Source organism: Lissotriton vulgaris, chromosome 1_1, assembly GCF_964263255.1.
Source record: "Lissotriton vulgaris chromosome 1_1, aLisVul1.2, whole genome shotgun sequence".
Lineage (NCBI taxonomy): Eukaryota > Metazoa > Chordata > Amphibia > Caudata > Salamandridae > Lissotriton > Lissotriton vulgaris.
The window spans coordinates 1,827,708,515-1,828,285,230 of record NC_141685.1 but is presented as its reverse complement, the minus strand read 5'-3'; the positions used below and the strand labels follow the sequence as shown (position 1 = coordinate 1,828,285,230).

At 44.9% G+C, this 576,716-nt stretch overlaps 2 protein-coding genes and 1 pseudogene across 3 annotated transcripts in view; all 3 read right to left on the bottom strand.

The window, feature by feature from the left end:
* The window catches only part of EEA1 (early endosome antigen 1), a 641,400-nt gene extending 628,081 nt beyond the window's left edge, over nt 1-13,319 (bottom strand). Inside the window, exon 1 of the mRNA XM_086919279.1 lies at nt 13,082-13,319. Coding sequence (XP_086775405.1) covers nt 13,082-13,105 — 24 coding nt within the window. The 5' untranslated portion in view covers nt 13,106-13,319. The remainder of the gene's footprint in view (nt 1-13,081) is intronic.
* Nucleotides 13,320-134,321: 121,002 nt separating this feature from the next.
* C1_1H12orf75 (chromosome 1_1 C12orf75 homolog) lies at nt 134,322-453,986 on the bottom strand. 2 transcript variants are annotated; one of them, XM_086938150.1, is made up of 7 exons: nt 453,857-453,986; nt 376,759-376,783; nt 267,622-267,657; nt 226,254-226,346; nt 212,517-212,592; nt 140,555-140,607; nt 134,322-135,905 (listed from the first exon to the last, which is right to left on the bottom strand). In XM_086938150.1, exons 1-6 carry the CDS (start codon nt 453,897-453,899, stop codon nt 140,593-140,595), a joined length of 288 nt encoding a protein of 95 aa, XP_086794276.1. In that variant the 5' UTR covers nt 453,900-453,986; the 3' UTR covers nt 134,322-135,905; nt 140,555-140,592. The 2 variants fall into 2 exon arrangements, with proteins under 2 accessions (XP_086794276.1, XP_086794285.1); XM_086938159.1 differs by having other exon boundaries at nt 140,555-140,604.
* LOC147751289 (transmembrane protein 238 pseudogene) lies at nt 318,190-318,635 on the bottom strand (annotated as a pseudogene).
* Nucleotides 453,987-576,716: the final 122,730 nt, after the last annotated feature.

The following is a 576,716-nucleotide window of genomic DNA, read 5'->3' as shown; positions in this document are numbered from 1 at the left end:
TGTTTTCAGGTGCTCCTGCGCTGGAGGGCTGGAGAATAATTTCTTAATAGAAAAGGGCCTCACTGTTTCAGGTGCTCCTGCTCTGGAGGGCTGGGGAATAATTTTTTAAGAGAAAGGGGCCTCGCTGCTTTCAGATGCTCCTGCGCTGGAGGGCTGGGGAATAATTTTTTAAGAGAAAGGGGCCTCACTGCTTTCAGATGCTCCTGCGCAGGAGGGCTGGGAATCATTTGGTAATAGAAAGAGGCCTGGTTGTTTTTCAGGTGCTCAGCTTGTAGGACATTGTCACCTTGGCCCTGTGTCCTTCCCAAGAACAATATCCTTCCACTTACATTTCTTGTGTGTTTCATGAAAGTGCACGCCACAAATGTGGGCCACACCTCCCGAATGTGGTCCACACCCAGCAAATGTGGGCCACTTTTTTCGTCAGTGCCGGGGCCAAATTGTGATCCCAATCCGACCCTGTCAGAATTCCATGCGACATTTGATCTGGCGCAGGCGCTGTATTTGTGTGCTGCAAGAAGTAAGACTGACTAATCTCTCTCAGTGAGGGCGACATTGATATTTTGGGGCTGATTGAATACTTTGAGTTATCATGCCCATTTTGACTGTTTTCACTATTGCCAGTTTAACCGCTCCTTCATTTTTAAAAAAAAGATCTGCCACGAGCACATACAGAGCGTGCAGCCTTACCTCTGCTCAGCCGTCTTTATTGCCTCTATGAAGTTCTTTTCCTGCCAGCTGCAATGTTTAGCAGCACAGTGATCCCGGGAGCCATCCGGCACGGCGTCACAGTGCGTACCGCCATTTTCAGTTTGCCTCAACATCTTTGCCATCCAGTCTGCCTTTGCCAACAACCTTTTTCCACCTGTTACATCGTTCTTCTTTCGACGTGTGCCTTGATAACTAAGACATTATTTTACCTTCAGCTAAAGCCCTGCATGTTTCTACCTTCGTACAGTGAGGTGGCAGTATCTATTTTGTTTGGTTCCTGTGATTGTAGAGTTGTTTTTTAGGCTCACTACTGCCTGTTCCCAACTTGACATACTGCTCACAGTAAGTATCTTTCTCGTCATGCCGCCTATGCATTCCCTGCAGTGACTTTTCAACTCCTCAGAGAAAACCGAGATCAGCGCACTATGTTCCTATTAATTTTGGTGGGACTAGTTGTGTTTGTTCGGTAACTGCTCTTAATGTTTTACTGACTTTAATATCAGCCATGACAATGTCAGTTCAACTGCCGTCCTTCTTTTGAGCTTTTATTCATTCAACCTGCTGCGCTACAAGGCTTCAACCTACTGCGCTACAAAGCTTCAACCTGCTGCACTACAAGGATTATTCATTTTATTTAATTTTCTGATGTCATGAGCAGTTTATATTTACATGCTTTTGTTTCCTTTTAGGGAACCTTTCTTTCAGTGATTTGTATTTCTGCATACCCCATGTGCTATTGTGCTTCTTTGATTTGCATTTTGTTTTATGCCGTGTGGTCTTTCTCCACACATTTTACACGGTGTGGTCTTTCTCCACACATTTTACATGGTGTGGTCTTGCTCCACACATTTCATACTGTGTGGGTACCGCTCACACTTTCACCCAACCTGCTTTGGGAAAGTTCTGTAGTGTAGCTCAACTTTCCATTTCCACCCTTTCCTCCTTTGTGAGCTTAACACCCGTTTATTTACTGTGATTCATACCACTACTGTATACTGCTTGTGTGAAGGACAGCCATCATTTCCTTTTTCTGTCTTCGGCTGTCTTCCACTCTTTCACGGTTATATGTACTTATTTCGTCATTTCACTTTTTCAATTTCTTTCTAACACCCTGTACTTTCTTGTTTGCCTGGCCAGCATACATGATCTTAGTACTCGATATCCTCTTTTGTTGTACGGGTTTGTATTTATTTTTGTGTTTCTGTGGAAAGGAAGATGGTGTAATAGTCTCTTGTACATGTCTTTTCTCTCACTTCCTATCCACTTTATTTCCTCTGCTTGCTCCTTCCATATTTCATTTCCACACCTTCTTTCAGTGTACCATTCACTATATTTCATTCTTTTATTTTATTGTCTCTTTTTGATGCCTTTGCGTTGTAAAGGGGGGAGATATGTGGTATCCTGCTGCTCAGCCAGAATGACTGCCTGATGGAATGTGTGCTTGCATTAATCAGTTGGATGAAGGGCTGAGCTGCAGGGAAGCTGCTCCTGGTGGGGTTCCTACTAAAACTGACTTTACCTCTCTGCATTTAACTTTACCCCCTCCATAAATTTACGTGGTAAACTACCATGCTTGGAGCGTCCTTTCTTCAATACTACAATATAATAAAGAAGTCCAAATTGAATCATCAGAACCCGACTCTTACCCAGCAGTTGAATGTCAATTATTGGTACCGTAGAATTCTCTGTTAATGCTTCTACTGTACACACCAAACAATATGGCAATATGGTGAAAAGAAGGAAAGATTAATGACTATCTCAGATTAAAAAAATACATTGAAAAGACTGTGTAGAATGGCCAAAACTATGAACGTAAATAAAACAGAAGGTGCTTATTTATACCCCTTGCTACATGGGGTAAAACAAGTAGGGGAAATAGCAGTTCTTCTGATCTAGCTATTAACTTCCCGATTTACGATTAATCATAGACTCAGGAAGCATGCCATGCCGTGTGTTTATGTGTGAGTAATAAAGAGGTAGGCCCTTAGAACTCAAGGACCTGGGTCCATATGACAGAACAAATAAGCGTTGGTCCGAGTTGCAGTGTGACTCATGTACAATATGTAGTCTGTATCATATCGAACTGACTCTCACAGCATAACCATTTATCATGAATAAACTCACATTTATAAAAAGAAATCAAGAAGAGAAAGATTTCTATGCATTTATTTCTGCACAGTCAGTGTTCACGCAATAGTGTTATTTGCGTGCATTAATCAGCTTAGTTGTATCAAATATTTCAACACAAACAGAAGTGCTTGAATGCAATTGGTAAATCATTACATTTCAGAGTGCTCTCAATGGGAAGGGAAGGGAAAGTGTGAAGGTTGTGAGGGACCGGGTAAAGGTGGTGTGACTTTTTAGAGACATCACGTTAAAATCAAAAAACGCCTTTACAATCAACATGTACAAGGTTCCAAAGTTGCATCACACATAGGTCAAATCAATATATTTTTGTGTCCTATGGTGTGCTGGGATGGCGTAGTCTACGTTTCGACCCCCGAAGTACGCTAGAAGGGTAATTGTTGCCTCATGTTGGGGTCTTCATCAGGACAGTGAGAAGGGAGAGCATCAAAGAACGGTTGGCATCTGTACCGTCTTGTGGTGGGCCAGGGCTGGCTCCTTAATATTTTGGAGACTGATCCTTACTGGAGTGTAGGCATCATATCAGGGGTTAGTCCTGATGTTTTCAATCAATCGGCACGTCAGGCGTAGGGTCACTGATTGAATTGAAAACATCAGGACTAACCCCTGATATGATGCCTACACTCCAGTAAGGATCAGTCTCCAAAATATTAAGGAGCCAGCCCTGGCCCACCACAAGACGGTACAGATGCCAACCGTTCTTTGATGCTCTCCCTTCTCACTGTCCTGATGAAGACCCCAACATGAGGCAACAATTACCCTTCTAGCGTACTTCGGGGGTCGAAACGTAGACTACGCCATCCCAGCACACCATAGGACACAAAGAAATATATTGATTTGACCTATGTGTGATGCAACTTTGGAACCTTGTACATGTTGATTGTAAAGGCGTTTTTTGATTTTAACGTGATGTCTCTAAAAAGTCACACCACCTTTACCCGGTCCCTCACAACCTTCACACTTTCCCTTCCCTTCCCATTGAGAGCACTCTGAAATGTAATGATTTAACAATTGCATTCAAGCACTTCTGTTTGTGTTGAAATATTTGATACAACTAAGCTGATTAATGCACGCAAATAACACTATTGCGTGAACACTGACTGTGCAGAAATAAATGCATAGAAATCTTTCTCTTCTTGATTTCTTTTTATAAATGTGAGTTTATTCATGATAAATGGTTATGCGGTGAGTGTCAGTTCGATATGATACAGACTATATATTATGCCGTGTATTTAAACTCCTATGGACTGATTTTGCACATTTACATCTCTGCATTTAGCCCTATTATTTTGCTGGTGGTAATTTGCCCTAGTTTTTGCTTGCGGTCGTTAGTGAGAACACGCAGTCCTCTCCCCCTCCCCCCCCCCCCCCCCCCCCCCCCCCCACCGCCCCCTGCTGCTCACATGACGCCAATTTCACACCGGTAGTGGGGCGGCTATGGCAGAGCAACGTGTGAGGACGCAAAGCAACCTGTGACGACACACATCAAGTAGCTGTGCAGCGGGATGGAAGAGATGCCCTTTAAAACACGCAATTTGCTCTGGCTTTCCCCTTCTTCATTATCAGTGCAGGCAGCAGGACAGAAAACAAAGCCATAAAATTGCGATGAGGAGGCAAAGAAGAGCACGTGCAAGAAGCAGATGTGCCACCAGCGCCAGTCAGATTGAGGAGCCAGCAAGGAACCTTCTGCAACTTCGACATAGGTGAGCGCCGTGTGTGCAGCCTAGGCCCCAAACAAACACCACTGAAGGGAAAGGGATGTGGTGTGAGGGCCCAAGCTGCCGATGTTGTGTAATGTAACTGACGCTCATGTGAAACTCTCCAATAACTTCGGTTGTCACGTTTATATAAAACTGCCAAAAAAGTACTGCATCACACAGCACTCACCCTGACCCTCTATTTAATTTTTTACGTTTCTTTACTGAACTATATTTTTAACATGCAGTTGAATGCCAGACCTTTATACAAGAGCTCAGCCAAGGCAGTTAACAGACTGACTAGTTCTTTGAAACAACAGCACTTGGAGGTGATAAACATGTTATAGAAGCTTTTCACCAGTTTGAGTTACTGGGTTTTGAAACTCATCCTACACATACACAGCGTATGTAATACAAGCAGCCTTCTGGCCTCAGTTTGTATTAGCATCTCACATCTCCCTAGAACCACGTGGGTGGCTGAACTGTACTGAGTTATTCAGTGAGAGTACAGAGAGTAAACTGGCAAAGGCACCAAAGGAAGAAAGTGATCTCCCTCTAGACCTTAAATTATTCTACACATGAATTAAACCAAATACATAATGTGAGCACCCAAACCAACGTATTTACCCACTCAACAAATACTCCAACAATTATAAAGATATATTCTTTTATTTCATTTCGTTTATCAAAAATATTTTCATTATTGTACTTGTTTTTGTATATATTTTTTTCCATTTTACATCAACGTCAATTATAAATTCATCAATAATAACAAAGGAAAAGGACAATAAATACAAATAGACCAAATAAACCCCGGTAGAGATACAAACCAAATTCACAACACGCCATTCAAACCATACTCACACAAACCCATACAAACCTTCACATTAATGACTTATCTGGGGAACTCAACTACAGAGTAACAATGTAACTGGAATGACCAAAAACACCAACTGAAGAAAGCAGGATGTTCTCAAGGCAAAGGTCGACGGGTTTCGGTGGCTACAAGATGATAAAATGGCACCTTCTTCAGGACCGGCCAGATATAGAGCCCTCACAAGAGCCACACCACCCGGGGAAAAAGGTACCACTGTAAAAACAGTTTCACTATCCTCTTTTACGATACAGACTGTTGTTTCTAAAATATACTGACTGATGATCAGCCTCTTCTCAAACAGTCTCAGAACACAGCTCTCAAATCCTCAAGCGACTAAACACTGTGTATTGTCGCATCTCACAGAGCTTGTAGTCAGACGATCCAAAAGCTCTAATCTTTTTAAATTAATACGTTCACACTGATAAATCACTATTCAAAGTCCTAATGCGCAAAATACCAGTAGTTCTCAAACCTTAGCAGAGTGATGTCCCTTGTGGGTCATAAATTTGTATCTTCAGAGATACTCCATATAGGTAATTTGTCTTATTTGTGAAAGATGACCGCCTTAACTTTAGAAAAACCAAAAGGGGATGATGGACGGAGCGTTGACAATACAAACACTCACCCCCAGTCAACTGATCTGGGTTTAATCCATCCCAATTCTTTAGCTCACTCCGCCACCCCAGTTCAGACATGGCCATATGCAAATCAGTCTGACCCTGTGCCTCATGGGAACAGTCCAGCCCGAACTGCCAAGCCATGTCTTCCCTGGACTGGAATCAAGCTTCCCAGGACCGGTTTCTGGCATTGGAGCCGTCTTCAGCCAGGCTTGCTTGAATCCAGTGGCAAAGTGAGCAAGGGACTCCCGTCTGAGCATACCCTGCCAACTTAGGGCAAACAAAGAAAAACCAAAGGTGATGATGGACGGAGCGATGACAATACAAACACTCACCCCCAGTCAACTGATCTGGGTTTAATCCATCATCGTTCTTTAGCTCACTCCGCCACCCCAGTTCAGACATGGCCATATGCAAATCGGGCTGGACTGTTCCCATGAGGCACAGGGTCAGACTGATTTGCATATGGCCATGTCTGAACTGGGGTGGCTGAGTGAGCTAAAGAATGGTGATGGATTAAACCTAGATCATTTGACTGGGGGTGAGTGTTTGATTTGCTCAAACACTCCGTCCATCATCCCCTTTTGTTTCGCTTTATTCGCCCTAAGTTGGCAGGGTATGCTCAGACGTGAGTCCCTTGCTCACTTGGGCACTGGATTCACGATAGCCTGGCTGATGAGGATTATGAATCCGAAACCGGTCCCAGGATACTTGTTTCCGGTCCAGGGAAGACATGGCTTGTCAGTTCAGGCTGGACTGTTCCGATGAGGCACAAGGTCAGACTGATTTGCATATAGCCATGTCTAAACTGGGGTGGCTGAGTGAGCTAAAGAATGGTGATGGATTAAACCCTGATCATTTGACTGGGGGTGAGTGTTTGATTTGCTCAAACGCTCCGTCCATCATCCCCTTTTGTTTCGCTTCGCCTTAACTTTAGGCCATAGATTTTTTTATCATATCATCCACAGAGCCTCCTATTACTGTATTCCAAAGTTTTGAGCTTCAATCTATCTGCTTACATCATGAACGGAGACCTGTATAACCGATGACACGCCAAGTCTTCAAAACAGCCCGAGCGTTGGGTGCAGAGGTACATGGGCTAAATATGCAGTACACTGAGGGTGCATAGGTGAATTTACCAGAGGGTAGAGATGCATTGCAGTGAGGGCACAGAAGCAGAGACGTCATGTGGTAGAGATGCAGTGTACGGAGTGTGCAGAAATACCAGGCAGTAGCGATCCAATGTCCTGAGGATGAGGAGGCAGCGATGTTACAGGGCAGAGATGTAGTGGACTGAGAATGCCGAGAAGAGATGTACTGCAGCGAGGACTCAGAGGAGAAATGTCAGAGGGTACCAAAGACCTCAGTTTGTAAGCGGCTCATTTGTGAATTGGAGTAATTAATGACAACTCCCTAGAACCACATGGGTGGTGTTGCTGCACTGTGCTGAGTTATTCAGTGAGGGTAAGGAGGGTAGCCTGGCAGAGGCACAAGAGCAGGGACGGATTGGCACTGCGGGCAGTCGGGCATTGGCCGAAGGGCCGGCGTATCAGTACCCTCTGTGGGCCGTTTTCATCTTCTTCCCCAGTCCACAGAGGACACTGGACTGGGATAGTAAAGCAGCCTCGTTGGGGAGCCACGATCATCAGTGGCCTCCCCCTGACACCCTGCCAAACTATCGCCCCCGATGTGGGGTGGGGATCAGGTGATTGGGAGAATCTGCCTCGCTGGGGGCCAGGCCATTAAACCATTCTCACTTCACACCCCCTGGGGCCCTTGCAGCTCAGAAACGGTGTTCGGTGTCATATTTTACACCTTGCCCACAGGCTACAGCCCTTCTCATTCGGGGGCATGGTGGGCGGGAAAGGGTGGCTTTATTTTCGGGCCTCGCTGTGGGGGCTGGAGATGTTCTGTTACTCAGGTAAAGGAGGGCTGGGGAGGGGTTGAGTAATAAGTAAACTACGGGACCTCAGTATTGTTCTATTGCTCAGGCTGTAGGCCACTTTTAACTTGGTCCCAGTGTCCTTCACAAAAACAGTATTCTTCCACTTTCTTGCCTTGCTTGTGCATAAACATATGAGGCCTGAAGGTCACAGTTGCTGAGATGGGGGATCGGTTTCGAGTCCCAACGCCTGCTCTCAACATCCTGTGATTCTGGGCAAATAACTTTATCTCCAAGGCCCTTGAATAAAAAATCTGACCTTGGGGACTACAATTGGTGCTGAGTTCACACTATATAAACAAAAAGAACAACTATAAAAAAAAATAAGCATTGACAATGCCAATAGGTATCGCATTTCCAAGAGTTAGTCCTAATGGAGATGTAAATGATAATGTTTTTTACCTAAGTGTTATGGAGTGGAGGTAAGTAGTGTGTAGTGGAATTATGTGGTATGGATTGGAATTGTAAATTGTGGAACTGTGTGGCGTAGAATTATGTGGCATGGTGTGCAGTGGAATTATGTGGATAGTAATTATGCGTTTTTGAGTGTACCTGAATTATGTAGAGTGGGATTGTGTGTCATGGAGTGTAATTATATGGAATGATATTTTGTGTTGTGTAGTGGTATGTTGTGCAGTTTAATTATGTGGTGTGTTGAATTTGTGGCATGATGCAGTATAGTGTGGATTGGATGTATGTTGGTGTGTTCTGTAAATGTGTTGTTGAGATGAATTATGCTGTGTGTTGCTGAATTGTGTGGAATGATAATGTGTTTGGAACTGTGTGGCGTTGAGTGAAATTATACTGATTAGAACTGTGGTATGATGTGGAGTGTATTTATGTGTATTGTTGCTATGTGGCATCACATGTACTTAAAAGCCACGTTGCCTTCAGATATCAGCAAAGCAAAACATGCCCAGGACCCCATTCCATGGCTGAGCGCGGATCCACAGCGCTCAGACCAATCACAATACTGCATTGTAGCGTTGTGATTGGCTTTGGGGACGGAGCATGGCTGCCTCCTGTTCCGGCCCCGGAGAGGAGAGACTAAGACGACGTGCAGGAGAGCGGCGAGAATGTACGTTTTTAAAACTTTTTTTTGTTTTACATCACATGACAGCTCCCAATGCGTGCCGGCCGCTACTGTTAGTTAACATATTGTACATTGTATTTATAAAGCGCTTACTACCCCTGACGACGAGTTGAAGTGCTTTGTTATGAGTAGCAAGCTACTCCGGAACCCAAGAATAGAGGTTGATAGTACATTAGTAATCATTTATTCTTTGTGCATTAGTTGCACATCTTTGCTGTTGTATTGTACAGCGCTGATGTCTGCACAACCAGACCTATACCAGCAACATCAAAGATGTGCACATCAAGACCAGAGACACTGCTGTACCGTCCTACAAAATCTGCATGTACAAAGGGTGCTTCTGGGAGCTACAATACACTCTAATATTGTTGGGGTGCAGAGGCTCCATCCAGGTGCATCACATGAGAGCACAGTTCTGGGCTGCAGTGCTGTCTGTATGGATAGCATGAAAGGATATGTACAAGGAAAGCAGTAGTGTTTTGTATCGGTGCCATATCCTCCGCATGGGAAGGATAACAATTTTAGCGGGGTTCAGGCAGAAGAGGTGAACTAGTGGAATAAAAAGTAAAGTAATAATCTGCAAATAAAAAGAAACTAAATCCCTTGTAGTGCAAAGCACTTTTTATAAGGTTGAGCAGAGGTTGGCAATTGTGGTCCCCAGAACGTGCTTCAGATTTGGTGCGGGAGACTTCACCAGCTGCTTCACCGGATCGGGTGACCGGCGGCAACACACTCAAAGCTGGCTGACAGCCATAAACCTACGAATAGAGTCTCACAATAATTAGTAGCTGCATATTCTGAATACTCATCTGCATCGCAGAATATAGAATCCGCTTCATGAGGGAACTTTAATTAAATTGAATTCTGGTCTCTGTTACCCTTGAGACCATCTACTAATATTTACCTTCAGGATGGAAGTACAACCGACAATAAGGACCGTAATCATAGGCATTTAGCCATGAAAAAGTTGCTGTGTACTTCATGGTTATAGTAAAGGGGTGTAACCCGAAGAAGTCACTGGGACCCGGGTAGCTATAGGTACAAGAGAGAGAGGTCCCAGGATAGATGCAAGGTAGTTGAGATGAAAATGTTCTTCTAAATTTTCATCTCAACTACATTGCATCTATCCTGGGACCTCTCTCTCTTGTACCTGTGTACTTCATGGTAGCAACGAAACACATGTTGGCTAGGCTACGACTCTGTACCAAGGATTGCACAACAAGGAAAATAAATACTGGAACCACACAGAGCAGTGGATGAACAGTGTTTCTTTCCTACACTCATTACTGTACTAACTTAAATCTATGTACCACTAGCGTGTGCAGGGGACCTTGGTGTTCTTTGTCTGTGGGGAGAGGGGTGGTTCTTCCTACCCTTTTGCACAGAACTTACGCCTAAGTTCACCTTATAATATTTGCGTACTGCCTTAGAGCACCATCACCCGACTAGAACAACCCCCGGGCGTGCAATGTCTTTACCTCTCTGTTCACCTCTTTTCCTCAAGCCCCAGTTGGTACTCCCTAGCAGAACAGGGGGTCACTGTCTAACTAGAATAATGCACACAAAGAAAGGGGAGGCAAGACAAGGCGGCAAAACGTACTTACATTTAGGGAAAAGTGCAAAATATGTGATGGAGCTAGATTTAAGTTCTTTTGGATGTTACGCGAAATGTTTTTATGGCTGATATGCAAAATGTATTTCTTTACTGTTTATCATTAGAGGTTCTATTCTCCAAAGTAGAGGTTCAGAGCTGCTCTTCCGCTTACTTTTGTTATTACATTTTCTATTCCCAGAGGTTCCAATCTTACCCTTTCCCCTTTGTACTAGATTCCTGATTTATGTGATGATCAGAGTCAAGGACATTGCTGGTTGGGAAAGAGTATCTAACTACATTGTGCAGGGCGTTAAGACTGCAAGTAAATATTCAGTTTTTAGAACTGCAGTGCTCAATAGTCTTTACCAATGTTACTGGCTCTATAAGTTTAAGAATGCCTAATTGACCAAACGTTTCTCTACAAATGAGACCTCTGAGGGTAAGCAAATAGTGTTTCATGAAAGTGCACGCCCCGGGATAGTGGGCCACTTTTTTTGGCAGTGCCCGGGCCAAATTGTGATCCCAATCCGACCCTGCACAAGAGGATAGAGATGCAGTGCACTGAGGGTACATAGGATAATTTATCAGAGTGTAGAGATGCAGTGCTCGGAGGTTGCAGAAGCAGTGATGTCAGAGAGTAGAGATGTAGTGCACTGAGGGTACATAGGATAATTTATCAGAGTGTAGAGATGCAGTGCTCGGAGGTTGCAGAAGCAGAGATGTCATCGAGTAGAGATGTAGTGCACTGAGGATGCAGAGACATTCAAATGAGATTCGTGTGCCATTTGTGCACAGGCAAACTTCAAATATGTAACATTTGAAAGAGAATGTTAAAAGTATACTTAATACATGCAAAGGTACCCACAATACATTACAGATTGAAGCAATTAGTCATGATTCTCACCCCAAAAAAATCTTGAACCCTTTAAAAAGTTGGCATTAGCCCCGACGATAATCCAGTCTCTAGCCCCACCATCATGCCGCCCTCCTTTCCTCCCCCCCCCCCAGGCCACAGCTCAATTTGATGAGTACCTACACGTTTCCCCCTATTCAAAGCACTGCTTGCAGCCATGTGGCTTTTACCAGTAGTCACATACCTACCTCCCATACTGCTGATATATTTTGAATTATGCAGACCAAGCAAATGTTTTCTTTACGTGTCAACAGAAATTCCATGCTGTAGTGATCCCATTTCCGACTATAGCATCCCTAGATTTAATAGACATTATTTTGCAGCCACAGAAACGAAAGGAAAACACCTCTTTCCATGTTGAAAGAATTACAAGCAGTTTGTCATAGAAAGCTTGTCCACACTCGACCCCCACGTCTTTAAACGTACAGAACTTGTTACAAAGAAAACGATTTATGGGCCTTTTCATGAATGATTATCCAGCTTAACAACACAAAAGGTTGTATTAGGATTCTCCAGCACCCCTAAGTCTAGTGCTCTAGGTCCAAGAAAGCTGCGTTTCTTTTACGTATGCTCGAGGATGATTCAGGTTGGAGGCAGCCTCTCAATTGAAATCAACTAGAAAATGTAATTACTGATTGTCAACATATCTTAGACGAGTATGTGAAATACCAATGGACCCCGGTTTGATAGCTCTTATGGTTTTGTGGTGGAGGCGGAGCGGAAGGTGGGTTGTGAGATCAGGGGAAAAGAATGCAAACCTCTCCCCCTCCCCTTGCAGCTTCATATATTTTGAAGCGACAATAGAATGTGCTTAGATACCTCCTACGCCTATTTATACTTCGTATCTGTTCCTCTTTAGCAACTCCTTTCCAATCCCATCCAATCAATAACAGACACGCCCCTGGAAGTAGGAAGTGGAGAGGCGTCTAGAAAACTGTGTAGATATCCCATACCCGTACTCAGCCAAAGAGCAATAGGCGGTGCAAAAGAACGGGCGAAGCCGCTGTCACTAGCAGAAAGGGACAGCGCTCGGCAAGTACTGCACCTAAACATTTAACCACTTTGCTACACCTTCATGCATATCTAAAGGCATCCTACGATAACTGACAAGTGGATTCATGTCACACGCCACACCTTCTACGAGTTAGGGCTCATGGGCAATCATCATTTAGCCCCTTGCGATTTTAAACCAAGTATAACAACATTAAAAGCAAGACTACAAGTCCCATAATGCAACGTATTGCTGCTAAAAAAAAACATCAGTCTAGTCTGAACGTGTTGCATACAGCATGGACTCTCTTGTCAGTTATAGATGGGTGCCCTTTGCTGGTGGAGAAGCAACGTGTTGCATATACATGTAAAGTCCTGGCCGGTATTGGGGCATATGAAAGCGTGTGAAGCAGCTTCAACACATGTTATGGCTTCAGCTCAGAGATGCATGACAGCGGAGGGTTTGGAGGTGAAGGGGGCTCAGACAGGTGAGCTCACTCACCAACTGCAGTATCCTCCGGAACATGACTGCAGAATGCTCGCTACAACGCGGAAGCACCAGTTATCGGTGGGCTTCAGCCTCGGCTCCTCCGACCAGCGGCACGCGCACACACCCTACTTAGGTGCAGCTAAGCGGCCATTCAAGTGACAGGGAGTCGCAGCCGTGCAGACGAACACAGAACTCGTCAGAGTCACGTGCTCACATTCTTTCAAGGCGGGACTTTCACCGGATGTTACTCGTAAGTGTTCAGGAAACGGAAACAAAAATGAGCAACAAAATCTAGAGGAGGCCATCGAGGGAGGCGTAACCAGAAAGGTGTTCTTACTAAGCTGCAATCTTGACACTGGTTTAAATTTGAAAGGGAAAAAAACATTCCATTGTTTGCGCCGTGATGAACGCTCTGCCTGATCCTACCATGGCCGCGACAGGAACTCGCCCATAAGATCATGCGCGATGATTAGTTTGTTTAATCTAAGAATATCAACAATTTTGATTTCTTTTTTTCTTGTACGAGCGATCAATGGGTGTGTGCCTAACGTGCATTCACAGATGGAGGTACGGAAAAAAATTAGCGTCTTTCTGATCCATGTAGTAGAATAAAGGTAAATAAAAGCTGGGGCCACTACTTGCATCATATCGTTCAAGCTTCCGGAGTCTGTTTGAGGAAGAAATTAAAAAAAAAAATTTCTTGGAAACTTGAAGATTGTGATGGAGCATGAAACCAGCGACCTCATGGAAGTGCACACATAAAGCAAGGAGATACGCGAGTACACAAACCGAAGGATACACAGGGCTCAAGTCCTAAGCAGGATTTAAGTGAGATACAAAAAGTGCGGGTGGTCTCCGAAATAGGCTCAGGCTATGTAGTTAAGGACGTGTCCTAAACATGTAAACTACATTTCTGTGACCCCCCCCCCCCCCCCCCCCATAGTTAGCCATCTGAACGGTATTGTTGTGCCTTTCTGAGCTTTCTTTTATTACAGTCAGATATGTAACACAGCTGACCTACACCTAAAAACAGCCAGGACTAATTGATTGGTCAATGTTTTAAAACAATTTAAGATCAAAGTGCACCAACAATGATTTTGTTGTAAATAATATTGAAAATGTTCCAGTTCAGAAATTGTGAGACTTGTAAATATTACTAAGGTCTGTGACTGAGATATTGGTTTTCGAGGTTTCAGTCACTCTCTGTCTTTCCTTCATACCACTTTTCTCTGCAGTCTCTTAGTGTTATAATTTTAAATCCCTTTCCTCCCTACAATCTTTCTGAAACCCTGCATCTGCATACTTCACTCCTCATCTCTTTCCTCTTCAAGCCCTTTTATCACGTTCACCTAAATGTAATTCCTCACATCTGTACTTCTCCGGCCCCCCAAAACACAACACACTCACTCTTCAGTACGCACTGCTTTTTCTTTTACTTTTGCCTTGTCGATATTTTGACAACTGTGTACCTCATTCACACAATTTTGCACAGAATCACATTTGTAACTGGAATAACTCGCCATTGCTCCGTGCAGTTTGCAGAGGCCAAGTATTGGATGACCATGTATTTTGAACACCCTTTTGAGCCACTAGGAGAAACTCCCACCGCCTTCAGGCTGAACTCCAGAGCTCCTAATTGTGGCCTCTTATAAGCACCTGAGGGTAACTAATTTCAAAATATGCACTAAACAAGAGTTACGCAAAATAAAATAGAGAAACACTTCATCCTGGCAATAGCTATCGTACAAAATGCAAGATTAAGTAAAACATTAAATATAAACACGAACTAAATCACAGATAAAGATAACCCTAATATTTCTTATATTCATTATTCACATTTTTTTGGCAGTAAAGTTAAGGACGTGAACATATGGACCGATAAGGACCTGCTTCAGGTCTGAGTCCCAGAGTGTCTCAGTCTTAAGAAAAATAACAGATTTGGGGAACCAATTAGCATTTGTAAATGTCAATTACATCACAGGAGGTGATATCACAATAAGAAATATTATACCCATATAATGTTCACACCCCTGTGATGTGGAACGGAGCTATTTTTCGAAAACAACACATTAATATATAAAAAAATGTGAAAAAGTTTTGTTTTGTTTTACTTTTCGTGAATAAAATAACGTTTTTCACATCTCAGTGTGTAATTGAGCTCAGAAGTGGGCGAAAGGAGCACAAACGTGTGGAAGTTAGGATTACATTTCAAACTGTCTAGAGAGTATACAAAATTATCGTGATGAGTTTTTTTAATCAGTCAAACTTGTAAGTTTCCTTTCTGCTGGTTTCCTTTGTTCGGCTTCAACGCACAGACATTGCATATTTGCAGTTCTTTAGGCTCTACAAAGGTTGATGTGAAGTTCTATGTTACTTTTCACATAAGACATCCTTCTGCGCCTCTCCCACTAATATATGGGATGCTACAGGCAGGAATGAGGGTTACAAACACACTGAGTCCAGGTTGCGCACACAGAGTTTATAAATGCAAACAGCTTCAGTGCTGGGGCATACAATGACACCTCTAATGTAAAGGGAACAGAACCCCTTTTGTAAAAAAAAAAATAGGGGGGACTCAATACACCAGCGTCCTCCATCAACTTGTACCCTATGGATACACAACAAAACCCAAACCCTGATAAAGAAGTGTGTGTGCAGAAACCACCAGCTGGCAGGGCGGTTACTAGGATCTTCCCATAACACTCAAAACCAAACGTGGTAGACATCACAGAATTAGTATTGAAAACTTAATGAAAGAAATAAAGGTAACAGTAGTAATTGTTCTGGCTGCACTCATTATTTTGAAACTAAGAACCCTTTCCAATACTTTACACTTGAAGAGAAAATAAAATTGGAGACCTGAGCCAAGGTCAACATATTATTGGTGTCCTAGCCACAATTTATGTTGGGAGCTTGGTCTTGGTTGCCACTAACTTGTGCTCATGCTCCTTGGTAAGGACCCCTAAACTGAGCATGCGCCAGAGGCTTCAGCACCACAGATAAGCCAAATACGTATTAATGTATAGCGACAATCAACGAACTCTAGAATTTCAAGCTGTCTTCCATTAGACCAGGAAGGTTGTAAAAAATAGAGTGACTATTTAGCATAAGCCTTGATGTCACTTGTTCATAGGAGGGCTTGTCAGATATCCTGTTTGCTGTTTATTACCACAGCATAGCAAACATAACATGAGAAAAACACGTACATTTATACATCAGAACAATTCTCCATGTGGTCACAATGTCTCTGCAACATGATTCTATCGTTTTGCGCAAATTTAACCCTGTGCATCTTGGTTTATAACAAGTTCAGACTGACCTCAGTGGAGCTTGGGTCTATAGCTTGCTTAATCTCCACAACGGCCCCAGCAGCGCTTGGATGCCTGGCTTCACCTTGGGGGTGCCCAGGAGTGGACATCTCACAGGAAAAGCCAGGAAGGGTTCCACAGCGGTATAAATACAGTGCTACGAGACCTCCGGGTAGAAGGCGCTATATAAATACAAACACATTTACATTTACATACAGGGATCAAGTTCAGCCCACTGTAAGTTGTACCTTTTTGTCCTTGCTGCTGTGATGCGAGGTGCTGCGTTGGTCTGCGCTCTGCTGCATCTGTTCCAGTGATACGTCCGATCAAGTGCCGCTATGCGAGGTCCTGTGTCGCGCTGAATTGGTTCCATAGAAGCTATCAATCAGGAGCGATGAGGTGCTGTGATGTGAGGTCCAGTGTTGGACTAAGTCGCATCACGTTGCCTCAGATGTTTGAGGTGCTGCAGTGTGAGGTCCTGCGTTAGACTCAATTATGTAGTGCAGGTTCCTGTGAAAACTTCAGTTGCACTAGGAGTAGTAAACTCTGACTCCAGCCAAAGGTCGAGGACCTGGAGGAAAGCTTTTGATGGGTCATCTCTCACTCCAAAAAAGTATGTAGAGGGCGTCGGGTTGGGTTTGGTCAGCTGGGAAGCAGAAGAGGCCTCTGGAAGCTTGTGTTTTGTAGCTCACAACAGTCGTCAGTCAACTAGCCCTTGGTGTCCCTGTGGATAGCCTGGGTTCAGGGCAAGCAGGTCCGGACTTCCTTCTTCAGACAGCAGGGCTGTCCTTCTGAATCTCCCACAGCTCCAGGAGTGTTCAAATGAGTGGTTCCATTTTTAGGTCTCGCCTACGCAGCGCACATGCGCTGCATAGGAGATAGACCTAATGCCATCGGCACAGCTTTCCCGTGAAAAACATGCTTGCGTTGCATTGCTTGCAATGCAACGCGTGCACATCTCGGCGATTTCCTGGTTGGAGCGCGCGGCGCCATGCGGTCGCGGGCTCCCGCAAGGGAATCGCGCAGGCCCCCTCCCCCAGCTGCCACTTTTACGGCCGCGCGACCAATGCTTGTTTATGTACACAGGCATCCTGCTGCCCCCTCCGTCTATATTGGTGCTATGTAGCTGCCTATGTTTTTACATTTTGACTATAACAATATTTTGCAGGCCCATTACACACCTCCTTACTCCAGCACATTGGTTGGCACGGCCACCCAAGACAGGATAAAAGCACCTCTCTAGTCGCTCAAGCACGTCAACAAAAACTTTGACGTATAGAGAGAGTCGCAACAAATACAACACTGGCAATCACGCACTCCCTCATAGTGTAATATTCTACACGATCCTACCCTCATGACTCCACCACTTTTATTGCCATGGCTCCATGCTTCTGAGTAACTATTTGTTAATTTTAGGCTGTCTTGACAGCATGTGGGCCACTGTGTGCTTCTAACACACTGTTGACCTGTTTTTTGCACTGGTTCATGTTTCTCTATTTACATTTTTAACCAACCGTTGTCGTTTTGTGATTACGGCTTGTTTTCGGATAATTTTTTCAGGTTCGTAGTAGTATAGGGGAATTTTGATAGACACTTGTGCTTGTTCTCTAAAGCAGGTTCTGCGCATGTTCACTGCGGTCTTCTAGGCTTTGCTTTCTCTTTAGTTTACTTTTGTGTCTTCACGTGTGACTTTTAGCAGTAAACTTTAAAGCTTGGGCCGAATACATCAGCACTGACGGAACTACTCAGTAACGCTCTCCACGACAGCAACGGCACATATGAACCTCGCTTTCTCCTGGCCTCCTTCGTGGAAGGGATGTCCACATTGTCTCTCGCGTAATACTTAAGGAAAGAAGTTCCCCCCTCCATATTCTTCTCAAGGAACCTTGATCCTTCTTGTAAATCAGGAGCGCGGGGACATAGAAACGTGCGAAGAAATGCCTGAGGGATTGGATGAGCCGAGATGCCCTCTTCAGAGCTCTGGAATCAGTGCTTTGTGATACCTCCGCCCCCACAGTCCCACAGATTAGGTGCCTCTGGACATTTTATCTGCATCTTTCTCAACAGGATGCGGACCTTGGAGCTCCAGCGGACATGGGGTGCAGGACATGGAGCTCGCGGATAGTGAAGGTAGTGGAAGTCCCTCAGGATGCGGCTGGTGCTGGCAGTCTGCCTGGCCGGTGCCAGTCTGTGCCTCGCTGTGTGTGACGATGCCAAGGTGCGTGATAGCCTGGTGAGATCTAGTCGGGTGGAAAAGAGATTTCGAGCTATCACATGCCAGGGCGAGTAGCTCACACTGCACACATTTTTATTGCTTTTTGGGACTTGTAGTTTTGCATGTGAAACTATATTAGTCAACTGGACTTTAAAAAATGGAAGCAAGGCAAGAAGAGGTGAAGAGTACTGTCACAATGATGTACGTTTTCTAATTCTTAATCGATCATTTTTGCAAATCTTTGGTGATATGAAGGCTTCTCAGTCCTTAGACTCGTCTAAAGACGTTTACCAATGTAATTTATTTCTTGTCCTGTAATATGAGGCCTCATTTCTGGTGTGTTTTTTTATGTTATGTTGTTATTTTTAAAGTCAAATCTTTTTTTATTTCACCCCCGAAACAGGGAGTAAGCAAGAAATTGACTGTTACACAGCGTTAAGCCTACAACCCGCTCAGGGCCGGCCGCGTCAGGACATGATGCAATAAATAACATTGAAAGTTCTCGTACTCAACAACATTGTACACAGCGTTTCGCCTACAACCCAACCGGGCCGGCCGCGTCATATGTTACCCAATGTACGCCGGGCAGTCACTGCCTGAGATAGCTCGGTCCCTAGGACCAAATGTAACCAGTAAACCAGAAAGGTTAGAACAATTAGACCAATGGGGTCCGAACTTCAACAGAGTGTCAAAAGGAATGACAGCAGATTAGAGTAGACAGTAGGAATAAGTAAGGAGATAAGACTAGAAAAGAAAGAGGGCGCAGAGTGCATCGAAGAGGGTGATGGGGGAGCGCAGCGCGCCGGTCAGCTGGCCATCTTTTAGCACCTACATTGTTCTAGGCCTCACGCACTGGGGCTTCTATGGTAGCAGCCTGCCCGGTTCAGGGGGGACCACAGCGTCTTCTACTAGCCGTAGCGCCCAGAGCTTGGGAGGCATGTGTCGCCCATGTTCTACTGCACATAAATATTTCACCAGGGGTTGCCTCGTGTCGCGAGCCTGTAATCTAGCTGTGAAAAGTTCCATTGTTATGACATGCCAGAGTCGCACAAACCACGCAGCAATGGGCGTAGCTTCCATCTTTTTCCAATATAAAGCAATGAGCTGCTTAGCTGCCTCGAGCATTTGAAGCGCCAATGTCCAGCCGCTCCGGGTTAGAGCCTTCAGGCCAGTAGGGTTGACACCCAGTAGTAGCGTGCTAGTGGCTTCAGGCAGAGGAATCCCCAGTACCCCTCTGATGTGGCTTAAGACCTCCTCCCAGAAGAGGGTCAGCGAAGAGCAGGTCCACCATATGTGTAGAAAATCTCACGTCGCAGACCGACACCTCCAGCACTCAGGGGAAGAGGCCGGAACATTTTGTGTAGACGCTGTGGCGTGTAGTACCACTGAGTCATTATTTTATATGCATTCTCCTTTTGTGGTATGCTATGATATATTTTGGGTATGTCTCGCCACAGACTGTGCTGAGGTGATGTCTGTGTCTGAGATGGAGTGCCAACGCTGCTGGTACGGATGGGAGGGCGGCGTGTGAAGGTGCTGTAGGATCTGATAGATTTTTGAGATCAGGCCCTTCGATTCAGTAAAGGAGCGAGCTAGCCGCTCGAACGGAGTGAAAGTGCACGTTGCTGCCTGATATGTGTCATCTGCCAACACCCAATGCCTCAGTTGAGCATATTGCATCCCAGCCTCGGGCGGTACTCGGAATTCCTCCCTGCAGTGGGCGAAGGTCCTGAGCGAGCCCCCATCAAATAAATCCGTAAGAGGAGGAAAGGAGGGGGAGGATATATTGACCTACCTCCAGATGCAAGTCCATTTGTATCTGTTTTGACGGGGGTCCCGGAATTGACCAACCAAGTTAACTAGAATTTTTGTTCATTAAAAAAACAAGGTTCTACACTGGTTAAATGTGCAAAGGCCCCTACTGCACCACATAAAAAGTAAAATATTAATGGTTCGCAGGGTTCCGTGGATAGGTCCAACAAGAAAGACCATACCAGGTGATTGCGTGGTGGTCACATTTGAAGATCCTCGTACCGTGCACCACCTGTGCTCCTGGAACTCAGACGCGTTTGGCGGTAGTAACGCGATCCAAACTAGACCGCTGTCCTATTTTTATCCTCCTAAAGTGCATTTTAAGGGTGATGAAGGGTGGACCATGGTGAACCATAATGCTTCAGGGAGATTGCATGGTGGAAATCTGGGAAACCCAGGTCAATGGATGGGATTACCAACTTACAATTCATTCAGCTGCTTAGAAGCAGTAGACTGACTGAATATTCCAGTAGAATGTCCATCTTCAGCCAATGCTAGATTAAACAAGAAGAATTCTCTCAATATGGTAAAACCAAGAGAAAGTAATATAGAAACAAATCTAGTGCTATATAAATACAAACACATTTACATTTACATACAGGGATCAAGTTCAGCCCACTGTAAGTTGTACCTTTTTGTCCTTGCTGCTGTGATGCGAGGTGCTGCGTTGGTCTGCGCTCTGCTGCATCTGTTCCAGTGATACGTCCGATCAAGTGCCGCTATGCGAGGTCCTGTGTCGCGCTGAATTGGTTCCATAGAAGCTATCAATCAGGAGCGATGAGGTGCTGTGATGTGAGGTCCAGTGTTGGACTAAGTCGCATCACGTTGCCTCAGATGTTTGAGGTGCTGCAGTGTGAGGTCCTGCGTTAGACTCAATTATGTAGTGCAGGTTCCTGTGAAAACTTCAGTTGCACTAGGAGTAGTAAACTCTGACTCCAGCCAAAGGTCGAGGACCTGGAGGAAAGCTTTTGATGGGTCATCTCTCACTCCAAAAAAGTATGTAGAGGGCGTCGGGTTGGGTTTGGTCAGCTGGGAAGCAGAAGAGGCCTCTGGAAGCTTGTGTTTTGTAGCTCACAACAGTCGTCAGTCAACTAGCCCTTGGTGTCCCTGTGGATAGCCTGGGTTCAGGGCAAGCAGGTCCGGACTTCCTTCTTCAGACAGCAGGGCTGTCCTTCTGAATCTCCCACAGCTCCAGGAGTGTTCAAATGAGTGGTTCCATTTTTAGGTCTCGCCTACGCAGCGCACATGCGCTGCATAGGAGATAGACCTAATGCCATCGGCACAGCTTTCCCGTGAAAAACATGCTTGCGTTGCATTGCTTGCAATGCAACGCGTGCACATCTCGGCGATTTCCTGGTGGGAGCGCGCGGCGCCATGCGGTCGCGGGCTCCCGCAAGGGAATCGCGCAGGCCCCCTCCCCCAGCTGCCACTTTTACGGCCGCGCGACCAATGCTTGTTTATGTACACAGGCATCCTGCTGCCCCCTCCGTCTATATTGGTGCTATGTAGCTGCCTATGTTTTTACATTTTGACTATAACAATATTTTGCAGGCCCATTACACACCTCCTTACTCCAGCACATTGGTTGGCACGGCCACCCAAGACAGGATAAAAGCACCTCTCTAGTCGCTCAAGCACGTCAACAAAAACTTTGACGTATAGAGAGAGTCGCAACAAATACAACACTGGCAATCACGCACTCCCTCATAGTGTAATATTCTACACGATCCTACCCTCATGACTCCACCACTTTTATTGCCATGGCTCCATGCTTCTGAGTAACTATTTGTTAATTTTAGGCTGTCTTGACAGCATGTGGGCCACTGTGTGCTTCTAACACACTGTTGACCTGTTTTTTGCACTGGTTCATGTTTCTCTATTTACATTTTTAACCAACCGTTGTCGTTTTGTGATTACGGCTTGTTTTCGGATAATTTTTTCAGGTTCGTAGTAGTATAGGGGAATTTTGATAGACACTTGTGCTTGTTCTCTAAAGCAGGTTCTGCGCATGTTCACTGCGGTCTTCGAGGCTTTGCTTTCTCTTTAGTTTACTTTTGTGTCTTCACGTGTGACTTTTAGCAGTAAACTTTAAAGCTTGGGCCGAATACATCAGCACTGACGGAACTACTCAGTAACGCTCTCCACGACAGCAACGGCACATATGAACCTCGCTTTCTCCTGGCCTCCTTCGTGGAAGGGATGTCCACATTGTCTCTCGCGTAATACTTAAGGAAAGAAGTTCCCCCCTCCATATTCTTCTCAAGGAACCTTGATCCTTCTTGTAAATCAGGAGCGCGGGGACATAGAAACGTGCGAAGAAATGCCTGAGGGATTGGATGAGCCGAGATGCCCTCTTCAGAGCTCTGGAATCAGTGCTTTGTGATACCTCCGCCCCCACAGTCCCACAGATTAGGTGCCTCTGGACATTTTATCTGCATCTTTCTCAACAGGATGCGGACCTTGGAGCTCCAGCGGACATGGGGTGCAGGACATGGAGCTCGCGGATAGTGAAGGTAGTGGAAGTCCCTCAGGATGCGGCTGGTGCTGGCAGTCTGCCTGGCCGGTGCCAGTCTGTGCCTCGCTGTGTGTGACGATGCCAAGGTGCGTGATAGCCTGGTGAGATCTAGTCGGGTGGAAAAGAGATTTCGAGCTATCACATGCCAGGGCGAGTAGCTCACACTGCACACATTTTTATTGCTTTTTGGGACTTGTAGTTTTGCATGTGAAACTATATTAGTCAACTGGACTTTAAAAAATGGAAGCAAGGCAAGAAGAGGTGAAGAGTACTGTCACAATGATGTACGTTTTCTAATTCTTAATCGATCATTTTTGCAAATCTTTGGTGATATGAAGGCTTCTCAGTCCTTAGACTCGTCTAAAGACGTTTACCAATGTAATTTATTTCTTGTCCTGTAATATGAGGCCTCATTTCTGGTGTGTTTTTTTATGTTATGTTGTTATTTTTAAAGTCAAATCTTTTTTTATTTCACCCCCGAACCAGGGAGTAAGCAAGAAATTGACTGTTACACAGCGTTAAGCCTACAACCCGATCAGGGCCGGCCGCGTCAGGACATGATGCAATAAATAACATTGAAAGTTCTCGTACTCAACAACATTGTACACAGCGTTTCGCCTACAACCCAACCGGGCCGGCCGCGTCATATGTTACCCAATGTACGCCGGGCAGTCACTGCCTGAGATAGCTCGGTCCCTAGGACCAAATGTAACCAGTAAACCAGAAAGGTTAGAACAATTAGACCAATGGGGTCCGAACTTCAACAGAGTGTCAAAAGGAATGACAGCAGATTAGAGTAGACAGTAGGAATAAGTAAGGAGATAAGACTAGAAAAGAAAGAGGGCGCAGAGTGCATCGAAGAGGGTGATGGGGGAGCGCAGCGCGCCGGTCAGCTGGCCATCTTTTAGCACCTACATTGTTCTAGGCCTCACGCACTGGGGCTTCTATGGTAGCAGCCTGCCCGGTTCAGGGGGGACCACAGCGTCTTCTACTAGCCGTAGCGCCCTGAGCTTGGGAGGCATGTGTCGCCCATGTTCTACTGCACATAAATATTTCACCAGGGGTTGCCTCGTGTCGCGAGCCTGTAATCTAGCTGTGAAAAGTTCCATTGTTATGACATGCCAGAGTCGCACAAACCACGCAGCAATGGGCGTCGCTTCCATCTTTTTCCAATATAAAGCAATGAGCTGCTTAGCTGCCTCGAGCATTTGAAGCGCCAATGTCCAGCCGCTCCGGGTTAGAGCCTTCAGGCCAGTAGGGTTGACACCCAGTAGTAGCGTGCTAGTGGCTTCAGGCAGAGGAATCCCCAGTACCCCTCTGATGTGGCTTAAGACCTCCTCCCAGAAGAGGGTCAGCGAAGAGCAGGTCCACCATATGTGTAGAAAATCTCACGTCGCAGACCGACACCTCCAGCACTCAGGGGAAGAGGCCGGAACATTTTGTGTAGACGCTGTGGCGTGTAGTACCACTGAGTCATTATTTTATATGCATTCTCCTTTTGTGGTATGCTATGATATATTTTGGGTATGTCTCGCCACAGACTGTGCTGAGGTGATGTCTGTGTCTGAGATGGAGTGCCAACGCTGCTGGTACGGATGGGAGGGCGGCGTGTGAAGGTGCTGTAGGATCTGATAGATTTTTGAGATCAGGCCCTTCGATTCAGTAAAGGAGCGAGCTAGCCGCTCGAACGGAGTGAAAGTGCACGTTGCTGCCTGATATGTGTCATCTGCCAACACCCAATGCCTCAGTTGAGCATATTGCATCCCAGCCTCGGGCGGTACTCGGAATTCCTCCCTGCAGTGGGCGAAGGTCCTGAGCGAGCCCCCATCAAATAAATCCGTAAGAGGAGGAAAGGAGGGGGAGGATATATTGACCTACCTCCAGATGCAAGTCCATTTGTATCTGTTTTGACGGGGGTCCCGGAATTGACCAACCAAGTTAACTAGAATTTTTGTTCATTAAAAAAACAAGGTTCTACACTGGTTAAATGTGCAAAGGCCCCTACTGCACCACATAAAAAGTAAAATATTAATGGTTCGCAGGGTTCCGTGGATAGGTCCAACAAGAAAGACCATACCAGGTGATTGCGTGGTGGTCACATTTGAAGATCCTCGTACCGTGCACCACCTGTGCTCCTGGAACTCAGACGCGTTTGGCGGTAGTAACGCGATCCAAACTAGACCGCTGTCCTATTTTTATCCTCCTAAAGTGCATTTTAAGGGTGATGAAGGGTGGACCATGGTGAACCATAATGCTTCAGGGAGATTGCATGGTGGAAATCTGGGAAACCCAGGTCAATGGATGGGATTACCAACTTACAATTCATTCAGCTGCTTAGAAGCAGTAGACTGACTGAATATTCCAGTAGAATGTCCATCTTCAGCCAATGCTAGATTAAACAAGAAGAATTCTCTCAATATGGTAAAACCAAGAGAAAGTAATATAGAAACAAATCTAGTGGTTTCCAAGTGCGGGGGTTACAAATGGAACAACCCTCCATATAGTAATATGAAACATCCAATTGCAGCCAATTCATCAACAGCCAATATGGTAGTGGTGGGTGACAGTGACCAGGGGGTGAGCCAACAAGGCTCTAACATACAAGGAGACATAAACACAAATAATAGTATAATCACGGCTGACAATAGTCGGACGCGTGAAAATATGGTATTATTAGTAGAAGAAATGCCAATAGGAATGCCAATAAATGAGGAAATAGCACTTGTGGCGCCTCCGACATATTAATTACAAAGGGTGAGTCACTAAAATTAGTTTCTTGGAACATAGCCGGAGTGTCTAAAAATTTGAGGGACCCAGAATGGACAAAATTCATTGATGCCAATGATTTTTGTCTGTTACAAAAATCCTGGGCGGTGGCAACACCACATAGGGTAGGGTTTAAGTCCTTTGGAATAGGTGCCATTCCATCTAAAAGTGGAAGCTCCTCAGGTGGCTTAATAATTTGGGTGAAAGTAAGCTTGAGGATACAGATAGAGGTAGTAGACACAAAATCACCCGACATACTAGCGCTAAAAATCACCACATGTGAAGGGAAAAAATTATTTCTAATAAATGTCTATAATAGACCGGCAACTACATCTAAAGAATCTCCCACCTTAGCCAAATTAGACTCTTTCTTAGGCAGAATAGCTGGAAAAGAGGAATATGTTATTATCGCTGGTGACCTAAATTGGAATTACGAACCAGTCCTAGGGCTCAGCGACATTTTTGAAGAAGAGGACCAAGCCAATAAAATTCCAGCACTGGAGAGTATTAAACCTGTCAAATGCTCAGTTTTGGCAGTTCAAATAATGAAATTGTGTGCGGAGCATTGTCTCAGGGCCTGTAATGGACGGTTCTCGTCAGACAGTTTGAAAAAACCAACTTTTAGTAGAAATAACTATAAAAGCAATTTAGATTTTGTAATTGTTTCTATCCCCATCTGGTCGAGCATCTTAGACTTTGAGGTAAAGGATAGGCTAGAAAGCGATCACTTTCCTTTGAGCCTATTGATAGAAGCTTCATTGTTCCAGGGAGCTGCGCACTCGTTATCAATTGATGTAAATAGTGGAGCTAATCATGAGATCCACATTAGTAACAACAGACGAGTACTCAAATGGCCATTTATATTGGACCATGGTGAGATTCTCGCTGAAATTTATGCACTTTTCTCAGAGACCTTTGGATCATTCACAGGTTCCCCGTTAGATGAAGAAAATCCTGTTTGTTTTATGTCACTTCACAAAAAATTTTTTACAGACCTAAAAATGTTAGTCACTAAAATGCCCAAGAAAAACCAACAAAAAACACAGAATCTGTCCCATAGCAAACCATGGTATGATAGAATCTGCAGGGAATCAAAAGGGGCGCTTTTACTTGCTATCAAATCTAAGTCAGTAGCAGATATAAAAATAGCAAGGAATAATTACAAATTAGTACAAAAGGCTTCAAAAAAAGCCTGGGAAGAAGAAAAATGGGCAGACATGTTGATAGCTGTCAAATCAAATGATATTGTAGGCTTTTGGAAGTTAGTAGCCAATGGTAACCGTGTAGGGAGAGTGGTAAAGGACGTCTATTTGGACGAGGTAACATGGGTCAACCATTTTACTAAACTTTATAAAAAGTATGACAATGCCCAAAGACTATTTGACGATGATGCCCCATGCCTTGAACACCCCACTGATTGCCTGGGCTTCACACTAGGTGAAACCGAGTCGGCAATTAATTCAGTAAAGACTGGTAAAGCCCCAGGCCTAGATAAGATTCCTGGGGACTTGTATAAGCATGATCTAAAAGTATGGGCACCATACATAAACTACCTGTGTAACAAGTTATCCCTTAGTTTAGATTTCCCTGAAAGTTGGAGGGGAGCAGAAATTGTTTTAATTTTTAAAAAAGGGAATCGGATGGACCCTTCTAATTACCGGCCAATCAGCCTGATGGACATTCTCCAGAAAATCTACTCACGACACATCTTAACTCGTGTCAGTAACTGGATGGAGGAGAATGCAATTTTAACCAAATTCCAAGCTGGTTTCCGATGTAAAGTAAGCACAATCGATCAGGTATTCAAATTTTGCTGCTTATACTGGAAATATGTACATATCAAAAAGGGACATTTATACGTTGCTTTCGTCGATTTGAGAGCAGCGTTTGATTTAGTGCCACGCAACCTTTTATGGAGAACACTGAGTGCAGCAGGGCTGCCAAATAGCCTATTGGTTCAGATAAAAGAGCTACACGAAGGGAATTTTGCGAAAGTCCGATGGGGCCCAAATGGGGAACTGACTCAAAAAATACCCATCGAGCGCGGCGTTCGCCAAGGCTGCGTATTGGCCCCCACACTTTTCTCCCTTTTTGTGAATGACATCCCTGCACATCTAGAGGGATGTATAAATGATTCACCGAAATTGAATGGAGAAAAGGTAACATCATTACTATTTACAGATGACACCATTTTGATTTCCCAAACCAAGAAAGGTCTCCAGGCACTACTTAATTCTTTTAGTGAATATTGTAGTAGGAAAGGACTGGAAATTAATGGGAAAAAAACAAAATGCATGGTCGAACGCCTTTTCCGCGTCTAACGAGAGAAGGCAGGCTGGGATCCTCCAGTGGTGAGCCTTCCCCACAAGGTGTGCAACCCTGCGCACGTTGTCTGCCCCCTGTCGGTTGCGGATGAAACCCACCTGGTCTGGGTCTATCAAGCCCGGCATATGGAAATCCAATTGCTTCACCAGCAACTTGGTGTATATTTTGAAGTCAGTGTTTAGTAAAGCAATCGGGCGGTACGACGCGCACATTGTAGGGTCTTTCCCAGGCTTCAGGATTAAGGCGATTTCCGCCATTCCGATATCAAGGGTCAGTCCCTTCTCATCCGTAAAGGAGTTATAGAGCCGGAGAAGGTGGGGTCTGAGCTGTGCCTGAAACATGCGATAGAAGGATAGAGGGAGCCCATCAGGCCCCAGAGTTTTCCCCAGGGGGAGCTCTGATGCTACCTCCTCCTGTGTGATTGGTTCCTCCATTAGCCTCGCATAATGGGGATGTAGCGTCGTCCCCCCATACTGCCCTAACACTTCCTCCACCAGCTCCGGAGGCGGTTTCTCCTCCTTATACAGAGCCGCATAATAGTCCCTGAAAGCCTGACATTTATCCTTCTTCGCCATTACTCAATTCCCATTCGGCAATTGAACGTTGGCTATATGCACTTTAGCGGCACAGGCTCTCAGCCTCCCCGCCAGTAGCCTCCCCACCTTGTCCCCTCCCTCGAAGTACCTCTGCTTTAATGTCAAGAGGGATTTCTCCGCTCTATTTGTGCGCAACATCCGGAGCTGCCCTCCAAGATTAGCCAGCTGCCGTCTCGACCGCAGGGTAGGACAGCCCTGATCCTGCAGCTCTGCCTTCTTTATGTCTCCCGTCAGCTTGTCCTCCATCGCTCGTGCCTCTCGTGTCCGCGCGATCGAAAGGGAAGTAATGTTCTCCCGTATCGTGGCCTTGAAGACGTCCCAGACCACTGGAAAGGGCGCCTCAGGCAGGTCATTACACTCGAAATAGGAGACAATGGCCCTCCTGATGTCTTCCACGTCCGCCGCATCCCGAAGGATACTCGGCGGCAGACACCACCTCCGTTCCCGGGCAGGGCAATCGGCCGGGTCCTGCAGGAGTAACTCAACATGGGCGTGGTCGGAGAGCGAGATATCGGACATAGTGACCCAGAGGGCATTGCGAGAGAGATCATGAGAGATAAATAAATAATCGATGCGAGAATAAGATCGGTGTGCATTGAGTAGAACGAGTACTCCCTCCTGTCTGGGGAGAAGTAACGCCACGCATCAAACAGCCCTAAATCCGTTATCTGCTGGCGCAGCGCCGAGGACATTGCTCCTGCACCACTGAAGGAGTCCTCACTCCAGTCCATCTCAGGGCTCCAGACCAGGTTAAGGTCCCCCCCCTAGGATGAGCGAGAGGCCTCCCTGCGGTACCTGCTCCTTTAAAAGGTCTCGAAGGTAGCGGTCTTGCGCCTGGTTAGGGGCATAAATATTACACAGAGTGAAGCGGCGGCGCCCAACCTCCACACCCACTCTAAGGAAACGCCCATCACCACCTCTAAAGGGCCTGTCGCCTCCCCGCCTGATGCCAGCCCTACACAGTATCGCCACTCCTGCTGTCTTTGTGTCCGCTGAAGCCCAGAACTGAAGAGGGTACCTAGGGTGTGCCATGCGCGCGGTGTCTGCTTGCAAGAGATGCGTCTCTTGTAGGAATATGATGTCTGGGTTCTGTCGAAGGAGATAGTGCCACGCCTGCTTACGCTTATTGGGTGAGTTAAGGCCCTTCACGTTGAGCGTTAGGACCTTCAAAGGGCCAGGCACACTCCACACTTACAGTAGGCATGCACTTGCACAGTCCAACACCAATCCATTGCCCAGTGCCCCCTCTACACACTCCCCTGAGAAGGAAAAGGAAAGGGAAAGTAGAATAGCAGGAAACAAGAGAAGGAGGAAAGGAGTAGAGAGAGAAAGAGCGGCCAATAGGGCCACCCATCTTTGCACAACAAAAGCGGCCAACAGGGCTATAGTACACTGTCCCCGTTACAGGGCATTCTGCACCCGCAGGTTTGGACGCACTCTGGAATGTCACTCCCTTAAGGGCAGACCGAAGAGGGTTTGTGGTGGTCTTAAAGATCTAACAACTGAGGGGCTCCCGCTATCCCCCAACCCACAATCCGGGATCCAGGGTAGTTTGTGAGGAACCGCAATGCGTCTCTTCCTACAGGTTCATGTGTGCTTAGGTGTGAAGCCTCCCCTCCAGGAGGTAATAAGCAGACGCCCCACATTTCATGGTGTTGGGGATCGCCCGCCGGACTCTTCTTTATCCCCTTCAAGGGATCGGATATGAGCTATGATGTCCCTATTTGGTCTGAGAGGGTGAACGCTCAGTCTTGGGAGACATACGATGCTGCCGATGCACTGTAGTCCAGGATGGTCCAGCCGGTATCCTTTCCTGCCTATGGGGCTGAGATGGGCTCGCCGGCGGTGTTGTTGTTAGGCGGATGTGTTGCGCCGCTTCCACATAGGACCGTATGATTCTGAGCTTGGATTCCCACTGAAATATGAGCGCAAATGGATGGTAGGCGATGCCCATACTGTTCAGTTTTTCGGTTACTGGCCGAAACCCTCGTCTCCTCTTCAGGGTGTTGGGCGCCAGATCTTGAAAAATCTGAATCTTGTGCCCCTTGTAACGCAGGTCCGGTTTGTCTCGCGCTATTTTCCAGATATCCTCTTTTTCGGTGAAGAAATGGACCCTAGTCAGAATGTCCGGTAGTAGCCCCTGCCTACCCGCGGGTCCGGATACACGATGGGCCCGATCCAAAGCCGGCGGAGAGGCGTTCTCATCCCCCAGACCTCGTGCAGGACCTGTGCCACATATCCCATGATGTCCTCCCCTTCTTCTCCAAGAGGAACCCCCCGGATACGGAGATTATTGCGGCGGCTTCTGTTCCTTAAGTCCTCCGCTTTACTTGGAGCTCGATATTCTGCTCCTCAAGGGCCGCCAGACGCTGCCATAGGTTTTCCTGGTCCTCCGTGCGCGTGTCCATCGTCCTTTCCAGCCCGTCTACTCGGTCCCCAAGGTCCGTGACCTCCTTCCGCAGTTCCTTCACACATGTGTGCACCTCGGTCCTCAGAGATCCTATTTCCATTTTCAGTTCCGAAATGAAAGTGGTCATAAATGCCTGAGTGACCGGCGGGGAGTCTCCAGCGGTCTGGGATGAACTTTCACTGGCAGCAGGCGCCCCCGCCTTTTTCCACATTGCCACAACAGTATTGTCCCTGGGGGCTGCAGTCGGGTCGGCTTTGTTCCCTTTGTTGGAGCGCTTCATTGCTAGCTTCACTCACTCCCAGCCAAGAGTTACGAGTAATCTCCACAACACCCCGGGGAGTGGGCCAGGGCATGGGCCGCCAGTCAAAGAACCAAGCGAAGGCCTGCACTCGCTCCCTAGCTCCTCCACTCTATAGCACCCAAACAGATCCTCCCCTCCACCCGCGGGGCGCAAGGTTACGTGCTGGGATCACCAGTCCCGCTTTCAGGAGCCCGGGCTATCAACACTGTGAGGGCAGGGGCTGGGGTACAGCACAGAACACCCGGATGCCTTCCACAACCCGGGGCGATGAAGGCAAGGGTCACAACAGGGCAACAGGATCCCCCTGCTTTAATCCACTGAAAGTAAATGCCTTCCCTGGCGCACAAGAACACTCCCCTCGCCTGTCGCCGTCTAACCCAGGGGTATTCAAGGGCAAGTGTGAGCTTAGACCGGCCACTACACAGCTAAAGAAGGCCTCCGCGGCTTCACCAGCAATGTCCCCTTCAAAGGCACCCAGTCGACAGTTAGCACACCCCTACTTTCAAACTGCAGTCCACGCCGCTATTTCCCCAAGCCGGCGCGCCAAGCTCCACTGTTGGCGCGCAAATCTCAAATGGTGGGAGAAGCGAAGTTGTCCGACTAAGTATTCCAGGGCCCTACAGCAAGCCCCCACACCGCACCAAGCACCCTACTGTCCAGCTAGCCACCCAAAGCGCAGGGTGTCCACATAAAGGGTGAAAGGCTGTCCACACCCTCCCCACCCTCCCCACCCAAAGGTCTGTTGCTCACAGAGCTGGGCCTCTCAAGGCAATCCCCACATCCAAAAAATGGCGGGCTGCGCTTTCCACTGCCGCCCTGCTCCCTGGACCAGTTCCGCTCACCTTGGTGTCTGGTGCTGTTCCAAGTCAGTTCTCCGCTTCAGTGTCTCACCGGAGAGCCGGGCCTCGCCCACAGCCATTGCCTGCAGCCTAAAATCTCAGGCCCAGTCCTGTCGAGGGCCGCTTCATTGGTTGCACCGCTGAGTCTCTTCACTGCGACCCATAGGCGGCCTTCGATATCCCAGGTGCGGACCAGTCGTTCACCACCCAGAGAAAGCTCCTTCAGGCCGCACCATCAGCCCCTCTGAGGCCCGCCGCATTCCAGGCTTCAAGGTATCCCGGTGGCGGGGGGGCGACTGCCCGCCACCACGCACTTTCAGGGCCACACCTCCGGGCCACTGTCCATAGGGCGCCCCCAGAGACGCGTGCTCCTCGCCCGTTAGCCCTCAAAATGGCGGGTCGCGACTGTTTCTGGATCCCAGGCCCCCATGACCGGGTTGCCTTCTCCGAAGTTCTGGGTCGCTTCCCTGGATTTTAACCCCCTCCTCTCCACGTTGCCGGAGTGAGGGAGATTCTGCATGCACTACAAGCGCAGGGCACTGCAAGGATTCCTCCGCAGGTCTCGCCACAGTCAGCTCACTGCCACACAATCCGGGGCCGTTTTCTTGCCTCGCCGTGCCTCAGAGAGGGTCGCTGCTCCCATTATAGGAGGGCCCAGGCGCTCAGCCCTCCCTTGCAGGTCTCACTCCTCGGAGGCATATAAAATGGTGGGCCATCTTCTCAGGCCCGCGACCGGGCTCTGCAATCCCCGCTCACTGGCGACTTTTCGAGGGGTCCAGGGTGCATTCACGGGCACCCGACAGCCAGATCTTCGTAATGCGCCCCGGGACCCGCACTCGTCACTCTCTCCTGCTCCGCCAGGGGCCCCCAAGACGGCAGGTCGCTGCACCAGGCCTGTCACCCTGCTCCGCCGATCTTCGTGGACCAGCTGCCTCCCGAGGGGATTTCAACTCGTCCGCTGCCTCCTGTCACTCCGACACCCTCGGTGATTCCCGGGGGGCGATTTCAAGGCCCCCCAGCTCCGCTTAAATTGCTATTGATGGCGGGTGACAGCAGGAGCCCCACCAGAGCACGTCTGCTCACATCGCCTGGTAAGCCACGCCCTCTTATATTGTTATTTTAATAAGTGCACAACGATTTTTATAAGTACCCTTCAACTAGTTTCCTGGAGCTATCTTCATCATCTGCAACCACCAACATAAATGTCTTGGAAACCCATTCAAACAGTGTGGTCTTCAGTGATTTCCCCAAAGAGATATAATCCTGCTTTTCTTATTGATTGCGAAAGTACAATCCTGCTTTTCTTATTGATTGCGAAAGTACATTCCTGTGTTTTTCAGCCATATAGCTTTAGGCTCGACCACCACAGCTCACATGCATAAACCTAGGGGGGCTGATGTATCTGCCTGAAGCTTACAGCAGAGAGCAGAGTGAGACATGTAAAGGAAACTTTGGATATAAAGAGATCTTTGTGCATGCACCGCCTGAAACACCAGAAATAAGTACTAAAACAGAAACCTTTTGTCTGTAGGAAGCCAATGGAGCTCTTGTCTGTAGTTTGAAATATGCATGTCTCTCTTTAGGTCAAATATCAACCAGAAAGTCTGATTCTGCATCAGCTGACTTTTTTAGGTCGAGGCTGGACAGCGCATGTGCTGCTACGAGGCATACAGTATTGGAGTATGACTTAGAAGCCCCGCCCACTCTCCGTCCTCATTTGTCATTGGCTTGTGTCATTGAGCTTCATAAGGCTGGCTTGCGAGTCGTTATTAGGCTTGTTAGTCCCTCCTTGGTACCGCCTTGTCTGCATTTGTAACCTTCCATGGCGACAGGCCCTCTTACTTCTGTTGCAACACAGTATGTCTTATTTAGTCTGTAAGCACTCTTTTCTTTAATGGGTTTCTCCTACTTCCTCGCCATGCGCGCATTCACTTTCAAACATCCCCAGACAATGGTGGCCCTTTTCTTTGAAGTGAAATAGGTCTCGAATTTACAAGAGTTTGAGCTATTGCCTTTGTAAATGACAAGCTTAAACTCTTCTAAATGCGAGACCTATTGCATTGCAAATGCTTGTTATATATTGCCTTTGTGTGGGTATTTCCCTGACCTATCCTCAAAACTGGGTCTGGTCAGTTCTTTCCCTGGCTCCAAATTTGTCTAGGGTGGCAAAAGGCAGGTAAGGCCTGGTGTCAGGTTCCTTTGTATGTACTGCAGGCAAGGACCTTTGAAAGGTATTTAGGGCGAGGCCAAGCTCCTCCCAACCTATCCTCTCAGGAAGTATCTCTCCCCTCTAATCTATATTTCCTTTGTCTCACTGTCTGGAAGCAATACACAACCCCCCAACAGCAAAGTAATTCACAGTCAGATGGCCTAGGACACTGGCAGATTGGCACAGTAGGTTGGGGCAAGTAAATGCTAAAATTGTACTTTAAAATTGAACATTACCATTAAAGATGTTTTTAAACTACAATTCATCTGAGTGTAAACAGCATAGTTCAATCTGCTCCCAATCTGGAGTTAGCATTTCTTAAATGTAATAAGGTAACTCTTTGTTAGCCTACAAAAGAAAAAGGCATTACAGCTGTTAAAGACGACTCTGGGAGTTATTCAGTCAAGATATGTAAAACCTAAATACACATATCCTACTTTTTAAATATGCACCCTGCCCTATAGGCTTTTAGGACCCATCTTAAGAATGACACTGTAAGTATTAAAAAGAAATGTTTAGGGTGGCAAAAAGGTTTATTTTGGCATATCGAAATGGCAGTTGTAAAACTGCACTACAGACTGCAGTGACAGGCCTGAGAAATGTTTGGTTGTAGTGCTACTTTAGTGGGTGGCACAGTGGGTGCTGCTGCCCACGAGTAGCATTTCATTCACAGTCGCTGGGTACATGTAGTTATCACTAGGGACTAATAAGTAAATTAAGCATAGAGGACAAGCTAGGTAGGCATCCTAAGAGGACTGTTATAAGTTAGTTTCCAGAAGGTAGCAAGGAGGAAATTGAAGTATACTGGTGACATGGATTGGAAAGCAAGGTGTATTCAGAAGAGATGGAAGATGCTACCTGTGGATAAAATAGAGACACAAGAGTAGTAGGAGAGGAGTTGAAAAACATGAAAAGCCAAACTGGGGCATGAAGTAACACAAATGAGAAAAACACTTTTCCAAAGAACATTTCCACTAGGTGTCAGGTTTAACATTATAGTGCTTAGGGCGATCTAAAGAACATTACAGTGTAGAATATATAAAATGTGTGTGTGTGTAACACAGTTTGTTCATATTAATCTTATCTGCACTACAGCCAGGGGAAATATCAGGATTGGACAAGTGGGTTTATCTCCTACGTACACTGAACTTTCTCACATGGTAAAAAAAAGGTAGAATGTCTTTACTGATGCATCCCCTACCACAGTGGCCTTCAAATTTCTTAATGGTGTGCCTCTCTGTAAAAAAAAATAGAAATGTAAATCCTCAGCACCCCCCGATTTGTTTTACAATTATTCTGCTGCATTGGAAATGTTTGAATATGTCCAATCATATTTAAACGTTGCAGTTAAGCTCTCCTCTTTTTAGGTCGAGCTTTCGAGACCTATTGAATCTTCTTCTCGGGTAAAGTCCACCCACTGCTATTCATTTGTTCATTTCAGTGTCCTTTAAAATTCCTCTGTTGTTATTGGCCAGTCATTCCTATTTAAGTCTTACTGAGTCGGCGCATGCGTTGCACTGCAAGACATTTACTAGGTGAGTTTTCAAAGTGCTACTGGCTGGCCTAGCGCTTTCGTTCTTGCAGGCGTGCAGCCGCCATCTGTCTTTCATGGGTCATTAGCACCACTCAGCCGCACGTCTTGTGGCTCCTGCTATGTCTTCTTTTTTGCCATTGCATGCATAGACTATCTCTCAGGGCCATGGCATGTCGCGTATGTTATATTGTCCCGTTTATGCTCCCATTGGTCTCAAAATGCGGGCTAGCATAATAACTTTGTTAGCCTGTAGACGCAACCTGGCACGTAGCTGAGTGGTTTTGAATCCCCTTTTGACCCCCCCCCCCGTATGCCTCGCTCTGCGACTTGCTCGAGCGTGGTCTTGCCTGCATAGTTAATGCCAGCAGTTCTAAACAAAGCAAGATCAGCATCAAATTATTATTGTTTTTGCTCGACTCTAACACTGTTTTTTTTTTTTATATATATATTTCTACGGCCCCTGGGCTGCAGAGTGCCGGGAGTGAGCACACGTTGCATTACATGCAGACACCCAGCCTGGAAATGCCGGAGAAATCAGGCCCACAGCTTTACAAGCGACCGCCGTAGTCATGAAGCTAAATCCTCTCCTCAACAACTTTTTTGTTGTTGCCACCAGGCTAACCAAGCCTCGGACCTCGTGTCCTTGTTTAGCACACTGGTGGATAAACATCCCTGCAATGACTTGACCTAGGGACAACGACTGCGCTGTTCTGCCACTCCTACTTTTTCCATCCAAACGCCCGGGGTAACTATGAAGTCAGGGATCGACTTTAGCATTCCACTACTCTCCGCATGGTGTAAACAATGCCCTGCTTGTACAGATGTTCCACACTACAACTTTTCATAGGGCTGGGCATACTTACATTGCTGCCCCTTCACTTGAAGCCACACATTTATATGCTCTAATCATGCGCTCAACACTTGCGCAGATGGCCTTGCCTTGAATTTGGACCTCGAACCAGTGCGGGCTGACCCAAGGGCATCCCAGCACCCCAGGCCAGCCCCCGCCACGCAGGGCTATATCGAACCCTGTCCGACCAGGGGAAACCAAGCGGCCCGCTCTGAGCACGGACCTCAATACTTCTCAGGGCACGAAACAAACGCAGTTCACCTGAGCCACAACTACCCTCCAAGAGGACATGTCCCTTTCACTTTTCTTTTTTTAAATTACAGGTCACACGGACCTGTTTCACAGCTCGAATTTGGGTTAATGGCTTTATCCCGTAAAGGCTGTTGAGCCGCCACACAACCTCGTTCTCCTTGAAGATTGTACACATGCTTCAGATGCACATACGTGCCACTGCACCAGGTCTGGAGCACTCACTCCCGGTCTCTCACACAATACCAACATTTAACTCAAGCACGCGTTACCACAGCTAACAGCCTTCTCCCATCCATGGACAAGTGAATACGCTTTTACTCATCTGACCCTCTTGAAGGTGCTTTGGTGCCTCGACATGAGGGAGGAAGGTGTTATAGAATTACTAGTGTACAATAGGGTATAGTGAATACATATATCAACAAAAAAAAAACTAGGTAAGGACCTATCAGCATTTTTGGCTGCTAACTTTCTTTGGGGAGTTTTATCTAGCACAAACTCGACCCGGCGGACACATTCATTTTTGTTAGGGAGATTATGTGATTTTCCCAGAATCACAGGATGTTGAGCATCCCTGCCGAGACTCAAACACAGTTCCCCTGCTCTAAGGTAGACCGCACTGGTCATTAGGCCACATCCTCTCATCTTTAATACGGTTTTGTGTTTTAGCTGCACACTTAGTATTGTTTTGAGTTTGCGCGCTCATTTTGCTTGAATATTTTCATGATATTTCATGACTGCACACAAAGTAAACAAGCATTGGCACAGCCATTAGGTCTCGTCTTTGGGACCTTATATGTATTTAGTTATGCAGCACAATGTGAAAAAATGTGCCACCACGTAGGGTGACTGACTCCAGAATCTGGGGATCACAGATCGATCAGCTGCAGGAGATTAGGCCAGCACCATGTGACTGTGGGCAATAGCTTAATTTATCTTACAGATGGGCCCCTGCGCCTCTTCCGTGTGATTTTGCGCTTTACAAAGGGAAATTATTATTATTATTAAAGTTACTAAGTTTCCATGTTTCAATTACTAACATATACCTAGAAAAATATTACAGAGTTCAAAATTCAATTGTTACCATCTCAATACATTGATGCTAACAAAAGAATGTAGACCCTTGAAAACATATAAGGAGACAGCGACCATGTTAATGTACAGCCGAACATGCAAGACAAATACTTACTATGTAAGTGATTTTTATCATATGTAACATATGTCTGTAGTAAAGAAATATGTCAGTAAATGTAAATGACCATTCTGAAACATTGAAAGTATTTTGAGCTGTTCTGTACTGTTGTTTCAGTGCTTGTGGACATCATGTTTACAAATTATAGCTGAAATGGAAGAGTACAGAAGTTCAAAAAATAGTCATTAGTATTTGTGGGCCCACAAATGTTAGTGTGAAGTACAGCATTTTATTTTTAAATGTTACTGTTGGAATTGCAAAAATTTAATCAATTGTGCATTTTGATACATTCTCAACACTTTGTTACTGTAATGTTTGTATTTGTGATGTATGATGTTAAATGTATTTAATATTTATTATGCTAATAAATTAATGTAATTGGTACATGTGAAATTTTTATTTAAAAAAATGAAATAAAGAATAATAACAAATAAAGAATGTGACTCCATTGTCAAGTCCTTTCGTGCACAATATGCATGGAGATGGTCAATTCAATTGTTGTGAAACACACAAACACAAGAGTAGACTGGAAATAAAGAATATTGCAAAAAGGTGAAAATAAACTACTTTAATGATTTTGGGATTATTATGGCATGCAGAGCTAGCATATAAAGTTGCTTCACACCCTTCATTGTTTTTAAGGAGAAGGGTTGATGAGGTCTTTCAAAAACAATTTGCACAATAAATGCACGAGAAATGCAAGAAAAGCCAGGAAAAAGTGTGCATGAACAATGCCCATTGGACCCATTATCAGGGTGGGTACACACAAGGTGGTGTCTAATGATGAATATGAAGTGGTGGATCCAACATGCACTGAGAGGGCAACGACAGAAGAATTATGCAGGTTTGCACTGTGAGGAGAAAACACTGACGAGTAACAGGTTAAGTCAACAGATTTGATGGAGTAGTTTCTTAGCAGTCAATAAAGTTCTGTACTAATGGTATCACTGTTACTAAGAGTATCTCTGTTATAGTCATGCACCCACCCTCCAACCCACCAGGATGAAGGAAAACTGCAATGAAGATTACAAGTATAACAGAGATAACCCTAGTACAGAACTGTCGTTACAGAGGACAATGTAGTACATAAGGCTTTGAAAAAGAGGTAGAAATAAAATGCTGGAAGGTCCGTGGGTGGTGAAGGCTCAGCCTATTAATCTGTGTACTACGTTGTAATACACAGTAAACCCCGCCCCTCTTCTCCATTGGCTGGCCTCCTAAACGGCGGCCAGCCATTGGAGAAGAGGTCTCAGTGTCATCATTCTCTCGCTCTAAGCCCCGTCCTTTTCGGATTGGGGGGGCATGTTTTTTTCGTTGCTTTCTCTCCTATTTCAATTGGCTGGTATGTAAACAACAAGTTAAAACAAGCCCGTTGCTTACATTCCAGCCAATGGAGAGGAGGGGAGAATGAAAAACACGCCCCTAATCGCAAAAGGACGGGGCTTACAGACAAAAGGCACGGCGAGCGCTTGTTTAGATTTGTGTCCTAAATGTATCACAAACAATTCACACCTCAGTATCCTTGTAATGCTTACGCCCCGGCATACAATGTTGGTCGCAATATAATGGTGATACAGCTCATTACTCACACAACACCCCACCACATACTAGTTAATCATTCAAAGGGCGCAGCTATCTCTCCCATATTAGCGTTGCTCACATCATGTCCATGCAGCTGGGGGGTGCTGATCCTCACAGGCTGCGCCCTCTTATTGGCACCGGGGACGGTAGAAGTATCGCCGGTGGGGGCGGTCAGGTTCAGACTGCTTCCCTTGGGAGGGGGCAGACCTAACCTGGATTCTGTAGGGAGTGCATTCGTCGGGGGCGCAGTCCGATGAGCGTCAGAAAGGTCTGCCTCTGCGGCATCCACCAAAGGGAAGTGAGGGGGCACGATGTTACGGGGAGGAGGCAGACTCAAGAACAGTCCACCACCCCGCTGCTTCTCTGACCCGGGCGGTTCAGGTTCCGAGTTACTATCCTGCCTCCCAGAACTGGAGCATCATTATCCCTTACATTACCAAGATGGGATATAACATTATTAACATTAGGCAAAACAGGGTTGGCGCCAAAACGCAACCCTGCCTTAACCCCCTGAGGACTGGGAACCTTTTTGACAATGCTCCACCCCTCCCACACCTGACCTGAGCAAAGTTACCATCCTGGAGCCAGATTATGACCTGTAGAAGGTGTATAGGGACCCCATCTTACTTAAAACCTCCCAGACTTTCTTGCAGGGGACCAAGTCAAATGCTGACCTCAGGTCCATGAACACCATCTACAGCCTCCCCACCTCGATCCTCACAGTTTTCCAATAGAGGAGTACGAGGCAGAAGATCTGGTCCATGGTGGACGTGTTTTTCCTGAAGCCAGCCTGGGGTGGACTAAGAATGTCATTGTCCTCCATCCAGTCCAAGAGATGGTCCAGTATAAGGCGGGAAAAAAGTTTTTGAGGCACATCTATAAGGCTGCTCGGCCTGTAGTTGGCTGGGAGAAGAGGACAGCCCTTATTGAAGATGGGTACTATCTCCGCCCCCAGCCAATTCAGGGGATCTCCATGCCACTCGCAATAGAATTGAAAAAAATAAGGAAATACGGGGCCCAGATCTCAGGATGGGACCTAAAGAGGTCACCAGGCAATCTATCAAGCCCCGGTGCTTTACCCAGTGCCAGTCTCTATATTGTGCTGACCAACTCCCCAAGGCTAAATTCCAATCCGTCGCCAGATTGGGATAGGGCGGCAGCAGCCACATCATTGGAACCTTCGAAGATATCTTCGTAGAGCTTACCAAAGTGGTAATCCCACACAGAGGCTGCAATGTTGGGTTCCACCGCAGTTTTTGGTTCGCCGGTAGAAATGTTAACCAAACACCAGAATCTCCTACAATCCCTCGTCTCTAGGGCGAGAGAGAGATCCTGCCATCTGTCCCAGCTCCACTCTGACCTTGCCCGCGCCATTATGTCCTTATATTCCCGCCTAAGCTCAGCGACCTTGCCCCTGTCTGTTCCAGCTTTTATTGCTGTTATTAACTCAGACTTGGCCTTTTTACAGTCTGAGTTATACCAGGTAGAGGTTCGAGTCCTTTGCTTGCGCTGCACTACTTCGGGGAAAAGAACATCAGCCAGAACGCCCACTAACTCTTCGTGGATTAAATCTAATTTATTATTAAAGTTTTGAAGTCTGGGTTGCTTAATTAAATTATCCAAATCCTCTAACTTGGGGAGTGCTAGCTCATACAATTTCCTAATGCTTTCTTGCGAATTTACCAGTTTCTCCCATTTTAACCTACGCCGGATGGAGGTGAGAACCAGGTTACTTAGGTCCTCCCTGGTCTCAGCGGGCTGCAGTCCAACTGCAGCTACAGGATACACCATGTCTAATTAAAAAGTGCATTGTACTCACTGTCCGTTCGTGCAACTACTTTAAAATCTTTAACCTTGGACCAAAGGCTAATATCTACGTAAATGTGGTACAGCCGCGATTCCTGATCCTTCCTGTTAAAAGTACATTGTGAATGGGTGTCTGAGATTGTTCGCCCATTGCAAGCCCTTAGAGCAAAATTAAGTGTCAAAGACATAATTTGACCTGCAAGAGGAGACCAAGATTTGGGATGTGGAGATTGACACACCGGAACACCCCAAAAGTCATCTTCTGCTGTGAGTGCGCCTTTCATCAACGCTTCCATTGTTTCGAAGTGACTATTGAAGTCTCCACCCATCAGAATCTTACAGTCTTTGGGTAGTTGTCCCAGAAAGGACAAGAGATCATCAAGTGTAGGTGACTCCGTGGTGGGACCAACTGAACGAGAGTACACATTTATGATTGCTAACTTAGGGGCATTGGGCCATTCGAGCAAGACACACTGTATGTCCTGGGAGGACGTAACTACATTCTCCACAGTGCATCCAATGTGGCTGGTTCCTGATTATGTGAGGCAGAAGATCTTGAAATCCGATCAGGCTGATCTGTGGGTATCCGAGCGTGGGCATGAGTACTACCAGGTAAAATGTTATCTTGTGGTCACGCACTGTAGAGGGTTGGATTATCTAAACGGGGCATTTCAAGTTCCCAAATGGTGCTGACAGCACTACTTTCCACAGTCCCTTGCCCTTCAGTCCCTTGCCCTTCAACATTCACCTGAGCTATTCACAATGGACCTTGAAATGCACATGCACGAGCTATGTGGAATTTCAAGGTCCATTTTTGAAACACTAGTAAAAGTGCTTTTCACTGCCATCGCTTGCAAGAACTAAAAAGGTGACAAAGATATCGTACCTGATGAGAAAACACTGGGGTAACACTCTTTTGTCCAAAACTGAAAAGATAGTGCAGAAATGATATGTTAGAATGATTGAGGAGCTGCAAAGGGGGTATTCAAACACCATCACCCTAGTCAACACTCACTGTCAACAAAGATTAGGCCTGTATAAGTTCCCTTTTGACTTGGGGAGTACACACAACAACAGGGAGCAGAAATACTACCTGCTACCCATCAACGCCAGAAAAACCCTAGTCAACGCACACTGGCAAACTAGAACAGGCCTGTATAAGCTCACTTTAGAGTTAGGGGGTAAAGGATACAAGAGTGAGCAGAAATACTACGCCAGGGAAACCTTAGACAACACACACTGGCAAAGTAGATTAGGCCTGTATAAGCTCCGTTTTGAGTTAGGGGGTACACAAAACCACGGGTATCAGAAATACTACCTGCTCCCCATCAACGCCAGCCGAACCATAGACAACGCACAACAAACAACTTGAACAGGCATGTATAAACTCCCTTTTGAATTAGGGGGTACAGAAAAACACTGGGAGCATAAATATTACCTGCTCCCCATCCAAGCCAGCCAAACCGTACACACTGCACACTGGCAAAGTAGATTAGGCCTATCATCACTGGATTATATGTATGAATAGGCCATTATCAATAAGGGAAAGTAGAGAAAAACCCTTCCCCTGAGGAATATTCTGATTTGGGAGGGAGTGAACGGAATACCTAACGAGAAGTATTGGCTCAAGCCTATCCCACCGGTCAAGGAGCATTTCAAGTATCCCGCCCGTGGGCGAAAACAATTCCTGGCGGGAACACTTAGTAAGCGTGAGAAACCAAGGGACAGTAAATAACACAGAAAAGCTGCAAGGTCCCTTCTATAACAGGAGGAAATACATATGAACACATATAACAGAGATCCGTCAGGCCTTTATTGTAAAAGGGGTGTGTAAAACGGGTATAAAAACAAAGTCTAATAAGGCCACCCGCGTTGCGGATAGACCGCAGTATTTTGACCTTAATTTGGTTTTGATTTTGACTTAAGACTGACTCCTCCTACAAAGACACCTCCAAATCTAATTCACACCCTCGCTATCATCTGAAGGAAGGCCTCCCATTATTGAAAAGTCTATTGTCAAGGACTATGGAAGTTCATTCCGAGTGTGTTCTGGTAGTTTGAATGTTGACCATTGTTTCCAGTATTATACTTGAACCTGTTATGGTACCCTTTTGAAACTTCCACATGTCACTTTTCTTTCTAACACACTGTTTGCTACCTCTCACATTTTGTTTGCTTTAGATACTTGCACAAGTGCCACCATTGCCTACGTAACGTTTGTTCTTGTGCTGGAGTGTCTGCCATTTATTGCAGTATTACACCTCTACTTTTACTTTTTATGCTTTTGTAACCTGCACACATATCACTTTTTTCTCCTGTAATGTACCGATTGCTACCTCATGTATTTTGGTTGCTCACTATTGTCACTTTGGATCATGTAACTTAACGTTTACTTTTGTAATTTGTTAATTTGCAATTGTTTCCTCTTGTATCATTACTGGTCCTAAAGTGAAGCGCTCTGACACCTTCGCACTATATAAAATCGCATAAAAAAATAAATACATAAATGAAAAAAAAAGAAAAGCTAAAGTTGCAAGTGTGCCGAAACCCGGGATTGAACCCGGGTCCTCCAGCTCTGCAGTCCAACGCTCTCCCAACTGAGCTATTGAAGCTTGCTTGAATGAAGGGGACGCGCGCCTGCCCTTTTGTCTGCCTCCGCCATGAAGCCTCGTGCACCGAGCCATCCACAGACTCTGCAGCCTACATAAATGAAAAAAAAATAAAAGCCAAAGTTGCAAGTGTGCCGAAACCCGGGATTGAACCCGGGTCCTCCAGCTCTGCAGTCCAACACTCTCCCAACTGAGCTATTGAAGCTTGCTTGAATGAAGGTGACGCGCGCCTGCCCTTTTGTCTGCCTCCGCCATGAAGCCTCGTGCACCGAGCCATCCACAGACTCTGCAGCCTACATAAATGAGAAAAAAATAAAAGCCAAAGTTGCAAGTGTACCGAAACCTGGGATTGAACCCGGGTCCTCCAGCTCTGCAGTCCAACGCTCTCCCAACTGAGCTATTGAAGCTTGATTGAATGAAGGCAACGCGCGCCTGCCCTTTTGTCTGCCTCCGCCATGAAGCCTCGTGCACCGAGCCATCCACAGACTCTGCAGCAGGAGAAGGCGCACCACCAGTAGCCGCTTCCCCGGAGCACTCCACCATGCAAGCAGGCCATCGGGGGAAGGCAAACCTGTCCGGAGGGGCCGCACTGATAATTAATTGAAGCTTCTGCGGAGTACACCGCTTGCAGCGGAGCCGCTCCGCCCGAAATAACCGGAAAAAAAATACCATGCCCGCAGGCCATCAGGGGAGTCAAACCGCACTGTTAAGGTAGGCAAAGCTCCGCGGAGTACACCGCTCTCATGCGGCTCAGCGGGGGCCACTCCGCCCTAAATAACCATAACAATCAATAGCGCCCGCGAGCGCTGTCTCAAGAAATTTCTTCTAGTACACTAAAGCACCAGAACAGCTCCGCCCCCGTGACGTAGGGGGTACAAAGCGCCATATTTATTTATATTTATATGCTTATAGCGCGCCTGAATCAGCCCCAAAGGGGTATCTCCGCGCGTTGCTTCTGCATAAGTCGAATTATGTTTTTGAGGGGAATGGCGGTGTATGAGCAAGGTGGATTAATCTTGGGTAAATAGGAATGTTTTTAATCTTTTCCTAAAAGATAGTAGATTAGAGGTGTGTCTCAGTTGAGGTGGGAGGGAGTTCCATAGCAGGGGACCTTTGAGAGAGGGTGCTCGGCCACCTTGTCTTGCTCTGGTGACTTTAGGTACATGCAACAACATGGTGTTGCTGGAGCGTAAAGTGCGTCCAGGAGAGTAGGGGACAAAAATGTCTTTTAGGTATTTGGGACCGGACCCATAAATGCATTTGTGCATTATGCAGCAAAGTTTGAAATTGACCCGTTGTTGCACTGGAAGCCAGTGAAGGTGGAAAAGAAGAGGGCGTGACGGGGTACGAGGGGGGGCATTCAAGATGAGTCTAGCAGCGGTGTTCTGCACCACCTGCAGTCTGCATAGTTGCTCTTGATTGGCGGAAATGAGTAGACCATTACAATAGTCTACCCGCCCGAGTACTAGTGCCTGTACCAGCGTTTTCCTGTGGATGTCTGGCAGGAAGGGGAAAATGCGCCGTAGGAGACCAATTATTCGGAAACATGTTCCCGTTACTTGACTGACATGATCTTTTAGAATCAGTGTTTGGTCCAGGCGTACTCCCAGATTTTTGATGGTATGTTTGGGGGCAGGAACAGGTCCAAGCTCAAGTGGCCACCAATCCGGAGACCAGAGCAGGGTGGCCCCTCCAAACAACATGACTTCTGTTTTAGTCACGTTGCATTGGAGGAAGTTCTGGGCCATCCAACCACCCACAGCTCTCATGCCATTTTGAAAGGATTGCATGACTGCAGGTGTGATAGTTTGGAAGGGAAATAACAGCTGAGTGTCGTCAGCGTAAGAGATTGGGGAGAACCCGTAGGATCTTATAATCTCCGCTAAGGGGGCCACATATACGTTGAATAACGTAGGGCTCAGGCATGAGCCTTGTGGCACACCCTTAGTGAGCTGCCTACAGATAGATTTGTGGGAGCCTAATTTGACACCCTGTTGTCTATCTGCAAGAAAGCTTTCAAGCCACGCAAGGGCGGTCCCTTTTACTCCCACTCCTTTCAGGCGGTCGAGAAGAATCTTATGCGACACCGTGTCGAAGGCAGCGGACAAATCCAATAGCACCAGAATCACTGAGCTCCCCTTGTCAAGCGACATTCTGATGTTATCTGTCACTGACAAGAGGGCTGATTCGGTGCTATGGTTGGTCCTAAAACCAGATTGTGAGTGGTCTAGGCCGCCCGCTGAATCGATGTAACTGGACAGGTGTGAGTTGACATGTTTCTCGGCCAGCTTACTGAGGTACGGTAGGAGGGAGATGGGCCGGAGGTTGGAAAGCTCCGTCCAGGGGAGAGCCGCGTTCTTGCGGATGGGGTTCGCCACCGCTCTTTTCCATTCCGTTGGAACATGTCCCTTCTTCAGAGATTGGTTAATTACATCTTGAATGTATGGACCTAACAAGGTGCTGAGGGAGGTTAGGGTTTTAACAGGGATGAGGTCGTCCAGAGACCCGGATTTTACATGGGTCATTAGTGTGAATATCTCTTCATTGTTGATAGGAGGGAATGTGGTCAGCGTGAGATTAGAGTTGTTGGTGGAGGGGAGAACAGTCAGAGTATCATTGCCTATTTGGGATGCTAAGATTTTGTCGTAAATGGACTCTATTTTATTTTCGAAGTATAAAGAAACTTCTTCGCATAGACTTTGTGAGAAGTCATCTGGACTTACGCAAGCTGTAGGCTTGACAAATGTTTCAAGGATCCTATAGAGTTCCTTAGCGGAATTGCCGGCTTCCGTGAGCTGTTGGGCAATGTTGTTTTTGCGGGCAGCTTTGATATGTTTGTAGTAGTTTGTTTGGGCTGCCCGGTGTGCCTTTTTGTTATCCTCTGAGTGTGATTTTCTCCATCTCTTCTCTATCCTCCTACATTCTTGCTTCTCTTTTCTGAGAGCCTCGGTATACCATTTTTCCTGCTTGGCTACAGGGAATTGTTTAAAAGTTTTCAAAGGAGCAATTTTGTCAATTGCTACCGTGAGAGATTGCTGGAACATAGTTAGACTATGTTCCACTTCCTCAGTGTCTTTAATATTAGGTTTTTCCCATACCTTTTGTAATGCCTCCAGAGTAAGCTTGTGCCACTGTCTGCGCATAGTAGGGGGTGAGGATTTTTTATAGGGGCCTTTATTGACTTTAAAAATGGTGAACTGTATTAAAAAATGATCGGACCAATCTAATTGGGTAGGTTTGTGACAGGATATATTGTCGAAGTTGGTGTATATCAGGTCAATACAGTGTCCGCCTTCATGTGTGGGACCCTGGTTCATTTGTGTGAGGCCAATGGTTGTCAGGTCAACAGACAAACTTTTGGCCCCCGTGGATTCCGGTAGGTCTGTGTGTATATTAAAATCTCCAAGGAGAAGAAAGTCCTCGTTAGCTCGTATATGAGGACCTAAAATCTCTAAAAGAGATATAGAGAATGTAGGGCATGTAACTGGAGGTCTGTATATAAGTGCTCCCTTACAGGTTGTTCTGTTAGGAAAAGTGATTCTATAGACCATTATTTCCAAGTCTTTACAACATTGTTTATCTAAGATATCCAGTTTGAGGTAGTCTTTGTAAATAATAGCGATACCACCGCCTGTTTTATCAGGGCGGTCTGAATGGTGGAGTTTATATCCCATTGGCACTCCAAGGGAAATGGCGGATATCGTGTGGGGCTTTAGCCAGGTTTCGGTGATAAAACAGATGTCTGGAGTCAGGGAGTGTATCAAATCCCAGATCTCTATTTGATGTTTGGGCATAGATCGCACATTAATAAGAATACAATGCAGATCATCAGGAGTCATACTAGGTTTGTGTGAGTGAGTGAGTATCATGGAGGAATAATGGCATTTTCGACATGAGTAGGGTCCGTCAAAACAGGGCCTCTTATCATCCGTGTAGCAAGGGGAAGTGGGCTGTCTTAATTGTAATAAGGAAGAAGCCTCATACCTGATGCGTGTTGCGGCGCATATAGGCGGCATGGTGCCAGAACCGCCGCCACGTCGACGCGTCCTGTCGCGGACGGGCGCAGACGGGCAGCTCTTTGGCTGGTCTTCGGCTGTGATGAGGCTGCGCGCAATCGCTGCGCGCTTCCTGTGAGGCGATGGCTAAATAGCCCCCTGTTGCGAGCTAGAGCGCTGACCGCTCCCGGAAGTGCCTGGCCCTCACCTGTCCGCCCTCCGCACAATGGTAAAGAATTACCGAGTCGGACCGAGGCGGGCAGGCACAGTGATCGAGACCAGCACTCCGGTGATATTTAGGATGTTATTTTTAAAAAAAGTATTAAACAATTAAGAGTTGCACTCTCTCGCTAAAAACGTGCACAAGTAGTTTAAAATGAAAGGAGTCTAAAAAGCGCTATCATATGAAAACGCTCTGCTCAGCCAGTCACTCAATGAAATTCTCTTCGTGCAGCAAGCAAGCGGTGTGAAGACACTGCCACCGCCTTCTACCGCAGCTGCGCTGTCAAGAGGCTCCGCCTAAATAGCCCCCTGTTGCGAGCTAGAGCGCTGACCGCTCCCGGAAGTGCCTGGCCCTCACCTGTCCGCCCTCCGCACAACGGTAAAGAATTACCGAGTCGGACCGAGGCGGGCAGGCACAGTGATCGAGACCAGCACTCCGGTGATATTTAGGATGTTATTTTTTTAAAAAGTATTAAACAATTAAGAGTTGCACTGTCTCGCTAAAAACATGCACAAGTAGTTTAAAATGAAAGGAGTCTAAAAAGCGCTATCGTATGAAAACGCTCTGCTCAGCCAGTCACTCAATGAAATTCTCTTCGTGCAGCAAGCAAGCCGGGGAGCGACGCCGAATAGCTTGGTTCTGAGAATCGCTGCACCCCCGTGACGTAGGGGGTGCAGCCACTCACGGGGATACAATGATTCTCAGAACACCGGCGCCGCAGCCACTTATGCCGCATTGTGTTTCCAGGCAACAAGTGGCAGCTGGGACTGGAGTGATTTAATACATTGTACCAGCTAGCGCTCTCAGCCACTCTACAGGCTGAGCGCAGAGATGATCGTTTTAACTATTTAGGAGCTCACGACAAGAAAGCAGGACGTCTCTCAGAGCACCAGAGAGCCCGTGCGCATGCGCCGCTGGTGACGCGCTCTTGGAGGTGAAAATGGGTGACAATGCATTTCAGTGCAGTGATGCGGATCACCGCACTGAAATGTGTGAGCGTCACGGCTGATGCGTGATACTTGACAGGACTATACAAAGCATTTGAATTTCGGAAAATATAAATCAAATGCGAATGCCAGTGGCAGCATGACAACGGAAAGCAATATGTCACATTTAAAAGACATTCAATATTCTGAAGCTCTCAGGTAGCTTGTTGTAAATATATTTAGCCAATTAGGACTTTCAAGTCAATGTATGATTCTGTCATTAAATAACAAAGTTATCCTATGGAATTCAAAAGCTAAGCAACACAATGCAAATTTTGATATTACAGAAATTGTTTTTAAAGATCTGATAACTCACGTAAACTCTGCACCCAAGGCGGTCTAGAATTTATACAATTGAATTAATTGAATGAATGCTCCAATATGTGTGTCATTTCTAATGTTTATATACATTTCCCTAGTCATTACTGCTTGATTTTGCTTGCGAGAAAAGTGTCACTCAGTGGTTGAAATGTCACTCATAATTACACTGAAATTATAAAAGTGTAACACATAGCAATCTGAAACCGTGGCAGCTATGGAACAGTCATTTCAGCTGCAGTGGGAGGCAAGGAGCCTCCCCTGCTTTGAAATCGAACACGAAGGAACAGGACTGTCTCTTCGTTTGCTTTCGTTTTTAGCAAAGGAGGCTTCCTGCTTCCCACTGCAGCTGAAGCATTCAGCTCCACCAATTAACCCCCTCCTGGGACGGTGAACTCTTATCACTTAGCAGACAAAAGCATGGCACAGCGCGCCCATCCAAACCTCTGTCACTGGAGTTTGCTGATGAAAAGAAATTCCCATTTGAAATGGGTAAAGATTGCGATGCGGGGAACAGTGGAGGACAACTAAAGCAGATGTTAGGGTCGAGTGCGCGTCCCCCCTGTGATGGTGTCGCGCCCCCCTGGGGTGGCCCGCCCCACAGTTGGAAGAACTCTGCTCTAGGCAGTGCTGCAGCTGTGTCTCTGTTCCCAGTGGTAATTCCTCCTTCTCAGTCCTCCAGACAGTGCTGCTTCTCTGGTCCAGGGCTGGCTTTAGGGCAGTGAAACTGGTGCGGCCGCACCGGGTGCTGACCTGTGGAGGGGGGCGCTGATCTTAGGAGGGGCTCTGTATTTAGTAATAAGGTATGATTGGAGAGATGACGGGCACTTTTGCTTGGTGGTAGTAAGAGAATCAGTGGAGGCGGTCATAGGGTGTGTGGGCACTAAAAAGGATTGTCGCACTGGACGCCACCAGCATTAAAGCCAGCCCTGCTCTGGTCCCAGTGGTAATTCCTCAATCTAAGTGATGTAGACAGTGCTGCTAGCTGCTTCACTGGTCATCAGTAATTCCTCATTCTAAGTCCTCTAGACAGTGCTGAATCTGCTTCTCTAGTCCTGTCGATAATTCCCACATTTTAAGTTCTGTAGACAGTGCTGCAGCTGTGTCTCTGTTCACAGTGGTAATTTCTTATTCTAAGTCTTCTAGACAGAGCTGCAGCTGCTTCTCTGGTCCTATCGGTAACTCCCTATTCTAAGACCTCCAATCAGTACATCCCCGGCAGTGTTGAAGGAGCCCTGAGCGCAGTGCACATGTTAACCTGGTTTGAGTCTCTGCACCAGTCCACCAACCTGTGAATATTCCTGCTACTGCAACTTTTAGTTGATTGTTTCTATAAATAAATAGTGCCTACATGCTGCTGAATTGCACTTTAAGTGCGCTTTGCAGAGGAATGCATTTTATGCTAAGTAGCATGTAACTAAATATACATAGAAATGCACAGTACCCACCAGAACGGACATAGATGAAGTCAGTAAATAAACCTCTGTTTTAAATATTGTACTGATGTAAGCTGTTTTGTTACTCTGTAGAAGTGGTCAAGTAAAGTGCTTATCTGTGCAAGGAGGCCATCGGAGCACGCATATATGCATGCGCCTTCTACAAAATTACTTTCATTGATCAGGTTACGGAGCAGCAGTGTTAAATGCTTGTAAACCAGAAAACATTTTCAATAACATCACTAATAGCTCAAACTTTACAAGAGAGCAGGAAGTAAGTTCTGGTTAACCAACATCATAAAACAACCATTTAACAGCAGGAAAAAGGAACAAACGGTTCATATAAGCAAGAATGTTACTATATAAGTAGTTACGTAACATTCATAGTAAATCAGCAGCAAGTAACCTAGAGAGCGGAGAGAACAAACATTTTGTAACAGGAAAGACAGGTCAAGTCAACATGGGAGAAGGAACGACTTTAACGAAGGTGTCTCTCAAATAGGAGAATTTTGAGTTCCCATTTGAATGTGAGCAGACAAGGGTGTGTGAACGGCTCATGGGAGGGACTTCCAATGCCTTGTTGCTCTACCAGAATGCCTGTCTCACACAGCATTCTAGCCGGAAAGTCAGAGGTTCAATTAGGAGATACTCAGCATTTCTTGATCATCCTTGAGCTCAAGAGACTTTCTTTATCAAGCAGGTGCAAGGAAGTCTTTATGAGCAATGCATGCAGTCTTAAATTGGACTCTTGCATCAACGGGGAGCCATCGCCGGATGCAAAGTAAAAAAGAGGTTCGGTCAAACTTCCGTGGCCTGTCAGAAAGGAAGCAGGTGCATGAAACTCCGCTTTTAGAGTAGCTAGATCTGCTTAGATAGGACATCCTCCACAATAGCCGAATTGCAGTTCAGGGTAGAAAAGGGTTCCAGCAACTCCTAGGTAGGGAGGTTGGAGTTTTTGAAACATTAGTAGAAATTGAGTTTTAGTTGCATTTAGTTTAAGTGGTGGTTGGTCATACATTTTTTAACTTTGTCAAGGGTGGTACGGGGAACATATGTTCAGGAAGATCTGGGAATCATTTGTCTATTATTGATAAAGAATGAACGATTTTCTGAAACTCTCAGCAAAAGGCTCAATATCTAAATTAAACAGGATTGGGGAGAGGATAAATCCTTGTGGGACCCTATGATTTTGGTTGGTTTTGTTTCCGATTTTCACCATTTGTGAACGATTCAGCCAAAAGTAGTCATAACAATTTATGAGTGTCCCATCAATGCCCATCCATTTCTTTAGGATGCAGATCAGAGCGTGATGGTTAACTATGTCACAGACAGGCGAAATGTCCAAGACAAAATAAAAATAGACATAAGTTACCATAGTCTAGGAGGTGGAGAAAGTCATCCACAATTTGTAGAAGGGGCGTTTCTGTGATACAACCCTGTCTGAAGCCAGATTGGAAGACATCAAATAGTTTATTTGGCTCGATGTGGAGTGATAGCTGTGATGCTATGCAGCCTTCATCACACCTTCCTTGAGAAGAGGTGGAATTGGGTGAAAGTTGTTGAGGTCATCGGCGTCATTGGTCGACTTTTTCAGGATGACGAAGACCTTTCCAATGCTCAGTCTGTTGGATGAAAAATCTTTTTTCAGTGAGGGGTTACTAAGAAAGTCAAGATTGATAGCAGCTTCTCTGCCCTTTTCTTGCTCAGTGAGCCAGTTAAAGCATTAAGAGAGGGGATGGAAGGTTTCACTTTTGTTATAGGTTCAAGTAACTCTGACTGAGATATTGTGTCAAAGTGCGACCAGGACCACTACGCTTTGTGAGTCAATGTTGAGTCTTTTGGGATAGTGGATTTTGTCAGAAGCAATGGCCCAATAGACTTTACTTTCCCAACAAAGGAGATTGCAAATTGTTCACATTTAAATGCTGGTGTGGAGACTGTGCTGGTGAAAGAGTGGGAGTATGATTGTTTGATATAGAAAAAAATAGCTTTGGGTGTGATTTTTAGTGGCATCAAGCATTGATTTAATGTGCCTAGATTTAGGTTTGAAAATGGTCGATTTGTAGTTTTTCCTGGAAGCCTTGAGGACAACAAGATTCATGGGTGAGGGTGCTTGTCTCTAGATTTTCTAAAGATTCTTCAGATGTTTCTTTCTGTAAATTGATCCAGCAAGAACCAGGGGAGGGAAGATTTAGGTCATTTTCTGTTGAATTTCAGTGAAGTGTATTCAAGAACTAAGTTACCCATACATTTGTTGTATTCTTCTGTTGTAGAATTGATGTTTTGCCTTGAACAGGGTGAGAAGGATACCCCAGGCATTGTTAGCCATGCTGTTGATGCCAATGTTTTCAGTATCTCCGAATCATGATTTTTCTCTCTTGAATTGGTCCAAAGTGTTCGCGTGGGCAGGGGATAACATGAATTTGCAGTTGGTCAGATCAATCTACAGGGATTGGCGCTTTAGCGATAAGTGCACCCCAGAGATTAAAAATAGAGCCTTTGAAATGTTTTAAATTCTGACAGTTTAGTAGGAGGTTGATATCCTGTAGAAAAGGAGACCAAGTGTTATTTTCAGCCTAGTGCAGACTAAAGAAGATGGACTACATGTATACCAGGTTCGATGATATACATTCAATGCATGCCTTGATGAACGTGTTGCTTTCACGAGGGTGGTGTACGACATTTATTCTGAGATTGGAAGTCTTGCAGGCATTGATTTCAAAAGCTATGCAATGGAAGGAGGGGAAATTATCAGCTGGAAGTAATTTGCAGCTATCTATAAGAGAAAAAGTGGGTGTAGCTGGGACCCAAAAGAGGTAGGAAGTATTTGAGAGGACAGTGGGTAGAGCATGGAGTGGAAAAGAGATTTATTGGAGCAAAGCTGATAGGTACATCAGGGTGAGGCGGGTAGGGAAAAGGACTGAGAAGGGTGGAATTGGGCCGGGATTGGATCAGAAGAGTTTTATACAGGAAAAAGGTAGAAACAAGAGTTGTGGAATGGTTGTTCAAGGGAGTGTTAGAGGGAGAGTGAGGAAGTATAGTTGTTTGGGGGAGATAGTAAAGCAATGATGCAGTTGAGTTAGAGCTGTTGCATTGGCTGGGTAAGTATAAAGGTAGTTAGAAGAAGGATAATATTGAAGCAGTGGAAAGCTAAAGTGGTAAAGTCAATGTTGAGTGAATTTGGAGCAGGGAGGAGTAATCCATGGGGAAGGAAGAAGGCCAGTAGGAGTCGTATCAGGGCCGAGATGGTTAGGATCAGGGAGATCAAAGGGTGGCACTAAAAGGGAAAGGGGTTTAGGGTTGAGAGATTGAAAAGGGAGACCAATCTAGTGAAACTAGACTTACTTCCGTAGAAGGTGAAAGCTTCAGTTTAGTTGAGGCAATATTTAGGGTTCTGTGGTGATGCTGTGCCATCAGTTTGTGTTCTGAGCTAAAAGTAGATAATCAGTGTTGAGGGATCCCTTATAAGCACAGTGATACTGTCACTAGGGGTTCTGCTGGTTAGCCTTTGGTTGACAGGACATCAGAATGAAGGCACTGTGACTCTCTACCACATTAGTACCTGGCAGCCCAAATCTAGGCTAGCTCACAGTACCACACCCGAACAACTACCCTTCCCGGAGTAGCAGGTGATTTTGGCAAGCCTAGAACATGAACTCTAGTCCCCAAGGGAGCCGTGGAAACAAACCATCACTCTCGTATCCCACTCATGCATGCCGTTACTAAACTAAAAAAGACACAATGAAGGTTTTTAATACATTTATTGAAACTATTGTGGTCTATTATGAAGCAGATGTGCTGTAATTTGTAGACAAATAGAACTAAGCAAAGTAATTAACATTACTAGCAGACTGTATACAATGAACAACTTAGCCATGGCAAATTATCTATTGGTCTAGGCCTATTCTTACTGTGCAAGTAAAGGGATATTAGTAATCTCTGCGATTAGTAATGGAAACAATACCTAATGTGCATTTGTTCTAAGAGAGGTGTCTCTGCCGAAATTCTCCCCACTGCCCACAAAGGAACAAAACACAGTTTATATGATAAAACTACTGTGTTGGAAAGCTTCAGCTGGGCTACCATATTATGTCTAAAATGTAAAGAGCTGTTGCTGACCGAGCAGAAAACAGTAAAATATGGTGTTATTTATTCTAAAAGTCCTTGCATGAAATGTGCAGATGGAATCCCAAGAAGAAACACTAAATAACAGAACATGTGCAGCGTATTTCTAAAATAATGTCACAAAAACAGGTTTTATGTGCAGCTGTGCAAACAGAATCAGCATAAAACATTTAATATGCTAAACTAAGGGAGAACCGAAGAGGGTCCAGAAGGGACATCGCTACACCCCCTCCTTGGTTGAAAAAGTAATTTAGTGACTAATAATATAATAAACGTTATAAGCCATGCAAATTCAATGCAATGGTAAGGACATAATAGTAAAATATAGAAGTATAATGACAAAATATAACTGTAAATTTGAAAAAGGTGCCATGTTGGGTTGACGTAGGGGTACCTAAGACTTATTCCACAAGATCAATGTTTAGTGAATCCAGAAAAGATTTAATCTCCTCAGATGATGATTCCTGAGGAGCCCTATTCAAAAGCTCCAAAGAGTAGACATGATCCATTAGCCAATGCTGAGAAAGTAGTCTGTAGACCTGCTTCCGTGTTATTAGAGACACAAGTTTCGACATCCTGATGTAGAAGCACCCATCTCCCCAGTAGGGAACAGCTAATACCATTCGTCTTGAAACAGCTGCAAGTTTATAGGTCAACTCCAAAGGTGGGTAGCTATCAAACTCATCAACAGGTTCATGTCTGTAGGAACAGGCAGTTGCAATGCAAGGAAGACGTCACGTGCCATTATAAGAGACACCATAGACAATGAAACATGGACTGTACGCAGGTAAACCAGGCATGTTGGAATGACAATGACCAGTCAGTGTTCATTTCTTGGAGTAGAGTGACTCCAAAGAGTCGTATCATGATCTCACGGTACAACTGGACCGATGGTAGTTCCATTACCAGTGGGTTCCGAAACTGAACAGCCATAAAGGCCGGTGTTACTCTGAAGATTTTCTGAAGATTGTCAAACCCTCTATCACTTCCTCAGAGAACATCGAAACTGCTCAAAAGAAATTCGAAAGGGCAACCAAGGCAGCCATAGATGACATAGCCCCTCTGAAACTGTTCAAACCCCGGCCAGCACACAAACAAAAAGTGTGGTTCTCAGAACATCTAAGAACGCTAAAACAAGCTGCCAGAAAACTGGAAAAGAGGTGGAGATCATCCCACCAGGCGAATGATAAGAACCACTACTGGGACTCTCTGTCCATTTATTATAAAGCGATCCGTACAGCACGCAAAACGCACATCACGTCCCAAATTACAGCTGCAGGAAATTCCCCTAGGGGTTTGTACCAAATCCTACAGTCATTCGTCAAACCAGTAGCGTGTGAAAGCTCTGAGTCGGCATCGCAACAGTTATGCGATGAAATCTCCCAGTTCTTCACCAAGAAAATAGACACTATTTATGAGAAAATAATTAACTCTAACATGGCAACTAGTATAGACTCTTCACTCCCTCAGACTAATGATGAACTGAATCAGATCACACACACTCTGGACTCCTTCCCCCATCACTTCAGAGGAGGTATCATCGCTATCCACACAGATTAAGAGTGGAAGCCCGGATGACACGATTCCAGCCAGAATAATGCCCACTCTTACTGAAGAATTATGTCCTGTTATTCAGAGGCTCGTGAATCTCTCACTAAGCTCAGGTGACGTCCCCAGGGAATGGAAACGGGCCCTGGTAAGACCAATCAGGAAAAACACTGCCATACCTTGGACCAAACTAGCCAATCTTAGGCCCATTTCCCTGCTGCCATTCTTAGGGAAATTGACAGAAAAACATGTTAACCATCATCTGTCTAACTACATTGAACTTGCTGGTGGCCGGGCTATTCTCAATCAGGGTTCAGGCCAAAGCACAGCACGGAGTCCACCCTTTTGTCAGTCACGGACGACCTGCATATGTATCAGGACAAAGGCTACGCCGTGATCCTGGTACTACTAGATTTGTCGGCCGCGTTCGACACCGTGTCACATACCATCTTAACTGACATGTTGACTAACATTGGACTAAAGAGCAAAGCCCTCACCTGACTAAGGAGCTTCCTATCCAATCGCACCCAGAGTGTCATCATGGGTGCATATCGCTCAGAGGAGGTAGAGATTTCGAAAGGGGTGCCACAGGGCTCCTATTTGAGCTCAACTCTTTTCAACATCTAAGTGGCACCCCTGGTAAGAGTGATGCGCACGTATGGTTTCATCCATGTTTCATATGCGGATGAAACACAGCTCCTCTTCCCTTTCAAAACTCTCTCCACTGATGTAAAAATCTCCTTCTCAGCAGGCATGAAGGCTGTAGCACAATGGATGTCCTCCAACTGCCTCCAGTGCAATGTCAGCAAAACAGAAGTCATGTTGTTCGGGGAGGCCAAAATGCTGTGGACTCCTGATTGGTGGCCACAAGACCTGGGAGCAGTTCCCGAACCTAAACAGATCGTTAAAAATCTAGGGATACGTCTAGATCAAGAACTATCGCTGAAACAGCACAGCAACTATGTCGTAGGCTCTTGCTTCCACATTATCAGCCTGTTGCGCAAAGTTTTCCCCTGCTCCTCGACTCCTTCAGGAGAACTCTGATACAGGCTCTTGTGCTAAGTCGGATCGACTATTGTAACGGCCTATTACTTTCTGCAAATAAGGGTGTGCTGGCTAAGCTCCAAGTAATCCAGAACACGGCGGCCCGCTTAGTCCTGAATGTTCCCCCAAGAACGGCATCTAAACATCTTCTGGAACAACTGCATTGGCTCTCAATCCGGCAGAGAACGAAGTTTAAAATATGCTGTTTAATACATAAAAGTCTAAACGGACAAGGGCCCACCTACCTGGAAAATACATTTACTCCATATGTTCTGACCCGATTTCTCAGATATAGCGACCACTTTCTCCTAGTGGTACCCCCGTGCCAGAAAGACCAGGCACGGTGGCAAAGCTCTATCTGTAACGGGACCTTCATTGTGGAACAAACTCCCTTTGTCTCAGACAATGATCAGAGCATCTAAAATTTAGAAAGCAGCTCAAAACCCTGCTGTTCAGAAATCAGATCTAGATCCTGCTGATGTAATTGTTGCTCTGTCTTTGTTTTCTGGCTCCTAAGCGCAGAGATACTCCAATGGGAGTCGATTCAAGCGCTCTACAAACCCGCAAATAAAGGTACTGACTAAGCCAGTTTCAATTGTTTTAAAGAATCACACGTTACCAGCTGTATTGGAAGCATTAAAGATGCCATGCACAAGCTCACCATAATACTGCAGGAGATTTGTGCTTAAAAGAGACTGTATTTCACTGGATGTCCTTGCCACCTGAAGTTCAAAGGTTTGTCAGGCAGATGCTGATGCCGCATCTTTTTGAAGCAATAAAGCTTTGAGTCAGTTTAGCTTGTTAAAGTCTGCCTCAAAGTTGGAATCAAAGACTACAATGTACTATCAGAAACCACATGTGTAGGTGAGAAAGGCATGTTATTGCAGCATTTCACTATCTGGGAAATAGAGAGCATAGACAGGATCCCGGACTTCATACCACAACAGTCTTGATTGCTTAACAATAAATAATTTCCATTAGAAAGGACAGCAATGAGGGCAAGCATTGAAGGTACTGGAATTCCTTTTAGAAAACTGGCCAAATATGCTACTGAAGTGTTACAAGCCTTGTGAATTGTAATGTGTTTACAAATAAGTGAGTGGCCAATGGATGATTCACACTCCTTTCCAGTAAGGAATACCTCTCTGTCGGCCTGTTCACTTTGATAGTTGAAAGGGTGTGTCCACAATTTGTGAATAAAGCTTCCTCCCAGGGCTTCATATCCACAGACCGGGAAATGTTTCATTCAAGATCTGAATTGGAATGTGGAAATCAGCAAAGATATAATGCTGTGAATTAACCATTCAGCGGAGGGTGTTTTAGCTACAAGAAAGGGCAACTGTTCTAACTTCTCGATATGTAACATTGTGTAAGTGGCATCTTTTTTGGCCATGAGTCAATGTTTACATGTCAGATTGAAAGGCAAAAATAAATGTGTCAAATTAAGGTAAAGCCAGGGGACATGGCCATTTTTGAGGACCCGAGGTGTCCAATTAAAATGCATAATAGTTCTAAGCTGACCTTGCCCAGGGTATAATAAAGATGTGCCATTTTGCATAATATTAATAACAGACGACACAATGCTATTCAACTGTAATTGTGAGAACACATCATATTAATGCTTTTATCAACAACAGCAAGTACCTTAGCCAAGTTACCTTGATCATTTTGACGTAAACGTGCAGATGCTTCCGTTTGTGACATTTTCCACATTTCCTAGTAAGTTGCAGAAAGAAATCTTTTAGAGCGCAGGGACTTAGGACCCAACAAGAAATCAGATAGGTCCATGATTTCGGATAGGAGGGAAAGATGTTGATTTACTGCAGACAAATGTGAATTTGTCCACCTATTGCTGGTGTAATGTCCCTACCATATAGATGGGGACTATGCCTAAGTGTTACATATTGGAATAATGAGGGTTAGGTCTGCTTGCTTTAAGCCCCGGTGTGAAATTCCTAAAACGAGCATAACAACCATTTGGGTCCACTGGCCACAATGACCACCCGTTTGGATCTGAAAGTGAGGAGTTAAATGTACTATTTTGCACCATATTACTGAGCTGTTTTTCAGTATAATTTGTTACATTTTGCCAATTGTCAAACCGGCAATGGATGGAATGTTGAGAAAATTCATGTCTTTGATTTTAGGAAATACTAGACAAGTAGTCTGTTGAACTGTATAATTTAGAAAAATTATTTGTGTTGGAATTAAACATGCTCTAAATAAAGTGTATGTTCTCTGAACTTGCCAATGTTTGGTACCCCAAAGTGATTTTATGTCAATTGTTTCCTTGCAATGCTCATATCCTTTTAAGGATAACTGTTTGACAAACAAATCTGTATATATTAGCCTGGTTTGTGTCGGCATGTATTTCTTTGCTGGTGCAGGGACAAGTTTTTAAAAAAGTATTTTGGTTTAACTATATCATGTCCAGAAAAATATATGAATTCATCCCTGTATGTTTTTGCGCTCCCATGTGTGGGAGTTTGAGAGTGTTCCCGTTGTGTGTAATTAAATATTTGAACACTAGCTGATGTAAATAATGATGTCCGTAATGATGATATCAGAATATTTCACCATATTTAGCAGAATTTGGATACAGGTCCTCACCTTCAAAAGCAGTGTAATATTCCAATTGTTAAAATGTAACCCAGGTACAATAACATCACCCATAGAGACCTTAAATATGGAAGGAATCTGCAGTATTTCTGTAGGGCCGAAGATATCGTAGAGTACCGTATAAACAATTCAATCAGTTACTGGGACATCTGAATTGTTCACAAGGGATGGTTCTCTTTTCAGTCTATGTAAAGATGAGTGAGGTTATACCTCATCGACTAGTTCTGTAGCAGAGAATTCTGGAAGGTATTTGCCATTGATTAGCAAGAAGAAAACAGTCACAAATCCAGTCTAAAGAAATAGAAAAATCAAGCAAAGTGTTATCCAAACATATATCCAAGGAGGGACCAGATAAGTGTGTTTTAGCCATGAAAAGAAAACACAGGCATTGGAGACAGAGCATAGATGGAACTGTCAAAGGAGTCGGATGAGAGATCATTTTTTCCCATAAAAGAACCAGAAGCAGTTTGTTGATAAACAGTAGCCACAGGTGAAATAAGAACTGGTAGATGCCACTAACGGTGGATGAGTATAAGCAACATCATCTGCAGGAGACGCAGTAGTAATACAGTATTCATATCCGTCATATGGCTGGCATTTTTATCGGTGTTTGGAAGCATCTGAAGTTCATTCTCCCCGCCCCCCCCCCCTCCCCCTCCCCCGCTAGGGAGAAACAGCTTTGAAGTTCCTAACAAGCTATAGAGGAATTTCCTGTATGGTAGCGAGAAGTTTAAGGATCTACTAAGGACTCCTCACTGCCTACTGTTTAGAATCGGCCACATGATGCAACTTGATGTGATAAATGGAGACAAAACAATTGTTTGTAGAACCTGCAAGTGGTGGCAATATCACAAGTCTTGTAACGTGAATGCCAAGGACTGGCTCCTGTGCTCGGTTTGATGGGTCAAATTCCTTCTTTACCTTAATCTTTTCTTTAACAAGATCCCCAAGTTGAGGAATCCAGCCAGAAAGTGCTGGCTGCTTCTTGATTCTGTGAGAGGCACACATCTTGAACTGCTCGCTGGATTGGCTGTTGCAAAAGTTGAGTAAATCCTTGCAAAACAGCACAACAATTATTTACATCAAATGGCGTGGTCGCTGTCATGATGGCTTTAGTGTCAAGGCCTGGAACATACATTTTGATGCCAAAGAGGACCTCGTATGGGGCCAGCCGGCCAGCCGGCCAGCCAGAGAGCATTTAGGGAGATTATTGAGTGACCTTTGCACCCTATATAGGTGATGTTAGAAATGGGGTTACCAATTCTACAGGGGGTAGCATGAAGCAGAGCGGGCAGGCCAAACCTCAGAGGACATGTGTGAAGCATCCACGCAGTACCCACGATGACACACAAAAGAGACACGACACTGGGTTGGAAGTAAAAGAATAACTCCTGTATTATCTCCAACCTGCAAAGGTAAAACACAGTAATACACAGTAGGGCGCCAACTGGCACCAGGGCAATGAATGCAAGGGGGATTATTTACATGGGAAATGGGGAAAGAATTAAAGGTTAAATCCGTGAGTCCATAGCTGAAATAAGAATGTAATCATTGGCATGAAACATTGGCAGAATACGTGAGGGAAAGAAACACTAGGCACGAAACCCAAGGTCAATATTGCAGGGCAAACTCAGCATTAACCCTTGGCATCACCTAGAAGTAAGCTGAAAGCATAAACTAAAGCATTAGACATAAAAGACACATTAGGTATGAAGGCATAGCATAACTTGCATCCGCTTAACATCGAACCTTAGAGGTAAATCTGAAACCTGTCAGGCCTAAAAACATCGGCATGGGGCGATCCCTCCTCGGGGGCAGAGGCACAACCTGACTCTCCAAATATACTTGTCCTCCGTAGGGTACAGTCCCCTAGCTAGGGGGTAACCTTTGCTGAGGAGCAGCCACCTGGCACTCAGTTTGGGCTCTAGCCCAGTCCAGAGGTCCCTAACCATACATGGGCCCAACAACAATCTTTCCTTGGTGGGGAACCGGTATCGGGGCCTCCTCCGGGCTTCCTGGGGGTCCGCTTCCTCTCACCGGGTCAGTATTGCGGGGGGGGGCGAAGTTCTCACTTTCTCGCCAGCCCAGTCAGTCTCCCCCGCAGCAGCCCCACTCACCGGCTGCTCCGGGGCTCTTCTCCTGCCTCCTTGGTCTTCCATGGGCCTCTGTCTGCTGGGGAGGGATCCGGCCCTCCGGTAGGCCTCACGCAGCCTTCGGGGGCTTCCGCTGGCAGGTGGGGGCTCTCGGGCTCCTCCTGAGACCCCGTATGGGTTCCCTTCCTGGTCCCGGGCCTGGGACCAATCCGGTCGCGGCCCCTGAAGGGTGTGGAGCCGGCCGCCAATCACAGCGCGCCCGGCTAGGCGCGTGGCCGCGAGGACCAACAGCAATGCAGGAAAGGCGGGGCGCGGCCAGTGACGGGCTCCCCCGTCATGTAATGCGGGCGCTTTCGGCTTCGGGGCCTAGCGCGGCCCACTGCAAGATCGCGGCGGCCTCCTCAACCTGGGCGCCGGGCAGCTGCGGTGATTTGGGTAACACTGCGAAGACACAGCAGCGAGTTGAGGCGGCAACAGTCTTTCAGGCCCCACACAACCAGAGGACCCGGGGCAGCAGCGGTAAATTACCCAGCTAGCGCTCTCTTCCCCACAGCGCTTTACAGGTACCGGGCTGTGGTGATGATTGCGGGCACAGCACGGGGTAGGTTCCCGCCTTAAATTAGATTCACACAGCGGTGCCAAAATGTGGGTTAGGCACCCGCGGCGCTATTCAGCTCCATAGTTCCTTCTTGGGCCACAAAGCACCTTTGCAGACACAGCGCTACACCAGGAATCAGTGTTCAGGGATGCAACTCTTCTCCTAGGGCCAAAGCACTCTGGGGACACAAGCAGTATAGCGCTTAGCAGGCAGCACTCATTCAGGGCTATAGTTCAGTTCCTTAACAGGACAGCAGTGTCCAGTGGCACCCAGCGCAAGGGGGATGGACAGTCCCAACAGCAAGCCCAGGGGTCCCAGTGTAACTCTTCTCACCTCCTGGGGGAGGCTGTCCAGTCCACGATGCTCCTTCCCTTCTAGGTGCTTCTTTGCGCAGGTCCAGCAGCTTCAGGGACCTAGGGGGGGCCCTCCTTCCTCAGGGGCCCTGGGGGACAGCGCAGTAAGCACTACTGGGCCAGGTCAGCAGTTAGTGGGGGCCTCATCAAAGCAGGGTGGTAGGCTTTCACCATCCCCACTGCAGCGTGGCCCTCCTCCTACACAGCAGCCTGAACTCCTGAAGTGGGGCTCCACAAGCCCTGGGGACAGTAGGGGGGGTTCCAGATGGGTGGAGGGTCCAGCTCACAGGCCCAAGTGGCGGTATCCACTGGCAGCAGGTCCCCTCATGTTCCTGTCCCAGCTCTGTCTCTCACTCTCCCTCCACATGGTGGCACATCCCCCTTACTTATACCCTCCTCCCAGAGAGTGCCAGAGCCTTCTAGAATTCTGTGGCAAACTGGTCTAAACTGGCTCAGGGGGAGGAGAAGAGCACCCTGGGTGCTAGGCTTCCCTCCAAAAGCTAGGGGTGGCTGGGTACCTAACAACTAACTGCTAACCTCCTGCAGTCAGGTGGCACAAAACACAGCCTTGGCATCCATTTCAAATGCAAAACACAAATGCAGCATTTCACCAGGGTACATGTTTACAATGGGGGAAAATAAGGGTACACACCATTGCACTACATTTAACATTAACATGGCGTCTCACACCACAAATTGCCTATTCAGTGACCTTTACCATGGGGGAAGACATCTCAAATAAGGGCCAAGTCCAACAGGTGATGAATCCAACTACACCCTGTACCTAATACTCTTGCTGTTAAGGATTGCTTAAAGTCACGGTTCATCCTCTCCACCACCGAATTTCCCTCTGGAAGGTATGTAGAGGAGTAATGCACATCTACAACCAGGGAAGTCATAGTGTCCCTATATGCTTTTGAGGTGAAAGCAAGGACCTGGTCTGAGTGGAATGTAGTGCATGCATGTGTTCTGATAAAGACTTGCAAATCGTATATAACAGTGCGAGCATCAGCCACAAGTTGTGGCTACACCAAGAATGAACTGCAAGCAGGATAAATATAGGCACACCATCAGAATTTAGAGGACCGCAATGGTCTGCATAAATGCAGCCAAAAGGTTTGTTTAAAATCAACCGTTGTGCTTGTGGTGAGCATGCCACAGTAAAACCTTTAATTGTTTGACAAATGTCACAACAATGGACATACTTCTTGGTCTGTTTATATAAGGCATGCCACCGATAACGTTGCTGTAGCAACAAAATTGTGTATGCCACACCGGTATGATGTGCAGCTGTCACTAATATTAGTCTAGGGTCTTGGGTGGAAATCAAATGATCACCAACCTCTGGAATTGTAACAAAGGGAACCTTTTACTCCCTTAAATTGTATGTACATGTTGCTGGAAAGCCTTTAGGCAATGTGGAGCAGTCACATGTAGCAGAAATGGCAGCTAATATATCCTTACCTACCCTCTTATGAGAATGAGTAAACGCAGCAACTATTGCAGTCATAACTGTAGATTTGGCTGCTTCATCATCCAGGTAATTCCCTATAACATGTGGTCCCACACACTGATGACTCAGGGTATGAATGACATGAGTCTGTGGAAACCTATCTTTTAAGTCTGCCACTTTCACCCAAAGCGTTTTATGCTTTAAAGTGTTGCCTTTAGAATCTTTTAATCCATTTTGGGGCCAATAATGCAAAGTGTCATTAAAAGACTTAACACAATAATATGAATCACACTGTGTGGGGAATTCAGGAACCGTATCTTCCAGTGCAAGAAGTAAAGCTTTCAGTTCTGCCAACTGTGCAGTGCAGTACCCAAAAGACTATGTGAACGTTTTTTGGAGTTGGAAATTGACATCCAACAGCAGAAGAAGAACAGTGGCCCACACTGCCGAATATTGGTGCTTAGTACCTATAGCAGGCTGGGCTGAACCATCAGTATAAATAATGTATTTATACTGCTCAAGAGGCAAAAGATTGCTGGGCAGGGGATAAACATGCTCATATTGAAGAAATGCTTGCATCTGTAGCTAATATTTTGGTTTCACATACTCTTCTTGTCTGCATTAAGAATTCCCTCCTCTCTCTTATTGCTTGTCCGATGAGTCCTGAGAAGGACGAGTATCCGATAGCTGATACCTATCAGGTGCTTTCAATTGTGTACGATCACGTAAGTAGTAGCATCTGTCAGAGGGCTCTGGTGGCGGAGAACCTCCTCTAGACCTAGCCTTTTCTTTAGATTTGGGTTTGTCCTATCATATTTTTACATCATCTTGGTTCTGCATGGCAGTGCTCTTGTTAGAGATAGGTTTGCCAAATTGTGGTTTACTGGGCCTGGTTCCTAAATTATTGCGAAGTGTGGAAGTATATACTTCAGCAATAATTATAGGTAGCTCATGCTCCTGGTTGGCTATAAGCCAGAGAAGCTACTTTGCCTTTAATGTTAGACAGAATCATTGAGGACACCACAGAAAAGTTTCTCATTAATTTCAGCCCCAAATCCAGGGCAGCAGCTGCCCCGTGTTCATTCAGTATTTGCTTTAACACCTCGGGTAAGACTGACATGGACAAGTGCCATGTGTGATGGCATTGACAGCAGCAAAGACTGTGCCCCAAGCGTTACAGTTACCCATTTGGGGAACCATCCCAAGGGTAAGCACAGTCAATATTCTATTCTTGTCCTGTGATCCCGTAAGGGGAAAAACAGCTTCAATTTGATCTGTTTTTTGGGCTCTGCAAAAAGGAAATTCTTCATGGTTAGCTGGGATATTACCCATAATTGAATAAATAATTACAGGACTTATTGTAGGTACTGCAGGCAACTTTGGTTGCTCTGCTAGGCCTGCCCTCAATGGAACAACCATCAAGGTGCTTGAAACATGCGAAGTTATGCGTCTTATAGTCTAACGAGACCAGTGTATAATTGCTGTAGCTAATTTGAATTGAGACCCTGTAGGTTAGGGAATGTTGTATAAACATCTAATGCTGGCCAGGTGGACCCTTCATTATTAACCTCTTCCATGCTCATGACGGAACGGTTCTGTCATGAGCTTCGGTTGGCCTGTGCTCATGACGAAACCGTTCCGTCATGAGTCCATAGGTTCTTTAGAACCTTCAGCACCGCAGCGTAATTCGCGCAGCGCTGAAGGGGTTAAGGAGACCCATGCCTACAGGAGCAAGTATGTGTATAAAGGCACATCGGAATCAGTTTTGATGTTCCTAATGTGAAAGTAGAATTTCTAAGAGATATGTGAAGTTGCGGTGCTGCAGCGTTAATGGAATCAAGACTTGTCCCGGTGTTCGCACCCACAGCCGTAAAATTTACCCACAAATGAAAGACTTCTAAATGGAAGGCATCGTGGGCTCAACCACAAAGATTATGTCACCGCCTACACTGCCAAGACCATGGAAATTTAAATGTGCATGAACTGCTTGTCTGTAATTGTCATACAGACTGTGAGGGCTCCATGAAAAAATAAACAGTACAGAAAAAAGTGCAAACACTACTATACATAATCCTTTTAACGGTTCAAGCTAGAACAACCAACAGCAAAAATGAGGTGCTTCTTAAAGTACTGGGGAGGATAAATCCACAACACCATGGATGTCTACGGAGGAGGTGTAAGGATACTACCGACACACACAAGTACTTCTCATGGGCCTGTAAAATGAACACCTGGCTGGCCCCGGATGCCAATCGTGTAAAGCCTAGTCAGGAGCATCTGATGTGACACCATATTGATGGTGGCCGACTGATCTAAGAGAATCAGGAACGCCTTCTCGCCTGCCTCCTGACTCAGCCGAATTGAATTCATCTGCGAAATCCGCAAGTCTACTCTGCACCACTCTACACCTGACGCCCACGGCCCGAGTTCAAGTGGCCCAAACAGCACGGGGTAGTCTCACTGGCGATCCTGACTTGGGATCTGGTGATCCCTGACTTACCTCAAGTTTCCAACCGACACCTGCAGCCCCTTTCTGGAGGATCCCCCCGTCAGGAGCCAGTAAGCAAAACCGAATGGCAAAAGACACCCCTGCACCCGACATTCCAGAGCCTTAGGTGGCCCAACCGACAGTGTCCTGATATTCCAACTTACCTCTCCAACCAGTGGTTGCCCCCAGAAGTTCTTTGTCCCGAGCTTGCAGTGTTTGTTGCAACCAGAGAATCTCCATTGAAAACCGGGCACCCAATGCTAAAACAGCACCCTGTACCCAGCAGCCCCTGCATCGCTGTGGGTGCACCTTGTGTGCTAAATCGGAACCCCCTTTGCCCTGAGCTGCTCAGGTCTTACATGAAGAAGTACACCTTAAATTTGGTGTTACAGGAAGGACATAATCAGTAACCCGAAGGAGAGAATTCCACTGGCATACTGCCTGATGTAACAAGAATTGGTAAAGCCAATAGGTCGTGCCTTTGGGACCTAATGGCTTTGCCAATGGGTTTAGCCATGCTGCATAGGATCGCTGATCCAATGCAGCATAAATAATAAACAGGGGGAAAAAAGAGCCTGCACATCATTGTGTAGGTAAGCTCACACATCAAACCTGTGAATGCCTGCAAGTTGACATGCATTTTTTTCTTGTTTTTCATCATTGCATCAATACAAAAAAAAAGAAATGCTAGATCAGGTGGTAAGGAAGATCATCGGTTCAGGGACGCTACACAGAGAGCGGAATCACATGGTGCAGCAAAAGCAACACAAGGGGAAAGGGGGAAAGAATACAGAGGGGGAGGGAAGCAAATAAACACACCTACATGGGGGTGGAAGAGAACAAACTAGAGTGCAATGTGGGGCTGAAGCGTATGGGGGAGAGGCTCAAAGGTCGAAGCTATATAAAAGTGATATGTAAATGTAAATGTATTTGAGCTTATATAGCGCACAGCTACCCACAAAGGGTTTCCCGGCGCTTGCTTAGGGAACCCGTCCTGGTATTCCCCTGTGAGATAACCCCGGCAGGGTATCCACAAGGTGAAAGCCAGGCATCCCGCCGCGAGGGGCCGTTGTGGAGATTAAGCAAGCTATTGCCCAGAGTCGCAGAGTGTGAACCCGTGATTCGAGAAGGCACCGGAGCGAGAATTATCGAGTCCGTGGAATTTTTGAGCCCAAGACCCGCAGAGGCGGGGAATTGAACCCTGGTCCAGGGCCTATCTCAGCTTCCGGGTCTGCCGCCTCTAACCCCTGAGCCACACTTCTCCATGATAATGCACATAAGAGCAGCTTGAAGGACGAGGTGGTGGAAATGTATAATGTTATGAAAAGAAATGTGCAAAGAGAAGTGGGCAAACTCACTAAATGGTAAAAATGTCAGCCGCATACGGTACAGGTAAGATCGGGGGTGGAAGTCGACATATACAACGATAAAGGGGAATAACATTTCCAAAAAAGAAAAACACTTACTTTGCGCTTACTGCATCGGCGATGCAGCGAACGCAAGGTAAGTGGTTTAAAAAAATATATATATTATTCTGTCATTGTATGTCGACTCCCCCTCACTCCTGCCTCTTGCCCCACCACTCTTTCCTGCACTGGCCGTGGCTGAAAAAGCCATGCACTCATGGAATGCTCATGAAAAGTAAAGTGCTGGGAAAAGTTGGAAAATTCCAAGAACAGGGGAAACACATGCACTCTCAAGGACTGCTTTCAGAAAAAGTAAAAAAGTTCCCAAAAGCAAGACATTTGTGGAAGGATAACAGGAGCTAATCAACGACCACTTGAATTACCATTAGGGTACTGTTTTACGTCAGGTACGGAGGGTGCTCCCTAGTCCTGAAGAAGACCCGCAAGCAGAGGCTATCAGTTGTCCCAAAGGCATTAAGTCGGGTCGAAACGTCAACACCCCTATTAAGACTCCCTGGACCACTAAAAAATCTAGTGTTAAACGTGTTAAAAAATGAATGAGATTCTGATACACTAGATTCTGAACTTTGAGAGTGGACAGGCTATACTGTTTATAAGTATTGAATCAGTATACTCACTTGTATAAATTGTCACCAATTCTTTCTTTTCTTTCTCTCAATCACCTGCGCCGCCTTTCGAGCACTAACTCTATGCACGTTTTCATGAACACCCTGTTATGCGTACCTTTAGAAACATTGTGAATATTGTAGAAACCTGATAAAATTGAATTTTGAAACCTTTGAATCTTAAGACGTTATAAGCATGGTTTGGTAAAAATAATAAAAGATATTATATTTTTCTATAAACAGGATACAGTTATTGGGCTCTGTGACTGTATGAATAAGTCTAGATCCTTTTCAAAGAGCAAAATTTATTTGGGCTCCAAGTTAGTAAACTAAAAACTTTTGTGATATAATCACTGCATTGAATTAGGTCAAGGACCACCAGATAATTAACAGCTGTATGCCCCAATAACTCGCTTCCACAACAGCCTATCGCCACGCTCTTAGCCTGGTAGATTTTTAACAGTGCAGCAATTGTCTGTTTGCCCATTTTCCTCGCAAAGTTAAAAATAGCCGCGTTAGCCCGGGTTATCTCCCCCTTTTTCCTCTGTACGGCGGGTCCCCATTTCAGCTGGTTATCCAACAGGACACCCAGGTATGAAAAGGTTTTTGTTGTAGGAATCTTCTCCCCATTTACATAAAATGAAAATGTCTTGTTATATCCTTTGCCTACATTCATTACAAAGGATTTTGAGTTATTAAAGACAAGATCCCGGGATTTCATAAAACGTAAAAAGGTGTCAAGCAGCGATTGGAGCCCTTTTGCAGTCCTAGCCAACAAAACGGCGTAGTCCGCATAAAGTAGGACAGGTAACCCTTTGCGCCCAACTTAAGGATAATCGGCGCCTGTATTTAAAAGATTGTTCTCCAAATTGTTAATGTATAAATTAAAAAGAAACGGGGCCAGGATACAGCCCTGTCTTACACCCCGGTGTACTCCAAATTCCTTGGTTACCTTCAAGTCCTGGGAATATCGTACGTTAGCCCGGGTGTCCTGGTGTAAATCCGCCAAAAAGTTAACAAGGTTCGGTTCCACCCCCATGTTTCCCATAGCCTCCCATAACTTGGCCCGGTTGACACAGTCAAAGGCTGAGGAGAGGTCCATAAAGGCAATATGAATTGTGCCCTGACGTGCCAAGGTATATTTTCCCAAGACCATGTACAGGTTGAGGCACTGTGAGATGGTGGAGTGACCTGGTCTAAAGCCATACTGGATCGGGGAAATTATGTTGTTTTCTTCAGCCCAGGCTGTTAACCTGTTCAAGATTACACCTCCCACTACTTTGACCACCGAGTCAATAAGGATATTGGCCTGTAGCAGGTTGTGCTATTACGGTCCCCTTTTTTAAAAAACTGGGACTATCGTGGATACCCCCCAGGACTTTGGGCATCAGTGATCAGCAACTGCGTTGAGTACAGCAGAAAGAACAGGCACCCACAATGATACACTTGATTTAAAAAGGTCCGAGGCAGGCCATCAGGCCCGGGTGCTTTATTACTAGATAGGCCCATAATACCCTTCTCCACCTCACAAATAGAAAATCGCAAAGGGTTGCCCCCTGGATCACCTTTTTTATGTTCTGGCTGTGGCATATCGCTGTTAAAAATAAAAATAAAATGGGAAACCCACTATTCTTCTAATATATGGGTGCCTACAGAGGAATCGCCTGGGGATTCAAACAAGGGTTTGTTTATAATTCCCCAACATTTTGCACTGTTTCCAAGTGTTAGGGGATCTAACAGATTTTCCCATGTGGAAGCTTTCACTTCTGCTTTACGTATAGCCAAAGCCTTTTTTATAGCTAAGGCGAGCTGCCCTGATACTTAGCGAATCCCTCGGTCTGGCCTTTAAAGCCGTCTTTAAGTCACGACTTGCCTTAGAGCAAGAGTGATCAAACCACTTAGGGTCACTGCAAACTCGACCTCTGGAGGGTACGGTTAACATTGCCCCAACTTTTGAGACAATACCATCAAAGGCTAAGAGAATTTCCTGGACTGAGGGTGCTGGAGAAACGCAGGTTGATAACTCGATGTTGCACATGTTTTTAATCTTTTCATACAATTGGGCCGAGTTCACCATTACCCACTTTAAGCGTCTTTTGCCATCCATGCATTTTAGAACCCCACCGTCTAGCCTTTTTTCTTGCACATTTAGGATCTTGCCTCCTAAATGAATGCAGACTGGATTATGGTCACTAAGTGAATTCTCACAGATTTTAAAGCCTAATATATGGATGCTGAGGGCACTAGAGCGAAGTATGTGATCAATATAGACCCCCCCCGCGCTGCCTTTGTATGTGGGGACTTCATGAAGAATATGATCATCCACCTGGGACATGGCAGTAATTAGATTGAATTCATCCGTGAGATCGTTCAGCGAATTGCCCCGGTGGGTATGATCAAAATGGAAGCCTTCTAGTCTATTGCAGCCCATTGAACCGGTTACGGTATTTGCTGGGTTCCCACAGGGATGTACATTAAAATCCCCTGCAATGACGATCTGAAGTGGAAGTCTCTCTATGTTATCCCTAAGAAAACTGCCTAGTTCAGCGATCTTACAATCCCCCTTTTGGTTAACAGCATTATAAAAATTGATCAAAGTTAATGATTCTTTCCCGTTTTTAACCATCAGTATTTGAATATCATTATCACAGAAGGGAAATCTTTTAACAGCACTTGTTAGTGCTAAGTCAATGTACACAGCCAGACCCCCTTTAGCTCTGCCGCTTCTGGACGGCTCGGCTGGCACAAAAAAACTTTTATACCCTTCTATGAATACATTGTTTCCTACCAGCCATGTTTCTTGTAGGCAGATTACTGAAAAGGATTTTATAAAAGTCACCCAAATCGGATCGTTGATTTTACCAGCTAAACCATGTTCCATGAGATTACATTGTGCCTCATTGCCATTGAATCTGCTGGGGCCGGGACTTCATCCCCTGTGGCTTTTCCAAGAGAATCAGCAAAGCTTGGCTCAGTATTATCCCCTACAACTGTTTTTGAATAAAAGTTAATGTTCCATTCACTTATTGGCTTTTGCGTTTGTTCACAAGTCTGTGCGGGCAAGGCATTAGCTGACCCTTCATATGTCAGCAGATCGTTGGCTGACATCAGGGGTCCTGAAAACTCCTCGGTTTCATTTATTTCCACAGAGATGTCATTCAGCAGTTGTTTTGAAGCGACCCGTGGAGCTAAATCATGGTCCAGAGGTTCCTGCGCCCTATCCCTATTTACAACAATGTGTTGTGGATCTGGGAAGATATTTGTTGCTGATGTTAACATCTTTTCATGAAGTCAATCCACTCCCTCGAGGCCTTCCTGCTGATGGAAGGCATCAAATCGATTAAAAGTGGGTACCCTATACTGGGTGTCATAGTAATCATAGTGTCCATGTCCAAAAGTATGGTTAGGGCGCGTAATGCCATGGGCCATTGAAAAGTTGTTGTGATGAGTATAGTTTCTAGATCTATGTGGGTGCTGTTGGTGTGTGTTCCTTTAGGCCATGAGGGGCGGGGGATAAAAGTAGCTGAGATCTACTGTTTGGATCCTGCTTTCTAAATCACCTTCCCTCCAGCCACTAATGTAGTTTGCCACCCGCCAGTCTTTGAAATTGATTACGATGCAGTCACCTTCATAATTCTTTTTCCTCTGTCCCACCCAGTTCAATCTTCTGACATGTAGGATTTGTCCACTTAGAGAGGGGGGGAATGGGCCTGTGTCTAGGTAGCCAGTGACTAACCTTATTTTTTAATTCTAGATGACCTTCAAATTTCCCTACACCTAAAGTGGGTACTCCTATCATGACCACGGTAAAGGGGTGGGATTCCGGAGGTAAGTCAATACATGAGAACTTGCTGACTAGCACCGATCTTTTGGGTTGGTCCTGCTGACTATTACTACTGTTGTCGTTATTTAGACCCTCGGCTGCCCACTCACTCTCGCCCCCCCCTTCCATAGTTTCTGGCCCAGCCTTGCTAGGCAGGACACTTTGAGGAACCGTCTCGTCTGTACTCCCTCCTATTATCACAAGGGAGACCTTGGAAGGCTCCTTGTGCCCCTTGTCTAATGGTTTCGGTAGCTGTGATTGTTTGGCCAATTTACATGGACCTGATGTAGCTACAGGAGTATTCTTATTATTAGAGGGCACAACGGCTTGGCTTTGGTTTTATGATGGATCTGAGTTTGGGGAGTTTTGACATGCTTCATCAAGATCTCGTTGTTTCGCAGATGAACTTCTTCCATCTTTTCTAATTTCTCACCTATCGTTTTTACTCTTTGTAATAGAGGGAGCATAAGAGACTTCATTAGATGTTCTATTTTTAACAAGAGAGTCTCCACATAAGTGTTGTTATCACTTGCCCTGTTGATCAGGTTAGTATCAATATCAATAGTCTCGGGGCCTGTACTGCTCTCAGAAACTGTCAACTGACTTTGGTGTACTGATATGGAAGGTTTTACTACGATGTTAGAGTCTCTCTGTGCTGAGCTCACAATTACCCCCAGACCATGCCTAAATTTAGGCTTAACATATTTCAGTTTTGCCCTAGGTTTAATTGCCACCCTCACCCTTCTTCTAGATGCCAAAATACCTGAGTTCCCCTTCCCTCGGGTACAGTTATTAGGGAAGGTTGCTTTGTCCAATGGATCACAAGCAGCGTTAGGAGTACAGACATCCATCACTTCTGCTACTGCTAAGGCTTTAGTGCGTATGGAGAATTCTGCTTTTGTCTGCATGTTGGGGGTCAAGGACAACCTGCTTTCCCGGGTAACGAAATCAGATGGGGGGGGTTTGGCATGATGGAGATAGCTGCTTATTCTCTATATCTGGGAAGCCTGCAAAATATTCCATAAGAATAGAATCTTGAGAATATGCCGTGTGGGTAGATGAATTTGCATGCATGTACGTGTCCTGGGATGGCTGAGTGGAAAAGGCACATACTTGGGGGTAATGAGAGGCGCCTCTCCGTGCTCTCTATCGCATTGACAACAACTCCTATAGTCTTTTGGAGCATTCTGTCAATCGCGGTAAAACTTGGAAGGGGTGTGGTAACTTGAGGCTTTTTCCTTGAAGTAGAACGGGTCGACATTGGTGTACTTTTGCTCTTACTCATGATGATGGTAATATATCTTGATACTGCTATAGGTGGACCTATAGCCATTGTCTGACCTAGGGTGGTGTGTAGTGCAAAAAAACGATGGATTTAGGCCCAGATCTTTGTACTGGGGTGAATGTAAGACATTGTTCTGCATTCTGTCCATCAACTGTGTTTTTTGCAATTTTCACCCCGAGTGGGCTGGGTATGCTCAGACGTGAGTCCCAGGCTCTCCACATCACTGGAGTCAAGCTATCCAGGCTGAAGTAGGCTGATAGCCAGAAACCGGTCCTTGGATGCTTGATTCCGGTCTAGGAAAGACATGGCTTGGTAGTTCGGGCTTGACTGTTCCCATGAGGCACAGGATCAAGCCTGATTTGCATATAGCCATTGTCTGACCTAGGGTGGTGTGGAGTGCAAAAAAAGATGGACTTAGGCCCAGACCTTTGTACTGGGGTGAATGTAAGACATTGTTCTGCATTCTGTCCATCAACTGTGTTCTTTGCAATTTTCACCCCGAGTGGGCTGGGTATGCTCAGACGTGAGTCCCAGGCTCTCCACATCACTGGAGTCAAGCTATCCAGGCTGAAGTAGGCTGATAGCCAGAAACCGGTCCTTGGATGCTTGATTCCGGTCTAGGAAAGACATGGCTTGGTAGTTCGGGCTTGACTGTTCCCATGAGGCACAGGATCAAGCCTGATTTGCATATAGCCATTGTCTGACCTAGGGTGGTGTGGAGTGCAAAAAAACGATGGACTTAGGCCCAGACCTTTGTACTGGGGTGAATGTAAGACATTGTTCTGCATTCTGTCCATCAACTGTGTTTTTTGCAATTTTCACCCCGAGTGGGCTGGGTATGCTCAGAAATGAGTCCCAGACTCTCCACATCACTGGAGTCAAGCTATCCAGGCTGAAGAAGGCTGATAGCCAGACACCGGTCCTTGGATGCTTGATTTCGGTCAAGGAAAGACATCGCTTGGTAGTTCGGGCTGGACTGTTCCCATGAGGCACAGGGTCAAGCCTGATTTGCATATATCGATTTACAAAAGGGGGTGGTGATGAACAGAGTGTCTGAATTGAGCAGACCACTCTTACCCAGTCCAAAGATCAGGGCTTGATCCATCACCGTTATTTATCTCACTGCCCCATCCCAGCTCAGAACCTGGCTATATGCAAATCAGTCTGTCCCTGGCCCAGAGCTTTCTGTTTAATTCAGAGACTCTGTCCCTCACCATCCCTTTTTGTAAATACTGATTTGCATATAGCCATTGTCTGACCTAGGGTGGTGTGGAGTGCAGAAAAACGATGGATTTAGTCCCAGATCTTTGTACTGGGGTGAATGTAAGACATTGTTCTGCATTCTGTCCACCAACTGTGTTTTTTGCAATTTTCACCCCGAGTGGGCTGGGTATGCTCAGACGTGAGTCCCAGGCTCTCCACATCACTGGAGTCAAGCTATCCAGGCTGAAGTAGGCTGATAGCCAGAAACTGGTCCTTGGATGCTTGATTCTGGTCTAGGAAAGACATGGCTTGGTAGTTCGGGCTGGACTGTTCCCATGAGGCACAGGGTCAAGCCTGATTTGCATATAGCCATTGTCTGACCTAGGGTGGTGTGGAGTGCAAACAAACAATGGATTTAGGCCCAGATCTTTGTACTGGGGTGACTGTAAGAAATTGTTCTGCATTCTGTCCAACTGTGTTTTTTGCAATTTTCACCCCGAGTGGGCTGGTTATGCTCAGACGTGAGTCCCAGGCTCTCCACATCACTGGAGTCAAGCTATCCAGGCTGAAGAAGGCTGATAGCCAGAAACCGGTCCTTGGATGCTTGATTTCGGTCTAGGAAAGACATGGCTTGGTAGTTCGGGCTGGACTGTTCCCATGAGGCACAGGGTCAAGCCTCATTTGCATATAGCCACTGTCTGACCTAGGGTGGTGTGGAGTGTAAAAAAACGATGGATATAGGCCCAGATCTTTGTACTGGGGTGAATGTAAGACATTGTTCTGCATTCTGTCCATCAACTGTTTTTTTGCAATTTTCACCCTGAGTGGGCTGGGTATGCTCAGACGTGAGTCCCAGGCTCTCCACATCACTGGAGTCAAGCTATCCAGGCTGAAGAAGGCTGATAGCCAGAAACCGGTCCTTGGATGCTTGATTCCTGTCTAGGAAAGACATGGCTTGGTAGTTCGGGCTGGACTGTTCCCATGAGGCACAGGGTCAAGCCTGATTTGCATATAGCCATTGTCTGACCTAGGGTGGTGTGGAGTGCAAAAAAAAGATGGATTTAGGCCCAGATCTTTGTACTGGGGTGAATGTAAGACATCGTTCTGCATTCTGTCCATCAACTGTGTTTTTTGCAAGAATTAATAAAGTACGATTGGTTTGAATCAATTAGCAAAGCATATACCAGGTAACATGGATATATATACAAATGAAATATACAAGGAGTCACCTTTGCCAATGTTCCAGGGGGCACAATAGGACCAAGGGGGGTGGCCCAGCCCAGTCTCCTCAGGCCTCTGAGGGCCTAAGAGGGCCCGCCCTTTGCCCGGGCTTAGCCCGGCTTAGCCCGTGCGCTCCCGGAACGCGGGGAGTGACGTGAAATTTAAAGCGCCTCCTGGCGCGTATTCTTCAGCAGCAGGGCTGCAAGGGAGCTTGGTAGGTGTAGTTTCTGGTTCCCCTCGGCCCCCCCACTCCCCCCCCCAACTGCGGCCGTGCACTGGATGGAAGGCTGCGGCGGCAGGGAGAGACCAGGTGCGGCAACGATGACCTCAGCGGGTGCAAGTTAGGGCCAGCGGGTGCAGACCAAGACCAGCAGGAGATTCCCCAGTCCACGCAGCAAACAGGAGCCCAAGGGTAAGTGCTGGCACCAAAAGCGATAAGGTTTGTTTCCCATTGAGTAATCCGATTAATAGGCAGGTTCTTTCAAATTGGAATATTTTTAGGGCATTAGAGACTGTTGTTGAAGTTCCACTGTTTTCCTTTAAAAGAGGAAGGAATATTAGGGATCATTTAGTGAAGTCTGAACAACCTTGTGATTCTCTCCCAGAAAAAGAATCTCTCCATCCTGGGGCTTGAGCCCTATAATGGCGTATTTCAAACGTAGGTCTTGTAGTGTGTGTAACTATACATTTGATACCAAGTTATTTTATCACCTCAATACACAGTTTACCCTGACTTGTCATACGAACTACAACTCCCAAAATTGTATTTATTCTATTTGGTGTCCTTGGAGTAAAATATACATTAGGATGAGGACTCACATTCGCTGCAGGATTCTGCAGCACAGGAGTCGCATATGGTGCGGGAGGATCACCACTGCACCTTTGGTCGAACATTTTCAGCAAATGGGGCATTATGAACAACAGCTAAGGTGGCAAGTAATTGAGCAAGTTCGAAGGGCAAAAAAAAGTTATTAACATTTCCCAGAGCTTGATGCTGTTAGCAGAGCTCAAAAGGTCAACCCATCTGCACTCTACCACAGGTCTTCACATAAATGATGAAACATTATAAACGGTCTCTACTTATCAACTCTAAATAGTGTGTTCTTAATCTATTTGTACTTGCTGTAATGACTATCTGAACATGAACTTTGTGGATATTTATATTTTGCTTAAATATTTTTTAACTTTTCTCTTATCACCCTTGTTTCTTTAGTGGCTGATTATTAAACTCTGCTACCATATGCCTTTATATTACTGCTGATATTGTACAAGCTGTTTTCACTTATCAACTTTTAATATATTATTCTCGATGTGATTTGATTTGCTGTTAAGACCTGCTGTTTTTTATGTCTTTGGATTCTTGGTGCGTAGTTGAACTTGGTAGATTTTTCTAAATACCTGCATTATTATTCTTTCTATAGATTATCTGTCATGGATGGTTGGTTGATTATGTTAATACTACTGCTAGAGGATTGGCTCTATTGGGCATAATCTGTGAATTTACATGTACACCGCCCCCTCCCCCTTTGTATTGAATATTGTGGTTCGAATCTGATAACCTTGGAGTGTTTCTTCTCATCTATACCCTTTTTATCTTTAGTCATGTTACTCTGCACTCCGTAGTGCAGTTAATTAACTGCGTTGGCTTGATGGGCCACAGTTTGTGACTCTGCTAATGCATATACCCCATCTCTGGATTCAAGGTTATGAATGGAATTGGTTGCCAATTCCTCCGGTGGGAGTTTTGTTTTTTAGTTTATTATGAGTCACAAGATTCAGCTTAGTTACGTCCTGATCTTGAGATAACTCCACCAGATCTACTTTCCATCAGTTGAGCGCTTTTCTTTAGTGATGGTAGTCCTGTAAGTTAATCAAGTACTTAATATTGATGCCTAAATTGAAATTGCCTTTTTAGCAGTTCTCTTACTTGCGTCCATTTGTGGGCAATCGTCAGAAGCATTTCTCATTTTACTTAGTATCGCTCGTCTTATTCTAGGGACTACATTTCCCTTCAATTACAGAACTTCCAGTTTATTTGTGAGTGTCCAGTGAAAGATATCTGGTTTTATGCACACTGACTCAAACTGCACAAGCCGCTGTATTAAGGTTTCCCAACCCGTTGCTCCTCTATCTCAGGCACATTGAGTGTATTGAACCTTTCTTGGGGTCCCAGCTACCATGCATGCGTTTGCTTCCATGGATTGCATCTGCATGTGTCTCAACCAGAAGTAAGTACTTCGACATGGCTCCTTTTTTGTTGTTTCATTGGCGCATTACCATGCCTCTGGTGGTTCTAACTGACAATGCTTTTTGTTGGCTGTAATTAGACAGCGGCCTGTTTTTTGGATGGATTCTCTCAATTGCATGGCTCGTCATCACACTGTCAAGTAGTAGTACATTTCAGGACTAACTTGTACTGTGGAACCTGGAGACTTGTGACTTGCATGGGTTGTGACACCTAATTTTCAATTTATATTGCTGTAGGACCATTCTTTGACGTGCTATTTTTTACTTGTATTCCTTTTCTTCTTATTCATCATGGAACTCCTTAGGTAAGCCTACACTTGATGATGGTGACTTTTTAGATGTCCCTTATACACACGCTTTTCTGGTGTAGCTTTCAAATTTCATTAACCTTCTCTTTTTGTCTAGGGTGCTCCCTACTTAATATCCTTGTGACACATTGTGCTGATGGTGGCCCTGGTCAAGTTGACCTTTGGGCTCAAACGTTGACTTACTTTAATATAATATGGGCTATCTGAATCAATCTAAGCTGAAAGCACAATTTCAATGAATATATGATATTCTCTTTTTGATTTTTTTGTTCCAGTCGGTCACTGCAGCCTGTTATTCTAAATCTGTTTGTTTCTATTGCACCTGTATTACTTGATTGATTGTAGTATTGTTTGCCTCTTTTTGTTTTGAATTATTAAAGAAATATTTTGTATTAATCTTCTATTGTGTGCATGAAGTCATTGTATAAGGAAATATTATTCTTTGTATTTTCTTTCAACATTTTTGGGTCTGTCTATTTTTCATATCTCCCGAGTGAATCATTGTCTTTTGATACAGCAAATTCCTAAAAAAGTATTACCAACACATTTGACTGCAGCGGAAACAAGGCACCATTTGTTTTCTGATTAAATAGGAACACATAAACCTGGCAAGTTTGTAAAGGCTTAATATTTCCTAAATTCAGGGGAGTACGGGTCATGCAAGACAGTGTGTGCAATAGAGTAAACCTCCAGGGAAACCTATGAAAATCTCATAGAACAGGAGTGATGTGATCTTTTTGAGAGTATCTTGAGAATAGCCTTCACAATGAATTAGGGAGGTGCTGCAGCCCCTTCATCAAGATAGATACATTTTATTGTTTCTATTTATTAAAAGCCGTCACAATATAACAAACAAGGTAGAATAGTGAGACATTGTAAAACCACAAATAAAAAAGTATGACTACAATCAAGTGCCATAAAACTGAGTAGAGTTATGGAGCGTTATAAAAATGACAAGTAAAAAGTCTGAGCAGTGAATCAAAAAGAGATCGATATCTGTAAAATGATCGTGCTTCGATTAGAAATAAATTAAAACCAATTCTAAAAGACAAAAGAAGATTCCAAAGCTCTCCCACAATAAAAAAAAGCCTGATTCTTAAGAATTTGATGGAGCAATGGCCAAAAAATGTTGAGTTTCTGTAAGAAATTTGCTGGCTGTTAATTGTGGGTACCGACTGCTCAGGAAAGCAAGAACAGCAGTGTTGCAATCCCTTATGGTGACATTGCGAAACAGTGTTTAAGACAGAAGTCTCTCAGAATTTTTTTTAACTGGGCAGGCACATACGGTGTGTTCTAGGGTTTCCTTTAGAAGTTACATAGCCAACATTGTTGATCAAAGGACTCAGTCTTCCAAATTTATAGACCTTTAAAGTGATGAGCCCATATCTCAATATCATTAACCCTCTCTTGATCACTATTTTCACGTGGGAGGCTAGATATGTGGCTCTCCCTGGTTCTTGATTGATGGGCTCACATAAAATAGCATGGGCCTTGATTGGATCCTTGACGATATTAACAGTAATTTTGCTGAAAGCTTTGCAGACAAGCTAGGAAGTGGAATAATCCTGGTCACCAAGTCTTTCATTGCATCCCTCAGGTAACGTTCCTATGGTAGCGATTTATGAAGGATACCTCGAAGAATCATTTCCTCTAGTGACCCTGACTCTGCTGTGCTAATATTCCGTAGTATCCCAGGAATTTTGCTCTTGATGCTAATTCCTATTTGCAGAGCCCGAATTCCAGGCTAACCTGTGAGGACGGAGCCTCGTTAGGAAGTTTATAAATTTGTCTGTAACACCCCAATTGGGCTTTGTTCAGCCAAACAGAATCGTCATTAAAAATGAAGGTTCCATAGGCAAGAATGAGTATAAATTTGGCGTTAAATACATTACATAAGCCCGTGAGATCTGGCCCATTCGATGACGAAGCTAACCTCTTGAAATTCATTATCATTGAAAAGGCGGGCACTTTAAGGTGCTCTAAGTGTGTAGCATGTGAGCCACTGGAATTAAAGTAGATGCCCAAATATATTAAGCTGGTTACTTGCTAGAGCACTACGTTGTTTAAACTGAAATTAGATTTAGCTGGCCATTTATTTCTCAGTCCACAGGCCATTATTTTTATTTTTTGCTATAGTTGTTTTCAAACTTCTTTTCTACACAGTAGCCTGTATGGGTCGTCAATGAATGCTGCAGTCCCACTGTTGTATGGTCGCAAAGTAACGTGTCATCCGCATATTGAAGACAATGTAGCCAGCAAACTGTGGGGGAACTGCATTTGCTGCCTATAAACCTTTGTTAATGCTGGAAACCTAGAGATTAAACAGCAGTGGCACCAGAATACAGCCTTGTCTCGTTCAGTGGAGGTCTCGATTTTATGGGTAGTGACTATTGGGTTTTACTTTTCCTTTTAGCCATGTGTCAGTGTATAGTCTTATGATAGCACTTGAGAGGCCTTCAGGTATGCCCCACATTGACAACATTTTCCATTGTATCCCTCTGTCCATCCTATCCAAGGCAGTTTAAAAATCAATAGAGGCCACATATAAAGGTGGAGAGTTAGTAGAGTCGCAGTTTTAATGAATGCAGAGAATCATCAGATTATTTTCCGTTCCATGTCCGTTCCTAAAGCCAGTTTGGATGATTGGAATAAGGCCTAGTGCATTATTTAAAAATGTTGCTAAAGATTTGCCGTCCACATCCAGTAGGGTAATAAGTCAGAAGTTGGCAGGGTTATCACATGGGCTGTTTTTAGGTCGACCCTAGCGCAGCACGCTTGCGCTACTCTAGGAGAAGGCCTCTCGGACTCACTTATGACTTTCTGCAAACTTGTGCGTGTAGTGTTCGATTTTCCACACATGGTATTGGCTTTTGCATGTGGCTTTCAAAAATGAAAGCACACAATTGGCCAAAGGCCGGTGCATGTCCCATCTTTTCTGAAAATGTTTACTCCCACAGTTTAGCTGCCATGAGCAAGCAGCGGTGCTCAGCATACTATCTGTTGTGGATCATGTTTCATTTCAAGACCTTGCAGGTTTTCTTACAAGGGCCGTCCCCTCCACCCCGGCCAAGGGACATACCCCACCACCACAAGAGTGTGCGCTTCTTTTTCCACCACTCTCATTTCATCTATGTCAGCACTCTCTTCCTGCACCGTTATCTTTGTATTAGTATGTTATTGCCAAGACTTTTGCTGTACTCTGTAGTTGGCCTCTTGAGTGCCTTTTTTCCAGTACCATCTTAAGAAGGGACCGCACCTTTTAACATTAGCGTTTTTTCATCACTGTGGTGCAGGCTCCCTTTCACACCTCTGTGCAGCAGTGGTGCGGCTACCTTTGACATCTCTGCATAGTGCACAGCTGTGGTGTGCGTTTCCTTTCCCCACATTGCTTTTGGTGCTCGCTTGATCCACGGGCACAACGCAGGCCCTTGCTGATGGCTTAATTTGAGCCGGTGTCTGCCGGTGCGCACATGGGCACTTAATTATTAGCACATGCTTTTTGTGAGTGTTTGCTGGCACCGGCTGCTAAATAATACCTCTGCTTAGCTGTGGTGCGTGTTACCTTTCACATCTCTGCACAGTGTACAGCTGAGGTGAGTGCTTCCTTTCCCCCCATTGAATAGTACACAGCTTAAAAATTGATCCCACCTTTTAACATTCACGTTTTTTCAGCACTGTGGCACACGCTTCCTTTCACACCTCTGCGCAGCTGTGGTGAGTGCTACCTTTGACATCTCTGTACAGTGCACAGCTGTTTTACGTGCTTCCTTCCCTCATTGCACAGTACACAGCGTAAAAATTGACCGCAACTTTTAACATTCACGTTTTTTCAACACCGTGGTGTACGCTTCTTTTCACACCTCTGCGCAGCTGTGGTGGGTGCTTCCTTTCACCCCACTGGACAGCTGTGGTGCATGTTTCCTTCACCCCACTGCAATTGCCCCCTCCATCACACCCACCTGGTTCTCTCGTTTTCTGTTTAATAAACAAATTTCACACTGAGATGCCCAGGTTTCCGATGTTAGCATTTGTGTTCTCACGGTACCTCGCAGCTTTTCTTACAAGGCGCGTCTCCTCCATCCCCGGCCGAGGGACATACTCCTCCGCCACAAGCTGCAGTGATAGTAGGATATTATCAATTGTTAGTATTCCTAGCAACTTTGGCATTGAGATTATTGTCCTTTATTACACTATTTGTTAGTTTTTAGATCATCAGCAGCAACAATTGTGCCCCTGTGCTGCCCAGACAGGAAGCCCACTAGTACCGCCACTGTAACAAAAGGCAGACCCACCACCCCTCTCACACTTCCAACAGACGGCTCTACAGTAAGCAGTCTGTGTATTGTTTCTTATCACTGCATTTTATCTCCCTTCACTGGCTCCTCTACTGCCCCCTTCACGCTTCCCCTCTCTCCCTCCCACTGTCTTCTCCCCCAGATTGGTGCAACAGACGTAAGTGTTTAGACTCTGTTAATCTGCAGGAATGTTAATACCCTTAACAGGCCCACGCTGAAACAGTTATTTTATTTTTCCACTACACTGATTATATTGATATGCTAAAACCATCCAAACATCCAACAAGGTGCCTACTATACAAAATAAAGGACATGTACCATTAAAAGATTTTTGTTTTTGAGAATATTGTAAAAGAGTTTTCCATGAGAGGCCTGCACACAAGGACAGTTTATAAGCACCAGGTCAGCTACACAACATCACCACAACATCACTCAGCACCACCTCAGCATCACTCAATACCACCTATGTATCATTCAGCATCACATAAGCATCACCTCGGAACCAAAGCACCACAACTTCAGCATCACCTCATTATCATTCCGGATCACCTGAGCACCACCTCCGCCACTACTCGCAACCACCTCAGCATCACTCCACACCACTTTAGTTTGGCATAAAAATTTGACATCTCTTAATTCTCCACAAATAACTCTCCACTACTCCTATCTAATTAACTCGTTTACCGCAGCGATAATTTCGCCACAGTGCAGGGCGTTCTATTATGTGGGTGGGGCCGCATCAGCCAATGGGCGTGTGGAGCACTACCGAGGTAGTGCTCGCGACGGCCGTTGGTCGACGTACGCACTTAACTGGGTTAAAATACTATTTCACAACATCCACCCTCCCGCTGTTTATATCCCACACCTAACAATAAAAACTATGACAAAAATGAATTACAACAAGCAAGGAAAAATGTAAAGCATTGCATAAACAAGAACACATTTTTTGTATTAATTTAGTTTTTTAGTACAATTCATCAGTTGTATATAATGTTTTTTCAGTTAGATATAAGGTGACAGAAATAGTTATGACACTTTTTCATTATAACTTATAAATCTTCAACATGCTGCACAACATTCACAATGCTCTACACCACATATTAAAAACGTTAACAAAGCCAATAGTTCTGTCTAAACACTTATAACGCCCCAAAGGCGAAACCCATTTGCTATGCCAATGCTTGTTGTGGATTGGGGACAGTATGGCGCCCCTCCAACTGTCCGGGACTGTGTTTTCCATTAGGCAATTTTTTAAAGAGTGGCTCGAGAAGGTCAGCCCAAGCTGCTGCAGCGTCTTTGAAGATCCTTGTAGGGATGTAATTTGCTCCAGGGGCCAATCTATAGTAAATGTGCCACCTGACCACAGTGAATTATTTAGAGTTGGACCTGTTTCCTCCAGAAACTCTTGAAAGAAATTCTCAAGGTTGCCTACTAATTTATCAAAGTTGTATAGATTATAGCTTTAATGATTCCACTGCTCGGCTGGTGCAGCTGGAAACTTCTCCATGTTATTTTGGTTGGATTTTCTCTTAGTAAGTGACAGAAAGTGATATATTGATTTTGTTTTCGTGGCCTTGTACAGTCCCACCCACGCTTGCACCTCTTTGGCCATGGCCATTTCTCAGGATTTTTGTCGGTACATCTTCTGGGCCTTCCTGACCTCCATTAGCACTTTCTCCAGGGCAAACCTCCTATGGACCAGCCTCCGGAGTTTGTTTAGATCACATTTCAAACGCCTCAGTACAGGATTGTTGGTTTCATTTGCGTAGCATGCTCTACCTATTTTTGGGGGATTGTGTACCAAGTTTGCTAGTAATCTAGTCATTAGAGTTTGCCACGTCAAGGAAGAAATGAATTTTGTTGATGTTATACTTTGCAGTTCGTTTCTCAATTCTGCCAAATCACCCGAGGTCAGATTCACAGACCATTTTATTCTTTGAATCCCACCAGTACCAGCTTCCGTAACTAGTAATTGTAATTGTGGTAATTTCAAAGTCTCTCTATGGATGGAGCATAGGAGAAAAGCGTGGTCACTAATTGGGGAGTGGCAGCCTTGAAAGTATGCTGGGAGACCTAAATAAAGGTTGTTAGCCAATCTAGTCTGGAAAACACTAACAAGATAACAGCTTGGTTCCAAGAGATATTATAGACCAGGAAATACATTCACTAGGTGCATGAAGGAATCCAGATTTGTTTTCTTTTAAACAGAACAAACAACCTGTATGTGACAGTAGCCTGTTATATTATGTTGGGGATGTCTAGAGCATGCCAACACTATGAGGTTCCTTGTCTCCGATAGCTGGCAGACAAGATAATTCGGGTAGAACAAGCAAACATCCAAGTCTTGAGATATTTACGGAACAAAATCTGATCAGCCTTAAGAAGCATTGAGAACATTCAAGAGAGTGGGCACCAGATTAGGAGAGATCCTTACTGAATGCCAGAAATTGAACCATTGCAGTGAGAAATACAAAAATCTACACACAATGACATGAGACTTTTGTAAACGACTTTTAGGGTATTTATATCAGATATTTTATTATAGGATATTATGACATAACTGTTGACACATGCAAGGGGGATGTCAATAAGAATTTGCAGATTAGATTAATTGTTTTGACAGATCCAGTTCACTAGAGCTCACATTTTTTTATAGAGGCCAACATAATGAAAAGTAGTGATCTGAACTCTGAGGTGATTTGGGCATCATCAGTGTTGTTCATGAATTAAAGCTATAAAGATAAGGAGTACCTAAAAGCATAGATATATATTGAATGAAAAGTGATCCACAAGGACCAGAGTAATGCATGGTTTTCAAGTTGACCATTACATATGTAAATGATTTATACTTCTGTTATTTGTAAACTTATCATATTCAAAATCCAATACTAGGCTCTCCTATTTTAAGCACATTACTGAAGTCAGTGGGCCTTTCTCTCCACTTTCCTTTTGTCTAACGAGAAAATCCTTTAATGCCAATCTTCTCCAATTAAAACATTGTGGCCGGGGTTACAACGTTGATAGTGGATGATGGATCCAATATATCCAAGACCGGCATGAGATTTTTGTTATTCCCTCCGAACCCTTTCATCTTTTCCATTATTCCCCCACTGGACATCTCTACCTGCCTATCCCTCTTTGTTACTGCTATTCCCTTTTGCCCACTGTAAGACCTGGCATCCTTGGTGTGGGTTTCCCATGTACTTTTGCCTTTGCCTCCTGTGTTTTTACTGTGTGTTGGACTTAGTTTTTGCTGGTCTAGATGCTTTGGGCACTTTGCAACTGCTGTTCAGTGCCAAAGTGCAAGTGCTCCCTTTGTAAATTGTGTCATGGATTACGGTTTCCATAATTGGCTTATTAGGTCCCTAGTACAGTGCACTGTGTGGGCCCAGGGCCTGTAAACCCAATGCTGCTAGTGAGCTTGCAGCACTGATTGTGCCACCCACACAAGCAGCCTTGCAAAAGAGTCTCACACCTACCATTGCAGTGTCAGTGTGCAGTCTAGTACTGCCATGTCGACCGGGCAAGTGCACCCACTTGCCAGGTCCTAACCTTCCCTTTTCTTACATGCGAGTCCCCCCTAAGGTATGCCCAAGGTACCACTGTGGGAAGGGTGCAGTGTATTTGAAATGTAGGACATGTCCTGATGTGTGTGACATGTCCTGATAGTGAAATACTGCCCAGTTTGTTTTTCACTATTGAAAGGCCATCTCTCCCATAGGATAGAATGGGGAGTTTACTTATAACATTTTATATGTAAAACTGCCCATGGGAACAAGATGGGAAAATGGAGTTTAGGATGACTGAACACAGAAACCGAAGCTACACCTTTTAGTAAGGATGGTTTTTACATTCTGTGTTTGAAAATATCACTTTTAGAAAGTAGGTATTTTCTTGCTTAGCCATCCAGTGTGCCTTTGCTAGGTTGTTTATTTACTGTCTGGCTTTTGAGTGACAGGGGCTGGGGGGTGTGCATTTTGTTCAGATGGCCACTGAGGAGGGGGAGGGGGGGAGGTGTGTCTTTCCTTTCCAGGTTGCGACAGGGCTTGGCTGAATAAACCTGGACTGGATTTAGAGTAGGGGGAGGAGATTTCCTTTACACCAGAGTGGTCCTGGTCTGCCTTGGACAATGCTGTCGCCACCTCCTGCCGGGAAGCTGCACCAGAAAGGACAGAACTGGTTTTTGCTGAGCACAGCGACTCTCGGTCTCCAGAAAACAAAAGATTTTGTGCTATATCAAAAGTGGGGATTAGACCCCTGAACTTTAGATCACTTTTGGACTTCTAGAGCAACCTCTGCCAATGAGAAGAGATGCAAGCAGTTGGAGGAGGAGTACTGCCTGTTTCCTGTGTGCTGTCTGGGTTTGGCCTGTAGTAGCTGTTTCTGCCAAGGAGAGGAACTGTGTGTATCCTGCTTGAGAAACTATGTCCAAGTGCTTGAGGTAGAGCTTGCCCCCTGTTCACGAAGTCTCAGGAATAGCACCGTCTTTGGAACAGCTGGTTTCAGTCACCGCAGAAGAAACGAGTAGTGGACTGTAACCGAATCCGGCCCTGTGTCCGTGTCCTGAAGGCACTGCTACACTTTGCACCGCCACACTTTGCACCGCATCCTTGGGTCACCAACACGCCAAACCATTGCTTGCACTGTGTCCTGTGGGTGCTGCACTCCGCACCGCCTCACTTAACTCTGACTGGACATCACCAACACCATTGCTGCCCAAACCGAACATGACCAGCTCCGTTGCCTGTACCGTGACCTGCCAGCACCACATCGAGCACTGCCTCACACCGCATCGTAAGCCTTGTCCTCAGTGACATCGTTGGACTACCATCACCGAGTCACTGCCTGAACCGCGCTGTGAGGGCACAGTGCGCTGCACAGCTTCCACTTCACATCGCAACCACGACGGTTGCCCCGACCGGCCAGCAGGTATCAGCCGCAACAAGAAAGGTACGGTCTACGAGTCTGTCGCGGCTTTTGCTGGCCCCTACCGACGCAGTCAGCTGGAACTGTTAGACTCTGTCATTTTCAGCATTGTGGTAGACCTGGACGGAGCTACCGGCTCGGAAGAATTGTGTTTTTCAGCTATTCTTGCAAATTGGAACTTATTTTGCAAAGTAACTATTTTTACAATATTGTATGTTGAATGATTGGTCTGGTTAGTTAAGATAAAGCTTTGAAAACGCTACAAATGGATCCACACCAGTTTAGAAAAATTAGCACTGTGTTTCTATGTGCATGCACAGATTCTCTACACACTGTAGATTCTAAAATCCTCATTACCCGGGAATGTACAATCTTGCCCTACCTATGCTACCTTCCTTCTCAGACATACATTTTGAGTTATGTGGGAAGGCTGGTGGTACTGCCAGTTCTCTAAAAGACCCCTGCCCTCTGCAAATATCCGAGGCACCTTCCTCTGCCACCTTACTAGCCATAATCATCATCAACAGATCCTTTGTATCTGGCAAGTTTGCTGGGGTCTTAGAACTCTTAAGTTAATTCAGTCCTTACAAAACAAGGCATCAACCTGAAAGGCCATCTAGCTTCCCACCAATTTCCAATAGTCTGTTCATGGAAAATTCATTGAAAGGCCCACTTTTCCCACATCTCCTCTTACCACAAGGAAAACAACCTTTTTGTGGACCATCAAATAGGATTCCACGTATGCATATGCAAGGAATCTTCACTGCTCACCATCTTAGATGCTCTGAAGACCACATTAACAACACTGCAGTGGCCATGCCCTGTACTGAATTTCCTATTACCTTTCAACATTGGTATACTTCCAACTTTTTGCTATTCACCTTTCAATGCTTATTCTGATATCCAGCGAGATTCCACCATTTCTCTTCTCCTCCTCAATGCATGCCTTAGTCCTCTAGTGGTCTTAACAAAAAAATATTCAGCCGTATTTGGTACACATAGATGACACCCAGATCATTCTGAATCTCAAACGTCCCTCCGATCATCACTACTGTTAACCTAGGCGATTGCTTCCAAACAGTGGTCCTCTTGCTGCTACTCTACCAGGTAATGCTCACCTCATTGAAAACAGAGGCATTCGCCAGGAACACATACCCACCAACCATCTTGACTGAAACTGGAGAACATTGGAATTCGGAACTGAAAGCTGTCCCTTGCAAGACAATTACATTTAGTGAGCAAAATTACATTCTTGGTTATGCAAACGTTCCACTGCATTTTTCACAACTATGATTCTTCCACATGGTTCAAGCCACGATTGATTTGGTCCTCATATCTAGACTGCACCTAGAAACTGTACCTTGTGTGCTTCTCTATGTACTGTAAATACTCCAGAGATTCAGGAATGAAGCTGCCAGACTATTCCTAAATCTATTCCAAGTATGACTGCATCTTTTCAGCCCTGCAATCTTTCCTTTGACTGTCTATGGTTAGATGCAGGTCATTTGGGCTTTTTGCTTTTACTATAGTAGGTGATCCACAGTGTCAGGCCTACCTTTCTCCTATTATAACTACAGACATTCTCTCGTAGAAGGATGCTCCAATCCTGCCCAATTCTTCTCTTGACCATGCCACCGTTCAGGATAAGTGTGTTGGAGGTACTTTCTTTGTACAGACAACTGACTTCTGAGAAGGCCAGTTTATGACCATTATGAACTCCGGATGGTTGTTTCCAAACATATGAAGCAACAATCCCTCTGTCAAATTAGAGGATAATGGTACAAAACCATAAACCCATTTTACACTTCTGACTCACAATCTATGAGTACATCCAGGCACAACATCACCATGTGACAATTGAATCGTTCCGCTCTAAACATAATGCTGGTCATGCAGGCCACTGTCCAAACCCACACTCTACCAACCAAAAATTACAATCACTGTAGCCACTTACCCAGTCAATTGGAGTATGGCAAGTTATGTCCAAGTGCAAATCTAACTTACTGTTTCTCTCAGTGTTTAAGTGACACCACAAATCTGGCTAAGCATGACTGATGCAGCTCTCTGAAATTCAAGTACGACAAAACTGCTTTCTACATAGGTCAAATTATAAACTCTGGGGCATATTTACTAGAGTTGCGTCACCCTTGCGCCACGCAATGGGGCAGAAGAGCAATGCCACTCTTGAGTTGGATTTATACCACGCATGGCCACCTGCCCCGGGGAGGCATTCCAAGGGTGAAGCTTTGATGTTTCCTTCGCATCCACCCTTGAATTTCGGTGCATTCCCAGATTTACCATTACTGTTAGAACTGGGAATGCGTCAAATTGCAATGCCTCCCCAGGTTCAGGCGTAACAAGGAATATATCTTTCTTTCTCCTCTTTACTTCCTATCTCTATGCCTCAGGGGATTTTCTATTATGCAGGAAGGTGTCCCTTCCTACACAAAAACAATCCTGCTGACAAAGCAGGCACTCTTGCACCACGGTGCAAGGGTGCCTGCATTGGTGCTATGCAGTACATAGTCCGCCGGTACAGGAAAACCTCAGGAATGCGCCGTATAATGTTAGATACGTTGCATTCCTGCCCTTTCCCTGTCACACAGTGCACCAAGGTGACTTGCTGCGCTGTGTGATCTTTTAATATGCCCCTCAGACTCTACTAATCTGCTACAATACAATACATTCAAGTACACATAAAATAGCAAACTCAATCTCTCATCCATATCAGAAGTCTGCCTTAAGGGAACACATGGGGGAAGAAGGTTGAACGCCGATCCATAACACTTTAAGTTAATAGCAAATGGTCAGGCATGGCCAGGCCTTTGTAGGTAGTTCAGCTTAGCTGCCTATGCTGTTGTGCCATATTCTGGTTAGAGGTGCTAAAGTTTGACTCTTGAAGTTACTGACAGAATCTTCACGTCAGAAGGAGTCTCCTTTTTAAGTTGTATGAAAACGAAGACTAATTGCTCCCAAGTTAATTGTCAGCTATTTGTTAAACAATATCCCTCAAACAATTTGAGTTAATAAAAAACTTAAATATACTTCGATACACACATATTGATTCCAATCAGAATTACCAATGTATTTTCATCTATGGGCAGTTGGTTTTGATGGATTAAGCAAGAAACTAGAACAGACGTTCTAATCAGTGTTTACTCATCTCAAGATTTTCAGCTTCAAGAGCATATGTGCTAAATATAAGATTATAAGGTTTCCTTTATTATTCGGGCAGATCCAAAAATAATGTCGTCAATGCTGGTTTATTTCAAACAAATACAGCTGGGTTAAGAGCTGTTAATATGGTTTGAAGATGAAATAACACTATACTGTAGCACCAGGACACCCTTGGATATAAGTGCGCTTTATACGCTGGTAATAATAATAATACTTGCCATAATATGCTCCTATTCCTAATTACTTTGTACACAATGTAGGTTATTTTAAATACTCAATCGTATTTCCCTGTGCTGAATCTTCCAGTCCCTTTCCAGTATGTGGCCACCATTATGGTATGGGTTCAAATTGGTGTTTGTAAATGATGATAACCTACTTGAGACAGGGAAAGGCTATGAGCTTCCGCTCAAAGCAACAACCAACCGAAGTTCCTACACGTCAAGACGTTTGAAGATGCATTAAGTTCTAAGAATCAATCTCAAAGAAAGAAGATAGCTGTCCAGCTCAGAAAGAATAGAGGCACAATCCCGTAGGACCACTGAGTACCCAGTACATCTATTTTGTGCTTTTCTCTTGCTCGATGTTGGATGGTTTATTTAGTAATCTAGAGTTGATCTTCCTTCGAAATTATTTTGCTACCAAAACATGCATGCAATAAATTGTCTTCCCATCTTAACTAAAACCGTACAGTTTCCCAAATTACTATTCTTCAGGTCTTCTAATTTCAATAGACCAAAATTACTGTTTCGTATACAAACGATTGTTTACTTTGTAACTCCTTTATGACATCTGATCAATCGGAGAGTATTTTCAGACACAGTTTCAGGTCACTGAAAAGTGTATTTCTGTCTCAAAACATTATGTATGCCAAATACGTATTAATTGATAGAATATTAGTTATGTATATAATAGAATGTATATTAGAAATATAATAAATATTCCTTAAAAAAAAACTCTTCACTCGAGTTACCAGAATATAAATAAAAAGAGCAAACTATTAAATAGAGAATCACAAAAAATATATATGACTAAATCCCAGCAAATCCCATATATAGGACTTGATCCCAGGAAATCCCATTCTGCACAATGTTCTTTTCTAAAGTTTTTTACCATTCGAGGGTAAGAGCAAAAGTCTTCATAGGCTGTAGATGTGGTAGGGGTTTCAATTTAGGGTCAGTGCGTCTCCTTGAATGTAGCAGTCTTTGCGGTGCAGATTTACCAACCCCATGCGCCGCCGGTGCATCACGTTGCGTGACGCACCGGTGGCGCAGCCTGCTAAGGGATATTTACAAATGCAAAAACCACAGGTGATGGACAGAATGCAGAACAATGTCATACATTCACCCCAGTACAGAGATCCGGGCCTAAATCCATCGTTTTTTTGCACTCCACACCACCCCAGTTCAGACATGGCCATATGCAAATCAGTCTGACCCTGTGCCTCATGGGAACAGTCCAGCCCGAACTGCCAAGCCATGCCTTCCCTCGACCGGAAATAAGCTTCCGAGGACCGGTTTCTAGCATTCCAGCCGTCTTCAGCCCGGCTTGCTTGAATCCAGTGGTGTGGAGTGCATGGGACTCACGTCTGAGCATACCCATCCCACTCGGGGTGACAAATGCAAAAACCACAGGTGATGGACAGAATGCAGAACAATGTCATACATTCACCCCAGTACAGAGATCTGGGCCTAAATTCGTCGTTTTTTGCACTCCACACCACCCCAGTTCAGACATGGCCATATGCAAATCAGTCTGACCCTGTGCCGATGCTTCACTTCCTATGAAAACTCAGGAGCACTGGTAAAGTACAGTGTACTATGGCTTGCCTTCCTTATAGCCTTTGTGTAAGAACTTTTGTATGTATCTTTATTGATGCTTTTCTTCATTCGCTGCTTCTGCCCGTTTCGATTCCCCTTCTGCTTTGCATTAGAAAGCCGTCCCCCCACCATTCGGAATTCACAGAAGGCATTTATGAGTCCTAAAGTTAGGAGTCCTAACTTCTGTGAATACCGAAATGAGTAAGTGCCTTCTGTGAATACCAAAATGGTAATAAGTTTAGGATTTTGTCTTTAGTTAGTTCTGTGAATTGGGCCCAATGTTTGCATATGTGGTCCTAGATCATATTATTGTACAAGGACTCTTCTCTCTTAATTAACAGCTGTCTGCAAAAGAGCAATTGGGGAGGGGTCGTAACTCAATGAGAAGAACATAAGTTACTTACCTGTAAACTGTGGTTCTCCAGTATTGGTGTCTTTCATAGATTCACATGCTTGAATATTCCCCGTCGTCGAAGTGGGAGTCCCACGGTACATAAAATAGCAGTAATATATGCATGTATATATGAGAAATATTATAAATAAAATATACATACATATAATGCAATAAAATTGTAAACTTAAAAAAGTACCATAGAACAGAATAGGCCCATTGAAAAGCCCAAGGGAGAATTCACTTTAGTAACTTATAGGAGTCATTATGTGTTGGTCCACATTCCAGCCAATCAGGCTGTAGCCTCCTCTAGAACCTTCTCCTCAGAAGCCCAAGTCCTCAGATTTTCGCAGCACAAGTAAGTATAAATGCTTGAGGAGAAGAGAGCCTCTGAGGGGAGGATGGGAGGGTCGCATGTGAATCTATGAAAGACACCAATACTGGAGAACCACAGTTTACAGGTAAGTAACTTATGTTCTTCTCCAGTATTAGGGGTGTCTTTCATAGATTCACATGCTTGAATAAGAATAGAAAGCAGTAAAACATACATTAGTCATAAAGGAAGATACAAATTAAGTTTAGGCATACCTTATCACTTAATAAGCAATAAAAAACCAAAACATGACAATACCTTAATGACTGGAGGCGGGTAGCAACAGAGGCTCACCTTTAATGGAAAAGATTCCGCAGCACCGCTTGACCCACTGCCGTATCCGCGGCATCTGTTGATTGCAGGCAGTAATGCTTCGTGAAAGTATGGCTGCTGGACCAAGTAGCAGCTCTGCAGATTTGTCTTAGAGGTACCCCCGCAAAGAGGGCAGCAGAAGTCGACACAGCTCTCGTGGAATGAGCTCGAGCAGGAGCAGGAAGGGGCTTGCCAGCCCGCTGATGACAATAGGATATGGCAGACGATATCCATCTGGTGATAGTCTGTTTAGTAACGGGTTGTCCTTTGCATACTGGGCCATATGCAACAAACAATTGATCAGGCTTTCTGAAGGCAGCTGTGCGTTGGATGTAAAATTTAAGACAGCGCTTCACATCCAGAGTGTGTAAGGAGCGCTCCGCTGCAGATTGAGGTGCAGGGAAGAAAGTCTTAAGAACAATAGGTTCATTGAGATGAAAGTCACTGGGAACCTTAGGAATGAAGCTGGGATTTGTTCTCAAGGTGACAGCCTCGTTGGAAAATTGCAAAAACGGAGGCTGTATAGTAAAGGCTTGGATGTCGCTGACGCGTCTAGAAGAGGTCAGAGCAAGTAACAGAGCCACTTTCCACATGAGGAACTTCAGATTGGGAGAATGGATGGGCTCGAATGGAGGCAAAAGCAGCTGAGACAGAACTAGGTTGAGTCGCCATGAAGGTGGAGGCCGACGGATTGGAGGAAACATCCTAAAAAGGCCTTTGAAGAACTGTCTTATGATCCTGGAAGAGTACAAAGATGTTATGCCATCATGACGGAAACGAGAGATAGCAGCCAGAAAAACCTTAAGGGTAGAGTGAGATAGTCCTGATTTTGCTAACGACAAAAAGAATGGCAAAATTTGTTCTGGCTGAGCACACATGGGATCTAGCGATCTAGTGGAACACCAAGCGCAGAAACGCTTCCATTTCAGCTGGTAAGTTTTAACAGTAGATTGTGCTCGAGCATTAGATAGCACTGCCCTACAATCCTTGTCGATATTCATGTGTGCAAATTCATAGTACTCAGGTGCCAAGCATGAAGTTGAAGGTATGCTGGATCCGGATGGCATATCTGACCTTGATGCATTGTGAGAAGATGCGGCAGAGGATGCAACCGTATCGGCTGTGTCAGAGAGAATAGGAGGAGATCTGAGAACCAAGGGCGTCTCAGCCATTTGGGCGCGATCAGGATCATCCGACATGGGTGGAATCTCATTCTGTGTAACAGACGTGGAATGAGCGGCAGAGGAGGGAATGCATAACTGAAGGTGTTCGACCAATTTATTGAAAAGGCATTTCCACTCGACTCCTTGTGTGGATGCCGGCTCGCAAACGTTAGACATTTCCTGTTGAGAAACGTTGCAAAGAGATCCAACTGCGGACGGCCCCACTGTCTGAAGATGTAATCCAAGGTTGGTTGGTGTAGTTCCCATTCGTGGTTGTCCGAAAGGGCTCTGCTGAGCGCGTCCGCCAGCACATTGGCCACACCTGGTACATGAATAGCTTGGAGATGTATTTGACGTTGTAGAGCCCAGTCCCAAATTTCTTGTGCCAGCTGTGATAGCACGAGAGATCTTGTGCCGCCCTGTTTGTTGATGTAGTGCATGCTGGTGGTATTGTCTGTCTTCACCAACAATGTTTGTCCCTGCACTACTCTTTGAAAGGACTTCAAGGCCAAGAAAATCGCCAGTAGTTCTAAGCGATTTATGTGCCAAGTGCGCTGAGACGCTGTCCACTTGCCCCTCACTGACATTCCGTCGAGATGAGCACCCCAACCCTCTAGGGAGGCGTCTGTCGTCAGTGTCAGTGTTGGTTGTTCGTCCTTGAATGAACGACCTGTTGCTATATTTGGAGGATGGGCCCACCACTCCAAAGCTCTTTGCATGCGAGACGTGAGATGGATCTTGTCCTCGAATGACCCTGATACCTGCTTCCACTGGCTGTCGAGTTCTTCCTGAAGGACTCTCATGTGCAGTCTGCAGTTGGGAATCAGTTGAATGCACGAGGAAGCCATGCCGAGGAATGACTTGTACATTCGAACAGAAACGTACTTTCTTGACTGCAGGAATTGTACCTTCTGCAACATTCTGCTCTGTCTTTCCTGTGAAACGAACACTTGCCCTAGCCGAGAATTGAGCGAGGCTCCTAGAAAATCTCGCTGTTGAGAAGGGTGAAAGTGTGACTTCAGGCAATTGATGGAGAAACCTAAAGTTTCGAACAGGGATATGCAGACCTGTGTGTGTTCCTGTGTCAGTTGGAAAGTCCTGGCTTTTATGAGGCAATCGTCCAGATATGGATAAAACTGGATGTTCTGTAAACGCAGGTAAGCTGCCACCGGGGCTAGGATTTTGGTAAACACCCTCGGTGCCGATCGAAGGCCGAATGGAAGGACCTTGAATTGGTAATGAAATTGGCCGACTGTAAAACGAAGGTATTTCCTGTGCCTGGTGTGAATTGGCACATGGAAATATGCATCTTGAAGGTCTATTGTCGAAAAGAACTCTCCTGGAATGAGGAAATTCAAGATTTGAAGCAGGGTTAGCATCTGAAAAGTCTTGGACGCGATGAACTTGTTTAGAGCCCTCAGATCCAAGATGGGGCGCCACTCTCCTGATTTTTTCTTCACTAGAAAGAAACGGGAGTAGAATCCCTTGCCGCGTTGATCTTGCGGTACCAATTCTATGGCTCCTTTCCTGATCAGAAGCTGCACCTGGGCCAACAGTTCCCTGAAGTGGGGAGAAGGTGGGCCCGAAGGCGGGCGAGCGGGGGGAAATTTCGTAAATTCCAGGGTGTGTCCTTTTGAAACTACATCCAAGACCCATCGGTCGTTGGTGATGTTCGACCAATTGGAGAAGAATTTCGAGATTCGACCTCCAAGATGCACAATCCTCTCACTGTTTTTTGCTGGTGTTCGCACCACCTCTGTAGTTGGACTTCCGCTGGTAAGGCCTGGAGGTGGATGAACGATTTTGGGACTGATAGGATCCTCTTTGCCTGTTGTCGTAGGTGTATCCTCTATATTGGCCCGTGCCTCGAAAAGTAGAGGTTCCTCCTCCTCTACCACGAGCCCCACGAAATGGCCTCTTTCTGTATTGCAGAGTCGTTAAGGACTTCGCAGTGTCCGTGTCCTTTTTGATGAGTTCCAAGGCATCATCAACGTGCTTACCAAACAGAGACTCGCCATCGTAGGGCAAATCGAGCACTCTGGATGGAACTTCCGGTCGGAAGGTTGTTGACTTCAGCCAGCCTTGGCGACGCAAAACTGCAGCACCCGCCAATTGACGGAATCCAGTAGAGGCTATATCGACGGCACAGTCGATAATTTCCGCCGAAATCTTTTCTCCCTCGAGAATGATGGACTGTGCTTCTTCCCGGATGGAGTCAGGCATTTGTGGAAGTAGACCAGCGATCTCGGACCACATTTGACGGTCGTATCGACCCAGAATGGCTAAGGCGTTGGAAGCTCTTACCGTTGTCGCAGCCATTGTGGTAATTTTTTTACCAATGGAGTCCAATTTACGGCCATCCTGATCCGGGGGGGAAGTTAAAGGAACGGCAGGATTTCGAGGCCTTTTTTGTGCCGCCTGAGTGATCACTGAGTCTGCTTTAGGCTGTGAAACTAAACAGGCCGGGGAAGTAGGCGGTGCTTTATATTTTTTGTCCAGCCTAGGTAGAACGGCTGGAATGGAGTTAGGACGTTCCATCAACTTCAGACCCTCTTCCCATATGTGGTCAATAATAGGAATGGTATGAGTTTGGCGTTGAGGCAAGTCCTTAAAGTCATACAGAAAACATTCTGCTTGCTGCGTTTCTAACGTTAGGTGAAACCTTTTTGCTGCACGGACCATAAGGCTGTGGAAACTTGCGATATCCACTGGTGGCGAAGTTCTCGGTGATGTTGGTGGAGTAGAGGGTGTCTGTGCCCTATAATTGTCCCAATCATGCATTTCCTCATCATCAGTGTCATTATCTCCAGTGTTTTGTGGAGTTTGACCCTCATTATCCGTATCAGGAGCAGCACCTAAAGGAGACGTAGGTGCAACAGTCGCTTGAACTCGAGGCCTAGGCGTTGGAGACTGTGGTGGAAGCAATGGAGACTGAGGGCGTGGAGCTGGAGCCTGGGACCGCTGCACTTGGGGTGCTGGGGAAGGCGGTAACGATGGTGGAAATCTACGATTGTAGTCATCCAGCATATGTTGTAGGTTTTTTACCATAGACATAGGAATTTGTGTAAAGCGTTCGTAATTAGGTTGTTGTGTGCTATCCAATGGAAAAAGGACGTTCCCATCTTCGACGGTATGATCCGCATACTCATCCTCATCGCTATAGTCCTGACACTTAATGTGTAACTCCGATGGACTGGTTGCTGGTTGGTAAAGTTGATCAACCTCTGAATCATTTCCAGATTCCTCTGCTCCAGATTGAAATAATTTCTCCGGAGGTTGTGATCCACTCCTAATAGGACTTAACTGTATTAGCGGTACAGACTTGAGGGACGAAGTAGAAACCACTTTGAAGGTGGTCGCAGATTGTAGGGGTTGCTGTGTCGTCGACGAGCCCGTCGACGAGAGTGGCATAGCTTTAACACCCTCTAGTTGTTTTTTCGTTGGCGCCGCTGCATCCGGCGCAGGAAATTTAATTTTGGTAGATGACGATTTTTTGGCCGTCGACGAGGCCGTCGACGAGGCCGTCGACGAAGCCGTCGACGAGGCCGTCGACGGAATCGCTGTCTTCACCGTCGACGAGGGGGTCGTCGGCGGAGCAGTCGTCGACGGAGGGATCATCTGCGTCGATGGTATCGTCGACAGGGCTGTCGTCGACGAGGATCCGGTCGTCGACGATGAAGTCTTGGTCTTCGTCGACGGGTGAGCCGTCGACGATGGGTGTGTCGACGGTGGTTTCTTCGTCGACGGTTTGATTGACGAGATCATAATAATGGATGAGATGGGTCTCACCTCCTGGCTGCTCGTCGACGAGATGATCATCGTCGTGGCAGAACTAGTCGACATGGAAGAAGTAGTCGTCGACGTGGAAAAGGCCAAAACCGACTTCGTAGACGCCGAAGACGTCGACGGACGCGTCGACGAGCCCGTCGACGAGCCAATGCCCGTTTTAGAAACGGAGGGCATGGTCTTGGGACGAGACGCCAGAGAACCAGGTCCCGTAGGCGCGCCCTGAAGCAAGTCTTGTGAGGAGACATCCTTGGAAGATCCCAGTTTTTTACTCTTCTTAAGAAAAGGAGAGGGGATTTCAATCTCAGACCCACGCTTCTGAGAGGTTTTAGAGAAACCAGATGACATACTCTCAGCATCGGACACGATGTTGTCAGATGACTTCAACTTCTGTAGCCACAGAAGGAGACGAGCCTCTCTGTCCCTCAAGGTCTTAGGAGGAAATTTGCGACAGAGTTTGCAGGTGGAGACAACATGGTCCGGATATAAACAGTAAATACACTTACTGTGTGGATCCTCATGAAAAAGGCGAAGTTTCCCACAGGATGGACAAGCCTTGAACAGAGTTTTCTTTGAAGAAGACATTTTGAAGAAAAAATATGAAGAAATATGAAGAAACTTGAAGAAACTGAGCAGAGCTCAGGGAGACTCCCTTCACACGACGTGCGGTAGAAAATCTGAGGACTTGGGCTTCTGAGGAGAAGGTTCTAGAGGAGGCTACAGCCTGATTGGCTGGAATGTGGACCAACACATAATGACTCCTATAAGTTACTAAAGTGAATTCTCCCTTGGGCTTTTCAATGGGCCTATTCTGTTCTATGGTACTTTTTTAAGTTTACAATTTTATTGCATTATATGTATGTATATTTTATTTATAATATTTCTCATATATACATGCATATATTACTGCTATTTTATGTACCGTGGGACTCCCACTTCGACGACGGGGAATATTCAAGCATGTGAATCTATGAAAGACACCCCTAATACTGGAGAATTTGCGCTACAAATGGCATGCAAATCTGGTGCATAGCCTTAAGTTGGAATTTAATTGCCGCTCTCCCAATAATTAGATCGGGTGCCCTGTTCCTAGCATTTGGTTGTAAGCACCAATTTGGATTTCTGGTTAGTATGGTAATTTTTTAGACTGTTTTCCAAATAAGAATACTGTAAGTAGAGTTCAGGCTCAACATGGCTGCCTCCATGATGGTTTTGTAATTGAAATCTGGTATTGATTGTTTTCTGTTTGCAGAGGAAGCGTGACAGCGTCTGGGCAACAGCGGCGGTTTCTTCACTTGGATAGGTGAGTCTTCTTTACCTCCTGTCTACCTCTTAATCAATGCCTTGCTCTCCCCATTACCTCTTTGACCAAGTAACCTTAATGTTAAACTTATGAACCCCTGTAACCATATCTCATTGGGCACACTATATGAAATAAAAGGATTGGAACATTTTAAAGGCAGCCCAGTCCTATTAAAAACCTAAAATAGTGGTGTTAACATGATTCTGATGTATGTTTATTTCTTTTTCCTCCAGACTCTATGTGCTGGGATGAAGGCTGGCCATCACTGGACAACAGCACTATTAGAAGGAAGCTGGCTATAAAGATTTGCAATACTGGAATCTAAAAATAAACATTGAAGTTGCTGCCTTTCATTAAGCCTTTTTGTTCTTTTTGTAGTATTCTGGCATTTCTTCCCCTCTTGAACAGTGTCCTGGACTTTCTCTATGTTCTCTTGTTCAGTATCCTGGCTCCTGTGGGGCCAAAGGTGTGTTTTATATCAATAAAATTACATGTTAACACAACCCCCATTGATGCTTTTTCATTTAACCTACTTTTTTCAGTCTTTTGCCACTGGTCACCACATTAAACAGCTTCATATAATGCTCTGTAGCTCAAAGTAAGGCAAGTCCCAGTGAGTCAGGAGTATGGGAGTAGCTGCACAAGTTGTTAATCTGAATGCAAAGTATAACATTGTTGAAGCCACTACTTTTGTATGCATGTGGTATTGCTACAGCACAAAGCGAGCCAAAAGGAATCTAAGATTTATTTTGTACAGTGGCCCCATCTCACAGTAGAGTTTAAAAAATAATCTTTCCTGAGTAGGAGAATATTGATGTTATAATTGGGCACGGATTTATGGAAGTATTGTTTTTGGTTTGCTTAAGTTTTATAATGCGGACTGGACACACAATCTTTCCAGCATTTATAAACCAGAGCAAATTGGTATTTGTAACAACACTCATCCACATGGGAAAAGTTTTCAGGTTTTTCTAGGAATAGTATTTTTTGTACTGCAAGGGGGCCCTTCCAGTAAAGAACCTAAGCTAGACTCTCGCAGACACCTTTGCACCATAGTGCAAATGCGTGTGCATGGTGCTCGACAGCCTAATGGTGCAGTGGTGCAAGGGAGAGGGTTAGACATGGCACTTTCCTGCTCTCTCCCTGTGATGCAACGCAGCAAATTTGGGTGTTATGCTGCGTTAAGTGACACTTTTGAAAATATAGGCCTTACTTTAGAACTCATGGCATTGCAAATAATTCATGGTATTGTATAAAGAAGGCATATTGCACCCAAGAGCCCTGTTTTTGACAGGAAGGTACATTGAGGAGGCGATCCTCTAAATATTTCCAACCAGCAAATCCATATTCCTAAAGTAATAGTGGGGCCCTGCAAGGGAATACTGGCAATCGGCTAATGTGCTTGTAACATGGAATTTTTAAAGTGTAATCCTAAATAATCTATGCTAATTTTTGAGTTATCATTAAATCATCCTGGAGTAACCCACACTCATCCTGAAATTATCATTGGATCATTCCAGAGTAATCCACTTCCATCCTAAAGCGGTAATAGGATCATGCAGGAATAATCCACAATCATCCTTAAATTGTCTGGAGCCCATCCTGGAGTAATTCACACTCATCCTAAAGTTGTCAGTTAGTATTCGTGGAGTTGTAAAAGGTAATCACTCCCTGCCAGTGGAAGTCATCAGAACACCATCCTAGAATAGTTTTTGTGATTACAGTAAGAGTCATCAGAACACCATCCTAGAATAGTTTTGGTGATTACAGTAAGAGTCATCAGAACACCATCCTAGAATAGTTTTGGTGATTACAGTAAGAGTCATCCCATTTAAATTTTCGCCCCTGTAGGCAGACTTCAGGATGGTTTGGGATGACGTCCCCAGATAATTGCAGGAGACGTCATCCAATGACTTCAGAATCACTCCAGGATGATCTTCTTTTTTGACCAGGGAATGGGTCAGCCACTTCTTTCCAAAACGGGGTAATGTTTTATGTTCCTGTGGCGTGGGATCATCTGTGATTTACCCACTTGGGGGCACCTAAAGACTGATTGCAATGTTTTGCACATGTTGCAATCTAGAAGTTTGCTATTAGAAAACGAGAATGCCCAGGCGTGTTTACAAATGCATTATTAAGGAAAGGTAGCATAAATAACTTGCAAATACAGGTTTTCTAGATAGGCTTGGTCTTAATTTTACTGGTCTCTGAAGCCAGAGCTTGTGGGTCCGTGTCCCATCTGGGTTGGATCATGGTCATTTTAGGATATAGAAGAGCCTTGGTTGTAATTTTACAGAAGAATATAAAAGGGCCTTGGCTTTAATTTTACAGGAGAATATAGCAGGGGTCGCTTTCTTATAGACATATGCAAGTTATTGATTCATTCATTTCGAATACTGAAGGGGTGATGAGCAGGGATTTTGTATTTGACAACGATAGTTTTGCGGACTACAAATAAGCAACACTGGTGGCGGAGGCTCTTTTAACCCCTTCACTGCTGGCCCGTTTCCGCCCCTGTGCTGTAAACAAATGAACAGGGGCGGGCCATGACGAACCCCAGCCGTCATCAGCACACGAGCACTGTAGTGCATGACGGCTGGGGTTCGTCATCAGCATGCAAGGGGTTAAACCCTGGTGCCATTATGGACGCTTTAGAGGCCTCAAATGAAAAAGACAACCCGGATAACATAAAAAGCGTCCGTTAGCTGTGCAATTAGAATTTTCATTAAATGTGCGCAGGAAATATTCTATTGAAAACCCCCAGTACCCACGGTGATTAAGTGATAAAGACATCGGACCACCTACAGTATGTTCTGATTCGCAACCACAAACTCACGTGGTGTCACTGAGCAGCGACCGCCATTAAAATAGCAACGACACAATCACATGCCACTGAGACAGCCGGTTTTATTTTCAGGAGGAAAGCCGTGCCTGCACACATGGCCTGTTAGGTGGGGAACGGAGCTCACAGGACGGTATGCGTAGTGGTGTGAAACCTTCACGGGAACGAGGGAATTTTCACTTCTGTATTTGCTGAATCAAATTAAGCGCACCAATTGTTCCGCCTCTGGTGCTTAATAGTGGCTTTTTGTCCGGTAGACTTTGACCATATTCAGAGGAAAGCGTCACTTATGTGGGGAGATTAACAGCAGCCAATGAATGTTTTTGCACCTTCTGTAGCACCAAATGTTAAATGTTATTTCAATTTTTCGGCTACTGTCCTTATCTAACAGACGAACGCTGATTTTCTTCCGGTCTATGTTTGCTGGAGGTCGGAAGCGGGGTGATGCAGTGATTGCTGGATCCCCTTAAGCAATCGGATGATCGCAGCATGGGTCCTTTTGATGGCTGCACCGACGTGGAGCACAGAACAGATGGTCCGGTGGTAACTCACAGGGGCTCTGAAAGGATATGGTACAAGTGGCCTACGAAGCGGCGGGTGGAATTGAGGCCCCTGTGCCAAGTCCTGGCGTCGACTCAACACGAAGTGGTTAGTATGCAACAGGCAGGCTGGCAGTGGTATTGCCTCAATTCTATGAATTTGGGGGTCAATGATTCTGGGATCGAATCATTCCTTGACCTACATATGCTAAAAATCACACAGACGAAAACAGGAGGGCATGTGGTAATGGAAAGGTTTGGCAGTTAAATCATGATAACTGCAGGATGACTTGGGGGCGGGTAGAACTGTCCCTGGAGGGTATTGCAGGCTTCGAAGAGGAAGCAAACACCATGGGCAGAACACAAGAGCTGTTGGCCTCCAAGGGCAGTGTTCTACTTCTCAGGGGCTTGTCAGGGTAAATGTAATCTGCCCGCACTCCCCCCCATCCATTTTAGCCTGGGTTGGCAGGATACCCGGTTGCGCATGCGACCGGATGGTGAACAGTGCAATAACGCAAAGGCAGAAATTATCAGGTGCCTCTCGCACATGCGTATGTTTTAGGGTCGGTACATCGCTCTTGGTCAGCTCGGACGTACGGGGAGCTGGAGTAGCGCTGTCCTCACCGTCGGGAAAGCGAAGTAGGGGATTCCATCTGCTGCATTGAATGACTCAGCAGCAATCAGTAGCTTGGTTAGCATATTGGCAATACAAACCGTGGAATTTAGGAGTTAGGCCTGTCACCTAGAAAATTTACATCTGTGGTTGTCGTATAGCCCCAAACTCAACACCACAGCTGCAAGTGGTAAGTGTATAGTGGGGGGTTGAACCGAATCCCAGGGTGCATGGGTATAGGCCCACTGGGGCTGGAGTCCAGTTGGATGGCCTGTATCATCCTCCGCAATTATCTGGACAGTCTGGCTCACTCTGTCCTACGGGGTGCAGCTCATCGGCAGGGAGCTAAAGGAATGAAATACACAAATGCATTTGGTGATTCGAAGCTTCGGCCACTGGGATCTTGACATTCAAGGGAGGGATAGGATCCAGGCCTCCGGGTCTACAATTTGGCGTGGGAGAAATTAGCGTAGGGAGGCCGCCGTGAAAATAGGGCGATTGCCTGGGCACCACATACCGCATAGATTTACATTTACACCAATTAACCTGGGTCGGCACAACGGGGCCACCATTATACTTGCAAGAAAAGCGCACAGGGTGCCTAAAGTGTATAGTCGCCCCCCCACCCCCTGCTTTCGCTAGCAAAGGGTAATGACTAGATGGCGGGGGCCAACTGGGAAGTTGGTGGGCCAGCGTAGAGTATAGCACGAAGAGCAGTCATTCTGTGGTTCTGGGCAAATCCTATGAAAGTTACATGTACTAATCCCACTTGTTCCTAAGGGTGAACGTTTCAGTCAGTTACGCGACCACGGTCCATGCGAAGCCCATGGAATCTGTCAGGCTGGGTTCACGCTATGTAACATGGCAAACTAAGGGGGTCGGGTAGTGGACGGGTCCCAGCATATCCTTCTTTGAGAGCCGGCACGTTCACCATCATGAACATAAGGCTTGATATAATGTTCTGTTTTCGGGAGGGCGGCAGCATCAGAGGACGTAGATGCAGGTAGGACCAGTGGCACTACATGCTTGAAGATGCCCCAAAGCTCTAACAATACTTGGTTGCTTCCGTTCTTGGAGCAAAATTCATGCGGAGTTAAACATGGAATCAGTGAGGAGGATCTTTGGGGTGGGAAGGTAACGTTCTTCCACATATTTATAGTCCGGACTGGCAAAGTGCAAGGGTGCCCAATGTTAGATCTCGGGGTCTCTAGTTGGCAGAGGTAGGCACCAAAGTCCTAATATGGACCCTTGCTTCTAGTCCGGGTAAGGGGGATACACTCTTTAGGTAACCCCTGCTCACCCCCTTGGTAGCTTGGCACGAGCAGACAGGCTTATCAAAGTAAATATGTAAAGTATTTGTACCAACACCCACAGTAACACAGGCAGACTGTGTCAAGGTTGTTAAGTACGGTGGGACAGTTATAGAAACAGCAGCAAGGTTATCAATGAGGCAAAGGAAGCGTGGGAAGCTGTCATAGGTGGGATACTCGCACAATCTAGTATTGCGTCTGGCGGGAGGTAAAAACACAGCTGGGCTCCCAGAATCACAGACAGATAAGGATTGCAGGTTCAAGAACCTCAGCTGCAAACCTTTGCTGCAGTATTATGGCAACGTATCCGGCACAGTAAGTGGGGTTTCCGTTCACAATGGGAGGTAAAGGCCTCCAGTAGATGGCACATAAGCAGTAACTTTATGGGTGATTAAGGTTCTACATCCCTGGAAGAGGAAGTGCAGGCTGTGTGTACAAATCTTGGGGAGCGTCTTGACCTGTGGTGATATACCTGGTCTTCACCAGCGGATTGTTTCTTTTCGGTTATATCCCAAGTAAACTGGTCCTGCCACTTATCCTTTAGCTCTCTCTAAATGGGCAAACAATGTAAAAACGACACAGTGCTCTGATTAAATTAGCAGGTGCATGGGAAGGTGTATTTCGCAAGAGATATATGGCACCACTGGGTGCGGCACCACAAGAAGAAATACCACCATTACATGGCGGTGGGTTGCCTCCTTTTAGTGGATAGGGTCCGGGACAGTATGTCACAGGCTATCGAGGGGCATATGGTCCAGGCAGCAACAAGTAAATGGAATAACCTGATTATGTGCACGGCAAGCAGGACAGGCACTGACCATCTTCCTTCTTTGTGCTTCATGAGGTAGATGGAAGGCAATTGGAACTTATGCTTAGCAGGAAGGGATTTATCAGGCCTTCAGGCACTTGGAGACATGATGGTTAAGGGATGACTGGTTTCAGAGACACGGAGGGCACGAAGGGAGGTTGGTTGCACTGAGGTGGATGTGGGGCAATACCTATAGTTATCAACAGCACAGAAGCTATACCTGAGGCCATAGCCCGTTCACCCTGTAATAGCCAGGCCCCATCCGCATGGCGGAGGTGGCACACAGTTTTCTGTGAGTGGCCCTACCTGCATAGCATATTGCAAGGCACTCCTCGCAGGGTCCCTTTAATTTCTTATAATGTTGACCTCTATGGGTGGGGCTATAATCAAATGGCTGTGGACCTCGTATTGAGCGTGAGGTATGGCAACAATACTCAGGCGCTACCCAGAGGGGGGAAGAATCACAGGGGTTGTACCTCTCACTCTGTCAGGCATAAGCTGATCCGGATAACTAATATGGAGCTATAGTGGCCGGATGGGGACATCTGTCCAATGAAGGGCTCAAGTTATATTTATCAACAACCATTCCAGGGCCCATTGAAGCAGGGTTGGGTGGTCTAGCGGTAGGAGGGGGAGGGCGAGTGCACCAGTGAGCTCCTTGCCCTGTGGCGATGTCCCGGGCAAGAAAATGGAGTGGACTACTTTTTGCATTGACTGTCTGACCCTGGAACAGGGCGAGCATTCAATGGGGGCTCTGGGCTGGTGGGAGGGGGGACTGACCTGCTGGTGATCCTGGACTCTCCTGCCCTAACTGGGATGCCGGGGTGTGTATTAAGACGTTGGGGGGTATCCGGTGTTCCGGAACCCTGGGGCGGGCAAGGCGTTTAGCGGTCCCCTGGTGGTATGTGCTTCCGGGATGGAGGACTGGAAAGTTACTGCTGATAAAATAGTGAAAGTTGGGGCCTGCTGGCACAGCAAGCACAGAGGGATTGGTTCATAACTGGAGTGCGTGTCTTGATATCCTGATGACTAAGGCCATGTCTGGAATGAAAAGACTATCTGTTGCTAGATGTAGCCTTCCTCTTCGGGGCTACTATATCTGTGGTTGGTTTACCTATGCCTGAATAAAATGATCCAGTGTGTTGACAATGAATAAATTAAAGAATAATACTTTAAGGTGTAATAAAAGACTACGCCATCATGACCAACTATCAGCCTGATGTCTCTTTGTGGTGATAGATGCTGGGGGGGGTAAGGGGTTATCTCACTGGGGCGATTCGCATAATGTATGCACACTATACAACATGGCTAAGATACAGGGCGCATGTTTGGGTTGTATTAGTGTGGGGACCCATTGAGTTTTTGATGCAGCGCATTTTTTACATCATACACAGCTGATGCAGTTTTATAGTATTTTGCTGTCGAATTTTCCTGTGTTAAGTGCCTCTTCGCTAGAGCTTTTGGTACGCTTACAGCACATATTGGGTGTGATTTTACCTGGTCTTTGCATTAAGCGTAACCCATAAATGGGATAGATCATCGGGATATCCAGTGACTCTGGGATAAAGTGCGGCTTGTGTCTACAGAGTGGGTAACACAGGGGACTTTTATTTCCCCGTTTGTTGGGATCAGTAAACTATGCCTCTAGCACCATTTAAGTGTTTGAAGTTGACTGTTTTTGTTTTGTTTTACCTGACCACTGATTATACGTACTATTGCGCTCTTAAAAGAAGGTGGCCACTTAACCACTTCGTTTTCCAGTTAAGAGATGTCTCAAGGCTTAAATCAACGTCCTCTATTGCAGCGTATCCATTTTTGCCGATGTTTACTCGCTTCTCTTTCTTGACAAAATGCTACGAAGTGACAGTATGCAGTCTCTCGTGTCTGTGCCTCTCTTCACCCTTTTTCTAATTCTTTTCTGCATGTTATTTGTTTCTTTCTACTACTTAAACCCAGTATGTTGCGATCCAATTGGGGGCCCTTTGTACCCACTATTTTCTCAGTACATTGGTATGCATCCATTTCTACCACTTAATACAGTATGTTGTGATCCATTTCGATAGTGGGGGTGGTTCCCTCTCTTCCCCATCATAATATACGTCTAGTAGCATCACATCAACTGTGACTAGGTTTTGTTTTTATTTATGGTGCTATTTGGTGGTATTGATGACGGGCCTACACACCTGAGCCCTATCATGAAACTGTTCCATATTTGATTGTAGCAGTTCTGGTTTTTACACATGAAACCATGGGAGATAAAGCAAGTTACCTGTGTTTCGAGTTACTTCTATTCTACCTACCCCAAATTGGATTTTTGACCTATTTTACATTTAAGGTATGCTCTTCTCTTCTCATTTATAAGTCATCACACTTGGGTTGCACGGTGGTCTCACTTATATTACTTACCAGAGAAGACAATATGTTCTCCCTTAGCACCTTTGGTTTAAATGTTTTTTTAATTTTTTTATTGTATGTTCGTATCACACATATCCGTGGATACTTTCGCCTGCGTTTTTTCTTCTCTTTTTAGGTCTCGCCTACGCAGCGGGCATGCACTTCATAGGAGACCTTTAGCCGTCATGCAGCTCTTTTTCAAAGCACATACTCGTGCTTGTGGTGGCATACGCCTTGCGGGAGTGCACAGGGGCACGCCACTAGCACAAGTATTTATGCTGAACAATATCCTTGGTGCAACAACATCAACTGTTGCATGGCTAAACATTTATAAGGTCCCAAAGGCGAGACCTATTGGCTAAGCCAATCCTTGTTTAATAATGTTGTAGTGATGGCTCTTTTCGAAAAGACGTGCCATGTACCATGTACAGGGAGGTTAATAATATGGACCCTATTGGACTTTAGGTAGCCATTTACGGTCTCTTTTGGCGATCCACTATATGTCATCTTTAAGCCTCTTGTCAGTTCCCTTTAATGGTAGTTGTAGTAAATATGTAAATATAAGTGTAGCATCACATAGATGCTTTTAGCTATGTTAGTCTGTTGTTGCATTTAGTTTTGTTCCGTGTGTGCCAGCTTTTTTTGTCATGTTATTGCACGTTGTGTTGTAAATAATGTAGTATGGTCTTAATGCATTATGTGACTATTTTCTTGTATGTATTTGTGTTTCATTATGTGTATATATTCATATTTTTTTATTGTCACCTTCACCCCTGATAAAGTTCAATGCCAATTGAATGAAAGGCGTTGCTTTGGAGTTAGTGCATTGAAACTATTTGAATAAAGGAGAAACAAAATAAGGAACTCTTGTCCGTATATTATGTACTTTAGGAAAGAAGCTCAGTGGTGACCCATTATAATATAATCCACAATTTTATTCTGTTATCCTTGGTTTAAAATAAATAAATTAAACTGTGTCCTGTAAAGTGTTTCTAGAGGGATCAATGCTGGTTGGTAACATATAATATATATGGTTTTCCAGGAATAGTAATTTGTTACTTATTTTAGGTGCGTCTAAAAGAGAATATTTTTGGACTGTTTCATGAATCATTTTATGTGTAAGGTTTTAAACTATATAGGGATTTACAGCTGCGATAATAAAAAGGTACTCCCAATGTTGTTAGCCCAGCCTACATTATAGGCAATCCACGGAGTCCAAGAAGCAGGGGTTAATTAGTGTGTGAGCATCTCAGCTACGCTGTGCAATTTATTATTTGGACACGTAAAAGCTACAAGGAGGTCAGAAAATGCTCACCACAAGGAGTCTAATAATAGAAATTAAAGTAGCTGAGAGATTACTTGAAAGCATGCTCAGGTCTCTCCTTCAGGTTTTGATTTTTTTATGTGCCAATCTGGCTGGTTGAACACATTCTTCTAACCGGTTTCTCACACAGGCAAGGAGTTGAGTGACAGAAATTATAGCATTAAAACAGGACATATTGCTAGTGATTGATTGATAAGCTTTTATTCGATATGCAAGCTATCTTGTAAGCGTACACAGAATACAGCCAATTACAAATCTACAAAAAACATCATTTTTAAAAAAAGCAATATTAAATGCACATTTAAAAAGATAAAAGGACATGTGATGCCAAAGATAAATTAGCTAAAAGTGAATTAAACCGCTGACAGTCTCTTGCATCGAATCAATCAAAACTGTTTTAAAAATTTGGCTATACCACATACAATAGGGGGGGAAGTATCCGTCATTAGGATGCGCAGGGCTACCAGATAACTACGTGTGCCCACATTGCGGCAAAGGGGTTTAAGCCAAAAGCTCCTGGGCTTTGCATAGTCCGGACATTCGAATAGGATATGCGTAATGGTCTCTATCCTAGTGGGACAACATGCACAATAAGGGGACGTGTGAGCACCTGATTTCCACTTTGATACCAGAGCCCCAAGTGGAAGGGAGCCCACTCTAAATTTAAAATACAGTGCTCGGTCAACTGGAAGAGTAATTGGGTCCAGATAAGGCTCGAAAACTACTGCATCTTTTACTATTAAAAAGGCAGCTGTGGACTTGCAATGATCCGGGTTTATAACTAGCTGTTCCGCAACCCAATTCCAGTATAGTCTCTTCAACACCTCTTTTGGTGGAGCCGATCTTGATAACCAACAGTCCCCCAGTCCGATTTCCTCCAGAAGTTTTTTAGTATCTCTCAGCCATCTAATTTTTGCCCAACCGCCCAGGCTCATTATCTCCGCTAACCCATCAGCATACGATTTTAACTCTTCACCCCTCCAGATACGTGTCCATAGAAGGAGTGGGCGAAGCCGGGCTTGGTCTTTAATGTTCTTACAGCCTGTGTCCAACAGCACAGGTACTGATGGGGTGCTCGGAGGGATGGCGATTATGGATTTTAGGAGCTTACTCTCTACTGTTGCCAAGGCGTCCAGACAGCAATGCCCCCACAGTTCGGCCCCATACAAGGCTGATGTTACTACCTTAGCCGTGTAGATGTCAATTACTGGGGTAAGCGACCTCCTCGGTGATGACCGGAATTCCCTCAGGAGGGCTCCTCCTACTCTCTTGTGGTTGAGGACCATCTTAGCAATGTGAGGTGACCAGTTCATGCTATCCGTAATCCGAATTCCAAGATAGTCAAATTCGGATACTTTCTCCAGGGCAACAGAATTAAGAATAGGTGGGCGGCCCAGTTTCCTTGGAGGATTTAGGACTAAGAACTTAGTTTTGTCCACGTTGATTACTAGTCCCTTTGCAACACAGAAATTCTGGAAACGGGTTAACAGTTTCTGGAGGCCTTGCGGAGTCTTAGAGATCAAGAGCGTGTCGTCCGCATAAAGCAGGGTGGGGATCCGCACTCCTCCGAGACAGGGGGCGTCGGCTGGTTCTTGCTGGAGATATTCCACCACCCCATTCACATATAATGAGAAAAGGGTGGGCGCCAGAACGCATCCCTGCCTCACACCCCTAGACACTGGTATTTTCTCTGTTAGCTCTCCATTTCTTCCCCAGCGGACCTGAGCAAAGATATGGGCGTGGAGGCTAATGAGGAGGGACAAGATGTAAGGAGGCAATCCTAGCCCATAAAGCACCCTCCATAACTCCTCCCGGGGTACTAGGTCAAAGGCAGTCCTCAGGTCTATAAAGGCCAGATATAGACTGCCCTTGCTAAGCTCCACCACCTTCCACCCCAGAAGTGCCAACCTAAACACCTGCTCTATCGTCCCCATTCCTGCCCGAAAACCTGCCTGGAAGTCTGATAATATTTTATTTTCCTCCACCCAATGGAGAATCCTACCAAGTATAGCTTTTCCTGCTATCTTTTGGGTGGAGTCTATCAGGCTTATTGGGCGGTAGTTCCCCGGGGTTTCTCTGCATCCTTTTTTATAGATCGGGACCACCACCGCCCCCTTCCAGGAATCGGGCACTGGCCCTCCCATCATAATGTCATTAAGGAGAGCTGCAATAACCCTTCCCCACTCCACTGGGTGTGCCCGCATGAGATCCCCCGGTAGGCCATCTGGACCTGCTGCCTTGCGGGGGGCTACCCACCCAATTACCTTTTCGATCTCTAAAGGTGTAAAGAGATTATAGGTATGGGGTTCGGATACTAGTGGGGAGGTCACCCTACCATTTAGTTCCCCATCTGCCGGGAGGTATAAAGCCCCAAAGTGTTTTACCCAGCTTTGTGGGGGGGTATTACAGGGTCTCGTGGTTTCCTCGGGCCTGTTCCGGGAGCCTACAAGGTTCCAGAAGGCCCTTCCCCTCTTTACTTTTGCTAGCATGGAGTAGGTCCTCCCAAAATTTCTCTTCCCACTCCATCCTGGCAGTTTTAAGGGATCTATTGTAGGCCTTCCTGGCTTCCAGTATACCGCTATGGGATTTATGCTTCACTGCCTCAACAAGCCTTGTTTTATGTAACCTACATGTTTGAGTATACCAACCATCACCTAGCTTTTTACGTCGGTTATTTCCTGGCTTGCTAGAAGGGATGGTAAAGACATTTGTCAAAGCCTCTACTAGAGAGACAAAGAGCCCACTCACCCTACCCACCCCTTCCGAGAGAGACCCCAGAGTTGTCACTGCTTGGTTTAAGAGGGTTGAGATTTCTCCCACCCTTTCCTCAGAGAGGACCAATTTAGCCCATTTTAGGCGTCTTCCACAGAGAGAGACTACAGACTCATCGGGGGGAGCTAATACGGGGTTAATAGGACCCTTTTTTGCAAGGCACCACCACTGGGCCATGGTTAAGGAAAGTGGGTTGTGGTCACTTTCAATCATCGGGACCACAACCATGTCCCTCACATGGTTCCAGAGACATACATCTAGTAAGATATAGTCTATTCTAGAGGTGTGCCCTGGTCTATTATAGTGTGCCCCCCCCCCCCCCCCCTGTCCGAAATTGTCCTTCCATTCACTGCCCTTAGGTTTAGTTCAAGGCTCAGGGAGTATAGCTGTAACGCCACTTCTGACCATCTCCTAATGGGTGGAATCTCTAATACAGGGATCCCTATCCTAGTGTCCTCCTCGTCCTGGTCAAGAGCAACGTCCGAGCCCAAGGGCTCGAACGTGCAATTCATGTCACCCGCGACAAGGGTACATGACTTGTGTGGAGTTTTATTCAAAAGGGTCTCTAGGAGAGATAATACATAGGACTTCCTCCCGCCCTTAGTCCCTCTGGCGTAGACGTTATAGACATTTAATACTATTCTTCCCCTTTGGTCTCTTAAAATAATATTTTGGATATCCGGACAACCTGTCTGTGGCTCCTCTATTCTGCAGTCTAAGGAGGCTGCTACCCATATGAGCAGGCCGCCCGAGGGGCGTCCTCTCCCTGTTTCCGAGGTTAGCACAGGTACAGAGTAGGAGGAGAACCCCACCCTGTGTACCGACTCCAAGCTCCAGGTCTCTTGGAAGATGCATAAGGAGTGCTCATCAACCAAAGCATTCCAATCTGGGAGGGCCAACTTTCTTGCGATCCCTGCGACATTCCAGCTGAAAACCTTAAAAACTAGGTCCGTCACAGCTGATGTGTCACTGGTCGCGAGAACACTACTGTCTGTTGGCCTCACAGAAGGAACTTGCAAATAACCATCTAGGGGAATGGGCAGAGAGGCTACCAACCCACTAGCGCTTACAGTTGAGGGTGAGGTACTTCGGGATGGTGATGCTACCATTGGGTCTATTCTGTTCACAATTGCTTTAACTGCAACTGCATCTGTAAATTCCCTTAAATCGCGCTCCTCCAGTCAGCAGCTCCGTGGCACCCACGGAGGGTTCAGCCCGTTGCCCCCAAGGCCCCCAGCCCAGCGTGTATCCCAGTTTTGGCAAAAACTAGGGGTACTAGGACCCTCCCATGGCGACATAACAATTTGCCTTGGGTAGAAATAGGATAGGTCCACTACTTTAACCCCTGCTGAATCCATGTTTTTTATAGGACTACAGATGGAGCTCACTACTCTGGGGTCTTGAAAGTTTATTATTATACAGTCCCCCTCCTGAGTTTTTTTCCCCTGCCCTACCCACCCTACTCTGCGAACACTTAGAATAAGCCCGTCCACACCAGTTGGAATTGGCTTGTTTGACTTTAGCCAGTGGATGCACTTATTCTTAAGAGATTGGTGGTTCTCCAACTGGCCTTCCTTCAGAGGGGGAACATTTACCAAAACAGCAACAAATGGTTGGCAGTCTGGCGGGAGGTTTACAGGGGGAATCCGGCGTGTGAAATTTCAAGGGGCCACTGTGGTAACAGCTGGGGCTATAGATTGGGGAGCAGTTTTGGTGACCTTCCCTGTCGCTGTTCCCTAAACTTTATCTTGTAAGCCAGGTGTTTGGCTAGCTTTTGCTTTACCTTTGCTTGCCTGGGGCTGCACTTGTGGAAGTGGCTTAGGTGTAGTTTTGGCAGCCTCTATGGGTGTTGGCATTCCCTTGGGGTGGGGCCCTACTTTAGGTGGGGAAGGAATTCTAGATGCTAGAGCTTGCACTCTACTAGTTTCAACCTTATTAGACCTTTTTGGGGGATTGGAATCTACCTGTGGTGGTAAGGAAGCTGCTGGGGGCGCACTCCGCTTTGGTACCATGTCCTGGTTATCACTCACTCTTTATCTGTTTAAATGTAGTTTTAAGTGAGTAGAACCCGTCGAGGGTTGATTGCTCTAGTTTATCTATTCTAGCCCCCAGGCCCTTAACCTGAGTCAGTAAGGGCATCAAGAGACTATTTACCCTCTCCAAAATGGTATCAATAGACACGGGATCGATAAACTTGGGGACATTATCAGTACTATTACTAGTGGGTGGGCAGTTATTTAAACCCATATGAGAGACCACAGCATCCCCCTCTTCCTCGGCCTTATCCTCTGGGAGCAGGCCCTTTGCGTCTTTCCCGCCTTGGCCAAGGGGCTTTCTTGTTCTTTTGTAGAGTGCGGCCTGTCTCACCAGCCTGTCCTTTTTAAGGTTACCTGCCTTTTTGCTTTTAGCCCTTTTATTCTGCCTACTTGCGTCAATTACAGTTACAGAAGGCACCCCATCTGAATTTACTGTAGTGGGGGTGGGCGGTATTGACAGTAGTGGCTGAGTTATGGCTTTGTTTAGGGGCATGAGAGGTGCAGGTGGAGGTGGTGTACTTGGGCCACCCTCTTCCTCAATGCCACTAGGAAGAAGCGCGGCCAGATGTTCCAACCTGTCAATGTTTTGTCCTATTTCTAGCAGCTGGGGGGGGTCTATAGAGCAGCCCGGGACATCAACAGGGGGGGCAGATTGGACCCGCTCACAAGCCAGTGTCAGGGCCTGTGCAACGGCCCCCAAAGATGAGCGTCTGGAAGGGAGGTAGACCTCGGATAGGCGGCGTCCGGACATAGCAATCTCCTTTTCTATTACTGCCTCCACCCTGGTGATAAAGCGGTCCATAGTTCCAATCACTGGGCTCCCGCCAACAGCTCCCCTTTCGCCCTCGCTCCTGAGCAATTTGCCAGAACGGGTTGACATGGTTATGGGTAGACCCTAGCGAGTCACACACGGCCCACCTGTGCTCGGCGCTGACGGAAAGGGACGTGGCCCAGCCCAGCCTCTGACAGCCCCTGACTGCCACAGACTGCCCGCCCTTTGCTCGGGCTTTGCTCGGCGTCCCGCTCGCGTCCCGCTGAGCGTCGAGCTGGATGTGAAGTAGGCACGTTGCAGGCGGGGGGGCGTGTGTTGGTGGGCGCGTCCGCGCGCACCTGGGGAAGCAGGGACTCCTGGACTTCCGAGTCCCTGCTACAGCGCCGTCTTGATGTTCTCCTCAAGCGCCTCCCAGTGACCAGCGCTTTTCAGGCAGCTCTCCCAAGTTTTGCAGCCACGAAGCGGCACCCGCGGAGCGGGTGCGGCGAGAGGCAGCGGCAGCACAGCAGTCGGTCCCAAGGTCGGCGGGACAAGCAGCAACCTCCAAAGCTCCCAGGTGAGTCCCAACGAGGAAGGGAAACACGCGCCTTTTCACACTGGCCAGGCGGGGGGCGTGTCTGTTGGTGGGTGCGTCCGCGCGCACCTGGGGAAGCAGGGACTCCTGGACTTCCGAGTCCCTGCTACAGCGCCGTCTTGATGTTCTCCTCAAGCGCCTCCCAGTGACCAGCGCTTTTCAGGCAGCTCTCCCAAGTTTTGCAGCCACGAAGCGGCACCCGCGGAGCGGGTACGGCGAGAGGCAGCGGCAGCACAGCAGTCGGTCCCAAGGTCGGCGGGACAAGCAGCAACCTCCAAAGCTCCCAGGTGAGTCTAGTGTGCAGTACAGGTAAAGACTGTCTTCAGGCCAATCTTGCAGTTGAGGATTTCTTCAGGTTGACGGATGGGCGGCCTAAGTGCGTCTTTGAGCTAAACTTAATCCCTACTCTCTCGCTCAGGCTTCCATTTAACAGTCCATAATCTTGCCAGGCAACACACAGGGAAAAACAGAGGAACTGTTGGCAAAAATAAGCAGAGGGATACAATCATAACAGAAAAGCTGGACGAATGGAGGGTATGTGTACAGTAGAAACAAAGCTGTATAGCAACTGAGCACTGTACACGATGGGACGGGGTGGGTAGTGAGCTATAACTCTGCATTTTAGGTCACGTAAGCTTCATTAGTCCCCACATTAACTCCCATGGAACAATTACGTAACTTATTTTACCAGTAGGCCACATGCCATCCTTTTATGGTTAAAATACACAATTTATGTCATCGTGGAGGATATGAAGTGTCCCAACATGGGGCACTCCATATAAAATCAGACAAATATACCTATATGAGAAAAGTATGCAACTGGTCCCGCCATCATCTTGATTAAGGTTTTATTACTGATAAAAGCTAAACTGTCACAGGATAAAGGCACTTTGGTTAAGGTTCATGTTCCTATTCCTTTCTCTAGAGTCCCCTTATGACCGTTTCAGAGAAATCTGATAACATTTCGGAACCAGACAAGTACCATTACATTTTGTCCATGAAATGTTCAGTCTTCCTCAAGCCACGATGGCGACGTGAATTACACCAAGCACCTGTCATTCAGTTTTATCAACATCCTTTTTAGCCATAGGCTCAAACCCCGTCAGTGCTCAGAGTTGGGAAACCCCTACACACACTTAAGAGAGGACGTTACATATTACTATTAAAAGACTGAAGTTGGAAATCTTCCCCCTTGAAAGTTGGAGGTTGACAGAATGCAAGAAGCTCTGTGGTTGTCCTTGGTTTCTGGATGCACTTGGTGTTTCCAATGAGAGCTTTTCATGGACTAGAATGAATGTTTCGGAAAACCTTTCAAGAATATAATTTCTACAGCGTTTGATTTTCAAAACACAAATATCTGCTCCACACAGAGTCTGCTCTTACTGTTCCACTATCTTAGAAATAATTGTTCTATTGCATGCACACACACAAACAAAATACTGTTTCTGAAGCGTTTGCAGAGGACGCGAGGGGCAGTTCCAGAAAGCAAAGTAGCCATCATGACAACTGGTGTAGACCCCCACACACTTAGAATGCACCTTCCTTGATGGAGCAATGAGGCATAAATGTGAAATCAGGAACCGTAGTGAGGGGAAGAAAATGAACCACTGGCACGGCCTACACAATTCATATGCTTATGTGCACAAATTTATACTTCTGATGATCAATGGCCGTTTAGTCTGGATTTCCATCCCCTATGAATCATTTGGGATAGATTCTACGGCTGTCCATATGCATAAATCTGCCATAGATGCTACTGTTCCTTTAACACAATCACTTGGGGGAAAGGCATATTCACCTGTACACATGATGTGTAGCTTTTTCATTTGCGCATAGTTTCTGATGAAGTCACTTTTTGTGGAACTACTATGAAAACACTCACAGGTCGCTCTGGCCCTGGAGTGTATAGGACATCACCCTCCAAATCATATAGCTAAAATATCTACCTTGTGATCCAGAGCAGATGATTAAGTGCTTACTGATTGGGATCTGGCAATATGGTGAATAAGTGAACGGACAGGCATAGATGAATGTGTAGTAATGACGAAAGACGACTCCCAAGAAAATAAGTACATTAAGTTTTATTGTAGTAAGAAAATCCCACAAACAGCGTGAGGTGTGCGTGCAAGCACTGCGCTAGCGGGAGGCCACTGTCACCGAGCGGGTGACCAACAATCCGCCAGCACTGGGGTCGTGCTCCAAGGGGCGCACGATGAAACAGCACACAGAGTCCACGCGCCAAGGGCGCGCATGGATAGATCACTACATACATCTCCTTCCCTAAAGGGATAGATCAGGGAGAAGGGAGAAGGGAACGGGCCGGTGGGTGGGGGGCAGGGTGGGTGGGGGGGGAATAAAGGAACATTCTGAAACACAGGAGTCAAAGAACTCCATCAATACAATTACCTGTACCTTATCGGAACTCTGATGTCTCTGCAACTCCTCCTAGGGATGACAAGAGGGTCATTTACAACATCCTACCCATTGTGGTGATGAACAGAAGAATGCTCAGGGCCCATATCAGACCCATAGCCAAAACTCTTACCCCACACAATATCTACTTTTACAATTTTGTTAACGTTCCATCAATTTCGCTTATTGACCCGTACAGCAATCCCACATATTTTATCAATGCAAACCGGTTCACTGAACTTGGAGTCACCTTTCCTGACAAACCCTTGTTTCTTTATTCTTACCATATCAGCCACCGCAAATTTCCAGTTGGAGAAATGCTTTCTAGAGTCAAAGTATTTCTTCTGTTTGGCTTGAGTTACCCTGCTTTTGTTCCTAACTATATTGTCTAGTTCCAGTGCGGGAATTCTACGCCTGAACCACTTGGACATCCACTCAGGTCTGAAATCAGAGCAAGCTTTTCTGCCTCTAAGTAGTTCAAAGGGAGATACCCCAGTAGACGAGTGAGGGGTCGTTCTGTAAAACCACAACATGGATCTGACAGCCATGGGTATGGCTTTGTGGTGAACTATGGCCCACAGTATATACTCGCCGATGACTTTGTTGAGTCTCTCTACCGGCCCGTTAATTTGGGGATGATAGAGAGAGTTCTTGATGTGGGAGATAGATGATTCTTTAAAGAATTGTTCAGCTTCATCTGATACGAACTGCACCCCATTGTCAGAGATGACAGTCTTGGGAAAACCCTCCCATATGAAAACCTCTTTCATGAAGGCAAGGATTTCCTTTGAGTCAGCTTTCTCTACAAATGTTTACTTCTGGCCATTTTGAGTAATAGTCCACTAATTCTATGGCGAACCTGGCCCTTTGAGGTAAAGTGTGAAACGGAACTAAAACATCAATACCAAGCTTCTCCCATGTGTTCTCTGGCAAAGGAATGGGTGTAAGTGGGGGATTGGAAATGCAAAGCGTTTTGTTGCTACCAGCACAAATGGTGCACTCTTGGACCAAGGCATCAATGTTGCGGTCCATCTGAGGGCACCAGAAGTATTCACGCACTCTACGTTTAGTGAACGCAGCTCCCAAGGGACCCTCATGGGCATTTGTGAGGAGTGTTTTCCTAAGACTGAATGGGGGCACAATCTTGTCCAACCTGAAAATGAGACTATCTTCAACAGTTAGTTCTTCACAGATTTTAGCATACGGTTGCACATCAACATCTAACCATTTCTCTTTGGGCCACCCTTCAGTAATGTATTTAACATTTTTTAGCACTTTATCACAATGCATGGCATCATACCAATCACTTTCCTTGACAGAGCAAACATGTTGAAATTCAACATTAGCAACTATACAGTCTTCTAGTTCGTCCTCACAATTGGCTTTAACACCTACTTCTTCCCTGTCCTGGTTGGGTGGCAACCGTGATAGTGTGTCAGCACGTACATTTTTCCCACCAGGGATGTGTACAATTTGAAAACTGAATTGCAGCAGTTTATAAGCAAGATGAGCTATACGTGAAGTTGTATTGCGAGGGATAGTATCACCTAGGATGGCCACTAAGGGTTTATGGTCTATTTGTAAAGTGAAACTCCTGCCCCAAAGGTTACATTTGAACTTTTCAATCGCACATCAACATGCAAATAGTTATTTTTCTATGACTGAATAGGGACACTCCGTGCTTCTCAGTACCCTAGATGCAAATCAGATGGTGTGTTCTTGAGTCTCTGCTAGTTGGGTAAGGACGGTACCAAGCCCAAAAGAGCTAGTGTTGACAGTCAGTGTGCAATGCAAAGCGTGATCAAAAGGTTTCAGCGATTCGACTGTGGTGAGTTTGGTTTTAAGCCACTCAAAAGCCTGTTTACACTTGTTGTCCCAAACAAAAACAGTATGATTTTTCAACAGGTTGGAAATTGGGCGTATCATAGTCGCGTAGTCGGTAATGAACGTAGAATAGAACTCTGTAAGGTCCAGTAGTGACTTCAACCCAGCCTTGTCTTTGGGAGGCGAGGTGTTTAGTACAGCCTGAACCAGACTGGGCTTCGGTGTGACCCCAGCACTGGTGATGGTGAGACCCAAGTATCCAACAGACTCTTTGGAGAACTCACATTTCTTACGCTTGAGGCCCACACCGCTCTCTTGGAACACAGCCAGGGCTCGACTTAAAGTTTCATCGTGGGTTTCTTGGTCAATACCATGAATGAGGACATCATCTTGAAATATGGCGACATTCTTTATTCCTTTGAGTAGATTGACCATTCAACGCTGGAAAACTAAAGCCGCCGAGGCTAGACCAAAAGGCATGCGGCAAAATTGGTACATGCCTGAGGGTGAGTTGAACGCGGTGAGGTGGCGGGATTCTTTATCATGTTTAACCTGGTGGTAGGTGGAAACGAGATCAAGTTTTGAAAAGATCTTGGCACACGACACTCTGGTTAACATTTCTGATATGTTGGGAAGAGGATGAGAATCAATCCAAATTTCTCTATTGAGGCTGTGCAAGTCAATACAGTTCACTGTTCTTTTGGCGAGCTATGACTAAAGGAGAACACCAATCGGAAGATTCTACAGGCTCAATCACATCTCTTTCTTGAGATCTTCTCTGATGCTGAACAGGACGTTTCTGAGTTTGTGTTTAGTTGGAATGGCACCCTCTCTAACTTTTACCCTGTGTTTAAAACCTTTTTTTCTTCCCAGTTCACTAGAAAAGACTTTTTGGAATTTGTTCAAAAGATCTTCTACTTGGGTAGAGTCACGGATGGCAAGTACCTGTTCTTCGGCACCTGGACATAACATCATGTCGAACAGCCCTTGGTGAAACCACTCTAGAATGTTCAGTCCTTGTACAGCCACATACTTTTCCCTCAATACATCTGCCCTTGAATTCCATGAGGTCTACAAAATACCCAAATAGGTCAATCAAACGTCCCTCGTAGGACACAAGGGCACGGTCAGGAGGAAATAATTTTCTTCCCCCGCAATTGGCAGTAAAAAGAGAATCAGAGATCATGGTGATGCGTGCACCTGAATCCACGAGGAGACGAAGCATCTTGTCACCAACCAATATGTTAGCATAGGGGTCCAGACAGTCTGAAGGATCCCCTCTTCGTATTTCACTGTCAGAGACAACAAGAACTATGTCTATCACCTCACTCAAAAGCTCCTCATTTTTGCTGTCACTATTATCCTTTACATGCCCAATTCTTACATTTTCCCTTTTTTTGCTCTGACATACTTTATCAATATGGTCAACTTTGCCATAGGACCTGCATACTACATTTTTAGCAGGACAAGGTTGACAGAATTCCCGCACCTAAAACATATGTCTGTCCTCCTGAAAAAATGGTTACGTGTGTACTCCCTCTTTTTTTGTAACTGGGGTTTCGTACAGGAGTAACAGCATCAACTGATTTTTGTTTTCAAGTTCATTTACCGAAACCTGTAAAGATGTTTCTATGCTTTTAGCAATGCGGATGGATTCCTCAAGTGTGGGATTAGCAAAAGATAGAAGTTTTTGTCTGATGGATTTGTCCAAACACTGGCTTATGAACTGATCACAAACCAATTGCTCACTAATATTTTCAAACTGACAATCAGAAATCATTTTTCTAAGTGATGTGATGTATGTGTCAACATCTTCATCGATCTTTTGCACCCTCTTGAAATATTTGTGTTTTTAAAAAAAACGACACTGGGCTGTACATCGTATCAAGCGGCTAATTTTCTGATGGTAATTTAATATTCATCCACCTCTTCATTGTCTTCTCCTACAACGTCTGGTAAGTGCTTGAGAGTGGCCCTGCCCCCAAAACATAGAGAGTGTAATAACCAGAACTTTTTCCTTTCGGGTCCAAACCTGTGTGCCCCTATTGCTCCCAGGTAGGTCTCAAAAGCATCAAACCAGTGCCGCCATTTAATTGGTGGATCACCAGGTACTTCTAGGAATGGTGGTGGTGGATGTACGGCTTGCATGGTAAAGATGGAAGGTATAACCTTACAATGTTGACAAGAATGCACACCAAAATGTGCTATAAATAGATTCACAGCCAAATACACTTATACAAAGGATTCACTTCCAAAATATGTCTTAATATGCCCAAGGAGCATTTAAGTGAAAGAACAACGATAAGCACAATTTATAAAATGTCAATGTTGAATTTACACAAAGGCACTTTTTCTATGATGCACGCTATTTCTAATGTAGTGGTTAAATAAAGGTGCGCGTGTCACCGTAAAGAGACAAAGAGTTGTAAGAGAATAATCAGTTGTAATAAGGGTGTGCGAGTCACAGCGTAGTTGTGCTCCCACAATGTAGTCATAAACGTGTCAAGAAGAAATGGTGCGCAAATCACCGTAAGGAAACACACATGATATTGATTTTTTGTGGTACAAATATAAAAATAGACACAGTACCTATTATTTCGACAGAGGGAAAATACCATTCGCATCCAAGAAATGTAAATAAGAATTTACAGGCACCACTAATTCTATTACAGGACCGGAGGCTTCGGATTATGCTTCTCTTTCTTTACTGTAAAAACCAGAGCAGCCAATAAATATACAGTTTCATATGAAAAAACTACAAAGACCATGATGTTCGGCCTTAGCCACACCTCCTTAGCCCTCATAAGAGCCCTGGTAACAGTCCCAGCTTCCTCTTTCTTTGCTGCTCACACAGCAAGAGATAAGTGCTATGCTCCTTATTTCCATATATTGGTTTGACTGTACTATTGGTATGACTCTAGCGCTTGGATTATCACAGCTTAGCCAGCTGTATTGATTGCGTGCTGTTGTATTTGTCTATTTATGCAATTTGTTCATTTTTTCTAGTTCGTGGGTGCTCCCGCGCTTAAGGGCTACTCTGTTTAGGCGCCGCTAGACGCGGCATTGTGGGGAGCGCTCATTTTCGGAGCTCCGCTCTTTTCAGGTTTCTTCCCTGACATCACGCCTCAGCGCGTTAAGTACCAGGCCGCGCTGCCCTCCTCCTCTTACCTCTGACGGACGTTCAGCCGAACACTGGTGGCGCAGGGCTCTCCCTTATCGCCCGATTGCGCTTTGGAGCTGCAAACCACCCGGCCAGCGTGTGTAGCGTGATGTGCGCCCGTTGGGCTACATTCTAGTAGGATTTTAGCGCACGTTGGGCTACACACATTGATTTGCCGTTTTTCCACCAAATTTCACTGCGTTTCTTGCGTGCTGGTGGAGAGGGACACCTAACTGGTTGAAATTAACAGTTTTGCCTTCTGGGAGTGAGCACACGCTCCTTATACATATTTTCTTGGCTCCTACGCCCTTCTGGGCTGCAAGAATTTGACTACAGCACTGCTGAGGGGTCTGGTACTGCTTCATTATATTATAGACTGTGTGCAATTGGGTTGACCCCCCAATTACTCCTCTAGTGCCTACCTCTTGTGAACTTTTAACTACTATTTACCCCACTGGTGTGTTGATTATGGAGGAGTGGGTGTATTTTGATGAGGAGGCGGAGGAAGAAACTTATGAGGAGCAGCTTGCTGCTGCTGTGGAGGACAAGATTGTGGAGGCTCTGGACAATTCAGTCCAATCCTCAGTCAACAAGGCAATAGAAAGCGCAGTGCCTGCAACTGTGCAACAATCATTGGCAGCTGCACTTAAACCAATTACTAAGCAGCTGGAGAATTTTGCAAAATGCCATGGGTTTACAAAAGATAAGACTATGAAGAATACTCCACCAGCTACTGAGTCCGGCGTCAATGGCCACACTCTAGTGCGCTAGGTTCCCTTCCACCTGCATCTTGTCAAGATCATGCCTACACTGGCAACGGTAAGGCTAAGAATAAACAAAAGGTCTATGTAGACACGGACACTACTACTACGTCAGGCACCGATACTACTGATACGGACGAGGAGCCTCCTCCAAAGAAGGCAAAGAAATCCGCCTCTTCTGCTTCACCTCCTCCTCCTCCTCCTCCTCCTCCTCCTCCCTTTACCTTCAATCCCAGTGAGATTGTACACCCTAGATCTTCCGATTGGGTTCCGGCCCTGCAGTGGCGGAATATCTTGGGATGGAATGGAGTCAGCTTTTAGCACGCCTCTAAAAACATATATAGAACAGGAAAACCCCCATAGTCCTGGAATGGAAGCATTGTTATTCCAATACACAAAAAAGGCTCCAGGCTGCTCCCAAGCAATTACCGCCAGATCGCTCTTCTGGACGCAACCGGGAAGATTTTTGCCGCTGCTGTTTTAGACCATCTAAAAGAGTGGGCCTTCTCTACCGGCTCCATTCCACTTAACCAACCTGGGTTTAGATCCAAACATTCGGTAACAGATAACATCGCAGTACTCCAAACACTACTAGAAAAATACGTGATCAGAAAGTCGCAGGTAGTGTATGCAGTCTTCGTAGATTTTACGACTGCATTTGATAGGATTGACCGAGACAAACTTTGGAAAAAACTGCAGCAAATGGGAATCCCTCAAAATCTTCATCACCTAATAATCTCACTGCACTCTGGGACATGGTGCCAAGTTCAAATGGGGAGAGAGAAGGGCCTTGCAAGCCCAATACCAACTTTAAATGGTCTGCGTCAAGGATGCCTATTAGCTCCCTTGCTGTTTTCCTTATATCTGAGCGACCCACCGGAAAACCTTAATCAGGTAAAAAAAATTCCACCTAAGATTGCAAATTTTAAAATCCACTGTTTGATGTACGCAGACTACGTAGTGATTCTAGACCTGACCCCATTTGGGCGCCAAAGAAATCTGCTGGCACTCACTAAATATACTGGAGAAAATCATTTAATTCCAAATGTCACCAAAACAAAAATAGTACCATTCACAGGAAAGAAGAATCATGTCAAATATAACTGGACACTAGGGGGAAAACCATTGGAAATCGTAAAAGAATATATATATCTCAGGAGAATGTTTACCCAGTCCCTGCACAACCTGCCTCACTTGCAAAAAATGGGTTGAAAACCAGATGTCCACCTAGGAGCCCTCCAAAGATTATATACCTCTACCGGCCAAAGACACTTCTCTTCTTTGCTACAGGTTTATAGCTCTAAAATTCCAGCCGTTCTATCATATGCAATAGAACATATTCCAATCAACGAATGGAAACAAATTGATATCAAAGAAGGGAAAATCCTGCGGAAACTAACCAGGATGCCGCAAGCTGTGCCGGTTCAAGCTCTCCGGCTCGAACTATCATTAGTGAGCTCTTTTTCCAGAGGGATCACAAATATAATTAGATGGGCATATAACCTGGTCCATGCTGATCAAGGAACTTTTTCGAGCTCTGTTAAAAACTGAAACACTTGACCCAGACTCTCCGAAGTATGTGTTTTTTAAAAACTTATGCAGAGCTTTCAAATTATCATCTGTCACTTTGGATATGCTAAAATCTTGGTCACCAGCCCAATTGAAACTATGCCTGAAGCATCTTACCCCCAGGTTAAGCATGACCCTCGACAAGCAATATTGCTCTGCCCTCTCAATGTACAAACAGTACGTGGATACAATCGTCTTCAAAAAAACACAATATTTTTTTTTAAATCTAAATCATGGAGTCCGGCGAAGTATTATTCTACTACGATTTGGAATACTACCCCTGAAATCATACACAATCAAATGGTTGCCAAAAGGAGAAGGGTCTAACCTCTGTGACTTATGCAAAGGTGGGGTGCAAGATCTGGAACATGTTCTCTTTGCCTGTCCAAATCCGATTATTGTGGCTGCCAGGAACAGATACATAACACCAATCAAAATCAAATGTCATAAATTCTGTTCAGAATTTGATTATCGTCTGCAATGCTCCACCCAATGAATGTGTGTATCAAAGTGTATAACTTTTATAAATCATTTTTAAAATTGTATTAGATAGATAATTTTAAAACCAAAATTGTAATTTTATTGCTAAAAATGTGTTGTTCTTGCAAGAGAACTGAATCAAATAAACTAAAACTTGAGTATCTTCAGGAAAATATTAGGAAGGGATTTGATAAGGAGGTCCGTAATCGACTTAGATCGGACTGCCCCCGTCCCGCCCATAAGGTCGCGGAGACTCCAGAGATCGACGTTAGGATCTTTTGCGAACTTCTTCAAAAAGGTGAGTAGGCTAAGAAAGGGATCGACCGCGCCTGGCGCGGTTGTCTGGATAAGATGCTTGATGTGGTAGGTCCATTAGCTAAGATCCTAGAGATGGCCTTGCAGGCCAAGGAAGCCAACGTGTCGGTAGATCCAGATATCCTTGCGGGTTGGACCCAGAGTGCTATTTGTTTGCTAGGCAACGCTGATTGTGCATTGTCCACGGAGCGACGCAAGTCCCTGCTCATGAGAATGGACTCTAATTTGACATAGCTAGCGGCAGCGGAACCTGGACCTTTAACAGGGGGCAACCTGTTTGGTGAGTGTTTCGTGAAGATGTCTCCAAGTATGTTGGCACCTTCACTTCGCTGGATAAGGCACAATCCGGGATTAAGGGGTGTTTCAACAACACCTTTTTACCAGGGCCGGACGAGGTAGGGGACGTTCGCCTGGCCACTTCGCCAATCAAGGTCCCCCCCTAGAGGTGATTTCGGACGTGGTCGAGGAGACTGGGACTCGACAAGAGGTGGTAACTTATCCCACACGACGCCGGTTCTCCAAAGGCAGGTTCCAAGAAGGTGGCAACAGGGCAGGTTTCCACGCCCAGAACTCAGCAGGTGAGCGCACTAGATTGTTTTCTTATTCCATTGGGGGTCGCACACAACATTTCATTCACAATTGGAGTCTCCTGACCCAGGACGCGTGGGTCCTGCAAACTGTTCAGGGGTTTCATCTAGAGTTTTACGAAACACCCAGTCAGGTAACTACACCGAGGCCTCTCCATTTTTCCCCAACAAGAGAGTTTTTATGGACAACGAGATAGAAGAATTGCTTCACAAACACGCCATAGCGGTGTGCGATTACAGTCCACACTGGTTTTGCAGCAATATCTTCCTAGTTTAGAAAAAGGGTGGAGGTCACAGACTAGTTTTGAATTTGAGGGAATTCAATTACTTCCTGGTCTATAACCATTTCAAGATGGAGGGAATCCATCTGTTGGCAGATCTGCTGCAGCTGGGAGATTGGATGGTCTGCTTGGATCTCAAGGATGCTTATCTATCATCCCCATTTATCCCCCACATCGCCGATTCCTCCAGTTTCAGTGGAACGGACGATGGTTCGAATTCTCGGCCCTTCCTTTCGGGCTTTCCTCGGCTCCTTGGTGCTTCACCAAGGTGATGAAGCCGGTGGTCGCGCATCTCCGAGAGCAGGGAGTTTGCTTGATAATCTATCTGGACGACATCCTGATCATGGCTCACAGTCCAGATCTGGTGCTGCAACATCTGCAGATGACCATTTCATTGCTTCAGAATCTGGGTTTTGTGATCAATCAGACCAAGTCGGCACTGAGCCCATCTTAATCGACAGATTTTCTGGGCTTTGTGATCGATTCACAAGCGGCGCAGTTGAGCCTCCCGAAGTCCAAATTAAGGGATCTGAAGAAGGAGATTGTGTCCCTTCTCAGCAAACAGATGATCTCGCTCAGGACGGTCGCCAGGGTAGTAGGTTTGTTGGCGTCGTCCTTTCAAGCAATATTTCCTGGGCCCCTTCACTACAGGGCGCTGCAGAGACTTAAAATACAACACCTTCAGAGAGGTCCGGCTTACTCGGACATGGTTCCTCTGTCGCAGGAAGTGAGCAACGAGATGCGTTGGTGGTTAAGCCACGTGGAAGCGTGGAACGGCACAGCCATCTTCGGATCGCAGCTAGAGGTGGTCATAGAATCAGACGCCAGCCGTTGGGGAGCGCGCTGTGTCGATGTTTCCACAGAAGGAAGGTGGTCTCCTCAGGAGCTGGAGTTGCACATAATTTGTCTAGAACTCCTCGCAGGGTCGTTCGCAATGAAGACCCTCTCCCCACAGCAGACCTCGTGTTGCATTCTCCTTCTGATGGAAAACGTCTCTGCGGTGAGGTACATAAACAAGCTAGGAGGGACGAGATCTTCAACGCTAGTGGAGATAGCCAAGGACTTTTGGCATTATTGTCTCAACCGTCCGATCACTGTTATAGCAGAGTACATCCCGGGACAGTCCAATGTGATAGCGGACTGGAACTCGAGACATCTCAGAGATTACAGCGATTGGCAACTTCTTCCCAGAATGCTCCAATGGCTTCAGGACTTGTGGGGTCCGTGCCAGATAGATTTGTTCGCATCCATACTGAACCGCCAGCTTCCCAGATTTTTCAGCTGGAGGCCGGATCCAGCGGCGGCAGCAACGTATGCTTTTCTACATGATTGGTCGGGTCGGTGAATTAAGCACCCCCCCCCCTTTCTTCTCATTTCACGTGTGGCCTCTCACATTCTCAAGCAGAAGGCAGAGGTAGTCCTGGTGACGCCCCTGTGGAGGTCGCAGCCTTGGTTCCCAGTTCTGTTAGGGATGTGCTGCGACCTCCCCAGGATGTTTCCCTGGTCGGAGTCCCTTCTCCTAGGACCTCTACGGGAACAACATCTATTGATTGTCTCAACGCCTCTCGCTGATGGCATGGAGGCTTTCAGGCAACAATGGAATTTGCCTGGAGTTTCGAGAACGGCTAATGAATTCATCAAACAGGCCTGGGCCCCGTCCACGAGGAAATGATACTTCTCAGCCTGGAAGGCTGGTTGAGTTGGTGCGTGGAACGGGATTTGGATCCCCTGGGGGCAGGACTTTCACATGTCGTAAATTTTTTGTCGGAAAAGGCGGCTGGCGGATTGGCCTATAGATCAGTGAATAATTTCCATTCGGCCATTTCCGCGGGGCACTCCCACATTGACGGCAAACCGGTGGGCGTGCACCCTTTGGTGTGCAAACTTCTTAAAGGCATTAGAGTCGCAAATCCTCCCAAGCCCAAGTATTCTGGGCTTTGGGATGCGTCTTTAGTCATCAAATTGTTTGATAACTGGCCCTCTAATGACGTGCTTTCCAGGAAGCAATTGTCTGTTAAGTTAGCTATGCTGCTATGCTTGTCAGCTTGCAGAAGGTCATCGGATGTTCGTGCTTTGGAGGTTACAGGTAGAGGTTGAATATAATGCTTTTCCTAGTAATGCCAAATTAGGTGTTGTCCAATGCTTGAAAGCTTACGAGGATTGTACTCGTTCTTTGAGACCGACTTGTGTCACCCAGCTTTTGATTGCTGTGCAAAAGCCGTTTAAACCTGTGTCCTCTGCTACTATTGCAAGATGGCTTAAGTTTATCATTAAGGAGGCTGGAGTTGATGTTCAAATGTTTGGGGCGCACTCGGTGCGTGGTGCTATGGCATCGAAATCATATTTGTTGGGAGCTAACATTCAGGATAATATGCACTGTGCCGACTGGTCGTCTGAGTCGACATTCAAGCAGTTTTATTATAAGTCGGTGGGAGATATTGCATCTGTTGTTTTTGATAAAGCGTTAAACTAGCATAATCCGAAGCCTCCGGTCCTGTAATAGAATCAAAAATTAGCTAGCATTCGCGCCAAGAATTTTCAATTCTATTAAGGACACGGAGGCGAGGATTATCCCACCCGGCTAGGTTCAATGTTTGATCATGCTTACCCACCCGTTGTTATATGCCTTATGCTGGTATTTTACAGGAGTTACGGGTTGTTATATTTGTTTTTTCTAGGCACTGACAAGAAAAATTATTAAAGATTCTTCCGTTGAAGACTGAAGTTGGAATTGAGTTCCCTGTTATTTCCATGTTGGAGAATATTATAGAACTTTTGGTTCATTGGACTTTATTGGCTGCTGTGATTTTTACAGTAAAGAAAGAGAAGCAAAATCCTCGCCTCCCTGTCCTTAATAGAATTGAAAATTCTTGGTGCGAATGCTAGCTAATTTTTGATTCCTGTTAAGAACTTGACAGCTGGACGTATTCCCAGTTGCTAACTATGTGTGGTCATGCAGCGGTTAGTTTCTTTCCTCTCTATGCCCTTCTGACTGATGTTTCTACCAGCAGCCCGCCGTAAACAGAAAGGGAGGCAGGGGGCGTGAGAAGGAGAGACTCACGTGATGTGCCAAAGAAGGATTATGCTCAGATTCCTGTTTCAGTCATGCAGGGCTGATCTGTCACATGTCAAGATGTACCCTTTGATTATGCAGAGTCATTTTTCAGCTCTGTGACAGATTTCCTTTGGTGTCACAGATGTCATTTCCTTCATCAGCCCACATGCCCTCACCTCCGAGAACTACATTTTACTGTGAGACCTCAACTTCCACCTGGAAAAGAATAATGACAGCAACACCACCACCCTTCTGGACAACCTGGCCAAACTCGGACTCAAACAACTTGTTGACACCCCCACCCACTTAGCCGGACACACGCTCGACCCTATCTTCACATCCAGCAAAAACATCTCCTTTGATCACACCACAGCTCTCCATTGGACGGACCACAGCTGCATTCACTTCAGCTACAAAAAGATCACGACCCACATCTCACCACAACCTATTCCTCGAAGAAACTGGAACAAAATCACCACCGACCAGCTCTTTACATCGCTTAACCAAAACCCCCCCACCTTATCATCGGACCCAAACCAAGCTGCCACCAAATTCACACAATGGATCACCCACAGCGCAGACGAATTAGCACCCTTGAAAAACCACCTGATCAAACAAGGTAACAAAAAGGCCCCCTGGTTCAATGATGACCTTAAGAAATCCAAGAAATGATGTCGTACCCTCGAGAAAACCTGGAGAAAAAACCCAACCACTGACAACCTGACCACCTTCAAAGATGCAACCCGCAAACACCACCAATTGATCCGATCCACCAAGAAATCAGCATTCAAGGATCGTCTCGACAAAAACGCCCAAAACAGCAAGGAACTATTCAACATCGTCAAAGAATTCCCCTACCCCACCGCCGGCACCAACGACATCACTCCCTCCCAAGACCTCTGCGACTCTCTATCCTCTTTCTTCCACAACAAAATCGCCGGCATACATAACTTTGAAAACCTGTCCGAAGAACAACTCACTCCACCCACCTCAGAACCAAAACAGCACTCTCACAACCTTTGCGTCTGGAACCAATCACCACTGAAGACACCATCCGTCTGATGAACTCCATCCACTCAGGTTCACCAACTGATCCATGCCCCCACCACATCTTCAACAAAGCAAACTCCATCATCGCACCCCATCTCCGCGACGTCATCAACTGCTCCCACAATTCCGCTACCTTCCCAGATAGCTGGAAACATGCCAAACTCAGCGCCCTTCTGAAGAAACCCACAGCGGACCCCTCTGAGCTTAAGAACTACCCCCCCATCTCTCTCCTCCCCTTCCCGGCCAAAGTCATCGAGAAAGCCGTCAATAGCCAGCTCGCCGCCTAACTTGAATCCAACAATTCACTCAAACCCTCACAGTCCGGCTTTCGAGGCAAACAGCACGAGATCGCACTCATCGCTGCTACGGATGACATCCGAACGCTACTGGACAACGGAGAATCAGTTGCCCTCATCCTACTTGCCCTCTCCGCCGCCTTCGACACAGTCTGTCATAACACCCTCATACAACGCCTTAGCAACGTCGGAATACAAGGAAAAGCGTTGGACTGGATCATCTCGTTCCTCGCCGGAAGAACTCAGAGAGTCCGCCTCCCCCCATTCAAATCAGAGGCCACCGAAGTCATCTGCGGTGTACCACAAGGATCATCACTCAGTCCCACCCTCTTCAACGTGTACATGAGTCCCCTCGCTACCATCGCGCGACAACATGACCACAACATCATCTCCTACGCTGACGACACCCAACTAATCCTCTCCCTCACCAAAGACCCCAACACCGCCAAAACCAATCTACACAAAGGAATGAAAGAAGTAGCCAAATGGATGAAGAACAGCCGTTTAAAACTAAATTCTGACAAAACGGAAGTCCTCATCTTAGGATCGTCCCCCTCTGCATGGGACGACTCATGGTGGCCACCGGCCCTAGGCACAGCACCCATACCAACGGACCACACACGTAACCTGGGCTTCATCCTAGACTCCTCCCTCTCGATGACCAGACAAGTCAACGCCGTCTCATCATCATGCTTCAACATCCTACGCATGCTCAAAAAAATCTTCAGCTGGATCCCCACCGAAACAAGAAAAACAGTCACCCACGCACTAGTCACTAGCCGACTAGATTATGGAAACACCCTTTACGCCAGAACCACAGCCAAACTACAGGAAAAACTCCAACGCATCCAAAACGCCTCAGCCAGACTTATACTGGACATCCCCCATCAAGCCCACATTTCCAATCACCTAAAAGACCTCCACTGGCTTCCCGTCAACAAGAGATTAACGTTCCGTCTCCTCACCCACGCACACAAGGCCCTCTACGACTTAGGACCAGAATGCCTCAACAAACGACTGTCCTTCTACACACCCACCCGCCAACTACGCTCATCTAATCAAGCCCTCGCCGCAATTCCACGCATCAATAGATCCACCATGGGAGGAAGATCTTGCTCCTACTTAGCGGCCAAAACCTGGAATTCCCTTCCCACTCACCTCCGCCTTACACAGAACCACCTCTCCTTTAGAAAGCAGCTAAAAACCTGGCTATTCGATAAGTAATGCACCCACCCTCCCCCAAGCGCCTTGAGACCCTCTGGGTGAGTAGTGCGCTATACAAATTACTGAACTTGAACTATGTCTGGAAAGCTGTGAATAACCCTCTCTGAAATCTCATCGGTTCCTGTGTGGGATCTTCTTCATCCTACCCTTGTTGCCACGTGAAATGTAGTAATGATGAAAGACGACTCCAAAGAAAGTAAGTTAATTAAGTTTTATTGTAGTAAGAAAATCCCACAGACAGCGCGAGGTGTGCATGCAAGCACTGCTCCAGCGGGAGGCAACTATCACCCGTAACTGTCACCGAGCTGGTGACCAACAAACCGCCAGCACTGGGCTTGCGCTCCAAGGGGCGCACGAGGAAATGGCACACAGAGTTCATGCATCAAGGGCGCACATGGATAGATAATTACAGAAAGGCCCTGCAATCGAAGTGAAATACTTTTCATCCATGAATAATGTTCCAAATTCCGTGCCCTATGGCACAGTTCCTCTGGAGACTCGAATGCTATGTCTGAGTAAGCGTCGGACTGGCACCTGAAGACTTGGACTAAGCATGCACGGGGAGCGAGCGCATAAGACACTGATGCAGAACGGTACGATGTGTACAGCACTATGACCCTCGCCAATAAACAAATAAAAACAATCCCCCCTCCTTTCCGCCCCCAGTTGCCATACATGGGAGTTCAACAATGTGTTGTAAAATAACCTATTATGATATAGGTTGTACTTTGGCAGACATACAATACAGCATAGCTATGTCCAAATGCACGTGCGCGCTGATCAACAACAATTAGTCAGAAAAGTGTTGTTCAAAACGATGCTCTATCCTATAGACCTTAAGTTCATTACATGAGAGGTGAGAAATGTGTTATATGTTGCATTTATGCTCTGTAGCAAATTGTTATCAATAAGATAAAAGGATTTTTGTTTTGATATGTCTGATCGCTCGGACTGTCTATTGATGTAAAACACAAAAGTGGAAGAGGGGTCATATACCCATGTAGTCATGTAACTCCTGAGTGGTTGTGTACTATATAAAATGTGAAAAACAAACACATTTAAACAAAAAAAAAAGAGAAAAAAACATGAATAATGTTCCAGAGTAGTAAACGCTCTGCTAATATAGGCAATGATATCCTCTTGCATTTTCATCATTACTTTGCTAAACCTCTGTTTGGCTTCAGGAACTCACATTAGACTTGTTGAGCATAGGTGCACAATCTTTTGACATTACAAGATGGCCCCTAATGCAGTCTTGTGCTAGTGGACACCCTTGGCGTAATCAGATCCTCACTATAGTTCTTAACTCGCTGTGGGGAAGAGAAACTTCAGCTCAAATATTTGCTAACTTAGAGGTGTTTGTATCAAATTAATCCCTCATTTATCGTAAAGGTGATTAGGCACACATTGGTGAGCTCAGTTACATTTAGAGGCGCCCAGAAGTTAGCTCAAGATTGGAAACAACAAACACTAGTGTAAGCTGCAATGCCATTGTTTATCGTGGTATGTACTTCCTCATCACAGCAAATATGGTGAATCCATCAAGGGTGCTATGCATGTTCAGATTTGCATTACGTATTGGCTGATTGTGAAATATCACAGTGCACAACAGATGGTTCTATGTTGTTAATCCATAGCTGGGCCAGTCTCAGTATATTGCTCCATGTCTGACCATTGTTCAGTCCATTTCTTTCTGAATGATCTGTGAAGTCGTTCAAGGCCTTGGATGTGCTGATGGACTCTTCTCAGGAAGGCTCTGACGTACCCTGGTGTGGTTGCCCTGTGGAAAAGAGAAGGAAGCCATCACCACATCACTCTGGACCTATAGTTCTACTGGCTATCTTACCCTCTTCCCTGCTTGAAATAGTGCTCTAGAAAAGTGAAGTCTTGATAGCTCCATGTCTTGATTGTCTTGCATGCATATGGATTGGCTCCTAATGAAAAGGGCATATAGGTTTCATTTTCCTGTGCTGAGGAGTTACCCTGACTTCATCATTTTATATGGTGATATCTGCTTCTTTCTTCTTCACTCTTATCATAGTAGCTGCCTGGTGTGCAGTGCGCAGAGCAAACACAATTCTGGCTATGCTAACATCAATTGCACATCCAATATCAACACTATTGTTTGGGGTTGTTATATCCTTTTAATGTGGGGTAAGAGGGGCTGCCATGGTGCTATGCACACCCTACCACCTAGGGTGTACGTTTACCAGGGACAATGTCCTCGGCGGAAATTATGCAATGTGATAAATACCAGGAACACACAAAGTCCATTAATAAAAGAAAAAACTCCAAATATAAAGTCCATTCAATTCTCAGCCCTTTTATCATGAAGTGATTTTTATTTCATGTGTAGTTCTCACAAGCAGACTCACTAATGACAAAAGTCTCCTTTTTCTCCACAAACATCCACTAACTTATATCCACCATTCAAATTGACCACTAAGTGAGAGAAAAAGAATTCACTCAACGTTATTTAAAAATGACCACTAAACACGGATACCTGCATTTGTGTAAAAAAAAGCCAGATTTATTACATATTTTTCACTTAAAGAAGTTTTGTAATACAATATATGTAGGACAAAATCATAAAGTTTTGTTTCCTCATATATCAAATTCTCTAGGGTAGGTTTACCTCAATGACATCTGTTTTCAAGTTAATGCACTAACATCTCTTCATTCAATAGCACAATATTAAAATACAACAATAGTTTAAAAAATCAGTAATAAAAAAAGGACTCTATTATCCAATGTCACATCATATACCAAATTCTTAGTAAAAGAAAAAGTTGTCGAAATTACTATTCTATCCACCTTCTTCAGGACAGTGATATTAATAACATGAAACAATCTCTACATTCTCTTATTTTCCTGAAATTGAGAAGTGAAAAGAAGAGAGACTGCCGCATGTATTTAAGAGATCACGCGGAAGGATATCGATTTTGATAAATTTGACTGAAAGAACCAATCCAAAACGAAAGGGTCTCTACTGACACATCAAAAAAGTCAAGAATCAAAAACGGATTTGCTACAAAGTATTAATAATTGATGTGGATTGAATCATCATAGAGATGACCTACTTACATTCTGTGGAAGGAGAAATAAACCCTTGATGCTCTTATCAGAGAAAGAGTAACGAAAGACAGAAAGACTATACTCAAATAAGGATAATACTCAACAAAAGTTGAGAAAACCATGGAAAATCCATTTAAATGTATAGATTGTTTCGTGTTTTTAATATCACGGTTTGTACTGCAGGTGGATAAAATAGTCAATACCAACGAAACGCTGTGTCAACAATTTCTCTTTTTCTTTTACTAAGAATTTGGTATATAATGTGAAATTGTATAATCAAGTCCTTTTTTAATTATTGATTTTTTTAAACTAGTGTTGTATTTTAACATAGTGCTATTGAATGATGAGATATTAGTGCATTAAATTGAAAACAGATGTCATTGAGGAAAATATACCCTAGAGAATTTTATATATGAAGAAACAAAACTTAATGATTTTGTACTACATATATTATATTACAAAAATTCTTTAAGTGAAAAATATGTGATACAGGTATCGGTGTTTAGTGGTAATTTTTACATAACGTTGAGTGAATTCTTTTTCTCTCACTTAGTAGTCTGTTTGAATGGTGGATATATGTTAGTGAATGTTTGTGGAGAAAAGGGAAACTTTTTCCATTAGTGATTATATTTTGTAACTCTGTCCCTTTTCTCATAGAATAGGGTTCCTCTCCCCATTGTGTGGTTTTCACAAGCAGAGACAGATATCCGTTCTATACAAGCAGAAGCAACAGACACGTGTTTTGTCCAAGAGACTTTTTCAAGGCTGAGCATCTCGCAGTCAGGACAAAGTCCAAAAAGTATCACATAAAATACATCTAAGATCTTGTCCAAAACTTATTCGCAACATCTAGCACGTAAACAGGTCTCAGCTTCTATTATAGACACTGAGGGAGAGGTGTTCTGAAATGTGCCTGAGCAGCCAGCGCCGCTCTCAGAGCATTTATGTGTGACCTCTCCGTTGCTCACAATAAGCCTTGATAAGCCTGAAAAGTATATTGCACTCGTACGTGTTGGCTAGCCTGAAAGTTATAGAATGGACACTGCCTGTCTCTGCTTGTGAAAACTCCACATGAAATACAAATCACTTCATGATAAAAGGACAGAGAATTGGATGGACTTTATATTGGAATTATTTGTTCTATTAATGGACTTCCTGTGTGCGCTCTGGTACTTATCACGGTGCAGTGTGCAGAGCCCTTGCATCAAGGGAAGGAACCCTGCAGAAAAACTACAATGCCTTTCCCTAATCTGTGGATACAATTTTGTGAAAGGAGGTCTGCTTACCTGCCTGCCTGTAAATGGTGCTGCTTTCCCTAGAGGAGAATATGTAGTCCCTGAAGGTTTATTCCACACCAGATCTAGAAAGGCAAGCCACAGAATAACCTCGGATCTCAGGCAGTAGGAGACAGATAGCAAGGGAAGTTCTGGAGCCCAACCACAATCAGCAGTACCACCTGTCCTGCGTGAGATGTCCTAGAGGATCCACTTCATCACGCTTGTAATTATCATGGAAAAAGTGAAACGGTGAGTCCAAGGACAGACAGTGCTGCTGGCTTTATAAAATATACAGAAGGTCTGGTTTAAAGTCTGTTGATTCTCTGACCCTCATTCAGCAGTCCTCACTCTATGCTTGATTGAGACCTGTTTCCCTTCATACCCCTTGCCCAGTCCTTCATTGCTCTTGTTCCTTCAATGCAATGTCTGAAAACACAACTTCATATATGTGAGAGTTGATCTCCAGTAAAGTTGTTTGTTTAGGCTACTCTTTTGCCCTGTCATTAACCAATAGGTGTATATATATAGAGGATGGTTTGTAAGTAGACTATTTAAGAGTAGGACGTTTAGTCATCTTAGCATCTAGTTAAAATAACTTCTTTTGAGATTTCCTGTTATTGCTACTTTCTTAACACTCTAAAATAACCAGGCATTAACACTGGCAAACTATGCAAGAACAAATAAGTAAAATGTTACTGTCAATGCGTGAGTCCTACGCCCCTCCTAACAGCTGCTAGTGCGTCAGTAAAGCGCTGGAGATCACACAGCCTCCCCTCAAACACCAGGGCTTTATGATAGACCGGGTGCACTGTCCCAGTTTGCGCCACCGCACAGCTTTAAATAAGCGCCCCGTACCAAATCGGATAATGCCAAGAGCCTAGTGCATTTAGTGTCTTATATAGCGGCTGACTGAAGCAGCAAATTCGTTTTTCTCTGTGCAGGCGGCACCCCCTTACACCTTAAAGGGGTGACAGATTCCCCATGCAGGGGGTGCAGTGAGTGATTGCACTCACTGCATGAGGATGTCTCGGTGGCAATGGGACCTCTTGTACTCCTTCAGTGGGCTGCCCTCCGGAGGCGCACTGACAGCGCGCCACCTTTTTGTGGTGCACTGTCAGAGTGCCGCCTAAGCATCTGTTTTTTTTCTGCACCCTCGTCCGAATTATGGCACAAGGGCAAAGTAAATACCTCATTTGCATGGGGCCACATCCCCATCCATATGAGGAAACGTCCTCTCAATGGCGCTGGTGCAACATGTGTGCTAGTGCTCGCTGGTGCAACATGTGTGCTAGTGCTATTAGTATTACAGAGGGGACTACACAAGTATCTGCAGCCCCTTCTATAATACTATAGTGGCTCAGGGGCACAAAATCAAGTGCACAAGCCCTTTGTGTGTCCGGAGCTCTTGGCATAATACTGCCCCAGGTGCACTGAAATCATGTGGCAAATAAGGCAGTAGCCACGCAGATAGAAGTGCACAGTGAGCGTAGTGCCTGCCCATCATCCTCACACGGAGCACCAGGACTGAAGAGCATCCGGTGCAGTCCACCTCAAGAATGGCATGCCTTTATAGGTTTGCAGATTGTTTGTCAGACTTTGCAGCTGTTCAGTTTGCTTAACAACCTCTGCAGTCTCCTCTTACAAGACGCTGAAGAAAAACACAGGGGTTTGCTACGTTTTATTGTATTCACCCTTATCTGACCCATCGAGTTTGCACCGTCTTTTTCCATTAGCGCACATAAACAAGGAAAACTTAACTACACGAAAGGCAAAACAAATGACTTTGCTAAGGCAAGTTGGATGTAGAGTTTAAAATGTAATAGGTATTGAGTTACACCATGTCTATTTCATGTTTCCTACTCTGAATTCAGTGCATCCCCCAATCAGTTTAGCATTATTTCAGACAGACTGTTTGTGTGGCTCTATAGTTTAATTTTAAAAATAAAATTGTATACAATTGAAATGACAGCAATAATACATTACAAATGTAAAAGATGTACAGTTGGGGGAAGCATTTGATGGGCTGGCAGTAGTACGCATGAACACGAATAATCTGAAGATGTAATAATACTTTTACCTATTTTATATCGTGCCTTCTGTCTTATCGCAAAGCATTCACTTTCCACTCTTCTTAAAACAGAAGAAAACAAAGCAGAATATTAACACACGTTTAGAAACTCTACCAGACAACACATATTGACATTAATTTATTTTACATCATTCTCATAATTTCAGTCCATTTTATCAGGAGGCAAATGTTTATTTCATTAAGCAAACAGAAACTGCACATTTGCTTGATAAAGAAGTAGTGTTTTTTTTACTATTTTCGCCCAAATTTGAATGTCACAAATATTAAGACAACAACAAGGAAGTGACGAATGTATTAATAACTAGATGTTTACTTTTCAAAATTATCAATAAACAGGGTCTACTTACCGAATAATACTGGCTCTCCAAGTGGATTTAGAACTTAGATGCTAGTCCTTTATCAACTCTTAGTCAAAATGTATAATTGGAGATGGCACCGTTCATTTAAACATCTCCTTTATTTGTTCACCTATGTAGTGCCTATGGTGGAACCAGAGGGCAGGGGTATATTCGACCGTTCATTGCTACTGTGTAAGGGAAATGGCCACTACAAAGCAGCCGTTTCCACGAAAGGCTTAACCACGCATGCATTACAACGCATGCGTGGTTACCACGAAAGCCTTTACCACGCATTCCTTTACTAAGAGATACGTAGTAAAGGCATGTGTGGTAAAGGGACAAATTAAAAAAGGAGGGGTTGGGGAGACTCCCCCCTTCCCCCCTCGCCAAAAAAAGGTAGGGGAAAAAAGGGGGCTTGGGGGAGGTCTCCCCCCAAAAATAAAAACTCACCTGAAGTCACATCGACAAGTACAGGCAATTGGCGTCATTTAATGTCGTGTGGCGATTTTCCGCTGTTCTGGGCGCCACAGGAGGCATGCAGGCATCGGGATACTCACTTCCGGCCGGAAGTGGTGTCCCGGTCTAGTCCTCCACCACAACGCCTTCACCAAGCACTTCCGGGGGAACACGCTTAAAATGCGTGAAACCCGCCGGATCGGTGCTTCTGATACCTCACTTCGCACAGAGCCCAGCAATCGCACTGCAGCCCAGCAGACGTCGGAAATCAGGTTTTCTACTTCTCTGCCGGAGGAGCTGCTACTTCGAGTCACGGTAACGCTTCCTATGCCTCACGCGTTACGTGACTGCTTGCCATGTTTTGACTTCAGGAAACAGCCGCGCAGGAGCGCTGCTGATTGTACCTATAGGAAGTAGCTGCGAAGGCTCGCTGCTACATTCCTGCCTAATTCTTTTGGTTGGCAGTGACGCAGGAGCGCTACTGCCTGTTATTTGGTAGAAGGCGCAGGAGCGCTTTTACATTCAGTACTTTGGTTCCTTATTCGTTTTGGTCGTAGCGCAGGAGCGCTGCTGTCTGGTTCATGTAGATAGCGCAGGAGCGTTTTGACATTTGTACTTTGGCCCTTCATTAGTTTTGGCAGTGGCGCAGGAGCGCTACTGCTTGTTACCTACACGTATACAACGTGGGATCACTGTGCATTGGGCCGCGCTATAGCGCTTACCCTGGAGTTTTTGTTCATCACACCCTTTCCGCGCAGAAGCGCATTCCTTTGTTTCTTTTTGGTTCTTTGGTGGTTCTGGCGCAGGAGCGCCTCTTTCCTTGCCAAGGAAGCAAGGCTCTTGGACGATACTTCACTGACCTCTTCATTGAGTCAACCCGAACAACAAATTGTGGTGAGTGCCAGAAACAGGGGCTCCTGTCTGCATGTGTTTTGTGGGGTGTTTATGGCGCAAGCGTAGTACCTAGTCCTAATCGGTTCTTTCTTGTTCCCTCAGCTGTGCCAAGACCCTACCCACGTCCCTACCACCAAAATCCACTTCCCGTGTTCCTTTGGCCCCATCCCTGGATCCATCTCATCCTTGTCGGGTGTTACTTCCCCGCGGGGTTTTGTTGGGACCAGGGGCGGTGGTTTGTGTCGTCTCTGTAGAATTACTTCACAAGCCCAGGTGAGTCTTGTGGGGTACCGGACATTTAAAAGGAAACAGAAAGAAACTTCCGGTTCCTCTTTACGACATAGAACGTCACCACGGAAGATGGAAAGGAGACGACGTGAAGAGGTAAGGGGAATTTTAGTATTATAAAAAATATATATATAAAAGGGTTAAGGGCAAAGGGTAAATATAAGAAGGATTGGGGATGGGGAGTCACGTAAGGGGTATAACCTTTACCAAGAGCATTTGCTTACCAAGCATATATTTACAACAAAAATCGTTGCAAAGGTATGCGTGGTAAAGGTTATGCGTTGCAAAAGCATTCCGTTGTAACGCATGCGTGGAAAAGGCATGCGTGGAAAAGGCATGCGTTGCAACATACAACCCTGTGTAAGCTGGTTCATCAAGTATGAAAAATCCGCTGTTTGTCTCAATATGGTTCAAACGCCATATTACAAAATAAGTATAGTTAAAAACCAGTAGACTGTTTCAATCAAAGAAAGGATCTAAGTACCCATAAAACATAGGAAAAGTTAAAAATATATATAATGAAAGTTTACACATAGAAATTCAAAAGATTAATATCAGATGACGTTGGTACGTAATGTGATAGCACATGCAATAAAAAAGTCGCGTGATGTAGCCTCCACCATTTAGGCATCAAAAAAGTCTACAATAGCTCCAAGGCTAGTTTCAGATTTCACAAGCCTGTAGCTCTTAATATAGAGTAAACAGACATTTTCGCCTGGAAGCTGTGGACCAAAAATCTCGTCTTCAATAAGGTTACCCGTGCTTGGACAGTAGTATGTTTGGGGATATGAATTACCTCACTTCGAGATAAAAACTTCAGTGGGCAGATACCCATCCTGAATTTGAAGAATAATGTTTTGTACAATGCTAGGGTAACGTCACCTAAAAATGGTTCACATTTCTGTCTGCAGCTATGTGACTGAAAAGCCAAAGTCAAGTTGCCATGTTCGAGTTTGAGGAAAGGTTTCTCCTCTAGTCAGAGATTATATGCGGTTCTAACTTCAGAGGCACCGTCGGGTGTCATCATTTAGAGAATTTCCAGAGATGAGAAAATTAAGTCACAGTTTGGTCGGTGAAATTATAGAAATAATTGCACCGCAGAAAAGATCTTTCCAGGATTTATGCGGCTGTCCGGTCAGGAGCCGAAGGAGCTCAAATCCTGTCGGCCATGCTGCTTGGCCATGCCTGCACCACCATCTTAAAGATGGCCGACCGACCGACCAAAAATAGATAGGAGCAGGTGCAACAATGTCCTCAGTTCTTCTAGCAACCAAGCCCATATTGGAACAAGGTTTGTATCCCAGGACACACTTGGTAAATCTGACAAAAATACACCTAAATATTTCAGTCCCATCATCGTAACTTGTATTGCCGATGCCCAAGGCCCCACCTCCATTGGTTCCTTCAGAACCCACAGAGTAGATTTGCAGGGATTCATATATAAACCAGACGGGTTACTGAATACTTGCATGATATGAAGCAATCTTGGCCCCGTTTTATTGAATTCCTCTTCTTCTATTAAGAAGAGGACATCGTCGGCATATAATGTAATGCGGTCTGAGAGCTCCTGCGCGCATTCAAAGCTATCTACCTGTGCGCCTATCCGCACCCAAGCCGCCAGGTGTTCCATTGCCAGGGCAAAGAGATATAGTGATAAGGGACTGCCTTGATGAGTACCCCGTCCAATGGAGAATGTATATGATGTGGACCCTGCAATCCTTACCGATGCCATAAGGTCTGTATATAACAGTTTCAGGTAAGATAAAAAATGTGGACCCATATTAAGATGACTCAGCAGGGCGAATAGATATAGCCAACTAAGGGACTCAAAGGCCCTAGCCATGTCTGCCAATAAGAGCTTAGCTGGAGCACCCAAACCCCGGATTGTATCTATGGCTATGTGTGCTTGACGAATATTATGGTGTGGCTCGCTGGGGCATGAAGCCTGCCTGATCGGGATGGATCATTGTAGTGATCTGTGTTTGGAGGCGGTCAGATAATGCTTTGGCCAAGATCTTTGCCTCTATGTTCAGTAAAGAAATGGGGCGGTACAAGGCATGTTGATCTGGGGTAGGCCCAGCCTATTAAACACAACCACCTTGGCATGTCTCCAATCGCGTGGGAGGCTACTGCGATCCCATGCTTCATCCACCACCCTAAGGAAGTGATGCCCCAATATCGAGAAATTTCGTAAAAAAACTCACAAGGATATCCGGTATGGTCCGGGGCCTTTCCGGAGTTCAAGTCACCCAGGGCCGTACTCAGTTCCTCTTCAGTGAGCGGAAGATCTAGCTCTGCAAGGGTTGCATCAGAGAGGGCCTGTGGTGGTTGTTCATCTAGGAATCGATGAACCGTGTCTTCTGGCAGGAATTCCGTGAAATAGTTTGCAAAACTCTCCCCTATTAAAGAGGGGTCTCAAATGATCTTTCATTAGAGCCCGTTATACTTAGGAGAGCATGTGGACGCATGGCCCCCACAATCAATGGAGTAGCTTGCTAGATTTGTTACCCCATTGGTAGATCCTACTTTGGGATGCTAGTCACGCCAGATGAGCCTCATCCATTAGTAGATCGGCATGAGTCTGTCTCACCATGAGTAGCTGGCGGCGCACCTGACCTCCCCCTTCCTCCTGGCTATCCCGCTCCAGTTCCATGATACGGGCTTCCGATTTCAAGAGCGATGCCTTCTTAATTCGACGTGCCACTGGGCAGTAGGAAAGGTCTACTCCTCGTATAGTTGGTTTAATCGCTTCCCAAAGAGGTTTGGCTGCCTTATTCGAGCCTATATTAAGGTCGAGGTATTGTTCAATCGCCTGCCCAATATATTCTCTATATTTATCGTCCTACAGATTCCAAGGGGAGAAGCGCCATCTAAAGGGCTACTTTGCAGGGCCCAGCCATACCATGAGAGCGACTGGAGAGTGGTCTGATAAACCTCTCATGAGTATTTCAGCAGATCCCGCTCTACCCGCCACACCTGTTGGCAGAAATATGTAGTAAAGTCGGGAAAATGATTTGTGTACCGCTGAAAAATATGTGTATCCCTGTTCTTCCCTATGTAACCGTCACCAAGGGTCCTGACACTAGGGAGTGTAGTTTGGTGGTGTGGCAAGCAACAGGCTTTCCCCAGGTCACAATCTATCCTTTACCATGTCCATTACGTCATTCCAGTCACCACCTATAACTGTCAATCGATCGGTCATATCTGCCCACGGAGTTGTGAGGCGTTCAACCAGTTCCCAAGACAGCGGAGATAGCATAAACACTTCCCAACACAGCCTGCTCCTCGTAAATGGTACCCCTAATGAAAACGTACCATCCTTTGGTATCTACCCACGTCTTGGAATGTTTATATGGAACCCTCCAATTGATAGGATTCGCAACCTCATGGGATCCCCTTGTAATCCCTGAATGGAACGCTTGAATATACCCATATCTAAGGAAACCTAGAGCCTTCGTCCCCATGAGGTGTGTCTCCTGCAACATCAGGACATCTGCCCGAGAGCGCTTTTCCTGTTTAAGTATGGCCCTCCTTTTCACTTTGTCTAGTGCACATCTGACGTTCCAACTCACCACCCGGAGATCCTATGCAGGGGTTTGCAACCTACCAAGCGGGACTGCCATCTGCAAGTCCTATAACTTTGGTGTGTGGGTCACCTATGAACCAGTGCACCAGCAGTGACTTCACAGGACAATAACAGTGTAGACCTGCAGCTTGAATACCACAGACCGTGGTACGGAACATTTGGTGAAACTCTGGCCACTGGGAGATTAGATAGCCAATGTATGCATGGTGGTTTTGTATAGCTGTGACATAGTGCAATCCCGGAACTGAAACAATCCAACTGCCTCCCACCCTATACCTCAAAGCCGCTGAAGTATCAGTTGAACTGGGGTGGCAGAGTGGGCTAAAGAACGGTGATGGATTAAACCCAGATCTTTTGACTGGGTGTGTGTGTTTGATTGGTTCAGATGCTCCGTACATTACCACCCCCTTTTGTACCGCTTTTGGCCGCCATAAGTGTGGCAGGGTATGCTCAGACGTGAGTCCCTTGCTCACTTTGCCACTGAAATCAAGCAAGCCGGGCTGAAGACAGCTGGAATGCCAGAAACCGGTCCTCGGAAGCTTGTTTCCGGTCTAGGGATGGCATGGCTTGGCAGTTCGGGCTGGACTGTTCCCATGAGGCACAGGGTCAGACTGATTTGCATAATGCCATGTCTGAACTGGGGTGGCAGAGTAGGCTAAAGAACGGTGATGGATTAAACCCAGATCTTTTGACTGGGTGTGAGTGTTTGATTGGTTCAGATGTTCCGTCCATTACCACCCCCTTTTGTACCGAAGTATCAGTTGGGCAGGGCAGCCTGCGGACTCCAACTGGAGCACCTGGTCATCCCCGCCAATGGATCCCCAAACACCAGCCCATTGTCAACAGGTGTTCCCTTTTTCGGCTAAAGTACTGGCCTCCCCTATGTGCTTCCCCGGAAGGAGCAAATAGCACTCAAGGCCAACCCCTACCAGGATGGACTTAGCAGTGTCTATGAGGTTGCGGTCCCTTGTCGAGGCATCAATGCGGCTTTGCTAGGATCTTTGCGGGATTGAGAGCGATGTCTGGATCTCGATCTCCTGTTCACAGTGGCTTTGGATCTGGGCGGTTTCTGAACCACATCGCTGGAGGATGAATCAGAGTCTCTCCTGGGTGGCAAGTGAGGCCGGACCCTCACTGTCTCATCTGTCCAATGAAAGATCTCTTCAGGTGATCCGAAGAAGAATGTTTTTGACTGATAAATCAACCATAATTTGGCTGGGTAAAGCAAGGCATAGGAGAGCTTCAGCTCGCGCAAACGATCCTTGGCGGCCAGGAACGACTGTCTTTATTGTCGAATCCAGCTGTTTGTAATCCGGGAATAGGAGTATTCGTGCGTTGTCGTATGTCAAGGGCTCCTTAAATCTGGCCTGCTTCAGGATCATGTCTCTGTCATGATAGTTTAAAAACGTAGCTAGGACAGGCCTGGGTTGGACCCCTGGATGGGGCTTCTGCATTAAGGCTTAATTTAATTGCGAAAGCCAGGAAAACGATTTAAAAAATATTTAAAAAGATGGAAGAAAGGGACAGCAAGTAAAAAAGGTGCAGTAAGTGACTCAGACGCTGGGACTGGAAACATTATGGAGCTTCCTTTAAAAGAAGTTCATACAGAGAATCTGATGCATGTGCCATGGACACAAGCTGACTTGTATACATTTACAACGAAGTTTCCGAAATAGAGCGAAAAAGCAGAAAAATGGTACATGGGACAAATATTTCCTAGGTGTTGTATACTTATTTAGGTTAACTGTTTGAGACAGTTTGTGGATAGAGTGTAAGGCTGCGGGTCCATTGGCAACACATGAACCAGCTAGAGTGGCTGCTAATAATGCTCCCTCTGATAAGATAGCCAGCAAATACAGACCGGTAATTGAGTATTTGAAAAATTGCATCCCTGAAAAGGAAATAAATAGGGTAAATATCTTGAGATTTTTCTTGGAGCTGAAAGAGTCAGTGCATGTCTTTTTGGAGTCAATGATCCAGAGAAAGATGGTGTCAGTGGTTTCATATCTGCTTTAGTGGTGGGGTTGAGGCCAGAGCTTAGCAATCACATTCAACAGAGTGAATTGTGTTGGCAGACAAGGAATATAGATAAAATCCTGAAGTTGGCAAAATACAGTAGTGAATAATATAAAGCAGAAAAAGATCAGATAAGCTGATGATTGTTCAAAGCAATTTGAGAGAGGACTCTAAAATCAAATGGGTTTAAATTTTAATTTTGTTCTGCCTGGAATTAATTGGATAAATCAAATGCAAGGTGAGCCAATGGGAAAAGGAACAATTCAGATGCAAGGTAGTGGAAGAGGAATGATGAACAATGAAGACGTGAACGTCAAAATGATGAAAAGAAACCATACTCCTCACCTCTGTGAGAGGATCGGGCACTAGAGGAGGAAATGTCCTCTGAATACAAATATAATGCAAGTGAAAATTGTTCTACAAATGCAGAAAAATGTGATGGTCCTGAATAGGTAATTCTGAGCAGAGTGTACAGAACCAGAAATCATTCTGAACGTCAATGCCTTCAGCCCCAGTGATGCAGCAAAACATGAGAAACAAAATGCCTTTTAGTGCAATATATCAGCAGAATACATTGATTCTGACTGATGATTCAGCAGGAGCAGTTTAGAATGAAGTTGCTGAGAGGGGAAGAGGATTGCATGCTTGGAGCAGTCCCAGAGGTGACCCAAAGTGGCCCATATGTTGACAGAAGCAAATTTTCATCCTGTTTCTTTTTTTATTGATATGGGGGATACCTGTTTCACAGTTCAATCTGTGGTAGTCCAACCAAACCCTCCCCCCTCCCCCCAGGAAGAGGAGTACAAGTCGTATAGATCCGTAATAAACACATTGTCAATCAGGTTACGGCATATTTCCCACTTAAAATTGGTCTAATGGAGAATAAACACCAGTTTATTTTGTGTTATTCAAGTCCTGATATTGAAACAGTGAGCAGCACATCTCACTTTTATTTACTGTTTGAACAAGGAACAGTTTTTGTAGATTCTTTTATCTTGTGATACTGTCTTTTTTTATTAGGCTTTAGAACTTAAAAACTGGTTTTGCACTCTGCACTTTACCAAAGTCCTTGGTCCGTAGCGCAGCTAGTGCTGATTGTGCGGAGGGTCATAGCTCCTCCCACCCACCCCCTCCCCCGGCTGTACTCACTTCCAGTAGGGTAACAGGCTAGTGTGTGAATCCCGGCACTATAACTGCAGCATGTTGGGCCGGACGTGTGCAGCCGGTGCGCCAAAGGTACGCCCACCTGCGCCTGCCGCACCCCATGCCCATTTTAAATCCAGTCTGGCCCTGAAATACTCAACAAAAGAACTAAAAGAGCTGGAAATACCATTACTCGATCCATGCTACCATATGCTGACGGCAGAGGTAGATACTCTATGCTGCACTCACTGTCCTTTTGTATCTACTTTACCTAAGACAGTGCTCAAGCAAGAGCACAATTTAAAATGTACACTTCTTAATTGTAGGTCACTCAGTAAACCTAAAACTAAAATTTATGATTACATTGTGGACAATCACCCTAATGCTATATTCCTTACAGAAACATGGCTGAATGAGGACTCTGCCCCTGAAGTACTTCATATTCTCCCTAATGATTACGGCCTCTTTAGACAAGACCGCCCCATCAATCACAGAGGAAGAATAGCCATCATTTTCCATTGGTCATTAAAATGCACTATCGATAAAACTAATGTAGAAAATGCTGAAGCCGCTTATTTTACCATAAACGTGGCAAATGATCTTACATTGAGCATTCTTTTGACATAACCAAACCCCCCCTCCACCCGGGGGCCGGCTACTAATTTCACCTCTAGTCTTGTAGAAACAGTGACAGTGATGCAATCTGCATTACGCTACAACAATTTAACGGTGTTGGGGGATTTAAATCTACGTTTTGAGGATCGCATGGAGAATGATGCTCAAGTCTTGTGTAAAGATTTAGCTACCTTACAACTAGAACTCAAATCCACGGGCCGGACACATCGGTCGGGTCATGTACTAGACCCCATTTTCTCACATTATCGAGAGCTAGTGGTTGAGCCCCGACCCCTATTCCCTGGTCTGACCATCATCTTGTAGTCTTCTATATCCCACTAGCCAAACACCTCCGCACGCTGAGAATAGACCCTACCTCCTTTCGTTGAAAATGGACCAGATTCAATAATGAGTTTTACTTTCGCCGTACAGCAAAATCTACTGCAATTGGGAAATGAGATTAATGTGGCCAACTCAGCAGTAGATAAATGGATCACGGAATCACTGGATATAGTTGACACATGGACCACAAACACCCTGCAGAGATGGTCCAAATCAGCTCAATGGTATAATAAAGTGCTCAGAATAGTAAAAAAACAAAATGCTGCCAATGCCTAGATCGCCAATGAAGGAAAGATTTCTCTAAAGATAATAAGGATGCCAATAAGTTAGCACAAAAAAAGTACCACTCTCTTATGAAAAAACATGTACCACCTATTATAAAGATAAAATAGAAAAGGTGGAAAACTTCGCTAGGGAACTATTCACCATTCTTAAAGACATAGCTTCACTAGAGAGAACGTCCACCAGCTCTCTTGGGCAGTGTAATCGGATTGTCGACTTCTTTTTATCTAAAGTATCCAAGATATAAAACTCCTTCTCTTGGGAGGCCCGGAATGGTCCTATGGGGCAGTCCGAAAGACTTACTGAGCCCAGCATTAACCATCTCCTGGAGTTCCTCACCCCTTCACTGACAGACCTGAGGGGTGTGGCACTAAGTATTAAATACGGCTCTCCAACATACCCAGCGATGCCAAGCAGAGTAAAGGAAGGGCTAGACCCCATTCTATCCTATGTACAGCAACGGCTGAAAATATCCTTTCAATGTGGTGTGGTCCTGAGGAAACGGAAACAAGCTACTGTTCTCCCTCTGAAGAAAAAACCCTCAGCTGACCCAGATCTGATGGATAACCTCCACCCCATCTCATTGCTTCCTTCCTTCAATAAAATAGCAGAAAAGGTGGTGAACAAGCAATTAGTTGCTCACATTAATCAACATAATTTATTTCACCCTATGCAATCAGGCTTTAGAGGCACATACTCTATGCAATCAGCACTTCTTTTTGCCACGGAGTCACCGCGTATGCGGGTAGATGCCGGCCAGATGGCAGCCTTGGTCCTGCTGGACCCAAGTGCAGCCTTTGACACGGTATCCCACAAACTGCTCCTACAGTGACTAGGGTCAGGTGGACTGGATGGAGCAGCTCTAAATTGGATGAGCTCCTTCTTACAGGACCGTAGCCTTCAGGTGACCTAGCAACAACATGTGTCTAAAATATTGCCACTTCCACAAGGAGTCCCACAGGGCTCAATCCTTAGCCCGACCCTTTTTAATCTATACATTGGCCCCCTGGCAGATATTGTGGAAAAACACAATGTCACCATTGCGTCATATTTGAATGACACACAGCTTGTTGTCACTCTAGCCCAGGATTCAGATGAGCCAGCAACCCAGTTTTCCTTCTGCTTAAAAGACCTAGCTTCATGGACATCAAAATATTGCCTGAAACTGAACGGCAGTAAAACAGATGTTATGGTCATAGGGAAATCCCTTTCTATTTGGTGTTCGGCCTGGTGGCCCCAGAGGCTTGGGCCATGCCTATTCCCAAGAAAGAAGTAAAATACCTAGGAGTCTGGCTCAATCCTTTGAGACGCACACTAGGAAGGTTGCAGGAAAAGGTTTTGGAATCCTTAAAATGTTAAGGAAAACTTCGGACATCCTCCCCGTCTCACCCAGGAAAACCGTAGTCCAGACTTTCGTAACATCACAACTGGACTATGTAAATGTCCTTCATTTGAGAGCAACAAAAAAAAGTCTCCAGCAGCTACAACCCATTCAGATTGCGGCAGCTCGCCTAGTTCTTAATCTACCCGAGAGCTTCTTCGACGAAAGCCCTCGATACTCTTGACTGACTGTCTATTTATAATAGAATTCAAAGCATTGTGCTTCTGTCACCGGAGTTTACAGGGAAAAGGACCCAACTACCTGTATGATCTCTTGACCCCCTATAATCTGACTTGTCATCTGTGATCAACAGGAGCCCAATTCCTAAAATCCAAAAGGCAAGGATGGGTGCGTGCTCATTTGGCTATCTGGCAGCCAAAAATTGTAACATACTTCAGCTTCCATTGCGTGTGGAATTATCTGATGGTGCTTTCTGGAGTGGCTTGAAAACATGGCTTTACCAGATGTGAGCTCCGCCTACATTTGCCCAGCCCAGCATGTAGCTGTTTTCTTCTAGCGTGGGGACACCCCAGTCGGTGTAACCAGGCACTTTATAAATTATTCACTATTATTATTATTATGAGAACTTGTTTGGAAGGATTTGCTTCGCAAAAAGAATTGTTTGATTTACTGCACACCAGATGGTGGTGTGATCGAAACACAAGATGAATGAATGAATGAATGATTGGGAAATTTGAAATGCGCGAACTTAGCCCAAGGGCATCAAGGCGCAGGGACACAGACATACAGTCTCAGAGTACCGAATACAGGACCACTAATAAGCTTGAGAGAAGAGCCAAGTTTTCAAAAGTCTACGGAAGGCCACCAGAGAAGGCTGACTAGAAAGTTCAGGAGGGAGGGAGTTCCATAATTTGAGAGCCAAGGTGGAAAAGGCTCTTCCTCCCCACCTAGCCCTCATGAATTTGGGAACCGAAAGCAGATTTCTGGAGGCAGAACTCCGAGTTCTCCTGGGGATATAGGCTGCGACAAGAGACTGGACGCCTTCGGAGCCTGAGCCAAATACAGCTCTGTGGGTCATACAGAGAAGTTAGAAGGAAATCCTAGAGTGTATTGGGAGCCAATGGAGATCCTTCATGGCCTGGGTAGCCAAAGCGAGCCTGGGAAGGTTCTGGACCATCCTGGCAGCGGCATTCTGCACCATCTGGAGGCGATGGACAGAGCTCTTGTTTATGCCGCTGTAAAGGGCATTGCAATAATCAAGCCTGGAGGAGACCAGGGCAACTGTTGCCTGTTTCCGAGCTGCAGGGGACAGATATGGGGCGATCTTTTTCAGTTTTCCTAATGATGGTGCAACAGGTGGACACCGTTCTATTGACCTGGGGATCTAATGATAGGGCTGAGTCAATCAGTACTCCCAGATTCCTGGCGGAGTGGGTAGGGTGAGGGCAGTCCCCCAAAGAGGGCGGCCACCAGTCCTCAGACCAAATATCCTGATTTCCTCCGAAAATCAGGACCTCAGTCTTTTTCCCGTTTAACTTTAAGAAATTCCGTACCATCCACTGTGATACTGCCTCCATGCATGCTCTGAATTTGAGGGCTGAGTCGTTAATCGACTGAGTGATGGAGACCATGATCTGGGTATCGTCGGCGTATGACAGTACCTCAAATCCGAACGATCTCACCACTTTAGCAAGTGGAGTAACATAGATGTTGAATAAGAGCAGGCTTAATGAAGAGCCCTGCGGTACCCCACATTACACCGACTGGGAGGAGGAGAGAAATTTGCCCATATTAACTCTCTGCTCTCTTTGGCGCAGGAAAGAGGCAAGTAACCCAAGGGCGATGCCATCCACCCCAATCCCCTCGAGCTTGGAGACCAGAATTGACGCGGACAGGGTGTCAAAGGCTGCCGTAAGATCCAGCAACACCAGCAGAGTAGTGTGTCCCCTATCAACCTCAGAACGGATTTTGTTGATCACAACTGTAAGGGCAGACTCTGTACTGTGTGCGGCCCGAAACCCGTGTTGGGAAGTGTCCAACAAGTTAGATCTCTCCAGGAAAGTGGACAAATGACGATCGAGATGGGTCTCAAGTATCTTGGCCGGGGCTGGAAGAAGTGAAATAGGATGGTAGTTCTTTAGAACTCCCGGGTCTAAAGAAGCCTTTTTGAGCAGTGGTTTAACAACTGCTGTTTTCCAGGATGGGGGAAAAATCCCCTCCGTGATGGCCAGGTTCATAACCTCTAGTAGAGGGGGGAGAGCCACCTCTCTACAGGCCTTCAAAATTTTCAAGATGAGGATTTAATGTTTAAAATGAACTCACTAGACACTAGAGTTCAGTTATTCCCAGCCTTAACAAAAGAAGACCTACCTCTGGAGTTAAGAAATACTGCCAGAGATGTAGAATGGGGTTTAACTGAAAAAGAGATCAGATTGATTAGAAGAGAAAAGTCAGTTAAAATAAAAGTGAATCCAAACAAAGTAGTCTCAATGACTAGACAATGAAGAAGCACTATAGAAGCAGAAGAGGGAAGAAACCTGTGATCGAAAAAAACCTTAGAGCAGGGAATCCTCTGGGAGGTACTTGATCATCGTAACTCTCTGATGTGAGAAAGCCATGTATTGAATTCCCAACTGAGAGTCTCTCAGCGGACGCCCACCGTCAAGCCCACGCCGTTGGATTTCTGTATTGAGCATGCAGGGCCTATCACAGCCCGTTGGGAATTCAATACATGGCTGTCTGACACAAGAGACCTTGAAAGAACCTTTGGTACATATTCTCGGACATACCTGTTAGGTAGATCTCTGGTATCCTAACCTATGAGATAGGTGGACATCGTTCATAAATCAGGAAAATCTCGGTTGCAATCGGACGTTGTCGGGCAAATCATTTTGGAGTAATGAATACTTATAGTAACAGAAACCAATAATTTTCGAAAGCCTTGAGGAAGTCACTTGATGAGACGAAACACGTGTCGGCTGTTGCTCATTTGGATCAAGAATACAAAACTACAAATACCCTTTATGAACAGTCTCTTCAATGCAATGCTTGTTTAGGGACAAAGGCTCATTGTGGTCTTGTTTGAAAACTGATGTCATATATAATGCTTTTCTAAATTAAAAGGAACATTTTTTGTATGAATCCAAATTTGTTTGTCGCCAGTGATATATTGACACTATTTAATGGGGTTTGTTCGTAATGGTCACATATAAGTACAAATAGGGTTTCACTTTTGAGTGCCAGTAATCTATCTTGAATACCATATTGAAAAACCTGCAAAGAAAGTCTCAAAATAAGTTGTTTCTGAAATTCTATAAATGAGGCCACCAACCACTCAGGGAGGTTTGAATGTTTCTTTAAATTGCTGCCTACTGTCATCAATAGATTCCCACCTTTTCCTTGATTTCAAAACCCTTTGCAAGGTTGCAACATACAAGATCCAGTACCATTTGACAAAGGATGTTCTGATGCATTTGAAAAGTTTAGGGTCTGAGTTATGCACCAGCACTTGGAATGCCTGACAATAATTTAATAGGTTTCTTCTTCTGTCACGAGCGAAGTAGATGTGCAATTTCAATCCTCACCCAGAAGCATGGTGTGTTGATGCGACCTGTGACTTATCTGCCAGCTGTATTGAATCCAGTAGTTGTAAGTCCTCCAAGTTGTTTGAAATTGGTTGCAGGTGTTTGATTTACACTTGAACATAATGAAGAATAGAGATGGGTCGATATTAACTGTGTATGTCCCAAACTTCAATGGAGATTCTTTTGACCAGAACGAGAACTTAGCATTTCTGAGACCTTGCAAGCATCTTCTCTGCCCGATGTAACTTCAGTGCAAGTGACTTAATTGGTTGCATTGATAAGAGTGTGCTGCTTGTCAGAAAATGTGAATGTAGATATTTGTACAGATAGCCATTATAGGTTCGGCGTTATACATGCCTTTGGTAATCTGTGGCCACAGAAGGGCTTTAGGACATTTCTGGAGTTCCTATAAAGAAAAGTGGCTACATATTGACTTGTTAAAAGCAATACAAGAGCTGAATAAAATTGCTGAGGTTGTGTGTTGCCCATAAGGATCACACTTGTTAATAAATATGCTGATCAGATGGCAAAATACTGTGTTCATTGCAGGATGAAACCGTGGTGCAAGAAAATGATGAATCAAGAATAAGTACTATTCAAAATGCTGGAAATCTGAACCGTTTCTTTATGAATTCCATTCAAACTTCGTTGAGTAAGCTGAGAGATCTCCAGGAAAAAAGCAGCCAAAGATGAGAAAAAGAAATGGGAAAAACTGGGTTACAAAAAAAGTTACCACAATTCATATGCCAATATTGAAAGTAAATATGTCCTTTTTGACTGAATGTGTAAATATTTATATAGTAGATTGCACACAGGAAGAGATAGTCTAGTGCGCATATTAAAATAACACTATTGATTATTGTTTATTGTTTTTAGTTAATAAATACCATCACAATACAAATACAGGTTAAATAAATTTTAAAAGGATGTTACTCCATCTTCATTAAAACATTAATATATGTTAGTATATCATTTAATATGAGTTATAAAATACAGTTTTATCAAATATATTCAGGGCATAATTACTGATACTAACACTAGGAAAACACAGGATTCAGAATTGTTGCCGAGCACATCTCTAGCAGGTGTATGATATGTCAGTTGAATAATCAAGCAAGGGAAACACAGGATGTGATTGGCAAATCAGAAGGCCTATTCACAAGACTCCATGGAGACTTTGAGCTACGTACGACAATGGATTTAAATACATCTTGAGCCATATCCCACCTGGAGATCAGATAGTCTTACAGCTGCTAAATTCAGGTAATAGATTCCTAGGTTTGGTCTTCCCAATTCTATTGAGACAGATGGTGATACTCACTTTTATGTATGAGGTTTTTGCAAATCTGCACAGCATTTTATATCAAGCAGAGATTCCATTTTAGTTATAGTCCACAATCTTCTGGGATCGTTAAAAGGGCCAACAGTACTCTCAACAATAAACTGGTGTAGGTTTGTGCTCCAACTAGTTTGAAATGGCCTGATGGACATCCTCTTGTTTTGATGAGCATGAGAAGTACTCCTGATGGAAAAACTGGGTAGTGGCCCCATGAAATTTATCACGGAAAAAACAGTGAGACTTGTATACATTCCTTCAGATGCGCTAGTTTCAATAATGGATGAGATTGTGCTAGATTACTAGAAAGGTCTTGCTGCTAAGGGGAAGTCTGTCTCTCATCAGGTGAATGTAGAAACAAAAGAAACCAAGGACTTTCCATGCCACATTCTTTGCCCAAGAGACTTGATCATGGTCTGAAAGTAAGTCAGGAAGGACTGCCTTCAGGAAAGGTGGCATGGAACCTATTAAAGGCATTCTAGCCACGAACACAGAGGTAAAGGGCGCTGAAGTGCTTCAGTGGACCCATGTTGCTCACACAGTGAGCACAGCAGAAGAAGTGGAACAATCAAATGATTAATCAGGTATAAGTACACGTAGTCATGAGCAAAGTTGAGCACAATGTGAAGCTCAGGTTTGTCATGTGGTTCATGAGAGGGTGAAAATATTGAAAATGGTGAAGTAAATTAAAGAAATGAAGTTGATACATTTCAGGTGAGTTAAAGCTCTGATGAAGGACTTCAAAACTCTGAAGTCTAATTTTAAAACAGTGATCAGAGTAAAGAGCTGTTACAGTGCAAAAGACCAAAGTAGCAAGTAGTAGTAGTCTCTGATCCATTCAATAAAAACTTGCAGTTGAAATAAATTAGTTACAAAACCCCTCAGAAGAAGAAAGAAGTTCACAGTAACCAAAACAGAAAAAGTGTTCAAGGTTCAAGCTCAAGTTGTAACTCGAGTCAAAGTTCCAAAAAAAGCACAATCGGCTGTTAGGCAAAAGTTAACGCAAAAGACTTAACACAATAACAGAATTTGATCAAAACCTGAAATGAATTATTTAAACATCACAAAGAAAAGAAGATACATTTTTGAATTTTTGTTTTGATAATTGTTTTAAAGTCATACGAAGAAAAGAAGAAAAATGTTTTTGCCATTGATAGATTCCGTCTCATCTGGAAGATTAAGTGGCACCAATGCTGTAAAATACAATTGTAAAGGTAATGATATTTAAAATACTGACATTTTTAGTTGGTTTGCTGGTAGTGGGCTTACTCTCTCTGATGGCATATGTTTGTATGAGTGTTGAATTAACTACTGTAAATGTAAATAGTGGATTTCATGGTAACATATATACTAGAATGCTACCTGAGTATTTAAATATAGTATAGCTTTATAGGCGGCTGGTGACATTTAAAAGTGATGGGGCATAAAAATGTTTGGGCTGAGTGACCAGTGGCGAACGAGCCAGACCATCATAAGGGAGGTTCGGCGAGGTTCTCCCCCTGGGGGAGCGGGGTGTGCAGCTCCGGGTCAGTCGAAGAGCCAGGTCTTGAGGTCCTTCCTGAAGGTATGCAGGGTCATTAAGCATCTGATGGTCACTGGGAGCTTGTTCCAGGTCTTGGCTGCGATGTAGGAGAAGGCTCTCCCACCTGATCTGTTTCTGCGGATGCGGGGGATCTCTGCCGGGGCATGGTCGGCAGAGCGGAGGTACCTCTTGGGTACGTAGCAGAAGACTCTTGTTGAGGGATTTGAGTCCGATGTTGAGGGATTTGTAGGCGTGGGTGAGGAGTTTGAAAATAACCCTCTTGTCGATGGGGAGCCAGTAGAGATCACGTAGGTGTTGGGTCATGTGTTCATGACGTGGAGTCCCGAGGACGAGTCTGGCTGCGGAGTTCTGGGTAGTTTGAAGTTTGTGTAGGAGGTATCTGTTGATTCCAGGATAGAGGGCATTGCCGTAGTCCAGTCTGCTTGTTATGAGTGTGCGGGTGATTGTCTTTCTGCATTCGGGGGGAATCCATTTGAAGGTCTTGTGGAGGATGCGCAGGCAGTTGAAACTGGTGGAGGCGACGGCGTTGATCTGGTGGGTCATGGAGAGCAGGAGTCTAGGATGATGCTGAGGTTTCATGCGTGGTCTGTGGGGGTGGGTGGTCTTCCAAGGGCAGGGGGCCACCAGCTGTTGTCCAAGGCAGAGGTGGAGGGTCTGAGGAGGAGGACCTCTGTTTTCTTGGAGTTGAGCTTCAAGCAGCTGTCCTTCATCCAGGCTGCAACGTCTTTCATTCCTTCCTGGAAGCAGAGCCTGATGTTCTCGGTATTCTTTGTGAGCGAGTAGATGAGCTAGGGGTCATTGCGTAGGATACTATGCTGAGCCCATGCTGTTCGACAATGGTGGCAAGGGGGGCTATGTAGATGTTGAAGAGCATGGGACTGAGCGATGATCCTTGAGGTACTCCGCAGTTGATCTCTGTGGGTTCAGAGGGGAAGGGGAGTCGGACCCTCTGGGTTCTGCCGGAGAGGAAAGATCGGATCCAGTTCAGGGCGGCTCCTTAAATTCCTGCGTCATAAAGTCAGGCTGCGAGCGTGCGGTGTGAGACGGTGTGAAAGGCTGCAGAGAGGTCTAGAAGGATTTATTTATTTAAAGAGTTTTATATAGCGCTGGGTGGAGCCGTGGGTGTCAGAGCGCTTTACATTAGGTTACACAATGTTTCAAGAACGATAATTACACGTTTCATCAAGTTGAAGCATAACATTTAAAGAGAAAGGAGGGTGCACCAAATAACATTGAGAAGGGGAAGGGAGAATAAGAGGGAAAAGACAGTAGGAGAGATGAAGGGAAGTCTCCCCAATGACCGACTGGGTAGGTGACAACCGCTGAGGGAATCCACAGTCTGTCTCCCCTATAGCTTTCAAGTAGCTCCATCGGGCATCCGTCAGATAGCTAGGTCTCAGTAGATAAGGGAAAGTTCCCAGAAGAACGTCAGATGTGTGACAGGATGGGAACGATAAGCAAGGACGGGAGAGGGCAAAGGTCGAGAGAAAGAAAGAAGAGGTTATTAGAGCAGATAGGAGTATGGGGGTAGGGCTAAGAGGGAGGAGGAAGATCAGGTCAGGAGAGACAAAGGAGGATCTGTCCAAAGACCGGCTGGGTAAGTGATGGGCGAGGAGGGAAACCACAACCCATCTCCACTATAGCTATCTAAGTAGCTCCAAAGTAGTCAAAGTGGCTAGGTCTCAACTGTCAATGCAGAGGACACAGAATAAAAGTCCTGGATTAGGATTAGGGCTGCAGTGTGTCCCTGGTCGAGTAGCATGCAGATGTCATCAGTGACTGCGAGCAGGGCGGTCTCGGTGCTGTCAAATCCACACTGGGAGGCATCTAGGATGAAGTTCTCTTCGATGAAGGGGGTCAGCTGGGAGTTTACGAATCCCTCTGACTTTGGCCCGAAGGGGAAGAGAGAGATGGGCTGGTAGTTTTTCAGGTCTGTTTGCTGAAGTTGCCGTAGAGTGCCTTGATCGTCAGGTGGAAGAAGGAGCTAAGCTTATACTGAGTTCCTGGGAAGGTGTGATGTCCGTGGCTTCGCTGGGGGCTTTGGTGAGATGCTGTATGACATTGAACAGTTCTTTGGCGTTGGTTGCGTTGGTGAGGAGTTTGTCCTGATGAAAGTCCGTTTGGTGTCTCTTATGGGATTTTGGTACTCCTTCAGGGCACTCCTGTGTTTTTTCAGTGCTTCTGCGGTTTTCTGGTTTTGCCAGGTTTTCTCTAAGTGTCTGCAGGAGCGTCGGCTTCTAGTAATTCTGTGGTGAACCAGGGGGCCTTCAATTTTTCGCCTCAGGAAATAAAAGTCATTGTGATTTGTTGGAATGGAAAAGGGATTCCTTTGGATCCATAGTTTTATGGTGATTAAAGCCCACTTTCGACATATGTGTATGCTTTATAATTTAGTAGAATTGAATGCCCAATTGTCTTTAAATGTAGGGGTTATTGCTATGGGAATGGGGTATATGTTAATAACAATTTTATTATGTTACAGCAGCATCCTTTAGTATAATACAGTGTGCCTCAAATACACCACCAGCTATATACTACACTCTTACCACTTTCATGCAACTCTTCTTTTATGTGCACTACTACCCTTGTATTTGTCACACTTTCTGTGACTTCAGTCAGGCACGCAACATTGATGACAGCACCCCCATTCCGAAAATTGTTTCAACACCACTGCAGCCTTCCAATGCATGCACTACCCCATTCTGAAACTGGACCCAAGGGTGCTAATGGTAAGTGGCACTTTCAGAAACCTCAACTCAGGCCCAGAATAAAAGCTGCTCATCCGCTCTGCATTTAAATGGGTGGGTTTGAGGGTGCATTTTGCCCGCACATTTATTCTCGTCCTCCCCACGTTGTTGGAGCCAGCTACAGTGTACAGCAATGCCCTGGAGTGACTACTACGTGTTACGTCAATATTAAAAAAAAGGCTTTAGATATTGCAGACACTTTGAGGAAAATCGGAAGCATCACAGATATTAATTCATTCACACTGTCCCGAAGCCTTGCTTCCTGTAACATGCTAAGTTCATAAAATTACATGCCAGTGGCAGTGCAAGACAATGAACCAACCTGGACCAAACATTGTTAAAAGAAAATATTCACCTACACACCCTGAATCTTTTTTTTTTAAGGAAGACCAGTTCAGTTTCTTCGAAGACAATAGCACTTCATAATATTAATTGGGACAATAAAATTCAAATGGGCCTATTGTGATATGATGCCAGCGTATGCCAATCTGCCCTCAGCCTTGGCCTCCTAGAAGAGACTGCATTTAGTGGTGCCAGACTGCATTCAGTGGCGCCGCTGCGTGCATTGCTCTTAAGTGTGAAGTCTTTGTCAATGGGGAATTCAATTCGAATTCCCCAAAGACCAGTCCAGCCTGCTATCCCAGGAAACGCCGGCTGCACCAATGGCAGCAAGTGCAGCAAGGGCCTGGAGTGAGGTGCCGCGCTGCTGCGCTGAAAAATGTAAGTATGTGACGGAAGTTATTTTACAACCCCTGTTGGCGCTAAATACAGTCTTTGTCTTCGTAATGAATATAAAGACATGCAGCATAATTCAATGAATGTGCTTAAAATCAAAATCATTATGCAAGGTATAGTGATAACTGAGGTGGTAAACATATGGTGATAAGAGACACGCTAGAAGGATGTGGCCTTATTTGGCGACTCCCATAGATTGCAGTGCAGAGCTTTGGGGACACAGCATAATATAATGAATCGATCATGCATTTATACTCATGCCAGGTAATCGATAACTAGATAACGTATACAGAGTACACATACGTATTTTTTCACCAATTAACTTAAACGTTTTTTTTTATACCATTATTTTTATTAGCATTTGATCTTAAGGACAATTATGCAAGTACATATACAGTAGGTATCCTGAGCATTTGCCTGGGTAAAGATAGCAAATTTGTGGTATGTCATCATTTTCTGGGCAATTACAGAAGTGTTGCAATTACGGTGCCTCAGATTGATATATCACTTATAATACATATTACAGATCACATATGGACATGAATAATCACGCCCATAAACAACTATGAACATGTTTTGGTCACTATCAAAGTAGACATTACTGTATCTCAAATGTATTGCATTGACAACTCAACTAATTTAACAAACAGATTAATACAAAAACGTTGGCAGCCATTGGCGGTGACTGTACCATACAATAGGTCTTCGCCATTTAGATGGACTGTACATATGGTGGCATCTGTCCCCCCAATCTCCTTCCAGATAGGTGTGAACTCCATTAGTTTCTGAGTAGGGGGGTGATGTATGGGCCTCTATTAAATATCCATTAACAGGCTACGTAGATTTGATATATCACATTTGATTAGGCATGGAGTCAAAGGGTACACCAACGTTGTCCCACCATGAACCCACAACACGGGAATGTAGCCGGAATATGGGGCCCTACTCCTGGCATCCCTACCCCCTACTCTGACCGTTGATCCGATCATCCATTAGCAACAGCCATCATCAACCAATGGAGGAGTCTCTGGCACTTGCTGGGAAGGGGTCCCCATCAGGTGCAGGTATACTATGGCTCCATTCAGCTGACAAGTCGACTGCAGCCTCTCTAGCATATTACCCATATTTACAAGCCTCGTTCTGCATTATAGTCTGTGCGAACAGAGTGCAGACTGTTCCTCAGCTACCCCCATTCACGCTTCTGCTTTACATTTAGCCAAACGAAGGGCCGCAGGCGGTGTCCAGTGTATAGTGATATGTCGCCTCGCCAGCACCAACCCCAGATTTAATTAAACTTTAAGTAACTATACCTTAGTTAACTCGCTCTCACAGGTTTCAACTGTGTGCCTCAAAATACTAGCCAACACCTGTGGACTATCGCCTCATCCCACACAAAAAGCCAAGGAGAGAGAGAGAGAAAGACCCCTCCTTCCACCCCTGTACTGTCTCACGTCATGTCCACACATATTGCACAGTCAAGAGGCACCTGGTAACACTGCTGAATCTCAGTGTCTAAGCCAATCCTGATGCTGCTCCTGCTGTTGCAGCTGCACCTGTATTGGCTGGGGCAGAAAACTTCACCGCTCATTATTGAGATAGGGGCTGCGGCTTGGACTCAACCCGCAGCCAACTAATGTGCCCTGTTGTCGAGACTGTGTGTGGTTTACACAATCAATAGAGGAGTTCATTAGGGAATATAATGAGGGAAGCTAAAATTCTGAGAGATTGGAAAGAGGGAAAGGCTGTAGAGCAAGAGGTAAAAGAGGAGGACGAATTTAGATTGTCAAAAGATACATCCTAGGTTAAGGATGGAGCAGGAACAAAGAGGTGAGTTATTTATGGTGCAAATGTATTCCTATGAAGTATTTGTTAATCTAGGCCTGACCGTTGTGTAAACTTTGCGCCAAACACATTAGGAAGTGGAGTTCACAACTTTAGTTGAGCAGATCTTCTACACGTCGAAGCAGACAGCAGAGTCTAAGTTTAAGAGAGAAAGAGAAATGATGTCACAGAGAGTGAGAGAAAGAGAAAACAACATTTAAAACTGTGTCACAGAGTCTGGGGTTGAGATTCTTTGCATCAGTTTACCTATGTTAAAAGTGACTCAAAAGTGGCGCAATAAGGTTGATGATCTGTTTGTCAGACTGTTGTAACCTATCTGTTGTCACTGCTCGGAGGTAATTATACATTTTACAGAGAAGCTGCTGTACACTACGCACTCTGGGCCATAATATCAAGCTTGGACGACAAAAATTATCGCCACTTTATCATCAGGAAAGTGGCGATAATGGGTTTGATAATATTCTCTATGGAATTCCAATTGAAGCTCATGTCAGAGGTCCTTCACATCTAACATGAGCTTTGATTGGAATTCCATAGAGTATATTATCAAATCCATTATCGCCACTTTCCTGATGATAAAGTGGCGATAATTCTGTTGCCAAGGTTTGATAATATGGCCCTCTCTCCTTTCATAAATAAAAGTTACACTACAGTTTTACGAGTGCAGTGTACCTGGTACATTTAACTTGTTATAGTGCTGCGTTCAAGTGGTGTCTATATGGAAGTGCCTACTGCGTTACTGACGCCCGTTATGCCGACTTATTTCTAATGCATTCCTATGAAGGCTTTGGGGATCTAGGCTGCTGTGCTTACCTTGAATAAAGAGTTCGGCCACCGGAGTTCACCACTCCACTTGAACTCTGCTTCTATACGTCAAAGTATATTCAATAAGTGGCAGAGAATTCCATTGCTGTTGCTCGATAGGCCGTAGTTGCTTCTTATATGGGAACCGCGGGGACTGACCAAACCAAGCCCAGGGCCGTCATTGGTAGCCTTTTCGCGGTCTATAAGAATGATGGCCCTGGGGGAGATCACATTGGCTAATGTATTGGTTTATAGGCTATATGATAGCAAGCATGCTTGGTGGTGGCATGTGGGTAGTGTGGGCGGGCGTGCACCGCGCATGTGCAAGTATGAGTGTGTGCACTAACAATGAACAACAGAGAGAGATGGGGGCGGTGTTATAATGTATGCAGAGGCAGGCCGAGAATCGATTCTGCAATGAGTCAGCACTTCTAATCATTCGCTTAGCACGCCCGGAGCTCTGATTTGTCATTGAGAGTGTGATCGCACCATAGTTTGTAATGCTCATCATACTCAGCTTGTACCCGCGCATACAGTACGAATATGCCTTGTCGTTCCGCGTTGCATAAAGCTTCGGTGTGACGTCATGTCCAGCGTTCTGTACGCGAAAGGGGGCAATGTTTCTACTTGGTTTAAAACATTTATTTATGTATTTAATGTAGATACCAAGGGCAGACATTTGGGATAACTGATTTTTTTTTAAAATACTGTTAATAATCCTATATTACTTTTAAAAAGAATTACACGAATCGCGGTAGAAGATCATGGGTACTCTTATTGAAAGAGCTGCACAAGCGCATCATAAGCGTACGCAAAGCCATGTGACTTTAAAAGTAGAGATTTGATTGGTTCATAACTTTTCCTATTGCGAGTGTTGAAAGTTCCGTCTCATTATAATGACTTTCTAAGAAGAAGCATTTGTTGTGAGAATCTTCTCAAATATAAGTAAGATCACCATAATAAGAGCAATAGAGTCATCTTCCAGCAGTTCTTCAGAGGGAGATTTCATTCGTGAAGATCCTCCAAAGAAGAGGAAAGAAGCTCTAATTTGGAAGTTTTTCCACTTTTCCAGAAGGTCAAAAAAAGGTTAATGCTTCAAAAGTAACCTGTAGAATTTGCCAAACAACTCTTTCAAGGGGTGATACATGTAAAAAATACTCCTTTGGCACAGCAAATATGGACCCCAAGAACTTTGCTCGAGCTGAAAGGCGGAGGTTGCACTAGACCCCACCTGCTGCAACACTAAGCACATCAACTGCTGCAGCATTCTCAGCAAGCAGTCCAAACCCACATATTGACTTTGCTAAAGTTAAATTTATTTGCATTTACTGCGATAAACGTTTGTGTTATGGAGAACAGTCTATCGACCTGATAAAAAGCAGGATACAGGATCATTGCTGTCCTCGACATTAATTTTTCTTTTTTTCATTCTTTGGTCCGCTTGGAATTAGAGAAAACACAAAAAAGATACAAAACAAAAAAAACTGTTCTTTTTAGAACTACCTTCACTGGTCAAAGAAAGAACTATATTTCTATGTTAGTGTGTAAAAGTTTGTCAGAATGAATGTAGTTCATAAATAAATGAATGAATATATTACTAGTGTATGGAGAATGTGAAAGTGCAGAACTATAAGGAAGTGCTACAGCATAAATCTATAAGGTGTTTACCTATAGTATACTGTAGTATGTGGGAAGCACTTGAATGTAACATATGTACATAAATATGTTAGAAGTCTATGCTTCAATATGCGCTGCTGGTGAAACTGCCTGAGTGAATTTGTATGTGTTAGGGGCGGATTTACAATCCCCTTGTGCCTCTTTTACACAGCCATTGCGTCACTTTTGTGACACAGCGGTGGTGCAAAAAATGTGCCATGGTGTGTGCTATTAACAATGTGACGCATTTGGATGGTGCATTACATTGTAAAGCCGTGCGCCAGAAGAGGCTTTACTGTGCAGAAGGGGGTGCAGCAACGCCTCCTGAAAGTGACTGAGTGAAATGTATAACATTTCATTCAGTCACTTTTGAGGTTATGCTGCGTCAAAAACTTGCACATGCTTGAAGCAGGTGTAAGGATTGATACAGCTTTGTGAGCATAGGGCTCCAGAGCATTGCTAGAGTTGTGTTATACTTGCAACCGAAATGAAGCAATAATTAATCCAAAAATTACTTTGCAATTTAGTTTTGTTATTATTTTATAATAAGAATATGAAATATAATCTAAAAAATAAAATACATAAATATTTATATTAAAAATATAAGAAATGAGTGTAAAAAGAGAGACATAATAATTAATACATTTATAACTTATCATTTACAAAACCTTTGAAATTCACTGAAAAAACCATAGGTTTCACAAACGTTATAGTTTGGAATTAGCATTTAAAAAACCATGCAAATTCATTGAAAAAACCCTAGTTTTCACACGTTCTAGTGATCTGAACATTTCTCTCATACAAAACCTTTGAAATTCCTCCATTATAGTTAGCTCAGCTAACTATAACTTGCGCGCCCGCAATGCACTGCTGATGATGTCACATATAACATCACTCATGACATGGTCAGTGACTAGGATTTTTTTTAATGAATTTGCATGTTTTTTTAAATGCTAATTTCTAACTAGAACGTGTTTGAAACCTATGTTTTTTTTCAATGTATATATATATATTATAGAGGTAACATTCCGATTAATTTTCGATACTCAGATATTTTTATCATAAATTTTAGCACTTTTTTGATATAGATCTGTTTGCACTGCATTGAAAGTTTTTTTGCACACTAGGCAGAGGTGTCTAGCCACTTGTTCTAAAAATTTGCACATTTAGCACTTTTAGCACTTTATGGCCTACGTAATTCCCAGCGTAATTATTATTTGTTCCTTTTGTGAACAAGTGACTTGGTACTAACATTTATTTTCTTGAATATGTTGTGGCCTATTTGGTTTACAGGATTTATCCAGTGAGTAACCGAAATTTTAGAACCATCATGCTCATTTAATGTCATGTGAATTCATTTATTCGTTATTGTATTTATGCAGTTCAAATCGTGTTATTTTTTGTGTTGTTTTGTTATGTACAAAGCATTATGGAAATTGATTTCACTTTTGGCCTCGGCAACAACAGTCTGATATGTCCATTAGTCACATGACCAAGCTGGAGGCGGGATGTAGGCGGGGTGCATTGCATTATAAAAATAACATTCTGCTACTCTCTGCATGTGAACAAGGGCTGCTCAGCCCGAAACGCATCATCGCTGGTTTTTCCACCTGACCTTTCTGCAGTAAAAAGAACTGTTACCTAAAATTGTGGTCCGTCTCCTGCTTCGCCGGTCTTGTGGGATTGGAGGTGGCTGTTGGGAGTTTTCATGGCATACTATACATATATATATATTCACTGAAAAAACCATAGGTTTGACACCAGTTATAGTTAGCTGGAAATTTTACTGACATAAAACCATTGAAATTCCCACGTTATAGTTAGTTGGACTCCCTATCACTTGTTATAGTTAGTTGGACTCCCTATCACTTGCTGATGACGTCACATATTACATCACTCATGACATGGTCAGTGACAACACTCATGACATCACTGATGACACCATCCAGTGAATGTGTGTCTTTCTGAAAAATAAATTTGTTTTATATATGTATATGTAAAGGTCGATGGAAGAATAAATGTTTAAATAAGTGTCTAAATGGATGTTTTTAAAAAAAATAATTGATTAGTTAACTGGCTTATTAAGTGTATCTTAGTGAATACATATATTAGTGAGTAATGTTTAAATATTTAAATATATGTATCAGTGTTTTACTTTGTGTATAAGTGGCTGCATGGGTTGGTGAGTAGCTACATGTGTGTGTATATGGGTTATTAGATGTTTTTTTAGTATCAGTATGAGTGTCTGTATCGTTTGGTGGGGGTATTACTTAGCACATAGATGCATCAATGACTGACTCACTGTTTGTATGTGTTTTGAAGACAGCATATGTGCAGGACTGTATGGGTGGATGAGTGTGTATATGTGTGTGTTAGTGGGTGAATGAATGTCACTAGTGTCTTTATCAGTAACTACATATGTTGTAATCTAGAATATGTGAGTATTTTTTTTTTTTTTTAAATTTTTGAAAACCTTTATTGTGCACGAGGAAAATTAACAAATACGGGCCTACAACCATCCGGCCGGCCACGAACACTCAGTTAAGCACTACAGCTCACATTATGGCGACACAGTACTGCATCAGAACCACAAATAATGAAAGGAAGAAAAACTGGGGGATAGCGCAGCACCGTGGCACAGGATGAATAAAGGTTAAATTTAAAAATTTTTTGTTATGTAGCTATTGGTCAGGCCGTAGTGTTCCGTACTAAAAATAAAAAATAAGAACAAGGTCCATGTAGGTGGGACACGACATTGGCGACTATATCAAGCAATTCACATATCAACAATCAAGTCCCCGCCAGGCAGGATGGTTACACAATATCCATGCTACAGAGTAGCGCCTATAACCCAGTCACATTACCACTGCCACCCAACACCCAGCACTACCCTACCATGGGCAAAAAGGTGAAATCATAAAGGAATAAAACAGGTCCCATCGAAACTAACCAAAAAGGAAATATAACCCCCCACCCTACACACATGCAGAGGCTATGGCCTACCCCCCCTCTAGCAGCGTGCCTGTCGCCCTATAAACCCGAAATTTAGGAAGAAGAGAAGTCGGAAGAAAGGAAAGGAGGCAGCAAGAAACGCCAAAAGAAGGAGGAAAAAGGAGATGAAAAGAAAGAAAATGTCACTCTTGACTATAGGGAGGGAGAAAAGAACAAGCTAATCTACCACTCCCAAAAGAAGGAGGCGGGGAGGAGCCCACCCAGTCGCCAATCTCCCGGATTCCCAGCCATCTGCAACCCTAGCGCCTTACGGAGTACACAATCAGCAACATGTAGGAGAGGAGGAGCAATTCTAAGGAAACAGGCAAGGGAAACCAAAACAGTCCCAACCCACTCTCCGCCCGCACCTGTATCTATGACATTAAGTAAAGCCTAGTTGTAAATATTACCGGACAATCCCGTATAATCCAATGACCTAGGGAGTAGGAACAGAAATCCGTCCCTGAACTCCCACAAGAGGAGGTCTGGGAGGAGGATCAATTAAACATACATACGAACTCCGCAGGTCCAATAAGCATTCCCCGCCCCAATAGCAACATCAGGTAGAGCAACAATAAGCAATCAATTGGGGAGAGTCAATGCACAGTCCGTGGCAAAACAGGCCAAATTCGAGGTCCACCCTACCTCCACCCACCCGCCCGGGTACCAAACAAAGAAAGTCTCCTAGCCCTGGCCAGATCTGGGACTCAGTCCTCCGCCCCCTCCGCTCGGTACTCCAGTGTAGTGCAGGAGAACGAGAGAAAATGGCCGCTCGGGGGAGGTGCATATACGAAGAAAGAATGGCGTCCAGTCCCAGGAAAGGAATCCCCCTCGGTCTCAGTCTTATCTGGCATAGTCCAGCCGTTAAAGTCACGAAGCAATGCAAACAAAGTCCAAAACAAGTATGCTGGTAATGAAACAGGAGGGCAGGACGCTGGTAGCCAAATCCCCGTCATCTCGAATAGTTGCACACAGTCAAGCGTGGAGCAAGGGGGAAACACTGTATCGGTGACTGTACTATTAGGTGGCAACACTCCGCTACCAGCCACAGCGATAGTTACTGTATCATCCACTGCGTCTCGCCGAGACAATGTTGCGGTGATAGGCTGCAACAACTCCTGGCCGGAATTTTGTAGGAGACATTTCCCTCGCTCCTGGCTGGAAGCTTGGGCGCATACATCGAGTCGTGCCCCCAGCGCGCAATAGCTACTCTGCATCACCGATCTTAACCCACCCAGGGCTGCCAGCACGTCTGCAAGGGTGAATTCAGGCTGTGGAGTCCCCATGTTTGCAATCCTGTAGGAAGATTATGCTCCGACCCCTTTCGCGCCGGGGAGCTCGCTGCTTCCTAAGGGGGATGCGTAGATTACCTTTCAGTAGCAAGCCGCCGGCATCGCCATCTTGTCCTCTTCCCAGCGAGATAGTGCGGGGGTGGACAGAGGGAATTAGCGGGACGCGATCAGGCAGCTATCAGCAGTCCCCAGGCTAGCGATCTTCAGCCCGATCCAAAATACTGCTCGAAGGTCGACAGTTGCGTGGTGAGGCACACAGAGACGGGTAGGGCTCGCCGTCATCGGCCAGAAGGACGTGTGGAACGGAGCAGGAGCATGGCGGCCAAGAACAAAGGACCCGCTGGTCAGGCGCCTCTGTCCTCCGTCACCGTTTTAGTCCAGGGCGTGCACAATGGTTACTGTCGACAGGCAGCGCTCAGGTCGTATCCCCACAAGGATGAGCCGTCCAGTCGCACCACCCCCGCAGCAAAGCAACTGTGGAAGGGGACGTGAGGTCCGCAGAGCGTTGCGGAGCAAGCTGGGTCCCGGGCCAGGGCGCGTCTGTCCGCAGCTTCGGATTCCGGGCGGGTGGAGAGGCCGGCGGAACACCGGTAGCAGCAGCTCCGTTACCCGCACCTTTCGGGATAAAAACTGGGGAGCAAAGCAATCAGGATCGTGGTGCAGGATTCCGGGGCCGGCGGAGCCGAAGGCTGCACGTCCGCTCAGGTCGCCATCTTGGCTCCTCCCCGAATATGTGAGTATTGATGTATATAAGTGAGTATGAGTGAGAGATTGTAAGAGTTCCTGTTTAAATAAGTAGGTGTTTCTATAAGTGATTGTTTAAGAGAGTAAGTATGTGTAAGTTTCCTTAGAAGTAAGGTGGTAGTGTGTGTATAGTTATATATGCAAATAAATGGATGTTCAATAGTTTATTTGCATGTGTGAGTATGTGTGTGAGTAACATTTGGATGACTGTCAGTGTGTAACAGGATGTATGGGTGTATGAGTACATATGATGAGTGAGTACATGTATGAGTGACTATATAGAACTGTTAGTGAATGAGTGGATGTGTATGTAGATGGTGGAATTACTGAATAGGTTGTTGTAACTGGTATTGGTATCTCCATTTTTTGAAAATGTTAGTTTCTATTTTGTATGTATCAAAGGTTATATTACGCTGAGAGGAGTCTGCCACTCTTTCACAAGGATGATATCATCAGTGAGGTCATTTGAGATGTCATCAGTGATGTCATGAGTGATGTCACTTACCATGTCATGAGTGATGTAATATGTGACGTCATCAGCAGTGCATTGTGGGCGCGTGAGTTATAGTTAGCTGAAGTAACTATAACGGGGGAATTTCAATGGTTTTGTAGGAGTGAAATCTCCAGCTAACTATAACATGTGTGAAACCTATGGTTTTTTATGTGAATTTCTAAGGTTTTTTAAATGCTAATTCCTAACTATAACGTGGCTGAAACCTATGGTTTTTTCAATGAATTTCAAAGGTTTTGTAAATGATAATTTTTGAATGTATTAATGGTTATATTTTTTATACTGATTTACTACATTGTTTTAAAGTATTTATTTTTAGATATTTTATTTACATTACATATTTTTAATATAAATTGGAAAAAAGGTTTTTAAAAATCTTGAAATAGTAATGTATATTTTTTTTTAGATTTTTTTAATTTATATATATTTTATATAGCAGGCAATGATATCCTATGGAAGGAAATTCAAGTTACTGGTAAGTACGGTTAAAATTACTTTTCAGGGACAGTAGTGAGCTGAAAGATGCAGCACTGAGGTCTCTCCTGATAACAGGGGAGTAAATCGGAATTCGTAGTTCGACTGATTTTAAAGGAATTTTTAAAAGTTCCAAAACTCCACGCTTAGAAGAATTTCCAAGTGAAACCAGTCAATGTTAGCCTATGGAAGGAAATTCAGGTTACTGTAAGTATGGATAGAATTACTTTTCAGGATCAGTAGTGGGCTGAAAGATGCAGCACTGAGGTCTCTCCTGATAACAGGTGGGTAAATCAGACTTAATAGTTCGGCTGATTTTACAGGAATATTTGTATTTTTCAAAAATAGACACTTAGAAACTTTTGTGGTGAAAATCACACAATAGATTACTAGGGAAGGAAATTCAAGTTACTGTAACTACGCTTAGATTTACTTTTCAGGGTCCGTACTGGGCTCAAAGATGCAGCACTGACGTCTCTTGTGATAACAGGTGAGTAAATCAGAATTCGTAGTTCCGCTGATTTTAGAGGAATATTGTGCTCAATAGTGAAGGAAGGGGGCGGGGCCTGAGTTGACATGTGTGCAAACACGCCCTGTGGCGCATTATAGGTTGGGGAATGAATTCCTCTTCAATCCGGAGGTCTCCTGTGAGCCAACTAGCCCACCAGGTACCTCCAGTATGCGCCAGGGAGCTGCATTGCAGAGAGGTGTTCAAAAGGCACGCCCCCTTTTTACAACACTCTGCAACGCAGCTCCGTGGCGCTTACTGGAGGTACCTGTTGGACTAGTTGTCCCCTAGAGGACCTCTGGATTGAAGAAAAATTAATTCCCCAACTTAAAACGCGCCACAGGGCACATTTGCACACATATTACCTCAAGCCCCGCCCCCTACCTTCACTACTGTGCAAACGCGCCCTGTAGCACATTCTAAGTTGGGGGATTAAGTCCCCTTGCACACAGGGGGTCCCTGGGGGCCAACTAGCCCACCAGAAACCTCCAGTATGCGCCAGGTGTCTGCGTTGCAGAGAGGTGTAAAAAGGGGCATGGCCTCATTACACCTCTCTGCAACACAGCCCCCTGGTGCATTTGGAGAGGGGGAACTAATTCCCCTTGCATACTGGGGGACCCTAGGGACCAACTAGCCCACCAGGAACTTCCAGTATGCACCAAGGGGCTGCGTTGCAGAGAGGTGTAATGAGGCCATGCCCCTTTTTACACCTCTCTGCAACGCAGCCCTCTGGCGTGTTTGCAGAGAGGGAACTAAGTCCCCTTGCATACTGGGGGTCCCTGGGGGCCAACTAGCCCACCAGGAACCTCTAGTATGCACCAGGGGGCTGCGTTGCAAAGAGGTGTTCTGAGGCCACGCCCCTTTTTACACCTCTCTACAACGCCACCCCCCCGGGCTTTCCAATTTTGGGAGGGGGGCCATGCGGCCCTCCCTCCTGGAGCCTTGTGGTGGCCCTGGGGACCACCTCCTTCCCAGGGCCGGCTCCTGCAGTGTCCTAGGGTGCCTAACCCCGGGACACTGCTGTTTGCTATGGTAGGACGGGAGCCTCACGGTTCCCGCCCTACCATAACAAACTGCTTTTCATCAGAGAGAGCAGCATGTTAGCTGCTCTTTCTGACGAAAAGCAATGCCGGCTCTCAAAGGACGCGGGGAGCTGGCTGGGACCGTGGGGGCATTGGAGCCCCCCCAAAGGCCCCAATGTTGTATTTTTGCCCCAGGGGATGAGGTTCCCGGGGATTTAAAAAAATTATTAATAGACGCTGTTTTTTTTATACGATAGATTTACCGTGCGCGTACCATGCTCGTATGTACATTGTACTGTGCAAATTCTGTAAGTCGTCCCATGAGCTTACCACAGCCAGAAAAAGAAAAATATTTTAGATATTATAAGTGTATGTGTTTATATGTTGGGTGGCTCTAAAAAGAGCCCTTGTGTTTATTGGGAGATTTTAGTACCTACAAGTAAGTACCGATGCAGAGTCTAAAGTTCAAGAGGAAGACTCTGTTCCCCTCATCTGTAAAATGTACACCATCTCTCCTATAGATGCCATGCATATTGAAGCGCAGATTGTTATGGTAAATGGACCCCATTCTATAGTCTCGGAGAAACGCAGAAACAGGATTAATTCACGTTTCCTAGCTTCTCAATCTGTGGACAAAATTGATTGGACCAGTTCCATTTTTGCCTTTGACATATATTAGAATAGACAAAGGTAGTTTGGGGGGAAAGAGTCATCAGTTCTGTAAAGGTGTCCTTCATAAACATTTCCAGACCTACCCCAGTCAAAGTGCCTAGGTCATTGCCACCACAGTGCACGATTATGAGGTTAGGGTGTTGGAGATGCATTAAGGATTTCACCAATGGCCTCAATTGGTGCCACTTTAACCCTCTCTGTCCAATCCATTTAATGTCTACATTTGGTAAACCTAGGTCTTTGTGAATTTCTCTGTTGTGCATACCTTTTACTCCAGAAAATATAGCTGTGTCCCACAATCCACACTGTAAGCATCTTGAAGAGAGATCTTGATGCACTCAGATGGTCTCTGTAAATGAAAGGGCAGTTTGAAGATTTTTTTTTCTAAAATGGTGGATAAGTGGAGTTTTGAAGAAAAGCAAAGAAGTGATTGGTTGGTTGAAATGTTACTAGCTACAAAAGTAGGGTGCAATTTTCTGTTTTTTAAAAGCCAGTTATTTATTGGTTAAGAAAAAGTGGTAGAAAAGAACATTACTTAAGATAAGCTGGTATATTGAGAAGTCAAGCATACTTGCGGTTTTGATTTGCAACAATGTATGATGAACTTTTCATCTGTGTTGTCAGTTAGGTGTTCCCTGCAGTGTTTCTATGGTAACTGGTTGGAAGTTTTGTCAGTTGGAAAGGGTTCAAAAGTTCAAGCAATAGAAAAGTGTGTTTCATTTTGATTTAATGTGGGAATAAATGTGATTTGTTATTTATTTGTATATGTGTGTGGATTGAATGTGTAGATTGACAGGAAATGTTTGATGTTTGCTATAGGACTTTCTGACTGCCTTGGGTTAGTTAGGGGGTTTTACAATGATCCCCAATGTCCATTTTTTTTCTTTTTCTTGGTTTTGTACGCTTACGGGACGAGCATGGTATGTGCACGGTAAATCTATTGTAAAAAAAATAGCCTCTATTACTAATTTTTTATAATCCCCGGGGACCCCATCCCCCGGGGCTTAAAGTATATGTTTGCGGAGGGGCTCTTTGCCCTCCTACAGCCTCGGGGAACGCCACCACCCGGGGCTTCGTTTAAGAGAGCGCAGCATGTTAGCTGCTCTCTCTGACGAAAAGCAATGCCGGCTCCGGAAGGACGCAGGGAACCGGCTGGGACCGTGGGGGCATTGGGGCCCCCCCACGGTCCCCAATGTTGTATTTTAGGCCCAGGGGATGGGGTCCCCGGAGATTAAAAAAAATTATTAATAGACGCTATTTTTTCATTACGATAAGATTTACTGTGCGCGTACCATGCTCGTACGTACGATGCAAATTCTGTAAGTCGTCCCGTGAGCGTACCGCAGCAAGAAAAATTCAATAAAAAAAATATATTTTACAAATATCTATCAAGTTTATGTGTTTATGTGTTGGTTGGTTGTAATTATACCTTTTCTATTTATTGGTACTTATATGTAAGTACTTATGCATTGTCTAAACATGTTGAGCAGCAGTGTTTTTTAGAGTGCTGAACTTTTGACCTCTGTTGACAGTTCATTTTTGCATGATCTGCTGGGGGTAGGGTGGAAAGTTATGTCAGTTGGAAAGGTTTGAAATGTTGAACCAATGGAAATGTGTCTTTGGTTTAGAATTATTGTGTGAAGGAGTTTGATTTGTTATTAATGTGTATATATGTGTAAATTGAGAGGAAAATGTGCCATTTGTTTGGTTCTGTTGCACGCACTGAAGCAGAGAGATTCTGTGTAAGGCTATCTGCTGTGTGAGTGGCATTCTTCTTAATCTTCCAATCAGTTTGAAAGGTGAGTTGATTACTTGTAAGGGACTGTATGTGTTGCATTTAAATTTTAGTAAGAGTAATGTGTTTATTCCTGTAAAGTTTGTAGAACCATATTCTGAGTTTCTCTGCATTTGGATAACTATTGTGATAAAATTATTTGGTAAGTTAATGAGTTTAGTTAGTCACTTTTGTGCAATAAAGTGAAGTACTAAAAAATGTAGAATGTGCGCAGTCACTTCTTTAGTTGTAGAATATTTAATAGTGTTGCTTCTGTAGAATTAGGCTTGTTTTTTAAATCTACAATTTTGTAGTCAGTGTACATAGACTGTTGCATACACTCTTGGGCAGATTTACAAGCCCCTTGGGCCTCTTTCTTGTTCTATTGTGTTTCATTTTCGGATATAATGTTGGCAAAAAAATAATGGTGCAAATTGGAAATGTATTTGCAAAATGAGTCAGGATTGTCTACTGAAATGTAGTGGTCATATACAGGGATTACGTTTAGTCACTAAAATGTTTTAGTGTGGTATATGTGTTTTGGTGAAATGTAAGGTGTAAACTTTTTTGTCTAGAAACACACTGAGCGTCTGTGAAAATTAAAGATTTACACTTGCACCTTTTTCTATATTCTCCCCTGTCTCTCTCACAGTCTATCTCTCTCTGCTTATAGTGTTCCCTCTGTTCTGATATTTTCCTTTATTTCCTTATTATAATTTGTCTTTCTTCACAGTGCCACTTCTTCTCATACTCCCTCCTGTCCTTTTAGTCCTCCTCTGTCCTTATGGTCTCCTTCTGTCTCCTAATAGTCCCCCTTCTTTTTATAGTGTATCCTCTGACCTCTTATTCCTCCCTCTCTCGTTATATGTCCCTCTTAATAATTCTCCAATCAGTATACATAGACTGCTGCATACCTTCTTAGGCAGATTTACAAGCCCCCTTGGGCCTCTTTCTTGTTCTATTGTGTCTCATCTTTGGATGTAATGTTGGCAAAAATATAATGCAGCAAATTGGAAATGTATTTGCAAAATGAGTCTGGATTATCTACTGAAATGTAGTGGATATATATATATATATATATATATATATATATATATATATATATATAATGTTTTCAGTCACTTAAATGTTTTAGTCTGGTCAATGTATTTTAGTAAAATGTATGGTTTTAAATAATTTGTTAGAATCACACTGAGCATCTGTGTAAATTAAGGAATTATACTTGTACCATTGTCCATAATCTCCGCAGTTTTTCCTCATAGTCTACCTCTCTCTGCTTATGCTGTCTCCTCTCTTGTGATATTTTACCTCTTTCTTTATTTTCACTTGTATTTTCTTATAGTGCTGCTTGTTGTCATAGTCCCTTCTGTACTTTTAGAGGGTCATTAGGATGGTGGGCAGACTTAATGGAAAGGGGCGACCACTCTGTCCCCCCGAACGTATGGTGGAGTACCCCGATCCCCCCGGGAAGCCATTTTGGGCGGGAGGCGCGTCTCGGCTGGTATGCCCGAAGCGGCGTAGCCGGGGCGCGCTTTTTCCCGCCCAAGAGTGGGTTGTCCTAGACACTGAAGCCGTCAGCCACGCCCCTGGAGGTGGGAGGAGGCGGGTTTACGCCCGCCCAAAGAAGAATAAAAGGAGCAACGATCCAAGGAAGCATCCTCTTGTTCCTGTGCTCAGAAGCTGCACCTCCTCGCTGCACGTGAGCTCGAGACGGAACGAAGAGCCAATTTTGAACCCACCCACCATCCCCTGAAGACAGCAAGTTGTTGTGGTATAAGTTCCTTTTACGTAGTTGTTGTTTTCTTGCAGGTTGTTTCTGAATAAAGTTGGTGATTCGGTTGCAATAAAGTGGATAATTCTTTGCAGTATGCTTTATTAAAGACTTGCATCAGAGTGATTAGTAATTTTTCAGAGGGTTGATACTTGAGCTGTTTAAAGTAAGAATGTCCTTTTCTCCTTAGTTAATCTTGTCGTATTTATTTGGTCGGGCGGTAAGGTCATGATCGGTGAGCAGTCATTGGAAGATCCCTAGGGGGGGGGCGTCACCCATTACGGATGGGAGCGCCCGGGGGGAGGTGGCCATTGGCCCCTCAACGGGGAGGCGGTCCCTTCTAAAGGACGGGACGCCTAAAGGAAAGGGAAGGCGGTCAAGGCCCCTCCCTGGATAGGATGGGCTACGGGCCCCTCCTGGGAATTTCCCGGGGCCAGGACATCTGCGACGGCAGATGTGGTAAGTTGTGTGGGGTGGGGAGGGGGGTCTACGCTACCTTCTAGACACCTCACACGAGTCCTCGGACGACCACGTAAATGGCGTCGAGTTAACAGGGGCCCCCGTCAAGACAAGGGAAATTGGTATGGCACATGAGGTGCAGACCTCTGTGCGGCCGCCCCTCACAAGTGAGGGGGGAGTTCTGGTTTAGGGATCTGACACCGGTTACGACCTTGCCGTTGGCCCTTAACGTTAGGATGTACAATTTCAATGTGAAATGCATTTTTGTAAGGATGTTAGTATCGGCTAGGAGAACCTTTGTATTAGATACGTGTTAAGGTTAGCCAAACATCGTAATGTGGATATGAAATTGTACATGATATGAAACTGTTATTTTAATGTTTTGATTTTGTTTCATATTTTAATAAATACGGCCGGGAGGGTAACTCCCTCCCGCCTTCCAAAAGCTCAGAACTGTTTCCGGTTCCCAATTCTCGGGGAGTGTGTTGAGAGGGGGTGGCGGGTATCTCAGCCATATGCGCCTGCCATCCTCATGGTAGTTCGAACTGCCCGCCATAAGTGCGGGGGTCCCGTGGATGGTATTAGGATGCGCCCGCCACCGTAGTGGGTGCATCCTGCATTTTTAACATTGTGGCGGGCGGTGCTCTCAGGATCGCCCGGCACATTGCTAAAAATGCATGTATGCATTTGCATACACAATGAGACAGGCACCGCGCAGTGCCTGCTGTTTTGGGTCTGCAAATGCTGGTGGATACCACAGGTACCCCCTGTGTGCATCCGCAATTACACCTTCAAGACCGCTTGCTTTTCTGTGACGGCATTGCTGCTACGGAAAGGCGTCTGTAGAGGCCCATTATGATATGGCTGGCGGTGTGCATTAGACACCACCACCATGTTAAACCCTTTCTGCCCTGGTTGCAAGGCGACCAGGGCGGAAAAGCGGTGGACGGTCTTTTCGACCGCTGTGGAGCCCCCAGGCATGCTAAGATAGCGGGGGGGGGGATTCTGGTTGGGCTGGTGGGTGGATTGCCCCAGCCAGGCTGGTGGTGGGTACCGCCAGCCTGGCGGGGGCAATCCGCCCGCCATCTTAATGGGCCCCTGTCTCTCTGTCCTCTTTGTCTCGTCTGTCTCCTATTAGTCCTACTTCTTTTTATACTCCCTTGCCTAACCTCTTTTTATACTGCCCCCCTGTCTCCTCATACTCTGTTTTTCTTCTTATACTCTCTCTTCTCTCCTCATACTGCCACCTATCTTTTCATACTGCTCATTATCTCTTCATATTTTTCAGTCTTTACATACTCTATTTATCCCCTTATACTACAGTGTCTGTTTATATTCTCATTTGTATTTATATTTCCTATTGTCTTATAGTCCTCTTTCTCTTGTTGTAAGTCATTCTATTTTCATATTCTGTTTGTTGTCATAATATCTCCTCTTCTTATAAGTAATATAATAGTGTATTTGATATATTTATTTTTCTAAAGTGATATATATTTTTTATAATAGAATTTTTTATCATAACTGAAAAAAAATCATCATACCTTCTAGAATAGAAAAGAAGAAAGGACAAAAGAAAGCAGTTTATTTAAAGAGAACTCATCTTCAACTTTTACCTAAACAAATATGTGTAAACAAACAGAAAAAAAGGTCCTGGTAAGAAAACTAAGACTTTTATGCGAAGATTGTCAACCAGTAACAGTAGTGTGCGCAAAGTAAAAAATACTGTGAATGTTTCTGCAACTAAGAGAAAAGATAAGAACCATGGAAAAACTTGTGAAAAAAATGTATATAGTAAAAGGAGGAAAAACCAATTTCAGGAAATAAGGAAGAAGATGTTTTATAATAGAATTTTGTTTAATTTGACTAAGTTAATAAAGAATTGTAAGAAGAAAACCACATTTGATGAGAAGAGAAAATGTAGTTGAGAAAGCTTTTGAATTAAAGAAAAAACTTTTAGTTTTAGTAATCAATAGAATTCGATCACTAGATGAGCCAATCCATTTAATGAAGAGCAAAAGTAAGTGGAGAAGAGTAATTAATACAAGTAATTTTTCTGATTTTTTTTGGGTGAAGGGAAACAGTTCAAGTTCGGAGCCTTTTTTTAATTAGGAGAGTTATTTTCAGAGTAATGAGTTGTTGCATATGAGGTTAAAAATGGTTGTCCTATTGAGAAAGAGAAAATTGTTTCTAGAAATGTAGAAGAGGTGTTAGCTGATGAAGTATTAGGGAGACGGCCTAAAGTTCCAGTGTACACTTGGAATTGCAGTAGTACTTGTAATGTACGGCAGAAATCTATTGATTTTTTACGCAATTTCTTAAGTAACTATACTAAGAAAAGTGTTAACCAAAATATTAAGATGTTGCAAGGATTAGACCCTTGCAGAGTGAGAAAATATTGGTTTACAAGGACATTCTTTGGCTTAGGACATTCTTTGGCTTGTCTTTCTAAAAAAAGTATGTAGAAGTGTTTTTCACCATTTCAGGATGTTGGCAGTACATCATACTGAAATGAGGAAATTAGTCAGAACGTTGTATTATGCAAAAAGTCCAGCTCTAATGTTAAAGATGTTGAACAGTGCTCTTTTGCATGGATCGGTGTCAGATGTAAAGAACGTTTGTAATGAAATTCAGGTTAGTCACTTTGGTGCAGAAGAAGATAGTGCAGAAATTGATACGTTGGTAGAAGGAAATGTAGAAGAGAATGCACAACATTGCAGTACAGAAAAATTTGAGCACAAAATTACAAAGTTTAAGGTGATTTCAGGTGAAACACCAAATTATTCTTGTATTTGTTTTCGACGTACTCATTATAAAAATCAGACTAGGACTGTTGATTTGTATTTAAAATGTGAAAAGGAAAATAATAAGGAGTGGATGGAATTTGTAACTTATTTGTTGGTAGAGAATATTTTTGATTTGGGTTGTGATCAGCGTATTTGTAAGTATTGTTATAACAAATTAGATGAGAATAAAATGCCTGCTAGAGCTGTGCATAATAATTTTGATTTGGTAAACATTCCTTCTGAACTGGTGGATTTGAATACTTATGAGTCTATTCTTATTCAATGTGTCCATCCTTTTCAGGCTATTATTCGTATAGAGCCTAAGACAGGGAAATTGCCTCCTTCAGATTAACAGACACGATTAAAGGGAAGAGTTGTGTATTTGACATAAGATTTAAAGAAAAATATTGAAACAGTAGGTGTAGAAAATGTAGAAAATGAACCTTTAGTTATTCTTGTAATGGCGTTCCAACTAAGAGTAAGAAAATCTGTCAGGAATTAGTGGATATTAGGAAAGTGAAAAAGGCAACGTTGTATCTGATGAAAAATAATCAATATTATAAAGTTGTGTTTATGAGTGAAGAAGAAAACTGTAGAAAAAGATAGTGACTTGCCATCCGGACAAATTGAAAAAGTGGATGTGTCCAGAACTGAAGAAATATACGAACATTACAGTGTTCATCCACTGCATTCCAAAGAAGTGATGGGGAATACTATAGAGTTATTCCAAATGAAAGAAGCAAAGGGAAGTCCCATTAGTGTATGGGAAATAGCTTGGAAGCTTGTTGTTGCCCTCATTTGTTTCCTACAGGAAAAGGAGGACGATATGATGACCTACGTGTGCAGATTCCTGCATCTGAATACCAGACATTAAGATTGTATGCAGAAGATCCAAGATTTGGACAATGTATTCCGTATTTGTTTAATCTTTTGTTTGAGAGTGATTTTTCTGAACTTTCTTATGCAGTAAACCATATATTGAAAACAGGTGTACATCTGCAAAATGTTTCGGCAAAGGAATATATGGATAAAGTACACCAGAAAGATAATGTTTTGGAATCTCAGCTAAATAATCTCATGGCATGTCAGCGTGGTACTAATCAGTACTGGTACCGTTGTCATGGGCAACTTAAATGTATGTTAAGGAATTTAGAAACTCCTACATGGTTCCTTACTCTAAGCTGTGCTGAATATGCTTGGAATGATTTACTTCAATTTCTTCGAGAGGCAAATCAAAATATAATAAATATTGAATACAAGACACCTGGAGAATTGTGCTCTTTGGATCCAGTTAATGTATGCAGGTATTTCAATCATAGATTTGAAGCTATGATGTCTTTTATCACCAATAAAAAAATCCTCTTCTTGGAGAGGTTGTGGACTTCTTTTGGAGAAAGGAGTATCAAGCAAGAGGTGCTCCTCACATACACATGCTATTATGGATCAAAGATGCTCCCAAATTTGGAACAGAGTCAGATGATACTGTGTTGTCTTTTATTGAAGAATACGCTACATGTGATATAACCAAAAGCACACAGGATAAGGACTTAAGACAACAAGTCGTACGATTCCAAAGCCATCGTTGTGGGAAATACTGTCGTTGAAAGTACAAATCTAAAGACAAAATCTACACCAAATGCCGTTTTGGATTTCCACGTCTAGTAATATCGAAAGAGTGAACAGTTTTATGTCATCTTTGTGACATACTATCACAAGAAATTCTCCTAAAAATACCTACAACTTAAGAAAAATGAAGAGTCAAAATACTTAAATGACTACAACCCAGTCATTTTGTCTATGTGGAATGCTAACATGGATATTCAATATGTTGCAGACAATTCCATTGCTGTTGCTCGATATGTAACATCGTACATAACGAAATCAGGAAAGATGGAATTGAAGGAAATGTGGGAAGAGATTTCCCACAAGAAGAGTCTAAGTAAGAAATGATATACTTACAGTTTGAAGATGTTACCTCATCGAGAAATTGGAGCGTATGAATGATCGGATCGCTCATCATCTGCAAGTCTATACTCCAAATCCAGAAGAATCCTTTGGGTGAGTCTAGCTCTTGCTGCAACACGAAAAAGAGTACTTAAATCTGTAGAAGAAATTGAATATTTAGCTGAAAAGGAGCCAGAAAGTACAGATATTGTGAAAACAAATATGTTGGATACATATTATCCAAACGGAAGTCATCATCTGGACAACATTTGTCTCTATGAAGTGCTGCAAAACTATATTTTTAAACGGAATATTACAGAAAACATCAATAATGGTATATATTCCGTGATTGGTTCTGAAGGATGTCTGGTGAAACAAAGAAAAGGACATTTGACGATTAATCACCGAAAACTGAGTTGCGAAACACCTGACAAATGCGAATTTTACTATTTAGCTCTTTTGCAACTTTTCAAGCCATGGCGTTCAGAATTAGAATTACTTGGAGATTTGACAGCTATGAAAATTCTTTCAATGCAACTAAAGATAGTGTAGAATGTCCTGTTTTTGCTAATTATGTGAAAATGTTGAACGATGAAATTGAACTAGAAGCTACAATTGCAGCTGAGATTGCTGGAGACAGTTCTCAAGACAGTCAAACTTCTGCTCCGTTAAGTCAGGATCCATTAGGAGAACCAATTATTCAAAATGAAGCAGCAACTGCTATGGAAGAGGTGGAAACAGCAATGTATCAAGCTCAAGAAGATGTAAGAAACTTAGGAAATTTGGAAGAACAACTAAATGTTGAGCAGAAACAAATATATGAGCAAGTGAGAGAACAGATTAACCATGGATTACTTCATGAAAAGAGAGTGCTCTTGCTCATTATTTCAACCTATACAATTGTATGTGAGTGGACAAGCTGGAACAGGAAAAGGTTTTTTAATTAAAGTAATTTCAACTTATTTACACAAAACAACGGACTCGTATTTGTCTTGTGTTTTCACTGCTCCAACTGGGTTGGCGGCATACAATATTAAAGGAGCTACTTTACATAGTTTTTTAATGCTACCAGTAGAGCATGAAAACAAATTAGAATACTACAAGATATCTGGAGAAGCTTGTTTTGAAGTTGCAAGAGTCTTGAAGAAAATGAAAGTTCTCATTATTGATGAGGTAAGCATGGTATCAAACTTAATGCTTGCCTTTGTGCATTTAAGAATGCAGCAAATTCTTAAAAATAGACTATGACGTATTATTTGGAGGAAAACACGTCATAGTTTTTGGAGATCTACTACAACTTACTCCTGTAAAAGGACAACCAGTGTTTAAAACACTGGCACATGAAGAAACCAGAAAGTCTTTGGGGAGCATTGGAAATGTTAATATTTGGTCATATTATAAGGAACTTATTACAAATATACGTCAGGCAAATGAGGAAATTATGGAAAAATTCTTCAAGATGTAAGAATTGGAAAAGTGACAGAACATGGCAAACAAGCTTTACTGAGACGATTACTTCCCAATTTATTTCCAAATGAAAATATTGTTCCAGGGAAAACATATATGAAAATTGCAAAAAACAAGTCTGTAATCTGCTTAATGCAAACACTGCGTGAATGTTCTGTATTCAATGAATAAATGTTAAAGTTGGAAAGTGAAGAAATTATAAAATTGGAAGCTATTAATAAAATAGAGCATGAAGGAATCACTATTATTTTGACTGAAAAGTTGAAGAGGAAATTGGATTCTTTGGATAAGTCGATAAGTAAAACTGCTGGTTTAGAAAATAATTTGTATGCATGTGTAAACTGTAGGGTAATTTTACGTCATAATTTGAATGTGGAAAAATGTTTAGTAAATGGAGCAATGGGTAAAATTGTTGATTTTGTTAATTATGTAAATAGAGATGGGATTGAATTTTTGAAGTTCAAATTTGATGAAATTCCTGAAATACAACAATTTAGTCATTGTTCATCTCGGTTCTTGCTTGTTAAAGATTTTTATGTACGCAGAAAACAGTTTCCTATTTGTTTGGCATATGCGGTGACCATTCCTAAATCTCAAGGTTTAAGTGTAGATAGTGCTTTAGTGAATATTGGAAGTACCGTGTTTAAAGAGGGTACGGCATATGTTGCTTTGTCCCGAGTCAGAACTTTGTCTGGATTGTACTTGATTGATTTTGATGAGACAAAGGTTAGTGCAGATGCAAATTGTGTAAAAGAGTATAATAGGTTAAGAAGAGAATATGCTCCCAATTTAGGTCAATATCCAGTATTTGAAAAGCGTGTAGTAGGTAGAAAAAGAAGATTTGAGAATATCTGTAGTGAAACTGTAGGGAAAGAAAAAACAAGATGAAGTTGCGCCTGCAAGCAAAAAGAAAAAGGACAGTGTTGAAGAGAATGTTGGTTATCGTTTTGAAAATAGTTGTGGTGTCAACTGCTATGCTAATGTAGTAGTTAATGTTGTTTTATTTCTAGAAAGTTTGCAACAGCAAATTGTTGAAAATCTGGACGAAGGATTCTGTTCATTGTTTTATTCGGTTTATGATAAATGTAGTAGTGATAAAAGTAAAATACAAAGTGTTTCTGATATTCGAAATGTTTTGGACCTATGTTCTGGTTCTACTCAATTTACACAGAATATTCAGCAAGATTGTCAGGAATTTTTAATGTTTATGCTTAGTGTACTAGAAGATTATGGTATAGATATTGAACATATTTTTGGCCTTTCTTACAAATGGCAAAATTACTCAAAATTGTTTGTTTACATGCACCACTAACATAGATATTGAAAGATTCATATATTTGACTTTACCAGTCTGTGAACCAGTGTCTTTTAACAATCTAGTTAGAGGAGCTATTCAAAACATGGTGTAGCCAATGTAAATCAGAAATGTCATCAACATTATTTATACAAAGATATGGACAGTATGTTATTTTAATGCTGCAACGTTGTACAGCTGATGGAAGAAAATTGGAAACTTTAATTAGAAATTTTGTAGCTGGTCAAGATTCATTATCAGGAAGAACATTTGTAGCAGTAGCAATTATTTTTCATGATGGACCTTCTACAACATCTGGACATTACGCTGTTTATGTGAAATGTCTGAAAGGTTGGATACATTGTAATGATACTCAATTACTTTTTAAGCAACGTTTGCCTAAAGAGTTACCAGATTCTTATCTAATATTTTTAAAGCCAAAATTGTAAGATCAAAATTTGGCCTTTCAGGATTACTGCTGTTAAGATAGATTTGTCTGGTGTTGTAGAGTATTTTGTAACGGAGGGTGAGAAACTTGAAGGTAATCCTGTTGTTGATGTTGAGGCACAATAGGTGTATCATGTCGTTGGTGATGTGGCTGTAGCAGGGGACATTGAAGATCAATCACGTAGAGGTGCTTTGGATTGGTTGTAGTCGTTATAGGTGTTTGGCTGGAATTCTTGTGTAGAGTGTGTTGCCACAGTGTAGTTTGTTTCTTCTTGTTTTCCTTAGGATGTACTTGTAAATATTGTGGAGAATATGTAGGATGTTATAGCAGTATGAGGAAATCCTGTAGACCTGTTTACACTTATAGATAGAGGAGTTCAATGTGAATAATAAGTTGTGTACATGGTTAGCAGGTGTTGGTACTGTTCACAGTGTAGTTGACCAGCAGGAGTTATCTGAAGTTAAGGGTGTGAGTTTGAGAATGTGTATCTTCATGTTGTGGGAATTCATGTTTAAAGAGCTGCTCCTTATCCACTTGGTGACCTTAATTGTGTTGTGCAAGTTTGTTTTTTGTGGTATGTGTCTTTTTGGTGTGGAAGAGGATGCGCTGGGTGTCGTCGATGTAGGAAATAATATTGTAGTTGAGTTGGTGGGCCATTTTTGTAAGGGTGGCCATGGAGATGTTGAATAACGTTGGACTGAAGAATGAGCAGTGGAAGACGGTGCAAATGATGTAAGTGGTTTTGGATCTGAAGGCTGGGAGGCAAACGCTCAGAGTTTCTATTGAACAACTTTTGAGCTAAGAATTTCACACAAACTATTTGGCCATGGGGAAAAGTACGTGAAACTCTTAACAACTTTTTGTTGTAAATTTTGACTGTATATATTTGTAAGTAATATTATTTATAATGGAAGAAAATTAATGATGGTGTTTTGTTTTTTCAAGATTGTTTGCCATATCTCATAGTTACGTAAGAAATTGGTCTGAGAAAAAAACATTTACGATTGTTATTGAGATTGTTGTTTTTTTTTTAATCTTCTTGATTGTCTTTTTTTTGCCCACTGGTATGTGATGAGTACTATTGAACTCACTGTTTCTAGTGTATTTCAATATATTCTGAGAACAGCAAAAAAAGGCATCTTTTACAAAGGATTGTGTGTTGTAAAAGATAAATTGTAACTGTATTATTTTTTGTCTTCTACAGATGCTAAATTTATAGTATTTTTAAAAAAATTTATTATTTTGAAGATAAGTATAACTAACTGTTAAAAATGATCGATGGGATGTACTTCTACAGAGCTGAAGTAAGAGAACGTCCATGGTGTACATCAGTTTGTAAAGACGGTTTGTATCTTTTAAACATTTTTGAAGAAATTAAAAAAAATATATACTGAGTGAACCTGTATTCTTTGCTTTTAACTACAACACATCAACTACTTTGAAATTGGTAAGGTGAATAGATATTTTGTACTTTTTTTAGTACTGCATTTTATTATAATAGCCCTAGTTTTCTACTATAGTGATAAAAAGTGACTGGTTTGAAGATGTAGGGAAAATTTAAAACTAAAAATTCATATAAGCAATTCTAATCATATAAAGTAGTTGAGAATCGTTTTTGGATTATATTTTTTAAATGGCAAAATAGTTGCTAAACCTTGTTTTGTATTATGTTTTAGGAAAAATGATGAAATTAAGTGTTTGTGTTTTTCTACAAGGAACAACAACATTATAAAATTCACTATGGAAGAAGAACAGAACAATATGGAAATTAGTTTTAAAATTAGTAACACTCTGATTGAGGAGGTGAATATACCTTTCATGGGGGGCGAGAATGAAGATTAAGGTATTGCTGCTGGAGATATCACCTGCGATTCTTTAGACAAAACATTGGATGAGGATTTTGTTCAAGCATTAGACGACAGAGTTTCATGATATGACTTGAAATTGATCATCCAGAAAATGAAATTTCAGACGAAATGATGTTAGAAGCTCTATTAAATTATGAAATGTTTCAGGAATAAATTTATGATTTAAAATTAAAAATGGTTTGAGAGAGACTTCTTGTAGAATTGTAATCACTCAGGTAGTATCTAAGTACTCCTGGTGCAAAGTGGTCCTTAGGACATGTACTGCTTCAAACTTCTATTAATTATGTATGCACTCTTCTATGCACTAGCAAAGTGGTGTTTTATAGCTTTTATTTCCAGGTCTATATTCCTCTGTCTCCCTCATTCTCCCTTTGTTTCTCTCCCATAGTTTTCTTCTTTCTCTGTCTCCCTCCCTCTATCGGTTTCCCTCCTTCTGTCTGTCACCCTCTATCTTCGTATCTATCGGTCCCTTTCTTCCTCCCTCCGTCTCCCTCTCTATCTGTCTCTACCTCTATCTCTCTGCTCCTGTCCCTGTATCTGTCTCGATCTGTCTGTCTTTCTCTTTCTCCCTCCCTCGGTCTATCTCTTTCTCTACCTCCCTCTCTGTCTGTTTCTCTTTGTCTCTCTCTCTCTGTTTACCTTCCTCTTGCTTGCTCTCTAACTTTCTCTTAGTCTTTCTTCGTGTGTGTCACTCACTCTCTCTGTTTCCCTCGTTCTCTGTTGCTACAAGACCGCAAGGGGGAAGGCAGCACGTTTTGCAATTTTCTTCCAGCAAGAAACCCTCCCTTACACCCAACTGAAGTTGTTTCATACTGGTGTCTACCCTGAAAGGGGTTTACTAGAGCACTTTGCAAGAGCAGATGTCTGCCGTGTAGAGACCACTAACACAAGAAAAGCCAAGCCTTGATCCATACGCAGAGCACTACTTCAATAGGGTTTACTCTTGCTAAATTGTGCACAGTTTTAGCTTACAACACATCATGAATATTCTATCATGAATAAATGAGCGAGCAAGCAGAGAGAACGTGCCTTGAATTTTCAGAGAACAGCCATGGAGCGTCTCTCTAATGGTTCTATGCAGAATAGCTCTGGCGTGCACCAAAAGTGAAGATAAACTATGAACGCATGCACACACATTTTTAACTTGGCATGCATACTGTACATCCAGCTTCTCTGCAAGAGGCTTCCCTGGGTTTGCTGTACGCAGGCAGCCGAGGTCAAGGTTAAGGCTTTGTTCAGCAAGTTCGAGACACCGAAGGAATTTCCACAAAAGGAATTGTAGAGCCCCGATTAACACTGAAAGCCTTTAGAGTACTTTTTTCGTAGTTGATAGACAGGCGGCATTTCCCTTCCTCTAGTCTGGAGATGAGAGCTGTTAGCTCTGCTGCACTTCACAGGTGTTTGAAAGATCATAGAGCAGAGCGTCAAGGAATGCCTCTTAATTAGCAGCCGTTATGTGCTAAGTGGTTGCGACACACCCACTATTTGTAGGCGACACAGTACTGTTGGTGCAGACAGATCATTGGGCGCTGGAGCAAGGGAAAAGGATAGGAATGCACTGTATCTTATAGATATGGCGCATTGCTGCCTTTTTCTTTTATCATGGGGAAGCGTAGTAGGAAGGCCTGCTGCACTTTTCTACGGCAACATCTAATAAATAAGGCCTATGTCAGTAGTCAAGTATTCATGGTACAAAGTGGGCCTTAGGGCATAGAGTGTTTCAAACTCCTACAGACTGTGCATACACTGTTCTATGTACCTGCATATTCACCTTATTTATTTTGAATTTTGCATTTTCTACCTTTTTACTTCCACCAAACACTCTGTTACTTTTGGTATAGTTTTCTAGTGACCCATAGACTACTATGTAGTAAGGCATTTACTACATTAAAACAGTAATTAGTAGTTGTACAATAAGTGGTATATCCCCAGAGATATGACAGTTATTGTACACTGTGACTTCACCACCATGGATGCATCGAATTTACAATGTGGTGCACTACGAGGCAAAAACGGCACAGATATGTAATGTATCTGTGCTGTGAAGATGGTGCATTGCTTGATTTAAATTGGAAGCGCAATGCAGCTCCAGGAATGGTCTTTGGGCCCTATGCTCATAATGCTGTGTCAATCCTTACACCTGCTTCAAACAGGTGCAGGGTCTTGACGCAGTACAAGCCGAAAAGTGACTGAATCAAATCTTTTAGATTTCACTTAGTTACTTTTAGGAGGCGTTCCTGCGCCAGAACACCCCCCACCTGAGCAGGAAAGCCTCCTTCTGGCGCAGGGCTACAATGTGACACCTTCCAATTACGTCACATTGTAAATACTATACATTATGGCACATCTTTTGCACCACTACTGCATCACAAATGTGATGCAACCGTTGTGTAAAAGAGGCACAAGGGGGTTGTAAAACTGCCCTTAACACATACAAATTCATCCAGGCAGTTTCACCAGCAGTGCAAATTGAAGCATAGACTTGTAACATATTTATATGCATATGTTACATTCAAGTGCTTCGGACGTACTACAGTATACTATAGGTAAACACCTTATAGATTTATACTGCAGTACTTCATTATAGTGCTTCACTTTCACGTTCACCATACACTACTAATGTATTCATTCATTAATTTATTTATAAACTTCACATTCAATCTGACAAGCTTTGACACACCAACATTAAAATCTAGTTCTTTCTTTGACCAGTGAAGGTAGTTCTGAAAAGAACTCTTTTTGTCGGTTTTGTTTTTTTTGGTAATTTTTAAAGCAAAAAAAGTGGAACAAAAAAAACTGGAACTGCAACAAAAAAGTTTAAATAAATCTATATTTTTTAGGGCAACTGTGCTCCTCTTGCCTTTTTACAATAAGATCAATTGACTGCTCGCCATAACAAAGAAGTTTTTTTGCAGTCCTTGCAATGAATAGTCACATTGGCAAACTGAGGGACAATGATTGGATGTGGACTGCTTGGAGAAGTTGGTGGTGGTGCAGTTGAAGTACTAGCCACTGCAGCTGGAGTATTCTCTAGCAAGCTGCGTGTGGCTATCCTTGCATAGTTAGGATGAAAGGTCCGAACATGACTATTCATACTTGCAGTTCCCAATAAAAAATATTCTTTTGGATCACCCCTTGAAAGAGTAACTTCGCATATTTTGCAAGTTACCTTAGGAGCATTTACTTTTTTCTGCCCCTCAGGAAATGTAAAAAATTTCCAAATAAATGCTTCCTTCCTTTTTTTTGGAGGGGGCTCAGTTACAAAATCTTCCAGTGAAGAATGTTCAGAAGAACTCTCAGGAAGAGCAGCCATTTTTCAGTTTTCTTCTAAAGGACTGCAGCTCCTCAGAATAGATGGTGCTCCTGAGAAAGTCAAGGTAGAATGATCAAAATGGGAGGGGTCTTTCAACAGTTGGAAAAGGAAGTGTTATGAACCAATGAAATCTCTTCTTTTAAAGTCACATGGCTGTGCGTACTCTTACGCTGCGCTTACGATGCTCTTACGATGAGTACGTACGACGTACCGCCACGATTTGCATAATTGCTTTTAAAAGTAATGTACGCTTATTAAAAGTTGTATAAAACTATTTTTATGCTTATCCCACATAATGTCATCCCTTAATATGTATATTAAATACATAAAATATATGATTTTGAACAATCAAACTTTTGCGGCATGCGCACACGGTGCGACGCATATGACGTCACCCGGAAGCGTTGATGCGATGCGTTACGCCAAAGCGCATTTGTAACGTGTGCGCGGGTATGCGCAGAGAACGATTCACTGTTCAAAGTACGGTACGAATTTAAAAAAAAAAAAACAATGAAAGGAATTATATAGAATTTATTTTTAATATATTGAATCAAAAATTAAAAAAATTGTAATGTATTTGTTATTTTGCATTAAGAATAGGAAATGTAACTAAAAAATAAAATGAATATAACTATTTATAATTAAAATTTAGGAAATTAGTATAAAAGAAAGAAATATAATTAATACATTTAAAAATGATCATTCACAAAACCTTTTAAATTCACTGAAAAAAACCATAGGTTTTACACACGTTATAATTCGGAATTAGCATTTAAAAAACCTTAGAAATTCACTGAAAAAAACATAGGTTTCACATGTTATAGTTATCTAGACATTTCAATCATACAAAACCATTGAAATTCCCCAGTTATAGTTAGTTCAGCTAACTTTAACTTGCGCGCCCGCAATGCACTGCTGATGACGTCAGATACTACATCACTCATGACATGGTCAGTTACATCACTCATGACATCACTGATGACATCTCAAATGACATCACTGTTGACATCACTGATGACATACATCACTGATGACATCATCCAGTGAATGTGTGTCTTTCTGAAAAATAAATATTTTTTATATATGTATATCTAAATATTGATGGAAGAATAAATGGGTAAATAAGTGTCTAAAGGATTTTTTTGTAAAATTGATTGCATAACTGACTTATTAAGTTTATCTTAGTGAATACATGTATTAGCGAGTAATGTTTAAATATGTAAATATCTGTATCAGTGTCTCACTTTGTGTATAAGTGGCTGCATGGGTTAGTGAGTAGCTACATGAGTGTCTATAGATGGGTTATTAGTTGCTTTTTTGAGTATCAGAATGAGTGTCTGTATGGTTTGGTGGGGGGTATTACTTAGCGCACAGATGCATGAATGACTGACTCACTGTATGTGTTTTGAAGACAGCAAGACAGCATGTGTGCAGGACTTCATGGGTGGATGAGTGTGTGTAAGGGTGTGTTAGTGAGTGAATGACAGCCTCAATAGTATCTTTATGAGTAAGTACATATGTTTTAAACTAGTATATGTGAGTATTGATGCATAAAAGTAAGGATATATGACAGTGACAGATTGGAAGAGTTCCTGTATAAATAAGTATGTGTTTCTATAACTGATTGCTTAAGAGAGTAAGTATGTGTACGTTTCTGTAGAAATAAGTGTAGTGGTGTGTGTAGAGCTGTATTTGCAAGTAAATGGATGTTTGATAGTTTATTTGCATGTGTGAGTATATGTGTGAATAACTATGTATAAGTATAGGTGTGTAACAGGATGTATAGGTGTAGGAGTACATATGATGCGTGAGTACATGTATGAGTGACTATATAGAACTATTGGTGAATGAGTATGTAGATTTTGGAATTACTGAATAGGTTGTTCTAACTGGTATTGGTATCTCGATTTTTTTGAAAATTTTAGGTTCTATTTTTGAATGTATGAATTTAAGGTTATATTAGGGTGAGAGGAGGTCTGCCACTTTCACAAAGATGATGTCATCAGTGATGTCATGAGTGATGTCATGAGTGATGTCATGAGTGATGTCACTGACCATGTCGTGAGTGATTTAATATGTGACGTCATCAGCAGTGCATTGCGCACGTGCGAGTTATAATTAGCTGAACTAACTATAACGGGGGAATTTCAATGGTTTTGTATGAATGAAATGTCCAGCTAACTATAACGTGTGAAACCTATGTTTTTTCAGTGAATTTGCAGGGTTTTTTAAATGCTAAATCCCAACTATAACGTGGCTGAAACCTATGGTTTTTTCAGTGAATTTCAAAGGTTTTTTATATCCTACTTCCCAACTATAACGTGGCTGAAACCTATGCTTTTTTTCAGTGAATTTCAAAGGTTTTGTAAATAATAATTTTTAAACGTATTAATGGTTATTTTTTTATACTAATTTACTACATTGTTTTAAAGTATTTAATTTTAGATATTTTATTTTTTAAATTACATTATATATTTTTAATATATATTGAAAAAAAAGTTTTTAAAAATATTGAAATTGTAATTTTTTTTAAATTTATATATATTTTATATAGCAGGCAATGATATCCTATGGAAGGAAATTCAAGTTACTGGTAGGTAAAGTTGAATTTACTTTTCAGGAATAGTAGTGAGCTAAAAGATGCAGCACTGAGGTATCTCCTGATAACAGGTGAGTAAATTGGAATTCGTAGTTCGACTGATTTTGGAGGAATTTTTTAAGTTCCAAAACTCCACACTTAGAAAAATTTCCTAGAGAAACCAGTCAATGTTAGCCTATGGAAGGAAATTCAAGTTACTCTAAATATGGATAGAATTACTTTTCAGGGCCAGTAGTGCGCTCAAAGAAGCAGCGCTGACGGTTTTTGGTGATAACAGGTGAATAAAGCGGAATTCGTAGTTCGACTGATTTTACAGGAATATTTTGCTCAATAGTGAAGGAAGGGAGCGAGGCCTGAGGTAACATATGTGCAAAAACGCCCTGTGGCGAGTTTTAGATTTGGGAATTAATTCCTCCTTAATCCTGAGGTCCCCTGTGAGCCAACTAGAACACCAGGTACCTCCAGTATGCGCCAGGCAGCTGTGTTGCAGAGAAGTGTTCAGAGGGCACGCCCCCTTTTTGCAACACTCCGCAACACAACTCCGTGGCGCTTACTGGAGATACCTGTTGGACTAGTTGCCCCCTAGGGGACCTCTGGATTGAAGAGGAATTAATTCCCCAACTTAAAACGCGCCACAGGGCATGTTTGCACTCACATCACCTCAAGACCCGCCCCTTACCTTCACCACTGTGCAAACGCGCCCTGTAACGTGTTCTAAGTTGGGGGATTAAGTCCCCTTGGATACTGGGGGTCCCTGGGGGCCAACTTGCCCACCAGGAACCTCCAGTATGCGCCAGGGGGCTACCTTGCAGCGAGGTGTAATGAGGCCATGCACCTTTTACACCTCTCTGCAACGCAGCCCCCTGGCGCGTTTGCAGAGGGGGAACTAATTCCCCTTGCATACTGGAGGTCCCTGGGGGCCAACTAGCCCATCAGAAACCTCTAGTATGCGCTTGGGAAGGTACAGAGTACCCCACGATTTAAAAAAACAAAAAACATTTGTGGGGCTTTGGGGGTCCTTGTGGGACCCCCCTGAGCAGTCCTAGGGGATCAGGGTGTTTCTACCCTGCCCCCTTTGCGTGTTTTGCACGTCTATTTCACTGCTTTCTTGTGCCTCGGTTCTACCGATACAGAAAAGGGGGTGGTGATGAACAGAGTGTGTGAATTAAGCAGACCACTCTTACCCAGTCAAGAGATCAGAGCTTAATCCATCACCGTTATTTAGCTCCCTGCATCACCCCAGTTCAGAACCTGGCTATATGCAAATTAGCCTGACCCCGTGCCTCATGGGAACAGGGCAGACCAAACTACCAAGCCAATTCTTCACTGGTAAGGAGACAAGCTTCCGGGGACCGGTTTCTGGCATTTCAGCAGTCGTCGGCCCGGCTTGCTTGAATCCTGGTGGTGCAGTGAGCAAAGGACTCATGTCTGAGTATACCCTGCCACACCTGTAGCACAAGATGGCTGCCAACACTTCCTGGTTTGGAGTGTTGACAGACAGTTGACAGCCAATGACCATGCAGTTCGTGCTCGGGAAGGTACAGAGTACGGTACAGAGTACCCCGCAATTTTTTGTTTTTTGTTTAAAAAATTTGGGGCCAACTAGCCCATCAGGAACCTCCAGTATGCGCTTGGGAAGGTACAGAGTACCCCACGATTTAAAAAAAAACATAATAGGGCCTTGGGGGTCCTTGTGGGGCCCCCTGAGCAGGCCTAGGGGATCAGGGTGTTCTACCCTGCCCCCTTTGCGTGTTTTGCACATTTGTTTCACTGCTTTCTTGAGTACGGTACAGAGTACAGTATTTCGTCTCTAGATATCACTATGATTTTACTTTTGATTTTCTCAGGAACTACTGAATGGATTTACACCATTTAACAAAAAGCACAATATGCGAACCGAACTCTACCTTTTTGCCAAATTTGGTGCAATTCCATTCGGGCTGTAGCCTTGGCTAAAGGTCCTATGGAAAATTGCATGGGGAAAACATGTTTTGGGACCCCCCCCCCTTTGTTCTCGGCCCCCACTTGATGAATCACCCCCAGACTTGCAGGCAAGGAGCAGGCCATTTTCTTGGAGAATTTCGCGAAGATTCGTCCACCAGTGCCAAAGTTATTCCAAATAGAATGTTGTGGATTTCCTATGGAAACTAGGTCCTAACTATAACTACCTACTGGCGACCGCCAGTAGGATATATATATATATATATATATATACACACACACACATTGATGTTGATCTTTGACTATTTATTGTGCAACTGTATGGACTTAACATTCTCTGCTTCGAATGTATTTAAATATGCCACTTGGCAGAATCGTAATTGAGATATTTTAATCAATTCTACTTTATTTGTATTATGTTATATACTTTGAATTTGCTTTACAAATATGAAATGTGTTTTTATCAGTAAGCACAAGTTCACAAAAGCAGTTGCACCACAGAGTCTTTTTTCTACCTCACTTGTAATTTTCTACCTCATTTGTAGTTTGACTTGGAATGTGGTCCTATGTCGTTTTCTACTACTTTCTTTGTGCACTTTAAAATGGTGATTGTGAGTTTATGTGGCTGGCTAACAAATTAGACCGCCTGTTCGAAACGCGTCGCCAATAAACGAATTTCACACAGACCCTGGAGTGCGAGTCTTTTGTGTTTCCTCTGAAACGAGTGGGGAACCCTTTCAGACATATGTATATATATAGTTAGGACCTAGCTACCAAAGGAAATTCCGAACATTCTATTGGGAATAACTTTGGAGCCGATTGAGGGATCTGCCTGTAATTTTCCTTAAATTTGCCTCGCTCCTTCCCTGAAAGTTTCGGGGTGATTCGTCAAGCCGAGGCCGAAAGGGGGGTCCCAAAACGTGTTTTCCCCATTTTAATTTCCATAGGGACCTTTAGACACGGCTACAGCCCGAACGGCTGAATGGAATTACACCAAACTTGGCAAAATGGTAGTGCCTGGTATGAAGATGTGCCTTTGCTACGTTTGATGAAAATCCCTCCAGTAGTTCTTGAGAAAATTGAATTTGAAATTTTTCAAATGGCATTTTCTATAGGACATTCAGACACGGCTACAGCCCGAACGCCTGAACGGAAATTCACCAAACTTGACAAAATGGTAGGGACAGGTATGCAGTAGTGCCTTTTCTATATTTGGTGAAAATCCCTACAGTAGTTGTTGAGAAAATTGAATTTGAGCAAATTATATATCTATAGGCGCTCAACATTCTATTGGGAATAACTTTGGCGCCGATTGAGGAATCTGTGTGTAATTTTCCAGAATTTTGGCCAGCTCCGCTCCTTCCCTGAAAGTTTCGGGGGGATTTGTCAAGCGGGGCCGAAAGGGGGGTCCAAAAATGTGTTTTCCCCATGTTAATTTCCATAGGGACCTTTAGACACGGCTACAGCTCGAACGGCTGAATGGAATTACACCAAACTTGGCAAAATGGTAGGGCCTGGTATGCAGATGTGCCTTTGCAACGTTTGGTGAAAATCCCTCCAGTAGTTCTTGAGAAAATTGAATTTCAAATTTTTCAAATGGCATTTTCTATAGGACCTTCAGACACGGCTACAGCCCGAACGGCTGAACGGAATTTCACCAAACTTGGCAAAATGGTAGGGACAGGTATGCAGTAGTGCCTTTTCTATATTTGGTGAAAATCCCTACAGTAGTTGAGAAAATTGAATTTGAGCAAAATATATATCTATATGCGCTCACCGTACGCATACGGTACGCGTACGTGCGTGTACCGTTACGTGCGCGAGCGAGTTTCTGATTGGCTAGCAGTCGACTGTCAACATTCAAAACCAGGAAGTGTTGGCCACCATCTTGTTTTTCAGGAGAACTGAGGCACAAGAGAGCCCAAAACAAGAGTGGAAAACACGAAAAGGGGGCAGGGTAGAGACCCCCCAACCCTCTAGCCCTTCTCAGGGGGTCCCAAAAGGACCCCCAAGGGCAAAAAAAAAATGCAAAAAAATCGCGGGGTACGCGCACCGTACGCGTACCGTGCGCGTACCCCGCGATTTAAAAAAAAAAATCTTTTTTTGCACTTGCTGGTCCTTCTGGGACCCCCTAAGGGCTAGGGGGTCAGGGGGTCTCAACCCTGCCCCCTTTTCTCATTTTCCACTCTTGTTTTGTGCTCTCTTGTGCCTCACTTCTCCTGAGAAACAAGATGGCTGCTCAGGTGGTCCCAGAAGGATAATAATATATATAAACGTTATCCGCTAATAGAATTAGCATTTACAAAACCTTTGAAATTTATTGAAAAAAAATATAGGTTTCACGCCTGATATAGTTAGGAATTAACATTTAAAAAACCTTGCAAATTCACTTAAAAAACCGTAGGTTTCAGGCCTTATATAGTTCGGAATAAGCATTTAAAAAACCATTGAAAATGCTCCTATATAGTTAGTTGTACTAATGACATCACTGATGACATCTCAAATGACATCACTGATGACATCTCATTTGACATCACTGATCACAACACTGATGATAACATTCATGTGATAATACGAAGCACCTCACACTCTAATATAACCTTCGATACACCCACTGTTAAATACAGACTACCATTCTTGAAACCATTGACACACCAATACCAGTTACTACATACGCACTCACTGATTCCTAGGTCTACACACACATTCACTCATTCACCCATAGAATCACTCATACATACAGTCACTCATCAATACAACACTATCATATGCACTCATACACCTATACAGACACTCAAACACTGCCACTCATCCATGGAGTTACTCACACACCTAGTCAGTCATGCAAAGAATCAATCACACTTCCATTTCCTTAACTATACAGTTATACACACAACACCTTACTTATTCAAACATATACTAACACATACTTACTCAATTATACAATCACTGATACAAGTACACAATGATCCATACAGCCACTCGCACATTTACTGGTTCTCATGTATAGTCATTTATATATGCCAACTCTCACATGCACTGTGTTTTACATATGTACTTACTTGGACATGTAGCACTGAGATATCCATTCACTCACCCAACACACCCATGCACACAGTCAACCGCCCATTTAGCTGTTTCAACATGCACTCTTGAACTGATACACCTAGTGAATCAACTGCTCACACATCTATGCACAGAGTCACACACCTCCCAGCCACCCACACACGCACTCAGTCTCCTATTCAAATACTTGGGCAACCAATCAATAACCCATATAGCCACTCATATAGCTATTGATCAACACATGCAGCAGCTTACACAACAACAGACATACTGATGCACACATTCAGACAGTTTAGTCACTATTCCATGCATTTAGTAAGAAACATTTAATTACTCACTCATACAGTCAGTCACGCACCTACTAAATCCTTCATCCAGACACTTATACATCCACTCATTCTTCAAAATGTAAAACATATTTAAACTATACAGAAACACACATTCACTGGATGATGTCAAATGAGATGTCAAATGAGATGTCAAATGAGATGTCAAATGAGATGTCATCAGTGATGTCATCAGTGATGTCATCAGTGATGTCACTGACCATGTCATGAATGATGTAATATGTGACATCATCAGCAGTGGATTGCGGGTGCGCGAAATATAGTTAGTACAACTAACTATATAGGAGCAATTTAAATGTTTTTTTAAATGCTAATTCCTAACTATATAAGGCCTGAAACCTATGGTTTTTTAAGTGAATATATATATATATATATATATATATATATATATATATATAATATATTATATATACACACATATACACACACACATCTGCATATCTATATAAATACATGCATACATATACATACATGCATACATATGCATGTTATGCACATGAAAGTTTGAAAAACACTAATAAAAGCAAAGCTAAAAAAAACACCCAATTACAAACAGAATTGCTTTAACTAAAACAAGGGCGAGACCTATTGCATTTTCAATGCTTGTTTATTGAACGATGGGGAGTTCTTTATGTTGAAAAACAAAACCAAAGGTATTTTAATCGCCTTTTGGCTACCGCCCAAACCTGCTTAGCAAGTTCAGGAACATTATGCTGGCAAGGATAATCACTTTTGCCCATAAAGAAGTCACCCATGTGCGACGTTATACACCTGTTGCGACCCAATGACTCCGTTTGGTGGCGGAATGGTGGCGCAGTGACTTCACCGCTCTTAACAGACGTCTGCTGTGATCTGCTGTTAACAAGTTCTAAACGTGGATAAACAAGGAGATAAACATCAATGCAAAAAAGCATTGTCAAAAGCAACATTTAGTTTAATTCACTGGGGCAGGTGGAGACCTCAAATATCCATGCGTCATCCAAGACCTGCTCAACCAGCCCAGCCTTGTCATTTTAGTTATGAGATAAGCTGAAGACCTGCTCCTTTCTATCCACAAGGAAAGCGCTCTTTAGGTCAGCTTCGTTCAGCTAGTGGCTTCTTTTGGTGAAGCCCGCAAAATGCTGCTCTTTTAATGTCTGTATATTTAATTTCGGGATGGTCCACGACAGTCCACAGATGTTGTACTATTTGTGATTGACAAAGAAAGGAATTGCTCTTCTACACATTGTAATAATGATAACTTGTATTGCTTATAAGTTGCTTTCTACCACACCCACGCTGCAATTTGGGGTTATCACCTCTGGGCCACAGTGTGTTCTCTGCGCCATACATTCATCTGAGTGAGCCACTGGTTTGGCTTATAATGGATGGGCAGTCCGAGGCCCTTCGATGCCCTACTATTTAACGGCCCCTTCCTCCTGTTGTCAGTGGCCTGGCTCAAGGAGGGAGGAAGAAAGCCTTCTCCACATGAGGTGACATCTGATGGGATCACTGCAATTAGGGCGCTGGGAGCTATGCTTCCCCGTCGATGTCCAGCTGCCACCTGGAAAGGTTTTTTCAGATGCTGCCGAGCCCACCTCTGTCCGCCATTCTAATCCCACACTGGCACTCTGGGGCAGACAGGCATTGCCTTTTCCAATTTAAGTGGAACTAGGAGAAGGATTTAAACTAGCTACCTATCAACGCGGAGCTTTGTTTTTTAAGTGCTCCTCTCCTGATATTAAGTTCCTGTCCATCTTGCAGCACAAGACTTCGACCTGTCACCTCCTGTTATGACTGCAGCTGTGGCTAGGGGGGTTGGGGGTTCTTACTAATGGGGTTGACAGGTGAGGGTTGGTGGGGTTCTTACAAATGGGGTTGACTGGTGAGGGTTGGTGGGGGAGTGAGCAAGGCTCTCACAGATTCAGTGAGTGGTCCAAAACACAGAGAAAACGAAGAATACAATTACTCATTTGTTTCTAGTAGATTAAACCAGCATTGCAAATGCAATAGGTCTCGCCTTTTATTAAGCTTTGCTATACAATACCATTAGCAAAGCAAATGGCTTTAACTTAATCAAAGGCGAGACCTATTGCATTTTTAATGCACGTTTCAGTAGATCACCTGTGCCGTTGTAACAAATTGTATGTTCATGTACTTTGACAGCCCTCTTAAGTCATCTCGACACCATGAAATGTAAAAGAACATACAGATGTATCTTTAAATACAGACTTTGATTGATTTCATTTTAGTGTGTTTTTGATTCTGATTCAGGTTTGCCTTGCTTCGCTTTTCATTGATTATTACTGAAAAGTTGGGAGCATTTTCGTTTGTTTCTATTGGTTAATATTCAGTAAACCAAAATCTATTCTGTACCCGACAGAACCAACTTTTATCCACACAATTGTTTTGGGGGGCTTTCTATTTGGTGCATTAAGAATGATAACAAATGCACCTTGTTATTATGAATTTTTATATATAGGCTGAATTAATATGTTTGCCTTTTAAACGAATTTCATACTAATTGTAGGAGTTGGTTTATTAATGTGTTTTTACAATGCCACATTTCTATGTGAAACACCATCTTGGACATGGTGGGTTCCATCTCTGTCGCTCACTCCAGTTTCCAGTATTCTCTCCTCAGAGGCTCCGCAGAGCACAGTCATGCGGACTTGTAAAAGTTTATTTCCACTGTTATGATTAAATTGCTTTTGATTAACTTCTCCTGGGTTCTAGGATATATAACGTTTTCAAGGCCCTTCCACTGTGATTTCACTGTTCAAACATTTTCCTGATGTTGTTGCTCATTTGGGACTTAAAATAATGATGTGATTTTGAATTATCTCAGTTACCTTGTATCTGAGAGCCTTCATGGCATTGACTATGCAGCTCTCAGTTTTGGTTTTTGTAATAAACCCCTAAACTTTGCATTGATCTAGAACTCTATTATTGAGTGGACCCCGTTAATTTAGATTTGTTTACTCTGAAAATGGATGTTGGGCAATTTCCTTGGCATTCAAGATCAACCTGTGGAAGAACTGCACAAGTTAAAGACATTTTGGGGTGTCTAAATTTCAGGGTACAGTTTTGCTCCCAAAGAATAAACGACAAGTCAGAATTATCCTAACTAAAAACTTACTGAATCTATTCCAAATGGCGCATGCATGTAAGAGTGGGGGGTTGGGTCCGTTGCTAGCACTTACACTGGGACCTTTTTAGGTCTCGCTGATATAGCGCGCGTGCGCTCTCAGCGTGACATTCTTTAAAGTATTATCAACAATTTCAGTGTCTATGTGCTCAAATCAAATTGTAGTGTTTCGCTATGAGAACCGCTTTTACAATTATAGTGGCCTTACTGATTTATTTCACACTTATTTCTCGATTTAGAATGCAATTTTAAACATTCATCGCATGCCTTTTTAGAAGGGCAACTTTTTTTCTTCTTTTTTTGCATATATACATTTCAAAGTGATAATAAAACATTAACATTTAAGTGAAAAGACAAAACAATTATGAAGTAGACCAGTCGTTCAATATAATAACAAAACACCTGGGGGAATTCTAATTTAAAAATCAATCATGTTATACATCCTGCCGGTGTGAGCTAGTGGGGATTTTTTAGTGCAAGGACAGGCGTATTACCGTGTTTCCTAACTTCTACTAGTCTGTTCGAAAAATATATTTCCCCAACCAGCTGGGTCAACACGTTTCGAATCCTTCACAATTTTCAGGGGTTCTCCTCAGGACCAGGACTTGGTAAATGCAAAAAAAGTAACATAAAACAATTTTTAAGAATAATAATCTAATCCCTGTTAAACACCCTACAAAATTGCTGTGGTTTGGGGATGTACCTTACTCATTATTGTTCACTACTGGAGCATGCAGTTACTTCGGTTCTTAATAGTTTCTCCAAAAGTGCAACTATTCCATATATGTTGACACAGGTTTCTGGAAGAAAGTGAAGTTAGGAGTTCAACTTCCTGTCCTCTTAGCGTGTGCGCACGTCTTTTCATGACAACATGTTTGAGTCGAGTGGTGCTCGCACTTATGTTGGAGAATTCTTCTTTAGGACAATAGTAGCGAACTGGAAGAACAATAGTAAAGCAACATTTAAGAGGTGGTGTATCTGGGTAACCTTCCTGAGAGGCGCCGACAACATGCGCACCCCCCCGCCCCCTATTTTCTCTCTTCTTTCTCTCTCTGCCAATAGAATTTAGGGGTAAACGAAACACCTGCCACGCAGATCATAATCAACGCCAAATGTAACTAGACAAAACAAACGCATTGAGATCGTATGTCTATGTCCCCGCAACATTACTGTACTGGTTTGTATTATACTTGTAAAATCTTTTCAATAAAATTATTTTGATATAAAAAAATAAAAAAAGTTTAGCAATTGTTTCATATGAACTGACAATTTACAATTAAAACAAACACTTGCCTGCTCTTTGTGGCAATCTATGAATTGCAATCCTTAAACTAACATGAAGTAATTCAAAATCCTTGGCAGACCGGCATGTCTGAAAAAATGGAAACAATGTACCATTCTTAATTGCGTTCATACAATTTGAAAAGAGGAGGAGCACACGTTCTAAATTCTAAACGCAGTTAATTTGAACTTGCCTTATGGAATTAATCACATCAGTTCCTTCCTGCGGTGTTACTCCTTTGTTATTTCAGACAAGTGTGTCTAAAAGAATCTGAAACATTATGTCATTCCAGGTGCGTTCGTGGGAATTACACAGGCAGGTAGCGCGCATACAAAACACAGTTAATTTTCACTTGCCTTTCAGGCCACCGGTAACATTCAAGGAACGCAGAAATGGATGAGAGTGGAACGAATATTTCAGGCATCACGAATAGACTGCCTGCCGAAGGCGCATGGTTTTCAATGCTATGTTGCATGCAGGGATTGGTGGTTTGATTAACTGGCAGAGTTTCTGCTGTGCGATTAAGTGTTGGTGTATCTCGCATGTTCAGTTATTTTGTACTTTCTTTGTAGCAGATACAGTGCTACGTGTCTATTAATCTCCGTCATTTCATTCTGGCCTCGAGACGCAATATTAAATGTCATTATTAAATTCGTTTCTCTCCTGGTTAATGCAACTTCTGGATCGCCACCTCTAGGGTTTCGCTTGATGACACTGAGGACTGTCAATTGAATTCTTTCTCGTTATGATTCAGATATTGGAAATGGTTCTCTAAGGGTGCACTCTTCATTTTGTTCTTTATTCTGGAAGGATGTTGTGCAATTCGTTGTCTGACCTCCTGGGTAGTTTTGCCTGTGTACATTTGTGAGCAAAGACAAATCATCTCAAACTACATTTCTAGTTTTACAATTTGAAAAATCCTTACGTGTCCATTGTTCGCAGCCATTTGTATAAACCGATTCCCTCAATGTTGGGACTGCAAGGTACAAGACAGACTGCTCACCTTGGTCTCTTGAGGTTGCTAAAATGTATTAATATTCTACATGGAACATTGGGAACTGATAGCCCACAAAGAGAACTTTCTCATTTGCTATAACTACCATTATCGTCTCGCAAAGGGAGAGTTCTGAGCTGCTAGTTCTGCCCCTTCAGTGTGTTGGTGATGACTAGGCCATTGGCATCAGGATCAGACCCTAGCCCCTGTACAATTTTCTTTCACCCTGCAGGGTACCCTGGACCGTCGGCAGGCTTGACCATGGTGAACCTGTTACGGTCGGAAACAAAAAGAGCGTTTCTGTGCTGCTGTGCAGCTCCAGCTTTTACTGTCACTTATATAATAAAATAGGCATGTGGCCTGACAACCTGCCCTGTACTAAGCTGTGGATCAAGTTCCAAGGCTGGAACAGTTCCAAAGCACCACAACATTCACCCATCACTGCCTGCCTGGACAAACTGAAACATGTCAACCACGAATCAAGAGTCCCACCAAATGGATGAATAAGAAAAAATATGGGAAGCACACAGATAACTCAGAATTCCTTATAGACCGGATATACTACATGCCAGCCACAATAACCTGTGAAACATACAGGGGTTCGTTGCTTCTGGTTTCAATGCACTTCTGCTTTGTAATACTTCGGTATAGAAGATTAGTCAGAGGGCCATCAGTAGCTGCAGGAAATGTTCAATTGCATTGACCGATTGTACAAAGGGACGATAAGCTTGTTTATCCACTCCCTGTCCAGTTAGCAAGGTAGTGGTGCGGGGATTTGGGGAGGGCTTCAAATTCAAAATGGCAGAATTGACGGGTGCAGCAGGCTCGCCGCTGGCTTGCCAAAGACAAGCCATTTGCACCTGTCCGTGCCTGGACTGCGCTAGGACCCCAGGCATTAATAGCGAAAAGGTGCCTACCCTGACGTATTCTAGAAACCAGCTCTTAATTCTGCATAATTATGGCAACCCACCAGTCTGTCTTTCTCCCATTGTGTTTAGAAAACTAGATTGCAATAAAATCAGTAATTTCCCCTTGTGTAACTTTCAGGTCAGCTTTTCAGCACCTACATCCAATACAGTTTACGAAGCCCCCCATGTCCCCTCCCTCAAAGGAATTGACCGCTCTAATATAACCAGCCTTTTTGGGATTTCTTATCAATTCTAGGTCCCTTACTAAAAACAAAGTAGAGGCTGCAGAATTTATTATTACCTATGAGCCTGACTGGGTATTCATTACAGAGACGTGGGCCAAGAAGTCTTTTGGTCCTGGCCTGGTAGATGCTATTTGTCCAGCCTACACCATTACGAGACATGACAGAACTGGCAGAGCAGGATGGGGGCTGGCAGTTCCACATAAAACCAAGTACACCTGCCTCATTGATCCTTTCCACAACGCATTTCCTTGTGAAGCACAATATTTTTCATTAAAAACGTGACCTCCTGAATCTTTTGCAGGGATCTTATTCTACAGACCACCTGGGCCCAGGCCTGCATTTATCACCGAGATTGCTCACTTAATCGAATTATACCTGGGTAAAAGCAATTTTACATTTCTGGGTGACTTTAGTTTCCATCTGTAAAATGATGGTTGAAAGGATTTTCAGGCCTTCAAAGAAATGTCATGTTGCATGCTTTCCTAATGAGTGATTGGAGCAACTTATGAAGCAGGCTATACTCTGGAATCTTCTCCCCCTCCCCGAGTCTGACCACTATGCTCTTCCCTGTTTCCTCTCCTGGTCTACTACACAGGAGACAGCTATGAGTTGAAAAAACAGATGTTCCAAAAGAAACTGTTAAAGACTCAAAGAGTCCTTATCCCAACCATGAATACCTGTAAGGGGACAGAGCGCGAGGACACCGAATTGGCAGCTGCACAACTTACCTCTTTGCTTATGTCTTCTATTAATATTGTGGCCCACTGAAAGAAATCTACACACAAAACAAGATGTCTACCTCGCCCTGATTCTCAGAGAGACTCAGACTGCTGAGAAAGGCTTGTCATTGCCAGAAATGCTATCACTCTCAGGAAGGAGACACCTATAAGGCCATTCTGGCAGAATATTAAATGTCCATCAAGAAAGAAAAGTCTATTTATTCCACAATGAGCTTGCCTCAAGCAAATCATCTAGTGATCTCTTCAAGCTGATCAATCTTCAAACCGCTCCTTCAGCCCCCTCCAATACAGAGAATTGCCCAAGATTTTTGTGATCGAAAGGCAAAATCTTGCACACCAAAATCCTCAAAATCTATAAGGAACTTGAATGCCTCAATTCCGAGTTCCCAAATCACCTCAATTGGATTGGCAGGCTGACTCAGGTCTACCAAAGACCACGACCCCTAGGGAAAGCGCTACAGCACTTCTTTCTTTCTTCACTCCTTTTGCACAAGAACTAACAGAGCTCTGTCTATGCAGTGTTAAATCAGGGTCCCCATTGGAACCCTGCTCTACCAAGGTCTTTAAACTGGGAGCTAATAGAATTGTTCCCCATCTCACTGGTACTTTGAACAAAGCCATCATGTCTGGGTGTTTTCTTCAACTCTGGAGAAAGGCAGTGGTTAAGTCTCTTCTAAAAAAGCCTAAGTTAGACCCTGCAGATCTAAAATATATCTGCCTATTTCCTGGCTACCTGGATCCACTAACATTCTGGAGAACACCTGAATGACCAGCTGATGACCTACCTGGAACAACATAAACTGCTGGATGTCTCTCAGTTTGGATTCAGAAGTAACCATGGGATGAAGACTGCATTAGTATCAGGAGTCAACAGCGTCCATTCCATGGTGGATAGAGGACCAGCAGCGACTTTGATCCTTTTGGTTATATCGGCAGCCTTTGACACTATCTCCCCGACCCTGCTTGTTGAGTGGCGCAAGAACTTGGGGTTATAGACCTAGCGCTGAAGCTCCTGACATCTATTTTGAGTGATAGGTCTCAGATAGTTATGGTGGAACAGTTTTGTGCGGAGTCCATGGGGTTTCTTAGGGCTCCTTTCTGAGCCCTACCTTATTCAACTTGTTTGTCTCCCCTCTGACAAAACTCATAAGGTCCTTTGGGCTCAAAGCGCTGTCCTATGCGGATGACCAAAATTATTGTTCCCATCTCTAAGGACACAGAGGCAATTGCTACCAATTTTAAAAAAATTGCATGCAGGCTGTTGCCACATGGATGGGAAAAGTTACCAAAGACTTAATGAAGACAAAAGTGAGGTCTTTATCTTTGACAGTCAACCATCCAAATGGAACCATTTGCGGTGACCAGACAGGCTGGGGTCTCTACCCACTCTAACTGACTCCGCTAATAACCTTTGAGTATTGGTCGATAAAAATGTATCTCTCGACCTCCAGGTCAACTGGACGATTTCCACCTGTTCTTGGATTATGAAGACCCTTTGGAAATTATTTCCTTAAATCCCCATTCTGGCACCTAAACAAGTGACTTTGGCATGGATTTGCTGCACATGCTGTGGAGCTGCCAGCGACACTGGGAATATTGGGTGGCAGTGACCAATGCCCTGGCTTGCTGCACGGAGTGTGCAGTGCCTCTAGTATGGGAGAAGGTCATACCACACAATTACCATAGGAACAAGAGCCAAAGAGTGACCTCTCACTTTATCGCCTTGGGACTGGTGGTGGCGAAGCGGATGATTACTAAAAGATGAAAGTCCCCTGAACCCACGTGGGCACTGGCTTGGAAATGCTCCCTGCAGATGTGGGCTTTGCGAGAAGTGTTGACCTGCATCGAGAGGACACACTAGGCCTAGGCAAAATCCCAACTGCAGCACATTGGGACACAATTCTGTGTAACTAGCCGAGACAAGGCAACGACATAATGGACATATCAGTCCTCAGCATCACTACACAGCGTGAATTAGGGGAGACGCGCTAATAGCAAGGAGAGCCTGGTAGAGGGATTGCCGACAGAACCACAATCAGACAACACCTAACATAGTCCTAGTACTGTGCGCTTGCATATCAAGATGGATCGAGATGAATAGGTAAATGTGTACCTAATGTGGAGGCGATTAGGGGCTGCTTTAGTTCTTGTTAAAAATACCACTACCCCTAGTTTTGTTTACGTTGTCCCACACGTTTTTGCCCGTTTCCCGAGTTGACAGACGGATTCACAGTTCACACACCATTGCAGTGCAGATGGACACCACAATAGCTGAACCCTCACTGACGCCAGGGATAGGGGTCTAAACGGGCTGTATTCAGTAAGACACAATGGCAGAATACCCAATCCAATGTGTACAATGTTATTATGCACAAACTATCTTTGTACAAAAGTCAATCCCATATGATGTAAAGAGCCAATGTAATTTTAACAAACTGTAATTTGTAATGTTAATGTCTGCTGTGTTCATGAAAATTAATAAAAACAGATTTAAACAAAAACTAATGTCTTTGGCCCACATTATTTCTAGATTAGACTACTGCAACGCTCTGTACCTGGGTATTAATAAGACTGTTTAGGCCGAACTGAAGTTGGACCAGAACACAGCAGCTAGGATGATCTTTGAGGTTTCCAAATTCCAGTGTCAGCGGGGATTTGGAAGCTTCACTGGCTGCCTGTTAAACTAATTATTTTCAAGGCTCCTTGTATCGTTCAGCAGGCTCTCCATAATGTTGGGCCTAGAGGGCTTAAAAAAACATGTTTCAATGATATACCCTCCCCCCCTTTCCCCCCACCCCCCAAGACTATTGCAATCCTCAGTCAGAAATCTTTACTGTTCCTAAATACAGAAAATCGAGATGGGAAGGCAGAGCCTTTTCGGTGGCCACATCCAAGCTTTGGAATTCTCTTCCTTATTCCATCGCCACTCTTCAAACTCACGTTCCTTTTCATAAGGCCTTAAACACTTAGCTTTTTACTCTAAAGTAGTGCTCGGACCTATACATTTTTCTGCCTCTCTTCCTACCCAAGACTAACTGCTACCAGTGTCTTGACGCCTTTGGGAAGTTGTTTGCACATAATACGTTTATTTTATTTCAGTTCATTGGCATGATGTTATTCTAATTACATTATTTAATTTAAATGGAATAAGAGACCTACGCTTTGTAAAGTAACAAACTTTACTGGACAATCCATTTACTGTGTGCTATTGAATGGTTTACGGCATCAGACTTCCAGTCAAACACCAGCCCTCAAGAGTAAGCCTTGAGTGTTCAGAATGACAATCCCCTCGAAGTCAACGCTTTAAAAGATGGTTCTTAGCAATCCAGTGAGTTTGCACTTTCATCTAGTTCTAGTGGTTGCAGGAACAAATGGCAAAACTTGCTACAAGTATTGCCAAGTTGCCCCAGTGTCCTTGTGGCCCAGAGAACTAGCTTGACACAGACCATGTCCTACAGAGACTGCTTCTTTCACAGCAAGAACACTGTTGAAAGACTTCATTGTCCAGGAAGCACCCCATCTGCTCTACTCAGACCCACCCTTCACATGCTCACATACATTTTCTCCCAGGTTGCATGGACTTTAGATCCAATCAGCCCGATTCATCATTGTGAAGTTTTGCGAGTCTGAAATGGCGATTAATAAGGAATCGCTATTCCAGACTCGCAAAACGAGATTCATGTAGGAATCGCAATATTTTTTGCAATTCCTACAGGTTCCTTATTTGAGATTAGCTAATTGCTAATCGCAAATAAGGAATAACTCCCCATTCATTCCTATGGGCCTAATGGCCCATAGGAATGAATGGGGAGTCATTCCTTATTTGCGATTAGCAATTAGCTAATCGCAAATGAGATTGCGATTTCAAGGGTGCAGGGGTGTCCAAAGGACACCCTGTAACACCCCTGAAATGTAAATTTACACAGATGTTACACACACACATGTCCAAAGGACATGTGTGTGTGTAACATGCAACTTAGAAAAATGCTTTTAAAAGCATTTTTCTAAGTTTACGCTATTTACCACGAGGTTTGACATCGCGGTAAATAGCGGCCAAAAATTGCGATTTCACAATTTTAAAATGGATCATGAATTGCATTTAAGGAATCTCATATAGAGATTCCTTAAATGCTATTCCTCGCAAATGTGCGAATTCTTAAATAGCGAATTTTGCATTTGGGATGATGAATCCCAAATGCAAAAATTGCACTCGCAAAGGGCAAGATTCTCAGAATCTGGCCCTATGCGAGTGCAATTTAGCTTGATGAATCAGCCTGTAAATTCTTTATACAATTCGCTAAACAATTGAACACTGGCCTCGAAAAAAATTCATTGGGATCTGATGATCACTTGAGCAGAGGTGCTTTTCCGAGCGCAGCTGAGGCCCAAGTCCCAACCATGAGAAGTTACCAACCTAATGCTTGCTTATTCGCAACCGGAGAAACTCATCCTACGATTGCAGTTGCAAGGAATCTATAATCCAACATGAAAAATTCACACACTTTAAGAAATGTGTAGAGATCAGGGAGAAGTATTATACCCCACAGATTACAAAATGGCAAATAAAGTCATCCTCGCCTCTGAAACTTCTTTTAGTCCGATAGATCATGCTAACATTATGCACCTTGCTTTGAAATTCTGTTTACTTATGCATGTCGAGTTATCTTTTGTTTCCTGTTGCAGTGTGGATGCTACGTTCGAGTGATTTAGGGCTGTATTGTCTTCGTGCATCTTAAGGGAAGGGGAGGAAGTTCCATTTTACCACAATGGTAATTGGTCTTTCATTTTACTTCTGTGGTTTTATATTTGTTGGTCTCACTTTAGATGGGTTTCTCTTGCTGGGCTGCCTGGTTTACCGGGCTTTTCATCATTAAAGGAGAAGGTTCTTATATCATCCAATGGTCCTAGCTCCACACTTTGGTCCCAGAGACGTTAATCCCATCCTCTGTGCCCTGCATACCTTATACTGTTTTCCACTTCATCAGGGGATCGAATTAAAGAGCCTTTGTACATTGCTTGTGCAGTGTTCCAATTTAAACAATGTTAGACAGCAACTGCCTATAAGCCTGCTTACATTTTCACCGACTTATCCAGTAAGCCCTCACACTCAAAAATAACTCCAAGGGTAAACACTGCACAACTGTTCCACGTTGTAGAAAAATTATTCCGGGTACATATAGTCGTATATCCACTACAACTCTTATTTTTCTTTAAAAAATAAACAAAATTAAATAGTAATAATCATACTATTTTGCTATGATTAAAAGATATTTTTCAGGAGGCTGTTGCAGCTTGTACCACCCACTGTCTCTACTAGTGGTGCCAAATGCCAATACAAGTGTGATCTACTAACCATCATCACGCTCCTAAAAATGTGACAATGTGGATCACAAGTCAGCCAAAGCTGTAATAATGGCCAGGACGAGCTGGTATTATTCCTTTTTTTAATGTTAAACACTTCTAATTTGTTCAATTTAAAAATAGATAGCGCCACCATGTGGTACTGCCTTGAATGTGTGCCAGTGTTAAGAACCGAGCACCGGCAAACACTGGCACAAATTAAGTACTGAATCACACCATCCACCCTACCCACCTTCCCAGTGCTGTTTTCTGTCCGGACCTTTTCACCATATTATCTGACTGTGTAATAGATTGCTGCACCTTGAAGTGGCCCAGATCACAAATTTTAAGTAAAAATGATGACAAATAACATATTTAGTAGCCGAAGCTGCAGATAAAAAAGATTGACATGTTAACATGGATATTTAAACAAGTGCAAGACACCAGCATATATATATTTTAATTTTTTTAGCTTACCTGCCCAACTTTTCTTTGGCTGAAAGCAAGGGTTGCAGCATCTGTTGGTAGGCCCACATACACGCCCCCATAACTCCTTGATCAAAGAAAGTTACCAAAAAAAACTTTACGTAAAACACATTTGTCTTGCTTTCCAACGTTTAAATGTATCAAATCAATATGCTTTCTCAAAGGGGAAACTATAAGCCCAATTGCAAGAAAAGCACTGACCTTTATTGTACATCATTTATCTGCGGAAATATGTCAACCATGGACACTGAGTAAATGACTACTACATGTTCGGTCTTCAGGTAGGGAGGTATTTTGATAAAATGATTGTTTTAATAATCACAGAGGATTTAACACTTGTTTAAAATGTCTTGTTAGCTGGTCAATTTACTATTCCCAGGCTGATTGCGAGCACCTAAGAAATTAATGGGGAACGCTGTATAGAACCAGTGCAGCATTTCCATTTACCTGCATCACAACTGCACTGAATGCTCTTCCAACAGCCAGACTCACAGAATAACTTCAAAACATGACAAACGGACTGTGGATAATGCCCAGTTTGCTATGCCACGTATACACCATATAAGTGGAAATTTTCCCCTAAGGCAATATCTTTAGAACAGCGAAAAATACTGGTTCTACTGAAGCTGACAAGTTCGGCATGGGGAAGCAGTATGGACGGTGACAATTCTGGTGGGTTTTTGAAACTGGAGGAAAGTGTGAGTGCAGCTGCGTAAGGACGAGGTGCCTGTACAGAGTACGTATGAGAAACTGTAGGCTAACAAAACCAAGGATCATAATGTGAGAAGAGTATGCGTTCATGTGATTGATTGGAATTATGGAACGATCTTGTCCAACTACCGGCCCATTTCTTTAGTTCTTGCGCCAGGAAAAATATTTGAAAAACTGGTTGATGCCCAACTGGTCAATTTTTTAGGTTCACATACCCTTCACTGCTTTCAAGCACCGAGCCCGATCTCATCAAATCCCTTAAGCTGATGTTAGATAGTGGCACGAATGCTGCGCGGATTCTTTCAGATAGGTTGGCGGCCTTTGACAAGTTAGTCATGGTACTCTCCTTCAACATCTGGCAGAGATAGGAATTTGTGATCATGCTTTGGCCTGGCTTCAATCTTTTTTTAGAAACCCAAAAGCAAATGATCACGTTAGGGCCTTTTAATTCAAAAGAGAAATTGCTTAAATATGATGTCCCCCAGGGCTTGTCACTTAGCCCAACGTTATTCAATGTTCTTATGCCCCCCCCTTATTACGCTTATCAAATTATCTGGTATCTTCACCATGTCGTACGTGGATGATAGATAACAAATTATTACTCTTGACAAGAATTCTACTAGCTCTGAACACTTTTTTTATTGCCTTTTGGAGGCTATTGCATGGATAAATGAACATTTCCTGAAGTGCAATGCTAATAAAACGAAAATGTTACCCTTTGGGTAGAACAACCAGTTCTTTATCTCGGTTTGGTGGCTAGACAGGTGGTGAGTAAGTAATTTATTGTATTAATTAATAAAAACCTTTACAAAAAGGAATCGCTCAAGGCGAAAGTTCATAAAAATAAACCACAGTTTCATCATTTATGCACACAACAATAAAAGAACTATGGGACAGCTTGGCTTAGCCCAGCGTTTCCTGTTCAGCTGGCTTGTGCCTTGCTCCGGCGAAGTGTCTATTCATCTGATAAGCTTTGGGGGGTCCTTAAATATTTAATTAAAAATAGCATATGAGTTACGTTTGTATTTAAAAATAGAAAAATTAGTAGTATCGTATATCGGACGTGTGGTCAATTTTTACAATCGGGATACTACAGGTCCGTGGCCTCTCAAGTGTCCAATAGTTAACCAAAGTTGATTTTCAATGTAATAAAAGGAAAGCGTTTTGTGTCAGGCGTTTCCCCAGTAAAAGAATGCCAATTCCAGGGGATGGTTTATAGACAGGTGGTGAATAATGTGGGTGTCAAGTTTGATAATGTCTTTTTACCCCAGGTAAATAACATGTCAGTCAGGGGTATGTTTTTCTGTGATTAAGATTATAAAAAAATGTTTTAAAAAACAAGCTTGTGGTTTTTCTAGCTTTTTCTGCAAGGAAGTTGGTTGTTCATGCCCTGATCACCTCAGGGCTTGACTATTACAATAGTCTCCTCTTTGGTCTGCCTAATGATCTGATCCAGAAGCTACAGGTGTTACAAAATGCTGCAGCGAGACTAGTATTTCAACTCCCTCGTCAAAGCTCCGGCACATAGGGTTTGTGGGAGATCCATTGTTTATCTGTTGGTAAATGGATTATTTTCAAAGTTTTAACTATTGTATTCAGAGCCTATTATCAAACTGGTCCTAAATACCTCAATGATTGTTTTGATCACTGAGGGTCACAGAGAAGGTTGAGATCTGCATGTAATAATCTTCGAGCTGTTCTGAAGTTCAGGTTACAAACTAGGGGTAGTGGGCAGGTCTATATCTGTTCCAGGGGGAAAGACCTGGAACAATCCTCTACTCAGTTTGAAGCAAGCTGCCTTTCTTGCTACTTTCAGAAGGGTTCTGAAAACATGGCTGTTCACTCAACCTGAAGTGTTTGTTTTCTGGAGGGACTTTTTTTTTCTTTTATTTCAGTGTTTGCGCCAAAATGCCTCTCAAGGTGGTGGTTGTGATTTACAAATGCCAAGTTCATTCATACATTCATAAACCAGATGCTGGTATAGCAACACTGCTGATAGAGGAATATGGTAGTACATGATTGCTGATTGTGAGGGCACCAGGGTAGGTTGGGAAGTATAAGTTAGAGTCTTAGTCAAAACCTGGAGCTTGGCTGGAAAAACAATGCACATTGCTGGAAACTCTGGTCAGTGGATACACTCTATGGGCATAGACAGGAGCAGATTACCCTACACCACTAAAAATGCTGTTCACACTGGTTCTGGTGTGCAAATTAATGATGGACTGAGTCGCAACCAAGAGTAATTAACAGTAGTGGAGATTAATTTAAGCATTCCATCACTTTTTTGTATACTTTAGCCAAAAGCCCCAAATGGGACGGGTGTGCCCAGACGTGGGTTCTGTGAACACTGTGCCTCTGGAGCAAAGGTATTTTACATGACCGATAAGTTCTAACCAGGCCAAAACCAGTCTTAGGTTGCTTGCGTTTCAGTCCAGGGAGGACTTGAACTGGCAGTTCGCGCTGGACTGTTCCTTTTGGATTAGGGTCAAGATTGATATGCATCAGGGAGGGTGTTGGACTTGGCCCTTTTTGCAGGGTAATTCCTGAACTTCCTCCCTTTCTTCTGTATATTTTCTGACCTGTTATTGGTAGTTTTGTGACTCTGGGCACTTTACCACTGCTGATCAGTGCTAAAGTGCATATGCACTCTTTTGTAAATTGTGTTATGGATTAGCGATTCCATGATAGGTTATTTGATTTACTGTCAGACCCTAGTACCGTGCACCATGTGTGCCCAGGGCCCGTAATTCAAATGCTGCTGGTGGGCTTGCAGCACTGATTGTGCCACCCACAGAGGCAGCCTGTAAAATGGGACTCCGGCCTGCCATTGCAGAGCCTGTGTGCAGTCTGGGGCTGCCATGTCGACTTGGCAAGTGCACACACTTGCCAATCCCTAAACCTTCCCTTTTCTACATGTTATCACCCCCAAGCTAGGCCCGAAAGGTACCCCTGTGGGCAGGGCGCATTGTATGTGAAAGGTAGGACACATCCTGATGTGTGTGGCATGTCCTGATAGTGAAATACTGCCAATTTCGTTTTTCACTATTGCAAGTCTATCTGTTCCCATAGGCCAGAATGGGCAGTTTTCTTATAACATCTTATAAACATAACTGACCCAGGGAACAGGATGGGAAAATAAAGTTTAGTATGCCTGAACTCAGAATGTTAATGTGCAACTTTTAGTGTGGGTGATTTTAACATTCTGTGTTTGAAAATACCACTTTTAGAAAGTAGATATTTTCTTGCCTAACCATCTAGTGTGCCTCTGCTAGGTTATGTATTGCATGTCTGGCTTGTGAGTGACAGGGACTTGGAGAGGGCAGCGGCTCAGGCAGTCAGAGGAGTCAGGGCTGGGTTGAATTTAGAGTAGGGGGAGGAGATTTCCTTTCACCTGCCTGGGCCAGGTCTGCTTTCAACAAAGCTGTCTCCACCTCCTACCAGGAAGCGGTACCAGTTAAGACAGAACTGGTTTTGGTGGTGTACAGACACACACTGTCTTTAGAGAACAAAGAATGTGTGTATAAAAAGGGGGACCCAGACCCCAGAACTTTAGATCACTTCTGGGAAATCAAGCGGAACCTTTGCCAAGGAGAAGAGCCGGAGAAGCTGAAGGAAAATGATTGCCCCTGTGCTGTTTGCTGTTTGGGGTTGGCCTTCAGTGGTTACTTGTTGCCAAGGAAAGGAGAAAAGGACTTTTCTGTTTGCTTTGTCATCTTCAGGAAGATCTCCAATGGCTTGAAACTGAGCTTACCTCCTGTCTGAAGTCTCAGGGACACAGACTTCACCACCAGCTCCCCTGAATTTCCTTGCTGGAAATTCCAACCTGCAAAGAGGTGCCTGCTGCTATTCGGGACCTTTCGATACGATTTGTTGTTGCGAGCTGGAAGATCGATGCAACAAGGAAGAAGCGTGTCACATCCGCACCGATTCCCGACACTCGCCAAGTCACGATGAGGAAGGCGTGCCGCATCCACACCTGGTCCAGATGCACTGCTGAGCCATGGAGAAGAAGCGCGCCGCATCCACACCGGGTCCCGACTCATCACAGAGAAACCTGTTGCAGCACCTGCCGTGCGGCTGCAAACGTTCACACATCGACCGGATCTTTGCATCGCATTGAGGCACCATCTTGTCGCACCGGAAGGAAGTAAGAAACAGACGCATCCCCTCCTCTCCTATAAGGAACAAGGAACAGACGAATCGCCTCCCCTGCGCTGCAGTAAGGAACAGACGCATCGCCTCCCCCATAGCAAAGAACGGACATCACCTTCACTGCGACCCTTTTGTTTGTTTTGCGTGACGCATCTAAGGTACTTTGTGAGAAAAGTGTCACATTTATACCTTGCATTGAACTGAACTATTTCTACCATTGAAAAACCTATTTTTGATACTTTGCCATTTGGTCTGGTTTAGATAAAGATTACTTATTTTTCTAAACTGTTGTGGTGTCCATTTGTAGTGTCTTCACTGTATTACTGTATGTGCTCACAAATGCTTTACACACCGACTCGGAGGAAAGCCTGTCTGCTCGTACCAAGCTACCAAGGGGGTGAGCAGGGGTTATTTTAGAAGTGTATCCCCCCCTTATCCTGGCTAGATGCAAGGGGCCCTATTTAGAAAAAGGTACCGACCTCTGCCAACTAGAGACCCCCATTTCTAACAAATGGTTTCTCTATTAGGGCTCTGGGGTGCACTCCTCTGATATTCCTAGAGGTTTACCTAAAAAATATTAAATAGATCTATTTATTTAGCTACATGATCTGTTCTAAAGCAGACGACTAAAGCCTGGCAGTAAATCAACTCTCTGCAATGTTAAGCACGACACAGGGCTTACCTTTCTAAAGCCCTTCAATGCCATTGTAGTCTATGCTGGCATCCACTGTAGGCCAGTGACGCTGTGAGCCTCATTCTTTCAGGCATTAGGTCATAATCCCTGCGGGAGGCCAGAAGTCTCATTCCCAGGCCTAGAGTCCACCATTTCCCATTTGTCACACAGTAGGACTGGATGTAAGCACATGTAATTTGGTACCTTGTCCTCAGTAATGGTAAGTGTTGTGCTCATCTCGTGTTATCTACATTGTACTGAACCCCTTGGCCATCCTAACCTCCCTTTCTTTGACAACCTAGGCCCTGGCAGCAGGTCACAGGATCTTTTGAAGTGGAGCTGCTGTATTTCTTCACCCGTGAAATTGATCCAAAATACGAGCAGGGTTTTTTGTTCCCTTGTGAAGTAGATCCAAATATCGTAGTACAGCACAAAGGGAGGAATATGTGCTTATAGTATAGGTAGTTTCATACTGTATAGCATTAAAACTGACCCTTTAATCATACCTTTAACATTAATGCTAAACATGTGGATTGATTTACAAAAAATGAATGTTAAAAACGTTAAGGTAATGCTGTCAGATATTTAGTTCCTCTTTTATGTCACAGTTTGTTACCTAGTCTTGCATTCCCCAAGATTGTTTGTTATTTCATTATGTTGTCCTTTTGTATTTTTTCGCATCTTATTACTCTTGTGTAATGCATACTTCGTCTTGCCAGGTGTTTGAGGGGCTTTGATTGAGAGCTTTGTCGGTGAGGCTGTAGGCAAAGCGCCTGTCAGGGGGTTGGCCTCTTTGCAGATCACACAGAACAATGGTCATGTATTCCAGTTGCAATTAAAATTCTGTGTAAATGTGTGAATCTGGGTACACATATGTCAAAATATATACAAGGCAAAAGTAAAAGAAAATAAAGCGCTTACATGTGAATGAGTGCAGTGTATGTTTAAAGGTAGTGACGTGAGGTAGATGTGAAGAAGTATATTTGGAGTAACAGTGAAAATAGGGTGTTGAAGAGATGAACAATGAGGTTGAAGATGCGCAGAGAAAAACGCATACATAAATAACATAAAGCCCACATAACTAAAGGCCAGCTCTCCTACCTCAGACCTCAATTTTTAATTCACAGTCTGACAAATTCGGAATTGAAACATTACCAATTTTAATTTTTTATTACAAATCATTGTGGTTACTTATAAAACAGCTAAACACCTTTGACAAAGTCAATAGAACCGACAGGTTTTAAGTGCATGTCAATTGTATTATATATCTGGATGCAATAACATAATGGAGAGAAACCAAAATACCGATCAGATGGCAATCTATGGGATTTACATAAATTAATTTTACATGTTCCCTTTTAAAGAGCCCCCACTTTTTACATCCCACTTAAGGATCTGTTTGCACATGTGTATTTGACTGATTGCAGTCATCAGCTGTTGAGGCTTCCCAAAGCCAGGCTAAAGCACTTTCTACCAAAGTCGATGAAGCATACACTGCAAGACAAGGCAGCACACACTTCAAAGGTCCTGAAGTTGTTGTGCTGTACATTTTGCACATTCCAGTAACTGTTCAACATATTAATGCAGTAATATATGGGACCTTTTTAATATTTAAAGAATATACATGCCCACTGCTTTATAAACTGCCTTTTCACTAAATTAGTTTGCTATAAAATGCACCATTTGCCAATCGTTTAAAAAAAATTCTGGAGAACGATTCCATGCCCCACACATTTGTTAATTAAGCTTGCTCACTTCACTAGTCACATAAATGTCATACCCAACTTTTACACCCCACCTCTTTCAAATATCACCAGCCTCCATTGCTCATGGCTGTTCACTAATTAATAGAGTAATGCCCCGGTTACTTACTGGTAATCTTCATTACTCCGAGTCCTAGTCTTCCTTGCCAAAGTAATTACTAATGAGCATTCTGCTCCTTCAGAAACTCCAAGCAAAAGTTAACATACTAGTCTCCCTATCCCTCCAATATGGCCCCCAGTGGCAACCACCCATCACAAAAAAAGGATACAAGATCCTGACCACGACCTGTAAACCAAAGCCGTATACATGAAGCCACAAGAAAAGGGCTGGGAGGGAAGGGAAACTATACTATGGCGAGGAAGACTAGGACTCACAGTAATGAAGATTACCGGTAAGTAACCGGAGCATTACCTCCTCGTCCGCCTTCCTCGCCACAGTAATTACTAATGAGTAATTACTAATGAGCAGATACCAAAAGCAATATCAGCTTCATGGATAGGAAACACAGCCCACACGTAGAAGGCAGTACAACAAAAAACGCCAGTCACAACAACAGAGAGAGACACCTCTCAAGAAACCACTGAGTACGGAAACAAAGAGGCAATGGCAACAGAAGCACCAACCTCAAGCCGGCAATGAGAAAAGAAGGCATGAGGTGAAGACCAAGTGGCCGTCCCGCAAAACACCCATGGAAACAACCTGAAAGGCGGTCAAATAAACAGCAACAAAATGAGTAGAACGCCCCCCAATCGGACGAGAGGGAACCACCCACTGAAATAGACACCAAAAGGAGAGCGGCCAAAATCCACCGAAGGAGAGCGGAAGAGATGGCAACAGTCCCCGACGGGGCAGCCAAAATGAGAAACAAAAGGCCACCACAGAAAAAGCAGCGTGCGATGCAAATAAAACACCAAGGCACGCCACACAACCAAAAATGAGCAAAGGAGTCAACATGAAGCAACACCTCCACCAACTGACTAAATAAAGAGCACAAGCAGGCACAAAAGAAGGAAAAGCATGCAAGAGCACCCAAACCTTCAGAAGTCACAAACAGCAAATCCCCCAACTTCAACAGACCAAAGGGAACCCCGTGCAATGCACTCAACACCACGGAAGGTCCCTCAGGGAGGAGACAACATAGGACAAGGGCGTATAAGTGCCAGAGATGCGAAAAGTTGAGACCTCAAAGGCCCCATAGACACAAAAGGGAGACCAAGAAGAAAAAAAAAAACAAAGGCAGACCCCGCCGAACATGGAGGTCAGAAAGGGCCAAGCCCAATCAACACCGACTCCCTAAAATATATCCAGGACCTGAACAGGAGCCAAACCCTAGCGCAGACACAAAATAGCAAAGGAGACCCAATGAGTAGTGAAAGACAACAAAGCAGAGGGTGGCCCGCACAGCAGGATAAGACCCGCAACCCCAAACGAACAATCGGTCAGGAACAGGGAAGACAGCACAAGAGCAAATCCAAAAGGAACACAGACCGGAACATGAGAAGAGGAACCAGAAGGCCCATGAAATGGGGACAAAAGGAATGGCAACGTCCAACCAGGACGCAACGCCGCCACCAATAACAGAGGAAACCACGGTGGGCGAAGCCAACCCGGAACCACCAGATGCACTAATGCCCCATCACACCTAAACCTCAGCACAATCGCTGGAATCGGGGGAACCAGAGGAAGTGAGACAACAGGCCCCTCAGCCACTGGAAGGATATCGCTTCCATCCCCCAAGCCCATGGAAAAGGCATAAATGCGTAGAAATAACGGAACGTGCCAAGGACGGAAGAAGCAAACAAGTCCACCATCGGACACCCAAAACACCACATTAATGGCAGGAATATCATCTGGAACAGATAAAAAGACCCCCAAGGAGGGAAAGATCCCACACAGACAGTCCGCCAACACATTACCCCGGGTCGAGAGAGAAACCGCAGACAGTAAAGCCAACCACAACCCCGGCCTGGAACAATGGAGTCGACAGAGGAAACTGAGGGAACGAACAACGTAACCCTCCCTATAGAGAGAAGCAGAACATGACAACATGAGAGTCCACCTGGACACCAACACGGCAAACCTCCAGCAAAGCTGGTAAACATCAAGTGACCCAACTGAACAGTTTTCAGCCCCATGCAATGGAGAACAAGAAAGCAGAGCCACTGACCACCAGGCCGCATCAAAGAGTCATCCAGATTAGCCTCCCAGGCCAACAGACAGGCACTTGCAGTGACCATCCGAGAGGGAACAAACAGAAACAGGCGACATCGGAACAGAAGACCGACATCCAGCCACCAACACAGAACTACCCTCACTAGGGCAGGCACAGGAACTCCCAAATCGAAATCCAGACCATGGGGGTGTCAATGAGAAAAACAATATAACTCATCATAAGAGACAAAGAGAGAGGAGCCCAAGGCACCACCAACAAGTAGGTGGACAGAATACCCGGACCTTCAACCAAAGTCACACTGGAGGGCAAGTCCCCGACACCAGGGACCGAAAACAGATGTCAGAGGCAATGCTAGTGCATGATGCATGAACACCAAACCAACAGCGTCCCAAGGGAGCCTCAATGTACAACCGATACAAAAAAGGAACCAGGAAACTAATCTGTGACCCACAAGGACCAGGCAACTCTCACTGACATGGAGCATTGCCCCAGAGAAAAAAGAAGCAGATACAAACAAACAACCAGGTAAGGAAGGTCACAATCCCACACCCATGAAAAAGCCTAACCAGAGGTGCCAGAACCACAGCAAACACACAAGGGCAGGAACCCCGGCCAAAAGGACAGGGACAAGGAGAGAAGCATACCGAAGGAATCCAGAACCCCAACGAATGAGCAGAGGCAGGAACACATGTAAGGACACCAATCTGACGGGATCAAAATATCAATCCAACCAAGGCAGAACCATCACTGGACACAGGTCCTACACAAGACATGCCACCATGAAGAGAACAAAGAATACACCCGGCACCCGCCGATCCACAGGCAGCGGAACAATAGTAGCGCCATATTTCACAAGGTAGTGGAAGCCCCCAACAGCGCCACCAAACATAAAGGGAACTGAGGGCAAAGGGGGACCCGAAACCTTCTGGGGAGACAGAAGGAAACAAGGAGAAACCCGTTAACACCATCTGGAGAGCCAAGTGGACAGACACAGCCAGCATCCAGCCGACCACAAAGAGAGACAGCCGACCCCCCCCCCCCCCCCCCCACAGAATCCACACCAGGAGCAACCCAGGCAGCAGACGAGGAGGAAGAGTTGGCAGGGAATGGGGACTGGTCAGAGGAAGAAGTACCCCGGCCACACGCAAGACCACGAAAAGTCTGAGGCACCCGTCCCAGATGAGCAGGAGCAAGTGCAGAATCACTCATCAGAACCACCAAGTGAGCACCAAAAGTCGAACACCAGAAAGAGAAACGCGCCTGAAGAAAACTCTCTGCGCAGCATCGGCTCTCTAAGACCGGAATCACAACAGGCGTCAGCCCACAGCACCTGGTACTACCAGGCGGCCGTCCACCCAGGCACCAATCTGGCGTGACCTGTAACTTCAGAGCGCAATCGAGATCAGGTGTGGCATAGGACAGAATGGGCATAGGCCCAAGGAGACAAAGGAAATGAAAGAAAGAAACTGCCCCCATCATTCCATCAGGGCGAGAGTGGGACACAACCACGCCCAGTCCAACATCCACCGTAACAGAGGCAGGAAAACAAACTGCAAAGTCCTGCAAGGGATGACGGTTATTCAGAAACCAGGGGAAAATTCAGCAACATCATTCCATACAGCCACCGACACCCTCAAAACAGTTGAGTAGAAAGGCATCGACACTGGCTCCTGACGGCGAAATACCTTAAAGAATGAGAGACCTCCACATCCACCACCGATTCGAGAAACAACAGGATGGAACGGATGCGTTGAAGAATATCCGTAAGGCCTGACCCCTGCACAAAACGACCATATAGGTCCACACCTTTCACCCCCACAGACATGGGAAGGACCCGGAACACATCAGGCCCATTTGGGAGGAGGAAGCGAGACCTGAACATGCAAGGTAGCCGCCACCGCAGTAATCAATATCTGCTGCATCAACGCAAGGTAAGTGACTGAGTCCTGAGAACCAGTACAAAGAATAACCAGTAATATTACCACAGCAAGTAGGAGCACACAAAAGCGTATCATCACCATGGAAACCAGAGAAAATAGCCCCAGTCCTGGAGCTGCAGGCCAAAAGCAAGCATGTCATAGCATGATACCAAGAAGCGCAGTAAACAAAGCGTCGGCCCCTACAGACGACAGCAAGAAGCCACGCCCCACCATGATGCAGAGAGGAAGAGGGAACTGGCATGAAATACATGGAGGCCCGACAAACAAGGTACGTTGAGTCCGCTAAAGCAGGACTCAGTATCATGCAAAAGGAGAGGGTTATGCGGGAGAAGCAAACTTGTACGCGAACCACCAGTAAACAGGAGTTAAGTCAACGAACACAAACACTGGTACACTGATCAGCTCAGAACCGTCAGCCAACCTGTGCATCAACACACAGTGATCCTACCTCGAGGTAAGCGGCAAGAACTCATAAGTGGTAGCTTGACCGGGAAACAGAAACTGAAAGCAGCCCCCACTCGCCCTGCCGTATACATGACCGCCAGCAGGAAACCAAACGCCATGGCTACAAGCAGGAAGGCAAGAAGAGAAATGCACAGTGGACCCAGAAACACGCTGGGTCAGCTCCAAGCATAATGGAGGCATCAAGGGAGGCACCAAGCAACACGCCGAGTCCTCTATAGCAGGACTCAGCAACATGAGCAAACAACAGGCTCCCAGACAAGACGCCGAGTCCGTTAAGGCAGGACTCTGTGTCTGCAGCAGAAATCATCACCAGCACGGAAAGCAAGACCCCGCGAGTCTGCTAAAGCAGGACAGGAGAATATGTAGAAAGTGCCCAAAAGGGAGAGGGGGGTATAAAATAAAAAACAGAGCAAAACGACATTGCATCCCACACCCCAAAACGGGGCACAAGAGTCCGCTAAAGCAGGACCGCCGCCCCCAACTTACCTGTAGAACAGGAACATGAACAGCACTCGGAGTGGTGCAGAAACAAAAAAAACAGGTTGTGGTCTGGATCTTGTATCCTTTTATGTGATTGGTGGTTGCCACTGGGGGCCATATTGGAGGGTTAGGGAGACTAGTATGCTAACTTTTGCTTGGAGTTTCTGTAGGAGCAGAATGCTCATTAGTAATTACTGTGGCAAGGAAGACGGACGAGGAGGTAATGCCCAACCCATTTATAGCATCATGTCAGATTTGAGCGAGTCATAATCAACCACAGTGTGTAGCAATGTTTATTTTTGGATGCACTCAATGTGGTCAATCATGTAACGACACTTTTACTTCTTTTTTTTTTAAGTTACTTGCACAATTCTATTTATATTAGGATCCACACTTGTAGCGGGCTCCTCTTAGTGAAATGCCTTACTTATGTGGCTTTTCCCATTGAAGACCTGGGCGTTCATTTAATCTCTGGGAATCCAATAGGTCTCAGATCATCATGTACACATTGCAGAACAAAACCACAGAACACCTCACTGGAGCCAAATATCCATGCCCTAGGTTTCTGCTAAAAAACAAGAGCAGGTGGAGTTTGTTTGCAGCTCAGGCTGAGCATGGCTTTAGTGTTTGGCAGATGCAGGTCGTCTGTCGAAAATTGGGCGATGCCCCGGCTGCCTTCTTTAGAGGAGATGCCCACGTGTGCCGTCTGGAAAGGGAGGATGGGACAGGCGAGTGTTCCTGCGTCCGCCAAACTCTAAACCAGGCCTCAATGCCATCTGTCAATTATGAGAAACGCAGTCTACATAGATTTACATAACCCTTCCATGCGATGCAAGGAGCATAACCGCACATAATCAATAAGCTAGGTTTTTGGTCCCTGTGCAAAGTTTTCTACAGTGCGAAGCAGGTCTAAGAGCGGATTTAGAGTTTAATAGCTGCAGGACATCCGCTAAAATCGACAGGCATCCCGTCCCCACTGTTCTGAGCCCACTTTAAAGAAGCAAAGGGCACCCGTAGCTTTTTGGAAAATGTCCTGCACCCACCACGTTCTAAATCCACCAAGGTGTTTGGAGGAGCAGTGCTTTGCTCCATTTCTGGTGTCACAAAAAACCTCACAACCATGGCTGTCCCAATGCCTTTTCTCTTGTGCAAGCATTGCAAAGCAATGAATGCACAGAGTTTGCCATGGGTTGGGGCAGCCGAGCTCGTGTATGAAAGTTGTCATCCAGCGAAGCTGATATTGCGATTAAGGTTTTATCACCTGTTGTGCGTTTCCTCTGGATGGCATCTGTGATTCCCACGGGAACTGGTGCCACTCACTGAGAAGTTAAATAGTTCACGGCCATGGGCGACGCAGAAGAGATTCTCACCTTACAGAGTTGGTAGTCTTAGAAGAGAGTTGATGTTTGTTGGGTGGACATTCTGCAAAAGATTTCACTTCCACTTTCCGCCTGCCAGCTCTTCTGTGGAGAACGTAGTAATTCACTTTACCATATTAAATTCGAAATCGCTTTTCAACAAGAAAGGTATACGTTAAAAACTGTACATTTAATATTTACATGTGATCTTTTTCGCCAACATTAGCACTTTCAATTCTGGGAACAAGGTCCCCATACCCGCCCTAGTTGAAAACAGTAGACACATGAATTCACCTATCAGCATCCATTATATGGGGTTGACTGATCATTGCCTGGGTCTGATTGGGGTCAACTTGCTAGAATGGAGGAACTTAACAGAACGCAGCAATTTGATCCATTTTAGGCAAAGGTTTTCAACAAGGACAAATCTTCTGGGGGTGTGGCCTAGCAGGTGGTAAGATGGCTGCACAGACTCCGAGATCCAAACTTCCAGGAAATTCTAGTTAAAACCAGTGGTCGAAGTGGGCAGGATTGGAGGTGTGCGGCGTGCCCATACTTTTTTTGATTTAAGGAAAACGGTTCCGGTACTTTCTATGAAAATATAACCTTCTCGGGACAGTTAATTCAGAGCCTTGAAATGCTTCCGCTTAAGTGGACGAAAGGGAGTCTCCTGTGCTGTGAAACCAAGGTAGGCACAGACAGCTAAACAAGCCTCCTTGGCAGGGTGCCTACTACCTGAAAGAATTGTAAATCTGCACAACTGGTCAATCTGCATATGCAAAGGGTACTTGAAAGTCGGTGATTGCTTCAATTCTGTGGCTTTCTGGTTAACCCTCGGCATAGTTTGCGTAGTAGCGCTACGCGAAGTGCACTTCACACTACGCATGCTACGCGAAATGCGTAGTGCTGTAGGGAAAATGCTGTTCAAACTGATTGCACAGTGCCGGATGCTTGTCCGCACTGTGCAATCATTGCAAACGGCATCTTGCACACTGCAAGCGGTCTTTTTCTGCCGCACAAGGTGATTTGTGCTCAAGCGGCAGCTTTCTCAACGCAGAATGGTAGTTCCTCATCGCAAGCGTACCCGACCACTCGCAATAAGAAACCTGACCTCTCCGCGTTGAGAATCTCACCGGGAGGTTTATTTTCCCCACTCGCAATCTGCAACTTGATGTTGCTGATCCCGAATGAGGAAAAAGTCTTGCTGGGATGTTGATTTTGCTCACTCGCGGTCGCCAACTTGACGCTGAGGACCGTGAGCAAGCAAGAAATACCTCCTACGCTATGCTACATGTTTTTGCACTGTGCTAGATGCAATTCGCGTAGTGCTTGGTAGCACAAACTACGCACGCTCCACGAGCGTAGCGTAGTCCTGCGCCCAGGGTTATTTCTGGTTACCAAAATCTCTGCAGTGCATTAATTAATGAGGTTTCACAATGTACGATAGTGTATTTCCCACTGATTAACAATTACATTTAAGCTGTGCCATCGAAAAAAGTTACAGAATATTTTGTTTTTTAGCCACGGCTTTGACCCAACCCCACACTTAATCACCCTGCCCCCATTGTGCACTGTATCAAAGTTCCCTTACTTTTTTAATGCACTTTGACTGCTAGTTAAAACATCCTGTATATGGACATGTGTAACTGGGTCAATCTATGTCTAGCACCTCAGGAGGGTGCATCCTCATATCAGCCCAGGCCATGGCTGGAGAGGAGCCATCAGAGCTGTGCACTCAGAGGGGTCAAGCCTCTGTAGGACCTGGCCGTCTGCACACAGAGCTCGACAATCCTTGATTGGGAGTGACTGGGGAGCCGCAAAGCCAAGAGCACAGAGGAGAGCGTATATGCAAAGCTTGGCAGCTCGAGCATAGGGCTATGAAGAACCATACTGTGGGAGAATGCAGAAAGGTGCCATCCCCTCTACCCTGAAGTCAGAAGGCCCCTCTTGGGAGGCCCTAACTGTCCCTGGAGAAGCAGTGCACAAAGAGAACAGATGCAGAATGTGAACTCCCCACCTCATAGCATAGCATTAAGGTGGGAGCAATGGGCTTCGGAAAGACTTCAGGTGGAAGGTGCTGGTCACGGTGGTGAGCACCTGTGTGCTGTTGGACAGTGTTTTCCTTGGGAAGTAAGGTGTGTTGTAGTTGGGATAGTTGGACAATACCTCGCCATTGTTGGACTGTGACACCCGATTTGGTGATTGGGGTGGCAAACTTGCCTTGGGGATGTGCTTGAGACCCATGCAGTGCCTGTGCTGAAGGTGGCAGCATCTAGCTGTAACATTCTCACAACAAACTCTGAATAGGATGTTGTGCATCCCTGGCTGAAGTCACTTTTAGACGGCCTCCTCTCTGGGTGCCCAAGCTTTATACAACACATTTTTTACCACTGTGAAGCTACAGGTAGGACATGTCTGCCATCATCATGGCTGGAAGGAGACGAAGCTCGGTATACAGGTGTACGTGGTATATTCACGGCAACGGATAGTGTTGTAAGGGGGTTTATGATAGAAGGAAATACCCCTCGACACGGTGGAAAGCTGGTATGAGAGACCTTGACCTGCCTGTCACTCCGTGTACAAAAATCTTGAAGTCCAGTGAGGTGAATTCAGACCGCGAGCCCTGACAAAATTGCCGTAACAGAGGATATAGAAATAAAACATGTTGGCCCATCTTGAATTGGTCTGCAACATGCAGTTGTTTTTAAACCTTGAGTAAGCTCACGATCTTAAATAAAATTGGCACGACGTACATGTGAGTCTTAACTCAATTTTAATTGGAGATATATTTTATCTCGTACACATTACGGGGTCTTTCGCTTTTTTCTCTTTTTTTCTATTTGTTGATACACACATTATTATTTTCACCTGTGATCTCTGTACTTGACACTTTTTCTTTTTCCTTTCTATAGGTGAGAAAGTTACCAATGATGAGAAACGTGGACAAAACTGGTGAGAACCCACCAGTAGCTCCTCTGCGTAGTGCACGTGAGGGACTATCTCACCTTTACACAATTTATTGTTTTTTTATACACCTTTTCAGTAGGGGGTAGATTTGTAAGGAGGTGACTGACAACCTGATGGTTACAAAAATAAATGTGGGCATTTATGACTGGATAAGACTGGTTAAATTATTGAGACCAGCAAGTGGGTAGAGCCAGCAACCTCCCACTGCCAGTCCTACAAAAGAAAGTGGATTATGCCTCGCATAATCCAGTCCATGGGTGTTTATTGACATCATGGGCAAGGAAAGAGGGACAAGGCAACGCTAACATGAAGACCCTCACAGAAGATTCACATCACCTATTCCAAAGGGCCCAGGAGGAAAAAAGGATTGTCAATTGGGCCTAGATAGTGGAATTGTACATCGAAAACTGGTTCCAGATGATCCTAAAGATCTCTCAGCTCTTTTGTCCATCACACATGTGCACAGGATCCTTGTGTCTCATCCTCGACCTTGTCCAACTACATGAACCTCTACCAATGCCTAGGATGGAAGGCATGAGCACCTATTAAATGCCCCAATACTTCGCATCCCTCGTTTCACGCAACCTGTGCAAAAACAAGGGTGGAGCTTTGACTCCTAAAAAAAAAAAGAGGTGGGACTGAAGAACACGTTGCTCTATCATGGTAAGCTCAAGGGCATTGAAGAAGGGAAATTCTACCAATTTCAATACTTATAATCTATATGGTACCATATAGATGGCTAGATGATGCAGGGCTGAAAGCGAGGGGTGTATCTACAGGGAGGAGACCCAAATCTAAAGCACAACTCTGGGGACTGACAAAGGAAAGATCATGGAGCGCAACGCCATCCTTACTAAATTATTGACTAGACCAGCCATGTCTGCAACTTAAGTGATTGAAGGGCTATCTGGTCCCTAGTGTGAGTCTGATGGGTAGGTCTGAATCTGCCATGTAAGATTGTTGATTCAGTGGGGGGTTAGTTATCAGGTTTCTACATGGGTCAGGGGTTGCTCTTCAGGACAAGTATACAATAGATGTTGGTCGATGGGAGTACCTGTATTGGGAAGCTGGGGATTGAAGGGATACCCATGGACTAAAGATTCTGGAAAGTTCCTTCTTGGAATGTGAACAGCTGTGGGACAAATTACACATGGTAATGTTATCCAGTTATTACATTGACGTAGACCAGGTCTGGTTATATTCCAAGAGAGTCATAACCTGGGGACTGAGTATCAGTTTGTGAACAAGAGGAAACACACTCCACACATATTCAGAGTTAATGAGAGGCTCCAGAAGGGCAGCCAGATGCACATTCTGATCCCTTCTGTTGCCATGTCTAACAGCTAGTTGGACCCAGAACAGTGTGGTTATGGTCACTGGCAGATGCGGTCATGCAAATGACTCATTGTTATGTTATGCTTTAATGCCCCTGCCAGTCCAGAGGAGTGTAACAAATTAAACCACATTAAGCGCGTACTGAAAAGGTATTTTTCCTTGTAACATACGGATTAATTTCAAGGTCATATTCTCAATTCTTAGGGCATGCTGGATATAGCCCAGACTACCAGAATAGGCTTGCTCCCCCCATGCACATACTCCACGCAAAGCCCTCCAACCTACCTGGGTTCAAACCATCCACTATCCATCCGATGACAAAAACATAGAAGTGGTGGAGTCCGTTCTTAATTTGAGCCGGTGGTTTCCGTTGCTCGGCACCAGCATTTAATGGTAAACACCAGCGCTTGTGACAGTCTGCCACAAGGTGGCGCTGTCTGTCAAATTTATAGTAGACCACAACAACAGTTTAATATTACAATATACATTAAATATAACTATTACCTGCCGCCCAAGCCACTGTTATAGCTATGGGTGCCTGGAATAATCCGAACTGTCGCAATGATTGGTGGTTGTGGTTTTTCTATCAGCAGCAGCAGTGGCAGGGGGCCGTGGCCACCTGAGGAGAGCCCCAACACTTTTTTTTTTTTACAATTTAAGCACTGGCTGGACTTGGCACGCAGTGCCTGCGCCCTGCCCAAGAGTCCAACCAAGCCAGCTTCAGAGGACTGTTGCGACTAAACTGCTCAATGAAGCTTTTACTTGAACTATGTCTGGACTATGCTTGTGCAACCGGACAGTCTAAAGCCGGATGCAGACCCTGAACCACAGACAATACAGAGAGCATAGACTTTTCGCTAATGCATTCCATCTAACCAGTTTGAATACTGGTGGCAGAATCTGACATGCCATATAATCTTACCATTGGAAATCTCCCTAATGCCCACTCCCGAATGTGTTCACATACACCGATGCATGTTTTTAACCATGTGAGAAAGAATCCACATTATAGGCGCTATATAAAACGTATAATTTTTTTCCCCCACTAGGTTCGAATATTTTGCACACCTGTGGGATCCTTTCTAGAAACGCCTCGTGACTCACGTTGTCTAAGGTGCACCACGAGTGTGTCCGTGTTAGCGCTGTGTGGGAGCTTCGCTGGTATGTCTGACGACATGCAGGGTTGGTGTTTTTCCCCTAGAAAAGCATGGCTTGGCGAATTCTTTAGGTACTGCTAGAGGAAGGATAAAAACAACAACATGTACACTGCTGATTAGAAACAAGTGCTCTAAGTTTATTTGCAAGTAGATCTGCATGCAACAACTCTAAAGGGAACCGTAGCTATGCTATATGACTCAGGAGAATTTTGAATTAATTAAATTAATGGCTTTTTTTCTTTTAGAACTTTCACTCTACCTGCCGCACCTAACAGAGCAATTAGTGGCTCTATTAATATCAACTTTCCACCTGTGTGGCAGTCCTAGAGCTGCTAGTGGAGGAGAAATACTGCACAATGTCTTATAAACAGCAGGTACCCCTACAGGTGTCCTATAGCTTGCGGTTAGGGCCTTCTTCCACATTTAGTAAGGTTAAAGAATGGTTTAATGCCACCAAAGACCTCATCTTTATGTGACAGTGTTTTGCAGTTCACCTGAATCAGGGCTATAACACCCACAAGGCATTAACTTTATTATCTAAGAGCCAGGAGTGAAATTACCTAAACTGCCAAAGAAAGAAAAACAGAAAAAGCACCACCGATAACACCACACTGTTTACATCTTATGTCACTCAATGCTGCCCTGCTTTTAAACATTTTTTTTTTAAGTTGGTTGTGGTTTATATAGTTTTTTTTATTTTACAAATGTTTTTAGTAAGAATTTTTTTGGGGTCAAAATAGCAGAGAATAAGGGGGAAGGGATGGGAGGGGGAAGGGATGTGTTGTGAAGGCGGCATGCCTGCCACAACTTCTTGAAGCCAAGCTTCTCCAGGGGTGGTTGTGACGCTCAATTCTTTTAGTTCCCAAAAACCTCCTCCATATGTTGGTGGCAGACCTGCACAAGTCCACCCTCTCCCTGAGTGGCTTGTACACTGGGGCCATTTACCAATGCACTGGTCTGGCACGCCCAGGCCCCGGTGCAACATCACTACTGGGAAGAGAGGAACCTCCTGAAACTACTCGGGAGGGACGTGGAGGCATCGTCTGGTAAGTTAGGGTAAGGTTTGTTAATTATGATAATTAATGGATTGGTTTTCAGTGAAAGCCATTACAGTATATACCAGGTCCAAAATCCAGTCAAAAGCGGTTTCATTGTTGTGATACGGCCAAAGGAAGCATTTGTGTCTCAGAGTTCTTAAGCCCCACTACACAGACCCGAGTGAGGCAGGAGAATCAAGAATGAAGGGGCTCTGTGCCACGTCTCTGTGGTCACCACAGAGAGGCACTAGAAGGAGGGTGGCGCCAATGCCCGCACCAACTGCCATTGCTCCTATCAGCTGCATGTCTCACAGGCCAACAGCTGTCACGAGGACCTCAACCAGTGTGGACTAGACTCAGTTTTTGGAACTCCACTCTTCAGCTGAACGCATGAAGCATGGTTGTTGGGTGGGTCTACTGGAGGGAGAGAATATCGTGGTCATCTCCGCATCAGAGGGTGGAATCACGGTGCAGTGTGGCCCAAATCCTCCAAGGGGTCAAACTCTTCAGGGGGTCCCCTATTAAACCAACACCCAATCAATGTCTGTAAGGTATTGTAGACTCAAGGGTCCTTCATCCCATTCTTCAGGTGGGCCCCGTCATTTTGAGTTACACCACTGGGTGGAATGGCAAGCATGCTCGTCATGCCCTTCCGGCGGTGGCAAATTTGTCTCCCTGCGGCCACTCTGGGGGCTGAGGACAGTCCAAAGTGAGAGAAGGGACAACAATTATCTGCAGCCTATTTGCACCTGCGAGACTCTCAGCTTAAACATACTTTTTGATTTTCAAGTAGATTTTGGGGACTGAGAACTGGGGACTGGCTGGCTATCTTAGGGCGGCCAAACCATCATGCACACTTCCAACCCAGCTCTGTTCCACAGGCAAGTTGCGAAATGGCATAGACACCCTGTACTTGAGTGACCAGCTCGCTCAGGCCGATCCCGGTGCTTCTCTCATGCTATATATAGAATTAGAGCTGCGTCAGGATTGGGTGGTGGGAGTCTGGGAGCCTGTTCTTTGTGCTACCTGACACCTGACAGAGAAGCCCAGAAACGGCCAGCTGAGTCAGGTAAATCTTTATTTAATTTTTAGCATCCCTCCTCATACCCCTTTCCACTTTATATGGCAGTAGCCACCACTGACAGTTTCAGTGGCACAGTGACCAGCACGCTTACACTTGGAGAACAAGTAGGAAATACTAGAAAATGATGGGAGGGCAGCCAACATCTGCATAGTGCTCTTCCCCACAATCACGGCTCAAACACCCTTTCTGGAGGAGACCGCATCTTCTCGAGCAACATTTAACCTTCCCAGAAGAGGGAGGGCAGTAGCATAGCAAGGACGCTTTTAGAAGCCGGCGTTCCTGCGTGCACCGCTGTTGTCAAATGTGCGACCAGGCCCCCATGCTCCCACGTTAGGCCAGGAAAGGACACATTCCGAGACAGCCTTGCTCACCCCCTTATTAGCTTGACGCGAGCAGCCAGGCTTATATCCAAAGTTAGAGTGTTCAGTATGTGCAACCAGGCCCACAGCAACCCCACTGATGTCACCACAAATGGACTCAACATGAGGTTGTATAAAACAAGTACACTTTATATAAGAAGATATACGAAATGACCACAAGATACAACTCCCACATATATACACTGGGTATTATTGTTTCCAGTGAGTTGGGCGGTCCTAATCCCCAACCACAGCTTCTAACCAACAATTACCCTGACTTTTAACCGTTCTCAACAGGTTAGGTATGTTGACTCACTAGATTCACACACGTTGCAAAATACAAAGAATATTGCCCTACTTAACGATGGCTTCCTGTACTTTGCCTCAGTGAAACAATGCAATGCATAGCACCTAGATCATGTACAGAGTCAACACAAAATAATGATACTCGGTTCGCTACCAGCATGCCCTGTTCAAGGAAGGAATAAAGCAATGCATCACGCTGTAATTATGTAAAGTGCAATAGGAAAACAATGCAATGCGTATCACCACCTGCATGCCCTGTGCAAGGAAGGAATAAGGTCATGCGTCACAGTGCAATTTAGTATAGTGCAGTAAATAACCAATGAAGTGTGCTACGCTAGGATCCCGTATCCTGCAAGAGAAACATAACGCAGAGCGTAGCGCACTAACCCCTGAGTTTAAGCACCTCTAGTGTCAGACGTTGTCTGATAGTTCGTTAGCAGCAAATATGCAAAGTGTTATACAATTGCTTTTAGAAGTTGTGCGACCTATTGCCCCCAACACAGATCAACAATGACACACCAGTTCCACTACGAGCCCTGGCCCCTAAACTGCCCCATCTGGGACCAGCATGGACCGAGATCTGGGCCGAAGCAACAGGCGCACACAGCTGCCAGCAGTGAGAGGCCGAGAGACTGTCTCTCCGGGCCCGCACCCCGCCCCAGGTGATGATCCACTTTACCTGGGGAAGCGCAACCCCACTCTCCTCTCCTGCCGCAGTGGCTTGGCCTCACTCCAGAACCTTGTCACCATGGGCAAGGCAGTTCAACTCTTGTCGGGCTGCAGGTCCGGGCCGCCAACGTTCAGCACAAACTCCTTCCACAAAGCCTTTCCCACGACACCAATGCTACCCCACGTTGCCTTCAAGGGCCCAATCACTTGGCCCCCCTCTCCAGTGCTGTAACGACTTACCCCTCTCCTGGTACACACGATCTTCAGGCGCTCTCCACTAACGCCCATCTGAGTCTCACCTTTCCTCATGGTGCACACGAGGTACCAGGCGCTCTCCACCAACGCCCTGGCTGCACCACCATACTCCGACCCCCCGTGTCAGAGACTCACTCCTCCTTAGTGCCCATGATGTCCTGGCACTCTTCGCTAGAGCCCGGACTGCACTGCGTCATGCACCCCCTGCACATCCTGAAGCTCGGCTCTCTTCCACAATGCCCACAATTCCACAGGTGCTCCAACACCTGTAGCTGCACCAAGACACGCACCCTGTGTGTCAGTCTTGATTCGCTCCCGGTGCCCACAATCATCTTAGGCACCCCTTTGGAGGTCTCAGGCTGCCACAACACGGTCCCACCACTGCACCCCTTGAGACTTCCTGGAAACTTTTATGTTCCTGTGTTTCCGAACAGGGATCCAGTTCACCTTGGGCCCTTGGGGTTCAGGACGCAGCATACAGCAAAGTCCTGCTCAGGAAGAAGGGGGTCCTACCCACTGCAGCGCCCCTTCAGTCTCCTCGGTCAAGAGCTACAAAGTGCCCACAAGCCCCAGATCACGAAGCAAGGATCAAGTGTCTCCCACAGCCTATTCAGCAACTCTTCCTGAAGCAGAGGTTTTCCTCCCGATCGTGGACAGGTCAAAGCCGCCAGAGACTCAACCAGTCCACGGAGTCTTCAAAGCGCTCCCAGCACTTCTCTGAACGATACCAAGACCATTCGATGACATTGTCAACATGACCAAAACCTTACCAAAGTCTTGGGGTTACAGTTCTTCTAGATATACCCCTTATTGTCTTTGAAGTTTCCTTGTGCTCAGGGGTCACTGACCCTTCCCTAAATCAGTCTTGCGGATCTCCCCCCTCCCCCAGTGTCACCGCTCTCCCTTTGACGCTGGGGACCTGGATCCTTAATCACTCAGAGGTAGATGGGTCTATTGTTTTATGGCTCTGAACCAGGCCTCTTCACCTCGCAAAGCATCTCCTTCTCCCTGTTCCAGGTGCAGGGTAGCCTGGTGCCGTCTTCACCCCTCCCCAGGGACACAACCTCCCTCAACCTTTCTCACCTCTCCCAGATCCAGGCAGGCAATTTGCACTCGGCTGAGACATGCAAAAAGGTCTAAAGCACACACTCCGCTATTTTCTCTAACAGCTGTTTCTGGACACAGTTTTTATTTTATTTTGCAGATTTATATAGCGCTAGCCAGACCCGGAGGCATCAAAGCGCTTTACAACATTTGTCAATAACAGTAGAGTATACAAAGAGTGTCAGAGTAAATACAGTGTTCAAAGGTGGTTGATTAATCAGTATAAGTCAAGTAGCATTCAATGCAGAGTTGTAAAGTTTGTGGTAAAAGTAGGGGGGAGTACTGTGCGGGTCAAGAGGAAGGTGTGGTAAGGAGTGATCTTTTCGTAGTCACTGGGTCCTCTGGTTTGTGGCAGAATATTCTTGTAGATCCGTTGTCACTTTGTGAGGCCTCGATTGAGGAAGAGCACTTTGAGCTGGCTTTTGAATTCTTTGAAGGAAGGGTTAGTCCTGATATGTATAGGGATGGCATTCCAAATTCTGGGTGCGTTTAGGGAGAAGGACCTAGATAAGGTCTTTTGTTTGCAGGTTTTCGGGGGGGGATGAGTAGCAGAGTGTTGGTGCTTCTGAGGTTTCTTGTCTGTCCCACTTTCTTGAGTTTGGCGGCTAGATAGGTGGTTTACCAGTGTGCAGAGCTTTGCGTGCGAGACAAGCAGTTCTGAAGTTAGCCCGCATTTCAATTGGGAGCCACTCAAGTTCTTTTAGAGCGGGGGAGATGTGTTTGTATTTCTTTCCTCCCATCACCATTCTGGCTGCTGCATTTAGGGCTGTTCTGAGAGGAGCAAGGTGTAGTTTAGCCGTGCCTGTGAGGGTGGCGATCCCATAGTCTAATTTGGATAGGACGAGGGATGGTGTGACTTGCTTAAGGTCATTTGGTGGGATGAAGGGTTTGATTTTGTTAATTAGTTTTAAGTTGAAGAAGGCACATCTTGCGGTGTTCTTGATGCGTTTGATCATATCAAGGTTAGGGTCGGGAGTGATACCCAATGACTTCGCTGAGTCTGCTGGGATGAGGGTACAGTCGAGAGCATCGATAGACTTTATCCATTCTGTGATTTGGGGGGTGTGTTCTATCTTGGCTATGAGGAGGATTTCAGTTTTGTCTTGGTTGAGTTTCAGATGGTTTAGGGACAGCCACTTTTGGACTTCTATTAGGGTGTTGTTTAGTCTTTGCATGTCTGCTATGGTGGAGGTTTCTAGGTAGATCTGGGTGTCATCGGCGTAGAGGTGGAAGGGAATATTGGCTTTTTTGAGGATGATGGTGAGTGGCTCCATGTAAATGTGGAACAGTGCAGGTGAAAGAACTGAACCTTGGGGGAACACCTCTGCTTATAGGGTGTAGGCCGGACGTGAAGTTTCCGATTTTTATTCTTTGAGAGCGGTTTTGCAAGAAGGAGGTGAACCATTGCGAGACCACCCCTTTTGCTCCTACCCTTTCTTGGAGAATGTTGAGTAGTTTGTGGTCGACCGCGTCAAAGGCCGCCGAAAGGTCAAGGAGTATGAGTAGACAGCAGCGGTCCTTGTACAGTGATTTGTGAACTTCAATGACATTTAAGATGGCAGTCTCTGTGCTGCATCCTTTTCTAAAGCCTGATTGGTGAGGGTTGAGGAGGTAGCTATTGTCCATGTGATGGGTGAGTTGACTGAGTACACATTTTTCTAGTAATTTTGCTATGAATAGGAGATTGGAAACAGGCCTGTAGTTGTTGAGATCGTTAGGGTCGGCACCTGCTTTTTTTTATTAATGGTATTACCTGACCGATTTTGTGGTAGTCGGGCAGGATTCCTGTTTCCAGGGAGCGGTTTATAATCTCAGTCCAGAGAGGGGCTAAGGAGTGTTTGAGTTTTTTTGCCAGTTGAGCGGGAAGGGGGTCCTAAGGTGTGATGAGAGCTTAGATCCGGTAGTTAGTTCAATGATTCCTGTTTCAGTGGTGGGTTCAAAGGTTAGCCAGTTGTTGGAGGATTGGCTGGGTGGGTTCATGTCTTCTTTCATAAGTAGCGGGCCTTCCTTTGGGGAACGAGAGGGGTCAATTTCTTCCAATCAGGATCAGTTCTGTTTTCAAGTAAAATTGTTTTTACGTCAACTTCTCCTACTGAAGTGTTTTTACTATCAGGTGTAGATGTAGGTATAGACGGTTTGTTCAAATCTTATCTTGGCTAGACCAAGACAGGATGTCTGTTGCACAGTGTCGTTCAAAAACATTATTTGCTCAGTGTGAGAGGGATGGGCGAAAGAAGAAGCGAGGAGGCTGAATTCGTGGATCAATGATGTCAGGATTTATTCAAATACACAAAAGGGGATCATTGAATGTCTGGGAGTTAATTCACTGGACGACACTGAGGAATTCTTCCTTGTAGGGCTTCTGCAATGTTCTCAGGGACCTTCTCTCTGGCTGATTATCTTGATGTGGTCACGCACCCCGGCAGCCTCAGAAAAACACAACAGAAAAGGGCGGTAAATTAACTGGTCTCAGTCCCTAATTGAGAACCCTACACCGAGATGAGATTCACCCTCCGTGGTTTGGTGAGGATTAGTCAGTGACAGCTTTACAGGAGATGTCGGGGTAAGAAAAGGGGGTTTTAAACTAGGACAGGCCTATGACAGTCTGGTGAGGCAAAAGAAACGGAGAGACGCTGTGGCGATGAGGGTTTACCGTGATGGTCACAAGTGCTCATGAGCGTGGGGCTCAACAAACAAAGCGTGAAAAGTGGTTGTGCACACAGTTATTTATTTACAATGTCCCGCTGTATATCCTCCACCCCTCCCTTATTTAACCCCCCTCCCGAGTCACGTACCACGTCAGCCGCAATCCTCCTGGAATGTGGCGGCTTATCAGCGTCCACCGGGGGAGTCCACCACTCCTCAGTCCAAAGCTCCGGTCCCTCCTCTGGCTCGTGAACGTCGTCGGGGCTGATCTTCACGCTCTCCCTTCTGCTGTTCTCCTGGTTACTCTCGTCCTCCGTTGGTTCCTTCACCTCGCTGCTCCGTGCTCTTCCTTCCGGTCCGAGAATGCCGAGTAGTTCTCCTGACACCATTTCATACTCCGTGGGTCCTGCCTCTCTGTATGCCCATTGGCTCCTGAGTTCCTTTGACGTGACTCCTGTGTGTAAGAGGCAGGGAAAGATTACCTCTTTCTCGCCCGGCCACCGAGAAATGGAAATGTTCGGTTCAGGTATGTCGGGATGCATGACAGGAGGAGGGGCAAAGAGTTTACCGAGGCCACCTCCACACATTCAGGGATAATGCAGGCTCGAAATAAAGCTTCTATTCCCTGCACCTGCCAGTCTTTTGTGCCCCAGACAGTTTTTGTTTCGATGTCACTCCAAAAGTCAAAACCTAATGAGGATAGCTGGGCATAAAAGCCTGCAAAATAAATTTGCTTAGTATTAGTCAACATACTTTTCGTTCCGGTCTTAATAACATGTTTAAAGTAAAATGTTTCCGGATTTGAGACATTAAAACCTGAGAAGTATAGAAATTTTTCATAGAATGTTTTTGAGCTACCCTTTGGTGGCGTTGGACAGTGTTCCCATTGATTGAAAGTATAAACATTTCTAGGGTTTGCAGATTTGTGCAAATAATGATGACCATAGTGATCATAGTGATCATAACATTACATTTGTTCATAAATTGATGAACCTTCTAGGTATTCATGTTTTGTAAATTTTGCAGACCTCTCTAAGTCCGACATCATATTATCAACAGTCTCAAAGTCCCAATCATCAGAAAATGTGCTGGGTGAAACAAAGTCACTCAAGGAAACCTTGAATTGATGTGGAATCTTCAACAGCTCTGCAGGGCCAAAAATGTCATAATCAGTTCTGTCCCATGCTATACCACCAGGTATAGGAACGGTTGTGATGTTCATTGATGTCAAGTCTCTTTGTTCACGATGAGATGATTTGTGTGGCTTGAGGAGTAAGTTGATGTTCTTACTTGCTGTGTCCATTTTACTATATCTTCCATTTATCAGCATTCCCAAACTTAATACAAGAATTAGCCAAAGTAGGAGAAAAAGTACGCCTAGCACAATCCAAAGTTCAACCCATAGTGGCGTTGTTTCAGGTTCACCGGATCTTCGGAAAACGTATCAAAGTTAATGAAATAGCCAGAGGCAGTTCTGTCAATGGTAGGTATTGCATCAGGATTACTTGAAATCACTGGAGCTACTGGTTCCCTTGTCATATTAGTATAGACAGATGCTACATCATTGTAGACCGGTGTTTCTTGATGACCTCTTATTTGGGTCTCAAGAGGCACAAGTTCAATGGCTTTATTGTTTAATCCTTTTCACACTGCTGATTCCTCAAAGGTGATGAGTCTCTCAGTTTGAACCTCTTGATAGTAGCAAGATTTGATGGTCTGCGCCATCTTTGGAGTCCACTGTGCCTACTACTTATTATTGGCCACATGATGTGGTTTTACCAGGTCGATAGATACAAATCTGTTCTCCTTTCTTCCCGCAAGGGGCGGCAGTCATACTGTTCTTGATCCATGGATTGCTAGCACAGGTACTGGTTGTCTGTAAGAAAGCCGAAATTCCTTCTTATGTGCAAACTTTTCTCGGACTAGATCCCCAGTCTTTGGAATCCAGGCAGGCCTTGCTGAGACGAGTGGTTACCCTTCAGTGGTCATTGGCTTCTGTAATGTGTTGCTTTGACTTCTCCTTGTTTCATTTAAGTCCTGCAAAACAGCCAAACAGTCTTTGATATTAAAAGGTTTTTGTTCGACCACTGAAGTGTGACGATCAAGGTCCTGGACAATCATTCTAGTACCAAAAAGGATTTCATATGGAGTGATTCCACCCAGAGAATTTCTTGACAGATTATTTAGACTACGTTGGACACTTAGGCTCGGTGAGGGGTGGGTCAAACATCTAATACCCTAGCTGTTATAGATTACTTTATGTCCCGGTGTTTTCTTTCTACTACAGAATTTCCCTCAGGATGGAACGGACTAGAATACCGCAATGAAACACCCAGCTTGGCCATGGCCTCTTTGTAAGCTTTGGAGCTAAACGCAGGACCCTGGTCAGAACTCGCAAATCTTTTATAACAGTTCGAGCGTCAGCCGAGCGCTGAGGCCACATCCAAATGAATCTTAAGCATGAATCCACTGTGACCATGATATATTTGTAGTTACCATCTCTCTGTAAGGACCCACAGTGGTCCAGGTAAAAGCACGCTAATGGTTTATCTGAAATTAAAAGGAGCGTCTGCGCCAGGCATTTCTCTGTTGAAACCGTCATCTTTTGGCAGATTTCACATTCCAAAAGAGAGTTTCTGGTCTGTTTCCTCATGCGCGGCCACCAGCATCTTTGTTTTAATAATGACACTGTGGCGGAAACACCTGCATTTGCAGAGGCGAGCCCTTCATGTGCTGCTAAAATTAGTCCTAATCTATGTTCCATGTTTGGAATTACTCTATCCCCCACTCCAGGGTTTCGAGCAAAAGGAACATTATTTGCATCAGTTATATATGAGTATTTGAGTGGAAAGCCTTTTGGTAACGTTTTACCGCTGTCTTTGTTAGAAGTGGTGACAGCTTGCATTATTTCGCTGTCTGTTTTTGTTCTCGAACAAGTGATTGCAGCTACGGAAGCGGTTTGCACAGCTACCTTCGCGGCTTCATCAGCCAATGAATTCTGTTCAACGTGAATGCCATCATGCTGATGACTCCGTGTATGGATCACGTGAATCTTTTGTAGTTCTTTCTGTAATAGACCTACTTGTTCCCAAAGCAACTTGTGCTTGATTGTGCCACCTTTTGCATCTTTGAAACCGTTTTGTGTCCAATTCTGCAGGTATTCATTTTAAGATTGAACGCAGTAATAGGAATTCCACACTAGGAGTGTGGGGAATTCGCGATCAGTATTTTCAAGCGCTATCTTGAATGCTTGTAGTTCAGCTCGCTGAGCTGTAAAATCTCCGAGAGATTGCGTTTTTGTGACCATAGGTCAGAATTTACCATCGCGCCAGCGACCTTTAACGATCGCGCCCGCGCCACGATAAACTTGTTTACCTCCATTTGCGGGATGTGCTGATCCGGCTGTATAAATTATACATTCGTACGGTTCTAGAGGCAGAATCTCAGTGGGCAGAGCACATTCTTGTTCGTATTGTAGAAATTCTTGTGCTTTCAAATAGGGGTCAAAAACGTATTCAACGTCTGTTGCAGCAAGAGAGTTAACCCATTGTATCCATCTTGGATGTAAAGCCTTTGCATTCGGAATGCTTGCTTTTGTCACTGCCTCTAAGGCAGGTACAGGAGTAACGACCATTATGCGTTTTCCCTGTGCGATGGCTCTTTTGCTACTGCAGTTTGAACCCCTGTCAGAATTTTTTCTGTAGAAGTGAATTTCATTTCAGCTTGTGTGTACAAGTGTGATTTATAATCAATTGGTACTTTTTCACCTTCATTAAAGGTTAAGCACGTAAATCTGCATCATCCTGGGATGATTCGGATTACAAGGTTGCGTATGTTTACGCGTGTCTGTAAATGTGTTGTTGCTAACGTCTGTTTGTACTGAACGTAACACTTCTGTATGTTTTTGAGACCACTTAGTAGTTTTGAAATCAGGTTTAATTAATACGTAGGGAGGATTAACTCTTTTTGCGTAATTTAGAATGCAAGTTCTTCCAAAATTTAGAAACCTAGAATTGACTGTAGGTTTTTCAGCATTTTTGGAGGTTAGAGCAGCGCACACTTTCTAAAAGTTTGCTGCCAGGCTTTTACTTTCACTTGATAACTCGTATCCTAGAAAAAGGATGTTGAAGAGGGGAATTCTTGATTTCTTGAAGTTGAATTTATACCCTTCAGAGGCGACTCCAAGTATAATGGTATTTACTCTGTTCAAGTGCCTGTCCAAGTCATCGTCTGTTAGATAGATGTCATCGACATAAGATAATGCCTCATCATCATACGTTTGTAGTAACTGTTACTCTAGCTGAAAATAACCCGGGACTATTCTTGAATCCCTGGGGGGGGATGACAGAAGTGACGCTGTGTCCCCATAATTGAGAAAGCGGTCAAGTACCTGCTTTCAGGTGCAATGTTTTGACAGAAGAAACCGTTAAAGATATCTAATGTGGTTTTATATTTTTTACACACAATGTTATTCATTAGTGCTGCACTGTTTGCATTTTGTACTGCAAAGGTTTTGCAACAAGAGTTTATATGTCTGTAGTCCAAAAGTAGACTATATGTATGGTCTGGTTTGGAGACAGGAAACAAAAGATTGTTCATTGACGAAGTACATGTTTCAATCACCCCTTGGTATTTAAGTTAATCTAATATCTTCCTAACCTGTTTTTTAGCTTCTTGCTTAACTGGATCCTGCCTCTGTGCAGTTGGTGGAGTTTTTAACTGGATTTTATGGTGAGGGGAATCCTCATCCCATCCTACATGATTTGTATATAATGCTGGAGCTTGGCTACAGCCCATTTTTTGGCATAGGTTTATTTTAAGTGAATTGGAATGGGATTGGAGAAGGCTGGCATAATGATGTCTTCACAGTGTGAGCATTCCCTGACAAATTTTGGTGGCCAGTCTTTCTCAGCTAGAAGAATGTCATAACCCTTAGAGAGTGTCTCCCAAAAGAGTGCTCTTACTTTCCTAGTTATGTCCCCCTCCATCCGGAGCTTTATTTCATATAACTTATGGGGTACACTAACCCTGGTATCGGCAGTTTCAACTTGGATGTACTCATTCAAGTCTACTGTCTCCAGATGATCCTTTAAGATCTTGCGAGCTATGGTGACTTCTGCTGCAGTGTCCAGCATTGTCTGGGCTGACTCCCTGTTCTGGAGTTGTGTCCTCAAGATCCTAGGCATATCTGATTTTTAGACCTGCTACCTTCTTTTTGGTGAATTGGCTCTTCTTATTTTTTTCAAACGTGTTGATAGTCTTTGGACTTCACGATTTCTTCCTTGTGTTCTGACAGTCCTCTTCTTTCAGATTTCTGTGAGGAAGTCTGAAAGGTACAAGAGGAATGTGTATCAGTATCTTGATATCTATCAGGTTTTTTCAAATTATCCCTGCTCCTGAGGTTATACCTCTTTTCAGAGGGCTCCTTTTGAGGAGACCTTCCTCGGGACTGAGAACGCTTCTCTTTAGAAGTTTGTTTAGTATTTTCCCACTTCTTTTTGGGAGTAGAGAGAGTGTTTTTAATAAAGACCTTTTCAGGACTTTGTTAGTTGGGGCTGGACTGCTTTCCCACCCAAACTCTCTCTACCTAGTTCTTCATAGGATTTTTCAATTATTCTGGTCAGTTCATATGGTTGCTCAGTTACATCAAATTCTCTTTGGTGGATTGCCACGGATGCTGCCTCACCTTTAATATTGCAAAAACCACAGTTAATGGACAGAATGCAAAACAATGTCATACATTCACCCCAGTACAGAGATCTGGGCCTAAATCCATCGTTTTTTTGCACTCCACACCACCCCAGTTCAGACATGGCCATATGCAAATCAGCCTTGACCCTGTGCCTCATGGGAACAGTCCAGCCCGAACTGCCAAGCCATGCCTTCCCTGGACCGGAAACCAGCTACCTAGGACAGGTTTCTGGCATTACAGCCGTCTTCAGCCAGGCTTGCTTGAATCCAGTGGCAAAGTGAGCAAGGGACTCACGTCTGAGCATACCCTGCCAACTTATGGCAAACAAAGCGGTACAAAAGTGGGTGGTGATGGATGGAGCATCTGAACCAATCAAACACTCACACCCAGTCAACAGATCTGGGTTTAATCCATCACCGTTCTTTAGCCCACTCTGCCACCCCAGTTCAGACATGGCCATATGCAAATCAGTCTGACCCTGTGCCTCATGGGAACAGTCCAGCCCGAACTGTCAAGCCATGCCTTCCCTGGACCGGAAACAAGCTTCCTAGGACCGGTTTCTGGCATTACAGCCATCTTCAGCCAGGCCTGCTTGAATCCAGTGGCAAAGTTAGCTAATATTACAGCTGAGACCCGTTTGAAATCTCTTGGTAACTTCATACCCAGATTTAAAGCAGGCTCTGCCCCGTATTCATTTTGAATCTGTTTCAGGACATCTGGTATAACCGCCATGGACGGAACACCAGGTGTTTTTGTGTAGATTGCAGCAAAGACTGTACCCAAAGTGTCGCAGTCCTCCAGGAGTGGTGCGATCCCCATTGGTAAACAGATTGTTAAAATTCTGTGTTTCTCATGAGGGATAGTATCCGGAAATACTGCCTCGATTTGAGTGATTTTTTTAGCTATCCAGAATGGAATTTGTTCCCTTTTGCGGGCAATTTACCAATGACTGATTGTATAGTCTGTGGTGTGAGTTGATTTGTATTCCCCCTGGTGAGGAGTTTGTTTTGGGATCCTTATAGGAGGTTGGACTGTTAGAGTCCTCCGCATGACATATTAAACCAATTGTCTGTGTATTTTAATTAGTTGTTTTAGTTGAACTAATAGTTCTGCACCCGACATTTCTTGAATGGCAAGGTGTGGTATATAGCTGGCTAATACCGGCCATGGTGCTCCTGGTCTACCTAGTGGATCGAGCCTGGTAATGTGATTTTGATGTTGTAGGGCGCCTTTAAACCAAAGCGCATGCTCTTGGTTAGTTAGTGAAATTTCAACATCCTTGAAAGGAGTGTATTCCGTTGCAGGTTTCTCTTCTTTGTAGAAGTGAAACACATGTGTTACTGAATTTTGCTTCAGGGAAGAAAATCCATGAATAGAATACCTCTGTCTGCCGATATTCATGTGCCTCTATGACAAAAATTACCCTACCACCTCTTGCTGATAGACCATTTGTTGTAAGCTTTATAGTGATGGTTTTCCTTAAGTTTTCCGGGATGATTATAGCATGCGGGTCGTCTTGTTGAAAACCTGTAATGTCTAAGCCCGGTTGGGCTGCAGTTGCTGCAGCTCCACCGTTCTCGGTGTTGTTGCCGTTATTCAACATTGTTTAATGAAAGTTGAGGAGCAAGCTTCAAGGAAACAAAGATAAGGTGCACAATATTTTGGAACACTGTATCCTTTAACATTGAATAAACCAAAAGCTAATACATAGGATTTTCATCCTACTCCGTTATGGCGGATATTTTATCCTTTTACCCACTCCAGACGTCTATTGGAGTATTGTAAGGGGATAAGGGGTCTCTGTGAAAAGCACAACTGAGTTACTCTAGTGTCTAGCGTTAAATTAGTGCCTTACCAAACGTTGGACACCATGTAGTGCAGTTCCTATATTTCCAATAGGCTCTGCACATTGGAATAATATATCCTATAGATTTGACGTAGGACTTATGTCTACTAGGTCTCTATCGAATATACTAAACTTAATTGTGAGCGCCAGCTAGCTCCGAGGTCACTAGAAACGTTCTGGAATTCACAAAAAGGGATTAGTTTCTGATAACCGCATAAACATGACAACTTTGTTTCCCCAAGAATAAACGTATCTTCAGAGTCGTGGAAACAATAGATAGATATTTGACTCAGTCAATCGTGCATGCTTCGTTTCATCAGGGGTGCAGAGAAATAGAGACGGGTGTTTCCAAAAAAGGATTTAATGAACCGTTTTCCTTCTCATGCTACAATCATAATACAGGTTGCAAAGTATAATGCGTACAGCATGAAGAATATTCTAAAATAATACTGTAAAAGCATTGTATGGTTTCTAAACCATAGATAAATACATACATAAAGGCTAAAAGTACTCAACTGGTGCTTCTCAAATACGCCTACCCCAATGTACCTAACCTAAGTCTAGTATGAGGGAAGAAGTAAGTGAGGTGTAGCATAGGTTTAGTTTCTTTGCCAAGAATCTATCCAAGATTGCTCTTTAGGGTCTAATCAGCTCCATACCTTAGTTTAGAATGAAGGAGGTCTGGTATCTCGGGACTTGATTTCCCAACACCCCGCGAGGGGAGCTTGGAAACACTGGAGCTGTATTCTCGCCGAGAGAAATGCAGCCTCTCGATCAGTGTGTCAGCTGGAGGGTCAGCTTCCTTCGGCACTTGCTGTAGCGAGCTTCGTCGGGAAAGTAGATAGTCGAGCTGCTCCGAACCACTGTGTGTTTGCTAGAGCAAGTGAAGGCATATTTATACCATGAAGGTGCCTAGTTTGACCTAAAGTCGGGCATAATACCGTCATTAAAGAACCCCAAGGGAATGGTAGTTCTTTGAAAACTCCATGAGTTCTTGGACAAATCAATATTCAAGCAAGGGGATGTCCCTGACTGCTTAAGCCGATTTTCCAAGAAATCGTTGTGGCTTTTAGGCACGGGTGGAAGTAGCCATGCCTGTATTTGGACTGCATGGGCTATGTTTAAATATGGGTATGATTTCTATGCCTATATTAGGGCAATGTGAATTGTACCTATATAAGGGCATGAATCTGGAAATTTCGCTCGGATCCTAAAACGCGATACAATAGTTTTTCCTCTCCTCGTTGATGATAGAGAACCCCGGGGGTATGAGCATATAAGAAGATAGGGGGAGAGGATTGGTTCAACCATGATTCTGTGATGAACGTGATGTCTATGTCATGTGTTAGGATGGTTTCTGCCAGTTCGTTGCGTGTTTGTTCGCAGATCTGCAGTTTATGAGCATGTAGTTAGCCACCTTCTTGTTGTGGAGTTCCTTATTTGGGGGAGCCCTAGGAATATTAGTGAGGTGTGCTGGAGGTCTCGCTATTTTTGTAGTTGTAGGTTCTGAACCAAATCCAGTGATTACTGAGATAAAGCTGGGGGAGACCGTTGGAGCTGCTTTATAGGATTCAGCAATTCCCATGATTACTGGGATTACAGAGCTGGGGGCTACCGTTCGAGCTGCTTTATAGGATTCAGCGAGATCCCACGCCTCTTGCATGGACATTACAGCGCTCGTCCTCTTGGGTCTATGTGGCTGCTTTCTAAGGGGGGTTGTCTTCCATCTGAGTCATTGATTTTTGTGGTGGTATCTGTGTTTATCGGGAGTCTCAGAGTGTGAGGGGTGGGCCTTGGGTGGTGGAGATGTTGCGTTTGGATAATATTTTGTTAATATCCTGTGTAACTACTTCTAGCTGGTATTCTAGTCGAGACAATCTTTGGGTTGTGCTCAAGGAGGGAGGGGATGGGGGAGTTTGGTCTCTGTGTGACCAGGGTCAGGCCATTTGTGGTTGGGGGGTGTTTGGTTGTGTTTGGTAATTATAGCATATCTGTGTGGGTGCAGTTCCCTGTGTTGCTAGTATCTGTGTGGTTTATGGGGGAAATCGCCGGTATGGTTGTGGTGGAGTGTTTCGGAGATTGGGTGGCGAGTTCGCTGGGTTTAATGCAGGAGGGGAGTTCGGAGCTGTTATCAGCGGATCAGTTTCATTAGTTGCTAGTTGGGGGTAAAGGGAAAGGGGGACACTGCGTTCAGACATACCAAACTTCACTGTTCCATTTCCAAGTCTTGGGAAACTAGGCTAACAACACTACACCCAGCCTCCCCATTCTGTCCTATGGGCAGGATGGCCTTTCACCAGGGAAAATGAAATGGAGCCTTTCCACTGTCAGGGCCTGGCACCCACACTGGCACAGGTCCTGCCTTTTACCTACATTGCACCCTGCCTAGGGGTTGTCCAAGACGTCCTACAGGGGTGCCCCATGTGTATGCAAAAGGGAAAGTAAAGCCTGACAAGTGGTAGCACTTGTCAGGACAACATGCTAATTTGGCAAAATGCGCGCAGGCCCTACATTGAAGACCTATGTTCCCTCTCTGTGCATTTCTTTAGTACTAGCGCTGGTTCACACTGTGCACATCACTTGGGGATCTTGCTAGTAAGGTAAACATACCAATCCGAGACAAACAAACACCACTACAATTTATACAGGGAACATCTGTACTTGCACACTGATTAGCAGTGGCAAGTACCTACAGTATCTAACTTCACAGCTCTCTGTCAGGAAAATGGTCTAGGGGAAAAGCAAAAAGTTTAAGTGAACTTTCGCCAACAAGGCCAAGTCCAACAGACGTCGTTGACAAGCAAGGGACATGCCCCTTTGCCTACTGTTGGGATAGTACAAACTTCTGTGGGTTACTCGGTACTCTGGTGCCACTGCACCTGCTCCGCTAATGGTTTAGCTCAGCTAGCGAAACTATTATTGCCATCCTCATCGCCCCAAACTTCAGGGGCCCAATACTAAGAAGAACAACTTCCCTCGGAGAGCCGCTCCAGAAAGACAGAGAATGCATCCTGCACCCCCTCACTCCCCGCCCCCTTCCAGCATGACGACACTACAAATGATACAGAAACTACAAGTGCTCCGCAGTTTCCTCTTAGAGAATGGTAAAAGGGCCTCGATGTAGAATCCTGCACGGCTAAGTGTTTGGGTCAAGAATAGGAGCTATGCATTTGCCCATGTGAATACCGTTCCGCAACGCCATTCCTTCACCACAATTAATAAAACAGAAACCTCACATACCCTTGGTAAAATGACAAGTAACTATTATTACGTGCTAAAATGCATATAATCATCTCACAAAAGTGAAAATTAAAAAACAACAAGCAATAAGAGAGGTGATGATTTTGATGTCCTCACTAACCTAGGGAGAGACCCAAACAGATGCCTTGAACACAAAGAGGACATCATGCTGAATTATTGGTGGTGGTCCCATCCTCCTATAGTCATACCAAGCACAGTTATGGGCAAAAAATACAGTCCCAATCAAAGGCCCTGCAAAACATTACAGGACAATATTCTAGGGTGCAGTGAATATAACAGCATCCAATATCAAAACATTCCTCAATGGGCAGGCTCCCAGCTGAGAGCTAATACTATAATATTGACTAAACTCTAGAATCTCGCCCCATAATGCTTTGCTGGGCCTTTCGTTGGCATTATATGTTTGCCCATAACTTTGCTTGGGGTGGTGCTAGGAGGATAGGACCACCACAATCATTGAGCAGGATTTGCTCTGTGTTCAAGGCACCTGCTTGATCCTCTCCCTAGGTTAGGGGACCCCCAAAATCATCGCCTCTCTCATGGACTGATATTTTTCAAAGCTCACTTTTGTCAATTGGTTACATGCTTTGTAGCATGTAAAGGTAAAATAGTTTTATCAGTTGAATGCAGGTGCAGTAGCCTATTCCAGCGTTTTGGTCGTGTATTAATAAAAGTTTTAAACAGAAATCTCACATACCTTTAGTAAAAAGATTTTTTTATCTTTGCATGCTAAAATAGATCTAGCCATCTCACAAAAAGAAAATATAGCAAGCAGTGCCTTTAGTTAAACAATAAATAATTCTATCTTTACATGCTAAAATGCATACAGTCATCTCACAAAAGTGAAAATGAAAAACAGCAAGCCGTGAGAGATGTGACGATTCACGAAACTAGAATCTTGCCCCATATTGCTTTGCTGGGCCTTTGGTTGGCATTGTATTTTGGCCCATAACTTTGCTTCGGGTGGTCTCAAGAGGATGGGACAATCACAGAATCGTTTCACATGATATGCTCTTTGTGTTCAAGGCATCTGCTTGCCCTTCCCCTAGGTAAGGGGTGACCCCAAAATCATTACCTCACTCATTGCCTGTAAAGTTGATTTACCAAAGGGTTGTGGGTACAGTAGGTAACTCCATTGCGTAGCGGAGTGGGAATTCTTGAATAATTATGTGTTTTCAATGTAATGTGTAGTTACCGTAGCAGAGTTGGAATTCTTGATTAAACTCAGTGTTTTCAATGAAATGCGTAGTTATCAAATCTCTGCAACAGCGGAGTTCATTGCCCAGGGTTAATTATTATACTGCTGGCGTCACTGTATAATTGAAACAGAGGCTTGGTAGTGGGCAGAGTTGCCAGGTGTTTAGTGTGTGCAATATTTTGTAATGTCTCCAAGCCTGAGTAAGACCATGTAAACCTTGAAAATTAGAATATAAAGCACTTATTAAACACAAGATGTAAAGTAGAATAAAAAAAAGTTATGGCTAAGATGCAAATCTATGAAAAATCAAAATAGTAAAAAGAACCTTTAAATTTGTTTTTCTTTAACTTTTGTGTGTATTGTACAGGCGCATGTAGCCCGAGTCCCCATAACCCTAATGGAGGAGAAAGAGGAGGAGGAGGAAGCCACTGCTGTTCACGAGTGCCACCCATCCACCAAAGATATCTACTGCTGCAGCATTGGTGACTGGATACCATCGTTAGACATGTTAAAGTTGTGGCTTGCTAACCTCAATGTGATGACTGGGTTGGGTACTAGCACACATTGTCTTTTTACCCTCTTTAGGGCCACAAAAGCCCACTGCTGTAGAGGCAGAGGCACAGGAGATGAGACCGGTCCACAATGATGAAGCACAGGCAGAAGCATAGTGGTGGGCTCTGATGCAGAAGACTACCCACCATCCACAGCAGTAGTTAAAACACAAGGCAGTGGACGTCTGCCTGCTGAAGACACTAGGAAAGAAAGCAGGGTAGCCCTCACCCCCTGTAGGAAGGCTGGAACCTTCTAGCATGGTTACCCCCAACTTTTTGCCTGATGTCAGTGTGATCTTGACTAGTTTGACTTAGATCCTGCTCATCAGGACCCCAAGCCACTGTGCTTCTTCCCTCTTCCCTAAATGGGACTATGGAAAATACATTTCTACTTTAACAATTCGCTACTAGTGTACCCTTATAAGTCCCTACTATATGGTACAGGGCACAGGTACACCAGGGGTCTCCCATGGGCTGCAGGATGTATTGTGCCACTCATGAGAGACCACTCAAACTGAGGCTACTGGCTTACCATTGCAGACTGTGTAAGCTGGTGCTAGCACCACTTATGACAGGTATACGTTTTCTTATATCTGAGGTCACTACACTTAAAACCTATAAGTCACCCTAAGGCAGGCCTGTCAATCATGAATGTGTGAATGGGTGCCTCTGCATGAGCATGCCACTCCTGCTAACTCCTCCACCCCAGTCAATTCTCCAGGCTTTCTAAGTGAGGTCAGCCATTTTAATACATATTGTGGCCATCCGTCATTACGTGATGGCTAATAATATAGTGGCTGTGCCGAACCCGGGTAGGTTTAGTACTGAACATCTTGAAATCATACCCCAACACCATTACTGGTGTTGGAGGTACGATTTAATGCACAGGGGAGCTCCTCTAGGAAGCCCCCAGTACTCGTCAACAGCCTTTCAAGGTCTACTAGCAAGCCGGTGCTGCTGGCGACCACAGACATGATTCTGCCTTCCTGCTGCTGAGCTCAAGCAGGGGAACGTAGAACAATAGGCTTCCTGTCACAGGGAGGTTGGGCCACCTCCCATACAGGACTAAGTATATTGGGCTGGAGTAGGGGTGCCAGCAGACCGCTTTGAAGGGCACATTTGATGCTCTCCTTGCATACTCTGGTTTGAGCCAGTTCAGGGAGCCCTTGGCTGGACAAAGGACATAGGAGTATACTCCCCTATGTCCAGCCACTCCTCTGGAAGGGAGTCGTCCTAACCCCTTTCCTAGGGTACTTAAGGACTTACCTGTGGGTGGGTCCTCAGAATCATCATGGGACAAGACTCAAGCTTGAAACCACAGCACTCTTCGACCACCTGGACACTTGGATATCCCCTGGAACCGAGACTGCATCACGGAAGACTCCTGCTGTTCTGCAAGTCTTCTTCTTCGCTTGTCTCTATGCATCATCCAGGATCTTCAACAGACCTGTGGGCATCAAGGACACCTGAACGAATATAAACTTCAAGGGTGGAGTCACTCCCCTGTATCTGCAGGCACTGCAACAAGGTTGACCAGTCTGCTGCTCCTGACTTAACACTGACTTCGAAAGGCTCAGCAACACAGGTGGTGGTTCTGCAACTCCCTCGAGGCCTGAACTGTCCTCTCTGCAATTTTGAGGCTAGTATCCCTCACCAGAACCACTGTGACCGAACCCCAGTACACTGTGTGGACTTACCGTTGCAGAGGCTTGTTGGCTCTGCACTCCAGAGACCTTTGAGCTACAAGAATCTCCATCCTCCAGCACCTCCTCCTGCCAGGATCAGAATCCTCACCACATCCTCAGCACCATAAGCTTTTAACTTTGGTGAGCTGCAGGAGGTCCTCTTGCCACTCCTGGGCCTTCATCCTGTGGGTCCTCTGGAGGGTCTTCTCAGGCTTCAGTGGGCTCCCCTTGCGGGGCCTGCTCTGACTCCTGCTTATGGCGAGTCCCTAGAACCTTGTTGGTCACAACGTTGCTCCTTCCTCGCTTTCCACGCCTGATGCTGATACCAAGGCTTGTTAGTGCACCCGCCAGACACCGACCCCCTGGTTCTAAACTTCCGATGAGGGATAGCTTGTGCATGGCTCCTGGTCTGCCTCAGCATAGCCTGGTCCTCATAGCTACAGCAACAAGGTCCCCATCATCACTCCTACGACATTGATGGGCATTGATCTTTCGTGTCTCCTGGTCACCTCCGAGTGGCAAAGCCTCTGTCCCCTCTGCTTGCAGGTTCTTCTGTTCAAGAATCCACCCTTGGTTGGGAACGCCGGATCCACCAGAAGTACTGGGGAAAGGATGTATCTGCTTTGCCCCGGATAGGTTATGCACCCATTGACGTCTCCCCCCTGCTTTGTCTTTTTAATATCTGGGAAGCTACGGATTTGTCAAGAACTGAAAGGATGTGGGTCTCTTTGGGCTGCATGGCGGTGAAGCACAATATTGCCAGAACATGGAAGGGAGTCGGCAAGTCAAGATACACTGACTGGGTGTCAGACATGGACTGATGTATGCAAGCGGAGAGGGTTATCTATGAGAGCAGTGGATGCCCCTCCGAGCCTGTTGGAAGCCCGTCAGAAAGCCTGTTTAGATGGATTTCTGAACAACAATATCATAATTGGTCGGTCAGGAAGGAATCCGACCGGCATATTACAATTTTGTCGGAGCGGTTTCCGACCAAATCATACATTAGGCCTTACATTGTATTGTACTGTACGATTTGTTTAGCCCTTTCCTATCCGTCATGAAGTACCACTGAAGCAGCAGCCACAATTTCTGCCACGGTGAAGGCAAAAACAAAACTCAGATTCATCACTCTGGGAGCTTGGCACCAAGCAGTTATGCTTAACTCAGAGGCAATATGTATGGTATTTATGCAACATTTCAAACAGTAATGAAGTGAAAACACAACACAAGAAAAATTGCACACTTAGAAATACAGAGTGCACATACCGGATACACAAACCAAGTTAGACCCATTGAGCAAAGTTCTTAATATCCTGGTTGCGAGCATTGCGAAATCTTGCATCCAAGACACGTCGGGCAGTGGCAGTTCCAAGATGCTCCAAGGCAGCGATGTGAAGTCCTGCATCGTCCTGGAGGATGCCATCCACAAGGGTTTGCAGGAAGGGCTGAGACGAGGATGCGTCACACAGTGGCAGTTCAGAGGAATCTGGACTAAGATGTGAGGTTTGGTGTTAGTGATGCATCACACTCTGGCAGCTCCGAAACTGCGGCCCTTGGAATGAGAGTAGAGGTTTGCTATGTACCCCTTTCAACGATACTCCCCCATGGGCAACTGATAATGAGGCTCTGTAATGTTTTGAAGACAATGGGAACTATGAAATATGTGATGACATTGTAGACCCTGTGTGACGATTTGTCTTTTACTGAACTAAGATATCGCAATTCCTGAAAAGTGTTGATGACTGCACTTCACTGCACTTGCTTTGTATTGTTTTTATGTTGATTTTTTTCAATAAAAAGATTTTTTTTTTTAAAAGAGAAAATAATCCACCCTTGGATTCCACCAGACTCTTGGACATTCTTCGCCTGTGGCATCTTTTCTGAGGTCCTCCATTGTGGTCTATGGCAATTTCCGACATCACTTCGCACCTATGCCCCTGCTTCCCTGGGGCAGGTATCCTGGTTCCTAGGCTATCCACAGGTGGGGTGACTCTCCAACCTTCTGTCTTCCACAGGGTTTCTTCATGGCCCACTGGGAAGGGTCCTTCTTCAAAGCTGCAACTGCGACTTTCCCGTTGACTTCTATTAAGTAAGCAGCTGTGTTTCCACTCTGCACACAGCCTCCATGGCATACTGGGGCAACTAACCTTGGGTGATTCCTTATGTCCCCAGCTCTTCTGAGTTTCCTGGTCCAATTCCCAACTTCGGTCATAGTTCAAATTCCACTTTTTTACTATACGGTTTGGTCTACCCCTGGAGAGCACTATGTATTGTGCTTACTTACCTATTTGCAACTGAAGTATTGTTGTGTATTTGTGTTGATATCTCTGGGTAGGAGATATACCAATGTATTAGTGAGCGTTGAGTAATAAGTAGAATTTTTTCATATATACATTGTATGGCTCTTTTTCGTTTAACCTACACTACATGATTAGATCTTGTAAAACAAGCTGCGTAATACTCCTTCTGCATAAGCCTGAAGGCTACTCTCCAAAGCTACCACTTCGAGCTTTCTATGGTTGTCGAAGACCACTAAAATCACCACCATAAGGGTAGCCTGGATTAGTGAAATGTGCAGCACTTAAATACATGTGCACCATATACAAAGTCAGCCTCCTACACCACCCCCTTTACCACTGCTGTTCAGGAGTGCCACCCATCACTCCAAAAAGATGCACTGTTGGTGTATAGGATGCTTTTGTTCAACTTCTAATGGATGCTACGGTCCACCACTATGAATTGGTGTGAAAAGACACAGAAAATACTGAACAAAATATATCCAATCTGGTTTCCACAAAAGATTACAGTGTTACCAGTCTGTCAGAATTGGACATCAAGACTGCTAGCCCTGGAAGAAAAAACACCAAACCGCCACACTGTTATTTTTCTTAAATAAATACTGTTGTGGTTAGGGAAAGGAAGGTTTGATGGGTGTGTTGTTGTGGGTGGGATGGATGGAGTTTATGTAGAGGGTGATGTGTTGGTGTGGGCAAGATACTTAGGGGTAAGGGGTTATTGCTTAATAAATATGGTTTTAAAACTGAATCATTTCATATTTTTCCTCTGTTCAAATACATACTAAGGGCCTAATGACGATGTCAGGTGGACTTTGCACCGCCGAACACTGTCTCGGTCAAGGGACCAATGACAGCCCACTGGCGGTCTCGACTGACTAATATGGATGCGACTGAACACTGTTCGTCGCACTCCTATACTTTACAATGGGAGCATGCATTCCAGTCAGAATGCAAATTCCCATTGTAAAAATGTAAGGTGCAGTTTATTGCTGCACCCTGTGGCATGCATCTCAAGGTGCTCGGCACAAGGCGCAGGGATCAACAGGGGGGTGCCATAGGTGCTCCCTCGGCCTCAAACCTGAGCCAGCGCACAAATGGGGGCGCTGCTGGGGTCATTTCATTAAGCTTTATTCGATTTTGTTTCAAACCATAAAAGCATACAAATTAAAAAAATATACAGTCATAATTTGACAAACAACATACATTTTAAAAGAAACATAATCTCATTAGGTTAAGTAGAATTAGCTGACCCAGTTGTTAATAATGTCTATGAAATTTACATGGTAAGCACCCGCCTAATATTGACAGTTGTTATATGGCGTGAAAGGATTAAATTGAGGTAGGTTGCTATACTTAAAAAGGCTATGCGGAAAAGAGTTAAAAGAGTTAAAAGAGGGGAAACTGCGCTCGTTTGGTGGGCAGGATCTATAACCCAGCTTAGTGTTGTGATCGGCAGTTTGTTTCCGGAAGGGGGTAAATGATTCACTGGGATAAAAGTCATGTAGGTCCCAAGTTGTTATAGGACCATCACCTTCTTGGGGCTGCCAAGACTGGAGATAGGGGACAACTTGTCTGCTCCTAAATCTGATTAGAACCAGATCCCCGCAGATATCTTTTCGAAGGGGACCCAACCATCCCACTCTCCTCACGCTGACTATCCTGCCATCAAGGTTATGAGGTAAGGGTCTATTTTTCGATAGCCAGAACTTAACTTTATTTAGCAAATCGCTGGTTCTCTCAGATTTTCCATGTTTCAGGGGAGGAACCCCCGACAGGATGGATACGAATGGAGCGGCCTCAGGGGGAAGATTAATACGAGGAGTCTTAGAACTTTTTAATCTAGGCTCAACATTGCGATCTGAGGCAGGTATGGGTGGTGCTTTAGGGACAAGTGGGCACACAGTAGTGGAGACTGTTACTTGTGTTAGGGGAACTGTGTTTTGCATAGTTTGTTTGGGCAAATTAGGAAGACCAGCCTGGGGTGAACATTTAGATGTTACTGTGTATGCCTGATTGAGTTTAACAATTTCCTCAATCCCCGTTAGTCTGTCCCCCAAGTTGTTAATTTTGTCGATCAGGGGACGGATAATGGTTTTGATCAACTGTTCAATCATGGTCAGTAAAACCAATTGGGGAGAGGATGCTGGGTCATCTAGTTTTTTGCCCAGCTCTGGAGTTGACAGAGCCATGTTAACAGGCGGGTTTAAATCTGAGGACACACTCTGCAGTTTTGATGTTTTGGTTTGGGACCCACTTTCTCCAACCCCGTCATGTTTCCTTTTCCCAGATGTAACCTTCACGGGAGTTGAACTTTGTGCAATTACTTTTATGGGAGTCGGTAGAAGCCCCTGTGTATTAACGCTGTGTGCTAGCGGACTAGCGTTAGATACCAGATAGGGTGATGTAACAAGGGTGTACCTGATATTACACATACTGTTTAAGTTGTCTAGCCAAGGGGGATTAGTTGCAGTACTAGACGTTTTAGGAGGGGGATCCATGCTGGTAGGGGTATGTTTAAGGTGAGCAATATAATAAAAAAATAAAAACAAAACAAACAACTGTACTATTTGTTCATTCGTACCACATTGACGATAGAATGCCCGTCTTGTATCTTAGAGCATAAGTTCAACCAGGGGAGGAATATATTAAGTAACCACTCCCTTGTAGGTATGGGTAACAGTGTCAAGCCAGATGTGATAGTCAGTGGAGTGGGCAAACAGTGGCTTTACCACTTCTTAGAAGACCAAGGGGTGTAGCCCGTCCCGGCCTCCTCCGGCCTCTGAGGGCCACAGAGGGCCCGCCCTTTGCCCGGGCTTAGCCCGGTGCAGTCCCGCACGTGTTCCGCGACGCGGAGGGAGCCTCCTCCTTTTCTGCGCCTCCGGGCGCGCTGGGCCAGGAAGTGACCCGCTCGGCCTGCTGGGAGCTGTAGTTCCCCGGCGGCCGTGAAGCAGGAAATCACCGGCGGCAGGGGGAACAGGCAGCGTGTGGGCCCCAGCGGCGGCGTGTGGCGTGTGGACAGAGTCCCAGGTATGCCCCAAAACAAAGTTTTTGCCCCCGCTCCTCAGTGGGAGCCTCCTCCTGTTCTGCGCCTCCGGGCGCGCTGGGCCAGGAAGTGACCCGCTCGGCCTGCTGGGAGCTGTAGTTCCCCGGCGGCCGTGAAGCAGGAAATCACCGGCGGCAGGGGGAACAGGCAGCGTGTGGGCCCCAGCGGCGGCGTGTGGCGTGTGGACAGAGTCCCAGGTATGCCCCAAAACAAAGTTTTTGCCCCCGCTCCTCAGTGGGAGCCTCCTCCTTTTCTGCGCCTCCGGGCGCGCTGGGCCAGGAAGTGACCCGCTTGGCCTGCTGGGAGCTGTAGTTCCCCGGTGGCCGTGAAGCAGGAAATCACCGGCGGCAGGGGGAACAGGCAGCGTGTGGGCCCCAGCGGCGGCGTGTGGCGTGTGGACAGAGTCCCAGGTATGCCCCAAAACAAAGTTTTTGCCCCCGCTCCTCAGTGGGAGCCTCCTCCTTTTCTGCGCCTCCGGGCGCGCTGGGCCAGGAAGTGACCAGCTCGGCCTGCTGGGAGCTGTAGTTCCCCGGCGGCCCTGAAGCAGGAAATCACCGGCGGCAGGGGGAACAGGCAGCGTCCCAGGTATGCCCCAAAGTAGAGTTCTGACAGCCTTTCTGTGTCAGGAAGGCCAGCACAGAAAGGCTGCCTCCACCCGACATCGTAATCCCTCGGGCGGAAAGAACCACCCTTGGGATTACTGCCTGCTTTCCGACTGGCTGACAGGCCCTCCGAGCCTGTTGGAAGCCTGTCAGAAAGCCTGTTTATATGGATTTCTGAACAACAATATCATAATTGGTCGGTCAGGAAGGAGTACGACTGGCATGTTACAATTTGGTTGGAGCTGTTTCCGACCAAATTGTAATTAGGCCCTAAATTGTATTGCACTGTAGGATTTGTTTAGCCCTTTCCTACCAGTCATGAAGCACCACTGAAGCAGCAGCCGCCACAATTTCTGCCACGGTGAAGGCACAAACAAACCTCAGATTAATCTATGTTTAACGCTCTGGTAGCTTGGCACAAAGCAGTTAGGTTTAACTCAGAGGCAATGTGTATGGTATTTATGCAGCATTTCAAACAGTAATGAAGTGAAAACAACACAAGAAAAATCGCACATAAATTTAGAAAAACAGAGTGCGCATACCGGATACACAAACCAAGTTAGACCCATTGAGTAAAGTTCTTAATATCCTGGTAGCGAGCATTGCGAAATCTTGCATCCAAGATACGTCAAGCAGTGGCAGTTCCAAGAAGCTGCAAGGCAGCGATGTGAAGTCCTGCATCGTCATTGAGGATGTCATTCACGAGGGTTTGCACAAAGGGCTGCGACGAGGATGCGTCACACAGTGGTGGTTCTGAGGAATTTGGATTATGATGTGAGGTTTGGTGTCAGGGATGCATCACGCTCTGGCAGCTCTGAAGCAGAGCTGCAAGGAGATGTGTCTGTTCTGCACAGAGGACCACAGCTAAGTTAGCAGAGCATCTTCAGGCCCACTTTCAATGGTCCAGTACTGTGGGGTAGGAACTTACAGAGACCAGGTGCTGGGTTCAAGGTGGTTGATGCCTTTTCAGTCCTGGAGGCCCTGATCAGGAGGCCATTCAACCAGCCTTTGAGTCACTCTAGTGGTCCAGGGATGAAGATGTAGGTCCAAGTCTTTTCACTCAAAAAGCAGGCAACAGAGAAGCATTCCTTCTTGCAGAGCAGCACAGCAGTCCTGAGTTTTTCACAGGTCCAGAGGTGTACTGGAGTTGGATCTGAGTGTTAAATATTTATACCTTGTGCCCACTTTGAAGTAGGAGAAGGTTCTGTAGGTCTCCTCTCCCAGAGCTACTTCGACTCTCCTGGCTCCCTGCCCTGGCCCCAGCTTGTCGGGGTGGGAGTGCACAATAGACTACTGTCAAACCCTTTGTGAGTGTGCTTAGGCAGAGCCTTTGTGATGTGTAAGTGTGGTAGGTAACAACTCCTCCCCCTTATCAAGTCAGGGATGGCTCATCTTGCCAACACCTATTTCTCCTTCGTCTTACTGTCTTGGAGAAATTCACAAAGACCTACTGCCAGCTACATGTAGTCATGTGACCCAGGATACAGGTGGCAGACACCTAATGGTTGGGACAAAACAATGCCAACTTTCTAAAAGTGGTATTTTCAGCGTTATGACTTATAATTACACCGTTAAAGAGGGTTTTAAATTAAAATTCTTTAGATCTCAATCTCCATATTCGTGCCTTCTCCAAATTTAAAGTTAACACGTATTACATGTAATGGGTTAAATCAAGGTTATCCTAACCCTATAGCAGAAGTAGGCCTTGCAGTAGCAAAACATGAGTTTAAGAGCTCTTCACTACCAGGACAAGTAAAAGTTAAACGCACATGTCCAACTTTTTAAATACACTGCACTCTGCCCTATGGGCTGTTGATGACCTACCTGAATGTGATATATGTATTAAAAAGGAAGGTTAAGGCCTTAGCAAAATGTTTATTTTGCTAAGTCGAAATGGCAGCTTAAACTGCATACACAGACTGCAATGCAAGACCTGAGACATGTTTAAAAGTCTACTTTAGTGGGTGGCACAATGAGTGCGGCAGGTCCACTAATAGCATTTCATTTACAGACCCCGACTACATTGTAGTACTACTTCACTAGGGACGTACAAGTAAATCAAATGTGCCAAATGGTTATTAGCCAATTTTACCATGTTTAAGGGAGAGTGCATAATCACTTCACAAACTTACACTCCTAACTGGTGCTAGAGTCCCAAAAGCGAGAAAAAAAGTTCAGAAAACAGAAGGGTGCAGGCAAAAGGTTTGGGGATGATCCTGCAGAAAGGGCCAGGTCCAACACCAGGTATACCACAAGACGGACTTGGTGGCATAAATTGTTTCTATAAATACAAATAGAAACAGTGCCCAATCCATAACCCATCCATTTGGGTAACTTTATTAATTATGCAAACTCAGTGTTTTTGGCCTTCAAGTTTACAGAGTTTATACATCATGACCAATGCTACTCAATGTAACTGGTCTTGTGCCTTCAAAATGTTTGGGTTTAATTCTTTGAGTAATTTACTTAACAAGTCATTTAGGGTCTCTTCGCAAAAGCCGAAATCCTTCTCTCTACCATTAGAGCAGACTTTTTCTTGCATACACAACTTCCTATTGGATGGATTTAGATAGTTCCAACACAAACAATGGCTCCCAAAGGATTGATCAACTACCATTGATTAGCTCCATAAATAACTCCATTTGGTTCGTTTTACACTTTTCCTTCTCTGATGAAGTCGACCAACTGCTTTGAATTATTCAATAAGCAATTCCTTTGGGATCTACTGTTTATCTTGAATGTATTTACTCAAGCTCTCAAGGGGCTATTGGGTTGCCCTTGGTTAGTACTACTAATGGCTCAAGATGATGGTATTAAGAAGTTACTATCCTTTTGCGAAGTCTGTTCTATACCCTGATGTATGGTGTGAAAGTCATCAATATAGTCTCAATCGTATTATCTTCTTTCCAGGTGGTGACATGTTTAATGTGTTTTAGTGCCGAATTGTTCTCATTTCATTTTCGCTATTCCAGTGGACATCCTGCACTCAACCAAAAACTCTGCTTTAGAAGCTTCATAATTACATCTAGTCAACAGTGAAAGGAGACCGCTTTCCTCCATTCAGGATCAGTGTGGGAACAACTTGAATAAGGCACAAGATATTATCCCAATTTAAAATGTCAAAACAAACTTTAGATTTGTAATCAACTTTAAAAAAATGTTGCACATATTAGGACTCCCTGTCATACGGTAAAACTGACTTGTGCCCACTATGAGCATGCTGCTGCCAACTAGGATGCCCTTGAAGACATCCTGACTGCCTGCTTTCTCCTTGGGTCTTTCCTATTTGTCACAAATACCGATGCTTGTTGTAACTTTTGCCCTTTAAACTGGATTGGAAGTAATTTTGAGCATTTACACCTACTCATCAATCCAATAATACTGGTGCGCCCCAAGTTGACTCCCTTATATCAGAAGACTTACATATAAGACTTGCATCCCATAGCCTGAGCTTCAGGATCTTGACTTGTTCCATCAAGGGAGCAGGGGATTTGGGTTTTAGGCTACTAAAAGTCCATTCCAGATTGAACACTTGCTGGCCATTCCGCTCCTTAAAATGTGCATTGACCATCTGTCTACTCATTTGTAGAGATAAAATGTACCATTGTATTGCCTACATTTACCATTTTATTGCCTGATATCAAGTACCAGGAAGGTATTTCACCTTTGTAGGGCCCCAACTTACCTGACATTTTTGTCTGGAAGCATAGCTGCCCTGTTTTTTCATATTTTGCTTTACTTAATTTGTGTTCTTCTTACTGTGACGAATAGTCCTGCCCCCAGGCCACCACTCTACTGCTACTACTGGAACATGATAGAATTCAGCCAAGGAATCTACATTAATAGAAATGCAGTTTGTTTGTAATTGGCTCACACCTTCTGAACAGTTCGAGTTTTTAGGGCACTCAGCTGCATTCATGTTAATTTGCAGGGCCTTAAAACACATGATGGGAGCCTCACAATGTATGATGATGATGCAAGTGTCTGCTGCAATCCGGCTTGTAGGTCAAGCTATTAGATTGCATGTCAAGAGTTTGACTCAGCCAGTTTATGACTGTTAGATCAAACCTGCTGCAGGAGGTCCTGGTCAAGATTCCATTTGCTATTTCGTTTTGGTACTGACAAGCTGGTTGAATACTTTTTACTTATGGCAGACAAATTCCCGTCATCCATTATCTCCCACTGAGGAGTTCCATCTTTTGAAAATCAACAAGTTGAGGCTTATTCTGCAAGTCGGAAATGTTAATTGTCTTTTATAATGTCTATCAATTCTTATGATAAATGTGTGATAAGGCCAATGAGTACACCATGAGAGCATTATTATTGCCTTTTATGCAGTTTAACAACAAATCTGCAGATTCCTTTGCGGCTTTGTACAGTATATATGCTACAGTTGTCATCTGCCTTGGAGAGAAAGACACGCAGCTTATTCTCTCCTTGGAGGGAGAGCAGTCAACCTCATTGGAGGCGTTCCATTGCTGCTTGCGTGATAGGGCTCCGTGGCTGAAGGGTAATTCACTGCAGTTCAATGCAGGCAAGACTGAGGTGCTCTTCTGCTCGGCGGATAGAGTTCCCTCTGTGTTGCCCCGTAACTTCTGAACTAGCGATATGTCAACCGCAGTAAGACCAGTGGATACGGTTCGCAACCTGGGCATCATGTTCAATAACAAGTTGACTATGGAGGCTCAGGTTACTAGAACGGTGGGTAGCTGCCTTGCAATTATCAGATCTTTGCGGAAAATCTTTCCTTTACTACTCCCCCCCCCCCCAGGCACGGGCACTAGTTGCACAGAGTACAGTCTTGAGCAGATTGGATTATAGCAATGCCCTTCTGTTAGATTCTCCAAAATTTCTTTTGGATAGACTTCTTAGGATTCAGTCCACCGCAGCCAAAATTGCCTTGAGCTGTCCTACAAGGTTCTCTTCCTCTCGGGCCCTGGCAGAAATGCATTGGCTACCGCTGGGGCAGAGAATTCAGTTCAAGTCCCTCTACCTAGTATTTAAAGCCCTGCACGGGCTGGGTCCTGTCTCTTTACAGAGGAAATTCGAGTGGTATGTTCAAGCCAGAAACCTCCGTTCCGCTTCGGCGAGATTAGTCAAGACCTCTAGGTTGAGGAAAGTCAAAGAGGGTGGCAGAACCTTTATGGTCGCCACTTCAAGACTTTGGAATGGGCTCTCATCTGGAATTGAGACAAGTTAGTGATATCCTTCTCTTCAGAAGAAGACTAAAAGCATGGCCGTTTCCGAACATTTAGGGGCTGTGTTTCTGGGTGGTTTCCCCTCGTCGCTCTTTTGCACGTTCCCCACCATGTACTCGGAGTTTGCCAGCGCCAGGATGCCTGTTAGGTGACAAAGCGCTTTAGAAATGAAATAAATAAAATAAATAATATTGCCATGTTGAAGGGCTCTTTAATTTGATTTTTTTCATGCTGGTGTCTTTCAGAAAGAATGCAGTGGCTGAAGGAGCCAGCAATGCTTCGGGGGATTTGTGAGAAGAAAAGGTCAACTACGGTCCTTCCTCAAAGAGAAGGATTCAATACCCTCTAGTGTTTTGCTTCCAGATTGAAGATGAACTGATTGGAGACCTTCAAGTTCCAATCAATCAAGGCTAGGCAATGAACGTCACTAGCCAATTTGTCACCTCAGATGGATTTTGCAGGATGTCATGGATTAGTGCCTTAACCACAAATATCTTTCCCCCACAGGTAAGGAGGTTTGGGAATTTCTCTCATCACAGTTGCTTTGTAGAGGTCAGACAACCCAATTAATACAAATGTCAGACTTGCCCACAGACGTAAGCAAATACCTAGATCTTCATTACAACTTACCTGTGATGCCTGTTTCACTGGTACAGGAGTTATCAGCAAAACTAGGACACCAATTTTCGTGGGAATACCTGGACCTCTGGATTGGGTCACTGACATTACAACAGGACAAACACGTTTGGGTAAATGGTATATATAGTTTCCCTGGAAAATGTCTGTACTGTGGAAAATGCATAGGCTCACTGTTGGGGTTACTACGAGTTTTCTTTTTTATGTTAAATAAACACATTTCCACATGAAGAATTAATTTCCCTTATTTACCCAGCAAAAACACGATTGTTGCATTCTCCATGCAACGCCTACTGAAACACTTTCCAAATGAACAATTTGGCTGCACGTTTAGAAGCGCTGGCGCCAAGCCATTGCAAAAGCTACAACTTTCTGAGGGTTCACACTGCCTGCCCCAGGACACTCTCCAGGCAACACACACATGATTGCTCATAGATAGAACCGCTGTGGAAAAATAAATCCACTAGTCTTGTCAATTTTCTGTATTCGTGTGTCACGTCTGTGATTCTACCTAAATCTAAAATCCGCAGTTGCTACACTTGGAAGTCGGGATCCGATTTTACGTGTTTTTGCCAGTTTTTCTACACATAAGTTACACTTTCACGCAGGACATTTGCGACTTTGACTCGGAAGGAGATACAGTTCAATGCCTAAAATCTAAGGTGAACAGCTATTACATTTTTTTCCTGAGGACGTGTAGCTTAACCATTAGGTTTTGGTTATCCTTTTCAGTCTGGAAGAGTTTAGCTTTTAATTTTTCCCTGAGCCTGGGAGGTTCATGACACAAGAGCCAAGTGCAGACAAGCTGGCGATCTGCTCCATGAGGTACTAAAAGGCTTGGCCTGTACTGCAGAGCAGCCAGTTGAGCTTAGGGTTTTTGCTTACGAACATGTATGAGGCTATGGCTACATTTCCTTAATAAACTCCTGATGAGACAGCTATTGTTGTGTATTATACTGATCACAATTCAGGGCATGTTATTCCGTCTATTTGAAATGTACTCAATATTTTACTATAGTGATTTACTCACAGATGGGAAAAGAGAGATGCACCCTGGTTGAAGGAAAGGTTTCATTGTTCCCCCAGTTAGACCATATATTGTATTGATTAAAAGCATTATGTTGCTTTGAGTCCATCGGATGGTCCATTATATTCTTGTGAGATCCTTTACTGCCTCATTCTGCCTAGTGTCTGGTCAGCCGGACTATCCCTTACTCCTAGTAGCAGAGCCTATATCTAACTCAAATCGCTCAGGGCTGCCGTGCTCATTGGCAAAGGTTACCTCGTCTATTGTGAGTGTTGCCATCATAACATTAGTACGGCACACCTGCAACACCTCCTAAAATTTGGGATATGTTCTTCTACCCCTCCATTTGAAGACATTGCATGAGATTATTATTGAAAGAAACTGATGTCAGAAGATAGTGTCCCCATAATTGGAAGTACTAGGGCTGAGAAAAGAGTTCTTTGAAAATGGGTAATTTCAGTGGTGACCTCAGAACCTTGGCAGGGAACAAAGATATTTTGTAATTCCACTCTATGACCAGACCTCAGTTTGCCCCTAGTGCAGACCAGTCACAAGAGCACTACTAGGTCTGTCCAACGCAGCCATTGGCGAGGTCAGCTCTCAAAAACCTAATCTTAAGTAGGGGTTGGTAGAACACAGAGTTACTTATTCAAAGTTCTGTGAGCAGTGTAATTTTGGCTCGTTGGGGTGAATTTTAGCACTTGGAGCTTGGTCCACCCAGTAAAATAAGTGCAAACTGCACCACACGGTGCAACAGAGGGGACTGCTTCTTTCTGCCGCTTGATTTGAGTGGCAGTTTTCCCAACACTAACAGTAGTGACCTGCCGCAACCGCCTGCATTGAGCAATCTCGCTGGGTGGTGTTCTAGCACTCGAGAATTGGACTAGGGGATGCAAAATCTTGCTCACCAACTTAAGGTTGGAAAGCCACTTGTGAGGAAAAACTCCACTATGTGGCGGAACTCCTCGCTCCAAGCAGAGCGGGGAAAATCTCCCCAAACTCCACCAGTGGAGTGCAATTTTCCGCCCTCCTCTAATCTTAAACCAGTAAACACCTCCCATTGTCATCTGCTTTTGGGATGAGCTGTCCAATCTTTGACAAGCAAAGAACAGTTTTTACATACCAAGCGAACCACCCAAAAAATGGGTCAACACCTGCTCCTGAGTAACATTGGTCAAATGAGTCAGGGCGGGACACAAACAATAGTGTGCTACTCCAACTAACACAGGACTAATGGGAAATTGAAACATACTCACACCGCTCAGTGGAAGCAGCTACCAAACATTTCCTCTTGACATTTACTTTGCTCAATACATTTTAGGATTAGAATTTGGCATTTATGAAGACGTATTTTTTGTCACCCCCAAAAATGTTTTATTCTTGATTGCGGTTAATAATCTTTACAAACAATGACATATTACAGACCTCTTTTGGTGATCTTCTGTTGGTGATTCTTCTGTGCTGTAAAACAGAACATATACCTATCAGGACTAAGAAGAATTGTCTTAACCTTCAAAGACTTCAAGTGTGGACACATCCAAAGTGCACTTGTGAATGATTTTTTTTTTACGACAGCAAATTTGTGTGCCAAGCAAAGTAAGCGGAACCATGCCTTTAAAAAAAACACAAAAACAAATTATATAAGCACTTTAAATAGGCAATTACGTCACATACGGAGTATCTCCCCTTCTCTAATTCAGTGGCGGCCGCCACAAAGAGAAGGTGGGGCGGGTGTATGGGACACAGAAGTGGGAGCACACGGGGGTTTAAAAATACTTTTTTTTTTTAAATGACTTGGAACTTCTGCCCACCTCCCACCTTGTCCTTCCTAGTCCCAGCAAGCACTGGGGCAGCAACACTGACTCCCTGCAATCCTGGTGCTGCTCTCATACTATGAAAGTAGACTGGGGATTGGCCTGAGTGGGCTGGAAAAAAGCTCCGCTCAGACCAGGGAGTCATGGGAGGTTTCTTCAGCCCGGCTGTTTAATGCAGCTGGGCTGGAAAAACTTAAGTGTGTATGCACATTTTGGTCGGACTGAAACGGCTGGCTAAACACATAGTACAGTGCATTGCAGGGGCATAAGTTACAGTTCACTTAGGCAACTATAACTGCTGAATTAATTTCTATAGTTGTGTGTGTGTAAAATCTGAACCCAACTATGTCCCAATAACCTTTGTTTTTCTTAGAGAATTTGACCGTTTCGCTTTTTAATATAAATTTTACTGCAATTTCACCAAAAAATTCAATTTAATAATATACATTTTTACAAGATTTAAATACATTTTATTTACATTTCATACATATTAAAACTAGCAGTAAACAAATGAACATAAATTAATAAACTTTTTACAAATACAAATGTAGTCTCTCGGTTTTGTATTTTATGTATTTGCCGATCTGCTGCGATGCCACCATGAATGGTTGTACCCATCGACATTGAAAACCATACCCTAAATCAGTTATTCTGGGTTTACATCTGTCTGGAGACAGTCTCAGAAGCACAGCTCCATCCTATTCTAGCCTTTCCTTCAAAAGAAGAGAGTTTTAAAGGCAAGGATCTCTTCTGCTGAAGGCAGAAGAGAACAGAAAGAACAGGACGAAGAAGAAGACTTACTACCTCCAAAGAATTCCTCCAATGTTTGGACATATTGCTATCTCCCTTCAGGAGAAAAGCAAGTTCATGAAAAATGTGCCCACTGCAATCTATGCAGCAAAAAACTGCCAAGAGATGCTGTGAACAAGTGTACACATGGCACATCCTCTGTTTCAAACACCATAAACCCAAACATATAAGGATGTATCAGAGGATAAGGGAAAGGGAAGGTGGTGCATCACCATAAGCAGTTGTAACATCAGTGGGACCTTTACCACCTGAACAAATACTTAACCATCCCCACACTTTCACCAAAACTGCAAGACCTGGTCACTCATTGTGCCAAATGCCATGTTGCAGTTGAACTAAATGTCATCTGTTGCCCAGTTTATGGATGCTGTCAAGCAGCATAATTCCAAATATTTTTTCCACCTCATCCTTCCATCTTCCGTTACTCTTTAAACAAAAGTAGACATCTGAAAAGTAAATATAGAATACATTTAACTTGGAATTACATACTTTAAGCAAGTGAGTAGCTACATAAGTGGTTATATTAATGTTAAAGATTCTGTGCAAGTGTCGGAGTATGGGTGTATGAATGGGTACGTGAGAGGCTGTATGGGTGGGTGACTGGGTGTGCGTGTGATTGAGTGGATATGTAAGTGAGTATCAATGCCTCTGTGGCTCTGGGTGTGTTACTGGATGTGCAAGTAGCTGTGTGGCTGGGTTTGTGTGTTAGTGATTTATGAGTGTCTAAATGGGTATGCAACAGGCTGGATGGGTTGGTAACTAGCTGTGTTAGGTGTTTGGGTATGTAACTGTGTGTGCAAGTGGCTCTATTAGTACATAAGTGTCATGTGTAAATATATGTGCAAGTGTCTCTGCCGCGGTCGGCTTTATGTGTATGTGGCTGTATGGTTTTGTAAAGAAGATATTCGAGTGGCTGTATGGGTAGGTGACAGTGTATAACTGGGAGTATTGGTGTTTAAGTGTGTATGTAACGGACTGAGTGCTGGGTACATGAATTGGTGTCCGAGTGGGTGTAGCAGTGCCTGTATGGGTGTCTGAATGACTATTTAAGTGGATGCATAGTTGAGTAACTGGGTGTGTGAATGGTTTTATGGGTGTTAAACTAAGTGTGTCAGTCACTGTCTGGCTATATGAGTGGTGGGTACATACGTGCTGTTGTGTGAGTGTAACTGGGTAAGTGCCTGACTGACTGTGTGGGTGCAAATTACATACTGTTAAATTCCATACTATAAGCAAGCACTCTGAAGAACCGGGTTTTAGAACCCAGTGGCACCAGGGACACGCCTAAAGTCTTCGAGTTCACCTGTCTTAGTATACAGAGACACGGAATACTTCTGGATGGCGTCAGAGATCAAATTTATTAGCTGCAGCCAGTAACAGTAATCCCAGCAATACAACACTGTGTTCAACTCAGGAAACTGCTCAATTTTCGTTGAGCAAGACATCAGTATTTATCCCAATTTTGCTCATTATTACTGCACACCCACTGCGACAAACACTCACGAATAGAATACTTTTTCCCACACATTATCACATCATAAAAAGCTCGATTAACATTATATCAACCCACAAGTTAATTATTAGGAATGTCCCAATTTCAATTTCCATGAGCAGGACAAACCCATAACTGAAAGCACTACCCATGTAATGAAAAGACATAAGGAAAGAAGCAATTCAGATATTGCGTAGGATAAGATATGTGCAAGAGAACTAAAAGTTAACGATATCCTGAACAATGATTGGCAATTTCAGACAACGATCAGCTAGGGAAATTGGCTTCGCAAAGGGTCAGTTTAAGGTGACGGGGTCATCGTCTTACCGTCCATTCGCAAGTCAGAAAAGGCCTAGGTAATATGTACATGAACAACGAAGCCCATGCAACGTTGTTTGTTCGGTTACCTCCACGGCCTACGTGATGGCAACACAAAATGGAGGCACGGACAAAATGGAACCCATATTCGAGACAAAGTCTCTGAATACGTAATGAACTCGCTAGTTAACGTGACTAATTCATTCCATGTTAGCCGTACTTACTAGATACGGTACAACATCACCAAAATCGTGACGGAACCATAACCTCACGGGACAAGGCAGAATTTTACAGAACCTCAACTCATTTAAATTTCTAAAACATTCATTCATAGTGGCTTAACAAAATTATTATATTTTCAGTACAGCAATTCCTCTTCATCCTTTGCTGATCACTATATTTGTAGTTAATGTTCTTATCTAAGCTCCCTTCTATTTTACCTTTTTCTGTAGTGTCTGGAAGCTACATATTTTCTTTCAACGTATATACACACAGTTTTTCTTTCATATATTTTTTATAGGACAACCTAATTCGCATGTATGTAAAATCTGCTTGAGGTTGTCCAACTTTTATATTAATATCTGCTTATATCTGTTTTTCACTGCAAATCTCAAGTCGGAATCACTGATTTATCATGGGGTTCAAGGCAGCCCCCGTGTGGTCTGAGGTGGATCTGCAGATTCACATGAAAGCCCTTAAAAGCATTCAATAATCTGCTGTCAAAACTTTTCATTTCAGTTGACTTTTGTAAAATATTGTCAATTACAAGACATACACTCCCTGCTGAACAATTTATGTACACCACTCTGATTTTCAGTTCCACGCTGCAGTCTCTTTTGTTCCCTTCCCCCAACACTTTTACCTCTAATTCTAGGATTACCATGTTTCCAATAGTTTCTGCCTATCAGTAGGTGAACAGTTCACAAGACTTTCTCTAAACAGCATACTAGCTTCACATTAACTGTAGCAGGTGTGGTTGACTTATCAATTCCAAGCATATCCCAAACATACCGTTTTTTTATTTTTCCAAAGACTCTCACAGAGGAAATTACTTTTTTTGTTAAGGTCACTTCATAGTTTTAGTTCCCTGCACATCCCTACAATCCAATCAAATGTTTTTTTATATGACCCTTGACCCTCCTTCAGGGCCGGTATCTCCACACACTGCACGACTCCCCGTGAGTGTGCCAGGCTTCACCGCTGCTGCCACGAGTTCGCCACTGCCCTGCAGCTGAGCATCTAGCCTGTCTCCTGTGCCGGTTCTCTGCCCGTGCTTAGTCTCTGTCCCTGCTGAGTATTGTATTTGGTCTTTGCATTTCGTTTTATGCCTCTGTGCCCATATTACTGCCCGTTTTGTCCCTGCTGAGTACTGTATTTTGTTTTTGTATTTCACTTTGTGTCTCTGTGCCCTTATTACTGCCTGTTTTGTCCTGTGTTCTTGCCCCCTCGCCTCCACTTTTCCCGCTCTTCTCTCCCCTGGGTCCCTGCTCCTCGCCGCTGATCCCCTGCGGCCCGCCCCTTCTACTCGGTACCCCCTCCCATTCGCCTCTCCGCTCCCGCCTCCCAGCTGCTCCTCCCTCCCACTGGCCATTTATGGCGGAGTGCGCGCAGTGGTGAGCTGTGAACCTTGACCCTGCTTCAGGTCCGGTCGCTCCACACACTGCGCGACTCCCCGTGAGTGTGCCAGGCTTCACCGCTGCTGCCACGAGTTTGCCGCTGCCCTGCAGCTGAGCATCTGGCCTGTCTCCTGTGCCGGTTCCCACCTCCCATTGTACACAACAAGGGAAACCCAGAAGGTATGCCATAGGGACCTTGGGCAGTAACATGTTTTAGAGAACAGAGGTCCCTATTTTGGAAAGAAGAATGGACAAGCACAATATTCATACGCTAAAATAGATCGTATGTCTTTTGTCCAGCAGGACAAGAATTTATTTTTCATATAAGTTCAGTTGATTATGATTGAAAACAATAAATGACAGGTGGGCACAGCCGTGACCCACAGAACACAAGACAAACCAACGAAAAACAGAATGGCCAAAGGCAGTGTACAAAATGTGTCTGTTTGTTTGAAATCACTGTGACAGACTTAAATATCCATTTTCACACCATTGATCATTACAATATTATTAAATCATATTGCATATGGTGTTTTTAATGTCGACGACGTTTCGATGCTATTAAAAACAATATAAAGCATCATCTTCAGGACAAGGGATAAATCATTGTTGTCTTAAGCTTATTTACATATTTATGCCTATATCGCATTACTGTATCAACATTTACACAGAGGGAAAAAAAGCAGAAAAATAAGGTAAGTAAACTGAGCTGCTAGGCATTTATTTGGTGACTTTTGCGACGGTGAGTTTATTGTGAGATTAAAAATGAGGGCATCCACTCTAGGACTGTAGTCTTTGCGCACAACGAGGCATGCGACTTATGCCCGTGATGTCAGTGAAGGTTGAAGGTGCAGTGGTTTAAAGGTATAAAAAACGGCGATGTTTAAAGAAGCAGTAAACGAGAGGAAATGCTCAGAACAGGCATTAAGAATACGGCGTTGTACCTCAGCTATAATGATGAGTCATGTGCCAGGCAGGCGGATAAAACTGGTCATGCTACAGTTATTCCAGGGATTGTACTGTGATTACCAAGGGATAGTGGAAGGCGACGCAGTGCGCACAGGTTGGAATTAAAAAGGGAGGGCGCCGTGGTTAGAGGTCTCTTAAAATATGCGATGTGGAAAGAAACAATGGCTCGAATCAAGCATTAGTATTACGTCGCTTCAACGGAGCAGTGGTGTAGAGTCATGTGTCGTGTATTATCCCGCTACAATTATTTCACGGATCAGGCTGTGAGAGGTGAAGCAGTGCGCCCAAGGTAAAAAACACAGTGTTATTGAATTCGGCGCTTGGTGTTGGGAAAACATTTCTTACATTGAAAAGATGAACGAAGTTAATCGGTGAATGTACGCTTGGATCGCGGCACAATAGGTCCATAACGAGGGCTGACAGCCACTCAACCTGCGGTGACATACAATCTATATTAAAACCGGGATTCTGGTGAACTTAAAAAACGTACAAAGAACGGCGCGGTGAAAAGTCAGTTACCGTGATAAGGCTATGGGCCTTCCTTGTGTGGGTAATTTCCTGATTTCAAATTAGTACCAGTGCCGAATCACACTAGAGGCTCGCTGACAAGTATTACATCCGCTAGGCGCCTGGTCGCACCACCTAAATGGAAAACATTTTAAAACCATAATTAGTCCCGATCCTTGCAATAGGATCTGGAGGAGAACACGGCCTGCCTGTGTTGTTGTTACTTACTTAAATAACGGCGGGAAGTCAGGGCACGGGGGCTCCTGCTGGCGCTGGATAGCGTGCACTGGGATGCAGTGTCTCCATGCTACTTATGTCTATTGAGCTAATTGGGGGTGATGGAAAGAGGCAAGGGACTAACTGCCTCGAGCATAGAAAAAGTGGCCATCTTGGAACAGCAAAGTGGAAATGGAGTGCTAGTGCAAACCACTATAGTGGCGGCCATCTTAGAACGGCAATTGGAAAATAGAGAAGTGGGAAAGAGTGATAATAACTAAGGTGCTGGCGGCGCGTTTGTCAAAAATGTGAGCTGATAGTGTATGAACAGTGCAAGTGACAAATTATGCATATTTCTAGCAAGGTTGTGAACAACACATTGAGTTACATATATCAATTATGTCCAGTTACTGAACTGGAAGGAGTATCACTGATTGTCCATTATAGCAAAGAGGTCCAGTCATCAATGCGATTAAGTCCATTCCTGATGCCGTTAGTCCTGAGGATCCAGTGCAGTTCTTCCTTATTGAGTAGCGTGGAGACATCTGCTCCCCTGGGGGGGGGGGGAAGGGGGGGAGGGGGGGGTTATCATAATTATGACTGTCCAAGTCAGATCTGTCTCATTGTGTCCTTTTTCGGTATAGTGATCTACAAGTGGGGCGTTGGCTGTCTTACAGCGTATCCGGCTCCGGTGTTGTCCAATCCTAAGTTTGATCTTCTGGCTTGTTTGACCTACATAGATAAGCTAAAAGGGCATAAAATTGCATATACCACATTGGACGAGTTGCAGTTAGAAAAATATTTTCTATGAAATTTGATGTCACCATATTCAAAACATTTTCCTTCTATAGTTGAATCACAGCAGACGCAGCGGCCACATTTGGCATGCCCTGAGAGTGTTGGTAGGCCCCATGCATCATTAAGTGTGGTCTTCAATGGTTGGTGTGGGAGGGAAGCACGTACCAAGTAGTCCTTTATGTTCTTGGCCCTCTTAAAGGCGAACTTTGGGAGCTCAAGATTAAGCAGGCCAGCGTTTAGTACCGGCCAGTGTTTTAACACACTTTTCTTGATGGCGTTAGATGCTGGAGTAAATGTGATTACACATATAAGCCTGTCTTGTGGCTGTTTGGATTTAGGTTCAAGGAGACTTTCCCTTGGACAGTACCATGCTGGTTTCAATGACCGACGTACAAGTTTGCGTGGATACCCTCTATTCCTAAGTTTTTTGCTTAGAACTTTAGCTTCCGTGAAATAATCCTCCTTGAAATACCAGTTTCTCCTGATGCGTAGAAATTGTGAGAAGGGGAGAGAGTCACGTAAAGTTCGGGGGTGATGGCTGGTATAGTTGAGCAGGGTGTTTCTCTGTCGGTTTACAGTGTAGATTCGTTAAAAGGCGACCCTCAATGTGTTTTATTTCTAGGTCTAGGAATGGTAGTGAGTCTTTGCTGGTAGCTAGTGTGTATTTCAGTCCTGCACTGTTATTGAGCCAGTGGTGAAATTGTTTTAACCTCTTCGCCGCTAATGACAAGGGTAACTCGTCATGGACTTTCCATTGATTTCAATGGAAATTACAGCAGAGGAGTAATTGTACCTTAGCAGCCAAGTGGTTAAGCTGTCTGGGGGTCCTGACCAGAGTAGAAAGATATCAATGTATCGTTTCCACATGGCTATGCCACTGTGGAATGGGCTAGACATATCCAGGATGCAGGATGTCTCAAGATGGTCCATATACAAAATGGCCAAATTGGGAGCAAAAATAGCTCCGATTGAGGTACCACGTACCTGGCCATAAAACTGACCCTCAAAAAGAAAAAAGTTTTTTGTTAGGTAAATCTCTAACAATTGGAGGATAAAGACTGATGGAACATTATGTGGTCGGGGGCGTGTCTCTAGAACTTTCTCGATGACACGTAATGATTCATACTGAGGAATGTTTGTGTAGAGTGATTCCACATCCAGCCTACACATGGTGCTAGATGTGGGATCAAACGGGAGGTCCTCTATGATGTTGATCATGTCCATTGTGTCTTTTATGTAGCATGTGGTTGTGGCTACAAATGGTTTTATAATAAAAATTGATGTAATGCCCTAGAGGTTCAAGTACCAAGCCACACCCTGAAACAATGGGGCGACCTGAAATGAAATGAAATGAAATGAAATGAAATGAAATGAAAAAAATATTTAATAAAGCGCACTGCGGCCAAGCGGCTTCCTGGCGCTGGGGACCTGGTCAGGGCTCACAGAGGGGATCTGGGGAACCTAAGAAGGAAAGGCCTGGGTGAAAAGAAAGGTTTTAAGGGCTTTTCGGAAATGGGTGTAGATGGGGATGGAACGAATGTGAAGTGGGAGGCTGTTCCAGAACTGGGGGGCCAAAACAGAGAGGCGGGTGCCACCAGTTCTGGATTTGCGGAAGCGGGGGATGTGCAAGAGAGAGAGAGAGGAAGAGCGAAGGATGCGGCTGGGGGCGTGAGATGTAATTAGGGAGGAGATGTAGACAGGGGCAGAGCGGGAATGAGCTCGAAAGGCAAAGCAGGCTAACTTAAAAAGAGATCTGAAGCGAATAGGGAGCCAGTGCAGAGATTTGAGAACAGGAGTGATATGGGAGGATTTAGGAAGGGAGAGAATGAGACGAGCAGCTTGATTTTGAATGGCCTGTAGACGTCGGGACTCGTAGGCTGGAATGCCCACGTACAGGCCATTCCCATAGTCAAGTCGGGAGATGACTAAGGCCAGGACTATGGTTTTGAGTGCATCAGTAGTGAAAAAACGTGAGATTTTCCGGATGAGGCGGAGGGACAGGAAGCAGGACGACACAACAGAGCTAATCTGACTGTGCATTGTTAGGTCAGAACTAACTTTGATGCCAAGAGTGCGAACAGAGGAGGAAGGTGTGGGAGGGGGACCAAAAGAAAGGGGCCAGTGTGCTGGGGACCAAGGGTTAGATGGACCACCCGTGAGGACAAGTTCCGTCTTATCGGGGTTGAGCTTAAGATGGTTGGCGCTCATCCACTCGGAAATGAAAATTAAGGTGGAACTGAATTTAGGGAGAGAATCAGCAGAAGAGGAAAGATCAAAGACGAGCTGGAGGTCATCTGCGTAGTTATACACCGAGACCCCCAGCTCAAGAAGAGAAGTGACAAGGGGAGAGATGTAAAGGTTAAAGAGAAGAGGGGAAAGAGAGGAGCCCTGGGGAACACCACAGGTGACCGGACGGGGGGGGGGGCAGAGAAGCTAGAAAGATGAACCTCCTGGTACCTATCTTGAAGAAAGGACGCTAGCCAGGAGAAGGCCGCGCCCCGGATGCCCGCTGCGCTGACACGGTCGAGAAGAATGGAGTGGTCAACCGTGTCAAACGCAGCGGACAAATCAAGAAGGACCAGGGCTTGGGGGAGGTTGGAATCTGCCTTCCCCTTAAGTTCATCTAGAACCGCGAGAACCACTGCCTCCGTAGAGTGGCCTGGGCGAAAGCCTGCTTGATGGGAGGCTAAAAGGCCGTTGTCCTCGATATACGAGGAGAGGCAAGAAGTGACATGGGTCTCGAGGATCTTAGCTAGGTAGGGGAGGAGGGAAATGGGACGGAAATGAGCAGGGAGGGAAGGATCTAGACCGGGTTTTTTGAGAATGGGGAGGACAACGGCGGATTTAAATGATAAAGGAACGGAACCGGAGGCCAAAGAAGAATTAAGCAAAGCGAGCGGGGGAGCAGGACAGTTGGTGAGAAGAGTTTTAAGAATGCGCGCCGGTGCGCAGTCCATAGGAGAACCAGATTTAACCTTGAGCAGGTAGTTGTGAAATTGGTCAGGAGAGATGGGGGGAAAAGTGAAGAAAGCAGAGGGAGAAGGAGTGACTGGGCAGGTGGGAATGGGTTGGGGCACCGTCGGAATGTTAGCTTTAATCTTCACAATCTTGTCTATAAAAAAGTCATTAAGTGACAAGCAGAGGGACTGAGAAGGGACCAGACAAGGAGAAGAGCGATCGGAAGTAGCAAGATTGTGAACTAGAGAGAAGATTTCACGAGATTTGTTTGCGGAGAGAGCTACTCTCTCAGTGAAATAGGAGGTTTTTGCCGCAAGGATAGCTTTTTTGTAGTTAGTGAGGAGTGATTTGTATTTAGCGCGCAGAGAGGGAGAGTATTGCCGTCTCCAGAGACGTTCCGACCGCCTGAGGTCGAGTTTTAAAGCTTTGAGCTCTGGAGAAAACCATCTGTGCGCATCGTAAGGGCGAACCGCCTTGATCTTTTTTAGCGGGGCCACTCGATCACACGAAGAGGAAAGCCATGTACTGATAGCATTGACCTGAGACTCAAGAGGGAGGTTGGTAAGATCGGGAACAGAAGAAGCCAGAGAAAGTGAGAGAGAGTCGAGGTCGGTCTGATTCCAATTGCGGACCATAAGGTTTTTGGGGAAAGAGGGCTTGTCAACCACACCCAAGTGAATAGAGAAGGAGATGGTATAGTGGTCCGACCAAACACATGGGGAGATAGAGGGAAGTGAGGCGAGGGGGCAAGAAGACCAGATTTGATCAAGGATATGACCTTGAGCGTGGGTAGGGGCTGTGACATAGGGGGTAAAGTTCAAGCAGTGAAGAGTGGCAGAAAAATCTTTGGAAGCAAGATCTTCCTTGGGATCTCCCGGCCAGAAATTGAAATCTCCAAGAAGTAGAACGGAGGAATTGTTAACCACCAGGGTGGCCAAAAGGTCCTGGATGGAGGCTACAAAAGAGGGCATCGATTGAGGGGGGCGATAGACAAGGACAACAGTGAGAGGGGAGGGAAGATTAAGGGAACGGGCCACGAGGTAGTCCACGTTGAGTATGGGGGAGTGGGGGAGAAGTTGAAATTTAAGTGCCGACCTGATGATCATCGCCACCCCTCCACCGGCCCTACCTTCCGAGCGATCAGCTCGGAGGGCGTAGTGGGTGTCGGGGAGGATGGCTAAAAGATCAGGGAGAGAGTCAGCAGAAAACCAAGTTTCGGTCAAAAATAAAAAGTCAGGGGAATCAGTGGTCAAGAGATTCAGAGTTTTTGTGTATTTTGGGGAGACAGTAAATTACCGGTATGCGGGGTGACTTTGTGTTAAGAAATTCAAATTCCTTTTTGGATAGAAATCCAGAATCCAACGCTTCTGTAGTTACTTGTACTATCAGTTTCTGAATTTCATTGGTGGGGTTGCATGGTAATTTGCAGTAGTGTTCAGCGTTGACTAGTTGTCTTAGTATCTCGGTTTTGTATTGATCGAGTTCCTGAATGACTATCCCTCCCCCTTTGTCAGCTGGTTTTATAACCAGGGATTGATTGTTTTGAGGGAGGAAATGGCATTTTTCTCCACAATAGTGATATTGTAGGGGATGAAACTCCTCTTGTTTTCTAATGCTGTTAGGTCATTTAAGACTAGTTTTTCAAAGGTGGGGAGGGATAGTCAATCAGGGTGTGGCTCGGTACTTGAACCTCTAGGGCATTACATCGATTTTTTTTTATAAAACCCTTTGTAGCCACAACCACATGCTACATAAAAGACACAATGGACATGATCAACATCATAGAGGACCTCCCGTTTGATCCCACATCCAGCACCATGTGTACGCTGCATCCCAGTGCACGCTATCCAGCGCCAGCAGGAGCCCCCGTGCCCTGACTTCCCGCCGTTATTTAAGTAAGTAACCACAACACGGGCAGGCCGTGTTCTCCTCCAGATCCTATTGCGAAGATCGGGACTAATTATGGTTTTAAAATGTTTTCCATTTAGGTGGTGCGACCAGGCACCTAGCGGATGTAATACTCATCAGCGAGCCTCTAGTGTGATTCGGCACTGGTACTAATTTGAAATCAGGAAATTACCCACACAAGGAAGGCCCATAGCCTTATCACGGTAACTGACTTTCCACCGCGCCGTTCTTTGTATGTTTTTTAAGTTCACCAGAATCCCGGTTTTAATATAGATTGTATGTCACCGCAGGTTGAGTGGCTGTCAGCCCCCGTTACGGACCTATTGTGCCGCGATCCAAGCGTGCATTCACCGATGAACTTCGTTCATCTTTTCAATGTAAGAAATGTTTTTCCAACACCAAGCACCAAATTCAATAACACTGTTTTTCACCTTGGGCGCACTGCTCCGCCTCTCACAGCATGATCCGTGAAATAATTGTAGCAGGATAATGCCCGACACATGACTATACATCACTGCTCCGTTGAAGCGACGTAATACTAATGCTTGATTCTAGCCATTGTTTCTTTTCACATTGCCGATTTTAAGAGACCTCTAACCACGGCGCCCTCCCTTTTTAATTCCCACCTGTGCGCACTGCGTCGCCTTCCACTATCCCTTGGTAATCACAGTACAATCCCTGGAATAACTGTAGCATGACCAGTTTTATCCGCCTGCCTGGCATATGACTCATCACCATAGCTCAGGTACTACGCCGTATTCTTAATGCCTGTTCCGAGCATTTCCTCTCGTTTACTGCTTCTTTAAACATCGCCGTTTTTTGTACCTTTAACCACTGCACCTTCAACCTTCACTGATATCACGGGCATAAGTCGCACACCTCGTTGTGCGCAAAGACTACAGTCCTAGAGTGGATGCCCTCATTTTTAATGTCACAATCAACTCACCCTCACAAAAGTCACCAAATAAATGCCTAGAAGCTCAGTTTACTTACCTTATTTTTCTGCTTTTTTTCCCTTGGTGTAAATGTTGATACAGTAATGCGATATAGGCATAAATATGTAAATAAGCTTAAGACAACAATGATTTATCCCTTGTCCTGAAGATGATGCTTTATATTGTTTTTAATAGCATCGAAACGTCGTCGACATTGAAAGCACCATATGCAATATGATTTAATAATATTGTAATGATCAATGGTGTGAAAATGGATATTTAAGTCTGTCACAGTGATTACAAACAGACACATTTTGTACCCTGCCTTTGGCCATTCTGTTTTTCGTTGGTTTGTCTTGTGTTCTGTGGGTCAAGGCTGTGCCCACCTGTCATTTATTGTTTTCAATCATAATCAACTGAACTTATATGAAAAATAAATTCTTGTCCGGCTGGACAAAAGACATACGATCTATTTTAGCGTATGATTATTGTGCTTGTCCATTCTTCCTTCCAAAATAGGGACCTCTGTTCTCTAAAACAGGTTCCCACCTCCCAGCTGCTCTTCCCTCCCACTTTGCCATTCATGGCGGAGTGCGCATGTACGCGCAGCGGGCGCGCCAATTGCGCAAGCCCATTTACGCCAGGACCGTGCCCAGCACCAGGACCCCTGGCCCCCGACGACGCCAGCCCACGCGACGGACATACGAGGCCGCCACCTTCCACGCACTCAACATCGGCCGGAACCCCGTCTGCTGCTGAGCAAACCCGAAACGCACCCAAGGACCCTTCACCTGCCAAGCCTGCAAATTCACCTGCCTCTGAACCTGCAACACACCCGCCAAGCCAGACACCAGCAACAATCATCTCAAGTGCTTTCTTCTCAACACCCGCTCCGTCCACAGACACGCCGAACTCTGGAACCTCCTCGATACAACATCACCAGATGTCACCTTCCTCACAGAAACCTGGATGAACGCCTCCTCAGCCCCCGACATCGCCATAGCTTTCCCGGATGGCTACAAGATCTCCCGGAGGGACAGCGTCAACCAAACCGGAGGAGGCATCGCCATCGTCCACAGAAACACCATCCAAATCATGACCAACTCCAATGACACCCTCACCACTGCAGAGCACCTTCATTTCCAGATACACACCAACCCCAAGACCACCCTCAGAGGCACTCATCTACAGACCCCCGGGACCACGCACACAATTCAGCGAAGCCATCGCAGACTTAGTCAGTCCACACGCCCTCACCTCCTCTAACTAAATCCTCCTAGGGGACCTCAACTTCCACCTGGAGAACAACAAGGACTGCAACACCGCCGCCCTGCTGGACAACCTCGGCAACCTCGGACTGAAGCAACTGGTGAACACCCCCACCCACTACGTATGCCACACGCTTGACCGCATCTTCTCCTCCAGCAAGCACATCTCCTTCAGCCACTCCACCGGACTACACTGGACAGATCACAGCTGCGTTCACTTCAACTTCAGGAGAACCACGACCCACCACCACCCACAGCAGGTTCCCCACAGAAGCTGGAGCAAGATCACCGCCGACCAGCTCACCATCGCCCTCAGCCAGAACCCACCCACCAACACAACGGACCCCAACGAAGCAGCCCGCAACCTCACAATGGCTCACCAACTGCGCCGATGACCTCGCACCACTGAAGAACCATCCCAGCAGACACAGCAGCAGGAAAGCCTTGTGGTTCACCAATGACCTCAAAAACTCCAAGAAAACCCACCGCACCCTCGAGAAAGCCTGGCGCCACGACCAGACAACAGAAAACATGACAGCCCTCAAGAACGACACCCGCAGACACCACCAGCTGATCCGCACCACCAAAAGGGCAACATTCAAAGAACGACTGGACAACAACACCCACAACAGCAAGGAACTCCTCAGCATCGTTAAAGAGCTCTGCAACATCATGATGGGGCGCGCTCAGTGTGTGTGGTGCAGGGTCTCCAAAAGAGAACCTGACAGGCGTGTAGAACTGTGTGGCCTAGTGGGCCGTGAACATGGACCAATCTGTAGTGAGCAAGTCGTGAGCGTGGAGACAAAGGGCAAAGTGCATACATCAGAATACAATAATGCTTCTCTCTTCCCATAGATCCCCCCCCCCTCCCAGAGCAGACCAACCCCAACACGGCTTAGCATGAAAATACTTCCCCCCCAACCCCCCCCCCGAAAGTTTCCCAAACATCCCAAAGTGTCCCACACGGGACTCATCAGTGTATACAGCGCTAGGGCAGAGGTCGCCAGAACAAGAAGTAGTAACATTCGCTGACAGAAGCGTTTCTCAGTTTCGTTCCTAGCGCCATCACCCTGTTTGTGTCATTCAACGTGAGCCAAAATCCATGAACCATTGCGCATCTTTCAGTAATCCCCCCACCATTGTACATCCAATCCCCCCCGCAACTCGTGTTAGAGCACGGCGCTCGCCAGTAACGCACATAAGGAGACCCCAGCCCCCCAGTATCTGTTAAGTGAAGACACCAGTCCTCACACAAGAGAAATTAACATGGAAACATCTCACCAGTCTCGGGGCATCGTCGCTCTCGTGAGCCCCTTGCCTGCATGCCTCTCCCAGCCGTCTGGCAAGCAGCGAGCTTCGCAATTTGGAACCCAACGTCCTATCAACTCAATCCCTGCCTCAGCTCATCCACTAGCAAGGCTACCAAAGATCAAAGGGGAGCATTGTTCCTATTCCTGCTCCTCCAGGCAACTGCCATTGCCATGCTCTCCGGTCTGGCTTCTGGAGCCGTTTCTCTGCTCCTTAGACCAAGTTTTTAGGGCCTTTTGAAGGTCTTTTGGGTCGGTGAAAAAGTGAGAGTGTCCCTGTCTGTTGATCCTTAGTTTCGCCGGGTATAGCATGGCGTAATTCAGTCCCAGGTCGCGAAGTTGTTGTTTGTATGTGGCGAAGTGCCTGCGTTCCTCCTGCACCTTTGCAGTGAAGTCCGGATACAAGGAGATGGCTGCTCCCTCGTATTGTAGCTTCCCCTTTTCTCTGGCCACCCTTAGCGGAGTGTCTCTGTCTCTGTAGTTTAGCAGTTTTGCTATAATTGGCCTCGGGGAGGGGCTCCCGGGCGACGGCGCGGACCCAACGGGTGATGCGCCCTCTCCACTATGAACATGGGCGATAAGACATCTCCCAGTAGCGTGGTCAGTAGTTTCTCTACCAGTTTGCGTCGTCTCCGAGACTCCTGTGATACGTATGTTAGAGCGCCTGGAGCGGGCTTCCAAATCTTCTGACCTGTCCTGTATAACCTGTAGGAGCTTGCCAATTTGTTTATGATATTTATCAAGTCTCATTTGCGCCTCCTCCACTTCGGTCAGGCGTCGCTCCGACATGTCCAATCACTCCTCGTGCTTGTCCATTCTCTCCGACATCCGATCCATTCAATGGGTTAGGGAGTCGATCTTTGTGCCCAGCGACGCCATGCTGTCCTGAAGACACTTTTCCATGGTAACTAGCAGCTCCTTGATGTCCGAGTAGATCGAGCCCTCCGGGCTCCTGTTCTGCTGCGCTGGCTCGGGCAGCTGTGAGTCTGGGGCATTCGCTCTGCGCTGTTTAAAGGGGAGCTTAGTTTGCGTCTTGTCTCCCTTGCCAATGTTGCCCCTGTCAACCGCAAGGGTGCGGTCCCACACACTCCTCTTCCAGTAGCTAGTCTCTGCGCAGTGTTGCACCAACTAGCCCTCCGCCTAGTCTCTCCACCAGTTCTTGCAGGGTCTCCCCTCCGGCCTTAAAACAGGGTCAATTGGATCGACTATGGGCGCGATGTAGGTGGCCAGAACCAACTGAATAGCAGGGTACTCCCTCCAGCAGTCAAGGGCGGTCCAATCAATTCACGGGCAAGTGTGGGGGAGTGGGGGCCGTCCACAGGGCTCTCCCCCGAGATGTCGCAGGTGGTTCAGGTACCAATTAGGGGGGGCCTCTTCAAGTGTCTGGGGATATCAGGCTTCCTCCCTCCGTGTGTTGCCCCGCTCCGCTCGGCAACACAGCCACAAAGCTCTCAGGGACCAGGGGCCTCGCCGGTGCTCACCTTAGTATTCCGGCGCTCAGCCGGGGCAGGCCAGCTGCTCCAGGGTAGTAGTACCAGGAGAGGGGGGGGTGCCGAGGAGCAGTGCCACCAGGACTCACCCAGCTCCCTCGGGTAGATGACCACTCCAGTCGGCCCAGCCACAGGCGTGCGCCCCCGACAGTTTACATGATCCTCTGTTGCCCGCAAGCGAAGGGCCTCTCCCAGTAGTGTTGGCGAGTCGGGTGGGGGGAGGTGTGGGTCCAAGCCGGACCAGGGATTCTCCACCTGCTTCAGGGATTGCCGTCCGCTCCCTTGCCCTATTTCCCACCTCAGGGCCTTGGTTGTGTGGTGATACCCCCGGGCCAGGAATCACGGGTTCAGCCACAAGTCATGCAGGTCTCCCAGGCAGCGCGGCGAGTGAGCGCTTGAATTTGCGGCCTAGTGCACCGATGGGGCTGTTACCTCGCCTCCACCTCACAGGGCGCCCGGACGCTGCACCGCCCTCCAGCGTCGACGTGCGCCGTGTCCCGGGGCCGCGTCCACCCAGCGCAAGCCCTCCGGGGCAGTCAGTAGTTAAATTCGGGGCTTTTGCTGACTTTCCGGCGCCCCCGGACCAAGCGCCACGGCTCCTGCCGCACGTCAGGCGATGCACGCTGGGCAGCCCACCAGGCGAGTCCGAGGCTTTGAGGCCCTGCGTGTCCGGATGTTTAGGTGCCCGCCGCTCCGCACCGGGTTGTCAGGATGCCTCAAAAGTTCCCCTCGCGAACATCGGAACACTCCGGGGGTCAGTCCCGACTGCCAAAAGGTTTCTCGGCTCAGTGGATTAAGGATAATTGCAGGATTTTATGAGTGATGGCGCGGAGCTCTGCACTCACGCGTCCACCATCTGCGCTGGCAAGCTCCGCCCCACCCCACCCATTTTTTATTCAATGTTGACAAGACAAAGTTAATGTTATTGCATAAATATAAAGCAGTGAAAGCCAGAGTAGAAATGAATACTGCATCCCCTGAACAAACTGACTGATTTACATATCTAAGTGTCACAATGGGCAAAAGGATGAACTGGGAGCCACAGTTGGATCTGCTAATTTTAAGGCACAACCAATTAACAGGGACTCTTCTAAAAGAGCATGGTTTATTTTAAACTAAACCAGTTGCTCCGGTTCTAACTATATAGCAAGATAAGGTTAGAGCCTCAATTTTTGGAGCTGAACTCTGGGGCTTCGAAAACTTAGTTTCATTAGTCTAAGCTCAGAGGACATTGACCGGTCTACCTCGATCAACACCACTTAGACCCTTACTTTCAGATTTGGGGTGTATTTCATTTGAGGAGGCCACGGGCTTTAGACCCCTCGCCTACTGGCGAAGGCTTTGGACTACCCCGGAGCTGGCTCCCTATCTGCAAGCTATTAAGTATATTAGAGAAGCTGACAAATCCAATAAAATCATATGGTTACAAAAGATTAAGGATACGTTATCGGATATGGGCCTTAACCATCTGTGGGTGGACCATAAGGGAATTCTTTCCCCTCAAAAATAGATTTTAAAGCCTTATATAGGAACATGATCCTTCAGAAGTCTCTTTCGTTGGTGAATGGCGCTTCCTTAACAGGTCTCTTCTTGGTCCATAAAATTTAATATAGTCTGGAGGCTTATTGGGATACCATTATGAGGCCTGGTGACCGGAAGCTCTATCACCAATTTACAGTGGGCACTCTCCCCTTAGAATCTTTACAAAAAAGTGGGGGAATGACCAATTCACAAAATGTCCATCTTGCCCATGTGAGGAAGAGACCCTACCGCATGTTCGGTTTGTGTGCTCTTCCCACAAGGGCCTTCTTCAGAAATGGCTCAAGCTGGTTTGTGTTAAAATAGGAACAAGATCTTACCAAACAGCTTTGCGTATCTTAAAATCTGATACTAGCGAAGTCCTAGTTATTGCTATGGCTAAATTTTGGAGTTGGGCGTGGGCCCTCAGAAGGAATAGGTTGCAGGGTACTACGTAACTGATTTTATTGCGTGTTATGGTGTTTATTTTAGCTTCTTCTAACTTAAGCGGTTTAGAAGATTGAAGTCTAACCAAATTTGTGTAGTTATTGATATAAATCTCTTTCAGGAATGTTTATCTGGTTTTAAGAAAATTATTTATATATTCTTTTTAGTCTGATATGTTTTATGGAATTCTAGTATGAATTTTATCGTGTGATTTTTAATGTTTAAGTATTCCCTGTTTTTTCCTTTAATATTGTGCTTATATGCGTCTTTTATGATTGTTTATGATCGAATAAGGACTAATTGAATTGAATTGAATTGAGGGACAGGAAAGTACAGCACGTTTAGATGAGGATGGGTGCTTGACAAATAAGTCTGGAAAGCAAAGGTGAATGTTGCCGGATGCCTATGTCCTCTCTGTAGTCACTATGGCACACGGACCAGATCACATTAGCGCCAAGGGCATTTGCAAACTACTAGATCCTGTGTAACAGAATGATAACATCCCTAGGACCGCTAATCACTTGGTAAAATATTGTATGGTATGCATGATGTATAATCCTGGAAAAGGCACTCCAACACTCCCTGGTAATTTTGTACCCCCCTTCTTTCCCTTTGAAGTCCTTCAGATGGACTATATGGAGATGGAACGGGTCAACAGTTTGAAATATGTTGATGGTTGCTTGCGCATTCTGTAAATGGGTTGAGGCATACTCCACTAAGGAGAACACTACTTTGGCGACGGCAAAAGCCCTGCTAAAGGAGTATTTCAATGTCTTTAGTTTGCCCTGTTTGATTGGGAGTGACAACGGCAGTCACTTCAATTCAAAAGTCATCCAGCTGGTGTGTGATGGCCTACACATCAGTAGAAATTCCATGCTGCACACCACCCCCAGTCAGCAAGTTTGGTTAAGAAGTACAATGGTACTTTCAAACAAACTGGCAAAAATTCAGGAAAGCACAGGACTGAAGTGGCCAGGTGCTTTACCTTTGGCTCTTCTGTCAACCAGAGCTACGGCTCACACTAGGGCAGGATTTTCCCCATATGAGGTCGTGTTCGCACACCCATCAAATGTTTGGGGTGTCCCGCGACCAAGACACTTTTCAGACCTTAAGTATCCTCTGTTAGAGGATTATCTTTATGAATTGCGTTCAATTTATCAACCGATACAAGAGACCTTACCACCGCAACCAGAGGGGCCTGGGCATAACATCAAACCTGGTGACTTCATATTTGTGCGGCACTTCCAGAAAAATGGAAGCCTGGAGCCCCGTTGGAAGGGGCCTCTGCAGGCACTTCTTGCTACCAGGAGTGCCATTATGGTGACCGGTCGGAAGAACTGGATCCATACCTCCCACTGTCGGAAGGTGCCGTTAACTCTCCCCCATGACCAATGGGTGATCAATGGAATAGGTGATCACAAGACTGAGAAGGTGCCACGCTTCATCCCTTTTTCAGATGCTCGACTGACGTGGGTGCAAACAGAGGAGGAGAATGATGCAGCATGAATGAGGCGCTCCTCCCCAGAATTAAGGGCCATCCAGGCCCACAAATGTTTGAGCCCCAGTCTCTTGGCCCCTCTGAATTTGACCCCCTGTTCTGTGACAACTCTGTGCCTGGAGTGGCTAGGTACAATTTGCCTCTCCGGAGGGACAGTGCACCAAAGAAAAAGTCAAATTAGTAGGCATGGACTGCGTAGATAAAGAATAGAGTGCATGTGGCCTGTCCGTGGTACCAACAATAGCTTAGCTTGGACAACGTGGGAATTCTTCAACGGGCCGCGATAGCGCTGCCCCACCACCATGCTCAGTAGCACAACCGTGGATGAACAATAGGAGTCTGCCAGCAAGGCTCTGAAGGACACTGGAAAGTTATGCTTATTCTCTTGGTTACTTGTCACCAAGACTAATGCATTGTGTTTCCCCTCTGTTCATCATGTAACCTTTTGGGCACCCAATTGTTGAGGAGGAACAGCCTTTTGCAGCACCACGTTGGGAAAGGGATGGGGTAGGTTGGCCCAGTTGGCCAAAAAGGGGTAAAGTGATTGTACCAACTACAACGCAGAGGTATTCATCTGTCACGTGTTAGATGAGATATTGACACTTCAGACCTAGATCAGACAGATACCACTTTGCAGCAGTTCACTGATGCTATGAAGGGTATTGTTCCCTTTAGGGGTCCAACGGCCAATAGTATTAATATTCGAACACTTACTAGGGTGGTGGAAGGGGTAATAAATGGAACGGCTGGAATACTGACTAATATTACAGCTGAGCTCTAGGCTACGAGACTTGTTGCAATTCAGAACAGGATGTTTTAGACATCATCCTTGCTGATGGGTGTGGGGCCTTGTGGAAACTAGCTGAAATGGCTGTTAGGCTAGCATCAGCTGAAGTCATTTTGTTTTTGGCAGACATTTTAGTAAGCCATTTGCTTTCTCCCTCTTCACTGTTGCCTGCTCTTGTATTTCCCTTGAGTCAGGAACTATAATTAACTCCTTCTGTACTGAGCCAGAGCACTGCACATGCTCAGAAAGACCTAGCTGGTAGAATGCACCTGCTCTTAGGGTAACCGTCAGGCTATTTTAACTGATGTCAGAAACTCTGTTACGGCTCCTACTTTGTAGTATTTTCTGTGTGTCCATGTATGTAAAAATGCAATTTGTGTGTACACTTGTAATGCCTCTTTTTGAGTCTTCATGCTAACTCAGCAATAAACTGGCCATAAAAGGCCCATGGTTTCTGTACCCCCTGGACTGCCTCCTACAGAGGCCTGAGGGTACCGTATTGACACAGTCTCCCTCATGTGAGGTTAATAAACTTTTGATATTCCAGCTTCCGTGCCAATCTCGTCTTTGTTGATTTATGGACCAGGTGCATCAATAAACACCTAAAAAGGTTTTAGCATTTGTGGCACAATTTTGCCCACAGCCGCCATTTTGTGTGATGATCAAAACTAACTTCTGTCTCATTCTGTCTGCCTCAGCAGAAAAGCTCCGATATTTCTCTCCGGTATTTCTTCAAGGTTGAGCTTCGCTTTCTCATTGAATACATGAATGTGCCTTTGCATATCTTTTGTTAGATAGGCGCATTCTCATGCTCTGTAAGCTGGAACAGATCATGTGGAATGCACACTTTGTACCATTCACAAGGTTGAGATTGTTTTTGCCAGAGAAATGCGCAATGTACAGCTCTGCCTCAAAGCAAACACAGGGCCTGGCCATCTTCTGGGAGTGACCTAGATGCAGCCAGCCTTGTTTCTGCAACAGAAGGGGAGAGGTTTCGAGAAAACTCTCCTTGGGTTGAGTAAAAAGGTATTAAAGATGGAGAATCTGGACTCTCAAAGAGGAGCTTGCCTGTGAAGCGGACACAGTGTTCCTGATCGACATTTCTGACTGAGTGCAAGGACACCCCAGAAGTGCTGGCCAAAATGTTTAAAGAAACTCTTTCTGTGATGTATTTCTATCACTTACTTTGTGTATGTATGCTATAAGTTTCATTGCAACAGATATCAAGATAGGGTTAGTTCCTCCTTTGCCTAAATGGCCACCAAGGGTTGACCGAAGTGGCTGGTAGTCCTGTTGCAGGAAGACCTGAAAGTTATATTTTGGAGCCCTCACACACATTATTAGGATATCATGCTTCATCATTGGGCTCTCCTTGTCAGGCCGGTGCTGCAATGCCCAATTGGCCTGGAGGTTCTTTGTCAGAGATCTTTAGATCTGAGGACACCGAATAGATAAGTGCAAGTGAGGGGGCTACCTAACGGTGTAACTAGTGGAGTGAGTGAGTGGTGGCTAAAATGGGCTCTGGTATCCTATAGACCATTTTTATGGAGAACAGATACCAGGTCTAAATAAAACCAGTGGTGCTATCATGTGGTCTTCAAGTACCAGGACAGCTTCGAGTGTGGAGTGATCAACATGTATGGCGCCGCGGGGGACCACGGATCTGTCAGAACTTAGTCAGAACCAAAGGTAATAATGTATTCCCCTGTCTGGGGCTTCATGTCTCTCTTCTAATAAGGATGACCTAACTAGGTTAACCGGCTTACCCCTTATTGTATGCCGGCCTATTGTTACACCAAAAAGAGAGTGAGACATAAGGTGGAAAGATGCATGCAACAGTTAATTCAAAAATAAGTTCAGTCGCCCTAGTGGTACATTGGTGAATTCATCCATGTATCTAGAATGAGTGACGTGTGCCTAATCAGCCATACAGTGAGATGACCAATGCTCGCTGATACAGGTTCAACAAACATACAGTAAAAATATATCTATGTATCAACATGTATAGGTACCCTGTGGCTGGAGGTATAATTACATACATCTAATCCACGCATGTGATCAAGTGGAAAAAAGGCTTACACACGTGTAGTGGTAGTATCTACGTTTAGACATGGGAGTGACTTAACGAGAGAGGGGCAGAATAAGGCTCCTTAGGAAAGATGGAGGGTCCCGATCAATTTGAGGGACACCTTCATTGGGAAAAGGGGAGAAGCATCTGACATTATAGGTTACAAATTGGGTATCATGTGCTAAGACTAACATGTACTCCGTTAGTTTACGGAACTGGAAAAAGTTGTGGAAGACTGCGTGGGGATATATCATTAGCATGGAGAGAGAGACATATGTTGAATATATCTCTAAGCAGGTTCCAGTGGGATTAAAAGCCATTATGCTCTACTGTTATCGATGGAAAGGCAGTACAAGCAGTGGAGTGGTACATAAGTAACTGGCGCAGGAGTGCAGTCTAGAGAGGGGCAAAGGTAGGGAAGTGCCGCCTGTGTTAAGGTTTTTGCCCCATTTAAGGAGTAGGTGTAGTTGTGAAGGTAATACACTCCATTCCTGATGTGGCAGGGACATTATCTCATCATATTCGGTCGCTGGTGGTGCCTACACCCTGCCTTTTAAATTACCGGAGCTATTCCACGATGTTAGCGTGTCTGGTTCTATCAGCAGTCACGGGAGGCGAGTAGTAGAGTGGTTGTATAATCAGTTAGTCAAAAGATACCAAGCCCAAGGGTATATTCCGGTTGCTGAGGGGCCAAAGTATGCAGAGTCATAATCAGTAGTGGGAACCAGGAACAATTACCAAGCAGAGCTCACCGGGTTCACAGAGAACTGACATTACAGAATTAACTATGTAAGTAAGCCATGGGGGACACGGGGCAAAACTACGTAATGAATGACCATCAATAGAGCGGGTTCTTAACCCGAAGTTATGCTCAAGGTGTAAGAGGGCCACCCCCACGTCCCAATCCCTTTGCACTAACTTGTTGGTGGTCAGGACTCTCTGGTCTCATAAGTTTCATTGCTCCAGCAAAAGAGATGGGTTTAACCCAGACCTTGCTACTGGGGGCGAATGTTTGATTTATTCAGCATTCTGCCGATCTGTTGCTGCAGAACTTTCTAAAAGTGGCATTTTTACAACTGTAATGCTAAATTCTACTTTACCATTAAAGAGGATTTATCATAATAATTCTATAGGTACTAAACAGGATAGCTCTACCTCTGTCCAATTGGGAATTACACTTATTAGAAGCAGCAAGGAATTCCTACTGTTAACATGTGGGAGGGGTAGGCTTCCCAGTTGTGAAAAATGAATTTGGGAGTATTTCACTTTAAGGACATGTAAAACTTAAAACAACATGTCCTACCTTTTACTTACACAGCAGCCTGCCCTATGGGCTACCTAGGATCTATCTAAGGGCTGTCAAATGCAATAAAAGGGGATTTTAAAGTTTAACGAAGGATTTTAAATGTCACGTCGACATGGCAGTGTAAACTACACACACAGGCCCTGAGGTGGCAGGACTGCAATGTTTAAAGGGCTACTTATATGGGTGGGACAATTAGTGCTGCAGGCCCACTAGTAGCATTTAATTTACAGGCCCTGGGCACATGTAGTGCACTTTACTAGGAACCTATAAGTAAATTAAATATGCCAATTATGGTTAAGTCAATGTTAGCATGTTTTAGGGAGAGCGCATGCACTTTAGCACCGGTTAGCAGTGGTAAAGTGCCCAGAGTCCTAACACCAACAAAACAGGTCAGAAAAGGAGAGAAGGAAGGCAAAAAACGTGGGGGGGAACCTGCATAAAGGGTTTTTTCCAATAGTGGTTCACAAAGGTGTTCAGAAAACCTGGGCCTCCAATCCTTGGCCTCTCTGCAGAACACACAGAGCAATGGTCACGTGCTGTAGTTGCAATTGTGATTTGTGTAAATGTGAGTAAAGAAGGCATACAATTGTCAAAATACTGACAAGGCAAAAGTAAAAGAAACTACAGTACTTACAGTTGAGCAGTGTGCTGTGTGTCTGGCTGTGGTTAAGTGAAGGAGATGCCAGGAAGTGCATTTACCAGAGAGTGAAAAGAGTGACGAAGAGGAATTATATGATTTGCAAAAGGAGATGTGTGGAGAAAAAGGATGTACATATCTAACAGAGTAAATGCAATGGGAGTGATCAAGACACTATTATAAACACTACCCTTCCCATAGGCTTCAGTAATTTTCCATTTTATTTTTTTAATTTTCCAAAGACCTTTATTCAGAAACTTGCACATCAAGTTACAAGGTAACCAGGCGGTGATTCCACAGAGAAAAAGTAAAGACCACATCTGTTACATACATCATAAGAACAAGTGTACTTTAGTAGCCCACAACAGTACACAGGAGGGGGTGACGGTAGATGGAGCAGGAAGGACATGAAAAGCACCCAGGAGAGGCAAAAGGCTGGTGGGAGAGTCCGCAGAGAACCAGCAGTGCGCAGAGGTGGGGGAGCAATCCTCCACGAGCCAACACCGGCGGCCGACTGGGGAGGTCGCAAGGGGCGGAGCACTCTGGTGTAGGAGGTATGACACAAGGGGACCCCAGATGTCCAGCGCCCGGCAAGTTGCCGGTGTCAAATCCCAGAATTCAGACAAAAGCGTCTGACAACGTGCAACATCCTCAAGCCAAGCGCGGACCTTGGGTGCGGGTCTCCGATCCCAATGCATGGCGACTCTGCATCGTGCGAGAATGAGTAGCATAGCAGTGAGCCAGAGGGAGGTGTCAGGACAATGTTTCACCAAGCCTAAAAGGCAGATCAGTGGGTCTGGCGTGAAAGGTGTGGAGGTGATCTCCGTGATGCTGGTGCACACATCGCGCCAATATGCAGAAACCTTGGGGCACAGTCAGGCAAGATGAGAAAAGTCAGCAGCAGGGCAGAGCATTGGAGACATCTATCGCTAGAGACGAGGCCTATTCTATGTAGCAGAGCAGGGGAGCGGTACAGTCTACGCAGATATTTAAAATGTATGAAGCGCAGCCAGAACTCCTGAGAAAGATCGATGCCTAGGACCTCGCTCCAAGCAGCACGGGCGCAGTCAGCGGAAATCAGTAATGCCGCCAATGTAAGGGAATAAAGTCTGGAGACCAGTTTGCGGGGAGGCGAAATGTATGCAAGGTCAAGGGGAGCCATCAAAGGAGGGGGCTGGGGAAACGTGGGGTGCAGCTCCCGGCAGGATGCTCTAAGTTGGTAATAGAGCAGAGTGTCCATGGGGCCGGACTCTGCTGCAAGAGTAAAGAAGCTGCCGGCAGGGAAGAGGTCTGATAAAGTGGACAGCCCCAGATAAGTTGCGCGTTTTACCATCCCATCCGTTTGTAATGAAGGGAATACCGGGTTGTTTGCAATGGGCAAGGCATTGGCGGAGAGAGCAAGCTGGAGCCAGAGTATCTCCGAAGACAGTCCCAGGCTCAAGGCAGGGTCTCCACTATGTCTATCTCTCTGTACGGGGGTTTTGAGGGGGCAAAGATCGCTGTCCGAGGGAGCCGCTAGATCAGCCTCCACCACCACGTGAGGCTGGAAAAGGCATCCGATGCAGCCAGAAGTGAAACATGCTGGCTTGAGCAATAAGGGCGTATAATTTGAAATCCGGGGCACCCAGACCACCACACGATAAGCGGGTGTGAGAATAACATATGCAGTTCTAGGTGGAAGCTCAGCCCAGCCGAGAGAGAATTAGGGAGCGAAGTGTATGAAAAAAATGAGCCCTGAGAGGGATGGGGATATACAGGACCCGGTATAAAAACTTCTGGAGCACCACTATCTTGGCAATAGCTAATATCCCCACCAAGGAAAGGGGCAAGCACCGCAAGAGGGGGATCTTAGTTTCCAGCCAGTCAACCGCCCGGCCGAAATTTGCCCTCCACTTTTGGTCCACGATCCTGCGGAGCCAAAACCCAGATATCTGGTGGGCCCCAATGCCCACACAAATGGATAGTACGGAGTGAAGGGGGACAGTGGCGTCCATCAGAGGAAAGAGAATAGACTTACCACAGTTAACCTGGATACCAGACAAGCCCCCAAAGCGCACCACCTCGCGGACCATGGGGCTGAGATTTTCTTGGGGGTTGCGGAAAGAGTGTAATATCAGCCACATATATGGAGACGACCAAGGCACGGTCCGCAAAGCCAAGGCCCCTTTGGGTGTGATGCTGCCAGAGCCTAGAGGCGAGGGGTTCCATAGCTACAGCGAAGAGCATGGGTGAGAGTGGGCATCCCTGCCTCGTGCCCCTAGAAACAGGGGTGGGCTCTGAGATCTGACCATTGATCCAAAGGCGAGCAGTAGGGAGAGAATAGAGAAGGTGGACTTTACGCAGAAATACCGGGTTGATGCCCAAGAGAGGGAGAATGTAAAAGAGGAAGGCCCACTCAAGAGTTTCAAAGGCTTTGGTAGCGTCTAAAAGGGTAGCCACGGCCTGAAGAGTGGGGTTGATTTGGTGGAGAACAGCGAATATAGTTCGTAGATTATGTGAAGTGGCACGACCAGGGATGAAACCGGACTGGTCTGGGCGAGCTATCAGGGGCATGAGAGGAAGGAGGCGAAAGGCCAGCAACTTGACCAAATTCTTATTGTCGGTGTTGATGAGAGTTAACAGGCGGTAGGAGTCAAGGAGCTCAGGGATTTGTCCGGTTTCAGGAGCAGTGTTAGCTGGGCCTCGTGAAGTGACGAAGGTAAGTGGCCGCACTTGAAGTAGTCATTATACATAGTGGCACGGTGCGGAGGGGTGCGAAGGCTCTGTAAAAGGACGCAGGTAGACCATCGGAACCCGGAGCTTTATCTCCAGGCAGGCTATTAATGGCTGCCAGGATCTCCTCCTTAGAAAAGGGTTTGTTGAGGTACGCTTGATGGCTGTTACCCAGCCAGAGGAGCTCAAGAGTGTCGAAATATTGGTCAAGGATGTTGTGCGAAGGTACAATCCAAGCGGTGTAGAGTGGAGAATAAAAGGCGGTCAACCTGGTCACTACCTCATCAGAAGAAGAGGTTGTTCGTTCCGGGGCCCCGTCCTGAAGGCTGTTGACGTAAGAGACGGCATGAGGCCATCGTAGGAGATTGGCTAAAATCTTAACAGGGCAATCCCCCTCACCAAAGCGACGCACCCTCGCCTCCCTACCCAAAAAGGAGAGTTCCCTATTGGCCTCATCATTAAAATCTGAAATTTTACCCCAGAGATGCGCAAGGATGTCGGGTTTCAGGCTAAAAGAATGTAACTAGTCAAGTGCCTCGATTTCTCCCTCCAAGCGTGCAAGGGCACCACGAATAGAGCGCCAGACACCACCCTGCTTGGAAATACATTCTCCCCGAATCACCACCTTGAAACCTTCCCAAAGTGTGGAAGGGGAGTCAACGGAGCCAACGTTAAGATCAAAATGATTTCCAATTGCGGTTTGGATTTGTCGCAAAACACCAAGTCGCGGAGTGCAATGGGGGCAGCCGCCAGGCAAACATGTGCTGTGGGTTGTGCGGGGGGAGCAAGCTAAGGTGGATGGGAGTGTTGTCAGAAAGGGTAGTTCTACAGAGGTGATCCATGCAAAAGCATTCTGAGTGGTGATTAAGAGTTCCAGGCGGGACAAGCAGCCGAGAGAGCCTATAACACATGTGCCTTGGTGCGCTTCCGGGTGGGTGTGCCGCCACGCGTCAAGCAGGGAGTTGTCGGATAGTATGGAATGCAGGAGAGATGTAGCGCGCTGGTGTAGAGCGCAGGGTCCAGAGCGATCAAGGATGGCTGAAGGTATAATGTTGAAATCACACCCCCCCCCACCCCCCCACCCCCCCACAGCAGCACGGCAGGTCCCAGGAAAGAGATGTGTCACTACACTTGCGGGAATAATTCTAGGTTATCAGAGTTGGGGCCATAGATCACTGCTACGGATCAGGGGTTGGGCCAGGAGAGTGCCAAGCTGGATGACAAAGCGCCCCTCAGGATTCTAAATAACCTGGAATGTCTGCTAAGGAAGCCCTCTGTGTATGACGATGGATACCCCGCGAGAGTAACAGGAGTAGAAGGAGTGAATTTTGCCCCAATGTCTAGAGTGAAGCCCAGAGGCGGTAGCGGGTAATAGGTGGGTTTCCTGGAGGAAACAAAAGTCAATCTTATGTCGGAGAAGGTGGGCATGTACTAGGGGGGCCATCCGATGGTCATTGAGACCACAGACGTTCCAAGTCCAGTGAGTGGTGGCAGTCATATCGCCATGCCATGAAGGTGAGTGGTGGATGAGGACAGATGCGGAGTGGGAGCCAGATGAGATTGAGAAGGGATATGCAGTGCAGAAGACAATGTAGAAATTAACACAGTACAGAAAAAGTCATAGAACAAGACAAACAACAGGCCTCAGAAAGGTGGCAACATATCCAATAAACCTCCCGCCCACCACCCACACCAACCCCCAGTTTGGGAGACCATCCCCACTCACCCTGGGAAACCCAAACTAGGAAGGGGAAGAACAAATTCAAAGATGGAGGGAATTATCCCGTGGAGGCATGGCTCTGCTCAGCGAAAACCCCTGCCACTAGGACAGGGTGGCCAAGCCTCGGATGATCGCGGTGTGTAAGTGAAGACATTGGAGTCCAACAGGGCGCCTCATATACCAGAGTACATCATAGGGACGCAAACAAGATAACGGTTGGTAGTCCAGAGTAGGAGTCAATGGTTACTGCGTACAGGTAGAAGGGCATGTAGGGCTGGCATATTAGGAGCAGTGGGTGCCTCTGATGGAACAAGGATTTGCATACGAAACGACTTGCTCGTACTCATGAACCTCTAATAATAATGAAGTAACCAACATTTACATGGGGAATCAGAGTGAAGCTTGCTTATGTGTTTTCTAATCCTAATACGCTTGCATCTAATATGGCTGCTGCTACGCGTCTTTTATTTAGCCATGTATACACGTTGTTTACTCACTCGGCTTCTTATAACACTGTAAATGAGATCACACACTTACCATTAGACTCTTGCCCTTCTCAAAATGGCCGACACTTTCGCCACTAGGTCGTTATCGATTTAAAAGCAATAAGAGTGAATACACTGTTCCAACACCAATGTTGAACTATGTCAAGCTCACCGTGTACATTTGGAGAATTATGACATTTAGTCTCATAGACATTGATTTATGATGTGGTTTAGACATGAAAGCTTTGTGCATGCTGTTTATGCGAATGTTTACTCTGCCATTTATGTTAAGATTGAAACGGGGTGAATAGATACGCAATTCAGATTGTTTATTCAAGATTCAGTCTAAACAGATATAGTTCAGAATACTCGCAAGAGGTAACGATCACGTGACCGCACTCTCAACCAATCAGAGTAGGTATAAGTGTTGAATTCGCAGCGTGAACCTAATGCGGCAGGGATTGGACAAGACGGCAGGAGGCTTTGACGCCAAACATTTCAGTGAGTACGGGCGTGTAACGCCAAGCAAACGTGGGCATGATTTTGTTAGCAAGGCACTTAGATCGTGTTACTTAGGATCAATACGCAAGTTTACTTAGATTTTTCATTTTTGTAACCTTAGAATGTTACGAACAGGCGTGAGCATATTTAATAGAAAACTGGCAGTGATATCAATTACGTTTATTTCATGTGATACATTTGTGATTTACTGAAGACCATTTAAGAGATGATGAGATATGTTATTTAGACAGTTTGAACATAGCTTTGGGCTCATTATGTATTCTTTGTTCTTTTCGTAGAGACCCCCGACGAAGGGTCCATTTGTACCCGAAATGCATTGGGTGTATGTTAAATGTTGTAACAATGGAACCTGCTAAGATTTGAAACAAAATGTATTTAATGAGAAATCATCATTAAAAACCATATAAAAAGATGGTACAAAAGAGAATGCATCTAAGGATTCTTTATTGAAGTATGATAATGGAACAAGAGGACTGATATTGGTCCATGATCAAGAGTGTGCACACCTTGAACCCGAGGGCAGTACCCCTGCTCTCACCTATCTCAATGCTGCTACGTGTCTGTCATACCCACATGACATGACGTACTCGCAGTTTTGGAGGGAACCCTGTCGCATCTGCACATTAGTGCTAAAATGGCTGTTCTGTGTCCTCACATGGAGAAGCTTGCACTGCTGCTTTTGCTAAGCTGTTCGTTCTGCTTAATCCTAACGCTACAAGTTTATAATAAAGTAATGGGTATAGTGTAGAGATTCATGGTATACAGTGTAATCATTTATTTCTGTGTTCTAAATTGTTTCTTTTACTTTTCATGTATCGTGTTCTGTGAGCCTGGGAGGTGCTTACTACTCCATTTTGAAAATCCCTTCCGCGCATGTCACTCGGCAGAGGGAAGATGATCTCTGTGGCATTAAAACCCAGCCAGATGGCAGCAACAACCAAGATGCGCCTGGGAAGGCGAACTCTCACCTGCTAGAAGAAGCTGAACTGTACTAAAAATTATTACATTGTATTTAATGTTAAATTCACCATTGTTAACTGAAAGGCATATGTCATGGGAACCAGTAATTTAATGGGTGTAGACGAAATTTAAATAAGAAGACTGAGAAAGTCCAAAATGTAGGTGGTGTGATGACCTGTCCGCCTCCTTTATCCAATCGAAATTGGGAATCCTTACACTTGCAACATTGGGGGGTGGTACACTGACCTGAAAAATAGTATAATTAGCGTAGGTTTAGCTAGAGAAATAGTCCTACTTGTCTGATTGTGGTACACTGACCTGAAAAATAGTATAATTAGCGTAGGTTTAGCTAGAGAAATTGTCAGACTTGTCTGATTAGCTGACCTGTCACTGACCCAATGCACTCAATAGGTGACTAAGAGCAGAGAGCTGCGGAGCACTCTGACGGGAGGTTTGAGAACCCAATCGGGGTTTTGGGAAGTGAAAGTGCTGGTGAATCACTTTGTTGGTGAAAGTTGTAACCCAATCGGGGTTTTGGCAGATTCCTTGCAGAGAGGGAGTAGCACAGACGTTGCAACCGAAACTGCGGGTGCTGGTCTTAACCTTTGGTGATCCGGTCCTGATCCAAATTCTGGGCTTATCCTGTCCTGATGGACCATGAGCTGCACCTGCTTGCCTACTGGCACTGAAGTCTTTGGGGTTTCTCCTGTCCATTCCAACTGACCCGTGGCCTGGGTTGGTCTTCACACTGTTCTAGGTAAATATAAATCTGTGTGGGGGATTGTCTTTCTAAATCGCATCCTTTCTTTTCCCTCCCTGAAATTTGCAAAGCTTTGATTGCATATGTTCCTTTTCTTTCCCGTCCCTTGGTAAATGAGATTTTCATGTATTACTGACTATTAGCGTGTTCCAATTTTAATCTACCTTAAATCAATGCTAAATTGTTTCTATAATAGTATATGTTCCTTTTCTTACTGTCCCTTTAAGGAGATAAGCTGGATCTATAGCGTGTTCCAATTTTTACCTTCCCTATAGTTATTGTGCTAAATCTGTTTCTCGAATTGCACAATTGTGCTCTCTTTTCAAACTGCCAATGAATTACGAAAGAGCTTGGGTTTAGTATGTTCCCTTTCTTAACCTTCCTTTAATCAAGTTGCGAAAGTCCGTTATCTAAAATTAGCATGTTCCTTGTTTTTACCTTCCCTTTATTTCAAGTTTGCTAAATGATTGGCATAATCTATCTTATACATAGCTATACGCTGTTTCTGATCTTGGTTATTGATAGTCTGATTGCATTTAACCTGTGGCTTATGATGATGATGATTAGATAAAGAGTTTGAACCTACCCTGAGTCTGTGGTTATTATATAAATGCAAATGTCATGGTATTTTTGAGTGCCTTTTCTTTAATTTTAACTTCCTGATTCATCGTGTTTAGGTATCTAGTGACAAGGATTGGTAAGTTACTGGTATAGGAATTAGTATAAACACAAGCTGGTAAGAGCATGGGTTACCTGTCTGAGGTATATAAAATTGAAGTCCTTCTGAAGTATGGGCCCAGGCGAGTATTGGTAAGACCCTAGTCGGGTGACCTGCGCGCTCGATCACCTCTTTGACAAGGGTAAACCACTGGGCCCAGATGCCGAGGAATAGAAGAGCGTCAGATGTGGGCGAGGGCAGGAATGGCTGCAAGAGCAGAGGGCGCTACGGCCACAACAAGCAACACTGTGCCATGAGGCACAAGCAACAGGAGTCCAAGAGAGTGGGCTACCATCAGTCATTGTCACTCAGATTGCCATCAGCAACCATCTGGGAGCAGTTAGGTGTGGAACGCTATGGTTTGTCCAGCTTTTTTGGGTTGGCCAGTGCCGCCTTCGGCTCCATGAAGATGTGCACTCGTGAGCCCTGCCTGCCTCACAGTTTGGCCGGGTACACCAGGGAGTAGGAGACGTCATGTTTCTGCAGCAGTCATTTGGCCGCGAGGAATTCACGACAGGCAGCGTGCACCGCCATCGTATAATCAGGGTAAAAGGAAATAGAGTTCCCCTGATGGTGAATGTCACCCTTCTCCCTAGCTGCCGACAGAACGGCATCTCGGTCCCAAAAGTTTAGTAATTTGGCGATGATAGGACGAGCAGGCAGACTAGGAGCGGGCCGGGGACCCAGAGAGCGATGGGCACGCTCAACGATTAAGACAGGGAAAAGAACCTCACCAAATAGGTTCAGAATAAGCTGCTCAACAAAGTCCTCCATTTGCGAGATGTTGGAGGATTCGGGCATGCCTGTGATGCAGAGACTACTTCTGCAGGAGCGCGCCTCCAAATCTTTGTTCTTGATGATCTCTAGAACCTTGTCCATTTTGAGACGTTTATGGTGATCTAGAGTTGCAGCTTCTTCAAAATTGGAAACCCTCGACTCCATGTGGGTAGTTGTGTGTCGTGCGAGCCCACCCAGGCCTTGACAGTGTCCAGACGGGCGGATAATTGATCGAGCTGGGTGGTGATGCCAGTGGCAGTGGCCCTCACATCTAGCATGATGGCTTTGAGGTTGTCCTCCCGGGTCGGACCGGCTTCGGGCTGGGTTGAAGGCTCACCAGTGTCCAGGGCTTCCCCATCCTGTCATGTCTGCCTGCGTTGGTCGAAGGCCAGCTTAGGCTGCTTGAAGTCTGCCTTCCACATGGTCGGGCCGCTGTGTCCCACACAAACTGCCGAGGAGCTGGAAGCAGAAGTGCGGCTTGGGAGGAGGCAGGAGCCAGCAAGAGGAGCTATGGCCGAGGATGAGCACCAGTGGATGTAGCAGTCACAAGGCCCAAGGGGAAGGCCGGAGCAGGAAAGGTCTCAGGCGATGAACAGCGTCCAACCAGACTCCAGGATGATCATATAGGTCCAAGGAGAAGGAAGCGGGGTGCCAGGTCCTGCAGGCTGGGTCGTAGCTGGAGAGACAGCAGCAGGCGCCTGCAGCACATTGAGTGAAGGAGCGGAACATGGACGGAGTCAGATGGGCCCGGGAGGGGAAAGCAATCCTCTACTGCAGGCCGGTTGGAGTAGGGCCCCATGCGAACAGGGCAGTTCCGGACTCCAGAGCTACAGGCATACCCACTTATGAGTGGAAGTGCTGGGAGATTAGGAGGGCGCCGCCACACACAGCCGCAGGCAAGCAGGGCTCCAGAGCAGGTCTGCTGGTTAAGAAAGCTAGTGTGAGCCAATGCAGAGAGCATGGCGTGCAGGATAGCGGAAGCAGGCCCCTCAGCGCGCAGGGCCTAAACCAGCGCAGCCGCCAGAAGAGAGCACCCTGGCGGGCCCATGCGCGCAGAGACAAAAGGCAGCAGGGAAGCGCAGGGAGCACGCCGCCCACGTCGTGTGCCCCAAACAAGCTGCGGGAGGCTAAGAGCACTTCAGGCACCAGCTGGCACCAGATAGCGGGAGGAGAGGCCCAGCCCTGCAGTGAGACGCCCACGCCCTCAATCCCGTCGCAGAATGCCCCCAGCAGCAGCAAGACCCATCCGGGAGAAGAGGCAGCAGGCAGTCATCAGCAGGAGGTCCTTGTCCCGGCAGGCTGGCAACAGCAGACTCCCATCTCCACCAGAGCCCGGTGCAGCCGCCAGTCATACACTGGGACTGGAAATGGCGGCAGATCTCAGTGCGGCGTCGGGAGTCAGCAGGGGGACCGATCGTCGCCCCTAGAGGCAGGGAGTCAAGGCAGGGTGAAGCTGAGGTTCAGTTCACCCAGGGTTCGCAGGATCGTGGCGGATTGAACAGCTTGGCCAGCAGAGCCTACTCAAGGTGCGGCCATCTTGCAGCCGGCCAAGCCACGCCCCCAGGATTCAGTAATGTTTAATTCACAGTGTCCGTTTCAGAATTGAAACATTTTCAGTATTATGTATAACAAAATCATTGTTACTCATTTATCTTAAACAGCTATCAACTGTTGATAAAGCCAATAGTACAGACTACTTTTATGTGTATGCCAGTTGTTGTGTTATAGATCTGGGTGCAATGACCGAAGGCTCAGAGGCAAAAAACGCTATAGGATTCACATGAATTGTTTGTGTTTAAGCCATGATCCTAATTACATAGGCCACCCCATTTAATGACACTCACTTTTTTTCATCCCACTTGAAGCCCTGTTTACAGTTCAATTCCTTATATGAAATGGATAGCCTAATCCACACTTGATTTGGGAAGTTACTGTAAAAAAAATGCAATTTCATGCTAAGAAAAATATACTTAAGCTTTTTTTTTGGTGCATATTCAATCTGCTCCATTATGTAGGTCTGAAAAGAAAAAAGTTCCATTCAGTATATTTTCTGACTGTTGCTAAATATTTTGTTACATTAACAATGAAAACCAACGTGCTCTTTGACGCCAGGAGGTGGTGCGCAGTAATTGTCCACGTGCACTTCCAATAGGGCGTCTGTGCCTGACATAGGAGGAGGTTTCCAATGAAGATCAAAGCATGATGGCTTTCATGCTGAGCAGTAACGAGGAACACACGGCGATGTACATATTCTGCGATCACACTAAATTTACAGATCATCATCTTTCAAGCCGGAACCTCAGAGGTACTTCAATATAAGAGCCCACTGTCCAAGAGGACAGAGGAAAGTGTAAATAAACCTCGATAAGGAAATCAATGCCTGGTCGTGGCACCTCCTAGCAGGACGTATAGCCTGGGTGTACAGGTGTCCTGGGAACCATGCTGAGGTGTAATGAGGATCGAGAGAAACTTTGGTCATCACTGCTGGTGTCCAATGGGGTGGGGAGAGAGGAGTGTGACCTTTAACAATATCAACTCAATTAAAAAACAGAAATCAATGCAGCCAAGTAAAAAATAAATGAAAGGGTAGTGAATTTTATCCTAACTTGTGACAAATACTAAGAGTGCAGCCTATTACCAGGACAACAGGCACTCCTGCCCCGTTATCAATAGGTTTTAAAGGGGCCGATATCCGGTGAAAGATGTCGCAACAGATCTTAAAAGACAAGTCGGCATCATCACACAAAGAAACCTTCTCCAAGGTCTGTAGTGGGCGATTGTTCGAGAGGCGGCATTCGGAAAAGGGAGCTATTTCTCTACAAATAGAGAACTCGCTAAAATGCTTACATAAACACAACAGAAAACATCTCTCCTATAACCACGGGGTGAAAGAGTTCTTTTTGCAACTTTAGTTTGTTCTCCTCGACCTCGGTCTCTATAGTAACAGCACTCCAGTAAAAAGTGCGTTGTGCTGCAACATAACATGCTAGGTAAAATAAGGTAAATTGAAGTGTAATGTAAAGGAAATCAAAACGAAGTATTAATGGTCTCAAACCGAGACTGAATGAAGCGAACAAAATCGAGATTTCCGCTGAAAGGATCTATAGTAGTAGCAGATAAAAGCCTGCCACTTTCTAGTCAGACTCAGTATTGTGTGTTTTTTTACAGCAGCAATCATCCCACATCTGGGGAAGCAGGCCCTTCCATTGTATTTTGAAGGAAGGTCACTGGGACACCGAAGGAAAGGCAGGCAGTAGGACGCAGATTTAGTTATTTACTTGCTAATAGTTTCACACTGAAAAGACAAGCATTTACAATGCAACGGTCTCGCCTTTGCAAAAGTTCGAGCTATTGGCATTGTAAATGACAATGTATTTATTTATGTGTTGGTTTTGAAAACAGACAAATAAATGGCATTGTCATTTACAATGCCAATAGCTTAATCTCTCGCAAATGCCACACACAACACACACACACACACACACACACGCACACACAGAGCCACACACACACACAGAGCCACACACACACAGAGCGAGCCACACACACACACACACACACACACACACACAGGCCCACACACACAGACTCACAGCCACACACAGAGCGAATCATACACACACACACACACATACACACACAGCACCAGACACACACACACACACACATGTATATATACAGAGACACACACACACACACATACAGAGCCACACACACACACAGAGCCATAATGAAACAAAGTGGGCCTTGATGCTGATGTACTCCCTACAGTCACATCGCCAGTGTGTCTTTTGTATGTAAATTATTAAGACAGTGCTCTTTGTCCAGCTAGAGAGGTGAAAGGAAAGGCTTGTTTTTATAGAATGTGTTGAGGTCAATGACATATTTATAGTCAAAGCCATAGGCACCATCTTGAATTTTATCCTGTTGGGCCGTTGCACCTCTTTTGATACTAGTAAACCAAGGGGAGCTGCTGCTACTGCAGCACCTTCAGGGTGTAGCAGGCGTTTAAGGTATTAAATTGCAATAGATAGTCTCATGACTGCAATTCTACGCCATTTGTTTTTATTCAGGGTCTAATTTTTGCCTGTGAGACCAGGCACTCTTGAGCTCCCACTAGGTTTGGGCTCTCAGCCCACACTTTAGACAGATGGTCGATATCATTTTGGGACATGGCCTACGATGTGACTAGTGTGCTGCCCATACTCAGGCTTTCAGCCTCTTATAAGGTTATACAGAGATGTCCTTGTTTCTCTGACGCGTTGCCAAAGTTTATTCTAAATAAGCGAGAACAAGTCTGATTGAACTGTGGGGGCCTAGTGTGGCTGTGAGAAGGTGAGCTCATGCCAGAGTGGATCTGAGGCAGCTGCTCACGCATGTTGCGAAGTGCCCATTTACCCATGGCGGGCCTGTATGTGGCATAGATGCTGTGTGCCGGGTCTCCTGGAAGAGAAGGGAGCTGGAGGCTCGGAGCCCCGATGGCTGACCAGAGTTGGTCAGCCAGAGGAGGGCTCCCAGGGAGCACTCCACTATGGAGATGAGCTGCCTGTTGGAAGCGGTAGGTCCTACCAGCAGCCCTGCCGCCAAGGTGAGGGGCCACCAGAATCGCAGCCCTGTGTGTGCTGGCCCTAACACTGCGAGGGACAATATTTATCACAGCTGTTTTGAATTTATACTCCGTGCACTCAATATGGGGAGTGGAGACTCCAAGAAACCTGACTGGCACGGAAGATGAATCTTCCAGAGCTGGGCACAGAGTGCTAGGGCCTACTTCCTGTAACACCCCCTCCAAGCCCCGAGGCCCGCGCGAACCAGACATAGATACTCCTAGTGATGCTTCACCCATAATTATAGCATAGTTTCAGAATAACCATTCTGTATGTTAATTTTTGGGAAAATACAACATTGTTTTATTTCTAGTGACCCTTTACCCGGTCACTCTACTACCGCACGGCCCCCATGTGCCCGGATTCTGCTGCCGCGGCCTACTTGGCCCTCTTGCTGCTGCCTCTCCTTAGGGCCCCTGCTCTCCAGGCTTGCCTTCGCTCCCCAGGCTTGCCCAGGCTTGCCCACGCTCTCCAGGCTTGCCATCGCTCTCCCCCGCACCGCCTTCCCACTCTTTCCAACCCCCCTCTGCTCCCCGCCGCTGCTCTCCTGTGGCCCACCCCCTTCTCCTGTCTCCCGCTCCGGATTCGCCGCCCCGCTCCCGCCTCCCAGCTGCTCCTCCCTCCCACTTCGCCATAAATGGCGGGGACCGCGCTTACGCCGATTGCGCACCAAAGGCAAGCCTATCTACGCCCGTCCGTGCCTGGACCGTGCCCAGTGCCAGGACCCCCGGACCCCGCCAGAGCCAGCCAACCCGACAGCTACGACACCGCCACCCTCCACGCACTCCACACCGGCCGACATCCAGCCTGCAACCAAGCCACCCCGAAACGCACCCACGGAGCCTTCACCTGCCACGCCTGCTACTTCACCTGCACTCTGTCCTGCACCGCGCCAGCCAAAACAGCCGCTAACAACAACCACCTCAAGTGCATCCTGCTCAACACCCGCTCCATCCACAGGCACAGAGTCGAACTATGGGACCTCCTGGACAAAACGGCACCAGACGTCGCCTTCTTCACGGAAACCCGGATGAACGCCACCTCAGCCCCCGACATCGCCATTGCCATCCCAGACAGCTACAAGATCATCCAGAGGGACCGCGTCAACCAGACCGGAGGAGGCATCGCCATTGCCCACAGAAACACTATCCGCATCACGACCAACACCGACGACACCCTCGCCACCGCAGAGCACCTTCACTTCCAGATTCACACCGACCTCAAGACCACCCTCAGAGGAACCCTAATCTACAGACCCCCGGGACCACGCTCCCACTTCAGCGAGTCCATCGCAGACTTCATCAGCCCACTCGCCCTCGCCTCCCCCGACTACATCCTCCTAGGAGACCTCAATTTCCACCTGGAGAACGACCAGGACAACACCACCGCCCTACTAGACAACCTCGGATTCAAGCTACTGGTCAACACCCCCACCCATTATGCTGGCCACACGCTCGACCCAGTCTTCTCCTCCAGCAACCACATGTCCTTCAGCCACACCACCGAGCTCCACTGGACCGACCACAGTTGCGTACACTTCAACTTCAGGAAAACAACGACCCACCACCGCCCTCAACAAACCCCCTGGAGATGCTGAAACAAGATCACCACCGACCAACTCACCACCTCCTTGCGCCTTAACCCTCCCACCAACACCACGGACCCCAACGAAGGAGCCTGCGACCTCACACAGTGGATCACCGACTGCGCCGACACCCTTGCTCCACAGAAAAACCCTCCCAGCAACCTCAACAGCAAGAAAGCTGCGTGGTTCACCAACGATCTCAAAGACTCCAAGAAATTCTGCCGTGACCTCGAGAAAGCCTGGCGCCACAACCAATCAACGGACAACATGACAGCCCTCAAGAACGCCACCCACAAACACCACCAGCTGATCCGCACCACCAAAAGGTCATCCTTCAGAGAACGACTGGACAACAACACCCACAACAGCAAGGAACTCTTCAACGTCGTTAAAGAGCTCTCCACCCCCAACCCCAGCAACAACGACATCACGCCTTCTCAAGACCTTTGCAACTCTCTGGCCACCTTTTTTCACCATAAGATCGTCGACATACTGTAACGACCGGATTCTCGAACTAGATGGGATCAGCTCCTGAGAGCCCCTCCAACCCAGTCGGAACGTAATCACCTCCCTCCTTAGAACGTATTTACAAGGGGTATATGTATATGTATGTACATCTCGTACCTAAGGATGGGGAAAATAGCAATACACAAGCATAGGTTTTCTACAATATCCCATTCATGCCAACTAGTCTCACGGCCACTTAGGCCCAGACTAATCTACCCTGGGGCAGTTATTATGTACCATTACACACTGATCACCCTCAGTGCTCACTCGAGACGCAATCCGGCGTGCCATACACACTGATCACCCTCAGTGCTCACTCGACACGCAATCCGGCGTGCCATACACACTGAGCTGCAGTCCCAGTGCTCTCTTTTTATCCGGTCCGCAATCCGGCGGACCTACACACTGGTCTCCCTCCCAGTGCTCGCTTACTTACAACCCGATCCGCAATCCGGCGAATCTAATCACCAGTCTCCCACCTGGTGTTCTCATTAACGCCGCTTACCAACGACGATCACTTTCCTATGAATACCTTTGGAAGGAATCTCTCATTGGTTACTCGGGATGATACTACAATAACTTGAATCAGCACAGCTTTCCAAATTGAATCATGTACCTTCTGCTCTCAGTATCAAATGGTCCCTCTCTCCCTCATTATTCAGTCACCTCTTACCTGACCGGGATTCACATCCGTTTATGAAAATGATGTCTGACTAGAAGACCAGGTTACCCTGATTGAACAAGAATACAAGGCACATGTCTGTTCACTAAGAACTGGGGTATTTTATTCAGTGGTCGAAGTGGGGACAAAACAGTAGGGGAACTGTGGGCGGAGACTCAGGGGGCGGGAATAAGCAGAGGATTGGATTAGTGGGCGGAGTCGGAGCTGTGGCTAAAAATAGCAAAACATACCAATTTTTTGTGCATTTGGCATTTCACTGACCAGTTACAGCTTATAACGTTATTTAATTCAAACAATCAATAAACATGTTCATTTGAGGTTTAATATACAAGTTGTTTATATTTAATTCATTTACAATGTGGGACATGTTTCCAATCACAGAATATTCCAAATACGCTTATAAGTGGAATCATAAGCCATTTGTCTCCGAGCCATGCAGTTTCTTTCATTGGCACTTCCTGCATTGCAAATCCCTGGTGAGTTTGCAATGCAAAATGGAGGCACCAATGGGTGAGGTGGACTGGCCTCAAGGGTCCCGTGTATCATCCCCAGATCGAGCCTCCCCTTCCCACCGTCATTCTGGCATCGATCAATACCCTGCTTTATACATACCCATGTTCTGTCCTCTCTTTGCCACCATTACTTCCTGGCATCGCTCATTACCGTACTTCTGGCATAGCAGGGTTGAGCCCTCCTCTTACCAACCTACATCTTGGCCTCACTCTTAACGCTGATTCCAGCCACCCCAGATCTAGCCTTCCCCAATTTTAATTCCTGCCATCGCACATTACTCTGCTTCTAACATACCCAGATCCAGCTTTGCTTTCGCCCACTCTCACTTCCTGGCATTGAACAAAATCCTGCTTCTGGAATAGCCAGGTTCAGCCCTACCCTTGCACCCTTAGCCCCTGGCATAGTCGTTAGTATGCTTCTACCATACTTAGATCCAACCCTCATCTCGTCACCTTTAGGTTCTGGCCTCGCTTACTACCCAACTACTTGCATACAGGGTATTTCCTTCCTGTCACCTGGCAATGTCCTTTACCCTACTTCTAGCACTCCAGGATCAAACCATTCTGTTGCCACCCCTATTTAAGGCAACGCTAATTACTTTACCTTTAGGATGTCAGGAGCCAGCTCTCCCCTCACCATCCTCACTTTCTAGCACTGCTCATTACCATGCATCTAGCATACCCAAATACAGCCCTCCCATTACCACCCTTACTTCCTGGCACTCATTACCTTGCTTCTAGCATACCCAGCTTCAGCTCTTCCCTTACTGCCTTTACTTTATGTTATAGTTTATTGCCATGCATCTACCAAACTTAGATCTAGCCATTTGTATTTTGTATTTGTAGGGGTATTTGTAGAGCGCAGCGTTCGCTCCGGAAGGAGCATCTTGGCGCTAAGAATCCTTGATGACCGGTCTGAGGACAGAGAGGGGTTAGATGGCTGCTTTAGTGAGGTCATCGGGGAGGCTGAAGATCCAAGTCTTCAGAAACTTTCTAAAAGGTTTTTCTTGCGTTTGTTGCCTGAGGTGTTTGGGCAGATTGTTCCATGCTTTGGTGGCCAGGTAGCTTAAGGTTTTACCTCCTTTCGTCTTCAGATTATACTTTGCAGGAAGGATGAGGTTGTCCTGGGATGAACGAAGAGATCGCCTGGGGGTATAGTGGGGAAAACGTCTGTGCAGGTATTTTGGACCGGATTCATTGAAAGCTCTGAAGGCGACGATTAGAATCTTGAATAAAATTCTCTTGTGAAGAGGCAGCCAGTGTAAGGATCGAAGGGCTGCGGAGATGGAAGCTCTACGGGGCAGTTTGAGTACAAGTCGAGCAGCTGTATTGAGCACGCTCTGAAGTTTCGCGAGAGTGCTCTTTTTTGCCCCTGCCAGTAAGCCGTTACAGTAGTCTAATCGTGAAATTATAAGGGCTACTGTTACACTCTTTCTGGCGTCGAGAGGGAGAAAGTTGAAGAACTTCCTTAGAGATCTTATTATCCCGAAGCATTTACCGGCTACAGTTTTAGCATGTTGATCAAAGGAAAGATCTGAGTCGAAAATGACGCCTAGATTCCTGGCCGTAGTTACAGTTTGGGGGGGAGCGACTGAGTCGTCTGGCCACCAGAGGGCTGGGCAGAAGGAGGTGTTCTTTCCAATTGGGAGAATCTCCGTTTTATTTGAATTACACTTCAAATGATTTGCGTTCATCCAATGGAAGACCTCCGTTAGGCAATTCTTGAGGTTGAGTTCGGCGCTGGTAGAGTTACCGTCCAAGGGCACGATGAGCTGAGTGTCATCGGCGTAGGAGGTTACTGGTATTCCAAAGGATTCAATCAAGGACAGGAGTGGGATGAGATAGATGTTGAAAAGGAGGGGACTTAGGATAGAACCCTGCGGGACGCCTGAGGAAATCGTTTTCTCTTTTGAATGGAAAGGGCCCAGAGCGACGGTCTGTGATCGGTCAGCAAGGAATGATTTTAACCAGGATAAAGCGTAGTCTGAGATCCCTATGTTCATCAGTCTACTGATGAGGATGGAGTGGGAAATGGTGTCAAACGCCGCGGTCAGGTCAAGAAGAATGAGGATTGAATTTTTTCGCTGATCTTGTAGCAGTTTGATCGTGTCTGATAGTTCTATCAGCGCTGTTTCCGTCGAATGTTTGGGACGGAAACCCGACTGCTGTGGATGGAGTATATTATTTAGCCATCATCTCGTCCTGCTTAGTTTCTAAAATCACTCACTACAAAACTTGGAGGATACCCAGGTACAGCCTTCCTCTGACCACCCTTACATCCTGGCATTGCTCTTTACCGTAGTTCTAGGAGTGATTCAGCCCTTCCGGTGTCATCGCTACTTCCTGGCATTGCTAGTTACCTTGCTTATAGCATTACTAGAGTTAAACCCTATTTGCTAACCTTTCTTCAAGGTATCCCAAATTACCTTACTTCTAGCATACCCAGATCCAACCATCCCCTCACTACCCTTACTTTTTAGACATCATTACCCTGCTTCTAGCATAGACAGGTTCAGCCCTTCCCTCGTCCTCTACCTCCTTGCACCGCTTATTGTTGCCCTACTCTAGAATACCCAGGTCCCACCCTCCTCTCGCCACCCTTACTGCCCGGAATCGGTTATTACTCTAGGTCTAGTCATAGTTGGATCTCGCCCTCCCTTCGGAAGCCCCACTTCCTAGAATCATTCATTCCCCCTGCTTCTAGCTTACATGGTTCATTTCTCCTCGTTCCACCTTTACTTCCTAGCACCACTCATTTCCATGCTTCTTCATACCCAGATTCAGCCCTTTCTTCACCCCTATGTATCCTGGCATCCCTCATTACCCAACATCTAGCATACCCAGATCCTGCAATCCCCCTCATCCTTACCTCCCGGCATCGCTCATTACCCTATATTTAGAGTACCCAACTCCAGCCCACCCTCCCCACCCAAACTTCCTGGTATCACCCATTACCTTGCTTCTAGCATACCCAATTGTTCACCCTCACATCGCTCATTAATCTGCTTCTAGCGTCACCACATCAAACCCTTCCTCACCACCCATGCTCTCTGGAATTACCCTGCTTCTAGCATACCTACACCCAGCACTTCAATCGCTAACCCTCACTTCCTAGCATATCATTACCCTGCTTCTAGCACACCCAGACCCAGCCCTCCCTCGCCACCCTCACATCCTGGCAATGCTCATTACCCTGTTTCTAGCATACCCACATCCTGGCCTCCCCTCGCTCCCTCTCACTTCCGGGCAACACTCATTAAACTTGTTCTAACATATCCACATCCCGGCCTTCCCTCGCTCCCCCTCACTTCCTGGCATCACTCACTACCCTACTTCTAGTATACCTGGATCCAGCCCTCCCTCGCCACCCAAACTTCCTGGTATCACCCATTACCTTGCTTCTAGCATACCCACTTGTTCACCCTTACTTCCTCGCATCGCTTATTACCCTGCTTCTAGCGTACCCATATCAAACCCTCCCTCGCCACCCATGCTCTCTGGAATTATCCTACTTCTAGCATACCTACATCCAGTTCTCCACTCACTCCCCCTCACTTCCTGGCATATCATTACCCTGCTTCTAGTATACTCGGGCCCAGCCCTCCCTCGCCACCCTCATTTCCTGGCAATGCTCATTACCCTGTTTCTAGCATACCCACATCCTGGCCTCCCCTCGCTCCCCCTCACTTCCTGGCATCACTCATTACCCTGCTTCTAGCATACCCACATTCTGCCCTCCCCTCGCTCCCCATCACTTCCTGGCATCACTCATTACCCTGCTTCTAGCATACCCACATCCTGGCCTCCCCTCGCTCCCCCTCACTTCCTGGCATCACTCATTACCCTGCTTCTAGCATGCCCACATCCTGGCCTCCCCTCGCTCCCCCTCACTTCCTGGCATCACTCATTACCCTGCTTCTAGCATACCCACATCCTGTCCTTCCCTAGCTCCCCCTCACTTCCTGGTATTTCTCATTACCATGCTTCTAGTATACCCAGATCCAGCCCTCACTCACCACCCTCACTTCCTGGCGTTTCATCCATAGACTGCAAACTGCCCAGGGGGCACATAGGGCGAGGGCATAAAAAAGACTTGAAAAGCATCAGCAGAGCCTCGGTACTGTAATTGCAGGTTAAGCTGCACGTCTGGATTGAGATAGGCAGGGACAGCAGTGTCGGGCCCCTACCAGCAGCACAGCGAGCAGTGGCAGATCGGGATAGATGCCCTTCGGTGGAGCAAAATGCCAACCTTTTAGAAGAGTAAAGAGGGAGATTTGTTTAAAATAAATGGAAGAATGAATTTTCCCCATTGACTTCTGCAAAAGCAGAGGCCGCAGGATGCAGAAATAAAGCTGGTTTTGGCTTTAAAGGTTGAGCGTCTCCCGTCCAAATCGGGCCTTTTGACATGTATGAATTTTAAATGCCCGCAGTGAGCCGGACATGGGTGGTGCCGCCAACTGCACTGGCTTCTGTGCAGGGCACGACACATTGAAAAAAAAGAACATAAAAAAACAGCAGATAAGAAAATTGACATTTGCTGTTTATTAAACAAAATGCAAGAGGTATTTTATTCCCCCCACTTACTTGATGTTTGTGGTGTTCAGCTTCAGAGGCAGCCCAGGCTCCTCATGCAGGCCCCGGTTTAGAGAAAAGGGCAGAACTGTAAAGGAGGGGTCGGGGACCTCTGGGCAGGCAAGGAGAGTAATTTCTAGGAGAGGCTGGTAGGGCTGGGTCCGCTTTTCAGTGGCTGGCTGGAGAGCAGATTTATAGCAAGTCACAAAGTCCCCCAGGTGGCGTCCGTCAGTCTGCTTGACACCAAAGATTCCTGATGTGACCATTGTCACAGGCCACAGCGGGGGCGGGCAGGCAGCGTCCTCACAAATGAGGTGTGAATCACGGGCTCATGGCAGCAGGGGCATCAGAGGTAGCCGCTTTCGCGCTATGCTACACTGATGGCCCTTTCAGTCTCACTTTGCAGGCCCCTACACACAGCGGGAAGGGGAGGAGGTCGGGCGCCATGCAGAGGCCTTCGTCAATATTCACTTTTAGTGGAAAAAAAGGTGTCATTTTAAAGTGTGCCTATTCCTACAGTCCGGGTACGCTCTTTCAAAAACAAGAAGTAGGGGAACGGACTAGCATAATTTTTAGAAGTAGGGGCACGCCGTGCCCTTCCGTCCCCGCCCACTTCTAACACTGATTTTATTACAATAATTATAAACACAACACTATACTATAACATATATCCTGCAAAGAAAAGTGAAAGGTTAGAATGTGCACATTATAAGATGTGGGGCAGATGTCACCTTATTAACGTGAAGTCGGGGTTCGGCAGTCATCTAGGTTCCCTTCTCGTCTGTACCTTGGCTCGTCTCGGAATCACACCTCAGCAGTCACGAGTACACGTCTGCACCGCTATGCTCTGTCTCCTAGGCTTCCCTCCAAGTCACTGGAACCTTCCTTTTTATTATCTGTCTCTCTCTGTCTCTGATCGCTCTGCGCTACTTCTCCTTCTCCTTTAATCTTTCTCAGAGAGCATCAGCTTCATGATCTTTCTCGGACTTCAAAATGGCGACTGTCTGCCTGGAAATAATTAATGGCATTGATCTAACGGCTAGCTGCTGCCTACAGACTGACTGACTCACTGCCTAACACTTTCGCTAATATGGTAGCTTGTCCCTTCATGGAAAGTTACGGCCAGTAACCTGCCGCCCACCAAATTCTTGTACCTCTCCGTACCAAGGACACGTTCCCAGCCGGCCGGCCTGATGTTGTGTCTTCGGAGTGGAGAAAAATACAGTCTTTCGATAAGGGCCAGCCTGAGCCGGTTCTCTCCAAGTGAACAACACTTCGAAACTAAAACATTACACTTGACCTAGAAGCCTCTCAAGCTGCCGGGGCAGAAGGCAAGATGGAGTCTCTCCCGTTTGAGGCCTACAAGGCCCGGAATAAGCATAACTCCATAGAAGGTATACTAACACTCTTGCAAAAGGACGGATTATCACTAATACTAATGAATCTATCCCCTAACTTAAGTTTATAAGCCCTGATCTAAGGAAAAGGGTACGAAAGTGCACTACTGTGCCTTATAAATAGGCCTTATTTATAGTTCTAATCCCTGCACTAGGAGGGTAATAGGCTGGAGTCACCTTCAATCATTCTCCCTTAAAGGAGGGCCGAAAAAGTCGGTCAGAACACATACATGACAGCTTCGTTGCTCAGAACACGTACCCCACCACCGAACCTACACCCCCCACCACCACCATGTGCGCCTGGACTCAGGTCAGCACGGAAGATACCACCCACACGATGAACACCATCCACTCGAGCTCCCCAGTCGATCCCTGCCCACACGACATCTTCAACAAAGCTGACTCCATCATCGCACCCAAACTTCGGGACATCATCAACAACTCCTTCATATCCGCCACCTTCCCGGAGAGCTGGAAGCACGCAGAGATCAGCGCCGTCTTGAAGAAACCCACCGCAGACCCCTCAGACCTCAAGAACTTCCGCCCCATCTCGCTCCTCCCCTTCCCTGCAAAAGTTATCGAGAAAACCATCAACAAACAGCTGACAGCCTTCCTGGAGACTAACGGCTCCCTTGACCCATCGCAGTCCGGATTCCCTGCGAACCACAGCACCGAGACCGCCCTCATTGCGGCCACCGACGACATCCGGACCCTGCTGGACAACGGAGAAACCGCCGCCCTCATCCTGCTCGACCTTTCGGCTGCGTTCGACACGGTCTGCCACCGCTCCCTGACAACCCGCCTCCGTCACGCCGGGATCCAAGGAAAGGCCCTGGAATGGATCACCTCCTTCCTCTCTGACAGAACCCAAAGAGTCTCCCCGCCATTCCTCGCAGAAGCCACCAAGATCATCTGCAGCATACCTCAAGGCTCATCGCTCAGACCCACCCTCTTCAACATCTACATGAACCCCCTCGCAGCCATCGCACGCAAGCACAACCTAAACATCATCTCCTACGCCGACGATGCCCAACTGATCCTCTCCCTCACCAACGACCCCACCTCCGCCAGAGCCAGCTTCCAGGACGGAATGAAAGACATCGCAGACTGGATGAAGCTCAGCCGCCTGAAACTGAACTCAGACAAGACGGAAGTCCTCATCCTCGGCCCATCCATCTCCGCCTGGGACGACTCCTGGTGGCCCCCTGCTCTGGGACCCCCACCCAAGCCCAAGGACCACGCATGCAACCCGGGCTCCATTCTGGACTCCTCCCTCACGATGGCCAAGCAAGTTAATGCCGTTACCTCATCCTGCTTCAACACTCTCCGCATGCTCCGTAAGATCTTCCACTGGATCCAGGAAAACGGTCACCCAGGCCCTCATCACCAGCCGTCTGGACTACGGGAACTCCCTCTACGCTGGGACCACAGCCAAACTACAGAAAAGACTCCAGCGCATCCAGAACGCCTCAGCACAACTCGTCTTGGACATCCCCAGACACAGCCACATCTCGGCCCACCTGAGGGACCTGCACTGGCTCCCCGTCAGCAAAAGGATCACGTTCAGAATCCTCGCACATGCACACAAGGCTCTCCACAACTTGGGCCCTGAATACCCCAACAACCGCCTCACGTTCTACACGCCAACCCGCCAGCTCCGCTCTGCCAGCCTCGCAACCATCCCACGGATCCGCAGAACCACCACCGGAGGAAGATCATTCACCTACCTGGCGGCCAAGACCTGGAACACCCTGCCCAACCACCTACGACTCACCCAAGACCAGCTCTCCTTTAGGAAGCAACTCAAGACATGGCTTTTCGAGTAGTAGCAGCACCCCCCCCCCCCAGCGCCTTGAGACCCTAGCGGGTGAGTAGCGCTCTTTACAAATACTCTTGATTGATTGATTGAATGGGGGAGTAGGTGCAGATGGCGCTCGTTTGCCGGTTACGTTTTAGTTGAAAAGTTCCGCGTGATAGAAATTAATTGTTTTAAAGTCTATTCAAATGTAAAAATCGACGTTTTACTGATAATTAAACAGAAAATCTGAACAGAGCAAAAAAAATACCAACAATAAAGCCCACTAGATAAAGCGGTTGACAGCGTCGGTTATGCCCGCAGTTTAAGGATATTTTTGAGCAACTCTGTCAGTGTGTGGATTCCATGTTGCTCCCATTTCTTCCTATTGAAGATGCTTATCGGGTATACAAGCATCTGACGCTGCTAGGATCACACCAGGCATCGACGGTTGAGCCGAGGTGTGATCTCACCGCTTGTGATCCCAGCCTATTGCAATATCCACAGTAAGGAGTCAGCGAGGTTCTCCCCAGGGCATTGCACGCATGCAGTGGCCGAATGAGTAAACGCCTGCAACTTTCGATTCTAACGCAACAGGTGGTTTGGCGCACCCTAGTCTCGTGAGTGGTTAGCCAGGATTCCAGGTCAGAGGATGCACCCCCCATCTTTCCCACCCATTCATGTATTTATTTACACCCCAATGCATTCTGGGAGTTCTAGTCTTGATTAATGTGACTTGAAACAGTCGGACTACATAATTGGGGGTGGAAAGGTAAATACAGTCTGACACCACACAGGGCCTGTGTGCATAAATAAGATGGGCAAGTGTGGGCCCAAATCATACAAACTCACTACATTTTAACATTATCATCCTACCCGTCAAGAGTTATTGCAAGGGGTAATAGTCTGTCCATAAGCCACCTACCGTGGCTATTGATCAGACTGACTTCCACCCATCAAAATTAACTCTGTTGTTGCCAGCAGTGGGGCTAAGCCTTCGACTTACCCCAACAGGTCAGGCCGGGGACCCCCTCGGGGACGCCTCTTCTTCTCCTTGGTGCGGGGCAGCTGCAGGCGGTCCTCCCCCGCCGCACCCGCACCTCCGATACCCCTGTGAGGCCCTCCCTTCTTCCTTTCACCTCCCCCTGGCTTGCCACTACGGCGAGAGAGGCGGCGGGAGATCTTGCGGGCCAGGTGGTAGAGTGTGCCCCCTTTGATGACATAGTCTTGCTCCCGCTCCTCCAGGGAAATCTCGATATTGCCTGTGTACCAGAAGATCCAGCCAATGAGGCTCAGGAACACCAGAATGGCGCCGGTGTAGATCAGCAAGTAGCCAAAGTCCCTCCCGTTGATCTGCAGCTGGGCGAAGATGACCACCAGGAGAGAGGCCACCCCCACCAGGTCCATCAGAAACGCGAACAGGAGAGCCATCCGACAGTGTCATAGAGCGGCCGGAGCCATGTCTGCGCATCCCCAGGAGGGCGGGGCGCTGCAAAAGTGTGCTGTGTGCACAGCAGACTCAGGAAACTGAACTAACCTGTTGTGGGAGGTAGGGATCACGCTACACACTGCCGGGGGGGCGAGCAGGCTTAACCGTTTCGCCTCATCTCATCCCACACAAGCTGCAATGACAGAAAAATAGAAGAAAGTAGCGAGAGCCATGGGCTGGGCTAGGCCTACCCACCCTGGGCCTCACCATGCGTCCGGGAACAGCATCAAATTATGGACGGAAGCCGGAGGTTCTTTTGTGACTGTCATGGTTCGCTTATTAGAAAACAATTTGAGAGCGAGTGCAAGAGACACTCTCGGTCCCCCTGGGTTAAATGTATCAAACAAAAAGAGAGTGTCATGCGCAAAGGGAATTGGGTATGAATACTAAGCAGAGACTAGAAAGAGGTATCCCTTTAAGAACACATTGGAAATCTCCTAGGGATTGTATGGAAGCCCTCACTCACCAACCTGGTTGGTGACATGCTTCATCATCGGGCCCACCAGGAGAAGCCGAATGCCTCCCTGCTGTGCTACAACGCCAGGTTACTGCGGAGCTGGTTGTTGTGACAGTGATGTGAAAAACGTGATTTAAAAATGTCTAAGCTGTACCAAACAAAAAATGTATTCACTGGTCAGCTCGACATGGTTAAAAGATGTGTGGGTGAACTACCATAGATTATGATGGAAGTTTCCACTTTATAGTGCGGTCAACATGTTTCTGCCCTTCCAAGTGTATGATTTACCGGGCATTCTTCAGGACCGTGTTGTGTGTACCTCGGAGGTATGGGCGCGCTAAGGCCCACCCTGACCCGAGGACGTGAAAGTTAAAATAGTAGAAACTAGTGTAAAAAATAGGTGCAAGAAAGACAAACCACAAGTTGTGGGAATTACCTCAGTTACGAGGAACCTGTGTAGTCTGTAACACAGGTTCCTCGTAACTGAGGTAATTCCCACAGCTTAGACATTTTTAAATCACGTTTTTCACATCACTGTCACAACAACCAGCTCCGCAGTAACCTGGCGTTGTAGCACACCAGGGAGGCATTCGGCTTCTCCTGGTGGGCCCGATTTGCGCATGACACTCTCTTTGTCATGGTTCGCTGACAGCATACCTGCAGACTTCTTGAAACATTAGAAAACACACACACACACACACACACACACACCCACTCACTCACTCTCACGCTCTCTCTCTCTTTGCTAATTCACAGTCACCCTTAAAACAAGCGCTCGAGCGCTCGCCATTGGTCTATAAGCCCTGTCCTTTTCAGATTGGGGGGCGTGTTTTCAAAGATGTAAACAACAATCAAAAATGCACCCCCCCAGTCTGAAAAAGACGGGGCTTACAGACAAATGGTTCTTCTTTCAATCTAAGCCCCCCCGTCCTTTAGCGATGAGGGGGGGGGGTGGGGGGGGGTGGGGGGGGGGGAGTGTTTTTGACTGACGTCACTAGAAGACCAAAATGAAAAAACACGCCCCCAATCCGAAAAAGACGGGGCTTAGAGCGAGAGAATGACGACACTGAGACCTCTTCTCCAATGGCTGGCCGCCGTTTAGGAGGCCAGCCAATGGAGAAGAGGCGCAGGATTTACCCTCGCTACTCGGAGTCATTAAGTCTCGCTGGCGAGACTGCACATGTGTGCAGCCTACGCTAGCCGAGACCTAAAAAAGTGCCTTGGTAGACTGACATCAGTAGCTGGTGTGCAGACTGGGAGCCACAGCGCTTTCACCCGGTCTCTGATGTGAAAAATCTCCGATGTCAATGTGGAAAGTGCACAAAACAACGACCTGGATACACTGACGCATATAAAACTGATGACAGCTGGAAGTCTGAAGCCGAAAGGTTGACCTTTCTTGGAGGGATGAAGTTGAGTGGCGTGGAGGGGGTGACGAGGGCACCACACTGAGGTAAAGCAGTACAAAATCACATCTCTCATACATTCATAGCAGAAACCCAATCTTATGCATAGATAAATCATGTTTATGAATTGAAGCACAATCTGCTTTACTGTGATGAAGTAAAATGTCCAAAGAGTGCAGTCACCTAACCAGCATGCACATTTTACAACACCCTCCAATGTAACTGCCTCTGGATGCTTTTGACACCATTCCCCTCTGGAGGAGTGAGTGCAGACCACGAGTGTCTAATGTAGATTGGTAGTCTTCTTATAAAAGATTATACATGTCTCAGATGTTGTATTCTTTGACAACTTCTTACTTCTAGCCAACATGTCTTTGGTTATGAGATCAATTTCCCATCGAGTTTTTGAAGGATAGAGTAAGTGCTATATAATAATGTAGCACCAGTTGATGGTAAATGTATAATCCTTCATCAAGGTCACACCAGTTTTATGAATATTTGGCAGAGCAACAGCTTTTTACAAATTAGGATCTTAAAGTTCATAACATGGAGGCATCCAAGGCTCTCATAATCAGGGGATGGTCGTCTACAATGAAACAATAGATAGTAGGAGAATTCAGGAAAAGGCATCAGAGTTGGAATCTGATGACGCTAGTGTGGCTCAGCGTTGGGGCATGCTAGTATTCCCATTCCCAACAAATTAATCTGCCATCATGAACCCATGTGTTAAATCTTTATAAAGGTGTCTCATCTAAAATCAATCACAGACCAGTATTGTCTCAGAAGGGGGTCTACATCAGGAGTCAGGAATGGTTGCGATCATAATATATTGTGTGCTCACACCTATAATCAGTACTTGAAATGGAACAATCGAAGTGCAAGTACTCTGTGATTGAGTACCTGCTGGTTTCTGAAAAGTGCTGGTACTCTCCAATCAAAAGTATTAGGTCACTGTTCTGAAGTCTCAGTACTCTACCTCTCGAAATAAGAAAGTGCCTGTACCCTGTACCGGACAGTACCGGCCCATTTGAAGCACTGCCCATAATGTAAATAAACTATGAAGTTGTGATTTTCTATACTACTTCCTAATGGAAAATATTTTATTTGCGGGATGTGAAATAATAAAATTATATATATTTTTTAAATATAACTTTGCTAATTCTGCAGATGTGAAAGTAACCAGTTGCCACAGACTTTTAGACCAGTCTCCATTCCCCCCCCCCCCTCACCCCCGAGGTTGAAAGATCATGGAAAGGAAGGCCACAGGACCACTACAAGTATTCAGAACTCATTTCTACATGACAATTTAAGAAGGATGCTGATGGTTGGAAATGTTAATCCTATTTGACCTGTGCGCTGCTTGCAACAGTGGATAACAACAATTTATTGGCGTGATTAAAGAAGTGAGCAGGAGTCTCTGTAACAGCTAATAATGTTGTTCTTGTTGGACCATAAATTATAATTGGTTCTTCATCATCAACTATGATATCAATCTAATATAGGGATCTACCCCACGCCCCCTTTTATTAAATTTAAACATGAAACCGTTAGCACAGCCTATCTCCCAATTCCATTTAAATGCACATCAATGTACGATATAGATCTTCATATTTGTGTGTGTAATCCGGATAAGTAGTGTAGTAACATCAATATCTGCCTGAAAGGTGCTTCATAAATAAGCCCATGAGGACTGATCTGGAGGCTTCTCTAGTGTGAAAACCTCCTTCACCTGGCCTGAGGAACTAGTGTCACGTGGTCAGGTTAGGCCCGATTGGAAACACCACCACTTACATGTTCAAGTTTCTTAAACTGCCTTTTCCTTTAAACAAGGTGACTTCTGACATACATCTGAGTGTGTGTCAATGCAGGATAACATTCTGTGAATCGGCATGGCTTACATTTCCACTTCGTGGGTACATTATCCTGACACCTTGAACATTTAGTACAAGGGATAAAGTTCACTGCACAAATGATATTTATGTTATTGTTCATATGGTGACAGTGCTATCCAACTAAAATAAACAATTGCGACCTGACAGGGGTTGCAACATGGCCACAAGGGTAGGGTGACCAGGCGTCCTGGATTTGTCCATAGCCCCGTTTTTCGGCAGCTGTCCTAGCAGATTTCAGGCTATTAAGCTCATGTCCTGGTTTTTACAGAGGGTCGGCTGAAAACGGTGGGAGGTATCTTTTTACGTTTTGCAAACCAGAGACAGTTAGCAGCTGTTATAAGAAATGCATTTAATTAATAGGCATGCTACTGGCTTTAAAATCAGCATTTTAAGTAAGTTCTTAAGGGGTCTTCTGTAATTCTCTGCTAAGAAGCGCTGTCATTCTGTTCACTGGGATGAAGTAAAATTGCAGTCCTATTTTTGGAAAATGTCCCGGGTTTGGCTTAAAAATTCAGGTCACCCTGTACACAGGTCTTATTACAAGTACACAACCACTTCTTGTTTAGGCAGAGGAGCACTCAGCTGACACTGCAGGTTCACTGAATGCCAGAATTCCAGCTCAGCTGATTCCTGCGTACCAACACGAGGAATGCCCAGCTCTACACCAAGAGGGGCAGCCTGATGACACTTACCCATTGGTAACGGGGAGTTAGTCTACCCTGGCAGGGATTTGACAGATCACCCACCGTCAGCAAAACTAGGATTAGGGAGCGCAAAGTAGGAGTACAACTATACACAGTACTTATATGCCTGCATATATTCACTGTATTAGCACAATGATAGAAATGTTCATCCTTTTCACTATTCTTGTGAAACTAATTGTACTAATCAGTTTCATTCTATAAATTATCACAGCACATGTATATTATGCAAAAATCACATTGCTTCAATAAATACCGAAAAGCCTTGCTGAATGTTTGAGTACTTCTTCGGGTATACACGAGAGTCCAAACGAAAAGGTTCTAGATCTGCAACCATTATTTCCTTGGGGAGGGGAGGAAAATCCCAGTTGTCATGTTCAAGGGTTGCACACACAATTGTAGCCCTATAAGGTATGGGGTACAGATGGGGCACTGTGGCTAGCAGGGATATAGGCCAGCATATCCAGAGGGTCTGCACGGAATCAGTCTGGCACAATCTTAACATTTATGTTTTCCAATAAACGCACAGTTTTACAGAGGGAGGTTCAAGCCGCAAGTTGATAAAATAAGGAAAACAAGGGTTTAAAAGAAATACGGTTAAAGTGCGCATTTGAAGATGTAAACACGAGCTAGACTCGCATGCATATCGTGATGGAGCCTTTCTTCACACAACTTCTATGGACTGCTTCGAGTCGCACGTTTAGAATTACATTCATGAAGAAGTAATAGGATTGTCTCCGACAAGCTCCGGTAGAGACGTCGGTTGCTTAGCAAGGAAGTCACGAAAGAGACTCGGAGTGTGTTTTCAGTCAGCTCTTCAAGAGGCTGTTAATGAGGGTGCGTAGGAAGTTGTTTACAGCGTGATAAGAGCATTTGAAGTTCGGTAAAGGAAAATAGAGTTTTATAGCGGTTAATTCTTAGAAATAGAAATATTTTAAAGGTTGCGAGTAGAAAAAAAGGAAATAATACCTTTAAGATTTAAGGTTTGTTTGAAAAGATCTGAATTATAACAGGCATTTACAATGCAACGATCTCGCCTTTGCAAAAGTTAGAGCTATTGCATTGTAAATGATAACATTTTTATTTATGTGTTGGTTTTGAAAACAGATAAATAAATGGCATTGTCATTTACAATGCCAATAGCTTAGTCTCTCGCAAATGCGAGACCTATTGCATTTGCACCCACACATACACAAAGAGAGTGCCCCCCCACACACAGACCCCCACACACACAGAGCCACACACAGAGGCACACTCCCCACACACAGAGCCCCACACACAGAGCCCCACACACAGAGCCCCACACACAGAGCCCCACACACATACACACAGAGCCCCACACACATACACACAGAGCCCCACAGCCACACACACACAGCCACACACACACAGCCCACAATCGCAGCGCGTGCACCGGCCTGTACCACTTGGAAGGCAAGACTATCACAATAGGTCTCGCTGGCGGCAGCGCTTTTGCGCTGCAACGCCAGGCGAGACCTAAAAACGGAGCAAGGAGAGGGTTCTCTTGAGGAGAAAGTAAATAAGGCTATAGAGAAAATAACTACAGAAGTCTCTTTGAGGATGGAAAAGAAATTAGAATTGTTGGCTGCTATGAAGTCAGGAAGACAAGAGGAGGAAAGTTTTTATTCAGCTCAAGAGAATGAATCTGCGCAAAGAATTAGTAAGAAGGCTTCAAGGAAAAGGAAACATGTTTCTTTAAGTGAAGAACATGGTAAGAAAACAAGGTCTACAATGGTAGAACATGTGTGCTGTTCAGACATGCAAATAGTGGGTAATAACATGTCTGACCCAAAAGAGGTACGGGTTAGACTTAGATCGGAGTGCCCACGACCCATTGTGGATAATAAGGGGTTGATGACACCAGAACTTGATTCGAAAATGATTGCATTTATTGTGAAAGGGGGCCGTGATCGGGGAAAGGAATGGATAGGGGGTTAAAATCTTGTCAAGACAGGTTATTAGATATAGTTGGCCCAGTTTCAAAAATATTTGACATGGCGGAGGAGGCCTATGTTGGTACAAATAATATTGATGTACAAGAACTTCTTGAATGGATTCAAAGGGTCGTATGCTTATTAGGCAACGCAAATACAGCTTTATCTATTGAAAGGAGGAAGAGTTTATTACTTAAAATTGACCCAAAGTTGGTAGACCTTGTGGTAAAAGAGGAGGGACCTTTGGCTAAGGGCCTTCTTTTTGGTGATGAATTTATCAAGGTATGTAGGGGAGTTTAGCAGTCTACAAAAGTCTCAAAGAGAGATAAAGAAGGTTTTTAGTGAGCGTGTTTTTGGCTCGGCCGGGAGAACAAGGAGCCGATTACCCGGCCGATGACAAGGAATCACTAGAGGCTCTTTTACACGTGGATTTGGAGGTAGAGGCTACCAGGGTCAACAATATTTTCGAGGAGGATTTTTTCTGCAATGACAACATGGAAGAGGAAGATACAATAGAGGAGAGAGACTAGGCAGAGGCTCGAGTGGTAAGTCAAGACCCTTCTGTTATCCACTTAAAATTGGGCGCCAGACTTGCCCAATTTACAAAGATTTGGAGGTCAATAACAAAGGACCCTTGGTGTTAGAAACTGTTCAAGGTTTCAGGATAGAATTTACAGCAAATCCAGTACAGGAAAGGATACCAAATCGTATGCTTTTCAAAAAAGAACAAATGGAACTGATAGACTTAGATATTCAAGAATTAATAAGGAAAGGAGCAATAGTGAGAGAGAGACAGTGTTGGAGAACCGGGCCTTATGGGCCGGGCGGCGCAGGGCACGCCTTAATCCCCAGGCTCACCTGCCTTGTTACTAACAGAGACACAAGACACTCCGTTGAGCGTGGAAGCCAGGTTTATTAGCTGCAGCTAAGCACAGTTATCCCAGAAGTACATGTAAAGTGTAAGTTCTAAGGAGACTGCCACTTTAATCCGTGGCGTACAATCTCTTAGACTAAACACATTTACGATATCCCTCTCCCCGTACACACAAAACGAACCAATAGGAAAAGTTGAAAAACAAGTGGTCAGGTATCCTAGTATACGGCTCTCTCGGACCCCGTGTGTCACCCCTCCCAACAAATTAATCAGTGATGGTGTTCACAATCCCCTCTCGCAGGTGGAAGGACATGCTGGTGTGTCTCAATGGATGGTTGTGTAATAGGAGCATACAAGGAGAGAATAGCGAAGGCCAGTTGGATAAGATAGTAGGTCTGCTGAGACAGGGATCCCTGTCTGCTGAGACAGGGATCAATCGAGCCAGACATGGATTAACGAACTCGATCAGATCCTGACATCGGGTTTCATGAACAATGGAGTTACTTTTTGACTGAAGGGACACGTAGCAGCTGGAAAAGCAAAAGCATTGCGTTCGCCTTGACGCCTGAGTGAGGGCAACAGAAAATGGCGACAGGACACAAAATGGCGGCTAAATACAGGATGAAATCTGAAATCGCATAACCTCAGTGTGAAAGGGTTTATAAGAATATTTTTCTAGTGGAGAAAAAAGACAAAAGGCGGCATAAGCCCTGTAATAAATTTACGCCAGTTGAACGATTGGGTGGTATATCACCATTTCAAAATGGAGGGAATACATCTATTGAAGGATGCGTTATTGAAAGGAGATTGGATGACAAGATTGGACCTAAAGGATGCTTATCTTACAATACCAATTTGGAGAGAACATCAGAGATATTTGAGGTTTGTGTGGAAAGACCAGATGTGGAAGTTTGTGTGTCTACCTTTCGGCCTGTCATCCACACGGTGGTGCTTCACGAAGGTACTTCTCCCGGTGGCGGCTTTTCTGAGAGAGATGGGTGTTCGAATGATAACATATTTAGACAATATTTTGTTAATGGACCAGGACAGGGATACTCTTCTTCCTCATACGATGTTAACAATAGAGTTGCTCGAGTCTCTAGGTTTTGTAGTCAACAGGATGAAATCTCAATGTGTACCCAGTCAACAACCAACATTTTTAGGGTTTGTGATAGATACGGTAGAAGCAGTTTTGAAGCTTCCAAGGAAAAAAGCTAAAGAGAATTCGGAAGGAATTAAAAAATGTTTTGAAAATGAATAGCATCTCTTTAAGAATGTTGGCTCACGTAGTAGGACTTCTGTCATCTACAATCCAGGCAATTTTTCCAGGTCCTTTACATTACAGGGTACTACAGAGATTGAAGGCTTTCCATTTAAGGAATAGTTTGAGATATTCAGAGAGTGTATGTCTCTCGCAGGAAGCAAGACAGGAGTTAATTTGGTGGCTGAGGAATATGGAAGCGTGGAATGGGCGAGCAATTTTTGGAGAGAGTGCAGATCTAATTGTAGAATCCGATGCAAGCCTGGAAGGCTGGGGTGCAAGATACGGTTTGTTAAGTACTGGAGGTCGTTGGATAAGTCAGGAAAGGAATTTACATATAAATTGCTTAGAATTATTAGCAGGATCTTTCGCAAAATGTTTTGGCTAACAGACTGCAAAATGTTCAGTCATCTTAAGGATGGACGATGTTTCTGCAGTGCGATATGTCAACAGGCTGGGAGGTCCACGGTTGAAAGGTCTAGCACATTGTTTCTCAAACTGGGGTCCACGGACCCCCAGGGGTCAGTGACACATACCCAGGGGGTCCGTAGGCAACCGTTTTAAAAGCTTAAAAGCACAGAAAAGTTTCTTGTATAATTAGCAGCTTTCCGCAACAATAAAAGTGTCAAGATAATGCCAGTGATTAATGTACCTGCTGGAGTGTGAGGAGAGTTTTGTTCAGTGGCAGCTTTGACTTAACTAGTGTAGCGCAGAGGGTTAATGTGCCTACTGCAAAGAATGTGTAACATGCATTTTAAAAAGCAGTATTTTATGTGCATAGGTTCGTGGTTACTGATTGTCACAGAGATTTTCATTACTGTGCACTTTATAAGTGACAATCGTAATGTAGCAGAGGGACCTATAAACGGTCATCAAAAAGCTGCTTGCAAACTAAGTAGTACCAGTTAGTAACTTATGTTTTTCCCCAGTTATTTATTATCCTGATGCTGCTAAAAAGATTTATTTGGTCTGAGTTTGTGCTTTTCCAGACCACGCACTTTTTAAACATTTTATATACACATTTATTTACATGTATGATTCAATGTCTCTATATGTGTGTGATGTGAAGTGCTCTGACATCCTACAATGGTATGAGAAATGCTATGGAACAAATGAAATACATGTGACAGAGGGGCTATTACTTCAATATAAAATACTAAAGGCCAGATGTACAATCTGTTCGCGAACCCGTTTGCGCATGAAAAAACCTATTGAGCCATGTACATTGCCTATTTTGTGAGTCGCAATTTGTTTGCGACACGCTAAATAGGTTTTGCAACTTGCTATTTGGAAGGGGCATTCCCTTCCAAATAGCGAGTCTCAAAACCATGTACAAATGTTTTGTGGTCGCAAAACACTCGCAATTACCACCTATTTCAAGTAGATGGTAATGCATTTGCAAATGGGAAGGGGTCCCCAGGGGACCCATTCCCCTTTGCAAATGCATGCAAAATTATTTTTTAAGGGCAAGCAGTGACCCAGGGACCTCTGCCTGCCCTTAGAAAATGAAATGAAAAACGTTTAATTTCCTTTTTTTAAACGCATTGTAAACGGGCTGCATTTTTTTTAAACTGCTTTATTTAAAAGCAGTCACAGACATGGTGGCCTGCAGAGCCCAGCAGACCACCATACCTGGGAGGGCTGGCATTCTCAATGGGCTCGCAAATTGCGAGAGGCTCATTAAAATTAATGAACCTCGCAATTTGCGACCCCATTGGGAAACCCAAACAGTGTTAAACACACTTTTGTACATTTCATTTAGCGACTGGCAATATGCCACTCGCAATGTGTAGCCAATTGCGAGGTGCTAAATGAAATGGTCGTACATCTGGCCCCAAAATCCTTAGAACTTTGAGTATCTGTTTTGTGTGCACACGTGTGTATTTTTTACGAATTACTGTTTTAATATTTGAAATGTAACTCATACAATTTTCTTGGGGTTCCCCGGCTTCCAGTGGTGACTCAATGGGGGTCCTCAGGAGTTAAAAGTTTGGGAACCACTGGTCTAGCAGATATATCGAGAGTCTTTGGGGAGTATTGTTTGGAGAGGAATATTTATGTTCAAGCAGAACATATTCCAGGGAATTCCAATTCTGTGGCAGATTGGTTTTCAAAGAACTTGTAAGACTTTAGCGATTAGATGTTAGCCAGGATTGTTTTTATGAAATTGAACCAATTTTGGGGTTCGTTTCAGATAGATCTCTTTGCGAACAGGATAAGCACACAACTAGAGAGGTTTTTCAGTTGGCATCCAGATCTGGAGGCAATGGGAATAGATGCATTTCTGCAGGATTGGAGGGGCCTACGTCCATATGCTTTTCCACATTTTTTCAATAGGCAGAGTGACAGGGATGATTCGGAAGTGGATAGAAACAGTGGTGTTGATCACTCCGTTTTGGGGTTCTCAAGCTTAGTACCCTATGTTTAAGCTTTCCTGTTTTCAGTTTCTATTTTTGGTAAATCCTGGTGGGGTTCTTTCTGTATTTTCAAAATCTTAAAAAACAGTTATCAGTGGTTACACACTTTCGTGCCACTAAAAACAGAAAAAAAGTGTTTTTCCGGTGTTTATCTAACGTTTTGCTTTTATTATTGCTTGCTTTCTACACTGAAAGAACATGGTATTTAGACAGTGTACTTATAGTGTATATGAGGTCCAAATAGATTTTTGCAAATTAATCTGATTGTTGTACACCATGCACTACTTCTTCAGTGAGTCTTTGGGTCATGTGCGCTCGCTCTTTCCTTCCCATGTAAACTTCTGTGAATAGGCCCTCTCAGCATTCATAGCCCCTTGGGCTGAGAACCATCAGCTAAGGGACACAGTTGGGATTACTCTTTCTTTGATGCCACAAAGCACAAAATGATAAATATTTGTGTTTTAATTCCTATGCATAAGAAAACAGTGCACCAGAATGGACTAAAAAGCCAATAGCATCCCTCATTAACTCTGAAGATTGTAAAGATGCTTTCAGCATACCATCTAACAAGTGGCAAGAATCTCCTACAGGGACTCACTTCAGCTCAGGTATCAATTTTGACAGGTCATCACGCAACATTGTTATATACATAGCTGAATCACTGCAAATACAAACAATATCACTCCAATCTTTGTTGAACTTGTGAAGAACCTTTTTTGCATAGCATTACAAGTGACACTGCGTTCCATGTTTTCCAAAAGTCTGGTGCCATGTTTTCACCACTGTCCCAGATGCTTGGTGATATATACTTGTCACTATACCTTGCATTGAATGTTTAAAGCCTGAGGTGTTGGCAATTCACCTACTATCATGACTGGCTTACTAGAAACTGTGGTCTGATGATGTTAAGGGTTTTTACCCATTCTCTGTGGGAAAATGAGATGACACATATTAGGAAAGATTTTTATGAAACCAGCCATTTTACCCATCATTGAAAGAATCAAATGCAGCCAAAATATCAAATATGAGTTTGATATTTCCTGATTCTCTATAGTTTATTAAATAATTAAACTAGACCTAAAACATGAAACTAAACCCTGCATCTTTAGATAAAAGGCCACAAAACTGAAACAAGTAAAAGGAAGAAGAAACAATATTTTAGTGGCATCCCTAAATTACAAAACTCAAGCAGAATAATGTTAGCCAGTCTTTCTTACTGCTAGCTTGTATAACAAAGTTACATTGTTTTGACCCCTTCAGGAAGAAAAAATGAATCCATCACTCTTTTTCCTTTCTTTGAATGGCATTTAGTTTGTGGTTGTCTAGGTGTTTTGGAAAGGGGCGACCACTCGGTCCCCCCGAACGTATGGTTGGGTGCCCCGATCCCCCCGGGAAGCCATTTTGGGTGGGGGGAGTGGCTCAGCTGGTATGCCTGAAGCGGCGTAGCTGGGGCGCACCTTTTCCCGCCCAAGAGGGGTTGTCCTAGACACCTACACCGAAGACCACGCCCAGTAGGCGTACCGTAGGAGGGTACACGCCCTCCAGCAGAAGAATAAATAGAGCGGGAATCCGAAGAAGCGTCCTCTTGTTCCTGTGCTCTGAAGGCTGCACCCACTCGTTGCTCGTGAGCCCTCGACGGAACAAGCAGCAATTTTGACCGACCCACCCACCAGCCCCTTATGGCAATGTTTGTTTAAAATAAAGTTTTGCTGAGATAGGCCTTTTTTCCTTTGTAGAAAAGTAAAGGAATGTTTAAGATAAGGATGTGACTTCTGCCTGTAGGATAATGTTTTTCTTGGTAGGAGTGAGCAGTCGATGACACTCGAGACGATGTCAGAATTTTCTTCCTTAGTAGGTAAACAACTGTCGTATTTATTTTGGTCGGGCGGTAAGGTCATGATCGGTGAGCAGTAATTTCAAGGTCCCTAGAGGGGGGCGCCACCCAGAATGGATGGGAGCGCCGGGGGGGGGAGGCGGCCATTGGCCCCTCCCACGGGGAAGCGGCACCCACTAAGGATGGGTCGCCTAGGGGGAGACGGCCATAGGCCCCTCCCAGGGGGGGAGGCGGCTAGATGCCCCTCCTACTAATTTCCCGGGGGCCGGATATCCGCGACGGCGGATAGAGTGTGGGGATGGGGGGGGGGTTGGGGAGTCCACGCTGTCCTTCCTACAGATACCTCACACGGGAACTCGGACGACCTTTAAGATGGCGTCGAGTGGAAAGGGTGCCCCCACCACGACAAGGGAAGTTACAGTTGGCAACGAGGGTAGAGTCCTCTGCGCATGCGCTACTCACACCGTGAGGGCGAGAGTTTTGGTAGTAGGGATCTGACACCGGTTAAGACCTTGCCGTTGGCCTGTAATGCTAGGATGTACAATTTTAATTTAGAATGGATGCATTTGCAGCATGTTAGACTCGGCTAGGAAACCTTTGTATTAGAGATCTGTTAAGGTTAGCCAAAGAACATGTCTTCATCGAAATGTAATAAATGTAAAATTGTACATAATTATGAAACTTTTATTTAATGTTTTAAATTTTGTTTCATATTTTAATAAATACGGCCGGTAGGGTGACTCCCTCCCGCCTTCGAAAAGTTCAAACCTGTGTCCGACTTATCCCATCCTTGGGGATTGTGTTGGGAGGGGGTGGCGGGCATCCCGGCCATATTTCAGTGTTTATATGTTTTCACCGGTGAGGGCTATTTTTCTTTCAGTGGGGTTTTATCAGTTATTATAGGTTTAAACCTAAAACCCCACAGCCTACCTATGTTGTTGGAGAGGAGTGTGGATTTACCAATTCTACTTCCCATGTTTCAAGGGATTGTGCGGGGTCCTCCGGGGGAGACTCACAGTTTGGTGGATTCAGGTCAACATCTGCTAGCTTGGAAACTTTCAGGAGCGTCTGAAGTAAGCCAGGACTTTCATCTGAAGCTTCGAAACTCATTGAGGAATCTTGGGCTCATGGACCAAGGAAGGTATACAAGTCGGCATGGAATAAGTGGAATGGTTGGTGTGTGGAAAGGAATTTGGATCCCATATCAGCAGATGTAGTTTATGTTTTGAATTACTTGACTGATTTGTATAAAAGAGGTTTGGCATATATGTCTGAATTTACATAGGTCTGCAATTTCTGCGGGGCATATTTTGGTAAATGGAATTCCTGTTGGAGAGGAAATTATAGTTAAAAGATTATGGAGAAGTATCAGGTTGTCTAATCCACCAGGTCCAAGGTATACTTCTCTTTGGGATGTGTCTGTTATCTTGCGTTTGAGTCATGTGATAATAGGCTTTTGAATTTAAAAGATGTCTCTTTTAAACTTACTATGTTGTTGTGCGTTCTTTTAGAAGAGTTTCAGATGTTCAGGCATTAGAAATAACAAGCAGATGTTTTACTCCTAAAGGAATTGGTTTTTATTTTAAACACAGAATGAACACTAATTCTACTTCTGTTTTTTACCCATATCTATTAGAAAAGGAAAAACTGTGTGGTATGTTGTGTGTAGGAAGATGAATTTAGAACAAGGCCTATAAGACCTGTTGGGGTGGATCAATTACTCATTTCTTTCAGGTATCCATATAAAGCAGTTTCGTCATCCACTTTGGCAAGATGGGTGAAAACGTTAATGGAAAAAGCAGGAATAGATATATGTAAATTTGGTGCACATTCAGTGAGAGGTGCAGATGCTTCGAAAGCACGAATTTTGGGAGGCAGTCTGCAAGATATTTTTAAAAGCGCAGATTGGTCAACAGATTCTGTTTTTAGAAAATTCAATTTTAAACCTATTGAGAGTGCAGCTCAATGCATCGTTGATATGCTTTGAACTTGCATAAAGTTGGCCTCCGTGTAGGTCAAAATTCAAGCTGAATGGGTCGAATTTTGGATATATCTCATCTCAACGTTTGGGAAAGAAAGAAGATTGTGATTTGTTCCAGTTTATAGACTCTAAATATGAAATATGATTAAAATGTTCTCTTTTAGCAGGCAATGTCAGAAGGAAGAGTATATAATGTTAAGGACTTTTGTTGGTATTGGAATGTTCTTAGAGGTTCTATATTCTTTATTCTAAGAACATGATGTTTTCTTCTTGCTGCCGAGTGGTAGCAATAAAGGAATTATTGCATAATATTTGCCTCTGTGTCCTTAATAAAATCCATATTTTCAGCCCACCAAGGATGTAAAAAATCTACATTATACACAATACATTCAAAGCACTGAAGTGGCTGAAGGCTACAGGGGATTACTACAGTCTAGAAGCATTGTTAGATCTCCTGGAATTCTAAACTTTCTTAACCGGCAAGGTTATGAGCCTTTTGGGCAACCAGTGTAGCAACATAACCCAACTCTCTCCTGAATTACTGTAAGCAGAGCTCCTGTATTACCAAAGCCTCAGGCTACGCTGGTGTAGTCCACAACACAAGCAGGTTTTCCAAGATATTGCACAAATTGCATTCGCTTTCCATAATATCCAACCAACAGCAATCATGTTTATTTAAAAATGTGAATGAAATTAAACCATTGCTCATTATTGATGCATCACAATTCGACAAGTACAATGGTATTAATCTTCTGATTCATTTGTCACTAGTTTAAATAGGTGTATAGTTGGCCGGGGGTGTATGCAGTAATACACAACAAATTGGCCTAGAAGAAGGTACCAACTGAGTGCTATGTCAGTGGGACTCACCTAGCAAGGATTAGCATAGCCTCCTGCTGGCAGAGAATATTTCCTATATACAATCTGTTTCCTGACTTTTTTTTTTTTGAAAATTTCTTTTTTGCAGCACACCGAGTAATCTACAGGTTGTCAATTGCAGCTGATTACATCCATCAGTGCCCAATTGGTACCGCAGGTAGGAGCCTAGATTCCTTTAAAGAGCTACACCCAACTCACTGTCCAACCTGGTGAGTGTGCCTAGTCAGTTCTCCATCTACAGAGAAAACCCTTAGTGACCAGAGCCCTACACCATTTCCTGTAAATTGAATACTATTTCCATCACCAGGACTACACATTTTCTATTCTATACAGCAGATTAAGTAATGATCGAGATATCTAAAGAAATTTTCTGTTCTCGCTCCAACTTTCTAGGAAAACCCACCCTCCCCCCATAAGATCGGCTGCCTCCTATCCGGAGTTCCGCAGGGCACTCAAAATTTTTCTTTTCTTGCAAGCCTTCTCCCCTTAGCATTTGCTTCCCTGCTCCCTAGGGCCTGCATCCTTCAGCGCCAAGAAACCGCTTGGTAGTCGTGCGCTCAATAAATACTTTTAAATTTAAATTCAATGTCTAATTACCAACAAGACTCACTAAGTGATATCATTTTCTGCAATATCCATTTACTTACAAGATCCCAATGTTATCTTATTTTTGAGCTCCTTTCACCATATTCATAACAAAATATTTTACACATTCTCTGCCATATGCAAACTATTGTGGTACAATGTATGCTTGCCAGAAAATGGAATATTATTTCACTTAATAAATACACTGTTAGGCCTGTTAGGCTGCCATACAAGTCTCCAGGAATCTCAGCTCAACCCCTGATAGTTACTCCAAATGCAGCAGGCAATTCCCCCAAAAAACTAAATGAAATTCCTAAACCAATTTTGAAAAATAGAGAAAAATATCAGTGAAAACATGAGACTTCGTCAAATTAGGTAAGGGGGTAGAGGAGAAAAGCAATTTTGAACTTTAAAGCAAGAATATCCGTAAAAAAGTAAAGCACAGATCAATCGTAAAAGTTTACATTTGCCCCGTTCTTAGACAGTATTTCAGGCCAACCGCAATGGTATGTCACCATGTTCAAGGTTTTTACATTAGAACTTATACTCTGAATTCAAAGTCCTTCAAGTGATCAATGTGAGTTAAAAACTGAAGAGAATGCTTTGTTGCTGGGGTTGGTTTGGTGTCTTTTCTCAGTCCAAGGTTTTATGTTTGGACTTGGTCACTTTTGTGGTTCTCAAACATTTAGAGGGGTAAGGCTGGATGTAGAGTGCAGTGCTCCACAAGTCCAGATATCTTGAACTGGAGGTTCCTCTGAGCCACCTTTCACTACAGCAAAAGGCTCTGATCAGTAAGAACCCGGCTTTCTTGCCCAGTTTGGGTGCAACATCACTCGACAAGCCTCAGTACCTTGCCACTTTCCCCTGGAGTTTAGAAAAAATTTATACATCCCCTTTACTCCACTGCTGCCAAAGTTCCTTATCATAACACTGGTCAACAAGTCAGCCAACCATATCAACCACCCAAAGTCCTTAGGGCAGGCTTCTATTCAAAAGGTCTCTCTCCAGCCTGGGGACCTGCATAGTCCAGGTCTGGTGATTAACTGGGCCTTGTAGAAGTAAGAAATCCTCTAGTTGTTTTGTGTCCATGGAGCAGGCAAACAGAAGGTTAGCATCTGAACATTGGAGAACAGTTTCAGTGTTCCAGTTTTAGTGGCATCAGTCATATACTGGTACTACCACTAGTATTACCAAATATAGTCTACTTTCATGTCCTTTGTACACCTTCATTTGGACTACTTTTGCTTTACAATTTAAAGAAAAAGAAATTCCCAAAAGCCCCAATTTGAAATTCGCTAACCCCTTTTACCACTAAAAGTATCACTTGATCTACTTAAGCAACAGCCCTTTTAGAGTAGCCATCTTCCCTCTGTCAGGATCAAGAACTGTTATCCACCTGAATGAACTGGAACACGACTGTGTAGGATGGCCCTGTGAATGAATGATAGCAGATCCAGTCAATCCTATCTAGCATCTCCAAGTCAAATGATATAGTATGAAGGCTGCCCTTTATTTTGCCATCCGTCTCTTCATCTGCCACAATGGCTAATAACTGTTAAGTGGCTAGTTGTTGACAACACTTTCCTGATCATAGAGGCCAGGCTATTGTTCTCTGGAGATCAGGGCTGTTACCTCCAGTCAAAAATGGGTATTGACCTTTGGAGGGGAGATGAGTGGCAATACTGGTTCCAAGTTGGTTTTGGCTTAGGCAGTGCAAAATACATAGTTATAAAGTTATCAAAAATCTAACTTCAGGGTGGAGCTTCTCGCGCTTCCGAGATGGCCGCGTGAGCACAGGTTTCCCCGAGACCCTCGCCGCCTTCCGCATATATCCTGAACGATATCCTGATTACGAAGATGGGTTATTGGAGATGAAACTCAGCTGATAGACAACCTGCTTTCAAAAATTGATTCAGACTTCTGGAACCGCCACTACGACAACCTGAACTTTTGAGGCCCACCCCATGGCGACGCCTGGGGCTCGAGTCGAGACGCCCAGGCAGTAGTTGAACAACAATGGCCCGACGGGCTCTGCTCATTGCCTTGGAGTTAACTTTCGGTTTCGCTTTCGGGTCTTTTGCCTTATCCTATCCCAAGATTGACCTGGTTGCTCGAGGTCTAGCAGAACTTTGTAAATCCACCGTGTGCCAACGGTCGCAAGCGTCTGTGTGCTGAGCTACAGCTGCCAGCGCCTGCTTTTGAAGACTCCCATGGGTTGCCTGCGAAGGGCCAATTACACCAGGTCTCACAGGCCCCTCGGGGGCACATTGCCCAACATGGCGGGCAGGCACGACAATGAGAAGCGGATAGCCAAGACGCCTCTCCGGGGGGGGAACTATTCAAACGAATGTCATGGATCGATATACACAGCCCAAGGGGTCCCCCAGTGGTACGAATAAGACTCTGGAGGAGGCAGGGGAGGACCCGGCTGCGTCGATCGAGTTGACTCTACAGGATGTCATGGGCGCCATTGCTGGTATTAAGTCTTCCATTGGTCAGCAATATGAGGCTCTCGCCCTCAAGCTCGACACTGTGGCCATTGACGTCAATTTGATTAGAGCGGACTTATCGAAGACTAATGAGAAGGTCAAATCCTTAGATCTAAAGACCTCCAGCCTTACGGCCGATGTGTCCGACTTACAGACGGAGGTCGGCAATCTGCGATCCTCCAATGATCTCATGGCTCGTCGACTTGAGGATTTTCAAAATAGGGCCAGACGCAATAATGTACGTATTATTGGAGTCCCTGAAAAATCGGAAAATCCTGCCGCAGATCTCCTTGTGGAGGACCTCATCCTAAATGACCTCTCCCCCAAAGGCCTAAGTAAATTCTTTGCTGTGGAGCGTGCGCACCGAGTACCTGGTGGGAAGCCGAAGCCGGGTGCCCCTCTGAGGCCGATTATCGCCAGAATTTTCAACTTCAGAGACGCTATCCTGCAGGCATCGCGGGTGGGAGGCCCCGTGAAGTTTGAAAACACAACGGTTAGCTTCTACCCGGACTTTACCCAGTTCATTCAGAGACAGAGGATGGGGTTTCAGGGGGTGAAGCGAAGGTTGAGAGAAATGGACTTGAAATACGCGATGCTATTTCCAACCAGGCTCCGTGTCGAATATGAGGACCGGACGTTTTTCTTTGATCATCCCGAGAGCGTGAGTGATACATTACCAAAGCCGAGCGATCTAATGGAGCACTCAGTGGAGCAAAGAGTGGCGTGCCGGAGCAAGAATGACAATGTGGTTCCTGATTTCCGAACAATTAACATACCATACAGCTAGGTTTGATGTCTTTCATACTTATGTGATCTACGGTGGCATACCCGAAGGTGGCGGGGGGAGTGGGACTCTTTCCTCCTCTGGATTTCTTTTTTATAGACTAGTTTAATGTTAGGGCGACAGGCACACTGCAAGTTGGGGATGTTTTTGATTCTAACGCAGGGGTGCAGGGTGGGAGGTATTGTAACGGGATCATGTTGGGGGTTGGAAGGGGGAGTTTGGGCATGTTTCACTTTTTCTCAAGGCAACGTATTGTTTTATTCTTGTACCTGGGTACTGTGTTCGCTATGAGGTGGATTCTGCATTTGTTTCCGAGATGGGGGATAGTGGGTTGAAAATAATGTCAATGGGTTGGGGGATAGGATAAAGCGGGGAGTAGTGTTGCAACTGTTGAGACGCCTCTCCCCTGATGTTGTGTTGTTGCAGGAGACACACTTGATTGGAAACACTTGTCACTCCACGAATCGGCGAGGATATCTTCTTGCTGTACACTCTGGGTTCACTACTGGTTCTAGGGGCGTGGGCATCCTAGTCAAGAACTCTCTCCCTTTGGAAATAGACAACATGATTCTTGATGATAGGGGGCGCTACGCTGCTGTCACAGGGAGGTTGGAGGGGAGGACTGTCTTGCTGGTTTCTGTATATGTCCCGCCTGGTCTACAGACCTCGACTTTTGCTGATCTTGGACGTGCGGTACTGGGGCTCCCAGATGGTATCCTGGTGATGGGCAGAGATTTCAATTCAGTTGTCTCTGGTAGTGTAGATCGCTACCCCCCCAGAGACCTCACCAGGTCACAGTCTTGGTTAAGTGGGTTTTTGGAGACAATGGGTTTGGTAGACTGTTGGAGGTTGATGCATCCGGAACAGGTACAATACACCTTCCACTCTGGGGCCCACGGCAGTCTCTCCAGACTGGACTATGTTTTGATGCCGGCGGTACAGGCCTCCGTCAGGGAGATTAGACATCTGGCCCAGGGTATATCAGATCACTCCCCACTGTGGCTCCAGATTGGCACTAGTGTGAGTGTCGAGGGACGGGTTGCCCCGATCAATCCCTGGTATCTTCGCAGCCCCAAAACTCGTGCTGAGTTGATTAAGTCCCTGGATCAGTACTTTGCCGAGAACGAGGGGTCTGTGTCCTCCTCTGTGTCACTGTGGGAGGCATTTAAGATAGTCATCCGAGGACAGGCATTATTGTTAATCGCTGGTGCCAAGAAAAGTAAGAATGAGGAGGTGGTCCGTTTAGAGACTGAAATAACTGAGCTAGAAAGGGATTTGGAACTGGGTGTGACTCGTAGCAAGCTTCATGCTCTCAGCCTCAAAAAACTGGATTATAGGGCCCTGGTGACGGATGCCGCTAAAGTAATGAGTAAGGGTGGGCGTAGTGGGGCTTCGCAAAGCTACACCATGTGGGCGAGACACTACGTCCACCTACGCACTTCGCGTAGCCCCACTACGCGCCACCCGCCTCCCTCCCGCCCTCCCTAAATACTTAAATTACACTTTATAAAATGATTAAAAACCACTTACCTTGTCCGCCGCGTCCCCGGGGCTCCCTCTCGTCATCACGCGATTCGCGCCGCCGTCTTGAATAGTAATGCGCATGCGCGGTCGCCCGCGCATGCGCATTTCTCGTGAGAAATGCGCATGCGCGTGCGGGCGCATTACTGTGTGCATGTGCTTTCAGGTGATACCCCCCCTTTGCCGCGCCATTGTCCTATCCAGGTGTCGCAGTCGGGATTTAAGTACTTGGGGATTTTTATAACTTTAGATCCCGTGGCTCGGTATGATCATAATCTGCTCCCTCCTCTTCAGGAGGGAGCAGATTATGAAATTTTCGAATTTTCATTTTCGAAAAATTCTCGATTCAATTCCCCCCGTGATCCCGTGCGAAGAAAACGATCTCCCGCACCTTCCTACAACTAGCTGTCTCTCCTCTTGGGGTCTAGTCACGACCGAAGAAGTGGGAAACACGTTAAAATCCATGAAAAGCGGCTCTCCCAGGGACTCCGCCCCGCTTCGAATCCTCAAGGAGGCAGCCCCCACGATTATTCCCCCTTTGACTCACCTGATCAACACCTCACTCCAACAGGGAGTTGTACCCCCGAGCTGGAAGGCGGCAGTCGTGAAAGCTCTGCTAAAGAAACCCTCGCTTGATCCCGAAAACCTGGCTAACTATAGGCCCATTTCCCTACTCCCAGGAATCAGCAAGATTGCTGAAAAACTGGTTAATAAAAAACTTTCCCAGTTCCTGGAGGCCAACAACATACTAAAAAGTTCCCAGACGGGCTTTCGTCCAGGGCAGGGCACGGACATCGCCCTCCTAGCAGCGGTAGAGGAGGCCAGAGCGCTATTGGACGGAGGAGGATCAGTGGCAGTGATCCTCCTTGACCTAAGCGCGGCCTTCGATACCGTCAACCACCAACTCCTCATTAAAAGACTCAAGGGAGCTGGTATAGAGGGCTCGGCCCTAGCCTGGCTCTCATCTTTTCTGGATCAACGGACCGACCAGATCTGGGAGAATAACGCCCGCTCCTCCGAAGTTCCCCTCCAATGTGGCGTGCCCCAGGGCTCCTCCCTGAGCCCCACATTATTTAATATCTATATGTCCACATTGGAGGAGGTCATCATCCCATTCGGAGTGAGCGTCGTCAGTTACGCTGACGATACACAATTAGTTGTATCACTATCTCACCCCAGACAACAACCAGCAGACTTATATAACTGCCTGGCGCAGGTCCAAAGCTGGATGAACACCTCAGCCCTAAAATTAAATGGTTCAAAAACGGAGGTTTTGCTCCTCGGCCCGAAAGGACTTACACTCTCCCCGAATATCTGGCCAGCCTGTCTGGGCCCTCCTCCCGATCCTAAAGAAGAAGTGAAAAGTCTGGGAGTGTGGCTTGACACCGACCTCTAGTTTACCGTGCAGGCAAAGAAAGTAGCCGGGACTTGCTTCGGGCTCCTTAAATCGCTAAGGAAAGTCCTGCCCCTCTTGCCCACCAACTCCCAAAAGCTGCTAATTCAAGGCCTCGTACTCTCGTGGCTTGATTACAGCAATGTGATCTACCTGGGCGCCCCCGAAGCGACGCTGAACAAGCTCCAGAGAATCCAGAACACTGCGGCCCGGATTCTCACAAAGACCCCTGCCAGAGCCTCGGCCAAACCGGCCCTTAAACTTCTCCACTGGCTTCCCATAAGGGAGCGGGTCAAATTCAAGGCCCTGTGCCTAGCTCACAAATTACTACAAAATCAAGGCCCCCCTGTTCTTAGGAAACTCATCACATCCTACAAACCCTCAAGATCCCTCCGATCGGACACGGAAAACTTCATCGCTATCCCCAGATTCAAGAAAGCCCGGTCAGGAGGAAGAAGTTTCTCAATCCATACTGCACGACTCTGGAACTCACTCCCCCGCGACCTACGACTCGAACCACAATATCTCCGCTTTAGGAAACGGCTCAAAACTCACCTTTTTCCCCAGTGAATTTTACATGTCCTAATCCTGATCTCCTCTGCCCCCCCTCCCCTTCCTCTTTTCTTCCCCCTTTTTCTCCTTTGTTCCTCCTAACTTAGGAGATAGGATCTTGTTAGCGCTGGGATACCTCCGGGTGACTACGCGCTCTACAAAAATAAATAATAATAATAATAATAATAAGGTTAAAATCTGACATTATGGGCTGGCTCAGGCTACCACTTTCACCACTTGGGCGTGCAGCTTTTTTTAAAATGATGTCCTTACCGCGATTTCTATATGTGCTCCAGAATACGTTTGATGTTATTCCGGCGAGTTATTTTCGGGAGGTGGAGAGTTTGCAGAGACGATTGATCTGGGATGGACGCTCACGTATTGCCCTCGCCAAGCTCACGCTTCCTTGGTATGACAGAGGTATAGCACTTCCGGATAACAGCGATATTATTGGGCCTCTCAGTTGGGAACTTTTAATCATGGAATGTATGGACCAGCCTCTAACCCTGCATTCGAGATGGATAAGTACTTGTTACCGGGTGGAGACTATAACAGAGCCCTTTATTCCAAAGCAGTGGGAAGGGAACTATCGGGACCTACCAAGATAGGGTTACGAGTGTGGCAAGATGCGAAAGCGGCAACGGGATTGAGGGATCGACTGACCCGTGCGACTCCGCTTTATGCGTCTTAAAGACTGGGTTGCATGTGGAAAACAAAAGGATTTGAAAAGTGGGATATGATTGGTATTAGTAGGGTGAGTGATCTATGGGTCAAGGGTAAAATAAAGACCTTCGAAGCACTGAAGGTAGAGTATGAGCTGAGTGATAGAGAATTCTTCTGTTATGCACAGATTACCCACGCGTTGAGTTCGGTTTTTCCTAAGGGTATTGACATTCCCGAATCCTCCCCACTAGAAGATCGGGTGCTTGACGACCACGTGCCCAACAGCACTATTTCTTTGATATATAAGAAATTGATTAATAATCGAACGGATCTGTTGGCACGGCTCAGGGAGGTTTGGCCCAGCGACAGTTTAGAGTAGGATGACGAGGACTGGCAGTCGGCGCTATCCTTGCCGAAGGAGGTCGCCATTCCAGCCCGCCTCCGACTCGTTCAACTTAAAATCCTACATCGGATATATGCCACTGGCCGGCACTTGATTCATATGGGTTATTCAGTGGATGGGTTATGTAAGCGTGGTTGTGGACTGGTTGGAACCTTCCTCCATATAAATTTGGGGGTGGCGTTCTGGAATCGTGTGCATGCTGTGATGGAAAGAGTCACGGGGTTGCATTATTACCCGAAGCGAGGCGTTGCCTGTTGAATGTCTGGGAACCGAATGACTATGATGTGGCACAGATGCAGTGGGCAACCCTTGGTAATATCCTTGGTAATAGGATTGCTAAGAGAGACATCGCGCAGCAGTCTGGTTCCCAGCGGCCGCCCACGGTCTTGGCATGGAAGGAGAACATGGACTGGTGTATGTTCAGGTAGAAGACGGTGTATGTGGCACGAGGTAGACCCAGGAAATAAAATGTGGAGCCAATGCAACTCCTAACGTGGAAATATATGAACGCCTCCATTCGTGGAGACCCCAGAGGTTCCCCTTTCGCCCTGACCCGGTATTCCAAGTCTTGTGTAGCATTTATGAACAGTGATCTTGTTTCCTCACTGACAACCCCCCCTTGCATCAATGATGTTTTTATTATATTGTACTGCAGTTTCCTTCCTCCTTGAACACATGTCCGACTGTATTGTTTAATTGCCTTGTGTATAAGTTTTTTCTTAATAAAATACAAATTATATAAAAAGAAATAACTTCAGCATAAAATGAGGGCGATAACTATCAATAATTTTTCTAGCATTATCCTGACTGAAGATACAAATTTTTTTTTTTTAATTTTATCTAGGCATGCGTATGGAAAATCCAACTAAACCTGCACTGTGAAAACAGGTGCCATTTATGTTATTGGTGTAAATACACACTGCAGCTCACATGTGGCACTTAACTCCCAAACATTTGTGCATTTTATGCACCATTTAAGATGACCTAATCAACCAATTGGGTGAAAACAATTTTAACAGCATCATTTTAGGACCACAGCATGTGCATTGTGCTAATGAACGGCAGTGTCAAATCGAGTTCTTATAGCAGCATAGTTAGGGTAAAAAAAAGAAAAATAACAAATTTGTGGTGACCATGCAGAAAATTTCGACTTGCTACACTTACACGCTAAAGTACACAAAAAAATGGTTGATGGAATGCTTTAATTAATCTCAGTCACTAGTAATTACTAGGACCACAACCCAGTCCACTGTTATTTTGCACACCATGCCACCACAGTTTGGACGCAGCCATATGCAAATCCACCTTGAGCCTGCTCCTATGGGAACAGTCAAGCCTGAACTGACACGCCAGGTCCTCCCGAACTGGAACACAAGGTTCCGAGGACCAATTTCACCCTAGTTAGGGCTAATCAGCCAGGTACGGCTTGGTTCCAGTGACAGAATGTGCACAGGACCCACATCTGGTTATACCAGTCTCTTCTAGAGCGACACACTAAAATAATTTTAAAAAAGTGATGAATGGAATGCTGGAAATAATCTCAGCCATTGCTAATTACTCGTGCACACCATAGCACTGGAGTGGCACGGTGTGGAATATACCTATGGCCCGAGTAATTTCCTATGGCGGAGAATAATTCAAGCATTCCATCCATCACTTTCTGTATACTTTAGTGTGTCACACTTACAGACTAGGCATAGACACTGTGTTTGTAAACAGTCGAGGTGTATCTGAACAGATCCACCGCAGTGGGGATGAGCAAACTAAATTGTTTCAAGTGAATGAACTTCTCTTCCGGATAATGTGTCTAAATATGCCAAGTCAATTTGGTCTCTCTGGGTGCCTCATTGTAACGTTAGATCAAACTGTTGGCCCCTTTCTATGCCATTTTAATTTCTGTTCAGTGAATTTTCAATAGTACAGTACAACCTTATGTCAGAATAATTAATGAATGAATGTAACTCCTGGCAATATGAATGTAATTGCTGGTTGCATGTTACACACGATTACTCCCCACACTTACTACCCCTGTACCCCAAAACCCAAACCTAGCCCTGAACCCTAAAAATACCCCTGTACCCAAAATCCAAACCTAGCCCTGAATCCTTAAAATACCCCTGTACCCCAAAACTCAAACCTACCCCTGAACCCTAAAAATAACCCTGTACCCCAAAACCCAAACCTACCCCATAACCCTAAAATACACCTGTACCCCAAAACCCAAACCTAGCCCTGAACCCTAAAAATACCCCTGTACCCCAAAACCCATACCTATCCCTAAACCATAACTACCCCTGTACCCCATAACCCAAAACTAAATCGGAACCCTTAAAATACCCAAACACCCCAAAACATATACCTCAGTACCCCAAAACATATACCCCTATACCCATACTTACCTTATTCAAACATTAAAAAAACCTGCTTTCACCATTCGTGCATTTACAACGAAATTCGTTGTAAATGTATGCGTGTTAAAAGCATATAAAATGTAATGCCATGCGTTATAATGGCATTGCGGAGTCATGGTACTTTCGAAATGAAAGTAGGCGGAGTGATGGTATGCGGAAAGAAAGTTGCGGAATAATAGGTGTTTACCCTCCCCGGTAAGTACATTGGCGGCACGGCGGCCCACATCTCCAGCAACATACTTATATTTTTTCACCACCGTCTCTCTCATTGATGGCCAGCACCGACATACACTTTTAGACACACCTCCCGCCACAAGTTCTAGAAGTGCGAACTTTAGAGCTGGGGAGCTACGTTCGAATCTCGGCATCAGCTCAACATCCTGTGATTCCAGGCAAATTGCTTTGTCTCACCGTGCCTACCACAAATGAATTTGTTCTTCTGTAATGTAAATTGTGCTCATGCGATGTTGTCGAGTTCGCGCTATATAATATTGCAAGGAAAAATGAAGTAGGGAAACTCTAGTTCACACACTACTGAACGCTCACTCTTAAGTGCATCAGCAGTGCACTGTGAATCTGAGCGTTTCACAGGCCTGTCAAAGATAAAAAATGCTATCAAAACGAAATCCTACAAAACAATATACTACTGGCCAGCAGCAATTCAAACCCGGAAAACGTCGGGACGGGCTGCTAGTTATTGTATAAAGGACTAAACATATTTTAGATAGGCTGTGTGGATTTTAAATTTCCAACAACTATGATGGGGCTCAGACATACAATCTTATTATAGCCTTATAGCCCGCCGTAGAGGGCTATACCGGCTATTAAAGGCCCTCTCCAGCGTTAAAGGCCCCGAGCCGAAGGCGAGGGCCTTTAACAAGGGAGAGGGACTTTAATAGCGGTATAGCCCATCTACGAAGGGCTATAAGGCTATTAGAACATTCTGTCACTAGAGGACAGAATGTTCTAACAAACAAAACAAAGCCTTTTGGGAGCGTGAGGGGATTGGAATCCCCTCAGGCTCCCTGAAGCCTTTGTTCACAGCCAGAGCAGTGAACACAGAAACATTGGAATGTTGGAGCTCCAGGCTTATACCAGCCATTATAAGCCCAGAGCACTCCATTGTTTTCAATGGAGCTCCCAACATTCCAATGTTCTAATATAAAGTAATGAACGTTTCAGTCACCATTGATTTACAAGCTTCCAACAGCAGCTGGAAACAACCTGGCAAAATGACTGCACTTCACATATGCACTAGTTTTACTGAACTGCACACCTGGTACTGGAGTACTTTAGATAGTGGTAAGGAGAGGATCCTACAAGCCAACGTGGAAGGGGGGTGGGGGGGAGAGAGGTGCTAGGGATCACGGTGGGATATAGGCATGAATGGGGAGGAGCATAATTCCTTTTTCCGAGGCATATGTTGGAGAAACAGGCATGGTCTTTATCAAGCATGCTTTGAAGTGCAACTTGTAGAACTGAGTCTTTAGCTCCCTTGTAAACTACACCAGTAACAACTCAAGTTGGATGCAAATGAGGATGTTAGTCTACATTCTATGTGCAAAGATGATAATTTCTGCTCTTATTGGTTTTAGAGCCTGGGGAAGAACTTTACCAATGATAAAGAATCAAATCTACTTTTTTGAATGTATTATCGAAGTATCATCTACAGAAAATGGCTTTTTTGCCTGTATGTGACTTTGCTTTACGTATCAATTCAAAAAAACATCATCAACCTAAAATATTTCCTGCAAAGCAGCATAGCCAAGGAAATCTTGTTCAAGGATGTGTGTGTTGCTGCAGGTGGGGTGATGGGGAGAGGCAACATACTTCTCAAAGAATAATCAAAACTCTTGTTAGATGTCGAACCAAAAAAGTAATACAGTCAAAATGCCAAACAATCAAAATCACAAGCCAAATTAGCAAAAGAGTAAAATGTAAAAAACAAATGAAGCACAAAAAAAACCCACACACAATACAAGGGACCGGAAACATGATTATCCAAAGTTTTCATTAGAAATAGCACAATAGTTTATGGTCACTGTAAACTGAGATGTAGACACAACTTCAGGCAGACTGCAATAAAGCATGGGTTGGATGTGCCAACCTGGTTCACACCGGTCAAAGATTTTACTTTTAGACTTAGTCTTTAACTCAAGGAGGACTTGACAGCATGGTGTGACAGGATGCCCTCTGAATATACTAGTGAGTTCAAGGGAGTGATTTCTGCACCTTCAGGTCAGCCTATTGTTTGCTTCTGGAAGGCATTTCACAGCTAGTTAACACCTGAACACAGGCTTGGATTAACTCCAGAGCTAATGCAAATTAGCCTCCAGTAACTTCGGGGAGGGAAAAGGTAACTTTCTAAATGATACTAAGAATATTTATTAAAAATCTATTTGGGGGGGCGTGGCCAAGATGGCGACCGAGGCAGAAGCTGTTATTTGAGGCTCCTGGCCCGTGTCCCCCGTCTTGACCTTCCCACAGCATTATACCCCCGGGGTGTGAGCGTGGGAGAGCCAGGATAGCTAAGAGCACCTCCAGCTCGTACCTTTGCCTGACGAGCACTTGAAACGCACCCGCTGGGAAGCACCTCTCTCCGCAGCGCTAGTGACCGCCATCTTCTACGACTGAGGGGAAACCGGGACCCGAGAACGATTTGGGTCCCCAGGCACCTGCGGAGACCTGTATCAGGGGTCCGATCCTCAAGCACCAGCGGTGAACAGAGGCCATGGACCCGACAGCCTGGGGCGCCGCACAACAGAGGAGGAGGCAGCCGCGAGCGCACACTGCGCCTACCTGGACGTCGTGAAAATTGAGCCCCCGGCTTAATGGCCTGGAGCTGGGGCTTGGGCGCGAGAGACAGCAGATACTCCCAGCGGCCGCGTGGAAGCCAGGAGACAGTGGCGGATGGCGCATCAGACAGGTTTGCAGTAACACGGTGGTGGACAGTGTTTGAGTGCGCCCATGGACACAAAGGGACTCCCCCTGCCTAGAGGCGATACCTTGGGCCTATGGACCTGCGGCCTACGCCGGGGAACTATGACTGAGACCTGGGGGGCCGGTCTCCCTCTGTGAGGGGAGATTGAATTAAACCCCAGGACAACTACATCTCGTGCCCTGCCCCGGCCGACGTCCATACACTACAACCGGCACCCCATAGTGTCACAACTGCCCCTCAGAAATCCCGGTGCTTGGTGGGTGCACGTCCAGACGCAACTGTGGTGAAGTGGCCTATAGCGCTGGGATTTGCTCCGCACTGGTGTGGGGGAAAGGCACTAGCCCTACAGAGGTGCCGGGACATCGGGGCACAAAGACGGAAGGCCATGAGGCCTAGCCATAGCCATCAGCACCGCACCACGTTGAGCGCAGCTTCCCCCCACAGCGATTACTGCTCTGAACATCCCTAAGGACACCAGGTGCAGATATCATGGCGACGGGGCAGCGACGGGGAGGACGCACGATCCACGACATGCTGGGGAAAGGCGCCCCTAAAGGTGAGAAGAGCCCCTCGGCCGGGACGGCGCCGAAGCATGCAATGGGATCAGAGGACGAGGGGGCCCCTATTACTAAATCATTCTTGGAAACCCTTTTTAATACACTACGCGACGATTTCCAGACACTGAAACAGGACATGACGGGCGAATACAGGGAGTTAAGCAGGGACGTAGACAGCCTGGGAGAACGTGAGGCTGCGGTGGAGGAGGCCGACCAGACTATAAGCGAGGAGGTGGAACAGCTGCAGCAAGAAGTGGTACGTCTCAAGGAACAGCAAGTCGACCTACAGGCGCACGCGGAGGACCTTGAAAATCGCTCCCGGCGCAACATACGGGTCAGGGGCGTTCCACTTAAGGCAGAGGGGGCTGACGTCAATCTCTTCCTGTAGGGCCTTTTCAGGGAGATTTTGGGAGAAGGGGAGGACATGGAAATTCGTATTGATAGGGCGCACAGGGTAGGCTTGGCACGCCGAGCGCCTGCTCCCCCTCCGGACATTTTAGCATTTCTGCCGGACTTCCCCTTGAAGGAGAGCATCCTCCAAGCAGCCCATAAGAAGCAACCCCTCCGCTATCGAGACCACCCGGTGGCACTGTTTCAGGACCGTTCGGCCATTACCCTGCAGAAGAGGAAGGCCTCCAAACCAGCTACCGCGTTTCTGCGGGAAAAAGGAATTCTTTACTCCTGGGGCCACCCCTTTAGGCTGATCTTCAAATGGAACGGATCCCTACAACTAGTCAGATCCCTGCAGGACACGTGCGCACTTCTGGGCATAGACCAAGACGACAACTCCCAGTTGGGAGGCACATCGGAACGGCCCCCGTCGGGAGCCTCGCCCCGAAGCTCTGGTGATAGATGGCAAAGGGTGGAACGTCGGCGCTCGCCCAAGGGGTCTCTTAAACCAGACCCAGCAACGATGGCGCATGAACAAGCGGCAGCCATCCAGGAGGTATCTAGAGACACAGGGATGTCGGAATAGCCGCTTGGAACCCGCACTTTCCTCTGGTATACCAGTACTTACAACACTATGCAAGGGGGTTTCTATGCATTTGGAATAGCAGGTCGGGGGGGGGGGGGGGAGGTCGCCACCACTACACACTGCTTCATGTAAGACTTCCACAGGCCTGAACTGTGCTTAAATAGGCCTGGGACTTTGACAATGTTGAATTTACAGTTTTGTTCTTTCACTACACCTACAATTTGCAGCCCTGGCATCAACTCTCTGATTCGGCATATGTACATAGCCTGCTGCCTGACTTGCAGAGAAGACGTGCCTGTCTGTCTCGCTCACCTTATATGCCTGCCATCCTTCTACTGTATTATGATGCCGGTTTTTGCTCTAAAAATCAATAAAACACATTTAAAATTAAAAATCTATTTGGTAGTGGAAAGTTAGATTTTTACTAACTAATGCTCCTATTGATTTCATTATTTTTCTTAAGCGCTCTCCCAATTTAGCAGTTCTAGTATTTTAATCTGCACTATGGTTTTCTAAATAGGACAGCTAGGCTTGCCACAGTAAAAATGTATTTGGGGCCTTACCACTGTAAAGACATGGTAATATTAATTCTCTGTATGTCCCACTTATAAATACAATGAATCCTACCTTGTGGGATACAATGCTTAAATCGAGGCGATTTACTAATATGTAAATGGGAGGTTTTTGCTGTCAAAAAGGGTTATTTTAACAGGTCGCATTACAACCTTTACACGTAGCAACCAGGCTACAGGTGTAGGCCTGAAGTCAAGTTTTCTTTTGCCACAGTAGTGAATGGCACAATAAGTGTTGCAGTTCACATGTGACTGTTAACCTTTCAAGCTGTGGGTGTATTTATGTGACCTTAAAGAAAAGTTAAAAATGCCATTTGGGTATTTGCACATTTTTCCATGTTTTATCGGACACAGCACATACACTGGGCCAGGACAGCAGTGCCTCAGTGTGCAGAGTCCAAAAAAACAACAATAAAATATGGTGCTGCAAAAGGCTTAAAATCAGGAAGACCGTTCAGAAAAGGCAAATTTCCTCCCTACGGGATATGACTGGAGTTATGCCAAAGACAAACAATTGATGGAAGGAATGCAGAACACATCAAAACATTCACCCCAGTCAAGAGATCTGGGTTAAATCCATCATTCTTTTGCTCACCAAGCCTCCCCAGTTTAGACCTAGCCATATGCAAATCAGTCTAGACCCTGTGCCTCATGGGAACAGTCCAGCCCGAACTGCCAAGTCAGGTCCTCCCTGGACCAGAAACAAGCATCCTAGGTCCACCGGTTTTGGGGTGTCACCGCTCATCAGTCAGGATAGCTTGATTCCAGTGGCACAGTGAACCCGGAACCCACGTCTGGGCATACCCGGCGCACTTAGGGAGGGAAGCAAAAGACACACAATTGATGGACGGAATACAGAGCGGATCAAAACATTCACCCCCATTCAAGAGATCTGGGTTAAATCCATCATTCTTTTGCTCATCATGTCACTTCAGTTTAGACATGGCCATATGCAAATCAGTGTCGACTCTGTGCCTCATGGGCATGATTGGAGTTTTGAACAATATATAATCAGAGGCAGTGAACAAAAACACAACAGATCTAGCAGTACTCACCAAACTAGATAATATGGAACTGAGAGGAACACTTTTGCCTAAATAAAAGTGACTTTTTATTTCGGATTTCCAGAAATGTATTTCTGTATAGGGAGTAAGTTTACACGAGTAATGTTGATCACCGGTTAGATGAGTCATTCGTCTAGAAGAACAAATCAATTATTTTTTTGGCAATTAGATACAGTAGTTTTTAAAAGTATAATTTGTTAAGATTTTTACATAACAAACTAACACATTTTATCTTCAGAGATGACTGCAGGACTGTAGTCGAGGGCAGTTCCCATATACTGGTCCTACTGAATCAATCTGAAATAATTTGACAATATCCGTTATGGGGTTACCCTGTTTACAAAGCTTATGGGGACATTGTGAGAAGTTTGCATCTTTCCTTCAATATAATTGTATCCGATCACAATGGGCGGTGTATCACCAGGGCCTTGTAACAATTCCCTTGGGGATAGCATTTGCATTATTACTTTATTAATTTACTGCATAGCATTGTTATGTGCAGTAGACAATAAAATTGATCAGTATAGGTGTTCCAATTTGAAGAAAACATTGTTTTAAGAACATGAAATATTGTTATTACTTAACATTTGCATAACAGTATAACCTTAAAGATGCAGCAACACAGTAATATACTTAAAAATATCTGATCTGGCCTGTTTATGCAGAAACCTTCTTAAAATGGTGCAATTACATCAAAAGATACTTATTTGCAACCTCAAATTCAGTTATCCAATTGCTATTGTCTGCTTTAAGCAATATACAATCCCCAAATTGCTACATAAACTTGCATCCGATTGTTGAGTTTATAGAATAGTCTATAGTCTCTCGTGGCATGCCATTGTTATCATGACATCGGTCCAGTCGTCCATTCCCCTATTGTTGGTGGGTTGTTTCATTTTCCAGTGTCACAGGAGGATACTTTGATCACTGCTTGTGTTGAATCCAATCATTACTTCTTGTGATTTGTCATCCCCAAGGTTCCATGAGAGTTATGTATTAAGGCAAGTTTCAGCAATGGTTTGAGCATCAAGCTACATGTGTCTTATGGATGATGTCACAGTAAGGTCCAGAAACTCTGTTGACTGGATAGTGCCATTAGATATGCATAATGCCTCTCACTACTTAATCACATCTCCAGCAACTCGAACCGAGGTCTAGCTTGGATCTGTGTAGCTTATACAGAGACGAATGCAGTCACATTTTTTAAACATAAGTTAGTTCCATTTGAGCTTCCTGGAGACCATGTTTGCGGTCAAGTAGGGGTGCAAACCATTCAGCATCCGTGAATGAGTTTTAAAGATGAGGCTGCCATCGACACTGAAAATAGGGACACGCAGAAACCTGGATTCCTTGCCGAGAGGGGAACAACCTAATTTTGCTCAGTCCTTACTTGCTCTCCCTGCTCTTCCGGGGGATGGTCACTTTGCCGCGCTGCGCCACCGTGAGGGGAACGACCAGGCGGTCGCGGCATACAACGTCCAGCAGGCTTCATGGGGCGCAGAGTGAGGACTTCACCAGAGGGTGCCGGAGGCCCCGCTTAGTCTGTCCGGGCAACCCGAAGTGCGGGACACGCGTGGGCTTGCCCGGGCGCTGCCAGGGCGGAGCATGGGCCAAGGGCGGGCCCGTCTGCGCCCATCAGTTACCGGAGGAGGCTGGGCTGGGCCACCCCCCTTTCATTTGGATTGTATGGACCCCTGTGCAGGTACTGTTAGCTCAGGGAGCTTTTGGCTTGGCAATGAGTTATTTATAAGTTCAAGGAGCGAGTGAGTTTCTGTAAACCCCAGTATTGTGGTCTTGGTGATCTTGGAAGTATTCTTTTTGACTTTATAACCAGGGACGCTTCCATTTATCGTGATAGAACCTTATAACTGCTTTGAATATTCTAGAGCTTCTTATGGGATGAAATTCACTGTTGAGAAGCTAACCAGTTACAGCATAAGTTTCTTACTTATAGCCTTTAGGAACTTTTTAGTATTGTGTATAGAAGTGTCTCATTTAATTTCTTTTTATGGATATAGCTTAACATTGTACTAGTCACTTTAATTGCTGATTTCTAACTTGTACTATATAAAGGAGCTGATTCTTTGCTTCCTAATCAAATACACATACCAAAAAAATGAGTACGCAGAAATTAACTGCTAGGAAAGGTGTGGCCTTTTTAACGAGACCTCAATGAAATTATATTAACGGAGCGGAGGTTATCTTTGGAGCCCAGAAGGCTTTCTCTCACTACTGCTTTTCCTGAGGTTTCGTCGGCCCCTAATCAGGAGATACTGTTAGAATAGGGGAGCCAATCACTAATTATTGACAGAATACAATCGAATGACTCAGTCTCCTCTATAATCTTTGAGCATGAACTCAGACCAGTTAAATCAAAATGGAGACCAAGAGTGCAGAAAGTAAAATCAAAATTCACCCGCCCCAATAACCCCCCTGCTGCAACTAGAAAAAATTGTGGTGCTAGGCAGCCACAGAAACCCGTAATGGGCAGCCTGGGAAGACCGAGGTAGATGTACCCACAATGGGTGTTATCAGTGAGGGAAACCCAACTACCCTGAATCAGAATAGGACAGGGACACCATCTCTCAGCTTACTGGAGGGGGACTTTTGGGGGAGATTAGAAACTTTGCGGACTACCCCAATAGCCCTATACAAACAATAAGTATGGTTGAAGACAGGTTGTCTAACTTAGAAAGGATGGTGGCAAATACCCCCCGTGATAGTGCAACAGCTAGTTCACACAAGCCCAACCCCCAAGTTACTATTGAAAGAGGAAGAGAGATGTGGGACAGAGATGGGGAAGCCGCCACTGTGAGGTTGACATCTAATAGTAGGACACCAGCCAAGAGCTGTCCAAGTAGTCGTGAGCCCGCAAATACAGATACTTTTGTCCCTAAACAGTGCACATCTATTAGTACAGGGCCCCAAGTGCTGCAGAAGGACAAGAGTCTAAAGGTTAAGTCCCTTCAGTCAAAAAGTCTTCCTACTATTGATCTCCTTCCTGAATCTACCCCTTATGCAGCGATCTTGGGGTATGTTCCTGCCCTCCCCCCAGGGAAGAGTGAAAATTATGGGCAGCTAATAAATAAAATAAACCATTGGTTCACACAGAATACAACAGTGGGTGCCAATATATCCAACAACATAATCATGGCACGTAGGGTCAATTGGATTGGGAGCTCCCGTAAACAAGGGATTGGTGACTGCATTATTATTATTATTAACCACATCGCTGCTGTGGTTATTTTTCCCCTGTGCTGGAAATTGCCATTTTGCTGGTGTCATGACGAGCTCAGCTCGTCATCAGCACAGCTCAACTGTGCCTCATGACGAGCTGAGCTCGTCATGAGCATGGAAGGGGTTAACTTTGACAACCCCCATACCGCAGGCCGTATTTTTTCCAGGGACTATAGCCTCTCTCCTCTAGTGGGTTTGGTTATTAAACTCTTACCCCTGGGGGGAGGAGCCAAGCCAGAGACAAAGATGGTCGCGTAGAAACTCGGCTCAGCCGACCTCCGTTCCTTGAAACGATATCCTGTCAATTATCCTGTTCGCAAGTATCACCCCCTGATCTGTAAAAGTAAGCGGCAACCTTACCTGCTCCCCTGGTTCATCTCCGTGATTCTGGAGTGAAGTTGTACCGTCTGGAAGTCTGGGGCCTAGTCCGGAGAGAAGCCGGGACCTCAGTAGATCTGCAGGCCGTCCTATAATGCAACAACATTGGGCCCCCGCCTGCAATACTGTGGTACAGAGGCTTGGAGTACAGACAATAGTGACTCCCTGCCTGCACCGACGATTAAATTTGGAGCTGTGGAGAGCCGCATACCGCTGCCCCTGCCGAAAGATCGCGATGGGTGGCGAGAAGGTGAGAGCAAGTGCACTCTTATGCCCGAGGTCCGGAATGAGCTGCGGGACTGAGGGAGACAGATCCGTATCCTCCGCCTTGAGGGAGCTGCGGTATGCGGAGATGTGGAGGAATATAGGTGGACTAACGTTTAATGCCCGGTCCCTAATAATAGACTGAAGTATTGTTAAACGCTACGGCTGACTTGGACCAAGCGCGTGGAGGGCGGTGTGACTGGGCCCATCCGCGCCCTCCCATGCAATGATTATTCCTCTCCTAAAAAAGGCTGGAGTTGATGCCTCTAATTTATCTAACTTTAGGCCTATTTCGCTGTTGCCTACCTTTTCTAAGATCTTAGAAAGACACATTAACACACAGCTTACTCATCTTGTGGAGAGATTGAGCTTTCTGCATTCATCTCAATCAGGCTTTAGGTCCCATCACTCCACTGAAACAACGCCTTTAGGAGTTACCGAGAGATTGCGTCACTATGTCGATCGCGGAGAAACATCTGCACTCATTCTTCTTGATTTGAGTGCGGCCTTCGATACGGAGTCACACTCCATCCTTCTTGCATCTCTTCGGTCTCTAGGAGTTGAGGGTCCTGCTCTAGCCTGGATAGCGTCTTTTTTAAGTGGCCGCACTTTTCAAGTTTTTTCTGCAAAGGCATCTTCTAAAATGTACTCGTCGGCGTACGGTATTCCCCAGGGGTCTATCCTTAGCCCGCTACTTTTTAATATCTATGTTAGACCCCTGGCCACCATAGTGGAGGAAGCGGGTCTTACCTTATTTTCGTACGCCGACGATACGCAAATCATTTTTTCCCTCTCTAATGTGGATGGTGGCAAAATCTCTGTTCTGAAACAGGGATTGACTAGGGTCTCAGAGTGGATGCGGAGTAATTTCTTTAAACTTAATGGAGACAATACCGAGGTTGTGATCGTGGGCAAGGGAAGAGATCTATGGGGTCCCCAACATTGGTCCAAGGATATGGGCCTCACTCCTCAACCCGTTGCTCAGGTTCGCAATCGCGGATTCATCATCGATGAACAGCTTACGATGCGGCAGCAGGCAGTAAGGTAGCCTCGACCTGTTTCGCCACTTTAAGATGGCTTCAAAAAATCCTTTGGATGCTCCCTGTTTATACACAGAGGACTGTAGTCCAGGCATTGGTTGTTTCCCGCCTGGACTACGGAAATGTCCTTTATCTTGGAGCTGACCAAACAACAGTAAACAAACTCCAAGTTGTCCAAAATGCAGCTGCATGGTTTTTATGCCATGTTCCTCGGAGAGTCTTTGCTTCCCAAGCACTCCATTGTCTTCATTGGCTTAGGATTGCTAGTCGAATTAAATTTAAGGCTCTATGCTACATCTTTAAGATTAAACAAGGTTCAGCCCCTAGGTACTTACAGGATCTCATCCAGGCCTAAAAGCCTAGCCGCTCCTTGAGATCCTCGGGGAAAGGTGATTTTGTGATTCCGAGATTCAAGCTGGTAAAGCTCATTTTCTCATCTAGGTCCGAAATTTTGGAACGCTATGCCTGTTCGTCTAAAAATCAAAACTCATCTTCTTCGATTCCGTAAGGGACTTAAAACCTGGCTTTTTCAGTAGCGATTAGGGTGTCTCTTTTCAGCAAAATTTCATGGTATGTTCTCTCCCTCTTTTAATCTATCCCGTGGCGCTGGGAAACCCACTGCGGGCCGATGACGGCTGAAATGCCAGAAACCAGTCCCCGGTAGCTTGTCTCCTTTCAGGTGGAGAATTGGCTTGGTAGTTTGGTCTGCCCTGTTCCCATCATGCACTGGGACAGGAACAGACTAATTTGCATGTAGCCAGGTTCTAAGCTGGGATGGTGCAGTGAGCTAAAAAACGGTGATGGATCAAGCCCTGATCACTTGACTGGGTAGGAGTATTCTGCATCATTCAGAAACTCTGTCCATCACCTTTTCCAAAATTGGTAGCTGCGCGCCTTACAAGTTTAAATAAATATAAAAATAAAAAAATAAATAAATAAATAAATACTGATACTCTACTGGTAAATGGAGACTCTGATACTCTGGAGAGGTGCGTAAAATCCGCTGCTAACATGTGACCGAGAGATATGGTAGGCTGTCTCGCTGGCCAAAGGAGCACATGCGTACCTGCCGACTTGGAGCAACATTGCAAGGACGCAGTATTGTAAAAGGTGAGCTGAACACGAGATGTGTGAAGATAGAGGTGTTGAATGACAGAGATTGACACCTATTGGAGTCCCTCTAAGCAGTACCTTACTTGGCTATCTAGTCGTGTAAGTGTACCCCTTGCATTTCTGTTTGTACCTGGGAACTATTGGCTAAGTTGTCATTGCCCCGGACAGGAAGAGTAGAAATGACCTAAAAGTAGCTCTGGGGTGGTGTACCTGACAGTTGTTAGTTTGAAAGTCGAAGGATATATGGTGATTGGAGGCCCTACACTGAATGTAATCAGTCTAATCGGATCTCATAATAGCTTGTGAAAGAATGGTGGCACGGTCGGAATCAGATAAGGCCTCATCGGTGGGGGAAGAAGTGCTAACAGCTCCCATTGAGCCAACACTAACGGATCTTATGGCGGCCATTAATAGCGTGCAGACATCACTGGGCCAGAAAATAGAAGCCCCTGACGCCAAACTGGACACTGTCACCATCGGGATGGGATTGCTCCGGACAGACCTTGCGAAAACAAATGAGAAGGTCAAATCACTCAAACTTAAGACTAATGGCCTAATTGATGTGAGTCAGTTGCAGCGGGAGGTGCAGAGCCTCAAGGCAGCGAGAACCCTTACGGATCGTAAGCTTGGCGACTAGGAAGGGAGGGTCAGGCGTAATAACATCCGCGTTCTTGGTCTACCCGAGAAAACAGAAGGCCAGACACCTGACCTGTTTATTGAAACTCTTGTTCTTAACTATCTTAAACCCAAGGGACTCCGCACTCTGTTCACAGTTGAGCGAGCACATGGAGTCCCAGGAGGACGGCCGAGACCGGGAGCGCCCCCTCGTCCTACGATTGCTAGAGTCCTGAATTTTCGGGACAGGGACGTGATTCTGCAGGCTGCTCGGAATGGACCCCCATTGCAGTATGAGAAACATGACCCTCTCCTTTTTCCCCAGACTTTTCCCAGTCGGTCCAAAGACAGCGTCCGAGCTTCCTTTCAATAAAAAAAAAAGCTGAGAGAAAAGACTAAAATATGCAATGAGGTTTCCGGCCCGGCTTCGCGTAAAACTAAATGGAAAGGCATGGTTTTTTAAAAATCCTGAGGTGGCGACGGACTGGTTGGACAGTGTGGTTGCCTCAGAAGGCCAGGATCGGGGCGAGATAGGAGATCAAGAATAATGTGAAATGGTGACATTGGGCTTACATAGTAATGTGTTGAGGGGAGGGGAGGGTTTGAGGCAGCTCTTGGATTTATTGCGCACACCTACATGAGGCAATATATTGATTTGATACCGGGGTGGTTGCAATAAAGTTGGGAGTGGGGTAAGATGGCGAGCGAATGTAGGCCCTCCCTCTATTTTCTACCTCAAGATAGTTGTAGATTAGTGTTGGGTTGAAGGGGGGGGGGGGCGACAGGCACAATGCTAGTTGGGGATGCGTGTAAGTGAAATGCAGGGGTGCAGGGTGGGGGGGAGGTTTGAAAGGTTTTTTGTAAGAATGTGTGTCATGACAGTGGTAATTGGTTTCATTTTTTCTATGTGTTCTGTTATAGATGGCATCAGTATATCGGTTTTGATTAACATGCGACAGACATCAGATGATTATTTTTCTTTTTCTTATGATGATGGAGGGTAGTGAACTTAAGATTATAAGTTGGAATGTTAATGGGTTGGGGGACAAAATCAAGCGTAGTGTGGTTCTTCATTATCTAAGGCGGCGCGCACCAGATGTGGTCTTGCTCCAAGAAACGCATTTAGTTGGAAACATGCATGGCTATGCACAGAATGGGATATAATTTGGTTGCCCATGCTGGGTTTACGTCTGGATCTAGGGGGGTAGGCATCCTGGTCCGAAAAGAACTCCCCTTAGTGATTGACTCCACATGGACAGATGGCACCGGACGGTACATTGGGATTTCGGGAAGATGGGAGGGGCGTGTTTTAACCCTCTTATCGGTGTATGTCCCACCGGGTCTGCAGTTTAAAACCTTTTTTGATTTGGGGAAACTATTGATTGAGCTACCTGGGGGACTTTTGATTATAGGTGGGGATTTTAATGCTGTAGTTTCTGGAATAATGGAAAGATTCCCCCCGCAAGATACGAGGCGTGCCCAATAATTGGTTGCCTGATTTTTTGAGAGGCGATGGGTTTGGTAGACAGTTGGAGACTATTTCACCCATATAAGAAGCAGTATACCTTTCACTCGGACGTGCACAGTAGCCTCTCCCGTTTGGACTATTGTCTAGTCCTAGCGGATCAGGCATCCTACATTACAGAGGTGATTCATCTTGCGAGGGGCATCTTTGACCACTCCCCCCTGTGGCTTCGGTTTTGTATCGCACCATACTCTGCGGGTAGAATAGCTCCTATCAACCCATGGTATATCCGAAACCCTAAGATTCGCGGGGACCTCATAAAAGCGCTAGACGATTATTTTGTAGAGAATGACGGTTTGGTGTTATCTATGGTGTCACTTTGGGAGGCATTTAAAACGGTAATCATGATTATAACTTCCTAGTCACGGATAGGGCCAGAGCTCTGGACAGGAAACAGAAGGGAAGACTATGATCTCGGGGATAAGGCAGGGAGGCTACTAGCGTTGTTGGATGAGAAAGAAAGAGCCAGACGAGTTATACCAGAACTAGTTACGGACGAGGGAGAGGTGCTCACGGATCAGCAAAATATAGTGGATAGCTTTGCGAAATACTTCCAAACTGTTTATGCCTCGGTTTCGGAATGACCGGAGGAGGACTCCCATTTATTATTAGTGATATACGACTCCCTTGTTTATCTAAGGAAGATATTGATTTTATGGATAGTACTCCAACTACTGATGAAATAGCTCTGGCTATCCGCTCGTTGAACTCTGGCAAGGCGTTAGGTCCTAATGGACTCCCAATTGAACTTTATAAACCGAGACCGGATAAATTGGCCCATTACCTTAAAAGTATGTTTGTTGAGCCCCAGGAGAGGGGAATCCTACCTATGGACCAGAGAGTGGCATCGGTGGTGGTCATCCATAGGAAGGTAAACTCAAGGACAAATGTAGCTCATATAGACCTATTTCTCTATTAAACGCAGAGCCCAAAATATTAGCTAAGCTTCTTTAAGACAGGTTGATAAAAGTGATTAGTGAATTGATCCACCCAGACCAATCAGGATTTATCCCCCATAGAAATACTGCTCTGAATTTAAGATTGCATGGAGTGATAGCTAGAGCACATACTCTGCGGGAACCAGCGGTTATCTCTTCCCTTGATGCAACCATGGCCTTTGATACAGTAGAATGGTTCAATTTATGGGCGGTTCTGGCTAAATTTGGATTCGGACCGGAATTTATTAGCTGGGTGCAGTTATTATACACTGAGCCGCTTGCCCAGGTGGTGGTCAATGGAAGAGTCAACACCCTTTTATTTAGGACGGGGCATGCGACAGGGTTGCCCCCTCTCCTTTTCTTTTCTCTCTAGCTTTAGAATCGGAGTCAAAGCTTACACAGTCTTGTGGTTGCCGGTGATTTTTGTATACATCCCTGTGGTGAGCTGCTAACGTCCAGTATTTCTGACCTGGGCTGTCCTCGCATGTATGGTTTCCATTTTGAACATACCATGCAGGGGGAGTTGTTAAATGCTCTGACTAATAAATTAGATTTGGTGGCTACGATGGTTATAACTTGTGCTCACGTTTAAGGGACATTTATTGATTTTATTTTATTTCATCTTCTTTACAATTTTTAGTTAACACTTTTAAAATTACAGAGAGTGAATTTAGCGATCACAACCCCTTAATGCTTCACCTGACAGGTCCACTGGCAGAAATAATAGGGGTTGCACCAAAGCTGGGTCTACTGTGACCAACTTTTGGAATGCTCTGACTAAAATGTTCGCAAGTAACCCCAGAAATATTATTTTCTAAGATTAAAACAGAATGTGTCGATGAATTATCTCTCTGCACAATGGAACGGTCCTTGACAAAAGCGATCTTAGGAGCCTTTAAGTCTATTACAGATACGGTGGCAGGGCTGATATCTGCTCCAGCAAAAGATCAAGCTTTGGCTGGCCCTAGGTGGTTTGATTCACATTGCTCTAAAGCAGCCAAGAGGCTGAGGGAAGCTTTGTCAATCAAACCTAGAACACAAGCCGATGTCCCCACCTGTTGCAGGGAATATAAGATGGCCATTGCCACACGTAAGGGAGCATTGAAGTATGAAGCATGGAGGGAGTTGCTTGATCCCAGCACTCTTAGAAACAGCTCGAAGTTTTGGAATGTGGTAAATATACCCCTGCTTGATCAGGAAGGGGGGGGAGGCTTGATTCTCATAACTGAGGAGGAGTGGAGTCACATTTTGAATCCATGTTTGACTGTTTACCTGAGAAAAATCATAGGACGTTTCATGGAACTCAGGTGGTAGCAGTAAGATTTGAGAGGGGTCAGATTGTTGGAAGGTATAACAGGCTTAACTGCAGGAAAAGCACCCGGCCCCAACGGGATTCCTCCAGATCTCTTTAAGTCAGACCCCTCTTTTTGGGCGCTGATATTGGAGTCCGTTTTTAATGCGGTGGCACAGTACCGCTGTCCTCAGTCTTGGGCAACCTCCACCATAGTTCCGGTTTTCAAAAAAAGGTGACAGAAGCAGCCCTCATTGCTATAGACCCATCATACTTATAGATTCAGTGGTAAAAGTGGTGGGCCGGGTCCTCCTTCAGGGATTATCATCCTTGGCAGAGGATGATAGGATTCTGTCAGAAGTTCAGTATGGATTTCAACAGGGACTGTCTACTGTTGCTCAGGGTCTTAACTTATTTCGATATTGAGCAAATACACTGTTGCTCGTCCTGGGACCATTCACCTTGCCTTTATGGACTCGTTATCGGCTTTTGATTGCGTTAACAGGAATAAGCTCTGGCAGTCCATGAGGGCAATGGGAGTGGAGAACAGTGTTGTACATTTCTGAGAAGACCTACATAAGCCCACTAAAGCTAACGTCAGGTTTTCCTAGGATTTGCGTGTTACAAGGGATTTTATTATTAAGAAGGGAGTCCGGCAAGGTTGCATTTTGGCTTCTTTTTTATTTAACTTTTATATTAACGAAGCCAAAGCCGTCCTCATATCCAGGACTGAAAGGGGATTGCAATCACTTCTATCCGCCTTCTCTGAATTTATGTCTGAAAGGGATTTGGCAATTAACAACTCCAAATCTTACGTTATGCAAGTGGGGCATTCCGCAAAGAAGGAGATTCAAATATTCCCCGCACAAACATGTTTTCATACTTAGGGGTCCTCTTTGACGATAAGCTCAATTGGGGTCCTCTATTATTGGAAAAAAGGGACGCTGCCAGGGTGAAAGCAGCAACTTTTAAATTTGCTTCCAAATTAGGGAAGAAACCCACTGGAGCTATGTTGCATGCGTATCGGGCTAAAAGCCTGGCCATAGCTTCATATGGCAGCGAAAAATGGGGATATAATGCAGGAGAATCCCTCCAAATAGTGGAAAATGACTTTTCAAAACGCCTACTATGTGTTCCACGCGGCACATCTAATCTAGCAGTGCATGAGGAGTTGGGGGTCCCCTACGTAAATGATGTACTTTCTTTGCGACCACTGATATGTTGGTTAAAATGTTGGTTGAATCCAGATCTCCCTTTGACCTACGTAATTATAAAAGATTGTATGTCCCTTGATAACTCAGCGCGTATTAAATGGCTGAGGTACGTTAAGTCAAGTTTTGGTAGGTTAGGGCGGGGAGACCCATTTACTAATCCCGAATGTATCACCAAGAGAGTTGTGGAGGAAATCAAAACTACCTTCCTGGCAGAAAGGAACTTTGATAGAGAAGCTAAGGAGGTACAGAAACCAAGTGTGCGGACATACATAATGCTTAAAATACCACCAAGAGCAGAGCCATATCTGGTGGGGTCATTGTCCACGCATGAGAAATTCAAATTAACCAGGTTTCGTCTGAACCTTTTTCACCTTTTGCTTGCCAGACCCAAAAGCTTTACTAAAAGTAGAGTGGCAGCTCCCTGCGGCTGCGACAGAAAGTCTCCACAGGATATGCTGCATTTTATGTTTTTATGTCAATTGTATGAATTTCCTCGTAAACACTATCTAGTACCTATTATAAGGCTCGTCCTGCATTGGTGTACCTTCAATTACTGAAAGAGGACTGTTTATTTTTTATAGTGGGATTTTTAAAAGCAACTGTTAATTCCTTGAATTATATGGATTTGTAACAAGTTTTCCTCAGGCTTTTAAAATTTACATTGTTCTATAGCGCAGAAAGGGGGGGGCGGCAGAGGCGCCGACTTGGACGCAATGGTGTAGAAATATGGATATGCTACTGGTGATTGAGCGTGCAGTATACAAACAAAGGGCGAACGTGGAATGGAGTTTGGCTGCCATGGAATCGATATCGGGGGGATCTGTGTGAACCGCTACCGGAGGAGGACGTAGATAGTTCAGAAGATGAAGAAGAAGTGGATTAGATGACTGAGTGGAGGGACAATGGCAATGGTGTGGTGGTAACACGAGGGTGGGTGTAGAGCTTAGCTGATCGTACGGGGCCCTATGAACTGTGAGACACAAAAGAAGTGCTGTGATTGTCCTGCCGAGGTAGAGTCTAGAACTTGGAGTGCTGTAATGTATGTTGCATATTGGAACTATTGAGTCACAAGTTGAGTTTTGATTGTATTTAAAAAATAAAAATAAAAAAAAGTAAGATGGACTTAGATTTTTCATAAGTTTTGCCATGCTTTCTGCTTTATGGTTGTTAAAATTGATGCTGAAACGTAAGTGGGCGGCTGGAAGGAAATGTATCTTGTATAAAAGTATTGAATAATTAGTAGCCGGCCTCCGGGTTGTAGGCAAATGCTGTGTACACTGAGCAGATGTAAATAAAGTCTTACGTCAAAAAAATAAAAATTAAATTGTTCTTCGTGTTCTGGATATTATTCTAACAATGCACTGACACCTGTACTGTTTTTATGATGTGTAACTTTTATGGTTTGTATTATAAACCGAATAAAGTTTTCTATTGATTGACACTGAAGATAATTTACAGTATACCTCTTCAATTAGCACTTGTCTAAATATATGTGGAGGATGAGATTCCCGTTGTGGTTGGCAACTAAAAATAGGAAAGGAATTGTGTGGAACTCCACGTCATGATTCCACTTTATGCAATTGAATTTCTCCCCCAACCCCCCCCCCCCCCAACCCTCCCGCCACTCCCGGAAAAAGATGTCACCATTGTTCCAAAATGTTGCCTGTAAGATCGTAAATCCATGTCGTCTTAAGAGTTTATGCCCTAATGTCCACATCGTTATTGATCCCATCAATTTACGGTTATTTTTACTGTTTTCTGTGGCTTGTCCTGTGTAGATTACCTACATGCTTTACACTACTTCCTGTAAGGCATGTTCCAGAGTATCCTGGTCCAGCTTTTCTAGTTTAATACTAATGTGATAAGCCAAATGTGACAGATGCTGAGCAGCATGGTACAATTAGATCTTGGTAAGATGAATGTCCCCCAATGCAGTTGTTGCATATTGACAGGCCTGAGTCTTGGTGGACCCTCTCCCAGATCTAATGTTTAATCAGTGGATTAATTTATTGAAGATGGATTTTTGGTGCTTTGAATGGGAGCATACTGAGCATGTAATTGAAATGAGAGCTTTTACCATCTTATTGCTTGTACTGCTCCCTATATGGAAAACATGCTCCACTTCTCATTTGCTCAAACACCACATCGAAGTTACCTTTAGTCACCCTCTGAAAGTTGCAACTGATTGCATGTCCCAGATATTTAATTTCATTCTGTAACCATCCGATTGGCGGCTCAGACCCAGCTGGTCGTTGTGTATCGTGTTAATGGCAAGTGCAAAAAGAATAATTCATGGATTGAATGCAGAATAATACCATACATTCACCCCAGTACAGAGTTCTGGGCCTAAATTCATCGTTGTTATGCTCACCATGCCATTCCAGTTTGGACCCAGCCATATGCAAATCAGTCTTGACCCAGCTCCCCATGGGAACAGTTCAGCCCGAACTGCCAGGCTAGGTCCTCCCTGGACTGGAAACAAGGATCCTAGGACTTGGTTGGGGTTTTCAGCCCTCATCAGCCAGAATAGCTCGACTCCAGTGGCATGGAGAGCACAGGACCCACGTCTGGGCATACCCGGCCCACTCAGGGTGATAAATGCAAAAAGAACAATTGATGAACAGAATGCAAAACAATGTCATACATTCACCCCAGTACAGAGATCTTGGGCCTAAATCCATTGTTTTTTGCTCACCATGCCATTCCAGTTTGGACACAGCCATATTCAAATCAGTCCTGACCCTGCGCCCCATGGGAACAGTCCAACCCAAACTGCATGGTTGTTGGCAAAGCCTCACTCTTAGTCCAGTTGATTTTGTATCCAGAGAATGGAGCCAAAGCTTAAATTGTGTCCATTAGTGCAGAGATAGATGTTTCTGGAAAGGTCATTCTCTCACCTGCTGTTGGGACACTCTGTTATTGCTTCTTACCTGCTGTGTGAGAACACTCGCCGCTGCCTGCTACAGGACGGGGTGCTGACCCAGAGGGGAAAAGCTGTTTGGGCTCCCTACCACCGCCCACCACGCAGAGATTTCAGACGGGGACTACATCTCCCAGATGCCCCTAGTGTCGCGGATCACCGTGTCACACTCCAGCGCCAGGAGGTGCTTAAATCTAGCTAAGCCCTCCCGCAGTGCGGGACGGGCACGGGCGTGCCCGGGCGCTGCCCAGGGCAAAGGCGGGCCCATCTACGCCAGTCAGAGCCCGGAGGAGGCTGGGCTGGGCCACACCTCTGACTTTTATCCTACTTTCTCGATCAACCCCGAACTGTAAGTTGTGGACCGGTGTATTTGGGGCTTGTAGTTGAACGGGGAGTTTGTTGAAATTGGGCAGAGGCATATAGGTCACCACTATTAGTAAAAAGAAGGTGGGGGACAGGGTGGTGGGCACTTTAGATGCTTTTCTTAACCGGGCTAAGTCTGTCCTAATTCATGAAATTCAGGCCACGGAGCGTAGGCTCTCCCTTGAACCCTTACCCTTGAGGGGTGGCTCTTTGCCTAGTGCTCAGTTACCCCTGGTACAGATGACTGAAGAGCTAGGAACATCTAGTGACACAACCCCCCCAACCTAACAAGTGTTATGCCCACGCCCACAGCCCGAGTCCCTTGCTAATCCAGGATAGTTCAAATAGCCCCACTATGGTAACAACTAGGAGAAGGAAAGCTCCAGGGGGGACAGGAATCGAACCACCTACAAAATAAAGGAAAGGCCGGGGTATAACCAAACAATCCACTCAGTCTGCCATTACGGAATCTAGTGGAGTGTATGTGTTTGGAAACTAGGGGGAAAATACTTCGGGTCCTAATTCCGTAGGGCAACCAAAAATTGTGCTCAACCAGGATGAATTATGCTCCTCATTGGGAAAACAGTTGGCTGTTCTTATTGACCCCATACTTCAGCGACTTGACTCAGTGGATGCTAGGCTAAACAAGATCGAACAATGCCTAGCTTGTAGTGCCCAAAGGGATAGGGAGCAACCTTCCGCGCACGCAATTGTGAGGGCACAAACTAGTCCACTTGGGGTAGTACATGATACTCGAGGGTTAGGGTTCCAAAATGCTCAAAGTAGTGCTGAGAGGGTAGCATCATTGAAAAGCTCAGTCCGCCCTTCCCACACTAGTGCTAAAAAGGGTAATGTACTTTCCTAGACACAGCAGTCTGGGGTAATGCCTACTGATAATAGAAGACAAGCCGAGCGAGACCCAGAAGGGGAACAGGCCACGTTACCAAGCCTTCACCTCCCGCCAGAAGCCAGCCCCTACACGGTTATCCTAGCGAATGTACCTCCACTCCCGACAGGAACACATGAGCATTGGTCAACACTTAAAAATAAGCCCATACATTTTTTAAGTAAGAAGATTGGGATTCGCCATGAACTCTTTGACGAATTTAAAATGGTTCGCCGTGTTAACTGGGTAGGCCATTCGCACAAATCACTGGTTGGTGACTGTGTGGTTTTAAGTCTTAGGTCCCCTCCCTTACTTCGTCATATTCTTGAGCTGGCTGGGCAGTTTCCACCTGCTGCAGAGGAAATAAGATTACTCCCACTCAGGTTTTTCTATAATCGCTGGACCATACCCAATAATAGGGTTGTAAGGGCCCAATAAGGATCCTTTAATAGGCTAGACCTTCATATCCAGACTAGCAACAGTTTTGAATTGTTGTCTACCATTGAAGATATAGACTGACTGGGAGGGAGTGTCACTGATAAGCTGACAATAGACAGACAGGTCAATATGATGGCACTAGAGAATCCTCTAAGCAATATTACTAGTCGACAGGGAAGTTGGTCTTTCCCTCCCCGGGGAACATTGATAAGCGTTTTAGGGTGTTCAAGCACAGGAAGTGTATGGTGGGCTGATCCTATTAATCTTGACACTCATCCTCATACAATTACGTGCACCCCAGACAACTTGCCATCTAGGGTATCTAAACACAAATAAGATATGGACCTCCGTTGGGAATAGTGGCCCAGTCCTCTCGTATCAGGCCCTGATATTATCTTCCTAGAATATTGCAGGCCTTGAAGCGAAATCTGCGTTACCGGAATGGTGCAAGTTTATAGAGGGCACGGACGTTTGGGCATTCCAGGAGACATGGTCTATAGAAGGAGGTTTTCATGTAGGGTACTTAAACTTCTTTAAAGCAGCTATAAGGGTCGAAAGAGGTAGGCCTGTAGGAGGTTTGACTTGTTGGGTTCGCCAATCTGAGGGTGTAATGATTAATGAGGTTTATATGGATAGCCCTGATATGTTGGCCTTAAGGGTTAGTTCTAAAAAGGGCTTTGATATAACCATTTACAACGTGTACGCGAGGGGTCAACCTTGTGGCAGGAGTTCAAGTGTTATCGCAACTCTAGAAAACCACCTGGTCCAGGATGTTAGCACTAGTAGACAGATCATTGCAGGTGATTTCAATACCACCTTCAAACCCCTGGGCCTAGATGACGGAAGGCTTACCGAAGATGTAGATGCAGTTTGGGGGATTCACCCCTTGGACCTCACTCCCATTAGGAAATGGTCTGAGGCTGCCCTCCAATTAAAGGGGCTGTGCTTGGAGCGGGGCATGAGGGCGCTTAATGGCAGGACAAAGTCCGATAAACATGGTGTAGAGACCTTTGATAATGGTAGGTCAAAAAGCCGAATTGACTAGATTTTGGTCAGTGTGGACCTTTGGCCGCTAGTCTTGGATATTGTAGTACAGGGTAGACCAGAAAGTGACCATAATCTCTTGGTTTGTAAATTAGACGACATAACGGGGTGGAATCCCCTTCCGATGGACAAGACTATGGAAACGATTGGTGGTCGGCTGTTCCCCTTTTACCTGCTTCTATCCCCTCTCAGCAGCAGTCCGACCCATATGCACTCGAGGACTGGCCATGTGAACGGGACGGATGGGAAACCATTAAAGAAAAGAACCCTGGCTCCTTTAATTGGGGTTTCGACTATGACGAGACTCCTCCCCATTCAGACGTCATCGCGTCAGGTTCACAAAATGAGGGAGGAACCAGGAAGTGGTCGGACAGCGTTTCCCGGGAGGTGGAGGAAGGAGACGGAGAGCGGAGGAGTGAAGAGAAGCCGAATAATAAGGACGAAGAAGACTAGGAGGACCGTGTACAAGAGACTGGAGTCGTCCTCGACAAGCCAGGAGGTCAACGATTCTACGATTCACCCCGCCACGCTCCTGCGGGAGGAGTGTGGCTTAACAAGGTACAGGGCACAGTTAGCGGGATGGGTGGGACAGCGCTTCCAACCTACCGAATAATAGCCCTACTGTATATATGTAAAGACCTCTGTACAGTCTACGACCGTTCCCCGCCACGAGCACTGGAACACATCCCACTACTCAGTATATAGCACTCTCACTTGTGAACTTGGTTTCCCTCACTCCCGGCCCTTATAGTTATTCAAACCAGACACCCCCCTAACCCCTTTCTTTGTTTCTTCCTTTGTGGTGCCTATCCATGACGAAGTGCCATTACCAGCTCGCGCTGCCGGATATAATCTGGAGTCCCCAAGGAACACCAAGATGGAGCCAGCTGTGTTTGTCCGAGAAAGACTAACGAGCAGGAGAAGAAAGGCTTACATAAAAATAAAACCATCTTTGAAATCGTTACTCAAAGTCTCTGACTCAGTGACTCCTACCCCTGTCGTCCCCAGCCGACCCTTACAGACAATAAAAGCTTTTACTGTTCTCCAACGTTGAAAGATGTTGGTTGTCCCAATATTTTAACTACTTCTAATGATTTAAGAAGGGTTTGTTGGCCGCGGATAGCTACTAATGAAAGAGATGTGATGCAGATTAGGGACATGGTATCAAATTCCTTGGATAAACTCGAGGCCTGCGAGTCCTTGGAAGTGCTTAATGCCACTATACTGTGAGTACATACAGATTTATTTAATGGGCTGAAAGGTTTTTTTGTTAAAAATAATCTGCGTAAAAAGATTAATTTGCCGAAACCAAGATCATGGTTCAATAATAAGTGCAGAACTGCTCATAAGGGTCTGGTTGAAGCAATAAAATCAAAGTCTCAAGACACAATCAAGCAGTGTAGATCCAATTATAAATCAGTGGTAAGACAAGCCAAGGGAGAATGGGACGAGGACCGCTGGAGGGATTTACTAAATGCTTGCCAGGGGAGAAACATGGTTACATTCTGGGAACTACTTAAGTGGGGGAACAGCCCGCACGCTAAAATCCCGGGAAATCATGTTGAGCCACAGCACTGGGTTTCCTTTTTTGAGGCACAGTTTAGGGCACCGCATTGCATCACAGAAGTTGCCCTGCCTATCCAAGTTGACAGTCCACTGGTGTTTACAAATGGAGAGGTGGAATCTGCCCTGAAAACAATTCCGAGTGGCAAGGAGCCAGGCCCTGACTGTATTCCTGCAGATTTATTCAAGCAGGATTTAGAGTTATGGGTCCCATACATCAGGCTCTTAATAATGCCATTGCCCAAGGTTCCCCGATCCCTCCATCCTGGTCCAGAGCAGAGATTATACCAATATTCAAGAAGGGAGATCGCTCTGCTCCGGCCAATTATAGGCCCATTAGTTTAATTGACGCCATGCAAAAGATCGTTGCGCAATTGATCTTGGGAAGGATACAGGGATGGTTGATGGAGGAGGACATTTTGTCACCCTCACAGGCAGGATTTAGGTCTCACGTAGGCACCCTCGATCAAGCCTTCAGATTTGGCATGATCTTCTGGAAGGAGGTCTTTTTAGGAGGTGGTTTGATCTTTGCTGCATTTGTGGACTTAAAATCCGCATTCGATCTTGTCCCAAGTGCAAGGCTGTGGGAGATTTTAATTAAAATGGGGATGCCAAAGGAGTTGGTTGCCATATTAGTTAAATTGCACAAACATACAAATGCACAGGTACGATGGGGAAAACCAGGCGAGGTTACGGAAAAATTCGAGGTGAACAAAGGGGGCCGTCAGGGGTGTGTGCTGGCTCCCACTGTTTTCTATATTCATTAACGGGGTGGTCCAGAACTTTGCCAACTACCCAACGGATGCCTCAATATTGGCCGGCATCAAGGTGCCCCTCCACATGTTTGCAGACACCTTGATAATATCAAAAACAAGACAGGGATTACAACTGGCCCTGTCACGGTTTGAGGTGTTCTGCCTCGAGCAGGAGTTGGTTGTTAATGTAGGGAAAACCAAGTTCATGGTGCTCCATGTGTCTAAGCCAGTAAAAGCACGTGTCCTTGTGGATGGTGAACCCCTGGAGCAGACCGATGTTTTCACCTACTTGGGTGTCACCTTTAATGATAAACTGAGCTAGAATCCCCAAATAGATATGCTGGCACTAAAACATGCTCAGTTAGCTGATTTTGCTTAAGGAACATAGCTTGTCCCTCTCTAGGCCTATTGCTCCGATTGTTAATATTTACACGTCTAAAATCTGTCCAGCAATTCTTTATGGAGCCGAACTCTGGGGTTTCACTAACCTATCCCCCCTCTACACAGCCCAGAATAAATTCATGAGATCTATAGTGGGTCTACCCCAATCTACTCCTAGAATCCGACTGCTCTACGATCTTGGCGGTCATGCATTGGAAGATGTTGCCCACTACAGACCACAGGCATTCTGGAGACGGCTCTGGACAACTCCAAAGCTTCACTCATATGCCAGGGCCATGCGGGAAGTTAGGGGACTAAGCCACTCCCATAAGATCCCATGGTTTTCTGGTGTCAAATCCCTGCTAATTGACATGGGGATGAGGAATCTTTGGGATCATCCAGAGACAGCAGTATTTCCATCTAAAAAGTTGTTCAAAGCAGCATACTGGGAGTCGATCAAAGTGAAGCGATTCTCCAGCCTTGTTAATCCGTCATTGTCAAGAGATTACCTTGGTATTAGGCATGAACCCCATTTGGAGGCCTATATGGATCTAGTAATGAAACGTTTAGATCGCAAACTATACCATCAGTTAAGGGTTGGAACCTTGCCGTTGCAGTGGCTTACTAGTAATTGGGGTACTACCACTAGTAATAAGTGCCAGTATTGTAAAGATCAGATAGAAGATATAGACCACTTCCTATTTGTTTGCCCGGTTTATCATAAGCCGAGAAGTACATGATTGAAACCCATGGGTAAGCTTATGGGTACTAGTTCAGCAATGGTGGCAAAGAGATTGTTGTAAACCGACCCTAAACAATATGTAGTCATAGGAATTGCTAAGTTCCTGAGTTGGGCATGGGTCTTGCGTGCAAAAACAGGAGGGCAAAGTAACATGTAAGGTCCCCGATTCCATACATATACCGCACCTCATGTGTTTTTTTTTTAAATAGCTTTTAGCTATGACATTAATGTATGATCCAAGTTTTTTGCTGGGATAAAAACATTTAATTTTTTTATTGATTTTAATAATGTTATTGTATATGTATGTATTTATTAAGGAGATGGAGTAGTAACTTAATTTATATTTGTATAAACTTGGATTACATTTAATGGATGCCTCTTGTAATAATGTATTTTTTGATTATCTTGTATTTTAATGATGAAGAATCGCAATAAAGACTTATGAATGGCAATGTAGTGTAAAGTGTATATCGCCAATGTACAGCATTAGTAGAATGGTTCCGTCCAGACTATGACATTAATGGTTTGAAAGCATTGAATTGCAATTACTAAAGGTTCTAACACCAGGAGAAAGAGTAGGAGTGACAGGGAACATTCCTGGCTGGTGTCTCTCTGAATAAAGAACAGGTCTGATTGGAAGCCACCGTTATGAACTACTGCCATCGGGGTCTTTAAAATCCATATTACCATTTCGATAAAGGCTTAACCAGACCAATTCTACTCATGAAGCATAAAATGCACTACCATGCTACTCAATCAAAAGCTTTTTCAAAATCATGGAAGGAGGACACTTTTTTGTCTTCTCAGGGCATAACTAACACTGGTGCAGCGGCATCAGGACTCAGAGCGGCTCATTGAACCCTGATAATTGCCAAGGTTTACTACTCCAACACCAGTCTAGGGGGCCATTTTCCTCGATTGCACCAGGGCCAATGGCATCCTTACTATGCTACCCTTACCCTGCAGTCGAGAGCACCGTAGTAGATGCAGGCGCATACGCAAGTGATTCTGGGAAGTCCGGCAAAGGACAAATCCAGTATAGTCCTTGTGTAACTCAACTGAATTACCCGTTTAAGTCTGTTCATTAAGCCCTTTGTAAGGATTTTAACATCCATGTTTATTATTGAAATAGGTTTGGTTTGCACAGTACAGCGGGTCCTACCCTGGTTTTGGAATGAGTGCGATTATGGCTCTATTAAAGTCAGCATGAAATCCTGCCTTTTCTTTGGTCACTCAACACCTTTCTTTGGAGAAGGGTTAGGAAGCCATGCTGTATATTTATGAAATCACATCAGGAAGTCATTCTTTCCCCGCGATTTCCCATCTTGCATTGCCTTCATCAAATCTGGGATGTCTTTGTTCATCATTTCTCCATTTAACCCTTCTCGGAGTGCTTCAGCTGATTGTATGATGGGCAGATTAGTTGTGAAAACCTTTTTGGCAGTTTAGTCTACTGTTGCGTCAGAGGTATATTAAAAAAATAAAAGTAAAATCCGGAAAATTCCTTAGTAATGGCCCTCCGACAGGTGAGCTGTAAGCCATTTTCATTGTAGATCTCTGGAATAGTGGATTTCGAGTCTTTGCTTCAAATGTAGAATGAGAAACCTGCCTGCTTTTTTACCATGTTCGTAATGGTGTCATTTGAAACAACATAAGCTTTTTCAGCCTGTAATGGAAGTAAGGTGTTCAGTTCACCTTTCTTCAATGTGGTGGCATTAAGTTTGCTTTCGTTGATGCTATTCGAAAGGTCTTCTTTAGTTCTATTATCTCTGCTTCAATTTCTATGTGTGGGTGAAGCTATTGAGAGGTTGCTTGTCATTTTGCCTACAATATACACTTCCCCTGCTGCCCACAGTTTGTACAAATTACACTGTAGGTTTCTTCAATCCTAAGTATTCCTGCAAGTAGCTTTCTTTTTTACCTTCAAAAAGGGATCCCACCACATCCATTCTCCAGATTTTATCACATGGGACATCAACCGAAGATCTAGCTGCAGAGTGACAGGAGCATTGCCAGAAACTCAGCTTTTGGCTATTGCATATTCGGTGACCTTTGATAGTAACCTGGTATGTACCAGTCAGTAGTCAATTCTGGACTCCATTCTATGTGGACAGGATAGAAAAGTGTACACCCTATGGTGTCCATGTTTCCAGGGGGTAGAGAAGACCGTGATCAGTCAAGTGGTCCTTCAGAAATACTTTGTCAGCTTCTAGGGCTTGAATGACCAGAGCAGTCAAGAACCGGGTCAATGGAGTGGTTCCAGTTACCCTTAGCTACCACGGTTGCTTTACCCTACCGATATGAGCAGCCAGTGTCATTTATCATTGCCACATGCAGCTCTGCTCGTAGCTCTCACTCCTAGGCAATGTCTAACGGCCTGAGGCTTGTGCGCTCTGGCCGGACTCTGCCGCCCCAAATCGCTTAGGGCAGTTGTTCTTAAACTATGGTCTTAGGACCCCCAGAGGACCATGAGCCCTATTCTAAATATTAAAGTTGATTGGTCAAAATTATCAAATATTATACAGATAGAGTAAAATTGAAATGTTTCTTTATTGAAATGTTTCTTTATTTGATGTGAACAAAAGAATTCAATATTTGAGAAATCAATTGGTGTTTACTTATTTCTATATTTTTGTGTATTGGTTTGAGGTTCAAATTTCAGAAATTACTTATGCCGGGGTTTCCTGGCTTTCAATAATTATTCAGTGCGATCCATATTAGTCAAATGTTTAAGCATTGCTGGCTCTGGGTCATTCACTGTACACAAGGGAGACTTCCAATCAATTCTAAAATAAAATGGGGCCACTGAAGCTATAATTTCCCCAGTAATGGAGTAGTTGACCACAGAGCTCTCTAGGGGCCAGCCGTCTTCATTGCAGCCATGCTCCACCCTTGATAACTTTAGCTTTACATTCAATGCAACATACACTTGGTTGTGGAAAGCTTTTTTCCATATGACCATCTTAGGTCTCCATTATGCTTATGGCACACTACTGGATTGTTTACCATGATCCGTATGAACTCGGAGATCATTTTTGCTGGCAGCCAGCCGATCCACCTACAATCTCTATGCTCTTGGGTGAAATCAAAGGCGCGCAATGACAATTTATTCCATAGTTTTAGTGCAACAATTAACCTGCCCCACAAAAACATTAATTGAAACCGCAAAAAAAAAAAATATGAAATAAAAAAAGAAGTCATCTGTTAAGCTGATCCCTGTTCATGTTCAAAAGATGATCGACTTCTTAAGAATCAACTTGAGCAGTGCTTGAAGGAGGTATTTCTATGACGAACACTTTATTTTTCAAACACAAACAAATAGTAACCTTTTAGGTTAAAAGACGTCCCTACAGCAAAATAGGCATGTCTAATCAAAAAGTACAGAAATGTTACAAATAGTAAAATACTGTATCAAAGTGTAAATATGTGTACTTGTGTGTGAATAGAGCACAACAGAAGAAAAACAGAACCAGACAAATATTTAACTCTGTTTATTTTTGCTCGCCTTTTGAGACGTTTTTCACTGCAACCTTAACTCAAATAGTACTCTACTTCCACCCCGTCAACATTGTCGTTAGCAATAACAAGTAATTTACTGAAGAAGCAAACTGTCCCATTGAGACACGGAGATTAAAGTATTGGGCTAGAGTTTTTGGAGTTCAATGGGTATCGGCAACTAGAAAGGAAATGGCGCTCACATTGTCTTTTTTTCATCCCATCTCTTCTTGTGCATTGTGATGCTGCAGCAGCAGCAGCGGCAATAGCTCAAGGTTGTGTGAAACCTCCTTTTCTTATGCTCTTCATTCCTTATGTTCCTGGTTGTCTTTTGGTAAAGAGTTGGAGTGATGGGGCCAGGCCAGCCTAAAAACTAAACGCATCCTTTGCAAAACTTTCAAACAAGTCCCACACTGGAGGTATCTGCAACTAGAATGAGACCAAAGGGGAACGTTTGAGTCATGACGGCCACTCCAACTCTGAAAGCAACCCCTTAGACTGTGAAAATGCCAGAGTGTGCAATGGCCAATTCAGCTCGGCACGGGTCAGATATGTTGGTTGACCTAACATGGAAGTTGCCCTCTTGCTGGCTTACTGATACGTGGTACAGGGCAGCAGATATGCTTCCACAGAATGTTTGCGCTATCTGAGTGACAAGTAAACAAATGGGAAAAAACACATTTCTCCAACTAGTTTTCTTGGTCAATGCCAGAGAAAGCCCACACTCAAATTGTTTTGTGACAGAGCTTTTTCATCTCAGTAGATTAGTGTTTGGAAAGCTATTCATGGTATCAGTAGACAGTGCGATACAGATCATACATTTTTATCTATTCCTTTTCAACCAGTGGGGCAGGATTTCTCCCCCCCTCTGACCTACAGTCCTGCATTTAAAACATCTAGCTGAAGCCCCTTTCCAAAGAGCCTGGAAGAGTTTGTAGGCACTCTTGTTTTAGCTATGGACTAATCAGGATCATCAATACTTACCAGCCTCCCACCCACCCCCCTCTCCAGGTTAGCTAGATGCAAAGAATACATGCCTGACCTTAGGAGCCCAAAATGTAATCGCCTGCATTATTTGACAATACATCCGTAAACAGTATGTATCACGGACCAACTATCATTGACTCCATGACAGTGTCAAAAATAGTTAACTATAATTTTTTGCACACCACTAAAAAAATACACATTTAAATATTAATCCAAAACAATGTAGCTCACGTTTGCCCCTCATGTGTTTAATTTGTCTCCCTAAAAAATAAATCTTAAAACAAGTGCTAACGGTCAAATATTTCACAAAATTAACAACTTCAAATTGTAGTACTTACATATCTTTAGCTGCATCCGTAGCTCCTAAAATCAAAAGGCACAACATTCTAAATAATTATAGAAGAATGAGAAAAACATTCTAAATTTAAGAAAAAAACTATTTTTTATTGTTAATCAATAATAGTTCATGATGTATATTTGGCAGTGAAGATACACACAAAACTAAACAAAACAGCAAATGCTCTGACTTTTCATCCCACTGTGTAGAAAGCTTGGTGCATTCTATACACATAGATAAAGCATTCAGATGCCGGTAGAATGTCTTTTGACCTACAACCATTGCGAAAATACACATAGTTTACACAGTGTATGCTTGCAATTCCTGTGAGTAACAGACAATTGACTTTTTGCATTTTACACAATGTAGATGAATTTGTAAAATCTCATGAATGGGCAAGAAAAAACAAAAAGGTGATCATGGACTGTAATAACCTTATATCCTTCAATAGAATCCTATCTAAAAGCCATTAAAACTTTCCTTTTTCAAACATTAGCTGGTGAAGGGCTCTGAAGTTGGATCATGACGAGTTGCTGCTCTTTAGTTGCTGCCAAAGGCGCGGAGATACTCCTCCGGGAGTCGATTCGCAGCGCCATAAAAACTTGCAAATAAAATAAAATAAAATAAATCTATTTCGGGTATTGAAGCAGCACTCATTCACTCAGCCAATCATTTATCGTGTCCATTAATAACAACTGGCACAGTATACACCTTATAAAAATCAAAAAAATGAATGATCTACAAATACTTTAAAGTTCTAGTGATGGAGCAATGTTTCACACGTAAAGGGACTTGCTTGTATTCAGCCCTCTCAAAAATAGTATTAATGTACTAACTAACATGTTTTGTCATATTAATATTGCATTACACGACATTTATATATCTAGGGGAAGCTCGACAATGTGCTTTTACTAACTATAATCCGCTTGCATTAAAATGGCTGTTGCTATGCAGGATTTTCTACTGGGCATGCGTCTGTCACACTCACGTGACATGCTTGGTGGAAAAACTTTAGCTTCTGTGCACTAGAACCAAGATGGCTGTTCTGTGTCCTAACGTGCAAGAAGCTTGCATCACTGCTTTGCTAAGCTGTTTGTTTTGCCTAACCTTTAATGCAATAGTTTAAATAAAATAATGGGAATAAAGTAGAAAAAAGTGGTGTACAGTGCATTCCTTCTATTCTGAGTCTATAAAACGGTTTCTTTTCTATTCCTGCATGTATCGTATTTGGGCCTAAATGTACCTCTGAACTCCATCTTGGAGAGACTGCGCCTGTGCGAAAGAAACCCCAAGCCACTGAAGCTGTGGCATCGAAACAGTGCCAAATCTGACATGGACTAAGAAACTATGAAAAGCGACCTCCTCACCCTGCCAAAGGAAGCTGAATTAAATAAAACGTTAAATGTCTTATTGTTACATTCACTACCGGGCGGAATAAAAAGTACATGGGAAGATAAAGTAATGGGATGGAACATTTAAATACATGATTGACAAGTTGCCTCATAACAATATGGTGTGATGACTTCTCGTCCCTTGTCCAATAAAATTGTGGGATTCACACATTTGCAACATTTGGGGGTGGTACACTGACCTGGAAAATAGTATAACTAGAGTAGGCTTAGCTAGTTAGATTGTCCGACTTGTCCGAATAGCTGACCTGTCACTGACCCAATGCACTCAATAGGTGATCGAGAGCAGAGGTGCCGGCGGAGCAAGCTGTCAGAAGATTCGATATCCCAAATGGGGTTCTGGGAAGGAGTTTGATGACCCAATCGGGGTTCGGCTGTTAACTGCACTTAGCTGTGGGTGCCGGTCTTAGCCTGTGGTGGTCCTGTCCTGATCCAACTTGGTCAGTAACCTCTCCTGATTCTGATCTGCACCTGATCTTTCTCGCTGGCACCTGCACTTTGGAATTCTTATCTTTTGTCTCAGCCTGTGCCCAGGGTTGGTTAACACACCATTCTAGGTAACTATTATATGTGTTTTGACCTACCGTCCCCCTCTATCTATGCCCAACTTTCCTGCTCAGTTTGGTGACCTCATTTCTCAGCTCACCATCAACAACTCTAATATTTTGGTTTTGGGCGATTTTAATTATTGGCCCTCGGACACCCACGAATCCCCCAGCTCACTGGCCTTCTCAGACCTCATGTCAGGCCTGAATTGCATTCAGCATATTCATTCGCCCACGCATATAAAAGGGCACATCCTAGATCAGGTGTGGACATCCGGTTTGGACATATCCGCCATTCGCGTTCTGCCATGTTTATGGTCAGACCATTTTTTAATCACATTTACATTAGGGATACCCAGGCTTACCATCAAGCCTCGAGAGACAAACTTTCTGGCCCGCAACTGGAATAGGTCAGACTTAAACACTTTTCATTCTATTCTTAGCTCCTCAGTCCCCTCTACCTCTGATCTACCTGGCTCTATTGACACTCAGTCATTCAACCTTACCCGTTGGCTCACTTCTGCTGCCGATGTAGTAGCTCCCTTAAAACTAGTCAGAGCCAGACGCTGCCATGACGCTCAAAGGTGGTTCACCGAGGACCTAAGAGCTCTTAAATTAGGCCTCCGCCAATCAGAACGACGATGGCGCCGAGGGTACTCCCCTGAGAATAAGGAGGTATTTTCCTCTTTACTCAAAAACTATAAAACCGCTATAGCCCTGGCCAAATCTACTTATTTTTCAAATAAAATTATGGACTCCACAAATAAGTCAAAGGACATATTTGCTATTGTAGAAGAACTATCCAACCCAGCCAGACTTACACCAGGGCCACTCCCCTCCCAAGCCCTGTGCGATTCCCTGAACGAATTTTTTATCGAAAAAATAGCAAAAATTCAATCCAGTATTGCTGCCCACACTTCGCCTGTTCACCCCCTAACTACTGAGCCCCCTAAATACTCCAATTCTCACACTCTCACTGCTATTCCTCCTATCTCGACGGTCATTTTCTCCTCGCTTCTGCACAAAATTTCCTCTGGTTCTCCTCGTGATTGCTGCCCTCCCTCGGTCCTTCGAGCTGCCTTCATCTCCTGCCCCGAGCCCCCCCTGGCCCTCATTAACAACTCTTTGGCCACCGGGGTAGTTCCGTGTTCCTTTAAACAGGCCGAGGTGGTTGCCATTATAAAAAAACCTTCGGCAGATCCCTCCATTCTGAGCAATTACCGTCCTATATCCCTTCTTCCCTTCCACAGCAAAGTCTTGGAATCGCACGTTACCCACACACTCAGTTCCTTCATCGAGGACTCGTGTGTTTTAGATTCTAAACAGGCAGGGTTTAGACCTGCGCATTCCACGGAGGCTGTCATTCTCTCCGTGCTGGACGAACTGCGCAGAGGGGCTGATGTTAACACCCGACAAGCCCTTGTCCTTCTGGACCTATCGGCCGCTTTCGACACGGTCGACCATGGGATCCTGGTCGACCGTGTCGGAGAGGCCGGCATCCGAGGGACTGCTCTTGACTGGGTTCAGTCCTTCCTGACGGAACGACAACAAGCTGTCAGGCTGTCTCAGTTCTCCGCCACTCAGGTTGAGTTGTCCTGTGGTGTCCCCCAGGGCTCTTCACTATCCCCTCTCCTTTTTAATTTGTATTTAGCTCCGTTACTCCGTGCTCTCCGCGGGTTGAGCGTTACTGCGTTCAACTACGCGGACGATATTCAATTGATTTTCAATATTGACTCTTCCGAGGATTCCATCTCTACTTTCCAAAACACACTCTGCTTTATCAGTGACTGGATGAGCCTAAACCATCTGAAGCTTAACCCCGACAAGACTGAACTGATTCTTGTCGGGGGAGCCTCCAACCCCTGGCAACCTTCCATCTGGCCTGCCAGCCTTGGAAACCCTCCCTCTCCAGTCAACTCTGCCAAAAGTCTAGGTGTCATTATTAGTAATGACCTCTCTATGACTCCCCAGATTAGTGCAGTGGTGTCCGCCAGCCACTTCCAACTCAGGAAACTCCGGAAAATATCTCGCCTACTTACTACCGAAGCGCTCACGTTAGCACTCCTGGCGTTAGTGATCAGTCGACTCGACTATGCTAACGCGTTGTACGTCGGCATCCCTGAGTATCAACAGAGAAGACTCCAGCTGATACAAAATCAGGCTGCCGCCTGATTTTCCACCAGCCAAAAGATCAGCATGTCCGCCCACTTTTAAAGAGTCTTCACTGGCTGCCGATATCCGCCCGCTGCAAATTTAAGTTGGGCTGCACTATCTTCAAGTCTCTCTCTGGTTTAGGTCCCTCTTTTATTTCCTCCCTTCTCCATTCTTATACCCCGTCCCGCAACTTACGTTCATCTCAAATGGCCCTGCTATCCGTCCCCAGGTTCAAGAGGAAAAAACACGGGGGCCTGAGGTTTTCTCTTCTGGCTCCATCCCTCTGGAACTCCCTCCCACTCTCCCTTAGACTTGCACCTTCATACTCTGGTTTCAGATCACTTCTTAAAACCTACCTTTTCACTATCTCATACCTTTAGATCCTGTCTCACATCTTTTTCTTTTCAGCACGCCCCAGCACAGCGCCAAGAAACCTAATGGTGTTAGCCGCGCTTTACAAATTTTTTTCAAATCAAATCAAATCAAACTATAAAGTGTGGGTTTGTCATTGTACTGTTTTACCTTTTCCCTACCCACCCTTTGTCTAAATGCTTAATGATATTTTCTTTTCAAATCATTTGCATATGTTGTTCTAATCTACATCATTCTAAATAGAACAGGAAATTATTGATTTCATGGTTTTTCTAACTTTTAAAGATTTACTTAGATAAAAGAACTTAAATTGGTCTCGAGTTTGTGGTTATTTATGAAATGCTAAATGTTATTATACTACCTATTAGCTTGCTAACTCCCTTGATCCTTTAGGACTGTAGGTATCGGTGGCTTGGATTGGTAAGACAAATGGTATAGATCCCGAATGGTAAAATGTAAAAGTTGAGTGTAAGTTTACCTGTTTAAATATATACTTCGTTTTATGGGCCCAGGTGAGTATGTTGAGCAGGTGAGCTTGCGCTCTATCACTAGTTATAAAAGAATATAAGACGTACCATGATATTTTGTAATCTAGCAAAACAAAATATGTGTAGGGGTAGGCCCTTGTTCCACTAGGAAGGACTGTTTTTTTTTTTTTTAATGGCAGTATGCAAACTGTTTAGAAACTGGCCAATCAGTGCGAGACCCATCAGCCTACGAGTCCTTCAGCAGTAGGTTCAAGCTTCTTTACACAGAGATACCCTATGCTAAAATCATTGGTCTCAGTAGAACAAGATGTGCGGTTAAAAATAGACCGCAACATAGTAAATGGAGCATGGATTTAGACCGAATGTCAAAGAACCTGCAACTCCACCTGCTGTCCAGGTTTACCCCATTGAGCATGCTTTACTGTATCTGCAGGGTCATTAATCTAGCACATAACATTGAACATTTGCTTAGGGCCTCTTTTAGATACGACTGCATCATGGTTGTTTTGGAAAAGGTTGCAATTAAGCTTTCATAAGATGCATCCTGAATGATCTCCACGTTTGTTTTTCGTAAAATGATCAACTCCTGTTTTTTCAAAATTGACTTTAATGCCATTGCTTCTATGAACAAAGAGACCACTAACTCTAGGTTAACCATTAGGTCATTGCCCACTTTGAGAAATTGGATTGTTAGTTGACTGGGGTGTGAGCCCTGGTCAAGCAACAGCCACAATCCCTTACAAGTTGAACCATAAAAATTCAGTACATTAACCTGTGCCTAGAGTAGCTTTATTATTATTATTATATTTTTCTTATATAGCGCCAGAATCGACCCCCGAAGGGGTATCTCCGCGCTTGCCTTGGGAACCCGTCCTGGTTTTTCCCTGTGAGATAGCCCCTACAGGGCATCCCCAAGGTGAAAGCCAGGCATCCCGCCGCGGGGGGGCCGTTGTGGAGATTAAGCAAGCTTAATGCCCAGAGTTGCAGAGTGTGAACCCATGATTAGGTCAGGCACCGAAGCGAGAATTGTCAAGTCCGTGGACATTTGAGCTCAACACCCTGCCGTGTCGGGAATCGAACCCTGGTCCCGGGTCTGACCTCTGCTTCAGGGTCTGCTTGGCACAAAAAGCAGTCAAACTTCACTTAGAGGCAAAATGTAAAGTATTTATGCCGCACACAAACAGTGATAACGTGCAAACACAACACAAGAAAAATCCCCCACTAATTTAGAAAAAATTATCACATTTGAATAAATTTGTCACCAAAATTAGAAAAATTCCACCAGTAGAACTGGAGTTATGAATTTGTAAAGGTTTTTGTAAAAACTAGCTCATAAAAGATCAAAGTGCCAACCACTGACATTTAGACCCATGAGACCGGGTCAAGGTTGAAAAATGTTGAAGCGTGTTTCAGATAGAAAAAGAGGACTGGGTCCGGTCAGTGCTTACCTTCGGACGTAAAAAAAATTCAGAGAAAAGTGTTCTCAGAAGGAAAAGTTATGCGGGGTAACGCTACAGTTGTCGTCCAAGGCGGGACAGTCATCGTCTGATGTCATTGGGTCGAAGCTGCTGTGAAAAAGTTTGGACTTAGTCCCTGAAAGGAAAGCGAAAATCTCCAGAGGGACAAGGCTGATAACTGCAGCCGAAGACAGTAACAAGAGGCCACTGGAAAAGTATTTGCTCCTGCAGAGAAGTAGGTGTAACTGCAGCAAATGATGGACGGAATGCTGAATGGTTCAAACATTCTCCCCAGTCAAGAGATCTGGGGGATCTAGGTTAAATCCATTGTTCTTTTGCTCACTACGCCTCCCCAGTTTGGACCCAGCCACATGCAAATCAGTCTTGACCCTGTGCCTCATGGGAACAGTACAGACCGAACTGCCAAGACAGTTCCTCCCTGGACCAGAAACAAGCATCCTGGGACCAGTTTTGGGGTATGTCACCCTTCATCAGCCAGGCTAGCTTGAATCTAGTGGCACAGTGAGCGAGGGACCCACGTCTGGGCATACCCGTCCCACTTAGGGCAAAACGTGTAAGTGAAACAAGTGATGGACGGAATGCTGAATGATTCAAACATTCTCCCTCAGTCAAGAGCTCTGGGTTTAATCCATTGTTCTTTTGCCCACTACGCCACCCCAGTTTGAACTGGAATGTTCCATGCTTCAGCCGGACCGGACTGGAAAAGAGAAGCGGAGACAGAGGTCATGGAAAAAGGTAAGATTTTCAACTCGCCACCACTGTTCCCTACCGGCTGCCACCAATCTTGGGTGTACACTGCAGCATAGCTACTAGCCAGCTTCAGTCTTCCTCTTTTCCTTCCAGTTGATCTGTTTAAAAACTATGTTTCCCTTTGCGTTCTTTTCTGCAGCTTACCCAAATTGGGCATTTTTACATTAATTATGATCCGAGGAATTGAGAGAATTCTTTAAGATACCTGTAAAGGTGAGGTTCTTGCCTGGACCGTCTGTTGGTGTTATCTGAAATATAGGATATCTCGCCAACTTAATTTTGGATTGTTCAATTTTCCTGTATTCAAATGCTGCGCGTTCTGTCAGGGCTTGATTCACCTGCCGTGAGGAGCTCTATGTCACTATGGTCATGTCCTATTGTGGAGAGTGGTCCAAACGGTCGAATTGAACTCCAAATATGTCCTCAGATTTTAAGTGCTTTAAAGTAGGGATGTGCTGAAGTATGCGCAGAATATTTACTCTGTTTAATGTATCTTTTGTCCCCCTCAAGATATACAATGGGCATTAGAGAAGTTGGGTAGCATTACGTTCATTATCCCCAATAATGGGTTGCTCGTTGAGTTTGTGACTGACTGTGGTGTCTCATGTCAATGTTCTGAGAGCTGATTTTCCCCAGGAGGACAACAGGGGCAGATAACGGTTTATCAAGATCCTGTGTCTTTCGTTGTAATTGCACAGTGCTTTGTGCATCTTGGTCAGTACTGGCTTCAATTGTTTCAGACGTCTGTGTCATGGATGTTTGAAAGCGGTTCAGTCCACTAAGCTGGTAGGGCCTAAGTTGCTATTTAGCCCAGGGCTCCTAGTTCTATCCCTTGAAGAGAGTTCAGGTAGGTCTTACTCCATGTTCTTTAGGGTTACAAAAAATAAGGGAAGATTTTACTCTGAGATGTAGCACTTTGAATATTCATATACGCTAATCTTTGTAGATATGGCTTGCCTAATGTTTTTGGGAGGCGGGTGGGTGTTTTTCTTCACCCTACTTTCCGCTACTAATGAGTGGTTTGTTAATGTGTGCTGTCAATATGACACTCTTCTGTTGGTATCCTTCGCCCAAAGCAATAGCAGTCTTCAGCCCCTCATGAAAAATGTCTTTTGCTCAAGGAGGCTCTGTGTTGTCATTGGCGAGATCATTCATTGTTGGAGTATTGGGAATCAATTTGGGATTCACCGCTCCCGTTTCCCCATGGCGATTATTAGTGGGCAGGTGCTTTCATTTTTAAAGAGATCGTTGAGGAAAGTTATAACTGTTCGAAAGCTTTAAAGTATCTACAAGTAATGATAGTAGCTCTGGAAGTGCGCATAAATTAATCTACTGTTAGATTACAGGCACAGCTAGTGCTACAGCTGCTTTGTTAGAATGCATTTATTTTTTTGTTTCAGACTACCAATATTTGAATCAATATTAGATATTGTGTTTGCTATGAACTGCATTAGGTCAATTTGTAGTTCAAGTTTGTGCAATTGCCATGTAAGCACATTAGTTGCTGTCAGTAAAGATTAATTGATTGACATAAGAAAATTATTAATTGTGGAATTGCTATACGGTTTTAAAAATGATCTCTTGATGTTTGATCCGTAAGTGTGATCTGTTATCGACTGCTCATTAACTCCTACCATCTTTGCATCCGAGTCGTTCAAAAGGAAGCTTGTAGACTCCCTTAATGACGGTCTCTTTGTTGCCCATGGGGTGGAGGATTTCCCTATAAAGGGTACATTGCATTCCTTGGGGTAATTTGAGCGGCACACTTGTGGCAATAATTCTGTAATTATACCATACTGGCCCAAATATTTAAAGTTGTTGAGGGGCAGTGTGGTAATTGCTTGGGGAGGGTTGGGGTCAACTGCTGAAGACAGTTAGATTATATTAACTCCCCCCACCCTCCTGGGATACACCAGTTATTTCCTGCAAGAGCGGAGGACGCCTCTGTACTTCATAGGGGATATTAGATGTGGTGGGTAGTTCCGAAGGCACACAAGGCGCCTCGTCTCGCTCGGGTTTCTTTTTTATATCAGTGTCTGATTTGTCCAACAAAAAATATTGTTCAATCAATTAAGCAATAATTTTGGTTTCTGTATTTGCCACTTGGCAAGACGGATTTCCAGTAGCTTCTGTGGCCGGTTTTCAATAATTGTCCCGGTTGAGTTCAAATTGGCTGGTATGGCTTAATTTGTTTTTGGGAGCTTTAAATCTCTTGGTCGACCCAGGTGGTTTGCAACACATTATAAAGGTTTTGTATGCGAACGTCCAGTTTTGAAAAAAGACTTCAGACCGCAAGGTAATCCTTTTGTGACAGTCGCTTCTCTTTGTATACAAGTTTTTTAGTTGGAGTGATTGACACCACAAACTGGAATGGGAGGGTAATGTAGGCTGTTTATTCTGTGGTGCTACTGCCTCCTAGTAGTAATCAGCTGGGAGCTTGTTAAGCAGTACAGAAGGATATGTAGTTTATAGTAGGAATTAATAGATGCAGGGGGCATGAGCCCAACACTTTGCAGAAGAGGCTCCTCCTCCTCACTACTTGCACCTTGGGTTAGCATGCTAAGTTGTTTTTTTAGTAATGGCGAGTTACACTTGTTAATGCTGATTGAGCGTGGAGTCTGTTGTGACAATGGAGGAGGAACAGCAAAGAGAGGTTGGCGGAGGTGGGCAGCAGAGAAATGGTTGAGCATGGGGTGAGAGGGCAATGGGCATGCAGGCAGGGAAAGAAGCGGTAATCGGGTGACAGAGCGGACATTAATGATTTATAAATTATCCTGAACTTATTTCAACCCACCACTTACAATGCTGTGGGAACACCCAGAGACAGCATTATTTCCATCTAAAAAAGTCCTAAAAGACACTTATTGGGAGGAGGTGGCGCACCGAAACTGGAGTGGTACCAGCTCCTCTACTATGGCTGGAGGTTTTTTAGAAGCAAAACTTAACCCTAACTTAGAGCTTTACTGGGATGCTATAACTATACCAAGGGACAGGAAGCTCCTCTTCCAACTCAGAGCAGGTGCCCTACCCCTCAGAGCTCTGACTAGTAGGTGGGGCAGTCCGTCTACTAGCAATTGTCCGGCATGTGGAGTTTACAAAGAAACATCTGGCCATTTTTTATTTGCCTGTTCGGCCTATGTAACACCAAGACGCATCTGGTTATCTCCACTGTGTAAGTCCTTAGGTACTACGAGCAGTTCTGAAGCCTTAAGAATCATATGCACTAGCACTTTACTCCCTATATCAATCTCTACTGCCAAATATTTAGGATGGGCATGGACTGTTAGACAAAATTTCCTCGATCACTAAATAGATCACTGATCTGGTAAGATAATGTACTAAATGAGTATCTGTATTCTATATGAATTTTATGATGTAGTTACACTATGTTTTTTAAATTATTTGCTTGTCCATCAAATTTTAACTAGTTTTATCCTTTTTGTAATACAACTTTTCATGCTTTTATGAGTAAACCTCGAATAAAGCATATTTGAATTGAATTGAATGTGAGATCCAGTTTTGTGCTATGTTCTTCTCCATGTCAATGCATCTTTGCCACCATTTTAGAATGAAGCATAAATCAAAACATTTTAAAAAAATCTTCATTTTGTTCAGTCAATGATTAGATTTTGGGATAGGTTCAAAACCTTTGTCTCATTAAGAGATTAGTAAATTATTTATTAGTTTTATTCAAATTTGTAAGTCAGGTAGATCCAATTACTGAAATATGGAGAAGATTGTGATTAGAGACAATAATAAAAATAAAGCAATCCGCTTGTTCCATAAAGGAAAAAAATCCCTATTCTTTATAAATTAGATTTAGAGAACTCCATAAAACCCATAAAAGGTTCTTGAAAAGAGCAAAATCTCTGGAGTATTCAAGAAGTAGAACTCCCCATAGAGACAGCAGAGTCTTATTATTCGAGCAATGGGTGCTGAAGTAGCTACACCCATAAAATCCTAAAGAAAGGGATGAGATAAATCGCAGGAGTCACTGCCCAAGTGGCAAGTAACTAAAGCGGTCAGCAGTAGCTCTCTCCTAAGATTTGCAAAAAGAGGACATCAGAGAAGGTCAGGCAAAGGACTCCTCATAAAAAGTAGTTCAGAAAGACGTGTCATACTCTAGCTAGGAAGCATGCACTAATATAAATGTATTCCAGTGTTAGGTCATCTCGAACCAATGAAGATCAATCATTTGATTGTCTAGTAAGTACATGCTTATTTTTAGATTTAAAATCATTGCAAAGATTCAATATAAATTAAAATCTGTATTTGGCGTGGCGGATAAAACACAAATTCAATTGATACAGTGGGCTTTTTGGTTTTCAGAAAAATGGTTAAACCCTAAATGGACAGAACCCAGACAGTTAATGAGTGTTTCTAAGCAAGATACTATACAGCAGATGTGTGGGGTATCATGCCATAGACTGAACTATGACTCATCCTCCACACTGTGCCCCTGCTGTGCTAATAATAGTCTGTTAACTGTTATTAACTATCTGTTAAGTGTAGTAAAAACTCTGTTGCCCTGCGTCATCACAGCAGGGCGGCAGGATCTTATCTGGAGGGCCGTAGCAGTTTCCGTATAAGTTGATGGACGGCAGGGAAGATGCACAAGAAGTGTAATACACTCTCCTCAAAATTGGAGCATATACAACAATAAGGGTCCGACTAAGTTTCTTTCTAGGCTGGAAACCTTGTCTTTTGATGGGTAGGCCCTTAGACTGATTAGGTGCAGAAATCTTGGATTGATGGAGATATTAGACTTGTGTGGTAGGTTTTGCAGAACTGACCATTTGTGCTTTTTGCGAGCCATCTCAGCTTTGTCGCTTGTCCAGACTTGTAATTTAGCTGCTTTATTAACAATTTTCTGTTTTTTTAAATGCTGTGAAACAGATGTTAAGGTCCCAGACTTCAGACAGATGAAGGGTGATTAATGCTTGCTGAAGCACCGTTGGCCAATCATTTTTATGTATGTCCTGGTTCATTGATCACCAAGTCCTTCAAACGAGCCGCGAATAACCACCGCGAGGCACTGTTAGAACCCCCTGTTGAAAAACCTCCCCTCAACAGATTGGCGTGTGTAACTACTTTCAGCACTGCATCTTCTAAGATCCAAAAAATCATCAGACAAAAATGGCGCATTTTGAACAGCACAGGTGAGAGTATTCCCTTGCCACTTTTTTCATTCAAGAAGAGTACCAACTGAAGAGATGAACTGGTCCATACCAGGCCCCGACATACCATGGAAGAATCTACACCGACATTGTGGAATCTCCCTCCAGTCCAGGGACATCACCCGTGTGGGAACTGCGCGGTGTGCCCCCAGACAAAAAAGACACTATCAATTGACATTGGCACCACTCGTCCTTGGTTGCTTAAACGACATACCAACTGCAACAGTGAGAAAGTTATTTACCAAATCACCTGCCCATGTATGTTGCGGTACATAGGAATGACAACGAGAAAGATCAAACTGCGCATACAGGAGCACAAAAGTACAATCAGGCGCAACAAGCAAGCGAACCGGTTGACGTCTCACTTTCTCACAATGAAACATCTTGCAGATGAGTTAGAGTGGGTCATCTTGGAACAACCCTTCATACCCCAACACGTCAGTGACATTTCCCAATTTCTATTGAGGAAAGAACAAAAATGGATCTATAAACTGAAATGTGACACCGAAGGGCTGAATGATGACATTCCTTGGATGCAGCTGTAAGTTCCAACCATGCCTGGTAAGGTTTGGAGGCCACTGCCTTGCCAGTTTACCTGCTATTCCACTACTACTAAAAATGTACTATCTCATCACAACTCTCTGAGTGTTATGAGATTTTTAGGATAACAGCCTTATCCCTTCACTTCACTAAGTCCTGATAATACCATGATCATCCATCACAGGTTACGATTGTACCTTGTATGTCTTAGTTGTAGAGTCCTACAAACTAGTTTGCGACATTGAACTATAGCTTCAAATACAATAGAGAATCTTCTCTTTGGACATGACTAGTTTGGATACAACATCCTATAGACAAATTCTCTTAAGCGCTTGTTGTGCCCATGTCCCGCCGTCTTTGCCAGCGTCGAAGGGATTCATCAATCTCCATTCGATTTTGCCAGCATTACTGTATAAGAATGCAGAGAATTTAAAGTACATCAACTTTCACGTTTACTTCATCGGCGCAAAACCGTTGGACAAGTTTGGTAGTGAGCTGAAGAAATACCTCTTTTTGTGACATGGGGCGGACAAACATCAACACACTCATTTGGTTCCGTTTCCGGTCACGTCATGATAAACCAACCATCTCCCTTTCAACATCACACCAATATGCTGATTGAACGAATGTGTAGTGAAACTGGTCCCCTCATACCAGACAGTTCTTTTTTCTAAATATACCAACCAGAACTCACTTTCCTTCCAAGAAGTGCTCGATTTAGCCCGTTTACCAGACACTAGAAATGACACGCATTATCGGGCACTAGAAAGGACACGCAAAAACAATCAAATGCATGTATTATTTCCGGTTCCGGTTTTCAACGGCCCAATCAACAACCTGGGCCATTTTGTTACACACGGTTCCATTCCGGTCCGCAAGGACTATTATCCTCCACGCATGCGCATTTTCCTTTTTCCACTCTCGGACCCGTGAATCTGCGCACGCTTGTGGGGGCGTCGCTAGCCTGGAGCACTCGCACCAATAGCGATAGGTGCGAACTCTTGCAGTTGAGCCTACTAATTAAGCCGGAACCAATGATGATTGCCCATGGCGTGTACATCGAACAAATTAAAAACCTCTGCTAATTAGAGACAGCTCCCTCTCTGGTCCGCGCTGGAGCTTCATATATCCTAGCTCCATGCAATCACACCACCTCCCCCTCGGCTCAGCTGCCAGACCGAGGCAACGATGGAGAGGTGAGTGTGCGCGGCTCAGTGGTACAATGGAGCCTTAAAAGCTTGGTAATTATAACTAACTATATTTAGCATTGAAATCGAGGTCTGGGAGGATTTTTTCAGACTTTTTCAGATGATACATAATACTTGCTTTCCTTTTACTTGTTTTTCTTGCAAAGTCCATCTCTTGGAACTATGGAGATTGGAAAGAAAAACCCGGATTAAAAAGTAGTTTTGCTCATATAGCTAAACCCATCTTTTTAACACTTAAAGATTGCAAACATCTTACTAGAACATCTCAAACAAACATGGCTCATGTCACTTATATAGAGGTCTCATTTATATGAGCCTAAGACCCGCTTGTCTGCTTTCTGTCACATAATATAAAATTTGGCATATAAATCCAAATAATATGATAAATAATATGATATCATTCTGAAAATTTCAGCGTGTGGCCTCCTTTTTTCCTGAGCGAGCGCCAGGTGAGGTGAGGCAGTTCCTCCCTACAAATTTGGGTGAGTTGAAAAGTGAAAACAAAACGGACACACCCAATATCAATACATTTGATATGTTTATTTTTGACTACATTTATGTATTGTGTTTTTTTGTGCGTCTCTCACTTTACTCTGTTCACAGGAGAAGGTTGATAAACATAGACATACAACTGCACAGTAGATATGTCTACACTATGAAAATTATCTATCACAGCATGTGGTAAGTGTTGCAGTAGTGTACATCATAGGTCCTGACGAAAGCCCTTAAGGGCTGAAACATGTTGACCAATTATCATTCATGGTGAATAGTAATTCCTTCCATACTATTTTCACTCTGCTTTTAATCATACCGTCTTGATGCGCGCACCTAATAAAGTTTCTTAAGACATCAAGACAGGTATTTTTAATCACTCAGATTCTTCTGTTCTTTTCTTCCACATTTTTCACTACTTTGAGCACTGCAACGTGCCCCTTCAGCCTTCAAACCCTCATCTTTTTCGGTTGATGGTTCAACCGGTGGGTCCAAGTTCAGCTAGCCTCAGGATTTCTCCTGTGGAAGAGCTCACTGGACACCAGCTGTTAACAAAAACACCCAGATGACAAAGTTCCACTATTGTGTGGGCTGATGGGTACACTTTTCTCTTTTCAAATCTGCACTTTACTTCCCTCTCTTCTCCTGTGTAAATCTCTTAATTAACCTCTAGGTATAGGTGGTCTGGGACACTACATAGGTTCCATTCACCGACATAATCAGAAAAGACCCTTGGTATCTTTCGTGTGGTTTACTGTCTAGTTGGGGGACAAGATACAAGCAGGTCTATAAATATACTTTCCCCTAGGGCCCTCCCCCCACTTTTTGTTTTCTGTCCCATTGGACCACTGTCAGAACCATCACAAAGCAAACTTAGTAAAACTAAAACATGTCATCAACGTACAACTAGTAACCACTGGTAATCACAGTATCACCTCAGGCGCGAATTTCATTCTGCCCCAATCTCACCAGCATAAACACATTATGCAATCCTCTCATAAGTCTGAACACATTAGACTCTAACCTCCTAAGCATAACTCATGTTAGGGGCATAAATCACACAGTGAAACATTATCTCACTAGCATAAACCAAAATATGCAAAACAACCTCATAATCATAAAAACCACGTCTAGAGCTATAAAACAGGTTGCATAAAACATAGTACATACATTACATTTCCTAGCACCACAATCACATTAGGGCCTGGTGCCCTACAATCCTAACAGTTTCCCTGGCCAACTGGCCATCTAAAAAGGGGCTCAAATGCCCTGTGTCCCAAAAGTCAGGGCGCGCTGCCAAAGCAGCGAAAGTCAATAGTGCGCAATCTGCGCTGACCTAACGTACCAACTGGCACTAAGTGCTGCGCAGCTGTGAAAGTAGGGGGCAAAGGAGTGCACCTCACTCCTAACTCAAAAGGTATGTCCCCAAATAAAGAATGGCCTAAACGGTGCAGCTGCCCACTACTTGCTGGGCAGCTGTGTCTATCAAAAATGAGGCCTGGCACCCATTGTGTCCTCTAAACAATTGGGCCAAACATTGCAGTTGCCTACTACGACGGCACAGCTGGTGAATAACCAAAGAGGCCCTGCTCTGGGGCTCTCTGAACCATAATGCGCCAACAGTTGCAGCTGCCCTCTATCAGGCGGGGCAGCTGTGGCTAAAACGAGCGCCGACAATGCGCCCTGAAAGGCACCAGTAATGCCAGGGTGAGCCCCACTGGGCTTTTTAAATAATATTGTCTACCAATGTTGGAGCAGCCTGTAATGGCAGGTCCGCTCAGGAAATAGGCACTGCCCTGTGCTAAATGAGCCCTCACTCACCGGGGCTCACAGGAACAATAACTTTGAATAACATTGTACCCCTCGCTGGAGCGGCCCACTGCCAGCCGGGGCCGCTCAGGCACATCTCGCTCTACCCACTCATCGGGCTATGCAGGGAGGTTCAGTCCGGCCTCTTCACTCCTGGTACCGACCTCCTCTGGGCCTCCTCGTGGGCCCCAGGGCCGGCAATCCGCTCTTTACCCGGTCCCTCTCCTGGGACCAAGACTTCATCATGGAGCTTGCTGTGCTCCAGACGTCTCCTCAGGCTGCTGGGTCGTGCACAGGACTTCCTCAGCAAAACCGCAAGTCCCGCCCGCCACCAGGCACATTGTTGCCGGTCTTCCGCTTTTGCTGCGACTCGGGCCTCAGCGGTGATCGTGGTTCTCCTCAGTCCGGGGTAGGCTACCGTTTTTGCACCAAGATACTGGCGGGGTCGGCACCCGGCGTGACGGCAGATAAGCGGGGTGGGCACCAGCACAGCTCCACACATAAGCGGGGTGGGCACCCACAAAGGCCACGAACAATGCGGGGTGGGCACCTGCCCATAAACAAAGTAATAAGCAGGGTGGGCACCCGCAAGCTCTCCATCAGCTGGGCAAATCAAAAGATAGCGCCCCCAGGCGCCAGGTAAAGCTCCCAAAAAGTCCTCTGAGGCATCCAGGGGCAATGCAGGGCCCAGGGAGGCAAGCCCTCATAGCAGCCCCTCTGGGCTCCAGCAGCAGCACGCCCTGCAGGAACAGCACCAAAGACTGATCAATTTCATGGGGCCACAGCCCCTATATTTATATTAGTAAATCCCTTTGTGTCACAGCACAAAGGGGGGGATAAAAGTCAGAACTGGTATAGAGGAGCTTTGGAGCCCTTTGTTTTGCTCAGCTCCTCTCTCATTTGTCAGGTGGGGGCTCAGTGATTAGACGCACCACAGGGGGTGGAGCCTGCATTGTGGAGTGAAGGCACAGTCTTTTTCAGGTCCAGGTGCAGCTCCTCCCTCTCATCTACATGCAGATCTCCCTATTCACCACTGGGCAGACACATCCTGGCTCCTGGGGCCACCCACATCATCCAGCACTTGTCAATCACAAGCTAGACATGCAAATTACATCAGGCAGGCAGGCAGACACACAGTACACAGAAATGCCAACTTCTAAAAGTATATAACAATATAGGGTGTGGCTCTGAATCAGTAAGGCTGAGCCCTTTAAACCAAGAAAAGAAACCTAATGCCAATACTGATCAACAATTCTCACCACTTCAAAAAATGGCACAAGATCAATGAATCAATGCGACCATAGGCTAATCATTAGCTTTTATTTCCATAACACCTGTTATTTTTTAATTCACTATTTGTAAAAAGACACAATAATACATAATAAACACCGAACAATTTAAATGAAATTTCCACAACAAAAAATAACCAAAAACATATCAAAAATAAAGGCAATTTTTAACCAAATCGCACTTCATTACACTCACAATCCAACTCATTCATTCAAACCAAGCTCTTCATTCATCCTGCGCATCCAACCTGCACACAACCATGTACCAATGCCTAGGGCCACTTAATTCAATCTCACAATTAGTGATGGGCCCAAACACTTAAACCAAACAAAGCAATAGTTGATACCTTAGTTCCTTGTGCACACTGTTACCTCCTAAAATATTCACAATTTTATAGAACAATTTTCTAAATGTGCACAATACAACCAAAAGAATTTAACAAACAATGGTTTGGTAAAAAACAAGGGTCTATGCGTATCAAACCCCCATGTTTCCGGGGTTCTCATCAGGACCGAACAACACAAAGAGGAAAGAAAGAATGAAAAAGAAAAAAGAAAGAATTTGTGAGATTTGACTCCGGTGGGCGACAATTGGCTTGACTTGGTTTGACCTTCCTGGTAATTAGTTGCAGGATGGGTTCTATTTTTTTCTGCATTGTTCATGTTCTGGAGGCGAGGTTCATAAAGGATCTGTGAATCTAAGCAGATATTGTTCAGCTAACAGTTTGGTTGGAGGTAGCGAGGGCACTATTTTGGTTGGAATTTCAAGTCTCCTTTTTTCATGGTCAAAAGATTCATTTTCTTTCTGTTTTGACTCTGAGGTTGAGCCCCTATTGTTTTTTTTAAATGGAGCATCTCACACCATCACTTGCGAAGGTGCTCTTTCTTTTGGATGGCATCTTGGACTTTGGGCGAAATATGGGCAAGGTTTGTACCAGACCTATTTGTCTTGTCCGCTTGTTGTTCCTTGCTTCCTAAGCAGTTTGCACTCCCTTTTACTTAAGGGAGGTCGTTGCTGATGTACCAATGAAATAAATCCATCTGATGAAGGTGGACGGTTTTGGGTTCACCTCATTGCCCTCACTTCCATACTAGTGTTTTGGAATCTGCTTTAAGAAAGATGTGGGTGACTTGCCCACACTTTCTGTGGGTAATATATTGGTTGGTAGAAGAAAGGTCAGGGTTTTACCTCCACTAAAATGTTCGTAAAGATAGTGGGAATGGTTTTTAGAAGATCCAAGATAGACGAGCTTTGACATGACTGATATGAGGTGTTGGGGTCCTTTTGCACTCGCTTGATCAAGCTGTTTCAAATCCTGGAGATTCCACACGATACCAGAGACATGAGTAGATAGGACATTCATTAAGTCAACTTGGAACTCAAGATTTTCTGAATGAAGTGGTAAAGCAGAGGAAATCCCCTCCATTGTGTTTTTTAGTGGGGACTACAAAGGCACTGCATAGGGAGAATTATTATCTGTGGGATGACTGTCTTCTGATGGGTACTGCAAAGGGTCGCTTTGCTTTAGGGAACAGGTGTCCATTAAGTAATTTGGATTGTCCTAGGGGTAGACTTGTCCTAGGGTTACGAACACAGTTGTTGTGCCGGAGTTTAATCGCGGAGAGCAAGACTTAATCATGGATAGGCCCAGAATTAGTGGTTTTATTTGGTTGGTTGATCCATTGCTTCGTCCTGATTATCTGAGAAAAGTCTTAGTATTGATGTTCTCAATGATCTTACTGGAAATGGAGTGTCTTGACTGCTATGGGCAAGATGAGAGGCAACAATTTGGGTATTAGGTGGACATCTTCCTGCAATGTTATCCGGAAGGAAACAGATCAGCAGCTCCCAGATTTGCTGATCAGTTTCTTTTGTGTGCACTTGCGCATTGACAACTAAAAGGTAATTGGAATGGTTAAGGGGGTTGTCAGTCAAAGGCAGAGTTGGACAGAATCTTGAGGGTTACAGGTCTTGAGGCCTTGGGGATATTAGAAAGTCTGATTTTCGCCTACCTACATGGAATTGTTTTAGTAGGTTGTATCGGAGATGCTGCTAGGGCTGCATAGGGACTTAAAATATGTTTGTCATTTTCTAATGAATGTGCCACCTTGACTTTATTCTTTGAGCCACACTTCTTCGTCGTTTTGACAGCTACTCTAATCTTGCCAGACCTTATTGGGGTGGCAGAGAGAATGTCTCTTTAAGTATGTCATTATCTGTCTCTTTAAAGATGAATGAATGAATGATAGCCTAATTGCAACTCCCAGTGATGCCATACCCCCTCTGTGAGACCACTGCATTGACCTGAGCAAGGGGAGACACAATAGAGGCACAGGAGATCCAACTTATTATGGCTGGTTATTTAATACTCTATGTTTTACCTCCTGACATTTTGTTGATTCCTTCTCGAAGCCAGAGAGTCAGATCTTAAGCTGAGGCCGTAGGCACCCCTGCAAGCTGATGGTGGTGGATATGGTCGGCGTTTCTTCCACACCATGATTGTCACCTGAGACCAAGGTACTAGGCTGTTAGTAAGTTGCTAGCTTAAAGTAGCTAGCTTAAGCCAGCTCTAGCTTGCCAGAGAGGGTTGGCAAATGCTGCTTTCCAATCTCTCTCACACACACACACACACACACACACACACACACACACACACACACACACACACACACACACACACACACACACACACACACACACACACACACACACACACACACACACACACACACACACACACACACACACACACACACACACACACACACACACACACACACACACACACACACACACACACACACACACACACACACACACACACACACACACACACACACACACACACACACACACACACACACACACACACACACACACACACACACACACACACACACACACACACACACACACACACACACACACACTGATCAGACAATTTCCAAGCTAGCGGCTGGGCAGATACACTTGTGTGCGGGTATGGCGGAGCCAATGAGAGAGGTGGGTTAAGGTGAATGGAGAATGCGGTGAGGATTGAGTCTGCAGGATCGGGGAGGGTCTGAGCAAGAACACACCAGGCCGCCCGCAAGCTGCACCCAGGCCTTGCTGGGCCACTACCGCAGGGGCCCGGGTTCACACTCAGAAGCCAGTAGCTACTACCGCCACAGCTCAGACACCTAGCCTCCGAGTTGGCCTGTTTCGTCTACCTGTCTTCCCTTGAGGGTGGGGCCTGGTGTGTGCTGAACCGGGGGGGCCTGGTGATTGTTGAGCCGGGGGGGCCAGGAGGCAGGTGACTGGAAGCGGGAGGCAAAGGTCTGGGCTCACAAAGCAAGTCGGGTGCAAGTCAGGTGCATGTCACAGTCTCTGGGACACTGGGTTTCCCGCAGGTCCAATGGTCACATTGAAATCCTCGCCCTCGAACATTCTAACTACTGCCCGGGCCTGAGTAAGCACGGCCCGGCCTGACTTCCACTCCAAGCTCTACTCCTCCTGAGCTGCTGCAGCTACCTGCACCACTCCTCATCTCTTTGCGTCCTACATCACTTTTATGTATAGGGCCAGTAGAATTCCAGAGTGTGGATTGAGCCTGGCTGTCTCCAAGAAGATATATCATGGAGGAGCAGCTGATAGTCTGCAGCTTCTTTCCTCATTCCTACGGTAAATGCACAATGTAGACGGTGGACTATCTAACTATCAATTTGTTACTAAACATTTATACTGGTTGCATTTGTATTATATTTCCCATGAGAATCTCAGCATTGTCTAAACTATAGGCTTATTCAGGTTCCAATGAAAAGCAGAGAACTAATCTAAGGACAGAAACATTTTAATTCAGCATCCTGGTGTAATCATGAGATTCACGTTTTCTTGTAAGCTCTATTTCTTTTAATATACTGCTCTTTGTTCATCATTGTGTGAATATGTGGCAGCTAGAAACTAAAAACAATGAAAAGAAGCAGCTTGGAAGGAAGAAATACATTCATATAAAATCAGCACATTCTATACTACTCACAAGTTAAAGCAAGGCAAATGCAGGTCACCTACCATGGTTTAGCATTTCCTAAAACATTTATTTATCAAAGAGAGAAATTAAAAAAATAGAAAAACTAAAAGAAGGCTAGTCTGGTCCTAGCTATGGAAATACAATAAATATTATGGCTTGGTGCATTTTTGCACCAATTGTTTGCATGAGTTTTTGAAAACAAGCGGTACATTAACTCTACACACAAGCATATGTGAGTTTAAAAAGGCAAATTTTCCCTGCATGTCTGTTTTAACTTAAAGAAATATGTTAATAACTAATTCAGTCTGGCGGTAATGTAAATACAATTTCTAAAATGTCTTTTCTGCGTTATCACCCATCTGATGGTTAGTTTAACCGTCACGCAAATTCCATTTCTCATGCGAGTTGGTTAAGAGAGCACTCTCATCAGTTGAGTCTTGTTGATTTCTTTTCTGGCATCTAAATTTCAATGATTTCATTTAATTATTATTCCATACAGTCTCAAATCTTTCTCAAATAACTTCCTTTGGTACCTTTCTCGCCTTTTACGCAAAATAAATGTATTCGCTTTAGAACAATGTGTAACTGCAAAAAATTATTAAAGAAATGCTGAATGATGCAAACATTCTCCCCCAGTCAAGAGATCTGGGTTAAAGCCATCATTCTTTTGCCCACTACGCCACCCCAGTTTGGACCCAGCCGTATGCAAATCAGTCTTGCCCCTATTCCTCATGGGAACAGTCCAGCCCGAACTGCCAAGCCAGGTCCTTCCTGGACCAGAAACATGCATCCTGGGACTGGTTTTGGGGTATGTCATCCCTCATCAGCCAGGCTAGCTTGAACCCAGTGGCATAGTGAACAAGGGACCCATGTCAAGCACTTGGACTGGTCCATCAACTTGCCAATTGTACGCCCTCTTTGTGTTGCTGTACTGGCAACAGTGCTAAGAGTGCTATAGGTCTCGGCGGTCTTTCAGGTGGTGGTGTTGCAGTCAATTCTCTTATTTCAGGATCATGTGTTGGGAATTGCCCCCCCCCGGAATGCCCTAAGTCAGCGTATGCAGGGAATAAAACAAAAGTATTCTACTTCGTAATACCTTCTCCTCTTTCGTGTGTTTGTCCTGCGTGGTTGGTGGGGGAGGGGCTGTGCAGATAAAAAGCACTGATTCCATTCAGCAAGCGCTTGGTTTCTTCCCCGGTCCTGTGACCTTGAAGGTCTTTCCCTGCCGTTTTCCGGATGTCCTGGATCTTCCTGCTTTGCCATGCCCGACTTCCGTTTTTTTGGTTTCGGCGTGTACATCGGTGAAAACAGCGTCACCAAGAGTAATTGTCTGCTGGTCATACTCTACTGGATATAAGGATTCATTTTTCGGCCATCTTCCCGCATATCAGGACAGTCCAGGTAGTCTTTGTATCTGTACCATTGTTTCTTTAGTCCTGTTTTGGAGATAATCAAGGGACTATTTGCTACGGTAGGGGCTCCTACCGTATGGTGAAATTACTTTGGCTTAATGCGGCTGCGTGCCCGGTAAAGGGATATTGCATTCCCCTGTGCATAGTGCACTTATGTTTTTTAAGAGCCCATTGTTGCTCTTCTACTACGTGGGGTTCTTTGCCACTTTTGTTGTTTTTCCCCCTCTTCCTTGCCCTTCCTTATTATTTTGAATTCTTGAGAATACCAATTTTCCCTCCTGGATTTGGGGTTTATAAGGATACCGGGACACTGTATACAAGGACTCGGATGAGAAACTGTGTATGGGGATTTCTATATGATGCTTAAAGAACCTACAAGGTACAAAGGAACTGTTGGACACTTATGAGAAGGGTAAGAACGTCCTGGTGTTTGTACATGAGAATATGCCTAATCAAGCACGTGTGGATATGTATGTTTGAACTTAATCTTTTCTTTCTTTTTCTTGTCTGTTGTAGATTACTGGGGTTCACAAGTCCACGAGTGAGGTCCAGTGATATCCAAAAATTTATATTTTGATTCCCCACCATCTTCTGTGATGCTGGCCTGCTATCACTGTGTCTTTTGGATAGTGTTGATGGCTGGTCTGACAGAAGAGGAGTGGGATAGTTTTCGCTCCTGCAGTATTGGGTGATTGAGAGTCGAAAACAGGACACATAGACAACAACCACTTCCTCTGGATTTCTCACTTTGTGTGTGTGAGGCATGTATCTAGTTTGGAATCGCAGTACATTTGTCATCAAAATTATTTGGAAGGGGCCTTTCCACCTTGGTTCTAGACAAGTCTTCTGAACTTGCTTCTTGAGCACAACCCAATCAACAGGATTGAGGTGGAGAGACTGATGTGGTTCTTTTGTCGCAGCTAAAACCTGACGAGAGATAGACCGGACCACATCAGACAATTCTTTGCGGTAATCCAATAGGATTTCATCAGTGATATTCAACAGAGCATTCACAAGAGGAGGAGGTGATCTCATTGCCCTGCCCAACAATAATGTGGTGACAAACTAGTCTTCCTGTCAGGAGTACTTCTAATGCTCATTAGGTAGTGCATCTGGCCATTTCATTATTATTTTTTAAAATTATTTTTATGTAGTTCAAAAGAGCAACAAAAAAAAAAAAGATGCAAATGCTCAAAGAACAATATACATATAATACATTACAGAAAAAAACATATATCCTTTACGTCAATCAGTGCTTGCGGTCAATGTAAATAATTAAAAAAGATAGACAAACACTGGTTACATTGGCATAAATTAGGCAGATTAAAGAACAGATAGCTAAGGCCCTTCAGTTTTTGATGATCCTAAATCCCAGAGTTCGGCGGAAGCATCTAAGATAGATAGTGGTAATACAATCACGGGTATATATACACTATACCCCCCCCCGTTACAAAAAACATAACAGGATTTAATATACCAACAGAAAAAACACAATTAGGCATTGCCTCAGTATTCTTTCTACCAGGGGAAGTTGAGCCATCTAGGGAATGGATGGCCCCCAGATCCTCGTTCCCTTAATCCTGCTCTTTCTACCTCTCTGATCATAGAGTGCGTTTTCCAAATTAAATATATGCAGGAAACAACCTTTCCACTGCTGAAATGTCGGGGGAGAGGATCTAGCCAGGCTGAAGCGACACAGAGTCTAAACACTGACATTGCTATAAACGTAAGCTCATTCCCAATTTTTCCCATCTTGTTTAGTGGCACCTAATAACATAAGCTGCGTCGACAGAGGGACATCTTTCAGTACATGCTGCAAAAAGCCAGATATTTCTCGACCAATAGGCAAAATTTTTGGGCATGTAGCAAAAATAGGAACCAGATCTGTACTGTGTGTCTTACACCTGAAGCAGTGAGCCCCTTCCGCTCCTCCCCACTTTGCTATTTTTGCGGGTGTGATGTACAGACCAAAGAAGGTTTGAAAATGTTACGTCCGCAAGTTTGCAGAACATAATATGGAGTTGCCCATCTCGAATGATTTCCAAGAAACAGGAGTCCTGGACCCCTAAGCTGTAATTCCATTTCTGCCCATGGTTATCCAGATCGTCCGACACCTCATCCATCATATAGATATACAGTTGTGAGATCAAAGTGCCAGAGGACCTTATTAATACTTCGATCAAGGGTACCTTTGAGAAGCCAGACGCTCCACCTGCTTTTTTGAGAATAAAGTCCCTTTATTGCAAAAAAATTGTTAAAAATCCCAATGATCAATCTTTCCCTTACTGTTTAGAAAGATCCTATATGGTTCCCTGCCAAAAGACCCGCTATCCAGTAAAAACCCCTCTTCCCCACCTTGCCAGACAATCATCCTGTAGAACATTTGGTAGTTGATCATTATCAGCAAGGGAGTATATATACTAAACCTACGCACCCCAAGCTTTTTCTTGACGCCTGCCCAGTTGCGAAATGTAGCAATCAGAGTCTTGAACCGTGTTCTTTTAAAATAACTTGGCTCATAGATCTTTAAGAGGCTCCCATAAGCCCATGGTCCAATCAGCACCTCGTAAATTGATGGGATAGAGCTGGGACTATGTTCTTCCCTTGACCTGATTCCAAAGAGGGACCAATAGTGTTGCAGAGATGTCGCAAGGTAATATACATTTTGAGTTGGGAAGCGCCAACCCGCCTCTGTTCCTCGGGAGGGACCATGATACATAAGATCATCTAGTTCGGTTATAGGACCAGAGAATCTCGTCACCTTTCTCTCGTTTAGCCTGAACCAATCATGTATTTCCAAAGGGAACGTACGAAAAGCATACAATAATTTAGGTAATATCATTTTAATCAAATTGCATCTACCAATAATAGACAGCTTTAAGTTATGCCATCGCCACATATTGTTCTTAATTTTACCCGTTATAGTCGCTAGCTTTATATCTAACATATCTTCCATCTTTGCCGAAATGTGTATTCCTAATTAAACTGCTTCCTCCACAATCCTACTGTTAGAAGAAGTGATAAATCTATTTGTCAACATCTGAGTCTTTCCCTGGTTTAAAGAAAAACCTGAATGTCTCCCAAGGTTTTCCGCTATAGTTTCAACCAAGAGCCATGCCCTGTCAGGGTCAGAGGTGATTATTGCCACTTCATCAGCATATGCCAATAATCTCATACCCCGATCATGCAGAGTTATAGGAACAATATCAGGAGACCGCTCCAACCACCAGAGAAAAGGATCTATATATAGCGCAAATAACAGGAGAGATGAAGGGCACCCCTGTCTAGTATCCCTGCCAATCGAAAAGGTCCCGGACTCGTCCCCAGTTATCTGCAATTGTGCTGTAGGATTAATATACAGATCCTGTACTGCACTAATAAAGCAGCCCCCTAGCACACTGGCTTCCAAAATCCCCCAAAGATACCCCCCAAGACACCCTACCGAAAGCTTTCTCGGCGTCCAGTAAGGCCACCCCATAGGTTTTGTGAGGACCTCTGTGGCATCAAAAAGTGAGATAAGACGCCTAACATGATCAGTCGTCCCCCTCCCCTAAAAAAAAGCCATGCTGCCATACTGATACTAGATGGAGCATTACCTTATTCACTCGAGTGGCGAGGATCTTTGAATTTAATTTAGTGTCGCTGTTTACGAGCGTTAAAGGCCTACAGGAGCACAAATTCACTGGATCTTTACCTTTCCTCAAAAAATGATAATGTTGGCGGCGCCCCATGAACCTGGTGGTACCGCCCCATCCCTCACCTTTTTGAATAATCCAAGTAATTCCTGGGTGATCTCGTGTACAAAGGTTTCATAAAATTCTGACGGAATACAATCAGTCTCCGTGGCCTTACCCGATGGGAGAGTAAGATGAAGGTAATTGTGTGAGATATTGAGCTTCCGTGATTCTGAACCCGTTCAATAAAGGTCGTCGTAACGTGACGATTTTGGTATCAGCGAACCGCAAATGATGAGTGCGGTATGTACGAATGTTTTCGTCATGTTCGATTGATGGATTCACGGTGTATTCAGGGATTTCGTTCCGAACCTTCGGGTTCCATTTTGTGTACGGCAGCCATTTTGTGGTTGCCCTCACATAGGCCGATGACTACGGCCGAGCGATCTTTTGGGACACGTACACCTTTAGCTGACTTCTGTGTGACCTGAGCGAACTGACTCCATTGCCCGAAGCTAACCTTGTTGAGCCAGTTCCTTTCTTCGGCAGCTGGTCAAGATAGAGATCAAAGAGCAGGACATTGCTGAGTTTATGGTACATACACACACCCTTTATCTTGCTTCTCATCTGTTTCTGTTCCTTCTTTTATGGCCTATTTATGGTTTGGGTTGAGGTCTTTCATTATGGGTTCGTCCGGCCTGTCAGAGCAAGAATGTTGGGTTTTCCTTGTAATTGATGATGGGCTGAACAACTGAAAGTGGGCTTGTCGTTATGCGATACCTTCTGAAATGTCACTTTGTGATTGGACAGTTTGTAAATAATTGATGCTAGTCAGGAATTAGATTTTTGGCATAAAAGACGATGTCTCGCAATACGAAAATTGTGCAGTCTCTAGCGAACCACCCGTGTCGTGCTTCGTAGACTTCTGTTCCTGGTTGCAGCCAATAAATTTGATCTTTGACGTCACCGAGAAGTATCCCGTGTCTCTGTATTCTAAGACAGGTGAACCCGAAGATATTAGGCGTGCCCCTGGGTTCTAAAACCCAGTTCTTCAGTTGGCGCCCCACGTGGGGAGACTTCAGCGGTACCGGTCCAAGTCTGAAGATTGTGAGGAGCTTTGTGTGAAAATTCTGGAGGAAGGCCTACCACTTCATCGACCCCTGTATGTCGTCGAGGTCCGAAAGTCTTAGCTGCGAGGTTCCCCGCTTTCCGAGGTTCCCCGCTTTCCGACGGCTACGAATGACTGCTGCCCTGACTGTCGCCCTGTCTTGGACCCCTTTGACGATTCGTAGAGCGAGACGATAGACTGGTCTTCTGGCGATGTCATCGATATTTCAGTTAGGTATGAGTGGAGCGTCTCCCAGTCCTTAGTTTTTGGGTATCCCTTGGGATCTTTGATTTGGAAATTGCAAGCTCCAAAGCCGAGGGACTCGTGTATTCGCGAGACTATCGTATTTGATAATCCCTTGAAGTTTGAAGCTAGACTAGTTCCTGGTCTTAGCAGACTTGGAAAGATATTTTGTTGTGGTTGTAATAGGGATTCCCGATTGGAGGATTCGTGTCCGATACCTCCGGTTGGAACTCCGACCTATGAGCTCTATTTGAAACATGGTGTGGGCCCCATTACGTATAATGAAGTATGGGTAAAATACACCAGAAAGGATGGTGTTTTAAAATGGCCCCAACATGGTAGCTATGACACGGAGATTTTAGACAATTTGGAAGTTAAACTGTTCAAGAAGAAAGCCCCTGCCGGCGATGTTTGACTCTTTCTGCCTCTGGCGAAAGGAAGCCAAACAGAAAGAAATGAAATTAGCAAAGAGAAATTGAAGAGAAAAGGGTATTTCGATAATGCAGGCTGCTATACAGTTTAAAGATAACGAAGAAGAACAAGCGAGTGAGCAGTTGCATAGGCAACGTAAAATGGCGATTGATAAGTGTTATCCAGCTTTGCCACCTCATCAGCAAGGTGCAACGAAGGACCTTGAGAAAGATCCTTTGATGTCACATTTATTGAGTTCTCCACCCCCTTATGTGCAGAGTGCTACAGCACCTCCGCAACCTTTAGTTGTGCAACCTCCGGTTGCTTTGCCTCCTGCTATTGTACAGCCGCCAGCTCCTCTTCAGTTGGCTCCTATTCCTTTGGTGCAGCCTTCTCAAGGGCCGCCGACTTTGCTACCTGCTTCACCTCCAATTCCTACGACTTTGTCTCCTGTATTGTCTACTACTTCCGATACTCCTTCTGATACTACTTCTACGTATACTTTGTCTCAGCCTATTTTTCCTCCTGTTCTTATGTCAGCTTCTCCTTCTGTTCGACAGAGAATGACATACGGTTACTGGTCTTTTGTCTCCTCTCTTTGGGTCATTGAGTATGACCCCTGTTTCGGCGCGTAAACAGTTGCGTAGCCAAATGCCTGGTCCCGAAGAGCGGGAAGTATTGGATAATTTGGCGCGTAAATGGGTTACTAATTCTTTAAAATATAATTTAGAGTCTGTTATGGATGTCTTCCGTCAATGGGAAGCACCGAAGCAGAGGTATGTTTTCGATAAAATGTGTACTTTCCTTCGTGAAGAATGGGAAGATGGTGATTTGGGACAGACTCCTGAGTTATTCTGTGTACAGTCTGAGTTTGCGAAGGGAACTATAGTGGGTTTCCATGTTGAAAGAGCAGTTGCGACATTGTTGTCGTTTAGGAGCGAGTCTCCTTCTCAGCCTTTGTTTGAGCCTGATTTTTCTGTTAGAAGAAAAGTGCGACAATATCCAATGAGAGAGGTTCCTCCGGTATGGAAAGAGGTAGTTCAGGCCGATGTCGCTAATGCTATTCAAGCTGTACCGGCTCATTTTCAGCGTGTTTGGGTACATGTTCCATGGAAGCGAGCTGAAGTTTTGGCCCTTAAGCAGACTTTGCCTGATCCTCGTAAAAATCCTGCAGGGTACTATAAGGAATTATCACAGACTGCAGACTCATGTGTTATGAATCTAGCTGATATAGACATGTTTGGAAATGTAGTTCCACAGCCTTTATGGGGATTGATTCGTCATATGGATCATGCGCAGGAGTAAGGTGATACATGGAATAATATTGGTGCCGCAGATGGCCGACAAGTTAAGCTAAACCTGAGCCTTAAGTTGCAGAACTCCCTGGTAGGATTATTAATTACATGAAGACGTTGATGCCTGCTATGCGAGTAAACTGGGACAAATTGTCTGCATGAAAGCAGAAGAAAGACTAAAGTGTGTGATTTCTTCACTAGGTTTGAAGAGACGTTTATCGACCATAGTGGTCAGGACATAAGTACGGAAGGTGGTCAGCGGTTGTTTGTTGATAAGTTCGTGCATAACTTGCTTCGCGAGTTGTGTACTAAGTTGAAGGATTCAGAGAGTTCTTGGTCTGTTTCTTCGTCAGCACAAGTATTGGCTCCTGCACAGTACTATGAGAATAGGGATAAGGATGAGAAAGGTAGAGCAGACAAGAAGACTAAAAGATTTGAAGACAAAGGTTCTTTTGCAGCAAGCGTATCCGCCTCTTAATAATCAGCGCGATTATCAGCAACCTCAGCAGTATCAGAGAAACTCGCAAAGGTTCGAGTCTTCTCAACAGCGTTTTCCTGTAGGCCCTAATTAGTGTGCATATTGCAAAGAAGAGGGTCACTTCAAGAATAGTTGTCCGGTGCTTCTGGTGTGAGGTCGAGGTGTTCAGCAAGCTCCTAGAGGTAGAGGACGTGGTGTGTTCCCCCAGAATGCGCATTCGTTTCCTCCGCAGAATTCGATGAATAGTTTTGATCAGCAGAATGGTGCGTCTAGTAGGACGGCTCAGTACTATGCTGACGGCTACTATGTCGAAGGTGAGAATATGGACGGTAATGATTGCTAGGACAGCCATAGACAGAGAGGGAGTTGTTTCAGTTCCAGTAGATCAGAGTGGACCTTATGTTGAATTGATTACATTAGGTGTGTCAGAGCCTTTTCTGTTGGATACTGGTGCTGCGAAGAGTTCTATTATGCACTCTAAACTCCCTGGCGCACCTTTGTCTGGCTTACCTAATGTTTCAGTAGGTTTTTCTGGCATCCCAGTTAGTAATCCGATTTCTAGTCCTTTGTCTCTTTCTGTTGGACCTTGTGAATTTGAAGCACCACTTATTTTGACGACCGGTTGTGGTGAGAATTTGTTGCGATTGGATTTGTAGAAAAGATTGTATGCGACGCTACATTGTTCTCCTTCGGGAGTACAGCTTACATTGGGTAAGAGAGTGAGCTCTCCGATGTATTTGTCGAAAGACCGACTTCCAGCAGAATTGTCTTCTCTTCCCGATTCTCCATTTTGCTACTGGTCCTAATGATGTGGGTCTTTTGGAGATTCCACCATATGTTGCGACGATGAAAGCGAATGCTAGATTGCCTCGTATTCCCCAATATCGGATCTCTAGTGATGGTGAAAGAGCGTTGCTAGCGATCATCTATGACCTTATTGAGAAAGGTGTGATTGAAGAAACGAGAGGTAATGTGTGCAATAGTCCAGTTTTGACTGTTCTGAAACGTACTGATTCTTCACAACCGCCTGTATATAGGTTTGTGATAGATCTCCGCGAGGTGAATAAGATTGTAGTTCCGCAATTTCTAGTTGTGCCAGATATCACTGCTTTACTGACTGATTCCTGCTTCTGTTACCTGGTTTTCGGTGATTGACTGGAAGAATGCTTTCTTCAGCATCCCGATTGCCGAGTAGAGATATTTTTGTCTTCTCTTTAGGAGGCCGAAGTTTCCGGTTCAAGCGCGCTCCTCAAGGTTATTGTGAGAGTCCATCCATCTATAGTCAGGCATTGAAAACACAGCTTGATACGATTGTCTTACCTGACGGTGCTGCTCTTATTCAGTATGTTGACGATTTGTTAATTGCTGCTGATAATGAAGAGATTTGTAAAGAAGCTACTTTGTTGTTGTTGCGTCATTTGTCTGACCTCCATCATAAAGTGTCTCTTTCGAAGTTTCAGTATTGTCGACAAGAAGTGACCTACTTAGGTCATCTCTTATCGAAGGAGGGAAGAAGATTTACCCCAGAACGAATTCAAGCGATTGCGAGAATGAGTGTGCCAACGACACAGAGAGAAGTGCGTGCTATCCTGGGTATTACGTCGTACTGTAGGCAGTGGATTCCGAATTTTTCACTTCTTGCGAAAACTTCGTTAGCCCTTACTGTCAAGGATACTCCTAATCCTATTCCTTGGACTGACGAATGTCAGAAAAGATTTTCAGAATTGCGTGATGCGTTATGTTCGGCTCCTGTGTTGGGTACTCCCGACTACAGCAAGCCTTTTACACTATGTCCACGAGAGAGAGGGATGTGCATTGTCAGTTCTGACGCAGCAGTTTGGCGATAAGCAACGTCCATGTGCGTATTTCTCGTCGACTTTGGATCCGGTAGCTAGAGCATTGCAGAGTTGTTTGAGAGCTACAGCGGCAGCAGCTGTTTCTATTCAACAGTCTGCTGGTTTGGTGATGGATAATATGTTGATTGTGATGGTTCCACATGCAGTGGATACCTTGTTGAACAGGGCCAAGACAATGCACTTAAGAGTGTCAACTCATAACCTGACAATCGAGCACTAGTTAACAAGTCATGTGCATATAAAGAGATGCAATACGTTGAATCCAGCTACGTTGTTGCCGATTTCAGTAGAGACAGATGTTTCTGAACAGCATGATTGCTTTCTTAGGACAGAGGAGTAAACGAAAGGGAGAATAGACCTTAGGGACACTCCTCTTGCGAAGTGTGATTGTACCTTATGGGTAGATGGTTCGTGCTTCAAGCTTCCGAATGGTGATACGACTGCGGCATATGCTGTTATGACTTTGCATACGATTGTTGAAGCTGCACGTATCCCACATAATTCAGCTCAAGCAGCAGAGTTGATTGCATTGACAAGAGCGTGTGTGTTGTCGAAAGGGAAAAGAGTGTATACTGACAGCCAGTATGCGTTTGGTGTGGCTCATAGTTTTGGTCGCTTGTGGAAGGAACGTGGGTTCCTCACGTCTCATGGAACTAAGATTCAGCATGGTCAGTTGGTGAATGAACTTCTTGAGTCACTTACTTTGCCGTTGCAAGTTGTGATCGTGAAATGCAGTGCACTTAAGAAGGTTACCGATGATGTTGGTCGTGGTAATGCGTTTGAAGTTGCGAAAGAAACGGCGAGAGATGTGATGAGTCGAATGTATGTTGCGGGTCCAGCGAGATGGGTTCCGGATAGAAGTATGTGTGAAGATACGATAGAAAGTGTGAAGTCAATTGAAGCTGAAGCTACAGAGAAAGAGTTGAGCGTATGGAGAGAAAGTAAGGGTAAATTGGATTCAAATGGTTGTTGGGTTGAGTTGTCAGAGCATCAGCGATGGTTGTTACCGGATGCGTACGTGCTTGCAGTTGTTACAATGGCTCATGGAATGGCTCATATCAGTGCGAAAGGGATTTGTAAGTTGTTGGCTTCAGTATGGCAAAATGCTGGAATTCCTAAGTGTGCAGAGAATCTGGTTAAGAATTGTATGGTTTGTCTGATGTACAATCCTGGTAAGGGACCTCCAACTCCAGCTGGTCATTTTGCACCTCCGACGTATCAGTTTGAAGCTTTGCAATTAGATTTCATTCACATGGAGAAGTGCAACAACTTGAAATATGTACTCGTGGTTGTTTGTGCCTTTTCAAGATGGGTAGAAGCATATCCCCTGAAAGATAATACTGCCTTGTCCACAGCTAAAGCCCTTGTTAAGGAATTTTACCCCAGGTATGGTTTGCCAAGAATGGTCTGGAGTGACAATGGGAGTGAATTTGTGGGTCAAGTGATGAAGAGAGTGTGTGATGGCTTAGGTATCCGACAAAAATTCCATGCTCCAAATCACCCCCAATCTGCTTGTTTAGTTGAGTGCTATAATGGCACCCTTAAGTTAAAATTGGCCAAGATACAGGCGAGCTCTGGTCTACAATGGCCCGATGCTTTGCCATTAGCACTTTTGTCAACAAGAATGACTGTACATTCATGAGTGGGACTTAGTCCTTATGAAATTGTCTTTGGTCGCCCAGCAAACATATGGGGAGTGCCGAGGCCGACCAAATTCAGTGAGATTGAACACCCTGTATTGCTTGACTATCTGCATGATTTGACGGCTAAATTGCGCGTTTTACATCAACAGGTTCATGATACATTGCCTCAGGCTTCTGAAGATTCAGGACACGCCATTGATCCTGGTTCCTGGGTCCTGGTCAAGAATTTTCAGCGGACAAAGTACGATCAGCCCTGCTGGACCGGACCTTACTTGGTGCTATTATCTACGCGATCTGCAGTGCGAGTGCACGGGAAAAAGAACTGGATCCACGGCGTACATTGTAAGAGAGCTCCTTTGCCTCTGCCGTACGACCAGTGGGTCCAGAAAGGTATTCCAGACTCTGAAAGTGAAACCGTGCCGCGTTTTCTGCCTTTTAGCCAGGCACGTTTAATTGGGACAAACTCTGAGAGTGAAAGCGACTATCTTCTGCAAGAAGCTGTGCCACCCTCAGTTCAACTGCATACAACTGAACCTGAACTTTTGTTTCGTGATCAGACATTGCCTGGTAAGGGCCGTTCTAATTTGCGACCAAGAGTCGTGGGACTAATAAAGTGAAAATTTTTTCTTTGCTATTTTTGAATCTATGCTCTCTCCTCCGAGAAACTGTTTTGACCGATTTTTGTTTTTCGAACCGCCATCCGGGTTCAGCTGTAGGGTCGCGGTGTAAAGACTTAGAGCGTACTGCTGTATAGACACAAGGTCGACGGTTCTGGTTTGTTCTAGGGCGTTCCCTAGGACATTCAGAGGTACACTGAGCGAATCGAACCAACTGCTGCGAACAGCACGGTTAGAGGATGGAGTTTTTCGAGATGGATAGACCTGTTGAAGGAATGAGTTTTAAGAACAAAATGTGCCAAATTATGAGCAGAAAGTGTTTCTTGATATTATGTCTTTTTATGCTACTTAGCTTGATGATGTTCTTGATGGGATATAGTATATTCTCTTTTCAAGTGACGTTTGCATCCACTACACAACCTATGCCTCCCCCTACTGTTTCTTCGCATTCCTTTCACCCTCTGCCTGAACATGAATCCATTAGAAGATTGGAATTCGTTAATAACTCCTTTGTTCAGCTTCTGCACCAACACCAGCTAGTAGTGAACACGACTAATTGTTGGGTGTGTGGTCTTATGCCCCATACTACTGATAAAAGGTATTCCTTACCTGGTACTGCCATTCAGCTACAATGGTTCTGTGTGGGCATACAGAACGATGTTCATTTACGCTCGTGAAGTCTACCCCCTACGTTCTGTGAAAGACAATCCGAAGAATAGTGCTCTAGTTAAGGGTATAGTCCATATGATTAGACGAATTAGTTCCGATGAGACTATCCCGAGAGAAGAGACACTAGCGTATATTGGATGGAATATTACTGGATATGGAGTTAGTCTGAGTGAGAACCAGCGGGCGAAAAGATCCTCTCCGATCTGGATTGTATCCCATCAGGGTCATTTCTGTCTGCAAGGTAATGGCAAGAATCCGAGATCAGTTAGGGAAGAGTGTTTGCACTGAGACGTATGTTTTTGTGTCCCAGTCTTCCCCATCGTTTTTAGCAGCTAAGGGTACCTATTTTGTCTGCCACGATAGAGCGTTCACATGGTTGCCCCCTGATTTCTCGGGCACATGTTTTGTCTAGTTCCTGTTGCCTCCCACATAAACAGCTGTGGCAGATTACCACAATACTAGAGTTGTTAGAGGTGTCTTCAGTAAGGAAGATACTGCAGGACAAGAATTAGGAGATTTCTTGAAGGGTTCTCTGTCGTTTTGGGGACCTATGGTTAACAGCAGGAACATACGGCAACTGACGAGAGTGGTTGAGTCCACCGTAGTTGAGACTGCCGGTGCCCTTAGTAATTTAACTGCTGAGCTCCAGTCGGATCGCCTTATGACTCTTCAGAACAGAGTTGCGTTAGATGTCATACTTGCAGATAGAGGAGGGGTATGTAAATTGATTCAATCGAGCTGCTGCGTTTTCATTCCAGACAACGCTCCGACAGTGTACCAGGCCATTTCCAAGCTACATAAGATCTCCAAGTCTGTACATGTGGACGAAGGAGATTGGTCGTTAATGGGATGGTTATGGGGATTGTTCTCCACCTGGGGATGGAAGATTCTGATGATCATTGGGATGATCTTAGCTATCCTTTTCCTGTTCTGTTTTTGCGTACAGTGTGCTCCTGCTATACGTGGCCACTGTGCTACTTCGTGTGCAAGGAGACCTGTCCAAAGAGAGTTACTAAGTACTAGGATGATGCTACAGCAACATCTTGATGATCTGATGAATATAGACCTGGATTCAGACTGACGTGAGTTTAGGTTATTGCCTATGTAAGGGCAAAAGGAGGGTCTGAGGTTCTGTGATTCTGAACCCGTTCAATAAAGGTAGTCGTAACATGACTATTTTGGTATCAGTGAACAGCAAATGATGAGTGCGGTATGTACAAGTGTTTTCGTCATGTTAGATTGATGGATTCACGGTGTATTTAGGGATTTCGTTCTGAACCTTCAGGTTCCATTTTGTGTACGGCAGCCATTTTGTGGTTGCCCTCACCTAGGCCGATGACTACGGCCGAGCGATTCTTTGGGACACGTACACCTTTAGCTGACTTCTGTGTGACCTGAGCGAACTGCCTCCATTGCCCGAAGCTAACCTTGTTGAGCCAGTTCCTTGTTTGGCAGCTAGTCAAGATAGAGATCAAAGAGCAGGACATTGCTGAGTTTATGGTACATACACACACCCTTCTATCTTGCTTCTCATCTGTTTCTGTTCCTTCTTTTATGGCCTATTTATGGTTTGGGTTGAGGTATTTTATTATGGGTTCGTCCGGCCTGTCCGAGCAAGAATGTTGGGTTTTCCTTGTAATTGATGATGGGCTGAACAACTGAAAGTGGGCTTGTCGTTATGCGATGCCTTCTGAAATGTCACTTTGTGATTGGACAGTTTGTAAATAATTGATGCTAGTCAGGAATGTGATTTTTGGCATAAAAGACGATGTCTCGCAATAGGAAAATTGTGCAGTCTCTAGCGAACCACCGTGTCGTGCTTCGTAGACTTCTGTTCCTGGTTGCAGCCAATAAATTTGATCTTTGACGTCACCGAGAAGTATCCTGTGTCTCTGCCCCTGGCGCCGCTGGATTCTAAAACCCGGTTCTTCAGTATCCGACGCCACAGGAGGCCCTCCTTCTGGGATACCCTCCCATTCTAAGCAAATTCGAACCAATCATCCAGCATACTGGGGTGCCCTATAGGTGATGCTGTATATAATACCTCATAGAACTCCCTAAACGCCTCCTTGATTTCTGCAGGATCAGACACAACTTTGCCCTCCCTATTCATGACCTGCTTGATATGTCCCGCTGCGATCTGTTGTCTGGCCGTGACTGCTAACACTCGGCCAACATTTTCACTATATTAATAACACTGCTGCCTCTTCGTAAGATATTGCCCCGCTGTCTTCTCAGCATTAAAATCATTCAAAGAAGCTTTAGTAACCGCTATTAGATTCATAACTGGCATGAAGTCGCCTCAATTGTTCACAGTGTAGATTAGTTTTATCTCAAGGAGGGAAAGTCTTCTTTGATAGAACCCTTTAATCTGGGAAGAGTCTTTTTTCTGTTTAATTAGGCTATATCCAAGTGTCTCGCCTCTTACGGAGGCTTTAAAAGCATCCCAAATCATTCCTGGGGGGTGCTATCCATATTGTTACAAAAAAACTCTGCAATCCATCCCTTCATTTAATTAACATACTGGTGATCAGAAAGTAGTGCTCTCTCAAAGGTCCACCTCTTATGCTTCTTTCTTAGCCCTGCCAGGGAAAAGTAAAAACACAAAGGGGTTGTGATCTGGCATAACCCTGGGAAAAAGCTCCACCCGGGCCCCCTGGAATAGAGGGTGAGATTTAAAATAAAAAAAAAGGAAATAAAATGAAAACCAAGCCTTGCTGACTTGCAGTGGGGTGCCAAGTAATAAGTATAACTTGGTTCCTGGGACATCAGGCTGGGCCATACAACAATCAGACCAATCTCCCTTAAAATTGTTTTTCAGCGCCCTAGAGGAATTAAGTTTACGCCCCTTACTAGATGCCCCATTCTTCTCTGAGACTCCTCTGGAACAATTAATATTAATGTCACCATAGACTACGGAGCAGGCCAAGAGGGTAACTCGGTAGCTAAGAAATTCAATAGTCCAGGACCATCTTATACTGGAGCATAGACGGAACACAGTGTAAAAGTATCTGTCCACCCTCTGTGTCCCGTTATCATCCATCTACCATTCTTGTCCACTGATTTTCTCCTGTGCATAATGAACCCACCTTTCGTTAGAATGGCAACCCCCTTAGTCCTCACATTTTGTGGTGTATGGGCTGAAATAAGCATATTTCTGACATTACAGGCTATGCGGGTCTCTTGGAGACACAAAATATGCTTGTAGAAATTTAAGATCTCCTTGGATCCTCCTCCTTTAAGCCCCATCATTTAGACCGCACATATTTATGGTGGCTATGCATACCTTAGCCATAGTGCCAATACGTTCTCTTGCCCGAAAAAACACCCTTCCCCCCCCTGTTTGACATCAAACTGTCTGAAAAACACATTTTCTGATTCACACTTACATATACATTGTTCATCAATTTTAATGCTTCCAAAAATTCTAATAAAAAGAAAAAAAAGATATTCTTTAGCTGCACATTGCATACTAAATTTTCACCAAGTAACCCCCACTTGTAACTCCCCTCCTCCCTCCCCCTACCCTCGAAAGCATGTGTGATAGAGATAGCGAAAACACCGCAGCCCCTCACCCCCATACCTCCCTGTACACAGAACCGTGATTAAGCATAAGTTATCTATTAATACAGTGTAGACCACCCCCGCGGAGCAGATTAGTCCCTTTTATAGAGGCCCGTAGTGCAGAGAGAAAAAACAGGAGGTGCCAAGCAAGAAGAGAAATGAGACCAGGCAAAGAGAAAAAAAAGGGATAGGGCAAGAACAGGTTTACCATATGCAGACTATCTAATGAACACCCCTGTCTTATAAGATCCGACCCAAACACCTTGACAAACTGTTTATACATTTACTTTCTCTGCTTGAGCCGGATCCAGATACTCTCTGGCCTATATCTCAGTGGTAAAAAAAAAAAATAACTTTACTGACCCTCCCACAATAGTTTTCAACCTAGCCAAGTCCAACAAAAATTCCTCAAGACCAGCGTCTTGATAAGGTTTAATTAACTTTCGTAGATGCCATCTGCGCTCAACAGTTATGTGGCAAAAGTCCGGGTGGACTGCCTTCTTGCCTCAGGACGGGCTTTTTTGAATATGTCCTGCCTCAATGAGAAGTTACCGAACAAGACCAAAATGGACCTAGACTGGTTTGATTCCGGCCTCTGGGTTTTATTGCGAGCAAATGGAAAACTGTGAACTCTATATTTCCTGCTCCCAGTCCCACCCTGTAAGTTCAGGAAAGGCAGCTCTAAGGAGGTCCAAGATGAACAAGTGAATGTCATCCGCATCTGGCCATTTCAGATGTTGAAGAACAAACTTTTGCCAATTGAGACTTTATTGTCCCATTTACTTGTTTAATTACTCCCGATGCTTTTGGCTTGTAACTGCAATGGAGTCTTTGCTCACTTGGTAGTGCTGTAAAGATAATTTTCATAACTTCATTATTGAAATGGTTTCTCTAACTCAAGAGGGAAAAATAATATCAAAAAAATCTGCATTCCATAACCTGGTATTGATTCTTGCAATAATAGTTTTGCTACACAGTCTTATTTCTGGTAGTTGGGTAGGCTTCGACCCATCTTGACCAGGATATACCTCAGCGCATTGTAAACGGGCCTCTCAAAGTCCATCTGCATTCTGTTGAATGGTTTACCTGATATCCAGATGTGGGTTAGTGATAGACCTGGTGTGATTACCCCTGACTTTTTGCTTCTACCACCTTTGCTTTTCGATGCTTTGGGTACTTTGCCACTGCTGATCAGTGTCAGAGTACAGGAGTTCCCTATATAAAATGTAATGGTGATTGGTTGACCATGATTGGTATGTTGCCACACCGGTAAAAGTCCCTTGTGATGTGCACGGTGTGTGCAGGGGCTAGTAATGCAAGGGCACGCAGAGAATGGAACTCAGGCCTTCAGTGTAGGGCCTGCTCGCAGAACGCTAAGTTAGCATGTAGTCCTGACAAATGTAACCACTTGTCAGGCCCGACTTTCCCTTTTACATACACATGGGCACCCCGTTTGGTATGTACCAGGTACCCCTGGGTAGGGTGCAGTGTGGGTAAAAAGCAGAACATATACTATGTGTGTGTGGTATGTTCTGACAGTGGAAAACTCTCCATTTCGTTTTTCATTGCTGAAAGGCCATTCTGCCCATAGGACAGAATGGGGGAGGCTGGGTGTTGTGTTTGTTGGCCTAGTTTCCTAACAGTTTATAATGGAGAGGTAAAGTTTAGTATGTATGGACTCTCTGTGTCGTAATGCATCTTTCTGTGAACGTGGTTTTGTCACTGTGTGTGTATAAACCACTCTTTTAGAAAGTGGCTGAGTTTTGTCCTCTGAGCATTTCGGTGTGTCTCTGAAATGTGTATTGTCTGTCAGGAACTGAAATGTGAGAGGAGGTGGGAGAGGTCTTGACCCAGAGAGGGGTTGAGATGGCATCAGGCTGCCCTGAATCTGGAGAGCATGGGTAGGAGAAGCCCGGGAGGTAAAAAGGCCTGGGTTGGTGCTATACACCAATTGGCCCCACTCCTGCGTGAGTGATTAAGGGGTCAGACCCCAGTATCAAAGGGAGAGAGGTGACACTGGGGGGGAGACACCCAGAACTGATTTTGGGAGGGGTCGGGGACTCCTGAGCACATATAAACTTCAAAATAGTAAGGGGTATAACTATGAGAGCTGAAACTCCTGAACATTGGAAGGAAACAGATCTGGATTGAGACTGGAAAGGCTTGGATCCATTCTGTGGCAAGAGGAACCTCTGCTAAAGAAGGAGCAACAGACGAGACTGTTGTGGATAGACCAATCCTTACTTCGTGATCTGGGGCTGGTCTGCAGTTTGCTGTTCTAACTAAGGAAGAGTCTGTTGGGACTGTGCTTTGAGGCGCTGGGTCCCCCTTCTTGAAGAAGACTGTGCTTTGTAACCCCAAGGGCCTGAGGTGAGCTGGCTCCATGTTTTGGAAACAAAGGTATATGAAAGTTTCCAGCGAAGACCCTCCGATACGCTGTGGGTGCATGTGCTCTGTCTAGCCTGAGACCTTCGCAAGTTGTGCCCCGTGATCTTGGGCACCTGGAGTTTCAAGGGAGACTCGGACGCGCAGTGTGCCTGTCGTGGTGCAGCCAGGGCGTTGGTGAGGAGCGCCTGGACATCATGTGCACAAACGGAGGAATTGAGTCTCAGACGCGCTGGGCAAATGTTATGGTGCAGCTCGGGTGTTAGGAAAGAGCACCTGGATATGGCGTGCACCGGGAGAAGAAGTGAGACTCGAACGCACAGGGTGCGTGTTGAGGTTCAAGCGGAGAGTTGGTGATGAGTGCTGAATCGTCAGGAGCAACAAAGAAGAGACGTTTCTTGGACAAGCGGTGTGCGTGTCGAAGTGCAACCTGATGGTGCTGGTGAGGAGTGCCGGGTTCGGGTGTGCACAGAATTGAAGTAAAGTCTCCAAAGTTCTGAGGTCAGGTTTTAGTGTGGACTGAGAACGCCAGTGTGAGGGTCAAGTCGTTGTGACCCTCTGAGTCAATCAACAGCGGCCCGGACCGGCAGCCACAGAAAAACTGAGACACCAGCCCAAGTCCGCCGCAACCAAAGTTGGAGTTCTGGATCAGGGCACAAGACGCTGACGTTTGGGAGGAGAGTGGGATCGCGCACCCCAGGTAACGTGGACCACCACCTGCAGTAATGTGTCTCAACACCTGGGGTGGGGTGCCGGCCCGGAGGGACACTCTTGGGTTCACGCCTCAGTCAGCTGCGTGAGCCATTGCTTTGGATCCTGGCAGTACTGGGGCCAGAGTGGGAAGCAGTAATTTTTGTGTCAACATTTGATCCATAGCGGGGGCACTGTTAACGGGGAATGTAAAACTGTCATATACACTTTGCATAATTACAGCTAACAAACTAACGAACTATCGAATGACGCCTGAGCTCATTTTGCCTGACAAACGTTATGCTTGGTGCGCTACGTTATTTCTCCCTTGTATATTACCTGATTGTAACGTGGCGCATTGCATTATTTCTTTAGTGCACAGTATCCGAGTACAACGTGGCACAGTGTATTATTGCTGTATTGCACCGTACAGGTTTGTAGCGTGACAAATTGCTTTGTTCCTTCCTGGTACAAGGCATGGTGATACGCATTGCATTATTCCTTAACTTGCAAGTACATGATTGTGGTGCTACGGATGGCATTGTTTCTCTGTTGCACAGTATAAGAGAACATCGTTACGCATTGCAGTATTGTTTCCTTGTTTCTATCAATACGATTTGCCTAATCTTTTGGGAAACGGTTAGAAGGAATTTAACTGTTGGTTAGAAGCGGTGGTTGGGATAAGAACCTACCAACCCACCGGAAAGAATTCTACCCATTCTTATATGTTGATTTTGTATCGTGTGGTTATATCTTATAATTGCATATATAACGATTATACTCATTTTATCAATATTCATGTGGAGTCTATTTGTGATGACATCATGGGCTTACTGTGAGCGTGGTTGCACATACTGAACACTTGTGCCTTGGAGATTAGCCTGGCTGCTCGTGCAAAGCTACTAAGGAGGTGAGCAGGGCTATCTCAGACTGTTTCCTTACTTAGCCTAAGGTCAGGGACACACGTCTCCAGCATTTGGTGGCGGCCGTAAGGGACAGGGACCTCCACTTCCAACAGTTAGTATAACATGCTCTCTCTTTCCTGCATTAATCTTTTGGCAAATACATCTGTGGTAAATTTTTTCAGCTAGCAATCAAAATCTGGGATTATATCAACTCTGCCTAAAAAGTCTATTCATGGCATCCCTTCCTAGGTGTGGGTTTCCATGATAAGGTCATTGGAAAACAAGAAACTATCCAGCAACACTGGGCTCCCATCAGCTGACATCCAAATTTCAATTGCATTTTTCTCACAACCTGCTTTTTCCAATGGTTTTGTTCTGCTTCGGAAGCATTCTCCTGCACCCTCTTTAATTCATCCCTAGTATCAGTGACTTTCATCAACACAGTAAATGAAGTTTCCTCCTCGGGCTCACATGTGAAATTTCCATTAAATGTGCAGGCCAGCAAAGCACTATACAGTGCAACTAAATCCATGTATCTATTTCCCATTTAACACATCCATTGCCACCTTGATGAGCTGTACATTTAACCACTGCAATTGTGTCGGGCATCTGCAAAGCTTCCAATAAATCCTTAACATATATGCCTTTCCAAATCAGGGCACCTGAAGAAGTCATGACACTTCTTTGTGACCATATTTGCCCAAAGTTGTGGACAACACCAAACCCATACTGGCAATCTATAAAGATGGTGACTCATTTGTGCAGTTCATCAGCATGCTCTGTTAGGGCAATCAATTTTCCAATTTGTGCCGAGGTAAATCTTTGAAGCAATGAAGCAATGAAGCTTTGGCAACATCATTTACAGTGCACATGGTATATGCTGCTCTTAATGTGCCATCATTACCTCTTAAGCACGAGCCATCCACAAAAAAGAACTGGTCAGGCTCTTTCAGGGTTTTATCCTTAATATCTGGTCTTGGTACATAAATGAGTGGCATCTACACAATCATGTTCAACTTCATCACAATTTACATTATTTACAGTTAACAGTGTGGAAAGATTAGGAACATTGAATCTCTCTAAAACCATATTTTCTGAGGACAAAATAGTCTGTTCATACCGTTTCAACCCAATATGGGTTAAATATTGTGTTTTCATTCTTGTCAATTATAGCTCCACAGAGTGTGGTGTAAGAGGATATCCCATCAGTATGTTCTCCCTTTTCCAGACTAGTGCTCCCTGCGGCTACCATTATAAGGTAGCCGGGAAGACCTGCGGCTATGGGATCAAGTGTAGTGGAGAAGTATGCCACAGTTTTTCCAGATTGACCGCGAGTCTGCATCAGCAGCGAAACAGCGCACAGATACCTCTCACTGCAAAATAGTGTAAACTCCTTTAAATAATCTGGCCTTCCGAGTGGAGGGGCACAACACAATTTGTCTCTCAGCTCTACGAACACTTTTGCACAATCATTGTCCCAAAGAATCAGATCAGACACAGCTCTGTGTGTCAACCTCAGTAGAGGTTTTACCTTTAAGGAAAATGTGGTACCCATTGTTGGAAGTGGCCAACCATTCCCTAAAACATCCAACTCCCTTTTGTGTTCGAGGTTGATTCATCTATAGAATTGCTTCAACTCCCGCTGGGGACACCTTTCTAGTTCCCTACACAATGAGGTGAACAGATATTGAACTTTTTTCTGATAGTACTGCAATTTCCCTGGAGACACTGTGTCTGTTCTCTGCCCAATGATTGAACAATGGTGTCTTGTTTACAGGCTACTTGGGTCTCTGATGCCACAAGAAGGTCATCAATATACTGGACAAGTACTGACCTGTATAGCTTCAGATAGGTCTCCAGATTTCTTCCCAGAATCTTGTTTAAAATGGAAGAACTCTGTTTATCCTTGTGGGACACGACATAATGTTAATATCCGCTATAACACAAATGAAAATAGATACTGGCTTTCCTCGTGCAGTCACCCTGAGAAGAAAGCCTGACAAGTGCTAACTGTAAACCATTCTGCAGTTCCTGGGATTTAAAACAGTACTGTGGCTGGATTCAGTCCCACGGGGCAACATGGAACAACAATTTCATTGATTTTTCTAAGGTCATGTACTATTCTATATATCCCTTTGAGCTTCTGTAAACCCATGATTGGAGGGTTACATGGACTTCCAACAAGTTCCTTCAAGATTCCTTTTTATAACTTGTCTTGTATTGCTGGTGTTATTCCTGCAATTGTTTCTGGGGCCAAATGATACGGGGCTGTTCAGGGATAAACTGCATTTGTCTTTAGAGTAATTCAGACTAGTTCTGCACCTTTGATGAATCAGATATCTTTGCCCGTGAAAGACAAAACTTCTATATCAACTATCTCCCTTAAATAATCAGGTGAATCTTTAGCACTTAATAAGGGAAACATTTCAACATTGTTCTGTTTAATCATTTTAAAGTCCTCTACGTCCTCATCATGGGTCTGGAAAGCTACACAGTCCGGTGTGCAATAAATGGTGCAATATAACTTGCACAGCAAATCTCTTCTTAACATGTTCACAAACTGATGGTTTTCTTTAAATTAACCTATTTTTACTTGCAACTTTTTAAAAACAGGATTTGAAAACTGTTTATTCGTAACTACTACAACATGGACATTTTTCCCTGAGAGAGGTAGGTCTGGGACTTCTGCTGTTCCAACAGCGAATATGGCAGTACCTGTATCAATCAAAATTGATACAGGGTGGCCATAGACTTCAGCATCGACATATGGACCCCTCTGGTCTACATCTAAGCCCAAGTACGCAATCTTTCTCCCCTCTCAGGCACTTCCATTGTGAAGCATCTGAACATTAACTGTCATTTTCGAAAAATGGGTATTGCTGTAAAGCATTCAGATTCTAATTTTGAAATTGTGGCATTTGACTTTGAAATGTATTTATGTTCATTTTGGGCATTTGATTCAAATCAAAAATCAACTTACCTGCAAAACAGCCTGCCGAACTGCAACAACTTGCATGTTCTCTTGATTTCCTTCAAAAGGAGAATACTGAAAACCTTGCTGAGCCAACTTAATCCATGCCAACATAAATGTCGCCTTAATTTTCTTCTGCTTTTGAGCCCAAGACCCGCCGAGGCGGGGAATTGAACCCTGGTCCCGGGCTAGACCTCTGAATCAGGGTCTGCCGCTCTAATCATTGAGCCACACTTCAGTGTGCGCTGAGCACTCTTCAATGCCAAATACTCTCTGTTGAAGGTCTTCTATATCCTGCGTTATCCCGCCTAATTTAGAAGTCATTTCAGTCAGTGATTTCTGAAGTGGTGTTGTCCCCGCGTAGTTGCAAAAAATGTTCTTGCGCCTCGGCACGATGGCTAGTTAATGTATGCAAGATAACCTCAAAAGGGGACATCTCAGGGCAATGTTCCTCAGAGCCATCTGGAATGATATTGCAGGAAGAGTCGGAAGGTAAACATGTAGATGTGTCAGGGCCAAGGCAAGATGGTTCATGACTTACAGGGGAGATTGCCATTGCAGAAATTTGCAGAGATAGTGGTTGAACATGTCGGGTTCGGGGGCTGGACAGATTCTGCGTCCAGAGCTAATACTGGCGTCGTCACAGAATGAGCTTGGGGTGAAAGGTGAGTGCCCAACTGTTTTTCCTGACATTCATCTTCAGAAAGGGCGACCCTGAGAGTCGAATAGTAATACTCTTCACTAGTCCCTTAGCCTGGATCCATTTTCTAAGAGGGCTATTATCCAAATTAGGATTTTTTTAGTAGTTGAAGCAAAATTAATTAAGGATAAACCTTCTGCTGGTGTTCTTTTCCCTTTCCTGTTCTTTGACTTTTTTTTCCGTTTAGCTTTGCCCCTTCGGTCCGCCATAAATTTGGCTATTTCTGCAGCAGTTCCGCCCCTTGTCTCATGCTCTATGGCTGAGATACCCGCCACCCCCTCTCAACACAATCCCCAAGGATGGGAAACCGGAAACAGTTCTGAAGTTTTTGGAAGACGGGAGGGAGTGACCCTCCCGGCCGTATTTATTAAAATATGAAACAAAATTAAAACATTAAATCAACAGTTTCATATTATGTACAATTTCATTACCACATTGCGATGTTTGGCTAACCTTAACATATCCTCTAATACAAAGGTTCTCCTAGCCGAACTAACATCCTACAAAACATTTACTTGAAATTTTTGAAATTGTACATCCTAACGTTTAAGGGCCAACGGCAAGGTCGTAACCGGTGTCAAGATCCCTAACCCAGACATATCCCCCTCCCTTGTGAGGGGCGGCACGGAGGCATACCTCAAGTGCAACTACCAATTTCCCTTGACTTGACGGGGGCCCCAATAAAACTCGACGCCACTTAAAGGTCGTACGAGGACTCGTGTGAGGTATCTAGAAGGTAGCGTAGACCCCCCCCCACACCCCACACAACTTACCACATCTGCCGTCGCAGACGTCCTGGCCCCGGGAAATTCACCAGGAGGGGGCTGTAACCCCTCCTACCCATGAAGGGGCCTTGACCGCCTTCCCTTTCCTTTCGGCGACCCATCCTTAGAAGGGACCGCCTCCCCGTTGAGGGGCCAATGGCCACCTCCCCCGAGCGCCCCCATCCGTAATGGGTAACGCCCACTCATAGGGATCTTCCAATTAGTGCTCACCGATCATGACCTTACCGCCACAGGTCCGGATAGTTGACCGGCTATCCGGACCCCCCACCACATTCCTATCTAAAGGTCATGCTTTAACATCTTCAGCCAAGCTATGAAGTCTCCTATGAGTAACTCATTCCCCACCCGAGACAAATGAACACCGTCCCCCAAATACATACTGTCATCATTAATACATCCATGCTTAATAGAATGCAGTGCATTGGACCGGAACAACCTACTCACTTTGTTATTAATTTTTCTCACAGAGTGATTTAAAGCAGAAACAGAAAAAGCCCCCCGCCACACTTTTCGTGGGATCATATGGGACCACGCAATTGTGCACCCCGGAACTCTCCTCGCTAACCAACTTACAGTGGAAAGCATCGCTTCCAGGAGAAGTCGTCTACCAGTGGTGACCAAATCATTGCCCCCAAGATGTACTATGACTACAGACGGCGGTGACCTCGTCCACCCTAGCAAACCCTCGAAAAATGATTGAAACTGGTCAATACAGAGACCGCCCCTTCCGTAGAAGGACACACTGTACCCGTATTCCCCAGCCACGTGCACCATGTCACCTGCTTTGAATACGTCCGCGGCACGCCTCACGTATGAGTGGCCCACGACCCACACCTCCTTTTTCACAGCCGGTGATGTCTGACCGCTGTCCCGGTGTTGGGTCGACTGCATAGTCCGCCCCGCCTCGTAGGCTTGCGTAACTGAAAACCAAACAAAAACAAGAAGCGTGAGTACATCATTACCGCTTCACAACATGTGCAGACGCACATACCTTCTATAACAATTGGAGGACCAACGCCCCACACGTTTAACTTGTTCTACATTCAGACCCCTGGCTGTGGCCTCTGTAGCAGCCCCTATCTGAAAGGAATGGGTCCCAAACTCGCCCGGGTTCAAGCCCGCAGCTGTAATCGACATCGCAAGCACCCGCTGAAACTGAAACCTTGTCAGTGGGGTGGCGTCCGCGTGTCTCAACAAGGTCCCCCCCCATGATGCCACCCTTCGTGTTAAATAATCCTCTAAACACTTCACTGGGCACATGGACGACCCGGGAATCCTGCGTATAATTATGCAGTCGCCCATCCCGCTCTGATCGGTCTTGGACCTTACAAACGAGACAGTCATTGTCTCCCCTCTGATTTGAACGTGCTCTGCGCACAGCCCTCCCGTAACATCCTGCTTGTTCCTCGCCACTAATTCGCTTACCCGCATAGCCCCATGAAATGCCAGTGTAAAAGCGGCTCGGAATAACACTGTCTCGAAGTGAGATGAACATGTTGTAGGGAGTCCGGATAATAACTGGGCCAACCTATCCAAACCTATCGGGCGCCTCACATCTACTCTGCGACCCTCAAGGCGTTGCCACCCACGTAGCGCTTTTTGCACAACGAAAGACGCTGTCGGGTCCTGGATCCCATGAGCCCTAGCAACAAAGGAAATGGCAGCCCGATGCCTCTGGGCCGTGGCCACCGATTTCCCTGCCAGATGTAAAGACATCAGAAAGTTCACTACCCATTCCTCCTGGCCCCAAAGCTCCTCACTAGCAGTCCCCAAAAAGGCTAAATAGGACCGTAACGCCCCTTCATATGCCTTCCTCGTCCTGGGTGCTAAACTCTCTCCCACGAGGTTACGAAGTTCGGGGCACCGAGAGACCAGAGAGCTTCGGGAAAGGGTGCCGGCTCCGGGTCCGCTGTGGGAAGAAAACCCCAGAAGGCCTGCATACGAAAACGAGAAAGGGCATCAGCCGCCCGGTTCATTACCCCCGGGACATGTCTTGCTTTGAATAGCACATTCAATTGCATACACAGTAATACGATTTCTTTAAGCAGTCTCAAAATCCATTTGCATCGTGCTGCCTGGCTATTGATACACTCAACCACGGTCATATTGTCAGACCAAAATACCACAGAGTGATCTCTGAACCCTTCGGGCCACGTTCTCAGGGCCACCAAAATGGGGAAAAGTTCCAGGAAAGCAATGTTACTTGTCAGTCCACTGTCATGCCACCATGTCGGCCATTTTTGTGCAGACCATCGAGTGCCGAAAATGGCACCAAAACCTATGCTCCCTGCCGAATCTGTCCACAGCCCCAGCTCCTCAGAGGACACGGCCGGTTTGTTCCAGACGACTCGACCATTGAAATCCGCCAGAAATGCCAACCAAATGCGCATGTCCTGGCGGACCTCTGCCGAGAGCCTTGTGCGATGATGGCCCTCCTTCAGTCCGACCATGGCTTGAGCGATCGAACGGGAAAAAGGGCGGGCCATTGGTATAACTCTTAGGGCAAAATTCAACTGTCCCACTAACTGCTGTAATTGATGGAGCTTAACCTTAGATTCGCTCATACACATTTGCAGGGATGCCCTGAACTTTAACACTTTATCACCTGGTAAACGGAAACAACCTTCTCCGGAGTCTAACTCGATCCCCAGAAACTCGAGGCAAGTCGAAGGACCCACAGTCTTACCTGGTGCCAGTGGCACGCCAAACTGATTCATTAAAACACAAAATGCGGCCAAAGCCTGCCCACATTCCGGATCCCCGGCTGCCCCCAGGAACAAAAAATCATCTAGATAATGCATTACATGTTGGAAACCCGTCTTCTTTGTGAAGACCCATTGTAGGAAACTACTGAATTTCTCGAAATAGGCACAAGATATAGAGCATCCCATCGGCATACACCTATCCATGTAATATTGACCCTGAAACATGAATCCCAGGAGACGCTGATCGTCTGGGTGTACCGGGAGCAACCGGAACGCTGACTCGATATCAGATTTTGCCATCAGCGCACCGGGCCCCAGGCGATTCAAAATGGCTACGGCCTCATCGAAGGATGCGTACCGCACCGAACACATTTCCGGGTCTATCGCTTCGTTTACGGAAAGACCACGTGGGGCTGACAAATTATGTATCAGCCGAAACTCACCCGGGTCCTTCTTGGGAACCACCCCTAAAGGAGAACAAACAAAGTTAGCAACCGGGGGTACACTAAACGGACCGGCGACTCGACCTCGAGTAACCTCCTTCCGGATCTTTTCCTGTACCACGGTCGTATGCTGCAAGACCGATATCTGATTTTTGCATTTTTCCACACCCTGAAAGTCCCCCACTGGGATGCGGAAACCATATGAAAACCCGTTCCGCACCACCCCAGAGGAAGCACGATCCGGGTATTCGCTGAGCCAGGGAATCATTGCCAAGGTATCAATCGGGGTAGGTAAAGGCGCCCCTCGGACTATGTTAGACCTGTTTGGCACCTCCTCTACCCCCGTTATCACCCGTTTTGGCTCTGCACGTGGACTCAGGATGGGATGATTGCCCACACCCACTACATTCGTGTCTAAATTTGCACGACCCCTGGGGCCTAGTACATTTGCCCCTATTAAAGTTCCAACACACCCCCTTTTTACCTGCATTGCCGGTAGGCCTCGAGTGATTGTCGGTACCCGTACCTGAGCGAAAGGGCGTCCCCGCATACTGACGGGAGGATTCGCCCACGTTACTCCCTACCAATGGCAATTTCAACATACCGGTATCCTTCATTTTGGACCAGGACACAGAATCATAACAATCCCAAGTTAAGTTTTTATCATGTTCTTTTGCTTTTCTGAAAATATTATCATAGCAGAACCAATGATTACCCTCGTGTGATACAGAGTACCCCATGATTCGTGACTGATAAATCGGCAATTCGGGTAGCAATTCGGGCCTTCGTTCTCCCAAGATCGATGTGAAAACCCCCCACGCTTTGCCCCAATTGCCAATGTTCTCATTTACCTTAAAGGCGGCCATCTTTGCGCGCCAAACACTCGGATGCATGAGGTCCTTCTGACCCTTAACATGCTCCATCTCATAATGATCAGTAAGCAACGAGAAGATGTTTACATACTCCCCTGCCCATATCTTTTCTTTAATAGCTAAAGGGACATGCTGGCCCAACTTCTCCCTTCGAGAGGGTGCCGACTCCTCCCTTGCAATCGGCAATGGCCGCTTACCTGCACCAGACGCTGTCTCTGCGACTAAAACCGTCCCCCGTGGCTTCTCTGCGGCCGCAGCCGGCGTGGATACCGTTGCTGCTTCCCGAGTTTCACGCAGTTGCTTCATCAACACCTGCGCGTCGACAGCCGTGGCGCCCTCGCTACCTTTACCCAACCACGCTGCTAATTGTGCCGCCAGCTCGGGCGGCATATCATCCCCGGACGCGGGGGTGACCACAACGGGAATCGGATTCCCTTTCTCCGGCACGGGAGTAGGTGCTTCGAGCGGGTCACTGGGACTAGGGATGTCTCCCCCAGCTGCTCCCCTCCTGGGCCTCTTGCCTTTTCCTTCCGGGGCTGCTCCCGCCAAAGGACGTTTCGGCCCCCCTTCCTCGTCTTTATCCATTCGCCTCTTTAGGTCGGTCACCTCTTTCATGAGAACGCGCAGCATCTGGTCGGTAGTCATTCGCTTTCCCGCCTTCCTCGGCATTCTCCAACAGAGTATCTGAAAAACAGACAAGAACGATTACAACGCTCAAAATTGGCTCTTCGTTCCGTCTCGAGCTCACGTGCAGCGAGGAGGTGCAGCTTCAGAGCACAGGAACAAGAGGATGCCTTCTGGTCTTGTTTCTCCTTTTATCCGTCTTCAGGGCGGGCGTAAACCCGCCCCTGCCTGCCCCAAGGGCGTGGCCAGCCGCATCAGTGTCTAGGCCAACCCACTCGAGGGCGGGAAAAGGCGCGCCCCGGCTACGCCGCTTCGGGCATACCAGCCGAGACTCGCCTCCCGCCCAAGATGGCTTCCCGGGGGGATCGTGGTACTCTGCCATACGTTCGGGGGGACCGATTGGTCGCCCCTTTCCATTCTCCCTCTTCATACTCAGACTCCTCAGCAGAGCAGTTTCTATCAACCTCGCCTTCAACCTCGTCATCCTGAACCAACCGTAACTTTTAATTTTAAACCAGTCCATATTTATTTCAGTGGCACTCTTCCCTTTAGAAAGGTAATCACAGCTTCATATTTCTCCATCACTGCATGAGATGGTGCATTTGTTCCAACAACCCTCACCGCTTCATCTTTTGGTCATTAAACCCGTCTTGCATTCAGTCCAAGTATCAACAAGTACCATAATGTTGAAAATTTATTCAAATCCATCCACAGCACATTGGAAATGTTTATAAACCATTCTACTGGTGCATATCACTGCACTGGCTTGTCTCTCCATTTTGGAAAAATATTAGTAAATTCTGCCAAATCTCCTCGATTCCAAAGAACATGTACATTCCTCCAGCTATTTTTGAGCGGGTGTGCTGATGTTTCTCCCTCCTATTCCTCATCACACTTCCCTGCAATAGCTGCTTCTCTTTATTTTCATGCTTCTTTGCCCATTTAATTTCTAATATTTCAGTCTCACCCCATTTGTGAATGCACTTGACTAATTCCATAATGTGTATCGCATTCCTGCAATTCGCATGTTTGCTATGGCGGAATAATCTTATTGGACCCTATAACTATTCTGCAAATGAAAATGTTGGGATATTTCACTCAATTCGTCATGCACCATAGCTGCTCTACTTGTAATTTCCTACACAGATAAAACAATTATTTTCTCTGGTGTTGCACTAGGTGTTCAAATGCTAAACATCCTTATCATTTGCTCCAGTTCCACCTTTAATTTAGTAATGTTTAAGGTCTTTCTCACCTCTGAATCTGTTTTCCTTTGCATCTCTGTTCCTTCCATCTTTTTAATTCCCGCTGTTTCTTCCGACCAAACTGGCATTCACTCTCCCTCATAAGAACTTATATCACCAGGAGTCATGGGGCTTGTAAAACCTAATGTTCCGCTGTCTTTTAATGCTTGTGTTGTGTCTGGGGTGTCTTCCACACAACAATTTTAGAATTTTGTGAAGTTTGAACAAATCCTGTTGGAGGCATACCTCCAGCAGCTTGTTGAGTTTCTGGCCTTAATTCCACAATTGGAAGAGCTCTCGCAACAACAATTGACACTGCTTGGATGTTTATAGGCATTAGCAGAGCTGCGCTACGAATTGCAGTAGCATTAACTCCAGTAGGAACCATAACCAGTGGTCGAACCACAAATGGTGGGCATAATTTGGAGTACTTGTAAAGGATGTTCAAGTTGTGCTACACCTGGGAGCAGATGCTATGGCACCACTTGTACCAAGACGTGGCTCAACTTATTCAGTGGGGGTTGCAAAAGATGGAGGTCTTTATGCTAACGTCTGTTCTAAAATATCATTCCCTGAATATGTGTCCGTCTCGTCCTTCTCCTTGTTGTTCCTCTGATTTCCTGTCAGAGTTAGTTCCGAAGTAATAGCTAGGTACAATCTGGTCCCTCTATTACAGCCTTTCTTCGTTGTCCGTCAATCCAGGTAGTAGATGTTACATATCTAGGGAAACTCAAAGCTCATTCCTTCTCAGTAATCTTAGACCATCAAGAGATTCACATGTTCTTGTAAACTTTATTTGTTTTAATATACTGTTCTGTATGTATCATTGTGTGATTATGTGGCAGCTACAAACGATCTAAATACAATGAGAAAATACAGCTTGTAAAGAAGAATGTATACAAAGTTAACACATTCTGCAGAAATGAAAGTTTAATGCAGGTCAACTACCATGGTTTAGCATTTCCTAAAACATTTATTTATTAAAGAGAGAATTTGAAGAAAGAGAAAAAAAGGAGACCTAGTCTGTTACTAGAAAAGAAAAATACAATAGAACTGATGATTTGATCCATGTCTACACCATTTGTTTGTCTCTTTTTGAAAACCGGCTGCACATTAATTCTACACATAAGCGTACGCGACTTTAATAAAGACACATTTTCACTACATGTCTTTTTTAACTTAAAGAAATATGTTAATTACTAATGCAGTCTGTCGGTCATGTAAACAAAATGTCTAAAATGTATTTTCTGCGTTATCATGGACAGCCGCCTCCTTGCAAACAAGCTGCACCGACCCACTGCCATCCATCCCCCTTCCGTCACTCAAGGAAGCCTCCCAGTGGCTATGCGTGCTCCGCTGCTTTAATAGTCAGTGGGGAAGAGCCCCACATGAGCTGAAGACCTATTCCAGGCCCTGGCACGGTATGGCTCCAGAACCAGCCCCAAGGTGCAGAACCAGCCCCAAGGTGCAGACCCTGCCTCAAGTCCGGCTCTGTCCCTTTGCATCTAACACTGGACACGAAACTAGAGTGCCAGGAAATGTTGCAGGGATGTTGGTGGGCACAAAGGACTGTGGACTGTGTTCTGTACCACAAGCTCCAACAGTAAGCTCAGCCTCATGCAGCAACAGAAGTACATACTCTTTAGACTAAACTGGTCCGGTGGGCTCCTTTTGGGAGGACCTACAGACAGCCATTTCGGAGCTGGCGCTGTCTGCACAGCATTGTTTGCTGGCAGGCGATTTCAATTTTCACCTTGATGTCACGGATGACCCGGATGGGGCTAAATTGCTGGATATCACATCTCCGCTTGGCCTGGCACCGTTTGTGTCGGGGCCTACACATGAGAAAGGGCATACCCTTGATCAAGTGTTTTCCTCAGTCCCAATTGTTGACATTGAAACGTGGCCTGTGCTCTGGTCGGATCATAGGCTGATTGGGTTCTCTGTGTTGGAGAATGGGCGGTCTGACACCTGCGCCCCCACGGTGCCCAGATCGGCCTCGAGAGCGTTACACAGAGTGACGCCTGCTATGTTAGAGCAGGCGCTCACGGAACATCCTTGTCCTCTCTCGGGGGATCCGGAAAGAGACACGGAGGCCCTGCAGCGATGGCTGACTGAGAGGTTAGATGATCTTGCCCCCAGGGCAACCCCCCGGTCCACGGCGAAACGGCAATCTGCGCCTTGGTTTACAGAGGCGCTACGCATGGCTCGCAGCCAATGTAAGGTCGCTGAGCGGGCCTGGCGCCATCAATACGATGGGGAGGCCAAACTCGTCTATAGGTCGGCGGTGAAGGCCTATCACCGTGATATTCTTGGTGCCAAGCGGGAGTTCACGTCTCCCACCTCTTACTCACCTCCGCCTGTATCACCTGATGCGTGAGCGCGTGATCTTGCCACCTTTTTCACCGACAAGATTAAGGCCATTCAGGCCTCCTTCTCGGAGAGCACGGTGGAGGGTTGCTGTGATCTTGGGGCAGGACTTGGAACATCGGCCATGCCTATGGCTATCCTGGAGGACTTTCCTCCTGTCTCCAGTGACATGTCCCGGACTTTGTTAGCCAGTCTTAAATCTGGCTCCCCACTTGACCCCTGCCCCGCCAAATTTTTGGCTGGGATGGCGGCAGTGGTGAATCCCCTGGTCAACCCGATCCTCAATGCCTCCTTGAGGGAGGGGAGTGTCCCACGCACCTGGAAAAGGGCGATGGTGATCCCCCTCCTGAAAAAGCCTGGTCTTGATGCCGAGGTCTTGGCCAATTATAGGCCAATTTCACTTCTCCCGGCTCTGGCCAAGATCACTGAGAAACATGTTCATGGCGTCTTGTCGAACTTTTTAGAGTCTAACAATCTCCTCCATCCATCCCAATCTGGTTTCCGTCCGAATTTCAGTACGGAAACAGCGTTGGTGGAGGTCTCTGAGATCATCAGGGAGACCTTGGATGGGGGTGGCAAGGCCATGTTAGTCATGTTGGACCTGTCGGCGGCTTTCGACACCGTCCCCCATGAGGCGCTTCTCGCCAGGCTCTACGACATCGGCCTAAGGGGGACGGTGCTCAGATGGTTTACATCTTTCCTGGAGGGCCGCCGCCAGACGGTCTGGGTTTCCCAGAGCTCCGCTGAGATGCCGCCATTGGGTGTTGGGGTTCCACAGGGTTCTGGGTTGAGCCCGACATTATTCAACATCTTTATGTCCCCTCTGGCGGCTGCGGTTGAGGCTTACGGAGCCCAGATCGTGTCCTACGCCGACGACACGCAACTCCTCTTCACATGTGAAAAAGATCAGACATTTGATGGGGAGAGAATCCGGGACTGCTTGGACAGGGTCTTCAGCTGGTTCCAGCGAAATAGTCTGAAGGCCAACTCTAGCAAGTCGGAGGTTCTATTCTTCGGCTGTGTCCTCGATCCCGAGTGGCGGCAGTGGTGGCCGGCCGCCATGTGTCCTCCGGCACAATCCTCTTTGGTTGCCAAGAACCTGGGCGTTAAGCTTGATAACAAACTCTCTCTGAGAGCGCACGTCCTTGGCCTGTCCGGCACCTGTTTCGGCATCCTCAGAATGCTCCGCAAGTTTCTTCCCTTATTGTCTGCGGAGCACAGACGGATTACGGTGCAGGCGCTCATCGGATCTAGGCTAGACTATGCCAATGCCCTTTTCTTAGGCCTCCCGGATTACTTGGTTAAGCGTTTGCAGGTGGCACAGAACTCTGCAGCCCGGGCAATCTTTGGTCTGCATAGACGAGCACGGGCCTCTGGGTTGCTGCAGACGCTCCATTGGCTGCCAATCCGGAAGCGGATTGTTTTTAAATCCCTGACGCTGGTGCACAAGGCTTTGTTTGGCTCAGGCGCAGGATATCTGAAGAAAAGACTGGCTTTCTATCGCCCTGCTCGCTCACTGCGTTCGGAATCCCTTTTCACTGCTGTGGTTCCACGCGTGAGGAAGGCCCGCATTGGGGGGCGCTCTTTCAGCCTTAAGGCCTCCCAGCTGTGGAACTCGCTTCCACTGGTACTCCGTAGCACTCCCAACTTGCTTCAATTCAGGAAGAATTTGAAGACTTGGCTTTTTAATCATTCTGTTTAGGTGGGTTTCTTTTTCCTTCTCTTTTGGGTTCTGTTTTACTTGTTATGTTGATTATACACTGTAAGTTGCCTGTGTAAAGCGCCGGGACACTCTTTTAGAGTAGCCGAGCGCTATAAAAATGCACTTTAACATAACATAAACTCTATTGGTAAATTAGATTCAGTATTTGAATCTGTAGCCAGACTTAAAACCACAGAACTGCCCTAAATGCTCTACACATTTTTAATATTGATTTTGGGCTTCGATTGAGGTTTGAGAAATGTACTGTGAAAGATTCTGCAGCAGATGGCTTTGTGGTCCCGTTCTCTCCCTGAAGAAACTGGGACTTTTAAATCTTGTTACAAATTACAAATTTTATTGACGATATTGCAAAGGCTAAATTGTTCCCCAAGGAAGGAAAATCACCTTGACTATTGGGATTCCACTAAGACGTCACAATCATAGTTTGATAGAATTCAAGGAAACATGATTATAACTTATAAAATGCTTGAACATATGGTAGTTTCCATCAGCCATACTGTACATAAGATCAGATATTCACAGAAATTGACAAACTGTACTTTACGGATAGGCTTCCCTGTAGCCCTGCCACAAAACGAGGAATCCCGCAATACCAGAAAATGAGGCTTAAGTCACATGTAGCTATTGGTAAGAAGTTTCCAATTTGAAATTCCCTCGAACACGGATCTCCTGGGAGACAAATGAGGAAATGGAAAGGTAGATGATAAACTGCCCTCGCTATGCTGTGGTACCCCCCGCCAACCCAATCTCCCATTCCCCTGGGAGGTCTGTGGCCACCCATGACAGACAGTGGATGGATCGCTATACTCTGCAGCACGCTCACAGGACCACTGCTTGCATGACACACAGTTTCTCTGGTGATCACTGCGTGAAGAACTCAGCCCTTGGGGGGGGGGCGGGGGGTTGGGGGGGAAGAAGGACGAGAAAATGTGGTATAAGATGAGGGACGGGGCAGAAATCCGGGTATTTTGTAGAGTTTGTGAACGGTGTTAATGCAAAAGAGTGGCCATAGAAGCAAGTTTGGTATTCAAATAGAAGCAAGTTTGGTATTCCACTTTGAAGGTACATGAACGAAGGCAGGAAGGCAGGGGTGGAGGGGGTAAAGGGTGCCAATTATATGCACAAGGGGGCTTAAAAAACAGAAAGACCATTATTGCAAGGTCAGAGGTATATCCATATAGGATGCAATAGTATTGTATTTATAGTTGTGTGAAATTACTACAGCCTCAAAAAATTTCCAAGCAGACATACCTGCAGGTACCGGCTGGAGGAATTTGTGTAGGGAAAGAGGAATCGCAAACGGAAGTAAACAACTAAAAAGATTTTTTTTTTGGTGCTGTAAAAAAATTTTTTTAAAACCCCTTCTTTTTATTTTCCATTCTAATCTCAAGAGTAAAACATCGGGGTGGTAAAATTGACGGGGGCAGAACCACAGTGTGGTAATCGATTTTTCCCCTGGGCAAGTTAATCCTAATTTCGTGCTAAATAGAATGAGGGCCTTAGTGTGCATGTGACTGGGTAATCATCACTCATCACACATTAGCCACAGTTTTCATGGCCATCCTCAGTAACGATTGGTCATTTTCCTCCAACTGCCCAAAGCCTCTCACAATACCTTGCACACCTTCAAACTGAGGTATGTCTTTATTCCATGCATCCTGGACATCCTAGGCTGTATAATTAACGGATGTGCTGGTTCACAGCAGGGGCGAGTGTTGTTCTTGGGTTTGTGCTATTGATATTGAACTCAGAATATCTCAGAGTTAGTGCATGCGATTTAGACAGTACAGCTGGGTGCATGGACTGTCTTTTTGTAAATGAACTAGACAATCTTCAGCACATGCACCAATTCGGAACTGTGGTCAAAAAGGGTGGATGTATAGGTTTAATTCTTAAAAAAATATGCTTTGCATTAGGCACAATCTTACTATGTATTACTAAAAAGATATCAATCCATCCATTTATTGTCATCAGCACCTTACAGTATGAAAGGTCTGTGTGGAACAATTGCCTAACAGTATAAAAGGTCTGTGTGGAACACATTTAACATTTAGTTTATGACATAAGATTACATAATAAACATAAAACTATCTATAAAAGCACTCCATACCCAATCCCTTCTGTAAAAATCTTACTTGATGTATGTAATCTGATCAAATATTGAAACTAATAAAAGCTTATAAAGCAAATAATAGTCGCTTCCTGTGCCAAAAGTAACAATTGCTCAATCAAGGATCGTTACAAATTGGGTTACTGGTTGACTGGGGTGTGAGCTCTGGTCAAGAAGCAATCACAATCCTAGTCAAGTATTGTAAAGGGCAGACAAACCCTAAATTAACCTGTGCTCACCTTCTGGTTCCTTGACACAGAGCAGTCAGGCTTAATTTAGAGGCAATAGGTAAGGTATTTGTGCAACACTTCAAACAGTAAAGCAGTGGGAACACCACAGAAAAGGGACCCCACAATGGGCAATACAAATAAAAAACTTAGTTTAATAAATAAAACAAGACCAAAACTTCAAAGGTCCAATGAGTAGAACTGGAGTTATTCAATGTTAAAGCTTATAGTGAGAAATAGCGCCAAAAAGTATAAAGCACGAAACGTGGTCACACTGGACAAGGTCACAAGTTTAGGCCATCTGCAATGCAGCATTGGCATCTTCTTCAAAATTTAGAATGTCCCTTCCAATGACCACTATTCGCAATGAAAATAAATGCCAGTATAGGTCAACACATCCTAAGAGCAGACATGACTATGTCTACTCAAAAGAAAGACATAACACAATGGAAATTGAAACCCATTGAGGGGCACCACAAGTGTGGTAACGGTTCGGTTTGCGAATCCACTGTAGAAGTAATAGAATTCACACACAACTCTTTGAAATGGACCCACAAAGAATTTTCAAACTGTAAAACAAAAAACGTTGTGTATGCAGTCATATGACCATGTTCCAAAATAAATAAATAAAAGAAATTGGAAAAGCCAACCAGCAATTGAACCAACGAATTGTGCAGCACAGTTCAAGGATCAAAAAACAAGTGCCGACAGTCCCAATGGTTACCCACTTTCCAGATAAGAAACATCCTTTGTCGGTGTAAGAAGCTGCAAAAGTGCTCACAAAGCCTGTGTCCAAACGCCAGAATGAATGTTGGCCCGTCAAAACTACTTCAATACCCATAAATCATTTTGCACATTAACCCAAACAAGGTGGCTCAAAAGTCAACCTAAACTTACTGTGTCTGCTGTGGTTTGGAATGAGCTAGGATTCAATCCCTGTTGAAACAAAAAAAGTCTCCGAAAATTAAAGTTTCCCGATCTGAACAAGTAAGCCTGTGTTACGCAGCCGCAGGCCATGCAGCACAGCGACAAACTGTTAAAATGTGATAAATATTACAAGTCCGCCTTGGTGTTTTGAGAAAGAACTGAATCGGCAGCAGAAGGGTTGCTCCACGCGCCCGACGCCTGTGCTCTAAGGAAGAAAGATACACAGGCAGATTCAAGTAGGATGTTGCATTAATCAAATATTACAGTTGAGGCGTAGCACAGCGATAAGCTGTAAAGATGTGATAAATATTACAAGTTTGCCTTACTGTTTTTAGAAAGAACCTAAATTGGCAGCAAAATGGCTGCTCCACGCGCCTTAAGCCTGTGCACAAAGAAAGAAAGACACACAAGCTGATCCAAGTAAGATGTTGCACAAACTAAAAATCACCTTTGAGGGGCCCCCTCAAAACCAATTCGATGCATAATGATTCTTCCTTCAATCATTATAGCGTTCTGACCCCAAGTCAAGGGATTTGCTTTTAAAATACCAGAGATGAAGAATCTATCAGTCCAGTAGTAAAAGAGGCCACATAAACCAGGTACTATGTAGTATTTAAGATAAACCCACAAAGGAGATATTGGGAAGTGGACGAGTATTTTTATAAAAGCAACAGTGTTCATTATGTTTTAGATTACACCAAGTCAAAAGCCCTGAAGAGAGTCCCGCGAGTGTCACTGGGACTTGAAACGTGTCGGCATATTGCGGGATATTTAGCATGGACTCAACCCCAGCTCATCTTCATTGGTTCGCAATGGCTAGCATCCCTCCAAGGATAATAATAAACATTATTCTATGGGATTGCTTCACGTATGATGTTCTTGAAACAACAGTTTTGTCGCATTATTTTGAAATTATCTGTGTGCATTATTTGTAAAGCTGTGCGTTTAGTGTGCTTTACTTAATGTTCACAACTTATTGTCTTAGCAAACAAAAATGAGTATCGAAGCATTGTTGCCTGCCCCAGTGTTGACATCCCAGCAATTAGTGTGCAGCAAAAAGAAGGTGCAAGGGGGCTTAGGACACAATCCCCCAAGTCCTAAAAGAGAGGCAAAAGGTCAATTCCCTTTATCACTCCAAATAGTGTACACAAACTAGCCCCGCACTCTTCAAAAGGTTCAAATATAGACTTTCACATTTCATTCATCTATACCAATGTAACAAGACAATCCACAATACACCATTGTTTTCCCAATTTTAAAGAAGGCGATAAAAGCTTTTGAAGTTTATGATTCATTCTTTATTCAGGTTCTTGAAATTGAAACAGCCAACGTGTTTCGTCTTTTATCAGACTTCTTCAGGGCTACAAAAAGTACACAAAACAAGAATACAATTTACAATGACATTGACAAACATTTAAAAATATAAATCCTTTTTTTCCTTACAAAACAGTTCTTTCTAAGCACAGCCTTTATTGGACATATAATATACATATATAATCATAGGGAAAACATTTTTACAGTATGTTTCTATTTGATAAAACCAATTACAAAATAATTAAGGTAGAAGACTTTATGAATATCCAAACATTTTTGGTGGTTATATACCACCCAGATTCAAAAAAGTGGAAACATCACCCATTCAGTAATACAAAATATACACAGGAAAAATGAACTTTCTAATATTAGTACTTTAGGTTATCCTGATACTCTAAGGGTTACACATACCTCAAAAGGTAAGTGGTCTTGGTTCATGAAACTGTTCTTAATCGTTTGAACCCAACAGGTCTGTAGAAAAAATTATCGATACATTCATGTGTGTGGTTACTGCTTCCAGCTTCAGATAGTAATACATACTAAAAATCACGTTAGTATTGTTTATTATTTATCCTTGTCAGTTGTAAAGAAAACATTTCTTGTCAAAGATACCCCTAAAATATTGCTTAATCGCACTCCTATCGTATCCAACAACGGAAAGGTACCTCTAGAGCACAGTTCTTCAACTGTGGGGCGCGCCCCCCTGGGGGGCATGGATGGGTTCCCAGGGGGGCGCAAAGGCCTCTCCAAGCACATGTAAATGAAGACGCCTGGAAGTGCAGCGATGTTAATTTGCTGCATTTCCAGGCAGTCTTCATTTACAAGTCAGTGGGTGTGCTGCTGGGGACTCGGCTGGGCAGAGTCTGGAGTCTTATTAAGACTCCAGCAAGCCCGAGTTTTTCACAGGTCTTTAAAGACCTTTTGCATACCTTTGGAAACTGGTTACAAGGCTTAGTTTTTTCTTTTCTTTTGGGCCCCAACTCTGCCTATTCCTTACACTTGTATTTTAAATATACTGATTTAGTGTTAAAATACATTTCATGAAAAGGAATACAAAAAAGGGTTGCCAATAGAAAAAATGCCAGCCATGTATGTTTAAAGAGCCTGCAAATACCTTGCAGGGTCTTAAATTAAAAGGTATGTATTCATTTGTAACGTGACTGTCTGTTCCTTTTGTTTTCAGTCCTGAATCATTCAGGCAGCCCTAGAACACATTTAAAAGTGCTTTAAAATTGCTTTTCGAAGTACGCACAGACAAGTGCTGAAAATATGACTTTAGGTGACTGTTTATTTTTGTACCATCTGCAGCATCAAAATAATGAGCTGGCAACCCTAATCATAAGACTGGAAGTTTGCTGCAGGATCAACACATTATTTCCTTCACCCTCGATTCCCTGATTAATTCCATAATAGCAATAGTTTAATTTATATCTGAAACCCTACGCCCCGTCAATAACATGCTGATTAACTTTAAGTGTCTGGGAATTCACCCTTTATTCAGACAACTCATTATTCATTCTCACCCTTCACTTTCACACTCACCATGCACTCACAGAGCATAGTTATGGTTTTCCCGCATTTACCACATAATCCATCATCTGCTGCATAATTTGCATATTAAAAAATGTAGCAACACATGTTACCTCACAGTGGAAGGTCTTTTCTAAAGGTTGACTTGTCACCTTTCTGTTACTTATTGCTATATGTGGGTGTTTATGTGGCACTTATGAGGGGTAATAAAGGCCAGGATAATGTTAACAAGTGTAAAAATAGCAAAATAGTGCAGTAATGCTTTCACAAAATATGCAGCATCATTTGTCTTTGCTTGCTGAAGAGTTTAGTCAATCATCCTGCATAATTTGGCCTTCTCCTGCCGCATAATTCCAATGGCCCTGTTTATAGTGCTATGAGGACCAAGCCTGTGGCAGAAAGCATTGTGAATATACAAATCATTATTTTAAAACAGTATTTACATACTCTAAGCTAGGCTGCTGCAAAATGATGCAGTGGTTGAGATAAAACAAGTTCTTTCAAAATATACTTTTTAGTAATAAGTAATCAAACTGTATCTAATGCAGACGTTTTTGTAAGCTTCTCCACTAACCCAGATCTCAGCTTATATCTCCTTTACATTACATCTTAAAAAGAATAGATCTTTGCCACCATAAAGCTTTAAGCAGATCCACTGGAATTATTCAGCAGAAGAGGACAAAATTATGCGGCAGGTTTGACTAAATTATGCAGCAAGAGAAGGTAAATTATGTGGCACAATGCGCCACGTTTTGTGGTTAGCATTACTTCATTATTTTGTCATTTTAACTCACGGTAACGCTGTCAGGGGAAATATTTCACCTCATTAGTACCAGTTTAACACCCAAATACAGCAGTAAGCAACTACAAGATTAACAGTCAATTTGCAAAGAACCTTCCACTGCTCCGGAACACTTTGTCACGATTTAAGTAACTTTGTTCCGTTTGAGCTAGAATCAAGTTTTTTGTTTTTGAAATCTGTAGATTATGTAGCAAATGCAGTAAACTGATAATTATGTGGAAAACGCTGCAGCTGCAGAAACTCATAATTCCAGTGGTCCTGGCTTTAAGTGACTCAATCAATTAATGGCTGGTAAGAAGGCTGGTTTCTTTTTTTTAACTTTCTGCACTACCACCACACACTTCGATTTTTAGGCACAGGCATCTCAAGGTCAGTATTAACAATTCATGGAAAGTTTTTTTGTAAAAGCTGAGTCCATTGGGTGGCAGGTAAAGGACTACAGGGTTGCATTTAGATGCAGATCCCTAATCCTCTCGATCCTTTGGGCCTCACAAAAATGGTCTAGGAGACAGAGGAAAGGAGCGAGATACATAGATATTGTCAAAGAGAAGACCCAGAATAGGGCGCCCTGTATGCAGACTCATTTTTATGTTTACAAATGACCAGAGACCGCTTCTTCAGAGAGATACTCCAAAGAAGGGGACAATATAAGTGTTTTTTTTTTTAAAGGGACATTTATTAGTGAAGCTGGTACTGCTGCCAAGTGTGTAAGTGGCCACCACTGCTGGTTACCATAAAGGAGCAGATGCAGCAGGACTGGGGACCAGGAGTTTGGGTGGCCCACTGCATCACAATTATGACTGTCTACCTTTAAAAAAAAGGGCCATCAGAGCTTATTGTCGTTTCAAGCATTAGGACAGAGGTGGTGATCCTTCATGGTGGGGAAGAAGTAAAATAGGCAGAGGAGATAGCCTGCTACATCGGACTGCAGTTACCATTAGTGTTGCAGGTACAGTTGCATTGGGGTCAAAGAGTGTGAGGGGCTCACAACACCCCAATTATGGGGAGCAGTTTGTTTGGGATATCTGGTTTCGTTCGATACATTTGCTGATTTATAAATCTCATATTTGGTGCTGTTCATAAGCTATAGAAAAAATATTCATAAAATCATCTCATAAGCCCTGCTCCCTGCACGCAGCCATATCCCTCCCGCTCCCCCAATCCTTGCCATAAAGTTTTGGAGGGGGACCCGACCTCAAAACATTTTGCTTAGGGGGGGCTCAGAGTAAAACAGTTTGAAGACCTCTGCTCTAGAGACTGATTTTACCCAGATCTCTGTTATAGCAATATCCAATATATAGAGTATTATATATGATGTACATCAGCTTCAACACTTACTTGAGAATTGTATGAAAAACGGCTGTATATTATCAGCTTTTTTGGCTCGGAGGCCAAAGAAAGTGTATCTTAAAAGAATTTAGATAAAACAAGGCATATGTCACAAAGAGCCCATCTTTGTATTCCTTATGCATCTATATTACGCCACTAATTGAAAGAAGACTATGATATTAGCTCCAATGCCCTATTTACAATCATGTCCACTCATTTATATAGTGGTCATAAATATATAAACAGAGCAACTTTCAGAACAGCAAATTTCGCGCTAGCTAGCGTTCACGATTTGAAATAATACGATCTAGATGCCGACACTGAAGACATTCTGGACACCATCTTTGAATATAAAGTTCTCGAAGGGGGCTGGCAGTCACACATTGTTCGCCCACCAATCAAGCCAGCACATTGTTGGTAATATAAGGTAGCGTAAACAATACTCTAGTCCATACTCGAATCTTCAGTTAATAACAATTGTGGTAAACATTTATATATGGAAATCTTGACTGAATGTCCTTGCTTGCTAAAGTAGTGATTCCTATGGTGGCCATCTTGTGTATACAATCAAGAATACTTTAAACGTACACTTATTCTCTCACGACTAGCATACCTCTTCCTAAATTTATAATTCTAAATATTGAGCCCAATGTATACTTACAGCGAAAAATGTAGCGCCTCGTTTCTCATGCGGTCATCTGGTTCAAATGGCTTCACTAAGGACACAGAAACCGCGTGTTTTTAAACGTTAGCTTAATTGGATAATCACCCAATTAGTTAAAGTGATCAACTAATTATTAGTGCTTGTCGCACTTAGAATGACGCGGACCAGTTAGTATTTTTGGGTGCCATCTTAAAATGGGTTTTTGAATACAAGTTTGTATATCGTATGCATCGAAAAACTGTTCTCTACATATGCATACCAATATTCATGGTGATTTGTAAGAAGGAACTATACAGGATACGTTCCCACCAGAATTTCTACAGATAAAAAGTGTTAATCCAAAGCTCATTGTGACAAAAGACACATGCGCGAAATGTTATGGTTTACCAGATTTCTAAAATACACATGAAGAAAAACTCTTCTGTTATTAAACACGTGTTGCCGTGCGTCGTGTTTTGAATGACGCAAATAGTGTTATGAGCTCCATCTTAAAGTGGAGTTTTTGAATAGTAATCTGTATATCAAGATTAATTGGTTTAAAACCTAATGTGCTTTGAATAGCGTGGATCTGATCTTATTATGCGCACCATTTTAGAATGAAGTTATGAATAAAAATCTGTATAACATGACTAGCAGCCCGCCCCACCGTTGCCTGGGGCAGAAAGGGGCTGGGGGCAGCACACCCGCTCCCGCCCCGACCCCCTCTCGCACCGACTCCCTCCCGCCCAGACTCACTCGCGCCCCCCTCCCGCCCGACATTTTCATTTACTGCTGCCTCCTTCTTTCCTCCCCCTGCATCACAGTCTCAATTTCCCTTTCCTTACCTGTTCCGCCGCTCCTCACTGCACAGCCGCTCGTCACTGCACCGCCCTCCTCCTTCGTCATCACGCACGTCGCGTTGAGGCCAGCGCTAGGTCCCGGCCGGCGCTACTTTCAGGGGACTACTTTGTTTACAAACTTAATTTTTTTAATTTACTTTTTTTTTTTTATTTATATAGCCTATGTCCATCTACATACCCTGCCATTTTCATAGATGTATCAGGTGTGTAGATTGGCGCTGTGGTTCCCGAGTTTACCAGGTGAAAAGGTGCAAGTTCTCTCTTTATAATAGTAGTATAGATTAATCGGGTTAGAGCCTAATAAACTTTAAAAGACCCATATCCGATCTTATTATAAGCGCCATCTTAAAATGGGGTTTGTAAATTGAAATCCATATAGCATCGTTAATCAGTTTTAGAACCTAGCATGCCTATTTTCATCATGTTTATGCCCACAGACAGAGTTGGTTATAAACCAAAAACAGTAAAAAGGTAAACCATGACCAGAAAGAATAAAAGAATTAGGTGCTATGGTTACAGTGTTTGTCACAACATGACCTGCTTGTATGCAAAGCCTGAAATACGCCATCTTTAAAAAGCTCATTTTGTTTGTGTTTCCAAAGTACACATTGAGAGTGGATCATCTGTCAACATTCCAAAGTCCCAAGTAATTCGTATAGTTAATTGTGTTTCTTCCTAAAGTTATTTCAACCAAATTTAACAATTTGTAATGTCATACATAATAGTGCATAATAATACTTAACATTGCTATAGGGATACCAAAATATTGCATTTAACTCGAAATGTTGTGCAGACTAGTCTAAAACCACATTATGTCACATGTGTTTAAAGCACCAACAGCCCATGGCATGCAGGTCTGTTTCCATCAAGTTCCATCTTAAGCATATAGAATTAAGAAATTACAATCGTAAATACCATAAATACATCATAATCCATATACTTCCTGAAAAGCATATTCAATAAATCCCTTAGGCAACAATGAAAACCTAAAGCAGTTCATAGAAGTTCAAACTCTTGCATGCAATCAATACAGATATAGGCACATAAACACATTCTCTTCCCTTGCTTAAAGGTATAATTACAACAAACAGTATACCCGAAAGTATCCTTTTAATGTATAGTAATAGAGAAGATCCAAAATCTCTCTGGAGGGGCCACATAGGAAGTACAGTTATTATCTACACCACCCTCTCTGAATTATAGAAGAAATGACCTTAAAGAAAGTAGTGAAATTCATTGTCAATGTTAAACCCAAAGGTTACAGACCTCAGTCTGCAAATCCAGCGTGCTTCCATTTGCCTAAGCTCCAAGGTCCTATCACCACCCCTAGGGTTCAGGCTTACATTATCAATTGCATGGAATGCGATTTCACTATTGTTAGGATGGCAGTCTACGATATGTTGTGCACTGGATTTCTTACATCTCCATGTTTGATGCTTCTTGCGTGTTCTTGAATCCTGATTTTAAGGCTCCTAATGCTACATCCTATATAGATTTTGTTGCGATGACAAATAATCAGATATACTACTTATGCAGTATTGCGATTAATAAAAGACGTTATTGTGTAGTCCCTGAGCCCATTATACTTGAAGGATCTCTTCTTGTTTATTCCATACTTACAGATAGAATAGTTGCCACATATGTGGAAACCTGGTGGTTTCTCCGGCAACCAAGTGGATGTTAACACTTTGGGTGCCTTAACATAGCTTGGACAAAATGTTTTTTTATTGTAGATCCTTTTCTATAGACTACCCTAGGTTTGCTAGGAACAAAAATTAAGAGGGAGCGTGTCTGATTTTCAATAAATGCCAATTCTTCCTCAATATATTAAAAATATGGTTACTCTTCATTCCACATTCAGCCACAAAAGCACACTGTGTTACTACGAGTGGGGCGTGGTCGTGGGACTAGAGTATCATTTTGTTTCCTTTTTCTAATTTTACACTCTGCGTTTTTGAGGCTGTTACTATCATAGCCCCTTGCTTGAAATTCACATTTAGTTTTGTTTTTGTTCTCCTCGAAATTGCAGTATTCACTGCAGTTTCGACAAACTCTCACCATTTCACCATAAGGTATGGCTGCGATTGTATTAGATAGGCCAGTGGATATGGCATGCTAGGTTCTAAATTTATTAACGATGCTATATGGATTTCAATTAACAAACCCCATTTTAAGATGGCACTCATAATAAGATCGGATACTGGTCTTTTAATGTTTATTAGGCTCGAACTCAATTAATCATGCTATACAGATTTTTATTCATAACCTTTATTCTAAAGTGGCGCGCATAATAAGATCGGATCCACAGCATTCAAAGCACATTAAGGTTTTAAACCAATTAATCTTGATATTCAGATTACTATTAAAAAACTCCACTTTAAGACGGCGCTTATAATACGATTTGAGTCATTCAAAAAGCGATGCACGGCAACGCGTGTTTAATAACAGAAGTTTTCCTTAATGTGTATTTTTGAAATCGGCTAAACAATGAGCCCTTGAAGATGGCGAAAAATAAATTTTGCGTATGTGTCTTTTAAGTCACAAATTCACAATGAGCATTGGATTAACAATTTTTATCTGTAGAATGTCTGGTGGGAACGTATCCTGTATAATTCCTTTTTACAAATCACCATGAATATTGGTATGCATATGTAGAGAACAGTTTTTCGATGCATAAGATATACAAACTTATATTCAAAAACCCATTTTAAGATTCCACCCAAAAATACGAACTGGTACGCGTCATTCTAAGCGCGACAAGCACTAATAATTAGTTGATCATTTAAATTAATTGGATGAAGCTAACGTTTAAAAATGTGCGGTTTCTGTGTCCTTAGTGAAGCAATTTGAACCAGATGACTGCAAGAGAAAGGAGGCGCTCACTTTTTCGCTGCAAGTATACATTGGGCTCGATATTCAGAATTAAAAATTTGGGAAGAGGTATGCTAGTCGTGAGCATTTCATAATTACGAATTAGCATGAGGGTTTGTCCCTTTGGTGATTCTTACTGTGAATTATTTTAAGAGAGAATCAGTGTATGTTTTAAAAGTGTACTTGATTGTATACACAAGATGGCCACCATAGGAATCACTACTTTAGCGAGCAAGGACATTCAGTAAAGATATCCATATATAAATGTTGATCACGATTGTTATTAACTGAAGATTAGAGTATGGACTACAGTATTGTTCACGCTACCTTATATTACCAACAATGTGCTGGCTTGAGTGTTGGGCGAATAATGTGTAACTGCCAGCCCCTTCAAGAACTTTACATTCAAAGATGGCGGCCAGAATGTCTTCAGTGTCGGCATCTAGATCATATTTCTTTTAAAATCTTGAATGCTAGTTAGCGCAAAATATGCTGTTCTGAAAGTTGCTCCATGTATACATTTATGACCACTATATAAATGAGTGGGCATGATTGTAAATAGAGCATTGGAGCCAATATCATTGTATTCTTTTAATTACTGGCGTAATATAGATGCATAAGGAATACTAAGATGGGCTATTTGTGACATATACCTTGTTTTATCTAAACCCTTTTAGGATACACTTTCCTTGGCCTCCGAACTAAAAAAGCTGATAATATACAGCTGTTTTTCATACAATTCTCAACTAAGTGTCGAGGCTAATGTACATCATATATAGTAGTCCGAATATGGGATATTGCTATAACAGAGATCTGGGTATAATCAGTCTCTAGAGGTACTTTACCGTTGGTGGATATGATAAGAGTGCGATTAAGCAATATATTAGGGGAATTTTTGACAAGAATTTTTTTTTTTTTTACAACCGACAAGGATAAATAAATAATAATAACGTGATCTTTAGTATGTATTACTATCTGACGCTGGAAACAGTAACCTCACATGTATGTATCGGTCTATAATTTTCTCTATAGACCTATTGAGTTCAAACTATTAAGAATAGTTTCATGAACCAAGACTACTTACCTTTACCTATAGAGTATCAGGATAACCCAAAGTACTAAAGTTAGAAAGTTCATTTTTCCTGTGTATATTTTGTATTACTGAATGGGTGAGGTTTCCACTTTTTTTTTAATCTGGGTGGTATATAACCACAAAAAATATGTTTGAATATTCATAAAGTCTCCTACGTTAATTATTTTTCAATTGGTTTGATCAAATAGAAACATACTGTAAGAATGTTTTCCCTATGATTATATATATATATTATATGTCAAATAGGAGACTGTGCTTAGAAAGATTTTTTTTTTTTAAAAAGGTGTTTGTATTTTAAATGTTTATCAATGTCTTTGTAAATAGTATTCTTGTTTTGTGTACTTTATAGCCCTGAAGAAGTCTGTTAAAGGATAAAATGCGTTGGCTGTTTCAATTTCAAGAACATGAATAAAGAATGAATCATAAACTTCAAAAGCTTTCATAGACTTCCTTAAAATTGAGAAAACAATGGTGTATTGTGGATTGTCTTGTTACATTGGTATAGATAAATGAAATGTGAGTGTATATTTGAACCTTTGAAGAGTGCGGGGCTAGTTTGTGTAACGGATTGCCTTGCACTTGTCGCAAACAGTGTTTCACCATTTCAGACTTGTGTGAAATGTAAAAAATGACAATGAAATAAAATAACGGTTAAATAAATAACCAGGACCAATGTAAGTTTATATTGGCCCTTTGTCTTTCTAAGTACATAGCAGCACAAAAAACGGTTGCTAGGTTTCTTGTCATGTTTCTTTAACTAGGCCCCATCTAGCTACTGGTATTAGGGCCTACCCCATTTATACAACTTTCTAAAAAGTGGCATTTTCAGATTTGTAATTCAAAACCCAATCTATATCTATCTATACTAATCTAATAAAGAGAGAGCCCAAACATTTGAGGCGGGTAATCTCAGGAACCACAGCACCAATCACAGCACCCAATACAGCGTTGGAAAGGGCAGTTGCAGCAGAAGGACATAGGCTATGCAGACGCCCACCATATACATTTAAAAGGTAAAAGAACCGTGCCAGCAAAGTAGTCCCTTGTGGGTGTGTCTGCGTTGTACTGTGGGCATGTGCTGGGGTCGTGACAAACGCTGGGGCGTGTGGTACGTTCCACCCTTCATGCCATGTCTCATATCGTGTGCTGTGGGAGTGTGCTGGGGCGTGGACGTGTGCGGGGCGCGGGATTACGGGGAAAAAAAAAAAAGAGCGTTGTGCCCAATATTTCATTGTTTTTTCTTCCCAGGTTCTGTACATTCCAGCTCCGGGTGTCCATCCTGCTCCCTTTAAATACCCCTGCACCCCATAATCATAACCCACCCTTACTCCTTAAAATACCCCAACACCCTTAAACACTAACCCATATTAACCCTATAAATATACCCTGTACCCCAAAACCCAAACCTACCCCTGAACCCTAAATATACCCCTGTACCCCAAAACCCAAACCTAGCCCTGAACCATAAAAATAACCCTGTACCCCAAAACCCAAACCTACCCCTGAACCCTAAAAATACCCCTATACCCCAAAACCCAAACCTAGCCCTGAACCCTAAAAATACCACTGTACGCCGAAACCCATACCAATCCCTAAAACCTAAAACTACCCCTGTACCCCATAACCCAAAACTATATCTGAACCCTTAAAATACCCAAACACCCCAAAACATATACCCCTATACTCATACTTACCTTATCCAAACAAAACAAAAACATGCTTTTACCATTCCTGTTTTTACAACGAATTTCGTTGTAAATGAATGCATGGTAAAAGCATATAAAATGTAATGCCATGCGTTATAATGGCATTGCGGAGTCATGGTGCTTTCGTAATGAAAGTATGCGGAGTGATGGTATGCGAAAAGAAAGTTGCGGAATAATGAGTGTTTACCCTCCCCCGGTAAGTACATTGGTAGCACGGCGGCCCACATCTCCAGCAACATACTCATTTTTTCACCACCGATTTGAAAAATGCACAGGTCTCTCTTATTGATGGCCAGCACCGACATACACTTTTAGACACACCTCCCACCTTAGACACACCTCCCGCCACAAGTTCTAGAATTGTGAACTTTAGAGCTGGGGAGCTACGTTCGAATCTCGGCATCAGCTCAACATCCTGTGATTCCAGACAAATCGCTTTGTCTCCCCGTGCCTACCACAAATGAATGTGTTCTTCTGTATTGTAAATTGTGCTCATGCCATGTTGTCGAGTTCGAACTATATAATATTGCAAGGAAAAATAAAGTAGGGAAGCTAGAGTTCACACACTACTGAATGATCACTCTTAAGTGCATCAGCAGTGCACTGTGAATCGGAGCGTTTCACAGGCCTGTCACAGATAAGAAATGCTATCAAAACGAAATCCTACAAAACAATATACTACTGGCCGGCAGCAATTCATACCCGGACTACGTCGGGACGGGCTGCTAGATATATATATATATATATATTTTTTTTTTTTTTTATCCACCTTAACTGATCTTCAAAGCGTATGCCCAGGTAGTCATATTATGATACACACTCAAATGGTATGCAATGGATCCTAGGCTAAGATGCTGTGATGGTTTAACAGCAATAGCCTTGGTTCTCTTGATGGTTGTAGTTAGCTTACTACACTAAAGAAGGATCTAAGAAACACTCCAATCATTTTTGTAATGTTTTGGTTGTAGCTAGTAAGAGCATCAGCCGCAAACAGGATCAGAACCTTATCCCGTGCAATAATGGGTACATCAAGGTCAGCTTTTAACAGATGTTCAACCACATCATTTAAAACTAGACTGAAGATAGCTGAGGCCAGAATGCAGCCTTCACTGACTTCTTGAGAAAAAGGGAGGTGGGGGCCTTGTAACCCTCTAGAGCATGGACTACACCACAAAACATGTGAAAAGGAAGAATAGTTCTAAAAGGATGAATATATGCAATGAAAGAAAAGTCCACTTTTTATTTGTGGCTTCTGGCGGGGTAGCTCGTTCTTATTTCTATTATAAAGCTCGGAGAATCCAGGGGGGATCCATAGGGGCCCCCCTGCGCGTTAATAATGTGTAGCCACAGAAAGGTGGTGAACCCCCGGACATGGTCACCCCCCACATTATTATAAAACATGCCCCCGGGATTTGGCCTACCTAGGGGCTTAATGAAAAAGACGCGCGGGAGCCTGAACTTTTTTTTTTTTTACATTTTGTCATGGATTCATGGTTCCACCTGCAAATGTGTGGCGAATTTTTTAAAAAGTAGGGTTTTTAAACCGAGCGGGGTCTCTGTGAACCACCCCCCTCCCCGATATCAAGGGGGGAGAGATCAGGGTATTCCTACCCTGCCCCCTTTTCTTAACTTCTTAATTTTTATGTGGGATTTTGCTTCAAGTCGTGCCCCAAGATGGCTGCCAACACTTCCTAACTGTAGTGTTGGCAGCCCATCAAATTTTAGTAGGATCCATGCATCCACTGCATAGACTCACGTCTCTTGATATCTATATTTTCAAAACTTTAATATCTCTAAAAATACTAATGAATTTACACCAAATCACAAACAGCATGCTTTCTGGAACAACATCTAGCTTTCTGCCAAATTTGGTGAAATTCAATTCAATAGTTCAAGCTGCAGTCGTGTTCAAAAAATGAACACTCCCCATAAACTTAACATGGAGAAAAGGAGTTTTGGGCCCCTCCTTTTGTCCTCAACCCCCGTTTGACGGATCACCCTGAAACTTGCAACACAGCAGCTGAACCAAATAGGCGCAAAAGTTATTGATGAAACAAAAAAAGAAGAAGGTTTTCCTATGGAAACTTTGGTCCTTACTAAAACTGTCTACTGGCGACTGCCAGTAGGTAATATATAGACACACACAGAGCACTTGCCTTATCTTAAACACTAAGGGCCAGATGTAGGAAGCGTAATTCCGGTCGTTAACGGCCGAAATTACCAAATTTCGGCTGTTACCGTCCAGAATTAGGCTACTGAGATGTAGGTGCCCAAATTGCTAATTCGGTAATTTACAGATTCGGTATTTTAACCGCATGCGTGCTAGCGGTTTTCCCGCTGAGCGCTGCGATTTTGAAAATCCTGCGTTACGTGACAAGGTCAACTCGTCACACGCACAGCGCAGGTAATGCCCATAACGAGCTGACCTTGTCATACGCATCGAAGGGGTTAAGGAATTGGTAAATGACTGATTCCTTAAAATACCGAATCTGTAAATTACCGAATTAGCAATGTAGGGAGCACTCAAATGAGTGCTTTCCCCTTTTTGGGATTCCTTAATTACCACCAACTACAAGTTGGTGGTAAATAAAGAAAAAAAAACAAAAAGCAACTTTATGCAAATTGCTTCAGTGCCATGTTGCAGACATACATGCAGGGCATGTATGTCTGCAACATGTGCACCCATACACAATTGAGGGGTGCAACAGGGTGTCAAAGTGACACCCTGCCACCCTTCAATGTTTCCCCCAATTACTGAATCGGTATTTACCGATTCGGTATTAGACATTCATTCCTATGGGCCTCCAGGCCCATAGGATTGAATGGTAATTACCGAATAGGTAAATACAGATTCGGTAATTACCGAAACTTACCGATACTTTAAATTTTTTTCGGTAAAATTACCTACATCCCATTTGTCTGGTCTTAAATACCGAATCGGTATGATTCGGTAATCTGGGATTACCTACATCTGGCCCTGAATATTTTGTGACCGTTTATCTTGTAATAACATTTTTAAATAATTTACTTGCATGTTCACAGTTCTTTCAGTCTTGATCTGCGACTTCATAGCTCTGTAAATAGATGTAACTATTGCTTGCTACAACCAGGTTTCAGACCTCTGACTAGTTAAAAACACACAATCTAAGCAGCATTCGCAGCCAGTGCTTAATATGTAAAAAGGTTAAGTGCTGTGACACGAGCTCTCTCAGAAGCCCACTGGTGCTGCCCCCTAATATCCAGGCTGCTCAACAGCAAGGCGGTCACCTCCAGATTTCCCCTAATGCATCTTATCCATGAACATGCTCCTTTATCTCACGCTTGCATGTATGTTCTTTTTCATCCCTCTTATCTTCATTTTTTGTGTTTTTTTTTCCTTATTTGTCGTTTTCCTTCTTTCCCCCTCGGTTGACTCTTTCTTGGTAAATGAGTGAGGATTACAAATAAGTACCAATCACCAAAAAACTGAGTCGATGGGCTCCACCTATAAACAATGACTCAATCACTGGCATTAACCAAGTGAGCTTCCTTGACATAAAAGAGTTAATGTCTCACCGATTATTTTAACTTGTATGTATGTATGCACACACACACACACACACACACACTCACACTTAAGCGAAAATCAAAGACCAAATAAATGTTAGACATTTTTTTTTCCTTTTTGGTCATGGCTCTGACCTACCACTACTGTACTCGGTAGCACAGATCCGACACTTGACTTGCACCCAACAGGGGATTGTGAGAAATTCTCAGATAAAAAGTATGTGCTTTAAAAAGTGCAACATTAAGTTACCCCCGCATTTTCCTTGGGTAGCGGCTCTACCATCAAAGCCAGCAGAACTCAAGCTTCCCAGGTCGAGTAGCTGACCCACTCCAGGTTTTTTGCTTTACATTCTGGGGCTTGCAGTTTGGTTTATCTCACTATAGCATCGGATTACTAGCACCACAGAGCAAAACAAACCCCTTGACCGAAAGAGAGTCTCAGTTTCTCAGTACGAAGCTGGTAAGGTAAACGGAAGAGTTCTTTGCCCTGCTAAGTAGGTTGGCTCTCGCCTTGCGCTGCGGTCGGGGCCGGCGCGCTGCCTACTCTCGGTGGCACAGCAGAGATAGAAAGTAAGCCGCTTCACTTTACAAAGCCTGGCTCCAAAACCCGTGGACCCGCGCGCGGCGCGCACTCTCCCTCATGCTTTAGTTAATCAGACGAAGTGCTCGATCTTTGGAGCGTACGGGGCTAAGCAACTTTTCGCGAACAGATTTCAGGGCTAGCCGCTTGAGTCTGAAATAACGGACAGATGTATCAACCCGAGATCAACCTTTTACATAACCCTCACAGTAACAAAAAACAATTTGTTGCTAACTCGTATCACTGAGCTCGGAAAACCACGTTGTGCATAAAGCTACAGTGTAACGGGGGCGCTGGACGCTTCAGCTCATGCAGCGACTAAACTGACTGGGAACCCCCTGAGCCGTTCATGGGGCTCACACGCACCGGGGGGTGTGCGAGGCACCGGCGGGGTGCACTGCCTGTTGCTAGTAGGAATCCTCGAGTTCTCCCTCCCTCAGACAGCAGACTCCTCACCTGCGCCGGGCTGGCTGGCTGCCACCGACTTCCCGCAGCCCATGCTGCTCCGGCGCGATTCTTCCACGGTCGGTGGAGTGAGACAGGGCTCCCCTTGTCTGAGGTAAGTGGAAAGGCGATGCCGGAGGTTACGCTACATCTCCGGGGGTGGAGGGGCGGGCCCAAGGCTCCAGTCGATCTCGGGGGCTGGGGGAGGGGCCAGGGAAAGTGCGGCAGGTGGATGTCTGAGGCTTCCCACCTGCGAGCATCACAGACTGCAAAACAAGAGGCGTGGACCTGATGGCGGCCGCACCGCAGCCACGGGAGAGCCATTCCGTACCCTACATCACCCCACCCCCCAAAAATACTTTGGGAAGTCACTAGGGGCGGAGATTGAAATCGGAGTTTAACAGTCAATGTATACATTTATTTTTAAAATAAATCTGCTGCAAAGAAATTGACATAAAGGACATATGTGTCAGTAAATCTTTTCTAGCTTATTTACTTGAGTTCTTATTCACACCTTTCACTTCTAAAATAGCAAAGAGAGCAATGTGCCTGCAGCAAAGTACATTGTGTAAAGTAGATCAGAGATATGTAGTTTATGTAAATACTAGGTAAGACCAGGGCCGTTTCTAGGTGTTGTGCCACCCTAGGCGAGAATTGAAAAATGCCCCCCCCCCCTTTTACTCCCAACACTTTCTCCCCCTGTCATCGAGGGTAGAGAGGCACATCCTCTACTGCCAAACCCTTCTATGTTACTCTCATTTACTATCAGAAAACACGATCACAACAGTCAATCCTGCAAACGACCTCAAGGAAAGGCCCAGGCCAGACCGTTACGGTAGCCATACACTCACAGAACTATGTACACGGATGCCCAATAGAGCCTTGTGTTTAAATACCACTAAGGCTTCAAGTGCACCTCATTTTCAAAACCAGAAACAGCAAAAATAGTAACTTGCATTGCTCACTCACCCAGTACCTGTCCTCAGTACCCATCAGTGAACACAGGAATCAGGGCTTACTTGGTCAGGACCTGTCCTCAGTACCCCTCGATTAACACAGTTTTCAAAGTCACTGTCAGTACCTGTCCTCAATACCCCTTAGTGAACACAGTTTTCAATGCTCACTCAGCCAGTACCTGTCCTCAGTACCCCCTCAGTGAACACAGTCGTCAATGCTCCCTCAGTAGGTACCTATTTTCAGTACCCCTCATTGAACACAGTCGTCAATTCTCACCCGGTCAGTACCTGCCCTTAGTACCCCTCACTCAACACAGTCTTCAATGCTCAATTGGTTCGTATCAGTCCTGAGAGACCCTCTGTGAGTACCAATTCTCAGTGCCAGTCCTTAATACCCCTCCCTATTGTGCCAGTCCTCGTGCGCCTTTCCTCCCGCGGGTCTTTCTCTTCACCCCTCGCGTCTCCTTCAGCACGTTTCCCTCAGCTCTTCTCACGCCTCAGTATGCAGCTGTTCTCTACACCTCTTCCCTCTCTCTCCCTTTGGTACTTCTCTGCACCTATCCTCTCTGAACTTCCCAGTCTTATCACCTCCTCTCCCGGGTCCTCTCTCCTCATTAAACTCTGCAGTGAACTGTTGCAGGACTTGCAGTGGGATACACCTAGTGATAATTAGTTTAACTTAGGAGGTTGTTATCTACCCGTAACCCCTATATTTCCCTTTATTGCTCTAGAGAGGTCATCCTCTCTGTGTAGCTACAGTGCTGAGATGCATGTTTATACACACACACACCCCTTCGACTGTGTGCGTGGCATGCCCTGTTCTTTGTGCTACGAGCACAATTCCCAACGTTCTGCTGTTTTTTGATAGCTCATGATAGTGGAAACAGTCCCTCCTGATCAGGTTTTTTGATTTTTGCTGATGTCTTTGTTATACACACACTTCTCTGTCCCCGGCTGCTTTCGTGATTTTTTCTCTCTGTGATGTACCCACAGTTGCCCTAGTTCTTTGTTTTTTTAGTTCTCTGCATTTGTGTTACGTACACGATTTCTTCTGCCCGGTTTTGTTTGTTTATTTGCTGATGTTTGTTTAATACATGCTGATTTGTTAGGTCTTTAGTGCTTCCTATTATCTGGTGTCTGTGGTACACACACAGTTCCCTTGCACTTGTGTATACGCACATAGTTCCCTGTGCCGAAGTGTGTTTTTGCTGGTCCTTGAGTTCAGTTTTGTACAGACCTGTTGTAGCTGCTGCAGCGTCACCTTCTCTTTTTCTAAACATTGTTGTAGAGCTGTTCTGAATGTCTTGATTTTTTCCTTGGGTAACCTGAAACAACCTTCCTCCGAGTCCAGCTCTATGCCTAGAAATTCTAAGGATGTTCCTGGCCCGACCGTTTTTCCAGGCTCTAGCGGGGCCCCAAAAGCCCGCATGAGCACGCAAAATTCCTGCAATGCCCACGCACACTCCTGCGAGCCCGCTGTGCCCAGAAAAAGAAAGTCATCCAAGTAATGCATGACATGACGGTGTCCTGTTGATTGCCTAAAAACCCATTCCAAAAAGGAACGGAATGTTTCAAAGTAGGCACACGACACCGAGCAACCCATGGGCAGACACATATCCATATAGAATTTGCCTTGAAAAGAAAAACCTAACAGGTGCTAGTCTAGGGGATGCACTGGCAGCAGCCGAAAAGCTGATTCAATATCTGATTTAGCCATCAGGGCCCCTGGCCCAAGAGTCCTTAACATCTCTACTGCCTGATCAAAGGATGCATACTTAACGCTACAAATTTCCTCGTCGATGGCGTCATTTAAAGATGCCCCCTGAGAGGTTATGGATGAGTCTGTACTTACCCTTTTCTTTCTTTGGGACCACCCGAGGGGTGAGCAGACAAAATTGGGTACTGGAATCTTAGTAAAGGGACCCGCTATTCTACCCAGGCGCAGTTCTTTCTCAATTTCTATTGCCACAACTACTGGGTTGTGCCTCACTGACATTTGATTCCTACATTCTGCTGTCCCAGTATACCCCAACACTGGAATCCTGAAGCCCTGTGACAAATCTTCCTGCAGCAACCTTGCAGAGGCATGGTCTGGGTAGTTGTTCAGCCAAGGGATCATAGCCATAACATCAATGGGTGAGTGAGTGATCCTCTGCCCCCCCAAATACCCTTTGTCCTGTTTCCTTCCTCCCCTGTTTCCGGAAGCGCTCCCTTTCGAGCAACATGTTGTTTCTGGGTGGGAAGGGTGGCCACATATGTAACATGCATGTTTGAACTTACAAGTACCCGCTGCCCTGGTGCATGTACCTTTGTTGAAATCCCAACACACCCCTTTTCGATCCCCACCACTGCCTCTGGCCTTACCAGCCGCGTTACCCCCCTGCGCTGGCCAAAAGGGCTGCTGGGGTTTGAACGGGTAGCCCCTGTTTCCACTCGGGCCCGCACTCACTGTTTGCCCCCCTGTGAATTGGCCATATCATGAAATAGAATCAACCCTGTCCCAGGATAATGATTTGTAAAACTCCTTTGCTTTCCTGAATGCCATGTCATATTCTTTCCACTTATCCCCCCCCATACTGATCACTGAAAGTTGTAATTCTACTCTGGTAACATGCCATTTCAGTAAGTACATTTGGGGAACGCTCGGCCGTGATCACCATAAGGACAGAAAAGGCTCTTATCCAATTAATCAGTGTCTCATCTACCCTGAATTTTTCCAATTGTGCCCGCCACTCACTAGGGAACATCCAATCCTTCTGCGTCTTAGCATACTCCATTTCCCTGTTATCAACTAGCAGTGAAAATATATTAACACATTTGCCGGCCCAAATCAACTCTTTTAATCCCGTTGTAACATGCTGGGCTAGGTATTCTCTCCTGGAGGGTATTGTACCTGCCCCTAGTAGCGGCAATGCCACCTCCTTACCACTTTCAGCAACTCGTGTTGGCTCAATACTCTTGTCTGTTCCTGCGTCGCTGCCTGAACCTGTCGTTTGAGGAGATATAGGAGCGGTTGGCTCCCCACCACCCCCCCCGGCCAACAAGATCTTTGCTACCATTTTTTGTGCCTCTGTGGAGGGATCCCCTGAGGAGGGCAACATCTCTCCAATTCCCAGCCATGGGAGTACTGCCGGTATCTGTGCTGCCAGCTCAGGGGGCACCTGCCCAACCCCCGGGGGAGAACTTAATGCCATTGGAATTACCGTTGGCACCACCAAGGGTGCTACGATTGGGGCTGGCTGTGGTGTGGTGGGAGCCAGCGACACCGGTAAACTTATTAGGGTTGGTGGAGTATATATGGGTGCTACGGGTGGTGTGGGCACTCAGTCTGGGACCATCCTAGGTGACCCCCCTACTACACGTGGCTTCGGGACCCGCCCATTACCCCTCTTGGCCCTGCTCCCCTTGAGCAAAGCTTCCAGTTCCCCCCTGGGTTGCGGGGGCACTATAACTCGCTTGGGTCTCCCTGAAGGCCCTGCCTGGTCTTCTAACCTCTGACTAAGCTCCGCCACATTCTTTCCTAACTGGTCCACTTTCCCCAGTCTCCTGTCCATGGCTGACATACTGTGCATCATGCCCTGCTGCATAAGCGCCATATGGAAACGCTTTGCGCGACTCCCACTAGACATTCCCCCCTTCGGTGCGACAAGGAACGACCTTACATAATGCCCCACCAATGAGCACGTTGTGCTCTTGTACCTGTAAAAACGTTTGAGGCACACAGGCTGGCCGTGAGCACAGCGCAACTGTGACCGCGACACACCAGCTAACCTGGGTGTTTGGGCGAGCGCACTCTAGCCCGGCGGCCCGACGGACGCAGTGAAATGCAGGCCTGCCCGTGTCCTCGAATAGAACAGTCCACCGTGACACTCTCTGTCAGCTCCGTCCGCAGTGACCTCGTATAATGGCCTTTTGCTCAATTGTGTGACCTGTGTCCGCTGATCCTCCTTGCAGGCAAATCGAGGCAGGCCAGATGCACCGGTGATTATCTCGGTGAACCTGTTTAAAAACAAAGAGAAAGAATTTTTTTTGGCTCCTTGCTGGAGGGGCACGGACCGGGCCTGGAGAGCGCGGGGACTAGAGGGCGCCTCCTGTGCTCTCCCGGCCTTTTAAACTATTGGCACAGCATGGGAGCAGACCAGTTCCCACTGGTCCGCCCCCCGGGCTCCACCCCTTTGACCCGGAAGCAATCCGGCTGCTTCCGGGTCAAAAGCGGGAGCCGGCACCAATCGTTGGTGGGGCGCGCCCACCCCGTCATCAAGACGCGGCGAGGGGGCACGCCCCACCACCGTGGATGCAGGGGAAGGGGAGGCCAGCGTCCCGCTATACGTGCGAGGGGGCAGAGCAGCCCCCCCCTTTCCAAAAGTCAGCTGGAGCCGTGAGAGGCATCCCTTGGCGGTTCCGGTTCATTCGAGGTGCCCTGAAGTTGTTATCCCGCCCTGCCCTGCCCCGCCTTGAACCCTTGCCCTTGCAGTTTGAGGCTGTGCTGAAGTGAGCGAGCGGACAACAACAAAAAAGAAAAACGGGAGCTGCCCGGAGCCCCTCGCAATTTGTGCCTGAGTCCTGTATCCGGAAGAGCGCATGTCTGTACCTGCGCCAGTGCCTGGGCCTGTTTCACCCCTACAACTCAGGATCAGCAATCAGCATATCGGGACCTACAATTTTAGACAGCGTTCCCATAGAAGTTCCCCCCACTCCTGACCCAGAGGAAAGTAAGACAGGCAAGAAACTTCCTTAACCAACTCGACACACCACGGTAATTACAGATAATTGTACACTTCCCAAACCCCAGCTCGACCCCCTGGCCTTTCCCTTTATGCCCACTGAGTTTGGGGAAAATGATTTTCTATTAAAAGAGAGGACGGACCCAGACCCAGGCCTAGACCAAAGCCCATTAAGCGCAAATGATCCATGGCCATCCGACTTGCCCAAAAAGGAAATTGAAACCGGCTCGGAGCAGCAAAAAATAGAAAACCATCTTGCACTGATTAATGAAGCTTTGATTTCAACGGCAAATGTAGCCATAATGCATGCAGATAAATTAGATACTCAAATAAACATACTACAATTAGTTGCCAGCCTGATCTCTGGAGTGGATTTGAAACTGGAACATTTAAACTCCCTGATACGCAGAGCCCAGGCAAACACAGACGTAAAGGTAATACCAAACGGCTGCGGGTGCTTCCCAATACTGCAGACCTTGGAAAAACTCCCAGAAATAATGAGCACTTTAGTTACGGACCTCAAGAGTGAGGTCAACAGGTGGACGAGCAATATATCATGTCCCCCCTTTATAACCCAACTCAGAGTCCAAATACGATGACTACTCATAAAGAAAAAAATACGATAAAAGCCACGAATGTCCCACCAGGGCAAACAGGAGACCAACCAAACAAAATAGGAACAAGAGACCCGCAGTCCACGCTTGACCCACAGCAATGGCCACAGGACAACTAAGACAGATCAGGAAAAACGCAGGAAACCTTCAGGAACGATAACAATAGCCTTAAAGGCCCACCGAGTGTCAATAGCCCGGCTTTGAAACCAAACTCCTAGCCCAAACTACAATCATGCCTCACTACCAATATTAGCCCCGGAAAATCAGATGGCTTAACATCATCTTTAGCAATTCAACCTTTATCTACAAAAAACAAGAAAAAACTGAAGAAGTTAAGCAAAACAAAAAACGACAAAGGAAATTCTAAAGGGACCATCAAGCATTGGCTTGTGCCAGAAAAACATGAAAACAAAGATTATAGCAACGAAAATCATAATGACTCTGGGCCCACACAAAAACATTTATTGCTGATCAAAACAGAGGCACACAAATTTATGGTACAATTATCTCTGAAACACCTACTCAGAGCACTTTAGGTAACTCAAGCGGGAGCTCGATTAAAACTTGGTTCATAACACCCTCCGCACCCAGTGCCCAGGGCCCACAGATCGAAGAGCATCGCCAAGACAACACAAACAAACCTGCCGCCGCACAGCCAATAGCTCACAATGGTGTTACAGGACCGCAGAGACGATATACCAGCTTTCTATGAGAATCCTGATCTCTACCTACGCCAACACCAGACTCTTGCCTTGAAAAAGCCCATGGCCTGTAGGCCAGCAGGGCGAAACACGTGTCGGCTGTCCTCTATCTACAGATGTAACATGAAAGGGGTGCCGCTCGAGGCTAAAAGACTGACCTTTGGACTCTGTTGCCTCCTGGGACGCCGCCAGCCACACCGGGATTTCTCTCTACTTGGGGCCCTTGTTGAAACCAGCTGCGGGACTGCGAGGACCAGGTAGCACAGCACCAAAGACACCGGCCGCACCTGGGTCCTTTTCCCGCTCCGCCCCCCAGCACGAGATAGCGCCTCGCGGCCCCCGCTCCGCTGGAGCCGCTCGAGGCTGAAAGACTGACCTTTGGACTCTGTTGCCTTCTGGGACGCCGCCAGCCACACCAGGATTTCTCTATACTTGGGGCACTTGTTGAAACCAGCTGCGGGACTGCGAGGACCAGGTAGCACAGCGCCAAAGACACCGGCCGCACCTGGGTCCTCTTCCCGCTCCGCCCTCTCAGCACCTCCCATTTAGGTTGAACAGCACACGCGCACGTGGGAGGCACGCGGGTGGGCACCGGGCGAAGCCCGGGCCAAGGGCGGGCCCGTTTGTGTGCGTTGGTGACCGATTGAGACCGGACCGGGCCCCCCCTTTAAGTCCTGTGTTCGCCCGATCTGTAAGTTTATTTTGACACCCATCAGATTTTCTTTAGTTTAATTAACTTAATTGTCCATTAGTTGTGTTTTTGTGCTTACGCTCTGGGCCTAATATCCAATCATGACTACTAGAGGTTCTCGGAGCAAAACGGCAGCGGGAGGGGCAAATTTAATTGGCCCTTTAGACAGTTTTATTATAAGGGCAAATTCATTCATTGACCAAGGGATTACTCTTATGGAACGCAGAGTTTCCCAAGATCTTGCCATGGCAAAAAGATCATCCCTGGGACTTATTTCAGCTGCTACAACTCCGGAGCAGGCTAGGGAAACAGGCCTTGTACATGCCCATGTTGATGTTCATAGTGTTCCAAATGAGGTAGTTCTGTCAGTATCCCAGTTTCTAACCGATTCTCAACTAAGGCTGGCTTTGGAAAAAACCCCGGACCTAATTACGAACTTATTGGGAGATGATAATTGCACCAGGAAGTCCAGGGAAAGGAGGGAGCGCGCCATACCCAAGAAAAAAAAGAACAAAAAGAAAAATACAAATAAAGCGGGGGAAACATACGAAGAATCTAATAATCCTAGGGAGGAATCTGACCAACCAGCATTACGGGGCCATAGACAACCTGAACTAGATTTGACAAATGGGGATGTCAGCCCAGTAAGTGCTGAGGCTTCTGCCATTCTTGTTGGAGATTCTGATAAAGGTGAAGTCGATGGGATACTTCTAAACCAAAATGGGTGAGCTCTTTTAATTTTATTTCTCCACTTTAGAGGTTAGACTGTCCCATATAGAAAAACAATTAGCTGAATTACATGCTATCACCAAAAATGTACCAACCCAAGCGGCGCCTAAAAGTGGGGTAAAAAAACGTAATCAACTAACTAAACCAAAAAACAACAAACCTGCGGGACCTCCAGTTAAAATTATACCTACTCCAACGGTCCCTGAAAAATCAAAGGCACAAGTAGACACGGAGAGAAAAATAAAAGAGATACATCCAAAAATCCTAGTATAAACCCTAGTCAGGGAGAAAAATCATGTGGGGCCCTGTCCGTACCTTCTATTAAAGAATGGAGTAGGGGAGAAGGAGAAGGTAGACTCATTGTGAATTTACCGCCTGAGTCGACCCCCTATGTGGTGGTCATGACGGGGGTCCCAGAGTTGGCTGACCACATGGAGGAACCGAATTGGTCACTGAAAAAAGAAAGGTCCAACACTGGTTAAATAGTAATAGACCGCTCCCGCTAAACCGGTCGAGCAAGATCTTAATGGTGCGTAGGGTATATTGGATAGGGAATGAGAGGAATACAAGCCAGGGTGATTGCATTTGTGGTAAACTTTGAGGATCCCTACACGGTTGACCACATTTGATCATGGAACTTGCAATGTGGATATGAAGGCATCAATACTAAACACCTCTCTTTTTTCTAACCCCCCCCATGCGGCGCCCGGGCCCCGATTATGATTATGAGGGCAACTGGCGAAGAGTAGGTCGCAGAGACTGGGGAGGTGATTGGGGGGACTGGGGTGGAAATTTCAATAGAGATTTAGCCTTTAGAGACACCTGGAGAGGTATCCCGACTGCCAATAGATTTGGTTGTCTAGAGATGGTAGACTGACTGTCACCGGATTGTATTCCTAATAGGGGGGCTGTAGAGGATACGGATATGGACAAGGTTTGGACTATTAGCCCTATGAAGAGAAGCTATGATGAAGCAATGGGCCAATGGGGTAAATAGGTTAGTAATATTAGTAAATCTACTAACCCCCTGACTGCTGATATAGTAGACCATGGTGGGGGGAGAGGGGAAACAGAAATAATACCGCAGGCTGATGACAGTGTTAATATTGGATTAAATCAGTGTAGTTCAGAGAACACGAAAAACATCACTCCACCATCTCTTGAGGTGGTAATCAATACCATAGGAACATCTCAGGGTGGGAGTGACATGATTCAGCCAAAAGTAACAACCCCCCCGGGTGAAGGAGACAGTCGGGTTGAGGGCTGCTCTTTTCGACTGATATCTTGGAACATAGCTGGTCTGTCTTGGAGGCTGGAGGATCCGGTGTGGTTACAATACATTGAATCCTTCGAAATACTTTGCTTCCAAGAATCTTGTTGTAGAGTGGACTTTTGCCTAGATGGTTATCAGATGTTTAATGTTCATGCTGAGCCTTCACAATCAGGAATAGCCTCATAACAGCTATTTCTGTAAAACATAACCTAATAAAAATGACCCTACTGATGGAATCTCCCTGGTATCAAATGCTCATGATCAAGGGTTTATTTTCAGTACCCCTGCTTTTAATAAATTGGTACTATAATATATTTGATACCAATGCTACAGCGGTTATTGAAAAACTACAGGATGAGATTGTCAAGGTGACTAACATGGTTTTCCCCCTTTTTATTATATGGATAGGTGATTTTAATTGTACTTTGTGTAAGTTCAGTGGGTCCAGAGTGTGTGGCCTGATAGATTAAACTGACCAGCCTTTGGCCCACTTTACTCACTCAAAACAGGGGGATGCTCTAAATAATATTGTTATGATTAACGAACTATGTGTCCTTGACATGCCTAGTTTCTCCAGACCAATAGGTATACCCACTTTTCAGGGTACAGGTAGCCGGGTGAGTACAATTGACTTCGCCATGGTCTCTATCAGGTTTGCTCATCTTGTTAAGGATTTTCAGATTGATGTGAATCCTGCTAGTGACCATAACCCCCTAATTGTGAGTTTTGACCCTGTTTTTGATAGAACCCAAACCCCGGAACAGCCAATAAAATATACATTGAGGTGGGACAAGGTAGATGTGAGAAAATTGGAGGTGGATATTTTTAAGAAAAACAAAGTGGAGATAGAAGTCTGTTTAACGCCCACCACTGAGCCAGATACAATAATTAAAAATTTTGAGGCACTCTTGGGAAACGTGGCTTCCCATCTTATAAAAACTGTGAAGGGGAAAAAAGAAAGTCGACCTAAATGGTTTGACGCAGAATGCTCTGCTGCGCAATCAAGTTTAACGAAGGCTTTACATCAAGTACCACGGGACAGAGAACTTGTTAGAAAATGTACAAAGATGCGATTAATAGGCGAAAATCCGAATTAAGGGCCAAGGCCTGGGAAGATCTCGGGATAGCGGCAGAACTGAAGGATAGTAGGTTATTTTGGGAGGTAATAAACCGACCTTTTCTAAAGAGTGAAGAAAGGAGCAACATGATAGTACATATACCGGGAGACACCTGGGTAACACATTATGGTAACATTTTTAATCCAAACGAGGTGTGGCTACCCCCTGATGAGGAGGCTGGAGACTTTAATTTTCAGTCAGCTAAAACACTTAGCCTCTCAATCACCCTCTCAGAGGTAGAGATTGCCTTGAGGAAGGGCACTCCATTAAAAGCCCCAGGGCCAGATGCAGTTCCTCTAGATTTTTTCAAACGTAATGTGGAGATGTGGGCACCACTCTTACTAAATGTTTTTAGAGCAATTGTGATGGGGTGTATCCCAACCTCTTGGCAAGAGGCGGTAGTGGTACCCATTTTAAAAAAAGGCGATAAGTGTGACCCGTGCTGCTACAGGCCGATATCTTTAATAGATGCGTCCTGCAGAGTGATATTGGCACATCTCGAAACATGGGCGGAATCTGCAGGTATTATCGTGGATTCCCAGTATGGGTTTAGGAGAGGTAAGGGAACCACTGAGCAGTGTCTTAATTTGGCATTAATAATGGGTAAGCACATGAGGGCCAGGCATAGTTGTATCCACCTGGCCTTCATGGACTTATCTAGTGCCTTTGACACTGTATGTAGGGGTAAGTTGTGGCAAATGATGGAGACCATGGGGTTTGAAGAACCGCTGGTCATCCTCCTACGCAGACTCCATGCCGCAACATCAGTGAGAGTTAGATTCGGCCTAGGTGGCGAAAAGACAAAATCTATTCCATCTACCGAAGGTGTCCGCCAGGGATGCATCTTGGCCCCTTCCTTATTCCTGGTATATACTAATGGTCTGGAAAGCTTTTTGTTGGACAGTGGTGTCGACTTCCCCCAGGCTAATGGTAAATGGATACCGATGTTGTCATATGCAGACGACACGGTTTTAATGACCTTCACCGCCAATGGCATGCAAACTTGTCTAAATGCCTTTGAAGTCTTCATGGAAGGTTTAGACCTCAGGGTCAATTTCGCTAAGTCTTTTGCCATGGCTTGTGGTCCGAAAGGGATAAAATCTTGCAGGTACATGGTGAAGAACTCAATTATTGCGAAAGTTGACAATTTTAATTACCTTGGTAATTTATTTAACACAAAACTGAATTGGGACCCCTTAATCTCAGCCCGTGTAGAAAAGGTTACACAATTGATTGAGGCCCTCTTCCGCTTTTCTAGCAAATTGGGTCAAAGGCCGATTCTAGAATTGATAACTCTATATAAAGCTAAATGCCTTTCTGCTGCAACATTTGGGGCAGGAGTGTGGGGGACCCCAAACTGTGACAAGATGCAAGTCATGGAAAATAAATATATAAAGCGTCTCCTATCTGTCCCATCTGGTACCTCAAATAGCTTTTGCCATGAGTAGGTGGGCATTGAGTATGTGAGCGACATCATTCATGTGTCTCCTTTGTTATTATGGTCTAAAGTTTGGCAATCTGAAGAACTGAAATTGACAAAGGAAATCCTGCAAGACTGCCTTAAACTTGACCACTCTATGGAGATTCCATGGTTGTTATATGTTAGGGACACTTTCTATAAGATTGGGTTGTGTCATATGTTTCAAAATCCTGACATGGTTGGTAAGGATTCCAAGTTGAAAATTAAAAATGCCTATTATACTAGTTTAGGTATCTTGAGAAATAGTGAACGGGCACTATATAAGAGGGGTAAGCTGCAGCAGCAGTTTAACCTATCAAATATCATGCACACGCAATGGCGTTTTTATCTGACAAGGTTTCGTCTTAGCTCACTACATTTTCTGTTTGCTTTTCCAAAACAAGGGGGTGGTGTGAGAGGCTACCCCCTTGTCCTTGCAATAATAGGGTTTCACAAAGTACTCTGCACCTTATTCTTTTCTGTGCTTTGTATAAGGACCCAAGAAATCAGTTTATTAAGCCTGTTTTGTTAACCCTAGGATCCCGCTTTTATAAAGAGGGCTATGAACACTTATTGTCCTTGTCAACTCCAGTGATATGTAGTCCGTTTTATTAGAGTGGCTCTCGTTATTAGAAACCGATACTGAACAGTATTATGAGTGGTAATCCTCCGTAAAAGACCACTATGTGCATTTGCTATTGAAATGCATATGCACTTTATGGAATGTGTACAAATTTGAACGGTTTGTTTCAAATGTATTGTAATCATAATATAATATGGATTATGTACTGGTTCTTAAGATAACTTTATGTTTAAAAAAATGTTATTGCTCTTTTTAAAATTTGTGTACACTTTTATGATTCTATCCATGAATCGAACTAAAGTTATTTGAATGAATGAACATGAAATAAAAACTACGCACATAAAACTTTCGAAGAACGTCTGCATTTCATTTTCAGATTACTGCTGACAAAACGTGAGGGCACAGTCCTCCACTTTTCCCCTATAATAGCTCACAATGAGCCTCAATTTTCAAACATATCTTTTTTTTATTATTATTAAATAAAACAAGCAAGGCAAACACAATATATGTAGCGCTTTGTTAACATGAGGTCAGATAGACAGAATATCGAATAATAAGCAATCATTGTAGGGAAGGAGGAGTACAGGGGAGAGACAATAAGCAGACGATATTACAAACAGTGAATGTGGGGTCAGAGGGAAAGTGGGATATCGATGTCATCCACTGCAGGTGGTGTACATATGTCACCTCGAAACCTATTCCATTGCCCCCAGATTTTTTGCCATTTACGGGGGTGGCCCCGGGCCAGATACACTGTTTTTTCCCGAAACATGCACCAATCCATGTTTTCCTTCTACATCTCAACCGTAGGCGGTCTTTGGGACCCCCACAGTTGTGCGATATCACGTTTAGCAATCATGGCCCCCAGGGTCGACCACTGGGTCTGGGCCACGTTATAATCTGTGGGTTCCCAAACGTTTAGCAAACAGCGTCTGGCCTCCGGTAGGAGAGGGATACCTGTAACTTCTTCCATTACATCATACACCCCATTCCAATAAGCCACCACGTCAGGACATTCCCAGATAATATGTAGAAATGTCCCCACCAGACCACATCCCCGCTTACACAAACCCTCATCGGAGAAGCCCATGTGAACCAGATGGGGGCCCGTGACGTACACCCTATGAAGGATCTTAAGCTGGACCAGCCGAAGTCTCGCTGGGATCGCAACCTCCTTGGGAGAGGAAATCGCTGATTGCCAGTCTTCATCATCTAATTCAAGACCGTCTCGGACCCAGAGATCACGCAAAGGCAACAGAAGATCCGATCTATCATTAATCAGCTTTTTATATACAAGGGAGATTGTACTATCCGGAACATGGCCATCTAGCAATCTATCTTCCAGCGGGGATACTCGGGTATCGCCTCCCCCACCGAAAAGACAGACAACAAAGCATGGCGGACCTGAACTTAGCGGAATTATTCCAGGTTCCCCAATTCAAACTCCTTCTTTAACGTATCAAACAACTTCACTTGTCCTTTGACCCATAGGTCTCCCACCTTGCTAATGCCAATGAGGTCCCATCTATCGAACCCTTTTGTCTTCCACAGAGTACCAAGCCTATCTGAGTCAAAAAGTGGGGTCGCTAAAGTCAGGCGGTCCTTTCAACCCATAGAAGCAGTTGCATCATGCCATACACGAACCGCCGTCTTAGTAGGCCCGGACAATGACCTGACCCCTGATTTTGAGTACAGTGCCCTATAGTAATTGCCCCCCGGCAACAACCATTTGTCCATAGCAAACGCGGGATTCAGTTCAGGACCATACATACCGTGGTTGATGGCCCCCAACTGAGATGCCCAATAATATTGCTTGATGTCCGGGAGGGCGATACCCCCATCGTACCACGGGAGCGTTAGTTTGGACAGTGCAATGCGTGGCCGACCGTCCCATATCAATTTCCTCTGGAGACCCTCGATGTTTCGAAAATAACTGGCGGGGACTATGTCGAGCGCGTTTTGGAGGGCGTATAAGCAGCGAGGCAAAGACATCATCTTAAAAAGGGCCGCGCGTCCCAATGGCGAGAGTGGAAGCCTACGCCATCCCGCGACATCCTGCCGCAATCAAGTTAACGGTGGGAGAAGATTAAGCTCATACCGGGCTACAGGGTCTGTGGAGACCCAAATATCCAGATATTTAAATCCTGTTTGTGTCACCTGTATGGGGCAATTACGCGGGAGGAGGGGGGCATCACCAGAAAGAACATATAAATAGGATTTAGCCCAATTGATAATTAAACCAGAGTTTCTACCGAAGGAGGCCAGGACATCACAGAAAACCATCAACGATTTCCTGGGCGAGGTGAGATATAGCAATATGTCGTCAGCTTAGAGTGAAATGCGATCTTCATAATCATTGGACAACCGAATACCCCTCATTGAAGGCTCCCAGTGGATCCAGGCGGCAAGGGGCTCCAGGGCCAGGGCAAACAGCAGTGGTGATAGGGGGCATCCCTGACGGGTACAACGCCCGAGACTAAACGGTACCGAAACTCGACCATTGACTACGATCTGAGCAAGTGGGTCTTCATAAAGAAGCCGGACCCAACCGATAAAGCCGGGACCGAAACCAAATTTAGCTAATGCAGCCCACAAATAAGGCCACTCAATGGTGTCAAAAGCCATTGGGGCATTCAAGGACGCCAAGATGGCCGGCTCGCGCAACGTCCCAGCCCTCGCGAGAACTCCATGCACACGCCTGAGATTCAACGCAGTGTTACGATGGGGAATAAAACCGGACTTATCCGGATGGACCAGGTCACTAATGACGGTGATCAAGCGATTGGCCAGCACCTTTGCGAGAATCTTAGGCTCGGCGTTCAAAAGAGATATAGGACGATACGACCCACACTTGTCCCTTGGTTTCCCTTCTTTGTGTATAACAACAATCGTCGCAAGTCGCTGGTCTCTGGGGAGAGAACCACACTCACGAGACTCCAAAAACATATCTCTCAAATAGGAGGCTATCTTATCGGGTCGCAACTTGTATAGCTCTATCGGCAGCCCATTAGGACCCATGGCCTTACCAGACCGCAAGGAGCGGATCTCAAGGGCAACCTCATCGGTGGTTAGTGCGCTGTCCATTCGCTCTCTATCAACGTCCGAGAGACTCGGCAATGCAATGTCACGCAGCAACAAATGAGAGTCCTCCTCCGGCCTATCCGACACGGGGGAGTATACCGTCCAAAAGTGATCAGCAAAGCACTCAACAATCTCTACCGGGTCTGAGACCCGTACACCACTCACTCTCTCAATCTCAGGCACGACCCGACTAGCCCTGTCCTTCTTGTCCAACCACGCTATTAATTTAACTGCTTTATCTCCCACATCATATAGACGACCCTGTTGCTCTCGACTCATGGCCTTAGCTGCATCTGTAACTAGAGCCCTATATTCCAACTGTTTCAATCTTAACATATGTGTCTTCGCATGGGTTACCTCCTGTTCCAGGTCTAACTCAAGGTCTGCTATTTCAGTTTCAAATTTCACCACCGCCTCATTGTTCAGTTTTTTAACGCCAGCAATCAAAGACAGGGATTGACCCCTGACAACTGTTTTAAAGGCCTCCCAAAGCGACACTGCAGATGAGACAGAGCCCTCATTTTCTGAAAAATATAGATCAAGTGACTTTATCAAATTGTTACGAGTTTTAGGATTACGGAGATACCAAGGGTTGATCGGGGCCACCCGCCCCTCGGTCTCGAAGACAATTTAATTCGAAGCCACAGAGGAGAGTGATCAGAAATTCCTCGGGCCATATGTTTAACCTCAGCGACAGAAGCCGCCTGTGCAGCAGGCACCAGGATGTAATCAATCCTCGAAAGGCTACAATGGGCACCGGAGTGGAACGTGTATTGCCGCTGAGTGGGATGCAACAGTCTCCAACAGTCTACAAGGCCTAAGGTATCGATGAGACCACAAAGCCAGTTCTGCACCCCCTTAAGGTCTCTAGGTGGATGTCTATCAAAAATACCAGACACAACTGCATTAAAACCACCACCCAATATCAATGACCCCTCGGGGAGAGCCAGGAGAACCCGCCCCAGATCTGCGAAGGTAGTGGACTGTAGACCGGGAGGGACATATACGGATACCAGGGACAGGGTCCTACCCTCCCAACGACCAGTAAGGACGACATAGCGCCCTCTATCATCGAGAACTGTTGCATCTACCTCCAGCGGGAGAGAGTTCTTAATAAGAAAACCCACCCCTCTGGAACCTGAGGAAAACCCTGCATGAGCGGCCAAACGATACCCCTTCCTATTCATAGCATAGCATGCATTTCCTATCAAGTGAGTTTCCTGTAGTAGGACCACATCAGGGGAGTGACGTTTTAACTGCTGCAGTACCACCCCACGCTTTATCCTATCCCCCAGCCCATTCACATTCCAGCTCAGAAGTCTCAATCCCCTACCCCCCATCTCACACAAGAAAGAAATTCCAACCCCAAGAGGAACCCAGCGCTCTAATCAGAAAGTCTCGCAATACATTGCCTTGCAGAAAACGAAACTGAAAAAACAACACAACCCCCCTCCTCCCCACCAAACAACCCGTTACAACTCCCCCCACCCTGCACCCCTGCATAAGACTAGAAAGCCACCCCAACTTGCAGTGTGCCTGTCACCCCAACATCTAAACTAATCTACAGAAAGTCAAGCAGAGGAGGAAAACGACCGCCCAATAGCCCCGCAACCCCCAAGATGCCTCATAAAATCACATTACACAATTAGCGTGCCACAGTTCGAAGCTTCCAGAATACCCCAGGAACCAGTCAATGATAAAGCTTATTCCTGGTCCATCGATTCGCACTCCGCGCCACCACTCTGCCCGTCCTGCGGATGATGGGCCGGAAGAGTATCAAGCCAGTCGGACACAACGTCTGGTCTGTTGAAAAAATAAGTCCGCTCTGCATGTTCGATACGCAACTTGGCCGGAAAAAGCATGGCGTATTTGATGCCCATCCCTCGTAGTCTCCTTTTCAACCCAAGAAAACCAAGTCTCTGTTTCTGCACGGCTTTGGTAAAGTCTGGATAAAAACTGATGGTAGTGTTCTCAAACTTTATGGGACCGCCTGTATGCGAAGCCTTCAGGATAGCGTCTCTGTCGCGGAAATTGAAAATTCGTGCTATTATAGGCCGCGGCGGGGCACCCTTCTTGGGTTGTCCACCCGGAACTCTGTGAGCTCGTTCCACAGTGAATAAATTGCTCAGTCCTTTGGGTGCAAGGTGATTCATGATCAGGTTCTCCACAAAAAGATCAGTTGCTGAATCCTCCGCCTTCTCCGGAACTCCTATAATACGACGTTATTCCGCCTAGAACAATTTTCAAAAATTTTTAATGACCAACAGGAGAGGAAAATCGTCCAAGTAAGTTTTAATGACTGCCTATCCGCCCTGGACCGCACTTCCAACGTTAGAAGTGACTCACAACTCTGTATTTCAAGCACAAACTGGACCGGGGGGGACTTGGACCCTGTGAAAATCCAACTCGGAACTTAACAGAGCCTTTGGAAATTACCAAGGTTCCTTCAAATTTACTCAACACTCCTCAGGCCCACGCCACAGGCCGAGAAAATCCGAAAGTTCTGCTATATCCCGAATACATCTCGCAGGGGAATTGGGATATCCTCAACAGAGGAAATCTTCTGAAGCTCTGCGAAAATATTCCGGGTTTGGAAAACATGAAAACAACTGACATTGAGTCAGTGTCTTTTTCAGGTCCAGGGCCGAGCAAATTGAAAAAAACAACTGAGATAACCTTTTTCCACCCGATCGTGGCGGACACTTTGAGAGGGTACAAAACGCAACTGGACAGCTGGGGCATAAAACTTAAGCCCCCACCCGCCACCAAATATCCAGAGATTTTGAAAAACTAAGCGCCATGCGGTCAACAGCGAGAACAAGATCTGATTAGACAGAAATGGATGAACAACAAACGTCCAACTTCATTAACTACTGGATCGATTTTACATGGCTCTATAGGTGGCACACAGGCAACACAATGAAGCAACAATTCATTTCAAATCACCAAACATGTAGACGGAGCCAAACGCTTATGCGCAACCAAGGAGAAGAGCATCAAAGATTTGTCCGGGCCCCATTGGCTTTAAACACTAGCTCCTAACCCTAGACCCTTATTGGGCAATCAACTGATACCGGCAAAGACCACATATGCCCCAAACATCCGCCGTGCTCAGCACAGTAGCCCCACTGAGACCAACCAAACAATAAATATAATGACCTGGAACATCGCAGGGATACACAAAGTCTTGCAGAGCCCAGGGGCAATTACATTTCTTGCAAGAGCAGATATAATCGGCGCCCAGGAACCATGGGCCATCTCTTCAACACCAATAGGAGACCATGCTGAATATTTCAAACCCTCAATTAAAACCAACATCTTCGGCAGACCATCAGGGGGCATTTCAATATATATCAAGCACGCACTGAAAGTTTACTTCTCAGTAATAAAGAATTCATCAGATATGCTTTTGGCTGGAACTTTAAAAGGCTTGAACATGACAGATGGCCCAATATCTATACTTCTAATCAATGTCTACTTTAACCGCCATGGGCCGGGTTCGAAATACAAACTTACTCAGCTGTTAGAAGAGATCGAATCTCTGCTATTACAGCATGCAGGCATGGATTCCATCATTCTTGGTGACTTTAACACACACGACATAGGGCTAAATGCACCTGAAAATCTCCCCAATGGGAGCACCGGAAGATTCAACGCCCTATTGCAGGCATATAACCTGGTAACAACACATTCTTTAACTACAAAAGTCAACCCAACAGCATTAATAACACCTACTTACAACAACCAGACCACAATAGACTATATTCTATTAAGTGAGAATCTACAAAAACATATGTTAAACTATGAGGTCCAATCCTGTTCCGAAAGTGATCTTGCAGCCTTAACCTTACAGTTGTCCATTACTGGGAAAACCCGTTACACTCTCCGCTGCATTGGAGCAACGAAGGTAGAAGAGCTATATAGACTCCTCAGAAGAATAAAATAGGGGCCGCTCCCAAATCACAAGTTTGCCACATGGAAAGTAACATGGAAAGGCTGGCAGACAGGCCTTAATGACAAGGGTCTTATAGGGGAATGGGGCTCATTCGCCTACAATTTAGCATCTCCGCTTCGGGAGAGCAACATTCATAGAACCTATGTTAACTCCACATATAAATTGGGACATCAACCAGCAATTAAGAAATCCTCCTGACAACTGAACTCCAAACGCAGGGCCTATCGAGCAACTAGATCCGAGTCTGCAAAAAAAAAATCAAAACTAGCGGCTAAGAGCCACTCAACACAGGGAAAACGCGAACTCACAGAGGCAAAATGGCTGAAGATATTCAAGCTGCTTACTCCGAGCAAATCTCAAGAATTCTGTCAATATTTAAACAAGGTAATCCACAGAACCTCCAACAGAGAGAACCCACTTGATGCAAGCACTTGGACAGCCCATGTAAAAACCCTCTACACAGACGATTTGAAAATAAAAATAACTGAAAGACCAACAACTTTCGGGGAACGACCAAGTAAAGTGACAACTGAATTAATGGATCTTTTGGCCGGTTATACCCCCTCAGGAAAATGGGCATTCTATCAATCAATCAATCAGAGTACTTGTAAAGTGCGCCACATACCCGTGAGGGTATCAAGGCGCTGAGGGGAGGGGGGTGCCGTAACTGCTCGAAGAGCCAGGTCTTGAGGAGTCTTCTGAAGGCAAGTAGGTTTTGGGTCTGCCGTAGGTGGGTAGGGAGGATGTTCCACGGGTTGGCGGCGAGGTAGAAGAAGGATCTGCCACGGGAGGTTGTTTGTTGGATGCGGGAGACAGAGGCAAGAGCGAGGCTGGCGGAGCAGAGCTGGCGGGTGGGGGTGTAGAAGCTGACTCTGCTGTTCAGGTAGACTGGTCCGGCGTTGTGGAGTGCTTTGTGTGCGTGGGTGAGGAGCTTCAAGGTGATCCTCTTGTCAACGGGGAGCCAGTGTAAGACTCTCAGGTGGGGGGTGATGTGGCTGCGGCGGGGGATGTTGACGATCAGTCGGGCGGAGGCGTTTTGGATGCGTTGTAGTCGTCGTAGGTGTTTGGCTGGGATTCCTGCATAGAGTGCGTTGCCGTAGTCTAGTCTGCTGCTGACGAGGGCCTGTGTCACCATTCTTCTTGTTTCGGTCAGGATCCACTTGTAGTTCCTGCGGAGCGTGTTGTAGATGGCGTTGACCTGTTTGGACATGGAGAGGGAGGAGTCGAGGATGAATCCTAGGTTGCGTGCATGGTCGGTGGGTGTCGGTGCTGTTCCCAGTGTGGTCGTCCACCAGGAGTCGTCCTAGGCTGAGGGGGTGGGTCCGAGGATGAGGACCTCCGTCTTGTCCGAGTTCAGTTTCAGACGGCTGCTCCTCATCCAGTCAGCGACGGCCTTCATTCCCTCGTGGAGGTTGGTTTTGGAGGGGTGTGGGTCCTTGGTGACGGAGAGGATGAGCTGGGTGTCGTCGGCGTAGGAGATGATGTTGAGGTCATGATGGCGGGTCACATGTGCGAGGCGGGGCATGTAGACGTTGAACAGCGTTGGGCTGAGGGATGAGCCCTGGGGGACGCTGCAGATTAGGTCGGTGGCTTCGGATCAGAAGGGCGGGAGGTGGACGCTCTGGGTTCTGCCGGAGATGAAGGACGTGGTCCAGTCAAGGGCCTTCTCTTGGATTCCGGCTTCTAGGAGGCATGTCTTTAGAGTGGGAGGGCAGACCGCGTCGAAGGCGGCTGACAAGTCCAGGAGGATGAGGGCTGATGTTTTGCCATTGTCAAGTTGGCGCCTGATGTCGTCTGTGGCGGCGATGAGGGCTGTCTTGGTGCTGTGGTTTCGTCTGAACCCGACTGGAATGGTTCCAATATGTTGTTGACTTCCAGGTTGAGGGCAATTGCATGTTAACGATTTTCTCATGACCTTCGCCGGGAACGGGAGCAGGGAGTTGGGCCGGAAGTTTCTGAGGTCCTTGGGGTCCGCCATGGGCTTCTTGAGGAGGGAGGTGATTTCGGCGTGCTTTCAGCTTTCCGGGAATGTCGCTGTTTCGAAGGAGATGTGGACGACCTTCCGTAGTTGGGGTGCGATGGCTGTGTCTGCTTTGTTGAATATGTGGTGTGGGCACGGGTCTGACGGAGATCCTGAGTGGATGGAGTTCATGACCTTGCGTGTCTCGTCGTCGTTGATGTTGGACTAGGAGGTCAGGGGGTTAGCGCTGGTGGTGTTCACAGGGGAGGTGGAGTCTGGCGTAGTCAGGCGGTCGTGGTGTTGAAGCTGTCATGGATGTCAGCGATCTTGCGGTGGAAGAAGATGGCTAGTGAGTCGCACAGTTCTTGTAAGGGCGGTAGGTCGTTGGCGCTGGGGTTGGAGAGTTCCTTTACAATGCTGAAGAGTTCTTTGCTGTCGTTGTTATCCAGGCGGTCTTTGAAGGAGGATCTCTTGGCTAATCTGATGAGGTGGTGTGATGTCTTTGGGTGGCGTCCTTGTGGGCTGCGTGGTTGTCCGGTGTGCATTCATGGAGCCCTATCTTCTCCAGGTTCAGGCATGCGTGTTTGGAGGTCTGAAGCTCATCGGTGAATCAGGTGGCTCTCTTGCTGGCGTGGCTGTTGGAAGGTTTCTTGAGCGGGGCGAGGGTGTTGGTGCAGTCGTCGATCTACTGTCTGAAGTTGCGGGCTGTGGTGTCTGGGTTGGTGGGGTCCTTGGGGGGTTCAGGGCGAGGGTGGTGATCAACTGGTCTTCGGTGACTTTGCTCCAGCAGTGGCGAGGTAGCTGTTGGGTGTGGTGGTGCATGGTTGGTTTCTTGAAGGTGAAATGGATGCAGCTGTGGTCGGTCCAGTGAAGTTCAATGGTGGGGTCGAAGGTGACGTGGGTGCCTGTGGAGAAGACGGGGTCAAGCATGCGGCCGGCGGCGTGGGTGGGTGTGGTGACGAGTTGTCTGAGGCCGAGGTTTGCGAGGTTGTCGATCAGGGTGGCGGAGTTGGCGTCGTTGTTGTTCTCAAGGTGGAAGTTCAGGTCCCAGAGGAGGATGTAGTCCATGGAGGCGAGTGCGTGGGTGCTGGCGAGGTCGCTGAACTGAGCTCGGGGTCTGTAGATGAGTGTTCCTCTGAGGGTGGTGTTGGGTCGGTGTGGATCCAGAAGTGCAGGTGTTCGGCGGTGTTGAGGGTGTCGTCTGTGTGGGTGGCGACCTTGAGGATAGACTTGTGGACGATGACTATTCCTCCTCCGATTCCGTTGGCACGATCACTGCAGGGGATCTTGTAGCCGTCATGGGATGGCAATGGCGATGTCGGGCGCCGAGGAGTCGTTCCACCAGGTCTCTGTCAGGAAGGCCACGTGTGGGGCGGAGGTGTCGAGCAGACCCCAGAGCTCAATGGCGTGTTTTCGTGCGGAGCGGGTGTTGAGGAGTATGCAGCGGAGGTGGTTGGGTCCAGTCCTTGGAGGTTTGGTGGCTCTGTCGCAAGTGAAGCTGCAGGTGTGGCAGGAGAAAGGTCCGTGGGTCCGTTTCGGGGTGGCGTGGAAGCAGGTGTGGTTTCGGCCGTTGTTGAGTGCATAGAGGGCGCTGGGCGCGGTCCAGGCACGGACAGGCGCAGACGGGCTTGCCTTAGGCACATCTTCAGCATATATGGGGAGGTGGGAGGGAGGAGCAGCTGTGAGGCGGGAGCGGCAAGTGGGCAGGGCCGGGGCCACAGGGGGCACAGCGGCAGGGAGACAGTGGGGCAGAAGGCATAAAGGGGCACCAAAAGAGGGGAAAACGAGTGGTACAGAGCACAAAACGGAGCACAAGGAGGGGGAGTAAGTGGCACAGAAAGCAAAATGGGGCACAAAAAGGGGGGAAAAACGAGTGGTACAGAGCAAAAAACGGGGCACAAGGAGGGGGAGTCAGTGGCACAAAAAGCAAAATGGGGCACAAAAATGGGGGAAAAACGAGTGGCCCCTTTGCTCACGAATGTTCTAAATAAGGTCAATCAGTGTGGGTTAATTTCTACTTGGCCCGATGCCATAGTGGTCCCAATCTTCAAGAAAGGTAATAGAAATGACCCCACCCATTATAGGCCAATCTCTCTTTTGGATGCCTTTATGAAAGTGGCTGGCAGAATAATCTTGAACAGAATTCAATCCTGGGAGGAGGAACACCATGTCATCTCTAAGTTGCAATATGGGTTTAGAACAGGGAAAGGGACGATCGAACAATGTTTAAACCTCTCTCTACTCATCTCCAAATATACTCAGGCCAAGTGCGGAAAACTTTATATCACCTTTATCGATCTTAGCTCCGCATTTGACTGTGTTGACCACAGCTCCTCTGGCTAACACTTCGTGATATTGGCATTGACAATCAAATCATCACCTTTATAAAAGAACTATACAAGGATGCAGATGCCAGAGTGAGGTTCGGTCAACAAGGAGAATGTTCAGATAAATTCCCCATACTGAGAGGGGTTAGACAAGGTTGCATATTAGCACCGCTGTTATTTACCTTTTATATTAATTCCATCGGGCAACATCTAACAGTCTCATCATATGACTACCCTTCTATAAACGGGTCCCCGGTGCCCAACCTATTATACGCTGACGATGCGGCACTAATGTCACGAACAAGGCTCGGACTACAGAGGGCAGTGAAAAAATGTACGGGCTTCATGAGGGACAGAGGCTTAAGGGTGAATATTTCTAAAACTTACACCATGCCCTGTGCAGCAAAATTAAGGAGGGTTCCCTGCCCCATATTCTTAGAAAACCAACGAATCGAAACAGCTGACAGGTTTTGTTATTTGGGAGTAATGTTCGATAGGCGGGGTGGCTGGCAGGCTGCAATAGCAGCCAGGAAGTTGGCTTTTAGCGGGACCATAGGTGCCCTAAGAAATTTTTCTGTAAAAATTGGCTGTAAACCCGTCAAAGAATTAATACATATATATAAGGCAAAGTGTGTATCCACAGCCACGTATGGTGCAGGGTTATGGGGAATCGAGAGCCCCCAGACCTTACAATGTTGTGAAAACCAGTTTATCCGTTACCTACTGGGTGTACCAAAATCTACAACAACTTACATGACACATATTGAATCGGGGGTCACCTATATTAGCGATATCATTAGGATGTCCCCTATCCTGTTATGGCATAAGGTTTGGGTTACGGAAGAAACCAAGCTGAACAGAGACCTAATCAGTGACTGCCTGACACTGGATGGGGTAGCTAATATCAACTGGTTATCCTATGTGAGAAACTTGTTCATCGAAATAGGCCATCCAGAGTTCTTTGACAAGCCTACCACCTTAGAAGGGGTTACTAGATCCTCACTGAAAAAGATGGTGGCCACTCACTTTGATACCATCAGATGGAATTATGAAAAATCTAAAAATACTGTGCTCAGATTTCAGGAAATTACACCTTGCGAGGGATTGCAATCGTACCTTGTCCTGGTCCAGAGCCCTTACTCCCGCATGTTGTTGACACGCTTCAGATTGGGCATCTTTTTTCGTATGGTCACTCTACCAACTAGTAATGATTGGTCTGCTGCCAAGTTAATTTGCCCCTGTGACAAGAGTTCATCCCAATCGAACATTCACTTCGCGTTATTTTGCAGTTTTACATGAATCCCAGAAAGAAGTTTTTGTTACCAATCCTTAAATCCTGGGGGATCCGTACATGTAGATCAGCACTTGTGAAACTTCTACAATTAGGAGATGAACATGTAATTTATGCTGTCTCGTGTTTTTTTAAAAGCTGTCATAAAAGTTAGAAGTTCCCTGTAACTGGCTCTGTTTGATAAAACACTATTAATGTAATTGTACTGTTTTTTAATACTTTTTAGAGGACCAAAGACGGTTTCTTTTTAGATATCAATCAAGCCTATTTTGTATAGTATAGACTGTACTCTGTCTATTTTTAAAAAACATTTGTGTAAAAATGTGATTTTATGCATTTATGATTTTAATTCAGAAATCGAATAAAGCTTGTTTGAAATTGAAAAAATTGAAATTGAGTGGTACACAGCAAAAAATGGTGGACAAGGAGGGGGAGTCAGTGGCACAGAAAGCAAAATGGGGCACAAAAAGGGGGAAAACGAGTGGTACAGAGCAAAAAATGGTGCACAAGGAGGGGAAGTCAGTGGCACAGAAGCAAAGGACGGAGGACACATACCAGCGGCAGCTGTAGCAGGGGCACACAGTCAGAGCTGCGTGGAGGGGGAGCGACCTACCAGGAGGGTCAGGGGTCGCATTACGAATTATACAAAAAAAATACGCCATAACGGAGCTCCTGGCCCTAATGGATTGCCCGGTTCCTTCTTCAGGGAGGACATCAACTTCTGGGATGAAAATCTGGCACAGCTGTATGCAGAGTGCAAGCTCTTGGAGGATGTCCCACATTCCTGGAGAAGATCACTACTAGACTCAATTTACAAGAAAGGGCCAAGCACTGACCCTAGGAACTATCGCATGATTGCCTTGTTGGACATTGAGGGCAAGGCTTATGCAAGCACTCTCTTGAAAGATCTAATAGACTGGGTCAGCAAGGAAGATCTGCTCCCTTTCTACCAGACCGGGTTCCGAGCAGGTGCTTCCACTTTAGATAACATTATTGCCCTATCATACTTAGTACACCAAACGATGGCTCACGGCAACCAGCCGCTTTTTGCTTGCTTCATCAACTACACAGCAGCATTCGATGGGGTGGATCGTAACATCCTATAGAATAAGCTGGCCAGTTGGAACATCTACCCAAAACTGCTACAGCCCATCAGATCACTGTACTCGCAAACTTGGATAAGAGTTAATCTCTTGTGTGAATCTGCTACTGCAAAAATCATCACAGACCACGGGCTAAAGCAGGGCTGTGTCCTTTCCCCACTGCTCTTCAACTTCTACACAGCAGACTTGGGCAGCGCTCTACACGGAGCCACTTTAGCGACCCCAAAATCCAGCTGATGGAATATGCAGGCGACTTGGTCCTTTTCGACCACGCTAAAGCCGGCCTCCAAAAAGTTTTAACAGCACTCTCACAGTATAACGCTAAAAACAAGCTGGTTGCAAACCCAATAAAATTCAAGATAGTGATCTTTGGATGCCATCCGCAAAAGAAGTTGATGAAATGGAGTTTGGGCCAGTACACTGCACAGTACACAAATGTACAAATACCTCGGAATCTGGTTCAGTGAAACTGGCCGTTCACAGGTCCACCGCCACAAGCTCCAGCAGAAAGGCAAAATGGTTACCTATGCTATCTTTAAACTTTATGCTGCTTTAGAAAGTCCAACAACTACGGCCATTCAACGAGTCTTGAGGGCAAAATTATTACCTTCTCTTAATTACGCGATACAGGCGTTTCCAGGCAACTCCAAGATCCACTGTGCAGCTAATAAAAAGTTATTTTGTCTTCCAGCATGCACTAAGAATACTCTAATTCGCCTAGAATTCAACCTTAATCGACAATCCTTGGAAAAACTGGCTAGTCTGGCAAAATACTTTTACCTTACAACTGTGGCCCCAGAGAACTCAATGAAGACCGTTATAAACAAAATTTTCCAACAAACAGGTAACACGTGGTCAACTGGCCTTCCCTCAGCCAAAGAACTGTTGAAATTAGCCATAGAGAACTGGAATCCGAATATAGTTAAGTACACCATCATTAAAACATCAATAAAAAAGCAAGTAAGGTCATGCTCTCGTATATTGGACATTGAAGCTCTGACAGCTAGAGGCTTTGATGAGACCCAAAGCACCCGCATACATCATATGACCTTAAACCACATCTCACACAGCCGGTGGGGAGGCAAGCCCTACATAGGATTCTAGCAGCCAGACTACATTCGCTCCCCCTAAAATTTCTGTATCCCTCAGTGAAAGTAAAACAGCCATTACAGAGTGCCACTTTTGCTATTACAAGCATGAATCGCTGACGCATATCTTGCTATGTTGTCCTGCCCTGATGCCAGTCCGCCGAATCTACCTAAGACCCATTCTCCTCCAACTGGGCTTGCAGACGGCAAATGAGGCTGTTCAACATGTATATCTGCTGGACACAGTGAAGCATATGGCCAACTTTGCTAAGTTCATCCATCTCGCCCGCCAAGCTCTTATGGACAGGTCAACCTTGGCACCACGCAGGAACGATCTGGATGAGGGACCTACGCAGTCTGACCGCCACTGAGAGTTTGCTTTGGTGCATCTAAAGGACTAGCACTAATTGTATTTTTTCGAAACAAAAACACCAAATGGTGTTTTTTTTAAAGATCTGTATATATATCACTCTATTTTAACTACTTCTTTTATATTGATCGATTTTTTTTTTTTGCGTTGGTTTTTTACTAATCACACAAATAAAGTGTCATTGTCATTGTTGTCATTGTCATAAGTTGCAATCCTTCTAATGTAGCCCGTAAGCAGCAAGGAACTGCATGCAAATTGTAAGTCACAGGTTTAGATCCTTATTGTTTTTCTCAATCTAATATTTCAAAGAAGGGCTACTTTGGGAAGTAGCAAAGTCACATTAGTACAGACAACCACAATCACTGCGTTTCATTTTAAAGTCTGACATTGTGTTCTTACGGACCATTCACTCTGAACATATAATATCTACAAGCTTGGATAATATGGGATTCCTGCCCCTTATAGCTCTCATTGTCTTATGTAACATTTTCTGTACGTTAATTTATGGACTTTTTTGTATTAATTGTAACTCTGTGTGTGATGTAAAGAGCTCAAACACCCCACAGTGGGATGACTAGCACTGTAAAAGGATGATAAAAAAATAGTAGGTGCCAGTTAATTCATTATTTGTGTAATTACTCATGCACACAGATACATCATCATAGCTTCTTTAAAGTATTGATGAAGTGATAAGCTGTGTGTCTTTGTTTCCATCCATTGCTTTGGCTTCTTAGTAATAGGCTTCAGATAGCTCCTATTCAGGGTTATATTTGAAAAAAGAAGGGCTGATGGCCCTTTAAATCAGACTTTTGTTTTTTGGTCAGCTGGAAGTGAAATTAAGAAAGTTCCCGTGCTACCTGCAATTAGCAACTTCTCTGAAACACACCCGACTAAAGAGCCTCAATCAGGGTGAAACCGGTCTTGGGTTGCAGGGCTGGTCTAGGGTTTGTGGGACCCTGGTTATAATACGAACATGCAAGGCACAGGATGCGACATCACAGAAAGTGACAGTAAATAAACATTCATTTTCTGGCCTAGTTGGAATGCATTTGTAAGAAATTACTTCCCTAGTGTGGCTATCACTAAAATGGCTACACATATAAATAACAATCCTAATAAAAAAGGTACATATATTTTAAAGCTGTAGAACAAGAAATACATTACATGAACCAAACTGGCTGAAAAAAACAGTCCTCGGTCTCTTCCAAACTGACATGATTACTATGATATTAACTAATTGTTTCCAGAATAGGGCATGATTAAAATTCCAAGTCAGACTGTCCCAGAATTATACAGCTGGACTTCAAGTGACTCCCCAGCCCTCTCTTTAATCTAGTGAAGTTCAAGATAAGGCATGTGGTTTTCAGCAGGCATGGGGGAATAAACACAAACAGATACCTTCTAAATCGGATGAGTGACCTACAAGAGCTGCAGAAAACAAGAGAAAGCTCAGATTCCAAAAGATAAGAAGAGGAGACAGCACACATGTCATTCCCAGATGGGGTGGACCACACCTGCACATTGAAGGCCTAAACACAGTGATCACTCTCAAACTCCATTTTCAAGAGATGCAAAGAACTGAACTAACTTAAAGATTACGGAAGAAGAGACAGCTGAAAAGGGAAAACAGTCTGTGACCATGGGAAAATAGATTACCAAAGTTATACTAGAAGCCAGTCACTAAAGAGATACATTAAAGCAACAAAACAACTAGCATTTGCAATGCAATAGGTCTCGCATTTATGCAAGTTTAAGCTATTAGCATTGTAAATGAAAATGCCTTTTATTTATTTTTTAAAACCAAAAACATAAATAAAAGTCATTGTCATTTACAATGCCAATAGCTAAAACTTACGTAAATGCGAGACCTATTGCATTGCAAAAGCCTGGGGCCTATGCTAGATACCAGCTGGCGGGAGGCATGTCCTGAGTGAGCTGTAGCTGTGGCAGCTAGTGACAAGGGTCAAAGAGGCTTCATTTCGGTTCGTCATTCACCACAAATGCAAACCGATTTGCTACAACCTAGCAGGTGAAGAAAAATGCAGTGATACTTGAAATTCAATAGTAGGGAAACCTGCATAACATAGTAAAAGGGAACCCTTCTTAATTCTAACATGGATGAACACTAGAAAACAATGTCATTTGGTTGTATGTATAATATTGACACACCTTGATGTCCTCTTGATTGTGCGCATAGGCCATGCAGGCGTCCTGTCACCTGGTTTATGGCCATGTTCATCGCCATTGACTATAGAACACTGGTGAGCAGTGACTTTAGCTGAAAACCGGCTTGCCTAATGAAAACAAGCATTAGAAATGCAATAGGTCTCGCAGCATTAGAGTTAGTGCTTTTAGAATTGTTTATGGGTTTTTTTGTAAATCTTTAGCATGAGGTTGAGGGTGAGTGAGGGTGAGTGAGGGTGAGGGGTTGAGGGTGAGTGAGGGTGATTGAGGGGTTGGGGTTGAGGGTGAGTGAGGGTGAGTGAGGGTGAGTGAGGGTGAGTGAGGGTGAGTGAGGGTGAGTGAGGGTGAGTGAGGGTGAGTGAGTGAGGGTGAGTGAGTGAGGGTGAGTGAGTGAGGGTGAGTGAGGGTGAGTGAGGGTGAGTGAGTGAGGGTGAGTGAGGGTGAGTGAGGGTGAGTGAGGGTGAGTGAGGGTGAGTGAGGGTGAGTGAGGGTGAGTGAGGGTGAGTGAGTGAGGGTGAGTGAGTGAGGGTGAGTGAGTGAGGGTGAGTGAGTGAGGGTGAGTGAGGGTGAGTGAGGGTGAGTGAGTGAGGGTGAGTGAGGGTGAGTGAGGGTGAGTGAGGGTGAGTGAGGGTGAGTGAGGGTGAGTGAGGGTGAGTGAGGGTGAGTGAGGGTGAGTGAGGGTGAGTGAGTGAGGGTGAGGGGGTGAGGGGTTGGGGGTGGGTGAGGGTGAGGGGTTGAGGGTGAGTGAGGGTGAGGTGTGCAGTTGTTTTCAGCACTTTAACAGACACCGCATCAAAAAAGGGTAGACTTTTAACAGAGAGGCTAACTGGTACCAAATTTACCTCATTTTGATGTAAACGATACGTAGATAAAACCAAGCATTCCTGTTCAAATGATTCCAAATAGTTGCCCTCCGACGCAGAAGCATGTAAGGCAGTAGATGAATGACAGGTGGGATGAACCAGAGGAGGACTCTTGAGCTGGGGTGGGGGAGAGGGTGGAACATGGGACAATGACTGTCAGAGGCTAAGCCTGAAATCTAGAGAGGAGTTGGGAAAACGTGTTTTGTGAACAAAGTGCATGGATTAGCATTTATGGCCAGAAGTAGTGATCACATAATGCTCCACTTGAACGAAAGGCTGCCCTGGTAATCGGCAGCAGCTATGGCCTATAATACACTGGCAACTCTACCTTTAAGAGCACAAGATACAAAGCATTCGCTAAGCTAATAGGTCTAACCTTGGAGACCAATTGGCTTTGTCAATGGATTTTAGCCAGGCTGAACGGCGCCATGAAATGTGCAGCATGGCTAAATAAAAAAAAATACCTTGATGTGACCAGTTGCATCATTTAGTTGCTGTGCCCGCACACTTGCATGCCTACAAAATGACGCAGATAGTTTCAGGTTTTTTTTTCCGTTGTTCTTTTTATTACTGATCCGAGCTGGATCAACAAGTTAAAAGAAAATACGTATGCAAGTGTTTTGTGATTTTTTGAAGTGCAGGTGGCGGGAGCTGGTGTGGCAACACAGAGTGCAGGTGAGGGGAAGCAATGGGGGGTGGGCAAGAGAAGCAACAAGTGACAACAAAGGAGGGCAAGGTGGGGAAGCAACATGAAGGGCCGGGTGACAAACACAGAAAGCCGTGGTGGGAAAGAGAAGCAGGGGGCAAGTAAGCAATGTGGAGTAGATGGGGGAGAAGCACACGAGCAAAAGCTCAACGGGGAGGACACAAGAGTGTGTGCAAAAACATGGAGGCGGGGCAGGGAGAAGCACACAGGTAACAGATAACTACAAAGACTGCAGAGGGATAGAGGTACATGACGGAGACAGGTGGAAAACACGTACACTCTCATGGAGTGCTCAACCAAAAAGAAAAAAATAGTGCTTGAAAAGCAATTGGGGTGGGGGCAAAAAATCCAATCAAAAGAGATGGTAAAGAGACTTGGCTTCATGAGAGGGACAAAGACACAAATGACAAGCTGGGACACAAAGACGCTGAAAAACGAGGGTGACAGGAATGCCAACAAGTGGTAACCAACGGGCAGGCTTCAATCCGATATGTATTTTCATAGCAAACCAACAATAAGTCTTTTGCAACCAGAAAGCTACGATGTCTGGCAGGCACGACCAAAAACCGGAATATGATTGGAAAAAAAATAAAATAAATAAGTCTGTAACAAATGCAATACCGGTTGCTCATTTGCAACGGGCCATGGGGAAACTGGTCGGGTTTCGACATTCAAGGTGCTTAGGAAAAGAGCAGCCAGGGAACATAGAACCATCTCAATTCTTTCGCGCTCACAAACAGGCAGAGAAACACACGCAGAACCGGAGCTTGGCCCGTCTCAGCATTTATCACACAACTGCAGCAAACGGTATCAACTTCTTGTCATAGACGGAATAACAGAGAGTTACCAGAAGCCAGAAGGTACACATGATTGGTGGAAATGTTGGAGCCCGTTTCGGCCGCCGTCCTCGGATGGAGTACCGCGAGCTAGTGGGATCTCCGTCTGTCCTTCTCCAAATAGACACGGAAGCGGAGAAGGACACAGAGAGAAGGCAGGTGGTGACGGAGGAAAGCGCCAGGGTGGACAAGAGGAATGGAACGAGATGGGGCACACGGAAGAGGAGAGGGAGAAGATTAGCGGGAAAAAGAAAGGGGCAGAGTATTAAACACTGAAAGTAGCAAGAGAAAGAGGAAGGAAGGGCAAAGAAAACAAGTAGTGAGGGGGCGGAGCTGGGGGAGGGTGCGAGAGAGTAGGCAAGGCTAGCGGCAGGCAGGGGAGGAGAGGAGGAGGGGGGAGGTGGGGGAGGGCGGGTTTGGAATGACGAGCTCGCGAGGCGGTGTTGGCGGGGAGGGGGCGGAGCGGGGGAGAGGGTGTGTGTGAAACGAGACGGAGGGGAGAGAGGGGAGGGGGAGGAGAAAGAGAAATGCGACACGGCGGGAGGGGGCGGAGCGGGGGAGAGGGTGTGTGTGTGTTGTTAGGAGACGGACGTGCACGCGCACGCGCTTTTAAGGTCAATGCGCATGCGCATAAGCTCAATGCGCATGCGCATTGACCTTAAAAGTCACGGGCACTGCAAGGAATCGCCACGATTCCTTGCAAGTTAGAAAAGAGTCGATGAGCCCCTATAGTCTCGCTTGCTCGATGCGCATGCGCATCGACAGGCGAGACCTAAACATGAATGTCACATGAACAAAGCATGTTTGGGAAGCTGCGTCAGCAGGCAGGGTGATAACCGTTGTTATGTTAGCGCTCTTAACATGTGCTCGGGACACAAGGGCTCTCTGCACCAATTAATCTGGCACATGACATCCCTTGCAGGTGTGGACGAAAGAACTGGCACACAGCTGTGCGCTTATCAGGGTGTCAAACAGACCACACGTCAGAATCATGGAAAGGCATACATGAAATATTATTAGAAATTCCCTTTTCAGTATTTTAAGCAGCTAATATTTAGACACACATTTGTAACTGAGCAGCATACATGCTGAAAATTATAAGACATGCGGCTAAATTACAGCAGATGATCCCGAGTGTCTCGTGTATGTGCAGATGCGCAGAAGTCCGTTCCACTTTCTATGGCGCTTAACATTTGAGAATCTTAGAAGCATTGACCTTGTGTACACGATACGCATATCAGTCCTCACTGTGGATCATTTACGAACGTGCATAGCATACAAACTTCATCACTTTAAAAGGTGGAAAAAGTTGGAAATAAAGTTGGAAATAAACTTCTTTTAGAGGGTTTGAAACACCTTTGCAAAGACAGTCAATATTCAGTGAGTGACAGAAAGCTCAGGAGAATCACGTTGGGTATTCAATAGGGCGAATGATCACTTGTGCACCTGGGGGACCAAGGTCACAGTAGTTTCCAAACAGCAACTAGGAAAGTAAAAAAGAGGGCCATGCATGCGTTGTGCATGAACAACGGGAGGGGGGGGTGGGTACGAAGTAAAGCAGAGCACTGAAACTAACTAGGAACGTGAAAGCACAGCATGCACATGTTGTGCTCAAACAACACGAGCCGTACACGTGCACATCACCTGTCCGGGAGCGTGCTCATCTCCTGTCCACCTTCGGAAGCTAAATCAACAACAATAGAGCTCGCAAGCGGGCTGCACATGTGATGCGTCGCTAGGCGAGACCTAAAAAGGGCTTTCTATAGTGCACTGTGTGCAGTTTTAAACTATATGGAAAGGAAATGTAGCGGAATAAGTAGGTTGGGGGAGGTGGTGCGTGACTTGCAAAGTAACTCTAAAGTAATACCCGAGACTTACAGTTTAAATAAATATACATCACATATCCCTAATATCAAAGAAGACATTTGCCAAATTGCCCAGGGACCAGAACCATGCTGCTCAACTCGTACTTAGCTTAAGAAGCAATAACGAAATTGATCCTGCCCCTTGGGTAATCCATAGGATTCCTGTTAAAGAAAGAATTAAATTCAAGACTATTTCCAACACACAAAAGTCATTCCAGTCACTCCCCAGGTACCTAACCAAACACTTTCTGGTCTTCCAACCTCCAATGCAAGATTTGCCTTCTTGGACCTACTGGTTACCCATTTGCATAGGCTCAGTGTTTAGCAGATCACTGCATGTGCATTGATGTACTCTATGGAATCCCTCCCTCGCTTCTAACTGCTCTCCTTTCCTGGAGCACCTATTTCCTGTAGTTTAGCTCCACCTCTTTTCCTCACCTCCTACAGAGGGACAATTCTAACCATGCTCTGGAAAAGCTGCCATTTCCTTGGGCCTCACTGTCACCCTGGGGTTTGAGGTTATTTGTTGTGAGAGGAGGCAGACAAGTGTGCTTGCCTAGGGCGGCCCATTGTCATTCTGCAATTGACAATGAGCTGGCTGGCTTTGTGAACGAAATCAGACTGACTCTGTGCGCACCAACCTTAAAGTTGTAGCAGCCTTTTGGGTTGTGCATCTAGGCAAGGGGCCCAGTTTATCCACAGTAATAAAAAAAACATTTTATTTTATTTATTTTATTTTTTCAATTTGTAAGGCGCTACAGCTACCCAAAAAGGGTTTCCCGGCGCCGAGACACAGCTTGAAAGAAGTCAGGAGAAGTTTCTGGCTATTCATGTTATTGTTCGAAAAAGCCAGGTCTTGACGTGCCTTCTAAACCTGACATGGTTTTCCTCCTTTCGACCAAGTGTCCAGGCCATAGCCTGTCAATCAACTGTGGAATCTCTGCCCTTCCTACCTGAACCTAGCGCCCTCCTTGACTTTGCAGCACAGAAGCTTTGCAGGGTGTGCTATTGTGCATTATTAATTTGCAGGACACTTTGTACACACAGAGATATCATAAGTCGTTTGTTGAGTATTGGGGGACTCTTTGTCACAGCTTACATTTTTGGGTGTTTCGTTCAGTAACCACCTGCCCTAAATCAGACCCTTTTAAAGCTATAGCTAGACTGGCTCGATAAGATGCTAATCGGGTATGATTAATATGACGTACTTTATTTGAGTTCCAATACGTTTATCACCCCATAGAGCAAGCTTTGACTGCTCGCTATTGCCACCTTTGGAGAGGCAAGTTTCTAAAAGGAATAACTCTTATCCAAATGAAATGTGTTAGTTCAGAAACAGCTATCGTAAACAGTATCTTCCACAGATGCTGCCAATTAATAATCTATTGCCTCTGACCCAGAGACAAGGTCTCACAAATATATATATGCTTTTTTCCTTTTAGAAAAAAGTACTCTGGGACTTTCGACAAAAGGGTAGCAAAGAGCTGTCAGAAGATGTGGAGCAGTGTTAAGCCTACAGACAGATTTGTTGAGCAAAGAAGCAACCACATCTTTTTCGTTTTTACATTGGTAGAAGCTTACAATGAGGCAAGCAAGAAAATGCAAAGGGAGTTCAGGGTAGGAGCTGTGATCTCTAGATCTTTGGTCAGGGCACGTGCAAGAAATGGTCCCCATGGGAGTGAGATTTAATAGAAATGCCAAGAGAAGTAATACAGTACACAGAGAGCAGGAGGAAATTCAGCAGATACATTGAGGATGGTTCAAGATCACAACCCTTTGGGAAGGATGACACATGCGCCTCAAAACGAAGACCATTTTTTACATGTCGAGATAGGTAATTGCAATATTTGACAGAAGGCTCAACTGACTTAGCTGTAGACACTCGTTCATTAAATTTTTACCTCTTCTCCAGCCTTTGTTTTTGCTGATTCTCCCCACTTATAACCACCTCTCCCCCCCCCCATTCTCTACTTTTCACATCAACTCTTGGCCAACCTATTTCCCACTCTTGCTGGTTCAGCTCCCTCTTATATCCAGCTCACCCCTGCATTGTCTCCTCTTCACCTATCATCCCTCCCCAAGCATCTTACCATCTCCCTCTGATTGTGCCACACTTTAATCCATCTTTCCCCTCAAGGCTCCACTCCTTTCCTCGCATCTTTTCACCCATCCTCTCGCCTTCTCTTGCCTCAATTGTTTTCAGCAGGTTCTGCCCTCTATGCACCAACCTCTTCTTTTTCCACCCTCTTCTAACTTGTTCGGCCCCTTTTACATCCACATCTTCTGTGCCAAAATTATAATGTTAACCCTGCCTGTCACCCAGCTTCTAGTCTTATCCTTCAAGAATTAAAGACAATGTAGAAGCATTAATGCCATAAAGAGATACCTATGTAGTGGCTGAATTGCAGAATGAGAAACTGGAAAATCTAGGATCAACCCCGGCGTCCCTGCATTATCAAATTGTGTGACCCTATGCACTGCTTTTTTTCACCAACCCCCATTTTGTTTACGATCACATCAGAGCATATTCAGATATTTGCTGTCAGGGTTTGTTCTGTACAACACCTCATGTGTTTGATCCAATAGATTATCATTTTGCTCCATGTTAAATAAGAATCTAACCAACACATAGGGTACATTTGAGCCCTGACAAGCTTCTTAGTCAGGGCCACTGGAATTATGCGATTTTGCAGACTCTGCATTTGCCAATTTTATTATCAGCTGTATAATCTGTCGCTTTGAACTCAAACTGAATGAAAGTTACAAAAAAAACAGTAGCACTTGGTGCTGCACAGTGGAAAGCCCTTCGCAAATGTTAGCAAGTCATCTTTCTGTTTCCTATTGCGGTATTTTGGTGTCAGGCTAGTTTGTGATTGTGCCCTGAACGTTGTTTTTGTTGGTTTTAGGACTCTGGGCACTTTTTCACTGCTGAACAGTGCTAACATGTGTGAGATCTGTGTCTAAAATGGAATGGCATTTGGTTTCCCCATGATTTGCAAATTTGATTTACTAGTAAGTCTCTAGTACAGTGCACTACGTGTGCCCAGGGCCTGTAACTCAAATGCTACTGGTGGAACACAGCATGGATTGTGCCACCTACATGAGTAGCCCTTCAGACATGTCCCAGTCCTACCACCGCAGAGCCTGAGTGGGCGGTTTTAAACTGCCATGTCGACCTAGCAAGTCCACCTACTTGCCAGGCCAAAACCTTCCCTTACATTACGTGTAAGGCACTCCTAGGGTAGGCCCTCAGTAGCCCCAATCGGCAGAGTGCAGTGTATTTAAAAAGGTAGGACATGTACGGTTGAGTTTTACATGTCCTGGTAGTGAACAACTGCTAAATTCATTTTCATGGCAGCACGACTGTCTCTCGCATAGGTTTGCATTGGAGTTGCTTGTAACATCCTAAAAGCATATCCGCCAGTCAGGAGCAAATAGAAACTTTTAGTTTGGTGTCTGGACTTGGCTTTTAAAGTTGGCAGTGTCTTACTTAACCATTCGGTGCCTCTACCTGTCCTAACAATACATGTCTGGGTTGGACGGTAGTTGGGCTATGTGAATTCACTCTAGACAGTCACTCACACCAGAGCTGAGGTGTGTCCTGCATATCCTGATGGCCCATCACCAAGTTGATGAGCCTTCCTGAGCTAGAGTGGGAGGGAGTATCTGACACTTGCACCTGATTAGGGCAGTGCCTGTCTTTACACAAAGAAGACGCCACCCCATGTAGTGTGTCTGGAGCAACTGGGCAAGGAAGAGCAAGGTCTTGTGCATGACAAAGACCTTTCTTTGAAGTCTCCCTACTTCAAAAGCCACATTGGGTATAAGTACTGGATCTCTGCCACCATACACTCAGAACACTTCTGGACTGAGGAAATTCTGCCAGTAGGAAGAGCTGTTGTGCTGCCAGGAAGGACTGCACTGCAGCTTTGCTGCTTGCTTTGCTGTGTTGGCCTGCCACTTCTGTCCTGGTAGTGAGAGGACTGGACTTTGCTCTCTGCATCCTGCTTTCTAAAGGACCCCAAAGGCTTGAGCTGTGCTTGCCTCCTGTTGAAAGTGTCACGGCCAGCAAAGACTTAACCGGTAGCACCTGGACTCCTTTGCTGAGAGTCCTACTTGCCAAGTGGTGCTAAATCCAGTTCCTGGGCCCTTGGAAGTGAGTGCCTGTGCTTACAAGAAGAAACCAATGACAGCCGACTTTGGTGCCAGCACCTGTCTGCAACTTTGACACAGTGCCACTGCCTGCACCTAAGCCATGGTCCCTACATGATAGAATGACCGTAACTTACAATGCAGCCTTTGACGATGCCACAGCACCTCTGAAGAACTACCCCTGAGGGAGTCTCGAGCACCGTGCCACCAATGTCAGTGACGCACTGCTCCTACCTCAACACAGTACACCTCAAACCTTGCGGCTTGACCTCTGGCTTGATCAATGACCCCACACAGAAGTAAAAAACTTAGGGTCAGCTTGTAACCGCATCACCAACTCCCCTGCCCCCCGCAACGTCCTCGGGCATTAGTGACTCCATGATTCTGTACCACCACCAGGAACTGACACCTCACTTGCTCAATGATGCCTCACCTCCTTTGTGCAAAGTGCTGTCCTTGAGTGCTAACAGCCTGGCAGCAAGGAACAGACGCCGCATTTCCTTCCCCGACATCACACCTCCCCTGTGTCTTGCACAGTCTTTGATATCCAGCGACTACAAGGTATGGTCCCGGGGTCTGCACGACCCACGATTCCAGTCCTCGCTCCCCGATGCCAGACTGATTTTGTGGCGTCATCAACGGCAAGCGCAACCAGATAGCCCTGTTGGAGCTATTTTGTTTCTTAAAGTCAACCTTTTTTTTTTTTAAAACCTTTATTTTGTAAAAAAAAAGGAATACAGTTACAGACCTACAACCACGGAGGCTGGTCAGTTGTACGCAATACCAGTAGCACAATAATACACAGCTCATCAGCCGACAACCCGAGGGCCCGGCAGCGAAAAGGCACCATCAGGATTCAAGCAAGCCGGGCCGACCGACGGCTGAAATGCCAGAAACCGGTCCCCGGTAGCTTGTTTCCTTCCCAGTATAAGAATTGGCTTGGTAGTTTGGTTTGCCCTGTTCCCATCATGCACTGGGACAGGAACAGACTAATTTGCATGTAGCCAGGTTCTGAGCTGGGATGGTGCAGTGAGCTAAAAAACGGTGATGGATCAAGCCCTGATCTTTGGACTGGGTAAGAGTGGTCTGCTTAATTCAGACACTCTGTTCATCACCACCCCCCTTTTTTGAATCATTTTGTCCACCATAAGCGTGGAAGGGTATACTCAGATGTGAGTCCCTTGCTCATTGCACCATCAGGATTCAAGCAAGCCGGGCCAACGTCGGCTGAAATGCCAGAAACCGGTCCCCGGTAGATTGTTTCCTTCCCAGTATAAGAATTGGCTTGGTAGTTTGGTTTGCCCTGTTCCCATCATGCACTGGGACAGGAACAGACTAATTTGCATGTAGCCAGGTTCTGAGCTGGGATGGTGCAGTGAGCTAAAAAACGGTGATGGATCAAGCCCTGATCTTTGGACTGGGTAAGAGTGGTCTGCTTAATTCAGACACTCTGTTCATCACCACCCCCCTTTTTTGAATCATTTTGTCCACCATAAGCGTGGAAGGGTATACTCAGATGTGAGTCCCTTGCTCATTGCACCATCAGGATTCAAGCAAGCCGGTCCAACGACGGCTGAAATGCCAGAAACCGGTCCCCGGTAGCTTGTTTCCTTCCCAGTATAAGAATTGGCTTGGTAGTTTGTTTTGCCCTGTTCCCATCATGCACTGGGACCGGAACAGACTAATTTGCATGTAGCCAGGTTCTGAGCTGGGATGGTGCAGTGAGCTAAAAAACGGTGATGGATCAAGCCCTGATCTTTGGACTGGGTAAGAGTGGTCTGCTTAATTCAGACACTCTGTTCATCACCACCCCCTTTTTTGAATCACGATATAATGGAGAGCATGTGGCAATAAGAGGATAAGTGAAAGGTTTCACATTTTATATTTTTTATAAATAACAAAAACTGAAACACAAAAAAGAGTCGAGGCGGCACCATGCAGTGTAATGACTGTCTCATACGGCAGGGGGAGACAAATGATTAAGTGGTAGTGCTATGAAGGAGGAGAGATCCTGGAGAGGGGGGGGCCGAGAGCAAAACAATACATCACATACAGCGAGAAGCTAAGAATCCGAAACACACAGTCAAGGGAATTGAGGAATATTGGGAGCTTCAATAAAGGGGGGAGTGCAGATCTCTCCACGGTATGAATTCCATTGACCCCATATCCTTCCCCATTTCTTGGGCCTACCACGGGAGACATACACAATTATTTCTCTAAACATGCACCAGTCCATGTTTTCTTTCCAAGTGGAGACTGATGGTGCCCTCTGAGATCCCCACAATTGAGCTATGTCTCTTTTCGCAATCATGTTGCCCAGTATGACCCATTGAGTCTGAGCAGCAGTGCCGTCATTCGGCTCCCAAATGTTCAACAGACAGCGTCTGGCCTCAGGCAATAATTCAACACCCGTTACTTCACCCATCACCGCATGCACTCGATTCCAGAAAACCACTACCTCCGGACATTCCCATATAATGTGAAGGAAGGTGGCCGGCATACCACAACCACGCCTACACAGCTCATCCACAGAATACCCCATATGTATCAAACGTGGACCCGTGACATAGACACGGTGCAGAATCTTCAGTTGCACCAGTCGGAGACGTGCCAGAATCGCAACCTCTTTAGGGGAGGATATCGCAGCCTGCCAGTCTTCATCGTCCAATTCCAGCCCATCGCCAGTCCAAGCACCCCGAAGCTGTACGAGAAGGTCCGAACGGTCATTGATACGTTTTTTATAAATGAGAGAGATAGTGCTGTCAGGGACGTTCCCGTCAAGCACCCTATCTTCCAGGGGAGAAGACTCCGGGATCGTAGTTCCAGCTGGGAAAGCCGATTCAAGTGCGTGGCGGACTTGGAGATATCGGAAATATTCCCTATCACTCAATTTATATTCCTGTTTAAGTTCATCAAAAGTCTTAACTCTTTTCTTCGCCCAGAGATCCCCCACTTTACTGATACCAATAAGGTCCCATCTATCAAATCCCTTCGACGTCCATAGACCACCCAGTTTCTCCGCAGCATATAGGGGGGTCGCTGTAGTCAGCCTGTCCGTCCATGCCGAAGTTGCACTACCCCATATTCGCACCGCCACCCCAGTGGGGCCCGTCAGGTTCTTCCTGGCGGCTCTAGAATAGAGCGCTCTATTATAGTCGCCCCCGGGCAGCTGCCACCTTTCCATCTCGAATGCGGGATTCAGAACAGGACCGTACATGGCATGGCTAACAGCACTCAATTGGGATGCCCAGTAATAGCGTTTAATATCAGGCAACGCAAAACCACCGTCATGCCAGGGCAACGTCAATTTTGCCAATGCTATGCGCAGTCGCCCGCCCCACACCAGCTTCCTCTGGAGGCCCTCAATTTCACGGAAATAGCTAGCCGGCACCAAATCAAGTGTGTTTTGGATGGCATACAAGAATCGGGGGAGAGACATCATCTTGAACAGGGCCGCTCTTCCCAAGGGGGACAAAGGCAAGCCACACCACGCTGCAACATCCGACCTAAGCCGGGCAAGCGGAGGTAATAAATTCCGCTCATAGCGGACATTGGGGTGCAATGAAATGTAGATCCCCAAGTACTTAAAGCCGACTCTAGAAACGGGTATCGGGCAAATGCGGGGTAGAGTGGGTAGTTCTCCCGTGAGTGGGTAGATACAGGACTTGGCCCAATTAATAACTAAACCGGAGTTCTTCCCAAAGGAACTCAAGACGTCAAATAGGACTCCCAGTGACTTACGGGGAGAGGTAAGGTACAACAATATGTCATCGGCGTATAGCGATATACGAACCTCGAAGTCAGGGGACCATCGAATGCCCTTGAGCGAAGGTTCCCAGCGGAGCCACGCGGCAAGGGGTTCAAGGGCAAGCGCAAAAAGGAGTGGTGACAAAGGGCCCCCTGTCTCGTGCCGCGTCCGAGAACAAAGGGTTCCGAGGCCCTGCCGTTGACCACCACCTGAGCCGGCGGTTGCTCATACAGAAGTCTGATCCACCCGATGAACTTAGGGCCAAAACCAAACTTAGCAAGGGCTGCCCAAAGATATGGCCATTTCACCTTATCGAAGGCCATCAAGGCATCAAGTGAAACCAAGATGGCCGGCTCTTCAAGAGACCCCGCCCTTGCTAAGACGCCATGAAGACGGCGAAGATTGAGCACGGTGTTGCGATGGGGGATGAAGCCAGATTGGTCCGGGTGTATCAAGTCACTGATCACCGTAATCAGCCGGTTTGCCAAAAGCTTCGCCAGGATCTTAGGTTCCACATTCAAAAGCGAGATCGGCCGATATGATGAACAGTGTTCACGGGGCTTGCCATCTTTATGGATGACCACAATGGACGCCAGTCTCTGATCCCGGGGAAGGGACCCGAGATCTTGCGATGCCGAAAACATCCGACGAAGATGCGGCGCCATTTTGTCAGGGCACAGCTTGTACAGTTCGATTGGTATACCATTTGGACCTGAGGCCTTCCCAGAATGAAGTGAGCGGATAGCGAGCGCTACTTCATTGGTGGAAAATTCCACCTCCATAAGCTCCTTGTCCGATTCCGACAGGCTAGGCAACGCGATATCCCGAAGCAACAAGTGCGAGTCTTCCTCCGGCCTATCTGAGACTGGCGCATAAACTTTCTGAAAATGCTGGGCAAAGACCTCTACTATTTCAACCGGGTCCACCACTCGCGTACCATCCACTTTTTCAGCAACAGGCACCACCCGATTCAATCTATCACTTTTGTCTAGCCAAGCAATCAACTTTCCTGCTTCATCATCAACATCATACAAATGCCCCTGCTGCTCACGATTCATTGCCTTGGCCGCGTCAGTCACCAGAGCTCTATATTCAGACTGTTTAAGGGCCAAAGAATGTAGTCCCTCAGGTGCACCCCCAGACTCCATCTGTTCCTCCAACCCAGTGATTTCATTTTCCAAGCCCACCACTTCCGCATTTTTGCGCTTCCTCTCGCTAGCAATCAAGGATAGAGTCTGACCACGGATCACAGTTTTATAAGCCTCCCACAAGGAGACAGGGGAGGACACCGATCCCTCATTCTCAGCAAAGTAGTAATCCATACACTTAACCACCTCCGTTCTAATTGTGGGGTTACGAAGGTGCCAGGGGTTGATCGGGGCGATCCGACCCCCGGCCCCCAGCTGTACATCAATAGGGAGCCAGAGTGGGGAGTGGTCTGAAATCCCCCTAGCCAAATGCCTGATTTACCTTACAGAGACCATCTGCACCACTGGTACGAGGATATAATCAAGTCTCGAGAGACTCCCATGAGCTCCCGAGTAGAAAGTATACTGGAGCTGCACAGGGTGCAGTTGCCTCCAACAATCCGCTAGACCCAACATGTCCAAAAAACTCCCCAGCCATAGCTGCAATGCGGGCAGGAGTCTGGGGGGGCTACGATCTTCATCCCCACTGACAACTGAATTGAAATCGCCACTCACAACCAACATGCCGTCAGGAAACCCCAGGACCACCCTGCCTTAATCAGCGAATGTGGTGGACTATAGATCGGGTGGAACATACACAGACAAAATGGAGATCGTCTTCCCCTCCCACCGACCTGTAATAGCTGCATAGCGGCCTCTGTCGTCCAGCACCGTGTCATCTATCTCCAGGGGGAGTGAGTTCCTGACCAGGACACCCGCCCCCCTCGACCCAGTGGTAAATCCAGAATGGGCCACCAGACGGTAGCCCCGTCTATTCAGTGCATGGCATGTATTTCCTACTAAATGTGTCTCCTGGAGTAAAACTATATCTGGGGAGCATCGCTTCAAATATTGCATAACTATACCCCGTTTTATCCTATCACCAAGACCGTTGACGTTCCAGCTCAGCACCCTCAGCCCCCTACCCTCCATCCCAGAAATGAACACTCTGCCCCCGCCACGAAACAGGCACATAGGATAAAATATGGAACAAAGTGCAGCCTCGATACAAACAAGAAAGAAAAGACCCCCCCACCACCCCCAAAAGAACCCTCAAAACACACCCCCCCACCCTGCACCCCTGCGGTAGACCAAAAAGCCACCCCAAATTGCAGTGTGCCTGTCGCCCCATTAAACGAACCTACAAGAAGAGAGAAAAAAGTCCCCAGGGGAGGAAGAGTCCCGATTCCCCCCACCCCCGGGTATCTACACTGTATAGACATAACAGTCCCAGAGCCACTGCCATAAGTCCAGAAAATTGTCTCGCCGGTGCAGACTCACTACTCTTGTTCTTCCAAGCCGCCTTCGGCGCCTCTCGAACTCTCTGGGTTGGTACGGTGTGTCGGCAAAGTGTCTAACCAGTCACTGGCCACCTCGGGGCGGTCAAAAAAGAGCGCACGTTCTTCATATTCAATCCTCAGGCGGGCCGGAAAAAGCATGGCGTACTTCAGTCCCATGTCCCTGAGTCGCCTTTTCACCCCCGTAAAGCCCATACGTTGTTTCTGCACCGCCTGTGTGAAGTCCGGATAAAAACTGATCGACGCATTCTCAAATTTAGTGGGACCATTGGTACGTGAAGCTTGCAGGATAGCGTCCCTGTCCCGGAAATTAAAAATCCTGGCTATTATAGGCCTCGGAGTGGCCCCCAGCTTGGGCTTTCCACCAGGGACTCTATGAGCACGCTCCACCGTGAAAAAGTTACTGAGGCCCTTTGGTGCCAAGTGTTTTAAAACAAGGTCTTCCACCAGATGGTCTGTAGACAAGTCTGCGGAGTTCTCCGGAACACCTACGATACAGACGTTGTTGCGTCTGGCCCGGCTCTCGAAATCATCCAGCCGACGGGCAAACAAGTCATTGGACGTCCGGAGGTTGCGAACTTCGGTCTGGAGATTCGAGACATCCGTGGTCAGGCGCGCGGTCTTGATGTCCAGGGAATTGACCCGCTCATTGGTTTTCCCCAAGGCCGTCCTGATGAGATTGACTTTGATCGCCACCGTGTCGATCTTAGCTGCCAGGGTTTCATACTGCTGGCCCATAGTTGTTCGAACACTTGCGATGGCGCCCATAACATCCTTCAAAGTCGGCTCTTCAGTTGCAGGAGGACCATCGCCAGTCTCCTCAAGGACCTTGCTCGCTCCGCCTGGGGATCCTTTCGGGCGAGTAAAGCGATCTATGGTCTGGGATTGGGCGACCCCTCCTCGGTATGAGCCCTTGGTGGCACGCTTCTCGGCATCCGCCTTGCCCGCCATGATGGGCGACGAGCTCTGACGGAACCTTTGGGATCTGGTCAGAATGATTTCCTTCGCGGCAAGCCTGTAGAGGCAAGAGGGTGAGGATCGAAAGCAAGCATAGGACTGGCAGCAGAATCAGGTCAGCCGTGCCGATCGGCAGCAAATCGCCGTCAACAATGACCAAGAACGAAACCGAAAGTACCACAGGGGCAGTGGACGTGTCACACCAGCCGTTGTTGTTCAATTGCTACCAGGGTAACTCGGGGACTCAAGCCCGTGGATGGTCTTCGGTATAGGCCGCAAGTTTCAAAGTGCAGTAAGTCCGGTTCCCGGTGGCCAAATCGATTTTTGCGGAAAGGGTCTCGGGAGCCCTGTGCTCACGCGTCCATCTTGGATACTCGCAAAGCAACTCCCCCCTTAAAGTCAAACTTGATCTAATCTTGAAAAAATCGTCTTTTGATTTGAGTATGTTGGATTATTAATATTTTTTGGTTTTTGGTCTTGTTTTACTCAGATAAATATTGGCTATTTTCCCAAACTGGTGTGGAGTACTTCTATGGTGTTTTCACTGTGTTGTTGTGTGCGTGTGCAAATACTTTACACATTTACTCTGGAGATAAGCCTGACTGCTCTTGCCAAGCTACCAAGGGGTTGAGCACGGGTTATTATTAGCGTGTACCTTACCTACCCTGACTATAGAGAGGGTCCCTACTTGGACAGGATGAGAACCACTGCCAGCTAGAGACCTAATTTCTAACATTGGTGGTAACAGGGAGATAGTTCCTTTGTTTGTGCATTGCATACACGGATTGGTGTACACTACTTCCATATCTCAGACCAATTCATACCAATATACTGCTTTGTTTCCTTTTCATTTGTGGACAACCCTTTTGGAGGTTTCTCGTACATCTCTCAGTCTGGAAAGCTATCAGCGGTACCTGAAGATTTGGAACTTGAGCAGGCGAGGTTGAATACTACATGGTACCTCAGCTCAAAATGTTTTGCAGGGATTTCAAGCGCTCTTCTAAAGTCCTCACTTGAAAGAAGGAGCTGAAGAAGGCACCAGGGAGTCTGTTGAGCAACCAGAGGAGGAGATTGTGGAGGGGGAGGAGGCAGAACACAGTGTACCTGGTGATTTGTTGGAAAATTAGAATCTTCCTGGGGGAAGGTGAATTCCAGGGCAGGGAGAGGTTTTTCTTCTAAAGGCCTGACTGCAGCCGAATTAAAGGACAGGCAGGAAGACCAGAAGCTCCAATTGGATCTGGCTAAACTAAGTGGTGATGTGGAAAAGCAAAAAACTGGAGATGTAAAAAGAGAAGCTGGCCTTGGAAAAGGAGAGGTTGGCTATATAGGAGAGAAAATGCTTTTCGCTGAAGAGCTGAGCTTGAAGGAGTTGGATTTGTAATCAAAGAGAGCTGAATCCAGCACAGATGGTGACCGAATTTTGTCAGTACACTCAAAGGTAAAGGTACACATACCCAAAGGTCTGGTGCCTGATTATGAAGTGGGGATGACATAGATTGGTGGTTTCAGGCCTATTGAATTGCTTTTCAGTTGCACAGTTGCACAGGATTCCAGAGAGGGAATAGGTTGCAGGTTTATGGAAGCATTTCACATGGGAGGAAGGGGCATCTTATTGGCACTAGGAAATGAGGACAATACAAGGTACCCCACCATGAAGGAGGCCCTAGTAAGCAGATATGGTCTGACCCCATAGAAATACAGGTAAAAGTTTAGGACAAGTGAGAAACTTGGTCCGCAGACATGGGTAGAGTGTGGATTTTTCTGCAGAACACTGGATGGTTGGGTGAAGAGCAGTAAAGTAACTGACTATGAGGGGTTGTACAATTTCATTGCACAAGATCACATGTTTAGCCTACATTTTCCAGAGTAATGACAGCACTTGATTGATAGTAAGCTGACTGCCCCTAGGAAACTTGCTAAGGAGACGGACCTCTGGCTCAGCACCAGGGTCCAAAAGATGTTGTAAGTGGGAGACGCCACCAAGGGTGGGTAGGATTCTCAACAGAAGAAGGGGGGGACAAAACTAAAAGTAAAGACTTCTCTAAAGGGTCCCAAACTAGTTCCCAGGGTAAGGATTCCCAACCCCCTATCAAAAATAAAAGTTGGTTCCCTTCAGGAAAGCTTGCAGGGAAGGGACCCCTGAAGTGTTTTATATGTAATCAGGAAGGGCACTTCAAGAGAGATCCCAAGTGGGTACAGCTCCCCCCCCGGTGGGCAGTCACTGGGGGTGGTGAGTGGAGCGCTTAGGAGTTAGTCCCAATTAGCGGTGGGGAGCCCGTGCGATTTCTCTCATCTCCCTTGGGGATGGGAAAATGGTCCAGAGAACCCTCATCCCTGACAGCATCAAGAAGTCCAGGCAGTGGGTGACCATCAATGGAAGGAGGGTGGAGGCTCTGAGAGACACAGACGCCAGTATGACAACTGTCTGGTGTCAGGTGTGTGAAGAGCAGTTAGTCCCTAATGTGGTCCACCAAGTAGTTGCACTGGACAACAGTGAGTGCCACTGTGTGGTGTCTCAATTTCCATTTAAATGGGGGGTCTCGGGTTCCTTCAGGGTAGCTGTGATTCCATTTATGCCTGTTGATTGTCTGCAGTGCAACGACCTGATGATACCACCTTGAAGGAGGTGGCGTTCAGGATGCAGTTGGAGATGTTTGGATTTCCAGAATGGGTGTACCTGACCACACAGTCGATGGCAGCCAGGTGAGGGTGATCAAAAAGACCCGGAGCTTGAAACTGAGGCCCAGGTGCCTGCCAGGAAGAGGAAGGGCAAGGGGTGCGGGAAACCCCCTCCTGAAATTCCCATGATCCGGGAGGAGGCTGAACCTGGGGGCCGCCCTGGAACCTACAGGGGAAGATGTGACAGAACTGGGGGACCTGCTTTAACTGACCCATTGGCAGCAGGAAGGAAGCCCCACCACGGAGGAATTCTGCATGGCGGAGAAAGAGTGTCTTACTCTTGTGGGTTTTCGGAAACAGGCAGAGGACAAGGCAGCTTGTAAGACATCAGGATCTCACCTGATCTATTGGGAAAATGATCTCCTTTACAGAGAGCCTATGGTTGCTGAACCTGGGGCAGCCTGATTTCTGGAGTACCCCAGCGCTTCAGAACCTTCCTAAAGGGTTTAGCTCATGGTCTGCCACTGGCAGGTCATTTAGGGTAGGACAAGACCTTTGACTGTCTTGTCACCCACTTCTGTTGGCCCAAGATGAGGAAGACCTCAGATGCATTATGCAGGTCCTGTCCTACCTGCCAGGTGAGTGGCAAGACTGGTGTAAGATGCAAGACTCCCCTGCAACAGTACCCTGTCATGAGCACCCCTTTGAATCAGGTGGGCATTGACATTGTGGGGCCTCTGGATCTCAAGACAGTCATAGGCAACAGGTTCATACTGGTCTTGGTGGACCATGTTATCCAGTATCCAGAAGCTATCCCCCTGAGGACGGTGACTGTGCCCACCGTGGATAGGGCACTGATGGGAATCTTTATATACATGGGTTTCCCCAAGGAGGTGGTATAAGACTGCAGTACCAACTTCATGTCCTTGACCATGAAGACCATGTGGAAGGCGTGTGGTATAACCTATAAGGTTTGGGGCCAATAGAATCCTGACCTACTAATACCGGTTTAAAGGTGGCTTCAACCTTTACTCCTCTGACTCCTCAGGTTCCATCTCAAGTACAGGTTTTCAAAAAGGCAGTAACACCAGCGATACATATATACCACATATACACCACCAGAATATAACAAGAGGGACAAGCGATATAGTTCCAACTACTCTACATCAGGTTCTGATCAAGGCTCAAGTAATTCAGACTTGCCTAATTCTAGCACACCCTATAATAGAGGTAGAGGCCAACAGAATAGGTTCAACCGAAGGCGAGGTACACAAGGTCCATACCAACACCAGGGATCGTGGTGGCCTACTGCCCCATGGGGTTATAGACATCCACAATATCCCCAATATCCACCACACCCACAATTCTTTGATAACCAGCCTTTTTTAGGACAGGGCCGGGGACGCAACCAAGGCAGGAGAAGAGCTTGGCCTCAGGTACATTGGGATGCGGAACCATCATTTCCCAACACACACAGCAGGAGGGATCAACAGCAACCAGTCGGGTCAAGCACTGACAGGAAGACCTAGTAGTCAAATTGAGCTCACGCACTTTGACAGAGGTTGAAATGTTGGTTTTGAACAAAGAGTTGGGCTTTGTTCCCACAAATAGAGGTGACCCTTTTCAATTGAGATATGAACATGAGAAATTCTTTCGGAAAACAAGTTTACATTTCTTTTTTAAATCAAAAGAAGGGGAGGCCTGATTGGGGCCAATAGAATCCTGTGCTACTAATACCGGTTTAAAGGTGGCTTCAACCTTTACTCCTCTGACTCCTCAGGTTCCATCTCAAGTACAGGTTTTCAAAAAGGCAGTAACACCAGCGATACATATACACCACATATACACCACCAGAATATAACAAGAGGGACAAGCGATATAGTTCCAACTACTCTACATCAGGTTCTGATCAAGGCTCAAGTAATTCAGACTTGCCTAATTCTAGCACACCCTATAATAGAGGTAGAGGCCAACAGAATAGGTTCAACCGAAGGCGAGGTACACAAGGTCCATACCAACACCAGGGATCGTGGTGGCCTACTGCCCCATGGGGTTATAGACATCCACAATATCCCCAATATCCACCACATCCACAATTCTTTGATAACCAGCCTTTTTTAGGACAGGGCCGGGTACGCAACCAAGGCAGGAGAAGAGCTCGGCCTCAGGTACATTGGGATACGGAACCATCATTTCCCAACACACGCAGCAGGAGGGATCAACAGCAACCAGTCGGGTCAAGCACTGACAGGAAGACCTAGTAGTCAAATTGAGCTCACGCACTTTGACAGAGGTTGAAATGTTGGTTTTGAACAAAGAGTTGGGCTTTGTTCCCACAAATAGAGGTGACCCTTTTCAATTGAGATATGAACATGAGAAATTCTTTCGGAAAACAAGTTTACATTTCTTTTTTAAATCAAAAGAAGGGGAGGCCTGATTGGGGCCAATAGAATCCTGTGCTACTAATACCGGTTTAAAGGTGGCTTCAACCTTTACTCCTCTGACTCCTCAGGTTCCATCTCAAGTACAGGTTTTCAAAAAGGCAGTAACACCAGCGATACATATACACCACATATACACCACCAGAATATAACAAGAGGGACAAGCGATATAGTTCCAACTACTCTACATCAGGTTCTGATCAAGGCTCAAGTAATTCAGACTTGCCTAATTCTAGCACACCCTATAATAGAGGTAGAGGCCAACAGAATAGGTTCAACCGAAGGCGAGGTACACAAGGTCCATACCAACACAAGGGATCGTGGTGGCCTACTGCCCCATGGGGTTATAGACATCCACAATATCCCCAATATCCACCACATCCACAATTCTTTGATAACCAGCCTTTTTTAGGACAGGGCCGGGTACGCAACCAAGGCAGGAGAAGAGCTCGGCCTCAGGTACATTGGGATACGGAACCATCATTTCCCAACACACGCAGCAGGAGGGATCAACAGCAACCAGTCGGGTCAAGCACTGACAGGAAGACCTAGTAGTCAAATTGAGCTCACGCACTTTGACAGAGGTTGAAATGTTGGTTTTGAACAAAGAGTTGGGCTTTGTTCCCACAAATAGAGGTGACCCTTTTCAATTGAGATATGAACTTGAGAAATTCTTTCGGAAAATAAGTTTACATTTCTTTTTTAAATCAAAAGAAGGGGAGGCCTGATTGGGGCCAATAGAATCCTGTGCTACTAATACCGGTTTAAAGGTGGCTTCAACCTTTACTCCTCTGACTCATCAGGTTCCATCTCAAGTACAGGTTTTCGAAAAGGCAGTAACTCATGATGTGATGGCTCTCTGTGATTCCAAACATTCTACCTTTCAGAACCTTTCAACAAGAGAAAAGGCAGCCATGGACACTCTGGCCAATGACAATTCAATAATAATTAAACCGCTGATAAAGGGGGAGCGACGGTGATCTTAGATGCTGACGCCTACCGCACGGAATGTCTCAGACAGTTGGGGGACGTTAAATCATATTGACCACTGACAACAGATCCAACGTCTAGGTTAGTCACAGAAATAAGGTATCTCATAGAAGAAGCAAAAGCAGAAGGTTGGATCACTGCACAAGAGGCGAGTTTTTGACCACAAATCACCCAATCATGCCATACTTCTACGTTTTACCTAAGATTCATGAAGTCCAGAGGCCACCTCCTGGCTGTCCCATCATTTCAGGGATCGGTTCTCTTTTAGAACCGTTATCAACCTTTGTTGACTATTTTCTTAGGCCCTTGGTAAAAGAAATGCCTAGCTACCTCCAGGACCCTAAAGATGTCCTGAGATTGTTACCAGACATTAACTTTGACACCGAGACTGACTATTTAGTCATTTTCGATGTTGCATCGCTTTATACGTGTATTCCACAAGAAGAAACCCTTTAGGCAATAAGAGGCCTTTTGGACACCAGAGACCTTAACAGCATCACACCGGTACACTTCATCATGGATTGTGCAAGATTGGCCATGACTGAACTTTTTTTAGATTTGAAGAGACCATCTTTTTGCAAATCAATGGGCAGCATTTTTGTGCCTAGTGTGGCCAATCTCTATGTTCATTTGTTTGAAGAAGAGTGTGTTCTTGACCACAGCAACCCTTTTCAACATCAGGTATTATTGTGGAAGAGATATATAGTCAACATTTTTGTTGTTTGGCGGAGTACTGCCACAGCCATTTTGGAGTTTCAGACTTGGCTTAACAACCAGAATACGTTCCTGAAGTTCACGGTTGAATACAGCAAGGCAGAATTGCCCTTTTTGGACATCCTGGTTTTTCCCTCACAAGGAAAGCTCAGGAGCAAACTTTACTGGAAGCCGTTGGCAAAAAACTCTTTACTAACTTTTGGGAGCCATCACCTCAGGGATCTCCGTTAAAAATTTGCCAGTTGGTCAATTTTTACGGATACGTAGGAATTGCTCTGATAGACAGGATTTTTGTGTACATGCCAAGGCTTTGTCCACCAAACTCAAGAACTGTGATTATCCCAAACGCCTAGTGGGACACACATGGAAAAGGGCCTCTAATAACAATCCTGAGGAGGCCCTTACTGACCTACCAGTGGCAAAACAAGCCTTAGGGAGATTGAGCTTTGTGAACACATTTAGTGTATTATCTAACGAAGTACAAAGGTCAGTGCAAAGACATTGGAAGATCTTGAATGTGTCAAATGAGACCATTCCTACTCCTCTTTTTTCATTCAAGAGAGGTACAGGCTTGCGAGACTGTCGGTCCATACGAGACCAAGAACCCAAGTACAGGATTCAGTTAATACACTCACTCTGGGGTCTCCCGGCTGCCCAAGGCCATTATGCGTGTGGGTCCTGCACTGCATGCCCCCAAACTCAGACAACCAAAACTGTCGATATAGGTACTGGGAGGCCATGGATTTTAAAGAAACATACGAACTGCAACTCGGAGAGGGTGATTTATATGATCACGTATCCATGCTCTGTAAGATATATTGGCATGACGACACGTAAGATTAAACAAAAGATCAGTGAACATAAGAGCACGATCAGGTGTAATAAACAGTCGACACGCCTGACCAATCACTTCCTCAGTCTGAAACATAAGGCAAAAGACATGAAATGGATTGTCCTTGAGCAACCATTCGTTCCACCACATGTCAGTGACGTTACTAAGTTCCTGATTGTCAAGGAACAGAAATGGATCTTTAAACTTAAATCTGACAGTCAGGGGCTCAATAATGACATTCCGTGGGTTACTCTGTGAGTCCACCTTGTTCCCACGCACGTTAGGTACTGTTACTATTTTACAATATCATATATCTGATTACTCAACCTGGTATCCATAACTTTCTATACATTGAGCATGTTCCCCCGCCCCGTTACTTAGGTGCTTAGGAGGTGATATATCAAATACACATTACCAGATACGGTGGTCTTTATTGACACTACTCGACTATGCAAATATATGTCCACCGATTTTTGATATTCATGGGATGGTTGATATTGATGAACAAAAGTCTCTGCCCTGAAGTTCCTTCAGTTTAAAATCGTTCATTACAAATAGTGCCTATTTTTACAACATCATGCATAGTTCTGCATATTGAAACAGTAGATACAATTTTACATTTCATGTATAGAATATTGTAAACACTTAGAATGGAGTCATGTAGCTTTAATTTATTTTGGCTATGACATAATACAATAAAGGTGCCTTTTACATTACCACAACTATTACATTGGGCACTAGTTTTGTAAACTTTATTGTGTAATAACATAGAACACACTTCATTTTCACATGGAGGATGTGTAACGACGTTTCCCATGTGCCATATGCTTTTGTTTCTAGTGAACATTCAGCGCGACTACCATATGCGCTACATGTTCTAGGACGTGACTGGGGATTTTATTACACGTCCTTCAATCAATCAATCAATCAAACAGATTTGTATAGCGCACTACTCACCCGCTAGGGTCTCAAGGCGCTGGGAGGAGGGGGAGCCGCTACTGCTCGAACAGCCAGGTCTTGAGTTGTTTCTTGAAGGAGAGATGGTCCTGGGTCAGCCGTAGGTGGGTGGGGAGGGAGTTCCATGTCTTGGCCGCCAGGTAGGAGAAGGATCTTCCTCCGGTGGTGGCTTTGCGAATTCGTGGGATGGTGGCGAGGGCGAGGCTGGCGGATTGGAGCTGGCGGGTGGGTGTGTAGAATGTGAGGCGGCTGTTGAGGTATTTGGGGCCCATGTCGTGGAGAGCTTTGTGTGCGTGTGTGAGGAGTCTGAACGTGAGCCTCTTGCTGATGGGGAGCCAGTGCAGGTCTTTCAGATGGGCAGAGATGTGGCTGTGACGGGGGATGTCCAGGATTAGTCGTGCAGAAGCGTTCTGTATGCGCTGGAGTCTTTTCTGGAGTTTGGCTGTGGTTCCAGCGTAGAGGGTGTTCCCGTAGTCCACTCGGCTGGTGACGAGGGCCTGGGTGATCGTCTTCCTGGTTTCGGTGGGGATCCACTGGAAGATCTTTCGGAGCATGCGCAGGGTGTTGAAACAGGATGACAAGACGACGTTGACTTGCTTGGTCATTGTGAGGGAGGAGTCCAGGATGAAGCCCAGGTTGCGTGCATGGTCCGTTGGCTTGGGGGCGGTGCCCAGGGCAGAGGGCCATCAGGAGTCGTCTCAGGCAGAGGGGGATGGTCCCAGGATGAGGACTTCCGTCTTGTCTGAGTTCAGTTTCAGACAGCTGAGCTTCATCCATTCCATGACGTCTTTCCTTCCTTCCTAGAGGCTGGCTCTGGCGGTGGGGGGTCGTTGGTGAGGGAGAGGATCAGCTGGGTGTCGTCAGCGTAGGAGATGATGTTTAGGTTGAGTTGGCATGCGTTTGCTGCGAGGGGGCTTATGTAGACGTTGAAGAGGGTGGGGCTGAGCGAGGATCCTTGCGGAACGCCGCAGATGACTTCGGTGGCCACGGATCGGAACGGGGGAGGCGGACTCTCTGGGTTCTTCCGGCGAGGAACGAGATGATCCACTCCAAGGCCGTTCCTTGGATTCCGGTGTTGCTGAAGCGCTGTATCAGGGTGCGTGGCATACGGTGTCGAAGGCTGCTGAGAGGTCCAGGAGGATGAGGGCAGCTGTTTCCCCGTTGTCGAGCAGGGACCTGATGTCGTCGGTAGCTGCGATGAGGGCGGTCTCGGTGCTGTGGTTTGCTCGGAAACCGGACTGCGAGGGGTCGAGGGATCCGTTTGTCTCGAGGAAGGCGGAGAGTTGTTTGTTGATGGTCTTCTCGATGACTTTGGCAGGAAAAGGGAGGAGCAAGATGGGGCAGAAGTTCTTGAGGTCCGTGGGGTCCGCGGTGGGTTTCTTCAGGAGGGCGCTGAGCTCGGCATGTTTCCAGCTCTCTGGGAAGGTGGCGGATGCGAAGGAGCTGTTAATGATGTCCCGGAGTTGGGGTGCGATTATGGAGTCGGCTTTGTTGAAGATGTGGTGTGAACAGGGGTCTGTTGGGGAGCCCGAGTGGATGGTGTTCATTGTGCGGGTGGTGTCTTCGGTGCTGACCGAGGTCCAGGTGCAGAGGGTGGTGGTGGGGGGCGCTGGTTCGGTGGCTGGGTGCATGGTCTGTGCGCCGAAGCTGTTGTGTATGTCGGCGATCTTGCGGTGAAAGAACGAGGCGAGTGAGTCGCAGAGGTCGCAGAGGTCTTGCGAGGGTGTGATGTCGTTGTTGCAGGCACTGGGGTTGGAGAGCTCCTTAATGATGCTGAAGAGTTCCTTGCTGTTGTGGGTGTTGTTGTCCAGTCGTTCTTTGAATGTTGTCCTTTTGGTGGTGCGGATCAGCTGGTGGTGTTTGCGGGTGGCGTTCTTGAGGGCTGTCATGTTTTCTGTTGTCTGGTCATTGCACCAGGCTTTCTTGAGTGGAGTGGTGTGGTGTGGCTCAGTGGAGTGGTGTGGCTCACTGGTTAGAGGTGGCAGACCCGGAAGCAGAGAATGGCCCGGGACCAGGGTTCAATTCCCGATGCGGCAGGGTCATGGATCAGGGTCAGCGGACTCAATAATTCTCGCCTCGGTGCCTACTCTAACCAGGGATCACACTCAGCAACTCTGGGCATTAGCTTGCCTCATCTCTACAACGGCCCCCCACATTCGCCGGGGATGCCTGGCTTCACCTTGGAGATACCCAGCAGGGATCATCTCACAGGGATAGCCAGGACGGGTTCCCCAGCGGTCTACAGCTCCACGACGCCTCAGGGCAGCAGTGCGCTTTACAAGAACACATACATTACATTACATTGAGGGTGCGGCAGGTTTTCTTGGAGTTTTTGAGGTCGTTGGTGAACAACGAGGCTTTCTTGCTGCCGGGTCTGCTGGGAGGGTTCTTCAGTGGTGCGAGGTCATCGGCGCAGTTGGTGAGCCATTGTGTGAGGTTGCGGACTGCTTCATTGGGGTCCGTTGTGTTGGTGGGAGGGTTCTGGCTGAGGGAGGTGGGGAGCTGGTCGGTGGTGACCTTGCTCCAGCTTCTGCGGGGAACCTGTTGCGGGTGGTGGTGGGTCGTGGTTCTCCTGAAGTTGAAGTGGACGCAGCTGTGATCTGTCCAGTGTAGTCCGGTGGAGTGGCTGAAGGAGATGTGCTTGCTGGAGAAGATGGTGTCAAGCGTGTGGCCGGCGTAGTGGGTGGGGGTGTTCACCAGTTGCTTGAGTCCGAGGTTGGTGAGGCTGTCCAGCAGGGTGGCGGTGTTGCTGTCATTGTTCTCCAGGTGGAAGTTGAGGTCCCCTAGGAGGATGTAGTCTGATGAGGTTAGGGCGTGCGGGCTGACGAAGTCTGCGATGGCTTCGCTGAATTGTGTGCATGGTCCCGGGTGTCTGTAGATGAGAGTGCCTCTGAGGGTGGTCTTGGTGGGGTCCGTGTGTATCTGGAAGTGAAGGTGCTCGGCGGCGGTGAGGGTGTCGTCGGAGTTGGTCGTGATACGGATGGTGTTTCTGTGAACGATGGCGATGCCTCCCCCGGTTTGGTTGACGCAGTCCCTCCGGGTGATCTTGTAGCTATCCAGGATGGCTATAGCTATGTCGGGGGCTGAGGAGACATTCATCCAGGTTTCTGTGAGGAAGGCGATGTCTGGTGATGCTGTGTCGAGGAGGTTCCAAAGTTCGGCGGTGTGCCTGTGGACGGAGCGGGTGTTGAGCAGGATGCACTTGAGGTGATTGTTGCTGGTGCCTGGCATGGCGGGTGCGGTGCAGGTTCGGAGGCAGGTGAATTTGTAGGCTTGGCAGGTGAAGGGTCCGTGGGTGCGTTTCGGGATGGCTCAGTAGCAGACGGGGTTCCGGCCGGCATTGAGTGCGTGGAGGGTGGCGGCGTCGTAAGTCGGTCGTGTGGGCTGGCAACGTCAAGGGCCAGGGGTCCTGCCGCTGGGCGCGGTCCAGGTGCGGATGGGCGTAGACAGGCTTGCCATTGGCGCACCTTTGGCGCACAATCGGCACGCCTGCTGCGCGTGAACGCTGCGCGTACGCGTGGACTCCACCATAAATGGCAAAGTGGGAGGGAGGAGCAGCTGGGAGGCGGAGCAGGGTGGCGAATGAGGCAGCGGGGGGTGGAGCCGCAGGGACGCAGAGGCGGGAAGGAGGACCGGGGGGCAGCGGGGGGTCACAAAAGGATGGGCACAATCACGGGGGCACACGGGGCACAGTGGAGAAGGGGGCAACAACAGGGCACAGGGGAAACCGGGGACAGAGGCACAGAAGCGGCAGGCACAGGAGAGCTTACCGGGCGGCAGCAGCAGCAAGGGAACAGGCGGGCAGCTGCACAGGAGGAACGTGCGGTGGCTGGGGGGGTGACCTACCTGTTGGCAGGGTCAAAGGTCGCTCCCTTCAGCGCTGCGCGGCCTCTATTTAAGGGGTAGTGGGAGGGAGGAGCAGCAAGGAGGCGGGAGCGGGGTGGCGAATGGGGCAGCGGGGGATGGAGCAGCAGGGACGCAGCGGCGGGAAGGAGGACCAGGGGGCAGCGGGGGGGGGTCACAGAAGGACGAGCACAATCACGGGGGCACACGGGGCACAGAATCAAAAACGGGCACAATCACGGGGCACACGGGGCACAGAGGAGAAGGGGGCAACAACAGGGCACGGGGGAAACCGGGGACAGAGGCACAGAAGCGGCAGGCACAGGAGAGCTTATCGGGCGGCAGCAGCAGCGAGGGCACAGGCGGGCAGCTGCACAGGAGGACCGTGCGGCGGCTGGGGGGGCAACCTACCTGCTGGCAGGGTCAAAGGTCGCTCCCTTGAGATTGACAAGGACGCAATTTTATTTGGGTGCCATTGAGACTGTTTACATCGAGCTGTATGAAAAATTGTATTTTGCACTGTCAACACCATCCGCTATGATTTAGGGGCCAAAGAACTACATATCCCATGAGCCATATGTTGAAATTATTAGGGTGAACGCGACGCGAATAATGCATGCACAGCGTGTTCCTGGTAGTAAATACGAAAACAAGTATGCGTTGCAGAGGTGCTGCGGCGTCTCTGTTGAGACTGCACCTAGTTTTTGACCAATGGGAAGTACTATTTATTTAGGATATCCCTGTCCGTCTGGTTACCTCCCCCTTGGCTCAGGAAAACCCGGGGTACCAACATACAGGTAGGAAGCAGTACGTCCCCTTCCCTCTGGGTAGTTTGGTCGGGATTGTTTTATTTGTTTTTGTTTAACAGATAGAATCTCCCTTCCCTCGACTTTGGATCCTCCTTGGCTAGCACCTTCTTTCCTTCTTAGCGCTTGGACACCTCAGGGCAGCAATTCGCGCTTTACAAAACGCATTTTCATTTCATTTCATTTCATTTGAGCATGTTCTCATAACTGGGTATGATCGAAAAAGAGGCAAATAGACTGTTTGTTTGTCCCTGCTGCTTTGGATTTTATGATTAGGGGATTAACCCTTATACGAGGTGGGACTGTGATGTGTAGCGCGTTAGATAGTAACCAGTTCCATTCTGCTTATTGAATCTCGCTGTGAGAAACCATCGAGCTCCATAGTAATGTAAAAGGGAAGTTAGTTATAACATTTGATGGAACTACATTGAGAGTAGCCCTTTAAACATTAACCAGCCCCAGTTGCACTAGGTGAGCCAGTCATGGGTCTCCATCCCTTATAGAATGAGATGTAGGTTCAATATGACACTTGATTCAGTCTCTATATATAATATACGTGTGAACCACATGATGTGCATTGGTCCATTTGCTGCATACGATCACAGCTTTAGGCTTCTTCACACTCCGATGGGGACACTCTACGACACGCCCGGGAGAGGGGAGGGGGGTGGGTTGTAGGGGGAGAGGAATTAGGGAGGGACAGTTGGGGAATTGTGGAATTTGACTAAAAAGCTCCCTTTTTCGCCTGGTGTCCCATCATGCACCTTATCCACCCTGACATCGACCAGGCAAGCCGATTCTCCTACTTCAAGCACAAATCCCGTTATACCCCCTCTTGCCTGCTCTCTTTCTCATAATACTGACACATGCAAAGAATAATGATCAGCTACCATGTATCCTATGGGTTTCCGTCCCGTTCGATATTTTCCTTTAGACAAGAACGGAGTCAGTCGGAAGGTTGACTCGGAAAACCCCCCCTCCCTAACTCTGTCACTGAACGAGCAGCTCTCGCTCGTCAATGATTTCCTAGTTTGCGAGGACAGCCACGGGTTGGGTTAACAACAAAGGGAAAACCCAATCAAGCACACGAGACAGCCACGAAGAAGAATAGTTTACTACAGCCCATTCTCCCTTTTCCCCGCTGCACACACATACCATTGTGAGACATCACCGCCCTTGTGTACGAAGTAAAGAACGCACAATGCCTCGTCCTCTTTACCTTTCCGACAGAAATGACCCTGTGACAATGCCTCGATTCTCTGTCCTCAGATACTAGCAACTCTGTAACTTGTTACCTCAATCACCTCGATGCAATATGTTTGTCCACGTGTAAATGCTATTCAGGTTATTCTTTAAACGAGAACAAGTATGCTATGTCTTCTGTATGACTACATCATGAAATGATTGAATCAAGTCTAAGGGAAACTCCTTCTTTCTGATTGTACTCGTATTGTATAAAAGTGCTGATATGTTTCAAGCAAAGTAGACTACTCCTGAACCCGCTTGGTGAAGGAGCTCTCCCTTAACTTGAGTTCTGGAATAAAACCCTTTCAACTCGAAGACCACGGACTCTGCTCCTCATTTTATGCATTACCGTTTTCTTGGGTAATTATAGAAATTCCGACCGGCGTAAATAACTAGTTTTTTATTTACCACAGAATGACGCAGTTGGGTGGGGGAGGAGAGTAGGGGTGAATGAGCAAGGGTTTTGATCCTCTGATCCTGTATCCACATTCAGCTTCCTGTGGCTGTTGCCGGAAAATGTACGCCACAAAGGGACTATTCTGAATATGGCCGTAATGTTTGTCAAACTAACTGTTTTGAGGAATGCCACTGAATATGGTACCTATTAATTTGCTGGAATGTTATATGTTGTGCTTTCAAGTCAATAAAAATTGTTTGGCAAAAAAAAAATATATATATACATGTGAATTTTGACGTACACTTAGGTCAGAGGAACCTTGCAAAGAGGCCATGGACAGTGTGTTTTTTAATGTAACAAAGTTTATGATTAATAAGGGAAACTGACTCACAGAGATTTTTACTCTGTTTGGGATCCATTTTGTTTACCCACTTTTCAGAGCGGGGCCTCATATCCCTGAGCAGTCACCAGGAGAAGTGAGGAGTACTCCCACATAAAGCTGGGTGAGTACACAAATTTTGTTTTGATAATTTGTATTGCTGCAACCAAGTGGTGAATTGGACAATATTGACATTGCCTAAATATGAGATATTGAGCAACAGTGTTTCTGGATGTTCTTGGTCAAAAAAAAAATCTTATAATTCACTATTCAGTGAATTATAAGAAGCTTCAGTTCTTCCTCTGCTGAAAAAGCCTAACCTAGACCCATCTGTCCCAGAAAATTATAGATCAATCTCAAGAATTCCCTTCCCGGCCAAAATATTAGAAAAGGTTCCGAACACACAGCTTACTGGGTTCGTCAGAGCCTTTCAGGCATTAGATGTATCACAATACGGGTTCAGAGAGGAACATGGGACTGAAACCGCTCTGATTATGGCGGCGGAGGAGATCAGGAGTATACTGGTTGCTGGTGGGAAGGCTGACCCGATCCTTTTAGATCTATCGGCAGCCTTCGACACCGTCAATCATGACATACTTCTGGCCTGCCTAAAAGATATAGGACTGCATGCATCAGCACTCGCATTGCTGGCCTCATTTCGGGGGAGAGAACCTTCACTGTTAAGCTAGGGGATTACTCATCTAAATCCTTTAAATCCCCCTTGGGGGTGCCGCAGGGCTCGTCCCTAAGTCCCAATCTCTTTAAAATGTACGTTGCCCCATTAGCAACTATTATTAGGAACTGTGGTTTTCTCTCCGTATCATAAGCTGATGACACCCAAATAGTGGTGGCAATCTCGAACAACACAGATGAGACAGCAGACAGATTTAGGCTTTGTATGGATCAGATCAGCCGATGGATGTAATTAAATTGCCTAAAACTAAATGGAGATAAGTCAGAGGTTATGCTGCTAGGGGTAGATCCTAGCATTTGGTCGCCTAGCTGGTGGCTGGCCAACTTAGGCTGTGTCCATCACCAGTGGACAATGTCAAGAATTTGGGGTTCATGTTTTATTCCAAACTAACATTTCGGGCCCAGATTAACAAACTCTCCTCCTCTTTTTGGCACACTCTGAAGTTGATAAGTAAGCTTCTGCCTTTTATCCCAATAGATACCTGCAAAACCCTAGTAACTATGCTGGCACTATCCAAAATGGACTACGGAAATGCTCTGTATGCAGGGCTTCAAAAACAACTACTGCTAAAACTCCAGCGCCTCCAGAACGCTGCAGCCAGGCTAGTTCTGAATATACCTAGGTTCGAGCCGGTGGCCCATAGACTGAGAAATCTCCATTGGCTGCCGATGGACAAAAGAATTGAATTCAAGATAGCATGCCTGGCGTATAAAGCCTTGCATGGGACATGCTCTCATTTCCTGAAAACGAACCTGGAACAGTATGATCTGCCAAGGACGCTCAGATCTAGCAGTGCTAAGCTACTCAAGACTCCCAGATTTAAACAACTAAGATGGGGGGAGAAGCTTTTTGCTGCATACAGCTAAAACCTTGAACGAGATACCAGTATCAATAAAAAATAGCCCATCACTGTTATCTTTTCGAAAGACTTTAAAAACCTGGCTCTTCACGGCATAGTTTTTTTTTTTCCTCCCACCTGCGGCAGGCATAGACACTCTTAGCGCCAAGACGCCCCGGGGCATTTGTGCGCTTTACAAATTCAGGAATCAAATCAAACTATTATACATTGTTTTGTAGGAATTAATCCAAGTTTCCTGTGTTATTTGACCACTTGTTGGGACTCAGAGGACATGGTAGGGTGTATCGCACCAACCATTTAAGTTGTTTAAAAAGTTTTGTTGCACAATTTTCATATTACATTTTGCAGTAGCGTTGTTATATTGGTCCTGACGAAAGCCTTGATACAAGAGATTCTTGCGGCTGAAACATGTAGACCTGCTATTTCATCTTCTATGATAGTTATTTTTTCAAACTGTCAGCACACTGCATTTAGATTTTGACACTAAGATAGTGTCTATTAAAATTTCTGTAGTATCCTAGTAATCAATTTTAACATTTGCACTATTTCTTTTTCACTTTATTGCACTTCAACCCTCAGCACCACTGATCAAAACTGGCTAGTGGCTGTACCAATCACTGGGTACGAAGCAAGCATAGTTTTTGAATCAACTCTTGCTGGCTGCACAAGTCGTGCAACCAACCACAAATCCCATGTGATGGAGTTTCACCACTGATGTGGGCTCACAGGATTCTTTTTCACTCAGTCAATATGTTTTTATTTTGATCTAGGCATTCTAGTTTCTCTGCTAATCTGTGTCTCACTGATTCTAGAACGGTAGATTCTTTTTGTTTTTTCAGTTGTAGAATGGGGATAGAACACTGCCTGGTCTTTAAAAATTGACAATCCCTAGGACCCTCTGTAGAAAGTATTTGTGTAGATAACCTATAAATCCACCACCCCTTACCACCCCCAAAGCAATAGATTGGTTGAAAGGTTCCACCGCACTCTGAAGGGCAAGATTATGGGTCTCTCTGACTCCCTGAGGTATAAGTGGGTCATCCTCTTGCCATGCATTCTGTTTGCTTACAGGGAGGTACTGCAGAAGAGGGTTGACATCAGCCCTTTCGAACTTCTGCATGGGCTTCTGTGAGGAGACCACTCAGTTTGGTAAACGAGAGCTGAGAAAAAAGTCCTAAGTAGCCACCTCATAGGAAGTCACCCTGGGATGTATTCAGTTACATGCTGGCCTTCTGGGACCATACAATCCCACTTCCGTTAACTTGCCCACAAAAATCTTGAAGCTAGCCAGAAGGACATAAAATGGTGGTACGACCAGAGTACAACACTGGTTGAGTTTCAGTCTGGTCAAAAGGCATGGGTAATGGAGCTAATCGAGCCACGTGCTCTACAAGATCACTGGTTGGGCCCATTTGAGGTGAAGGAGCACAAGAGTGACATCACTCGCCTGGTTGACTTGCAGACTCTTAGGAACCCCTTGAGGCTCCTGCATGTGAACCGCCTCAAGCCAAATTTTGAGAGATCAGAGTTGACCATACTCTTGGTCAGGGATGATGGGGTGGAAGAAGAGAGTGAACCTCTCCCCAACTTCCTGCTGTCCAAAGAGCAGAATGGGTCATTGGGGGTGTGATCCTCTTCCTTACACTGACCCCAAAGCAGCTGAGAGACTGTCACCAGGTGGTGGCACAGTTCGCCTCTCTGTTCTCACTCATCCCTAGAGTCACCCAATGGTGCACCCATGATATTGACACTGGAGAGAGCCTGCCTTATAGGTTGTCTGACAGAGTGAGAACCAACATCAAAGTGGAAGTCCCTAAGATGCTGGAGTTAGGGGTTATTTAGCCCTCCAACAGCCCTTGGTCCACTCCAGTTGCTTTGGTCTCCAAGGCTGCCCTGCCTGGTTTTACAACCGAACTCCAGCTCTGTGTGGTTTACCGTAGGCTTAACCACCCAAGTTGATGAGCTTATTGATCAGCTTGGATCTGCCAAGTTCATGAGCACGTTTGACCTAACGTCTTGGTGCTTGCAGATTACCTTGGCCAGGGGGGGCCAAGAAGGGCACTACCAGTTCTGGGTCATACCTTTTGGGCTAAAGAATGCCCCTGCCACAGTTGGTCAACCAGCTCCTCACTGGGTTGGAGCACTTCAGTGCTGACTACCTTGACGACATTGTTGTCTTCTGCTCCAGTTTAGAGGACCGCTTGTACCACCTCTAGGAGGTGTTGGTGGTCCTGCAGGGGGCAGGCCTCACTATCAAGGCCAGTAAGTGCCAGAGAGGGCACGGGTCTAGGGGTTTACTTGGGACACCAAGTAGGGGGGGCAAGATGCAGCCCCTGCAACTAAAGATTGATACCATTCTGGCTTGGGCACCATCCAAGACCCAGACAGAGGTGAGAGCGTTTTTATGTCTCACTGATTACTACCGGAGATCTGTCAAGGGATACAGCATCATTGTTGCCCCCTTGACAGAGCTGACTTCCAAGAAGCAGCCCTGTCAGGTGATCTGGACAGAGGCTTGTCATACTGAAGGAGGTCATGTGCACGGCACCCGTGCTCCTGACTTCTCCAAGGAATATGTGGTGCAGACTGATGTCTCAGAGCATGGTGTGGAAGCCGTTACTTCACAGATAAATGAAGAGGGCCTGGATCAACCTGTAGCCTTCATTAGTAGGGGGTTACTTTCCAGGGAACAGAGGTGGAGTGCCAATAAAAGGGAAGCTTTTGCTGTGGTCTGGGCACTGAAGAGGCTAAGACCCTACTTGTTTGGGACTCTCTCCCAGGTTCAGGCAGATCACAGGCCCCTCGGATAGTTAATGTAGATGAGGGGTGAGAATTTTAAACTGTTGAGGTGGTCAATGTCCCTACAGGGACTGGACTTTATGGTGGAGCACTGCCCTGGAACAGAAAACGCTGATGGTCTATCCAGTTTCTTCCGTTTTAGTGATGAGAACTCCCAAGTGGTTGGGTAGCGCCCCCCATTTTCAGCTGGGGTGGCATGTGTTAGGCCTGGCATCTTTTGGTGTGATTTCCCTGTCTCTTTTGCTTCTGTCCTTCTGTTTTTGACTGTTTACTGAACTTATTTTTTGATGGTTTTGGGACTCTGGGCACCTTACCACTGAAGTCCAGGGGCTCTGTGTCTAAAACGGAATGGTATTTGGTTTATCCATGATGGGCGTATTTGTTTTACTGGTAAGTCCCTAGTACAGGGCACTATATATGCCAAGGGCCTGTTACTCAAATGCTATTAGAGGGCGCAGCTCCACCATTAAGTGAGGCCTTCCCTTGAGAACCTGCAATCTTGAGTGTTGGTGTTCGAGGCCCTCCTCCACCCTCAGGTTTTACCTGCACCTCATCCCTGGTGGTCCAGTGGACCTCTGTCTCCTTTCTCTTGCTCTGCTTTTTCTCTTCTTGTTCACTCGTTTTTTCCCTTGTTCTATCTCTCCCTTTCACTCTCCTTCTGTGTTTTTCCTCCTTTTTTCCTCGTTTTTTCCCTCATTTCAAGCTCGACTTCAAACTCCTTCTGTGTCTTTCCTCCTTCTTTACTCGTTTTCCCCTCATTTCAGCTCCCCCTTCACTCTCCTTCTGTGTCTTCCCTCTGTTTTTCACTCGTTTTTCAACCTCCTCTCAATCTTCCCCTTTCACTTTCCTCTGTGTCTTTCCTTCACTCTGCTTGCACTTTTGCTGCCTTATTTGCACTTTCTCCTCTCTTTTTGACTTTTTCCTGTGCCTTTTCCACCTGTTTTCCCCACCGCTGCTTCCCCTGCGCCCCTCGCCCCAGCACGACCAGCCCAATCCAGCTCCCCTCCCTGCTCCCGCCTCCCAGCTGTCCAGCCCTCCCCAACCCCTACTTAATGGCGGCTGCTGCGGGGACAGGCGAGCAAGACCACTGACTCATTGTCAGTGAAATTGCTCTCCCTCCCTCGAAGCTCCAACATTAAGTGAGGCCTTCCCCCGAGCCCCTGCACTCTTGACTGTTTGTGTATGAGGCCCTCCTCCACCCGTAGGTTTTACCTGCGCCTCATCCCTGGTGGTCCAGTGGACCTCTGTCTCCTTTCTCTCGCTCTGCTTTTTCTCTGCTTTTTCTCTCCTTTTCACAATTTTTTTCCCTCGTTTCCATCTCTCCCTTTCACTCTCCTTCTGTGTCTTTCTTCCTTTTTCACTCGTTTTCCCCTCATTTCAAGCTCCCCCTTCACTCTTCTTCTGTGTCTTTCTGACTTTTTGACTCGTTTGTTTCCTATTTTCAACCTCCCCTTCACTCTCCTTCTGTCTTTCCTCTGTTTTTCACTCGTCACCCTCATCTCAATCTCCCCCTTTCACTCTCCTCTGTGTCTTTCTTCCACCTTCTTCCACTCTGCTTGCACCTTTGCTGCCTTGTTTGCACTTTCCCCTCTCTTTTTGACTTTTTCTTGTGCCTTTTCCGCCCGTTTCTCCTCGCAGCTGCTGCCCCTGCAGCCAACCCGCAGCACGACCAGCGTGACCTGCCCAATCCAGCTCCCCCCCACCTCCCAGCTGTCCAGCCCTCTCTGACCCCTACTTAATTATTTGCGAGATTGCACAAAACAAAATCCGGAGAATTAATACTACTATCGGTATAGGCTTATACAAGATACTTTGTTTTCTATTTCTATTGGGAAAACTGGATATTGTAATGTTATGGTTTTTTCACTGGTTCACGTTGTATAAATTGCACATTGGCCCGAGGCTTGTCATGTGATCAAGACAGCTGTGTACTGTCGAAACACGTAATGCTGGGCACTCACCGTTAAACTGCAAGTATTAAGCAACAGAACTCGCTGTGGTCTGTACCTGATCTTCTGGGGGCTCCCGGTTGGAACAGGACTGTGCAAGCTTTTATCTATTTCGGTGGAGGTCGGCTGTCTTCACCCTTCACAGACTCTCTCATCGCAAGTGGCGTGGTGGGATTTCAGTCGGTAACGCAGGAGCGTTCTTTGGAAAACTCGGAAGGAGTAAACTCCCAAGCCAGCCTGCCGCCGGAAAACATTGAGGAAGACAAGCGTGACCTTAGCAGTCCGGAGCCGCGGTCGGCGTCTTGAGGGAAGTTTGAGGACGCCATTGAGTCGTCAGCAGTGTGGTGCAGGTAAACAGGTTGAAGTCTTTCTTCTTAGTATAGCAGAGCGGTTGATGTGGATAGAGTTTGTAAAATCGATACAACGCGCCAAACGGAACAGTTCCGTAATATTTGGGGCACAAGTGCAGTTAAAGAAAATATTCATATTGCCAGATCAACATATTAAAAATTTGAAAACCGGCAGATACGCTTCGAGCCAGAGAAGCTGCAGCTGATGCGCTGTTCCTTAACTTATCAGAAACTAATAGTATGCCGAGTGGGAGTACAGCAATAACAAGTGCTAATCTAGAGGCAACCATGAACATGGTATCTATCTTAATTAAATACTCTGAAATTGACAGACAGGAGATAGAGAAGGAAATTGAAAAATTAAACAACTTGTTGGATGCCCATGACCAAAAGGAGTTAATCAAGAAAGGTTGTGAAGAAATTGAGGCAAATTTAAAAAAACATGAGGACACAATAAAAACACGCAAAATACGGAAATTTGCTGGGGATAAAACCGATTATGAAACAGGAAGAGTTTTCACCTTCTCAAAGAAATTTGACAACGCAAAGAGACAGGCATTGGTCCCGAAGCAAGCAGCCAGTAACGTGGTAGCCCAAACGAATACCGACCTTTCAAATTCAGACACTAGTTCTCTCAACAGCCATTGCGAATCGGATGACAATGTTTCCAACAATCAATTAACCAAATTGCCTACTAATTATACTCACTCTGAGGAATTGGGGTTTCTCATCAATATCGTCGCCACACATTGTTCTTCTTCAATCCGATGAAGAACAAGCATTTACAATGCAACGGTTTCGCTTTTGCCAAAGTTAGAGCTATTGGCATTGTAAATGACAACATTTTTATTTATGTGTTGGTTTTGAAAACAGATAAATAAATGGCATTGTCATTTACAATGCCAATTAGCTTAATCTCTCGCAAATGCGAGACCTATTGCATTTGCACCCACACACACACACACAGAGACTCACACACACATAGACTCACACACAGAGACTCACACACACAGAGCCCCCCACACAGAGCCACACACACCGACAGAGTAACACACACACACACACACAGCACCCTCCCCACACACACACTGCGACCCCCCCACACACACAGAGCCCCCCCGCACACACACAGAGCCCCCACAACACACACACAGAGCCCCCCCACACACACACAGCCCCCCCACACACACACAGCCCCCCACACACACACAGAGCCCCCACACACACACACAGAGCCACACACACACACGCACAGAGAGCCCCCCACACACACACACACAGAGCACCCCACACACACACACAGAGCCCCACACACACACACACACAGAGCCCCCCACACACACACTGAGACTACTCCATTACACCAATAAAATAAAATTCAAATCATTATGCATTCACGCTATCTACACTGCTGTTTTGTAGTATAAGGCGTTTCAACATGGTAATGCTCTTCATTCCTCTGTGGGAAACAACAAACACAGGATGTAAACAATGTCCATGTTCAAACAAACCCATTTCAGGTTCCTGTGTCCTATAAAATATGGTTTTGCAAAGTTCCTTTCCAGGAACTTGGATGCGAGAGATCTGCCAATCTTCCTTTCATGTTCTCAAGCCCCTCCAACCCTGTGGTCTCCACAACTCCTCTGCATGGACCTCCGTACTCTGGATCTACAAAGTTCTGGTCCGGTCGTCGAGTAGAACACTGGACAACACAATTCAACTCCAGGCTGCAATGCTTCAACACCCCCAGCACTAACTAGTTCCTGCACAGTTTCCAACCAGGTCTCTGCACAATCCAATGTCTGCTCACAAATTCCCCATTCAACCCCAGAAGTTTATACTTTTGCATTCAGCCTTCCATGACCCACCAGAGCCTATACTTAGGTCACTTACTCGGGAAGATATGTGGAGGCGAATGAGCTCCAGCGGTGTACGGTGTACCCCAGTATTCTGCTCTCTGACACCGCCTCCATCTTACCAGCAGCAGCACCCCTGCCAGACTATCGAGGCAGAGAAAGGACTACAGTCCAACGCGCAACGCAGCGCTACGGGTGAAAAATGTTTTGTAGGCGGCCATCTTGAAAATAAGACATTAATCAGCTAGTGACCAACATCTGTAATACAACAGCAACCGATTCAGAATCTATGTTTTTCTCGATTGAGTAATTTATTGAGTTTTTACTTATTGATATAAAAATGTATTGTTTTATCAACAATGTAACTATGGAGTAAATGTTTCCCCTTACTAATAAGTTACTTTTAAGTGTGTTTAAATGATATAGAAATGCATCGAATTTCAAAAACATCAAATGTTCGCTTATGTAGTGGAAAACAAATCAACGCGTTCGCGTGTGCTTTACTAAAAGATGGCTGTTTCCTGAATTAAGAGGTACAAATACCCACACCCACGATTTACTCTTTGAATCCCAACTGACACCTTTTCCTGTAATCGTCTCAAAAACTATAGAGCGGATTATCAGCAAACAAAAAAAGATCTGTTCATAGCAAATTTCTAACTTCATACCAAGCTTAGTGTAAACCTGTTCAATTCTCTACTTACGTATCGAAGAATTAAAATCCATATTAGGCAGTGCTTATTTTTGGGGACCGGCACTCTCTGTGTCAGATATTTCCCGGGAGTATTCAGATATTTCCATGGTGTGTACCATCTGCCTGGAAGCAAGCGTGGGTTTCACCCATCATCAAGAAACCCACCCTAGACCCATCTAAACCGGAGAATTTTTGACCGATCTCCCTGCTCCCATGGTTGTCCAAACTCGCTGAAGCGCATGTGAACAGTACTCTATCCCAGCACATGGTCAATAACATCATTCTGGACCCATCTCAAAACAGGTTCAGACCAGGCCATAGTACTGAGTCTGCTCTCCTGGCCACCACAGAGCACCTCCGAACGATTTTAGATGCCGGTCAAAGTGCTGCGCTGATTCTTCTGGACCTCAGCGCGGCCTTTGACACGGTATCCCATGACATTCTCCTCAATCGTTTGGAGACATTTGGAGTATCTGGCCATGCTTTGGATTGGTTCCGATCATTCCTCGAAAACAGATCCTTCCGAGTCTCTGCCCCTCCCTTCTTATCCAAACCCCATCCCATTGCACAGGGAGTTCCGCAGGCCTCTGCGTTGAGCCCATCCCTTTTTAATCTCTATGTCCAGCCTCTGGCGGCAGTGGCCAACAAGTGGGGCCTGACATTAGTGTCGTACGCCGACGACACACAGCTGGCCATCGCTCTTTCAGAAGGTCCTTCCAACTCCTCCTCTAACTTCAAAAACGGCCTCTCAGCGGTTGCCCAATGGATGACAATGAATTGTCTACAACTCAATACTGGTAAAACAGAGGTGTTACTCCTTGGCAAAAACACCAACCTCTGGAATGAGCACTGGTGGCCGTCCTCCCTAGGCACCATCCCCTCTCCCAAATCCCTAGTGAAAAATCTAGGAGTTTGGATGTATGCCTCACTCAACTTTCAGGCCCACACCAAAAAAGTGGCTGGCACCTGCATTGGCCTGCTGAGGAGCCTTAGCCACATACTTGGCTTTTTCGACGCCAAAACTCGTCAACTTATTATTCAAGCCACCATCCTTTCGCGTCTTGACTACGCCAATCTACTCCTTCTTGGTGCCAACAAAAGTGAGATTGCACGTCTCCAACGTGTGCAAAACTCTGCGGCCAGAACTCTGGTCGGCCTCCCCCGTAGATGCTCAGCCAGAGCGACCATCAAAAAACTACACTGGCTACCTGTTGATTCCAGAATCAAATTCAAGACTCTCATCATGACCTTCAAAATCCTCAAACTCAATACTCCCCCTCTGCTTGGACCACTTCTTACCCCCTATGCGCCGTCACGGAACCTAAGATCTTCTAATCAAAACCTGCTATGCGTCCCGCGCATAAAACTTTGCCGCATGGGCGGCCGCTCCTTCAGGTTTCTTGGAGCCAAATTGTGGAATGATCTGCCGCAACACATCCGCTCCATAGAAAGCCTACCGGCGTTCCGGAAAGCTGTAAAAACGTATCTATTCCCTCTCCCGTAATGTCCTTTTTCATCCTTCTTCCGCTTAGGCCAGGTTCTTGGTTTTTTTGGCGCCGGGACGCCTCATTGATGGGGCAGCTGTTCGCGCTCTACCAAAACTATAGAATAGAATAGAATAGAATAGTAACAGAGCGAACAATATACAAAGGAGAAATAATCAGGAAGAGCAAAGCAGAAAAACAGTCGCCAAATGAGACAGCTGGCATCAACCTGCAAGAGTGAGGTAACGGGCTGGGAGTGTCTGGCAACGGAAAAAATGTGGAGGTGGATTCCGGACTTCGCAGCTTTGCTATTCGGCACTGGCACATTTTATAACGCCGACAATGCATGTGCGAGCAGAGTTTTGGGCACGAGCACTTATTATTTTACAAAGAAAGCACTGGTATTGGGAACCATTTGGATCAATCACATGTGGCCTAACGGCTAGAGCGAGGGGAAACCAGGTTCGAGTCCGGCAGAGACGCTTAACATCTTGTGATTCTGGGCAAATCACGTAATTTCTCCGCACCTAACTAAAAGGAGCGTGTCTGTCTGTAACGCAACTGGTGCTCATGTAAAGCGCTCTTCTACCCTCGGGTCATGTTCGCGCTATAAATTAAATCTCCAAAAAGCACCTATACTTTAACCAAGTACATGACATTTAATCGAAACAGTTGGAGGTGGATGGGATAAACATTTACTGAATTGTATGCAGATTCTTTGTATGCAGGGCCCCGAAGCGGCGACTGTGGTGATCCGCGAGGGGGGGCGGGAACAAAGACACCTCTTGCCCAAGCGGCGATTGTAGTGATCTGCGAGGGGGGGGCGTAAACAAAGACAAGGACAGCGGGAGGGGGGACGGACAGCGGGAAGGTGGTCAGGATACAACCATGCTGGACAGGGACGAGGTTAACAATGAAGAAAAACATTGGTGTAATTAAAAAAAGTAAACTCCCACAACTTCATGACGGAAAAAAGGGGCGGGGCTTAAAAAAAAGACAGGAACGGCCACGAATCTGCTCCGAGAATGATTGCCACATCTCTCTTCCAATTGCTAGCCCCCATTTATGGAGCTAGCCAATGGAAGAGAGAGGCAGGTTAAAGCCCCATACTGGAGATCAAAATAATTCGCCTGCGCAGTGAACGCCAGGCGAAACCTAAAAACTGTGGTACAACACTAGTAGGAGAAAACAAAGGAGAAAAGCCCAAAGGCAGAGGCAGGGGAGACAGAGGCAAAAAGTAGTTACAGAAGCTAATGCACTAGAAGTCCCAGATAAAACGGTGATTAATGTATCTAATATTGAACTCCAGCTTTTATCATTGGGACTATCTTTTTGCACAGGCAATGATTTCAAATACCCCCAATCTCGGATCGATGTTTTCAAATTCATTAGGAAATTGAAGGTCATGAAACATTTCAAGCTCAATCAAACAATCGAGGCTTTGAACACAACTAAGAAGGTCTAAACTATAGATGTATTGGCTCAGGTTTGTGAAATTCCATTACTAAGTTCCCTACATACATTAGTTCAAGATGAAAGCAGTCAAGTGAATTCTACACAAGAGGATCTGGTTGAAATGGGCATTTCATGTAAATCCAGTGCACTAACCCCCTTTCGACCACCTTCATCATTTATACCTATGAGGCCTAAAGAAGCTATTGACATTATCAGTGACTGTGTTATGAGGACCTGAAAGAACTGAATAGAAAAGTATTGAAAAAAGAAATACATAGAACATACAAGGAAAAACAGTACTCTACATTAATGCGAAAACTGAGAAACAATAGCGATCTGATTATCAACAAATCGGACAAAGGGGGCAACATAGTGATTTGGCCGCGTGATGTTTATATGCAAGAGGCTAACAAGCACCTAGAGGACTTAGAATGCTACCTTTTAGCCACTTTCACGGACCTGAAAAACATCAAAGAAACAGTATTCAAGCTACTGTCCGAATGGAAGAGAATGGGGTTGCTTGGTAAAAGTGAATTTGGATTCCTAAAAAATTATTTCCCTATGACACCGGTTCTTTATTTTATCCCCAAGGTGCACAAGAACATTACACCTGTACCTGGAAGGCCTATAATATCAGCTGAGAAGGGACTACTAGAACTGAAGTCTAAATATGTTGACCACTATCTTCAACAGCATGTGGCAGCTCTACCTTCTTATATTCGTGACACTGGGCACTTTTTATCCAAAATCCAATCTGCAGAATGGAATCAAGATTATGTCTTGTTGGTTATGGATATCAGTGCTTTATACACCAGTATACGTCATGAAGATGGTATAAAGCAGTAGCAGTCAAACACTTTTTATCTAAGCGCCCTGTAGAATACTACCAACAAAACAAAATGCTTCTCGCTATGATTGAAACTTGCCTTACCAATAATTATTTTATCTTTAACAAACAAGTGTATCAGCAGTTGCGGGGCGTGGCGATGGGGGCTGCACTCCCCTAGCTATGTGTGCTTTCATGTTGGCTATTGGGAGGAGAATGTCTTCAGGGAAACCCACAAAATACTGTTTGATGCACATGTGAAATATTGGTGGTGTTTCATTGATGATGTGTTTGTCATATGGGAGGGATCTGTAGAGAGTGCATATGACTTTGTAAAAATCATCAATGATAATGATTTGAATTTGAGTTTTACGGCAGAAGTAAGTAAGGACAGACCTCAATTCTTGGATGTGGAGGTTTATATTGAGCAGAACAACATACACACTAAATTGCACAGAAAAAGTACAGCTGGAAATTCGGTGTTACATGCTGACAGTTCGCACCCTAGACACTTAATAAGGAGTATCCCCTATGGGGAATTCCTGAGAATAAAACGGATATGTAATTCTGAAGGTGATCTTAGGGTTTGCCAATTGGAGGCATACCAGAGGTTTAAAAACAGAGGGTACAAGGAAAAAGATCTAAAAATGGCCCTGGATAGAGCTAATGCCCCGATTACAAATGAGGAAACAAAAAATGTCCAGCTAACACCTCATGTACCAGTCAACAATAACACTTCTCCTAACACTGGAAACACGGTTAGACTAATTACATCTTATAGCCAACAGGAGAATCAGTTTAGAAAAATACAGGTAGAATAATCAAAGACCCGTTTTGCAAGTCTGTAATAGCGATTCATAAGGAATCGCTATTACAGACTCGCAAAACGGGATTCATGTAGGAATCGCAAAATTAAATGCGATTCCTACACATTCTTTATTTGCGATTAGCAAATTGCTAATCGCAAATAAGGAATAACTCCCCATTCATTCCTATGGGCCCTTAGAGACCCCGGGGTTATATAGCGCTATATAAATCGAAAGAAATAAAATAAATAAATAGGATGATTAGTTATATGACCAGCAGCCATCATGTAGGCTTCGTTCAATCTATTTCATGATAAATAAAAGTTATGGTGAATCAGTTATAAATTAATTAATTTAAGAATGTATTAACTTATTATGTGCCTTTATGATTTTTCTAGCACTTGCACTGTTTTATTATTGTATATTATTTAATTATTTGCGAGATTGCACAAAACTAAATCCGGAGAATTAATACTACTATTGGTATAGGCTTATACTAAGGTAGTTTGTTTTCTATTTCTATTGGGAAAACTGGATGTTGTAATGTTATGGTTTTTTCACCGGTTCACGTTGTATAAATTGCACATTGGCCCGAGGCTTGTCAGGTGATCAAGACAGCTGTGTACTGTCGAAACGCATAATGCCGGGCACTGGCCGTTTTGAAATTATCTTATGGCAATAAACGGCAAGTATTAAGCAACAGAACTCGCTGTGGTCTGTACCTGATCTTCTGGGGGCTCCTGGTTGGAACGGTACTGTGCAAGCTTTTATATATATATATTTATATATATATATATATATATATATATATATATATATATACATATACATATACATACATACATATTACCTACTGGCGGTCGTCAGTCGGTAGTTATTTAGTTAGGACCTAGCTTCCATAGGAAAAGCGCTTTTTGATTTGCCAATATCTTTGGCGCCCATTGACAAATCTTCGTGACATTTTCAAAACTAATGGCCTATTTTGGTCAGCTCCTGTCTTGAAAGTTTCAGGGTGATTCGTCAAGCGGGAGCCGAGAAAAAAGGGGGGGTCCCAAATCACGTTTTGTCCATGTTAATTTCAATAGAAAACTTTTGTCGTGGCTAAAGCCGAAACTGCTGAACGGAATTACACCAAATTTGGCAGAGAGATAGCTCTTGGTCCAGAGTGCACTTTTTGTTTTAAATGGTGTAAATCTGCTTAGTAGTTCCTGAGAAAGTAAAACATTAAAAAATATTGATATCTGGTGACCGCGTTGCATCCGTAAACCCTACTGACCACAAGCTTCATTCTGATTGGCTGCCAACACTTCAAACCAAGAAGTGTTGGTAGCTATAAGGGGGCAAAGTAGAAACACCCTGATGCCCTAGGCCTTCTCAAGTGCTCCTGCGCTTTGTTTTGTATAAACCACCGTGTGGGCCAGGTCGCGCGGGCCCCTGCAGCCCCGGGGACCACCACCTCCCAGGGGTATTTTAAAATTTGGGTGGGAGGCCTCGGGGGCCGTCCCAAGCCCCGGATACCGCCACCTCCCCGGGGGCATGCCCCCCGCAGTCCCGGAGGCCACCACCCCCCAGCCCCCCAGGGGCAACCTAAATTAAAAGTAAGTGTGGGGGCTCTTGCCCCCCCCACACTGCACCGGGGACCACCACCTCCTCTGGGAGTGTAAATGTTGGGAGGGGGGCCGTGAGACCCCCCTCCTGGAGCCACTACCCCCCAAGGCCAGCTCCAGCAATGTCTCTGGGTGCCTACACCCAGGACATTGCAGTTTGAAATGACCGCCCTGTCATTGCAAAAAATGCTTTGCTTCGTGACATGTTAGTAGTGTTTTAGTCTATTTATCTGATTTTATGTGGATGTAATGATTTTATATATATTGTATTGTATATATTTTCATTTGTGGGTAGCAACCATCTATATTAGATAGCTAATTCTCTAAATTGCGGCTCTAAATGCAGTAAGATTTCAAATCATTCCAACTTGAAGTTATATATAGACCATGGCAAGGTATTGGACCAAAAATATGAACGTTAATGTAATTAAGATTTAGGCTGTATGAGGTACTACAATTGCACTATAATCTTTGCACTATTAAGGCACAATTTGCACAAATGTAAATATATTTGTTTTTACTTGCACTTAGAGAGGGTGGGATATTTTTACACTAGTTACTTTGCTAAAAACAATGGATTAAAATGGTTTCCAGATATACCATCATGTGAGAAAAAGGGAGATAATTTATGTATTTAAACAAAGATTTTATCACAAAATACCTGGAATTTAACCATGTTAACATTGTATATCTTATGATCGAATATTTAATAGTAATAATATCTGTGAAACAATGCATTTATGCAACAATTAAGGTAAATAATGAAATGTGTTTACTATGTCCATTGCTGCCAATACTATGCTATGCACTAGCACTTTAAAAGGGGAATCTCCACCCCAAGGCACTGACATGTGATCAAGGCCGTAGGACGGCCGAAACGCGTCATGGCGATATGCTGACTGCTGAAAAATAAATAATCAGCACAATACCGGGTCTGCTCTTGTCCTCATTTGGATACTGGAGACGTTGAACGAGTTATTGCAATATATATATATATTCACTGAAAAAACATAGGTTTCACACCAGTTATAGTTAGCTTGAAATTTTACTGACATAAAACCATTGAAATTCCCACGTTATAGTTAGTTGGACTCACTATAACTTGCGCGCCTGTAATGCACTGCTGATGACGTCACATATTACATCACTCATGACATGGTCAGTGACATCACTCATGACATCACTGATGACACCATCCAGTGAATGTGTGTCTTTCTGAAAAAAGAAATATGTTTTATATATGTATATGTAAAGGTCGATGGAAAAATACATTTTTAAATAAGTGTCTTAATGGATGTTTTTTTTTTTTTAATTGATTGGTTAACTGGCTTTTTAAGTGTATCTTAGTGAATACATATATTAGCGAGTATTTAAATGTTTGTATCAGTGTTTCACTTTGTGTATATGTGGCTGCAAGGGTTGGTGAGTAGCTACATGTGTGTGTATATGGGTTATTAGATGTTTTTTTAGTATCAGTATGAGTGTCTGATTGGTTTGGTGGGGGTGTTACTTAGCACATAGATGCATCAATGACTGACTCGCTGTTTGTATGTGTTTTGAAGACAGCATATGTGCAGGACTGTATGGGTGGATGAGTGTGTATATGTGTGTGTTAGTGAGTGAATGACTGTCTCACTAGTGTCTTTATCAGTAACTACATTTTATTTATTTATTTTTAGAGTTTTCTATAGCGCGAACTTGAACCGATTAGGTTATCAGAGCGCTTTACATAGCACAAGTTTTGTTACATGTTAACACAGCAGTTTACATAGAATCAGTTACGTTGCACATTTCAATAACTTGAACCGAATAGGTTATCAAAGCGCTTTAAATAAGACAGTATTCGATGTCCAGTGCCCTCCTCCGCCGTGTAGCGGGGGACCACTTCAAGCCCTCCGAAGTCGTCGAGCTGTCGGGACTAGGCTCCTGGAATGTCCAGTGCCCTCCTCCACCGTGTAGTGGGGGACCTCTTCCAGCCCTTCGAAATCGTCGACCTGTCGGGACTAGGCTCCTGGAATTTCAGCTGTCCCTTTACAACTACTTTGTTGAGTGAGTGAGTCAACCAGAGGGTACGGGATAGGTTTGGAGGGGAGGTGGGTGAGGGGTGAATGGGGTGTGCGGCGAGAGGTCATCGTGAGGTAGATGGAGGAGGTGGGGGCGACCGACCGAGGAGAATGGCTGACCAGGGAGTCCGTATGCAGGTGGGAGAGTGGGCTGGTGATCGAGGAGGTGCGCGCTGTATTGATGTACGGGAGGGTGATAGGGAGAAGGGGTCTTTTGGGCGGGAGGTGTGTGTATGAGGTGGGGAGGGGCTGGGTGGTGTGAGTGATGGCATAGGAGGTAGGTGGGTGGGTCAGGGTGTGTGCTGGATGGCATAGAGGGTAGGTGGGTGGGTCAGGGTGTGTGCTGGATGGCATAGAGGGTAGGTGGGTGGGTCAGGGTGTGTGCTGGGAACTGATAGTCGAGATGGGGGTGCCGGAAGGATAGTGGGGGCTGAGAGTAGGATGGGAAATGGGATTGGGAGCGGCCACGTTGTGGGGAAGGGGATTATACCTATTCATTACGAATGTTCAGAGTAAAGCTAGTAGGGAGACATCGTTTCATATGAGGTAGTATTCCGTGCATCACACATGTTCAGAATATAGTTAAAAGTAGAATGATACAAGACATGAATCAAAATTAGAATCATAGAATCGAAAATGTCATTAGTTAGCACCCAACATATATGAGGTAGCAATCTGTGCATTACAAATGTTCAGTATATGTAATGTTCATATATGAGGTAGCAATCTGTGCATTACAAATGTTCAGAATATAGGTAGAAATATATACTGCAATAATACATATGTTTTAATCTAGTATATGTGAGTATTGATATATATAAGTGAGTATATGTGAGAGTGATAGATTGAAAGAGTTCTTGTTTAAATAAGTATGTGTTTCTATAAGTGATTGTTTAAGAGAGTAAGTATGTGTAAGTTTCCTTAGAAGTAAGGTGGTAGTGTGTGTATAGCTGTATATGCAAATAAATGGATGTTCAATAGTTTATTTGCATGTGTGATTATGTGTGTGAGTAACTTTTGGATGACTGTCGGTGTGTAACAGGATGTATAGGTGTTTCCCTACATATGATGAGTGAATATATGTATGAGTGACTATGTAGAACTGTTGGTGAATGAGTGGATGTGTATATAGATGGTGGTATTACTGAATTGGTTGTTGTAACTGGTATGGGTATCTCTATTTTTTTGAAAATTTTAGTTTCTATTTTTGAATATGTGTTTCAAGGGTTACATTACACTGAAAGGAGGTCTGTCACTCTGTCACAAGGATGGTGTCATCAGTGATGTCATGAGTGATGTCACTGACCATGTCATGAGTGATGTAATATGTGACGTCATCAGCAGTGCATTGCAGGCACGCAAGTTATAGTGAGTCCAACTAACTATAACGTGGGAATTTCAATGGTTTTATGTCAGTAAAATTTCAAGCTAACTATAACTGGTGTGAAACCTATGGTTTTTTCTGTGAATTTAATAGGTTTTTTAAATGCTAATTCCTAAGTATAACTGGTGTGAAACCTATGTTTTTTTCAATGAATTTCATAGGTTTTTTAAATGCTAATTCCTTTCTATATCGAGTTTGTAACCTACAATTTTTTTTTAATTTGCTGTTTTGTGTGAGTATTAGTATTATTTTTTTTATAATAATATTTTTAAATTTTTTTAAATCATTTTTTCCTGGGGCGCTCTGGGTGCACGCACCGGTAAGCTCTCCGGAAAGCGCACCCAGAGCGCTACTTGCGTGCGTTAAAAAAAATATGAATGAAAAGTAAATAATAACGCAAGACATTTAGTACCATACATATAAAAGCAGTTTTTTTGAATAAGGAAATGAAAATAATTTTGCATTTCCGTGAAACTATCAAAACGTCAATTAGGAGCGCCGCGTAAGCGCCCCCGGAAGCACCTACGTTCGCGCCGCGTATGCGCCCCCGGAAGCGCCTACGTTCACGCCGCGTAAGCGCCCCCGGAAGCGCTCCGGTGCTCGCTGCGTCAGGGCGTCAAGTCATGTGACCTTAAAGTAACACTTTTTATTGGTTGCTAACAGTTTTTTTTTACAAAGAATGAAATCCCCACCCATTTCCTTCACTTCTTCTTTCACTTTTGTGACTGAAAGACCTGCCTTAGGATATCTTGGATAATAATGGCTGCCAGACTATCCAGCAGTGAAGATGACTCCAATGATTTCATTGAGGAAGAGCCTCCTCAGCCGAAGGTCAAAGAGCATTTCATCTGGAATTTTTTTTCCATACCTGATGACCAAAAGAAGGTCAATGCTCCAAAAGTGGAGTGCAGGATCTGTCATACAGTCCTGTCACGGGGTGACCCCACTAAGAAATATTCTTTTGGGAACTCCACAATGCTTCGCCATGTGGAGAAGAGGCACCACCAGAATTTTGCCCGGGAAAGTGTCAGGGCTCTGGCACAAGAGGTTCCCAGTGATGGGGCCTGTACATCAACCGGAGGACCAACAACATCGGTGAGGGGGAGATCACAAGAGCTGGTTCCGAACATTCAGCCTGCATTTAATAAAGGCGTCCTGAAATGCAGATACTGTGATCAGCTACTTACATTTGGGGAGCAAAGTGTTCTGCTCATGGTTCGAGCATTGGAGAACCATCGCTGCCGTTCCCAGCCCTAATTTTTTTTGTTTTTTTTGCTCCTGTTGAGCAGTTTCCATTCCCTGTTTTTGTTTTGAAAAAAGAAAAAAGAAGAAAAAAAAAGTTATTTTCAGAACTACCTCCAATTCTCATCAAAGAGCTATATTCTTAAAAAAATGAAAAAGAGAAAGTAAAGTGGAGTGCATTGATAATGGAAAGGAAAATGAGTAAGAAAAAACAGAAAGGTATGAGAGGAGAAAGGAAGTGAAGTAGGGGGACTGAAAGAAGGTGAGTGTTGGGAAGGAAAGTAAGGAGAAGGAGAGTGAACATGGGGAATGTGGATATTCAAAGAAAATGTTGAAAAGGAACGGGGGTGTGGAAGAGTAAGAAAAGATGCATTGCTGGAGTTGCATCATTTTTGTGACACACTCCAGCAATGCATCACTTTTGCGCTTACAGATACGTCTGAAATACTGACGTATCTGTAAGTACTTCCGACATAATACGTCATATATTTAATATGACGCATGACTAGAAGACTGAAGGCCTCATTTATTTGGCCATGCGTCACTTTAATGCCACCGGTGCGTCACTTTTTGCGACGCACCAGTGCTGTAAAAAATTTACCTTATTCAGTCATATTTACAAAGTGATGCATCTAGGTAGATGCGTCACTTTGTAAACCCCTGCGCCACATTATACCTACGTCAGGTGTAATGTATGCAAAAGGGACGTATTTACGCAAGAAAGGGTCATAGAGGTGACGCAGTGAAATCTATGAGATATCACTGCGTCACTTTTATGACACTGTTGCGTCCAAATCTTACACCTGTTTCACAGCAGGCGTAAGACTGATGCAGGCCCTTTCACATGGGCCTGGCCCCATGTGAAAGGATGCATTGCTGGAGTTGCATCATTTTTGTGACACTCTCCAGCAATGAATCACTTTTGCGCTTACAGATTCGTCTGAAATACTGACATATCTGTAAGTACTTGCGACATAATACGTCATATATTTAATATGGCGCATGACTAGAAGACTGAAGGCCTCATTTATGAGGCCATGCGTCACTTTTACGCCACCGGTACATCACTTTTTGTGAAGCATCGGCAACGTAAAACATGCACCTTATTCAGTCATATTTACAAAGTGACGCATCTAAGTAGATGCGTCACTTTGTAAGCCCCTGCGCCACATTATACCTACGTCAGGTATAATGTATGCAAAAGGGATGCATTGACGCAAGAAAGGGTCATAGAGGTGACGCAGTGAAATCTATGAGATATCACTGCGTCACTTTTATGACGCTGTTGCGTCCAAATCTTACGCCTGTTTCACAGCAGGCGTTAGACTGATTCAGGCCCTTTCACATGGGGCCTGGCCCATGTAAAAGGATGCATTGCTGGAGTTGCATCATTTTTGTGAAACACTCCAGCAATGCATCACTTTTGCGCTTACAGATACGTCTGAAATACTGACGTATCTGTGAGTACTTGCGACATAATACGTCATATATTTAATATGATGCATGACTAGAAGACAGAAGGCCTCATTTATGAGGCCATGCGTCACTTTTACGCCACCGGTACATCACTTTTTGTGACGCAGCGGCAGCGTAAAACATGCACCTTATTGAGTCATATTTACAAAGTGACGCATCTAGGTAGATGCGTCACTTTGTAAACCCTGGTGCCACACTATACCTACGTCAGGTGTAATGTATGCAAAAGGGGTGTATTGACGGAAGAAAGGGTCGTAGAGGTGACGCAGTGAATGAACTGGGTTTTCCCCATGCTACGCTCCCCGTTTTTGTTTTTTGCCCCACGGGGCCCATTTATGGCCCTCACATCAAACCTAGGGGATCAGGGGGGTCTACCCTGCCCCCTTTTGGTAATTTCCCCCTTTGTTTTTGCCACCTCTTGTGTCTCGATCCTACCGAGACACAAGATGGCGGCCACTCCGGACTGTTTGGAATGTTTACAGACACCCGAGAGCCAATCAGCTTTCCGCGTGCAAGTCGCGTAGCGCGCCCGGAGCGCTGCCGTAGACATATATATTTTTTTAAGCTAAATTACTCAAAAACCACTGGAGCACATATCTTGAGACATAGCAAAGGCACATCGGGCTACCAGTCCCTACAATTTTGCCAAGTTTGGTGGAAATCCATTCAGCCGTTCGGGCTAAAAGTGAGGTCGACCGTCCTATGGAAATTAACATGGGGAAAACACGTTTTGGGACCCCCCGTTTATCTCGGCCCCCGCTTGACGAAACCCCCCCAAACTTTCAAGGAAGGACCGGAGCTCCGTGAGGCAAATTTTAGGAAATTTTCAGGCAAATTAGTCAACCGGCGCCAAAGTTATTCACAATAGAATTTTGAGATTTTGCATTGAAAAAAATCCTAACTATAACTACCTACTGGCGACTGCCAGTAGGTTATATATATATATATATATAACCTACTGGCGGTCGCCAGTAGGTAGTAATAGTTAGGATTTTTTTCAATGCAAAATCTCAAAATTCAAACTTGGCAAAATTGTAGGGACTGGTAGCCCGATGTGCCTTTGCTATGTCTCAAGATATGTGCTCCAGTGGATTTTGAGTAATTTAGGTTCAAAAAAAATATATATCTATGGCAGCGCCCCGGTACGCGCACCGGGGAGCGCACGGGGCGCGTCACGCGATTTGCGCACGGAAAGCTGATTGGCTCTCGGGTGTCTGTAAACATTCGAAACAGTCCGAAGCGGCCGCCACCTTGTGTCTCGGTAGGATCGAGACACAAGAGTTGGCCAAAACAAAGGGGAAAATGACCATAAGGGGGCAGGGTAGACCCCCCCCCCCTGACCCCCTAGGTTTGATGTGGCGGCCTAAAAAAGGGCCCGCGGGGCAAAAAAAATAATTATTTTTTCGTTTTGCGCGGGGGGAGCGCCCGATACGTGCACCGGGGAGCGCTATAGGGCGCATACCATATGGAAAAAAGAATGACAGACTTTTAAAAAATTGTATGTTTATTAATTGTTCTTTTTGTTGTTTTTTTTTATTAAGTACCAACATGTAGGTACCAATGCAGAGTCTAAAATTTAATATACACCGTCTCCTTTGTAGATATCTTGCATGTTGTTACAGAAGTTATTGTGGTATATGGAATTCATACCATAGTCTGTCAGGAAAGCAGAAACAACATGGAGGCAGGAGATGATAAATAGATGTTAAATACACATTGGAGATAATATAGTGGGAGAAAAGAACTAACTATGAGCAAACTTACTATGTAACACAAAAAAGTTGCACAGTATACTATAAGTCTCACTTTATATTATAAACATTTTGGAACTACTTGATGAATTACATATAAAAATGAATAATGGCTCGAACAATTTTTGATTATTAAATATAAATGCATTCTTCTGATTCTTTTTCATAATTTAATAACACTTCTAACAATATATTGTCTGGAATGTCCTCATTTTCATTCTGTGATTCCATTGATTCCACACACTGAACTAATTCATGGTCCAGAGACTCATCCATAAAATCAAAGTTATCATTCTCAGCAATTTTTTCTTCTGTGTTGTTGTCCAAAACAATTTCAAAAGAAATATCCTGTTCTCCTTCCATTTTGTTGCTGTAAATTGAATAAAAAATAAATATATCAGTAGAGATAGGGCACTGTTGTGTTTAAGTTCAGACAGGTAGTTTGGATTTTTTAACAGTGAAGTTATCTTTGGGTAGTGTATGGGATCAGGCTGGAATTAGAAATATAAAAAAGTGTATGTGATAAAGCCTAAGTAAGTTTATAATAATACAAGGGAAGCCTAACTCAATCCATAACTATAACAGAGAAGCCTATCTCAATCTATAACTATTACAGAGGGATAGTATATAACTAACAGAATATTTTTTCTCAAATTAACTTAAAGTGCACAACATACTCCAAAATAACAACTTACCTTTGAGAAAGCAGTTGAAGTTCTCAGTGTAATTTCTTTTCAAATGTACTTCAGGAAGTAGTAGTCAAAATGGCTGTGTTTCCATCTCTTTTTTTATATATATTCATGTACATAACCAATCAAATGTCAGGAAATAATCGTAGAAAATGAAAGTAACTTTTTAATTGGTTGTAAATTCTAACACTTCATATGTGTTTTGGTCATGTAATTTACATCAGGATATTTAGACAGGCCTACAGCCTAAATGTCTCAATGGAATTCCACCAAATTTGGGTAAATGGTAGGGACTGCTATGTAGTAGGGCCTATTCTATATTTGATGAAAGTGTCTCCAGTGGTTTTTCTGTAAATTACTTTCCCACCTTTTTTTATGGAGCGCTTACCGGTACGCGCATCGGCAGCGTTACGGGAGTCCTCCATTTTGTGTTTCGGTACAATCGAGACACAAGATGGAGGACAAACAACGTTGGGAATGGGTAAAAGGGGGCACGGTAGACAGCCCCTGACCCCCTAGGTTTTGTGAGGGGGGCTTAGGAGGCTCATATAGGCCAAAAAAATATATATTTTTTTAATTTTGCGGGGGAGCGCCCGGTACGCGCACCGGGGAGCGTACTTTGGTGAAAAATAGTGAAAAAAGTTAGAAAAAGAAAATCATTATGAGTGATCAGAGGTAGGGTAGCCCTGAAAAGAGCTTTTGGGTTCTGTGGCTGATTTAAGTACCTACAAGTAGGTTCCATTGCACAGTCTAAAATTCAGGAGGAATATTCTATTACCCTCATCTGAGAAGTGCACACCATCTCCTCTGTAGATGTCTTGCATGTTGTAACACAAGTTATTATTGTATATTGAACCCATTCCACAGTCTCTCATGTAAGCAGAAACAGATTTATTCACATGTTTCCGTGCTTTCTCAAATTGTGGACAAAATTGGTTGGACCAGTTCCATTTCTGTCTTTGGCATATGTTAGAATATACCAAGGCAGTTTTTGGAAAAATTGTCATCAATTGATCAAAGGTGTCCTTTAAAAGCATTTCCAGACCAACCCCAGTCATAGTGCCCAAGTAATTTCCTCCACAGTGCACTATTAAGAGGTCAGGGTTTGGCAGATGCAAAAAGGTTTTCACCAATGATATCAATTGGTGACATCTCAATCCTCTCTGGCCAATCCACTTGATTTCCACATTTGATAAATCAAGGTTGTGAAAATTTCTGCTAGCTGCATACCTTTGAGCCCAGTGGATGTAGCTATGTCCAATAATCCAGACAGAATACATGGAGAGAGAAGGTTCTGGTGCAGTCAGATGAAGTGTGGGAATGAAATGGCAGTTGGAACAGCAGGAGTTTACAAAACAAAAATTGTGGAGTTTCCCTGCTCTTGAATCACAAGCAATGATTGGTGGATTCAGATAGTTAAAAACTGAAAGTTAGGGTGCATGGTTGTGTTGTGTGAAAGAAGCAATTTGAATGGTTAAGAAAAAGTCAGTTAAAGCAATAATACCCTGGATAAGCTGGTGCATTGAGAGGTCAAACATCCTTGCTGACTTAATTTGCAACATTGTAGAATAAACTTTTGAACCTGAGAGTTCAGTTAGGAGGGAGTTGCTATGGTAACAGATAGAAAGGTCTGAGAGGGGGAAGGGTGTTGGTTTGAAAATAGTGAGGGAAGAGTTTTGATTGGTTGAAATGAGGCATATCTGTGTAGAATTAGAGGTTTTCAGTGCCATTAATGGTTGCAGTGCCTGGAGAACATACCTTTTGATCTGCTAAAGAAATATTGGTGTGTGTATCTGACACTGTTCTTAATCTCTCAAAGCAGATAGTGAAGTTTCAGTAGTAAAATTGAATGCTTGTACATAGGACTTGTGCTGTGTTTGTAAAAAGTTATTTAAAAAACGATTTGGGGGTAAAAGAATGCCTTTTATATTTTTGAGAAGCAATTAATAGTGTCTGCCTCTGTCTTTGCTATGTATATTTGCAAGATAGGGGATTTGTATTTTGTGTAACAGTGAGGTTTCAGTAGTGAAATTGAATGCTTGTACATAGGTCCTGCGCTGTGTTTCTAAAATGTTATTCAAAAAACGATTTTGGTGGCAAATCAATGGTATTTACATTTGGGTGTTATTTATGATTGCCTTGTGGCACCAGTGCGTCACTTTTAACATGGGAAAAAAGTGACGCACCGGTGGCGCAAGGTCTTCATAAATAAGGTCCTGAGTTTCTTTGCTGTTTATTTCTGTCTGGCTTTTTGATAATGCTTGCTATGAACATTTGCAAGATAGAGGATTTGTATTTTGTGAAACAGTGAGGTTTCAGTAGTGAAATGAAATGCTTGTACATAAGACCTGCGCTGTGTTTGTAAAATGTTATTCAAAAAACGATTTTGGGGGCAAATCAATGGTATGTACATTTGGGTGTTATTTATGATTAGGGCTCCCGGTTTTATGGTATTTATTTTTTTGCCATTTCCGTCAGTATTTATCCATATTTATTTTTTTGACATTTTTTCTGTATTTATCCACATTTATTTTTGCCACAAGCAAAATACGACGCTACAGGTAGTATTTTTCCACATGTATTTATTTAAAGTGAAACTGCACACATGCGCTCGGTGCAGAATGTCCCAAATATGCTCAAAGGTGCTATCACAAGCCTAATGTTTACATTTTCTTTCTCCAACTACACAGGGAGAGAATTGAGTAATACCAATCTAGTAACAAGCATATGATGATCATCCTTAGGTGTTAGCAAGTTTTTTGTTTTTTTTAGTTTTGTGACATATATTTGTATTAAAAAATAAAAAAAATATCTGTTGCACCAGTTTGCCAGTTAGACCTATTGACTTTGCCAGTGCTCGTTTTCCTTTGACGTTATATGTTGCAGTATATAGCTGGACTGCAAGTGAAGTGACAGAATCGTAGTCTGGCCAGGTGTGGTTTTGAACTGTGGATGACAGATGCAGTCAGTAGGACCTAGCCAGGTGTGATCTTGTTCACTTTCTATCCTGCCCAGCCTGTTCTGGGGATTGAGATCGTCGCAGTGAAAAATGGCTGCATTCTTTGGCTGCCATGCAGATATCTGTGGTCAAGGATAATACATTCTTCAAATACCCTCTGATTCCCTGACATCCTTGATGCTGAAATAGCTCATATGGTTAAGCGCCAGCTGCTGAAATCTGCTGAAATCTATGTTCACCCTGCTATTAAAGGGTTCCTATCCTGGCTGGTCCACTCAGCCTTTCATCCGTGTGAGGTCGATACAAGCCATTGAGTTTAACAACAAAGCATCTATTACAGTGCAGATGCCTGTATGTTATGCTATCTGCTGCCCCAGCTGGAGGTTGGTCTTATTGCCTGTGGAGCTGGTGCTGCTTAGTATGGCACATGCCATGTGTGAACTTGTTGTCTGACTACCATGTGTACATAGCGGCCAAGGTTTCAGACTGCTATGTGTGACATTTTCATAATTTCAGTGCAAATATGGGTGACATTTCAACGACTTAGAGTGACACTTTCTCGTCATCAAAATCAAGCAACGGTGACGAGGAAACATAGAAAGTATCAGAAATTACACCCATTGGGGCACTGAGAAAGTTCAAGAAGATTTTAAAACTGCTGCAAAGCACCAGAAATGGAAGGGCACTTAGATGGGAATGTGCGAAGCACTCTGCTTCTAAGCACCTCATGCCACTGACCCCCCAAAACCTCCAGCCCTCCCCAAGTCCTGAGGCGCTCCTTCCGCCCTATCATGCCACTCACACTCCTAAGAGGACACCCAGGCTGCAGGCACAGAGAGCAGGTGCAGTTTGTGCTATTGGTGTAAATGTGCGAAGCGCTCTGCTTCTAAGCATGTCATGGCACTGACCCCTGGCATCTTCAGCCCTTCCTGAGTTCGGAGGCGCACCCTTTATCCTGTTATGCCTCTCACCCTCCTAAGGGGACACCGAGGCTGCAGACACTCAGAAAGAACTCATGTAGGGTCATGCTACATGTGTGCATGTGTGTGCTGCCCTGAGTCTTAAACACACCACTGCCAACCTGGACCTCTAGCCCTCCTTGGGTTCTTTGGCACTCTCTCTACCTGACTGTGCCTCTCGCACCCCTAAGGGGTTACCCAAGCTGCAGGCACAGAGAGCACATGACAGATGAGCGGCCTAGATTTAAAAAGTAAGAGTCAGTGAAAACAGCTGACTAGTGGACACCGCCACACACAGGCATCAGTATTGTTTTGGAAAGAAGTAGCACGAAGCTACTGAGGCACACAGATCACTGACAGCCAACAGCATTATTTATAAAATTACCCCTCCGCGCACTGACACCAAAAATAATGATATCACTGGCGTTGCCTAAATAAAATGAGTTCGTAAATGCTGTGCGACTTATTTCACGAGGATGCAGGCTCTCTCCACTCCGGGACACCTAAATAGTACTGTATACGGAGCAGCACATTCTGTGCTCAACGTGAAGCAGGGCTGCCATTGTTCACAGGGTGGGGCCAGAAATGATTGAGCCCTCGGACTCTGAAGCTGTGTCTTCTCAAGGGCAAGCAGCGTGAGTACGTGAGCTACTAATGTATGGGCAGGGAGACAGCATGACTGCCATCGGGAACTGCAAGGGTGCCAGGCAGACTGCCCGTGGTCCGCCCACTTTCCCCGCTGCATTCGCCTGTGCATTTTCTAATTAAGTCTACATTTCCAGGCACAAACAAGATGATGTGCCGAAGAAACAGAAAAGGATCGGTCTTTGTTTTTTTGTTTAGAACGCAGCTCGCATTAGTCCAAGTAGCTGACTCAGGCTTTCCACACCACAGCCAGGGTGTTCATGGTGCCCCAGGGTGTAACGCCCTCCCTCCAAGACACTTCCCGGAGCGAGCTGAGTTTGTTTAGTCTCGCAATAATGGTGTGAATAGAGGCTCCTAAGCGGACTCTGGCAGGGCCTCTTAGAAGGGCTGAAAGAACAACAACGACTCATCAACAAGTAAATGGTCTTTTATATACCTGTGAAGTACTCTGGTGCGGCTGGCAGCTCTGTGTGTGCCCAGTAGGCTGTCTCAGCAGGGCTGACACCTCTTAACCAACTAGTATTTTCCCGTATTTATATTTAAATACAGATAAAGGAAAACTTGTTTTCCGTCTGTATTTATATGTAAATATCCGTAAAAACGGAAAACCGGGAGCCCTATTTATGATTGCCTTGTGGCGCTGGTGTGTCACTTTTAACATGGGGAAAAAGTGACGCACCGGTGGCGCAAGGCCTTCATAAATAAGGCCCTGAGTTTCTTTGCTATTGGTTTCTGTCTTGTTTTTTGATGATGCTTGCTATGTATATTTGCAAGATAGAGGATTTGTATTTTGTGAAATAGTGAGGTTTCAGTAGTGAAATTGAATGCTTGTACATAGGTTCTGCGCTGTGTTTCTAAAATGTTATTCAAAAAACGATTTTGGGGGCAAATCAATGGCATTTACATTTGGGTGTTATTTATGATTGCCTTGTGGCGCCGGTGCGTCACTTTTAACATGGGACAAAAGTGACGTACCGGTGGTGCACGGCCTCCATAAATAAGGCCCTGAGTTTCTTTGCTGTTGGTTTGTGTCTGGCTTTTTGATAATGTTTGCTATGTATATTTGCAAGATAGGGGATTTGTATTTTGTGAAACAGTGAGGTTTCAGTAGTGAAATTGAATGCTTGTACATAGGTCCTGCGCTGTGTTTCTAAAATGTTATTCAAGCGGGGAACGGCCGACGCTAACTATGCCAAACTGGGCACGCAAATCACTGAGACACTGAGAAAGTGGAACCGCCTCACTCTATCCTGGCTCGGGTGCGTGGCGGCAATTAAGATGACGCTTTTGCAGCAGATTCTCTACATCTTTCAAACCCTCCCGCTACGCCCGCCGACAGGTTGGCTTCAGAAGACCCAGGCAGACTTGACACGCTATGTCTGGAACGGGCGCCGTCCCCGCTTTAAGCAGCGAATAGCGTCTCTCCCACTGGCGCATGGGGGCGTTGGTCTGCCGGACCTCACCTTGTACTTCCAGGCAGCACAGCTGCGCACTCTAGTTGAGTGGTACCAACTTGAATCCAGCAAACACTGGCTCTTTCAAGACCAGGCGGTGGCTGGCCGCCCCCTCCAGGGTGTACCCTTCCTACCGAGGTGTCACAGACCCCCTAATCTTTACGCGTCGTATATCACAAGTACTGTGATGAAAATCTGGGATCAGGTGGCAGTACGGAATGAACTCACCTCATTCCCTTCCCCGCTGACGCCCATATTTAGGAACCCCGATTTTACGCCGGGCCTAGATCCGCAGGCATTCAAAACATGGAGGACCACTCCCTGCAGGGAGGTGGGGCATATGTTTAACCTGGAGGGAGTCCTCTCCTTTCAGAAAGTGAGAGAGGATTACGGGATACAGGAGGCGGATCGACTCCCTTACCTGCAGGTCCGGCACTGGGTCCTGCACCCGTACGTTCGTCCGGGCGCGCAACGATTCCTCACGCCTTATGAAAAATGGCTTCTCACCCGCACGTCAGAGAAGAAACTGCTTTCCGACCTGTACCAACACCTACTCCTCACACACATACACACCTACCACCCAGGGAGGGCCAGATGGGAGGAGGACCTTGGGAGGCAACTCACACGGAAGGAATGGGAGGGAATTTATCATAGAGCCAGACATTCGGCCTACCATACTGGCCTCACGGAGACCCTGACGAAAGTAGCCATGTATTGGTACCACACCCCGGCACGCATACATAGATGGGACCCCAAGACAAGTGATCGCTGCTGGAGGGGGTGTGGGGAACGAGGTACACTTGAACACCTGCTCAGGAGCTGTGAGAAGCTGCAACAATACTGGTCCACCATCCTGGATCTCATAGACGCACACTTAGACACTCAACTGCCCCGATTCCCTTCTTATGTGCTACTAGGCCTGCCGAATACACTGATGTATCCCCTGAAATCCATGAGAGGGAGGTAGATTGCCATAGCGCTGGGTGCTGCGGTACAAAATATAGTGGCACGCTGGAGAGACGCACAACCCCCATACACCTTGGCTGGCTCCATAGACTCTGGATGGTACTGGGGATGGAGAAGCTATCCCTGACTGCAGCGGGGCGAGGTGAGGAGTTCGCAGACATTTGGCGGCCATTTCTGACGCTGCTCACAGGGGAATTTAGGGAATTGAGCTGCCCTCGCTACCTGCGTCTACTGCATTTGGCAGATACTCCTATCCCGGAACCTAAGGCCAAGACTCGGAGGCACGCACCTCAGGGCGGGAGGGTGCGGGAACCAACTCCCTAGACCAGTTGTACTAAAAGGGATCAGGCCAGCATCACTTAGCGGACAAGAAGGGGGGTGGGGAACGGGATTGGGGGGGCTGTTTGGGCTTGTTGGGGGTTTTACCGTATTGCACAGATTACAACAGCATCCGACTCATGCCCTATTGGTTTGACGCGGCCGGCCCGGCTGGGTTGTAGGCGGCTTGCTGTGTTAATTTATACCGAATGATGCTGGCGCCCGCCAAGAGTTTCTTTAAAACTCTAAATGTGTGACCGGTGCCTTCGCATGCATGGGTCGGAGTCTTTTGTTGCTCTGAATAAAAACATTTAATACTAAAATGTTATTCAAAAAACGATTTGGGGGGCAAATCAATGGTATTTACATTTGGGCCTTATTTATGATTGCTTTGTGGTGCCGGTGCGTCACTTTTAACATGGGACAAAAGTGACGTACCGGTGGCGCAAGGCCTTCATAAATAAGGCCTTGAATTTCTTGGCTACTGGTTTCTGTCTTGCTTTTTGATGATGCTTGCTATGTATATTTGCAAGATAGGTGATTTGTATTTTGTGAAACAGTGAGGTTTCAGTAGTGAAATTAAATGCTTGTACATAGGTCCTGCGCTGTGTTTCTAAAATGTTATTCAAAAAACGATTTTGGGGGCAAATCAATGGTATTTACATTTGGTCTTATTTATGATTGCCTTGTGGCGCCAGTGCGTCACTTTTAACATGGGAAAAAAGTGATGCACCGGTGGCGCAAGGCCTTCATAAATAAGGCCCTGAGTTTCTTTGCTATTGGTTTCTGTCTTGCTTTTTGATGATGCTTGTTATGTATATTTGCAATATAGGGGATTTGTATTTTGTGAAACAGTGAGGTTTCAGTAGTGAAATTGAATGCTTGTACATAGGTCTTGTGCTGTGTTTCTAAAATGTTATTCAAAAAACAATTTTGGGGGCAAATCAATGGTATTTACATTTGGGTGTTATTTATGATTGCCTTGTGGCGCCGGTGCGTCACTTTTAACATGGGACAAAAGTGACGTACCGGTGGCGCAAGGCCTCCATAAATAAGGCCCTGAGTTTCTTTGCTGTTGGTTTGTGTCTTGCTTTTTGATAATGCTTGCTATGTATATTTGCAAGATAGGGGATTTGTATTTTGTGAAACAGTGAGGTTTCAGTAGTGAAATTGAATGCTTGTACATAGGTTCTGCGCTGTATTTCTAAAATATTATTCAAAAAACGATTTTAGGGGCAAATCAATGGTATTTACATTTGGGCCTTATTTATGATTGCCTTGTGGTATAAACTTAGATATGTTGCAAATTAGTGTTTATATCGTTTGCTTATTGTGATTGCTTTGTTGTTTGCTAATAGTGGTCTATAATGTGTTATTTTATTTACCACAGATTGAAATCAACATTTAAAAAGTTAGCAAAAATGCCGTCAAGGCAAAATAGAAGAAAAAATACCATACGGAAAATTACAAAATTAGCAACGAAAGTAAAGGAATCCTCTACAACACGTACTTCAAAAAACACCCAAAAAGGTCCTGGTAAGACAACTAAATCTTTTTTTCGCAACATATGTAAAACAAAAACAAATGTTAACGGTAATGTGAAGATCCAGAAGGAGAGAAAAAATTTGAAAAGGAAGGAGAGGCCCTCAAAAAATTTCTCTATTGGAGCAGGAGAGAAGAATATGGATAGCAATAGAAGGTTACATCAATTTAGGGACATTCGTAGACAAATGTTTTGCAATAGGGTAGTTTTAAATTTGCTAAAAAATGAAAAGAAAGGTAAACAGAGAGCTGCTTTTTACAAGAAAAAGAAAAGTGTAGAAAAGATTGTTGATCAGGCTTTTGAAGTTAAGAAAAAGTTATTTATTTTAGTAATCAATAGAATTAGGATACTTAATAAGGCAATTGATGTTTTCAAATCGAACAGTAGATGGAAAAGAATAAGTAATCAGACTAATTTTTGTGAATTATTTTCTGGAGAATGGATGCATAGTTCAAGTTCTGAGCCATTTTTTAATGAGGAGAGTTACTTTCAGGAAAATGATTTGGTGCATGCAGTTGACACCAGTGGTCGAGCATATGAGGTGAAAGATGGTTGTGTGATGGAAAAAGAGAAACTTGTGCCTAGAGATGCAGAAGAGGTGTTAGCAGATGAAGTTTTAGGGAGACGTACTAAGGGTCCAGTGTACACATGGAAGTGAAGTAGTATTTGTAGTGTGCGACAGGATTCAATCGATTTGCTTCGAAATTTCTTACGTACATATAGTAAGAAAAGTCTAAAACAAAAAATGAAGATCTTGCAAGACTTAGATCCTTGCAGAGTGAGAGAAAGCACAGGTTTGCATGGGCATTCACTGGCTTGTCTTTCTAGAAAAGTATGTCAGAGTGTTTTTCATCATTTTAGGATGTTAGCAGTGCATCATAATAAGGTGAGGAAATTAGTGAGAAGGTTGTATTATGCAAAACGTCCAGCACTTAAGCTTAAACAGTTAAACAGTGCTCTTTTGCATGGATCTGAAGTAGATGTGATGACTATTTGTGAAGAAATTGAGTTTTGTTATTTTGGGAACAAAGAGGACAGTGTAGAAATGGATATAGTAATGGATGGTAATGTGGAAGACAATGTACAGATTTCAAGTACAGAAAAGTTTGACGAGGAAATTACCAAGTTTAAGGTGAAATCAAGTGAAAGGCCTAATTTAACTTGTGTGGGTTGTCGACGGACTCATTATAAGATTCAGACTAGGTTAGTTGATTTTATGCAAAATGTGAATTGGAAAATAATAGTGAATGGAAGGATTTTGTAAGTTATTTGTTGGTTGAGAATTGTTTTGATTTGAGTTTTGATCAGCGTATTTGTAATTATTGTTTGAAAAAATTAAATGAAAATAGAATGCCTGCTAGAGCTGCTCATAATAATCTTCAGTTGATAGATATTCCTTCTGAATTGATGGATTTAAATACTTATGAATCAATTTTGATTCAATGTGTCCATCCTTTTCAAGCTATTGTTCGCATGGAGCCTAAGATAGGGAAATTACCTCCTACAGATTTACAAAGAGGATTAAAGGGAAGAGTTGTTTATTTGCCTCTAGATGTCAAGAAAAATATTGATACAATTGGTGTAGAAAGAGTAGAAGAGGATCCTCTGGTTATTCTAGTTAATGGGGTTCCGACAAAGAGTAAGAAAATCTGGCAAGATTTAGTGGATGTTAGGAAAGTCAAAAAGGCAACGTTGTATTTGGTCAAAAACAATGAGTACTATAAAGATGTAAGTGTTGGAGCAGAGGAAACAGCTACAGAAGAAGACAGTGATTGTTCAGTTGGCCAAATTGAAAAAGTTGACGTGTCTAGAAGTGAAGAAATATATGAACATTATACTGTTCATCCTTTGCATTCCAAAGAAGTAATGGGGAATGCAATTGACTTGTTTCAAATGAAAGCAGCAAAAGGAAGTCCTATTAGTGTATGGGAAGAAAGTTTGGAAGCTCGTTGTTTTCCACAGTTATTTCCAACAGGTCGAGGTGGACGATATGACGATCGACCAGTTCAAATTCCTGCAGCTGAATACCGGACTTTAAGATGATATGCTGAAGATCCAAGGTTTCGTCAATGCATTCCGTATTTGTTTCATCTACTGTATGAAAGTGATTTGTCTGGGCTTTCTTATGCAGTTAATCATATATTGAAAAGTGGAGCTCATCTGCAAAATGTTTCGGTGAGGGACTTTATGGAGAAAGTCAATCTGCAAGACAGTATTTTGGAATCTCAGCTAATCAATCTCATGGCATGTCAGCGTGGAACAAATGAGTATTGGTTCCGTCGTCATGGGGAATTGTAATGTATGCTAAGAAACTTAGGAACTCCTACATGGTTACTCACTCTTAGCTGTGCTGAGTATGCATGGGACGACTTACTTCAATTTCTACGAGAGGCAAATGGAAACATACAAAATATAGAATTGAAAACACCTGGAGAACTGTGTTCTTTGGATCCAGTGAATGTATGCAGATATTTCAATCATAGATTTGAAGCTATGATGTCTTTTATTACCAACAAAAAAAATCCTCCCCTTGGAGAGGTTTTGGAGTTCTTTTGGAGGAAGGAGTATCATGCGAGAGGTGCTCCTCATATACATATGTAGTTATGGATTAAAGATGCACCCAAATTTGGATCAGATTCGGATGAAACAGTGATGAGTTTCATTGAAGAGTATTCAACATGTGCTGTTCCGAAAACTACTGAAGAAAACAGTTTAAGGCAACAAGTTTTACGTTTTCAATCTCATCGTTGTGGAAAGTACTGTCATCAAAAATTCAAAAACAAGGAAAAGTACTACACGAAATGTCGTTTTGCGTTTTCACGACCAGTGATTTATAAGGGAAGAGTAAATAATTGGATGTCATCTCTACGACATACGGTGACGAGGAAATCACCCAAAAATACATATAATTTAAAAAGAAACGAAGAGTTCAAGTACATCAACGACTACAACCCAGTGATTTTGTCCATGTGGAATGCTAACATGGATATTCAGTTCGTTGCTGACAACTCTATTGCTGTGGCTCGATATGTGACACCTTACATCACAAAAAAAGAAAAGACAGAACTGAAGGAAATGTGGGAGGACATTTCACATGAAAAGATTCTAAGCAAGAAATTATACAGTTTCAGTCTGAAGATGTTGTCGCATCGAGAAATTGGAGCATATGAATGTTCTGATCGGTTATCATCAGCAAGTCTCTATGCCAAATCAAGAACAATCATTTGGGTGAGTCTAGGTCTTGCTGCAACACGAAACCGAGTTTTGAAATCTGTACAAGAAATTGAATATTTGGCGGAGAAAGAACCAAACAGTACAGATATTTTGAAGACAAATATGTTGGATACATACTATCCAAATAGAAGTACTCACCTTGAGAACACTTGTTTGTATGAAGTTCTGCAAAACTACAGTTATAAGAGGAACATCACAGAAGATATCAATAATGGAAAATATGCTGTCATTGGGTATGAAGGATGTCTAGTGAAGCAGAGAAAAGGCCATTTGATTAATCATCGAAAATTGAGATGCAAAAGCTCCAGACAAAAGAGAATTTTACTATTTAGCTCTTTTGCAACTCTTTAAGCCATGGCGTACAGAAGAGGAACTACTTGGAGATTTTCTCTGTTATGAAGACTCTTTTAATACAACTAAGGATACCATAGAATGTCCTGGTTTTCCAAATTATCTGCAAATGTTGAATGAAGAAATAGAGCAAGAAACCACAATTGCTGAAGAGATTGCTAGAGACAGCTCTCAAGACAGTCAGAGTTCTACTTCATTGAGTCAGGATCCACTAGGAGGACCAACTATCCAAAATGAAGCTGCAATGTCAATGGATGAGGTGGAAAGAGCTATGGAACAAGCTCAAGAGGATGGAGTTAACTTAGAAGATTTGGTAAAGCAACTAAACGTTGAGCAGAAAAAGATATATGACGAAGTTACAGAACAGATTGAACATGGATTCAGACATGAGAAAAAAGTGTGCTCATGTACATCATTTAAGCCTGTTCGACTGTACGTAAGTGGAGAAGCGGGAACAGGAAAAAGTTTTCTGATTAAAGCCATTGCAACTTATTTGCAGAAATGGACTGAAATAACCGCTGTCTTGTGTTGTAACCGCTCCAACTGGACTGGCGGCACATAACATTAAAGGGATTACTCTACATCGTTTACTGATGCCTCCAGTTGAGCATGATAATAAATTGCATTACAACAAGCTATCTGGAGATGTGTGTTCTGAAGTTTCCAGAGTCTTGAAGAAAATGAAACTTCTTATCATTGATGAAGTAAGCATGGTCTCAAATCTAATGCTTGCTTTTGTGCATTTGAGAATGCAAGAAATTCTTAGAACAGAGTATGATGTGTTATTTGGAGGAAAACACATTATTGTTTTTGGAGATCTACTGCAGTTGACTCCAGTAAAAGGACAACCAGTGTTTAAAATGCTTACGCATGAAGATACCAGGAAGTCCCTTGGAAGCATTGGAAACGTTAATATGTGGTTAAATTTTAAATATGGTTAACTTCTTCAAAATATGCGACAGGCAAAGGATGAAGATTATAAAAATATTCTACAAGATGTAAGACTCGGAAAAGTAAGTGAGCTAGGGAAAGAAGCTTTACATGCTCGATTAATTCCAAATTTGTCTCCAAATGAATACATTCTTCCAGAGAATATTTTTTTAAAAATGAGTGAGAAGAAATCTGGGATATGTTTGATGCCAACTCTGCAAGAATGTTCCATCTTCAACAACAAAATATTAAAGTTAGAAAATGAAGAGATTGTGCAACTGGAAGCAATAGATAAAATAGAGCATATGGGTGCAACAATTGTTTTGTCAGAAAATTTGAAAACAAAATTGGATTCATTAGAGAAAAGTATTTCTAAAACAGCTGGTTTAGAAAAGACTCTGAATGTGTGTTTAAATTGTATCATTTTGCGAAGGAATTTAAATGTTGAAAGAGGTCTGGTAAATGGAGCAATGGGTTATGTTGTTGATTTTGTGAATTATAGAGATGGAATTGAATTTTTAAAAATAAAATTTGATGGTATTGAGCAAGTACAACAAATCAGTCGTTGTTCTGCTAGATTTTTGCTCGTAAAAGACTTATATGTTCGCCGAAAACAGTTTCCTGTTTGTTTGGCATATGCGGTGACAATTCATAAATCTCAAGGTTTAAGTGTAGCTAGTGCTTTGGTGAACATTGGAAGATCTGTGTTTAAAGAGGGTATGGCATATGTGGCATTATCACGAGTCAGAACTTTATCAGGATTGTACTTGATTGAGTGTGATGAGACAAAGATTTGTGCAGATCTAGATTGTGTTAAAGAATACAATAGGTTAAGAAGGGAGTATGCTCCACATTTGCCTCAATATCCTCTGTTTGAAAAACGTGTGGTAGGCCGAAAAAGAAGAAATGAGAATAATTGCAGTGAGGTAGTAGCAAAAAGACAAAAAGTAGATGAAACTGTAATTCAAAACAGAAAGAAAAAGGATTCTGATGAAAATGTTGGATTTCAGTTTGAAAACAGTTCTGGTGTCAACTGCTATGCTAATGTAGTGGTTAATGTTGTTTTTTTTCTTCAAACTTTACAAGAACAGATTGTTGAAAATCGGGATCAAAGATTGTGTGGGTTATTGAATTCTGTGTTTGAGAAATGTAGCAGTGATAGAGCAAAAATAGAAAGTGTAACAGAAATTCGAAATATTTTAGATATGTGTTCTGGTCAAGATACATTTTCACAGAGCATTCAGCAGGATTGTCAGGAATTTTTAATGTATATGTTTGGTGTTTTGGAAGATGAAGGTGTAGATGTAGATAATCTTTTTAGACTTTCTTATCAATGGCAGCATGACTGCCACAACTGTAGTTCATCAAGTACTACTAGAATAGACACTGAAAGATTTATATATTTGACTTTACCAGACTGTAAATCAGTGTCATTAAAAATCTAGTTAAAGCAGCAGATCATAATATGGTGTGTACCCAATGTAAGTGTCCAATGCTATCCGCATTATTTATACAAAGCTATGGTCAGTATATCAAATGTTGTGGCTTCTCAGTTATCAATTTCAGGAAGAACCTTTACAACTGTAGCTATTATTTATCATGACGGTTCTTCGACAACATCAGGACATTATACATGCTACTTAAAATGTCAAAAAGGTTGGAGTTACTGCAATGATTCTCATTTGACTTATAAACAACGTTTGCCTTATGACTTTAAAAATTCTTACCTAGTGTTTTTAAAACCAAAGTTTTAGTAATGGTAATTGGCCTTTGAAGACGGGAGTAGTTAATAAAAGTTAGTTAGTTAGTTAGTCTAATGTTTAAAATTATTTATCTGATATAGGTACTGTAAGTGGATCTCATAGTAAAAAATACTCATATATCTGACACGATTCGGCCGCAAGAAAAGTGTAAGGTATGATGTTCTTTTTTCATAGGAAGTCGATGAAATGGAAGTTATAGAGAACAGCAGACTTTTTATTCCACCAAAAGGACCTTCACTATCTTCTATTTGGCCTCAAGGAAAAGTAAGTGAATCAAAGATTACTGTACATATATGTTGTAAGTTTTTATGTTTTTTTTTAAACACAATCTTTTAGATTGTGTTTTTTTTTCGCTTGTTATATGATGAACAGTTTGAACTCACTAATTTAAGTGAAATTCAATATATTCTGAGAACAGCAAAAATAAACAATGTAACATATTGTATAAGTCATTCTATAATTTGCATTGTGTAATTTATATTGTATTCCCATTGTCTCACACTCATTTTCCTTTTTCCACCCTTATTTAGCTCTCTTTACTCACTTACACTGCCTTTTTTCACTTTGTTTCATCGCTGTTCCTTTACTCCACTTCTTTCACTACTCCTCAATCCAATTTCAATATGGCCGAGATACCCGCCACCCCCTCTCAACACACTCCCCAAGGATGGGAAACCGGAAACAGTTCTGAACTTTTGGAAGACGGGAGGGAGTGACCCTCCCGGCCGTATTTATTAAAATATGAAACAAAATTAAAACATTAAAATAACAGTTTCATATTATGTACAATTTCATTACCACATTGCGATGTTTGGCTCACCTTAACATATTCTCTAATACAAAGGTTCTCCTAGCCGAACTAACATCCTACAAAACATTAACTTGACATTTTGAAATTGTACATCCTAACGTTTAAGGGCCAACGGCAAGGTCGTAACCGGTGTCAAGATCCCTAAACCAGAAATATCCCCCTCACTTGTGAGGGGCGACCGCACAGAGGTGTACCTCAAGTGCAACTACCAATTTCCCTTGACTTGACGGGGGCCCCAATAAACTCGACGCCACTTAAAGGTCGTCCGAGGACTCGTGTGAGGTATCTAGAAGGTAGCGTAGACCCCCTCCCAAACCCCACACAACTTACCACATCTGCCGTCGCAGATATCCTGGCCCCGGGAAATTTCCCAGGAGGGGGCTGTAGCCCCTCCTGCCCAGGAAGGGGCCTTGACCGCCTTTCCTTTACTTTCGGCGTCCCATCCTTAGAAGGGACCGCCTACCCGTTGAGGGGCCAATGGCCACCTCCCTCGAGCGCTCCCATCCGTAATGGGTGACGCCCACTCATAGGGATCTACCAATTAGTGCTCACCGATCATGACCTTACCGCCCGACCAAAAATAAATACGACAATTTAGCTAAAATCACTCAATTACAAAACACCATAACCATTTCATATGTGATTACTGATCAAATATTAGTGCAGAATAACTTTATTTGAAAAACATACTGTAGATGACCATTCTTTATTGCATATTCAAAATAACACGACCATCACCACAACCTGCAAAAATAGAATTACCACATCAAAGCTTTATTCAAAACAACTGGCTGTCCTCAGGGGCCGGTGGGTGGGTCAAAATTGGCTCTTCGTTCCGTCTCGAGCTCACGTGCAGCGAGGGGGTGCAGCTTCAGAGCACAGGAACAAGAGGATGCGTTCTTGGCTTGTTGCTCCTTTTATCCGTCTTCAGGGCGGGCGTAAACCCGCCCCTGCCTGCCCCTAGGGCGTGGCCGGCCGCGTCAGTGTCTAGGCCAGCCCACTCTAGGGCGGGAAAAAGCGCGCCCCGGCTACGCCGCTTCAGGCATACCAGCCGAGGCTCGCCTCCCGCCCACAAAATGGCTTCCCGGGGGGCTCGTGGTACTCAACCATACGTTCGGGGGGACCGAATGGTCGCCCCTTTCCATATGGCCGAGATACCCGCCACCCCCTCTCAACACACTCCCCAAGGATGGGAAACCGGAAACAGTTCTGAACTTTTGGAAGACGGGAGGGAGTGACCCTCCCGGCCGTATTTATTAAAATATGAAACAAAATTAAAACATTAAAATAACAGTTTCATATTATGTACAATTTCATTACCACATTGCGATGTTTGGCTCACCTTAACATATTCTCTAATACAAAGGTTCTCCTAGCCGAACTAACATCCTACAAAACATTAACTTGACATTTTGAAATTGTACATCCTAACGTTTAAGGGCCAACGGCAAGGTCGTAACCGGTGTCAAGATCCCTAAACCAGAAATATCCCCCTCACTTGTGAGGGGCGACCGCACAGAGGTGTACCTCAAGTGCAACTACCAATTTCCCTTGACTTGACGGGGGCCCCAATAAACTCGACGCCACTTAAAGGTCGTCCGAGGACTCGTGTGAGGTATCTAGAAGGTAGCGTAGACCCCCTCCCAAACCCCACACAACTTACCACATCTGCCGTCGCAGATATCCTGGCCCCGGGAAATTCCCCAGGAGGGGGCTGTAGCCCCTCCTACCCAGGAAGGGGCCTTGACCGCCTTTCCTTTACTTTCGGCGTCCCATCCTTAGAAGGGACCACTTACCCGTTGAGGGGCCAATGGCCACCTCCCTCGAGCGCTCCCATCCGTAATGGGTGACGCCCACTCATAGGGATCTACCAATTAGTGCTCACCGATCATGACCTTACCGCCACAGGCCGGATAGTTGACCGGCTATCCGGACCCCCCACACACTCCTACCTAAAGGTCATGTCTTAAAGTCCCCAGCCAAGCTATCAGGTCTCCTATGAGTAACTCGTTCCCAACCCGGGACAAATGAACACCATCACCCAAATACATACTGTCCCCCATAATACAACCATGCGAAATAGAATGCAGTGTACCTGAACGGAACAATCGACTCACTTTATTATTAATCTTCCTTACTGAATGATTCAGAGCAGAAACTGAAAGAGCCCCCCGCCACACTTTTCGCGGGATCAAATGGGACCATGCGATTGTGCACCCTGGAACTCTTCTCGCTATCCAACTTACAGTGGAAAGCATTGCCTCAAGAAGTAGTCGTCTACCAGTGGACACCAAATCGTTGCCCCCGAGATGCAGTATGACTATAGCCGGCGGTGACCTCGTCCGCCCTAACAAACCCTCAAAAAATGATTGAAATTGGTCAATACAGAGCCCGCCCTTTCCGTAGAAGGACACACTGTACCCGTATTCCCCAGCCACGTGAATCATGTCACCTGCTTTGAATACGTCCGCGGCCCGCCTCACGTATGAGTGGCCCACGACCCACACCTCCTTTTTCACAGCCGGTGATGTCTGACCGCTGACCCGGTGTTGGGTCGACTGCACAGTCCGCCCCACCTCGTAGGCTTGCGCAACTGAAAACCAAACAAAAACAAGAAGCGTGAGTACATCATTACAGCTTCACAACATGTGCAACCGCACATACCTTTTATAACAGTTCGAGGACCAACGCCCCACACGTTTAACTTGTTCGACATTCAGACCCCTGGCTGTAGCCTCAGTAGCAGCCCCTATCCGAAAGGAATGGGTCCCAAACTCGCCGGGGTTCAAGCCCGCAGCGGAAATTGACATCGCAAGCACCCGCTGAAACTGAAACCTCGTCAATGGGGTGGTGTCAGCGTGTCTCAACAAGGTCCCCCCCCATGATGCCACCCTTTGCGCTAAATATTCCTCTACGCAACTTACTGGGCACATGGAGGACCCGGGAATCCTTTGTATGATTATGCAGTCCCCCACCGCACCCTGGTCGGACTTGGACCTGACAAATGAGATGGACATTGTCTCCCCTCTGACCTGAACGTGCTCTCGGCACAGTCCCCCCGTCACATCCCGCTTGTTCCTCGCCACTAGTTCGCTTACCCGCATAGCCCCATGGAATGCTAGCGCAAAAGCGGCTCGGAATAACACTGTTTCATACTGGGATGAACACGTTGAAGGGAGTACAGATAATAACAGGGCCAACCTATCCAGACCTATCGGGCGCCTTTCATCTACTCTGCGACCCTCAAGGCGTTGCCACCCACGTAGCGCTTTTTGTACAACGAAAGACGCTGTCGGGTCCTGGATCCCATAAGCCCTTGCCACAAAGGAAATGGCTGCCCGATGCCTCTGGGCCGTAGCCACAGATTTGCCTGCCTGATGTAAAGACAGTAAAAATTTTACCACCCACTCCTCCTGGCCCCAAAGCTCCTCTCCAGTAGTCCCCAAAAAGGCCAAATAGGAACGGAACGCCCCTTCATATGCCTTCCTTGTCCTTTGTGCTAAACTCTCTCCCACGAGGTTTCGTAGTTCGGGGCACCGAGAGACCAGAGAGCTTCGGGAAAGGGTGCCGCCACCGGGTCCGCTGTGGGCAGAAAACCCCAGAAGGCCTGCATACGGAAACGAGAAAGCGCATCAGCCGCTTGGTTCATCACCCCCGGCACGTGTCTTGCTTTAAATAGGACATTCAATTGCATACATAACAAGACAATTTCTTTGAGCAGCCTCAGGATCCATTTGCATCGTGCCGCCTGGCTATTGATACACTCAACCACGGTCATGTTATCAGACCAGAATACCACAGAGTGATCCCTTAACCCCTCCGGCCAAGTTTTCAGGGCCACCAGAATGGGTAACAGTTCAAGAAAAGCAATGTTACTCGTCAGCCCACCCTCATGCCACCATGACGGCCATTTTTGAGCTGACCATTGTGTGCCAAATATGGCGCCAAAACCAATGCTCCCTGCCGAGTCCGTCCACAGGCCCAGCTCCTCAGAGGATACCGCCGGTTTATTCCAGACAACTCGACCATTGAAATCCGCCAGAAATGCTAACCAAATGCGCATGTCCTGGCGAACCTCGGCCGAAAGCCTCGTGAGATGGTGACCCTCCTTCAGGCCGACCATGGCCTGAGCGATCGAGCGGGAAAAGGGGCGGGCCATCGGCATTACTCTCAGGGCGAAATTCAGCTGTCCCACCAATTGTTGTAATTGCTGCAACTTAACCTTAGACTTACTAATACACATCTCCAAGGATGCCCTGAACCTGAGCACTTTTTCTCTTGGTAAACGAAAACAACCCTCCTCCGAGTCAAGCTCGATCCCCAGAAACTCCAGGCAAGTCGAAGGACCCACTGTCTTACCGGGTGCCAATGGCACACCAAAATGATTCATTAAGGCACAAAATTCATTCAAGGCCTGACCACATTCCGGATCCCCGGCTGCCCCTAGAAACAAAAAGTCATCGAGATAATGCATAACCTGATGAAACCCCGTCTTCTTTGTGAAGACCCATTGCAGGAAACAACTGAACTGCTCAAAATAGGAACAAGATATGGAGCACCCCATTGGCATACATCTATCCATGTAGTAGTGTCCCTGAAACATGAAACCAAGAAGACGCTGATCGTCTGGATGTACCGGGAGCAACCGGAACGCTGACTCGATATCAGATTTTGCCATCAGCGCACCGGGCCCTAGGCGATTCAATATGGCTACGGCCTCATCGAAGGATGCATACCGTACTGAACACACTGCCGGGTCTATCGCGTCATTTACGGAAAGACCACGTGGGGCCGACAAATTATGTATCAGCCGAAACTCACCCGGGTCCTTCTTGGGGACCACCCCTAAAGGGGAACAAACAAAGTTAGCGACCGGCGGAACGTGAAACGGACCGGCGACTCGACCTCGAGCCACCTCTTTCCCAATCTTCTCTTGTACCACGGTCGTGTGCTGCAAGACTGATATTTGGTTTTTACATTTCGCTAAACCCTGGAACTCCCCCACTGGGATGCGGAAACCATATGAAAACCCGTTTCGCAACACCCCAGCGGAAGCGTGATCCGGGTATTCGCTGAGCCAAGGAATCATTGCCATGGTATCAATCGGAGTAGGTAAAGGCGCCCCTCGGACTATTTCAGATCTGTTTGGCGCCTCCTCTACCCCCGTTATCACCCGTTTTGGCTCTGCACATGGACTCAGGATGGGACGCTTGCCCACACCCACTACATTCGTGCCTAAATTTGCATGACCCCTGGGGCCTCGAACATTTTCCCCTGTTAAAATTCCAACAACTCCCCTTTTTACCTGTGGTGCCGTTCGGCCTGGAGTGGTATTCGTTACTCGCGCCTGATCGAAAGGGGGTCCCCGAATATTGGCGGGAGGACTCCCCCCCATTACTCCCCACCAATGGCAAATTCAACATACCAGTATCAGCCATTTTTGACCAAGACACAGAATCGTAACAATCCCAAGTTAAGTTTTTATCATGTTCTTTCGCTTTTCTGAAAATATTGTCGTAACAGAACCACTGATTGCCCCCATGCGACACAGAATACCCCATGATCCGTGACTGATAAATCGGCAATTCAGACAGCAATTCGGGCCTACGTTCGCCCAGGATGGATGTAAAAATCCCCCATGCTTTGCCCCAATTGCCAATGTTTTCATTTACCTTGAAGGCGGCCATCTTTGCGCGCCAAACACCCGGATGCATGAGCTCCTTTTGGCTCTTAACATACTCCATCTCATAATGATCGGTAAGCAACGAGAAGATGTTTACATACTCATCTGCCCATATCTTCTCCTTAATAGCTAGAGGGACATGTTGACCCAACTTTTCCCTTCGTGACGGGGCAGACTCATCCCTCGCAATCGGCAATGGCCGCTTACCTGAACCGGAAGCTGTATCTGCGGCTGAGCCTGTCCCAGGTGGCTTTCCCCCTGCCGCGCCCGGGGCGATAACTGGCGATGCTGCCTTCGCTGCCTCCCTTGTTTCACGCAGTTGCCTCATCAAAACCCGTGCGTCATCAGCCGTGGCGCCCTCGTTATTTTTTCCCAACCACGCTGCTAATTGTGCTGCCAGCTCGGGCGGCATATCCTCGCCGGACACAGGGGTGACCACCACGGGAATCGGATTCCCCTCCGCCGGCACCGGAGTTGGCTCTTGGAGTGGGGTGCAGGGAACCGGGATGTCCCCTCCAGCTGCTCCCCTTCTGGGTCTCTTGCCTTTTCCTCCCGGAGCAGTTCCAGCCAACGGACGTTTCGGTCCCTCTTCGCCATCTTTCTCCGCCATTCGCTTCTTTAGGTCAGTCACCTCCTTCATAAGAACACGCAGCATCTGGTCGGTAGTCATTCGCTTTCCGACCTTCTTAGGCATTCTCCAACAGAGTATCTGTAAAACAAACAAGAAAGATTACCACACTCAAAATTGGCTCTTCGTTCCGTCTCGCGCTCACGTGCAGCGAGGGGGTGCAGCTTCAGAGCACAGGAACAAGAGGATGCGTTCTTGGCTTGTTGCTCCTTTTATCCGTCTTCAGGGCGGGCGTAAACCCGCCCCTGCCTGCCCCTAGGGCGTGGCCGGCCGCGTCAGTGTCTAGGCCAGCCCACTCTAGGGCGGGAAAAAGCGCGCCCCGGCTACGCCGCTTCTGGCATACCAGCCGAGGCTCGCCTCCCGCCCACAAAATGGCTTCCCGGGGGGCTCGTGGTACTCAACCATACGTTCGGGGGGACCGAATGGTCGCCCCTTTCCACTGTCTGCATTTCCCCTCTCCCTTCCACCACTTTTCAGCTTTCTCACATTCTCTCAGTACCACTGCTTTAGTTCTCTTCCCCTCCCTTTCCTTCTTTTGCTCCTTTACTCTTTTTCCTTTCTCACTCATTGTACTCCAGTTCACTCAGTCCTTCCCTTTGTCTTTCTGTGTACTTACTTTCTCACTCCTTTTTCCTCTATCGTTCTATATTAACCTCATTCCTTTCATCCCTTCACTCTGTGACTCCCCTTCACTCACTCTCAGTCATATTCCATTCCTCTTTCTTATTAATGGTTCCTCATTTAGACTCCTTTCCTTTTCACTCATTTTCCTTTTACTTTCTTCTCTTTCCTGATTTCGTTTTGGTATCTCACATTCTTTTAGTATCTTACTTATCTTCAGTAATTTGTTCTCTTTCTCTTTCTTTTCCCCTCTTTTTTGTCTTTCTACATTACTTTATTTCTGTTTTTGTATCCTTCACTATTGCTTTATTTCTTAGTACACTTTTGTTGATTTTTTACCTCTTGACCTGTTACTTCTATTTTAAAATATATATTTTACTAATTATAACTTGTTTTTTCTTTTGTCTTTCACAGATACAAAGTGTAGTTTAAAGATGCAAGTAAGTTTTCATTAATTATATGGTAAGTGTGACTACAAAATGTAGTTTGTCATCACCCTTTGCTTTAATCTCATTACTTTTCTCTCACCCTACCTCACCCCTGTTTTCTTACTCTGCTTCCCTCACTTATTCTTATCCTCCATATTTACTTCTCTTTTCCTTACTTTCCTACCACATTCAACTTCTTTCAGTGCCCCTGCTCACCCACACTCCCTCTCTTTCCTTTTTTTCTGCTTCACTTAGTCCCTTTCTGACACTCCTTCCTTTACTCTCTCTGTTCTTTCTTTCTGTCACTCCCCATGTCTTACCCATATTCACTTTTATCCACCGTCTTTCACTCCTCTTTACTTACACTCACTGCTGTTTTCTTTCCCTCCGTCACCACTTTTCCTTTTCTCTGGTTCCGTCACTACCTGTCATTTCCCATCCTTTACTCTCCTTCCTTTTACTCTCATCACCCATTCACATTGTCCCAAAACATCTACTTTAGTTTTCTTCCTCTTTCTTCTCTTCTTTTGCTCCCTTATTCATTTTCCTTTTCTCAGTTACTTCCTCTTATACATTTTCTCTGTTTTACTATCTATTACACAATCCCTCTGTGTTGTTCCCTCTAGCTCTCTTTCTCTTTACACCACTCTCTTTGTCCCCATTCCTCATGCTCACTCCTTCATTATTTTCTTTTTCTTTTTTTTTTGTTGGTGCGCTGATGGGACGCGCCCCGGTACGCGCACCAGGGCGCTCCCGAGTGAAATATAAAAAAAAAAGAATATACTTTAAAAAAAATATATTATATTAATATACAATGTAGGATTCATTTTTTGAAAAAACATACCTTTCTAAGCTATAGATATTTGCGAAAAAATAACCTGAGAAATTCACAAAAAAACACACAGGTATGAGGCCCTATAAAAAGTTAGGAATTAGCAGTTAAAAAACCTATGAAATTCACTGAGAAAACCATAGGTTTCACACTAGTTATAGTTAGGAATTAGCATTTAAAAAACCTATGAAATTCACTGAAAAAAACATAGGTTTCACACCAGTTATAGTTAGGAATTAGCATTTAAAAAACCTATTAAATTCACTGAAAAAACCATAGGTTTCACACCAGTTATAGTTACCTGGAAATTTTACTGACATAAAACCATTGAAATTCCCACGTTATAGTTAGTTGGACTCACTATAACTTGCGCGTGTAATGCACTGCTGATGACATCACATATTACATCACTCATGACATGGTCAGTGACATCACTCATGACATCACTGATGACACCATCCAGTGAATGTGTGTCTTTCTGAAAAATAAATATGTTTTATATATGTATATGTAAAGATCGATGGAAGAATAAATGTTTAAATAAGTGTCTAAATGGATGTTTTTTTTTAAAAAATTGATTGAATAACTGACTTATTAAGTGTATCTTAGTGAATACATATATTAGCGAGTAATGTTTAAATATTTAAATATATGTATCAGTGTTTCACTTTGTGTATAGGTGGCTGCATGGGTATATTAAACTGAAAAGGATATTTTGTTTAAATAAAAGTCTTAAAGAATGTTGGTGTTGATTGTGGAGAAATGAATTGGGGAAACAAACAAAGACTAAATTGCTGCTCGTCGTCATTAAGAAAGACTGGTTTGTATTGTAATAATGTAGTCAAATCAAGCTAATTGAGGGCGTACAGAAGTAAGGCGAGATGTCAGGGGCTCAGGAGTATTGCTTTCAATAGAAAATATGTCTTGCACAGGTAAATCTCAGGTGCAAGTCTATAAAACGTTTTTGTAACTACCTGGCTTTAGATAGAAATACAGAAGCGTTGGCACATGTTTGCTCCTGATAAGTGCTTGTACTCTATCCTAAGGTGTTTTTATAGCAGAACTGAGAAACACAGGTACTCTCCTTTTCAAATTACTCAGTCCCAGACCATTTAAAGTACTGCTAATGCTAAAGCCTCAACAAATCGCTAGTTTAAGTGAGCGCATGTGTGCACTGTCAATTTAAATAAATGTGGAAAAATACTAGCTGTAGCGTCGTCTTTTACTTGTGGCAAAAATAAATGTGGATAAATACAGAAAAAATGTCCCAAAAATAAATATGAATAAATGCAGACGGAAATGGGAAAAAAATAAATACCATAGCACTGGGAGCCCTACTTATAAGGTCCTAAAGGCAAAGACCTATTGGCTGTGCCAATGCTTTAGATTTAAGTCCGGAACGATGTAGCACTTTACCTGCTTTTCTGACAAGGCAAAGGTATAGGTAGTTCATTGCCCTCTTGCCCTTAAAATGTTATGGCATAGCAATCTGTTGCATTTTACCTTCTTTTTGCAGCTTTTATTGCAAATTTTTTCAGCTCAGTCTTAAATTCACATTGGAAAAGCTAGCCTTTCAGAAATGCAGTGAGGATTTAATCTATCTTCAAATGCTAAATAGCCCAGATATTGGTTACAATGGGTGTTGGTTTCTGAACATGGCCATCCGTTGCAGTAAGTCTATGGAGGAGAGTTAGGGGGCAGGCCTGATGTTTGCTGAGTTAATGTATTTTATTTGGAGTTCATCATGTATAAATAGATGGACTTTAACTGGTTTTTAATGGTTTCTAATATGTGCATAATGTAGATGTTATGTGCTGGATTATCTGTTATTTATGACAACAGTTTTTAAAGCTATAATGTACTGCTGTTTTATCATGTACTTTTATGATCATTTTCTAAAGACCGCATAAAGATTTGAACTGAACTGGTGGAACTGATGCAGAGTGCCAAAGCGTGATTTCACTATCTCAATTTTATGTCTACATTGTAGGTGACCCAAATAAGCCTGAATGTCCATTTTAACTATAAATGCAGTATTTATAACAGGTAGATGCATTGCCTTGCAAAATAAATACGTACTTGAATGTTTTTATATAATTTTCCTTACATTCTGCAAAAACGAAATCTCCATTTCAAACATTTTTAAACATGCGACCTATAAAAAAAATGCCTCTATTGTATCAAAATGAAAGTTTGGCAAACGACTAAAATTAAACAGTACAGTGGAAAAACGTTATGTCCTGCAGACAGCTCCAGACCAAACTCCCTGAGTCCCAATTTCTGCCCAGGTGTATCCATGTATTTTAAAAAATGGCGCTCTAGTTCTGCATAAGAGCTCTATGGCGAAGCTAACATAGGTTTAACAGATTTCGTGGGACTTGCTCGACATGTGAGTTGTGTTTTTAGTGCAGTTTAACATAGTTTGATGAAGGTTAACATGGGAGAATCGTGTTTGAGAATTATACCAACATGAAAATGAATTAGGGGTCCAGTGTTTCAAGAAGACACAAAAGTGCACCCGCAGGCATATATCTGTGCATTGGAGCAAGTTCCCAGCTGCAGGGAATTCACAACAATTTAGAGAACTGAGTCATGTAACTACTTCTAGCAAACTTTGAGTGAATTCCAATTTTGCATGAGCACATCGGTATAGGCGTATGGCTGCTTATATAAAATCAGCTGAGTTTGCAGATGTTCGTCCCCCTGCCCCAAGCCAACCATGGAAAAACGTTGATTCCTGCAGCCTTTGTCAGGAGTAATTTTCAACCCCCTTCAAGGGTGTAAACAGACTGGAGAGAAGATGGTGAATAATATTGAACATGCTATTTTGTGGATGTGCACAGACCCACGGGACGTCCCAACCCTGCTTCCATCCCATATGTGTAAACGGTCTGAATGGTGGTATAATAACTTAATTGCTATCCATTCATAAAATGTACAAAAAAGTAACCTCACGCATAATCAGAAAGGCTATCAGGGCTTATAGATGAGAACACTGCCATATCTGTCAACTGCGTAACGAAAGGGATAAATTGACTTGTTTACAGATTACTTGTTTACAAAGTAGATGTCTGAACAGGCAGGTATTTCAAAAATCCCACAGCCCTGGTGTTAACTGTTCATGAATAAAGCTACTCTGAGGGCAACATCCTAGATGTCACACGATGGTTTCTGAAGGCTGTTGAACTAGCTTTATTGCTGCAAGACTGAAGCAAATATTAAGTCCATCTTGAAATCTGGACTATGCAACTGTACTCAATTAGCAACCGATGTTTCCTTGTGGCCTACAGAACTTATAAGAACCCACAACATGAAATTTCTGTGTGGAATGCTGCACTTGCAGTAATCACTTTATTAGGTCAATGGTAGAATACTGTTATGTCATAGTAGAATTATAAATATGTCATTAGTGTGTGTGGCTTGGGAATGTTATGTATGTCATTGAATTCTTGATTTGTTTTGAATGTGTAATGTATCAGTTACTGTCCTGATCTCCTTGTTGGTGGATAGGATCTTCTCATGAATAAACTTACTTGAACTTTCATCTGGATTCTGCCGTAATATAATGGAATTTTTACACTGGCGTAGTCAGCATAGCTTTGAAGATCACAACATGAAGTATTGGTGAAAATTTTCTAACAAAGGATTGGTGAGAATTTTTCAAATCTTTTAAACTAAGGAAGAATCTATTGAATTTAACTTAAATATAATTCTATTCTATTGGGAACTTCGCTGCATGTGTTTCAAGTTTCTTTTATCAAATATCTCGATTCAGGCTCATAGAATTATAATTTAATTTTATTCTTTTGGGGGCTCCGCTGCATTTGTTTGAAGTTATATTTATCAAACATCTCAATGCAGGCTCATAGAATTAGAATTTACGTGATGGAAATTCAGTAGCTTTGAAAGAAACCGGTTTATGGAGTATTATTATCTTCAAAGGGATTTTTGGTTTCTACTACCTTATTGAGGTATGTCTGAGCTAATTTACTTATGCAGAGCTTATAGTCACATCGGCAAACAATATTTATTTTTGTTGCCACAACTTTGACTTCGTTGTGATTTCGTAATTCTCGACTTGATGCTGACTAGTATTGTGATACAGTTGATGCAAAGCGTCTTTTAAAAAAAGGAAAATATACAACGAACTCTTACAGGATAACTCAAGAATCTCTTGTCGGCAACGTTCTTCTTGTTACTCTTCTCTGACGGTGATTTCAACATCATCACGCGACGTTAGCAACGTTGCGTGGCAGCCATCTTACATTGTTGGGAAAGTTAATCAGAGATCGACGCATAACGTCATCACGCTACGTATTCTGCGAGGCGGCCGTGTTGGATTCTACTGTCAACACGAAAATGTTTTGCGCATTAATTTTTTTGCAATCGCTGATGCGCACAGCTAACAACGGTTTACACATCAAGGAAGTCTCTTCAAATACAGTATTACACATTTCACATTTACGATCGCTGATGTGCATAGTCAACTACGAACTATTTGTGCACATTTAATGGATCATTGTGTATATTGTTTGTTGTTTCACATTAGTCATCAGGTACTGTACTTTCTTCCTTGTAAAGTGCGGATGTGCACAGCTTATATTAATTGACTGGAATTCAATGAACATCTCTTTTATAATTTGAGCTGTTCCATTATATTTTATTCATAAAGCGCTGATGTGCACAGCTAATGTTGAATATCAACGTGCATGTCCTTCGTGAGTGTTGCATCATACACATTTCACTTTATTGTGTTAACTTAGCTGATGTGCATAGCTACATTCATTTCAAAGTGCATGTACTTACGAATTTATTAATATGCACAGCTACCAGTTGGTGTATGGTGGCTATTTTGGTGATTTAAGATCAGAATAATTTAGGTGGATATATTTTACATATTTTCTGGGGGTAAAAATATTTACGGTGTAAGATTAGTAATCCATTTAATAATTATTTGTCATCATGCAGAATGTTACTGCTGCACCCTTCTTTCTTACTTCTCACGGAACTCCACCTATTCAGTGGAAAAAGTGGAAAGTAGTTTTTGAAAGATATGCCAGAGTTGTGGTCCCTTGTTAAGTGCAGAAAGAAAATCTTCTTTTCTTTTACATTGTTTGGGCTCAGAGGGCCAGGATGTTTTTGATGATTTGCCTGAGTTGACTCCTGAAGAATCGAAAGACCACAATGATTATGAAATATGTATAATGAAACTCGATAAGCATTATTTGCCAAAAGTGAGTACGATTTTAGAAAGGTATACATTTGCTAGAAGGATGCAAGGGAGTGAAGAAACAGTTGAGTGATATATTACTAGTTTAAGAAAACTTGCATCTTCTAGCAAATTTGGCATTTTAACAGAAGAACGTATACAAGACTAATTTATGGTTGGTTGCAGTTTGGAAAAAGTAAGAGAGGAGTTGTGGTTACGTGACAAATCCACTTTGGATGAAGTTATTAATGTGGCGAAAAGAATAGAACGCTCAATTAAGTGTGTTGCTATACTCAAAAAGGATTCCGATAAGGATTGTAAAGTACAAGAGGTAAAAATCAACAAAGGTAAAAAAGAGGTTGTTGGTAAAAATAATTATTCTAAAGACTCTAGTACCAATAAAGTAAAGAAAAACGAAAAAACGAATGATTACAGGTGTTTCAGATGTGGCAAACAGGGACATCTTGCAAATGACAAAAAATGTCCTGCTCTAGGACAAACTTGTCCTAAATGTAAGTTAAAAGGGCATTATTCTTCTATGTGTAAAACCAAATTTAAATCCAAAGTAAATGAGGTGGATGTTTCTGATGCAGACAATGATGAATGTTGCAATGATGACTTTGAATGTGGCCAAATTGTTGTCCAAGTAGATAATGGGAAGAAAAAGAAATCCTGTCCATTTGATGTCATAATGGTTGAAGGTGCTGAGACAAAAGATTTGTTCGATTCCGGTGGAAAAATCACCATAGTGTCTAATACTTTCTACATGGAGAATCTAAAAGGGAAAGTTAAACTTTTAAAACCAGACATAACACCTTTAGCATATGGAGGGGAACCTATTGATTTGCATGGTTATTTTATTGGCTTAATTGCATATAAGAAAAGGTTGACATTTGGAAAGATTTATGTTTCAAAAAAAGGAGACAGCATCATTAGCTGGATGTATCAGGGAGATTTAGGTGTTTATCTTGATCCTAATGCTGATCCACCTTTTCAAATCAGAAGTGTGGTGAATTCTAGTCTTGGAAAAGATGATGAGGATTTTGTTAAAGACTTAAACAAGGAATTTCAAAGTGTGTTTAAATTTTTTTTGGGATGTTTAAAAGGGTATCGGCACAAGATAAAATTAAAGAAAGATGCTGTTCCTGTCTGTTGCAAAGTTAGGAATGTACCTCTTTCTGTCAGGGAGGAGATGAAAAGTGAAATTCTTAAATTAGAAAATAATGGTATCATCGAAAAGGTTGAAGGTTCTGAATGGCTTTCTCATAGTTGCTGCTCGAAAGCCTAATGGAGATTTAAGATTATGCATCGATTTGAGGCAACTTAACAAAAAATTTATTGTTGACAGATATCCGTTCCCGAACATAAACGAGTTATTGACGTTATTGGGAGGAGCTAAGGTTTTTAGCACCTTTGACTTAAGCTCTGCCTATCACCAGATAGAATTAGAAACTTCTAGTAGAGATCTTGCATCTTTTATAACTCCGTTTGGTACATATCGGTTCATTTGCATGCCTTTTGGATTGGTGTCGGCATCCTCTGTCTTTCAGAGGGTTATGGAGAATGTTTTGCGTGATATAGAAGGAATTTGTGTATATCAAGACACTATTTTGGTTTTTGGTGAAGACAATAATCAACATGATAGTCGCTTGAGAATGGTTTTGAAAAGTTTGTGTGATCATAATTTAAGAATTAAGGCAGAAAAGTGTAAGTTCAGATTGAATTCCATAAACTATCTTGGACATAACATCACTGATGAAGGGGTTAAACCGAAGTCTGAATTGATTAACACCATCCAGAATATGTGTTCTCCCTCTGATAAAAGTGAACTCATGAAATTTTTGGGTGTAGTTTTTAGGAACTTTGCGGATTGTACTGCTAACATGAGGAAATTGTTGAGAAAAGGAATGAGCTTTGGGAAAATGAATTTATTGACATAAAAGAGAAGCTTATGTGTGCTCCTTCTCTTAGGAGTTTTAATCCTAAATTGAAACCGGTGCTTTTCGTGCTTATCACAGATGCTAGTGAAAGGGTCTGGGGCAGTATTGCAACAACAGCATTCTGATGGTATGAAAACTATTATGTTCTTGTCACAGAGTTTGAAGGATCCAGAAACAAGATATTCTGTGGTTAAAAGAGAGTCTTTAGCGTTTTTTTGGGCTATTAAAAAGCTTAAAACATTTCTCTGGGGTATTGATTTTCAAGTACACACAGATCATAATTGCAAAAAACACAGTTGATGGACAGAATGTAGAACAATGTATCATAGATCATAAGCCTTTAGTTGAAATCTTTAATAAGAAGGGTCCAGACTCGATTTCGAGTGGAATAACTAAATGGATTATAAGTCTTCAGGAATTTAATTTAGATATCAAATACATCCTTGGAGTGGATAATACTATTGCTGATGTTCTATCACCCCTTACACCAATAGAAACACTGGAGGATGAAAGTTGTGATGATCTTAATGAATGGGTGTGTGTAGTTGATTAGAAAATTATTTCTGAGAAAAGATGGGGTGAAGAAATGGGCAAAGACTTATTGTTAAATGAAATAATGTCTGTTTTGAACATGAATTGGGTTAGTAAAAAAATGGGCTCTGAAGGAACAAAGAAATACTGAATCATGCGTAATGAATTGTCTGTTGAAAATGGTCTTTTATTTCGAGGAACGAGACTTATTCCACCAAATAGTCTTAGAAACTAATTGATTGATTTAGTCCATTCTTGTCATTCAGGTCTTACTAAAAGCAAGGAGAGGTTAAGGATGTCATATTGGTGGCCTGGAATGGACCGAGATGTGGAGCGTAGATTCGTGATTGCATTCCATGTGCTTTAAGTGATAAGTCTAAGGTGACTATAGTTCAACCTATGATTATTAGAAGACGTCCATCTGGCCCATGGCAAGATATTGCTTTAGATATTCTGGGTCCTGTGAATAATAATAATTCACAACATTCTATTTTTGGCATCATTGACATGTATTCAAGATGGCCAGAAGTTTTTTTTTACTGTTATTGATTCTTCACCTGTTATTCAATGCCTAGAAAGTTTATTCGATATTAACAGACAATGGAGTTCAATTAATATCAAAAGAGGTGGAGGACTTTTTATCTTTCAAGGGTATTGTTCACAAGACTTGCTCTTTATAGCCTTCAGAGGCAAATAGCATGATTGAAAGATTTAATTAAGTAATTAAGGAAACGATAAACTTGGCTAAATCTTCTGCACTGAATTGGAAGAGTGAGGTTCTTAAGAAAGTAGAAGAGTACAGATTATGCCCTCATTCAACTACAGGAAAAACTCAGTTTTTGATGTTTAGAGGAAGATTACCTAATACTTGTGCAGAACCTGCATGGGTTAATAAATATGAATTGGAAAAAGGCAAAGAAAACAAGTGTGTTAATACTGATGTTCAAGTGAGGGAGGAAGAGAAGGCATTACACCGTAAGCGTGATTTTGATGCAAGAAATAGTGTGAGCAAAACTAATGTGGTTGTGGTAATTTTGTAAGGATTAAAAGAGCTGGTATGATAGGAAGTTTTGTTTCAAAATTTATGGAACCAATTGAAGTTATAAAGGTCTTCAATAATGCAGTAAAGGCACGTGATCATCGAATCTGGAACTTAAATAGAGTTGTGGTTGTCAAAAAGCAAGTAAAGCCCAGCTTAGATGATCATCTTTCTAAAGGTCCTGTTTCCAGAAACTCTACTAGAGTGGGTAAACGTCCTTCTTATCTCTCAGATTATATTTGTTAAGGAAGGGAGATGTGTGGAATGCTGCACTTGCAGTAATCTCTTCATTAGGACAATGGTAGAATACTGTTATGTCATTGTAGAATTATAAATATTTCATTAGTGTGTGTAGCTTGGGAATGTTATGTATGTAATTGAATTCTTGATTTGTTTTGAATGTGTAATGTATCAGTTACTGTCCTGATCTCCTTGTTGGTGGATGGGATCTTCTTATGAATAAACTTACTTGAACTTTCATCTGGATTCTGCCTTATTAAAATGGAATTTTTACATTCTGTTTTTTATGGAGGGGGTGGAGGTAAACTGCACCGGGAAGTATTAGACAAACATCTGGTGCAAACAAGTGGTACAGGCAACACGACAGTTAAGCCGGCCACCAAGGAAGGCATTTGCATAACTTGTGATAATTTCAATTTGATTCCAAAGCCAAGAATAAAAACTCTGAAACAACGGCGACATTGAATACTTGATGTCAGGGAGTGAAAAATACAAACATGACTGTGTTGCTTTCAAGCAAACTTGCAAAGTCAAAAGACCTGATATAGAAGAAAACATTGGTACCTACACAAAGTACCAGAGAAAAAAACTCAATAGGATTTAAGTCGTTCCGAAACATACCAATTTCAATGAAGGTACTTGCAAAACATTAAATCAACGCTAGAATGTACATTCATAATACAACACTTCTACTCAGACTAGATAGTTAACCAAACGGAATTCATACCTTTTTCGTTACTTTAACCGATCTCATTTGAAAAACCGCATTTAATTGCAACTCAGTACATGACGAATTCCAGGTAATGGACTGATGAACTTCTGAACATGCCTCACTGTTTCTGAAGTATGTGCAAGAGTTCAGATGGCTGTTACATGTAATGCAGAAAATAGTGAAAACTGTGTTGGAAAGGGTGCAATGAATGTCCCAAATTAATGTGTTCAATCAGGATCCCTCCTAACACACACAAAAAACCTGCATACGCGAAATGAAAGCAAAGATTTAAGAACCCCAGAGGCCAAACCTGGATTTTCAATTTGTAATGGAAAATGCAATGCAACCTTAATCTTGAAGCCTGTGTAAAACAGTCCACCATTTAAAGACTTCCCTTATGTGATAGTTGAGAAAGAACCCCCAGCACTCCGACAAATACCAACAAGCGACTCAAAGCAGCCTCAAAATACGCAGGTGCAAATGAGGCAAACTAAAACCATTCTAATAGATTCTGCTTTTACACTACGTGAGGATGCCCAAATATATATATGACACAAAGCAGGAGGTATGCGGCCCAACTGAATCCATGTAATATAAGGTACCTCAAGCCCGGTTTCACAACATAACAATTTATTCAAGGGATTTTGAGGAGCCGGATAGCAACTACGCGCTACCTCTCCACTCGGTGGTCAGCAGCTGCCATGTGAACCCGCAGCTATAAAGGACTGACATAGGGAAGCTTCCATCTCCCTCGCAGAATCTAACTATACCACATCAATTGGAGCCAGTGGTGGTCAGCAGCTGCCATGTGAACCCGCAGCTATAAAGGACTGACATAGGAAAGCTTTCATCTCCCTCGCAGAATCTAACTATACCACGTCAATTGGAGCCAGGAAGTTGTGTGTGCGCGCGCACGCTAAAAGGACAACAAAAGAGTGGTGAGCGAGTTGTGTGCGCATGCAAAGGAAAACACGCGAGTGGTGAGGAGTTGTGCGTGCTCGTGCAAAAAGGAAATTTAAAAAAAGCAGGAGAGAAGTGCGCGAGCAGCAGCAGCAAAAGTGAAAGTGATCACGCTCCAGATGGAGCCTGATCGGGCACTGAAAGCTGGCAGCTGCTCGCGTGCACGTGTGCGTGACGGCAAGAGCTAGGCCAGCAAAAGCTGGGGTAACACTTAACTGCACTACAAAATGTCTTGTAGTGCATGCGCTGGCTCAGCAAAACCTAAAAATTAAACCAGCACAGCTCTTGTGTAATGGTAGAAGCGCCAATAGATAATGTCTACAATTATTACTAGGCAACCCAGCTGGAGGCAGGGCAGGGGAGGCAGCAGTAACACAACTGGGGTGTTAAGAGGGGTGGGAGAAAGAATGCTGTATTTAAATGCAAGAAGCAAGGGTGCTACAGCTAAGCACTGACAAACAGTAAAAGAGCAGGAAACCAAGAAAGTAAAGAGTCGCTTTCCTTCCACACAATAGGCAAAAAGAGCAAGTTTTTGGAAAGTTTTGTGGAGATTTGTCAAATTGCTAAGTTATTAGCAACACAAAAAATGCATTTCCTATGAAAACATGATCCTAGCTTTAACTACCAGTACACACGCATTTAAATAAATAAATATATATATGTGTGTGTATATATATATATATATATATATATATATATATATATATATATATATATATATTCACTGAAAAAACCATAGGTTTCACACAAGTTATAGTTAGCTGCAAATTTTACTGACATAAAACCATTAAAATTCCACGTTATAGTTAGTTGGACTCACTATAACTTGCGCGTGTAATGCACTGCTGATGACGTCACATATTACATCACTCATTACACGCGCAAGTTATAGTGAGTCCAACTAACTATAACGTGGAATTTCAATGGTTTTATGTCAGTAAACTTTGCAGCTAACGATAACTGGTGTGAAACCTATGTTTTTTTCAGTGAATTTAATAGGTTTTTTATATGCTAATTCCTAACTATAACTGGTGTGAAACCTATGGTTTTTTCAGTGAATTTCATAGGTTTTTTAAATGCTAATTCCTAACTATATATAAGGCCCCAAACCTATGTTTTTTTCTTTGAAGTTCAAAATTTTGTTAATAGCAAATGTCTATAGCTATGAAATGTAATATTTTTGAAAATGAATGAATCCTATATTTTATTTGTATTTAAAAAAAATATATATTTTTATTTTTTTATTTTTTTTTACCCTGGAGCGCTCCCGGGGCGTGTCCCGGTGAGCGCCCCGGAGAGCGTAGTCGTTTGAAGCGCCCTGGTGCGCAAACCGGGAAGCGTCCCGTTAGCGCCAATATCGCGAACGAAAACATGATCGTGGCGTATCGCATAGCCGCGTCCGCGTGATACGCACAGCGTAAGTGCACCCGGAAGCACTCGAGCGAATACGATCGCGCAATGTAAACTTCCGACGCGCTAACACAACGCGACCCGGGGCGAGCCCGTGGGCGCGTCGCGTAAGCGTGTCGGTCATGTGACCTGAAATTAACACTTTTAATTGGTGCAGAACAGTTTTACTTTCATAATGATGAAATCCCTGGTCTTGTGACCTGAAAATAACACTTCTCATTGGTTCAGGCCTTTTTTTTCCAAATGATGAAAGACCCCACCTTTTTTCCTTATTCTGACTTTGTCCTTTGACTGAGGAAGGCCTGTTTGTACCTCTCTGTACCTTTTTGATCTATATAATGGCTTCAGTAGCAGCACCACCACCACCACCAAGAGGACCACCACAACAGTACATTGGTGGTCAAGAAGAGGAGGAAGAGGATGGGAGAAGATGGCTGCCTGAACAAAATACCCCATACAAGCCCAAGTCACACATTGTATGGGAGTTTTTTTCACTCCCAGAGGGAAAGAAAAAAGTGAATGCGGCCAAGGTAACTTGCCTAATCTGTAAGGAGCAACTCTCAAGGGGCAACCCAAACAAAAAGTATTCCTTTGGTAATAATACCATGATTCGACATATGATCCGTAAGCACCCTAACAACTATTCTCGTGCAGAGCTCAAGGAACTGGCCAGTAACCTCCCCCAGTCATCAAGGACCACCTCCCAAAGAAACGAACCCACTTCATCGGGACCAGAAACATCAGAGATGATGCCTTGTATTCAGCAACGATTTGCTGATTTTAAAATCACTTGTACTGCATGTGGCCAGCTTATCGCCTATGGTGAAAAGAGCGTAAAGCTCATCGTCCTTGCAGGTGACAATCACAAGTGCCCCAAAAAGAAGCAATTTTTTTCTTTTTTGTTTTTTTGCTCCAGTTGAGCCAGTTTCAATTCCCTTTTTTTGTTTCTCCCCCTAAAAAAATACAAAAAAAATATTAAACTGTTTTGAAAAGCCAAACAAAGTACAAAATGTTCAAAAAACATTAAAAAAATATAAAACAACAAAAAGAAGAAAAAAACAGTTCTTTTCAGAACTACCTCCAATTTATAAAAAAAGGGTACATTTTTTAAAAACTCTGTCATTCTTTTTTCCTCATGGTACACTCCCCGGTCCGCTCCCCGGTGCGCGTACCGGGCGCCCCCCACCGTGCAAAACGAAAATATTTTTTTTTTTTGCCCTGCGGGGCCCTTTTATAGCCCCCACATCAAACCTAGAGGGTCAGGGGGGGTCTACCCTGCCCCCTTATGGTCATTTCCCCCTTTGTTTTGGCCACCTCTTGTGTCTCGATCCTACCGAGACACAAGATGGCGGCCGCTCCGGACTGTTTCGAATGTTTACAGACACCCCAGAGCCAATCAGCTTTCCGTGCGCACCTCGCGTGGCGCGCCCAGAGCGCTCCCCGGTGCGTGTCCCGGGGCGCTGCCATAGATATATATATTTTTTTGAACCTAAATTACTCAAAATCCACTGGAGCACATATCTTGAGACATAGCAAAGGCACATCGGGCTACCAGTCCCTACAATTTTGCCAAGTTTGGTGCAAATCTACTCAGCCGGTCGGGCTAAAAGTGAGTTTGACCGCCCTATGGAAATTAACATGGGGAAAACACGTTTGGGACCCCCCTTTTATGTCTGCCCC

Bases quoted from the DNA above. Each gene is read 5' to 3' on its own strand.
- C1_1H12orf75 (XM_086938150.1), bottom strand. From the start codon at position 453,899: ATGGGCTGCGGGAAGTCGGTGGCAGCCAGCCAGCCCGGCGCAG. The intron at 376,784-453,856 runs GTGAGGAGTCTG...TTTTGATTTTAG, and splicing joins AGCCAGCCAGCCCGGCGCAG to GAGCTACGGATGCAGCTAAA. The intron at 267,658-376,758 runs GTAAGTACTACA...TCTGTTTTACAG, and splicing joins ACGGATGCAGCTAAAGATAT to CACAGAAGAATCACCAACAG.